At 43.2% G+C, this 576716-nt stretch overlaps 1 protein-coding gene across 3 annotated transcripts; it reads left to right on the forward strand.

The window, feature by feature from the left end:
• Positions 1 to 88869: 88869 nt before the first annotated feature.
• On the forward strand, positions 88870 to 463763 carry TBC1D30 (TBC1 domain family member 30). Of its 3 annotated transcripts, none has more exons than XM_078676239.1 (14): positions 88870 to 89450; positions 173946 to 174110; positions 303863 to 303924; positions 320801 to 320866; positions 332841 to 332966; positions 335699 to 335884; positions 373079 to 373247; positions 407562 to 407730; positions 438065 to 438170; positions 442752 to 442864; positions 446392 to 446531; positions 449963 to 450169; positions 459322 to 459381; positions 460230 to 463763. In XM_078676239.1, exons 1-14 carry the CDS (start codon positions 88982 to 88984, stop codon positions 460997 to 460999), a joined length of 2808 nt encoding a protein of 935 aa, XP_078532365.1. In that variant the 5' UTR covers positions 88870 to 88981; the 3' UTR covers positions 461000 to 463763. The 3 variants fall into 3 exon arrangements, with proteins under 3 accessions (XP_078532365.1, XP_078532374.1, XP_078532383.1); XM_078676248.1 differs by having other exon boundaries at positions 446395 to 446531; XM_078676257.1 differs by lacking the exon at positions 459322 to 459381.
• The last annotated feature ends 112953 nt before the right edge of the window (positions 463764 to 576716 follow it).

Raw genomic sequence — 576716 nt, forward strand, 5'->3', positions numbered from 1 at the left:
GGAAATGACTGGGATGAATGGTTTGTGGCAAGCATTTTTGGTAGTGAGATACCCGGTGTGTCTCATGGTGAGTGGGTTGGGGAATTTGCTCTGGATGTAACTCTACAAACGGTTTGCGAACATGTTCAGAAAGGATGGCCTACAAAAAATAATCTTGACATGTCCCTCATTCCCTATTGGGAAGTTAGGAATGAATTATCTTTAGAAAACGTTTTACTACTCAGAGGAGGAAAATTGATTCCTCCTGCCTCCCACCGTAACAAAGTCATCAATTTGTGTCACAAAGGCCATTTGGGCATTGTAAAAACCAAGGGCAGGATTAAACAATCATATTGGTGGCCTGGTATTGATAAAGATACTGAAAGAGTTGTGCGTGAGTGTATGGAATGTATAAATTCTGACAAAAGTCTTACCACCTGTGTTTCTAAGACACATCCCATTGTGGTTCCCGGTATGCCATGGGAGAGGATTGGTGTTGATATTTTTGGCCCTGTCAAAAATTGTGAGGGTGTATCTAAGTATGTTTTTGTGATTATAGATCATTTCTCAAAATGGCCTGAATACCAAATTGTTGAAAGAGCAGACAGTGAAAGTATTTTACAATTTTTAGGTGATGTTTTTTATCGTGAAGGTCTTCCTAAGGATATTATTTCGGACAATGGTGGACAATTTGTTAGTGATAACTTCAAAAAATGTATTAAAGAGTCAGGAATCACCCATAGAACGACCTCTGTTTATCATCCAGAAGGAAACGGCAGCGTGGAGCGCTTCAACAGAGTTATAAAAGGCATAATTGAACTTTCTAATAGTAATGACAAGGACTGGGAAGACGAGTTAAGGAAAACAGTTTGCGCATATAGAATTACAAAAAATTATTCTTCAGGATTCTCACCTTTTGCATTGATGAGAGGTCGATATCCTCGCACTAATGACAATATGGGTTGGCTTGATTGCACAAAGAAGGTTAATTGGTCTGTCAAGAATGTCAGACAAACTCTAGTCGACAATCAAAAGAATTGGATGGACAAACATAAGAAGAAAAGTAGAGGTGTGAATCTTAAAGTTGGTGATATTGTTAAAGTAAAGAAGGGGAGAATTACATGAAAGGGTGAAAGTAAATATTCTGACCCTCCTGAGGTTATTAAGATTCACTGTAATTCTGCTCTCCTTAGTGATGGCAAGGTGTGGAACGCAAATAGGATTGCTTTGTTTAAAGGTAAAATTGACTCTCAACCACGTATTCGTAGTTATGATTGGATTCAGGATAATGATGAATCTATTGTGAATCCTCATAGTGTCAGTGAACCAGATGTACCCTGTGCAACCCATGGTGAACCCTTGTGTATTGATGGATCGTTTACACAGGATGTTCCCAGTGTTTCTCAAAGTTCTGCATCTAAGGAGGGTGATTCAACTGAGTTACGCTCAAAACGTGTTTGTTTCAAACCTAAAATGTTTGAGGACTATGTTACATCTATTCATTAATTTTGTTTTTTTTGTTGTTTATTGTATAAGAGGGGGGGAAGTGTTGTGTCTCGAGCTGAGCTTTCACAGCTCAAGCACTCGCTTGTGTTTACCTCGTGCCTGGGTAGCACAGTAGCGCAGCTCGAGTACTTGCCGTTTGCATCTCGTGCTACCTACTGTCATCCTTGCTCGTGTGTTGACAATTGAGTTGTATGTGTGATTCTAGGGTTTGCAGTTGGGATATAGAAAGGAGGGTTGAGAGTGAGACGGCTGTGTCCGTGCATCCTGAGCTGTTCGAGGGTTTAAGCAAATAAAGAATTATTGTACTTCAACTGGTGTACATCATCTTTACAACACTCAGTACAGTTCTGTGCTGTTGAAAGCTGGCCTCTCTTTTGATAACCCTGATTTGCAAGTTTGTAACGCAGCTGGTCCACAAAAACCTAGAAACACCTGCTATATTTGTTTCCTGTGTCAGAGATACCTTGCGGCGGGGTTGGCAGTGTGTAAACAAGTGTGCCTCAGTTGTTCCAACATTGTAGCATGCGGGTGCTGGAGATCTCCATGGCAAAGAAGTAGAGAAAGCCTCCATTAACATGGCTCCACAGTGTGCATTGATAAGATGCAGATGTAGTTCCGCCTAGGAGTAGAAGAGCTCTAAGGTGGATTGCGTGGCTATGAAACAAAGATGCAGCATGGCTGGGTTCTTGGCGCTAGGAGAGAATGGAGGAGTTGGGGTGTTAAGGAAGAAATGTTCTGAGAGGTTAACAGCGAAGGGAAGCTAGCCAGAGCATAATACCTGCAAAGAGTAAGGGGCAGGTAATAGAGCTAAAGGGGAAGGGTCTGGTAGCTCGGTGGGGTATGGTAGGCAGCGCAGGTGTCACTGCTTGACCCCCATTATCCCAGGTTTGAGTCCAAGCAGGTCCACTCGTGCTTTAATGCTTCCGTGTTCGGTAAAATAAGTGCCATCAATAAATCGATGATGTCTGTCTCTAGCGCCAAGAGACTCTTTGGGGAGCACAGTTAAACAAATGCGCCTGTGATATTAATTCAACAAAATCAGGGAACCAGAAGCAAACAGGTTCTGTCCTCTGTGTAGCTGTGGACTGTGCACATGACAAAGGCCAGCAGGAATAAGTTCAAAGTCGTTAAAACTGGGAAAAGATCACAACACATGAGAAGATAAAGTGCATTGATATTTTGCTTATAGGAGGGAACATCATTTAGCTGCCAGATGACCCAGTGCCATGTATGTAACTTTCAGCCGGCCCCAGCATTTTTATCTATAAGCAATTTGCTCGCACTGCGAGTCCCAGAATGCAAAGTGACTTAATTTAACACGTAAGGACGACTGAAGGTGCCACATATGATATGGTATGCCATTGACATTAAATTAGGACGCCCTTATTCAGAATAAGGTGAATTCCTGCAATTATCTGCATTCCCTAAACTACCTGGCTTGCAGTCAACCCTCAAAGAGCCTTTCTTTGCCAAGGCAAGGATTATTGACGCGCACTGGAGAAATGGAAAAAACTTTTAGGTAGTGCCAACCATTCACATTTCTCAGTCTCTTTCCAAACTTACAATGAAGTTCAAAGAATAACCTGTTCATGATCCCCAGGTTAAAGACTCACAATTAGTTGTGGCTCAGTACCTCCTGATAGGGAAGGCCAATGTGTGCACTGTGAACATGATCAATGTTCTGCTTGGGAACAATGTCAGTCTTCTTCTCTGCATGACAGGTTTAACATGGTCTTGCAGAATACACAATTCTTTTTTTCTAAGATTTAAATCAATACACATGTAGTTGGTGCACATTCTAGTTGACGTTTCATGGATTTTTAGGCTTGTGATAGAGGGCTAGAGGAAGATTTACTGTTCATTTCAAGTGCCTCTTAATTTCAGATATTTTTAACCAGTGCAATTTCCCTTCATTTTGCTGCAGGGCATGCATATTTCAATGTCCAAAGCCCATATACCAGAAGTGGTTCCTGTGGGAAGCCTTTATAACTGGTCAACTGGAATTTCTGAATGAAGTCCTCCAAGCATCACAATAAATGCGGATGAAAGAATAATTTATGCTGACTGCTCACACCCATCACACTGCTAAAAGATATTCATAAATAACAGAAATTGAAAGATCATGTAGAGAGAACAGTAAGTGGATGCGTAAGTGTCTGAGTGTGTTTGTAAGTATGTGTGTGAGTAGTGGGTCTGTGAGTGGATGCATAAGTCTCTGAGTGGGTCTGTGAGTGGGTGCATGAGTGTCTCAGTGGGTCTGTGAGTGGATGCGTGAGTGTCTCAGTGTGTCTGTAAGTGGGTACGTAAGGGTCTGGCTTGGTGCGCGAGTGGGTGCATGAGTGACTGAGTGGGTCTGTGAGTGAGTGCATAAGTCTCTGAGTGGGTGTGTGAGTAGGTGCAAGAGTGTCAGAGTGGGTCTGTGAGTGGATGGGTAAGTATCTCAGTGAGTGCCTGAGTCTTTTTAAAAAAAATATTATCTATCAATAGAATTCGTGACTCCGTCATGAACTTACAGAGGGGGCTGCGCTGAGTGCCACGATGGATTTGCAAATATTCGCATGTGGAATAAAAAACAGTTTCCGAGCATGTTCCCACCTGAGGTCCGTCACAGACCCCCTATATACTTTGTAGGGTCAGGGTATCTCTACCCTGCCTTATTCCACTACATTTCATATTTTGTTTTGCTGCCGAGGACTGTTACTCGGTGTGTAAAATGGCAGCCACAACTATCTACTCAGGTTGCGGCCAGTCAATCACAGCAGTGCTGCTGATGTGTGAATTCACAAAGCGCCATGAACAATTCGTGAAGGATTCACACCTCTAGATATCCAAATTTGGATTTCCTTCAATATCTCCAAAACTACAAAAAAGTATTTACACCAAATGACAATAAGTGTGCTTTCTGGACCAAAAGCTACCTTTCTGCCAAATTTGGTTTAATTCCATCCAGCAGTTCAGGTTGTAGTTACCTATTGGCGACAGTCAGTAGATAATATATTCACTGAAAAAAACAATGGTTACAGGGACATTATAGTTAGGAAGTAGACTTAAAAAAAACCTTAGAAATACACTAAAAAAAACAAAGGTTAGAGGGATGTTATAGTTCAGATTTGTCACGCACAAAACCATAGAAATTCAAGTTATAGGTATACTTATCTCAAGAAACTATAACTTGGCCCTACTGTAACTATAACTTGCGTCCCTGCCATGCGCAGTTTTCTCTTCAATAAGTTTATTGCAAATGTTACAGTTATATTAACGATGTCATAGAAGATGTAATTTGTAGGGTAAGTAGCAGTGAGTGGTGAGGGCACGAGTTATAGCTATTTGAGATAACTATAACAGCTGAATTTCTATGGTTTTCTGAGTGTAAAATCTAAACCTAACTATAACATCCCTCTAACCTTTAGTTATTTTCAGGGAATATTTTCAGTTTTTTTAGTACTATTTCCCAATTATAATGTACCTATAACACGGGTGTGTGATTGGGTGTGTGTGTGGGTGTGTGCGTAGGTGTATGAGAGGCTGTGTGGGTGTGTAAGTGTGTGTGTGAATATGTGGTGGGTGTGTCAGTGCATGTGTGGTGACTGTCTGTGAGGGTCTATATGGGTTTGTACGTGGGTGTGTGAGTACCTCTGTGGGTGTGTGAGTGGTTCTCTGGGTCTTTGAGTGGGTGTGTGAGTGGCTGTATGAGTGTGCAAGTGGGTATGTGATTGGTTTTCCAGGTCTCTGAGTGGGTGTGTGAGGGATTGTATGGGTGTGTGAGTGTTTGTGTGGGTGTGTCCGTAGGTGTGTGAGTGGGCATGTGACTGGGTATGTGACTGGCTGTTTAACTGTGTGAGTAGTTTTGTGGGTCTCAGAGTGTGTGTGTTAGTAGCTGAATAGGCGTGTGAGTGGGTGTGTGAGTGGTTGCGTGATTGTGTACATAGATTTTTGAGTGGTTGTGTGAGTGATTCTCTGCGTCTCTGAGTGGGTGTGTGAGTAGCTGTATGGGTGTGTGAGTGGGAGTGGGCATGTGAGTGGTGTTCTGGGTCTCTGAGTGGGTGTGTGAGTGAGTGGGTCAGTAAATTGGTATATTGTTTCCAATTGGGATCTGGATCCATCAAAGATTTACATGGTGGGGCCGTGCTGAGCACCATTGTGAAATCGCAGACCCTAATAAACCGTTTTTTGACAATTTCTTGCCCATGAGGGGTATCTTGCATTCCCCTTCATCAGTCCAATGGGGTTAGGATACCTCCTTCCTGGCCCATTATATCCTAATTATACTTTATTCCCCCCCACCACCGGAACAATGTCCCAATTGACAAAATGGCGGTCTTAATTATTCTCTCAGGTTGCAGCCAGCTAATCATGGCATTGCTGTAAGCGCATGGATCCACGGTTTGAGATCCACATCTCAATATATACATAAATATTTTTTCTTTAATAACTCCAAAACTACTGATCAGATTTACACCAAACTACAATAAAAACTCTCATTCTGGACAAAGATTTAGCTTTCTACCAACTTTGGTGTAATTCCGTTCAGCGGTTCAGGCTGTAGCAATGTCTAAAATCCCTATGGGAAATTGAATGTGGAAAACGCATTTTGGGAACCCCCCTTTTTCTCAACCCCCACTTGACGAATCACACCTAAACTTTCCAGACAGCAGATGTGACTGGCACACTGGTTTTGAAACTTTCATGAAGATTCATCAAATGGCGCCAAAGTTCTTAGCAAAGCAAAATATGCTTTTACTATGAAAACTAGGACCCAGATGTATGTAGGGATTACCAAATAGCAACGTTTTGTGATTCGCTAATTAGCAACCGCAAACACCAATGTACGAAAGTGTGCTTTACACTTTCTGTGATTCCCAGTGGGTGGCAAATAGACCTATCTCAATAGTAATCATGAGGTCGGTCTCAGTTTGCAACCCATTACGATTTGCAAAAATCACAGGGATGGTGGCTTGCTGGGGTCAGCAGACCACCATGCCTGTGATTGATTTTAAATAAAGCAATCTTTTTTTCTGACTGATTCCCTTACAGACAAGTTCTACTCCTTAGGTGTTCTCCCATGGAAGGCTGCACAATCCTGGCAACGCTCAAGTTACATGAAGCCCAAAGAGTGCAGTCAAGAACACAAGCTTTCTTGACATGACATGACATTGGAATGAGCACCCCTTCAACTTAGCACTGGATCAATTCTGTAAGGAACTCAAACCCTCGAATTTTACTGCCTTCATGCCACCCACTAATCTACCCTTGCTTCTCCTGTGCCTTCCATTCAATTCTGAATTGCTCCAGCCTCTGACATCCCATCCTAACATAATCCCCTAAACTGTTGTAAAACATTCATTTGAATATCCTCAAATTTGAGTATGTGAAGGTCCTCAGATAAACTATGTAAAATGCCATGTCTGTTACAGACCTATCAGTTTTTGTGTAAAATGCTCCACTTCTGTGTGATATTTAAATATACCAAATTTATAAAATAAAAAATGTAACTATTTGAATTTGGTATTCTAGCATTGTAGAAGCTTTTGTAGTGGAAAATATTGACCCTACCGAAACACTACACAATGAAATGTACTTAATGAATCAACATAGTTTCCAGCTGAGCATTATCTGCGAGTTCCCCACGGAGTTGAAAGAGACATCAGAATAACAACTGCTAAACCCATTCTACCTTGACATTGAGATGAACCCTAAGGAAAAGAGCCATATCTGATCTAGTGTCACCTCCTGGACTGGAGCCAGATGGGAGATCAGCCGCTATATCAAAGTTTTCCAGATAAAATTGGATCTGCAATTTTAGACCTGGATTCATTGGCGTGAGTTTCCCCAGCATTTTTGCCTTTACCGCCTGTGCTTTTGCTGTATAAAATATTGATGTTCGAGGGAGTCTTTTAGTTCATAGCGATCAGCTTCTACTATTTTATTGTATGCTGGCTTGCATTCGAGTGGCTGTACCTTGCCCATACTGAGTAGGTAGTTAGATTTTCTTTGCCCCTTTGGGTTTGCTTCATCCATTGCCTGCCTCTGTTGTTCTTGTTTCATTTCCGCTATCTCCAAGAATTTGACAAGATGGCTTGCTAGTTGAATGTTTTTTCCATCAAAGCAAGCCTTGACCGCCTGCCGGCATGTTCTTATTCCTAGCTTATTTAGGGACGGTTTTAGATGATATCTGCGCTCTTTGTCCAGACCTTTGTAGGTGCATATTAACTGCGGGATGTCCTCTTTTGCGTTCCCGCATATTCGGCAGTTCATTGTCGCTTGGGGCCTTTTCCATGTGGGAAGATGACTTTGTGATGGAAGTAAGCCCAGCCGTAAGCGTAAGAACTTCTCCTTTGTGCGCCTGGTGAACCCAACTCCTAAATAGCTTTGGCAGAAGCTGCTGGTGTAGTTTTGGATAACTATCCAACCAAGAGCCCTGTTGGCTAGGCTTGCTTTGTCCTCTATTAACGAGATTGATCTTACTGATTTGTTGACTAGCTGTTTGAAGGTGTTGTGGGACCCATTGCACTTCCAGGCTTCTTGTAGGCACAATGAGTTTATTGAATGCTTTAGATATTTTGCAGCTGCGCTGTTGCTCTTACTTGTTATCTCTTTCCATAGGTTATGATTCAGACTAGCGTCTTCTCCTCCCTGGATTTTGTGCCATCTTTTGGCATAGGCACCCATTCGTTCTAGCCTTACAACAAGGTCTCAGGCCTGCCATTGTAGTGCCTGTGAGCAGTCTAGTACTGCCATGTCAACCTGGCAAGTGTACCCACTTGCCAGGCCCTAATCGTCCCTTTTCTTACATGTTAGTCACTCCTAAGGTAGGCCCAAGGTGCCCCTGTGGGAAGGGTGCAGTGTATGTGAAAGGTAGGACATGCCCTGATATGTGTGGCATGTCCTGATAGTGAAATACGGCCAATTTTGTTTTTTCACTATTGCAAGGCAACCTGTTCCCATAGGATAGAATGAGGAGTTTGCTTATAACATCTTATGAGTATTACTGACCATGGGAACAAGATAGGAAAATAAAGTTTGATATGCCTGAACTCAGAGCTAGAACTCATCATCGAGTTCTAGCTCACTTCCCTCATCTCTTCCAGGGTAATGTCTGCTTCCAATTCGTCTCTCAGCAGTGGGGGAGACACAGGCAGCTCCCCATTGTCAAAATATCTGTCTACCAGTGCAGTGTGCTCCCCGTAGAGTTCACATTAATGCACCCCTAGGGTGTAATTGATAACTCATTGGAAGTGGCCAGTGACCCATCCTGTCGCCAAAGTGCAACTATGAGGGTTCTATCCATCTCCCGTTTAAGTAGCCAGGTCAACAATCTACTAGGCTTGTCGCCCTCTCAGTGCAGGCTCTGTCTATACTCCTGACATGTGAACTTATCAAGTCAGTCACACATTTCTGCCAGGCATCTCCTAACAGCCACAATATTCTCCCCCGCATCTGGTACCTCCACTTCCCTTTTCTGGGTCTCCGTTAGTTTGTCCTCTAGATCTATAGGTTCACACTGCAATTGACGCCATCGGTCACACACTGTACCAAGACAATCCATCCGAATGACCGCTTTTAGTGCCTCCCATTCAGTGCCCCTACTACTTATTAATCCCCAGTTACCCGCTTAGTACTCTGTGATCTTTTAGCCTAACATCTGCCTGAATGGTGCATCCAGAAGAGCGTCATTATGCATTCGCCAATATCGCCGCCCACCCTGGGCTCTCATACCACCGCACTCCAGTAGTAGATTGATCAGATCAGAAACTACCCAAATAAGTGTCCATCTGTATATCAGCCCAGACATTAGCGGTTCCCAGTACCCAGTCCAAAAGGCTATATGTACCATGAGCAGCAGAATAATAGGAAAGTCCCTCCTTGTCAGCTGCATTTCTCTCCAAATATCCTCACATTCCAAGTTGTGCATAGCCTCAGCCAGTGTATAAAGTCATACCAGGTTTAGTTAGGGCTCGGGTGTGAGGCACTACTTGTCCATATTCGCATCCAGGACAAAATTGAAATACCCCACCCTCAGCAGTCTCTCTGCCATATTATCTTACATCAGGGACTGCATTCTTGGGAAGAAGTCTTTATTATCCATGTTGGGGGCATGGACATTCAAAAAGCCATGTACACACCATCCAGGTCACCTGCACCAAAATAAATGAATCTAAAAGTGACCCCGGCTGCCACCTAGACCACAACTTGAGCATAGGAAGTAAAGGTGGACAATATAGGTTGACCCCTCCATTTTCTCTTCAATTTGTCCTTCTCTGTGAGGAGTATTTCCTGCAAACAGGCTATACTCACCCCAGAGCTTCTTAAATAGCAGAGCACCCTATGCCTCTTCACATAGCTCCCCAAGCCACTGATGTTCCATGTGACTATCTTATAGTTCCGCATCACACAAGCAATTAGCCTCTCGAGGCTGAGCCTCCCCATAGGTCTGATACCTTTCGATTTCGACATTGTGCCCTTATGTGTACCATAACATTAACAAATCCCCCCTCCTCCTCCCTCCCTGGACAATCACATGACAACAAGGCATATTCAATTTGTGATCTCCCACCATCCTGTGTCAGATCTGCAGAGCCCCTATCCACACCTCACTGTGATCAAACTGGCTGGCACTCTACCTGTAAGACTAGTGCCCAACCCTCACACAACAAACTAATTTATTCCCCCCCTGATGTGCAGGAGCGAGTCAAGCCGGTGCTTTCCCCACCCAACTCAGGGCAGAGTTCCAAACCAGGTCTCACTCCGGCTGCACTTCTAAGTGCCCTGAATTTTTTCCCCAACAGGAGTCTAAATAAATAACAGAATTCTGAGTCTCATATAACGAGTGGTCCAGGTTTAACACCCCATTACCAAATTTCTCTGAGCCTTGTGTGGCATCTCAGCCCTATGTCCGGCCCTTCCCCATAGCATACCTACACACCAGGAGCATGGCCAAGCAGTCTTTCCAAGAGTCAACTGACCATCTCATTCAGATTGGGTTTCAGCAGTCCTCTGTGTGCCCTGATCTGTGTCCCCCTCCCCACTACTCAGAGGACAGGGCAAGCCAGTACCACCGATCTGCACATCTGTGAGTGTGCCATCCTGTTGTATGACAATTCATGACTCAGTGTTGCTCCCTGTTGATGACTGTTCCTGGGAGATACTCCAGCGTGAATTCCTTGTTCTCCCCGCACATTGACCGCAATTAGTCCTCAATGAGTCCTGTTTTCTGTGCGCTACTTTATCCCATTGTTCAAGCCAGGCCCAACCATACTCGGGTCTTTCAAAAATAATAGTTGTTCACTGTGCAATCACTCACAGCGGCACCTGAAACAGCAGCATGAAGGTCAACCCCATATTCCAAAGTTTCTGCTTGAACTCCACAAATGACTTTCTCTGGGACTGTACCTTTTGAGTATAATCTCGGAAGATTGCAATACATTGATCTTCGTATTTCAAAGTACTCGCCTCCCAGGCAACTCTGAGGATACAGTCTCTGCACCGGTAGTTGAATATCTGGGCGATAAAAGTCTCTACTGTGAACATGTGAGATAGGCCCTCTGGCTTGAGAGTGTTAAGGATCCACTTGTTTAAGAAGCTCTCGGTTGATCCTCCCTCACCCCATTCTGGGAACCCCACCAGGCGTAGATTTCTACGGCGGGACCAGCCCTCTGCATCCTCTGCAATGTCTTCTAACATCCTTGCAGTAGCTGTAAGTCTCACAATTGGTTCCTTGAGAGTGGCAACATCCTGGCCTAAGCTGCCAAATGTTTGCTCTGCAACTGCTACCCCCTACGAGACATTGCGTAGGTCCATGAGTAGAAGGCCAACCTCAATTGCCACATGTCTATCTTGCCCTCCAAGGCTGTGCTGGAACCCTGAATTACTTTCAGCAGTGCTGCTCTCGACATTTCCTCCTCTGGTCCTGGCACTGGGGCCACCATCTTTTGGTGTGTGCCTCGCTCATATACTGCATCTGCCGGAGAGGTCCATACGCCCTTGGGGCCCCAAGCGGGTCCTCTGACTCTGCTGCTTTCCTCTCCTGAGGTGGGGCCAGGCGCCAGACCCTCTCCTGCTGCCACCCGCACTCACCGCTTGGATTATGCTAGAGTTTTCCCCATCTGGAGACTCTATCACTACTTAGGCCCCTTCTCAGTGCCTGCAAATCCACATCGATTATGGTGCCCGCGGGCCGGTATGCCGTCCAGTAGTTGGACGCCACTCTGCTCCCCACCAAGGAGTTCAAAAGACCGCAGCTGCTACATCGTTGCTCTGGGCCCAGGCCTCCCAGTCCTGTCACGTGGGCAGTCTCAGCAGCAAGCTCCTGGCTCACGTCTCGGCTCCGGTCGTGGCCTCTTAGTCCTCCGTTGCTCCTCCGCCATGCCAAGGCGCCACTTCAGACCCCCAATCAGCCTGGGGTATTGCCACAAGTCTTCTGGCACCTCAGCTCTGATTTCCTGCTCTGATGAGGTCACCAGGCAGACTGTCTTAACACATGGCAATTTCAACAGAGTGGAGGGCTCAGTCATCGAGAGTATGTAGGGTACCTCCAGGCAGCAAAACCCCTGACAAAGGGCATCTAAAGTAGAGCTTTGCCTCAGGAGTTCGTGCAACTCGTACATGCATTCATTTACTCCTACAGGGAGGATGTCACAGGAACATTAACTGGGGCTGTGGAGCTAAGGCTTAAAGCCGCCCAATTATTAGTATCTTTGAATGTAGCCAACTTAAGGGCAATAAATGTGTACTCTGCCTTTCATCCAACCAGAGATCAGAAATAGCAGCAGCATTGAGCCTCTATGCTCCTCCACAGTGCCCGCCAATTATCCTCAAGCATCTATCGACTGAAAGCCCATCCCATGCTATGCAATAAGTGCATTCTCTGCTCAGGCTTACAACCTACAGTTGTGGAAATTTTTTTAGGGAAATGTACCAAAACCCTAGTCAGATCTCATCATCATTCTATAAGTTAAAATAGCCCAGCAAGTATGTTCTCCTGCCAAGATTTAAGTTGAATCTGAGGTAGGCTGATTATAGAAGTACCACTGTATTCAATTACTAATACCATTATGTAAAGAAATCAACAATCTTTTACAACTATTTATAAATTCTGTATACATTATTCTATAGTAAACATTAAAATCCTTGGTCTTCCTGATCATGTACCTTACTTGTTCAAATGGAGAAATGGTGATAAAGAGGACAGTGAGAAGGCCCCTATAGTACTAATGACCAAAAAGCAACACCCTAAGAAGGAGGGAGCAAGATAGAAATGCACTGAAGAAACAAAAATAGAAACACGCTCAAAGAGTCAAGCTGAAACAAATAAAAAACAAAACCAGAATTACAAGTGTCATATAAAAGAGACAAAGGACTGTAGTTCCAGGTGGATGTATAAAACAGTAAAGAACGAGCATCCTGAATCACTGGAACACAAGGTATGGAAACCAAACCTGTGGTGTTGCTTTACAGGTTCTTCTGATCTTGAACTGGAAGATGGTAAAAGCCATCTTGTATTGGGAAACACTGATCAGGCATGCTCGGTCTGCCATTTTCCTTTGAGCTGAATGACACACCAACCTTAGAATTTTTGCTCCATTGAAGGCAAACCTGTCTCTGCTGTGTGCCAGAACATCCCCTGGATACCACACTATCATCATGCTCTGGTGGCCCAACATCATGTAGGCGCGAGCAGAGAAACACAGACCAGTGGAAAGTGTTTTAAGAGTTAGCATATAACTTAGTATTAACCTACAGTAATATATTTTTATTAAAAACACCTGTGCCCACTTTAGTGGCCTCAATACCCTTTATGTAATCTAGGATTACAAATGTGTGTATAAAGTATGAATGATAAAAGACAAACAGTAAATATAGGTGTGAAGAACTATGAGATTCGCAGTGTGAGTCCCTGGCATAAGGTTTAAAATCCTTGGTCTGACTAAATGCACACCCTATGAGAATCTAAAGTGGGAGTCACTAGCAATTATATGCACCAAAAGAGAGTCCAATTTCAGGGCCCAAAAAACTGTGAAGACTGTAGACCATAATGGTTCCTTGAACTGACCTACAACGATTGCGGGCAGCCAAGGACAGAGATTTAATGTGAGGTAACAGACTGAAAGTTCCAAGTTTTGCTCAAGTCGCTGAAAGAGCAACCAGCACTTGTTATATTCTGGTCTTTGGGTTTGGTATGGACCAGCCACATAAGGATGGGAGACTCAATTGCCTGATCCAACTAGAAATTGTTAGAAATGGGGTTTCTGGTTGGCTAGGGTATGCACCTAAACCAGGCTGAACCCACCACTCTAGTCAGAGTAAGGGAGTTACACACCCATGATAACCCCTGCTCACCTCCTTGGTAGCTTGGCAGAGCAGTCAGGCTTATCCCAGCAGCAATATGTAAAGCATGTGCGCAACACACATCAGTGACTCAATAAATGCACCACAGAAGCGACTCCACACAATATTATATAAAAATACATGCACCACAATAAATGGACCACAGAAGCGGCTCCACACAATCCATACTAATATTATAAAAAGAGAGACCAAACTTTGAGGCGGGTAATCTCAGTAACCACAGCACCAATCACCACACCCAATACAGCATTGGAAAGGGCAGTTGCAGCAGAAGGACATAGGCTATGCAGACGCCCACCATATGCATTTAAAAGGTAAAAGAACCATGCCAGCAAAGTAGTCCCTTGTGGGCGTGTCTGCGTTGTGCTGTGGGCGTGTGCTGGGGGCGTGACAAACGCTGGGGGCGTGTGGTACGTTCCGCCCTTCATGCCATGTCTCATATCGTGTGCTGTGGGCATGTGCTGGGGGAACGGCATTACGAAAACGTGTGGTACGTTCCGCCCTTCATGCCATGTCTCATATCCTGTGCTAGGGGCGTGGGCGTGTGCGCGGCATCACGAGAAAAAAAAAAGCGAGCATACATTCCAGCTCCGGGTGTGCTTGCCCCGCGCTCCCAGTGCCGTGCACCTGCTTTACTGTATGTAGGTCAGGCATGGCGCTATTCCCAAGGGCCGGAAGGAGCGCAAACAGGGGCCATTGTGCAGGAAATCTAATCTCGCCTTATCGTCCGGTGACGCCTGATGCGCACACTGGAGATTTACCACTTCTGTTGCGCACAGGCCTCGCGAGACGCACATCCGGAAACAAGGCCCGCCTCCACGGAAAAAGCAAGAAAGGGCCTATCCCTCCCCCAGTAAGTACATTGCTGGCACGGCGGGCCACATCTCCAGCAACATACTCATATTGTTTCACCACCCATTTGAAAAATGCACAGGTCTCTCTCATTGATGGCCAGCACCGAAATACAATTTTAGACACACCTCCCGCCAGAAGTTCTATGGAGGGCGCTCACATATAAGGATTTAGGCATTTGTTATGGTCGTTTTTATTGGGCAATATTTCGTGTTCTGGGGGCGTGGCCAATGGGCGCGACAATCGGCCAGCAGCAATTCATACCCGGACAACGTCGGGACGGGTTGCTAGTAATATATAAAAATATCTCATATATTGCATACAACACATAGCCCAAACATGACATAAACCATAATTAACTTTGTTAACTAAGCAATTGTCATAACATCACAGGTAGTGCAATAAATTAAAGACGTATATGTTGCACAAGTCATAAAAACACCAACACTGTACATATTATGTAGATCCTGAAATAATATACTCTTTAACCTCTCAAGGCAAGACGTAAAACGACACATATCATAACATCAGGAAGGAGTATGAAGCAGTTAGGCTAGAGGCAAACACAAGAATCACCAGGTATCATCATAAGTACATAACTCTCTGAAATATCACCAGGAACATATTAGGCCAGAATCACAATGGCAGGCTTCATTACATTAGGAAATGTACTGCAGCGGATTGTTTAGACCAGGCAGAGCACATAAAGTGCCCTGTTCAATCAATCAAACCGGGGTTTATAAGGCACGCTACTCAGCTGTGAGGGTCTTAAGGCGCTGGGGGGAGCTCCAGCTCCAGCTCAATCGAAGAGCAAGTTCTTGAGATCCTTCCTGAAGATGTGCCGGTTAGGGGAGTGTCAGATGCTGACTGGGAGTTTGTTCCTTGTCTTGGCTGCGATGTAGGAGAAGGCTCTTCCTCCTGCTCTGCATCTGCGGATGCGGGGAATCTCCGCTAGGGCGAGGTCAGCGGATCGGAGAGCTCTTTTGGGTGCGTAGAAACAGACTCTATCTTTGAGGTATTTGGGTCTGATGTTGTGGAGGGATTTGTAGGTATAGGTGAGAAGCTTGTAGGTTATTCTCTTCTCGACCGGGGGCCAGTGTAGGTCTCGAAGGTGTTGCATCATGCATTCGTGCCGAAGGGTCCCGAAGACGAGTCTGGCGCAGCATTCTGGATGGTTTGGAGCTTCTGTAGAAGGGTCCTGTTGATGCCGGGATAGAGAGCGTTTCCTTAGTCCAGTCTGCTAGTTATAAGTGCATGTGTGACGGGTTTTCTGTGTTCGGGGGATCCATTTGAAGGTTTTTCGGAAGATGTGGAGGCAGTTGAAGCTGGTGGAGGCGATGGCGTTGATCTGGTGAGTCATGGTGAGAGACATCCCTCATTCCTTCCTGGAAGCTGAGCCTGGTGTCCTCTGGGTCCTTCGTGAGGGAGAGGATAAGTTGGGTGTCATCGGCGTAGGATGTTGATTCCATGTAGTCTGACGATGGCGGCGAGTGGGGCCATGTAGATGTTGAAGAGCGTGGTGCTGAGCGATGATCCCTGGGGTACTCCGCAGTTGATCTCTGTGGGTTCGGAGATGAAAGGGGGGAGTCTGATTGTAAAATCCTCAAAAGATTAAGATGAACGCAGGATTGGTGATGAAATATAATCCAAGTTTATTTCCAGGTAAAGATGAAACCCACCCAAACCACAGCCAGCTCAAGTAACTGCCCAGCATCAACTCAATGTAAACATTCCTGAACCTTGAGGACAGAGTTGGAACAGAATCATGGGTGATGTCATATGTTGCTATGGTACATGAGATACAGGAGAATATCACATATCTTCCCCCCAAAATAACAAAACAAAAGTTCAAGATGTATAATCATTTAAATACATGGGTTTTCTTGTAATCCTAGAGGATGTGCGTAAGGTATCTAAAACAGCATCGTGACTCACACAGAAACCCTATTGAGGTTCCACATCCTATGATCTTGGGTTCTTACAGCATTTTAAAAACTTTGATAACATTTATAGGATCCGAAAATTTAACTTTTGAACAAGGAAGTTTGATAACTACAAAATCCCCAACTCTCACTACCGTATTCTTTGTTGATTTCCTGCAATCAAAAGATGCTTTTCTTTTTTGACATGCCTTTCTTTCAAGCGCCAATCCGGCTCATTTAAAGGAGTCTTAGAAACAGACTCATCCACATCTCTCACCCAAGAAGGCTCAACCAGGGTACTGGGAACCCTACCTTTGAAAAGAAAGAAAGGAGACTTTACAGTAGATGAGTGATGAGTCAGTCTATAAGTCTCAACTCTTCTAAGAACTTCTTGCTTCCAATTAAGACCTTAAGACTTAGCCCATGAGATTGTTTCCTTTAACACTCTATCAAATCTTTAAATCATCCCATTAGTTTCTGGATGATAGAGTGAGCATTTTTTATGACAAATACCTCTATTCGTCAAGAAACACTCCATTTGCTTTGAGACTAATAGTACTGCATTATATGTAAGAATAGAGTCCGGATATCCCTTTCTAGCTATGAGAGAGTCCAATAACTTTATAACTTGAGAGGTCTCAATATTAGATGTGAAATGGATCTCAGGCTATCTAGAGTACAAGTCTAAAAGAACAAAAATAAAAGTTTGTTGACCATCATGGTGAACAGGACCCACAATATCGAAAGCAATATCACTCCAAGGTTTCTTAGGAAGCTCTCTGATCACCATAGGTTGAACCCTCACAACCTTAGACTTATCACTATGGGCACATACCAAACATTCACTGACAACTCTCTCAATTAGTATATCCATTCCTGGCCACCAGTAACAAGCGCGTAGCCTCTCCTTAGTTTTAGGTATTCCAGAGTGTGACTTATGCGCAAAATCAATTAATTTTCCACGAAGTTCAGTGGGAGGCACAAGTCTGGTACCACGTAACAACAAACCGTCACAAATTGCTAACTCATCCTTGACATTCCAAAACCTGGAAGCCTCACTAGAGCAATTTTTTTTACTCTTCCAACCCTGAATAAGAGAAACAACCTCTGATAAAACAGAATCTGAAGACAACAAGACCTTCCATTGCTCTTGACTAATAATCTCTTCATCAACAAGACAAACATGAACCTCAGGACCATCCCACTCATCTAGGGGAACCTCATCATGACAATCATTTACCAACCTAGAGAGGGTGTCCGCAACATTATTGTCAACACCTGGGATATACCTAATTTCAAAATCATACTCCTGCAAAGCAATGACCCATTTGGTGATCCTGCATGAAATAAGATCAATACCCTTCTTTGAGAATGTCTCACATAAAGGCTTGTGATCAGTCTTCACTATGAATTTAGTACCCCAAAGAATTTTTTTAAACTTTCTAATGGCCCACAAAACGGCCAGAGCCTCACGCTCAATGACAGAGTACCTGGACTCAGGATCTCTTAGACCACGTGAAGCAAACATAATAGTAGACATACCATCCTTCCCTTCTGGTTGGAGTACAGACCCTAACCTTTTAGACTTGCATCAGTGGTAACAACAGAAGTTCTGCAAGGGTCGAAACTCGTCAAAACAGGCAATGATTTAAGTTTTTCTTTGATGGAATTAAACTCTGTATCACAATCATTATTCCACTTAAACTCACAACCCTTCTTTAATAAACTTCTCATATTAGCAGACAACTCTGCAAACCCCTCAACAAATGTGTTATAGTATTCAACCATGCCAAAAAACTTGGCTAGTTCTTCTTTGCAAGCTGGAGGTGGCATCTGAGTTATAGTATCAATGAGACTTGACTTTGGAGGGATACCATATCGTGCACATTCTCCTGCGCGTCACAGAGATAACACGCAGGAGAACGTTCCTTCACATTAGTATGCGCGTCACTGAGAAGACAAGCAGGACTTGAACTGCCGATTTCCCCACTGGCACAAATTCACAACACATAGCGCATTAAAGTTGATGGTATCCAGGCAACAACCACAATCCCACAAAATGGCCGCCACGTTGACAAACACCAACGTAAGAGCGTGCAGAGCATGACGTTAGTCTGCGTGATGACTCAATGCGCAGCAACAAGACGCCGAGAGACGCAGGGGTGATGTCGAGAAGCGAGGCAAAGCACTCCAAGGTAAGCGTTCTTAAGATAACAATGGTGAGAAGGCAGGTCCTTCAACCGAACGTGTTATTTTTTAAAAGAGCTCTCGCGTTCAATGTGCTTGCGAGAGAGCAGTTTAATAACGCACCAATTACAAGATCGTTGCAACTCAGGATAAACACAATCACTGGGGAGCACGGTGCAACTCAAGATAAACACAATCACTGGGGTGCACAACCTCTTGACAAAACTCACTGAGTTGACACAAATGTATGCATGCTACGGTTATCTCCAAACAAGGTTCTGCATTAAAGACCGTAGTTTGCATGGGACCGTAAATCAAATGAGGCAGCTCCGCACCAATAAAGGCTCCCAAACCCGAATAAATGAGTCGCAAGGGTGAGTGTGCGGGAAAAAATGAACGGAGAGGATCTTGACTCTTTTTACAGATTAAATGTGAAGATGACCTTAGACCATACCAATAATTGAACCTGTGTGATAAGGAAGAGGTCCCGAACAGTATGAGGGCGAGCCCGCACCGAAAACCACCTCCCAACCCTATAATAAACTTCACTAGGGTGAGTGTGCGGCAAAGCTCCCAACCCTCCTCAAATTTAAATAGGAAGATTAGGAAAGAACCGTCCACACAAACTTGTTATATAAAGGGCAGATGGCTCAAGAACCCCACCGGAGTTTGGCAAAGTACAGTACCTTATGAAGAAGTAAATTCAGGGTACTTCAAATGTAATTGAGGTTGTTGGGTTCCTTCCTTTACCAGCTGCCGACTACCCCAGTGTAAGATCCTCAAAAAGATTAAGATGAACGCAGGATTGGTGATGAAATATAATCCAAGTTTATTTCCAGGTAAAGATGAAACCCATCCAAACCACAGCCAGCTCAAGTAACTGCCCAGCATTAACTCAATGTAAACATTCCTGAACCTTGAGGACAGAGTTGGAACAGAATCATGGGTGATGTCATATGTTGCTATGGTACATGAGACACAGGAGAATATCACACTGATCCGCTGGGTTCTGCCAGAGCGAAAGGATCGGATCCAGTTGAGTGCGGTTCCTTGTATCCCGGCGTCATGTAGTCAGGCTGCGAGGGTGTGGTGTGAGACGTATCAAAGGCCGCGGTGAAGTCGAGTAGGATGAGGGCTGCGGTGTGACCCCGGTCGAGTAGCATGTGGATGTCGCTATTGGCGGCGAGTAGGACGGTCTCTGTGCTGTGGTTACTGCAGAATCCAGACTGGGAGGCATCTAGGGGGGGAGTGCTCTACGATAAATGCGGTCAGTTGGGCGTTTACGACTCTTTCGGCTATTTTGGCGGTGAACGGGAACAGAGAGATGTTCACATGTAAATCATGAATGATGCATATTAAGACACATCACAGCCTCATAAGCACCTAAGCTTCAACTAGGCTTCATACGGTACCTGCACACCTACCACAGAAATGACGCTAAGTCCTTGGAATTTCACCCTGCCAGCATGATAACCAACAAGTGCCCCCAGATACGTTTCAGAAAAGGGGTGGCACACATTGCCAAATTTGGAGGGGGGATCTCGCTGGATCCCCACTCCATGAGAAATGAGCGAGGCAGCGGTCCGCGATCCCACACGGCAGCTGCTAATCAAGACAGTCGCCTGTCTGAATGGCCCTTGGGGCCATGTCAAGCAAATGCCCCAAGTTAAGTGCATTGAAAGGGGGACACACTTTGAGACCACGCAGGAGACCTCGCTCAGTCTCCCCGCTCACCACGCAACTGCAGCTGCACGAGGAAAAGATGTGCCGCTCCTCTTTAGTAATTTACAGTCATGCCTGATGAACTGCGGCTGGGGAAGACATGGGGGTGATGCACCAGCTCGTGCAGGGCTTGCAAGGTCTGATCCTGACCTCGGACACTGAGACATGGCAGTTGGTCCCTACTGGGCTATCTGTGTGTGTACCTGGTTGCTCAGCAAAGCTGCGACGGGGCAGTCAGCATCAAAATTCAGGCATTCGATCCCTAAGCAAGGATTCTGTTGGGGGAAAAGAAAATGGAGCACTGAGCCCAACTGGCGATTGTACGGCACTAGTTCACCAACACAGAGCGCAACAGTCACGCTGTGCTTGGGTGTTTACAGAGCATTCCAGGCGCAGGTGGCCACAAATAAAAAACACAAATCGCTCTGCATGCTCTGAGTGAGAGTTAAGGCTCTTAGCAAGTGCTAGTCACAAATCACTCCACTGGCTGTTTTCACAGAGGCAAGGAGCAGAAACAGTGCTCACAGTGCACTGGGCTCCTTGTAGTCATTTGGGGCACCGAAGCAGGGAAACAGGCAGCAGTCTAACACATAAGTCAGTGCAAAGTTGTAGCCTCTCCTGCAGCCCATCAGACAGCAGGCCACACAACAGAGCAGGCAGTCCCATTGGCAGTTCTTCCTGGAAGTACAATAGTCCCCTAGCAAGGTGCAGCATGTAAAGCTAGCAGCGTCTGGTTACAAGTCCCACACAGTGTCTAAAATCATGGGGTCAGAGCCCCTGTTCTTATAATCAAAATGTCTTTGATCTGGAGGTAACCTCAAACAAACTTTAGAAGTGCACAACACCCCCATTCAATTGCCAACCTTGGCTCTAGACACACTACAGGGGGGGGGCGGAGACAGCATTGCGAGAGGCCAGGCACAGCCCTTTTCAGGTGCAGGTGACAGCTCCTCCCACCTCTCTATCTCAGGAATACCTTTCAGGATATGCAGGGCACACCTCAGGACAATTTGTGACCGTCTAGGGTGAATCCACAAACAGGCCCATCAGTTTAAATAAGGCGTTAATTGGAGTCAGGCTGCACAAAGAGTCATAAGCATGCAGAAATGTCCACTTTCTAAAAGTGGCATATCTAAAATAGGAATGATAATCACCTACACCAATAAGCTGGATTTACCACCACTGTTCCAAACATACCAAACATGGCAATGCTACTCCTTACAAAACAGAAATTAGCACTGAACACCTATCAAGGAATTCCCAATGCAAACCTATGAGATGTGCCTAGCCTCAAAGCACATTTGGTGTCTTCGGGCTCCCCGCTCGACCCATTGCCTCACAAATTCTGGAAGGTTTTTCACGCAGAACTTTTCCAGCCTCTGTTCTCGATCTGTCTCCAGTCCTTGGAGTTGGCATCTGTACCAGAGTGCTGGAAGGTAGCAGTAGTGTCACCTCTGCTCAAGAAACCAACGTTGGATCCGGCCTGTCTTTCCAACTATAGGCCAATCTCTCTGCTCCCTTTCCCTATTAAGATTCTGGAGAAATGGGTGACTCGCTCACTCTCAGGTTTCCTGGAGAACATCGGTTGGTTCGATGAGGCCCAGTTTGGCTTCCGCCCCGGACACGGGACGGAGTCCGCGCTGGTAACCGTATTGGACAATCTTCGTTCGCGTGTCGACAGTGGTCGGGCAGCCTTTTTAGTGCTGCTCGACATGTCGGCCGCGTTCGATACGGTTTGCCATCGGACCCTTGTCAGGAGACTGGAGGAGTGCGGGGTCACTGAGGGCGCAAGAGACTGGCTGATATCCTATCTTGGCGGCCGGCAACAGTTGGTTTCACTCCCCCCATTTCGCTCTGAGCCAAGGAGTGTACGACAGGGGGTTCCACAGGGCTCGGCCATCAGCCCTATACTTTTTAACCTGTACCTCCGCCCTTTAGTCCAGCTAATAAAATCCTTTGGTGTCTCGGCTTTTAATTATGCCGATGACACCCAGCTGGTCTTTTCTCTGGAAGGGAACAATGCGGTTTCGCTGGAGACTTTCCATCGCTGCATGGCAGCCACAGCGGACTGGTTACGAGCTAACTCCTTACAATTTAACAGCTCTAAGACGGAGGTGCTCTACTGTTCCATAGACCGGATTCCGCGGGCACTTCCAGAGAATTTTTGGCCTAGCACCTTCCTCGAGCCAGTGCTGGCGGCGGAATCAGCTCGTAACTTGGGGGTGATCTTCGGCCCAAACTTACAGCTCGACATGCACGTCAATAAAACCACCTCTACGTGCATGATGCTGCTGCACATGTTGCGCAAAGTTCTGCCCCTTCTCCCCGTTCAAGCCAGGCCGGAAGTAGTTCGTGGTACCATACTAAGTCGTCTCGACTACTGTAATGGGCTACTTCTGGAGGCCCCAAAAAACCTGACGGGGAAGTTACAACGGGTGCAGAACATGGCCGCCAAGTTGGCTCTCTCCCGCCCTAGGTCCAGCTCTTCCACTCTAGCTCTAAGAGACCTACACTGGCTCCCGGTACACCTGCGGGTACAGTATAAAGCTGCGTGTTTGGTGTTTAAAGCTGTACATCAACAGGGTCCTGTCCCTCTGCAGAATATGTTTGCGTGGTACTCTGCTCCACGGCCTCTTCGCTCTTCTTTGACGCATCTACTTGTAGTCCCGAGGTTCCAAAGAGTGAGGATGGGTGGCCGCTCCTTTAGTGTTGCAGCGGCCAAACTCTGGAACTCCCTGCCACTATCTCTGAGAAGCCACAGGGACTATTTTCCGTTCAGGAAAGCTTTAAAAACGCATTTGTTTCCAAAAAATGCTTGAGCGGATAAAGTGCAACTGTTCCTAGATCAAAGCGCCAGGATGCCCTTTGGGTGACAGGACTGCGCTCTATAAATACACAAAATAATAAATAAATAAAGCAGTAAGAAACCAAATAGGTTGTCTGTCACTATCAGGACAAGTCACACAATAAAAGTGGATGTCCTACCTTTTACACACAGCCCCCTGACCATAAAGCTGCTACCTAGGGCCTACCTTAGGGGTGAGTTATATGTAGGAAAAGGGGAGTTTCACACTTGCCAAATCACTTTAAAATGCCAAGTCACTGTGACAGTAAACTGCACACAGGCCCTGCAGTGACAGAAGCCTGGGACTGGTTTGAAAGGCTACTTCTGTGTGTGGCACAAGCAGTGCTGCAGGCCCAGCAGTAGCATTTAGTTTACCTCTGTACAAGTGACTAACAGGTAAATAAAATATGCCACACAGGTGTAGACTGTAGTAAATTGGTCTAAAGATATATTGTTGTAGTGAAATAAAGTAGTAGATTTATTCCGAATTAAAGAGCACATCCATGTACTTCAGCTGGCAGCATACAACTGAATCACAACGAGTACATCATAGAACATGGAACACAGTAATTTGAATAGATACATATTACTTAAAGGGATACTACATATCCTCCCTTTTTCTGAAACAAAAAAAAATAAAAATAACAAGTAAACAATAAATTCCTATTATCCTCCCTTTTTCTAAAACAACAACAAAAAAATTCTAAAAAAAATATTACTTATAAACTATAAATTCCTTCAATTTCACTGGTTTCTCTACAGATCTTCCAAAAGAGGATTTTTGATTAACAAGTACATTTTTGTTTTGATCATTGTTAACATAATCACCCTATACAATAACATTCTCTTCAAAAGAACACGAAGGCATATCATTTTCCATAGGGTGACTAATACCACGATTACTTTCCACTAAAGGTTGGGATAAAGCTAAACGACTTAAATGCCATTTCTCTCCATTATCCAAGATAACAGAATTTGGATGAACTTTTGCAATTTTCCTTGGACTACTAAACTTACTCTGCCCCTTAGTAACTCTTCTAGGATTTTTAATAGAAACCCATTGACCTACCCGCAAATTGACTGGTTTAGATCCGTGCTTCACTTCACACCATGGTAAATTTTGTTCTTTGTTTGAGATAAAGCCAAATTAGATTTTATTTCACATATATCATAAAAACACATTTCATTTTTATTCATCCAACTTGGATTAGTTTTTGATAATGGTCTTCTACATCTCATGAGCGAAAATGGACTCTTTCCCAAAGATGGATGTGGAGTCACACGATAAGCCCATAACATTTTCTTCATTTCACTTTCCCACACAAGTTTAGATTTCATGCACAATTGTATGGTACTTTTATAACTCTGTTGGGTCTCTCAACTACACCATTACAGGAAGGATGATATAATGGAGACAATTTATGCTTAATACCGTTGGAGACAAAAAATAATTGCATCTCCTTAGATTTGAATTGTGCACCATTATAGATGAAGGACAACCTTCTTGTACAAAAATGTTTTCAATGAATTCAATTATACTAGTAGAATTAACTTTGTCCACAACTTTCAATTCAAACCATCTTGAGAATAAGTCGACCAAAACAATAACATATTTAACAGTTTGATCAAACCAGGTGATAGGACCCATGATGTCCATAGCTAAATCTTCCCAGGGAAGATTTGGGGCAGTAACTTCTCCTAAGGGTGGATTAAAAGTTTTTTTTTTATTTATCTGAGGTTTTACAACTCACACATGCTCTGACAAATTTCTCAATACAATTATCCATTCCTGGCCACCAGTACTGATCTCTTATTCTGGATTTAGTACGTGAGATTCCTGGATGACCTTCATGTGATAATTGTATTATTTTATCTCTTAAGGATTCTGGTGGTATTATTTTATCTCCTCTACTAAGAAAATGGTCAGATACAGAAAGTTCGTCTCTAACCTGCCAAAAACCTCGCAATTTATCATCCATGTTTCTCTTTGAAAAATCATTCCATCCAGATACTACTTTAGACTTAACATTATCTAACATGTTATCATCTGAATCAGCTTTAAGCCATAGCTCTAAAGAAATGCAGTCAAAAATGTTGTCATCAGAGATAACATTTGCGACAGAAAAATCATTCCATGAACTTCCGTCTGCTTCAATAATTGGCAAAGAAAATCTACTCAGAAAATCTGCGATCACATTTTTGGCTCCTGGAACATATTTGATCTCAAATAAAAAATCTTGTAAACGCATAGACAACCTGGCTATTCTGGCAGTAGCTTTATAGAGACCATCAGTAGTTAATAACTTTGTAAGTGGTTTATGATCCGACCTTACATAAAAAAAAATTCCCCAAATAAATTTCCTGAAATGCTCCAGTCCCCATACTACAGCTAACGTTTCCCTTTCGATCACGGAATATTTTTCTTCCGTAGGTGTTAATGACCTAGATGCAAATGCAATTACCACTTCCTGATTACCACCTGAGATTTGGCTCAAAACTGCTCCTAACCCCTTAGAGCTGGCATCTGTTGTAACTAATGTAGTAGCACTATGGTCAAAACCTTGGAGATTAGGAGCACAGCATACAGCTTTTTTGATAATCTCAAAAGCTTGCTGACATTCTTGTGACCATGCAAAAGGAACTTTATTCTTCAGTAAATTCCTCATTGGGTATGTTTTCTCAGAAAAATTAGCAACAAACTTCGAATAGAATTCAGCTAAGCCCAAGAACAACCTTAAGTCATCTTTGGACTTAGGAGACGGTGCATCCATAATGGCTCTAATTAACTTAGTTTTAGGTCTTATTCCCTGGTCACCAATTTCATGCCCAAAGTATACCACCTTGTCCTCAGAAAATTTGCATTTTGATATTTCAGCAGTGAGACCCCTCTCATCCAAAATACTTAGAACTTTCCTCAATCTTGAATCATGTTGCTTAGCATTTTTTCCCATAATGAGAATATCGTCTTGGAAGAAAATTACACCATGTAAACTTCCAAAAAGCTGTGCCATGAGTCTTTGAAATACCGCAGCCGCGGAAGCTAATCCGAAAGGCATACGGCGAAAACGGAAACAACCAAATGGGGTGCAGAATGCTGTTAAATCTCTACAAGAATGGTGCAACGAAATTTGGTGGTACGCCGAAGATAGATCCAGTGTAGAAAAGTAATTAGCTCCTCTTGTCAACGACAACATTTCATCGATCCTAGGAAGAGGATACTGATCAACAATAATATTGTCGTTTAAATTCCTACGGTCTACACACAGGCGAATTTTTCCATTGGCCCGTCTTGCGACGACCAATGGAGAAATCCATTCAGCCGCTTCAATAGGTTGGATAATACCACTCTCTTGTAACTTCAATAACTCACCTTTGACTTCAACTCTAACAATCAACGGAATGTTACGAACTTTATGAATTTTGGGAATCGCATAATTTTTTAATCTAATGCGATGAGAAAAACCTTTGAATTTACCAATCTTACCTGAAAACGACTTCGGAAAGTCTTTTAGGACCCACCTTTTTGTGTCTTCAGTCTTCACTCTCACCAGTAACCAGGACTTGTTCAGGGCTGTTAGGATCAAGAATGATATGTAAAGAGCTTTGATCCTTCCAACCCAAAACGGAAGGGCCATCAAAAGCAACATACAATTTACAAAAAGCAGTGCGATTTTTGAATTAAAAAATTAAAGGACGATACCCTAACATGTCAATTTTGTTCCCGGTAAAACTTTCTGGTAAAACATCAGTAGGTTCAAGGTGAGGACCTAAATCATTAACTAATTCCTTCTCCCATATATCCTTGTTAATAATTGTAAAAGGAGAACGTGAATCTGCGGCAACCTGTAAGGGAATTCCACCAAATTTAACGATGCATAAAGGTTTGCTTTTAACATTCTCATCAACATTTAAAACAATATTACATTGAAAATTCTCTGGAACACAAGACGAAGAATTATTGAAGTCAGAATCATACTCAGAAGAATCCGTATCATTAACACAAGTCACTTTAAATTGTTGTGAAGAACTCCTGTTGCACACTTTGGCATAATGTCCCACAACTCCACAATTAGAACACTTAACAGATCTTGCGGGACATTTATAAAAACCTGCGTTCTGATTCTTGTCTCCACAACGATAACAAGCAAAGGAAAAAGATCCGCTCTTATTATAAGTCTTCTTGTTGAAGGGTCTTTGAATAACATCTTTTTTGAAAGTTCCTATTTGTTTGAAAATTCTTGTCACTTTTCTTTTTAGGTATATCTTTACTGTTTTTTTTTTTACAGAAACTTTGTTAACAGTGGGAGTATTAGTGGTAGTAGATTCTGATTGTTCCGCCAAGGCTTTGGAACTTCTATCTGAAAGTTCGTTTTTTTTAATAAAGTTATTACATCCTTCAGACTAGATTCCCCTTCAATCCAAAGCCTATCTTGGATACTTTTATTTTTAGAGCACAAAACAACTTGATCTCGAATAAGTTCGTCGTACAACGCTCCAAAATTGTAATGCATAGCTAGCTATTTTAATTGGGAAACATACTCCTCTACCGACTCATTCTCCAACTGTTTCCTTTTGAAAAACGCACGTCTGGTAACACCAATACACACAATAGGAGTATAGTGCTAAGTCGAATCAGAGATTGCTGTTTTAAAAATGTCACTGTCACCTGCTCTTTCTGGTTTCTGCATCTGGTTATAAATTCTTAAACCTTCTGGACCCAGACTGTGTAGAAGCTTGCCACACCTGTTGGTTGCCTGGAGGCGATCACTGCTCCCTTTGTTGAGAGGGTGTACTGCTGCTCGAGGACATTGCTGTTGTCGGTCCTCCCCGCCGCCGCAAACTACTCCACCAGCGGCCGCGGAGCGGGAGGACCACAGCCCCCACAATCCCTGGCGTGACTGCCACGCCCGCCGACACGCAATCTTTGGCGCCCGGAGGCGCATTTAACACCGGCGCTTCCCCGGCAGAGCGGGGGAATCACTTGCCACACCTGTTGGTTGCCTGGAGGCGATCACTGCTCCCTATGTTGAGAGGGTGTACTGCTGCTCGAGGACATTGCTGTTGTCGGTCCTCCCCGCCGCCGCAAACTACTCCACCAGCGGCCGCGGAGCGGGAGGACCACAGCCCCCACAATCCCTGGCGTGACTGCCACGCCCGCCGACACCCGATCTTTGGCGCCCGGAGGCTCATTTAACACCGGCGCTTCCCCCAGAGCGGGGGAATCACTTGCCACACCTGTTGGTTGCCTGGAGGCGATCACTGCTCCCTTTGTTGAGAGGGTGTACTGCTGCTCGAGGACATTGCTGTTGTCGGTCCTCCCCGCCGCCGCAAACTACTCCACCAGCGGCCGCGGAGCGGGAGGACCACAGCCCCCACAATCCCTGGCGTGACTGCCACGCCCGCTGACATGCGATCTTTGGCACCCGGAGGCACATTTAACACCGGCGCTTCCCCGGCAGAGCGGGGGAATCACTTGCCACACCTGTTGGTTGCCTGGAGGCGATCACTGCTCCCTTTGTTGAGAGGGTGTACTGCTGCTCGAGGACATTGCTGTTGTCGGTCCTCCCCGCCGCCGCAAACTACTCCACCAGCGGCCGCGGAGCGGGAGGACCACAGCCCCCACAATCCCTGGCGTGACTGCCACGCCCGCCGACACGCGATCTTTGGCGCCCAGAGGCGCATTTAACACCGGCGCTTCCCCGGCAGAGCGGGGAAATCACTTGCCACACCTGTTGGTTGCCTGGAGGCGATCACTGCTCCCTTTGTTGAGAGGGTGTACTGCTGCTCGAGGACATTGCTGTTGTCGGTCCTCCCCGCCGCCGCAAACTACTCCACCAGCGGCCGCGGAGCGGGAGGACCACAGCCCCCACAATCCCTGGCGTGACTGCCACGCCCGCCGACACGCGATCTTTGGCGCCCGGAGGCGCATTTAACACCGGCGCTTCCCCGGCAGAGCGGGGGAATCACTTGCCACACCTGTTGGTTGCCTGGAGGCGATCACTGCTCCCTTTGTTGAGAGGGTGTACTGCTGCTCGAGGACATTGCTGTTGTCGGTCCTCCCCGCCGCCGCAAACTACTCCACCAGCGGCCGTGGAGCGGGAGGACCACAGCCCCCACAATCCCTGGCGTGACTGCCACGCCCGCCGACACGCGATCTTTGGTGCCCGGAGGTGCATTTAACACTGGCGCTTCCCCCGCGTCGCGGGACACGCGCGGGCGATGCCCGGGCAAAGGGCGGGCCCTCTGAGGCCCAAAGGAGGTCGAGGAGGCAGGGCCGGGCGCACCCCCCTAATATCGATATTATAAGTGCCCCAAGGTATGTTGCTCTCCAACATTTATTGACTGTTTGATTCATTTGGATGGACTGCGGGACACTTCTATATTCTATGAGAGGGACAAAACGCTGCCTCGAATCTAAATAACATTTCACCTACGAACTTTACTGTATTATATGGTGTATGGCTTAGTGCTTCTCACATTTGTAAAGCCCTAAATTGCACCCACTGTCTTACGTTCTGATTGATTGGACTATTATTTATATTGTGATTGTGGAGAAGTGTGGCTCACTGGTTAGAGGTGGCAGACCTGGAAGCAGAGGTCAGCCCGGGACCAGGGTTCAATTCCCGGCTCGGCGGGGTCTTGAGTCCTAAAATGTCTATGGACTCGACAATTCTCACTCCGGTGCCTACTCGATTCACGGGTTCACACTCTGCGACTCTGGGCAATAGCTTGCTTAATCTCCACAACGGCCCCTCGCGGCGGGATGCCTGGCTTTCACCTTGCGGATACCCTGCCGGGGTTATCTCACAGGGGAATACCAGGACGGGTTCCCTAAGCAAGCGCTTAGAAACCGCTTGGTGATTTGCGCTATATAAATTCCTGTACATTTACATTTACATTCTACAAACATACTGACATCTCCATTATGTCTACTAGGGTCTCTTGAAGCAAAACTGCAGCCGGGGGACCTCCAGTGATAGGTCCCATAGACAATTTTATAATAAGGGCCAACGATGCCATAGATCAGGGCATTTTACTCCTGGAGCGCAGGGTTTCGCTAGACCTAGCCCTGGCTAAACAATCATCCCTCGGACCTATTGCATCGGCAATAAGACCTATCCAGGCTAGAACTAGTAACATCAGACCTTTAACTGATGTCCGTGCCGATATTCATAGTATACCAAATGAGGTAAATTTATCTGCATCAATTCCCCTGATAGACTCTGACTCAGAACCTAGTATGGATCTGGAAAAAACTCCTAACCTATCCATTAACCCTACACCAGAAGAAACAACTACAGACAGTATGAGGCAATTAAGAGGTAGGCGGGAGGGTGCCACACAAAAACAAGCTAAACATACATCAAAGCATTGTAAGTCTAAGGTTAGAAAACATAGCGCGCCCAAACGAAGGCCTAGGAAAGGCACTAATCCACACTTAAGTATGGGTGGAACAAACGCAACTATTGAGATAGAGAGTGAGGAGCCGCAGGGGAAGTTGCCAGGCACTGAGGACAAACTTGATGCAAATACTGTAAATGATCACCTGTTGGAAAGAATGGGTGAACTTCTTAGCATCTATTTGTCACCAATAGAATGTAGACTCACTCGCATTGAAAAGCAACTAGCTGAACTAAGCATCCCCATTAAGAATATCTCTAGAGACGGGGCGTCTACTGGCGTGGGAGCTAAATTAAGCTCCTCAAAACCCACATGCCCTAAACCTAAGAATCCCCCAGTTCCAACTATAACCACAATGCCCAAAACCCCACAGGTCCCAGGTAAAGGGACTACTGCCAATCATTTGGCAGCAAATTCTAGCACTAATCACATGGCTACCCCTCACACTACCAAGACAGTGTTAGAGCCAGGGAAGGGTAAAAAAAAGGAACAGAGCAAGGGGATTTTAATGAGTCAAACTCACAATCCTGCGCAAAATTTCCCTACGGCTCAGCCCGCCCAAAATACGGTAACATGAGGCAGATTCCACCACGTATTAATCTGCCGCCGGAATGTGGGGCGTACGTGTTGGTCCTAGTTAATGTTCCTAAACTTAGGAAAGATCAAGAAAAAACCCCTACATCCCTTAAAAACAAAACTTTACATTGGCTAATTGCAAATTGCAATTTCCCCATGGAAGGGGCAAGGGAGATTATTCACACCCAGAGAGTGGGCTGGATAGGCCCATTGAGAAAAAAGTTTGAGGGGGACTGTATAACTATAAATTTTAAGAACCCCCAATGGGCCGAAAAAACATTGGCTAGTGCTCCATTACCCTCACCACGGGAATTTAACACCACCCTGCTCCCATTGGGCTATTTTTATAGACATCTGATTTCCCCTAAGTCAAATTTGGCGAATAATTTCGCCGCATTCCACCAGGATCTAAATTTTAGTGCTAGGATCAAGTCTCCACTCTTTTCCCAGAACCAAGATCTTAATTACCTGAATGGTCCCGCCTGGCGTCATCAGGCCCCAATACCAGCACACCCTCTGCACTATCCTCAATTCCCAACAATGCCCCATTATGATCATAGGGAAAGGTCATATCCAGCATTTATTCCAAATCAATATATGCAGCTGAATGAAGTCAGGCCACTATTTAACATCCCAACTCATAATCGGTTCGATTATTTTTCAAATCTAGATGAGCAGGACTGACTGGATAAAATGGATGGTAGTAACATCAGAAGTGTAGCTACAAATAATGAAAATAAGGGATATCCACCATTAGCTGAAGAAAGACCAACCCAGAATAGACCAGCTGATGACTTGTATGCCAATAGCGGCCCTCCAGTAGCTGACAACATCACTGAGGAACGATCACCCGTAACGTCAGCCAATGCCACCTGGGATTTATTAACATATGATCATACTGCCACCTTTCTGTCCAAATATGAACATAAATCCCCCATGCTACTAGAATACGACGTGAATACAGCGAGGAGTGCTGGGAGCAAGCCCACCAGACATCGTAGTAACTGTGGGTTATCAATTCTTAGCTGGAATGTGGCGGGGTTGGAACCTAGGCTCTCAGACCCCTTATGGGCTAAGATAATTGATGGCATAGACATTGTTATGTTCCAGGAAACGTGGGCTGTTGGGAATTTGCATATAGAGGGTTATCACTGTTTTAGTATAACATCACCTAAACCCAGTTTTGGCCGAGCAGTGGGCGGTCTGTTCATTGGGATTAAGATTTTGGCTGGTGGTTCAATCAGAGATTTGTCCATTGGGAATCCGAATATTCAAATTCTTGAATATAAGTTAAAGTCAAAGACCAGGATTTATTTAATCAATTTTTATAATAATGATTTTTATTGCGTACCGAATAAGAATTTTGAGGCATTGTCAAAGGTTTTACATAATCTGGAATTCAGTCCGCTAACCGATGTAGGATCAGGGATTTTAATTGGGGGTGATTTTAATGCAAAGTTAACAAAGAATCATGGGATTGGGGATAGGACCCACTTAGACCAAGCGGAACGAAGGGGTACTGAATTAGCTAATATATTAATTGAATTTGCCCTTGGTGACGCCATGATAGCAGGTTATAGTCCTAGTGCCCCCCCATACCCCCACGTTCACAAGTAGGGACAGCAGCTCTACTATTGACTATATTTTTATGTCGCCTCATCTAATAGATTGTATAGTAAAGTCTACTGTGATGGTGACACCATTCGGTGACCATAATCCACTTATGGTAACTTTGAATTTTGCCCCCAGTCCGGTTTATACAAATCTAAATGGCGCAAGGGATATCACAGCCTCGACTGATGGATTGAGATTAAAATGGAGGGGGGTTGATAGCGGGGCAATTTTGGATAGTGTACAAACTAAATACCCGCATCTGATTAAGTCTTGTTCATTCACGGACGGCAATCATGATAGGATAATTGCAGATTTTGAAAAACTGTGCTCAACTATAAAAAACTCTTTTGTCAGTCCCACTACCTGAGGAAGGTAAAGAACCAAGGTGGTTTGACTCAGCCTGCTCATTAGCGAATAAGGAATTAAGAAGGGCACTCAATACTAAACCTAGGTGCAAAATGACTGTTCCGATAGCCAGGAAACAGTATAAAATCAAAATAGCAGAAAGAAAGGCTAGACTACTTTCTGAACAGTGGGAATCACTGGTGACCAGCGCAAATCTGGGGGGCAGCGGACCTTTTTGGTCTGCAGTCAGGAAAACAAGGGAAATGGGTAAGAAGCTTACACCAATTAGCTGTAACATAACCAGCAGTGCATGGGAGACCCATTTCTCAAAGATCTATGCAGCATCGCCTGAGGAGTTGCCAACTCCAACCCCAGGACAATTGCGGGGTCTACAGATTGAAGCCCACGAAGTAGAAATAGCTATAAAAGAGAGCCTTGGAAACAAGGCGCCTGGTCCTGATGTCTGCCCATTGACATTATTAAGTATAATTCGGATCTATGGGCACCAATTCTTCTTAATGTCTTTAACAGCTTACCAACAGCGGCTATGCCCGTTACTTGGGCAACTAGTACCATCGTCCCAATCTTTAAAAAGGGAGACAGGTCAGAACCAGCAAACTACCGCCCGATCTCCCTTCTGGACAACACCTTAAAAATTTTGGGACGAGTAATTTATAATAGAGTACTTGAATGGACTGAAGACACAGATCTACTGGATCCGTGCCAGATGGGATTCCGGAATGGGGTGGGGACAGTGGAGCAATGCTTGAATCTTAAATTGATAATTGATAAGTATAGTATTGCTCGATTGTCCCCTACCTACCTCGCTTTTATGGATCTCTCATCCGCTTTCGATCTAGTGAATAGATCCAATCTCTGGACAGTCCTACTAAACTATGGGTTAGATGATGCCCTTGTCGGCTTCCTGGCCTATCTCCATACTGATCTGAAAGCACGGGTCAGAATTGGGATGGGCGGCGAAGTTTCTGGAGCCATTGATATCGGCAGGGGGGTGAGACAGGGGTGCGTTTTAGCACCCCTCTTGTTTATTATTTACATCAATGGCCTATCGAGAAGTTTAAAAAAAGTTACCAGTATTGTCCCGACAATCCTAGGGAAACCCTTACCAGCGCTTTTATACGCAGATGATGCGGTGCTCATGGCCCGCACACCAAATGCCCTCCGCTTACTTGTTCATAGTTTTGTTCATTTTATGGAGGGATTAGATCTGCGGGTACATTTTAATAAATCCTTTATAATGTCAAAAATGCACTGTATGCACTTAATAACTTTGAACGGATGGGAAGAGAATCATCGAAATCAACTGTCGCAACATATTTGGGAAATTAATTGTGTAGGCAACCACTCCCGCCCTATCTCTCCCTACCTATTACTAGCTGGAAGAGATCACTTTTGTTTCGTTTAAGAGCGGGTTCAGTGAAATTTCTGTTGTCTTTCCCATTGGGTTATCGACATAGCATTGACTATAACCCTTGTCCATGCGATGGTGTTAGTTCACAGGATGATTTGCACTTCCTATTCTTCTGCAAATTTTATCTAAGATATATTAAATGGTTTTTAACTCCATATTTTAAGAAACACAGACCACTTTCACTTAAGGAGTCTTATAGAATGTTGGTTTCCCTGGATTCTGATAAACTAATTTTCCGCACTAATACTTTTCTGAGATTGATAACACGAGTGCGCAAAATGATGGAAAATCCCTGAAATCAGTCTCAATAGAGTAGAACTGTATTACATTTTAATCATGAAATCTTTGTAATAATGTATAATGTAAATGAATTGTTGCTTTTTAACTGCGGTACTTTTATGAATTTTATGAAATTCGAATAAAGGTCTTTTGAACTTGAACTTGAACATTCTCATTTTACATTCAGGTGATAAAGTTCCAACATTATCTTCTAAAGTGGCTATATAATTGAGAAAATATTCCTTCCACTCAGACCACTTAATATTTGGTTCCCCAGGTGAAGTCAAAAACTCTTTAGGCGTGCTAATATTTATATTGATGCATGAGGAAGATGCAGAACTGTTTGAAGAATTACTTGTGGAAGCAGAATTGGTGTTACTCATGTTGTTTGAAGAAAATTAAGATAAAACTAAAACAATTAAACAAAAATTAGAATAAACTTACAATGCTGGTCGAAATTGTAGTGAACACTGCATAAATACGTGGAAATCTAAGAAAAACGAAGTACTGATGTGCTCAAATGGTTAAATAAACTCGTAACTCAGTTCGAAGAAATCCAAGATGGAGGCACGTTCAAGATGCGGGGTTACACGACGTGACCTCTGAAGTGCCAATCGATGCGCTTCTTATGCGTAACACGTTACTAAGCAACGACGAAGCGTGGAGGTGCGAGCACTTGTTCCATGCACACACACGTTGCTAGGCAGTGAATTGAAGAAGAGCGCAACAACGGAAAGGCAATTTCGAAGGTAAACATGCAGACAAAGTTTACTTTTTGGAATGAAAATATTAAAAATTAATGAAGTATAGTTCGAACATGAACCAGACAATCTACTCACGTATTGTAAAGAAATTTCCTCAGATATATGATGTAACCAGCAATTGTAGTTTATCCACAACCAAAACGAAGAAAAAAATAATAATTCCAGCACGTAGTTGAATCTTCGTAGTAAGTTGTAGAAGTAGATTTGAAGAAGAAATTGATGAATCCTACTAAAATTAGAGTACAATTAACGAAGAAGAAACCCCCCCCCCCCCAAAAAAAAATCGTTATTGGTTCTTTTGAAGCATCCCGATCGTCGCCAAATTAATGTAGTAAATTGGTCCAAAGATATATTGTTGTAGTGAAATAAAGTAGTAGATTTATTCCGAATTAAAGAGCACATCCATGTACTTCAGCTGGCAGCATACAACTGAATCACGAGTGCATCATAGAACATGGAACACAGTAATTCGAATAGATACATATTACTTGAAGGGATACAACAAATCCACTAATTTAAATAGATACATATTACTTAAAGGGATACTACATAGACCAATCCTCCCCAATTTACAGGAGAGAGCATATGCGCTTTAGCACTGATCAGCAGTGGTAAAGTGCCCAGAGTTCTAAAGCCAATAAAAATAGGTCTGAAAAAATACATGAGGAAGGTAAAAAGTTTGGGAACACCCTGGCAAAACGAGTCTGGTTCAACAGTAATATCTTATAGAACTTCCTCCCTGCCCCCATTAGATTTCCAATGCACTTCAGCTCAATTTCAGCCAAGTTACACTTTCCATTTCTCTTTGATGAGTCAGGCGTACATTTACTTATCGGTGGAAAATAAAGAGTGACTGCGCAGCGTCTTATCAGAAGGCTCACTCGGCTCCCACCAACCAGATGTGTACAGAGGGCAGTACAAACATGGCGCCATATCCCGAGCATTGCACTCACATGCAGGTGTTTACAGAGGAAGCAAACTCAAATAAAAATATTCCCACCTCATATCGCATAAGGTTCCAATGTGTGCACAGTAAGGAAAAGCAAACTTCGCGCCTCGTGGAGAAGCAAAAGAGAACCATGAACAAAGAAACAGCACTTTGTTATTTTGTTAGTTTATATTTGTCTGTTGAGCGTGTGACACCGATCAATGAAAAACATTTGAACATGTATCCTTTTCTAATATTTAGGAAAATAACAGTAAGAGCAATAACTCAATATCCAGTCCCTCCTCCCACCCAATTTTGGCAAATGCTATATTTTTTTCAAGATTTCCTGGAGTGAAACTGCTTTAAAGCTTGGCAGGAAGTCCCAGAACAATGAGCCTGTGTTGACAGACAGTCCCTGCTGCTGTGACAATAACAAGCCTGCCAGCCCTTACAAACTCCACAAAACTTTCTGACAGACTCATAACTTATGAGTCATAAGTGATAAAAAGTTGCAAGGAACTTTAAGCCTACTCGAATCTGGATTTCCACTTTTATGAAGCCTTGCTGGTCCTTCTGAAAACACGGAGGAGTATGCAAATCACGTGGATGCATAAAAATGTGAATATTTGCCTCTATAGCAAGCATGCAATTTGTGTATGGTTAGTATAAGTGCGTAAGTTTGTATACATTATACGGGGTGAAACAAATCAGGTCTTCTTACCTACTTTTATACTTTCACCTACAAAACACGACAGCAAATTTAAAATAACATTGAAACAATGAGACATGTCTGCCCTGCATCTTGTTTTAGCGTTTTTTCTAAAGTGAGTTTGAGACTCACAGTTCCTAAGCATCAGAAAATTGTAAACTCAATGTCTGTGGGGCCTGAGTGAAAGGGGAAGGGTTTTAGACTTCAGGATGCAATCGATAGCAAGCCACAGTTCCTGCAAGCACATGCTGTCATTGCAGAGGGTTTCAACATTGATGACTGGGTCTTAAGGGACAGGTTGGTATCAAAGTGGATGTAGGGATTGCGTAGGATATTTAATGGATCTGGAAAAGAACCCATGGCAACAGGTCAGACAGACAGGCTCCATTGGTCCAATATATGTCTGGGGATAAGGAGCTTCACCTTACCTGGTTTAATGTTAAGAAGTGGGATGAGATCCACAGCCATACCACTACTAATCGTCGCTAAAGTAGTCCTGTGGGAAGGAGATGGCCCACGAGGTGACTTTTTGGAGTTGAGTCTGAAGATCAGTTGAATGTTCTCCGTATAATTGATTGAACGTTCTTTAGTCGTCTGATTTGCTAGATCTAAATTTGGAGACTTTGGTGGGTCACAGGTCGCCGCACACAGCAAGACAACAGTAGATTTTGCCATTTAATTTTATTAGACCATACCGTACAATGAAACACTTAATGTAGTTAACCGTATTCTTGTCTCCTGTCTAGTGGAAGTCCCACTGTGGATGGGTGACTGCGGGGTCAGGTGCAATGCTCAAAAGGGCCTCTCATTCAACTAGGCTTGGCTCTCCAGCAACCAAACAAAATCCAATGTGAAATGCTTATTTCCAACCCAAACCTGTGCTGGACATATTTGTCCAATTTCAGACAATTCTCCCACAGGTTTCTGTGGCCCTTCTCAAATAGACTGTGAAAAGGCCATTTGCCTCCTTTCCTAATAGGTCCTGAAACCAGAGCGGTTTCCAAAGTATGGCGCCAGAGCTGAAGGTGCTACAGGGAGATCTAGAGATCACATTGCAGCTCTGAAATGAATGAATAAATGAATGTGGAATCTGAAGATTACCCCAAAAACTGCAAGTAACACTAAATATCTGTCAATAACGTTGTGACAGAGTAAGTAACATGTCAAGCGAGCATGAGGAAGACATTCGGAGCTGGTAAAAAACTCTTCCCTGTTAAAAGTTTCTTGTGAATCTGGCTCTAGTCACTAATCACTGTCCTATTTAACCAACGAATAATTAAAAGTGCAGAATGGTCAGTGTGATCAACTAGAAATGCAGTCAAATGGGACTGGGTGTGTTTTTGTCCCTGATCGGTATTGCAAGTGCACATGAGGAGAAAAGAAATGGCTTACTGTCTAATAACGAAACGGAACTGGAATTTTAGCACAGAAGATGACTTTGAGAAATAAGAAGTTGGAAAAGGCTCATACGTTTCACTTTTGAGCTGCATGAATCTTGGGAATTATTTGCACTGGCCTACGAAAATGAAGCTGATTTTTACTTCTCGGGAGTTAATTCTGTCCATTTCTAGCAGCTAAATTCAACTGCAGTGGTTATGCAAGAGAGCTCGTCACGTGTTTCATAGAATAAATAAAGCCACCAGCCAAGGCTCCTACTGGCACCACACACACACGCTGTGCCACCAATGGCCTTCTTTGCCTAGCGCCTTGATGTGCCAAACAAGGGTCAGTGCCAAACAGGAAGATGGAAATATACAAGAGCAAAGGGAGCAAAGGAAACAAACTCCATCTCGTTTCGGTTCGTAAAACCTTATTCGGTTATAAAAAAAAACAGACATAAAAGTACAAACAAAATAACACATTTAAAACAGTTAAAACTTTCAGATACAATGCATACAATAATGATTATAGAAATTCATATGTTGCACTATTGCATGATACTGTTCCTCGCATTAACCGATTTAAAAATAAACAGGGCAAGTTTATAACATAAGAAAGGTTCACCTAGTGTCACCAAATATCTCAGTGCGGCTTTATGTGACTAAGGGCCATATGTATCAACACATTTCCCCATAGACACAGAATGGGCAAAACCCTTTGATACATCTGGCCCCTAATGTTCTGTGCAACAAACAACGGTTTAAGGTAAAAAAAACAAAAATTCAGAGAAAATGTGCAGAACAATAGAAAGTGCAATGTGCTCTGTTTACTTCCGTTGCCACAAGGACAAAGGGCCATATCGGGTGGGCGGGACTTCATAGTTGGAAAAGCGACTAGGTGGTGCACAATGCCACATCTCATTCTTGTCAACACAAAGCGATGCTGCACATTAGTCGGGGAAGTTAAGTAAATAGTTCCTCCCTCCTCCAAGTTCAAAGATTTATAAAAGGCAACCGTTGGTTTGTTCCTCTCATCCATCGATCGGCAATCCAATACTTTCTGGAGAGAGGTTTCTATAATCCTTCGATTGGTTAGAGATAATACCTTTGTAGGATCCAACCAGATAGATAAGTTAAAAAGCCTGGCGAGATAGGAATTAACATACAGTAGCCAAGAAATACTTAGTGCATCATTCAGAGTTAAACAGTCTATTATAATTGATCTAGTAAAATCAGTTTCTTCCTTGGCCCATATTGAAGCCCACAACAACAACGGTCTAACCTATAAAAGATCCTCTAGAGGCTGTAGTCCAACCTCATGATGTACAATGGTATTTGGTGCAGATGAGGGAGGCATAATTAGTGTTTTAAAAAGCTATTTTCCTCTATTTGCAAGGCAGAGCTATTCGCGTAACCCCAAAGGCCTGCCCCATAAAGGGCTGTGGGCACTCCTTTAGCTCTGTGGATGGCTACCATCTCAGTAATAGGATTCCCTAGTTTTGAGGAAAAATGTAAAATCCCTGGGATGCCCTACTCATATTGGCTCTAGTGTTTAAAACATGTTGTGACAATGAACCATTGCCTGCAAATAAAATACCCAAATAACAAAACGAGTTCACTAAAACAATTGTGGTGTTGTCAATACCATTTACAGGATTTATGCTTGGGCCCACAAGCCATGGTAAATGTTTTAGATTTTTTAATTACCATTTTCTTTTGGGTCATAAAATCTGCAAAGACATTCCTCAGTCTCTGGAGGCCCACAGGAGTCCGTGCTAATAGTACTGCGTCGTCAGCATATAACAATGCAGGTATTGGGCGACCAGCCGCCTGTGGCACATCAGCATGAATCAACTGTAAGTGATTATCCACACCATTAATAAAGAGCAAAAAAAGTATTGGCGCTAGCACACACCCTTGCCGAATGCCTCACCCCACTTTAAATTTGGTGGAGCATTCCCCCGGGAGCCAAATCGAACTTGGCTGGTTAGATTCTCATAAAGACGGGAGAGAAACGCGATAATTGGCCTTAGGGTCAAAGTTGACCAAAGCAGGTTATGGTCGACCAGGTTGAAGGCGCTACTTAAATCTGCAAAGTATAAATATAGTGAGCCTACCTTGTCTCTAGTACATTTACCAATAATTAGCTCTAGATTGGTACATTGTTCAATGGTTCCCAACTGTTTTCTGAACCCAAACTGCAACGCAGATAAAATGGATTGCTCAAGTGCCCATTCCTCCAATCTTATTAACTGGACTCTACTCATTACTTTCAAGGAGGAGTACAGGAGGGAGATAAGGCGGTACTTTTTTGGGTCTGTTTTATCCCCTTTTTATGTCTCGCCTGAGACAGCGCATGTGCTGTCTCTTCGAGACATTTAGTAAGTGGCTTTTAAAAGTACCACCAGAGGCTTTTGCTGGCCTACAGCATGCGTTCACAAGCTTGTGCACGTGCAGAGCTGCCATCTGTGTTTTTATTGCTGTAATCAGGCTCCTCTGCTTGCACTAACCCCCTCCCTTTTCCCCCACCCTCCTGGTCAGCTTCATTTGTGTCTTCTAGCTGTGAATCATGCTCCTCTGCTCGCACTCCCCCTTCCTTCTCCCCCTCCTCCCCCTCCTCCCCCTCCTTTTCGTCAGTTTCATTTGTGTCTTCTATCACTGTGTACGCTCCCGCTTCCACAAGGCGCACACACCATCAGTTGTCAGTGCACGCTTTCACCAAGCACACACACCACCAGCCGTCAGTGCATGCTTCCACCAGGCACACACACCACCAGCCATCAGTGCACGCTTCCACCAGGCACACACACCACCAGCCGTCAGTGCACTCTTCCACCAGGCATACACACCACCAGCCATCAGTGCACGCTTCCACCAGGCACACACCACCAGCCGTCAGTGCACGCTTCCACCAGGCACACACAGCACCAGCCGTCAGTGCACGCTTCCACCAGGCATACACACCACCAGCCATCAGTGCACGCTTCCACCAGGCACACACACCACCAGCCGTCGGTGCACGCTTCCACCAGGGACACAAACCACCAGCCGTCAGAGCACGCTACCACCCGGCACACACACAACCAGCCGTCAGTGCACGCTTCCACCAGGCACACACACCACCAGCCGTCAGTGCACGCTTCCACCAGGCACACACACCACCAGCCATCAGTGCACGCTTCTACCGGGCACACACCACCATACGTCAGTGCACGCTTCCACCGGGCACACACCACCTGCCATCAGTGCACGCTTCCACCGGGCACACACACCACCAGACATCAGTGCACACTTTCACCAGGCACACACACCACCAGCCATCAGTGCACGCTTCCACCAGGCACACACACATCCAGCTGTCAGTGCACACTTTCACCAGGGACACACACCACCAGCCGTCAGTGCATGCTTTCACTGGGCACACACACCACCAGCCATCAGTGCACGCTTCCACCAGGCACACACACCACCAGCTGTCAGTGCACACTTTCACCAGGGACACACACTACCAGCCGTCACACACTACCAGCCGTCAGTGCATGCTTCCACCAGGCACACACCACCAGCCGTCAGTGCACGCTTTCACCAGGCACACACACACCACCACCCGTCAGTGCACGCTTTCACCAGAGACACGCACTACCAGCCGTCAGTGCACACTTTCACCGGGCACACACACCACCAGCTGTCAGTGCACACTTCCACCAGGCCCACATACCACCAGCCATCAATGCACGCTTTCACCGGGCACACACACCACCAGCCATCAGTGCACGCTTCCACCAGGCACACCCCCCCCCCCAGCCGTCAGTGCACACTTCCACCGGGCACCCATACCACCAGCCATCAGTGCACGCTTTCACCGGTCACACACACCACCAGCCATCACTGCACGCTTCCACCAGGCACACACACCATCAGCCATCAGTGCATGCTTCCACCAGGCCCACACACCACCAGCCATCAGTGTACGCTTCCAACAGGCACACACACCACCAGCCATCAGTGCACGCTTTCACCGGGCACACACACCACCAGCCGTCAGTGCACGCTTCCACCAGGCACACACACCACCAGCCATCAGTGCACTCTTCCACCAGGCATACACACCACCAGCCATCAGTGCACGCTTCCACCGGGCACACCCGCAACCAGCCGTCAGTGCACGCTTTCACCAAGCACACACGCCAACAGCCATCACTGCCCGCTTCCACCAGGCAAACACACCACCAGCCATCAGTGCACGCTTCTACCGGGCACACACCACCATCTGTCAGTGCATGCTTTCACCGGGCACACACCACCAGCCATCAGTGCACGCTTCCACCGGGCACACACACCACCAGCCATCAGTGCACGCTTTCACTGGCACACACACCACCAGCCATCAGTGCATGCTTTCACCGGGCACACACACCACCAGCCATCAGTGCACTCTTCCACCAGGGACACACACCACCACCCATCAGTGCACGCTTCCACCAGGCACACACACCACCAGCTGTGAGTGCACACTTTCACCAGGGACACACATTACCAGCCGTCACACACTACCAGCCGTCGGTGCATGCTTCCACCAGGCACACACCACCAGCCGTCAGGGCACGCTTTCACCAGGCACATACACACCACCACCCATCAGTGCACGCTTTCACCAGGCACACGCACCACCAGCCGTCAGTGCACGCTTTCACCGGGCACACACACCACCAGCTGTCAGTGCACGCTTCCACCATGCACACACACCACCAGCTATCAGTGCACACTTCCACCAGGCACACACACCACCAGCCGTCAGTGCACACTTCCACCGGGCACACATACCACCAGCCGTCAGTGCACGCTTTCACCGGGCACACACATCACCAGCCATCAGTTCACGCTTCCACCGGGCACACACACCACCAGCCATCAGTGCACGCTTCCACCAGGCACACACACCACCAGCCGTCAGTGTACGCTTCTGCCAGGCACACACACCACCAGCCATCAGTGCACGCTTCCATCAGGCACACACACCACCAGCCGTCAGTGCACGCTTCCACCAGGCACACACCACCAGCGTCAGTGGATGCTTCCACCGGGCACACACACAGCACCAGCCATCAGTGCACGCTTCCACCGGGCACACACACCACCAGCCGTCTGTGCATGCTTCCACCGGGTACACACACCACCAGCCATCATTGCCTGCTTTCACCAGGCACACACACCACCAGCCGTCAGTGCATGCTTTCACCGGGCACACACTCCACCAGCCGTCAGTGCACGCTTCCACTAGGCACACACACCACCACCCATCAGTACACGCTTCCACCAGGCAAACACACCATTAGCCATCAGTGCATACTTTCACCAGGCACCCACACTACCAGCCATCAGTGTTCGCTTCCACCAGGCACACACACCACCATCCGTCAGTGCACGCTTCCACCAGGCACACACACCACCAGCGATCAGTGCACGCTTTCACTGGGCACACACCACCAGCTGTCAGTGCACACTTTCACCAGGCACACACACCACCAGCCGTCAGTGCATGCTTTCACCAGGCACACCCACCACCAGCCGTCAGTGCAGCAGGCAGCCTCTTCTCAGAGTTTCTTGGTAAATATGTGTTCGATGCCTGGGAGGGAGTGGGTCAAGTTTCTTTAAACCATGCTGAGTATGCATGTGCAGTGCATGAACTCCTGTGTGAGTGAGTCATGCTGCCTGGGGCTCACTCACTGCACACTTGTAAATTGCGCCTGCACCAGGCTTTTTCTCATTTGCAAAGTTCAGCGCATGCGCACTGCTTGAGAGCCCCCACACCCCCGGGAATGACTGCTTCCTACAATCAGAACGGAAACAAAAATCAGAGTAATGAAAACAAGTTCATTTGATGCAAAGAACTGTTTACAAAAACCATGTCCAGCTATTGTAGATCTGGCAACTTAAACAAAACAGCAACAAAAAACAAAAAAGCATTGGCATAGACAATAGGTCTCGCTTTTTTGACCCTATAAGTATTTAGTTATGCAGCAGAATATCCTTGGTGCAACAACACCAACTGTTGCATGGCTAAACACTTATAAGGTCCCAAATGCGAGACCTATTGGCTATGCCAATGCTTGTTTAAATATGGGTACAATAGTTGATTCACCCCAAGACGATGGTATTGTATCTATCATGGCTGAATTAAAGACCCTAGTTAGAATAGGTCCCCACAATTCAGGGGCAGATTTAAAACATCTACTAGCAACCTGTCGGGGCCCGGGCCCGACCCCCTGCAATGGCCTGGAAAGCCAGGTGTACTTCTGAATAGACAAAATACAAGGCGAGGTATCTCTCCTCACCCAATGACTCCAAGTCTTGCCCTGAGGCCTTCTCACTACTTTGTCTAAAAATGTCTGGAAAATGTGTTACCCATTTATCACACGGGACAAAAGAGCAGAACTCAGGGATATCGTCGTTCTTTAGAATTGGTGCATTCAAAGTATCCCAAAAGAGTTTTGTATTCTTACTTTATGTAGCAATGGCCAAGTGTTCCCATGCTTCAGCCTGGAGTATCTTTTTCCTAGCGGCTATAGCTAGTTTGTACTTATTCTGAAGGGACTAGGGGCCAGATGTAGGAGCCTAAATACTGGTCGGTAACGGACGATTTACCGACCGGTATTTAAGAATTTGCATGTAGGGTAATTTATTTTACAGATTCAGTAAATTTACCGAATCGGTAAATTTACCGATTCTGTAAAATACCGAATCGGTAATTTTACCGATTCGGTAAATCCAAATGTAGGTGGGACTCTTCAGAGTCCCAAAGGCCATACAGATTCGGTATTTTACCACCCAATTCAATTGGGTGGTAAAATACCGAATCCAGGTGTGCATGCACATGTGTGCATGCACACCTATGCCATGTGACAGACAGACATGCCCTTAGGGCATGTCTGTGTGCCACATGGCACACATGCCTGTAATTGGGGTGCTAGAGGGTGTCAAAGTGACACCCCCTACACCCTGGCAGGAATCGGTATTTAGCGATTCGGTAATTACCGAATCGGTATTCCCTTAATAGCCAATGTATCTCGTGGGGAATTAGACAGGGCATGTTTAAGTGACTGTAATGCTTTTGTACAAGCACTATTGAAACGTTCCCTTCTCTTGTTCTCCTGTGTATTTGGGTACTGATAGCAGCAATAATATAGCTGACATTTTCTAGCATTATATTTGGGGCAATATCGTCCTGGAGGCAAAAGGTTATTTCCCTATAATTAAACATAACTATTTTATGAAGGGTTGTACAGGGATCAACACCCGTCCACTTAATTCTTACACCATTTATCCTAGTGGGATTCATACTATTTACTAGATGAAATGAGACCTAACTTTGTCCTCAAAAAAGGAACGGTAATGTAAGTAAACTGTGATCATGAAAAATTGAGGGTACAATACTAAGGTTACCACACATATCAATAGCAGAAACTGACACCAATAAATGATCTATAATAGAAGACGAGTTCCACCCGCTAAATTTTGGGACTAGTTCCCCATTAGTACTGCAGCCACCTCTGAGTAGGTGACGATCATATTTAGAGATGATTGAGTTTAGTGCTTCCCCATACTCATTATGACAAAAATGATCATTACCCTTCTCGTCTTGGTATATATGCCCACATGCAGGAGTGGGAGGTACTGCACATGCCTGGATATGAAAGTAACCTGCGCTTACTAGTACAAAATCTGTATGGATGAAAGCTATGAAGGCTTCGAGGCCATGGTCGAGGGCTGTGGCCACAGTACTATGTAATATAAAATGGCAGGTGCAGTCTCGGCATCACCCTTGGTGTCTGTAAGTTCCATGCACCATGATAATGTTGACCTAGACTCCATATGTGTCGGTAAAAAAAACAATGAAAGTATACCCATGTCTTGAGCAGCTACAGTAGGTGGCTCGCCTTTATGTGGCTACCTCGAGCAGCCTTGGGGTTCCTAAAATTAATAACAATGCAGTCAACCCTCAAAAAAATTCTAGTTGTGTGATCCACTCTGCTCTCCTTGTAATCAGGATTTAATGTGCCCTGATAGGTAGGAATGAACATTTGGAGCTAAGCAAGTGGACAACCTTGTTCTTCAAACATTCCATAGTCTCCCTTACCCCCTAGCTTCAATGGGGGGGACATTAACCAGTACTGCCACATAAGGGCAACAAGTAGGTGACAGATGTATGGTGACTAGCTCCTGTAAAGTCATGTTGATATTAGAAGGGTGTTTATTATTTTGACTCATGGTAACAGGCTCCATAGCAGACCCCCTATTCGTCTCTTGCACAATGTCGTCCACATTAGTCCTTAGCGCTTGACTAGAATAAGTTGCAACATTGGCAAGAATGGACATGGATCTGTTACATTGTCCTGTCTCAAAACTGTTACTCATGGCCCTCGTAGTAGTGTAAGACCGGAGGTAGTGACCTTTTTCAGTTTGTCCTCCAACCTGCCAAGTCTATCCTTGAGAGGCATTAATAGATCAGTAACAACAGTTAGTAGATTCTCCCAAAATGGGGCCCAAGCCGGTTTATCCATAGCTCGAGTTGACAGAGATATCATTCTGTGTCTTTAGATTACATTTAGCAGCAAGTAGTCGGGCTGTGGGGGGAGCTTTTTCTATAGTGGCCTGGCATAGGGACATAGGAATTGATACTGATTCTGTCACATTCGGTATTTTGCAAGCTATCGTACTCTTGGACCCCCTAATGCATCCTGTATTTTGACTGGTTTGATTGTTACTCAAACCAGACTGCTTGTTAGTAGATATTACACCCTCCAGTGGCCCATTTAGCCCATTCGCGCTCAGCTAAGTCTATTTCTTTAGATAAGGCTCACATGGCGCGGGCAAGGAAGGTGTCTATAATGGATCGCTTAGGGGTAATAGTTACGTCAGTACTTAGTTTTATACCCCCAACCTTGCATTTACCCATACTGGCTACTCAGCCGGCGGAAACACCACAGAAAAACCAGAGAGCATAAACAGAGGAATGACTTCCTTCATGCTGGGCCCCTCACGGACTTGTCGCTAGCGTCTTCAACTGACTATAGAATCCCAATGATGTTTAGTATAGACCCAAAGGTAAGGCCAAGAGAGTAGACTTAGCCCGGCCTCTGTTGGCCGCTGACGGGCGGGGATGGGCCAGCCCTTGGCCCGTCCTTAGCCCAGGGCGGCCAGGGTGTGTCCCGTGCCGCTGGCACGTGGTGCGCTTTAATGCATGTTTTCTCTAGCAGGGTTTGCAGACGGCTCCCCCATCAGAAGGAAGCAAACAGGTGAAGTGGCGGCGGCTACACGGGCAACGGGAACATGGCGCTCTTCAATGCGCGCTTCCACCAGCAGGGGTTGCTGGGAGATGGAGTCTCCCCGTTGCCGATGGCTCCCCCTGCACCAGGAAGCAAACAGGTGAAGTGGCGGCGGCTACACAGGCCGCGGAAACGTGGTGCGCTTTAATGCGCATTTCCTCCGGCAGGGGTTGCTGGGAGATGGAGTCTCCCTGTTGCCGATGGCTCCCCCAGCACCAGGAAGCAAACAGGAGAAGCGGTGGTGGCTAGGTCCTGAAACCAGAACGGTTTCCAAAGTCTGGCACCAGAGCTGAAGGAGCTACAGGGAGGTCTAGAGATCACATATATATGCAGCTCTGAAGTGAATGAATAAATGAATGTGGAATTTTGTTTAGATCCATCGTTTTTTTGCACACCATGTCGTTCCAGTTCAGACCCAGATGTTTCTCGTAGCAAGCACGGGACCCACGTCTGGCATACCCTTCCCACTTGGGGTGACAAATGCAAAAAGAACAGATGATGGACGGAATGCTTTATTGATCAAACATTTACCCCCCAGTCACAGATTGGGGTTAAATCCATCGTTTTTTTGTACGCCACACCATTCCAGTTCAGACCCAGCCATATGCAAATCAGTCTTGACACTGTTCCCCATGGGAAAAGTCCAGCCCAAACTGCCAGGCTAGGTCTTCCCTGGTCCGGAAAGAAGCATCCTGGGACCGGTTTCGGGTAACACCCCTCATCAGACTGCCTAGCTTGAATCCGGTGGCATAGCGAGTACCGGACCCACGTCTGGGCATAGCCTTCTCACTTAGGGCTAACAAAGCAAACACAAGGAGATGATGGATGGAGCACTGAAACTTTTCAGACACTCACCCCCAGTCACAGATCTTAGCTGGCTCGACCATTTGAAACTTTTGACCAATGTCCCATCAGACATAGGCCTGCTGGACAATGTACATCAGAAGTTCAGCTATATTTAGGGTGGTCCTTCTGTCACAGAGTTTTCTTGTTCGGAACTGCCAGGAAAATCCTGACAGTCCCGAAAAGGAAATCAACTCCCAGGAGGTAAAGGCCTTTCATTTTTATGTCTTCCACTAGAAAGGCAGAGACGATGACTGTTGCTGACCTGGCAGCCTGGCAATTTCCCTCTATTTCCTTCCCACAGGCTCTTGTTCAAGTTATACTGTGAAGCACATTTAGCCTCTATACGTGATTGAAGGAGATGCCATGTATTGCCTTTTCTTTGCAAAGCACTGCAACCTGGTAGTTTGTGGATGGATTTCACTGTTAACATGGATTTCGAATCCGTAATATTGTTAAAAAAATGGAAATTGGATGTTTGCACAAAATATTGAAGATAAAATATTGTGTGGCTAAAATATTGTGATAAGAATTTCAAGGACAATAATATTGTGAAGATAAGTTTCTACTGGTAAGTAAAGATTTTCTACGCTTAACTCCACATATCTTGGATATGTATATCTTCATGGTGCATAGATGTGGAGTTAAGAATAGTAAATCTATACTTTTTATATATTTGCCCTTACCTTCTCTATAATCTTGTCCTCGATATTTGTGCTATGATATTTTGGCCACACAATATTTTTGTCAAACAACCAAACATTGATGATTGGATCCAGGGCTCTGAAAATATTAATTTAGCAGCTGTAGATATTGTGGACAAGACCCAGTGGCTGATAGAGTGCTTAACATAAGAACAGCTCTTGTACATAAGAACAGTTTTTCAGTTCATTACACAAGAACATTCTCATTTGATTTCACTATAACACAAGCATTAGCAGAGCCACTGGGTCTTGCTATGCCCGAGCTTCTGGCCTTGTCAATGTGAATGTATTTTAGCCATGTTGTCTAGCAGGTAATCTGTTGTTCAGCATGGCTGAAGGTTACTGAGAGCCCAGAATCACAGGATGTTGAGCAAACTCTGAGTCTCTTTGCCTCCCAGTGTTGAGTTTATTGCCCTGTCCCTCCTAACACAAAAAAGCGATATGACATGAAGTGCACTTTTTTCAGGGATTTTTAGCCATCCTGAACAGCAGAGGTGCTGCTATACAACATGGCTAAAAGATCTTCACATTCACAAGGCCAAATGTTCAAGCATTGCCAAGATCTATTGGCTCCGCCAATGCTTGTTGGGTCTTGATGGAGTCTTGCTGATCAAATTTGGAAGTGATAGTGAGAAACAATTGAGCTTTGAAGTGAAGCAAGGATGTAGCGTAACAGCCAGAGCTGCCGACAGGAGAAATGGGGAACCAGGTACGAATCTCAGGGTCGGCTGAACAATTTGTGATTCTGGGCAAATCATTTACGCTTCCCCCTGCCTATGACAATAAATGTGTTGTGTATTGTAATTGGTGAGCACTTATAGTGCTCCAATACCATTGGCTGGTCTTAGCACTATTGCAAGATGGAGGACAGAACAAGCGCTCCAGTATCATCTGATCGTGCAAAAATAAACAAGTGCTGTTCATGTTTTAATAACTTTTAAAGAAATGCATTTGTTTAGGTACATTCGTATACGTTTTAGTGGTATGTGTGTTTGTGTACAAGGGAGACAGCCTGAAAACACAAGTACTCCTATAGAGTGCATGAAAACAAAAAATAAGATGGAGGACGGAACAAGCGCTTCAATACCATTTGATCTTTCAAAAAAACATAAACAAGTGCTGTTCGTGTTTTAACAGCTTTTTAAAACATACATTAGTTTATGTACATGCACATGCATTTTAGTGGTAAGTGTGTCTGTGTACAAGAGAGATGGCCAGAAAACACAAGTACTCCTATGAAGGAATATGCCTCATTAGAACGCATGCCTTTTCTCTGCATGCAATTACAGTGCGGTCGTGGTAACTACCGCATTGTAACAACGCATACCATTACCCTGCAAGTCGTAACAATGACTTGCTCTAGGGGGGTTGCTGGATGTTGAAATAGTATTATTTACTATTCCAATTCCAGTCTGTGCAACATTAGGGAAGGTGTTGGATTTTAAATCCAACACCTTCTGCCCCCCGCAAGTCGTTGTTACGATTTGCGAAGTAATGGTATGCGTTGTTACAACGCCGTCATTCTAACGACAGCGTTGTAATTACATGCGGAGAAAAGAATTCGTTGTATGCGCTGTTTACCCTTATGAAGTGCTTGAAAACAAAGAAAAAAATAGCCCTGCAAATCAGGAGCAGTGTAAGGAGACATGTACTTTGTCCATGCGCTATGATAGAGCCAAACACAAGAAGAGGGCATAACACCTGCATGCCATGACAAATGGCATCAATGAAAATGAGAGTGACGTTGAAGTTTACCAATGGAGATGGGCGGCCTATAAGCCCACAGACACAATACAACACGTCTCTTTGAGACAGCACATGCACTGTCTATCCGAGACCTAACAAGATCAATTGTAGGTGGTATAAATTCAGATTTTTTACATTTTTGGTTGATGTAACATGACAACAGTTTAACCCCTGACCTTTTCCACTGCTTTACGAACCCAGAGGCGTGATGGGCATCTGGACATATAATTTGCCCCTAAATAGGGAGAACTTCTGCTCTGAGTATAGCCGGGCTGCAGCCTCTAGTTGCCTAGTGATGCTGTTGCCTCTGTGGCACTATTACCACTGGCCTTCCAAACATTTCTTTGGTTCCTTGAAGGCCACTCATCTGGAGCCTCTGTTGTTATGGAAGGCATAATCGGCAAGTTTGGAACTGTAGTTGAGGAGACACGTTACTCAACATAGGTATTTTCTTTTTTCTGATTTCAGGGTCACAACATGTGATTGATTCGACTTTGTTTCCTATGTCTTTAATGTACATGAATAGAAACCTTTGGAGACATTTTCAGCTCTAGCTTTATTGAGAGATCGATTGCCAAAATAAAGGTGGTGCCCTTCAGCCTCCAGTACTTGATCCTAATAGAGTAATGTGAACAGTAATAGAAAGAACAGGAGCACTAGCTGTAAAAGGGAAAATGCCTACCTTACTTCCCCCCCTTGCTTTAACCTCTTGGAGCAGGATGGTTTGCATTCAGATGGGATATCCGTAGACCTCCTTCATGTAAAAACCTGACTATAAATTCATATAGGTCTCAGAATTATCGAGAGGGTAATTTGTGGATTAAATTAATTAAATCATTCACAGCCACAATCTAGAGGAAGGGCAGCTAAAACACCTTATATACCAATGATAATGGGCAGTAGTGAGAACCAACATTAATTATGATTATGTAATCCCTAGAAGAGAATCCACATAATCGAAAACTGGAATAATTATCTTGGTGAGGATTCAAGGAAAAGATGAGTGACTAAATGAACTCAAAATAAAATGATGGAATTACACAGGCACATTAGAACATATATATTAACATGGGTTCTCTATATATGAGCAGAAAGTAGGTTTTTGCCTAGTTACAGCAATAGACGGTGGTTGGTGCCTTAGGAACCCTCTTAGATATATGTATTATCCCATTATTGTCCAAATATAAATGATTCTTTAAATGTGAAAAAAACAGTTTGAGCTAAATTATAGAGGTGTAGAACTGCCCCCCCCCCCGTTTGAAAGGGCGAAAGATTAGAAGATGTGTTGAAATATGTGAATGTAAAAAGTATATTGATTGACAAGTCTTCATGATAAGCATATTGATTTAAGTCTTTAAATGATGAATGATATACTGAACTGAGTGAGGTGTTTGTAATACTTAATATAAACCTCAGACAAAGGGCCTAATTTAGAGTTTGGCAGACAGGTTCCTGCAGAGAATCCTGCATTGGACGCCTGAGGCTTGAGCCGGGCGGATACTTTTACTTTTACTCTAGGCCTGTTATTTTAAAATACTATTTCCGTGTGTGCACTGCCCTTTGTGTCCTTCCCCCCCTGCACTAAGCGCGCTGATTTTCGCGACGCTGGCGTCTTTGCCGATTTTCGGGTAAAGACCTCATTTAATAGCAATTTTAAATTCACTCCCTGACTGGTGTACTCACCCCATCTAGCGCTACCTCCCCTTGAGGGTCCGGCCGATTTTGGGGCTGTTCGACCTGGGGCTCGGACAGAGCTAGTGCGGCCGCCATCTTGGGTAGGGTTTCCTCCCTTGAAGCGAGAGGAAAACAGTATAAAAACAAACGGCTATGACTCCGCGCAGCGGACGCGTTCAGCGGACGCGCCGTATTTGCGCCGGAGTCAAGCCAGAGTCCAGCCCGTCTGCGCCCGTCCGCGACAGACCGGGGCGCGGGGCGACTCCTCGAAGTCCTCTGATTCCACTTGATGTCCCGGAACCGGTAAGGCACCTCGTGCAATACACGAAACAGGAGCTTCTTGTTATACGTTCCAAAATGGCCATTGGCTGTGATCATAACTACCCAGCCGATAGTCTCCCTATCAAATGCGACTTTTGTAACCACACTCTTTCATCACCTAAAAGCGAGGGACTCCCCTTAGCTAAACCTAACATGCTATTACTCAACTGTAGGTCGATGAAAAAACACAAATTGGAAATACACGATCTAATTACTAGCAGTAAGCCCGAAGTGCTATTTCTAACTGAGACGTGGTTGGATGAGGAGTCTGCCCCAGAAGCGCTGGAAGCTACCCCCCCGGCTACTGTCTACTGCGTCTAGACAGACACAAACAAAGAGGGGGAGGGATCGCCCTCATTCATAAAACGGAGCTATTATGCACTCTAATAAAAGCCAATATACTACATAGTGAAAGCGGCTTATTTACCATCAAACTTGGTCCGAGAAATATCATTATCGGCCTGTTGATATATCGTCCTCCTGGAGTAGCTGGACAATTCGAAAGTCATCTTCTTGATTATATCACGCAACCAGCTCTCCATTACAAAAAGTTTATAATTTTAGGTGACTTAAACCTCCGCTTTGAGGATAGGGAGTGCAAAGAGGCACAGGAGGTGGCCACGGCACTGGCGTCGCTGGGACTGAATCTTCAATCTACTGCCCCATCACACCAACATGGCTATCTCTTGAACCCCATCTTTGCCAACTGGGAAGGCATCACTACCTTCCCTTCGGTAAAAATAATTTGGTCCGACCATTTTATCATTCCGTTTCTGGTAGATAATACACTCACAGATAACATAATTCTAAACCCTCTTCCCATAAACGTAGAAACTGGAAGAAGTTCGATCAAGTAGCTTTCAGACTTGCTCTCCAAAAAAATCCTCCGTTGCACAGTAACTCTCTTCAAGAAGCCTACGAAAATTATGAAAATTGGCTCTCTAATGCCCTGGATGAGATAGCCCCTTGGACATCTAAGCCCCCCCGCCAGGCAGTCTAAAACCGCTCCATGGTTCTCTGAAAAATTAAAACTAGCCAAAGCCAGATGTAAAACTCTAGAGCGCAACTGGAGAAAACATTACAACCTCGAGGATAAAATGTTATATAAGACTGAACTCCATAAATATCCTAAATTAGTGAGATCGGAAAAAAGATGCCATCTCAAAAATAGAATTGACTCAGCGGACAATCCTACCAAAGAACTGTTTTCAATCTATAGGGAACTCACTATCCCTACTAGATTAGAAGCACAGGACACGTATTCGAAAGAACTTTGTGACTCCATTGCTGATTTTTTTGTTAATAAAATTGACAAAATCCATGCCACCTTCACAATAGATGAGTCCAGTTCTAGCGAATCGACTGAAGCCAATAACAGCAACACGGGGACCCCTGGTCTCACGTGTTTCATCACTCCTGAGAAACAAGAGCTTCTCAGTATTGTGAACAGCATACAATCCGGTTCTCCGAGCGATGTATGTCCACCGACTCGCTGCAGAGGAGTCATGGAGTCCACAGTTATTGACTATATCAGTCTTATTGTATCACTATCCTTCGAGGAGTGTAAGGTACTAGATGCCTGGAAAACAGCCCAAGTAATCCCCCTTAAAAAAAAGGTTAACATCCACGTCTCCCAACTCCAGAATCTTCGCCCCATATCCCTCCTCCCTTTTTGTGCCAAGATTGTGGAGAAAGCAGTAAATAAGCAGCTCATGAGTTACCTAAAAGATCATTCGCTCTTACATCCCACTCAATCAGGGTTCAGAGCCGGATACTCTACTGAGTCAGCCCTACTTTTCTCCACCGAGAGTCTTAGGCGCATAGTGGATGAGGGAGAGACAGCAGCGTTGGTACTATTAGATCTAAGTGCAGCCTTTGACACCGTGCTGCACTCAACGCTGCTGTCTCGGCTATCCGGAATGGGAGAAAAGGGGTCGGCCCTTGCGTGGCTGGAGTCCTTCCTGGCCAACAGAAACTTTCAGTTGCATTGCCCCCCCTTTAAGTCTTCTCTCAGAAAAGTAAGCCATAGGGTTCCTCAGGGCTCTAGTCTGAGCCCCACCTTGTTTAATATCTATATGGAACCCCTGTCTCGCATAGTAGAGACTTATGGGGTGGGCATTGTCAGCTACGCTGATGACACCCAATTGGTGTTCAAACTTACGCCCGACCACAGAGAAGATGCCACCAATTTCTCCAACTGCCTCTCCTCCGTGGCAGCTTGGATGAATAACAACTGCCTTCGCCTTAATGGCGACAACACTGAGCTGTTGGTGGTAGGCAAATCTTCTTCCGCATGGTCCCACATGTGGTGGCCTGCGGAACTGGGCAGCCTGCCTTGCCCTGTGGCTTCGGTGCGGAACCTGGGCATAACATTGGACTCTAACTTGTCTTATAAACCTCATGTGAACAAAGTTACTGCAAGATGCTTCAGCATACTGAGAGTCCTTCGAAAGGTACTAGACCTTCTCCCCATGGACTCAAGAAAGACCATTGTCCATGCCCTAGTCACCCCCCATCTGGACTATGGGAACGCCTTGCTATTGGGGTTGAGCAAAAAGGGCACTCACCAACTCCAGTGCGCTCAGAATGCCGCTGCGCGCCTTGTGCTTAAGCTTCCTCGAAGTGCCTCAGGGAGACTGGCCATGGCCAGACTCCATTGGCTCCCCATTAAGGAGCGAATTAAATTCAAGGCCCTATGCTTTGCCCACCGCATAGCCCACGGCACCGGTCCAGGTTATCTGCAATGCTTACTTACTATACATCGTCCTACCAGGAACCTTAGATCTTCTGGTACGATGTTGTTCAACATCCCTAAGATAACTAGAGCCAAGATGGGTGGCTCCTCTTTCAGATACTTGGCTGCCAAGGGCTGGAATGAACTCCCTCTTGAGATGCGGATGGAACCCTCTGAAATGAGATTTCGAGGAAAATTAAAAACCTTCCTCTTTCCCCGCATCTGATTTCCTCATCCCTCCTTGCCTTTGTCCGTTCTTCCTGTGTTCATTCCTCTGAGCTTCTTTGCGGTTTTCAGCGCGGGGACACTCTGTTCTTGAGTAACCAGGCGCTTTATAAATGGCTTCTATTCTATTCTATTCTAGGTTACTCTGTCACAAACCGTGATGGATATCCCGTTCACCGTAATACAAGTGCCATTAGATATAATGCACTTGTAATACAGATGCTGGGATATCCGTCACGTTTGTGATGGAGTAACCCATATGCCAAACTCTAAATCAGGCCCCAAATTTGGAATCTATGAGAGAAAATTGAATAAGGACGGCTGAGCTACTGTATAAGAATTTAAAAAGGAATTGTGAGGAATTAGAGCATTGTAATGTTGAGAGCTCCTTTGAAAACAATGGTCTTCAAGTTTCTTCCTTTTAATTTAAAACATTCTACCCTTAGTGGGTGAAATGTTCTAATAGCCTATAGCCCTTATGCCTTCGGTCAAACTGGTTGTTAAAGTCCCTCTCCCTCCTTATAGGCCCTCGTCTGTGGCTTGGGCCTATAACTTGGGTTCAGGGCCTTTAACAACTGGTATGGTCCTCAGCAGTAGTCTGGAAGTCTATAATATAATGGTTATTAAGCCAGTTTATTTTTACAGACAAATCTATGGACACAGTGTGAAATTGTATTTGCCACTCATAAGAGCTATCTTCCGGATGAAGGCATACATTAACCCCTTCGACGCGCATGACAAAGCCAGCTCGTCATGGGCGTTACCTGCGCTACGCGCATGACGAGCTGACTTTGTCACGTAACACGCAATTTTCAAAATCTCAGCGCGCAGCGGGAAAACCCGCTAGCGTGCATGCGGTTAAAGATTTCCCAAACTATGTGAGCACACTCAATGTCTATGATATTGACAGAGAGAAGAGGACCGTTTACAAACTAACAATACAGAGCTTCTGGTTAGTTACATGGGGAACCACAGCAATCTGTAGGGGAGTTCCTCTCACCAAGTTCCTAAAATTCGAATGAATGAGAGTATGCTTGGATTAGGTTTTTGTAATGTCAACTGTGAATTAGATCTGTTATATGCATTATATATATTTGATGTAATACTTATATTATTATATTTTACATTATATATTATCATTATTAATAATCATATTATGTTATGAATATTGATTGCATACATTATTTTTGTAATTGACTACAGACCTTGAGCCCAACAGTTGATTTTGATATTTTGATATTTTAAATATCATATCATAAGTGCTGTGATAGATGGAGCAAGAATAATCTAACTTGATTGAAGCCAATCCTATATACATATGCATTTGTCAAATAACTTGGGCTGCCCCTGTCATATATGATAACTCAAATTGTTTTCATTTGAATGCCATGTTATATTGGGGTTTTGTGAGAATTCTTTGCATTACACACAGTTTCTATCATAGATGTTTAATAGGAGCTTTGGCTGAAATATTACCATGATAGTATTAGACTTTTGGGGCAGAGGAATGGGTAATTGGCCTTACTTGCCCCTTCTTGTCATCTCTCTGTGGAGTCTAATTGCACTTACTCACTTATGCCTCAGGGAGTTAGTACTCTTCTAGGGTTCTTCTTTTAGTTATTTTGTATTAGTGTTTATCCTTCTTCTGGGATGTGTGAAGGTGTGAACCCAAACTTGTACTATTACGTGCTTGGTGTAGGCTCATTCTGGTGCTCTGTCTTCTTCATCACTGTCCTTCCCTTTTGTCGGTGTGCTTTTGGAAACAAGACATTTTTTCCTTGAAATTGTGCTGTTGCTTCATCGACATGGTCTTTTCTTGTGGGCCTGATGGCTGAAATTTTCCCAGGCTATTAGTCAATTAGTTTTATTTTTTCATTGCTGATATCAATTTTTTTGTGACAATGATTCTTCTTATGGCTGCGCATTCCATTTCATACTATTTCAGATGTTGCTATTGGGAAGAAGAAAGCTTGATTTTTAGATCCTCCTGGAGGGTGCAAAAGTTGTGTTTCAGGTTTCTCTTGTCATGTGGAAACAATACCGCTGCTGTCACATACTCATTTTCACTATTCTGGGGAAGTTACACCTGCCTGGATTTCAGGTTTGAAATAAAGCTCGGTCTTTTATACTGAGTAGTAGTACTCTGAGAAAGTTTGGGTTTTTTGTTGTGCATAATCTGTAAATTTGTTTGTATGACAGTCTTTTAGTCTCTGTGTATTTCTTCAACATGACCTGGTGTCACTCTGTTGCTTGAGTTTGAATTCCCTTAAAAAACAGAAGACAAGAGGCATTTGACAAAACAGTAACAGTTTGCTTAATTAACAGTATGGCCAGCAGAACAGTTACAGGCACAGGGTTGTTGGAGCAAGGTTTCCTGAAAAGAAACTTGCTCGGGTGCGATCCACTCATTAACTTACTAACAAGTCATTAAATCATGTTTTGTGAATAACGAATATGCACCACATTGAACACGCAGGTTAGTCAAGCTTGCTTATGTGTGTACTAATGTGGATAACAATGAAGACAGACTAACAACGCTCTAAACTGGGAAACTGTTGTGCACATGCGTCAACTGCATCTACGTAGTATGACGTACTAATGATTGGAGGGAAATTCTGGCACATGAGCAGAAGATACTAAAATGGAGTCTAGAAGACTCATGTGCATGGCATCTGCTTGTTTAAATTAAATTGAGTGGTTTTTACTAATGCTAATGCGGGAAAAGACATAAATAAATAAACTGGATTAGAGTAGAGGTGCGTGGTATACAGTGCAGCCATTTTATTTGTGAAAGTAACATCTGTCTTATGACTTTTATCAGTGGTGCGTATTGGGGCCTCTGTTGTATAACTGGATTGAATGAAATGACGAGATGCCTACACATGCTCACTGAGGGGAGCCATGAAGTCCATGACCGAGCTATTGAACGGAAGTCAAGATAGAGTGCTACAACCATGTGAACGGATGGTGAAAAGTTCAACGATGTGGACTCACATTCAGACTGTTATAAAAATGTTGCAAATAGAAAATGAATGTGTGTGTGAACTAAAATTATGAATAAAAATTAAGGGGATGGGGTTGCGCACAATGGTTTAACTGAATTTAATGACATATATGCATGGTGTGATGGAGCTTTCCCCTTGCCTGACCAATCAGATTTCGTATTTTTATGATATTGAAACATTAATGGGTGAAAAATGAAGAACGAAAAGTATAATTTAGAGAGCCTTAGTAAGTTAGTTAGAGCGATTTGGGATGCTGTTGCTGCGGGAGATACTGTTGCTGGGAGAGATGCTGTGAGATGTTGATGAAGAACGAAATGCAGAACTTGAGCAGACCTTTCTATCCTAATTATTGGGTTAGATCGCAGAAGAATCTCGAGGAGTAAGAGAGTGTCAGAGAGGGGTGTGACACAGTCGTCGGTATTCTAGAGAGGTCAACTATCCTGTCCTGATTCCTGTCCTGAAGTCTTTGTCCCTTGCCCTATCCCGGGGGAACCTCACCAGCCCTTTGGTCAGGGGGTTGATCTTTCACACCATCCTTGGTAATTATATTTTTTCTATTATTGTTGATGTCCTTTTCTTTCTGTCCTCTCCCTTTCTGAGCATTGATTATTGTAATAAGTCAGAAGCATATGCTTGGTGTTTATGAACTGAATTTTCTCTCTTATGAGTGACGGTGACTGCACTGTATTTTGGAATGGTTCACATGCATTCATTTTAGATAAATATTTTAAATTGTCCTGTGGTTATTTACATTGAATAAAAGAGCAGTTAGTTCTTGTGTTAATTTTCACCATCAACTAGTTCATGGAAAGAACTTTTAGATCAGTGAAAGGTTAGTTAGAATTATTAAATAACTAATCTTGAGCACTGTAGAAATCATAAAAAATTGAAACCCGACCCCCCCCAGCGGTTTTTACCACTTGTGAAAGTTTATGGGCCCAGGTGAGTATATGGTAGTAGATTATCTGTTGTTGGTGAACCACTGAAGGGTCTTTTGCAATCTGTAGGTATCCTTCTTATATACAAAACATTTTAAGTTGTAAATGTTTCCATCGTACAATATGGTGAGGAATGTTCGTTGCTGCCTTTGGAGACATAAATTAATTGTCAAATGGTTACCACAGGTGGGTCTCTACCTCACGTGAACACAATGTGGCCAGTAGATACGTGTCCAGATGTATGGCACAGGGAGCATGTGTTCACTACGTGTGCTAGGTCCTGATTGACTAGGTGTTCCTAACTCATGTGGCATCTGACTTTAATGGTGTTTCTTTAGGGACACACGTACCCCCTCCAGCCATGTGTGCTTTATTGGGGAAATCTCCCTTAAACCTTTGTGATGTCGCTGCACCTATCTGTGGGTTGGATCAAGAGTTGCTTGCCTGAGCATTAGCCTGCCAGCTACACACCCTCCCACCTGTGACCTATCAATCAGCAATCCCGGGCCTGTGTCTCAGGGCCTGCGTGACTTGACGGGGTTGATGCAGAGTTCATAACAGGTGAATCTATTAAAAAGGACCAGATATCATTTTCATCGCAAAATGCATCCATTTGCACAACAAAATATGATTTTCCCTTTGTTGAGAAGTCACTCTCTTTCCATGGACGTAGTTTGTGCTCTGTCACGTTTAGAAGCCACTAATGTGCATCTGTTGCGCTGCAGTTATGGTTTGAGCCTTCTTGTCCATCAGTGGATTGATGCTTTCCTTTGAGTGGATGGTTTCATGATCTCAAAATATGAGCTCACAGAGACAAACTTCTTTAGTCATTTATCAGTGGGTCACAGGACAGTTTTTTTTAATTCCTTAAGTGGTGTTTCGGAACCAGTATGCAACAAGGGGTCATGAGTTTTTCAGTTTTCAGTTTGAGTTTTTTCATTTTTTTCCAGTCCTAAGCTACATCACTTCGTCTCTCTTGTGCAATCATCCTGTTACTGTTGTGGTATTGGATCTGGAAAAACATCTGGTATCCATCAGGCTGCAATTTAGGAAAAGAGTTGAAGGCTCACCTCTGTAAACAACACTACATCAGAATGCATTAATCATCCTCAAATTAGGTACCTCTCCTGTCACTTGTTGGCTTTATGCTTGTCTTTGCCACTGTACAGTGTTCCGCTGACTTTTGGGTAGATTTGTGCTATAGAAATACCACATACATAAATACATACATTGCATCAATATCACAAAGAATGGTGCCAGGTAAAGGATCGAGTATTAAGTTATCTCCTCGTGGCAAGGAGGATAGTCCATTTAAAAAAAAACATGTAAAGTGATTATGTGGTTTCCTATCTCATGGTCACAATGAATCCATCCTCATATTGGAAGGACTTTGACGAGCAGGAGTGGGTTTCAGTGTAATGAAGAATACCATTGAGTAATTTGTACATTTCTGCTCTCAGCTTTGCCTTGGGCACTGAATAATCTGAATAGGGCTTCAGTGGACTGATACTGACCCATGAATTTTGTGTCCTATTGGTCTGTCGAGAGACGTCACCTGAAGTATTTGAAATGAAGGCACGTTCTTAGCCCGAGGAGCACTGTAATGAATCTATCTCTGCCACAATGCAGGTTCAGAAAGGGACCATTTTAATTCATTTCTAATAATAGAACACATCATCCTGACAAATGCTGACGTAAGAATGATATTTAATTGAGCCATGGCGTGAGTGCAAAGAAAATTCTTCCTCACAATGAAACATTTAGGGGCACATGCATCAACCTATTTAGGAAGTGCAAACGGTGCGAATCGGTAAATTCGGCCGTTTGCACTTCCTAAATACGTATTTGGATGCATCAAACACTTCTTCAATATTCGCATTTGTTTGCATTTCTTAAAAATGCGAATGCATTTAAGGAATCGCATTTGTGCGATTCCTTAAATGCAATGCATCAATTTAAAAAAAAAAATGCGAATTTTGAAATTGGAAGTGCAAATTAACACGAGGTTGACCCTCGTGTTAATTTGCGAAAATCTTTCAAAATGCAAAAAAATGCATTTTTTACACTGTCATGTTACAGACACACATGTCCTTAGGACATGTGTGTTTGAAACATGCACTTTCAAATACATTTCAGGGGTGCAGGGGGGGTCCTTTGGACCCCCCCTGCACCCTTGGAATGCATCAACAAATTGCGAATTCGTAAATGCCTTCCCATTGACTCCTATGGGCCTTTCGGCCCATAGGAATCAACGGGATTTGCGAAAAAGCAGTTAGGAATTCGGAATTTATTTGCGATTCGGTAAAAATTGTGATTTTTACCGAATCACAAATAAATACCAAAAAAAATGATGCATAGCATTTTGCAATTCTTAATTTGCGATTCGGTAATTTTCGCAAATTAAGAAATGCAAAATGTATGAATGATGCATGTGCCCCTTAATCCTGATACATGCAAATATGTGTGAACAAGCCTCTGACACCAAAAAATGCTCCGAAGATGGGGCATGGTTTGTAATAACGTTTCTGTAAATAAGCGTTATTCTCTTTGACACCATGTTTTTTTTTTGGGGGGGGGGGTTAAAAGCTGCAACACCTAGTTTGCATTAGCATATTAGCGTTGTTAAAATGGATGTAGTTAGCTTACAAGAGTTTTTAACGAATATGCTCTGTTGGTGGGTGTATGGTGTATCTTCTTTTAAGGCAAAAGCATGAAAAGGAGAAAGTGCTGTCATGCTGATGGTGTTGCTTTTTCACTTTCTAACTGCCACATTGAAAAGTCCCCTTCATTTGCTTGCTTTGACGCGGTGGTTTAATGACTGTAAATAGCTATTGCTTCTTGCCACATGTTCCCCCGGGCAAAGATGTGAATAAACATCAGAAATGGAGCATAATTGAATTGTCCTCTGATGTTGCCGGGCTGCACTCGTTTCGCATTCTACAAAAACAAGTCAGAGGAAAACGTTTTTAAAGTACCTTTGGCCCATCTGTAGGGGGCTTGTGTGTGTGGGCTGGCAACTGCCAAATATACTGACGACGCCAAAAAGCATCCAGAAATTGAATTAAACGTTCATCCGTCGCCACATTGAACGATTCTGACATCAGGGGTGTGCTGGCTTCCCTGATCCTTGCATCAACAGTGCAAAGCCTCGATGTGCCCGCGAGTTCTTGTGAGTGGAGGTTGTCTGACCTAAGACTCTCTGTCCGAAATAACACGCTTAACTCTTAAAGGAAGACTAGTCATTTACTGAAAGTGAAGATTGTCTGCCCTGTTTTTTCTGCATTTTAAAGATTTTTTGTAGCACATACAACAAGTTATAAAGTAAGACTTTACGTACACAAAGCAAGCCACAAGGTACTGAAAAGAATAGTTTTACTATGCAAAACAAAACATAAGAGAAAGAACTTTTGCAAACAACCTGCAGCCTCATTCCAGTGCTACGGTGGAAATGGTCGCAAAAATCTCTTCTGAAAATATCATAACAAATTTTGCCTTAGGCAGTGGGGAATAGAGCAAGGAAATGTCTTTGGAACTGGTTTTAACTTTTATCCAACTCTAGCCTTATTACGATACTGTGTTTTTCCCAAGCAATTTTCGCCAGATATTACTTGGAGGCAATTACAGATGCAAAAACTCAGCAGTTACGTTAAATTTGCACAAAACCAATAATTGACAAGCATTTGCAATGCAATAGGTCTCGCATTTGAGAGAGTTAAAGCTATTGGCATTGTAAATTACAATGTATTTTACCTTTGTGTTTTTGGTTTGTAGTGGCGTAGTGGATGTATGTGTTGTGGAGTGAAATTATGTGGGTTGTACTGGAATTGTTAGTTGTGGAATTGTGTGGGTTGGAATTGTGTGGTGTGAAGTGTATTTGTGTAGTGGAATTATGTGGCATGGTGAATAAATAGGGGTGAGAGCTGCACAGAATGGATAGAAAGGAAGATAGAGAGATATAGGTAGTTTGTGCAGGAAGTGGTGAATGAACTGGAGATAGAGGAGCAGAAAGATTGTTTGAGAAAGAACCATGAAGTACATTATCCTGGGTGCTGTTCAGGCTATGGATTGAAGGGATCACTGACTAAATATCGAGGGACAAAATATAGACTACCCAAAATATAGATGCCAAAATATCGACAGATAAAATATCGAATTCCTATCTACAAACAGGTAAGAACCAAAATATTGAACCCAAAATATCGTTTAAAAATATATACTTTGTAAAAATATCGAATTTCTCAAAAATAATGTAAAATTAAAGAAATATTAAAAATAAATAGCTAAAATATACTTAAAAATACTTAAATGACCCTAAAATTATTAAATAATTAATTAAACTTATAAAATAAAAACCATACAATCATATATGTTAAAACATATATATTAAAATAATATTAATAAACAATACACAATATTATTACCGTAGGATAGCGGGAGTGTAAAAATTACTATTCCCACTCCTGGAAGTGCAACAGTAGGGAAAGCTTTGGATAGCGTAGGGGTAAAAATTAGTATTCCTACTCCAAAGTGTGCAACAGTAGGGAAAGCGTTGGATAGCATAGGGGTAAAAATTACTATTCCCACTCCAGAGAGTGCAAAAGTAGGGAAAGCGTTGGATAGCGTAGGAGTAAAAATTACTATTCCCACTCCAGAGAGTGCAACAGTAGGGAAAGCGTTGGATAGTGTAGGGGTAAAAATTACTATTCCCACTCCAGAGAGTGCAACAGTAGCGAAAGCGTTGGATAGTGTAGTGGTACAAATTACTATTCCCACTCCATGAGAGTGCAACAGTAGGGAAAGCGTTGGATAGCGTAGGGGTAAAAATTACTATTCCTACTCCAGAGAGTGCAACAGTAGGGAAAGCATTGGATAGCGTAGGGGTAAAAATTACTATTCCCACTCCAGTGAGTGCAACAGTAGGGAAAGCGTTGGATAGCGTACGGGTAAAAATTACTATTCCCACTCCAGAGAGTGCAACAGTAGGGAAGGGCTTGGATAGCGTAGGGGTAAAATTACTATTCCCACTCCAGAGAGTGCAACAGTAGGGAAAGCGTTGGATAGCGTAGGGGTAAAAATTACTATTCCCACTCCAGAGAGTGCAACAGTAGGGAAAGCGTTGGATAGCGTAGGGGTAAAAATTACTATTCCCACTCCAGAGAGTGCAACAGTAGAGAAGGCGTTGGATAGCGTAGGGGTAAAAATTACTATTTCCACTCCAGAGAGTGCAACAGTAGGGAAAGGGTTGGATAGCGTAGGGGTAAAAATTACTATTCCCACTCCAGAGAGTGCAACAGTAGGGAAAGCGTTGAATAGCGTAGGGGTAAAAATTACTATTCCCACTCCAGAGAGTGCAACAGTAGGGAAGGCGTTGGATAGCGTAGGGGTAAAAATTACTATTTCCACTCCAGAGAGTGCAACAGTAGGGAAAGGGTTGGATAGCGTAGGGGTAAAAATTACTATTCCCACTCCAGAGAGTGCAACAGTAGGGAAAGCGTTGGATAGCGTAGGGGTAAAAATGACTATTCCCACTCCAGAGAGTGCAACAGTAGGAAAAGCGTTGAATAGCGTAGGGGTAAAAATTACTATTCCCACTCCAGTGAGTGCAACAGTAGGGAAAGTGTTGGATAGCATAGGGGTAAATTTTACTATTCCCACTCTAGTGAAAATAAATTAATATAATTCACATAATTATCAGTTAATCAATAAAAAAAGTATTACCAATTAAGAATTAATTAATTACCAATTAAAAATGAATTAACAATTTATTCAAAATAAATACCAATAAATAAATTAACATATTTAATTAATTATAATTAAATTACTTCCCACCCTATTCCCCTATAAACCCACAACCCGCTACAGAAAAGAAATTAATATTCACATAATTATCAATTAATCAATTAATAAAAATTAATTATCAATTAAGAATTAATTAATTACCAATTAAAAATTAATCAACAATTTATTCAAAAGAAATACTAATAAATAAATTTACATATTTAAATAATTATAATTAAATTACTTCCCACCCTATTCCCCTATATACCCACAACTCACTACAGAAAATATATTGATATTATTCACATAATTATCAATTAATAAAAATTAATTATCAATTAAGAATTAATTAATTACCAATTAAAAATGAATTAACAATGTATTCAAAATAAATTCCAATAAATTAATTAACATATTTAATTAATTATAATTAAATTACTTCCCACCCTATTCCTCTATAAACCCACAACCCGCTACAGAATTAAATTACGCAAAAATTAAATACCATAAAATTAATTACTTCAAATAAATTACAAAAAATACACTTTTGACACATATACTAACATACAAAACACTTAAATAAATTAGATATTATTACAAATTCGATATTTTTAATAACCTATATTATGTACTTCGATATTTTGACTTTCTATATTTTTAAAATCGATATTACATTACTTATCTTAAAAACGATATTTTTGATGTCTATATTCTGTCCATTCGATATTTTGTCCATTCTATATTTTGGAGTCGATATTTGTGTTAGTCTATATTTTGGAATTGATATTTTGACCATATACCGGATTGGAGAGCTATACAATTACTACACTGGGTCATGCATTCTGATTCAGAAATACATGCAATGATGTCATGTAGTTTCTCGGTGCAAATTAACTCCCCCTGGTGGGAAGTTAATGTCAAATGGAACATCCTGATGATGAGGGTGGAACTTTTATAGCCCCTTAGATGTGCAAAAATGTATCCAGTGCTTTAATGAAGTACTGTTTATTGTAAGTGGGACACAAAACTGTTTCAAAATCTCTGTTCATGTTGATTCAATGATGCCTACCAAAGTAACATTGTCACTGGAATCGGTAATGCGTGCAGTGGAGTGGTGTGTAAGGATTGTATTGTTGTGTGTAATTGGTAAAAAGAGGAGGCAGGTGTTGGTGGATGGTGTGATGGTACGATAAAACGTATCTCACAGTTAACAGCATATGTTCTTGTGTGCCACTTAATTCACAGCCTTTGAAAGTGTACATCCCTGCTGCCCAGTCTAAGGCAGACTTGAGTCTGAGTTTTTGGAGGGGACCAGGTGGGGAGAGGAAGCATTATCTTTAGCATCAATATAAATTCAAGCTTTTCAATGATAAACCAAAGCGCACAGCAGCTGACCAGGGTTTCGCACATCAACTTTGCCTGTTTCAAAGATATTTAGTGGTGCTGCTACTCTCACCATCCGCTGCCAAGGATGTGTATCAAAGCAATAGAGAACAAGCATTTGCAATGCAATAGGTCTCGCATTAGGAAAGTTTGAGCTATTGGTATTGTAAATGACACATTTTTTATTCATGTTTTGTTTTTGAAAATAGCGAAAATAATAGCTTTGTCATTTACAATGCCAATAGTTATAATTTTCGCAAATGTGACACCTGTAGCATTTGTAATGCAATATGTGTCATATTTACGTGACTTGCATGTATTGATATTACAAATAACAATGGCTTTTAATGTTTTTAATAATTAATACTTAAATCAAAGTTATTGTACTTTATAATGGCAATAGCTTAAACTTTGTAAATAACTGTTGTGAAGATTATGTTCAGTGTATTTTATTGTTAAGAAAATCCAAGAACAGAAGTGAAATATTAACATCTTTTTGTTACATTTGTAATATAGCTTGAAACATTAAGACAACATATTTGAACCAGCTGTTGTTGAATAGGTGCACAGATTGATGCTGTGGTGGCGCTAAGTGATGTTGTGATGGCGAACGAGTGATGCTGTGGCGTTCAGTGATGCAGTGGCGGCGCATTGTGATGTTGTGGTGCCCCTGAGTGATGCTGTGGTGGTGCTGAGTGATGCTGTATGCTATGCTATGTTTTGTTTAGCTATCCTATGCTTTTATTTGTTATGCTATGCTGTTTTTTGTTATGCTGTGCTATGTTTTACTATGCTATGTTTTGCTATGCTATGCTTTGTTATGCTATGCTATGCTTTGTTATGATATACTATGTTTTGCTATGATATGCTATGTTTTGTTGTGTTGTATTATGCTATGCTTTGTTTTGCTCTGCTTTGTTTTGTTATGCTATGCTATATTTTGTTGTGTTTGGTATGCTGTGCTATGTTTTGCGATGTTACTATATGTTTTGTTTTTCTCTGCTATGTTTTGTTGTGTTTTGTTAAGCTATGCTATATTTTGTTGTGTTTTGCTATGTTTTGTTATGCTATGTGTTGTGTTTTGTTATGCTATGTTTTGGTATGTTATGCTATGTTATGCGATGCTATTTTTTGTTATGCTATGTTTTGTTATGCTATGTTTTGTTTTGCTATCCTATGCTTTGGTATGCTATGTTTAGTTTTTCTATCCTATGCTTTGTTTTGTTATGCTATGCTTTGTTGTGTATTGTTATGCTATGCTATGTTTTGTTGTATTTTGCTATACTATGCTTTGTTATGCTATGCTATGTTTTGTTGTATTTTGCTATACTATGCTTTGTTATGCTATGCTATGTTTTGTTATACTATGCTATGTTTTGTTTTGCTATGCTTTGTTATGTTATGCTTTGTTTTGTTATGCTATATTTTGTTATGCTATGCTATGTTTTGTTGTGTTTTGGTATGCTATGCTATGTTGTGTTTTGCTATGCTACGTTTTGTTATGCTATGTTTTGTTTTGCTATCCTATGCGTTGTTTTGTTATGCTATGCTATGTTTTGCTAACCTATGCTTTTTTTTGTTATGCTATGCTGTGTTTTGTTATGTTATGCTGTGTTTTGTTATGCTATGTTTTGTTATGCTATGCTGGTGAGGGTGTGTGAGAGTGTGAGTGGTGGTGTGTGAGGGTGTGAGGGTGGGTGAGGGTGAGGGGTGTGAGGGTGAGGGGATGTGAGTGTGAGGGTGAGAGGGTTGTGGGGGTGAGGTGAGTGAGGGGGTGTGAGGGTGAGGCAGTGTGAGGGTGAGGGGTTTGAGGGTGAGGGTGTGTTAGGGTGAGGATGTGTGAGGGTGAGAGGGTGTTTGAGGATGAGGGTGTGTGAGGGTGAGGGTGAGTGAGGGTGAGGGAGGGTGAGAGGGTTGTGAGGGTGAGGGGTTTGAGATTGAGGGTGTGTGGGGGTGAGGGGGTGAGGGTGAGAGGGTAACTTATGTATTCTAATTTTTATGCGTAAGGTTGTAGGTACTACACACTTCAAGACATGTCGCACAACGTAAAGAATTTTACTTGCACTGAAAACATAAGTAAATGCATTGTCAAGTGTAATCCGAACTTTGTGAATTAAAGAAGTGGTTTGGAAATTGCCTTGTGAAAAAAGTGTAAGCTTGCAGCAGGCAGAACGTGTTATGAGGACTTCCACAGTGCTTAATTTGTAAAATATTAAGTGCAGGTGCTCAAATGTTTCTAGGAGGCCGCTCACACTTTTCCACCGGCTCCTCCCACTTCCCCCGCTGGTTTCACCCACTTAATCTATTGGCGCCATCCACACTCTCAATTCACACTGCTGAAAGCCAGATGTAATACCCATTCTGAATTTCAGCAAGGGGGCCTTCCTCAAGTAAGGTTTTGATAGGAGGTTCCACCTACTCTGCGAACATTTTGAAAAAGATGAACTCAAAAGTGCATTTACAGCACAATTTTGGAATAAATTGGCTAAAATGACTAATGCCTTAAAAAGGGACATGTGAAATATTCCAGTGCTCTATGTGATGATTTTGGGAACAATACTTGGGTATGTACAAATGTGCTTTGTGTTATTTTTTAGCAGAGTCTAATTGTGTGTCACAAGTTCAAAGATACAACTTTTACATATCTTACGTGAGAAAAATAAACCAAAAGGCTCTGTCAGAAATCAGGATCTCACCACCATAACCGCACCTCTCAAGTGCCTACTTGATTTAATCTCTTGGGCTTTTTTTGAGAACATTTTCATGTGTCCATTACAGAAATTTTAAATTTGAATTAGCTAAAGTGGGACTATTGTTTTGTGAAGTGACATATTGATTTAAATATATAAACTAATGTATTTATCCCTTTTAGCACAGGATGTATGTTTCATCTGTCCTCAGCAATTGGCAGCACAAAAAGCAGGATTCATAAATCAGTGGTTCCATAACATACTATATCGTGTCTTTGAGGCACCAGCAGTGCTGCAGGAGCGCCACCCCATGAAGTTGCATTGAATGTCTTGGTGTTAGAAATACCTCTACCACCACATCTCTATGTGTGTGTGAGTGTTTATTCAGACTGCTCCAGATCTTTGCCCCTCTCCCAAAAAATAAGATCTTATATTCATAGTTAGTCCTGATTATGGCGCAGTCCTTCCGCATAGTATATGGTGAATGCAGGCACATTACAAGAAGCTGAAAGTCGGGGGGGGGTTATGACAGGCATCAGTTGCTTTATAAAAACCTTGACCCCCAAACCATGGTGTTGTGCTTTGCACCACTTTCGCAGATACCAACTCCAGAGACCACAAACCATCGTCCCACATAGCAGGTTTTACATTACTACCTCACATTGTTCCTGTCCATGCATGCCCTAAATCGTATGTCTTCCTCCCTTGTAGAATACCATATAAATTAAAATATGCATTGTTTTGAAGATTCTATTAATATTCTAACTTCTTAACTTGAAAGATAGGCCATAAAGCAACAAACGTGTATAATCAGTATTTTAAAAATCAACCGGAGAGGGGCTTGACTGCATTTATAAATATTTATGAGAATAACCTTGTCAAGAGTTATAATATTTTAAGGTAAGAAATCCTGCTGCGCGAGGTAATGGCTCTCCATTGTGTTCAGAAAAGAGAAAACGCTTTCATTTCCAATTCCAAGGTTTACTGACCAACATGGCTGAGCACAGATGACATTGTTGGGTTCCCTTGTCCTAGGAAGTGTTTTAGTTGGCTGCTAAGTGTGGTTGCTAAGGTCAGAGATTGCGCCTACGCTATTCACTGTAGAGGGAACTAATCTTTACATGTCCTTTATGCAGCACTGGGACATTTGCAAGAGTAGAACAAACCTCTTGAACAAGGCTGTGCCAAACTGGGAGTCCGTGGATGGGGGCTGGATGAAGACACTGTTGATAGGTAGCTAATAGACCAGCAGCAGGAAGAGAAGTGGATCTCCAACGTACAATGTCCAAAAAAAAGCCCTAAAGGCAGTGGAATATTTTCAGGCCCCCTCTGAGTCGGGGTAAAGATTTTGGGGAGACAGAGTGATATTGGGCAGAGGAGGGAAAAAGAGTAATGCATCCTTAAGAAGCTTGATAATTTGTCAGCAGTCATCCCTGTTGTAGAACATGAAAACCTAACCCAAGACAGCAGACATCAAAATTGCAGCCATGGTTGAGATAAATGGATCTGAGGGGTGGACCACCAACATGGAAACAGATCTACAATAGCAAAGTGTGGCAAGATGGTGAGTGTGGAAAACGCCCATCAGAAAGCAAATCTGTGGGTAATCAACCCCCTGTGATTCTGGGCAAATCACTTAATCTCCCCGTGCCTAAAATTAATGCGTGTCCTCATGTAACGTAACTGGTACTATGTAAAGCGCTCTGATACCGGATTCAGTTCGGGTCTGGTTCGCGCTATATAAAACTCTGCAAAAAAAATTCCTGCCATCAAAATCGATGTTTAACTAGACTATTTTAGGCATGTTGAATGATTTGCATCTCAGTAACCAATTGGAGAAGGCTTGGAGATACATCTTGCTAAGAAGGGTGTACAGCCGGACCCACACAAGACGCTAATGAACACGGTGAGAGTTCGTTCATAGTGGTGCATAACTGTGCGTATGCAAGATGTCACATTGAGGAAAGCAACCCTAAAGAAAAAATATTTGGCTTTAATTGCGCAGCTTTATTTATAGGCCGGCGGCCGACCAAGGCCATGCCTCACCCTCACCTGGTGAGCAGAGCGATGTACTGCCTCAGTAGTCTACTCCACCTCAACGCAGCCAACCTCAACGTCGTCCAGGTTCCGATTCCCCCTTCTTTGAACGGCGGCGCGATGAAGTTCAACCACCAGTGGATACTCGGTGCGGTGGTGAGGTGCATGCGGCCTTGTGGGTATGCTGGGGCGTGCCGTGTCAAGATTAAAGCGAATGCGCGCGCATTAAAATGAAAAATCTGCGCGCGCATCGCTGCCTCTGCCTGCTCACAGCCCCAACCCCCCAGAAGAAGACCAGCCCGCCCACTGGGCCTGCGGCGGCAACACTGATCCGCGGCCGGAAGTTGAAGTCATTAAGAGTGAGGACGGAGAAAATTTGAAATTGAGAATCGGAGTCAGTGAGTCACGTCAGACTCAGACGTCACCACATTTAAGGCAGTAAGTGTTTTACACCAGTACGCGGTAACTAAGTGACAGCGGCACCTACAGTACTACAACAGCAGAGCACAGCACACGCTCTCTATGCCAGTGCCACCCACGAATCATTATAAATCAAATTACTGACGGTGCCCTTCTTAATGCGTGACTGTAGACCCGGCCCTAATAATTAGGTGCCGGTGCTAAGCACCGGCACAAATTAAGCCCTTCCGCCTCGGTGACACTCCGCTGATCACGGACAGACTCTTGGCAATTAGAGTTTTGATTGGGAGCACGCTTTTAGTTGTCATGTGGTGTCTGATACTTGAATGGGTTATTTTTATACCCCGTTCATCCTATCTCGGACTCGACCCTGCTCCGTTAAAGCATTATGCTCTGTGCCTGAAAACTCGCTTAAAATGGAGAATTTCTTATTGTACACAAGACTTTCGAAACCTTTCAATTACAAGGTAAGCGCGGTTTTAGTTGATATCTTTTGATGTATTAAATGTAATTTCTCCGCGAGGGTGACTGATGCGTTCGACATGAATGTGTGTGCGTGTGCGTGCGTGCGTGTAGTCTTCAGCAGGAGCCTGGTTCGGAACTTTTCATTTTGTTCTTGGCCAGCAACAGATTGGCTTCGGTGACGCTCTTTGTCTTCTCGAACCTTACAGTACAAGTTACAGTGAACACTGAGGTCTGGGCTAATCACTGAACAACCCTTTTGTTTTACCTGAATGTGTAAAAATGGATGAATTAATAAACAAGTAAACAAATAAATAAGTGCAGGTGTTCAACGTTTTTCCCTGGGGTCCGCCTTCGGGGCTGCCGAATGTCATGACGCCTTGTCTGGATTTCACGTCACGCCTCTTCCTTTCACCGCACTACACACCTCTGCACACCTTACCGCCACTGCATTGTGTCGGGTGACTTCACAGTGGCGTTATTTAAGTGCCCGCACTCACTTGCATCACTGGGGAAAATGTATACTTAATATTGTATTTGATTTCTGTTTAAAAAAGAAAAAAATGGTAGCGGACCAGAGAGGGAGCATCTCTAAAAGGAGTTCTGCCTCCTGATTGGCTGTAGAGGAGCCGACGCGGGAATCGAAACCTGTGGTGCGCGCGCACCAGAGGAGCGGGGGCAAGGGAGCGCGAAGACGCCGAGACGAGGTAGGGGATGTGCGTGTAAGCGCCTGGGGTTCTCTGTGTATGTGTGTGTGTGTGTGTGCGTGTGTGTGCGTGTGTGTATGGGGGGGTTCTGTATGTATGTGTGTGTGTATGCGTGGGGGGGGCTGTATGTGTGTTGTGCATGTGTTGTGAAGAGCCTGCCGGAATCGGAGCGCGCGACCTGATCCCGGCAGGCTGCTGCTGCTGCGTGCGCGTGACAGTCTGTTGTCCTCTCCGGCTCCCTTTCAGTCCTTGAAAGCCGGAATGATAACAATAGTCTCGCTCTGCGACAGCAGGCCTTTGGCCTGCAATCGCAGGGCGAGACCTAAAAAGAGTAGAGAGGCGCACTCAATGAAGTCAGTAACACAACGAGTCCATTAAATATGTAGATCTTCTGTTGTTTTCTTAAATGTATTCTTTATTTTCTTTCACATACAACGGCACAGCCAACGCGTTTCATTCCCAATTGTGCCTAGGGAATTTCATCAGGGCATATACAAAACAGTCGGGTTGATACGGTAGTCCTAGATGAAGTAGCTCTTAAAGAGCTGTTGTGAAGGAAGATCGCAGTAAATCACAGCGTGTTCCTTAAGGGAACTGCAAGGCGGGGGACGTTCAGCGCGCTCCGGGAGATAACCGGCGTGCATAGTACTTTGTCTTCGCGTTATTGCGGAACGGTACCTCTGATATGGTCCCCGTTCTCCACCGCTCCTCCTCATGGATTAATGGAATTAATGAAATTCCCTAGGCACAATTGGGAATGAAACGCGTTGGCTGTGCCGTTGTATGTGAAAGAAAATAAAGAATACATTTAAGAAAACAACAGAAGATCTACATATTTAATGGACTCGTTGTGTTACTGACTTCATTGAGTGCGCCTCTCTACTCTTTTTCTCTAAAGCTTTTCAATGAGTTGAAACTTAATAGAAAGCAGGATAGGCGGCACAGAGGTAAAGATGATTCATAAGAGGCGACTAGGTAATTCACCCACAAACCCTGTGATGTCCCATCAACTTTTGTATCTCGCGATGCTTAACATGCGAGGGAAACTAAGAAAAAGAAAATGATCCAATAGAATAAAAGGAGAAATGGTGCTGCACAGAAATTACAGTTTTCCCAACTGTCATCATTTATTTATGTATCACAAAGTAAATATCTATTTTAACAAGTCCGACATGGCTGCTCCAATGGTTGAGGAAAAAGTCTGGCAGTTAAATTACCAGAACCTCCCCCCCACCAAAGATGTTTTGGTAGCAAGGAGCCACAGTGATCGGCAGGTGACCAGGCCATGGTCTGCCTCCAGCACGGCAAATCTATACTGAATAGATAACTTAGTCGAATAAGGGCAGAACAGTGAGGTTACAGTAACTACGAACAAGTGAAGGAAGGCCTGACTGACCAGACTAGTCACAAACCTATATCCAGGCCTACTGGAACTGTGCTATTTTTGCGGCTGTGGTTTTTCCGCATAATCATGTCTTTGCCACATTTGACACATAGCCAGCCTTCTTCTGCATAATCTGCAGATTTTTTCTTTAAAAGTTTTTCAAATGTATTAAAAGTTTTTAAAACGTAGCAGCACGTGTTGCTGCTCCGTGAAAGTATTTTTCTAAAGGATGACTGGTTACCTTTCTGTTGCTTATCGCTATATTTGGGCATAAACCATGTAGTGGCAAGCTCTTTGGGTAACTGGTCACCTTATAGTTGTGGGTTTCTGCAGTCAGGTGTTTACCTAGTACTAAAAAGATGAAAGTTTGGCACAGAAAATATTCTTTGTGTGCTAAAAAAAGAACATAGTGTAATTATGACGTACAAAATGTGCTGCATAATTTAGTCCGCCCTCAATAGGATACCCGGCCGATATTGGAGTAGTAGCTCACAAAAGGGCAGACTAAGCATGGCTTGTAGTAAAAACCGATATCCAGGAAAACTAAACAAAAAAACAAAGGCACATCACCTACTGGAATTTGAATAAAGATCAATACTTTCAAAAAACGAACCTCTGGTAGCCAAGCAAAGATAAATCCCCCACTGAAAACGAGAAGCACGCACACATTCTCTAATTAATACTCACATAAAGAACAAAAGCGAGTTTATGTCTTCCACGTGTTCCTCCTCTAAGCGAACCATTACTAACTTGGAATACTTCATGGCGTCTCTGGTCCGTATGAGAGGATGAACAGAGAATTCAGAGCAGATAGGTTGTGATTAAAATCTGATTGAGATGTGGTTACTCGTAGTGCGTTCCATCTACGAAATTCGATTTATTTATTAAATTGTTTACTTACCTGCAGTTATTCATATTCCGTTGTTTACCACCCCCCACCCTGCCCCTCTCCCGCACCGCCTCTCTGCCCCACCGAACTCCCTCCACGGGCCGCGGCTGCCAATGGTAGCAAGAGTGCCTTGGGCCCTAATGCAATCAGGCAGCATGCCACCCCCACCTCCATCCACATGTTGCGTAGTAAGAAGTAGCACTAAGTATGATGCAATGGCCCCTCTCACCCTGGTGCCACTGCACCGCTGTATTAAGGACAGAGACACCGCTGACCAAGCTCTTCTCGTTCTCAGCACAAGACTCTTATGCAGACAGAACAACCCCCCTGTTTGTGCCAGGGGCATAGATGCCCGTGTAAATGCAATGACCCGCGTTCCAACCCACCCTGGGAGCCACAGTGCCTCTGAAGAGTCTGGCTCGACCGACCCCTTTCTATAAAGGATCAGGTTCTTTTAATTTTCAAACCTTGCACTTGTTGAGAAGAGTCTTCCCACTTCTTCCGCTTACAGTCAGGAAAGCTGTGGTTCATGCCCTTGTTGTTGGCCAACTGGCCTATGGCAATGCCCTATTGGCCTCGGCTAATGAGACGCTGCTTTCAACATTACAAGATGTGCAGAATACTACAGCCCTTCTCATCTGTAATCTTCCACCCAGGGCTGCCTCTGCTCCCCTCTTGCGTTCACTCCACTGGTTACCACTCTGGGAGAGAACTGTTTTAAAAATGTGTTGCCTCACCCACAAAGTTCTGACAGGAAAGGGTCCTAGCTACGTAGCCTCGAAGCTAACTTACTAGCTTCCTCCCAGACTCCTTTGATCTAGGGATAGGGCTCGCTTAATGGTTCCAGGGGTGACATAGTCACTATCAGGGGGCAGGTTGTTCTTGTACCTCGTCCCTCTCTACTGGAAGGCCTTACCTTTCCACATTTTTACAAGCTGAGATCACCTGCACTTTAGGAAAGGACTTAAGATTACACTGTTTTAACACTACTGCTCATGCTAACCATTGAACTGTTGCTGCACCAAGATACCCCTCTAGGGTAATTCACAAGCACTATAAATTAAAATACCATACCATACCATACCATATCATACCATAACATAACATAACATAACATAACATAACATAACATAACATAACATAACACCAAAAACAAATGGGGGTGGGGTCGCACACTACTCACGTGTCCAGGGATGGCGAAGACAGCGAAGATAGCAGAAGATCGAAAGATGATGCATCGCGAACACTTTACTACATTGACCAGAGTCCTTAGGGGCGACACCGCCGGTGTGTGAGTAGTGTGCGACCCCACCCCCATTTGTAACTTTAAAGCTACCGTGAGCAGTGGGCTGACGAGCCTGGGATCCCGCACCTACGCGCCTGAGTGGTACTATACCTGGCAGATTTTGGCAGCCATCGGCAACCCCAGTACACGGCCTATCCCTGCTGATGAGGGGTAATACCCCAAAACACGTGTCCAGGGATGGCGAAGACAGCGAAGATAGCAGAAGATCAAAAGATGATGCATCGCGAACACTTTACTACATTGACCAGAGTCCTTAGGGGCGACACCGCCGGTGTGTAAGTAGTGTGCGACCCCACCCCCATTTGTAACTTTAAAGCTCCCGTGAGCAGTGGGCTGACGAGCCTGGGATCCCGCACCTACGCGCCTGAGTGGTACTATACCTGGCAGATATTGGCAGCCATCGGCAACCCCAGTACACGGCCTATCCCTGCTGATGAGGGGTAATACCCCGAAACACGTGTCCAGGGATGGCGAAGACAGCGAAGATAGACGAAGATCGAAAGATGATGCATCGCGAACACTTTACTAAATTGACCAGAGTCCTTAGGGGCGACACCGCCGGGGTTTGAGTAGTGTGCGACCCCACCCCCATTTGTAACTTTAAAGCTCCCGTGAGCAGTGGGCTGACGAGCCTGGGATCCCGCACCTACGCGCCTGAGTGGTACTATACCTGGCAGATATTGGCAGCCATCGGCAACCCCAGTACACGGCCTATCCCTGCTGATGAGGGGTAATACCCCGAAACACGTGTCCAGGGATGGCGAAGACAGCGAAGATAGCAGAAGATCAAAAAATGATGCATCGCGAACACTTTACTACATTGACCAGAGTCCTTAGGGGCGACACTGCCGGTGTGTGAGTAGTGTGCGACCCCACCCCCATTTGTAACTTTAAAGCTCCCGTGAGCAGTGGGCTGACGAGCCTGGGATCCCGCACCTACGCGCCTGAGTGGTACTATACCTGGCAGATATTGGCAGCCATCGGCAACCCCAGTACACGGCCTATCCCTGCTGATGAGGGGTAATACCCCGAAACACGTGTCCAGGGATGGCGAAGACAGCGAAGATAGCAGAAGATCGAAAGATGATGCATCGCGAACACTTTACTACATTGACCAGAGTCCTTAGGGGCGACACCGCCGGTGTGTGAGTAGTGTACGACCCCACCCCCATTTGTAACTTTAAAGCTCCCGTGAGCAGTGGGCTGACGAGCCTGGGATCCCGCACCTACGCGCCTGAGTGGTACTATACCTGGCAGATATTGGCAGCCATCGGCAACCCCAGTACACGGCCTATCCCTGCTGATGAGGGGTAATACCCCGAAACACGTGTCCAGGGATGGCGAAGACAGCGAAGATAGCAGAAGATCGAAAGATGATGCATCGCGAACACTTTACTACATTGACCAGAGTCCTTAGGGGCGACACCGCCGGTGTGTGAGTAGTGTACGACCCCACCCCCATTTGTAACTTTAAATCTCCCGTGAGCAGTGGGCTGACGAGCCTGGGATCCCGCACCTACGCGCCTGAGTGGTACTATACCTGGCAGATATTGGCAGCCATCGGCAACCCCAGTACACGGCCTATCCCTGCTGATGAGGGGTAATACCCCGAAACACGTTTCCAGGGATGGCGAAGACAGCGAAGATAGCAGAAGATCGAAAGATGATGCATCGCGAACACTTTACTACATTGACCAGAGTCCTTAGGGGCGACACCGCCGGTGTGTGAGTAGTGTGCGACCCCACCCCCATTTGTAACTTTAAAGCTCCCGTGAGCAGTGGGCTGACGAGCCTGGGATCCCGCACCTACGCGCCTGAGTGGTACTATACCTGGCAGATATTGGCAGCCATCGGCAACCCCAGTACACGGCCTATCCCTGCTGATGAGGGGTAATACCCCGAAACACGTGTCCAGGGATGGCGAAGACAGCGAAGATAGCAGAAGATCAAAAGATGATGCATCGCGAACACTTTACTACATTGACCAGAGTCCTTAGGGGCGACCCGCCGGTGTGTGAGTAGTGTACGACCCCACCCCCATTTGTAAACTTTAAAGCTCCCGTGAGCAGTGGGCTGACGAGCCTGGGATCCCGCACCTACGCGCCTGAGTGGTACTATACCTGGCAGATATTGGCAGCCATCGGCAACCCCAGTACACGGCCTATCCCTGCTGATGAGGGGTAATACCCCGAAACACGTGTCCAGGGATGGCGAAGACAGCGAAGATAGCAGAAGATCGAAAGATGATGCATCGCGAACACTTTACTACATTGACCAGAGTCCTTAGGGGCGACACCGCCGGTGTGTGAGTAGTGTACGACCCCACCCCCATTTGTAACTTTAAAGCTCCCGTGAGCAGTGGGCTGACGAGCCTGGGATCCCGCACCTACGCGCCTGAGTGGTACTATACCTGGCAGATATTGGCAGCCATCGGCAACCCCAGTACACGGCCTATCCCTGCTGATGAGGGGTAATACCCCGAAACACGTGTCCAGGGATGGGAAGACAGCGAAGATAGCAGAAGATCGAAAGATGATGCATCGCGAACACTTTACTACATTGACCAGAGTCCTTAGGGGCGACACCGCCGGTGTGTGAGTAGTGTACGACCCCACCCCCATTTGTAACTTTAAATCTCCCGTGAGCAGTGGGCTGACGAGCCTGGGATCCCGCACCTACGCGCCTGAGTGGTACTATACCTGGCAGATATTGGCAGCCATCGGCAACCCCAGTACACGGCCTATCCCTGCTGATGAGGGGTAATACCCCGAAACACGTTTCCAGGGATGGCGAAGACAGCGAAGATAGCAGAAGATCGAAAGATGATGCATCGCGAACACTTTACTACATTGACCAGAGTCCTTAGGGGCGACACCGCCGGTGTGTGAGTAGTGTGCGACCCCACCCCCATTTGTAACTTTAAAGCTCCCGTGAGCAGTGGGCTGACGAGCCTGGGATCCCGCACCTACGCGCCTGAGTGGTACTATACCTGGCAGATATTGGCAGCCATCGGCAACCCCAGTACACGGCCTATCCCTGCTGATGAGGGGTAATACCCCAAAACACGTGTCCAGGGATGGCGAAGACAGCGAAGATAGCAGAAGATCAAAAGATGATGCATCGCGAACACTTTACTACATTGACCAGAGTCCTTAGGGGCGACACCGCCGGTGTGTGAGTAGTGTCCGACCCCACCCCCATTTGTAAACTTTAAAGCTCCCGTGAGCAGTGGGCTGACGAGCCTGGGATCCCGCACCTACGCGCCTGAGTGGTACTATACCTGGCAGATATTGGCAGCCATCGGCAACCCCAGTACACGGCCTATCCCTGCTGATGAGGGGTAATACCCCGAAACACGTGTCCAGGGATGGCGAAGACAGCGAAGATAGCAGAAGATCGAAAGATGATTCATCGCGAACACTTTACTACATTGACCAGAGTCCTTAGGGGCGACACCGCCGGTGTGTGAGTAGTGTACGACCCCACCCCCATTTGTAACTTTAAAGCTCCCGTGAGCAGTGGGCTGACGAGCCTGGGATCCCGCACCTACGCGCCTGAGTGGTACTATACCTGGCAGATATTGGCAGCCATCGGCAACCCCAGTACACGGCCTATCCCTGCTGATGAGGGGTAATACCCCGAAACACGTGTCCAGGGATGGGAAGACAGCGAAGATAGCAGAAGATCGAAAGATGATGCATCGCGAACACTTTACTACATTGACCAGAGTCCTTAGGGGCGACACCGCCGGTGTGTGAGTAGTGTACGACCCCACCCCCATTTGTAACTTTAAATCTCCCGTGAGCAGTGGGCTGACGAGCCTGGGATCCCGCACCTACGCGCCTGAGTGGTACTATACCTGGCAGATATTGGCAGCCATCGGCAACCCCAGTACACGGCCTATCCCTGCTGATGAGGGGTAATACCCCGAAACACGTTTCCAGGGATGGCGAAGACAGCGAAGATAGCAGAAGATCGAAAGATGATGCATCGCGAACACTTTACTACATTGACCAGAGTCCTTAGGGGCGACACCGCCGGTGTGTGAGTAGTGTGCGACCCCACCCCCATTTGTAACTTTAAAGCTCCCGTGAGCAGTGGGCTGACGAGCCTGGGATCCCGCACCTACGCGCCTGAGTGGTACTATACCTGGCAGATATTGGCAGCCATCGGCAACCCCAGTACACGGCCTATCCCTGCTGATGAGGGGTAATACCCCAAAACACGTGTCCAGGGATGGCGAAGACAGCGAAGATAGCAGAAGATCAAAAGATGATGCATCGCGAACACTTTACTACATTGACCAGAGTCCTTAGGGGCGACACCGCCGGTGTGTGAGTAGTGTCCGACCCCACCCCCATTTGTAAACTTTAAAGCTCCCGTGAGCAGTGGGCTGACGAGCCTGGGATCCCGCACCTACGCGCCTGAGTGGTACTATACCTGGCAGATATTGGCAGCCATCGGCAACCCCAGTACACGGCCTATCCCTGCTGATGAGGGGTAATACCCCGAAACACGTGTCCAGGGATGGCGAAGACAGCGAAGATAGCAGAAGATCGAAAGATGATGCATCGCGAACACTTTACTACATTGACCAGAGTCCTTAGGGGCGACACCGCCGGTGTGTGAGTAGTGTGCGACCCCACCCCCATTTGTAACTTTAAAGCTCCCGTGAGCAGTGGGCTGACGAGCCTGGGATCCCGCACCTACGCGCCTGAGTGGTACTATACCTGGCAGATATTGGCAGCCATCGGCAACCCCAATACACGGCCTATCCCTGCTGATGAGGGGTAATACCCCGAAACACGTGTCCAGGGATGGCGAAGACAGTGAAGATAGCAGAAGATCGAAAGATGATGCATCGCAAACACTTTACTACATTGACCAGAGTCCTTAGGGGCGACACCGCCGGTGTGTGAGTAGTGTGAAACCCCACCCCCATTTATAACACCAAAAACAATTAGGCCCACCCAATTGAAAGAAACTAGCAAGTGCTGGAGAAATGCCTTTGAGGAAGGCATAAATGAAACTTTCTTGTGCCAGAGAAGAAAGGGGAAAACATTCCTTTTTTTTTTATTTCAACATGTTTTTTTAATTTTTTTATACAAAAACACATTAGCACTTCTGCTACAGGGTTAGCATAGGTTGTCCCAAGCGCAAATATAATGATCAGAACACTGTCAGCTCCATAGGGGCTGCCTACTCTGCACCTTTCTAAGTGACCTAAAGGATGCTGCAAGGGATACATTTGCAGGGATCATATTCCATAGCGTATTGGTTTTCACTGTAAAGTATTAATTCCCCATTCATGTTGATTTAACGGGACGGTTAGCAGTGCATTCTTGATAAAAACACATTTTATTGGTATCTCCCATTTACAGACGCGGTCAACACACTGCTTCCTCAGTCAGGGCACTTTCTCTATTAGAGCACTGATTTTTTTTATTCAGCAGAAAATCTAAACTTCCCCCAAGCAATGAAGGATTTCATGAAATAGAAAATCGCTGTCTTTCTTTTTTCAGATATGAACCTAGGCAACCTTTGAAGCTCTGCAAGGGTGACTCAGCCTTTCATCCTTCAAAGGTATAGAGAATTAATAAATTGAGGCCAAATGTAGTCTTTTACTCCCTTCATTTGTGTGACTGAACTCACTGTAGTAGCCATATTGCTATGTTCACCCCTGCTGACCTAAAGCACAGTTTTACCAGGCATCTAGCATCGTTTGAATAAGGGTTTGAGGTCGAGTTATACAGAGTTCCACAAGGACCCACTTTTGGCAACCCTGGTGTCCTTTGGTATTACAGATGTGTCTGCAGATGCTTGTGCCACCCCTACTGCAGGTGTGGCTGGTACAGGTAAGAGTGGTGAGCCGGTGGGGTGAGGCGGGGCAGGGGGAAAGTCAGCATACAACGGGATAGGGAAAATAACTAAATAAAACTTCTTAACTTGTGCCCGCCGCATCACCAAGTCGGCGAAGTGGCGAGCGCAAGGTAAGTGGTTTTATTTATTTTAGTTTTGCTAACCTGTTGTCTGTTGACTCCCCCCTCCCACCAGCCCCTGTCCTGCCCAACCCCTCTTACCAGAACCGGCCACGCCTGCCCTCACAGTAATACAGATTGCACTGTGCAAAATGTGCACCTATGGAATTGGACCTACAACTTATTAAAGACGTGGGCGCAGAGGCAAGAAGCCAGTTGGGAGGGGCATTGACTGTGCACCACATATGAGGTGGCATACACTAAATACACTGGCCCTCCACCCAAGCGTGCCCCATGGGTGGAGGTTAGGGGTGTCCCAGGGACACTGAGGGATTCCCCTCAGGTGTGTGTAATTACATACTGCGCCAGCCTGCTGGTGGATCTCTGCTCTCCCCTTGAAAGGAAGGACAAGTCTGCTGCCTTCAGTGAAAGACCGGCTTCAGGCAGTCAGTCTGCTTTTCACTGTATTGTTTGCAGTCAGTGCACAGGTTTGCCCCGGCAATGGGCAAAGTCCATTACTGTAATAGGGCACATTGTCCCAGTCTATACCCAGCGCACCTAGTTAAAGTTGCACTGTAGCATAGAGGAGGGCAGTGCACATACTCTATGTTTAATATGGCAGCCTGCAGAAGCCAGCAGATGACTGTATACAAAAAAAGGACAAAGAGATTAGTCACCCACCTCTACCCATTCGAGCTGCAGTTATCATAATGCTTGAAAAACCAGGGATATTTTGACAAACGTTTGCACAAGGGTGTGTCTGGAAATGAAGAATGCTATACCGAGAACCATACCAATGAGGAATACAAAATTAACCATTCAGGATATTATTTATTTAATTTAAAAAGTGTTTACAATAATGTAGAACCTATAAAAAAAAGTGCATCTTGATGATGAAAATATGATTTCAATCTTATCCCTAACTCTGCCTCTCCCACTTAGAGTACCTCTTTAACTCTACATATGCACCGACCTTTCCATCTTTACCTACCGTTGCCTTTACACCAATGTCTACCCCTAAAGCCACACCTACTTCTATGCCTACCTATGACTCCACACCTACCCTGGCTGTCTGCCTTCTTCTGCACCTAACTCAACCTCTACCACCACCCACACACCTACAGTTAGCTTTGCTCTAGCACTACATTTACATTACGTTGATGCCTACCATTTCCTGTATATCCAAAACTACATCTATTCTACTCCTACGCATGGCTCTACACACCTCTACCCATCACTTTTTCTGACCCTGAAATTATGATGAATTGATACCCATAAGATCTACCTAGTTAATTTGCATTTATAGATGCACTTTTTGGAAACTCCACCAAACCACTCTAGGGCTATCTGTTAAACTGATTTCAAACTTTCCACACTCGAATATTGTAGGCTGAGAATGTGTCTCCACCTGCCCAGACTTCCTGCTGTGTATGCTCTCAGAATTCTCTTACCTCTACCATGTTGGTGGCAGGATGATTGACAAGGGTCAAACTCCAGAATGAGGTAGGAAAAGTTGAAGATTGTGGAAAACGGGAAGATGGCACATTCGGTGTAGGTTAGCAGTCTAGTGTTTCTTGGCAGGTGATTCTGGAAGTGAGACCTTTACTTACAGGTTATCATGGGTATTCCTTATAAGGAGGCATGTAGAGCAATAAGACCTTTCCTGGAAATTGTGTGTTTTGCTAAGGTGTATTTGCTATTGCTTTAGTTCGCTGCACAGCCTTCCTTTCCTTCATGTTTGTTTTGTTCTTCCGTTCCTTTCCCTTTAGTTCTGGTTATACCGGTTTATTTAGGCAGGTTGTTGATCGTCCTTTGCTTCCTCCCTATACAGCTGCTGGCTTCTGCATCTTTTGCTATTTCCTGGTTGTTTGGAAATGTTTGCTAGTCTTCTGAAATATTCACCACAACACAAGGATGGAAGTGAGCTAAGAGGGACGCTAACTGTGAGTTGCTGTACATTTTGCTGCTACACGGGGACCCTATTGAATCGATATTCCTCTGAATTGAAGCTGTGGTGGTACCAGTATACACTCGTAATTTCAATACCATTCTGCCTAAGAGGCTTCGCTGAGTACTTCGATGAATACTTGCCTGATTAACAAACTGCACTAAGAGAGGTCTCCCTATATCATCCTCAGAAGAGACATCACTGCAGCTGTGTTTCTCTCTTTTTCTCCTCTTGTTCTCCTCCCATCTCTCCGCAGTGTTTGGCTGTTTATCAAGAATATTACGACGGCAAAGGGGAGGGTCGGATTCAGACTCATTGGGTCCTTAACTGTTGGGACATCTGGGGAAATATAGAAGCGTCTTAAGGGTCTTGCTCACAGCATCTCCCTGTCCGGGAAATGTTATCTTCTGTTCAACCTGAGCAATCTGGTGAATGCCATTTCATGGTCACACTCAGCACCCCAGCAGTACAAATTCTCATGACTGTGCAAAAGTTACATGCTTTGAAAAGGCAGAGAGTGGTTTTCAAAACCTTTGCAGCAAGAGTACCTTTCTGAACGTCAAAACAACAGGTGAAATACGAGGAGGTGTTGCAAATTCTCTGTTGGATGTTTCCTTCCCATTGCCACCTGAATTGTTTTATTAACATCTGATAGAATATGTCCAAATGCAGTAACTAAACTCCAAGCAATAGATGGAATAACTTTAGAGATCTATACAAGATGAAACTTGGGACATTAGGAAACAATGGTATGGTTTTGAATGGCAGAGATGTTGACAGACTGGATGTGGTAGGTCATGACATGGTACCCTTGTAGTTATCATTCTTGCAGACATATCTGGCTTAGGTCTAACAATAAAAAGGGACTATACAAGCCTTATGCATTACCCTCCAAGGCGTCTTGCTGTTTGGCACCGTGACAACTATTTTTTTTTGCCCAATGTTTCCTTCCTTATCAAACGAGCACTCAGCACATATTTCTACTTGGAGGACACTAAGGATGAGGGTACATGTAACCTTAAGTGAATGTTTGTGTATGAAGGATCCACATGCTTCCAATATGTAAAATTACTATATTCACTCATTCAGTATCAGACTCTGTTTAAATTGAAAATGGCTTGCAGTTGAGGACTTTTATGGCTTCTTGTCACTATAGGTGCCTTTCTTGGTGGTGGACAACATTGCCCCCTGAAAACATTTGAGCAGCGAAAGAAATGCATGCAATTGTCAGATTAGCACAGCCGTGTGCAGATGCTTTACTGCATTGGCAAAAGCAGATGGCAGCTCTGGTCCTTACGGCGGGGGGGTATTCTTTAATTTTGTGGGTGGTGGGGAAGCAGCAGGCTGCCATTGTAAATATCATACTAGTGGAGCGATGTACTCCCTTCTGGAAAGTTGTGTATTGATCCGAGATTGTTGATTCCTAAAAAAAGGTTGGTGGGCGTTGAAATGGGTAGTGTAGTGAGTCAACCAGCCACTACCATACAATGTATCCACACTCACCCAAGGAGCCGGGCGCAGCTCCTCGACTATAAATAAAAGGTGCGGGGGTCGCTCAGGACTCCATAACGGACCAGCACTGATGTCTTGTGTAAGTGTGTCCGGTGTACACAACTAAGGAAGGCCTACCCCCCTCCAACCTCCACATGACATGTAGTTTTGTAAGTGTAAAGAAAGCATGGTAATGAAATCATATTAAACAGTGCACTCCGACCCATGATTGTAAGGGGACAAGAGGCCCAGGAGGCTAGCTCCTTCTTCAGTTTGTCTAGAAGAGGAACAGTGTTCAGTTCCCAAGTAAAATGCTGGTCTTACTAATAGACGCGTAGATGGATTTCCCCCAATCTAGTTGAAGTCCAGTGGACGCGCCATATATTTGGATCTATCACTACTTGCTTTGTATGGGTCTCTAGCCCTCGTTCTGAATGTTATTGGATTTCAACAGGTCCTGGGAATCCCCACAACACGTGCATATTGCTACATGTAATAGATCACGCGGTCGGCCCAGCAAGGGTTGTAGGCGACATGCTGTGTCTTAGTTAGTCTAAATACTGCATTTCTTTACGCCGAGAGGCACTTGAAAATAACGCGGCTGGCCCTAAATGGGTTGTAGGCTTAACGCTGTGTGCATGTGGACCTATGTTCCTATTTTTGCTTTAAAATAAAACAGACTTCGAACAAAAAAATACAAAAAACAAAAAAAATGTGCTTCTGCTAGTGGTACAGTGGTTCTGCAAGCAGAGGTGCAATGCAGACCCCTGCAGCACCTGCAATCCTTAACGGCCCCTCATTCAACCCAAGGCCAAAGAATATATGTGAGATACGGTGAACTTAGAGGTGGCTCATCACGTTCTTTGGAGGGCCCCATGATTCTGCGTTAAGCCACAGTGCGAAATAAAAATTGGCACCCCCTATTGACCACCTCCGCCATGGATTCCCTCACTACCACCCTTTAACAGTGCCCCTCAAGTCTCCATAACCACTCTCTTTCAGATGCATTTAATTAGTTTTATAGCACCACTCATACCAGTGTAGAGTGTCAGAGCACTTTACATCACACACACTACACTGAGCCATTCAATCACAGGTTCACAGGTGTGTAAAACAGTGAATAGGAAATGTTAGTTAAGACAGAGGACTACAAGGTGTAGGAGTCGCATGGTAGACAGTATAGTTTAATAGTGCTTGGTCTGGAGAAGCACAAACTCAGAATTTAAAACCCAGCACCATGGTAGGGGGTTCTCTTTTCTAATCAGAATTAGCTTCTATCCTAATGAACCCTTTTTCCAACATTAGGATAATGAAAGGCTGGGGTGACAAAGCAATAATGCTTTAATTTATAACTTGTAGCTGTTTTATGATGATTAACAGCTCACTATTCTATGCTTGGATTCTAACTAATAAACTGTAAGTAACAAAAGGATCTCTCTGACAAAGGCAGTAACCCACTGACCCATTTACATTATATGCACTTTGTGATCTGCATGGTACACGCTCTTTGCAGCAGGCATATGAACCCACTGCTCTACCTTACCATGAGTCAAAACTTCCACTAGACAAACCTCTATCTCTCTCTCTCTAGAAAGAACATGAATCACCAGAGTTATCTAGACATTTTTATTGTTGCCTGAAAATTGCTGGAGGCCAGTAAGGAGGCATCAGGTGCTTTTCAAACCATAATATACTTGCAAACACGCCCACACCCGAAGTCAGCGCCCGGTGCGGTCGCACAGGGCAGAGGCCACAGTCGATGTTGTTACACGTGCTGTGCTGCTTCAACTGGTAGTTACTGTTGATACACGAGCTGCGATGAAGGAGGTTCTTGCTTTGGTCAGAAGGTGGCTACTGCAGAGCAGTATGTGCTGCCACAGGCGCCTCTGTTTGAAGCTGTGCTTGCTGTCGGGGAGGGACACGTGCTCACCTGTCACAGGTAGCTGAGAAAGTTGCCAGACTGGATCGTACCACATCAGAAACAGAGGGGGTGCAGGGAAGAGCCTCCGTCAGCGCAGACAGGAGACCTGACGCCGCCAGACCGATTCCCCCTCCCGGACAGGGAGTGGTACGGACCCGGAACTGGGGCCCGACAGGGGCTGCAGTCTGCGTCGGGCGGCCGGAGGGTGCAGGTCTGAGCTCTGTGCAGGGGAACGGGGCTGCGGGATGGGCTGTCGGTTCGGGGCGCGGCGCTGGGCCCCGGAGCCATGAGACCCGGCGGCCTCTGCGAGATAGACCTGGACGTCCCCGAGGAGGAGAGCGACGTGTTCGTGAACCAGTGCGGGCCCCCTGCGGATGGGGGGCAGCTGCACCTGGGGGCCGGCGGCGGGGGGCCTGGGGAGGGGCGCCCGTGTCCAGGGGTGCCTCGGGGGGCAGAGGAGTGTGACGTCGCTGGCCCCCAGAGCCCCGTGGAGGAGCCTCTCGAGGGCCCCTGGAACCGCGCCTCCTCGCTGGTGAGCGGCCTCCTCGGGGAGCTATACGACAGCTTCAATGGCGGCCAGGGCGGGGGCTGGCCCGGGCAGCGGGGGCTCCAGCAGCAGGACAGCGTGGACAGCTCCGCCGAGACCTCGGGCTCCGACTTCTTCCAGGCCCGAGGGGGGCCCGAGTGCCGCTGCCTGCAGGAGCTGCAGGAGAGGAGAAGCCGCCGGCACCGGGAGGCCTACCTGCGGGCGACAGGTGAGGCTACTCCTCGGAGTGCATACTCGAGAGTGCTCGTGGGAGAGGGTTTGTTGTTACACCGGGGAGGGGTATACTTGCAGGGCAGAGTATTCATTAGAATGGGTACACCTGCAGGCAACAGGTGCAAGTGCACCTGCGAAAGAGGTACATTATAGGGGGAAAGCTAAGGAATACCAGGGGTCTTTACTTTAGGGTTATGCCAGTGGGGGGCATTCATGTGTACTAACGTAAACGTTTTTGTGTACGGTGGAGACAGATGGGGGTTCTCCAAGAGAAGGGTATGTGTGCTCGCGGGAATGGGTACACCTGCAGTGCCAGGTGAGAATGCACCTGGCAAGAGAGACAAGTGAGAATGCAACAATAATGTTTGTGAGAGCACTTACTTAAAAGTATTGGCATACCTGAGGGGGGTAGGTAGGAGTACACCGGTGGAGAGATCTGCTTCCTTGGGGCATTTGAGAGTAATCACCATAGTGTATAAACCTGCAGAGGATCGGCGAGTACACCCGAGGAGAGGTGTACCTGCGAGGACAGGTGGGTGGAATGCTGGAGAGGATAAGCTTAGACTTGTGGGGGGAGAGGTGATGGTACTCGAAGATAGAGCAGTATAACATCTGCAGGGGGCAGGCACGAGCAATCAACGGGGTGAATATACTGCCGAGGGACTATAGATGGGCTCACCAGCTGATTCATCGAGTGGACTCCTGTCTGAGGCCGGGCCTAGGAGCCTCACCATCACAAGATGTGCCATGTATATCTCGAAGCAAGCCAAGTAAGATAACAAAAAAATACATTTATCCAACATCCCTGTTTTAAACACACACAGTGTATAGCAGTTCTTTCTGTAACATTTATTAAAATAAACATCTAATATCAGTCGACATTCACGAACACATCTGCGACCTAACGATATTGCCGTCCATCAGCTGAGAAATTAAGCACTGTGCCATACATGACGCAATTAAGTACGTCAGCGAAACAAAGTGACCCCTGGGGTCCCACCAGGTGTGCTAGGGATTCTTGAGAGGCGTGTGAAGCGCAGCTTGCGACGAAGGGGCGTTCATTTAAGTGTTCTGTAATAAATTCAAGCAGATAACCACATTATAACTTCTCTGCCGTCCTGCGTTTAACAATTGTGTCTGTAGCAGGGAGAGGATGTGACAGTCCTGTGGTGCTTGACATGGCTCGGTTTTGGAGCAAGGCCTCCAGGGATACTGGCCAAACGAACTTTTGGCTAGCCCGCTCACTAATAAAGAAACATATGAGTGTACTCTCAGGGCCACGAGTAGCTGTAGAGAACACACGACGGGTCCTTTAAATGAGCGGCAGATGTGAACCTGTATGGGGCGGTTTGGTGTTCTTCGTGTTGGGGATATACCTCAAAGTGACAGGTGTGCATATTCGGGTGAAGTGCTGGTGGGCCTGAGGTGACTCTGTATTGGCCAAGCCCATACCTAAACTGGCTTGCAACTGGGTGTGCACTGCTGAGTCTTTGGGACAGGGGTGAGTCATTATGCGGGAGTGAAAGGGTGGGGGTGGGGATGAAGGGTGTAGTATACCCGTAGAGAAAGGTCAACGTTGACAGTAAATGTGAGAACTAAGGTAAGATTATATTTCAGTAGGTAGATAAGAAGGTAGAGGTATACCCGGGCGCGAACTACAGTTACACCCGGGGAGAGAAGTTGGAGTATTCCTTAGGAAAGAGGCAAACTCCGTATACCCGAGGAGAAAGAGGTGTGGGTACAGGTGCAAGGCATTCCTGTCCACGCACAGTACGGCATTCCATCAAAAGGATCATATGACTGTTCCGTTTTCTAAACTCGCCTTAGTGTTTTAAGAAGTAACTGTTCAACGTTTGTATTTCATTTCAGTTGTTGTATACACACCGGTCTCGGTAAAGAAGGACGTGTGTACAGCCGGGTGTTTTAAATGTCACAGTGTGTTGTCTTCCGGTTGCTTCAGAATGCTGCCTTGGGCTCCAGGAGAGTCTGCGCCTCTCAAGAAGGAGGTAGGCGTTACCTGAGAAGGGAGCGCGGATTATACCTGAGGTTAAAGACAGGATGTGCCCGCGAGAGGCAAAGATATGCCCGATTGGGCCCGATAGTGGGGGCAATAAGCATGACGAAGATAATGACAGGAGCAAGAGGGAGGTTACCAGACCAATACCATCATTTGAACGAGGGCGCAACGTAGATGGGTAACACCCTGCCACCGCCAGGACTATGAGCTTGGATAATTGAGGAGCGCGCTCTCTCAGCCTTTGTCACGGCCTTTCAGTCACTGCCGACAATCAACAGAAATTAAAAAAGTGTTTAAGATGATAATGACATGAAATGACGGAAATTTCTAAAGCGCACAAATACCAAAAGTGGCGTCAATGCGTTAATGCAGGACGAGCTCTAGAGCGAAAGAAAGACCAGAAGGGACAGATCCTAGTATGAAGAGTACTGCCCAGGAGTTAGAGTGTAGTGCCGAGTCTTCAATGCTTTCCCAATATACTGTTATGTTCCTGCAGGTCATTGGATGGGGCGTGGCAGCGAATTGCAGAGTTTTGCTGCGGGCATTGGAAAATCCCTGTAACCCACCTGGTCTTCCTACATTTAGGCAGAACTGCAAGATTGTAGCTAGCCGAGCGAAGATATCTGGTAGGGGGGTATCTTTCTTTGGAACATCTTAGTCCGTACTCTGGGACCCATATTTAGCGCCGCCCTGTGACCAATGCATAACAAATCAATCCCTTTATGACTGCAGCCATAGCCACATGAAGGTATGCAAGTGATGCTCCCGAAGGAGGTAGAGTGGGGCTGAAACACGAAAACAAAGGCAAGTGTTGCACAAGTAAGCGCATGGGACACAAGTAACCATACACGTGTGGCAGTTTTACTCCTCGTTTTTGCAGGCGGTATCCGGCACACATGCGACCTTCGTGTCTTCTCTTCGGTGGGGTCCTGTAGAGAGCCGTTTCACTGCCCTTTCTACTGTTTTCGTTTTTTCTCCGAAAATGTGGCATGGTTATGCTTTTTTAGATGTTTTATCTTAAAGTTTTTCTGTTCTTTGCCAACACAGGGGTGTAAAAAATGTGCTCTTACTGGTGGCGGGGGGGGGGGGGGGGAGGGGGGGGGGAGGCTGGATGGAGTTTCACTCACACAATCTGCCAACAGCGGGAGCAGTTACCTTGGAAACGAGGTTAACATACACCAGAGGGGAGGGGTAAAGGGTTGGCAGGGCGTTCAAAATCAAAACGTGACACAGCAGCAGATGTTCATATGTTCTGACTGAGGTGGAATACGTTCTCTGAAGGAGTTTGAATGATTTAAGACCTTTCCTGGACACTCCGGCTTGTTTCTGGGTTTAATGGGGATTTCTTCACACTAGTGTGCAGTGGCAGGCCGATCTCATCACGCCCATGACTGCACATAGTTCCAAGGTCGGGCAGTGCAGGCCAGCAGTACAGTGTGCCTGACGCTGAATCTGGGACCCGTCCTTTATTCGGCTAGTCTATGGACAGGATGCCAACTCTTTAATTGCACATACCAGAGGGAAGCGCGTTTCCTTCTGCGTGTGCACGCCTCCAGTTCAATTACAGCGTCCTTGTTTCTTTCAGACGCTCAGATAAGGGAAATTGTTAAACGTTATCTTTGGTTTCCAGACAGATGACTTTCCGTGGTACTCCATTTGTCTCGCCACCTAACTAAATGCGTGGATTTCTTTGATTTATTTTGTATCCGAGCGCCTTCCTGATTTACCAAAGTAAGTTGCATGGAAAGAGAAGCCAGCTAAAAAAGAACAAGCATTGGGGAAGCCAATAGGTCTCACTTTTATAATGCGATTGCCGAGCTGTTGGCTTTGTCAATGTTTAAGTAAAGTGTGTGTATGTATGTATGTGTGTGTGTGTGTGTATATATATATGTATGTATGTATACACACACACACACACACACATCTCTCACACGGAAGTCTTCTTTCAGGATTATGAAATAACTCCCAGCGGTGACACGTGTGAGAGATATAATAACGGTGCTGTGACCGCTGTTGGCACCGGCGTCGTAAGGAGGGTGAGCTGCTGCTCGCAGCAATCTGTGTATATATATATATATATATATATATATATATATATATATATATATATATATATATATATATATATATATATATATATATTCCAACAAATGTGATCAAGCTCCCAAGAGGAGCGAAACGCGTCATGGAGGACACCAGTCTATTCATTTGTATGCCAAAATAAAGATTTGCACTGCTTACCCACTAAGGAGGTGTGGGGGTCCGTAATTTGCTTGGAAGAAGTTTTGAGAGGTCCGTGCCGGTGTGGTCCCGCCTTGCAATTTGGTGGACAGGAAGTGCTTGCGTATATATATATATATATATATATATATATATATATATATAGTCCAACAAATGCCCTGCAGCAACGAGAGGTCACTCGACAGTGTTCTGCTGTTTGTCTAGCCCAGGAAGAAGAGGTCGTGGAACCTTGAAATGCTTCAACAGTTTAATGAAATAGTGGAGCAGGGAGGCAGGCTGCATTTTTAAGGCCAGCTGGCAGAGTGATGTCGTGTACGCTTCCAATGCTGAGGACACTTTGATGGAAAAAATTACAACACAGCGGTCCGGCCGTGGGGCGCTGCACCATCGACGAGCTGGGAGAGAACCTTGCACCCAGCTGAGCGAGGCTGCCGTCTTGAACTTTTCAAAACTGGAACAGCACATCACTCGATATGCGGATTGAGCCTGCTTACTGGGACACAGCCTACTATAGGAAATAATGAATGTAATAAGTACAAATGGAACATTTGAACCTACTTAAGGAATATTCGTCCTCGCATTGGAACTCCGTGTTCCATCAGGCATTCTAATAATCATTGCACTGAGCTTACGCCCACTGGGGGCAGATATGTGAATGAATAAAAACGGAAATTCAATGAATGCGAGTTTCAAATGAAGTTTGTCTAACTCAGGAGGAAGAGGTTGTGGAACCTTGAAACAAGTCAGGCTGCATTTTTAAGGCCGGCTGGCAGAGTGATGTTGTGTGCGCTTCCAATGCTGCACTTTGATGAAAAAATAATAATAATATATATATATATATATATATATATATATTCACTGAAAAAAACATAGGTTTGACACCAGTTATAGTTAGCTGGAAATTTTACTGACATAAAACCATTGAAATTCCCACGTTCTAGTTAGTTGGACTCACTATAACTCGCGCGCCCGCAATGCACTGCTGATGATGTCACTTATTACATCATTCATGACATGGTCAGTGACATCACTGATGACATCTCAAATGACATCACTGATGACATCACTGATGACATCATCCAGTGTCTGTGTTTCTGTAAAGTTAAAATATATGTTTTACATATTGAAGAATGAGTGTCTGGATGAAGGATTTAGTAGGTGCGTGACTGACTGTATGAGTGAGTGATTAAATGTGTCTTAGTGAATGCATGGGTTAGTGACTAAACTGTCTGAATGTGTACATGATTATGTTTGTTGTTGTGTAAGCTGCTGCATGTGAGAGTTGTCATATATAAATGACTATATATAACAGCCTGTGATTGCATAAGTGACTGTATCTATCAATATGTACTTGTATCAGTGATTGTTAAAGACAGTAAGTATGTGTTAGTATATGTTTAAATAAGCAAGGTTTTGTGTGTTTAACTGTATAGTTGTGGAAATGGGAGTGTGATTGATTCTTTACATGACTGACTAGGTGTATGAGTAACTCCATGGATGAGTGGCAGTGTGTGAGTCTCTGTATAGGTGTATGAGTGCATATGTTGGTCTTGTATTGATGAGTGACTGTATGTGTAAAAGATTGTATGGGTGAATGAGTGGATGTGTGTGTAGACCTAGAAATCAGTGAGTGCGTATGTGGTAAGTGGTTTTACTGTGTCAATGGTTTCAGGAATGGTAGTTTGTATTTAACACTAGGTGTATCATGGGTTAGATTAGAGTGTGAGGAGGTGTATTGTATTATCACATGGATGATATCATCAGTGATGTCATCAGTGATGTCATTTGAGATGTCATCAGTGATGTCATTAACCATGTCATGAATGATGTAATATGTGACATCATCAGCAGTGCATTGCGGGCGCGCGAGTTATAGTGAGTCTAACTAACTATAACGTGGGAATTTCAATGGTTTTATGTCAGTAAAATTTCCAGCTAACTATAACTGGTGTCAAACCTATGGTTTTTTCAGTGAATTTAATAGGTTTTTTAAATGCTAATTCCTAACTATAACTGGTGTGAAACCTATGGTTTTTTCAGTGAATTTCATAGGTTTTTTTATAGCAAATTTCTATAGCTAAGAAATATAATATTTTTTATAATGAATCCTATATTGTATATTTATTTAAAGCTATTTTTTTATGTATATTGTTCATGTTTAGTTTTTTTTTTCTTTTTTGCCCTGGAGCGCTCCAGGTGCGCGTACCGGTGAGCGCACCGGTAAGCGCAGTCTTGCGGCGCGCCCCGGTGAGCGTCCCGTTAGCGCTATTTCCGCGAACCAAAACATCATCGTGACGTATCGCGTAGCCGCGTGATGCGTCTTATGACGCACGGCGTAAGCGCATCCGGAAGTGCCCGAGTGCATACGATCGCGCTACGTAAGCGCCCCCGGGCGCTCACCCGGGGCGCGTAGCGTAAGGGCGTCGGGTCATGTGACCTGAAAATAACACTTTTCATTGGTTCAGAGCAGTTTGTTTTTCCAAATGATGAAAGCCCCCACCACCTTTTTTCCTCTTTCTCACTTTGTACTTTGACTGAGGAAGACCTGTTTGCAGACCTGAGAAATTGCTACAGTAGCCGCAGCAGCAGGAGCACCTCAACCACCACCACCACCACCACAAGGACCACCACAACACCACAGTGGTGGTGAAGAAGAAGAGGAGGAGGAGGAGGAGAGGCGGTTCCTGCCTGAAGATAATCCCCCCTATAAACCTAAGGAGCACTTTGTGTGGGAGTTTTTTAAAATCCCAAGGGGAGAAAAGAAAGTTAATACTGCAAAAGTGACTTGTCTCATCTGTGGCACTGTACTTTCCAGGGGGAACCCTGCAAAAAAATATTAATTTGGGAACCATTCAATGCTTCGCCACTTGCAACGCAGGCACCCAAACAACTATGCTGCGGCAGAGGTCAGAGAACTGACCAGAAACCCTCCCCAATCTTCTCCCAGCACCTCCAAAGGAAATCAACCCACTCCATCGGGTCCAGAGACAAGGGAGATGGTCCCAAACATCCAACGCCAGTTTGGAGATTAGAAAATAGTTAGTATATTTTGCGGGACTACAATTTCCTATGGGGAGCATAGCATCAAACTCATCAACCGTGCTGGAGACAACCACAACTGCAGAAAGAAACCTTAATTTTTCCCTGATTTTTTTTGCTCCAGTTGAGCCGTTTACAATTCCCAGTTTTTTGTTTGTCCCCATAAAAATTACAAAAAAATATAAAATTGTTCATAAAAGCCAAAAAAAGTAAAAAATGTTCAAAAAAACAATAAAAAAATAAAACAACAAAAAGAATTAAAAAAACAGTTCTTTTTAGAACTACCTCCAATTTATAAAAAAATGCTACATTTTTTAAAAACTCTGTCATTCTTTTTTCTCCATGGTACGCTCCCCGGTACGCGCACCGGTGCGTGTACCGGGCGCTCCCCCCCGCGTAAATCGAAAAAAAATAGTTCTTTCTGCCTGTTACCATAGCAACTCCCTCCTCACTGAGCTCTCAGGTTTAAAAGTTTATTCTACAATGTTGCAAATGAACTCAGCAAGGATGTTTGACCTCTCAATACACCAGCTTATCCAGTGCAATGTTTCTTTAAATGACTTTTTCTTAACCATTCAAATTACTTCTTTCACAGAACAAAACCATGCACCCTAACTTTCAGTTTTCAACTATCTGAATCCACCAATCATTGCTTGTGATTCAAGAGCACTGAAACTCCACATTTTTTTGTTGTTGCAAACTCCTACTGTTCCAACTGCCATTTCATTTCCACACTTCATCTGACTGCACCAGAACCTCCTCTCACCATGTATTCTGTCTGGATTATTGGACATAGCTACATCCACTGGGCTCAAAGGTACGCAGCTATCAGAAATTTTCATAACCTTGATTTACCAAATGTAGTCATCAAGTGGATTGATACCATTTTTGCATCTGCCACACCCTCACCTCATAATTCTGCACTGTGGTGGAAATGACCTAGGCACTTTGACTTGGGTAGGTCTGGAAATGCTTTTAAAGGACACCTTTGAGCAATTGATGGCACTTTTTCCACAAACTGCCTTGGTATATTCCAATATATGCCAAAGACAGAAATGGAAGTGGTCCAACCAATTTTGTCCACAATTTGAGAAAGCACGGAAACATGTGAATAAATCTGTTTCTGCTTACATGAGAGACTATGGAATGGGTTCAATATACAACAATAACTTGCGTTACAACATGTAAGATATCTAAAGAGGAGATGGTGTGCCCTTCTCAGATGAGGGAAATAGAATATTCCTCCTGAATTTAAGACTGTGCATTGGAACCTACTTGTAGGTACCTAAATCAGCCACAGAACCCAAAAGCTCTTTTCAGGGCTACCCTACCTCTGATCACTCAAAATGATTATTTTACTCTAACTTTTTTCACTATTTTTCACCAAAGTACGCTCCCCGGTACGCTCCCTGGTACGCGTACCGGGCGCTCCCCCCACGCAAATTAAAAAATAAAATTTGTTGGGGCCTATATGGGCCTCCTAAGCCCCCCTCAGAAAACCTAGGGGGTCAGGGGGTGTCTACCGTGCCCCCTTTTACCCATTCCCAACGTTGTTTGTCCTCCATCTTGTGTCTCAATTCTACCGAAACACAAGATGGAGGACTCCTGTAGCGCTGCCGGTGCGCGTACCGGGGCGCGCACCGGTAAGCGCTCCCAAAAAAATTTGGAAGTTAATTTACATAAAAACCACTGGAGAGACTTTCACCAAATATAGAATAGGCCCTACTACATACCAGTCCCTACCATTTTCCCAAATTTGGTGGAATTCCATTGAGCCATTTGGGCTGTAGCCCTGTCTAAATATCCTGAGGTAAATTACATGACAAAAACACATATGAAAGTGTTAGAATTTACAACCAATTAAAATGTTACTTTCGTTTTGTATTTTTATGTGCTGACATTTGATTGGTTATGTACATGAATATATATGAAAAATGAGAGGGAAACACGGCCATTTTGACTAGTATTACCTGAGGTACATTTATAAAGGATTTTCTCTCAAAACTTCAACTGCTTTCTGAAAGGTTAGTTGTTAATTTGGAAGGGGAACTATGTTGTGCACTTTAAGTTAATTTGGAAAAACGTTTTCTATTAGTTATTTACTGTCCCTCTGTTATAGTTATAGATTGAAATAGGCTTCTCTGTTGTAGTTATGGATTGAGTTAGGCTTCCCTGGTATAATTATTAATTTACTTAGGCTTCATCACATACACTTTTTTATATTTCTACTTCCTGCCTGATACCATACACTGCCCAAAGATAACTTCACTGTTAAAAACTCAGAAGTACCTCTCTGAACTTAAACCCAATAGTGCCCTAACTCTACTGATATAGTTATTTTTTATGCAATTTACAGCAAGAAAATGAAAGGGAAAGCAGAGACAATGAATATTTCTTTCGAAATTACAGATGAGGACATTCTCCAACAAGATTTCCTTGACTCAGATTTTATGGATGAGTCTCTGGACCAAGAATTAATTGACTGTTTAGAAAGAATGGAATCATGCAATCAAAATTTTCAGGAGATTCCAGATGATCAGATGTAGGAAGTTTTATTAAATTATGAAAATTCTAAACAATAAATTAATATTTAATAATTAAAAATTGTTTGAGACATTATTCATTTTTATATGTAATTCATGAAGTAGTATCAAAATTATTATAATATAAAGTGAGACTTACAGTATACTGTGCAACTTTTTTGTGTTACATAGTAAGTTTGCTCATAGTTACTTCCTTTCTCCCACTATATTATCTCCAATGTGTATTTGACATCTCTTTTTCATCTCCTGCCTCTTTTCTCTCACTGTCTGTCTCTAATGCACCATATCACCACCAATTTTGTGTAGATTCAGAAGAGAGTAAAATGTAATACTTGAAAACATCATAAGGGAGCAGGGTAGACTACCCATGATCCCCTAGGCCTTCTCAGGGAGTGCTTAAAGGATCTGTTTCTACTTTCCTGACAGACTATGGTATGGATTCCATATACCACAATAACTTCTGTAACAACATGCAAGATATCTACAGAGGAGACGGTGTACATTGAATTTAAGACTCTGCATTGGTACCTGCATGTTGATACTTAAATTATTATTATTATTATTATTATTATTGGATTTTATAAAGCGCGTAGTCACCCGTAAGTATCCCAGCGCTAAGATCCATACATCTGAGGGTCACTGGGGCGAAGGGGAAGTCAGATCAGGGGAAAAGGTGCGTTTTCAGCCGCTTCCTGAATCGGAGATAATCTGGTTCCGTTCTAAGGTCGCGGGGTAGTGAGTTCCAAAGGCGGGCAGTGTTGACAGAGAAGCGCCGTCCACCCGTACGCACCTTCTTAACCCTGGGGATGGTGATAAGGTATTCCTGATCGGATCGGAGGGATCTAGGGGCTTTGTAGGGCCTGATAAACTTTCTTAAGATAGGGGGGCCTTTATCTTGTAGAAGTCTGTGAGACAGACAGAGAGCCTTGAACTTCACTCGCTCTCTCACTGGAAGCCAGTGGAGGAGCTTAAAGGCTGGTTTGGCCGAAGCTCTGGCCGGAGTATTGGTAAGGATCCGAGCCGCGGCATTCTGGATCCTTTGTAATTTGTCCAGGGTTGCCTCGTGAGCGCCTAGGTAGATGGTGTTACTGTAATCCAACCTTGATAAAATAGGCCTTGGATTAACAGTTTCTGGGAGGCAGGAGGAAGTAATGGCAGAATCTTCCTGATCGATTTAAGGAGCCCAAAGCAAGTCCCCGCGATTTTTTTGGCTTGCGTCTTGAAAGACAGATCTTTTTCGAGCCAAATACCCAGGCTTTTAATCTCAGACTTAGGAGCAGGGAGTTCACCCAGGCAGAGGGGCCAGATGTTCTGTGAGAGGGAAAGCCCCTTCTGTCCAAGGAGGACAATATCTGTCTTTGAGCCATTAAGTTTCAAAGATGAGCTATTCATCCATCCTTGTATTTGTGTCAGACAGTTGTATAAATCCGCTGGTTCTTGATTTGGGTGAGATAAGGACACTACTAATTGAGTATCATCAGCATAGCTGACGATACTCACTCCGAACGGGTTGACAACCTCCTCCAATGGGGACATGTAGACATTAAATAATGTCGGGCTCAGGGAGGAACCCTGAGGCACGCCACATTGGAGGGGGATTTCGGGGGAGCGTGTGTCATTCTCCCAGACCTGAAAGGAGCGTTGGCCAAGGAAGGAAGTGAGCCAGGTCAGTGCAGTGCCCTCCAGACCGATATTCCTAAGTCGATGGATTAGGAGCCGATGGTTAACGGTGTCGAAGGCCGCACTGAGGTCCAGGAGGATCACTGCCACTGATCCTCCCGCGTCCAGAAGTGCTCTGGCCTCCTCCACCGCTGCGAGAAGGGCGATGTCAGTGCCCTGCCCTAGGCGGAATCCGGTCTGCGAGCTTCTCAGCAGATTGTTGGTTTCCAGATACTGCGAAAGTTTTTTGTTCACAAGCTTTTCAGCAATTTTACTGGTTCCGGGGAGAAGGGAGATTGGCCTGTAGTTGGCCAAATCCGAGGGGTCCAGGGAGAGTTTTTTCAGTAGCGCCTTGACGACAGCCGCCTTCCAGCTGGAGGGGACAATTCTCTGTAGCAGTGAGGCATTAATTAGATGGGTAAGGGGAGGGACGATGGTAGGGGCTACTTTCTTAAGGATGCGTAGCGGAACAGGGTCCCTAGGTGATCCGCTTTTGATGGTGTCTAGCGTGGTTGCGACCTCTTCGGTAGTTACTGATCCCCAGGAAATTAAATGGGGAGAGGTGGGAATCGTATTAATACATTCTTCCTCGCTAAAATTAGTAGGTGGAATGGAGGCAAGGATTTTCTGAATCTTCTCCTCGAAGAAGTTGGCCAGTTTAAGGCATTTTTCTTCATCTGCTTTGGGGTCTGGCGGAGTTCTTGGTCTGGAATCTGGGGCTTTAAGAAGTTCTTTTAAGATGATAAAAGATTCCTTGCTAGAGCAAGATGAGTTTTCTATCCTTTCCTGGAAAAATATACTTTTTGTATTGCGAAGAGCGATCTTGTAATTTTTTAAGGAGGTATGATAGACATCCTTCTTAACACTCGACTTATCCTTCCTCCAGGAGCGCTCCGTTCTTTTACATTCCTTCCGTAAAAGATTGAGCTCCGGAGTGTACCAAGGGGCAGGGCTCACTCTTTTGATACGCTTGAGGGTGGTAGTTTTGGGGAGAAGTTTGTCCAATGAAGAGGTAAGCCAGGAGTTGAACTGTATATCAGCGTTGACTGGGTCTGAGGTAGGGGAGCGGCGAGAATCCCTGAGGATAGTGGTCCATTCGTCTGGCACGAGTTTGTGCCAGTGCCATTCGGTGACCCGGATTTTAGTCTGTTGGGTAGGTGAGATGAGGAAATACCAAAAGATGGGAATTAAGAAGTGGTCTGTCCAGGGTAGGGGCAGGGGGGAGCTAGTGGTAATGTCCGTGATGTTGGTAAAGACAGGGTCCAGGAGGTGCCCCTTGTCGTGGGTGGGTCCTACATTAACTAACCTAATATCAAAAGACGTGAGGTCAAGCAGGAGTTCAGACGCAGTTAGATCTGTGGGGTCTGATAGGTGAAGATTGAGGTCACCCACTAGAAGGAAGTTGGGAGAGGAGGTTGCTATCTGTGAAACCGTGTCGACAAGAGCACTGAGGAATTTCCCTGGAGTTCCCGGCGGGCGGTAAATCAACAGCCCCGAGAGGGAGTGTGCAGGGGATATTTGAAGAGCAAAGTGGCAGCTCTCACACTCTTCAATATTGGCATTACTGGTTCTACACGCGAGATGTTCTCTGTGGATTATCGCAAGGCCACCCCCTCTGCCTAGGGGTCTGTGCAGGGTTTGGATTAGGTAGCCTGGGGGTAGGGCGTTGACAATATCAGCATCTGACCAAGCAGTAAGCCAAGTTTCTGTAAGAAACAAAACGTCCAGACCATGGTCCTGAATCGGCAGGTTGGTTTCATGAGCATGCTTAGGGAGGGACCGGCAGTTAAGAAGGCCCATCTGTAGTCCAGAATTACCTGCGGTGATGGAGTCTGGGTTACAGAGTTCACAATTAATGTAGGGTTTACCTTCTACGTGGATGTAGCTACACTCCGGATTTTTTCCCGGGTGGAGAGCCAGGAGCATGTCACTCGTATAGACCAGTCGGTCTTCTGATGAAACGGGCAGAGTTACTGGGCCTGGGTCCGGCTGGGCCCGGACGGGCCCAGACGGGCTTGCCTTATGCGCGCCTTCGGCGCGCCCGCTGCGCCCGTCCGGTGCGCGTACGTGGAATGCACATCTTTTATAGGGGGAGGGGGCGTGGCCTCGAGCGAGTGGGCGTGGCCACAAGACCGGCTCACTGGCTGATGGCGGGAATGAGAATTAGCAATCCTGCAGCAGCGTTTATCTCGGCTGCGCGGGTGAAGAATGGGGAGGAAAGTGCCCCAAACAGAGTGCAGGTAAGAGAGGGTGGTGGGTTTTAAAATTCAGTTCAAACACACAATTTTAAAAAAAACGCTAAGATTGTCAGCAAAACGCTCCCGGCTGTGCCTCAGGAGTAAGGTCTCAGATGAGCTTGTATTCAGCTCGATTATGTAGGCGGAGGGGGCGTGGCCTCGAGCGAGTGGGCGTGGCCACAAGACCGGCTCACTGGCTGATGGCGGGAATGAGAATTAGCACAACACAACAACTCTATTCAGAGCTACCCTACCTCTAAGCACTTTAAATTATTATTTTACTGTTTCACTGGGTTTTCCCCATGGTACGCTCCCCGGTACGCTCCCCGGTGCGCGTACCGGGCGCCCCCCGCGAAAATCGAAAAAAATATTTATTTTTTTTTGCCCCGCGGGGCCCTTTTATGGCCCCCACATTAAACCTAGGAGGTCAGGGGGGTCTACCCTGCCCCCTTTTGGTCATTTCCCCCTTTGTTTTTGCCACCTCTTGTGTCTCGATCCTACCGAGACACAAGATGGCGGCCGCTCTGAACTGTTTGGAATGTTGACAGACACCCGAGAGCCAATCAGCTTTCCGCTCGCAAACTCGCGTAGAGCGCTGGTGCGCGCCCCGGTGCGCGTACCGGGGCGCGCTTATAGATATATATATTTTTTTGAACCTAAATTACTCAAAATCCACTGGAGCACATATCTTGAGACATAGCAAAGGCACATCGGGCTACCAGTCCCTACAATTTTGCCAAGTTTGGTGGAAATCCATTCAGCCGTTCGGGCTAAAAGTGAGTCCGACCGCCCTATGGAAATTACCATGGGGAAAACATGTTTTGGGACCCCCCTTTTATCTCGGCCCCCGCTTGACGAATCCCCCCCAAACATTCAGGGAAGGAGCGGAGCGGAGCTGGCCATTTTCTTGGAGAAATTCAGCCAATTCCGTCCATCAACGCCAAAGTTATTCCCAATAGAATGTTGCGGATTTCCTATGGAAACTAGGTCCTAACTATAACTACCTACTGGCGACCGCCAGTAGGTAATATATATATATTTGTTTTTGTTAAAGTAAAAGAAAAGCACATTTTAAAATACTGGAGGAAAAGCAAATACTTATGTCTAGTATCTGAATACTACATTGATTTAAATATTTTCACTCTTTATAGAAGATACACTCATTTTTAGGTCGAGCATTAGTGCATGCGCTGTCTGCAAGACCTGCTGTAATCACTCTATGAAGTGTAATTACAGCTGCTGCTTTCAATTGGCTTACAACTCCATCACTCTGATTTCCTGGATACTTATTGTCCGGTGCTCATGATAGATCACTCCCGTTCTTAAGCCAGGAGCACCGACCAACTACAGTTTTGCTACGCTGTAAGTCTTTTTCTATTTCGGTATGGACTACTTATTCTTTGTTTACAAGCGCCTAATTCCGCGCTTTACCTTAAGTGGTGGACGTGCCACTTTCTTTAGACGCCGCCTGTCAACAGAAATGGTCGCGGCCCCTATTAAAGTGAAAGTGGCATGGGGTACTTTTATAGAAAAAATCATTTGTTTATCATCTTGTAAAACAAAGGCTTTTTTTTGTAAAAGCACTCCATTCCGCGCTTGTGGAGCAGGTTATTTAATTATATTAAAATGTATTTGCGTTTCCGTGCATATATTGGGCTGCAAAGGCTCTGGCTTGTTCTAATTTTTTGATTTAATTAACATTTAAGCTCCTCTGGTCGCTGCTATTTGTTTTCACTGTTAAAGCGGCTCCTGCTCGCTACAAGATTGCTGTGCTTTATCTACTTTTATTTACTTTGCTGAGGATGACACTTCCCAGCAGTGTTTCGGTTTTGTTTAGTTTTTAACGCTCGCCAGCTCCACAATAATCTTTCTTCATTTTATTTATTTTAATGGTAAGGATGGAGCAGGTTATCCATTTTTAAAAAAAACGTATTGGCGTTATGAACCCTCCCAGTAATTTTTTTTTTTTTGTCCTCATTGTCTCGTTTCCACCCTTCTTCTAACGATACCACCCCTGGGTTGTCCAACCTTATTTGCTGGAAAAGGGAAACACAGGGAAGGCTTACAAAACCACGCCATTGGATTACACATGAGAAACCTCCTCCTTCAATCCACCACACACCCTTTCCCATGTCCTTCTGCTCACACAGAGAAGACTAAACCAGCTGAGGCAGGTGAAGGCCTAATCATTGGACCTTTGTTCAGTTTACCCCCTTCATTAACCAGACCAGGACGGAAACGGAGTCCAAAAATCATATCTCTTTTCCCCTGATCCGAAATATCCAACTTAGCCATATATCTCATAGATTTCAGCCAGTCAACCTCCGTTGGGGGAGCAGGAGATACCCATAGTTTACAGATCTCCTTGTGCACCAAGAGCACAGCATAAAAAAACAACTTTGATCTGTCCTTGGTAAAAGTACATTGCAATTCCAGTCTTCCAAATATAACCAATGCAGCTCTTACCTTGATCTGCAGGTTTACAACCCTGGACAAGAAATTACTCACGGCCACCCAAAAGGTTTGAATCTTCAGGCAGTGTATGAATATATGTAAGTCATTTTCGTTCGGACTGCCGCACTTTGGACACACCACCACTCCTCCGGACCCAAATTTAGATAGCCTTCGCGGAGTCCAGTAAGTCCTATGCATAGCAAAGAGATGGTTCCTCCTCAGATATGCAAATGTAACTGTTTTGTAAAGCATAGACATTGATACTTGCTAGTGGTGGGGGTAACCAGTAACATTCTACCATTCTTTATAAAAAAACACCCAGAAATAGAGCAACAAATCAGGCAGAGCTAAACCCCCTTCACTAGCCTCCTCCTAAGTTTTTTCCAGGCTATCCTAGGCCCTTTGGATGCCCAAATAAAAGAGCTAATTTCACTCTGCACTTTTATAAACCACTCTTTCCTAAAAGTTAAGGGGATTGTATTGAACAGGAAAGTTAACTATGGAAGGACAATCATCTTCACCCAATTTACTCGGCCGAATAACGTTAATGGAAGATGCATTCAACCTCGTAAACTGGCACATATTTCCTTCTTGCCCGTCTCAAAATTTACCTTTGTGAAGTCTGCAATATTCTGGGTGATCCTGACTCCTAGATATCTAATTTCTTTCTTGCACTCTATCCCCTCTGTCCCCATATTCCAAACCATGGCATCCGTTTTTTCTTTATTGATATGATAGCCTTAAACCTTCCCAAAGTCAGTTATTATTTCCAAGACACATCTCAAGGTTTGTGGTAAATTAGTTGTAAAAATTAAGATATCATCCGCATAAAGCCCAATTTTCTTCGTCCACCCATTAAATTCAAAAGGCAATATAATCATACTACTCCTTTTTTTTTTTTTTTGGGCTAGTGGCACAGTGTAAAGAGCAAACAAAAGAGTGGGCAGGGGGCAGCCCCGCCTGGTATCCCGCATGATCTGCACTGGCTGAGTCAATACCCCATTAACCAACACTCTGGCTTCCGGGGCTGAGTAAATACCTCCCAAGATTCTACAGAAGTTTGTACCCAGATTAAGGTGTTTGATCACCGTCTGCAAATATACCCAATTACGCGATCAAACACGGCATCTAGCGCTATTGCTAAGGGGAGGTCGTAAGCAGTGGCCATATCTATAGAACCAATAAGGGAGTATGTTCGCTCTTTCAAAGTTCTTCCTCTAATAAAGCCCTTTTGGTCTTCGTGCACCAAGTGCGACATCAGCCCATTTAGTCTCCCTTCCATAACCTTTGTAAAGAGCTTGTAGTCACAATTTAACCGCATTGCTGCTAGGGAGATTATCCTGCTGTGCTGTCGATCCTTGTTTCCCATTGTTCATGACGAGCTCAGCTCGTCATGAGCACAGGAGCACTGTACTGCATGACGAGCTGAGCTCGTCATGAGCATGGAAGGGATTAAAAGAGAAATCGGCCTATAAGAATCAACACTTTTGGAGACTTCCCCGGCTTAGGAATTAAGGTTATGATGGCCTCTTTCCAGGATTCAGGCAGAGCGGTATCTGACAAAAATATTGCGTTAAAAGGTTGCCTCAAAAAAGGTATCATAGTACTAGCCAGAACTTTATAAACCAACTGCCTCCACTAGCTCCTCGACAGTGATCTCCTCATTCAACACCACCATTACTTCATCCGGTAAAGATTCCATATGGTCCAACCAGGTCAACACATCATCCTCGGAAATAGCCAAATCTTCCTTGTAAACGTTCCCAAAATGCCTATGAAAAGCTAATCCGATTCCCTGACTGTCACTAAGAACTGTACCTGAATCTTCACAACTAACCTCTTTAATCAAATTCCTGACTTGATAACTCTTTGCCTTCCACTCTAGTAATTTACTACAGCTATTACCATATTAAAAATGCGCCAACTTGCTAGACTCCCACTTCTCCTTAACCCTGTCACTTAAAACTCCTGACAGACTCGCCTTTAAATTTATTATTTCAGCCAGCTCCTTTTCACATCCTTCAAGGCTTCCTGAATTACTCCAACCCCATTCCAGTTTCTGAATCTGCTCTTCTATTTCCAAAACCTTTCTATAATATGCTCTCCTTTTCCCTGCTGCCAAAGCACCTAGTCTACCTCTCACTAAGGCCTTGTATGCATCCCACACTATCCTAATCGTTGCTGAGCCTTGGTTCCTCTAAAAAAATTCCTTAGTTTCCTCTCTTAAAATCTCAACGGTCTCAGTTTCTAATAGAATTGAGTGATCTAACATCCATCTTGAACTAACAGTTCCCTCTCCTAACCTCATATGAAGGAGATTAGCAGAGTGATCTGGGAGATGTTCACCAATATGTTCAACTTCCAGAACGGAATCCTTTAAAACACCGTCTACCAGAAAATAATCAATCCGTGACTTATGTTTATATTTTTTTATTATATTTTTTATTATAATATGTTAAACCTATCTGTGACCCACCTTACATCTTCATATATCACACAGTCCCCACTGCGCCATCAACAGTCGCACCCTATCTGACATTTTAGGATTTACTACTGCTCTGCTATTCAGGGATCTATCCAGTCTATGGTACAAAACTGTATTAAAGTCTCCTGCCATAATAATCTGATCCGGGAAGCCCAAAAGCTTGTTAACTAATTCATCCAAAGGACCTGTGTCGTCCTGGTTCGAGCCATAATAGCCCACAAAAGTAAAATTCTGCCCAAAAATGTTCAACTTTGCTACAAGCCATCTTCCTGCAATATTCAAAACATTGCCTTCTACCGAGATGTTTATGCCCTGTTTAACCAATAATGCTACCCCCTTTGTGACTGCTGTCTTCTTTGTGTAAATTGCATGCAAAACCCACCTCTGTGCTTTAAAAATCTTCCTACTTCCCCCTCCGTAAGATGTCTCTTGTAAAGTAATAATTTGTGGAGGACAGTCCTTTAAATACTGCATTATCTTCTCTCTTCTTCCCTTCACCCGGAGTCCATTCAAGTTCCAAGATAAAAATGTTATCTCATTTGTTCTATTCCCAGTCAACCCCTAAAAAATCTTGCATTGCTCCCTGGCTTGGTGAAAATCAAGACATTTGAGGATTTAAAAAATGTTTCTCCCTTAAGCTCCACACCCTGTGCTCCCTAGACCCCTCCCCCCACCCTTGGAAAACCCTGACCAACTTCCCATGGCAAAAGCCCTGTGAGTGAACTCTACGCGTCCAATGGAAAACCTAAACACAACCAGTGCAACATAAACAAACAAAGCAGTAATTAGCTTTGCTGTTAAGCTAACGCTAAAGCAGAGACCATCCACCTACCTCTAAAGACAAGCTTTTAATGAACCCCAGATTCCAGCGCCTCAATAAACGTATCCACTTGCTCGACAAAGCTGAAAGAGCACATTTTGATATTAAAAATCACTTTGAGTAGAGCAGGGAATTTTAGCTGGACCGTCACACCTAACTTCCTTAACCCCTTCCACACTCATGACGAGCTGGGCTCGTCATGCAGTAGCCTCCCAGCACGCTCATGACGAGCCCAGCTCGTCATGAATAATGGGTTTTTGCATATTCCAGCACAGGGCTGGAACTCATCGAGCATCGATGTGGTTAAAGGCTTGATTATTTTCCCTAACTCCCGTCGTCTGTTGGATGTTACTGCTGATAGGTCCCATCTTTTTTCAATTCTTGCTCCACCCAGTTCTAATGTTTTTTTTCTTCATAGCCTTAGCTAATATCTTCTCCTTCAGGGTATAAGTGAGGACATTTACTAAGATTCTCCTAGGTTTGGTTCGATTTGCATTTAACCTAAAAGGATCTCTATAGATCCTTTGAAAGTCTCTAGCAATTTCCTCCTCAGTTTCCTCCAACTGCTCTCTTTAAAACATCTGGTCCACATGCCTCTTAATATCTTCTCCTTCCTTACCCTCGGGTATTTTTAGAATCTTTAAATTATTCCTCCTTAGGAAATTCTCCAGGCGTCTCCAGGCGTTCCACCCTTTCATATTGCTCCCTCTCCCTTGCTCTGAGACCTTCAATCTCTTTCCTGTCAACCTGCGCTTCCTCCTTGAGGTCTCTAACTTCCGCTTCTAGTGCCAATGTTCTACCGCTCAGACCATCTATCTTTTTCTATTAAAACTTCACATGCAGTCCTGATTTCTTTCTGATTTATCTCTGAGGTTTCAAATCTGTGTTCGAATCTCTAAAGTGAGGGTAGTAAGCAACACACTGATGGAGGGATTCCCACGCCCAGGGTCTATACATCATTACCCGTTTCTTCTTGCCCAGCGCTGATATTTCTCCCGAGCATTATCTCAGTCTGCCCCAATTTAGAGTTTAAGGATTTCTCCTCTTTATCCGGAAGTGACTTGTCTAAAGGCTCCATACTAGCATTTGGAACAATTGAAAGTGCCTCACCTTCCAGAGATGCCGCTGCATCCCCCATCTCCGAGGCTAATACTTGAAATCGATTTGGGCTCCAATGTGTGGACCAATCTCCCAAATTTAGAACATCCTCAGCGCTCCCTCCTCCTGCTAGTGGATTATTTTGATTATGTTGGTTATGTTGGAGCTCAGCTGCCTCCATCGTGGAGTTACTCCTTAACACCAAGGTTTTAGGTAGTACTTTGAAATAAGTCCTGAGAGAGGGGTCACCTTTATCTTATGCTCTGGGATGCCCCTTTTTACCACCTTTTTATGTATTGTAATTTCCTTACTAGGCAGTACACCCTTATACTTCACCTCGTTCTTTCTCACCCCTCATACCTTTTCACACTTAGATGGGAAAACCACCAGCTCAGGTAATTCCACCTCACCCCCCCGCCCCCCCTTGCCACACTTCTCAGAGTGTATCTTGAAATTCCTCTGGATTTAAATCCGACACTCTCACCGGTACTGCCCCCATCTCAGCCTTCTCAGCTCTCTTTTTACTTATATATGACCTCTGGTTCTTACCATTGGCTTCCTGCTCCTGAACCAGTCAAGAAAATGGCTATAACTGTGCCTCTGCTGTATCGAGAATCTGGTGCTGCTCCGCAACCTTTTTACCAACGTTCTCCTTACTACCTCTTGCTGAAAGCTTGAAAACACTCGTAAGTTCGCAGTAGCGTTAACCTCGCCACTACACTCCTAAATTAACTTTCCATGCTTGCAATTGCCGTTCCGCCATCCAAAACACCACTGCACGCCTCCAGAACACTAAGGGTGGGCGTAGTCCGCGAAGTAGCGCTACGCGAAGCTACGCGAAGTGCACTTCGCACTATGCGAACTTCACGTAGCACTACGCGAGCTGCGTAGTAGCATGTTCGCACTGTGCAAGATGCATTTTCAATGATTGCACAGTGCGGACAAGCATCCGGCACTGTGCAAGCATTGAAAACGGCATCTTGCACAGTGCGAGTTGTAGTTTTCTGCTGCTCGAGTAGATTATTACTCGAGCGGCAGCTTTCTCAACGCGAACAGGTAGTTTCTCATTGAGCGCGGTCGCGAGCATGCGCAACCACTCACAATGAGAAACGTGACCTACTCGCGTTGAGAATCTCGCCGGGATGTCATTTTGCTTGCTCGCGGTCGTGAACATGACGTTCAGGACCGCGAACAAGCAAAAAATGACCGCTACACTACGCTACGCTGCACTACGCATGTTCGCACTGTGCTACGTGCAGCTCGCGTAGTGCGAAGTTGCGAAAACTTCGCAAACTCCGCTAGCGTAGTGCTTCGCCCAGGATTACAGAACACCCGCAACCCGCTGCTAGCTGGCAGCCATGTTTCTCCCCCCCCTCCCCCAATAATTTTGACAAGATATGAAAAGACAAACAAATGCATACCGGTATTTTTAATGTTGACATACGTTTCTGAGGTGCAGGTAAGTAACAGCATTCTGTGGCATTACTTTGCGTGCTTCCTTTCTTCAGCTGGTCATTTCACTGTGTTTGAGAATGCGGCTTGAAATACCCCAGCAGGATGACTACATTAATGGGACTAGCCAAGTTACACCCCATAAGCTCCGCTGATGCACATTGAGTGTGTTGTGGTTAGGAAATTAGAGCCATAATGCCTCTTGAACAAATCGTTTATCACCAACTGAATCTGCTTGTCACATTCATTCTCCACAAGTTTTAAGTGACCGAGGAACAATTTTCATGTTGTCGAATACAAATGTGAACATATAACTGTAAGCTGTAGGAAAATGCTGGCAGTATAAATTGCTTAGTTTTTTTTTCTTGCGATCACCATTCGTTAACTAGAGTTTCGTTATTTTTTTGAAATGTGATTTTTAGAAATGCTGCCAACTGAAGCACTATGCTCGACATTGCAGTGTTTTCTGCTCAGTTTCTGATGTTTGCTTAGTCTGGAATGCAGGACATCATAAAAAGCAGAATGCAGGCCCTTAGAAGCATAGCTTTTTCTAATGCTACTTGACGCTGATGTAATCCTCGGCAGTATTGTTTTATTTTTCTTTCTGATCAATATTCAACTGCGTCATGGGTTTAAAAAAACACTTCTAAAGTGTTCATTTGATAGTATTTCGATCCATGTGGCTTTTGAATACGTTAAACACGCGTGTAGGCCCTTCCGGTTCTCTAGGTTTATCATTTTTTTACCTTTAACAGTGTACACACGTATACACTGCACCACGTTTTTGGTGTGAAACAATGCTAAAATCTAAAACAAAACTTTTTTTATCCCAGTTTATGTAAAAACCTTGCTATTTTCTAACGCATTCCCATTTAATTTCTTCTGAATTGTGTTCCATATAGTTTGAGAGTGTGTGCCATGGCTGCGCCTTAAACAGATGATACCCTTGCCTATTACTTATATTTCACATTAAGGATTCACAGGTTAGCTGCAAAGCCTCACTGGTATTTCATGTGTAGGGCCGAATGTGAGTCCTATAGCAAGTTGTTTTTCATAACAACGCATTTAATTGACCCATTTGTTTGTATAATCAATAGTAGCATCTTCTGCTGCGAACATGGGCCACTGTCTTCCGTGCTAACAACTTACACGTCTCCTTATAGATTTGCACTGTAGTTACATATTTGCACTTTCTGTCAGTTTTGGAGGTTGAAGCCATGTACATTCTTGAACAGGGTTCTGTCAAAATACTTTCTAGGAGGTGGTATTTGTCTGGAGGTGTTTTGGGGCTCCTTATTCGGGATGCTGTTGCAATAGACTGTGCTAGAAGGTGTCAGAATTTACTTATATAAATTAGTCATTGGAGCCTGGTGTACAGAATGCCAATTTTGTAATACAAAATGGTCTTGTCAACAACATACATTATTTTCATTCATGTAATTTGATTTCCCATTGGAATATTTCTTCCAGGCCTACCCTTTACATTATCTTACGATTTAAGAGTGAGCAAATTAACAACTTTTCATTTACTAGTTCCTACTATATCAGTTGGTGGCGGGGCACTAGAGAGCCAGCCAATCAGCATAATTTCACTCAACACCTCACAGTTCCATGCCACACAATCCCCCTTCACACATTTCCCTTCCACACATTTCCAATATATACACCACATAATTCCACACCAAACCACATATTTCAACTATACGATGAAATTACACAACACACCACATACCTCCAAACAACACCACAGATTTCCACCTCAAGCCACAAAATTTAACAGCACACCAGATAATTCTACTCCACAATATACCACTCCACAACACAATTCTACATATTTAACTCCATAACACTCAATCTCACGCTACATAATTCCAGTACAGTTAATACCATTTAATTACTATCTACAGAATTTCATCACACCATGCCACATATTTCCACTCCATAACTCCACACAACAATACACAATTCCATACCCTACAATTCCACAACAAACCATTCCAAAACAATCCATTCTTAACTCTCATTCACCAACCCTGTCATCTCTCCTCACACTTCCACTACGCCCTCTCATCTTGCAATTCCACTCCCCCTCATCTCACCCTCACACTTCCTGTCTCCTCTCCATACTGCCTGCTCACACATGCTATCTTTCTATACCTCCTTGCGCTGTGCACTGGTCCACCTCTCTCCTTCAACCCCCTCCCCGGCTCCTCTCCCACACATCCCTCTCTCTCTAACACTTCTTTCTTTCTCTCTCACACACTCTTCCCACCTCTCTCATGTGGTCTACTCCAGGTCTTCAAACGCAGTTTCTTTCCTCATACCTTTTCAAGATTAACAACCCTCAAACCCACCCTCTCCTCCTCTTTTTAGGGTGTCTACTGTATACATAGGCACTCCCTCATTATGCATCTATTGCATGCTCTCCCCTTCTCTCTCACATACTCTTTCTGCTTTTCAATGTAGAATTCATTCACCAGTTCATGCGCAATCTCATTATCCCTCTTTATCTTTATCTTTAGAGGGGAGAGCAGCACAGTATAGATAGAAATATCTATACTGTGCTGCTCTCCCCTCTATCTATTCACCATGGCACATAATTCAAGTATACAAATACACTGCATACCACACAATTCCACCCTATTCAATTCCACAACGAACAATTCCAATTCAACCCACATTATTCAATTCAACACTACATGCATCCACTCAAAACAAGCACATGGGTAAACAACATTTTTAATAAAATACCAATAGCACTAACTCTCACAAACGCGAGACCTATTGCATTGCAAATGCTTGTTCAAATACCTTTCACTCAGAAGTTCAAACCAGAATATACAAAAAAAAACAACAAGGAAGTGTTTGAATGTAAAAGGAAATGCTTGCCAAGGCCTAATTTACTTGCCTGGCCTAATTTCTGTCAATTTATATAAAGGTGCCTGTACAAAGATACAAGTAGGTGAAAGTGAGAATTTATCGCTGAAGTTTGATACCCCAAATACGTTATGACAAGGATGTATTTTAGCTCCCCTATTGCTTTAAATCTAACTTGCATACACACACAACCTTCTGTATACATTTCCATGCTTTTGTGCAAGCTACATCATGAACAGATTATGACTATCTGTATTATGCAGCTAATATCATATTGTTGGATCTAACCCCAGTAGGTCTACGTAGAGCTCTTAATGAGTATTCAGTATATTGTTTGGTCTCATTTTTGAAAAATAATATAATGAAAACAAAGGTGATGGTGGTCAGATGATGGTGTATAAAAAATAAATTTAAGAGGACTATTACCCCTCATAAACTGGAAATAATGAAGGAATACACCGAGCTGAGTGTTATTAATACTAATATTCTAAGCCAACAACAAAAAAAAATGAAGTAAATTAATTATTAATTAATCACAGTGGGATTAAAAATAGCAGAACCAAACCCTGTTGGAGACGCACCCAGTTCCAATTATTGACTGGCAGTATGTTAGCGTCTTGGCCAGGTTTAAGTATAGACCTTGAGGTTTTGTCTATTTTTACCATCCTGTGCCCATCTATATGATCTACAGTAACTTTCCTAATTCGATCAACATTAGGCTCAGACCAACACTGCAAACTCCATCTTTATCTGACATGTTTCTTAAGCGATCCATAGAAAAACTAAACACTAGAGGAGTCAGAAAATTAGTGAATCGTCTCTAAAGTAAACAATTGCCTTTCTTGATTTAAATGATTTGGGGATTGCTTGCTGTATCCCCTGGAAAATATAAATATATTCCTTCCAATCCCAGTGCACAACGAAAAGCAGCCATAGTCTTGTCACCAGTTTTTGTGGATGTCATAGTGTGAAGTTGGATATACGTTTATCAAATGTCATCCAATTTGAATAAACAAGTCAGATCCAGGTTGTGTCATCCACAAATCCAGGAATACTGACATTGACCGCCAAAAAGGGGAACATTAGATGGGACCATATTCATTTTTACAATTCTGTGGCCAGCCCCTGTAATATCACCACTCTGGGTGGTTTTATCAGTCAGTCTTTTGGTCCTATCCTACATAATCTCATGGTTTCTGGTGATTTCAACATACATCCCTGTGGAAACCCAATGCTATCCTGTATTTCTGATTTGGCGCATATGAATCAATAGCGCGCAAAGTTTGTGAAATCTTAAGTGTCCTGGCTGGCAGAACGGCTACACTCTGCCCCAGATGGTTTGACTCTCATTGCTCTAAGGCAGCAAAAAAGCTGAGGGAAGCTCTGTCGGCCAAACCAAGAATACAATTTACGTGCTTGTCGTAAAGAATATCATTCAACCCGGGCCAGAAGGAAGGGTGCCTAAAGGAGGAGGCATGGAGGGAATTGATTGATTCAAGCACCCTCAGGAACAGTTCTAGGTTCTGGAACATTGTGAATCGCCCCCTTTTTGGTCAGGAAGTGGGGGGGGGGGGGCTTTAGATTCACATATCACTGAGGAGGAACGGTGCTTCACTTTAAATCTATGTTTGCCAGCCCTACGGAGCATATTTGTCAAGAAGGTCGGGATACAAATGTTCCTGTAATAATTTTTGAAAAGGGTGAGGTTATGGCTGGCATTGCAGGGCTATCCATTAATAAAACGCAGGGCCCAGATGGTATTCCTCCTAAGCTATTTAAGTCCGACCCTCTGTTCTGCGCCCCGGTACTGGAGGCTGTGTTTAACGCAGCGGCTAAGAATGGCTGTCCTCGGTCTTGGGCCTCTTCCACCATAGTTCCTGTTTTTAAGAATGGTGACAGGACTAGTACCCAATGTTATAGGTCAATCTCCCTCATTGACTCAGGACCTATTCTCTTGCAGAGATTGTCCACCTGGGTGGAGGAACACAAGATCCTGTTGGATGTCCTGTTTGGATTCCGGTCGGGACGTTCTACTGTTGCTCAGTGTCTTAATCTATCTATGTTACTGAGCAAATATACTGTTGCCCGCCCCGGTACTATCTACCGTGGCTTCATGGACTTGTCCTCCGCATTTGATTGTGTTAACAGTGTTAAATTGTGGCAGTCCATGAGGGCAATGGTGGTGGATAACAGCATTGCTAATTTCTTAGAGGACCTGCATAAATCAACCAAGGCTAACGTCAGGTTTTCTCAGGACCTTCGGGTCTCTAGGGACCTTGAGATAAAGAGGGGAGTATGGCAAGGATGTATCCTGGCTCTATTTCTGTTTAATTTTTACATCAATGAATTGGATACTGCACTAAGAGCCACCGGGGTTGATTAGGTGTGGCGCAGCAGCCAGGGTGACTGACGCCGGATCCTGGGGATCACGGTTCGATCACCGGCAACGGCGGCAGGGGTCTGCCCAGCACCATGTGACTGTAGGCAATAACTCGCTTAATCTTCCTGACTGCCCCCAGCGCCGGAAAACCTACTACGGGTACCTGTGCACTTTACAAATACAGGATAAAAAAAAAAATTACCCATGTGTAGGGCGGCATGACATTCCCGTCTTGCTATACGCGGACAATGCCGTCCTTATATCTAGGACCGCAATAGGTTTGAAATCTCTTAACAGCATTCTCTAGATTTATGACTGACCGGGACTTGGCAATAAACAATTCAAAATCTTACATAATGCAAGTGGGGCTACAACCCAAAAAAGTTTTCAATTTAGTGTTGGCCCTGCTAAGATCCCCCGTACCAATGTATTCTCCTACTTAGGGGTTCTTTTTGATGACCAACGAAAATGTGGTCCTTTGATTTTGAGGAAAAGGGGGGACCTGGCCCGTGTGAATGCGGCAATTTTTAATTTTGTTACTAAATTGGGGAAGAAACCAACGGGGGCAATGCTGAAAGTTTATCAAGCCAAAAGCATGGCCATAGTTAGCTATGGTAGTGAGGTCTGGGGTTATATTGCTGCAGATTCCCCCCAGGTGGCTGAGAATGACTTTCCGAAGCGCCTATTGTGTGTTCCTCGCGGAACCTCTAATTTAGCGGTCCATGAGGAACTGGGGGTCCCCTATCTAAGTGATGTCCTTGCGCTGTGTCCCCTGGTGTTTTGGCTGAGGTGCTGGCTGAACAAAGATTTAACTCTTAACCATTTAATCTTAAGAGAGTGTATGTCTCTCGATAATGCATCCCAAATTCTTGGCTTAAATACATTAAAAGCAGCCTGGAAGTGGTAGGGCGCGCTGATTTAATTTGTAAGCCTGAATCCATTGTCAAGAAGGATGTGGAAACAATTAGGGAAGCCTTCTTGACCTCCAGGAAATTGGACAGGGAGGCTCAGGAGATGCTGAAACCAAGTGCTCGTTTGTTTTTAATGCTGAAAACAACCCCGACAATGGCACCTTATCTTATGGAGTTTCTATCAACACACAAGAGGTTTTTATTAACCAGGTTTCGGATGAACCTTTTTCACCTCTCCTTAGCAAGGCCTAAGGGATATAGTAGAGGTCAAGGTCTAGCTCCCTGCAGCTGCGACAGACAGTCTCCGCAGGATCTGCTGCATTTTATGTAAGTTGTATGAAACCCCTCGAAGGCATTTTCTGGTTCCCATTTTAAAAGAATGAATTTTAGACCGGCTTATCCTGCCCTTATGTATCTTCAATTGCTGAAAGAGGACTGTATTGGTTTTATAGTAGGGTTTTTAAAAGCTTCTGTGAAATCTAGGGCCTGTATGGATGTGTAGACAATGGTCAATCTAGGTATGATCTATTATTTTAGCAGGTCTAGCTTGCGCTATTAAGTAAATACAATAAGGAGTTATGCTTCTCGGGCACATTGCACTTTATCGCTTCAAAGAATTTGGGGTGACTGGGTACTGGGTTTTTACTTCTAAACTGTGTAGGGTGTTTGACTTTTTAATCATGTTTTAATGTATCTTTGTTTTTATGCATTTGTATCTGTGTAACTTTTATGGTTTTCTGTTGTAAAGCCAAATAAAGTTTATTTGATGATGATGATGAATAAACAAGTCAGATGAAACCAGAGATGGATAACGTTGAAATGGATCATTCTACTTTTAGGGCACTAGATACCCTGCAAGATTGACATTAGCAGGATGGGCCACATTTACAGGGCTGTTCAGCTCAATTAACAGTTTTGAAAAGGTAGCAGGTTTCTTTTCTTGCTTAAAAGTGTTCCTTGGTATGCAGCGGGATTTGTTCAAAGCCACTCATGGGATATTTGGGATTTTTTTCCTTTCTTTTTTTTGGAGCTGCTTGACAGAAGATCCATGCTATCTTTCTCCATTAAAATTCATGAAGTGTCATAGTTCAGTTGTATGCAAAATAGTGCCATTGTCGCAAATGCACAACCATGTTTTTCCAGCTGTTCGACATAAATCTGGTAAAAAGTTAATTTTTTTCCAAAATGTTGACATTTTAAGTTTTTCTAATTTGAAAACTGTTTTCCATTAAAAAGTTCCCTGAAACCAAGTTTGTATGTTTGTAATACCTACTTTTCTTTTATAGAACTTTTACAAATACATATTTGGGATGTCAGATGCTCTGACAGTCCTGGCATCACATCAGGGGTAGCAAGTGCTATTATAAATGCGAATCATTTTGCCTCTTCTATCCCTCCACTATCCTTCTCAATCCAAGTAACTGACTAACATATACACCACTCAAATTACTTTAATATTTCACTATACTAATTCACCACTAATCCTTTATGGGTTTCGGAGTAGCGTGCTACTCGCAGAAAAAAACGCTACAACTCCTCATCAGGGGTAGTAAGCTCTATATAATTGCAATTACAATACAGTACAATAGTTGGGAACTCAAAGCCGTAGCAGGCATTCTTGGAAGGTTTGTTTGTCAAATGTGAGATATATTGTTGGAGGTCATAAAGGAAACATATAACCTTAAAATGTCAAGTTTGCCTCTTTTTGGAAGTGAGATTTTACCTTTTAAAGCTCTAGAGAAAACACAGCCACAGAAATGAGAATTTGGAAACATTTGACTGGGTTAGCACCTGGATCTGCAAGCCATGCTCTGAGACTTGAAATGTGTTTCACGAGTATAACCTTTCAATATTATCAAAGTATATTAATCTAGTGGCAACCAACCTTACAGGCTAAAAAGGGTACAATCTGCAACTCGATTAAAGATTTTTTCAAAATAATATGGACTGCGAGTGGCATTAACATTTGAAAGAAATATCAGAACGGCTAATTCTGAGTGGAGGTCTTAACCTGAGTTCAGTGCCAAAAGCAAGAGGTAAAAAGAACAATAGAGGTTGTTAGAAAATAATCTAAATGTCAAGATCTTGATGCATGTCTTAAATCCGAAGATACCACCCCACTGTTAGTTCGCAACGGACATCTACAACTTTACTTGTAGAAGTTACAATCAAGAGTTCAATAGATAAATGTTAAAATTAAAAATGCAATTCCCTCAATGGCTAGTTAGGAATACATAGATGAGGAATAATGAGATCAGCCCTGATTTGAAGCCAATACCTATATTGTAGTCTGTTTGCTGTCACTATCACATTTGATTTTATTCTATCCCCAATTTTGAGCTTCTCATAAAGAGTTAGTCATGTCTTTATTGAGAGTCTTGCAGTTTAGTTATGAATTGAATTAGGTTATATTGAATTGTGAAAATATAGGTATGTAACCAACTGCAAACGTTTTTTTAGTGTAGTACAAAAGTGCTACATGCTGTTTTGAACAAAATTAATTTTACTGTTATATGAGGAACATTTTTCAAAGATTGGTGTCATATTTGGTTATTTGGAATGTTTGTATTTCCTTATTAGGATTTTTTCAAACAATACATTTTGAACCAATTTCCACCGGATTCAGTCATTTGGTCATCTATTGTAGCTCAGAAAGCAGATTCATGGACCTTTAGGATAAGTGTCATGCTAAGTACCCCATTCTGCCTCAGTTGCCAGTAGAGTGAGTACAGCAGTTGGCCCTCCCCCAGTGCTATAAAAGCCGTTGTGTGACAAAGGTTGTGCTTTCATTGACTATATGGAATGCAGCTGATAAAACAAAAACAACACTTAAAATCTGCTCCTCAGCCATACATTAGCAAAAATAAGTCCTGGTGTTGAATTTTACAATTGAACTGGGAAGGGTGGGGAGCATCACAGTGATGGGCGGGCAGATATTTGAGGGGTGAAGCAGCATACAACCAGGGAAGGAGAGAGCTAGAACTCTCACTCGCTCTCATGGAGTGCTGCGTGGAAAAGGAAAAAAGAAGTTCCATAAATGTGAGCAGGGAAAAATTACAAGACTGACATTCAAAAGGATCGTAACAAGGCTATATTCTAGGGGAGGAACAAACACAAGAAGAGAGTAGCAAGCTTTCTAATAAGAATCAACCACATGAGTGATAATAAAGCCAACGAATGGTACCTATTGTGCGAGTTGCGAGCACACTGTAAGTTCAGAAAGTCTTTTGCAACCACTTGGGCAATCTGGTAAGTGAGACTTAAAAACAGCACTGGCAATGTATCCTGACTTGAGTGGACAGGTTGGGAGCTTTGCAAATAAGCAATATGCTACAGTGAGGTTTTTTTTTGTTTGTGTAGTTTGGCAAGTGGGTTCACAATACACACATCTACCGTACATTGAGAACTCATTAGCTGGTAACTTAATTTTGCTAATGCGTGGTTTCTACCCTGTGCTAATGTTTACACATTCCAGTCTGTAGAAGCATGCTGCTTGGATCAATCTTTCAGAAGTCATACAGATTTATGGAAATGGCAAGATACCCAACAATTGAAGCACAGCTGTTCGAACGGGCAATGCTCTGGAGATTACATCACCCATTTAAGTCACTTAAACCCTGAAGGTTTCAGACACTGTGGTAAAAGGCAAAACGATGGGACTGCATGCTAAATATGGCATTGGGTTTCTAAAATAACCAAGCAAACACAAGGAGATGATGGACTGAGCGCTGACACTGTTCACACTCAGCCCCAGTCACAGATATGGGTTGAATCTATCATCGTTCTTCAGCTTACCTCGCCACCCTAGTTTGGACCCAGCAATATGCAAATCGGTCTTGACCCTGTTGTTCATGGGAACAGCCGAGCCCGAACTGCCAAGCCAGGTCCTCCTTGGACCGGAAACAAGCATCCTGCGACCAGTTTCGGGGTAATACTCTTAATCAGCCAGGCTAGCTTGAATCCAGTTGCAAAGTGAGCAAGGGACCTACTTCTGGGCATACCCTGCCAACTTAGGGTGAACAAAGTAAACACAAAGAGATGATGGACTGAGCGTTGAAACTTTTCTCCCACGTTAGTGCCTACACCTGCATATTTCTGCACAATATGTTTGTTAGGGATATAAATATATACTGCCCTTTGGTTTGTTGTAAAGTTAATAAAGTGAGTTTCTAAACAAAAAACACAATCACTGTATTGTAATTGAAGCCCACAGTAGGACCATCATTGCTTCCATAATGTCCGAACCATCACTATGCCATGGATGCCCACCGTATGCCAGGAATTGTTACCCTTGTGTGAGAGTGAATATTCTAGCATGATTGGGCACCATTTTGAAATGCATGCCCACAATATGCCAGTAATTGATACCTTTCTCCTAAGACCATCACTATGGAAATAGGTGGGCACAACTATGTCATGTTTGTGGATAATAGGGAAAGCATGATCACCATTCTGGCAAAACCAGCATTTTGCCAGAGATGGTCACCATCATTTTGTGGATGACCCCAGTATGGCAGAAATTATTACCATCATCACCACGGGGATATAATTTTACGAGGGTGATCGGTGGACACAAAACATCTCATACATGCGCACACACACGTCTACACTCAAAAACATAGAGAATCACCATGGAGCCGCTGCCAGCCAACCTAGCGTCTGTTGATTCCCATGTTGTCAGGAGTGGCAGAGTCCTGTCCCACATCAGTATCATTTGGGCCATTTCTTTGAAGAAGAACTTGGAATGTTGCTAGATTGTTATTTAATTGTGGTTGCTAGATAAATGGTGGAGCCATTGTGAAAGCAAAAGTAGATGGGTGCCCCATTTTACTTCCAATATGGCACTACTAGAATAATATGTACCTGATTAATATCTATATTGTTGTCTTGTTGCTCAGAATCAACGGATATGGCAGCTGCCTTCATGGGATCATGAGTGGTCCAGTCAATATCCTCCATATGAGCCCATTGACACAAGCCCAACAACTCTGAGATCTTTCTCATTTGGCTGATTGAGGAGTAGGGACATCTAAGTCAGCTCAAAGTCCTGCCTGATATATTGACCAGACAGTTAAATGTTGGGCTGCGGCAGTGTAGTCCACCACCCTCCTATTCAGCAGCTTATGCGGTGGTGTAGGGCATAATCTGACGTCTCAGTGTTTTTCCTATGATTTGTACATCACTTTGATTAATAGAAGTCAGCATGTCTCAGCTACATATATATTTAACTGTAAATACTAACTCTGAGATAGTGTACTCAGATATGGTACTGGGATGACGTTCTGGATTGTTTTATCTTTTGATAGGTTTCCAGAGAAAGAATGTGTGCTTGCTGGAAGTATGACCATGGATAAGGCCTGCATAGTACTGAAACGGCCCTTACAGTATTTTTCAATAATATCCGTAGGCAGGTGGATGCAGGCCATACCACGTTGCTTATCCTTTTGGACCTTACAGCAGCCTTCGATACCCTTTTCCCTGTGAGGCTAGTAGAGCGCCTCAGGGAGATAGGGATCGGGGGCTCTGCGCTGGAACTTCTTGCCTCCTTTCTGAATGATCGGACGCAGATGGTGAACCTTGGGCCTTTTTATTCTGCCCCCAAGACTATGATGTGCCTCAGGGCTCCTCTTTGAGCCCTATGCTTTTCAACATTTATGTGGCCCCGCTCGCCAAAGTCGTGAGATCATTTGGTTTGGAGGTCCTATCTTATGCAGATGATACGCAAATTTTGGTATCAATTACTCACAACACCATAGATGCTTCTTCCAACTTCAGGCTCTGTATGGAAGCAGTTGCATTATGGATGAACTCCAACTTCCTGAAATTAAATGGGGAGAAGACCGAGGTCTTGATTTTTGGCAGCAGCGTTGATATCTGGTCCAGCGATTGGTGGCCCGACTCGCTTGGCGTATGTCTCTGCCCTGTCTCATTTGGAAAAAATCTTGGCATTTTTGTGGACAACTCTCTCACCATGAGTCGGCAGGTGAGCAGGACAGTCTCCACCTGTTTCGGGATCATTAGAACGTTAAAGAAAATTTCACCTTATCTCTCACTGGATTCCCGTAAACAGGCTATGGCTGCATTATTTGGGCATTAACAGAGGTCTGATTCAGCGGCTGCAACTGGTTCAGAACGCAGGAGCCAGGTTTGTGATGAACCTACCTAAGTTTAAGTCTATCTCCCCCTTTCTTGTGAGGCTGCATTGGCTTCCTTTTGACCACAGGATTCGTTTTAAAAACTTATGTTTAGTTCATAAGGCTCTTTTTGGGTCTGGCCCAGAGGGTATCAAAACTGTTTTACATCGCTATACTCCCCCGAGGAACCTCAGGTCGGCGGATAAAAACCTGCTTACAGTGCCAAGGTTTCGTAAGGTCAGATGAGGAGGTCGATCTTTTTCTTCAGCTGCTTCCAAACTTTGGAACTCCCTTCCTCAGGATCTTACAGGCCTCTCCTCTCATCTACTCTTTCGTAAGGCCTTGAAGACTTGGCTCTTCACTCAGTTTGCAGCTTAATTCTTTCCGCCTTCCTTACGTACAGTTCGCTTCAGCGCCTTGATGCCCTTGGGCTAAGTTCGTGCTCTATAAGACCCAATTTCCTTCATTCATTCATTTCCTTAAGGTTTAGATAGCAGTATCCTAGGTGAGGTACCTGCTGCTCATGAGACTGATGTAGAAGTTGGGTAGATGATTTAAGCAGAGTGATCGCTGATCAGACGTAGACTATTCAGCATTCACTTGTTTGATTGTGGAAGCGCTGCTCTTAATAAACCACCCCAGACAAGCTTGTGCCTCCTGTTAAGTGCTTCAATTGCAATGCATGAGCGACCATATTATATCTTCGAAGTAAACTTGATCACCAAACAGTACACATTTTTAACCTGTAGATGCATTCTTTTTTGTTTAGGTTTTCCACTGCTGCAGGCTGCTTTCAATGTTTCTGTGAATACCTGAAATATAAGACAGACCAATTGGATTTGTTAACATCACAGTCCCAGAAGCCCAAAATTATCCCACCATGTGCCCCATATTTTACAGTGTTTTTGAGGGCAGCCCCATGTTGCATACATTGGTCCTTACATCTTTTAACATCAGTCCATGCCATTCTGCCATGCATGCATATCCTGGCAGTCTTCAACACCCAGTCCCGGGCAATCTCCCATTTCCCCAGTAAGTTACCAAACCCACTGGGTATCTTTTAGATCTCCTGTCCCCCAGCTCTTCGATTAGACCCAGAACCGAAGTCTGAAGGGAACAGTCTATTGACCTCCTCTACACATCTGAGAAGACCCCCAAAAGTTGGGACCAATATTGCTGTATCATAGGGCACATCTAAATCACATGATAGAAATATGTGGTAGTAGCACCGCAGCAAGGGCATGTGGCTGATGGAAGTTTACTCACCTTCCACAGCTGTTCTCGCATCAGGGAAGTCATATGGAGAACATTAATTTGGATCATGAGAAGCCGCAAGGAGAAATAAGTCTCGGGAGTTGATGACCAGAGACCAATAAATGTGGGAGACTGCATTGTGGCCCAGGGGGTACATAAGGACTTTAACCTCGACAGGGATACACTCCAGGACCTCCACCAAAACATGCTGGTAATAAGATTAGGTTGGAACCCAAAGGAGATAGGTCTATGAAAACGTGGTTAAGGCTAGACCCTTATTAAGCATACAACATGAAAATTGCCTCAACCACTCTTACTTGAACGAAAAAACTTTTCAGGTTAAACAAATATTTATTACACCCCAACCAGGCATGCTTATTCAATGGCAATTATTTTTAAATTTTAGAAATATATTTTAACATCAATAGACAGAAATAAGGACTGTACATTCAATTTATATACAAATGGTTTGATACACATAGAAACAAAACAGTGTCAAAATGATATTTAAACATCCAACATCCTATAAACTAATACATAACAGAAAACAAATGTCACATACATATAGAATCAATGAATGAAAAAATCAAAAGAATGGGGAATAGAGAACAACTGAATGACTCAAAATTGATAATATCTGAAAACGTTTTTTCGTTCAAGTAAGAGTGGTTGAAGCAATTTTCATGTTGTATGGGTAATAAGATAAGGCATGACGGATCTGCAAAAAATGGGAGAACTTTGTATGGTGTGGGTGAAAGTTAGCCTGTAACTCGGAGAATGGGCGCGTATTAGAGCCCTGACGAACCTCACCAAGCTGATAGATGCCAATTAGGTCTCATCATCTGAATTCCCCCCCCCCCCCCGGGACCACCGCATCACAGAGGAGAGTGCCCCTCCCAAGCGGAGTCTGCAGCATGAACCTCCTCCTCTCCTCCAGCCACTCCATTTCGTAACTGCCTGCCAGATCCTAAAAAACAAATACACTTGGGGGCTTGAGGAGTTTTTAGGACCTGCGTGCACCAACTCCCCACCAAATTAATGTCACACAAAAAGGTGCCACGGGTCCCGATTACGAGGAGGTCATCAAACTGTCTGAATGTGCTCAACCAAGCGCAGTGGGGGGGTTTCCCTTTTCAGGACGGTTCCCCTCACACACCAGAGGTGTCATGCTTCATCATAAGGGTGCCTCCTCACGTGGAAGACCTAGTCTTCACATGGGCTACAATCGCCTCTCTACGAGGGAGAAGCTCAGGGATGGTTTTTTTGAGTCAGGAGGGGTGTACTAAACCCCTATGTGAGACTGGCGTGTGTTCAAAAAGGAGAGAGTGCAGTGCTGTGATATGAAAGTTTAAAACTGGCTATAGGGTTATCTCTATAGTAACTTTATCCAGCTACCTGGTGTCCGGATTAAAAACAGTGAGTGGCTGATAACACAAGTGCCAACATTAGAAACAAATGTGTATATCACTAGACCAACTTGTTTCTGCCAAAAAGACCTATACTAGTGTCACGGCCTTCTTCAGGGTCAGTTATTCAGTGTAGGGATTACATGAAGGAGGTGATTAACAAGCATCTTGGCATGAAGTTTAAGTTTGGTATTGATGAGGGAAATCCAGTGGTACAGCGCACAGGACTATGGAGGGCTCCCCGAATTGTGAAGGATCACGATCGTGGCTTCTGCTGGAAATGGCCATTAGAAATGGCTTCACTATACAGCACCAGTAAATGGGGCAGCAGTGGGGTGGGAAGCCTCATTTAATATTCTGCGTGGAAACCATCAAGATCCAGCATTTCGCCTGAATTCAAGTCAGAGAGGGGAGATTCAAACCCTGCAAGAGTAAAGGGTTAATCTAATGCAGCTGCATAGTCGGCCACGAGTGAGCAGAGAGTAGGTCTGTGATCAAGGGGGAGGGAAAACCTGCGCTGAGGTTGAGGGCGGCATGCATACAGTGCACTGTAGTATTCCGTGAAAGCAGCTGTGATGGCACTAGTCTCCTTCAGTAATGCTGGGGACAACTCTGTCGGTGAGACAACGGGAGGCCAACCAATATGAACGTTTGCTGGATTTGTCGCCCTAGCCATACACCCCGCTCTGGGAAGTGTTCCAGTATTGCTGAGCCTCATCGATACTGAGTTATAGCAGAGCAGGCCGATCCAGGGCAAGTTGGCAGGGCTCAACGGGTTCTGTTGCGGATGCTTGTGTGATATGGAGTTTGAGCCCTTCAGCCTGGAGCAACCAATGTCGTTCTTGAGTACCAAAATGTGTACGAGCTGTATCCCTCACATACACCTTGCTGGAAACCCAGAGAGTCCCAGGAGACCCCACAGACCCAACATTGAGTTGCAGGAAGGTAATCGGCTCCTATGACGCACTCGACCGCAGTTGTGTCCATAAGGCGCCATACACTAAGGCCCCATATCGGAAACTGTGCCTCACAACCCAGCTGGATAGTGACAGGAGCATGATCAGAAAAGTCTTGCGTTATGATCCTTGCACCAACAGTGAGGAGCATGTCTGTAGCCGGCATAAGGACATAGTCAATGCATGAGTTAGGATTGTGTGCAGCTGTGGTGTGTGTGTGTGCGTGTGTATGCTTAGGAGCGGGGGTGTCAGGTGCGCCGGACATCAGAGGCCAAGGCCAGAAGGCCAATCCACGAGCTGGGTAGTCGGGGTGCAGGGCCAGTAAGAGCCTTTGAACTATCCTAAAACAGGAGAAATCAGCATATTAAAATCCCCACCAACAATAGTGACCCCTTAGGAGCTCATGGCCAACACCTTCCGTAATGCATCAAGCATGGGGCCAGGAAGTTGGAAATGTACATAGATGCTCAGCAGGTGGTAAGCCTGACCTTCAATCATTCCTTCAACGAAACTGTCCTACCATGAGGGTCTGAGGTGCTAGGAGAGACCACTATAGGCAGGCACCTATGGATGAGTATAGCTATGGCCCGGGATCTCTTTGTGCGGCCAGCGTGGTGCACCCTGTCGTAGCCATAGCAAGCCAAAAAGGAGCAGCGGGTACAGAGGACATGGGTCTCCTGTAGGAGGAGAATATCAGGTGTATGGTGCTTCGCAAACCCCAGGACTGCGCTATGTTTAATACGGTCATTAAGGCTGTTTACATTCAATGCCATTATCTTAGGAACCAGTATAAGAACGATCTCTCTTAGAGGCCCAGGCATGGCCAAGTAGGCATCCAGTGGGAATGCAAGGACTGGGGGCTGCAGCCTGCCTAAACTAAAAACAAATATACAGAGCCAAACAGGCCCAACTGCCCCAAACAATCCATCCCCAAACCATGCACATCCTCAGAAGCATTTGTTGCCCCCATACATGACTACAAACCACAAAAGTCCCCCTCCCTGGGCACACACACACACAACACCCCTCCTCTGTAGGAGTCCAGATGAAGAAGGATGCATTGTTGCTTCAGGAGATGCGTAAAACCTAATGGACATTGAAGGACTTCCCGTGAGGGCCAATTACACCTCATGCATTCTGGGAATAAAGTGTGAGTTCCTCCGACGCCACCAGAGGATTTGAGTTAGTAACAGCCGCTTTCTCCCCATTGGGGTCGTGAGAGAGACTAGGATTTCTCGGAGTGGAGGAGACCAGGGAACCTCCCTGGGCCTGCCTGCCCCGTCGAGCAGTGCTGCCCTGCCGGCCATGGCTGGAGCTGCCATATACGCCTGCAGGGCTCCCAGCGATGCACGGTCTGCCTGCCCCACAATGTCTCTGGCAGGCCGCAGGCTGCACAGCAACCTGTCAGAAGGTCACGCCCATCAACAGTGCCACCGCAGGCTGGGGTCACAATACATCGTGGCTCCACTGCTCTAGAAGACCCCAGCAGGGGGAACCCTGCAGGCAGCTGGCTGCCTGGCAATCTCTGCATCCCTGTGATCCGAGGGAGTGCCCAAGCCGGCTCCTCTAACAGCACGTGGCAGCCACCGCACAGACCCTCAATGTGGCGTGGCCCGGCGGGTGCACTCCATCATCTATGGCAACCCCCAGGCAAACAAACAAGAACCCCAGAATCGGTGTGAAGGTGAGTGGCCCTTTGGGGGCTAGGAATATCTATGCCAGCAGCTGGATCTGTTCAAATTCACTTCTGGGAAGCAAAAACTCTCGAAGGGGTGTCCGCCATCTTAGCCAGCAGACCATGCCCTCCAAGCTTTTTGTTTTTAAAAGGGTCTCTGAACTTAGACCATTGACTTCTACAAGATTACTTTATGTCAGTCAATACTGTTACCAGGGTAGACCGAAATCCCTCACACAGTTTTCCACTTCCTTGCATTCTTTGACTGAGTTTTTCCTCTTACTGCTTCCATTATGATCTCAAAGTACATAGCGATAACTTTTAAACATGGAATAAGATTTTAAGAACTAGAATCTTTCAGTAATTTCAACGTATATATATGTATCTGTTAATGCAACTATTCCTCCCATATCACCAAATTACACCATGCTTAAGTACGGTCCAAGATTACAGCAACATGCTTGGAGCGTACCCCCAAGTCATACACATGACACTAAAATGTTACACACATAGATACGTTCTGAAACACACACTATAACCATGCTCAACAAACTGGCTAGTTGCTTACTCGATCACTCAGGAAATGCTTTGAGGTCTTTTTAGGATAGGAAAGGCTATACCAATGGTAAAACACAAAGCAACATAATATTCCATAAGCACAAGCTAGCAAAACCATGCCTGGCTGGCTGTATGTACATTTTGTTGTCTGCAGCTGCTGTAGTTATAAAACTGATTTGAGTAGCCTACTGACCTCTGTGGATAGTTGAAAAGGAGGGGGGTGGTTAATTCTCACAAGTATTGTAAAGCAGCGCTAAACCAAATAACGTGAAGGTGCTCTGGTTGGAAAAGAACAAATAAGTGCAGTGCCAAAGGTGGGGGACACCCCTTTTAACCCCCAGACACAGGGACCAGATGGTCCGAATAGAAATACAACAGATCCTATGCACACGCAATCGTGTACAAAAATAGTATAACACTGTTCCTGATGTTCGCAAATGAAGACGACGTAGTCCTTAACCGTGTGGTTCTTTTTTAATGCAATGTTCCTGAGCAAAAACTAGCCAAAACGTGTTTCGTCAGTGGGTTGTGACACCCTAGACTTCTTCAGGGCTGCTGAAATATAACATGTGCTTAGACCTATAGACCGGTGATATTTCCAACCTGGTTGGTCATGACATAAATGTTCCACCGGTATCGTTCTTATGTTTCCAAGCTTAAATCCAGAGTATGAATCTAGTTCAAGCTTTTAAAATGTCATGTTCGCCAAATGTAGAGCTTCTAGAAATCAAGTTTGGCAATACTTTGTGGCACGGCACAGTACGCCGTAAAAGTGTCAAATCGCTAATGCGATACCAACTAGAACAGAGCGAAGTTTACCAAAATCTGGCAATCACCCAAACAACCAATCCCACCACCCCTTTTCTACATCCTGGTTGACATCTTTAGCTAACTTGCGTAAAGCATCAATGTGGGATTGAATTGACTTAGAATGATCTGAAAGATTGAAGCAACACATTCCCTCAAAGTCTGAACATCCATGATCATGTTTCAAGAGTAAATAATCAATAGCGGTTCTATTCTGCAATATTGCTTTTCGTGCCCCCCACTCATCTAATAAAAATTCTGTTAAGGCAATCGATGTATGATTATTATTTTTCACCATAAAACATGTTAATTCACTAACCACTCTAGAATTATAAATTGCTAGGCCTGGAATACCTACTATTGAAGCAGCCAAACTAGTATATTCAGACTTGGATAATAAATGCACTTCAGAATTACAATGTTCATCAAGCTGAACAGCTTCACTCTTATTTCAAGCATGAGATGATAGATCTAACTGGAACATCATGAGACTTAACCTAGTAAAGGCACATGGTCCACCTGTGATATTCGCTGGAATATACATATAAGTCACATTCACACATGAGAACAGCCACCCTACAAGCAACTTGACATGCCTGAAATGACTGACAGCAGATACCACATTTTTGCACACAATGTTGTTTTGCACATTTGCACAAACATTGTCGTGTCTATGTTGACATAAAACTTTTTCCTGCCAAGACCTAGTGGATGTATTTTTGTCAAGACTAATCTGAGCACATTTACCGATGATATTTTGGTCGCAAGTTAAATTGTAACAAATGTCACCTTCAGTGATGTTAAATATTATCACTTGAGTCATGTTTTTCCAATCATTATCAGTAGTTTCCAGACAAAATTGGCAGAATTTATAAAGGTATAGATGAGATCTCGCATCATGTTCCTCTACTGCCCCGTCTGCATTCGTGACATTAAAAGTTTATAGAAGCACATTAACTTGGTTGGGCACAATTACGAGGCATGGCCACTTCAGGGTGAGGGGCTCCTTGTCCCCCTGGCCCCACACGTACGCGACCAAAAGGAGTCCAGTGAGCGCAAGCAGAGCACAGACACGCAATACTGTGATCTAAAAGAACAGAAACAAAACCGGTATTACTCATTCTCGCAAATAACTTTTGGCAGCAGGCACGTTCCCATTTCTCCTGCCCTGGCTTCATTATTAATAGGACAATGTCCTTTTCAGTTGCAATGATTTCTGCCTCTTTGGGGCGGTCTATTTAGAGACTCTACCCACACTTTGGCTCCTGGATTTTTATCAGTTGAGCCAAACCCTCCTGCCCCAGGTACGTTGAGGAGGGCTGGGGCAGTCCCCTTCTTAACTACCCCTCCGTACACTGCCATGATCACCATTTGAGCAACTCTGTCTCCAGATTGTATCATCAAATCAGCATCTCCACTATTAAATAGGATGACTTTAATTTCACCTTGATAATCTACATCAATGACTCCTCCCAGCACTTGGATGCCCTTTAGAGCCAATCCAGATGGATGAGCAATTAAACTAAAGTGCTCTGGGGGAATCTGAATTCACACTCCTGTCTCAATAAGTGTAATGTCTCTTGGTTTCAATCTGTAGAGTTTCAAAGCATGCAGGTCAAGACCTGCAGCCTCCGGTGTCGCTCTGTATGGAGCCAAAGCTCCAGGAACTGTCCCAATAAAGAATGGTATTAGTGACCACATGAGTCTGAATCCGCTAAGCTGGAGTTAACATTCGTATTAAAGGTGTTTCTGCATTTGCTAAAGGTCTATTATTCAAAATTTACAAGGCTTCACTCAAACAATCTCTCCAGTTTTTCAAAGAGCCCCCAAACAACTTCCTCAGTCGATCTTTTAACAATCCAATCATGCGCTAATTCAAACCCGCAGCCTGTGGGTAATATGGGATGTGAAAGATCCACTCAATATTGTGTTGCACACACTATTCCTGCACCAATATGCCTTTGGAATGAGACCCATTGTCACTTTCAATCTGTAATGGAATTCCATAATACAAAATCAGCAAGTCTAATGTTTTCAATGTATTCACCAGAGTAGCACATTTACATGGAAATGCAATCAAATATCCAGAGTATGTGTCCACAGCTGTGCACACATATTGACATCCTCGACTAAGTGGCAGGGGCCCAATATAGGCAATCTGCCAAATCTGTTCTGGTAATTTTCCTCTTCCTAGCTGACCTCTCACTATCTGTGGGACTGATCTATGTCGGGCATGCTGCCAAACAGGACACTGCAAAATCACAGTTTTAATAAAATCTATGGAAATGTGGCCATAAATCTAAAGCGTACTCTATAGCCTCTTTTGCTAATTCACATGTAGGTTGCTGCTGCTCACACCACTCTAATGCATTTTTCTTTCGTGTAACTTTGTACAAAGGGGCCAAAATCTGACTCAAATGAGGGATATGCTGTCTCCAAAAACCAAACAATCCAAGGAACCTTTGAGCTTCTCGGGGCGCTGCAAATTCTCTGATCTTTTGTTTCACTGGGGCACCACCTCTCTGTGTCCCTGATGCCACTGAATACCCAAAAACCTCACACTCTGAGAGGGTATTGTAATTTGGTGATATTTATTTCCCATCCCTTGCTCTGCAAATGCTCCACAATCCTGTCTACCAGAGTTTGAACTTGTTCTTGTGTTTCTCCCTGTATCATCCCATCATCAATGTGATGACAAAACTGTACTTCAGGAATAACTCGCATCTCATCTAAATTCTCTGCCACCAGCAGCTGACAGATCGTGGGACTATGCAAGTACCCTTGAGGCAAATCTTTAAATGTCATTCGTCTACCATTCCATGAAAAACTTAACTGCTCTTGACATTCAAGGTCAATTGGTATCGAAAAGAAAGCATTGGCAATGTCAACAGTCGCATACCAAGTCCCAGGGAGTTTCTGTATTTTCTCAATTAAAGTAACAGTGTCTGGGACAGCATCAGTCAAAGGAGGTGTATGCTTATTCAGTTCGCGATAATCAACTGTCATGCACCAAGAATTATCACTTTTGCGCAAGGGCCACACAGGATTATTCCAAGCAGTAGTGATTGGGGTCACCACCCCTGCCTCTACCCAGTCCTGTATGGTTGCACTTCTCTTCATGCCCACCTGGGATTCTGTACTGTTTCAAATGAATTACCTTTGTAGCCTGGGGCAGCTTCACTGGGGGAATCTTCAAATGACTCACCCTTATAGCACCAACCGAAGTGTTCTTTTTTGAGCCAAATCGATAATGCCCATCTTCCAAATACAGAGTAATTCCCTTCAAAATATCAATTCCAATAATATATTCAGAAAGGGGCACAATCAATACAGTGTATTCTCTTTTTGGCATTCTCCCTATTTTCATGTGGACCTTTGCCTGCACTGCTGGTGTCTCTTTACCACCTAAGCCTGTAATTGTGAAATACTGTCCTTTAAATTTCCAGGGATTTCCATATATCAAAGTGGCCTCCGCTCCGGTATCTACTAGAGCTCGGTCCCTCTGAACATTACAATGTTTCCAATAAATTTCTATATAAACATAAGGTCTATTGTCTTTGCGAGTCCATCTCTGCACCGGAGCTTGACCTATTTCCTAATCTTCCTTGTATCTGTTAGTCTTTGCCCAAGTCAAATCCCGGTACAATCCTTCGTATATTTTAGGGAGGAATTCATCCTACTTTCGGTTCTCAGTGAACCATTCGCTTTCTAAGTCTCTCTCCACCTTCCTACTTAAGCGGGCAGGTCTCTCCCCCTCCTTTTCCTGCGCTTCGCTCTCACTCTTGTCTGACTGTTTTTGCGTTTTATTCTGTTAATTCATTCTTCTGCTTCCTTCCTTCTTATCTGAATCTCTTTTTCGGTACATTTCCCACAGACTCTTAGTAGTTATTCCATCTATCTTTTCTTTTTCCACACCATCCTTCAACAGAGCCATAAAAATAACTCTTCTAGACAGCCTGTTATTGTCTGTACGAGTCTCAGACCTAGAAGCTCTATCAGTTTTCATCCATTCTCCCAATTCTCCTAACTCACGAACTGCCTCAACCACCTGCGCAAAATTATTACCAGTCTGATTGATTAGCAAAGTCATCATCACTTGTTTGTATGCAGGAGGAGCTGTATGAATTATCCTATTTCGCACAGACGCATTCAACAGCCCATTCATCAACCTATCTGCGGTGACCAGAAAAATAGCAGTTTTCATCACCTCCTCTTTAAGCCTCTGTATAGCATCTCTCAATGTATACCAAGCTTTATCATTCACTGGCCAATCTGAATCTGTCAGTTATTTAAGACTACATCAACCACAGCCAACTGCAACAACCTGATTTGATCATTGTCACTGGAATTCATAAACTGCTCCTGCACTGTAGAATCTGAACTGAGAGTACAACATTTCACTGCATCCCTGTGGTCTAACATCACACCAGCAGCACCCAGATCAAACAACCTAACCATCCACATAAGCAGAGATTCTCCAGGTCTCTTTCGGAATCTGTTTGCAATGTCATTAATCTCCTGCTGAGTAAAATCCTCCATACTGTCCATCGAAACCCCCTGTGGGTAATTTGGACCACCCTGTATGACGATAAATGGGTTGCGCCTGAATCACTTTGGGTCCCACTGACTCACCCTGCCTTTCAGCCTGGTTATGCTCATCAACTTTATCACATTATCCACTAGAGTCTGAAAACTCAGAGGAATCCCAAATATTACCATCCCACGTTTCAGTGTCCCAGTCAATTCCAAACTTTGGAATAGCTAGAGGCACTTTTTTCTTATTAACGCTTCCTCTCCTGTTCCTATACTTGTATTGCGCGATACGAACTGCAGCTTTTTCTGCTACAGTCTGGTAGGTTTCAAACTTATCTTGCAATAATTTATTCTGACATGTTAACATAGTAGGGGTATTTTTGGCTTAAAAAAACTGCTTCTCTAATTTTTCACATTCACTTTGCAACTGAACATATTTCTCATGTATGATTCTATAAGCATTTAAGAGAATCCAGTCTCGTCTTCCTAATGTAGAGAGTTCCTCTCCTTTTTTGACAGGCACTTTTTGCAAACACGCGACCACTTGTGCTGGCACAGCGTCACCCAACACACACTCCAATTTTCACTCAATCTATCACAATTAGCCCACCCATGGGCAAGTGCACCATATGAGACCATCTCCCATCCTGGAATCTCAATTGGTAGCTGAGAGTCTGCTTTTGATGTTCCAGAAAACATATTTCTTCCCCTTTAATCCAACCTTTCGAATCCTGTGAAAGTGACGCCAAGATGTAATGAATGTGCTTTTTGCTAAAAGAAAACACCATAACCCAACACCCCCAAAAGGCAAGGCAAGACTCTGCACTTCCTTAAGGTGGGGTAAGAAAACACACCCAAATATAGGTAAAATAACACATACATGTTTATTAATGCAATACTTCAGAAAGCCAGGCCGAATATATCAATCATGGCAGACTCCCACATATCAAGTAAGTAATTAAAATAAACAATTGAAATGGAATGCAATATGTACACAGGTAGCAAAGAATAGAACATATATACAAGAGAGATAAAGAGAGAGTGTGGTTAGGAACACCTCACCGACTGATTCTGCAACATCCTTGCCCACTCTAGCTGTGGGAAGTCATTTTCAACATCCCAGGAATGAGTTTGGCCAGGACCCAAGTTCCAGCACCAATCCCCAGCAATATGTCTATTCTGTGGTGAACTTCCACCTGGCCCATGAAAGCTTCCAGCTTTAATACTGTGGTGTAGTTCCTATTTCCCTAAGAGGCCCTGCGCATTGAAATAACATACACTATAGTTTTGGCATAGGACTGAGGTCAGTATGCCCCTATTGAGTATATTAATCTTAATTACTTTGTGTGCCGGCTAACTCAGAGGCCACTAGAAACTCATCGTAAACAAGAAGGAAGTAGTCTGGCAACCGCATAAACATGACAACTTTGTTTCCCATTAGAATCGGAACATTCTCAGAATTGTGGAAACAATAGATAAGTTTCACTCAGCTTATCATGCATGCTTAATTTCTAAAGAGTTACACAGAAAGAGTAGACTGGCGTTTCAATAAAAAGGATTTATTGAAAAGTCTTATTCCTCTTGTAAGAGATATGTGCTGTTACAATCATAAGACAGTATGCAAGATATATTATGTACAGCGTAAGCAGTAGAAAGAAATAATACTGCAATAGCATTGTCTTTTAGCAATGACACATATTCATATACATAAATAACACAGGCTAAAATGCGAGTACTCATGCGATGCGCTCTCTAACTAGTTCTACCCCAGTGTACCTAACCTAAGTGTAATACAAGGTAAGAAGAATGTGCTGTATTCTATAGTATGGTATGCTATAGTTTGGTATGCTAAGTCTAAGTTTGTATACCAAGAGTCCCTCTAGGCTCTAGTCAGCTCCATACCTTGAGAATGAGAGAGGTTGGAATCTCTTTCCGGGTCTAGAACTCTAACACCCTGTGAAGGAGTCATAACACTGGAAGCTGGATTCTCTGTGAGCAGGGATGACAGCGTCTTGTCAGTGCGTCAGACCGGGACACGGGCTCCTCTAAGTCGAGGTGTCCTCCTTACTTGCTGTGGCGAGTGCAGCCAAATCGAGCCGTACCGAGTCGTGGTTTGCCATGGTAAGGGAAGGTATATTCATACCTGGAAGCGATTCATACATAATAAATGAGTTCTTGGAGAAATCAATAATCCTGGGCTAGGGAAACTCCCAACAGCTTAAGGGTCTGGTTTTTAAGAACTCGTTGTGACGTTGGAGTGGAGTGGACGGATGTAGGTGACCATGCCTGTATTTGGATCGCATTGGCTAATGCCAAAATAAGGACTGCGATCTTCTGCCTATATAAGGGCAATGCGAATTGTGCCTCTATGAGGATATGAATCAGGAAAACCTATATACGGACACCTAAAGCGTAATACAACAATACCATTATTTAACGTAGGATGAAGCTTCTAGAAAACCCTGCCCCTTTCTCATTGGAAAAAACCGAGCTGGCTGGTACCAGTCTGCGTCAAGGCCAAGACAGTGGCTGGCCAAGCCTCTGTATTTTGACTACAAGGCAGAGTTGCACATTCTACAGATTATATCCAGTTCACTCTGGTCGGTGAGGTGCTGTGCACGTAGAAGTAGGGAAAAGTCAGAAAGCAAGATGACATTAGGCCATGTCAAAGCCAATAGTAAGAACTCATAATATAATGTACTGTTCGACTCCGTGACGGCTACCACTGATACAAGGCTGCCCTACATTAAGGCTACGATAAAATAACACATTAAAGTCTGTCTAAGATGGTGGTAGTTGACGGTCATCATGGGGTGCTCAACCACAAGAGTGGCTCTTTTACTACAGACGGTCTCGCAAGTGGTGGTGCCGTCACCAATGCTCTTCGCTCACGATCAATTGCCTCTTCAGCATTTATCACTTCCTTGTTGAAAGAAGCATGTATCCAATTTGGAACTCCAGTACACTTAACAGCAGTTTGGTTACAAGGATTATTTGGAAGCACCCTTTCCATCTCGGTTCCAAGCAAGTCTTTCGAACATGCTTCTTGATCACGACCCAGTCACCTGGATTGAGGCTGTAGTGCTGTTCTTGATGTGGGTCTCTTGTTGCAGCTGTAAGCTGATAAGACACGGAACAGACCACATCAGCCTACTCTTTGCAGTTATCTAGTATCATATCATCTCTGATGTTTAAAAGGGCTTTTTCAGGTACAGCAGAAAATCTCATTGCCCTGCCCATCAAAATTTCATGAGGCGATAAGCCAGTCTTTTTTATCTGGGATATGTCAGATACTCCTCAATACCAAATGCAATGCATCTGGCCATTTCAGTGTTGTTGTAGCACAAACATTTGCTAGTTTTGATTTAAGAGCCCCATTGACACACTCAACAATTCCAGAAGCTTCAGGTCTGTAACTGCATTGTAATATTTTCTCAATCTGTAATGCTGCACTAATTATCTTCAGGACGTCATTATTGTAATGAGTCCCCCTATCTGATTAAAGAGAAACTGGCATTCTGTATCGTGGAATCAATTCTTGCAATTACAGTTTTGTTACTGTGAGACTGTCATTTCTTCTGGTAGGTTAGGCTTCCACCCATCTCGAGAAGATACACACTTTTACTATGATGTATCTCAGCCTATTGTACACAGGTATCTACATAAAATCGATCTGTATTCTATTGAAAGGACAATCTGATCTCTCTATATGACTCACTGTAATATGTGTTTTCTTTCCTGAATTCATCTGTTGACAAATTACACGTTTTTTACAATTTTCTTCTGCCAGCATCCTAAATCTAGGATTGTAACAACTTTTTCGAAAAAGTCTAACTATGGCATCCCTAGCTAAATGTGTGTATCCGTGATAGTGTTCTGCCATTGGAAACAACAAACTGTATGGCAACATGGTTCTCCCATCATCTGACATCCAAATGTCATTATAATTTTTACCACAATCTGCTTTAATCCAACCATTTTGTTCTGTTTCTGAAAGATTTTCCTGTATTCTTTTCCATTTGTCCCAAGTATTAATCACTTTTATTATCAAGGTGACAGAGGTTTCCTCTTTCAATGCGTATGTGAAATTTCCAGTAAATATGCCGGCCAACAAAGCACAGTACTGTTCCATTGAATCACCATACCTATTATCCCTGGTGATGTACCCATTGCCACTTTGATGAGCTGCACATTTAACCACTACAATTCTTCTGGTAATTGTAAGGCATTCAACAAATGTTTAACATGCAGTCCCTTACCTATTGTTGTACCTGATTAAGTAACAAATCCACTCTGCGACCAAATCCATACTGACTATATGTAAAAAAGATCTCTATCTTGTAAGCAGTTAAACTGCATGCTCTTGAAAGGGAACTATATACTGCAACTTGTGCTGATGCAACCCTTTGAAGCCAGGAAGCTTCCACGTCATCATTTATAGTACACACAGCATATGCTACTCTCCATGTGTCCTTAGTACTTATGAGCCAACTACTAAAAGAACATGGCCAGCCTCAATTAGGGGTTTCTCTTTAATATCAGGCCTTGGTGCGGAAGTCAGTGACATCTAGGAATTCATGTTCAAGGCCATTACAATGACTGGCAAAAGAGTTGATGGATTCAATATTTGACACCTCTTTAATATAACATTATCTGCAAACAAAATTGTTTACTCACATTTTGTCAATTGATTATGAGCCATATACTGAGTTTTTGTTCTTGTCAATAGAACCTCCACAGAGTGTGGGACCATGACAGTTAAAGGATATCCCATCACTATGTTCTCAATCTTTTCCAGACTGGTGCTTATTGCGGCAACTGCTATAAGGCAACTGGGCGGTAAAAAAGTATGCCACTGGATTTCTGGTATCACCATGCAGCCCTCACTCTCACTGCAAAATAGTGTACATTATTTTGTATAATCTGGCATTCTTAGTGCTTGGGTGCTACACAATCTTTCTTTCAGCTCTAGGAAGGCTCTCATGCAATCAATGTCCCAAGGATTCGGATCAGACACATATCTACATGTCAACCTCAGTAAAGGCTTTGCCACTTCAGGTCCTGCACTATCCTGAGTTTTCCATTGGACGTCTGTAAACCCATATTCTGAAAATTACATGGACTCCCAATTAACTCCCTCAAGTTTCCTTTTTGTAACTTGTTCTCTATTTCAGGCATTATTCCTGCAATTGTCTCAGGAATCAAATGATAATGTGGTGTTCTAGGGTACACTACATTTGGCCTTGACTGTAATTGAGACTGGTTCTACACCTTTAATTAGGTCGATATCTTTCCATGTAAGATCCCAAACCTCTGTATATACAGCGTCTTTTAAATGTGCAGGTAACTTGTCAATTGTCATTAATGGTTGCTGTCTGTTGTCAAATCATTTTGTATTTCACATCCTCATCATGTGTTTGGAAAGCTACACCATCTGGTGTGCAATATATTTTTGCAATTAAATGTCTACCTTGCAAATTTACAGGACGCAAATCGCAAACTGATGTTTTTCTTCAAATTTACCTATTTTTAATGGGACTTTCTCTGAAATTGGATTGATAAATTGTTTATTTGTTACTCCCACAACTTGGATATTTTTCCACAAGAGAGGTAGGTTTGAAACTTCCATTGTTTTAACAGTAGATATGGTAGCTCCTGTATTCATAAAAAAACAATACGGGTGGCCATACACTTCAGCACCTACATAGAATCTTGTCTCCCTCCAAGACTGCATCAAGTATGCAATCTTCCTCCCCTCTCAGGCACCTTCAATTGTAAACATCAGAACACGAACCATCATTTTCAAACATGGGATACTGCTGTAAAGTGTTCTGGTTCTAATTACGAAATGGTTGCATCGAATTGTGAAACAAATTAGTATTCATTTTTGGCATGTGATTTAAATTAAATCTGGGATTCCCCATATTTTGTGGGATCATTTGAGCTTGCAAGACCGGCATCATTGGAGTTTGTCCCTGCATTGGTACTTGCATTTGCTGTGCGAGCATATTTTGCATGCAACTCCTTTTTGCATTTGTACATTTCCATTTGCATTATCACCATTTTATCTACACTCCCTCTTCCAATGGCTGACCCTGTGACAGATGTGGCACGGAGTAATCTTCTTCATAGCAGCAACATCTGTTCCTGAACTAGTATTAACTGGAAAACCTTAACCTTTGCCCTGAGGCACATTAAATCCTCCTTGGTTACCCTGGAAACCAACCTGTGGAACAACAACACCCTGCATATTTCCTTGATTCATTGTAAAAGAAGGATTCTGAAAACCTTTTTGAGCCAATCTCGTTTGTGCCAACATAAATTTCTCTTTTATCTTTTTCTACTTCATCGCTGTAGTACTTCGCATATCTCAAAACCTCATCAAATGCTTTGAGTTATGTGCGAACTGATCTCTGGTTTCAGCCCTCAAACAAACTGAGACACAAGAATCCCCATATCCCTTTCTTCAGCATATTCTCTTCCTTTATGCTGTTGAAAGACCTGTAACAATCTATCATAGAACTCGTGAACCAATTCTTTTGGCTCCTAGGTAGTTCGATTAATTTTCGCCCAGTCCAGATCCTTTAGTGACACTCAGCCGTTCAGGAAAGTGATCATAGCCTCATATTTCTCCATAACCACAGGAGATGGTGCATTCATTCTAGTATTCCTCACTGGTTCCTCTCGTAGCCATTGTACAACAGTTTGCCATTCAGCTCAAAAATCAGTCGGCATTTGAATCCAGTGGCACAGTGAGCCCGGGACCCATGTCTGGGCATACCCTTCCCACTTAGGGTGATAAAAGCAAAAAGAAAAAATGATAGATGGAGTCCTGAACAATGTAAACATTCACCCTCATTCACAAAGATCTGGATTGAATCATAATTTTTTTGCTCACACGTCACCCCAGTTTGGACCCAGCCATATGCAAATCTGGATCTGTCATTGAATTTAAGCTTGCCTTGTTGATATGGGGTGATATCCCAAAACCGGTCCCAAAATGCTTGTTTCCGGTCCAGGGGTAACCTGGTCTGGCATTTTGGGCTGGGCTGTTCCCATAGGGAGCAGGGTCAAGACTGGTTTGCATATGGGCTGGGTCCAACCTGGGGTGGTGTGGTGAGCAACAAAATGATGAATTAAACCCAGATCTGTGAATGGAGGTGAATGTCTGATTTGTTCAGAATTCCATGCATCATCTCCTTTCAATTTTCTAAAAGAGGCATTTTCAATTTTCTAAAAGTGGCATTTTCAAAATTGTTATGTAAAATCCGACTTTACCATAAAAAATAATTTTTCAATACAATTGCAAAGACACCAAACATGAACTGTTTACCTTTTACAGTTTGGAGACTACAGCTTGTTAAATGTAATATGGGAACTCCAATGGTAGAGGTAGACCTTTCAGAAGTGAAAAACAAATTTAAGGGTTTTTCATTACCAGGACATATAAAACTTAAAAGTACATGTCGCACCTTTTAAATACACAGCACCCTGGGCTGTCCTTGGCCTACCCCAGGGGTGCCTCATATGTATTAAAAAGGAAGGTTTGGGCCTGACAAAAAGTTTTATTTTGCCAGGTCGGAATGGATCATTAAAACGGCATACACAGGCCGCAAAGGCAGACGTGAAACATATTTAAAGGGCTACTTAAGTGGGTGACGCAATCAGTGTTGCAGCCCCACTAGTACCATTTTAATTTACCCGTCCGAGTAACCGGTAGGGCTGCTTTACTAGGTACTTACAAGTAAATTAAATATGCCAATTGAGTATTATCCAATTCTACCATGTATTAAGGAGAGAACACAAGCACTTTAGCACTGGTTAGCAGTGGTAAAGTGTACAGAGTTATAAGGCCAACAAAAACAGTCAGCAAAACAAGAGGTTTCAAGGCAGAGAAAACCTTACCGAGGATTCGAGTTCTAACACACATAGACCTCAGTTAGAGGGTACAGTGGTTAGTGGCTGCTACAGCTCGCTTGCCATATGTTACCGCTGGCCGACCAGCCCTGCCTCCGCCTAGTCCCAGAGTTCATGTAGTGGCTGGATAGGAAAGTACTACACTGTATTCCAAACTTCCTTTGTGTCAATCTAGCATCGGAGTTGTAATATGGACTATGTTGAGGAGTTTAGGGAAGTTTCTGAAGGTCAACAAAATGATGCAGTTGGCATCAATATTTGTCATCCACGCACAAAGATTCCCCTCCATTTCCTAGTTGAAGAAGAGGCTTTGTTACATTCTGAAGTGCACTTCTTGCATGACCACAGAGACCTACAGAAGGCCCTGCAGAGGAAATGTTAAGAACTCCAGAAAGCTGCCAATCTTGGACATCTGATCTCACATTTATGGTTAGTGGCCGGGCAGGGATCGTCAAAAAGAACACAACAAAGCCCAGCAAATATTGCAAGTAGGGTTATTCAGTATAGGTCATACGTTAATTGCTGCAACACCTACTTTTATGCTACAGTATTTAACAGTTGTATGCGTTACTGCTTGCGGTACAAAATTTCCTTTTGTAAAAAGCATAGGGATAACACAGTGAGTCAAAAATGTTTGCTTTTTGTCAACATCTTTTCCCATCACATGCATCGTTCTGCAAAGATTATATTGTTTCCTTTCGTCAACATCTGTGTCAAACCGTTGCTAGAACTTATCAGACATTAATGAGTCTTTTTAAATTCCTACACTATTGACAAGCAAATTCACATTTCTGTCAATGGCCCAAGCACAAATTTTATGGTGCCACATCAATGTCGTTTTTAGGTCTCGGCTAGCGTAGCCTGCGCACATGCGCAGTCTCACTGGCGAGAATTAATGACTCTGAGTAGCGAGGGTAAATCCCGCCCTTCTTCTCCATTGGCTGGCCTCCTAAACGGCGGCCAGCCATTGGAGAAGAGGTCTCAGTGTCGTCATTCTCTCGCTGTAAGCCCCGTCCTTTTCGGGTTGTGGGGCATGTTTTTTTTGTTTCTTTCTCTCCTCTTTCCATTGGCTGGAATGTAAACAACAAGTCTAAAACACGCCCGTTGTTTACATTCCAGCCAATGGAGCAGAGGGGAGAATGAAAAACACGCCCCCCAATCGCAAAAGGACGGGGCTTACAGACATGGCGAGTGCTTGTTTCTCTTTCGTGTTTTCTTTTTTCTTGTTATTACTGTCGGTTGTGGTTCAGAAAAGAGCTCTAAAGAAAAGGGGGCGTTTATTCAGACCCTCTCCAACGGTGCAGCTGAATTGTGTTCCTGCTAGTGAAAACGTGCGACCCATCCCAATATTTTCCGGGACCTTGGTCGGTACAATCTTTCGCAGTCAAAGAGAACACAAAACAGAACGGTCCAGTAGCAATGTAATGTAAATTCCTATGAAAGTCTTGTTAAAAAACACATTCCCTTCTGTTTTAATTACATGGCGGTGCCAGGGGCAGAGCCCATCCGGGGCACGGCGGCTTTCATCACTCTGACATTCATAGCCCAGGGTGGCGAGCACAGCAATCTGTTCTTTACTGCTTTTACCTCGTGTTCCGATCTGAGCGTGCCGCGCCTTTTCGGGAAATCTAAAAAGAGCAAAGGGCCCTGCACCGTGATTCCGGCCTGCTGGGCTCACAGAGCACTGGAACACGATAAACACCATATTCATTTCATGAGCTCCAAGGGTAAGTTATTTATTGAGAGGCGTTTTTTTTAATTTAAAGTTGTCTTAAATCAACTTCATAAATTGCCCTTCTCCTCCTTTCCTAACATTGTTATATTTTTTTTTAACGTGAATAAACAGAAAGAGCTCCGAACTCTCTAATGTAATACATCGTTTCCTTTCAAAATAACATGGCCGCCATTGTTCCTCAAGAGAGAGGTTAACAGTTAGATACTTGTTTTTTTTGTCCGAGACCACTGCCAGCACGTTCTCCGATCCCACAATGCTACTACTCAATGAAGCTTATCTGCCCTTGTTAGTCCCCTTGTTTAGCCATGGGAAGATTACTTGATTTGCCCAGAATCACATGATGTTGATCCGACGCCGAGATTCAAACCTGGTTTTCCTGTTTCAAAGTCCGCAGCCCTGGTTAACACATCTTCTCCTCCTCTTATGCAAGAGCCCATAATCTACTGTAGAGTAGGCATGCACGCACTTCAGTTTTCTGGAAAACACTCTGCTATAATTACTACCGCTCTCTTCCATTTTTTTTCTCCCATGCAATTCAATCTGTGAATGCTATATTGACATTGCCAGAGCTTTTCAAAAACGCAAGTAAGGACATACTTCGCATCTGATTGTCACAGCCCTTTGATGGCGCTTCAAGTGGAAGGTATTTCGCCTCTTCCCACCACCGTTGAGTGATTACCGAGCAGGAGACTGGTTTGGGGTTTGTAAGCCATCTTTCAGTTTACACAGAGGCTTTTTGTTGTGATCAGCGTAAAAGCGCTTATATTGTGTACGATTTGATGATTAGTCACAAAAATGCTTGGTGTTATTATTTTTTGGTGGGAGATGTAACTTGATTTTACTCTATTTGTCACACGCTTAGTGCCCTGTAAAATTTCCATGTTTAATTTCATTTTTTTCAGTTTCTAATGTGAGAAAACGTCTTGCCATTTACGTTTTGGTTGAGCTTTATTGTATGGTTACCTGGTGAGTAAGTAATGTCTCTTGTGTGGCTAGTGAGTAAAATACCTTCAGGAAGCATTGCTTTGCTGAGCGTTAACAGAGCTTCCCTGTGTTTTTGTGGCTCCCCAACTTTGAACCTTGGCAGCAGCTGGCAGGCAACTGACCGTAAAATTGAAATCACGTGGGACTAAAACAATGCTGTTTGGAAAGCTTACAATAATGCACCGTTCATGGGCTTTTTCTCCTGTGCCCGAGTAAAAGCTGCTGGCCTGCTCTTTGGAGCAGCGGGAAATAATTGAAGTATTGCTTAATTGCTCTAACTTCAGAGCAGGGAAAACGCGGATTGTTGTGACCTGGCCATGTTCTATCCACCAGTATCCTAATGAGCTAAATTGTAGACTTAGGAGGTATGGTGTTTTTTTCTGGTTTGGGGGGTGGGGGGGGGAATGGTTCTGTTGAAATAAAATATATTTTGGGATTGCCAGGCAAAAAAGGCAGGTATCTATTTATTGTGTCTTTTTTTTTAAGAACCTTGTTTAATGCCGACTGACTTTGTCTGAAGAAATGTTAATATTAGCCAATCAAAGTAGTTCTCCCTCTTGCTGTTTTTATTCGGGGATGAATTTCTTAATGCCCAGTATTTCTGCTGCTGTTCTGGTCATTTGAGGAAATTGCACAAATGTGTGTGTGGGTCTGTGTGTGTGTGGGTCTGTGTGTGTGTGGGTCTGTGTGTGTGTGGGTCTCTGTGTGTGTGGCTCTGTTTGTGTTGGTCTGTGTGTGTGTGTGGCTCTGTGTGTGTGGGGCTCTGTGTGTTTGTGTGTGGGGCTCTGTGTGTGTGGCTCTGTGTGTGGGTCTGTGGGTTTGTGTGTGGCATTTGTGAGAGATTAAGCTATTGGCATTGTAAATGACAAGGCCATTTATTTATCTGTTTTCAAAACCAACACACAACTAAAAATTTTGTCATTTACAATGCCAATAGCTCTAACTTTTGCAAAGGCGAGACTGTTGCATTGTAAATGCTTGTTTCTTTTGGATCCTAAATATATCCATACCTTGTCAAGCCTCTGTCCACAACCAGCAACTATTCTGGGAGTTAACTTTAAACTTAACGAAAATGTTAAATGGTTGCTTTTTTAAAACTCAGAATTGAGTCCAATTCTACAGTTAGATAAAGTGACCAGAGGTAGGTGATTTAGGCTGAATAGATCACATCAGTTATACCTGAGATATATGATAAGTTGTGGCATGGATTATGGAAATCCACTTCATGAAGGACTTAGTAAGCCTTGAAAACAAAAGCTACAATGTATAGTTTGGCTAACATTTGGGCTGAAAAATTTGGATCACATTTCAGTTCTCAGGAAATCCCTGCACTGGTTACCTATTAATGCTAGAAAAAGCTTTACATTTCTGATGCTGGTTTCAAATGTTTGCAAGAGCTAAGATGTGTCCACCTTGCCGACAAGCTTAGTTGGTACTACCTCTGTAACTCATTACAATCTTCCAGTCTGCTGCCTCAAGCTATTCTGCATATGAATGGAAATCCGTGGGGGCGGGGGGGAATAGGGGAATTTTCAGTGCTTGGCCTTAAATTCAGGAATCTCATATTGATTGCAATCAGACAAGAATGGAATTGCAGCAAAGTGACTTTTTTTAACGATTGGTTTGTTGGGATCTTGTTCTAGGATGATTATACATGATTTGGTTGCATGGTGTGCACAATAAGAAACATAAATTGAAATGCAATATTAAAACCAATTAACAAGTTACTGACATTAATTACAGGACCCTAAAACACAAACGCAACACAAGCACAAAAATATTAGAAACGCTTATACATTATAACCTCTACTGGCATGCACATAATTACACATGTAAAGTTTAGTGAAGATTGATATAGTTTAAAAATGCTTTTTTAGTTCAGTTTTTGAGCACCATATGACATGAGTTTCTTTGTCGAACTTGAAAACTGTCTTTAAAAAATTCACTAAACTCGGTGCAGTGTTTTATTTATAGTTCTGTTCTCTTTTAAGTATTTGTATAGCTCACTAATCACCTGTGAGCCTATCCAGACGCTTTGCATGTGGTGGGCTGATGGCTCCTGGTGCGGTTACTTAAAGAGCCAGGTCTTCTTGCGCAACTTGAGAAGCAATGGGGAGGTCCTGAGTCGTGGGTGAGGTATTTCCAAGCTTTGAGGAGCGGTATGAGATAGTGCAGCCTCTGGACATATGCAGGATGCGCTTGCCAGTGAGAGTCAGACTGAGCAGAGTTGGCGGGGTGGGGGTAGAAGTGCATGCGGCTGTTGAGGCATGTGAGTTGGTGTTGAGTAGTGATTTGCCTTGACTGTAATTGGGACTGGTTCTAAACCTTTAATTATGCCGATATCTTTGTATTGTAAGATCCCAAACCTCTGTATTGACAGCGTCTTTTAAATCTGCAGGTAACTTGTCAATTGTCATTAATGGTTGCTGTCGGTTGTCAAATCATTTTGTATTTCACATCCTCATCATGTGTTTGGAAACCTACACCACCTGGTGTGCAATATATTTTTGCAATTAAATCTCTACCTTGCAAATTTACAGGACGCAAATCGCAAACTGATGTTTTTCTTCAAATTTACCTATTTTTAACGGGACTTTCCTAGAAATTGGATTGATAAATTGTTTATTTGTTACTCCCACAACTTGGATATTTTAACGTGAAGAAACAGAAAGAGCTCCGAACTCTCTAATGTAATACATCGTTTCCTTTCAAAATAACATGGCCGCCATTGTTCCTCAAGAGAGAGGTTAACAGTTAGATACTTGTTTTTTTTGTCCGGGACCACTGCCAGCACGTTCTCCGATCCCACAATGCTACTACTCAATGAAGCTTATCTGCCCTTGTTAGTCCCCTTGTTTAGCCATGGGAAGATTACTTGATTTGCCCAGAATCACATGATGTTGATCCGACGCCGAGATTCGAACCTGGTTTTCCTGCTTCAAAGTCCGCAGCCCTGGTTAACACATCCTCTCCTCCTCTTATGCAAGAGCCCATAATCTACTGTAGAGTAGGCATGCACACACTTCAGTTTTCTGGAAAACACTCTGCTATAATTACTACCGCTCTCTTCCATTTTTTTTCTCCCATGCAATTCAATCTGTGAATGCTATATTGACATTGCCAGAGCTTTTCAAAAACGCAAATAAGGACATACTTCGCATCTGATTGTAACAGCCCTTTGATGGCGCTTCAAGTTGGAAGGTATTTCGCCTCTTCCCACCACCGTTGAAATGAAATGAAGAAAGTTCTTGATAAAGCGCACTGCGACCAAGCGGCTTCCTGGCGCTGTTGAGTGATTACCGAGCAGGAGACTGGTTTGGGGTTTGTAAGCCATCTTTCAGTTTACACAGAGGCTTTTTGTTGTGATCAGTGCAAAAGCGCTTATATTGCGTATGATTTGATGATTAGTCACAAAAATGCTTGGTATTATTATTTTTTGCTTAGAGATGTAACTTGATTTTACTCTATTTGTCACACGCTTAGTGCCCCGTAAAATTCCCATGTTTAATTTCATTTTTTTCAGTTTCTAATGTGAGAAAACGTCTTGCCATTTACGTTTTGGTTGAGCTTTATTGTATGGTTACCTGGTGATTTAGTCATGTTTCTTGTGTGGCTAGTGAGTAAAATACTTTCAGGAAGCATTGCTTTGCTGAGCGTTAACAGAGCTTCCATGTGTTTTTGTGGTTCCCCAACTTTGAACCTTGGCAGCAGCTGGCAGGCAACTGACGATAAATTGAAATCACGTGGGACTAAAACAATGCTGTTTGGAAAGCTTACAATAATGCAGCGTTCATGGGCTTTTTCTCCTGTGCCCGAGTAAAAGCTGCTGGCCTGCTCTTTGGAGCAGCAGGAAATAATTGAAGTATTGCTTAATTGCTCTAACTTCAGAGCATGGAAAACGCGGATTGTTGTGACCTGGCCATGTTCTATCGACCAGTATCCTAGTGAGCTAAATTGTAGACTTAGGAGGTATGGTGTTTTTCCTTGTTTGGGGGGTGGGGGTGGTGGGGCCAGGGTTCTGTTGAAATATAATATATTTTGGGATTGCCAGGCAAAAAAGGCTGGTATCCATTTATTGTGGCTTTTTTTTGAAGAACCTTGTTTAATGCCGACTGACTTTGTCTGAAGAAATGTTAATATTAGCCAATCAAAGTAGTTCTCCCTCTTGCTGTTTTTATTCAGGGATGAATTGCATAATGCCCAGTATTTCTGCTGCTGTTCTGGTCATTTGAGGAAATTGCACAAATGTGTGTGTGGGGCTCTGTGTGTGTGGGGCTCTGTGTGTGTGGGTCTCTGTGTGTGTGGGTCTCTGTGTGTGTGGGTCTCTGTGTGTGTGGGTCTCTGTGTGTGTGTGTGTGTGTGTGGGTCTCTGTGTGTGTGGGTCTCTGTGTGTGTGTCTCTCTTTGTGTGTGGGGCTCTGTGTGTTTGTGTGTGGGGCTCTGTGTGTGTGGCTCTGTGTGTGTGTGTGTGTGTGGGTCTGTGGGTTTGTGTGTGGCATTTGTGAGAGATTAAGCTATTGGCATTGTAAATGACAAGGCCATTTATGTATCTGTTTTCAAAACCAACACATAAATAAAAATATTGTCATTTACAATGCGAATAGCTCTAACTTTTGCATAGGCGAGACCGTTGCATTGTAAATGATTGTTTCTTTTGGATCCTAAATATATCCATACCTTGTCAAGCCTCTGTCCCCAACCAGCAACTATTCTGGGAGTTAACATTAAACTTAACGAAAATGTTAAATGGTTGCTTTTTTAAAACTCAGACTTGAGTCCAATTCTACAGTTAGATAAAGTGACCAGAGGTAGGTGATTTAGGCTGAATAGATCACATCAGTTATACCTGAGATATATGATTAGTTGTGGCATGGATTATGGAAAACCACTTCATGAAGGACTTAGTAAGCCTTGAAAACAAAAGCTACAATGTATATATAGTTCGTCTAATATTTGGGCTAAAAAATTTGGATCACATTTCAGTTCTCTGGAAATCCCTGCACTAGTTTCCTATTAATGATAGAAAAAGCTTTACATTTCTGATGCTGGATTCAAATGTTTGCAAGAGCTAAGATGTGACTACCTTGCCGACAAGCTTAGTTGGTACTACCTCTGTAACTCATTGCAATCTTCCAGTCTGCTGCCTCAAGCTATTCTGCATATGAATGGAAATCCGTGTGGGGGGGCGGGGGGGGGGGGGAATAGGTGCTTGGCCTTACATTTAGGAATCACATATTGATTGCAATCAGACAAGAATGGAATTGCAGCAAAGTGGCTTTTTTACCGATTGGTTTGTTGGGATCTTGTTCTAGGATGATTACACATGATGTGGTTGCATGGTGTGCACAATAAGAAACATAAATTGAAATGCAATATTAAAACCAATTAACAAGTTACTGTCATTAATTACAGGACACTAAAACACAAACGCAACACAAGCACAAAAATATTAGAAACGCTTATACATTATAACCTCTACTGGCATGCACATAATTACACATGTAAAGTTTAGTGAAGATTGATATAGTTTAAAAATGCTTTTTTAGTTCAGTTTTTGAGCACCATATGACATGAGTTTCTTTGTAGAACCTGAAAACTGTCTTTAAAAAAAATTCACTAAACTCGGTGCAGTTATTTATTTATAGTTATGTTCTCTTTTAAGTATTTGTATAGCTCACTAATCACCTGTGAGCCTATTCAGACGCTTTGCATGTGGGGGGCTGCTGGCTCCTGGTGCGGTTACTCAAAGAGCCAGGTCTTCTTGCGCAACTTGAGAAGCAATGAGGAGGTCCTGAGTCGTGGGGGAGGTATTTCCAAGCTTTGAGGAGAGGTATGAGATAGTGCAGCCTCTGGACATATGCAGGATGCGCTTGCCAGTGAGAGTCAGACTGAGCAGAGTTGCCGGGGTGGGGGTAGAAGTGGGTGGGGGTAGAAGTGCATGCGGCTGTTGAGGCATGTGAGTTGGTGTTGAGTAGTGATTTGAATGTGTGTGTGAGCGTTTGTGATTTGAGAGCCAGTGCAGTTCTCTGATGTATAGGGTGATGTGGTTGCGACGATGTATGTTGAGTATAAGTTTTGCTGCAATGTTTGGATGGTCTGGAACTGGTTCAGGAGTTTCTTGATCTTTCCGGTGAAGAGTGGGTGCCATAATCGAGTCTGCTTCTGATCAAGGCTTGTGTGACTGCTTTTCTGGGTTTCTCAGGAAGCCATTTGAAGATATTACATAGCATGCTAAGGATGTGGATACAGGTAGAAGTCACTGTGTTTGCCTGGGCAGTCATGCCGAGCTTGTCTTCCAGGATGAAACGGAGATTGCTTGCATGTGTGGTGGGGGAGGTGGCCGGTCCGAGGTTAGTAGGCCACCAGGTAGAGGCCCAGGCAGAGGTTTTGCCTCTGAAGATTACTGCTTCAGTTTTGTCCATGTTCAGTTTGAGGCAGTTTTTTATCCATGTGGATACTGCGGTCATGCAGGTCGAGAAGTTGTGTTTAGTAGTGGGTATCATGTATGACGGGGACAATTTTAGTTGCAGAGTATGTTGATGTTGTAGTAGCTGATGTGGTCTGCTAGTGGGTTCATGTAGATATTAACTAGTGTAGGGCTAAGGGGAGATCTTTAGGGGACTCCACATTAGAGCTTCTTTGCTTTTGATGTGTAAGGTTGACTCTGTGTTCTCCCTGTAAGGAAGGAGATAATCCAGTTGAGGGATGGACCTTGCACACCTGTTCTGTGCAGTCATCTAATCAAGGTGGCATGGGAGACTATGTCAAAAGCCGTGGAGAGGTTGAGTCGTATAAGGACTGTTGCTCATAGTGGCCTTTCCCAGGTTGTATATGTGGTGGGAGCAGGGGTCTGTAGGTGTCTTGAACTGGATGGGTCTCATAATGCTGTTTCCCCTGTGGTGTGAGTTTTCCAGGCCATCAGAGTAGTTCTTAGGGTGTTTGTGGGTAGGCTGGAGACAAGGCTTTGATTTTGTCGCTGAAGAATTATGAGAGGCTGTCCCATCATTCCTGTGATTGGGTGATGCATTTGATGGTGGCTGCCGGTGAAGTGAACTTCTTGATGCTGTTGGAGTCGTTGTCTATGTAAGTGTAAGAGGTCACTTTGTAAATGATGTGATAAGTTCTACTGAATGTGCAAATACATCCACTGCAGGGATCGATCTACATTTACCCTGGATGTGTCAGGCTTCGCTACTGGTGATGCATGCAGCCATTCAGCTCTTTGAGATGGTGGAAATGAGTATAGTTGAGTTTGATAATTATTGAAACTATGCCTAGATAAGGTTCATTTTCTCTTACTGACTGTATGTGTGTTATTATTAAATTGATCATATTATTATGAATATGTATTTGCAGTTTACAATGCCGGACCTTATGGATAAAAGTGGGTGTTTAAAGATTAATTGAAACCCAGCTGGATGGGGCCTTATTCAAATGTGGTGTTGTTCGAGCCAGTGGGTCTCCTATTCCTATCCCTAACACCTTCCCAGAAAGTGCTTCCCATTCACTTTCTGCCTGATTAGGTGTTCTTCTGGTTAAACAGAGTTTTCTCCCAGTTTAGAAGGGGATCGGGAAGATATGTGAACTGAATGGAAAGGCCCATCTTTGCTCTAGCTGCAGATGAGTGTTTAAGCAGCACAGATAGCTTGTTCATGGGCGTCATGGCCAGATTCTGCATCCATAAGCTGCCTTTAACCTTTGTTGCTTATGTTATGATTTTTGTTAATTAGCACTTGACATGACAGGCACCCGTGCATGCTTACCAAACTCACCCCGGATGGATAACACTTTGCCCATTACCAGTGGTGAATTTGTAAAAAAAATGAGTGCAGGTGCTAAAAGCTCTCATCAGAAGCCCATGTCCGATGCTATTAAATGTCGGCGTGCCGAATACCAAGGCCATGTTGTGTTGAAACCACCTCATGCTTCTTTAATCCACTAACAGACTCTCCTTGCCCATTTATCGCACTCACGCAGTCATGCAGGTTCCTGCTTTCTCCCTCTGTTAGTTTTCTTTCTTATCTTCCTCCTTCTTTCCTCTTTTGTGTTTTCCCCTCTCTTGCTCTCAGTAAATGTCTAACGGGTAAAAATAAGTGTCAGTCGCCAAAAATGAAGGCCAGTGGGCCTCACCGGCAACCATTGGCTCAAATTAAGCACTGCTCATCCCTAGAGTTTAGAGAGACACTTTGGTATAGCCAAACCTATTGCATTTGTAAATGCTTTTTACATATTGGAAGTTAGTTCATGACTTTTGTGAAAGAATGCAATTACTGTTAAAAAGAAATACAAGTAGCTTTATGGAATTGTGATACGTAAGTGAACAACATTGTCAACAATTATACTATGTAGCTTATAAATTCATGCTATGCGATCAGATGGACTTCACACGTGCTGTATTGGAGCAAAAGTGTTATATATGGCTCGGGAATGATGATCAGAAGACCAACAGCCATTATTTAGTGAGGTAAAGTATGTGCACTGTCCACATGGACAAATACTGACTTCAGAAAACTTTCTTAAAATTAGTTGGTTTCATTGCCTTTGCCTGGTACTTTTAAACTACTCACAGGTCTTTATGGTGTAATACTCTTGCTCTATTGATCAGTGTTCCTGGCCAGTGGTGACAATTATGCTTAATAGGTGGCTTTATATTGCCCTTTTTTCTTAGGGCATGTTTGCTGGTGTCATTATTGCTAGAACTACTCGCTACCAATGTATCCTTTATTACTTAGTTTCATGAGTTGTATGGGACTTTGCCACTCTATTCCTTGTATGTTGGTAGTGGGTGTGTGCACTTTACATATATTGTGCATTTATTGATAGATTGTATCAATCATTAATGATCTGTGCCATTTATTGATTGTCCATGAGCACGTTTCTATAATGCAATTTTTAAACTGCATGTAGGTGCAGTCTATAACATTTTTACTTCTGCATGTAAAATTGAGCTGGTCTTTTGAATAAAAATTAACATTTTTACATTACTTAGTACGTGATATTATTTTACAGCCCGTTACAGCTGTTCCACAATAGTTTCTAATGTTTGAACATGATATCTACTTACTCTGGTTAATATCCTGTTAACATATTTCAAATTCTCAGTTGCTTACCTGCTTGTAATTGACATAGTTATAATTCTGAGATCATGTTGGACAAGGTAGCAATGCTTTCCAAATCTGATCATAAGCACTAGTTGTTAGCTGAGGATGTGTGCGAATCTCATCCCATATTCCTTGGAGGCGTCATAAGTAGGGCTCCCGGTTTTATGGTATTTATTTTTTTTACATTTCCAACTGTATTTATCCGAATTTATTTTGTGGGCCATATTATTGGTATATATCCATATTTATTTTATGTTTTGTGAAAAGATGAGGGGATAACTGGTATATTTCCACATTTATTTATTGGATAAGCGTGCAGTCATACTTTCATGCCTATCAGGCTTTAGCACATTACACAGCCAAAAATAATAGAATAATAAACCTACATTAAAAAAATAGCATAATAGCACAAATAAATGTTGAGATATGCAGTAATTTAGGCTAATCTCATTGAGTTTTGTAACTCCACATGCTGCCAATATGTACAGCTATTGGCCTGAAAGTCATTAATCTCAGCATGGAGACTCACTCAAAAGAAGCCAGATGATCTGTATTTTTCTGCTTTTAAAAATAAATACAGATTGGAAACGCAATGTTTTTGATCAGTATTTATCTGTAAAAATCAGATAAAATGGAAAAAAGGGAGCCCTAATCATAAGCTTTTATATGGAAACTGACTTTTTTAGGTATTTTGAGTAAGGTGTGTCTAATAATCCCGGCCCACTGACATACTGCCATAAATGGCAGATGCGTTGTTGTGATGATGTAATATTAGACCTATATATTTCATTTTGTGCCAAAACATTGGTTTGGGGGAAGAAGTAGTCTTATAGGGACAGAAAATAACTCTTCAGAGCAACCCTTCTGCTATTTCCAAAATGGCGGCTATAAGAGGAAGAAGAGACCTATCTTGAAATGAAACTAATTATATGTTTTAATACTTTGATGTATACACCAAACAATGTCTATGATCTGAATATGCTTTAGACATATTATCATAGTTCACTTCATTTATTTGTTTCCGCAATCGCTCGTGGTACATTTGCAGAATGTGGAACATTTGAGAAGAGCATATTGACAGGGACATCTATTGTAGTACAGGTTTTAGAAGTACATGTAAATGTACTTATTTGCCTCAGCAGATCCTTTTAGAAACTTCACAGGTTCAGCACCTAAAGTTCCAAGCTTTGCTCCAATTTATCTCAGTGTCATCAAGCTCAAGCTGCCTGGAACACACGCATTGATAGAACTATTTCCTTTTGAGTATGGATTTAGATGGTTTTTTACTTGTAACAACAACATTTGATGTAGGATTCTGTGTCTAAACAGCTTGCTATTCTCGTTTTAGAAAAACATGCTAGGAGTGACATGTTGGATGTTAAGTCGACTAGTGCATGATATTAAAAGAAGACATATGCACATAGCGCTCAAAATTGTAGCTCACAAATATCTCCCCGTCGCTACTAGTGTTTTTGTAGTACATGTTAAAATCAAAGCTCTAATCGTGCTCTAAGACTATCCTGATTCCACTGGTTCAAATTGGAAAAGTTTCTCTCAATTTCTCTTCCCATGCCTTGTCACTCTTATCCTAATTATTTATATGCACTTCTCTGACTTTACAGTTACTTGGAAAAAGCTTGAATAAGGGATATGAGGCTGCAGGTCCAGGAGATGGACCGAGACTTAAAGAGAATACTATAACTGGAGACGTGAAGTAGCGGTAGACAGTAGAGATAGAGATGATGTACAAAGATATATGAATAGAAAAAGAAGTAAAGTAAATCGAGAAAGGTGAGGCAGTCAGAAAGAAAACTACAGAGAGCTAGAAAGAGGAAGATGTAGGTAGAGAAAGAGAGGTAGACAAATCGGTAAGGTTTCAGTATGCAGTAGAAGAAAAGATGGAAATAAGGCAGGGGAGTACAGTACTCCATGGGATTAAGTAAAGATAGTGGCATTGTAGAAAAGAGGTGAACTAGAGGTAAAAGCAGAAAGAGGTAGAGAGAGAGACTGTGCAAAACAAAGAGATGCATGGTAGAGAGAGAGCGATATGAGAAGGTGTATGAAAAATGGTTCAGGACAAGTGTAGTGAGGAAGGGAAAGAGTTGTGAATGGTAGAAAGAGAAAAGTGATGTAGAGAGAGAATGGAGGGAGTTGTGAGAGACATGCGCTAGCTAAAGAGAGTTGATGTTTATACAGAAGTAAAGTTGTGAGAGGAAGAGACAGTGAAAGAGATTGGGAGAGATAGTTGAGGAGGAGAGGGTAACCTGAAATGGATTGGGGTGGGTCCAGATATAGACATGTGTTTGTGCGCGAGAGAGGCAGCGAGAAATCATTTGAAGACAGAGGAAAAGGTGTAGAGGTAGAGAAATCGTGTTAGCCAAAAAGGACAATTCTTTTTACATTGATGATGGAAAAGAAACCAATATAAAACAGGAGAAAGAGGATGTGGAGAGGTGAGGTTGTGAACTAATGGTAAGGTAAGTTGAGATTGGTGGGGCAGTGAGAGATGAGGCTGTGAGAGACATTTGAGAAAGAGACAGAAATGTGATAAAGAGGTGAAGGGTGAGTGAGGTGGAGAACAGACTGAGAAAAAAGTAGAGAAGACTGAGAGGGTTCTTGGTGCGAGTTAAGGTACGTGGTCTTAACTTCATGATCGAGGTTCACCTACCTTTGGCAATAAATGAGGAGCCAGGAGGCTCATAACACACTGCAGCACATCTGGCAAAACTGCTTTCTGCGGGGGCACTAGAAGAGGCTGCCGACCTAGATGGATTTGACCTGACCCAGCAGTTGCTCCAACCAGGGCCGGCTTTACAGATGGTGGCATCCTGTGCAACAATCTCTGTTGGCGCCCCCTCTCCACACCCATCAAACTATGCATTTATTCCTTTGGTGCAGTCTGTAATTTCACAGCTGTGTACCTGCATAATTTTCCATAGAGTCATACTTTTTGTGGGCCTATATGTGACCATTATTCTGTCTCCAGAGCTGTCAGCCATGTGCAGTTGGCAAGTGCTCCAACTGAACTCCTTAACAGGTAGGGCAGTGGGCATGGGTTAGATGATGGAGTGCGGGATGAGGAGGGAACACACAGGAAAGGGAGGTGGGGACCCACTGGCCCATATGTAACCTTTTCTGTCTCCCTCTACTTGCAGAGAGGCCAAGGAAAAGATGAACATGTAATTTGATACTTTTCTTACCTAGTGACAGGCACTTACAACAACATACACTGGTTTCAGTCTCCACTCCAGAGCTCTAAATCATGTCCCATCCTCAACATCTATTCACAATTTTAAATCGCACTATACAAGGATCTTTGCATGAGAACCAAAACTACAGAAACTCACCAGAGATAAAGAAATACTCCTACAAGTTAGAGACGCATACCATGCAACATTTCATCAAATGAGTGAAATGTACAACAGAACTTTGTGGCTGCCTTGGATTACATCAAGGGTTCTTACAGTCCTTGCCCAGAACCAGATCAGAGTTTTTTATTTGTAAAGTTAAAGACTTCAATATAAGACAGCATAGAATCACATTTCAATGGCAAGCTGTATTTACTGTTGGTGCTTACCATTAGGTGCTTACCATTAGCAGGGCCCTTCCCTGCACACAGCACAGTTAGACATTTTAAAGTAAATGCTTCTTTTCAAGATACAGGTCTATGACTCTAGCGTGCCCCTTCTCTCTCCCCCTTTCAATGTTTGAGTGGGATGGAACAGGATTGTAGGGGGGTCTCCAAAAGGACCATGGCCAAAGAAACCTAACAAGAAACCTGTTCCAAAAAGGTGAGGCCTGTTCATTTAATTTAGTGACTTTGAATATTTGAAGTAGAATCCTGTTCTTTTTATAGAGTGCCACCTGTAAATTATTGTGCGCCTCACTGAGTTTCCTTAAATGTATCCAGGTAGATCACAGAGTAACAAACTTGTGCCTAAAACAAACCAGGTCTATTGGCTTCGCCAGTTCATATTAACAGTCTCACATAAATAAATAACAGTACGTGAATAATTAGAATTGAAAATCTATCAAATCTTAAAATATAAGAATTTATATAAGACATTTCCAAGTTCTTTGGAAGGAGTTTATTTTGAAGTAAATCATTTACTCCAGTTTTTCCTTCCGTACCATTTCCCCTGTATTTTCTGCTATTCGCTTAGACCCTCTTATTCACCGCATCTTTCTGAAATCCTCTCTCAAATCTCCTTCCTCACCCTTTTCATTCAGACCTTTCACCTTTAATTCCTTGTCACCTACTCCACCATACCCTTACACGTGCATGTACTCACTCTCTCTCTCTCTCTCTCCCTCTCCCCATCTCTCCCTCTGTCTCTCTCCCTCTCTCTCCATCTCTCTCTCTCTCTCCATCTCTCCATCTCTCTCTCTCTCTCCCTCCCTCCCTCTCTCTGTGTGTCCCTCATCTAGAAATACAGAGTTTTCTTTTACTTTTTGCTCAGTCTTAATCCCCACAACTGGGCTAATCCATCACCCACTTTTACATATATTAGTTATTACTACCAGCACACAAGTAAACATTGCTCTAATCTACTGACACGCACTGGGAATTAATTTGTTCCTCCTTCAAAGGTGACTCAATTCAGCTTATGCGTGATAAGAGTAATTTGGGATATGAAAAAACTACAAAAACACAGATCTATAAAATGCAAACATTGTAGAAGATGAAAAATACCTAAACCCTAAACAAGGATTGCCCCGCTTCCATGGATTACCTTAAGAGTTATCACAATATTGAGAAACAGATCGGTGTTTTAGAGAGCAAAATGAATGACTTGAACATATTGCCGAGAACAGACTTGTTTGAAAGTTATTTTCTCAAAAGCTGTGGCTCTCCTGATCGTTTTTGTCAAGGCAAAAAAATCCCCCATGGTAATGTTCCAGCCACAAGGGCCTCCTGCTCCCATGGCAGGCCTGTAACACCTCTGGCCCTCTTCCGCACATAATTTGCATGCCATGCTGCGCACCAAGAACAAGAAAAGCAAGCGCTTGTCTTTTTAAATAACAAACTGCTTTCGTAATCTTTCTCCTGGTGTGAGGAGTGGCGCGCATGCTCCCTCACAGCTCCCACACAGCCTCTAAGCTCAAGGTCAGAAATATGCACGAGCAGGCGCCCAACCTGAGCTTGGCACCCGGTGCGGTGGCACCGGCCGAACCGCCCTAAAGCCGGCCTGGCTCCAACTCAGGGTGCAATACAAAAGGGGATGATGGACGGAGCGTTTGAGCAAATCAAACACTCACCCCCAGTCAACTGATCTGGGTTTAATCCATCACCATTCTTTAGCTCACTCGGCCACCCCAGTTCAGACATGGCCATATGCAAATCAGTCTGACCCTGTGCCTCATGGGAACAGTCCAGCCCGAACTGCCAAGCCATGTCTTCCCTGGACCGGAAACAAGCATCCTGGGACCGGTTTCGGATTCATAATCCTCATCAGCCAGGCTATCTTGGATCCAGTGGCCAAGTGAGCAAGGGACTCACGTCTGAGCATACCCTGCCACACTTAGGGCGAACAAAGCGATACAAAAGGGGATGATGGACGGAGCGTTTGAGTAAATCAAACACTCACCCCCAGTCAACTGATCTGGGTTTAATCCATCACCATTCTTTAGCTCACTCGGCCACCTCAGTTCAGACATGGTCATATGCAAATCAGTCTGACCCTGTGCCTCATGGGAACAGTCCAGCCCGAACTGCCAAGCCATGTCTTCCCTGGACCGGAAACAAGCATCCTGGGACCGGTTTTGGATTCATAATCCTCATCAGCCAGGCTATCTTGGATCCAGTGGCCAAGTGAGCAAGGGACTCACGTCTGAGCAGCAACTCAGGGTGCAGCCAGAGGCCATGTTGCCCAGCATCCCTCCTTTCCTCACCTTCTCATTCCACAGGATGTGGCAGCAGTTGTTATAGCGGGGCTGCTCTGAGCCCAGCAGCCCGAGACAGGGGACTTTGCGAGGCTGTTCCCCCTCCACCTCCCTTACCCTCTATGTCTCTCGAAGGGGCATTTTTGGGATGGCTGCTCTCGGGGATTGGGGCACAAAAAAACAAGAAGAGGACTTGCACTGCTAGACCTAGACATAAGTCCAAGGACAATCACTGATAGAAAACACTAACCTTCTCGTTGATATCCGTAACAATAGAAACAAGACCATCATAAAGACTGGCAATTAAAGCAAGCAAAGCATAACACCGCGAGCTAGCCCAGAGGTATGGAGCACCAACTGAGTAGGAAAAGGAAAGAAGAGTAATTTGTCATCAGGAGCAATGAACAATGTAGAATCATGGATTAAACGACCACCTAGTTGCAGGGCCGGAATATTTTATTAGGCACGCCCAAGTAGACAAAATTAGCAAGAACACCAAACGGGGTCAGGGCATGGGTTTTTGTTGCGAACAAAAAACTTATCATACCTCTGACAGCCTACTTTGTATAGGACGGATCAGACTTTAGTCAATGCTCTCGATACTCACCTCTGACTGCAAACATTATGTTATGTTATGTTACTGTTTTTTTTGTATAGCGCACAGCGACTCAAAAGAGAGTATCCTGGCGCTTTCACAGCGAGACCTACAGAAAGTAACACAACACGACAATAAAACCAGCAAGGAATAAAATAAACAGAAAAGGAACCTATAAAGTGAACAACCAAGTCTTAAGACCCTTCCTGAAGGCCAACAGACTAGTAGCACCACGAAGTGACAGCGGCAAGGCGTTCCACAACTGGGGGGCGCGCAAGCCAAAGGAGCGGCCTCCGATGCGAGCTTTTTGGACACGCGGCACAACAGCCAGAAACTGTGATTCTGATCTGAGCGCCCGGGCCGGATGATAAAAGGACAATCTCCTTTGGAGATACTTCGCACCTCCAGAGTGTAAGGCCTTAAAGGTCAAAGTCAGCGTCTTAAAAATAATGCGGTTGCGAATAGGCAGCCAGTGCAGGTCCTGCAGGAGGCCCGACACCCTAGCTCGCCTATTTTAGCCATAAATGGCTCTCGCCGCCGCATTCTGCGTCACCTGAAGGCGCTGTAACAGGTACTCCGGCAGGCCCAGGTAGAGGACGTTGGCATAGTCCAACCTGGACCCAATCAGAGCCTGCACCGTCAGTTTCCGATGTTCTTCCGATAGCAAGGGTAGAAACTTTCTAAGAACCTTCAGGAGACCGAAGCAGGAACCCGTCACTCCCAGGATCTGGGCTCTCATTGACAAACCCTTATCCATCTTCACCCCTAAGTTTTTGGCAACTAAAGAAGGGGAGGAAGGTGGAAACATGTCAATGGGCCACCAGCCATGCCAGTCAGGATCAGACGCACACCCAAAGAAGAGCACCTCAGATTTCTCTGGATTGCACTTGAGGCCACTCGAATGAAACCATCCGAAAACAGCCCCAAGGCAATCCCGGATGCTCTCCCCATTAAAATCTCCTCCCCTCTCACAGGAGAAGAGGAGCTGAGTGTCGTCTGCATAGGACACGATCCGGGCCCCGAAGGACTCCGCCAGAGCCGCCAAAGGGGTCATAAAGATGTTGAAGAGGGTCGGGCTCAAAATAGAGCCCTGAGGAACCCCGACACCCAGTCGGCATCACAGCAGAATCCGGCGGGGTCCAGACCGTTTGTCGGCGGTCGGCTAGAAATGAAACAAACCAGCTGAACACCGTCCCCCTGAGGCCTATCTCGCAGAGTCTCAAGAGCAGGTGATCATGGGGGACGGTGTCCAACGCCGCCGACAGGTCCAACATGACCAGCATGGCCCTACCTCCAGAATCCAGAACTCCTTTGATGTCTTCCGACACCTCCAGGAGTGCAGTCTCAGTACTGAGATTAGGGCGAAAGCCTGATTGGGAGGGATGCAAAAGCTCATGCCCTTCCAAGAATTTGGAGAGCACCGTTTGAATGTGCTTCTCCACAATTTTCATCAGGGCAGGCAAAAGAGAAATTGGTCTATAATTGACCAGTGCCTCCGGGTCAAGGCCAGGCTTTTTCAACAAAGGGATCACCATAGCCTGTTTCCAGGCTAATGGGACCAAGCCTTGGCTCAATGATAGATTAAGTAATGGATTGACCAATGGGTTTAGGACTTCCGCCATTCTGGAGAGGAACTTTGCCGGACAAGGATCCAAGGGCGAGCCGGACTTAAGAGCGCCCAAGAGTTCTAGCGACTCGGCAACTGACAGAGGCGGAAAGACTGCCAGCGACGGGCCAGATGTAGCAGCCAAGTGGAGATCCTCCCTTGCATTACATTACGGGACAACTCTAACCCTCACAAAAGGCTGTCACAACCGGATCTAACTCTTTAAAAATCAATTGCCCACCAAACCTCTCTAAGAATGCAGCACAATTATTTTAAGCACAGGCTCCAAAAATACCTCCCTGCACCCATCATCTCCGACATCTACTTCTGTGTAAAAAAAGGAGCCCTGAAATGAGACTTAATTTTTGTTATGCACCACACAGCCCATTGGAGAGAATCCCAAAGCAAGCTCTTTATGTCTTGCGATAGACTAACATACTCCATGGACTTAAAGTAGTTGTTGCATGCTCCTCTTTTTTTCAAAGCTGAGGCAGCAGTGTCTATATACTGGAGCGGTAACATTCCAGTATTGGTTCAGAACCTGGAATGTTTCAGTCTGCACTTCCACACGTTGAAAGCCTACACAACATGAGAGGATCCCCCCACAACTCCACTGGGATCTAGACACCCAGCCAGAGCACACACAACCGCTCCTCACCCATGCAAACCTAAGATTACCGACCCCAAGCAATGACCTACAATCCATGAAGGAAAACGCCACACCCCAGACAGGCAGATTATACCCCTCTCCCATCCCAGTGTCTGACCCAGGCAAGTCCCCATCACTCCTCCAATCTGAAACCTTGTGCCTAGAGAAATGTCCGCTGACTAATCCAAATGAGGACTTCCAAATCCCAAATTGTCACAATGATGGCCTTCAGACTAATACAAATTATGGCCTCCACGGACCAAACAAGCATTACACCAAGGAGGGTAATGTAGCCCAAGCCCCGACATCCTAGCATGGCTCTGGTAACAAGTTCCCCAGGAGTCCCACAGCGCATCAATCAATATATTTTCCTGGGTCTGTGAAACCTAGCCATAATCACAATGGGAACAACACTCCACCTCCAACTTCATAATACCTACAAAGCAACCAATCCCAGTCACCCCCTTCCTCAGCCATTACTATGACAACATCCACTCTCTGCCATTCCTCAGAAACCAGGTAAATATGGCCCGCCGCCCCATCACAGCCCCAACAAGGACGACTCAATCCACCTGGACTTACTTCTGACATTTACAAACTTGGCTCCTCACGGCTCCACACCAAATAATGACGAGGTGGCAGAGCCCTATACTCCTCACTTCACAAAAGATAACTGCCATGTACTTACCCGACCACCAGATAACTGCAAGGGGAGAACCCTATGCTCCACCCCTCACATAAGAAAGCAGAAATATACTCTGACAAACTAGTGCCAGAACTGGGTTCTCGCTGAGGTGTGTGTGCTAGTTTGTCAGAACATTTGCCCACACTGGGCAATCCACCAAATTGACAGCTCTGACAATGAAACCCTGGGAAATGACGCTATCCACTCACACTACTGCAATACACAACTGTATGCCTATTTTAATCGACTAGTAAGGAGTTATATTCCATCTTGAGGACTCTAAACAAGGTCAGAATCTCTATACAGGATATAAAGGCACACATGCATCAAGTGTTACCACCTTCCACTGAAAGACTAGCTCCTACCCAACCATGGCTATCTATACCAGTCCCCAAAGATAGCCATCGACCCAAGAGAACATGCAGCCTGCTATCCACGTTAGATGTTGGAGCCCTACTACAGTCCTATGAAGAACCCTACTAGACCACCATACTGTTGTGTTATGACACACTAATGATTGATAACACCAACACACAAATACCACACTAGAAGGCTCAGAGGCTGAACCACAAGAACGGTTCTGCTGATCCCGGATCGTGTGACTCCCAGCTCCAGAGGTGACACTAACATGCATGCTACACAACTGCAGATCTGCAGCCAAACATGTCTCAGGTATAGCTAAAAGCAATTCTATCACATGAGCTAGACATTGTGATCCTTACTGAAACATGATTAAATCACTCCTCAGCTCCACTAATGGATATCGTAGTACCCCCAAACCCCATCATTATAATGACTCTTTAGCAGTAATTTACTAAAAGTCCATGCATATCACTTCTGACCCTGTGGATAACCTTTTCCTCAACCCCTATATGGAACTGCTGACTGAGATCCTTCAGTACACAAACATTACGTACCACATATATGAGGATGACACTCCGCTATATTCAATGACATCCCCTCTGAAGGATATTACCTGAGACAGTGACACTGTAGCAAAGACTTATAACTGGCTGACAAGAAACCACCTTAAACTGAACTCCCTCAAAACTGAATTCCTTCTAATCTCCCTTCCCACAGTTCTCCCATATTCAAGATTGGGTCATACACCTTGATCTACTCCATACAAACCCATCATCATCGAACAAATGGAATCCCTTGGGATAACCCTAGACATAAATCTGAAAATGCAAGCCCACATTAGTTAGGTAGAGGAAGAAGAACGTCTCCTCCAGCTTAAATTAAAAGAACAGGAGTTACAGAGAGCGTCAATAGATCAGTTGGACACCAGACCTCGACTAAAAAAAAAACTTGATACCCTAAGGGCAGAGTACCAAGCAAACTTAGATAAGGTCTTAAAAAGCAGATGGGACGCTAGCAAGCTTCAAAATGTTTCATACAGGGAGAAATGTGGTCACTTACTTGCACGGAAAGCCCGTGCAGATAAGACCAGAAACCAGATAAATTGTCTATCCCTTGCTAGTACAGGGGTCACCACCCACGATGACGATCTTATCAGGGAAGAAGCGAAGACCTATATGAAAAATGTATATAGCTCTAACTAAAGCCACTGCATACAGCAGGCTGAAAACTGGCTAGGTAAGATACAGCTTGTCAGAAGAAGACAGGTCCTTTCTTAGCTCTGAGATTAGGGAGGGCGAAGTGAGAACCCAAATCTCGAAAATGGCCAAAGGAAAAGCTGCCGGCCCTAATGGGCTTCCTGTAGAGCTGTACAGGATAGTCCTCGATCAAATAATTTCTGATTTAACACTATTGTTTAACGAAATTCTTATAGGGGGAGAGCAGGCTCCAAATTCGTGGTCGGAAGCTACTGTCACACTAATATTAAAGCCAAACAAAGACCCAGTAAAGATCGAGTCCTATCGACCAATTTCCTTATTAAATGCAGACTACAAGATCTTTGCAGGAATATTAGCGGCGAGACTTGCCAGGGTGGTTAAAACTATCGTCCATAGTGATCAGAGGGGCTTCATCCCCGATAGACAACTTAACGAGCTAACTTTTCAAGTTATTGCTGCAATAGATGTAGCCATAGAAAAAATAATTGCCTCTGACCCTGGTAGCGGTTGATGCCGCTAAGGCATTCGATCAAGTTGAATGGTCATATCTATGGATAGCACTTGCCGGCTTTGGGGTCCCAAACATCTTTATAACGGCTATAAAATCTCTCTACAGTACATCGTGTGTTAACATTTTAGTGAATGGGTTTCTCACGGAGCGGATATCTATCGCCCGTGGGACTAGGCAGGGCTGTCCTCTGTCGCCTCTTTTGTTTAATTTATATACTGAGCCTTTTATTTGTTTGTTGAGGTCTGATCCAATAATTAAGCCCTTTATGATTTCTAACTTAGAGTTAAAATTTGCGTTATACGCGGACGATCTATTGATGTATACTTCTAACCCGGTAGAAGCTCTGCCAAGATTGATAGAGCTGGCAGAAAACTTTGGAGAGATTTCAGGGTATACAATCAATAAAGAAAAGACCGAGGTCATGGATTGGAATCAAGAGGTAGGGACGTTAGGATCAAAAACACGAATGAGATATCTAGGTGTACATCTTACTAAAAAAATTGAGGATATTTCAAAACTTAACCTAGATAGAGTCACCAAGGATGTTTGTACCCTGCTCCAGAAATGGTCGTCTCTCCCCTTAAACATCTTCGGTAGAGTCAACCTAATCAAGATGATTATCCTTCCAAAGATAACGTTTTTATTTAACTCTATCCCTTTATCCTTTCATACATTGGCTATTAGAAAATTACAGGGGAAACTAGTATCTTTTATTTGGAATTCAAAGTCTCCACGAACTGCGTGGAAAAAGCTCAGGAAAAGCTTAAAAACAGGGGGGTTGGCTTTTCCTGACTTTCATCTATTGCCATGCATTTCACTTTAAAAACTTCAGAGTATTAGCAAGTAGAACTGATCAATCTTCTATGGGTTTACTTTTCTCAGCATTGTTACAGGACATCCCACAGGGACAAGACTCTTTTCTGTTCAAATTTGGAGACACATAATTCTTTAAAAAAGTGAGACTCAAGACTCTGGGTACAGCCTTAAGAAACTGGGCATTCATTAGGAAAAGGCTTAATGTTCCATATTACACATTGCAGGCCCCGATATGGGACTCTCCGGGGACCCCAGCTTGTTTGGACGATCAGTTATCCCGGCCTCTGAGGTTGGCTGGGTTAGAACGGTGGGGGGACCTACAGGTGGATGCCCAGCTCTTGAGCTGGGAAGTTTTCTCTAATTTGACTAGGGGTACACTTACCAGATTTAAATATTACCAACTAGCTGGATGGTGGTCAACCAGAGCTTGGAATTTTAACAACTCAAACCCAAAGTTTGATTTAGTAACCAGAAGAGGGAGGTGGAAAAATCAAATCTCATATTGGTACTCAGCCATGCTTGATGTCGGAAAAGTGACAGAGTCAGAGATTCAAAAACTTTGGGGTAATTCTTTAGACCCGGATAGTTGGAACGCTGTGGATTTGTGGTTTGATTCCTTTTCCATCCTGCAAGCAGTAGTTAAGCCTGCTACATTAAAAAGAAACCACTTGTATACTATGTATAGGGCGTACATAACCCCCAAAACACTAGCAAAATGTTCCAACTTAGAATACAACTGCCCGAGATGCAGGCACCCCAAGGAGGACGATGTCCATATGTTCGCAGATTGCCCAGAAATAAAAGACTACTGGGCTAAGATTCAAGGTTTTTTGGAAGACGTCCTTCAAAGACCCCTGGAGGTTACCACAAAAACTATTCTATCCGGGTTGTGTTTAGAATATAATACAAATGACCCCCATACTAGATTTGTTTTTTATGTTCTGCTCCTTGCAAGACGTGAAATCTGCAGAGCCTGGAAGGACCCAATCCCCCCTACTTTTTCAAACTGTTTAAAACATATTATTTTTATGAGCAAACCTGATATGGCATGTGATCACACAACTTTGGTTAGAACCTGGGCTGCACTAGCGGCATGGCAAGATGAATGACTGGTTTCCAATGATTTATCTGGGGCCCTGCGGGTTCCCTTGACTCCAAAGTAACACGGGGCGCCAACTATGGTGTGTAATGGAGTAGGGATGGGAAGGCAGTGGCTACTTGAGGGATCAGGCTTACCAACCCGCTACTGGCCAATAGAATCCTGGCTGGACCAGGATGGCCAACAGCGTAGAGGCTGCCAGTTTCCCATCAAGATTTCCAATTACGGTATATGAGGAATACCAAAAAAAAAAAAAAAAAGCCCACATTAGTTCATCCACATGCAGTGCACTTCTCAAACTCAGCCTACATAACGTCATCCCTCCTCCAGAAATCCAGGTAGCAGTTCAATCCTTGGTCGTATCTGTAGCATCCCCTCCCAGCCCAGGTACTTGCCGATGACCACGCCACACACGGAGATTAGTTTAACACATCTTTATTCTTATGCGTGTAACCGCAAACTCAACATTCTAAAGCGGCATTCACTTCACTCTGCTCTAACACTCACATCACAGTTCTACGGAGTCCATCAGGAGCTGCAAGTGTTCCGTCAGTGCAAACTCACACAACACTACATCCCCCCAACCCTTGGGTTACATTAAAAAATTTTTTTTTACAAATGTATACATAATCATAGCTCTTTAATGAAACTCTGTGGCGATTTGATCACATGTCCCAACCAGGTCTTCGGAAACTGGGGTCATCCAGTAGAAGTGTCCATGACCTGCGTTGGTGATTTAGGGACAACAGCAGTCTGGGTTTCTTCACTTGTCCTTTCAGACCCAGTCTCTTTACTGACATCAGTGCCTGACGAGCGATGAGCCACATGTCGGAAATGCAAGGAATCTCGCTTAATGGACTTCCCAGGATGTTAGGCAGTCACCATGTCTCACAACATTACGTGGTTCAGTATTGAAAGGAGCGTCAGACTTCCGTTTTCTATGCTGATGAACAAGCACTCAATATCCTCCAGTGAACGTAACGTCTTTTGCATGTCAGCGCTTTTCTTCATAGACCTTAATTTTCCTTTTGCGATCCAAATCTTTCATGCAGTGTTCTTACTCAGTATTTGACATTCTGCTAACCTGTTGAGGTAACTTGGTCCTCATGGCTCTCCTGAACATCAAGGTTGCACGGCTTTCACATGTGGCTGAGTAAGGGGTTTGAACGGTAAACCCGAAGAGTCAAGTTTAAAACAGTTTTAAGATCGAGCTTGTCTAGAACAGCATGCTAAGCAGCTTTCTTAAGAGTACTTGTGAAATGTTCGAAAAGGCTATTGGCCTGTGGCCAAAGGTATGTACTCTTCTGAGAAAGATGACTGAGAGAGTCTCTGAATTCTTGACTGTTGAAAGGTGGGCCATTGTCAGATTTTAAGATCACAGGCGCACCCCATATCATGAAGATGCAGTCTAATCTCTCAATGACTCTACAGTGATTGATGAGAGATCTATCAATGGAAAATGGGAGCATTAATCAACTATCACATCAGCTGATGTCTGTTGTCAAGAGGACCGAAGAAGTCAACATCAATTCTTTCCCATGAATGTGTTGGGAACACTGACATGTATAAGGTGTGTTGATTTGTTTTTGATGACAGGCAGTTGCGTAGATGACAGGCCTTCAATTCTCTTTCAACTCTCATCGAGATTTGGAAACCAGACTCGGTCTCGGAGAGCTTGTTTGGTGAAAACAAATCCAAGTTGCCCTGCATGGGCCCTTCAATTATCTGTTTTCACAGACTCTTTGGAATGACAATTCTGAAACCTCTTAAAATAATGCCTTCCTAAGTAAAGGACAGTTCACCTTTGACATTTTCAAACTTCTGATATTCACTGTCACTGGTAAGAGGTTGAGAGGGCTGGCACCGTGACTGATGTGTAATAATGTCTTTCAGTTTTAGCATGTCACTAACCTGACTCATGGCAGTGACAATTTTTTCCAAGTAAACGGCAGGTGAGGTGCTTGATTTCACAATACATTTATGTATGCTTCACCCGTCTTAAAATGACTGCCAGGGCACAGTAGAGGCACTTGTGAGAAGTACTTGGCAGGGTTTTGATCTTTCCATGGACAATGAACGATGGTGTATTTGTATTCTTGCAATCGCAAACCACAATGTTAAATGTGAGAAGGAACTCTTGCCTTTGGATTGCCAAAGATGGTCAACAATGCTTGAGGATCTATCACAAGTGTGAAGGGCTTCCCATACAAGAATGCTTGGAAATGTTTACAAGCCCAAATCACTGCTAAGCTTTCTTTCTCAGATTGTCAATAATCATGTTCAGTTTGGGACAAACTCCTACTTGCATATGCCCCAATAAGTCTTTGAGCATTTGGGTGTCCTCTACAAGGATGGTGCCTAACTCAACATGGCTAGCGTCAACCACAACCTCCGTATGAAGCTTTGAATCAAAGTATGCCAATTCAGTAGCATTATCAATAGCTTGTTTAATTTTCTGAACATTCGGCTCGCATTCAGGTGATCAATGAAAACAAACATTCTTTTTCCTCAAATCTCTTAATGGCACACGGACTGTGGCAAAGTCTTGTATGTATCTAGAACAATAGCTGGCCATGCCGAGGAATGAACATAACATAGAAACATCTTGTGGGGGACTGGTAGTTGACAGTACTTGCACTTTAGTTACATCCAATGTCATGCCCCCATCAGGAAAGATACGTCCAAAGAATTGTAACTTTGAATGCTGAGAATGTGAGTTCCAAAAGACAAAGTTCAATCTACATCAGCAATTTAATGACACACTTGCATGAGAGCTTTATCATGCTCCTGCTGTGTAGCTCCGAAAACCAACATGTCATCACTACAATTGAAAGCATTCATGACAGGCTGTATGATACATCGAATGACATCTTGAAACAGCTAGGCAGCTGATGACACACCGAAACATAGTCTTTTGTCAGAAAAGACCAACGTGTGGAGAAAAGGTTGTAATATACCTCCAATTCTCCTCAACTTCCAACTGTTGGTATTCTTTAATCAGATCAAGGTGAGAGAATACCTTTGCACCGTTTATGTTTTCATGTTGGCAATGTGCGGACCTGGATGACGTTCTCTTTCGATTGCCTTGTTCGCGTGACGCATATCCATGCTAATGTGTACAGCTCCTTTACTGTCCTTTTTGGGTACTACCACTCTGGGAGAAACCCATGGAGTTGGACTAGAGGGACACTCGATGATATCATGTTTCAGTAAGTATTCAAGTTTTTTTAACGGCTTCCTGTAAGTGAAAGGCAATTCATCTGTATCTTTGAGCAATAGGATGGACGTTCTCATTTATGTGAAATTGGACTTTCATAGTCTTGAGTTGTCTCAATCCATGAAACACCATAGGGAATTGACTTACTATTTCATGATGCGCATTTGTGTTCTAGTTCATGGCTATCCGTTCCAAATCAGCAGCTGTGCTGAAGCTCAGTAACCAGGTACTTGACACCGTACCTTGAAGTACATGAATGGGTACTTGTACTTTTGTTTTCTTGTGTTTTATCATTGCTACAAATGCACCTTGACTTTTCAGTGGCGTAGATGCAGCCTATGTATACACTTTAGTTTCCAGTGGCGGAAGTCGTGTAAATGGCAACAGTTTAGTATATATTTCTCCTCAAGGATAATGTTTATCGATGCACCACTGTCGATAATAAAAGGGTTTGAACAGCCATTGACTTTTAGTGCGATTTTCTTACAATGTTGAATGACTTTGGTGCTTTGTCATGTTGACTTTTCGTAGACCAGTGTTTTTCCCCACATGCGGCCAGTCTAGCATGCAAAGGTTTCTCTGAGGTAAGCATCAACAAGGCACAACCATCTTCACTTTCACTTGACATTGATACTGAAGATCTGTTGGATGAAGATTTAGGTGCCGATTGATTTTGTTTGGTATGGATTTGCCTCAACTGGTGCAGTCGCTTGACCTTGTGGGTATGCGTAGAACGTCGCTTCTGGAACATTCAGGTGGCCATTTTGTCATCGCGTTGTGACACACTTATTTTTTCCTTTTATTAAGCAATTTCTGCTCATTTTTAGGTCCTCAAAATGATTATTCATTTCATTTTGTTTTCTTACTTTCACCTTTTTTTCTTCTTCATTTAATGACTTTCTCCCTAATAATTCGTAGGACTGCTGTTATTCAAACTTGATTTATTATTTCCTTTTTCTCCATTTTGTAATCTATTTCTGGTTTCCATTTACCTTTGTACCCCCATTGGTTTTAAACTACTGTAAAACGTTAAATATCATAAACTGCTAATTTTGTTTTCATGCTTCCATTGTACCTCACATTGGTAAGCTGTCTGTTGCTGAGACAATGAAAACATAGGGTAGGCCTAATTCATAAACTGCACTCTGTTGTAAGTTTTGTAGTACTACATGAGTTCTATAAAACTTACTATAAAGTGCTATTCACAAACTGCACATACATAGTAACATTCACTTTTGTAGTACGTCCCTACCTCTATTATTTCTATGGGAGGGTGTTGCAGTGCAGGTGGTTGGCCATGTGTAGTGATGGACTAACTACAAAAATGTAAGATACTACAAAAGTGTACGTTACTACAAAAGTGCAGGTTTTTTTTTTTTAGTAGAGTTTTATATAGCGCGAACTAGACCGGACATCGAGTATCGGAGAGCTTTGCATGAGCACCAGTTTCATTACAGATGAACACATTCATTCTTGTTTGGCACGGGGAGATTAAGTGATTTGCCCAGAATCACAGGATGTTTTCAGCACCAAGATGCTCTTCGGAGTGACAGTCGCGCTATACAAATAGCCTATTATATTACATGCTGATTTGCCCAGAGTCCCAGGATGTTGAGCGTCGTTGCCGAGACTCAAACCCAGTTCCCAAGGTCCGAGATCGACTGCTCTAGCCCTAAGGCTACATCCTCTCAATACAGAAATGTTGTCAACTTAGACAAAAGTGAACAAGGCGCGATGAATGGGAAAACAGGTTTAAAAAAAAAAGTCTACCAAATGAAAGGGTCAACAATGTAGATTCAAAAAATAAAGACTGTGGAAAACATACCTACCTACCCCCATCACACCTGTTGTACAGCTACGACTAATTATCATTTAACTCCATTCCTAATATATTTCTGGGCAAGCGCTTGTTGGTGGAATTAGTTGAATGTTAATAATTTTGCTGGTAGATATTTTTGTTTGGGTTTTAATCTTGCATTCCCTATTAGTGAACCTTTCGTTTCATGGTCTTCCTTTCCTTGTTAATATTTTCTCAATGTGAATTTCTCGTGGTTAACATTCCATTTCATTGTTTTTAGCTTGTCACTACCATTACAGAGTCAAAATAACTGCATAAATATCAATACTGACCTTGCCGAGAAACAGTCCACGCCCAGTCCATGCATGGATAGTGTGGTGCAGGATGAGTCCTTAGATTAGCAATTCGAGATTCACCCCATGGCACATCTTTCCCACTTGGTTAGATTCTCTGTGAGAGACCATGGGTATGCTTGAAACACCTCTTCTTAGACACTGGTTATCATTGTATTCCATTATATGTGCCATTATAGGGAGAACTCAATTCTAGTAAAGCCTTGACTGGAATTTCCAGTGGTTGAAAGTGTTGATTCAAGCTGGGACCATTAGTTTGATGTTGATGGTATATAAAAATAGTAATTATTTCAAAACCACTATTTTATTGCAAAGCAAGCATATAGACCTTATTTAAGGGCGACTGATCGCCCTTGCCGCAAGATTTTCCACTATTGTTTAGTGTTTTTGACAAATGTTATTCTTTTGTTTGTTTCTAATTTACAGACATCAATGATTTGAAAGCAATAACGCAAGAACTGAATTACAGAATTGGTGTTCAATCGGCAAAGCTTTTACGTCAGCTGCGGCAAAAGGACAGACTTCTACACAAACAGCAAAAGAACTGTGATATTGTCACGGCGTGCTTGCAAGCTGTTTCACAGAAACGCCGTAAGTCATTTGCAGAATGTATACGTTGTTTACTCAGTTTCCAGGAACATTTATTTGATTAAATAACAGTGTATGCACGGTGTGCATTACTTTGTTAACAGTTTGGTATTTCAGAACTGAGATTTCAAAGCTCGGGAAATTTTTCATTTTTTAATGAAATGTTTGTGGTATGCCAACAACCCTTTTGCGGCTGAAATCTACTCCTTTATCAGCAGTGCATTTTGATACAGGTTTAAATTCGATTACTGTGCTAATTCTGGCGATTTGATTTATGCTGTGGAGCACAGGTTCCTAGTCATATGGATGTATTTTTCATCAAATGTGCCTCAATACTCCATAACTTGGCAATCTTCATGGATTCATTTTGATTCCCAGCTGTACAGAAAATTGTACAATCATTTGTAAGTGAGATCTTTTAACGAAGTTCTAATCCTTTGGCCTGGATCTTTCTTATATATAACCAGTGGTCGGCCGGCCAACACGAGGCACCAAATTAATCTGCTGCCTATCAGTGGGAATGTGCGAGTCATGATGTACCCATCTGTGTGTGCAGGTGCACTATTCCCTAGAAAATCATCATGTCAGTGGCGCGCCTGGGTTGTGGGGGACGGGGATGGTATTAACCTTAAAATTTATGAGGCAATATGTCTCTAGAGACAAGATTCAGAATATCATTTCCAAATACAACCAACAAGAAAGGACTGTCTCGGAAAGGGAGCTCAAGATAAGAATTTTAGGGCAAACCATGAAGGTTTATTAAAATTTCAAAAGTATGGTACAACATTATAAAATGCAAATGCAGCAGCAATTCTCTCTAAATTAGTTAAAATACATTAGAGAGATTTGCCATAAAGGATGACAGCTATAGGCACAATACAAAAAGCACATTCAAGTAAAATAGATCAAGTCTCAAATGTGCAGCAAATCAGTAGAAAAACAGACACACTCCTAGTGGAGAAAAAAAAGTTTTGTCTCACCCCCAAATTCATTGGATATCTAGCCATTTTCAGCGTAGGAAAACTGCAAAATGATCAAGGTGTGAGCAGTATTTTAACAAGTCCTGTATCATACTTCTAAAAAAATCACATAACCCAGCCATTTTAGGACTAACCCACTACATGAATATTGATTCGCCCCTTCAGACGTAATGCCATCCTGAGGTGTCAGAACATACTATGAACAACAGAAAACAATTGTGAATCAGGGGCGTAACACAGGCCCCCGTAGCCTTAAAGCAGTACCGTGTGCTAACAGGAAGGGGCTTAGAAAGTAGTACAAGGCTTCCTCCAGGAAGATAAACAGTTTTAGTCGAATCAAGAAAACATTTTAAAATGCATCACAATGATTTTGTTTCAATTGCAATAGCTCTATGTCAATACACGTGATTTAAATTTTATTTATTTATTTAAAAGGTTTTATATAGCGCTGGCTAGACCCGGAGGTATCAGAGCGCTTTACATGGGTATCAGACAATAAATTGCAGGTTACAGCTTTACAAAGGTTACAGTTATTAGAGCATGGCAATTTTAGTTACAAGTATGGTTGAGACAAAAAAAAGGAACATATAGGTAGGGGAAAAATCTGGCAAGGGGAGATGTTCAGGTGAGTGGGGGCAAGAGCAGGGGAAGTAGACAGAGTGGAGGAGGGAAAGAGGAGGGGAGGGTTAGAGACACGGCATGGCAAAAGGAGGAGGATGACAGGGACACAAACTGGTAGGCGAGTCAAAACTGCACCCAAAGTGCAGAAGCTGTGATCCCAGGGGGAGTGGTATCATTTCCCCATCTCTGTTGCGAGAGGCTCCCTAAGCACAGTGGACTCTCTCAGCGGGGTCTCTGAGACTCCAAGGCCTATTTACTGGATCCTTCCCCAAAAAGGGGAGAGTGAGTGCTTTGGCAAGGGGTGCCATACCATACCTCAATTGTGAGTGGCTCCCTTGGCGCTGTGGACTCTCTCAGCGGGTATTCTGAGACTCCAGCGTATATAACTTGGATCTTTCCCCAAAAAGGGGAGAAGGAGTGCTTAGTCAAAGGGCACAAAAAGACAGGGGGCTAAGTGGTGAAAGCAGGCAAGGGGAGATATTCCAGGGAAAGGGGGGTAGGAGCAGGGGAAGTAGACAGAGTGGAGGAGGGAAAGAGGAAGGGAGGATTAAAGCTAATACTAATGCACATATATAGTTCAAATGAGTGCAGTTTATATTGCTACTCACTGTAGATTGGAGGTGGCTTGTGTTGCACAAATCAGCTTTTTGTTCATTTGGGCATTCTTGACCTCTCTATCTATTGTGTTGAACTTTTTCATCCTGCTTCCTTTGCTGTTTCCTCAGTTCGGGCAACATTTACATAAAGAATCTTTCCCAATGACTCTAGATATTCTAGCTCACCAAGATGGATATTCCCTGGGTGACTCACTCAGTGAAATGTATTAGTTTGTGGAGCCAAAAGCCATTGATGAGTGGAGTGATGCTAGATTAGACTAGCTCATTCACTGTGTCATTCTACCTCTACAGTGGTGGACATATGACCCCAACCTCTCATCAACCTGTTTGTAGAAATGTCTGCCACCCTCAGTCTCAAATCTTCACCAGAACTAGTTGTCCACTTTTTTTGGTGTACCAAAATACTGAGACCAAACCAAAGGTTCTCAGTGGAGCCAATATCACCCATATATGGACTCCTCGGGTGACCCTCCTGGTTGAGCGAGTTAGTGAGGAATTTGTAAATGGAAAAAATAGATAGAAGTTTTGTGGTGCTTGGATCCTCAGTCCTTTGGTACTGGAATGTGGTTTGTGCCCATAGCCCACTGGGGATAGTTCTATAGTGTTGCATTACTTACAAGCCTGCTAACATTGATTTCACTTGGTTTGGGTGGCCTCATCCTAGAGGACACTCCAGTGAATCAGCATGCACATAACCATCTTCCTCCATGCCTTTGCAGACTTCACCTGATATATGTGATGACGCACTATGTTGTTTTTGGGTTGTTACTGATGTAAAGGTGTGACAGGCAAAATAATGACAATATCAGGGAACACAGTGCCCTCTTGCAGGTAGAAGGGATGATTGGCCTAAACATGGGATGGACTAGCATTGCATTAAAAAAATATAAGGAGAGCAATCTAGTATATTTATGTTTTTCCCACCCACCTTTATAGAGTGTTATCGAAGGCTTAGGGGAGAAATCCACTTGAGCTGTCTGGTATACGAAGATGCAAATGGTGGAATAGAAATCTCTGAGCTTGCAGGAAAACAAGAAAGGGGAAATGCACACAAGCTAAATGAGGGAAGTGGCCATGCAAGCATTTCAGCCATGTCCTGAGTGGAATCAGCACTCTAGCCTCGTCTGCCTTGTGCTGGGAAGAATCCATCATGCATACAACCTTCTCCTGGGTTGAGGAGTGAATACTTTCTATGGATACAAAGACCTCAAATACTTCATCAAAGAAGAATCTAACCACTTCTGACTCAATGCCTCCTTTTCCTGTGGCCATCTTGGCAAGTTAGCCCACAGGATCAGCATAAACGTGTTACAACTGAAGAGCACCTTACATATCCTGAGGACCTTTCTGCCTGTAATAGAGTTAAATGTGGTTAAGAAACACACACACACAACATGTCTCTGATGTGCTACTTCGGATGCAGGAGGTCAAATGAGATTTGGGAATGAGACATTCTTAAGTCCTCTTTCTTCAGTTATTGGATGGATGTTTAGTGAATGAAGGGACATCATCAGAGGAGGCCTTCAGTGCTCCTGGTAGTGGTTACTTGCTATACCATATGTTCCTCATCAACTTTCTATCAAGGTGTAACCTCTAAATGTATTTGCAACCTCCCCGAACTGCAAAAAGTGCAAGACATTTGCTTAATTGATGGGCAAGCACTGTGGTCTTTGGGGAATGGTCTGAAAATCAGCTGATCAGGAAAGTTCGTACATGTTCATCCCAAAGATTGTATAGAAATTCAGAGAGAGCATCAACCTCTCCTGCCTCATCACATTAGCCCGGCCGTGTCAGTGCTGATACCTTGAACTTTTCCGTCTCCTTCAGGACACCATCATTCTTTAATTTGTGTTGATAAAGCACTGGGGCACTACCGCCCTCTATTTGCCATTTTAGATACTGCTCCCGAACTAGTCTTTACACATCTGAATCTCCAATCAGAGGATTTTGCCATTTTGGCAGCTATAAGTAAATCCTCAGAGTTGCAAGAACCCAAGAAGTGGCGATGATTTTTTTATAAACAAATTTCATTGTGTCAAAAGTCATATACATTGCAGAGCTCCTTGACCCAAGCCACATCCGCCATAGTAAACATTACTGGGCTGTGCACATCTTATGCTACTTCTTTGAGAAGGGTTTTCAGTCTCACTACCAGCTGTCAGGATAAAGATAGGTTGTCCCCGATCACATATATACAAGTTCTTATATTGTCCCAAGAGAAAAGATAACCACAATCAAATAATGTTCTTTCAAAGTTCATCGAGTCAAATTCCTTTAATTTCCATTTATTTTCTCTTCATAAATCAAAAATTCTTCATAGTCTCCATCAAGTTGATACAGAATGTAGCCAATAGATCAAAAAGACCAATGCCAACACGTGTTTCGTCAGAGGGTACAATTACCCAAAGAACATTATTTGATTGTGGTTATCTTTTCTCTTGGGACAATATGAGAACTTGTGTATATATGTGCTCGGGGACAACCTATCTTTGTCATTGAATTCTCTGGTTTCAGAGGTTTCTTTTTTGGGGACGCAGGTGGCCGCTTTCCCCTGTTCCCTTGAGCCATCTTATTAGGAGAATACTACACTAGTTGTTGTTGCGCAAGAGTTACCCAGCCACTATCTGTTTCAGCTGTCAGGATACATGTTTTTTCCTTCGACTAGTAGGTATGTATTACACTAAACTGATGGTATTATCCTAGCTCTGAATTAATGCCTATAGAAGGAAAATGTTTCTTACGAAAGTTGTTTGGTAAGATTTAGAATTACACGTTTCTGCTATAAAGGGGCACTAATGCTGCAGGGACATTGAGTTGCTTTTTGCAAGCACAGAATGAAGCCTGTGGCCTTTTTTCCATCAAAGATCATCAACCACATTTTCACCTCTGAAGACTGACTAAGGTGAAGAGATATTACGTTTAACTTTGCAATCTTGCATGTGACTCACGTCCTTTACATCCTCTGTGTGCCTTGTCCCTCTATTTCATTTGTGCAAACTAGCAAATGATAATACTTTCCTAATGTTGAAGTTAGTCAGCATCTTAAATCAAATCTTCCTCTATCCTTTACAGCACATAGGGATGTTTATGTTGTCTTCATACTATAACAAACAATGGTTCTGTCGGGTATAGCTATTCATAAACAGAGAAAAGGATTTCCTTGAAATTCAGAGAAAAAAGGAATTTTGAATTTTAATACAATAGTTAACAAGAGAGAAGGGTGTCTGATAACTCAATAAAATGGCGCAGGAGACCAATATTTACAGTGACAAGGTGAATAAAGTGCAGATGTGACAGTATCGGTGTACTTAATATGTAAGTGATAAAGTAGGCAAATACAAAAATATTTACAAGTTAAAAATATGAATACAGTGCCCAATTTAAAAGTATCAAATACATGTCTCAAGCTCAGGAATTGATCTACATTCGTTTTTGTGTAATGAGACCTATAGAGGATTGAACTTGTGACCACCGTCGACATTTTGACCCAAATTGCAGCAACAATATAAAAAGGTCAGTGCGGCTCTTCTTCAAGACCAATAAGTAAGATAGACAGCCTGAAAAATAAAGTTAACAGTAAGATGTTGTCTATTGCGCTCATCAAAAAATGCTCATGGTCAATAAATGGCCAAAACGCGACTCACTACTTCCACAAATTTGGATCGATGTTTAATTATTGTATTAAAATTAAAAATTCCCTTTTTCTCTAAATTCAAGCAAATCCTTTCCTCTGTTTATGAATGTTGAATTTTGAATAGAATTTTGCGCCATCACTTGATTTGTTTTTCACATGATTGGTTCCAATATCCAAGAAATAGCTATACCAAACAGAACCATTGTTTGTTATAGTATGCATGCCAGGGTTCTGAGGGATAATGGGTTACCCCTTCGCTTTTTGAAGTATGTTGTCTCCATGGCAGGTGCTTTATTTCCTGTTATTTTGTGATCCTATCTTTTGTTTCCAAATCCTGGTACTTCTGCTTGTTAAGCATGAACTGAGTCATTACTTCACTAGTTGCTTGGGGTGAGCAAATTTTATTGAGAGACTGCTTGCAGCATATGCAAAATGTGATCTTGCTGAAGAGTCCTGCATAAGAGACTCTCACTAGGTAGGAATATGTAGGATAGCAGCAAAGAATACCAATACTAGTTAAAATAGGTGCCATTTGAGTTTTGTGCTATGCTTTATCCCTTCCCTTGGAATATTACTGTTAGGATAGGCCATCAAAGTAAAAAACAGTGGGTTAAAAAACTGTCATTATCGACTAGGTTTCTAATTTGGGTGGTGGTTTGGTTTCATATGAAATGGGCAATAACTGGGGCATTGGATACTATTCCCCTAGTTACTCCACATTTTTGTCTGGGCCTTTTGGTTGCATTAAGCATCCGGAGTCCTGAGGGGGATGGAGGAAATGTCTGGAACAGTGGGTTTGCCATTTTACTAGTAATCCCAATAGGACCAGTAACTCCTCTTGCAGTGCTCATCAGTGATTATAAGCAACTTGTAGTGAGGGACATCACAAAAACGAAATGTTTATCATTTAAATTGCATTGTACACAAATCTTTATCCGGTGCTCTATATTGCGATTGAGACTCTGTCTTTTTAATGAAATTGATAACCATATGACCCTCATGGGCACTCTCAATGATTCTGCATCACAACCCTTCAGAAGGAACCACCTTATTACATCTGACAAGTCAACCATCCTCCTGACAATTAATCCATGCCCTTCTTATACATTTTTGTACCCTTTGTTCCAACAATGTTTCCATGGGCCAACCTCTAAAGACCTAACTTGAACTTCCAGCCTTGCATTTTCCTTCTTCACCTTTTCACACCATTCCTCCTTGTTATACCGAACCACAGCTCTTAGACCAGTTCTTGCAAGAAATACATGATTCCATTTCTTATTTAATTATTTAATCCTCTCTCTCTCTCCTAGAGGCAACGTAGCTAGGAAATCAAATTCTATTACTCCAGGTATATATTCAACCTTAAAATTAAGTTCCAACAATTTGTTTACCAAACATACCAAATGAGCTGTAACTATTCTGATCTTTACCTCAGCAAGATTATCATTCAAGGGTCAGTAATCCGTTTTCAAGATGAATTGTCTACACCGCAAAAATACTTCATGCTTCTCTACATTTCATATGCAAGTTATTATTTCTGTCTCAATGACTTAATAACTTCTTTGAACAAATCTTAGTGTTCCTGAGGCAAAATCAGATGTCTCCTCCTCTTCCCCATCTAATTGACTTGGAACTATCCCTAGCCCATGTGCACTTGCAACAACTGTTATTCAACTCACTTTCATGATCTGAATATAACCTTTGGTCTTGCCAGACTAGTCTTCAGGAAACAGCTTCATGTTCATTCACCCATTTGTTTTCAAATTGCTGCAATCATGTTTTGGTCTACATGTCCCCTAAGAAACCAAGCTAGGGTGTGTCCTGGGCATTCATCTTCACCATATTTTCTAGCTTGCTTCTGAATCCCTAAAAAGCAATATCACCATCTGCTAGAATTTTTATTTAATAAATGGCTATTTTCAAGCCTGTCCCTCTCATGATGCATCTTGTAGTGTTCTCTAAATTCAAGATCATACGGTCCGGAATGGATATGAGTGCCCCAGCCTGCCTTGGATATATCATCTCCTCTAATCGCGACTTTGAATGCCTCCCATAGGGTAGCCCAAGTAGTGACACTACCTGTGTTGTTTTTTAAATGTTCAGCTATGGCAGTGGCTATTTCATGCCTGAATACCGCCTCTGAGTGCAGCAGATGGAAACCTCCACTGTCCCTGCATAATTGATCTAGCTGGGATGCACCACCCACTGACAGCAGCACAGAGGCGTGGTCAGATAATATACATGCGAGGTTCCATTACCTGAAACCAGTTTGGCAAATGTATGGAGCATAGGCAGAAATCAATGTGTGAGAGCGAGTGATGAACTGCCGAGTAGTGTGCATAGGCATTTGCTCATTTGTGCAGAACCATCCACACATCCACTAGGCTCAGTTCAGTTATATAACATTTCAGTGCTGCAGCAACATGTGGGTGTGATCAGCAATTGAGTGGCATCTATCTTTTACAGGATCCAATGCCAAATTAAAAATTGCCCCTCGTATGATATTTCGTGCATATAGGTGCAAGCATTGTATATTTCATCTAGAGTGGTGGGCGTGCCTGTATTTTGGTGGTGTACATTTATCAGCACGACCGGATAATCTATCAAGTGACTATGCACTCTAATATATCGTCTACTGGGGCCTGAGACAGTTTGACTCATTCTAAAATAGTACATCGCACAAGGATGGCCACTCCATGGGAGTAAGTACTATAGGATGCAAAAAACATTGGTATCCCATCTAGAGGTAAATGTGGGTGGTCTATAGGGTGAGAGGTGCATCTCTTGGAGCATAACGAGAGCAACATGATGTCTATCTAAAAGGGCCATTACTTTCCTTGTAATAATGTTAGTTAATACGGTGCTGTCTGCCATCCTGCTACATGTGTGTATACACCATCAAAGTCACAGTAAGTGTGAGTACATAGGTCATAAAAATCAAAGGCTTCATAGCTACCCCTGTAGCCCACTCCATTGGATCCAAACAAAGCCAGTGCATAGCCAGCACCTGCGTATAACAAATTAATATCCAAATCAGTACCCCCTCCCCACCACCTCCGGAGCTCCTGATCTAGAACTCCCCACTCCATGACCATGCTTCCACCCTGCTTGTAGCTTGTGCCGTTCTATCTTCACTGATAGGATATTAGGTTATTTTAGGCATATATGTACTTTTGCTCATGCACTGGTCTACATCATTAGTACATGCCTATATGTTTTTATGCTTATATGCTCCCTTGCTCATCTTATAGCAACACGGTAGACTAGGCACATACTGATGCCAAAATTGACGCTACATATAGTAACTACCTCTGAACGTAATATATATGCTGAATATATACACATCGCAGACACTGTTGTCATATATCTGTGAGGATGTCATGTAACTGGGTCTACTCCATGTGTAACTCACTTAACTAAGATTGCTTATAGTACACTTCTGTTTTTATTGTTACACTGTATTTGCTTTTACTTCATGTAAGTGTATCTACCCATATGTAACAAGAGTAACTGTCTCTCTGCCAACTATGTAAAGTGATCTGATGCCTTCAGGTCGAGTTGGCGTAATACAAAACTCCATAAATCAAGTCCCTGAGTGTATAATGACGGTATATGCCTTGGGGCAGTTTTAGGTAGCCATCCACCCTGGAGCTGCCAACACCTCAACATTAGTTTCAGACAGTGTGTACCTGGCTTTTAATGCTTAAGTTTTCATACCATGGAGTATCTAATTTCCTTTCATTTGTTACTTACAGCCCCCACAGTGCATGAATTTTAGCAGGGGACATCTCTAGACAGCCCTCCACACCACTGTCTACCACCTGTCAGCCCAACCAGGTAGCCTTCTCAGCTGCAGCCTAGAAGCTAGTAAAACATTTAATCATTGTGCTCCTTGGAGTCCTCTGACGTCGGTCCATGCCTCTTTTCTCCATGCAGTGCGTTCCTCTTAATGCTCACATAGGACCTCCTGACCATTTAGACAGCATGTATAGAGTCTGAATGAAAGGAAATTGTAGTCCCTTGATATTGTGTCTCACCTTTCTTTCTTGCAAGGTGCAATATGGTAGCGCTATCCCTGGTCCCTGTAATGTAGACGTTTCATGATAATTGGGTGGGTTTTGCCCCTGGAGAGTTCTGGGACCAAGAGACCTGTGCTTCCTTTCAGTGGAAAATTGGTGTGCCTAAATAGTTTGAGGATTAGTTTCTCCATGTAAGTTTCCATATTATTGATGGCTGTAGTTTCCGTCAGGCCAGCCACTCTAATGTTGCCTCATCAGGATCTTGCTTCCAAATCTTCATTTTTGTTTTGGACCAGTATTAGCATTTTTTCAGTGCTTTTACTTTTTTCTCCTATGGATACGCAGCCCATCTCGCCATCTTTCATTCGTTATGTCCCCTCCACAAGAGAGTCCTGTCTTTCCACTGTACTTTGCATTTGATGTAGAAGGGAGGTGAGGCTGTTCAATTTACCATCTATGGCCCTCAGGCTGCTCTTCATCTCAATCAGTAGAGTCTTAACATTTGGCCCATTGCTCTTCCATCCCATTCCTTTGCCTCACCCATTACTCCGCAGTGGGTGGGGGGTCTCCTGAATGTGCAACTCGGTTAGTTTAGTGCTGCAGAGGCAGTTTAGCCTCATATGGCACTTCACACTGTCTGGTTTCACTTTCCCCATGTTGGTTGTGTCTGTCAATCTCTCCCAATGTGTATCTTCAAGTCTCAGAGTTTCTTTGCCTGTTTGTGTCAGTTAATCAATGCCACATTATGCACAGCCATGCAGTACAGTTCACTGCTTGTATTGCATCAATCTCATTTGCTGGGGCCACCAGGGCCGGGAATGTAGTTGCTCCTCTAAGATGGTATCTTATTTATGCAGCATATGGTGCAGATACAGGCGGGGGAGATGGGTACCAGCCGGAGGGGGATCTTTTTGATGGCCCATCCCATGGAAGCCTCAATGTTTTAGTATTTGCTTCAGTCTCCCCCTCTCCTGTCACCCTCATAAGCCCCCATCCACTAGGCACATGAGCACACTTACTGTCCTCTGCCTCCAAATCCAGCATGCAGTTGATATTTAGGCTTCATATCTCAATTGTCACTTCTAGGCCACCATATCAGAACTTCAGGGCATACCAAGTAGCAGGATCACCCTCTGCAGCATGGGTGACTCAGCCCCGCGAGTGTGTGCTTGTTCCGGGTTCAGCAACAGCCCCTGTGGGGCTTCCGGAACCATGCCTCACGTGGTTGCCCTGTAGCTCTCAAAATTAATCATATTCACTGAGTATGCCAACCCCAACACCATTCATCCTCTGGGGCATGCTCCCAGTGTGCAGAGACTGGTGAATGATATTTCAAGATGCAGGTCACGGCTATGGATATAGCTCTTCTTCTTTGATGCCTTAGTCTGCTGTGCGTAGTGGCAGACTTGCGGCTCAAGGCAGCTTAGTCTTGTGAGTGCACCACAACAACTGTAACACGAGTCAACGGACAGAATTTGCTGTGATGCAGATGCATCCGGCTTATGAGATGTAATAGCGCCAGTGTGTGGTGATAGAATTCCATCAAACCCTTAATACTACTTCAGGCTGGCACACCACTGAGAAACCAAGCAACAGCAATTAAAAAAAATAGTAAATAAGTCTGATCTTGATCCCCATAGTTGCACAGAGATAAATTGAAAGGGAGGAAAGTACAGTAGAATACAAACATGATGATAGCTGAGTGGTCGAACGCATTCACCCATGTGTTCGGCATAGCTGCTGTTTCATTATACTCTATGGATAGCTTCAATTTGTCACAAAATATGATGGTAGATATCTAGTTTATTTTAGAATCAACCAGACCTCTGAAACAGCTGGTCAGTGGTGGAGCTCCTGAGCTATAATTGCCAATTCCTAGTATGTGTCCTCTTCGTGCATTCCAATACAGGAAGATTTCAGCTGGTACCCACAGAGAGAAAACCACTCAAGTATCCACAGTGTGAACAAACATTTGGATTAAATCTCCAGTCCTAGGCACGGTCCTGTTGAACATGGGGAAAGCCTTTAAAAAGACAAGTAATCTTACTTGCATAAGTCATAAGAAGCATCGCTAGAAGAACTGGACCGAGGTCACTGAAGGCTGGAGACTCCATGTGATTTTTCTATTTTTATTCCCTTTTGCCAACATTGAGATAACACTAGCATTCCATGCACAGTTGCCAAGCAGCACTGCTACCTCTATAACACATTCTGCAGAAGTCCTTGAGTATGAGGTAAATCATTGGTTGCACTAAACTTCAGAGACAAGAACAGGTGTACAATGCCAAGCTCTCCTCCCTTACTTTGGATTTTAGGCTTGTGTCTGCTTCATCCCTAAGGTTCTCCTTGTCTCAACTAACACAAAATAATCTTGGCTTCCCTATGTTCTCCTAAATGGGAGCCAGTTCCACAAGCATCCACATGTTTTTCTTAATTTAACTGTTTGCACCCTCCCCCATGAGGGTCTGAATGTTTTGTAATCACAAGTGCCAATTTCTCTTACACCATCGATTCCAGAAGTGAACACGATTTGTCCACAAAGACCTCTCAGGGGCCTGAAGGGATTCCCTAATTTACATCATTGGACTATACCCTTTCTTCTCGCCTTTATGCTCGATCCATAGATTTTAGTATAGTTGTGGCGGGTGGGCCTGCACACCAAGTTTAGTCAATTTGGTCAATCCTTAAAAAAATGTGTTTCAATGTTTCAATTATTTTAGCGTGCAATCACGTTAAATACAGGATGTTGCTCTACATCCCTAGTAGATATGACTGTGTTAGAAGAAGGCAGTGGAACACCACGGTCTACGTGATGCACAGCGCCAGACAAAAAAGGCTCTTTTCTCTTAAGGTTTCTTCGTGTGCCTTAAACCAAAAAGTATATTAATGTCAACAAACAAAGAGACAATTTAAATACAAAAATCCCTTCTCACAAAACACTCAATTGGTTTGGTAAAATCAAAAGTAAACTCTTTTTAGTTCTTAAGAGTAGTTCAAACATCAAAAGAAACAGCAATATAACAAATCATTATTGTGTATACAGAACAAACTCAAAAAATCAATTCCCAATGCATTTCGGGTTGAAAATAAACCCTTCGTCAGGGGATTAGTAGTTAACAAAGTGTACAATTGATGAAGGTAATCACTTTATATATCTTGAGTTCCTCCTTCAGGAGCTACAACAAAAACCAAACATGAAATAATATGTTGACTCAATTCAGTGGTATCAATGTTATCACAAAAAAGGCTAAGTAGAATTTGCACTAGAAAAGGTTGATAAGTTGCGAACACGCAAAAGGAAAAAAGAGCAAATGAAAAGAAAGAGTCATGTACAGGATTTGTGGGTTGCCCAAGATAAAGTTAGAAAAGAAAGATAGAGCTTGTGCCTTACGTGTTCAATGGTGCCATGTTTACACATTATGTGATATTGCGTGTGATTACGAGTCAAAACTTGCACCGAAAGTGCATTCATGCATACTGTAGCTGTAAGCTACGAAGATTACCCCTAATTGATTTGTCTCGGAATGTAAACCCGTATGAGGCTCAAGATGCTGAAAGCAACAACAACAAAAATAATTTGGGTTTTTATTTCTAATTCTACTCTTGTGTTCAACGCAACCAACAAAAGCGTGAGGTTTTTGTGTTAAAACACTCAGTTCAAGCTCCCCAAATAAAGGCTATTATAAGAATAAGATGGGAGATCATCGAGCAGGAAACTGATTTCAAAGGTCTCTTTCATGACCAACCTTTATTTGCCCATACCAGACTGAAAAACCTGAGGGAAATCTTGAAACACAAAAAGATTAACGTAGGGGAGACTCATAGAGGAATGAGTAAGTGTTACAACTGCGGGCAGTGTGATTACGGGAGACCCATTCATGCATCCTCGGGCTGGTCAAAAAATCAAATTGCGGCACACATCAGACTGCAACACCGAAGGGGTAGTTTATGCCATTAAATGCCCTTGCAGCTGGTATCTGTAGGATGAACAAGTAGACAAATCAAGACAAGAATAGTTGAACACAAGAGTACAATTAGAAATAAAAACCCAAATTCTTCTCTGGCAGTACACTGGACAACTGCAGCACACACCATTCCTCAATTGCGATTCACGATCATAGAACTCATGTAAACCACTTTAGGTACAGACATCAACACAGCCCTAGCCTGTAGGGAAACATTCTGGATCAAATACCTAGGTACAGTGACCCCTGGGGGTTAAATGATCACTATGAATTGCTATGTTTCTTATAAATGCTGTATCTAATGGAAAAAACTGCTAAGCATGTACAGAATTTGCACTCGTACATCCTTTTTCATCTTTTAAGTTTATAGTTTTCATAACTCTTATGTCACCTTCTTACTCATCACCCTTATGATTCCATTCACACAGACACAAGAGAACTGCTCAATACAATAGTGCAATGTATCACGATATCTAGATGCCGATCGCATATAGACAGACCTCAACATCATCCTGAAAATTATATTTAGGGATCACGGTGTTTGTATAACAGAATATAATTAGCTACTACATGGCCCCCTTTTTTTCGGCAGGTGTTGATTATTATGTGAAATGATTCACTTGGCAGACTGATAACCATCCGTGTTTTTTATTAAAGTGTAGATCAATTCAATGCAGTTTGACTGGGTTGCACTTCCACAAAGCAATAGCCGTTTAGATCGATATTACTTTTACTTTATCGGCAACAATTGCCTGTATCATCAATATAGACGTTTCAGACATTCGCAATAAGTGAGGTAATAGATATGTTACAAGGTAAGATATGCTCATTTTCGGTGCTGGTATGATAGTGTAACGAAATGTTGTTCAATAAAGTTAGCAAAACTTTGAAAGCTCAGAGGGAATGTTGTGATCGAGAGGTAACGAGGGAGCACCTATTTAATATGGTGTCGACAGACCTTGCGCACACACTTTAGTTTGAGTCCGCTTTCTACTTCGATAGACGAGATCCTTTATATTTATATTTATATTTTTGTGCGACGGCTGTTGCACTTCGGCTACACATATCGTATACACTTGTGGCGTCTTCTGGCTCGTAAACAGAGGTTGGATGAGGTTTTTACTTCACCACGGTAAGGAGGCGGGCAACAATGATTATAACAGTGCAAGATTCAAACAAGTTGGGTTCTCTTTGACGAAGGGCTGTCTTTGTTTGCATTACAAGTAATTTTCCGGATTGTGAAGGGACACGCGGTGATTACAATCGGAATGTGTGTTTCCATTGGGACGGGTAAGACAGGGGACTTATTTGAGAGATGAGGCAATGTATAATTCCAATTATACCTTTAAAACAGAGTTGGTTATTTATTTGTTGTTGCTTTCAGCGTCTTGAGCCTCATACGGGCTTACAGTCCGAGACTAATCAATTAGGGGTAAGCTTCGTAGCTTACAGCTACAATACAAGTTTTGACTCGTAATCACACGTGATATCACATACTGTGTAAACATGGCACCATTATACACGTAAGGCACAGGCTCTATCTATCTTTCTTTTCTAACTTTATCTTGGGCAACACAAAAATCCTGTACATGACTCTTTCTTTTCATTTGCTCTGTTTTCCTTTTACGTGATTGCAACTTATCAAACTTTTCGAATGCAAATTCTACTTAGCATTTTTTGTGATGACATTGATACCACTGAATTGAGTCAACATATTATTTCATGTTTGGTTTTTGTTGTAGCTCCTGAAGGAGGAACTCAAGATATATACAGTGATACCTTCATCAATTGTACACTTTGTTAACTTCTAATCCCCTGACGAAGGGTTTATTTTCAACCCGAAATGCATTGGAAATGGATTTTTTGAGTTTGTTCTGTATTCACAATAACAAATTGTTATATTGTTGTTTCTTTTGATGTTTAAACTACTCTTAAGAACTAAAAAGAGTTTACTTTTGATTTTATCACATCAATTGAGTTTTTTGTGAGAAGGGATTTTTGTATTTAATATGTCTCTTTGTTTGTTGACAGTCATACACTTTTTGGTTTAAAGCACACGAAGAAACCTTAATAGAAAAGAAACATTTCTGTCTCGCTGTGCATCAGGTAGACCGAGGTGTTCCACGGCCTACTTCTAACACGATCCATAGATTTTGTCTGTCCGTATTGTGTCATCAGTCAAAATCGGACCCGTTTTCGACAGAAAGACGGGTCTCATTAGTCACATGAGTCAGTCGCAGCTCACCCCCAGACTGTCCATGTCATTGTACACCCTTCTGCTTCTGTTCCATCAGCTCTGTGAGACACCTGTCCTCTCACTTCTGTTTCTTTAGCTCAGAAGTTGCCACTGGTGGAGAATTATAATAAATTGTGTCAATGGAAAGAGTAAGCTGACATCCATCACAGTGAACCCTTCTATTCTGTTAATGGTAAATCATAGAGTCCTTTAGCATCAAGGAACCAAACCTTAGAACTAGCATGTTATCTCATAGCGACCAGTACGCCTTTATCTTTTATTACTATTGGAAAGGCATTCACAATAGTAAAACCGGCTCCTGGGGTCTGGTGAGTAATGTTAAGTCCTCACATTCAGTTGCTCGCTCTTTTGTTTCGGTTACCCTTGTGGGAAGGAAAAGGCGAATTTCGGGCCGGTGATGAGGTGCACCATGTAGCAGATAATGGGTTTTTTTCTCTTGAGGTATGTCTGGTTTATATTGTAATATTCCAAGAGGTTTTGTAGTGCTCATTCCTGAGAAATACAACAAAAGATTATTTGCCTCCATTTTGACTGAACAAAGGGGCAGTGGCGGCTCCTCTGCTAAGGCGGAGGAGTGTCGCCTCACTGAACAAAAGGAAAAATAACATGATAAGAACTATTGTTATTATCATGTTATTTTTCCTATAGCTGCCATGGGAGGGCAGGGCTGGCCAGAGCAGGGGAGGAGTGCTGTGCACTCCCAAAGTGTACATGAAGGGCTGGCCAAACAGTCCATGTGCACTTTGCATGTTCCTACCAGGCAGCATTACACAGCCGTGTCAGGAACATGCAAGGCTCCCTGTTGCAGTTTGAGTGCCGATCCACTGTGCTCAGACCAATCACAGCGCTGCATTGCAGCGTTGTGATTGGCTCGAGGGAGCCTGTCTGCCGGGTGCTTCCTGTTGCCGGGAGACTGCAGGAAGTTGACTTGGAGGACGCAGAAGAGGCGGCAGCTGGACAGCTGGAGGGCCGGCCGTTACAGGTAAGTGGAATTGTGGAATTTGAAAAAAAAATGTTTTTCTTCCTTCGCTTCCCCTCCCCCCTTCGGCCCACCACCTGGGACCGGTAACCGCCACTACTGCAAAGAGTGGCTCTGGGGCATTTTTGTTCATGTTGCAGGCATGTGCTTTTGAAACCACTTTCATGGTCAGTTTGCCTACGCAGTGCTCCCTGACCCACAATGTTGTGGAAACCTCCATTTCACTGCATGGACGTATTCAGCGGCACCGCATATGATTCATCCTCGGAATCAGATTAAAAGCATGGCTATTGGAATATGTGGTAGGAAAAGGCCAAAATATTCATCAGGGTTAACTAAATAATGCAGCAACAGGTGGCAAATTATGTAGTGTAATCCATCATATTTTTTTTAATAATATTAATATATCATTCTGTTTTTGTTACCCATTTTAACACTTTTGTAACAGAGGTTTAATTTCATTAGTACCACTTTTACATCCAAATACAGAAATAAACTACTAAAAGGTGACGAGTCAACCTTTGGAAAGGGCATTTCATGGTGCAGCAACACATGTTGCTGCCTTTTTAGTAATTTTTGATCTGCTTGATCTAGAAAACATTTTTCTAATTCAAAACTGCAAATTATGCAGCAGATGATCAAGCCAAGATTTACACTGTATTGTTTGTTACCGATATGCTATTGAGGATTTTATCGATGCGTTGGAAGGATGCCCACGTGTTATTACACGACTACTTATTTTTAAAACCTTGAAAATGGTGTCTTGTCTTTGCCAGATAGTGGCAGTGGTAGGCGGGATCCTCTGGTACAACAGTACTGGTAATCAGCATTTTCTGGTTCTATAGAATGTTGAAACTTTTAACGCATCCCCACTGTAAGAATATTAATGCCACTTTCCTTTTCTGCACTTATAATATTTTCACCAAGAACAAAGGTTTACAGGTTTTTATTGAGTTCTCGTAAACACAATGCATGACACTGCCACACTCTGTTTGCTCTCAAACATTTTAGACGTAGAAACAAAATCACCCCCAAGAAGCAATGATTTGAAAGATTCTCTCTAGTTAGAGCCGCTTTAAATGTGAGTTGAAATTCCAGAAACTTGTATGTATCGAATTGAGGGCTAGCAAGCTATCCTCGGCCGGGACTGGTAATGTGGGAATCTGATTGGAAGTGGCCACCTGTGTTTAAAAAAGGAAAAACAAGCAGAAATAATGTATTCAGACAATGCTATTTGCAAATGGAGAGCGAATGAAACAACGTCTTTAGGCTATCAAACATATGTTACAAATATATCTATCTATATCCATCTATATATGTAGATAGATAGATATTTAACGTATGTATTGCATATCCCCGCATAATACAGTACCATTATTAAGCAGAGGCGGGCAACACATTTCAGCGAAACAGATGTAAGCTACTTGACCAGTTAACACTTTTTTGGCAAAATTGTTGCACTTATTAATCGTTTTTTAATTGTTGTTTTGGAAACGCATGAACGTATTGGCACTGTAAAATGTAATGAAGCAATCCGGAGTGTCGCACGAACCACCCAGGCTAATGGGGCATGTCCGGTTGACACTAACAATAAAATGTCTTTGTTTTATTAACATGCAGCGTGGCCGTGCTTAATGTTCAGGTACAGTAAACAAATACAGTTAAAGCATGACCACTACCTGATCCCACTTTTGATGTCTACATCACTTAGTTGTCTTATCATAACATTAACATCACTTTGCCCAAAATTGATAAACATCGTGGGCTAATGCATGCTTTCAGTGACTTCGAATTGTCTTTAACCACATGAATTAGATAAAAGTAATTATATGTGCATATGGAGTTGTTTTTGCATGTGTTTTGTGAATAGTGCTTAAATCATCAAAAAAAATTCAGTCAAGCTTCTAAAATAACATTGAATGTTGACGTTGGTTATTAAACTTGCAAAAGGGAAAGCCAAAGTATTTCGTGAAGTAAGGTATGCTTCGTTCAGACTGCTGGAACGTGCATTTTGTTTCTCATTTTAATGCTGTTTCCATCCTTCCCATCTCGCCTTGTTTTTCATAATTGGTAATTCACCCGTTTCCGACATTGTGATAAATGAGGGGAGAAAGATGGCGGCCTGACTCCTGGTTACTGGCGCTAGTGACAGCACCTTCAGGCAGCTATCTTCTCTGGTCGCCCCTTGAGTACATTGGGGCCACCGGTTGTAAATGTCTTTATTATTTGGATAACCATATTGAGTACTCAGGGAAAGCGAGGGGGTAACTTACCACCTGGGGCTGTGGTGACTACATGGTTTCTTAAAGCACACACTTCTAGCACGCCCGCAGTAATGGTCCTGTTCCTGGCAGTCCCGGCACAGCAGCACTGAGACGCCGGCAATAGAGCACAGAGGAGCTCCTCTGTAGAGATTGAGCCACGCAATATTTTGGCTCTCAATCAGCGTGCTGTACAGCTGAAGGGTCGTCACATCGCAGTGGCTCCACCATGAGGATGAAGGCAGCAGGGTGTGGGAAAGTGTCAGCCTGAGACTGACAGTGATAATAACCTAAAACTCCCAGGCTGAATCTCTGCTTCCCGGTTGTAGTAAGATCTGCTTTCATGTCCCCCCCCCCACACTTTTTGCTGGTGCCATTATGTTTTTCTGACTAGTCTGACTAGGATCCTGCTAAACAGGACCCCAGTCTCTGTGCTTATTCCCTAAATTGGACATGGTGAGCACTAATGTACACCCCAGATTGGTTACTGATGGACCCTGTAAGTCCCTAGTACATGGCACTTAGGTACCCAGGGCATAGGTACACCAGCGGTCCCCCATGAGCTGAAGCATGAAATATGCCAGAAATGGGCGACCACTCAAATTGTGACTACAGGCCTGCCATTGCAGCCTGTGTAATCTGGTGCTAGCACCACTTACAACAGATATACATTTCCTTATATCTGAGGTCACTGCACTTAAAAGCTATAAGTCATCCCTAAGGCAGGTCTTTCAATCATGAAGATAGGGTGCTCAGTTATAAATGTGAGGGTGCCCCTGCATGAGCAAGTGCATCAGCCATTACGATACATAGAAGGGTCATGCATCATTACGCATGGCTAACTCAAAATTGTCTGTAACGAACCCAGTAGTATTTGGTATCAAACATGTTGATTCCATGCACTGTAAAACTCCTCCGGGAGGCCCTCAATGCTCACTGTACCAGCCTTCTAGACCGGGACAGCAAACTATAAAAAAATAGAATACCAAAGAACGCAGCTTAAGTCGCTCAAAAAAACAATATATACAACTCTACGCATGCTGAGAAGACTCCCAGGAAATGACAGCGCACAATTCCTCGTGAAGGACCAAAGGGCATCACTGAAAAAATTGAAATGGAATATTAGCAGAGACCAAGAGAACGCAACCTGGGCAAAACTCCTACATGATACAAACTGCAAGGACAGTGCCTGCTTCTGGAAAACCATGAATGGGATAATCAACCCTCAATATGAGGGCATCGTATCAAACATCAGCGAAGCACATTGGTAAAATTCCTCTCTACTCATTTTAATTACCAAACGGGAAGCGCCGGAGCACAAACCATTAACAGCTGGATACAAGAAGAGCAAGCTGGAGCATGCACTACTGAGATGAGTTACAGGAAATATATCGTGAAGCGCAGCTAGCAGCCCCCTGTCACTCCTAATTACAAAATAGATTTCTAAAGGGAGGAAAGAAGGGGCTCCGGGACTGAACAGCATTCCACCAGCAATATTTAAAGCAAAGCCAGAGGATTGAGCTGACATTCTACAACCTCTCTTTCTGGAACTCAGGCTGCTAAATAGAATACCGGAATCTTGGAAGGGCTCGACAATTGTGCTAATCCATAAAAAAGGAGATAAGGCCAAGCCTAACCACTGCCGCCTAGTAGCTCTAATAGATAATTAAGCAAAATACTTCACGGGCATCATACTAGAAGAGCTCACATCCTGGGCTGAGGCGAATCATATAATACTGTTGAACCAAATTGTTTTTTGCAAAATGGCCAGCACAACAACAAACATCCTCACAGTTTCTCTACTGATCGACGCAGCAAAAATCTCTAAACTGCCTTTACACCTATGTTACATTGACTTTAGCGCTGCATTTGACAACGTGGAGAGGGGCAGGCAAAGGGGGAAACTGGTGAAATGGGGCATACAGAGGCCATCCTAAACATTCTATCGCTTCTACACACGGATACATGGGTGCAGGTGAAATTAGGTGGTGGCACCCACCTCTCCTCGAAAGCTCCCACAACAAAAGGACTGAAACAGGGCTGTGTGCTCGCACCAACCCTGTTGAACCTATTCATGGCCGACCTCCCGAATACGCTTGATGCCTGTAGCTCCCATTCACCCAAAATAGGAGGAAAAACATTAACCAATCTCATGTACGCAGACGACGTAGTTCTGCTTAGTCACACTTACATTGGTCTCCAAGATGTACTGACAGAAACGCAGAACTATGCTACAGAAAACAATTTAAAAATGAATCTGAGTAAGACTCGGACAATGTCAATAAATAATAAAAAAAAAAAACCTGCAGAGACTCTGGTTCCTGGGTGGCAATAAACTTGACCCAGCCCATGAGTACAAGTTCTTAGGAGTCACAATCGACAAGGAAGGGTCGTTTAAGGGCCAGAAAGAGGAAATAAGAAGGAAAGGCCTGCTGATAGCCCTATCAAGGAAAAACCTTGCAAATAAAGTGATGGGGCCGACTCTGACTCCGCAGCTGAAGGTAGTCCAGGCCATACCTCTCCCCTCGATCGCCTATGTTAGCGAGGCAATGAGGGGAAGAGACGCTAAGGATCTGGACAACACACAGGTCAAAGCATACAGAATAATGTTCAGCCTCCTGCCCTACACATCACCTGCCCAAATAAGGTTAGAGTTCGGTCTACTACAACAAGCCTTTGCCAGGTACGGCTCTTACATTATCTGCTGGCACAAGATAAGAAGCGCCACTACAAACACGCTAAATCATCTGCTGTGGCATGACCTGCAGCACAGGGAGCCCTCCCAAGATAGAAATTACCTTCAGCTGGCCCTGGAAACTACCCAATTTATGGGACTCTGGGACACACAACTAAGTAATCTAACCTTCAAAAAACTAGTCTGGAAGTCCATGAAACAAATTTCCTTGGTGGAGGACAAGGCTAGCTTCTCAAAGAGATCCCATGCCTGGATGACTTTGAGCTCTTGCAAATCACCCGCCTCACGAACATTCTTCAACCAGGGATATCCTAAAATCATAAAAATTTACTTTCTAAGGCATAGATTTTGGATTTTCCTGTGTGCTCAGCATCTTTCACCATGGTGGAGGACCACAGTACAAGATATGTGCAGGCTGTGCAACAACAAGCAGGGACATATTTTACATCTAATCAGTTTGTGCAAGGAACTTCACCAAGAATGGTGACAGCTCCTAAAAGCACTACTCAAGCAGAAAGGCACCCCACCAGGAGACAAGCAGTGCTAGCCTGCTTAAACCCGGAAAACACACAATTGAATTGTAGACTAGTAAAATTCCTTACACTGGCAGAAAAGAAAATGCCCAAAATAACGCACGCTTGAAACATCAATCGTAATGCTTTAAAGCCCCAGGTCAACCTTAAGTCAATACGATACTGGTCAATGGACAAGCATGGTGGGAGAATAAAATCTGTCACTGTTGCACTTAGTGAACTAAGGCCATTTACTAATATCATCACCATTAACTGAGATTTTAGATGGAAATGTATCACTCCTACTTCTGGGAGAACCCAGCGAATTAAGGACATTTATTAATACCACCATCATCAATTTGGATTTTAGACTGTAAGGAACCTTCCCTACCTATGGGTTTTATCTGGTTTTACTAGAAGACTGTCGTTTTATAACTCCAGTGCCTAAATAGGCAGCTATGGTGGACGAAATTACATTGAATGTTTGGTTACTTTTTTATTCTTTTAAGTGTTATATTGCAATGGTTTTAGTTAACTATGCAAAAATAAAGAAACTTGATACATTAATTAAATATCATTCAAAATCTATTTAATAGTACTGTAGCATTTTTTCTATTTTATGCATTTATAGTAAATGCATAAAATTAATTTACATAAACATTTAACATAAACATATTTCTAGTATTTATTTTCAAGGTGAATACATTTTTTAATTGTTCCCTGTATTTTACCATGTGGAGACTCTGGTCTCCACTAGGAGTGGGCTGAATTGGCAGAGTTGCATTCCGTGGAATTCCACAAAGGACCAGAATGGGCACCGCAATGTGCAGTGCATACCCTTTTCACCCTTTGCATAACGATGCAAGGACTCCGAGGGGTACCAACTCCAGTACATACCACTCTGGGCCCTTACATACTTATGTAAGGGCCCTATGAGTATGCACTGCAGTGCTGTGAAGTGCATACCCCTTGGGGCCCTTACATAAGTATGTAGGGGCCCCAAGTTGTAATGCAGCGCATACCCTTCAGTGCCCCCACGTAAGTATGTAAGGGCACTGAAGTGTAGCCACTCCAGTCCATACCACTCAGTGTCCTTAAATATTGATGTAAGGGCGCCATGGTGTAGGCACTCAATTGCAGTGTATACCCTCGGTGCACCATAACAGCAGAGATATGTGGCTGCAAAGACTAGGACTATTAAAGGCTCCTGTCCCAAAACATTTTGCAGCGCTGCTTGCCTCTCTTCAGCTTTACCATTCATACAGCAACACTAAATACCAGGAGTGTGTAGAGATCTTCCCACAAGAGCCTGAGGAATCTCTAAAAAACCAAGAAGGAAAATATTGGGTTTACAAGAGGATCTGAAAGTTCTTTAGGAGAGAAGTAGCATGGATCCTAAAAAAAACGACCTTATTTGTGAGACAAATGACAAAAGGACTAATATGTGACAAACTAGCGCTCTCTAACCTTTGTTGCGGAGGTAGAATCCACTGCAAGAGCATCTTTAAAAAGCTTTATAAAGGCAATACGTTTAGCATATTAGGTGAAGGAGCATGTCTCTCACCTCTGGCACGTAGGGCCTGTGTGCCTACTGAATAGTTGCTGAAAATGTCAACCTGATTTTTCGGCTGATGCTGCTCTGAGCAGCTGCGCCTGCTTGGTGATGTTGCTGTGCCTTCTGCTGTGCCTACAGCGTATGGCTGCTGAAAGAAGCAATGCTCCCAGTGTGGCTGTGCCACTCACTGCACCTCCTGTGAAGATGCCTACGCTGATGAAACGAGCCTTCTGTCCATTTTAATGGTACTGTGTGACTTGAGTTTAGGGGGGTGGAGGGGTCCTGTTAGCTTTGAGTTGGAGTTACTCCTGATTTTGTAGAAGTAAGTTACAACTACTAATGGAATAGAGTTTGAGAATCGTGCCATCTAAGATTATTAATTAAAGTCACTCAATCAGGGAAATCCTAATGGTAGACCTTCTGGTGGCATTTGAAGATTCCAATGATAGTTTCTCACCTAGCCTTTGCCTCTGCTATAGTAGAAAGGTTGTCTTTTACCTCCTCAGGTCGGATCCTACTCCCTCTTTAGAAGCTGGTTTATTGAAATATTAAAGTGCAATTCAAAACAAAAAAAATTATCAAAATCAATAAAAATGCATAATATCTTCGCCATAAGTATAAGAATCCGAAAATCAATTTAAAATCCAGAATATGCAGCAAATCAATAAATAATCGTGCAGCATCCCGAGGACTCGGGGAAGAGACCAAAAGATCTGTCTCACTGTCTAATACGTGTCCTTTTATAGACAAATTAACCACAGTAAAGTAATGGAAACTGCGACATCATCATATTACCAAATCAGAACGCATCATCATTAAAACGTCATATAATACCACCATCTTAGCTCTATCCCCCTAAATGAATAATAACCACTCTCTTCTGACCTAATGACATAAAACGTGTTTGCACAAATCTTGTTACTTAAACAATAATAGTCTTGTGAACAAATGGGCCTATGGTGAATAGAACAGGAAGGGCCTTTGGAGAGTAACAGCGTAACTAAAAGACTTCTTCCAAGGCTTTTCAGGAACAGCGTGCTAACAACAAGCATCAGTGCACATTTTATCACATGCCGCATGGATGAGATGTAAAAACATGGCTATTTCTAAAACCAAGATGGAGTTGAGATCTAAATTAAGCTTAGTTCAGCCTATGCCAAAAAAACACAGTTAAATACATTACAGCATTGTCGTTTCAATTGCAAAATGTTCATATCACTGAACAAGTATGAGTTAAAATTAAAATAACACCCACAGGCCTATTACTGAGGCACGTTGTTATACCTGCTAGAATCATCAAGAGCAAAGAGAAATACGGCAGCATATTGCCCGGGGCGAATAGGTGGACGGGCTTGCTTGTGAAAGTTCTTTTGATATCACACTTTTAAAATGTGGAAAAAAAGTTTAAATAGAGTAAAAAACTAAGAATCTAGGCAAATACATAGCATTAATTTAAGAAACAGCAAAAACTGTTTTTACAGTTGCAAACCACATTCGTGTGGCTGTTTTGCATCATAGGAATTTCGCCTACAATAGTGACAGATAATGCACTGCACTTACTACACAAAAAGTGGGGGAAAGCCTTTAACTGCTAATTGAAATAATAACCAGAGTACTAAACTGAAGTCCTTTTGTGGAAAGCGGTGTGGGCTAAAAAACTGGCCAAGACTGACTGAATGAGTCATAGATGAAATAGGTCTGTTTATCGAGTTGAACAGCTCTCACAACGAAGCCGTCACCCTGCATGCAATTACAACGCGGTTGTTACAAAGAGCTAGTTATAACGACGCATACAGTTACCCTGCAAGTCGTAACAACGATTTGCGAAGGGGGGAGAAGTTGTTGGATTTAAAATCCAACACCTTCCCTACAGTTGGCATAGACTGCAGTTGGAATAGTAAATTATACTATTCCAACATCCAGCGCCCCCCTCCGCAAGTCGTTGTTCTGACTTGCGGGGTAATGGTATGCATTGTTACAATGCGGTCGTTGTAACAATATCGTTGTAATTGCATGAGGGGTGACGGCATGCATGAAAAGGAGGCATATTTGTTTATCAACTGTATTCTTTAGATTGGGTATTTCTGGTGGTAATTTTTCTGGCAGGGTTTCAAGTGAGGAAAGTCTGTGCTTCCTCCTCGTGATGCTTTATGCACACATTCCTACTCATGTACTATGTTTCTCGCAGTGCCTATTATACCTAGCAAACGCTAGTCTCAATGTGGATAACAAATCCATATATTCACCAACCATAGGTATTCACCATGTGAACACTTGGATGGCTTACTGTTTTTGCAGGTGCTGGCATGAAAGTAAAAATAATACAAAGTTTGGATTTCAGTATGAAATTATATTGAGTATACGATTAAAACCCTTAAAATGGGGAAAGCCCCTGGCCCGACTGTTTCAATGCAAAAATCTATAAGACATTTACAACTGTTCTGATTCCTCCTCTTCTAAACATGTTCAATCAATTTAGTGAATCAGGCCAAATAAGTGGTACCCCTTCGGAGGCTATCATAGCAGTGATACCCAAAGATGGGAAGCATCCATCACAGCCTGAAAAATATAGGCCTATACCCCTGATAAACATAGCGTCTCAACAAATATATATACAAGCTCATCCACCCTCGCAAGTGGGATTTCTAAAAAATAGACTTTCCAGTGATAACACACACATTTTAAGTCATGCCCTGGAGAAGGCCAAACTAACAGACTCCCCCCACTGTGTGTAGTTCCTATATTCTCAATAGGCTCTGCGCATTGGAATAATATATCCTATAGATTTGACGTAGGACTGAGGTCGACTAGGTCTCTATCAAATATACTAAACTTAATTGTGAGTACCAGGTAGCTCAGAGGTCACTAGAAAATTTCTCGAATTCACAAGAAGGGATTCATTTCTGACAAGCGCATAAACATGACAACTTTGTTTCCCAAGAATAAGAAATATATCTCAAGTCGTGGAAACAATAGATAAGTATTTCACCCAGTGAATCGTGCATGCTTCGTTTCAACAGAGTTGTAGAGAAATAGAGAGACGGGCGTTTTCAATAAAAAGGTTTATTGAACAGTCTTCTTTCTCATACAAGAAAAGTGAACTGCTACAATCGTGATGCAGACTGCAAAGTATAATGCGTACAGCGAGAATAGTATTATAAAAGAATACTGTAAAAGCATTGTATGGTTTCTAAGCCATATAAAAATACATACATAAATATACAGCTGATTTTCCAAGAAATCGTTGTGACGTTTGGTACGGGAGGAAGTAGCCATGCCTGTATTTGGGTAGCATGGGCTATGCCTAAATAAGGGATTGATTTCTTTGCCTATATTAGGGCAATGTGAATTGTACCTATATAAGGGCATGGATCGGGAAAATTCACTTGGAGCTCTAAAAAACGCCACACAACGCCCACTCCACTTTCTTATGTACGACATTACTAAGTTCTAAACACATTAAAACATTAAAATCCACCCAAAATACATAAAAATGCATTGGTACTGGTTGTACACGAAAAAGCATATGTGCTGTACGCATTTAAAGCAATGTTTTATTCAAAGCATATAGATGACATTTGAAAATGCTATCCGAATGAATCACAAAAATACATTTATGAAATGGCTCTTAAATACAGAAGAAAAAGTTGAGACCATTCCATGGCAAATTATATAAACTGGTTGAATAGGTGACAGGCTTTCCTTCTCGCGACCCGTCTATAGCGCAGAGATACCACTTCGGGGGTCGATTCTGGCGCTTTATAAATAAATAAATAAAATAAATAATGTGGACAAGGTCAAATATTGTCTCTTGGAAGTTTTTCAAAGAATTCTAGTTCTCTATAAATAGTTCTACTTTAAGCTGATTACTTTGTGCCAAAAAATGAAAAAATACTAAGCATGGGCGGATTTTGCGTATTGGCAATCCGCGGATCTGCGTATTTGCGTATTTGCGGATTGCGACAATACGCAAAATCCGCGGATCCCAGCGTATTTTTTTTTTGCGTGTTCGCACGGGTTTCTGCAAGTTCGCGAGGGTTTTATTGTACAAAACGCTCGCGAACGTGCAGAAACCCGTGCGAACACAATGTGGCTACTCATGGCCAAACGGACGGGCTTCCATGCGAGTGGGCATGCCTCTTGTGTGTATAAAAGGTCAGAGGCCGATCAGAGCAGCAGATGAAGATGCAGAGACTCCTGGTCACAGGGACAGCACAGGGATTGTGCTGCACATGCCTCTTGTTTGTATAAAAGGTCAGAGGCCGATCAGAGCAGCAGATGAAGATACAGAGACTCCTGCTCACAGGGACAGCACAGGGATTGTGCTCGTGAAAGTCAAGGATGCAAAGGCCTCTCTATCCAGCATCACAGCTGACTTTCGACGGTAGTTTGGGTAAAGAAGGCACAATGCCCAGCCTCGACGGCGCTCTCGATTGTTTCTGGGCTGATGAATGAGTCACTGCATTTGAGCTTCAACAAGTTCCAGGGACCATGTGTGTACTGTTTCCAACGGCGCCAGCAAGCTGCCATCGCCGTTGAAAAATAGTTACAAAGTTAGCTGCACCTGCTCTGTGCAAGCTAACTTTGTAACTATTTTACAACGGCGCTGGCAGCTTGCTGGCGCCATTACATGAGTGGGTGGGGGGAATCCGTTACATCCGCGGATTTTGTCGGATTTTTGGGAAAATACGTAAAATACACGGATTGCGTATTCACCAAAAATCTGAAAAATCCGTGGACGTAACGGATTTGCCGCCCATGCTTAAAAAATACAAATTTGGAAAACAAAAGTTTGATCATAGAAAAAAATAGAGTTCCAAAGTTAGAAACTTGTTTTGAAAAAATGAAGGTCGAATTCAGAGTCTTTCAGAACACTGTGTGCCAAATTTAAAAGTCAGTGTTATTGTTTGGAGAAAACATCAAGTCTTCTAGGTCTGAAAAGAATTAGTCTACCATTGTCGGTGAAAGTTGGATTACCTCGTTAAGAAGATTAATTGCACATACATGTGAAGCATCGCCGTCAGCGTTGGTCGCATTAGCAATGTTCGAATTGGTTGGTACCTGTGCGCCGCTTTCCTCTCGTACCTCACCGTCAGCATTTTGCGTCTGTGAGATCTCAATGAATGCCGTCATCAGAAATGGTAGCCGATGGGGACAACTCTGCGCATGGGCCTTTACCGGGTCTAGCAAAGTATCAACATCCGTTGGCATTACTGATGGGAGTGTGAGACAGATGTCTAACACGCATTCTTCTCCACATAGCAGGCATCGTAGAACAGGTAGGATGCAATCTTGCCAGATTGGTCCGAATGACATAAACCAAGTGGTATTTAATTCCCTCAAACGAGTTCATCCCAAAATGTGGACTATGCGCTCACGAAACTTCATCGCTAGAAGAGTGTTCTCCACGGTGAACTGGGTATCGCTGGTGATTTGGCTTGCCATATCGGAGCAGTAAGAGCAAAAATAGTATCCCTGCTGCGAGTCCCAAAATGAGAGGCAGTCCGCTAAACACAGAGTGCATGAAATTTGGAAATATTCCTAGGACTGCTTCAAAGGGTGCTAACAGTCCTGAAAAAATTGTCTTAAATACATGTACAATACCACTTGTATCAGAGATGTTTAAGATACGACCTTACATTTCTGAGAAATGTACAGGGCAATTTGTAGTTAATAGGGTGTGTATCTCTGCAGAAGTCCTTGCGACTTGCAGATCATAGGTTTCTTTGGCCGAGGACAATGTCACAGATTTTTGGAAAAGAATGGCTTTCATTGTGCTTAAAGTATCATTTTGTATAGAAGAGATGTTCAGTAAAGGCCAAAGTGGCGACTCCCGGTCTGTGTTGGTTTTTGGAAACAATACTTGCATACACCAAGTGACCCTGGCTGACACAGTTACGAGATAGGCTAAACTTGGCAACATGCCACAGCAGCTGTGATCATTCAACATATTGTAACTTCCATTAGAAAGTTGCCTAAAAACTGGATCAATCACTGCTGCTGGTGAACCTTGCAGGTGGCAGGCCCGTGTAAGTTTATACCCTGACATAGGAGAGAACCGCTTAGTGCGTTTTCACAATTATTGCCACTAAGAAACACTTCTTTCCCCCCACACCAACATCTATGTGTGTAAGGTAATTCCCAGGATGTCTTGATGTATTCTTTAACCAACTTTTCTTATAGGCCTGCTGGTATCCGTTTTAAGCAGTACTGAAAATGGAAAATTGTAACAGGCAGAGTGATTGTACCGTGTATTTTCCATTCAATGGCTGTTTTAAATGGCAATCTTTCCAGTTTTTCAATGCTCAGCACCGTATAGTCTGCTCCCCTCCGTGCCAATTTGATTTGTTTATCTGTGAGATTAAATTCAGAAAATAGTGACGTTGTGTTGATTAAACGCAAAGGCACATAGCCTGAACGAAGGTTTTGTAACGTCCAGCCTAATAGCATTATAGAATGTAATTGCGATTGACCATGTTGTAACATGACCAAGTCCTGTTCCATTATGTCTATGTCTATGGCAGAGGATACTATGCTGTCCAAAGAATATATCCTGGACAACAGAGTCGTTAACTGTTGTAACTTGAATCTTCCTGCTGCTCAGCTAGAGTACATGTGAAGTAGAATGTTAGATAATTGGAATGTTGCTGTGCTGTGAATGTCAGTTGGGTGAGGGCTGAGCAGCAGGACAGCTGCTCCTGATGGGGTTATCACTATAACTTGATAACTTAACATCTTATATCTTAATAAAGTAACTTATAATCTATCCTGAAGAATCCATCATCTTTCTGATTACTTCATTTGGCGACATTTGGTGATCACTGTGAAGAAGAATCTACGCGTGCAAATTTTAAAAGAAAAGAAAAAAGTGAAACGGTGAAGAGAAGTAAAAAAAAGTGAAAGGAGTGTAACTGGACTGTAAACGAACATCGTGGAAAAAGACCAATTTCAAGGTAAACGATTTTTATCTGATAAAGCATGTATGTTTCAAACGTTGTCTGGCACAAGAAAGAAGAACCCCATCAGGGACTTTGCCATCGGTCGCCCTGATACCCATGTGTGCCAGATAAGTGTAATTCAAGAGATAAATATCAGCTGTGGTCTTTAGTTATTTTGAAGTTGACTGGTTGTTCGGCGGCATAAAATCGAGCCTCGGCGAAGAGTGAAGGGCATTTATCAACTGTTTAACGATTTGAGAAAGTAAGAATTACTGCCTCAGTAGTGTTTACATTTGAAGTCGAACTGCTGTTGTGTACGATTTTAAGGGAAAATAAGCGAGTACTGACTGCGACTTCAGACTGAAATTAGATGCCTATTATTCACATCTTTTGATTTCAATCTTATGTGACTAACGAATTTGTGCTGCAGAGGAATCCCGACATCGTAGAATGAGAAAATGTCTGTCTGGCGTTTTCAAGTTGCTAATTTTATTTTGTGCAGCAAAGTGAGAGTATAAAATTTACAGTCGCAACATACAGTCAGCTTAAGTGCGTCGTTTGAAAATGAACAGTAACCCTTACCGCGAGACTCTATTTCCTGAAGGAATACTATCACCGTCATCCCTTGTGGTTTAGAAGTCGGAGCTCCTAGTGACTTATTCTGTTACGTGCTGACGCATTGACGTTTCTTTCCACTACGCGATGGCAGCCATTTGTCATTTCATAGCAACAATGATAGTTGCTAAGTAACGCGAAGACAACGTAAGTAAAGGCGTCAAGAAATAACAAAGCAATTGTCGAAAGGAGAAACAGTTCATGAGGCCTTTGTGCGTCTACAGCAGAGTTGATGGTAATGTTTGACTTTAACCTTCGTTAGAAGCGCACAGAGAGCCTGCATAGTTTCTTGAGTCTTCGCTGTCCTAGATTATTGTGAATGTTGGCACCCAGGAAAATTTTTTGTGGAAAGAGAAGAACAACTGTGTAATAGTGCAACTGTTCTCATGAAATCGATGTTTAAACGATCTGGTAGTAACCGTTTTGAAGAGATAAATGGTTCAAGTTACAGGCACTACACATAAGTCCCAAAAACAGTAGCGAGTCTACCAATTAAGAAGATGCAGTAATGAATAGAAAAGAAAAAGTCTCAGCAACTGCACCAGAAATGTACTGCACCAGAAGTAAACTGCACTGAAGTGTGTATAAAAAGGAAGTGTCCCAGAAACTGCACCAGAAGTAACTATTAAACGGAAAGTGACCCAGAGCTAAAAATCCAATAGAGATATAAAGGAAAGTGACCCAGAAACCGCATCAGAAGTGACTATAAAATGGAAACTGTCCCAGAACTGGAAACGCTACAGAGAAAATATGAATATGTCAGATATTCATATTTGTGCCAATAGTCTCAGGACTTCTCCACTATAAGGTTTAAGTTTATTAAGGGGTCATGTATGGGTGGTAAGCCTTTTATTTGTCTGTACTGTGTATAGGTGACTGCAGTAGGGTTACGTCTCTCATTTCTAGTCTTTGATCCAGTAGTATGAGTCGTTTGTAGTTATGTCTAAAGACAAGTCCACAACACAACTGCGTTTTAGATTTATTAAAATGATAAGTTTGGTAGTATGCTTATCATTTGTTTGTGTTGTGTCTCACAACGAGTGTTAAGGGGACTATGTAGCATATGGTGACCTCTTGATTGTGTTGTTTGGTGGTTAGTATTTGGATCATCAAGTGATCAATGATTAGCTCATGTTTGTGGGGACTATGAGGTATATAGTCACCCCTTGGTTATGTTGTTTAGCTGTTAATGCTAATTTAACAAGAGTTGTTCCACAACTAATGTTGTGTGTGAGTGTGTCCAGATGTTAGGCGACTCATTAGCTCATGTTTGTGGGGACTATGTGGTATATGGTCACCCCTTGGTTGTGTTGTTTTGCTGTTAATGCTAATTTAACAAGAGTTGTTCCACAACTAGTGTTGTGTGTGAGTGTGTCCAGATGTTAGGCGACTCATTAGCTCATGTTTGTGGAGACTATGTGGTATATAGTCACCCCTTGGTTGTGTTGTTTTTGCTGTTGATACAAATTTAACAAGAGTTGTCCCACAACTAGTGTTGTGTGTGAGTGTGTCCAGATGATAGACGACTCATTAACTCATGTTTGTGGGGACTATGTGGTATATAGTCACCCCTTAGTAAATGTTGTTTAGCTGTTGATGCTGATTTAATAAGAGTTGATTCACGACTAATGTTATGCATGAGTGTGTCTAGATGATAGGCGACTCATTAGCTCATGTTTGTGGAAGCTATGTAGTATAAAGCTACCCAACCATTAGTTCGAGTAAGAGTTGGTTATACTGTATATTGCCACTCATTACTTTGTTTGAGACAAGAATAAGTTATGTGAGTGCTTATTCTTAGTCTATGGAATGCGCGTTGTTTCCTGATATTTGTTGAGTTAAGTTTGTTCCTTTGTGTCTTACTAGTTATGCTAGTCTGGCCAACTTGTATAATTAGTGGCATAAGGATATAGGATGAAGATAGTTGTTCTCTTCAGGAAGTAATGCAGTGAAGGATGTGTTGAAAATATTTTATTTGTGATGTCCACTTGTACTTTAGTGCACTATTTTAATATCTTTGACTATATGTACTAGAATACATTTTATGGACAACTATTTTATTGCTTAATACAATTGTACCCATAACGAAGGGAGATATGTTGTAACTTGAATCTTCCTGCTGCTCAGCTAGAGTACATGTGAAGTAGAATGTTAGATAATTGGAATGTTGCTGTGCTGTGAATGTCAGTTGGGTGAGGGCTGAGCAGAAGGACAGCTGCTCCTGATGGGGTTATCACTATAACTTGATAACTTAACATCTTATATCTTAATAAAGTAACATATAATCTATCCTGAAGAATCCATCATCTTTCTGATTACTTCATTAACCCATTGCAAACTACAGAGAGAGATTTCTTTAAATTAATACGATCAATTTCTCGTATTCGTTCTGCAGTCTCTGCTTGCGTAATCTTCCACGCCTCATTATATAGAGCATAAATACCGGCTTATATAAAACTTTTATGACGCGGTTTAGTACGTCCCTGTAAGAAGTCCCTCAAATCAACGCCATCTTTAAGTAAAGATAAGTGTTGTTTTACTTCCTTTTGTGTAGACTTGTGTAGCCATTCAAGGCACAGTTTCCCTACACTGTATGTTGTTACTATTCCTGTATGCTGTCTCTGAACATATCTTGGATCTGGCCTAGTGAATGTGAACCCTTGTGTCTTATTCAGGAATCTATCTTGACAGTTGTTTGTGTCTGTGGACCAGATTAACTATTTTTTCCAACCTGGATCTGTTCTGTTGTGATGCAAAATAGTATGTACGTCGACCACCCTCCCTGAAATGTTACTGCTATTAGGTGTAGGTGTAGGTATGGACGGTTTGTTTAACTCCTTGATCTTGGCTAACCCAAGACAAGATGTCTGTTGGACACTGTCATTCAAAAACAGTGTTTGCTCTGGGATAATGCAGACTCTAAATAAAGCTTCCAAGCCCTGCACCTGCCAGTCTTTTGTGCCCCAGACAGTTTTTGTCTCAATGGTATCTTTCCAAAAGTCAAAACCTAATGTAGAAAGCTGAGCATAAAAGGCCGCAGAATAAATTTGCTTGGTATTTGTCAACATACCTTTCATTCCTGTCCTATTAACATTTTTAAAGTAAAATGATTCTGGATTTGAAACATTATACCCTGAAAAGTAAGGAAATTTGCCCAAAACTTTTTTTGAGCTACCCTTCGGTGGTGTACGACAATGTTCCCCTTGGTTATAAGTTAATACATTTCTAGGATTTGCAGATTTATGCAAGAAATGATGACCATAGTGATTATAACAATACATTTGTTCATAATCTGATGAACCTTCTAAGTATTCATGATTTGTAAATTTTGCAGACATTTCTAAGTCTGACATCATATTATTAACAGTCTCGAAGTCCCAATCATCAGAAAAGGTACTAGATGAAACAAAGTCACTCAAGGAAATCTTGAATTGGTGTGGTATTTTCAACAGCCCTGCCAGACCAAGAATGTCATATTCAGTTCTGTCCCAAGCTATACCACCAGGTATAGGAACGACTGTGATGTTCACTGATGACAAGTCTCTTTTTTAACGATGAGATGATTTGTGTGGTTTGAGGAGTAAGTTGATGTTCTTACTTGCTGTGTCCTTTTTAATATATCTTCCATTTACCTTTTTAACATATCTTCCATTTATCAGCATTCCCAAAGTAAATACAAGAGTCAACCAAAGTAGAAGAAAAAGTACACCCAGCACAATCCAAAGTTCAGTTCATGGTGAAACCAGATAAGGCTTTTCCAGTTGATGAAAAAGGTCTATTGCTTGTGATGGAGCGAGATAGAAAACAAAATTTTGTTTAAACTCGTGAAGTCACATTTCCATAACATGAATAATAATATTAATGATTTGTGATATGTCGTGCTAATACAACTTAGATTAAACTTTACACATGGGGGGACTAACATGTGTGCTCATAAACGTGCATAATTGTTGCATCTTTTTGTTCGTGCAAAATAATAAAATAATTTATTGTTTTCGTTTTTGTCACTACTAACCGCTGCAAACTTAAAAGAAGCATGTGCTTGTTTTGCTTTTCCTTGTCTGTGTGATGTCATTTCTACTATTCTAGGTGCACATAAGTCTCATGGATTAATGAAGACTGGTAGATATAAACGCTGCTTTAATTGTTTGCATTTGCTAGGTAACATTTGATTAATCGGGTGGGTTAATTAATTAGTAAATCCTGGGGTGGATACAGAATCTACATTATTTCTTACATTAATACTTTTCTTGTGTTTGTTTTATACTAGAAAGCATAAGTTGCCTGCTTTTGGGCCTAGTTTGCTCGAGTTACAAAAAGCTGAAATTTACTTCTGCAAAAGTCACGAGACGCCCATTCTGAAATAAAGTGATCGTCAAAAGCTGCATTCACAAAGCAAAAACTGACGTGCTATCATCATTCTGTCGGACGTGGCCAAGGTCGAAAAAAAACATTTTGTCAGCCCTTAACTTGGCATCCGCGGAAGTCAATTGGAAGCAGTGAGAACATTATTGTACATTTGTTGCAAACCTAGGAAGCTCCTGGTTGCATTTGGAAAGGACAATGGTCCTTAAGAAAAGTGACCTAATGGAAGATTTGAAATGTGGGTGACATGTCACTTGTCACTCTCAGCCAATGGGACGTCGAAGATTTCTGAAAACTTTCCTTTGCGTAGTTTAGTTAGTGTAGAAAGGTATAAAAAGTCATGCCCCTAGGGATGGGCTGGCTGCTGCTTTCTGACTTTCCGATGAGGGTGAAGTGCTGTCGGACATTGCGTGGAGCACGTAAGAATCCTCAAAGAACTTTACTTAAATTTCTATCTATTTAGCTCAGTTAGGGACTTAGGTTTTAGAAATGCTAAACTTTAAATACTTACTTTAACTTCGATTCAATTGCTTAAATTGTATTTTTCAAGTTTCTTTACAATCATGTTTGCTTCAATGCTAATAAATTACTTATATAAAACTATCAATTGAAATACCATAATTTAGTAAATAAAATCTTACTTTTGACAAACAAGCTGGTCTTGATTATTCAGAAGTGTAGGTTACTATTAGCTAGATCACGTCGCCAATGGTGGTCGTTTAAATAATTAGGATTTGTTATAATGACAATATTCTTTCCGCTAATGTATAATATTGTATATAGTTTGTAAATTAGGTGTATATAGATTTAATCCGATCACCTGATTCAGTAGGCCCAAAAATATGTCAGGTTCATAAATGGGTCCATAATTTAGTATAGAATTTTGTTTTTAGGTTATGAAGTTGGGTAGCGTTGTTTATGATATATTTTCTATAGGCCGCTGGATCAATTCTCTGGTAGCAGAAATTGATGGTTGCTAAGGGTAACCAAGGTAATATGTTGGTTGCTAAGGGTTACTAAAGTGTTATGGTATGGAAATAGGATCGACGTTTTAACACATGTTGAGTTCGTTTTTCGTGCTATCTGTAAGCTATACCGGTATAGATTGTGTGGCGAGAAATTAGTCACGCAAGCCATCTGTTCTGTTTGTAGTGATATCGCCGAGTATCACAAGAGGTATCGCCGTGTACCATAGTGTTGTCGCCGAGCAGCACAGTTTTAGGGCTAGGTGTGAATCTTGAATAGTGAGGGTTTTCTAAGAAATTAAAGCAGCATGAGAATAGGGACAAAGCGCCTTCCATAAAACTCACTGTGATAAGAGTATTAGTTATATCCGAGCTTGAATGAAGGGTAAAGTAGCGTCGGTGCATGATTATCTATAAACAGGTTAGAGTCCTGTACGGGTACATGTTTCATATCTATAAACAGGTGAGAGCCCTGTACGGATAACGTCGTTATTTTGCTAACGGTGCATGATCTCTATAAACAGGTGAGAGTCCTGTACGGATTTCATGTGTGTTCGAAATTAGGGAATTTTCAGTGTGAAAGTGCGAGTTTGATTTGTATTTTATGTTCAAGTGGAACTCTTAGAACTGTCACTTCGCGGTGCGTTCAGAGGAAAGCGAGTTCATAATTATACGTGTTAGAAGGGTGGGGCAAGGGTTACTCTACTGACAATTGAATATTATCCTTAGTGTGAATAGCGCCGTCTATTCCGAAGTGTGGATACTTGAATGTATGAAAACTATCCTAAATAGTGAAACGAACAGATGATGTCCTTATCGTCATTGTTAAGAATTAATTTACAATGAAAAGTGTTCTTAAAATGGCGCTGTGAAAAGATTTTGGGAAGGAGGGGTAAGCGCCAGGAGTGAGAAACGAGAAACCGCAGCTGCTGTGTACGTCACAGAGCCGCGCTGGGATTGGGTGACTTACGTCACAAACTATACTCTGATTGGCTCTTGAGTCTCTGACGATCTGTAAGCTAATTGGTTCTTTAGGAAAACTCCATTTTATTGGTTGAGCTGAAACGTGACGTAGCTCAACTGTCATTGGCTTGTCGGTGTGTTTCGCGCACGGATTGGTTGTTTTGCGGAACATCCCGGAAATATTTTACGAACGATTTTGTGAATTAGAATTAACTCTTAAAAATGAGTTATCATTTTAAACATGTTGAGAAAAAGCCAACATTATTTCAGAAATTTAAAAATTTATTTTCACCTGACAAGAAAATTGAAACGCGAGGTGGTAAACTACTTCATAAGTATAAAACACCTGCAGCGTACATGGAAGGTGAATATGGATATCATACCGTCTTATGGTTTGATAGTTGGAAACGCTATACTAAGAACGATGGTGTTTTAACTTGGCCTGATGATGGTTCATTTAACGTAAAAGTTTTGAGAAATTTACGAGAGAAAATGAATGCTCTTATTCCAAAACCGAGACCAACTCAATTTGAAGCTTTAGTTGAGTGGGAAGATGAGATGTATCAGTTACAAAGAGAAGCTAGTGGAATTAAAAGACCTACTAAAACTCCACCTTGGAGTAGAGAAACTCATGAAGACAGATTGCGAATGTGGAGACAGGGAAACATGAGTGAAGGATTGTATTTAATACAAGAAATGGTAATGGGTACTCCTACAGGGAAATCTATGGAAAGTGAATCTGAGGATGCAGTTATGGAAGAAATATATACTACAGCTAGAAAGAATCAACCTTTGAGACCTCCTAGATCATGGTCTACTCCGGTGGTTTCTACTGAAACTTCACCGAGTGCACCTCCAATTAATGAAGCTCCTAAACTTTATCCAAATAATTGTGAAATCATTGAAACTCCTAGAAGACCAGAATTTGAAAATGCTCGAAATGAAGGTAGACATTTTACAATGGCTCCAAGGGCAAGAGAAACTCCAAAAGATTATACAAGAGAGGCAAGAAATGTTGAAGATGTCGATTATAATGAATATTTAAGATCTAAAGAAGAATTAATAAAAAGAATGACAAAAGGCATGGAAGCTGTGACAGTTCCAGTAACGATTGGTCCTGTTCAGCCTGTATTTGACCAAAAAGAAACAAACAAGACAGGATTAACTATTCCTTTAAATGCAGAAATTCAAAAGGTTGCTGAAAAATTTTATTCAGACTTATCTGAAATAAACTCTTCTAAATCAAGAATGCCTGATTTAACCTTTAATGAGGATTTATCTCCGAAAACACCAATGGGTGCTATATCAGATATAGGGAGTCCTGAAGTCAGGGTAACCACACCAAAACTTGATGTGGCCAAATTAAAAGCGAATATCGAAGAATTAATAATCGGAACAATCGGTCCAGATAGTTTAAATTACTATCGAGATGATGAACTACTGTTCATTTGCAAAAGCATTCAGTGGAAAACAAAAAATAAATATGATCAACTAGAGGATCTAGCAGCGGAACTTGAAATCGATGTGAGCAGACAAAAGAATTTTGCGAAACATTACAGATTAGACTTTTCAGAAAGTGACATTGAGAGTTTGAACTCAATGGGAAGAATAGTACATATAAAAGATTTGATTGTTTATATCAAAAAGCTAGGAGAACTGAATAAGTGGAGAGTAAAATGGACGAAAAAGAAGGAAGATGAAAGATTGGAAAAATTGTCAAAACAATTTCCAATGAGAGAAATCGCAGGTGGAGGATATGTTCATGTCCCTTGGTCGAGACAGGACATTCTGTTGTTTACGAATGACTTTCCAAAATTGAGGGAAAAACCAGTGGAGTGGTACAGACAAGTAGATAGATTTATCAAAGTGTCAAAAGTTCTGTGGATTGATTTAGATGGATTTTTTGACATTGTCGTTCCATCAGATCTTTGGACAGAATGTAAAATATCGATTAGTTGGCCAAAAACAGAACCTGAGCGAATCAAAGAAACAGGTGCTCCTAATCCTCTTGTAATGGATTTTTATGAAAAGGTGATTGTTTGGATGAAAAACAAAATTCCACCCAAAGAAGTCGATTGGGTTAAAATAGAAAGGACAGAACAGGAAACAAAAGAATCAGTTCATTCTTTTTATGAAAGACTACTGTTAATCTTTAAACAATACAGTGGTTATGAAAAACTAGATGAAAAGGATATGAGCCATTTTGTCTATAGATTTGTTTATGGACTAAAACCTGAAATCGGAGAAATGATCAGAAATAGCATTGTAGGATGGCAATCACTTTCTGTAGATGATATTCTAAGAAAGGCTAAGTATTGCAGTGATGAAATAGAAGTGAAACAGAAGAAGCTCAAGGAGAAAGCCATGTGGGCTCAGGTAAAAGTGGCTGAGCAACAGATTGCCAGCATGGGTAATAAGAACACTAACTTTGTTCAAAATGGAAATACAAACCAGATACAAGGAAAGTTTAAAAGTAATAATTTCCCAAAGAAATTTAGCCCAAAGATTGAGGAGTTGAAACAAAGATTACCTTGTTTTAATTGTGGCGAAATTGGACATTGGAGAGACGAGTGTCCTCATCCTCCTAAAAACTTAAAGAATCCCTTATTAAATCCACAGATGCAGAATGGTGTTGACCTGCAGCGACAGCTACAGATACAACAGGGGTTAAACGAATTAAACATTCAGCGACAATTGCAGCAACAACAACAACAGGTGAATAATCGTCAGGATCAATTGCCACAACCACCTTTTCCGAATTGTGGGGGAGTCCAAAAATATAATCCAAACGTGGGATTTCAGGGAAGTGAACAGGTAATAAAACCGCAAAAACAGCAAAAGCAGCAAAGAGTACAAATGCAAAATGCTTCACAACAGTTTTTATTAGCAGAAAGTCAAGACAGCGATTCTGATGATTATTGCTGACGGTGCCCGAGAGAGGAGGAAGAGTGTGTTGTTGGAGCCACTCTTGAGGTTGACCAGTCTGGTCCTTTTGTAAACGTGAAAGTTAATGATGTAGACATCACTTTTCTAGTGGACACTGGTGCTACCCGTTCTACTGTTAGATCAGTGGAAATTGAAAACCTACCTCTCTCTGGGGATACCATCCAAGTTGTCGGAGTAAGTAATCAGCAAATTAAAACTGACTTAACTGATCCAGTTCCAGTTGAAATTGGAAATTACAGAGACGAACACAGATTTGTGGTTTGTAATAGTAGTCCAGTGAATCTATTGGGCAGAGACATCCTATGTAAAATGAATTGCAGAATATATTGTTCTCCTGATGGAGTTGAGTTACAAACAATGGAGGAAGATGGTTTATACAGAATGACAATGATGATGATGGAAGCAGAAGAAACAAAATTGTTTCCTGCACTTGAAGAAAGGGATTTACCTGAAGAACTCAAGGAAACAGTGAAATCTGAAATATGGGATTTTACTGGGAACGAGATGGGTCTAATGAAAAATGTAGATCCAGTAAAAATTACATTGAAACAGGGAATAGAATTTCCTAACATTCCACAGTATAAAATGAAAACAGAAACAATTGAAGGTATTACACCTATAATTGAAAAATTAATCAAACAAGGCGTATTAAAAGAAATGGAGAGTAGTCCTTGTAATTCATCAATTATGGGAGTTAAAAAGTCTAATGGAACATTTAGAATCGTACAAGATTTGAGAAAGGTTAATCAAATTGTCCTTCCATGTTGTCCTGTGGTTCCAAATCCAGCAGTACTTCTATATCAGATTCCACATGATGCTGAATGGTATACAGTCATTGATCTTTGCAATGCATTCTTTACTGTTCCCTTACATCCAGACAGTTATGAAATTTTTGCTTTCAGATTCCAAGGTAAGACCCTCGGATGGTCGAGAATCCCACAGGGCTATACAGAAAGTCCTTCAATCTTTAATGAACTGTTAAAAAGATCATTAGAAGACCTAGACTTACCTGGTAGGTCAACGTTAGTGCAGTATATTGATGATCTATTAATAGCTGCAAAGACAAGAGAAAATTGTGTGACAGACACAATAATTCTGTTAAATCGCCTTGCAGAAGAAGGACATAAAGTATCCCCAGCAAAACTACAGTTTTGCAAACAAGAAATAAAATACCTTGGTCACAGAATTGCAAAGGGAAAAAGACAAGTAACAATAGAGAGAATAAAAATGATTCAAGCAATGTTACCACCAAGAACACAAAGACAGGTCAGAATGTTCTTGGGAATGGTTGGTTACTGTCGTCAATGGATAAGTGGATTTTCAGTAATTGCAAAACCACTACAAAGACTGACAAAGTCAGATGTAAAAGATCCAATTATTCTCAATGATGCTGAGATGGATTCTTTTGAAAACCTGAAAAAGAGCTTATGTCAAGCTCCTGCTTTAGGTATGCCAAATTATGAGAAAGATTTTGAACTGTATTGCAGTGAGAGAGAAGGATGTGCATTATCTGTGTTGATTCAGAGACATGGAAATCTAAAGAAACCTATTGCATACTTCTCTGCAGTTCTTGATCCAATTGCAAAGGCATTACCAGGTTGCTTAAAAGCAGTTGCAGCTACAAGTATTAGTCTCGAACAAAGTGAGGGGATCATTATGGGATTTCCTGTGAAAGTTTTTGTACCTCATTCAGTAGAAATATTACTGACAAGAGGTAAGACTCAGCACTTAACAAGTAGCAGATTGACAAAGTATGAGAAAATCATACTAGGAGCAGATAATGTTTCAATTTCAAGATGTTTGAATCTGAATCCTTCTACATTACTGCCTGATTCTGAAATTGTTGATGACATTGAAACAGAACATGAATGTTTAGATGTCATGGAATTCTGCACTAAACCAAGAAAAGACATCAAAGACAGACCTTTGTCTGAATCGGATTTTGTCTACTTTGTAGATGGCTCATGCTTAAGATCCGAAGGAGGTGTCTTAAAAGCTTCATATTCAGTTTGTACAGTCAAAGATGTCGAAGAAGCATCATGTCTTGAAGGAGTTCGTTCAGCACAAGTGGCTGAATTAATTGCTTTGATTCGTGCATGTGAAATATCAAAAGATATAAGAGTTACCATCATTACTGATAGTCAGTATGGGTATGGAGTTGTGCATGATTATGGACAACTCTGGTCACAGAGAGGATACATGACATCAGCAGGATCACCAATTAAAAATGCAGTTTTCATTAGGAGATTAATTGAAGCAATACAATTGCCGAAAGAAATCGCCATTGTTAAGTGTGCAGCGCACACTAAAGGAGTTGATTATATTTCCAAGGGAAATGCCTTCGCAGACGAAACGGCTAAATACTGCGCAAGAAAAAATTATTCATACAATCGGGAAAGGAGTAAAGAAACTGATTCAAATTCATTAATGCTAACAACAGTTGTAGAAACATGGCATGAGATTAGAGATTTACAAAATGAAGCAGAAGATGAAGAAAAAGACTTGTGGTTAAGATCAGATTGTAGACCACGTGAAGAAGATGGAGTGTGGGTTTACAAAGATGGCAGAGTAGTCTTACCAAATTGCTTGATTGCTGACATGGCCAGATTATATCATGGTCCAGCACATCTAGGAAGAGATTCTATGGTTAGACTTTTCAGAGAAACATGGTTCAATACTAAGTTCAGAACTATTGCAGAATCTTTTTGTCAAAGGTGTTTGTCATGCCAACAAATGAATCCAAACAGAAAATCAGTGGTGGGGACAGGAATAATTGGTCGAGAGGGTGGTCCCTTTACCAGGTTACAAATGGATTTCATCGAAATGCCCTTACACAATTGTTTGAAATATGTGCTTGTAATTGTTTGCTTATTTTCAAGATGGGTAGAGGCTTTCCCTACACGACATTGTGATTCAATTACAGTAGCAAAACTAATGCTCAGAGAAATCATCCCAAGGTACGGTTTTCCAGTCACTATTGAGAGTGATGGAGGAAGCCATTTTGATAACAAACTGATGAAGTTAATTTGCGAAGCTTTGAGCATTGAGCAGAAAATACACTGTGCATACAGACCAGAGGCATCAGGGGTGGTTGAACAAATTAATGGAACAATTAAAAACAGAATTGGAAAAATGTGTCTTGAAACAGGTGTAAAGTGGACTGATGCTCTTCCACTTGTTTTGATGTCATTAAGAAGTACACCAGATAAAAAGACAGGTTTGAGTCCTCATGAAATTTTAATGGGAAGAGTTATGAGGCAAGCTTTTGTACCTGTAGGTAAACTGTTGAGCATAAATGACAGTGCTATTTTGGATTACTGTAAAAGGTTATCTGATATGGTAACTTCTGTGTCTAATCAGGTGGGAACTGAAGCACAATCAAATGAAAAGGTTTTGACACATGATCTGAGACCTGGCGATTGGGTCAGAACGAAAGTACATCGGAGAAGGAATTGTCTAGCTCCTAGATGGCAGAAGCCTAGGCAGATAATTTTGATCACTACTAATGCTGTAAAGTGCAGAGGATTGAAACGTTGGATTCATCCTAGTCATACAATTCCAGTACCAACCCCTGAGAGTTCTGATGTTGAAAGTGATACCACAGATGATTCTGATTCTGAAGCAGAAGGCGAAACAGAAGGTGAAATAAATCCAGATTCTGAAGATCGACAAGAAAGTCGACATCTGGAAACTGTGCCAGTGAATGGAAATTTGACAAGAAAAGACTTGGAAATCATTGAAATAGATTCTGAAGGTGAAGAGAATCTGTTAAAGGGAAAGATAACTGAGGATTCGGTTGTCTCTATTGAAGACAAAGAAGCAGAACAAAAAGAAGTTTCAGACCAGGAGAGTATCGAAAGGCAGAGAACAAGCTCTGGAGTAAGGAACAGAAATCCGAAATCTGGGAAGTGGGGGGTAATTGAAGAAGAAGAGGAAGACGAATTACCGAGTACCAGTAATGGAAAACAAAGTGAAGTTCCTGAAGGAGTGAAATTGCCGAATAGAGAAGTTCCTGAGTCAATTGAAATTTCAGACTACGAAACTGAAGAAAGTGACGTGGATGGTGAAAGTGAAAACAGAAAGAAAAGGACTTGGAAGTCAGAATCAAATAATTCTGAACCAAAGAAGAAGTACGTGAGAAAAGCAGACTACTGGCCTGGTGGAAGATTGAGAGTCAGATTGATCAAGAAACCAAAAGAACAAGTTGAAGAAATCAGTAGTCAAAAGAGTCCTGGAAAAGAAGTTGGAGTTGGAAGGAAGATTGAAGTGGTGTCGAGAAAAGGAAAAAGAATAGTAAGACCAAACCAAAAATACAAGTCTCCTGAGTGGACTTATTTAGTAATTCCACCTGTTATTGACATATATGGTAGTAGTGAAGAAGAAGACGAAGTCCAAGAAATTAGTGACAATGATTGAAGTACAAAAATATTAAATTAGCAAAAGGCTGAAGAAAATTTGTTAGTTGACACAAGGTCGAAGAAAAACTGTTTAGTTGAAGAAAACTTATGTATGACATAAGGTCGAAGAAATCTTGTTTAAGGTTTTAAAAAAAAAAGAAAAAAAAAAAATATTTTAAAAGGGGGGTGTAAATATAAATTTAGAATTTTAAATTTTGTTTTATTTTGTTTTATTTTGAGGCTAAACTAACCAAAAATGCCTTATGTTAAGGAGAGCACTTCAAAGTGTTCTGTTTTTAAGAGATGCTGTAAGATGACTCTGGTGTGTCTGCTCATTTTAATTCTGCTCTGGTTGGTTTTAGCTGTGATTATCCCTTTGGAGATGAATAGAGAATTACACAAAGTTAACATAACAAGCAAAGCTCTGGTTAGCCAAACTAAACATAGTGCGTCTGCAAAAGTTATTGATCATCAGCCTAACATTCATCAAGATAAATCAATTAGTGATTTTTCAAGTAATACATTCACAAAACTATTGAGTGAATATGTTAAGGTAATGGATGCAAAAGACTGCTACGTCTGCGTTAAGTTACCTGCTTCTGTTTCTGAGGGAGTAACATATAATATGCTTCCTCTCACTTATGGTGTTACATGTAGTGTGTTAACTAGCTTATTTTATCAAACTGGACGTTTAGAATATTACTATTCAAATTATGACGAAATTTTTGCAAATATTAAGATTGAAAATGCTTTAAATAAGCATAAGAAAGCAAAGCAAATGAGAGAATTTTTCCTTGTTACTAACGAACTTACTTATGAGTATGCTTATAAAAATAATTTAACTTGCAAATTAAGTGCTGAAGGAAAGACATTTTTGAATATGGTTGAGGAGAGAAGAGCAATTTATAAGAGGAATGAATTAGTCAAGCAGACTAAGTCTAATTTCTGGCAGAAAGAGGATGAGAAGTTAAATGGCAAAATGCTTGAAAATATTGCAATTCACATAGACAAACCAGTTAGTGGAAAACTTTGCATTAGGAGAGATAACACACTTTTTGATAATTACTTTGTAGGTGCAAGTAACTGTGAAGATACTTATCAGATTTTGGGAGGTTGGGGATTCAAAGGTGGAAAGGATCCAATCTTTCCTGGGATTTATTTTGTTTGTGGTGACAAAGCCTACTACAACCTTCCAGACCACTGGTATGGAACTTGTTATGTGGGAATTGTTTTTCCTAAAGTGTTTCATGTTGACAGAGATTCAGAAGGATTGTTTAAAATTCATAATTATGTAAATAGAGTTAAAAGAGAAACTTTTACTGAAGTTTTGGGAGATATTTTTCAAGAAGTAATACCTTTTGTTGGTATAACCTTAAATGCAGGGAAAATCAGAAAATTGTCCACTATAGTTGATAGATTATCAACTGACACAGCTGATGGGTTTCAATTAGTGAATGTTGAAGTTATTGCAATTAGATCCATGGTAATTCAAGACCGCCTTGCTTTAGACATACTCCTAGCAAAAGAGGGAGGAGTCTGTGGCATTTTACATGTACAACATTGTTGCACATATATACCTGACGAAAGTAAGAATATTGAAATGTATATCAAGAATATTACACAAATGCATTCAGAGATAATTCCTTTAGAAGAAGATGATTTTACAGGGAAACTTTCAAAAAGGTTCCAAGCAATTAAAAACTGGTTTCACGATATTGGAAGTTCAATTCTTGGCAAGATTTTGGCACCTTTGATTATAATAGTATTCATTTTTATTTTGACCAAAATAGGTTGTTTGTTACATAAAAGAAAGAAACAGTTGAAAGAAAAGAAAAGAATCTATAAACTTAGGAAAGAAGAAGAAAGGGAAATCGAATTACAGGAGTTACATAGAGAGCGTTATGCTAATTCGAAAGATTATGCAGAAACAGACTTTTAAGATTACTGATACAAATGAATTTGAATCGATTTCTCGGAAGTTTAAATTACTAAAATTTTGGGTGCTGGTGTGGTGATTTGTTAATCACCAGATGAGGGAGTTGATGGAGCGAGATAGAAAACAAAATTTTGTTTAAACTCGTGAAGTCACATTTCCATAACATGAATAATAATATTAATGATTTGTGATATGTCGTGCTAATACAACTTAGATTAAACTTTACACATGGGGGGACTAACATGTGTGCTCATAAACGTGCATAATTGTTGCATCTTTTTGTTCGTGCAAAATAATAAAATAATTTATTGTTTTCGTTTTTGTCACTACTAACCGCTGCAAACTTAAAAGAAGCATGTGCTTGTTTTGCTTTTCCTTGTCTGTGTGATGTCATTTCTACTATTCTAGGTGCACATAAGTCTCATGGATTAATGAAGACTGGTAGATATAAACGCTGCTTTAATTGTTTGCATTTGCTAGGTAACATTTGATTAATCGGGTGGGTTAATTAATTAGTAAATCCTGGGGTGGATACAGAATCTACATTATTTCTTACATTAATACTTTTCTTGTGTTTGTTTTATACTAGAAAGCATAAGTTGCCTGCTTTTGGGCCTAGTTTGCTCGAGTTACAAAAAGCTGAAATTTACTTCTGCAAAAGTCACGAGACGCCCATTCTGAAATAAAGTGATCGTCAAAAGCTGCATTCACAAAGCAAAAACTGACGTGCTATCATCATTCTGTCGGACGTGGCCAAGGTCGAAAAAGAACATTTTGTCAGCCCTTAACTTGGCATCCGCGGAAGTCAATTGGAAGCAGTGAGAACATTATTGTACATTTGTTGCAAACCTAGGAAGCTCCTGGTTGCATTTGGAAAGGACAATGGTCCTTAAGAAAAGTGACCTAATGGAAGATTTGAAATGTGGGTGACATGTCACTTGTCACTCTCAGCCAATGGGACGTCGAAGATTTCTGAAAACTTTCCTTTGCGTAGTTTAGTTAGTGTAGAAAGGTATAAAAAGTCATGCCCCTAGGGATGGGCTGGCTGCTGCTTTCTGACTTTCCGATGAGGGTGAAGTGCTGTCGGACATTGCGTGGAGCACGTAAGAATCCTCAAAGAACTTTACTTAAATTTCTATCTATTTAGCTCAGTTAGGGACTTAGGTTTTAGAAATGCTAAACTTTAAATACTTACTTTAACTTCGATTCAATTGCTTAAATTGTATTTTTCAAGTTTCTTTACAATCATGTTTGCTTCAATGCTAATAAATTACTTATATAAAACTATCAATTGAAATACCATAATTTAGTAAATAAAATCTTACTTTTGACAAACAAGCTGGTCTTGATTATTCAGAAGTGTAGGTTACTATTAGCTAGATCACGTCGCCAATGGTGGTCGTTTAAATAATTAGGATTTGTTATAATGACAATATTCTTTCCGCTAATGTATAATATTGTATATAGTTTGTAAATTAGGTGTATATAGATTTAATCCGATCACCTGATTCAGTAGGCCCAAAAATATGTCAGGTTCATAAATGGGTCCATAATTTAGTATAGAATTTTGTTTTTAGGTTATGAAGTTGGGTAGCGTTGTTTATGATATATTTTCTATAGGCCGCTGGATCACTTGTTCTTTAAAAGTTATTTTTACTGGCGTCATTTCAGATTCGCTGGGATCCTCGGAAAACGTATCAAAGTTAATGAAATAGCCAGGGGCAGTTTTGTCAATTGTAGGGATTGCATCAGGATTAGTTAAAATTGCTGGAACCACTTGATCACTTGTTTCATTTGTATAGTCAGATGCTATTTAATCGTAGACTGGTGTTTCTTGACGAACTGTTATTTGGGTCTCAAGAGGTACAAGTTCCATGGCTTTGTTGCATAGTCCTTTTTTCCGCATTGCAGATTCTTCAAAGTGATGAGTCTCTCAGTTTGAACCTCTTGGATAGTAGCTAGATTCGGGCATCTGCTACATCTTTGGAGTCCACTTGGCCTACTGCTTATAATCAGCCACATGATTCTGTTCTCCTTTTTACCATCAAGAGGCGGCAGTAATACTGTTCTTGATCCGTGGATGGCTAGGACAGATACTGGTTGTCTGTAAGAAGGCCCAAATTCCTATTTGTCCGCGATCTTTTCTCTGACTAGATCCCCAATCTTTGGAATCCAGACCGGTCTTGCTGGGTCGGATGGTTTTTTCTTCAGTGGTTGTTGGCTTCAGGAGTAAGTTACTTTGTCTGGATCTTGTTTCATTTAAGTCCTGCAAAACAGCCAAACGTTCTTAGATATCAAAGGGTTTTTGTTCAACCACTGAAGTGTGACAATCGAGGTCCGGCACAATCATTCTAGTACCAAAAAGGATTTCATTTGGAGTGATACCCCCTAGAGAACTTCTTGGCAGATTGTTAAGACTATGTTGGACAGTTATTAGATGTTTGACCCAAACCTAATACCCTAGCTGTTATAGATTGCTTTATGGCCCGTTTTTTTTCTCCACTACCAAATTTCCCTCAAGATGGAATGGACTACAGTACCGCAATCCAACGCCCATATTGGCCATGCCCTCCTTGTAAGCTCGAGAGCTAAACACAGGACCCTGGTCAGAATGTAGCGTGCCGACTGCGTATGTGCTGATAAAGACTCGCAAATCTTTTATAACAGTTCGAGCATGAGCCGAGCGCTGAGGCCACATTCAAATGAATCTTGAGCACGAATCCACTGTGACCATGATATATTTACAGTTACCATCCCTCTGTAAGGGATCGCAGTGATCCAGGTAAACCAAGCTAATGGTTTGGCTGAAATCAATAGGGGTGTCTGCGCAGGATGTTTTACTGTAGACACTTTCATCTTTTGGCAGATTTCACATTCCAAAACATAGTTTCTGGTTTGCTTCCTCATGCGCGGCCACCAGTATCTCTGTCTTAATAACTATACTGTAGCGGAAACACCTGCGTGTGCAGAAGCAAGCCCTTCATGTGCTGCTAAAATTAGTCCTAATCTATGTTCCATGTTTGAAATTACTCTATCCCCCACTCCAGGGATTCGAGCAAACAGAACATCATTTGCATCAGTTATATATGAGCATTTGAGTGGAAAGTCTTTAGGTAATGTTTTACCACCGTCTTTGCTTGAAGCATTGACAGCTTGCATTATTTCGCCGTCTATTTTAGTTTTTGAACGAGTGATTGCAGCTACGGAAGCCGTTTGCACAGCTGCCTTTGCGACTTCATCAGCCAATGAATTCCCTGCAACGTGAACGCCATCACGTTGATGACTCAGTGTATGTATCACGTGAGCCTTTTGTAGTTCTTGTCGTAACTGAACTACTTGTTCCCAAAGCAACTTATGCTTGATTGTGCCACCTTTTGCATCTTTGAAACCGTTTTCAATCCAGCTCTGCAAGTATTCACTGTAAGATTGAACACAATAATACGAATTGCACAATATGAGTGTGGGGACTTCGCGATCAGTATTTTCAAGCCCCATCTTGAATGCTTGTATTTCAGCTCGCTGAGCTGTACAATCTCCTAGAGATTGTGTTTTAGTGACCATAGGTCAGCATTTGCCATCGCACCAGCGACCTTTAACAATCGCGCACGCAGCACTATATGCTTGTTTACCCCCAATAGCGGGCTGTGCTGATCCGGCAGTATAAATGATACATTCATACTGCTCTAGAGGCAGAATCTCATGAGGCAGAGGACATTCTTGTTCATATTTTAGAAATTCTTGTGTTTTCAGGTATCCATCTCGGATGTAAAGCTTTAGCATTCGGAATGCTCGCTTTTGTCACTGCCTCTAAGGCAGGTATAGGTGTAACGACCATAATGCGCTTACCCTGTGCGAGGGCTCTCTCTCTTTTGCTACTGCAGTTTGAACCGCTGTCAGAGTTTTTCTGTTGAAGTAAATTTAATTTCTGCTTGTGTGTACAAGTGTGATTTGAAAGCTATTGATACTTTTTCTCCTTCATTAAAGGTTAAGTATGTGAATCTGCGTCGACCTGGAATGATTCGGATCACTAAGTTGCATATGTTTACGCGTGTTTGTAAATGTTTTGTTGCTAATATGTCTGTTTGGACTGAACGCAAAATTTCTGTGTTTTTTTAGTCCAATTAACTGTTTTAAAATCAGGTTTGATTCGTTCGTAGAGAGGTTTAACCCTTTCTGCGTAATTTAGAATGTATGTTCTTCCGAAATGTAAGAAACCTAGAATTGACTGTAAGTTTTTCAGAGTTTTTGGAGGTTGGAGCAGCGCACACTTTTCTACAAAGTTGGCTGCCAGGCTTTTGCCTTCACTTAATAAGTCATATCCTAGGAAAAGGACGTTGAGGTGGGCAATTCTTGATTTCTTAAAATTGAATTTGTACCCTTCAGCAGGGCCGGACTGGTCATTCCGGGCACCGGGCAATCCCCCGGTAGGCTGGATGGGGTGGGGGCTGGTTTCGTGACAGGGGGGCGATTCTGTTTTTTGGGGCCGATTTTGACCGACAGTGGTCGGTCCAAATCGGCCCCAACAACAGAACACAGTGCTTACAGCAGTTCATTAGGCACAATCAGGCCGCCTGGCTGGCTGTCAGAGGCCTGGTGTGAGCTGCGGTGCCGCTCCGATTTCAAATAAATTATTTCATTTTTAAAGACGCGTGCAGCGTGCATATGTCACCCTCTCCGCGGCGCCGCTGTTTTCTTTAGGGTAGGGTCTGCACTCTGCAGTGATGCTCATGCGCATTGGGAATTGCTCGTGACTGAGGCGAGGTCGAGGCAGGAATTCAGAGGCCAGAGAGGGAGACAGCAGGACAGGCCAGCCAGGAAATAGATCCGCACCCTCAAGTTAATCTCCCCTGTCTGCCGCCCGCAGCGCAGGTGAGTGCTGTTTGTTGGTTTGCAGTGGTAGCCAGATCTGATTTATGGGTGGTGGGCGGCACAGCACTACTGTGCGAAAAATACATTTTTAGCAGGAGTGCAGCCAAGGAAATATTCGGCATGCGGCTATTTGTAAATACCGTGACACACAATTTTTTTCATTTCATGATACAGCTTGAACTCAGTGTGAAACGTTTACACTGAGTTCAAGTTGCATCATGAAATTAAAAAAATTGTGCGTCACAGTATTTAAAACTGCATTCAGCAGCCTGCCTATTTTCTAGGGCGCGTAGGAAATTTGCTGCGTTCACTTGTAAAACTCGCACGCGCCTCAAATGTTATGGTGTTCTCATGCACACAATCTAGTTATTTCGAATCCAGTCTTCGCTCCAACCAAAAGTGTCTTCTAGTGTCCAGTGGAACAGAACTGCTCGATGAGTAACCAAAAACTATGTCAGCCAAATTTATTTTGTATTTTGTGGCGTAAAGATGGCCACTTCACAGGAAACGTGAGCTGAAAACACCGTTGTTTGTTGTGCATTAAGACAGGGGGTGGTGAGAAACCGTGTAGAAGGTGTGAATTGAGGCAGCATCTGTGACCGGGACGGGTTAATGGCCGGTTTCGAAAAGGAACAACCTGTACCTGTTAGTGTAATGGAAACGTCACTTTATGAAAATAAACATGTAGTGCACACTTCCAGGCAAAGCAAAGAGCGTTTAGCCAAACAAAACATTTTTTTTAAGGGCCAAGGTCAAATGATGATATGAAACTGCATTATTAGATTCTTAGCTACTTTGATTATTTTAATGTACATTCTTGAATATGTTTTACCTAGTTTAGTGGTAGTGGTCATGTGTAGCAATTTATGCTCATATTTTGGAGACATTTGCAAGGCTTGGACATCCATAAACCTCATTGCACCCAATACACCACTGATGACCACATATGGGCTCTCATCAGACTTCCAATAGGACTATGCAGCCAATCAGGAAGCCAGACAATGCTATTTTAACCTCATCTACAACAGCCAACAGTTTAAATAGCACATGCCAAACAGAAACCCCTCCCCACCATGAAGACAACATAACACAAAAGCCATGGAGCGTCCAAAGCATGGCCAGTTCAACAGCACTGTCAAAGCACACAGATAATATTAGCTTAAAATGACACATGCACAACAGCACACCATAAGAGACCAACCTGGCTTGTGACACTTATATTATAAGCACTGACAATGCCAGTAGGTCTGACTTTTAACTGAAAGTGCCTCTTCAGTCATTAATGAGTTTAGGCATTCAATAAGTCATCAAGCATTGCTACCCATATTTGCACTCATACATCTATTCATCCACCCACTGGCTTATTCAAGGCTATAACTTGTTCCCATGAGTGACCCTGAACTCAGTATCAGGCATCCTGTCTAAACTGGCAGAGTCAAACCTGGCTCACTAGCTGGAGAGTGGCACCAGCAAGTGAGAGAGTCCGTTAATGACCACCAGAGACAGTGAGTGCTCCAGCTCAGGTTCACAGTCGACTTGAGGCTATGCCATGTGACATCCTGCCCTCTAGGATTAAAAAACACAAAACCAAGCATTTACTTGTACATACATGTTTATAAAGTCCAGTAAGTGCTTTTTTAAACTAAAAATGAAGGCCAGACCCTCGAACTGAGAGCTATTTTACAGTACTAGCGTGCTGTATGCTGAATTAATTTTCTGCCCTGGAAGATTGTGAGGCGGAAGTGGCTAGAGGGTAGAGAAAGAACAGGAACAAAAATCAAGAGAAATAGAGACTAAGAAAGGTGAGCAGAGCTCCCCTTGCATGACAGGCAGGTCACACGTTTGAATCTCAGGAAAACTCTGTTTTCCATCTTCCGAGGTCCAACTTTCTGCTATTTACAGCACTTAGAGGCTGCAGACGTATGGCTGGCAAGAAATGCTATGAAAAAAACAACGTACTCTAATCCTCACAGCGATAGGGAGGTGCAGCAACATGATGTCATGCACAATTTGCCCTTAATAGCAGTTTTATTTTGAGTCATGCTAATTTATTCATTTATTCGAAAAGTTTTATATAGCGCTGGCTAGACCCGGAGGTATCAAAGCGCTTTACATAAGGTAGGACGTTGTTTCAGAACATTGTTACATAGTTCTGTGTTTGGAGCTCCCGAGGTTAGAAGGACGTACATGCAGTCATATCCAGAGAGATGGCTCTAAACCAACCAGTATCAGCTGTAATGACTTAATGAAAGGGGTCAATCTGTAACTCGCCTTGCCCACCTACTCCTAAAAGTGAGAACAGGGCCACATCAAGATACTGTGATTCTCATGGGTTTCTGCTACTTGGGTGAGAATGGTCCAGATGAGTGAGGGAGTAAAGGAGAAATGGCATTTTAAAATCATTTTCTTAGTGGGGTTACCTCCTACCTTCTAGTTTGTGAACGTTTTAGAGCACCACCACCACCATTTGGTCTTTTTAAGGGGTCCCAGTGCCTTTTGTCTGATTTAATGCTCCTCTCCTATTGTGCATTTTTAGGAGTTTCCCCTTGTATTTAGCTTTATTTTAGCCCTGCCCATGCTTCCCTTTATTGTGATGTTGTCTCCTTTTTGTATCGAGGCCTTACTTTCATTATTGGAGTGTGGATTTAGTATAGCTAGGGGTGCCTGAAAGAGGCAATCACCCCGCAGCCTGGGTATCCTTCTTCCCAGCATGAGTTTCAGGAACATTATTAAAAATGAATTGCATGCTTTTTCATTTGAAAGGCTAGAAATCCATTTACTGCTTCTGTTTCAAATGTTTATGCATGAAAATATTTTAGCTTAATTATACTGTGCATGATACACTGCAGTGTGCCCCATCCACTTCCTTGATAGAGTTCAGTTTGTACTTATATACACATATTTTAAAACATTGGGCCTAGTGTATTTAGAAAACAATAATTTGAGAACTTTAAAAATAATTGTAACAGTAGTGCTATAAATCTTCAACCACTTTTTAAAACATATTTGTCTTTTTCTATACAATTTGAGATTCACATAATTGTGATGTTCTTATATAAGTGGTCCTGCTCATTGTAGCATCTGCAATTGTTTTTCATACTGGCACCATGCCATATTAGAAACTTTAAGAAATTGGGTAACTCAGGCAACAACCACAATCCTTCTCAGGATGATTGTTAGGATGAACTACAAAAGTCACTTAATTAATCTGTGCTTAACTCTCTGGTAGTTTGGCACAAAAGCATCCAGGGTTGACTTAGAGGTAATGTGTAAAGTATTTATGCAGCTATTGCCGGACTGGCCATAGCGGGCATCAGGCATTTCCCCAGGAGGCTGAGGGCCAGTTTTGCTACTGGGGGCCGGTTTTGTAACAGTGTTGCAATAATGGCAGCCTGTAACAAAAGTAGCAAGCAAGCATTTCCACTCTTCAGGGGGGCCAGGCAGTGCTTCATCACGGGCTGGTCCAAGAAAATTGCCAGGGCTGCTTTTGGTTCCCAGTCCGGCCCTGCCCTTCAGAGGCGAAGCCCAATATTATGGTGTTCACCCTGTTTAAGTGCCTATCCAAATCATCATCTGTTAGATAGATGTCATCGACATATGATAATGCCTCATCATTATAGGCTTGTAGTAACTCTGTTACTCTGGCTGAAAATAACCCTGGACTATTCTTGAATCCCTGGGAGAGACGACAGAATTGGACTGTGTCCCCATAATTGAGAAAGTGGTCAAATACCTAGTTTCATGTGCAATGTTCTGACAGAAGAAACCGTTAGAAATATCTAATGTGGTTTTATATCTTTTACGCACAATGTTATTCATTAGTGCTGCACTGTGTGCATTTTCTACTGCAAAAGTTTTGCAACAAGAGTTTAAGTGTCTGTAATCCAAAACTAGACGATATGTATTGTCTGGTTTGGAGACAGGAAACAAAGGTTTGTTCATGGACGAAGTGCATGTTTCAATCACCCCTTGGTATTCAAGTTGATCTAATATCTCCCTGACCTGTTATTTAGTTTCTTGCTTAACTGGGTACTGCCGTTGTGCAGTTGGTTGATTTTGTAACTGGATTTTATGGTGAGGAGAATGCTCATCCCATCCTACATGATTTTTATATAATGTAGGAGCCTGGCCTACTGCCCATTTCCAGGCATAAGTATATTTTTTTATGAATTGGAATGTGGTTGGAGAAAGCTGGCATAATGATTTCTTCGCCATGTGGGCACCCCCTGACAAATTCAGGTGGCCAGTCTTGTTCAGCTAGAAGAATGTCATAATCCTGAGAGAGCTGCTCCCAAAAGAGTGCTCTTATTTTTCTAGTTACGCCCCCCTCCATCCGGAGTTTTACTTCATATAACTTATGTGGGACACTAACCCTGGGGTCTGCAGTTTCAACATGGATGTACTCATTAAAGTCCACTGTCTCCAGATGATCCTTCAAGTTCTTGCGAGCTATGTTGACTTCTGCTGCGCTGTCCAACATCGTTTGAGCCCATTCCCCGTTCTTGAGTTGTTTCCTCAAGATCCTCGGCATGTCTGATTTTTAGACCTGCTACCTATTTCTTGGTGAATTGAGCTTTCTTATTTTCTGGAACCTGTTGATTGTCTTTGGACTTCACGCGTCCTTATCCTCCTCTTCTTTCGGATTTCTGTGATGAAGTCTGAAAGGTACGAGAGGAACGTGTATCAGTATCTTGATATCTATCAGGTTTTCTCAAATTATCCCTATTTCGGAGGTTATACCTCCTTTCAGAGGGCTCCTTTTGAGGAGACCTACCTCGGGATTGAGAACGCTTCTCTTTAGAAGTTTGTTTAGTGTCCTCCCACTTCTTTTTAGGAGGAGTAGGAGTGTTTTTAATAAAGACCTTTTTAGGGCTTTCAGTCAGTTGTGGTTTCACTGGTTTACCACCCAAACTGTCTCTACCTAGTTCTTCATAGGATGTTTCAATTATTCTGGCTAGTTCCTGATGTTGCTCAGTTACATCAAATTCTCTTAACTTTTGGCGGATCGCCACGGATGCTGCTTCACTTTTAATATTAGCTAATATTATTGTTGAGACCTGTTTGAAATCCTTCAGTAATTTCATACCTAGATTTAAAGCAGGCTCTGCCCCGTATTCATTTTGAATCAGTTTCAGGACATCTGATATTACCGCCATTGATGGAACACCATGTGTTTTGATGTATATTGCAGCAAAGACTGTACCCCAAGTGTCGCAGTCCTCCAGATGTGGTGCGATCCCCATAGGTAAAGAGATTGTTTCTCATGAGGGGTAGTATCAGGAAATACTGCCTCGAATTGAGTAATTTTTTTAGCTATCCAGAATGAAATTTGCTCCCGTTTTGCGGGTAATTTACCAATGACCAATTGTATAGTCTGTGGTGTAATTTTATTTGTGTTCCCCCTGATAAGGGATGTGTTGCGGAATCCTAATTGCCGGTTGGGTTGTAAGAGTCCGCATGACATATTGGACCAATTGTCTGTGAATTTTAATTAGCTCCTTTAGTTGAACTAATAGTTCCTAATTTGTCATTTCTTCAGTGGCAGGATGTGATGTATATCTGGCTAATACCGGCCATGTTGCTCCTGGTCTTCCTAGTGGACCACGCCTCGTAACATGATTTATATGATTTATGGCGCCTTTATACCAGAGCAAATGTTCTTGGTATGTTAGTGGAATTTTAACATCCTCGAAAGGAATGTATTCTGTTGGAGCTTCATCTTTTTTGTAGAAGTGAAACAATTTAGTTACTGGATTTGCTTCTGGGAAGACTATCCATGAATAGAATGCCTCTGTCTGATGATATTCATGTGCCTCTATCACAAAAACTACCCTACCACCTCTTGCTGATAGGCCATTTCGTATGAGTTTGGCTTTCCTTAAATATTCTGGAATGCTCATAGCATCATCGTCGGTCTCTTGGAGACCTGTAAAGTTTAAAGTTTGTATGGCGTTGTCGCCTGTAGCTCCATCAGCCTCGGTGCTGTTGTCGTTATTCGACATTGTTTAATGAAAGTTGCAGAGCAAGTTTTCAAGGATTTAAAGATAAGGTGCACAATATTTTGAACACTGTATCCTTCAACGTTGAAAAACCAAAAACGAATACATAGGATTTTCGTCCTACTCAGCTATGGCGGATATTTTATCCCTTTACCCCCTCCAGACGTCTATTGGAGTATTTTACGGGAAAAGGGGTCTCTGAGAAAAGCACGACTGAGTTACTTTAGTATCTAGCGTTAAATTAATGCCTTACCAAACGTTGGGCGCCATGTAGTGTAGTTCCTATATTCCCAATAGGCTCTGCGCATTGGAATAATATATCCTATGGATTTGACGTAGGACTGAGGTCGACTAGGTCTCTAGCGAATATACTAAACTTAATTGTGAATGCCAGCTAGCTCAGAGGTCACTAGAAACTTCTTGAATTCACAAGAAGGGATTAGTTTCTGACAACCGCATAAACATGACCACCTTGTTTCCCAAGAATAAGAAATATATCTCTGAGTCGTAGAAACAATAGATAAGTATTTCACTCAGTCAATCGTGCATGCTTCGTTTCAACAGAGTGGTAGAGAAATAGAGAGACTGGCATTTTCAATAAAAAGGTTTATTGAACAGTCTTCTTTCTAATACAAGAGAAGTGAACTGCTACAATCGTTATGCAGACTGCATAGTATAATGCGTACAGCGAGAATAGTATTATAAAATAATACTGTAAACGCATTGTATGGTTTCTAAGCCATATAAAAATACATACATAAATATACAGGCTAAAATACTCAACTGGTGCTTCTATAGTACGCCTACCCTAAGGTGCCTAACCTAAGTCTAGTATGCGGGAAGAAGTAAGTATTGCGTAACATAGGTTTAGTCGTTTTTGCCAAGAATCTACCAAAGGTTTCTCTAGGTTCTAATCAGCTCCATACCTTAGTTTAGAATGAAGGAGGTCTGGTATCTCAGTCTCGGGACTCGATTTCCCAACACCCCGCAAGGGGAGCTTGGATACACTGGAGCTGGATTCTCGGCAGGAGAAGGGCAGCCTCTTGATCAGTGCGTCAGCTGGAGAGTCGGCTTCCTTCGGCACTTGCTGTAGTGAGCTGCGTCGGGCAAGTAGATAGTCAAACTGCTCCGAACCACCGTGTCTTGCTAGAGCAAGTGAAGGTATATTTATACCTTGAAGGTGTTTAGGAATGCCATAGTTTGACATAAAGTTGGGAAATGAACGTCTGGAAATAACCCATAGGGAATAGTTGTTCTATGCAAAGTACATGAGTTCTTGGATAAATCCATATTTAAGCAAGGGGAAGTTCCCTAACTGCTTAAGCTGATTTGCCAAGAAATCGTTGTGACGTTTGGTACGGGTGGAAGTAGCCATGCCTGTATTTGGGTAGCATGGGCTATGCCTAAATAAGGGATTGATTTCTTTACCTATATAAGGGCAATGTGAATTGTACCTATATAAGGGCTTGAATCGGGAAAATTCACTCGGAGCTCTAAATGCCACACAACACCACAGTGCCAATCACGTTTATGTATTTATTTATTTATTTATATCATTTATAAAGCGCCTGAATCACCCCAAATGGGGTATCTCCGCGCTGAAGACAACTGTTAGTATCAGGAGCAGAGTTAGAAAAAGGAAGTTTTGAGTTTTTTTTTCTAAAGCCTAAGTATTTGATAGTGAGACGAATCTCAAGAGGAAGTTGATTCCACAATTTAGGAGCCAGGTTGGATGCCGAAAAGGTGTTCGACAAAATAGATTGGTCCTACCTTAGAGTGACACTCGAAAAATTCAATTTGGGTGACAATTTTATTAGAATGGTAATGTCATTGTATTTCAACCCGTCCGCCAAAGTAAGAACAGGTGGTAGTCTCTCTTCATCTTTTAAACTAGAGCAGAGAACCAGACAGGGGTGCCCACTCTCACCTTCCTTTTTCTATTAGTAATAGAACTGTTCCTTTATCAACTACGGAATTCCAAATAGATCTCAGGAATACGTTTCAACAACTACACGGTTAAAAGTACTGCTTACACAGACGACGTATTAGGCATCTCGGAAAATGTGGAGTCCGCTATAACTGCCCTAATGTCCTCAATAGAAGACTTCTCCGCAGTATCTAGATGTAAGTTCAACAAGGACAAGACTGAGGTAAAGCTGCTCAACAATCTCGACTATAAAGAAATAATTGGCAGCTCGGGCCTCACATAGCAACCAAATTGTATCAAATACCTAGGCTTGGACTTCACCAGAGACCTAATCACTACCCTCCAGACCAATGAAAATGCCCTTCTCAATAATATTTCCATGCTGCTAGATGGTTAGTTGCAAAAGTTTTGTCCTGGTGGGGAAGAGCTGAGACATTAAAAATGAAGATCACCCAACTAGTTGACTACATGGCTGGTATGCTGCCTATGAAACTCTGTAATGAGTTCTTGACCAAGATATACAACACCTTCAACTCTTTCCTATGGCAAGGGAAGAGACCCAGAATTTCCCTGAAAAATCTCCAACTATCCAAGGAAAAAGGGGGCTTGGGCCTTCCAAATTTCAGGAACCATCAAACTGCTTACCTTCGCAAATAAGGGTCCAACTTGCTGGTAACCAATCCTGACTATATCCCAGTGTGGGTGGACATAGAAAGGTCACTCATCAATGAAATCCCTCTGCCTGCTCTCCTAACCATGAATATCTCTATCATCCCTCGTTCTAAATATATCATTCAAAATACAAGCCTGGACAAAACAGCTGTAAAAATCAGCAAATCCAACTTAGCCTCCCTGTGGCAGAACCCTTAGCTAAAGATAGACCAAGAAATGTTATTCTGGGAAATATTGTAAAATAAATGGCATAAAACTAGTCCAAGACCTCTATGCAGGGAAACTCCCCTTTCCCTTCTCAGAACATCAATCGCGATACAATCACGATATGACCTGGAGCCATTAGATTTTTATAAATTCCTGAAACCAAAGGCACGACTCCTGTCACACTCAATGCTACCCACCAACCCGTCGATCCTTCCAATGATATCCCAACTACTAAAATCAGGACACACTGTGTCTAAAATCTACAAACTACTGCTCCCAAAACCACGCAAATCCCACTTGCGTAGTGAGTTAAAATGGGAATCTGAGCCTAACACTAGAAATCTTCCCTTTGACTGGCATAAGATACCTAAAACTCCCTTCTCTAATAAAATCTCTCCCGTACTATCCCAAATAAAACTCATGCTAATAAATAGAACATATTGGACCCCTGCAAGGAACCCTTCGGTGCTCATGACGAGCTGAGCTCGTCATGAGGCACGGCGCTCCGGTGCTCATGACGAGCTCAGCTCGTCATGAGCCGTGGAATGCTCGCATGCGGGGATAATTCCCCTGCTGTGCTGAGCGTTCCACGGGAGCGGGTCTGCTCATGACGAGCTGAGCTCGTCATGAGCACACGAGCGCCGTACCTCATGACGAGCTGAGCTCGTCATGAGCATGCGGGCGTCCCCCCGGCCCCCAGCACAGCGGGGGAATTACCCCCACACGGAAGGGGTTAAGCTTAACCTCAGTCAGAGTCCAACATGCTAAAACTGCAAAGCACAAGTCAGTGATTTAGCCCACATGCTCTTCCATTGCCCTATCTTGCAAACATACTGGGATAAAATATACAAATGTATAAATAAAACATTCAATATCAATCCCCCCAGGGAATTCTCCTACATCCTCTTGGGATTCCTAGACCCAACGCTGTCGGCTGAGAATGACCGCTATCTATTGGACCTAATGCTTACAATTGCCTGCAAAATAATACTCAATCAACCTGTTCGAACTCCATCAACATCTCTTCTGCTGCAACTGCACTGGCTGCCTGTTAGGAAAAGAGCAGTCTTCAAGCTCTTGTACCTGGTGTTCAAATCACTCCAGGGGATGGGTCCAGCCTATCTAATGAAGAAACTAGAACCATATATCCCCGCACGCCAACAGAGATCGAGCAACCAACAGCTGCTCTGCCCTCTGAGAATCAGGAGGGACAGAGTGGGCGGCTGCTCCATCTCATACCTTGTCCCTGTCCATTGGAGCAGACTGCCAGATGACATATGAGCCTGCTCCAATCTCAGACAGTTCAAGAAACTGCTAAAACTTGGTTGTTCTGTCATTAACCAGCAATCTTCAATCTGCTGCCTGTCACTCCGGCGCTGAGAGATCCCCCTGGGGATGATTCGATTGAGCCATACAAATCCAAATAATAAAATAATAACTGGAAGAACTCAAAGGAAGTTTCCTTCAGGAAATGGCAAGAATGGTTGTCCTTTCTCAGAGGGATAATATCTCTCTACACTTTTCGCCCGGGCGTCCTTCACATAGGAAGCTATGAAGATCCCTTGATGCCTTTTCCTTTAAGCATGATCCCCCTTGAACCAAATGACTCCACATGAGACTCATACATACATTGTATTGTTCCTATAGATGACAACCAGTACACAATAACTCAAAATAGGACATTTTACCTATAGGTCTCTTTAACGAACATGAGCCTCACCTGTCCCTCCACCCAGGGACTGTAACACATTGGACAAACTTCACGCTATCCTCATTATGTCTGTATTATAATACCAAAGATACGATGTGGGAGGGATATGTGAGGGTTACTTGTTGTTTTGACTTTCTAGACTGACATTTAAATTGTACACAGGATATGCGGTTATGAATGCTATAATACTGCACTGGATGTTCTAACCTTATATCTTTGACGTTGCTTCTTATACAATCATTTATATATGCAATTGTATGTCTATCATGTGACCTTATAGTCAGTCTACATAAAAGTGTTGACAACGAGGACCATCTGTGACTTTAATCTAACTGCAATTCCAACTGCCACTTTATCTGTAACCTCTTTGTAATTCCTTCTTTTTGTGTAATTCTTTCTATTACAATTGTAATTATCATTTATAATCTCATTTGTAATTGTACTTCAACACATGCCAGTTTGTGATTTTCTTCATTTTCATTTCTGTTCTAGATTTTTTCTTGAGAACCCAATAAAAATTATTTGAGAAATAAAAAAATATATTGAACGGTGTGGTTATCTTGGGGCCAGGTTAATCTCTCAGGTTTCCCTGTCTAGACACATAGTTGTCCAAATAACATTTTGAGCATGCTCGATCCGAGGGTAATAACCACAGAAGATTTGTATAGAATGGGTGAATTTAATGAAACTGTAAGGAGAGCCCATGATGTGTGAGACAAATAGAGGGGCTTGTGATATGACCCGTCTTGAAGAAGCATGGGGTGCAAGAACATGCATAGCTTACAAAAAACAATTTTAATATGACTAAGAAGCAAAAACTACACATCTTTAATAATGTTGGTACTAAAGGATAGGTTGAATGACCATACCTTCTGACCCGTTTGTACCACAATAAGGGGTGCTGGGTAAAGTGTATGGGTGCAGAACATGCCGGTGCCTAGTGCCCACTGGATATAGCTGAACGTCATGCCTAGCAGGGACTCGTTAAAGTGCAGTAGCACAGGCCATGCCCTTTGTATAGTGCCTGCTAGGCAAATACATGGCCAGTGATTGCCATGGGCAGGGATATTTTGGCTACGGGCCATGTCTGTAGTGCATGGGCTGTGAATTCAAGTGCACTAACACTACTTGTAATCTCAAATTGTGATTATCAATGTTTATTAGTTTTCAGATAATAATTATAAAGCACTTTAAGCTGTCGTTTCATTACTTTCTCTCTTTTTTGCATTACAAATTTTAACCAATGAAAACTCTAGAAAGTAACGTAATGTACTGCAAAATACTTCAGAATTATGTTGTATTGATTTCTATGTATATTTTCGTCTCTCAAAAAGGAAAGCATAAGGTATAAAAGCAATGGTTGTATGTTGGAACAACGAATTCCACAACGAGTACCCTAACAACAAGGTCTTTACCACAATTTGTTTTACCACAAATTCGTTTACCATGATTTTTCATTGTGAAGGCATGCATGGTAACAACAAATGCATTCCAACTACTACCTTGATCCCCTTCAACCTCCCCCACCCTCTAAAAACTTACCCCAAATCCCTCACTCCCTAAAAACAAACAACATTCCCCCAAAACTAACACAACCCCCTGTTGATTAATGCCAACACCTCCCACCCTTGAAAACTAAATCCAAATCACCCACCCCTAAAAACTAACCCCAAACCCCCACCCCCTAAAAACTAACCTGGCACCCCTAAAAACTAACCCCAACCCTTCCCACCCCCTGTAAACTTAACCCACGCCCTACCACTCCCTGAAAACGAATCCCAAACACCACATACCCCCTAAAAACTAACCCCAACACCCCCATAAAAACCAACCCCAAACCCCCTAAATACTAATCACATACCCCTCTTATCTGTTCCTGTGCGACGCTCCTCCGAACTCCGCCCTGCCTGAACACTAGACCAAATTAGCCTTAGCCACGCACATGTGTGGTTAAGGCTGAGTCGTTGTTTGGGCAAGTCGTTGTTCGGCTTGCGTGATTCTGGAACTCGTTGTTCCAGAGTCGTGGCAAAGGTCGTTTCCCAAAAGAAATACGAGAGAAAACAAATGAGTTCAGGTGACATTTGCAAATCACCCTGCCGCTGGTAAGGAAAACCCCATAATAGCATCACAGAACTAGGAGTAATTGAATCTAAAGTAAGCATGCATACTTTCCGATGACCTCCTATCCGCTAAAGCTAAAAACATATTCTGACTGGTCAACAAACATTCTGCAGTGACCCCCCAGTGTTATTCAAGAATAACTAAGGTGCGTGCACAGCAATATGATGTTTTTCAAGCACCTCAACTGTTTTTGTACCTTTGAGACTTTTATTTTTATTTTACTATACATCCATTGTAACTTTACTTGAATTTTATGTTAGTTGCTACAGTATTTTATGCTATTTTGTTGCACTGTAAATAATTATTTTTCCAATTAGTAAACTCAGTGATAGCAATTGTATCAATCTCAGAAGAATTAAGTGCTGAGATTTTCTTGGAGGGACTCAAACATGCTCTGTAGGTTACACGGTGATCCTGTAAACGCCACAGTGCTGAAATACACACTCTTCTAAATACACAATGAAGAAAACCTGAATTAAGTAGAATGCTCCACACAATGCTCTTTATTTGACCAAATACAATATTTATTTTGTTCACTTTTCAGTTAATATATATTTTATACAAATGAGAGAAATCTTAGGCTATCCCGTGACTCATACAACGGAGATTGTACTTCTGGGACTCCATGATGTCTCCCTTAAGCATCAGACTGGGGGAGATCGCTCCATCCTGGGGCTGGGCTTGGGTGAAGCTAAAATGGCACTGGCAGCAGCCTGAAAGAATTCTACAGACCCATCCTTGTCACAATGGCACACTCACTCTAGCAGGGCCTTACCATACAGCGTATGATGAATATCCTCATGGACTCCAGGAGAAGCTTTGACTATGTCTGGGGGCCTCTGATGAGATACTTGTCTGTCGGCCTTCCTCTCTCCTCCTATCCCACAGGTACAAGGGCTCTCCACCTATTTAAGACTTGAGTTCTCGCAGTGTAAGTGAGAGCTCTACTCTAGACCTTTTGGCTCCGCTGCGGTTTCTTTGTTAGGGCGCTGGGGCTCTGCCCACCATATCTACATGACCGTGGATCATGCCGGTAATTGGTATTTGTAATTACCGTGATGGTAATTGCAAATTGTGGTATTTGGGCCCTAGGCCCTCATACTAAGGTAAATGAGGTGACACAGACACAGGGATGATAGTTAGTTAACTGGCCCTGAGCACGTGCGCTCAGCCCTTTTTATTTAACAGGGTCATCTGACTGATGACGCCTGTGGTGGGTGTGCGTTCAGTGTGTGACAACATACTGCAACACTAGAACGTATCTCTCCGATACTACATCCCTCCCAAACTTTAATGAAGGTCCAAACAAAATGAAGTCCGAACCTGTGGGAGAGAATACAAAATTGCAAACCAAACATAACTCAATGGAGATGACTTCCACATAGTCTCTTCAGTTCTGGTCATCTGCCGGCGAGGGTATCCTTGCAGCCGGGACCGCTCATTCTCCTTGTCACGATGTTCTGGTGCTATGTGGACGTGCTCCTTTTTGTACTTGCGCCGTGGAAATGTGCTTTACAGTTCCTTTCTTCCGACACCGCAGTGAGTGAAAAGGGTAGCTGGAATGATGGGGGATCATCGGTGTGTTGTTGTCCACTGTCTAGTCCTGGTTGAGGTGTTTTCCCCAACTGGTGGCTGTCTCCAACAGGATCTGCAGTTGCAGGATACCCCTCTCTCATGGGTGTCCCCTCTCACTGGACAACCTGGAGGCCCTTTGTTGCCAGGCTTCCACTGGACCGGTGGGCTGCCGCCTTGTCGCTCCAAGCGCGTTGGAGGAGTCGCTACGGGTCCCTTCTCCGTGTCCGAAGCTCCACCTGAAAAGGGTGTTGTTGGCACTTTTTCTGTCGCATGCTGCCGTTGTTCTACCTGTATCTCCAAAGCAAGCTTCAACGGTCCATCTCTCGTTTTGGGATCCGCTGCCACCGGTGTCCCTGAGGCCTCTGCCCCTTCGATATCCACGGTCCTGTGTCCATTCCATCCCAGAGGTGGTTGTTAGCAACGGACCGGCCTGCTCGCCTCTGTCGTTCCTGGGTGACCTTCGGGTTACATGTAGATGTGTACTCCCAGTGGTGCTGATGCTTTCCAGGTACTGTGTTTGGATGTCCGTGCATCTTTTCACTTTCCCCTATCGGGTGTTTCCCTTCTGATGTGTGTTGTGGTGTTCCGTCACGCACACTTCTTTGCTTTTCTCCTTTCCTCTCTTCTTCCTTCGTCGTGCCACCCAGGATTGGTCTTCTCATCCCTTCTTCGCGACGCGGTCTGGTCTTCCATCTGGTTGGTCTTCCCTCACCAGGTGTCACCGTGTAGCGTGCACTCTACCCGGGTCTCCCTGGTCTTGTCCTACCCTAGGACACAATCTTCACATACATCTGTGACTGGACCTGTCGTCACAACCTTCTCTCGCCTGATTCCTTATGACTTCTAGTTGATGTTAGACTTCGCTTCAGTCTCCTTCCTGGTCCTTTTCGTGGACATCTCCTCCGTTGTTCTCTTCACAGATGTCTTCTCAGTTCCTCTTGTCAGATGTCTTTGTCAGATTCTTCGCTCGCTGACTTCTTGCAGGTCAACATCATCCTTGCGACCAAGCTGGCAGGTCGGCTTCTTCCTTCTTGCGACCAAACTGGCAGGTCGGCTTCTTCCATGCGACCAGCGGGGTGGTCGGCTGCTTCCTTCTTGCGACTAACTGGGTCGTCGGCTTCTTCCTTGCGACCAACTGGGTGGTCGGCTACTTCTTTCTTGCGACCAACTGGGTGGTCGGCTTGTTCCTATGAGTCTTCATGCCTCTGGTGGTCAGCGCAACCACTTCCTCCTTCTCGTTGCAGTCATGTTGATTTGGCGCGCGTCTGATTGCGCCTTTCTGTCTGTTCAGTGACTTGCTGCTTTGGGCTACTGTCTTGGCTGCTGCCCCGTGTTTGTGTAGTGCTTCACTGTCATCTGTACTGCTGCACATTTGCTTCATGCGCCTTCGCACTTGCCTGTTGCTGAGTTCCTGAACCACCGTTGGTTTGTGTGGTGGTGCTCCTGTCTTCGCCTTACTGCTGCAGCAATAGCCTGTGGCCACCAGGCATCGCTGCACTCTCTCCCGGCGTGGCTTAAGTGCTTCTCGAGGGTTGCGCCACTGCTCCGTCGACCTTCTCGCGGTCCCTCCCTTTTGCGCGCTGATGGCTGCGCTCTTCCTTCATCTGTTTGGCTAACGTACCCGCAACTGCCTCTGTGTGGAGTTCCTGCACTTCTGGTGCTTTCTAGGCCTTCGGTCATGTGCTGCAAAGCAGCCTGTCCTGTGCTGCTGCTGTGTTTCCTTGGCTTGTTGCAGGTTAGTTTGTCCTACTTTTTTGCAGTACCGGGAAACGGCCACTAGATGACAGGGTTGCCTTGTCTCCAGTGCTGTCCTCCGCTCGTTCCTCTCCGAGTCTTCCGATGCCTTCTCACTCCCTTTGGAGGAATGCCCGTGCATGCTTCTTGTGACCTGGGCTCGTCATTATTTTACCCCCGGGGCACGGGCACTCACAGCCAGGTAGGTGCTTTCCTCTTTGTTTTCCCTGTGTGTGACTTTGCCAGGTTGCCTGTGCAAATTCGATAAGTGCACACTTCTCTCTGTTGCCACTGTTCGTGCAGCTCTCCATTCGGCCAGAGCAGCTTCACCCACGCTGCTGGCCTCGTCCAGATGCCTCTTTTGCTCGCGCTTTAGGCGGCAGTGGGTGCACACCGTCCCTTGGTGCACTCGGCCCCACACGGCAGTCTCCTCACCATTTTCAGCGGCTCTGGCCGCATGCGGACATTTTGCCTACTTTCTGCCCCTCGCAGCAGGCCCTTTCAGTTCACGGGCTGCGCAGAGGGGGTGTGGGGGGTTCTGATGTCCTTTTGATTGGCTGCGGGCCGCAAGCTGTCTTCTCCTCGCTGTACCCACCCGCGGCAGCTTCCCTGTTCACACGCTGCTCGGGGCGGGGGCGAACCGTAAGCGCTGTTGCCGGAGCCTGCCTGCTCTGTTTTGGGCAGCCTCCTTCACTCCGGCCTTGCGGGAGGGTATAGCGCCTAACTGCTAAGTCCTGGGGCAGGCGCTATTCCCCCGCACTTTGAAAAACACGGCGGTGTTCCCGCCCCTCGCAGGACACCGCTTCGCTCTCGGGCTGCTGGCTCCGGTCAGCCGCCGGCAGTACGCATTCTTTTCTTTTCCCCACCCTACCTCAGCAGTCTAACGCGGTTCATATACTGTGCGGGTAGGGGCTGGAGACGACGTGAGGAACGTACGTCGCTAAGCTGCGGGACACTACATTTCCAATGCGGGTGGACTTCAGCTGGGACTTCGCTTTAATTCACCTGCTGCACAGCCTCCACGCGCGCTTCGGGCATTCACATCATCCTGCTTATCTGGCTACTCCACTTCTGTCTGCCTCACAGGGGGCTCACCTCCTCCTCAGATGCAGAGTGGACTCCCGCTGCTCCGGGTCACTTCTTCTTGACGTGCCACGGCCCCCCGATACCTTCCGCTTGCACGGGCTCACCTCCTGCCCGGCTGGTAATCGCCTCGATGCGGGTGGGCTCCGCTGGGCCTCGTAGCACTCGGGGTCACTTCCTTTTGACCACAGTCCCGCGCTCACTCACCGGGCTCGCCGCCTGCCTGGCGGGTCGTCGCGGCCGATGCGGGTGGGCTCCGCTCGGCTTGCACTTCTCACCCGGGGCACTTCCTCGCAGGGCGGCTCACAGCGGGCACATGAGGTGCGGGGTAGGCTCCTGGTCACCTCCTTATCTACATACAGGCCCGGGGCTCGGCGGCCGGTGCCATTCACGCAGGTGGGTGGGGGGGGGGGTAATATCTCCCGGCAGCTCTCTCCCCCTTTTCTCTTCTTCAGCTGGGCTGCTGCACACACGGGAACAGCCCCCTTGTCGCCAATGTGGTATTTGGGCCCTAGGCCCTCATACTAAGGTAAATGAGGTGACACAGACACAGGGATGATAGTTAATTAACTGGCCCTGAGCACGTGCGCTCAGCCCTTTTTATTTAACAGGGTCATCTGACTGATGCCTGTGGTGGGTGTGTGTTCAGTGTGTGACAACATATTGCAACACTAGAACGTATCTCTTCGATACTACACAAATAACAATTACTGGCTTCCATATTTCCTTTAAAATGCTAGATAACACAAGCAAGGATGTTTCTTACCATTCTAAAAGAAATTGTTACAGTGCTGGAATCAGACTCCTCATATGCTGCTGCTTGCCTGATGGATGACCCTCAGACATGGGCATCAGAGATGGCAGGCAATCAGGCTTCTTGTGACACATGCGCCAGTGCTCATGTGTCACAAAATTGCTCTATTGCTTCCGAGGAAATATGGACTAACATGGTGTCAGCCCTGCAATTCAATATATTCAGGTCCTTGAGACTACCCACAAATAACGGGAGGTAGCGTCATGTTTTAAAGTAGACTCGGGCGGGTACAGTTTAAGCCCTTTATCTCCCGAGGCTGCTTATTGCTTGAACAACATTGATGACCCACCCTTTCCCAAGCCATCTCTGTGACAAAAGGGGATAGGAAGGGGGTCATTTCTTCTTTTTTCTTTTTTTTTTACAGCGTAACTAACTTACTAAATTATTCACAGCACATTGTATTGTGCTGTGATAATTGTTTCAACGCTGCATTTTGTAAAAAGAAAAAACAAAGAAATGTGTTTAAGCTAGTATGACGTTACCTCAGCGAGTCAGGAGACTTAACTCATGACCCTGTGACGTCAGTCACATGCTGAATGCTGTAAACAGATACACGGAGACTGCTTGTGCTCAGTGTATCTGTTTATAGCATTTTTGCCATGTTCGCAGAGTAGAGCTTTCACTTTCAGCTCCTCTGTGAACTGTGGCTAGGAATCAGACGTCGCCCCAGCAAAAGGCAGAACCCCAGCCCTGGCCTCCTCTCGCCAACCTGCAGGACAGACTGGGAGAGAGCCTTCAAATTGCCTGGCAAGGTAAGTTTAAAGCTCTTATCATTTTATTTCACAGATCTTTCCTTTTCCATGAAACATGGTTTAAAATCAGCCCTATGTTGCAGGACTGCTTTTAAAATGCAAATTGTGCTCAAACTCGACTTTTGTATTTGGGGCACTTACAAATGAATAAACTACAATGTTTGAGCATGGTATGTACCCCCGGGGTCTCCCCTAGGTGTTCCAGGGGTGGGGGGCCAGGCACTTATAAGGAGAATCCTTATAAAAAGGTTTTTAAATTTACCTGGGGTAGGTGAAATTGCACATTTCACTCCCCACATTGTAGTAAAGTGCTTCCCAAAATCGACTTTTGTGCTAGGGGCACTGTGAAATGAGGATCTGCAATATTTTTATATATTCAGAACCCCTAAAGTCTTTCCTAATTGTTCCAGGGGTGGGGGGTCCTGTAGGTATAAGCAGGGTCCTTATAAAATTACAGATCCCCAGCCCACGGGTTAACATTGGAAAAGGTTATTTGTTAATGACTGGAGAAAGAAAAGCCATACAACTAGGACTAAAGGACTCAGTAGAATGGTAATGATAAATCCAACAATATGGTATTGTTGAATTTATTGTAAAACGTACAGGCAAGTTATAAGACTTGTTTTTGTCTGTTAGCCAAAATTCAACCCAGTAATGCTCTGCCCCGATTGGTCAGAGATAAGTAGGTGAGCCTGGCTGCTTTGAAGACGTGATAAATGACCCCTGGGGTGAGGAAGCCTCTCGGGGAGGAGAGGTTGCTAGGCATAGGAATGCCAGGGGGAGGGTCACTAAATAATGCTCTTCAAGGGAAGGGGAAGAAAAGCTAAAGACATCAGTTTCATTTACAACTCTCCTCTTTGGCCCAAGGCAGATGCTAGGCGTAAGAAAGGAGTGAGCAGATGCAAGGGGGAGAGACTACGGAGATTAGCCTTCGAAGGGGTGTGTTTAGCCAGCTCTTCTCTCCCTGCTGAAAATTCTGACATATTGAATTTTGGAAGAATAGTGATTTCTGGGTTAGCATTTTACCCCACACTGCAGGAAGTGGTCAGACCTTTAGGTGGAACCCTGCAGCCCATTGGACAGGAGTGACCTCCTGCTTTCCCCAGAGAAGTTGGAATAAGTATCTGAGAAGGGCAGAGCCCCCCAGATCTTCTGCTTGAAACTTAATAAAGCAAGACAGCCATGCTGGAAGTTTGATGCACATTTCCTAAGGCCTGCACTCTGAAGACTGCACCTTCTACACCATCTGAAACTACAGCCTGTGGATTACCTGGCTGTAAAAAGGACTAAAGAGTGGACTCCCTGCAAGCTACAGGTTAGCAGAGCTCACCTAGAACATCACCTGCAAGAATCCTCAACCTGGAGACCTACCAGTGGATTTGTAAGGGTTTTTTCTAAGTGGATTGTGGGAATTGAATTCTCACACTTTCAAGGACCCTTTTGGAGATTCCAGAACCTTGGCTTGTGTGTTGAACACTTTGGGACCCGCAAGAAGAACTTCAGGAAGGAGTTCCAAAAGTATCCAGCCTACTGGAGAGGGCTGCACAAGACTGGTGCGAGATCCTTTTGAACAATTGCTAAATGTGAATGTGTCCCTGTCAGAGACAAGGAAATTACCAAAAGAGGCACTGTTGGTTTCTAAGCACTAGAAAGTGACTAATCTTTAAAAACTCATATCTCTGGTTTCCTACAGTGGATTCTTTTAATTTTGGTGTCATTTAAAATATTTCCTATTTTTATAAATTGGTGTTGGATTTTTATTTGTGCTATGTCTTAATTGTTTACTGAATTGGTGTTTTAAATGCTTTACATACCTGTCTTTGAAGTTAAGCCTACCTGCTCACAGCCAAGCTCCCAAGGGTTGTGCATGGGAATAATTTTCTAAGACCTATTCTGAGCCCTGTACTGTGTTAGTGGCCTTATTGCCAGTGGCAGTTATACATTTGCCCCTACTAATAATCCACTTTTCAAAAGACAACTTATAGTTTTTTAGTTGTCCTTTATAAATGCCAATAAGAACTTTATTTGTTGCCCATTTATCACAGAAATAGTGCTGAAAATGTCCCCATAATACACCAATTTTAAAAAACCTTTTCCCGGGGGGAGAAACCCTCCCTCCCTGAAACCCCACTTATAAGCATCGGGCTCACTTGCTTTACTCGCTCGCTGGCAATACTTCCCACTATTTTAAAATCCCACCAACGGCCACTGCTGTACATGCAAAAATTTCAGATATTTGGTTTTGCTGCTCCAGGGATGTTTGGGGTAGGTGTGGAGGTGGTTGTTTGGGGCACTCATGATGACCTTTATAATATGTAACATGACACTATTATACACAGGCAATCCCTTTGATATGTTTTACATTGGCAACCGCTCAATTTGACTCAGTACTGTGTTTTAGCATCTCTGTTTCTAATTCCAATAGATGTAAAAAAAAACTTACAAAAAAACTACTACAATCTGTAATAATCAAATTCATGGTCGATGTAAGTGGGTAGGGTGTTGTAATTAACTTTTATGCTTGTCACGCACTACTGCTAGCGTGTGACAGTAACTGTCTTTACTCTACTGCGCGAGAGCATCCTTGTGTACACCCCTCCCATTGGCTATCCCAACATTCCAATGCTACCTCTCCTCTGCCCCTGTTCCCACTTTCCTCATTTTCTCCTGAGCCTAACTGAAGCGTACTCCCTGTGGGGCTGTATTAAATAAATACTTAGAACCTGGTTACCGCGTACCTTCATTACTACAAGTGGCGACGAGGATGGGATTCTCTTCCACAGTCCACTGCGGTGTATTCCTTGGCTCAAGTCACCTCTGAGGTCTGACAACGCCGGCTGCTGTTCAGCGCTCCTGGCCGTGGATCCTGTGAAGTTCCCTTTGTAAGCAGATTCACCTGGTCCTGCGCATTTCTGTTCCCCGAGTGGCTGGGTACTCAGCTGTTGCTTCAATGAATATGGTGAGATTGGCGCTATTCTCATCACCTGCTTCACTGTGAGATCGGCAGTTTGTTATTTTGTGGAGAGTCCGTGGTGTGCTCTGCTCTACATCTGCTGTTTACGGAGAGTGCTGATTGCCTAACAGCTGCTGCCTTCAGCTGATTTCGCGCTCTTGACATTCCTGTCCAAGACTCTCCGCCTCTTACCGGCATCAAAGAATAAAATCTCCTCACATTAGCGTGTGACTTCACCTGATGCACACGCTCAGCGCCACATTACCAAGAGGAATTCTTTTGACAAAAAGAGTTGTGCTGCGTGGTGTGTTCCAGCTCGTGCAGCCGAGCGTTAAGGGGACTCACCTGCTAATTAAAAGTAAACACTCAACCAAGTGTGAAGGAAACCGGGCTTGGTAACCTCTTGACAAGCTATTCCTGAGTAAGGGATTACCCAAATTCTTGCTCACCAATAATGGCCCTTAGTTCTCATCTGTAACATTTAAATCGTTCTTAGAGAGAAATTGTATTACCCGCCTCACAACTTCACTCTATCATCCGGAAGGTAATTGTAATGTTGGGCAGTCTAGTAGTTGGGATGGGAGGAGCATCGGGGTTGGGGGAAGAGGCGGGGCATGAGGAGGAAAGGGCAGTTCGTTTAGGGACTAGGACATGCATGGAAGCAGAGAATAAAGCTCCATTAATAATAACCTTAAGTGTCTGTCGTTATTGGGGTCACGACACGACAGCTGGCGACGAGGGTGGGATGAGTGGTAAATTCACCCCCAGAACCCTGCAGGAGCGTCCTGTCCCGAGCAGCGTCGGAAAAGAGAAGTGCTGCTGTGAAGAGTGAAACTGCCGCCTAAATCGAGAGGCCAGCAGCAGGTGATCCTCTTCCCAAGTCAAGCGACTGTGGGAGCCCAAGAGGAACCGAGAGAACGAGCGCCTGGGCGTCTGCAAAAAGAAACGCTCGATCGCGCCAAAACGCGACTCACGCCTGATGCGTGCAATTTGGCATGCACCGAAAGAGCAGAAATCGGGACCCCACTCCGACTCTGCCTGGCAGCGGCCCCTGGCGGTGGCCGCTGCCCCAAGAAGGCCTGCTGGTAAGCGCCATCGAGAGCAGTGAAAAACGGAGCTCGAGCGGCCCCCGACATCGGAGTCTCACCCCCGATGCGTGAGTTTCGGCAAGCGGTCGCCGAGTGTGCGCGGGACCTGGTGAAGCAAGGTGGGAGCCCACCCCAACCGTACCTGAATGTGGCAGCTGCTAAGGAGATCTGGAATTCTGGAGTGCTGCCCCTGAGACCGGCTGCCGGTGAGTCCTGAAGAGAGAATGAATGGAGATGGAATCTCGTGGGAGATGAGAGTTCAATAACGGCGGCCATCTTGAAGTCAGGCAGCTTTTGGGACATCTTCTATGTGTGAATTGCAAGTGGCCATTTTAAGGTCAGGCAGTGACAGAAGTCAAGAAATAACCATTGGTACACGCAAAACAAACATTGATAACTGCAAACAAACATTGTTGGAAACCAACAAGCATTGGCCAAAGCAAGAAAAGAGCGGAAAATTGGAAGAGATAGAACGGCGACCAAGGAACGCAAGTGCGTTGATAGTGCATCAACCCAGCCATGTCAACCTCACCTGTTCGAAATGGAGGTGGTGCAGCCGCGGCTGTGGCTGCTCCTGTCGTGCCCATCGTCTCTCATCTGCGCCCCCCGGAGCCATTGACACTAGTGGCGGGCGGAAGTATGGGTCCTCGCTGGCAGGAATGGTTGGAAGATTTTGAAGATTACCTAGAAGGATCGAAAGTCGCCGGAGACAGAGATAAACTAATTGCACTCCGCAATCTCGTTGGCAAAGACATTGGGAAAGTGATCAAGGAACTATCAACAGATGATAAAGGAACCTATGATAAAGTACGTGAAACACTTAACAAAAAGTTTGTACATAAGAGAAATGTAGACTACGAGAGGTACGTGTTTCATCAGGCTCAACAAGATAAAGAAGAAATGATGAGCACCTTCATCTCGCGACTGCGTCGACTATCACAATATTGCAATTTTGACTCCTTTTCAACTGACGATGCCATCAGATTGAAAGTCATCGATGGTTGTCATTCAGAAACCCTTCGCAGGCGACTACTGAGAGAGTCACAATCTCGATGAGATTGAAGAGATGACGAGAGTGCATGACCAGGCAGAAGAGCATGCAAAGGTCATGGAGACAGGATGGGGCGAAAAAAGAGAACAGGCCTACTGGACGCAAAGCTCCAGCCGTCAGAGAAGGTCTGGCGACCACCAAAGGAAATCTCGCCCGGCGTCCAGACACACACGTCGAAGTAATCAACGCCCTGATTCAAGAAGAAGAGGAAAGATATCGAGCTACACCAGGAAGCCAGAATGGACGAGGAAGTGCTACATATGTGGGTATGATTTCCCACACACCGATTCTTGCCCAGCGATGGGGCAGCAGTGCCGTAAATGCGGACGCATGAACCATTTTGAAAGCATGTGTGGAGTCTACAACACGGAGAGGAAGAGTGAGAAAAACAGATCTCGAACTGATGAAAGGCGCCACCATGTAAAGGCTGTGCAAGACAGGGCTGTGTCGTCCTCTGGCTCGTCACATTCCAGCAGAGAGTCTCACAACTCGCACTGGACTAGGCGGTCAACGTCCAGGGACTTAAGGTCGACCTCTCGAGAGACAAAATACAGCGACGAATATGTCTGCATGGTGGCAGACCCGGATCAACTAAAAAAGTATCCTCCGCTGGACATCGAAGTGGGGACTCATGCCACCAAATTTGTACTTGATAGTGGGGCTTCACTCAACTACATGCCAGTGACTGAATACAATAAGATGAGACCGCAGCCCACGTTAAGCCCTGCACACGTCAGAGTATTCACCTGGATGTCGAAAAAACCACTTCACTGTCTGGGCAAGTTCACCACAACACTTAAGCATGAGGCAACAACAATTCAAGCCTATATTCATGTCATCCATGGACCAGAGGCTGATTGTCTCCTCAGTTTGCCCACAGCTGAAAGACTCAGGCTGGTTGAAATACTGTATCGAGTCCATGACAATCCTGACATCATTCGTAAGTTTCCCAAACTCTTCCAAGGACTTGGCAAAATGAATAACTGTCTGATTCGTTTACACATAAACAATCAGGTGCGTCCCATTGCTCAACATCCACGGCGAGTCCCTTTTCACCTCCAACAGGCCGTGGAGGACGAGATTCAAGAACTGCTTCAGGCGGACATTATTGAAAAAACAGACGGTCCCACACCATGGGTGTCCCCTGTGGTCATCGTCCCCAAGAAGGGCACACCTGAGAAGGTGAGACTATGTGTGGATATGAGGCTTCCCAACACCGCAATTGAACGGGAACAACACCCAGGACCTCATCTGAGCGACATGATAGCAGCGCTTAATGGAGCCAGGGTTTTCTCCAAATTAGATCTCAACAAGGGATATCATCAATTGGAGTTACATGAAAAATCGAGATACATCACAACCTTTGCAACACACTTGGGTTTATTTCGCTATAAAAGACTGAGTTTCGGAATCTCTTCCGCAGCAGAAATCTTTCAAGAGGTGATCCGCCAAATCATCAGGCACATCCCTAATTCACTGAACTACGGTGACGACATACTGATGTATGGATCAAACACTCAAGAACATGATCAGGCCTTGGACCGTGTGTGTCACGCCCTTCTGGAAGCTAACTTAACGTTGAACAAAGACAAGTGTGAGTTCCATCAATCAACACTCAAGTTCTTTGGTCACGTCTTTTCAGGAGCTGGGATGAAGCCTGATCCCGAGAAAGTGACTGCGCTAAATACCACCAAGAGCCCTCTGGATGTCAGTGACGTCCGATCATTCCTGGGCATGGCCAGTTACTGCTCCAGATACATCAAAGACTATGCAACGATCAGTCATCCTCTCTGCGCCCTCACAAAGCAAGGCCAACCGTTTGTGTGGAGTCCCTCGTGTGAGAGGGCATTCCAAGAAATCAAGCAAGCAGTGGAGTCAGCGGACAACCTGGCCTATTTCAACACCAAAAGGAAGACGGAAATTACTGTGGATGCCAGTCCTGTTGGTCTAGGCGCCATTCTGGCGCAATATGACAATGACACAGAGCGACGTTACATTGTGGCCTACGCCAGTCGCAGCCTCTCAGACACTGAGAAAGCCTACTCGCAACCCGAGAAGGAGAGCCTAGCGGTTGTGTGGGCATGTGAACATTTCCATGAGTTCATTTTTGGCAAACACTTTACCATGGTCACAGACCACCAAGCCCTTGTCACGATTTTTGGCAACCCCAAGGCCAAGATGCCTCCTCGCATTGAGAGGTGGGGTCTGAGATTGCAGGAATACACCTTCACAATCATTCACAAACCTGGGAAGGGTGAGAATCCTGCGGACTACATGTCCAGACATCCACTGGCAGCTCATGAATCACGCCCGTCGATGGCTGAAGAGTACATACACTTCGTGGTAAGTGTAGCCCGACCACCTGCCGTTCCCCTTGAGGCAATCAAGGAGGCGACGGCCCACGACAATATCCTCCAGAAAGTAATGCGTCGGTTATGCACACATTGATGGAGACATAAGAGTGAGGATGAAATGAAAGACTCACAGATACGACATGAGATGCAAGCCTTCCGTCACGTCAGGGATGAGCTATCAACCACCTCAGAAGGGCTCTTGCTGAGGGACCATCGGATCGTCATCCCTAGACAACTACGCCAAGGAGTGGTTAACCTTGCACATGAAGGTCATAGAGGAGTGGTTACCACCAAGAGGACCTTAAGAGAGAGAGTGTGGTTTCCGCAACTAGATCAAATAGTAGAGTCCACGTTGAAAGACTGTCCACAATGTCAACTGGTAAAATCAGGTGATCCTCCAGCTCCACTTCAGATGACCCCATTGCCGGATGGAGTATGGCAAGAGCTCGCCATGGATTTCTATGGACCCCTCCAATCTGGTCGGTATGTAGTGGCAATCATGGACGAATACTCGCGATTCCCAATCGTTCAATTTGTGTCATCCACCAATGCATCCAGCACAATAGCGGTACTGGATGAAGTGTTTGCTGCGTGGGGTGTTCCTAAGGAACTCAAAACGGACAATGGCCCTCCTTTCAATAGTCATGAATTCAGTGAGTTTGCTAAACACCTCAACTTTCACCATCGGAAGGTCACCCCTTGATGGCCACAAGCAAACAGCACCATTGAGAGATTCATGGCCACTTTGAAACAGACTTTTCAACAAGCTATGCTAGAAAAGAAAGATCTGCAGATGGCTCTGAATGAAGTGTTAAGGGCGTATCGAACCACACCCCATGCGACCACCGGAAAATGCCCTGCCACACTCATGTTAGGTAGGCCCATCAGGACAAGGATTCCTACGTGGGAAGGAGCTCTAACACCGGTGTCCCCGACACGCATTCACTAGGAAACTGCGAAAGCTGACTGTGCGGAGAAGAATCGAATGAAAGTATACGCCGACGCCCGACGGCATGCCAAGCCTCCCTCCTTGCAAACTGGAGATTGGTTAGTGGTCAAGCAGAAGCAGACCAAGAAGACCGACTGCAGGTTCAAAGACGAACCTCTCACTGTTACCCAGCACAAAGGCACCATGATTACGGCTGAGTCGGAGCAAAGAAGAATTACTCGCAACGCATCCCATTTTCAGAAATGCACACCAGGTATGAAGGAAATACTTGAGAAGGACACAGTGCACCCAGACATTAGAGAAGCAACTCAACCAAGCCCGTCATTGCGGTCGGGCCAGTTGCAAGGAAATGCGATAACTGACAGTGGACCCTATGTCAGACCACAGAGAGACATTGTCAAACCAAGAAGATTGATCGAAGAAATGGATTAGAAGCTGTTCAAATTTCTTCTGTTAACAAAGGGGGAGATGTAATGTTGTGTAGTCTAGTAGTTGGGATGGGAGGAGCATCGGGGTTGGGGGAAGAGGCGGGGCATGAAGAGGAAAGGGCAGTTAGTGTAGGGACTAGGACATGCATGGAAGCAGAGAATAAAGCTCCATTAATAATAACCTTAAGTGTCTGTCGTTATTGGGGTCACGACACAACAGTAATGACCTTGTTGAACGTTTCAACTGAGTTATTAAAGGACATATAGAACTATCACGGAATGCAAATCTCAACTGGGAAGAAGACATTTTCAAACTCATATGGGCATTTAGAATTTCCCCATGTGCCAGCACCAACTTGGCACCCTTTGTCCTGATGGGAAGCAGACAACACTTGAGCAAAGATTTATGCTGGATGCCAGCCTCCAAACAAATCGAATGGTCACCTGAAACCATCAGGAACAGCTTAGAAAAAGCACAGATGAGCTACAAAGACTGGTATGACTCCAGACATGCTGTCAAAGAATATTCCTTCAAGAATGGTGACCTTGTCAAAGTTTGCATGGAAAGGAAAACTAGGAAGGGAGAAAGTAGATTCACTTCCCCCCTGCACATCAGCAAAAGTATACGACAACGCTGCCAGACTCAGCGATGGGAAAGTTTGGCACTTGAACAGATTAACTAAATGTCATTCCACTAGGAGTGAGCTCAACCATTATCAGTCCTTTAGAACCACCAGAGATGATTCAGGCTTGAGCCAATCCAGCAGTACTGGTAAAGATCTGTGGGTGGATTTCGGTGATAATGTTGACGCCCATAGTTACAATAGAGGCTGTTCCACTAGTGAAGATGCACTAAATCACACTCATCCATTCTCCACTGACTCCGCAGAGTGTCTCTCATTGGACTAGCTTGAGGATATTAACTTGCGTGCTCCTGAGCTTGAAAGGAGTGGCGAGGGTGATTCACATTCTGACTCCGATGTCGCATGTGACAGTCAGCAACTTAGGGACAGATTTGGTAGGACCAATAGCGATTCCCATTCAGACACTGAGGTCGCATCAGACCACCAGTGTCCCATAGGAAGGTTTGGTAGATTTATCAACAGACCCAAATGTTTTGATGACTTTGTTTGTGAATAATTGTTAAACATACAAGAGAGGAAGATGTGTTGTAATTAACTTGTATGCTTGTCACGCGCTACTGCCAGCGTATGACAGTAACTGCCTTTACTCTCCTGCGCGAGAGCATCCTTGTGTACACCCCCTCCCATTGGCTATCCCAACATTCCAATACTACCTCTCCTGTGCCCCTGTTCCCACTGTCCTCATTTTCTCCTGAGCCTAACTGAAGCGTACTCCCTGTGGGGCTGTATTAAATAAATACTTAGAACCTGATTACCGCGTACCTTCATTACTACATAGGGGCATCGGCTGGCCAACTCCTCATAAGGGAGCTCCTAGATTCTCCGAAGGCTCCCTCACAATTGGAAAAACATCCATTTTCTTTCAGTGGTTCAAATTGGGCCTCGTCCAAAAGGCTTCACTTCCTTGGTGATAACCAGCGCTGATGTGGTGTCTGGGGGGAATGACACTGTAAAATGTTTGTATTCACTCAGTAGGGCAAACCTATTTTACGCTTTCTGGTAGGCAAGACCTAAAAAGTAGTTCGCTGATATGGAACTTTAGAATGTTACATGTCATCAATTCAAAGGAAATGTAAAGAATCTATCCTCCAGTGGCGAGACAAACACAATAAGAGGAATAGAAGGCATCAAATAAGACACAAGCAAATGAGATTGACAATAAATACAACGGATTGTAATCAACAGGATGACCCAAAGCCCACTGTAAGTGTTGGTATTTGTTGTGCTTAGATATGCTTGTTAAGGTTCTATACAGAATCCCATCCTCATCGCCAAAAATTATGTTGTCCATAAAGGCAATGTAACACCACTAGACACAGATGCAAAGTATGTAGTATTTATTTGTGGGAATCACGGTAGAGATTATTAAAGTGGCAAAAAAGTGTAGAATTGACAATTAAGGAGCTGAATGCGAGTTCCAGCTCAAAAGTAACTGTCAATGTTGTTGCTTCTGCAAATGTTAATAGTAGTGCTTTACGAAAGTTTAAGCCAATTGAGAAAGGGCCTTCAAAAGGGGAAATATCTGTTAAGGATGTGGGTGTCCTCCACATGGTAAGGACAACAGATTTTGTCCAGGTAAAAATGCAAAATGTCACAAGTGTGGGAGAATTGGACATCTGGCAAAAGTATGCCAATCTAGTTTAAACAAAGTTGAAAAAGTTAACTGTGTAGTCATGTGAAAGCGATATTGTACACAATTTTCAAGACATGATTGTTACGGTCACGGATGATGGTACTGTTTCTGGTGATCCGTCTTATTGTGTTGATCCCTATGTTGATGTGATGGTGGGAGATGTTTGCCTAAAGTTATTAGTGGACTCAGGTGCCAGTATAACCATGATCACTTATGATCTTTTCAAGAAATCCTGGGGGGACAGATCACTTTCCCCCCAGATAGGGCACCTGTTTCATATGAGGAACGCAGAATAGATTTGAAAGGATTCATTGAGGTTGTGTTGGAATTTAAGGGCCGCAAGATTCAGGGTAAAATCCATGTAGCTGTTTGAGGGTTAAACATCATTGGTTGGTACCATCAAGGCCTTTTTGGCATGGTGTTGAGACCGGAAACAAGAAAACAAGTCTTAGTTGTACAAGATATTCCGAATTCTCTCTCTTTAGAGCAGGAATTTCCTAGTGTGTTTTCTGACTTCCTTGGAAAAATTGTGGGTTTTAAGCACAAGATCAAAGTAAAAATAAAATGCTGTGCCAGTAAAGCATAAGGTCAGGTTGGTGCCATTTAGCCTTAGGGGTGATCTCAAGATATAATTGGACAGATTGGAAACATCTGGGATCATTGAGCCTGTGGAATCTAGTTTGTGGTTAAGTCCATTGGTTGGCGCATGAAAACGGAATGGGGAGATCCGCTTATGCATCGATTTGAGGAGTCTTAACAAAGAGATATGGGTAGATTCCCATAAGCTTCCCAAAATAGGTGACCTGTTAGAAGAATTGAGGGATGCTCAATGGTTCTCTAAGATTGACTTAGCCTCAGTGTACCATCAGATCATGTTGGATGATGAGTTACGTCACTATACTGCTTTCAATTCCCCTTTTGGTTCTTTTCAGTTTTGCAGGATGCCTTTTGGTCTCGCACCTGCGGCTTCCATGTTCCAAAGGGTTATGCAGTCAGTACTTCAAGATGTAAAGGGTGTTGTCATATTTCAAGATGACGTGCTTATTTTTTCAAAACATTTAGAAGAGCATGATAAGATTTTGAGGACTGTGCTGGGTATCTTTGGGAAAAAAAGGTATTGTGGTAAAGAAAAATAAATGTGAGTTCTGGAAGAGAGAGATAGAATTCCTGGGACACCTTGTTTCTGCTGACGGGGCAAGTCCTAGACCTGGTTTGGTAAGAGCAGTGGTTGAGTGTCCATGTGCTAAAAACACGGACAAGTTACGTTCCTTTTTGGGGTTGTGTGAGTTTTACTCCTGTTTTATCCCTGATTATGCTAGCAAAATGAAGGTACTTTCTAATATGCTAAGGACGAATGTCACTTTTGACTGGGACAGTAATTGTCAGGAAACGTTTGAGTTGGTCAAGTCAGAAATTATCAATGCCAAAACGATTAGAGCTTATGACCCGGCTGTTCCTTGCACCATCACAGTTGATGCTAGCAACTATGTACTAGGGGCAGTTCTTATACAATCTTCAGGTGAGAGTGAAGTTACCATCAGCAATGCCTCTAGAGCACTGCGAGATCCTGAACTTAACTACTCATTAATTGACAAGGAGCTTTGGGGCAACCATGACAAAAAGGCATGTCAGAATGCACTATTGGTGGCCTTCTATGGACAAGGACATAGAAGGGAGAGTCAAGGAGTGTGTTGTCTGTAGTGGGGCAGAAAAAGGTTTGAAAGTTGTTACACCTCTTCATGGCTTAAGGTGGGTTCTGATTTTTGTTGGTCCATTCAATTTTCTTCCTCACAACTTATGCTTTGTGTTTGTGTCGATGGACTTCCACAGTAAGTGGCCAGAAGTCAAGTTTTGTGCTTCTTCCACAGCTAGCAATGCTATTCTCTTTCTTAAAGAGATATTCATGAGAGAAGGGTTCCCGGAGGCTCTAGTCTCAGATAATGCCGTGCAGTTTGTTAATCAGGAAATATCTGTGTTTTTGAATGAATCTGGCGTGAAACACTTAAGAAGTTCAGTTGGACACCCTCAAACCAACGGTTTGGTCGAGAGGATGAACAGGGTTGTGGCGGAATGCATTAAGTGGGCTAAACTTAATTGTTTTGATGTGGAGGGTGCTGTCAGATCCATGCTAGGGTTTTACCGCACTACGCCACATTCACTTACAAAAGTTGCACCTTTTGTTTCACTTAAAGGTAGAGTGCCCACTTATTTGTTTGTGACAAAGTTTTGTGTTGGGTGGATCATGTTGCCTTGGAATCTCGAGTCAAAGTTGCGCAGAAGAAGATGTCTGACAGGTGTAATCAAAAGAAGTCTGCCAAGACAGTCACTTTGTCTCCTGGGGACCTGGTTCATGTCAGAAACACGAGTTTTGTCAAAAAAGGTGGTATGTCCTTTGATGAACCTGTCTGTGTTGAGAAAGTTTGTGGTGGTGCCGTTATGGTACGTGGTGGACATTAGTGGAATTCGGGAAAAGTTGTGAAAGTTCAGTCTGCTGTTAATAATTGCAATGGCACCAGAGGTGATGTTGTTTTGCCTTCTGGTTTAACCAATGTGTCTGCAGGCAACTCTCCGTCTGGATCAGCCAATGTACCTTCAAGTAATGTTTCTGAAACCAATGTATCAAGTCATGTGCCAAGGAGATCTATTCGTGTTAGACGTGTTCCTTGGAGGTTACGATGATCTTTTCTTGTACTCTTTGTTATCTCTTTTGCAATAATGGTTCTGTACTAGAAATTGTTCTTGTTTCTCCTTGTTTCTGCCTTTTGTATAATCTGCATCAATTGTACTGCATCAGATATTTTTCTTGTATTCCCATATGACCACCTTCATTGAAGAAAACTGCATCCTGGACCCCTCCCAATCCGGTTTCCGCAGCATCCACAGCCCCGAGACCGCCCTACTCGCTGCCACCGACGACATCCAGTGGAGGAGTGTGGCTCAATGGTTAGAGCGGCAGACCCTGATGCAGAGTTCTGGCCAGGGACCAGGGTTCGATTCCCGGCTCGGTGGGGTCTCGGGCTCAATTTCCTCGGACCTGTTAATTCTCGCCTCGGTGCCTATTCTAATCACGGGCCCCACGCTGCAACTCTGGGCAATAGCTTGCTTAGCCTCCACACCGGCTCCAACAGCGCTAAGGATGCCTGGCTTCACCCTGGGGATGCCCAGGAGTGGACACTTCACAGGGAAAGCCAGGAGGGGTTCCACAGCGGTATGAGTATCAGCGCCAGGAAGCCGTATAGGCGACACCGCAATGTGACCGTCTGGTGACAGTGCGCTCTATAAGTACCATGACATTTACCATGACATGACATGACATCCGCATGTTGCTCGACCAGGGCCACACCGCAGCCCTTATTCTCCTGGACCTCTCCGCAGCCTTTTAGGGGGACGCCCTCAATTGGATCTGATCCTTCCTCTCCAGCAGAACACAGAGGGTCAGACCCCCCTTCCTCTCCGACCCCATCAACATCATCTGCGAAGTTCCCCAAGGATCTTCTCTGAGCCCGACTCTATTCAACATCTACATGACCCCCATCACCGCCATCGTCAGGCAGCACAGGCTCAGCATTATATCCTATGCTGACGACACCCAGCTCATCCTCTCCCTCACCAAGAGCCCAGAAGACACTAGACTCCGCTTCCAGGAAGGAATGAGAAACGTGGCCACCTGGATGAAGGGCAGCTGTCTTAAACTCAACTCCGAGAAGATCAAGGTTCTCATCTTCGGACCCTGCCCCTCCGCATGGGACAACTCCTTGGGGCTTCCCGCCCTCAGGGACCCACCCACCCCTAAAGACCACGATCGGAACCTCTTCATAATCCTCCCTCTCCATGAACCGCCAAATCAACGCTATCTCCTTCGCTAGTTTCAACTGCCTCCGGATCCTACGAAAAGCCTTCAAGTGGATCCCCCCCAGACTGCAGAAAGACCATCACCCACGCACTCATCACCAGCAGGCTCGACTACAGCAACGCCCTCTACGCCGGAATCAACAAATCCCTACTACGCAAGCTTCACACCATCCAAAACCCTGCCGCCAGGCTCATCCTAGGGATACCGCGCCACAAACATATGACCCTACACCTGCGAGAACTCCACTGGCTCCTCGCCGAGAAGAGGGTCACCTACAAACTTCTCAAACACGCCTACAAATCCCTCAACATCGGACCCAAATACCTCAAAAAACAAATGAGTTTCCATGCACCCAAGAGGAACCTCCACTCAGCTGACCTCGCCCTGGCAGAGGTCCCCCGCATCCACAGAAGCAGAGCTGGAGGGAGAGCCTTATCCTACACCGCAGCCACAACGTGGAGAGGTCCCCCGCATCCACAGAAGCAGAGCTGGAGGGAGAGCCTTCTCCTACACCGCAGCCACAACGTGGAACACTCTCCCAGTAGAAATCAGACGCTCTCCAACCCTGCACATCTTCAGACTGGCTCCCAAGACCTGGTTTTCGACTGACTGGAGCAGCCCTTCTTTCCCTCCCCCCAGCGCCTTGAGACCCTCGTGGGTGAGTAGCGCGCTTTACCAACCCCTGATTGATTGATTGATATTCATTCTATTTGACTTTTGTTATTTTTTGTTTTCTTTGCTTATTTACAATGTATATTTTTGTTTTGTTTTTTTGTATCAAAAAGAGGTAATATGTTGTGCTTAGATATGCTTCTTACGGTTCTATACAGAACCCCATGTGTTGCCCTGGTGCTGAGATGTGGTAGTTCTAAAAAGAGTCAGTTGGTGCCTCTCTGCTGTCGTGAGAGGAGCGGTGGCTCGTAATTCCCACAAATAAATACTACAGATTTTGCATCCGTGTCTAGTGGTGTTACATTGCCGTTCTGGACACAACAGTATTGTCCACAGTATGTCTAAGATTAGACAACAGAGAGCGAGAAGTTGTCTGCAGGTGAGACTTAAAATAGGTCTCTCTAGATAAACTGTGTGGAAGAAAAGTAAAAAGGGGTTCAAGGTGGTTAAGTGCCAAATGTGTGTAGAATGAAATGGGTAGAACTCTAATTGGGGGGAATTTAAGGGCGGTGGGACTGGTGGCGACTAGGTACTGTGTTTAGAAATAACTTATGGGTTTAAAAGCCCCTGATGCAGAGTTTCTTGTGTGTCCAGCAGTTTTCAGGCAACAATAAAAATGTCAAGATATCTCTGGCGGTTAATGTTCCTGCTGGAGAGAGATCCGAGTTTTGTCTAGTGGCAATTTTGACTCATCATAAAGTGGCGTGGGGGATTAATGGGCTTGCTGCAAAGAACATGTACCACGTAGATCACGCCACTGTATTTTATGTGGAAAGCTCAATGCGTTACTGCTTTTGTCACAAAGATCCTTTAGTTACTTGTAATTCATAAGTTGCAATCCTAACAGAGCACAGTTACCTATAAACTGTCAATAAGGAGCTGCATGCTATATGTTAAAAGTTATGTTTTCTTCTAGTCTTTAATTTTTCTAATATTTCTAAAATGGGTTCATTTGGGTAGAAATACATTCTTATTAGTAAATATAACCTCAACCACTGTGGTACTTTGTAAATTCTGAGTTTGTGCTTCTCCAGACCAAACACTTCTGAAATATAATGCCTACTAATATGGACAACACATCTCCTACACCTTGTAGTCCTCACTGTCTTATGTAACATTTCCTTAATATTGATTTACACACTTGTATGATTATTTGTCTCTATATAATGTGTATGTGATATACAGTGATCCGATACCTCCATTGGTATGTGTAGCACTATAAAAGAAATTAAATACTTGTGAGAGAGGGGCACTATTAGAGGAGGTAGTGAGGGAATCCATGGAGCAGCAGGTCATTGGGAGGGAATGTCCAAAAAGATTGTTGCACTGGGTGCCACCAGCGCTAAAGCCAGCCCTCAAACAGGAAGGATAGGGTGAAAAGCATGGGGCTTGGATTAAAACCAACAACCCCACAATGGTTTTGTAATCTTATACAGTAGGCATCAAAAGTTTAAATATAAGAAAAAGTAAAAAAGCACCACAGTCTGAAGTGTGTGCGTATATGATTATAAAATATGATCCATCTCAAAAATAAATTAAATAAAAGCAAAGTTTAGCCTATTATCCTAGTCACTGAGTGTGCTAATTTTTTTTGAAGGCTGTGAATACGTGCATGACGAAAATGCCATCACACGCAGTGAAGAGAGCCAGTTGATGCAGTGGGATGACCCATTAGTTCATGATATATATTGTGGTGGGCGGATGCAACATATGAAAGCCAGAACCGGTTGAACGAATGCTCCTGAATGAAATTTTTATTTAAACAGTAGGCTGGCAAAAAATAAAGCTGTCACTAAGCCAGATCTAAACACGTAGAGCCTGATTTCAATCTTGGCGGACAGGGTCACTCCGTCACGTTTGTAACGAAGTATCCCAAGATCGTGTTCGGGCCCATAGTGTCTTGTTTCATTCACAGCAGCTGGTTTAAGGTTGACCCAGTTCAACACATCACTGTTCACTCACTTTATCATTGAGTTTTCTGTATTTCTACGATGAGCAGTGAAGAGCATTTGTAGAAAAGTTGTGTACCCCACTAACACTTTCATCGGGCAGCCTAAAAGTGATAATTACAGCCAGGGCCGGCTTTAGGGCAGTGCGACTGGTGCAGCCGCACTGGGTGCTGACCTGTGGAGGGGTCGCTGACCTTAAGGGGGGGCGCTGCGTTTAGCAATAGCTTATGATTGGAGAGATGAGGGGCACTTTTGCCCGGTGGTAGTGAGAGAATCCGAGGAGATGGTCATGGGGTGTGGCTGCGCCAAAAATGTTTGCCGCGCCACCAGCGCTAAAGCCGGCCCTGATTACAGCTCAATGCTGTGGCGCAGAGTTAAAAATGAAAAAGATATCCGCGAGGAGTTAAAATAGAATATATATCAGAGGAAATTGGTCTGTCCCTCTGCCCAGAATCACATGGAGCTTCAACTTTTGAGAGGTTGGCAGTGGTGTCGAGGGATGAAGATGTCTGTTTAAAGAGCAGTGAAGTCATGTGATAAGATATGAAGAGCTGAAGTGAGCAGTAATCCCTTTAGAAGCATGCAGTGAGGATACTTAGAGACATGAGCAGTGATTGTTTGAAGAGTTCTTGCTGTGAGGAGATATTCATTGCATCTTTTCCGCAGTGCTTTACAGCTTTGCCTTTATCTGGTTTAAAAGGGAAAAAGAAAGGGAAACGTCTGTGGTCATCAGCTGTTTACACATCAAAAGGAATAATAACAAGCACTTCTGCCCTTTGGTTTGTTTTCTCCAAGAGAGTCAGAGAAGATTAAAGCATAGACAAAGTGGCGAAAAGGCAGAATTTCTACTAGAGAAGAGTTTCAGACCTGCGTGTAATTGGTTAAAATGCAGAGCCTGTGATTAATCATTTAACAAATTAAGGAAAGAGTGGTGTATCACTTTGTATTGTGTGTTGCTGGAAGGGGTTCTGGAGTGATTTTTTCTCATTGGCAGACATGAGAGATATTCAGCATTGGCCAGGCAAACCCAGTTAATAAAACTGACAGTGAGGGGTGATGGGGGGGGGAGAAGTATCAAAGAAAGAGAAACACAGAACACTGGGTAGGAGGACATATGGGAGAGAGCACACAGACCGGGAAGGAGTGAGCCGGAAAACACATGCACTCTCATGGAGTACTTAAGCAGAAAGAAACAAACACTGGCAAAGCCAATACATATCTCCTTTTGGCTTTGTCAACTGGTTTCAGCCATGCTGCACAGCATCTCTAATGATGTACAGCATGGCTAAAGAATAACAAAAAGATTAAAAACTTTTGTGTGGACAGCTGCATATGCACCTACAAAATGATGCAAGCGCATATGTTTGTTTTTCTATAGTTACAGATCCGAGTCGGATCCGTAACTAAAAAGACAAGCATTCGTATAGCCAATAGGTCTTGCTTTTGGGACCTTCTAAGTATCTAGTCATGCATCAGAATATCCTTGGTGCAACAACACCAACTGTTGCATGGCTAAACACTTTTAAGGTCCCAAATGCGAGACCTATTGGCTATGCCAATGCTTGTTCTTCTTTTTCTATAAAAATAGGCAGCAGAATTTTGCAAGGAGCATCTTCATGGAGGTTCGGCTACTGGGTCACATATCACTTGTGTGCGGGGGACATGGAAGATCTGAGGTGCTATTTAAGGTGCATAACAATGTATTGACACATCAGATGCCCACCTCGACGGTTGTAAAGGTCTTGCATCATGTCCTTTAGTGAATTAAAAATGGGAGAATTCTGCTGGGAGTACAAACAGTAAATCTGAGGTGAAGCGCTGCACAAAGATTATTCCCATGTTAAACCTGGAGGGCGGTAAAGAATAAAAAATCTGAGCTATAGAAGCCTGTGAGTTCTCTTTACCTCATTAGCTACAGTTGGGAACATATAAAAAGGTGGACAGACTGGCAGCATTGTTAAATAAATGCACACAAATCCTGCTCTTTAAATAACAATGATTCCAAGAATCCCCGCGGGGAATAGTTCAAGCAAGCAAATCTATGAAAGACCAAATGTGGGCGAATGCTCACAGATTCACCAGATGGAGGTACCCAACGTGAAACAAAAGGTGTGTGAGGGTCAAAGAGAAGATCTAATGGAAGCTAGTCATGAATTTAAAAAGGTTCAATGTTCTCCTAATATTATCTAGACAGCCTATTACTTAGCAGCCAAACAGCAAGTACTAATAAAGCCATGTTCACTGCCGTAAATGGAAACCGTGCGAGAATGGTTTGTAGCACATGGGTGGGGCTGTCCCTCCCAAACAGCTGCTCTGTAAGGGACACTCACATCTGCACAAGGCATACATTTTTTTATAGTGATTACATTTTCATTTAGAGACCTCTCAGGCCACTCCTGCTGAGGAGAAAGAGCAAAATTACAATGTAAATCTTTCACAGTATACCTGAAATTCTAAATGTTTGACCCACAATGTCTTTCTATGCATACATAGAAATGCTACCTAAGGAAACCAGGGTTAACCCGATTCAAATACTGAACAAGATGAATCACAATGAAGTACAATGTTCCAGCTCAAACAGAGAAAGGATTTGTGTACTGTGCGCATATGCATGTATGTACAGCTGCTGAACATTTGAAAGAATCGAAAGTTCTTTAGAACTGGGCTTAGACAACAGAAGACATAAGTAGTTATTTATATCTGTTTTAATGCTCAACGGTGCAGAGGAGGGGGAACACACAGCTAAGTGAACAAGCATTGGCAATGCCAATTGGTCTTGCTAACTTTTACTTACAAGATAGACCAGACCAATCGGCATTAAGATTGATGTTGAATCGTCCACATTTCATATGCAGTTTTCCTAGTGACCACTAGATTGTACTGAAATGCAGCAAACTGGTGTTTAAACGTAGCTCTGTTTTCTAAAATTGAATATTGCTTTCGTAGCAGGATGAATAACTACTGTACCACTGACAAAACCAAAAAGCATTGGCCGCGCGTCCGTGAAAGTGACACGGTCGCGCGGTCGCGAAAGTGAAAGTAATCCAGAGCGATGAAAGCCGCTGCGAGTGTAAGGGTGGAAAGCCAGATGGCGCCTGAGGAAAGCCAGGTGACGCTTGATCGCGCGCGCCCGCGCTCGTACCGCAAGCTCCAGGCCATGGCAGCATTTTCAAAAGTGCACTTACTAAAAGTCTCGCCAGAGCAGCGCATGCTTCCATTGTAGATTCACAACAAATACATGTCCCACATTTGTGATGGCCTTTTACTCGCGGTAAACCCATATAGTCACGCAAAGGGGTTGTTTTTGGTTTGGGTAATGCTGCTCTAACAATCTGATTCGCAATACTTCGGTCTTTCTTAAATGCAAACAGTGGAGCATCAGTTAGCATTTTATCGAGATTTTTTACCAAATGCCAGTTCTGGTTGATTACCTTTTTCAGCCAATTCGACGTGGGCCTGCAGCACTGATTGTGCCATCCACTTAAGTAGCCTTTTAAACATGTCTCAAGCCTGCCATTGCAGCCTGTGTGTGCAGTTTAAATTGCCATTTCAACCTGGAAAAATAAACCTTTTGCCATGCCTAAACTTTCCTAATTAATACCAATAAGTCACCTCTAAGGTAGGGCAGTTGGACATGAACTTTCAAATTTTACAAGTCCTGATGGTGAAAAATTCCTACATTTGTTTTCACTGTGGCAAGTCCTATCTCTCCAATAGCATATTATTGGGTTACCTTATGGCATTTAATAAGAGATTGAGTTTGGTTTCAAAAGAATTGTAATTACGAGCACTCTTTTATAGTAAAGTCAAACTTTAAGTCACAATTCTGAAAATGTTACTTTTAGGAAGTTGGCATTTTCTAGTCCTAACCTTTTGGTTTCCTGGGTCACATGACTAGGACTAGCGAGGAGTTGGTCTTTGTGTATTGCTCCCAGACATGGAGACAAAGGGGGAATAGGTGGTGGCAGGATGCGTCATCCCTGACTTGATAGGGGGCGAAGCTGTCACCTGCCACACTTGCCTCTGCCTCAGAACACTCACAAAGGGTTTTATACTAGTCTTTTGCATCCTTTGACAAGCCGGGGCAGGGAGGTAGGAAATTTCAGGCACATCTGGGGGTGGAAACCTCCAGAACCTTCTCCTACTTCAAAGCAGGCACCAGGTATACATATTCAACTTACAGACCCAACTCTTCAGTACACCTCTGGACTTGTGGAAGACTGAGAAGGACTGTTGTGCTGCTATGCAAGAAGGACTGCTACTCTGCTGCCTTAGTGAAAATGACTAGACCTGCATCTTGAGCACAGGACCACTAGGTTGACTCCAAGTGCTAGTTGGTTGGCCTCCTGATCAGAGCTGCAGGGACAGAAAAAGCTCCAACCACCTTGGACCCTGCATGTAGAATGTCTGCTGTGAGTCCTACCCCCCAGGTTGTGTCACCCTACTACTGGACACTTGGAATTGGGCCTGAAGATGCTCTGCCTGCCCAGCTGTGGTCCTGTGAGCAGAACCAATGCAGCTCAAGGCATATCCTCACAGCTGCATTCGAACCGCCGCAGCGAGACAAATCCTTGGTGCAGGACCACGCATCACAGCCTGAAACTCCCTCCGGACCGGTGCTGCGCGATGCATCCCTCGAATCAGGACTTCACATTACAAGCCCCTCAATGATGGCATCCTCGACGATGATGCAGGACTTCACATCGCAGCCCCACAGCTTCCTTGGAACCATTTCTGCATGACACAACCTCGATGTGGGATCCCTCAACCCTCTGCAATCAGGATTTAAGGTACTTTGTTCAGTGGATCTAACTTGATCCATGTACCCTGTTCGCACTCCATCACTGTCGGCCTCAACTTGTAACTTTGTCCCGGTCTAGCGTGACCAGATAACCACAGTTGGCACTTTGTGCTTTTAGCCACTATTTTCACCTAAACCCTTAAAATTGCATATCTCCGGTTCTACTGATTAGATTTTTGTTATTTTGGTCGCAAATAATGTATTAAGTTTCCAAATTGGTTTAGATTTTTCTTGCATTGTTTTCACTTTATTACTGTTGGAAATGCTACATAAATACTTTACACGTTACCTTTAAGTTAAGCCTGACTGCTTTTTGCCGAAGTTCCAGAGGGTTAAGCACAATTTAATATGGGGTTTGCTTGAGTTTCACCCTGACAGATTGTGGTTGCTGCTTGAAAAGTGTTTTGCCATCAATCAGTAACCCAATTTCCCACACTTGGCTTTTTAACCAGCAACACATTACCCAAATTGTAATGTAAGAAAACACAACTACAAGTCCAAATTGCAACATGCTGGTGCCTGAAATTTCAAGAGTGTCTGAGGGCTTCATACATGGCAATGGGCCACTTTGCAACTATGCCAAAAGTTTAAATATTCATGTTTATAATATATTTGGCCTTTATTATTAGAATAAGTAAAAGATTAATCATTGACGTGGTAAGAGAATGGAGATTGTATTTCAGGTGTTAGGAGCCCTGTACTAATGAGCAAATATTCACACACCTCTAAAACAATGGGGCTTGCTTAAAACTCCCACCACAGTAAAAACCCTGTGGGATGAGGTCCTATTTCATAGCACCACGTACAACCCCTCCTCCCACCCGCCCACTCCTGCTGTTATGTTTTCTAGCTTTCTTCTAGACATGCATGCTCGAAGGAGTGTGGAAGTTGATCGCGTCTGAACATACGGATTCAAGACGCATACCTATACATTTAGAATTTCGGTTGGAAGGAGAACTCCACCCACCGGGATGAAGTATTGCAGAAAAACTTGATACGCCCCCTGTTGATTATACAAGAGACTGGTACGAACACAGTTGTTCGAGATATGACCCTGGTTTTTCGAGAAATACATCGAATGATATCTAGAGGCAGAGGAGTTTTTCTGAACAACCGGATATAATTCCACCAAGAAGTGATACGAGAGGGTTATAAGGAATCTTTCAACTTACATTGTCCTGATGAGGTCAGAAATGTAATAGGCTGAAATGTGTAGACTATTTGCTGTACAGGGATGCAATAAGATGTTGAAACAACTAATAAAAACACAATCTATGAATACCAACATAGAGGTTTTGCACACTAGATTGAGTGATAATTGTATACATATGTGGACGCCCTTCGAAGGTGAATCGAATAGTTAGAAAAAAGAAGTGGATCATCAATTTACTTTCAAAAACATATGAGGAAGAGTGTACATTTGTGATACTGTTTAGAACTGGTTAACAATGTTGTATTATAAGACATGGTGAAAAAGGTTGGTAATTTGTGATAAGAAAATAAAAATATAATATATGAACAATAACCAGAGACCGCAGCAATTTGGAACAGTTTGTTCAGTGTAACGTTTGGTAGAAGTGACTTTGTCAAATTTTATGAAATTCCAACAATAAATGTAATTATGTTGCTAAACAATAAGTACAATTTATCTCTCATAGGCCACTTATTTTTGTCATTGTTATTAGCCTAGGCCTTAGAGAGTTTCTTAGGCTTCCCTCCTCTGTTCTATATGATTCTAGCAGCTGCTGCAAGCTTAGTCTGTCTGCATTCGCAAAATGAAAAGAAAGCCTCACTGTCTGTGTATCTGTTACTGAGCACAGGCCAGGCATTGCGCTTTCACGAGTCCCTCCGCTAAAACATTGCTTTGGTTCGAGCACCAGTTCATCATAGAAACTGGCACGCATGTAGATGTGTTACCCAGGCTGAAAGTTAACAAGCTCAAACGTAATGATCCAATACTGACCCTGCGAATAAACAGGAGTAGCACTTAGCTCATGCTATACCCAAGCTGCCTTGGACATCAGTCAATGGCAATTTTTATTTATTTATTTATTTAAAGAGTTTTATATAGCGCTGGCTAGACCCGAAGGTATCAGAGCGCTTTACATTAGGTTCCACAATGTAAAAGAAAATGATAACAATCACACATTATGTCAAAAAATAAGCAATACATTGAGATAGGAGCAAAGGAGAGACAAATAGTGGATGGGGAAAGGGGAAGTGTGAAGAGGGAGGATGAGGGAAGAGACAACAGGAGAGACGAAAGGAAGTCTGTCTAAAGACCGACTGGGTAGGTGACGTCCAATGAGGGAATCCACGGCCCGTCTACCCTTTAGCTAAACCAGGTATCTCCATCGGGCATCAGTCAAAAATAGCTAGGTCTCAATTGACGAGGGAAAGTTCCCAGATAAACAGGGTGGGGACTGAGGACAAGGACAGGTGAGGACAAAGGTCAAAAGCTGGAAAGAACCAGTATCTCCTGAGGAAGTGAGAAATGGGTTTGATTTTAATGTATGTAGTGCAACATTCCTCTAGAGGAGTATCTTGTTCTTGTGAAAGAAAAACAAACCAATATACTAATCTGGGGTCGAGCCATACTCGTACACTAACAACCCGAAAAATCGTTAAAACAGCCAGGTCTTCAGAGCCTTCCAAAACATGACCAATTTGTCCTCCTCGTGGAAAAATGAGGGAGAGCATTAAATTTTACAGCCACCGTTTTTAAGAGGGCACAATCGCCTAAATATTTGCATTTGGCTTTCCGCTTTTGTTCACGTTCCAGATGCCTGAAACAACCCACATACAAGGTCAGCATTGCCAATGGATGGGCGTGCACCAAAAAGCTCAAACCAGCAGAAACAGAGACACATGATACATTAGCAAGCCATCAGCCACCCCTCCTCTGGAAGGGATGGTGCCCAAACTATGTTCAGAGTACCTATAGCAGGTGGAACCTTTCCATCAAAAAACGATCTATGTGATGAAGATGCAACAGTACATGAGTGGGCATAAACTAAACTGCCTGAGTAGAGAAGTACAAGTTGTGCATTTTCCTAAGCGAAAGATAAACAATAGAAGACCAAAAAGGATGAAACAACGTCTAGTGACCAACTGTGCACGCTAGTACCTGTGCAGGACCTCAAATGCACAAGACAAATCATCTTATGATTTATTTTGAGAATTGACGAAGCATAAAACATAAAGCGTCTATGAATGTCACAAGTTAGTCTGACGATTCCACAGTGCAAACACTGCCCCCAAGGTCTCAAGAGCCTTTGTGGGTTCTACCACCTCTCTTAATTTTTGTATTTTTTTTTTACAGAGTTTTAAGTAGCGCGAACTTGACCTGGTAGCGGGTATCATAGCGTTTTACATAGCACCAGTTGCATACATGAGGACACAACCATTTAGGCACTGGGAGATAAAGTGATTTGCTCAGAATCGTAGGAAGTTCAGCGTCATTGCAGAGACTCGAACCCAGTTCCCTAGATTAAAGGTCGACCACTCTAACCGTTAGCCAACTCCTCTTAATTGTCTTTTCCCCACTCAGAGCATTCAAGCAACTAGCAGAGCACCAAGAACGATCCTTAGCATACTTGATCCCGATATAAACAATTTCCTGGAGCACATGATGTGTTTTATTGGGATATACCTAGCACTTTTCTATCCCTTATTAGGCCTAAACTACTTTCATCATGGTCGAAGAATAAGCAACTCTGTGATGCACGATTTCTAGTATGCTGTTTCATAGAGTGGTGCATGATTGGTAATGTGCTGTTTTATAGAGTGGCTTATGTATGATGAATTTTGGTGTCATGCGTGAGGCTTGCAGGTGTGCTCCAGAGTTGCATTGGTGAACATGTAGCTATGTTTAAGCATAACATGTGGCAGAGAGATGTTAGAGGGATAGAACCACATTTGCATATATCTACTATGATTGCCATATCAAATTTAACATTTTCTAGTGACCGGAAAAGGTGGAGGAGTCTTTACAGAATAAGACCTGGAGCTATCCAAGGAGATCATAAACAGCAGAGTGGAGGTTTTATGGAGTCCATAAAACGAATTTCGTTGTGCGCCCTGCATCGATGCAGGGCGCACAACGAGATCCGTTTTATTTATTTATTGTTTACTTACCTCCAATCATCCATATTCCGGTGTTTACTACCCCTCCCCCCCCACCCTGCCCCTCCCCCTTTACACCCCACAGAACTTCCTCCTCGAGCCGCAACTGATTGGAGGGCAACCCAGAGGAACGGATCCAACTCGGCAAGTGATAAACTGTTTCTCTGAGATAGGAAGTGATAGGTTTTGTGACAGAGGAAAGGAGCAGGAGTCCTAGCCCTAGGCTCTCTCTGGAGCCAATAGTTCAAAATAGGGAAGACAATCTTCCACCCTGCTGTTTACTTCGACTCACAGGAAGGAAAAGTTAAGAATGGATCAGGGGAAGGAAGAGGAGAAGGGATTCTCCGAAGATGGTGTGCTGGAGGGAGGGCGGTTAAATGTGTGGGAGGGAGGAGCAAGGGGCAGGGTTTGGGACAGGCAGGGGCAGGGAATGTGAGCAGACTGAGGGCTCAAAACTGAGCAAATAAGAACTGAACATGACCTGTGGGGATAGAAGGAAAGAAGCATGGAATACTATGGGTTAGATTTATGCATATATTTAAGCCCTGCGAAATGTATTATTCTTATTTTCGATTAAGGGGATTCTTTGTTTCCTGCAATAAACCTATTGTGTATAGTTTAAAACATTTTTTATTATACATTTAATAAAGCCCTCTCAGATCTGGTCTGAACGCAGGATTTGTATGTTGGTGTGTAGCGTATTAAGCCACTGGCCAGTGAATTCCAAATACTGTGCAGAATGTGCCAAGGAAAGATGCTTAGCTTCAAGGAGGTCCTTATTCACATGCATATTGAATCAACCGATGAATGCCCTCATGCCCACAGTACATGATTTTACAATCTTGTCAGTTCATCTCCAAAGTCATAGTCTCATTGGGTACCAGTTTTAAGACTCTTGCATATGGAAAGTTTACAGAGGTGAAAGTGTACAGTTAAGCACCATGTCAGGTTTTCTGTCCCTAGTCCCTCGCAACCACGGCAATTTCGCCATTGATTGAAATACATTGAAAAAATCATGGCTTATGGTGCGCAAATTGAATTCCATACTAGTCAATGTAGTGTTCACTGACACACCTGATAACAGTAGTTGCAGATCATTGCACCGATTTGCTTGCAGTTTCTGTAGAAATCTCCTCGCATTCCTTCTTCAGATTGTATTCCCACTCATAACTTGTATTCTATTCTTAACAATAAAACGTTCAAATTTAGATTCATTAATTTGGACTTTGAGTATTACTCATATGTTGTTAAATGAAGGTACACAAAACGTCTGATTAGGCAATGACTTTATGGCGGACACTCTTTGGTCACCATACTGCACTGGGTTCCTTATTTACTATGAGATGAAAGCGCCTAGTAGTATTTTGTTTTTATCACTTGCGGAAACACCAGCCGAAGTGAATTGCTCAGCAACAGTGTCTAGACACTAGCCATGGGGCTTTGCTGAGCAACTTAGAAAACAGTGAATTACTGCCTTCATGTGTCAGCATTGCTGAGTACTGTTTTTTTTATTTTTCTAAATATCATTCGTTATTAATAAGTACTTGAAGTTGCAAGACTTGCAAACAGGTCTAAAGCGCACGGATCTTCAAGCAGAAATGCTGTTTATTGTACAGTCAATGTAGAGACCTCATTTCATGGCGGTGTGGGGAGTTTTTTTTAGCTGTGAGGGTAAGGCTCCAGCATAGTGTTCGGTGTACTGCAGGTTGCATCATTTTGGTATGTGTTTGCATGAAGTGGAGGATCTAGTGCAGGAGCCCAGGAAGTACTTGACTTTATCACTTTCTTCCATAGAGACTTGGCATTTGGATGGAGGCTCAGAGAGGGTGGCCATAATAATGCTAGGGATACCACTAGACGCCAGAGGTGGACCTCTGTCTTGGAACATACACACATAGACCACTGTCATTCATCCAGCTCTAGATGTAAAGGAGGCAGTCCGCAATCTCATGACCCCCCTCCCCCACTCAACTGGATTTTGAGGCATACCAAGTGGGGAGTGGGCCACATAGACACCGAGGTGGGCCATGGATAACACCGTTCTTTGTGGAATGCACTTGATTTTGGTGATCAAGAACATGATTATACACTATTTTAACTTTGAGGTTCTAGTAAAATTCAGTGGCCATCAATATGAAAGGTTGTGGATTGCTAATTGGACACATGTGACATGTAACCCTGGTCTCTTGCCTCAGTGTCCATGGGAGTATCGTCTGTGCCTTGATGGGCAGAAAAATGTGGTGACAATTTGTTTGTTGTGTGTACACAGTGATGGATCATCAGTTCTCAACAAAATGACTTACTAATGTGTTGAGACCACTCCAATAATCTCAACGCTGACCAGGAAACCTTTGAAAAAACTGCCAGTCTTAAAGCTTCTTTGTGTTAAATAATATTGATATATTTTTCAGTGTTAGTGAACATTAGCAGAAATATGTTAAGTGGCATTATTGTTCACCACTTACAACATCTCAGTCAAAGTTTCCAGCCAGATTTTGAATCCAACCCGCATCAGGACTTGGACTCAGTGTCTAGGCTCTGGCAAGGCCCTGCACCCTGCCCTCCAAAAGCATCAAACCTCCAATGCACACAATTTACAGCCATGTGCAGGACAAGTTTGAAAAAGGGGTTAGCCTGTGGCCAGGCTCTGCACCTACCCATCTACAAGCGGCCAACCAGCACAATGTACAGACTTTGGACATATTTTTTGGAGGTTATCTTCAAGGCCTTATGTCACACCAGACCCTGAATGTAAAATAAAATATTATTTAGGTGGTGGACTTGCCCTATGTCCAAACCCTGCGCCCAAACCTCATGTGCCCAACTCCCACTGTCAATGCGCTTAAGCTATTTACAGCAGGGAGTTAGCCCCAGGGCGTTGCCTTTAGCCAAGCCCCACCCCGCCAGGACCACCTAACACCTTAATTCCTCAGCCTTCAGCTCTTTACAGTAACAGCTGACCAACAGGTCTATTGATTTTTTGTTTTTTTAAACTTTATTTTGCATTTCTACCAGAACAAGGAATCAAATGAGCAGGTACATACAATATTTCAAAATTAGGGCCGTCACAGCATCTCATAGACATCCTCCACAGCGTTAATTATGTGTTTGGCAAAGCACCATCTTATACGACCAATGATATGAACAATAACATGATACAATGGGGTCCACAACCCGTTCCCTCCCACAGAGCAAACGTTATCGATAATTCACCCCTGACAGTCATATCCTCTGACTTCCACTGCCTATTCTAATGTCTCAATGTGGCGAAGCTGCTGTGGGAATATGACACCTGTAACCCAATATCTCAGACAGAGTCACCCCACTCCCGCTGGGACAATTCCCTGCTCCAGTTGCGATTCGTTTTCTTGTCTAAGAGTTTCGACATATGCCCTGTCTGGCCCCCATATATCCTTAGCCATTTGGGGCTGTGGGCCTCCCCCAGTGTAATGCCACCTCCCGCTTAGCTAATAGCAGACATAAAGCGGCAAACCTGCGCCTTTTCTTAGGGAACTTGACAGTGTAGCCAAGGAGTGCTATATCTGGAACCGGGGTCAGTGAGACCTGTAGTATCAGACCAAGCGTGTGGTGAATTTGCTTCCAGAATTAGGGAAAATTCGGGCATGTCGTAGTGAGGTGTGTGAAGTCAGCATAGGGTACATTTGGGACATGTATGCAGCTTAGTGAGATCTATTTTATGTGTGAGCGCCGGGGTGAAATAGATGCGTTCCAGAAATTTGAAATGGAGGAGTTTGTGTCTACTGTTTAGCGATATGTCTTGCGTGACAGAGCAGCAGTGGGCCCTCTGTTCGTCCGTGATAGTCGCTGCGAATTTTGCTATCTTGCACAGGTTTCAAAGTAGCACTAGCTTTGTAAAACTTAGATATCGGATGTGCATTATCTTCCTTCTCTATAAGCAGCGTTCAAGAAAGGAACAAGACCGGTTCTAGCTGGAATTTTGGGTAGGTGGAGCGTAGTGCGGAGAAGATTCGGCGCAACACAAATGTATCCATAAAATCTGCTGCGTTAAAGCGTGTGTCTTCAGATGCGGAGAAAATATGCCCATCCAGGTATAAATCTCCCAGTTTAGCTAGGTCATATTTTCCCAATGTGCCCTGCACGAGTCGTTCTGACATAATGGGGAGCAGGCGAGGATTAACCAGAGGTAAAGCGGAGGAGTAGAGCTTCTCCGTTCCTGTGATACGGCAACGTTTATGCTATGCCCAGCTCGTGGTGGACACAGTCTGAATGTCAAACGGGTCTCTGGGAAAGCCTGCCGGCAGCACTGTTGAGAGGCGACCGGGCAATACTAGGTCTGCCTCCGGTTTCAAATAAGGGATACGGGCGTCCGGGTGATACTAGGAATATGCATAACAACATTGTGCCACCAAATAATAGAGTTGAAAATCTGGTACATTATAACCCCCTCTCTCATAGGGAAGCGTGAGGACTGCCCAGCGGACACGTGCCTGCCTACCCTCCCAAGCAAGTTTACTCAGAAGCGAATGAAGTGTGTCGAAAAAATTATTGGTGAGGGGAATCGGAATGTTGTTAAAAAATATAAAAATTTGAGTAGGACAACCATTTTTAGGTCTCGCTGTGTCAGCGCGCATGCGCTGCTCAGAGAGACTTAAGTAGGTGAGTTTTGAAAGAGCTGCTGGCTGGCAACCAGCTTGCTAGAACGCGCACAGGCGCGCACGAAATGCACAGCACTTTTTCACGTCGCGCGTGCGCACAACTCCCATCACCACTCGCGCATTTCCTCTTATGTCCGCATTTCTATGTCCACCCTCTCCGGGCTCACAGCAAGCTCTGACCCCTTTAAGCGAGGCTATTGAAATGCAGCCCGGCCCCTGTGTTGTCCTTCCCTCTCCTGCTGCCGCCCCCGTGGCCCGTCCGTGCATTAAGCAGCAACAGCCCGATTTGGCTTGCCAGGCTGGAAGAAGACTGTCTTTACCGGCTTCCTTATTAACTCTTATTAGATTGGTGCAATGCCACCTAAGCCCTGTTTATTTAAGGAAGGTGGCACACGCTGTCTGTAAGAGGGCAGACAGGACAAATGCATGTGTACACTCCCCAGCCAATTAGCATTTCGGATTTCTATATGGCGCTCTAAGATTGGCTTGGGTGCCACCAATGCTCCAATCCTCGGTCATTTTACACATTAGCAGTACCGCCCACTCAAGATGACTCTCATATTATTTTTAGCCGCCGGATTGTTTTATGTGCACCCGGAAATGTTTAAAATTATGGCCAAATAACATCACCTACGGACGACTGGCATAACGCTGCGTTTACAGAGGTTCCGTGTAAGTAGTGGACCGGTGGTCACTGTATTGATATTAGCTGTACATCATGCAGTACATTTGAGCTAGCAGTGCACAGTGCAAATCCTGTAATAGATAAGATTGCCAAATGGGTCCTTGTCACTTAGCACACAGTGCTGTATTAATCCTTAACTTTTCTTCTATAAATCCTTTTTTTTCCCAGTTGTGTTTAGTTCAGTTGAATCAAATTAGAGTACAGTGCTTGGGAAGGCTTGCAGTGGCGTAGCCAGGATTGTTTGGCACGATGCTTCTGCTTCAGGTCTTTGCAAGCCGGTCACCACTCACCCCTCTCTTCTCGAGGTCGAATTGTATCTGTGAATTGAATGTTTTTGAAGGACAACACAAGTTACCCTAATACACAACTGCACAAACCGGGAGTAAGAGTAATCACAGGAGTAGTTCCCTGCTTTATCTAAAACATTGTTGATTAAAGGGTGTCACCTATCTCTATCACTCGCCTCTTTCGTTTTTGTTGAAGAACTTCCTGAACCGAGGAATACTTTAAAGAAGTGTGCCTATTGTTATCCAACATTGATATATGCTTGTTTCTTTTTCTAATAGCCGTCTGACCACTCGCATTAATTGAATCCTTAATAGTTGCCATTATGTTCACCTTTATATATAATTCAGTCCTTTTGAGGTCTGGGTTGAGGACCCCTTTAGCTGTTTTGCCAGACTATTCTTTAAAACAAGCATTGGCATAGCCAATAGGTCTTGCTTTTGGGACCTTATAAGTGTTTAGCCATGCAACAGTTGATGTTGTTACACAAAGGATATTGTGCTGCATAACTAAATACTTATAAGGTCCCAAAAACAAGACCTATTGGCTATGCCAATGCTTGTTATAATGGCAACGCGGCCGGCCATTGACAAGGGTAACTTTAACCATTTCTCAATTTGAGTGTCAAGCGCATTAATAGCTCTTCCATAGTTTATCTATAGAGTCTTATATAGCGTAAACGTGACCCACGAGGGTATCAGAGCGCTTTACAGTAGAAGAATAACAATGGAAGAGGTAGTCAACACAAACAAAATGTCAATTTGTCATAATAGAAATATAAATGAAAAGTATATATATAGAAAAAGTAAAGGACCAGCAATAGAATCTGCAGAACAACGTGCATTAGACAGTTACTGGACTTTAGGGCATTGTGCTATCAGCCAAACATATTCCTAGATCGATTAAAGGTGGATATATAAAAGTTAAAATGATCAGATCTACATCCAGCGAAACATTAATCTACAAACAATTGTAGAGCAGCAGGGGTTGTGATGAAAAGACATACAATCAAATACAACCCATACTTAAACTTAGGACATGAATTTGTTAATTAGTAGACTTTTTACTTCCTTTTTCAATACAGTAAAGGAGGTGATTCCACGCACTAGAGGTGGTAGAGGATTCCAAATCTTTGGAGGTGCCCAGGTGGATGTGGATGCCTAAATACCTTACCGATTCCGTACACCATTCAAGGGGGAATTCTAAATCCCATGGTTGTGTACTGGGTGTGATAGGAAAAATTACTGATTTGTGCCAATTTATGCCCTGCTCTGAAAACTTCCGAATTGGATGATTTCACTGATCAGTTCTGCCAAATTATCTTGTGTGTGTCTAACGTACAATATAGTGTTATCGGCATATAAGGATACCAATAACGGTCCAGTGTCGAATTGCAATCCCCTGTGCAGATGTTTCTCTTGAAAATGATGTACAAGGGGGTCCATAGCCAGAATGAACAATAACGGGGACAGTGGACTGCCCTGCCTGGTTCCTCGCATGGGCCAGAAGGGGCTGGAGAGAGTCCCATTCAGCCGCAATCGGGCAGTCGGAGTATTATATAAAAGGGCTTTAGTAGCAAAAAAGCCCATGGGAATGCCCATGCGGCGCATTATGGAGAGGAAAAAGGACCATTCCAATGTGTCAAAAGACTTTTCCGTATCCAATAGGATGGTGGCTGCCGGAATCTCCGGGTCACTTCTGTGTATAACCGAAAACAGCGTGCGTAGATTCAGGGAGGTAGAGCGATGAGGTACAAATCTGGATTGAGCTGGGGAAATGATGAATTGCAATAATTGAAATAGCCTATTGGAGATGACCTTTGCCAATAATTTGTAATCTAAATTCAGCAGGGACAACGGGCAATAAGAACCACACTGCGCAGGGTCTTTGCCAGGCTTGGGGAGGAGAATCACAACTGCCTCTCGCAGTGTGGGAGGAAGTATCTGCCTTTCCTGGGCTTCAGCGTACACCTCAATAAGTTTGTGGAGCCAGTATTTCTTTAAATGCTTTGTAAAATTCTCCAGTGAAACCATCAAGCCCAGGGGCCGAAGAACCCCGAATTAAGTCAATGGCAAGCAGAACATCTGCTTCCGAGATAGGTTCAGCTAAGAAGTCCTGCATATATTTCTCCAGGTATATGAACCCGACTTCGTCTAAGTATGCCTCCTTTGCAGTTTTATCTTCACCCAGGGTAGATTTGTATGGAGTTGAAAAGAACCTCAAGAAGCAACTTTGAATGTCTGTTTTAGTGTTGTAGGAGTGTGAGTCGGGGGACTTTAGCTCAGTAATGCATGTTTTGTGGTAGGGAGGATGCAGTAACTGTGCTCGAGTCCTACCTGGCCTCTCCCCCTCTCCATATCGTTGAGCGGTCCATTGTTTCCCCATATTGAGGGGTTTTCCTGTCCGCTGTTTCCCTGTAGTCCTCCAACAACACCAACCATCTCTGCTCATATGTGGGAGTTGTGTGTCATGTCAATGTCTTGTCTAGAGACTTGAGATCTTGCTCCAATTTAGTTAGGGTATTACGAAGATCTTTGAGGACTCCAGCGTGTTTTGCTATGCACTCGCCCCTGAGGATCGCCTTAAACCCCTCCCACAGTACCGCCCATTAATCTACCGAGCCGGTGTTTAAATCAAAATTCTCTACAATGGCCTCTTGTATTCCTGCTCTGAAAACCTCATCCTGTAACGCGCGATTAGGAAACCGCCTTTGGCGTTCAAATCCCTCTGGGTGGGGGAGCTGCAATTGTAGTTTAACCAGTGAATGATCCGAATAGGTTCTAGGCAGTGTCTCCAACCGGGCGCACCAGCCATAAATGTCCGGCGAGAGTAACCAAAAGTCTATTCTAGTCCATGTGTTTTGTTGTCCTGAATAGTGTGTGTATTCTGTCGTGTTTGGTTGGTGTTTCCGCCAAACATCCAAAAGAGAGAACCTATCACACAGCTCTCTGAGTGCTTGGCGGGCTCGGGGTTTAGTGTTGTGCGCATTGGATGTGCTGTCCTTGATAGGGTCAAGCAGTAAATTAAAGTCTCCGCCCATCTCCAACGTCTGGGCATCCAGTTTGTCTAGATGTGAGGACAGGGCATGGAAAAAGTCAGGGGAGTCCACATTAGGGGTATATACACATAAATGTCACTTTCCTGCCAGCCAGGGTTCCAGTAACTATTAAATAACACCCCTCACTGTTCTGGTGAACGGAACTCATGCAAAAGGGCAACCTATTATGAATTATGATGGCTGTCCCTCTAGCGTAGTTGCTATAATTCGCAAAGTATCTATTCGCTCCCCAGCTGGACCCACAATGTGCCTTGTTAACCTTTGACAAGTGTGTTTCTTGGAGAAGTGCAATATCTACCCGGTGTCTCGTTAGATAGTGTAAAATCTGTCACCTTTTACGGTTGTCATTCAAGCCTCGTACATTCCATTTGAGTAAAGAAAGGCCTAATGGACCCTTTACATTACCCAACCTGGTCATCTAGATGTAATGATGTTCTCATTGGTGTAGCTTGGTGACTATTATTATCAGTGATCAAGTTATAACGCTGTGAGCATGAATGCAGCAACTGTCGCTTGAATGAAATACCCCACCCCCCCCTCCCACCACCCAGCCAGACCCCAACTGGGAAAGGGCCAAACCCCAACTGCAAATGAACGTGGAGTACAAAATTACTTTAGACACAAATAACATTCCCCAGAAACAGTACCCCAATTCGACCCGAACCATTGCAAAAGAATATATACCACGGGGAGTGACAACGCCCCAGCTGGCCTCCAGTCACTGTAATGTCAATACAAAATTATGTGACGTGTTCCTGCAAAGTGAAACAAAAAAGGAATGTCTAAGAAATACACCGGTCTTCCCGTGCCAGCACTCGAGAACAGTTCTGCACTTGCATCTGAGCTGCTGTGTGAAGGTGAAGGCCTGGAGATAGCCCAGTTTACGGGCTTGTTCCTCTGTTTATACATCTTTCAGAATTCCTGCGCCTCCGAAGGATTTTCAAAGATTCGGGCCCTACTATCAACATCCACCTTCAGTCGAGCAGGATACAGCATACCGTAACCCAAGTTTCTCAGGGCAGCCTTGACGCTGTTGAATTTCCGCATGGCATCCTGTACCATAGCTGTGAAGTCCGGCTAAAAGGATAACTTGGAACCTTGCCAGTCTACGTCTCCCTTTTCTCTTGCCAAATAAAGGATCGTGTCTCTGTCCCTAAAGTTCATGCCGCGTGCCACAATAGGCCGTGGAGGAAGACCAGGATTTGGACGAGGGCCCATTGACCTATGTGCCCTTTCTATGACAAAGCCAGTGCTGAAAGATTCTTTGCCGAACAGTTCCAGTAGCAAGGTTTCAATAAACAGGTTCATGCAGCCGGTGGGGGTGGACTCCGTGACACCAAAAATGCGGATGTTATTGGGGCGGCTGCGCGCTTCAAAGTCCTCATTTTTGATGGCCACTTCTTTTAAAATGCGCTCGACCCTTTCCAGATGTTTAACTGACTGCGCTGTACCATCCTCAATGTCCGATTTGTGGCCATCTGCAACATCCAACCTTCTATCATGTGCTTGCACCTTAGAGCCTAGGCTTGCAATGGTGTTGTCCAGGAAATCGAAGCAACTGTCCAGTGCCTTGAAGCCAGCACGCATCTCCTGAAGTAGCGTGTGTGTGGCGTCCGGGGATCCAGTTCCCAACGTTGGGCCATGCGCTGCCTCTGCCATAGTGGAACCCTGCGCTGTGGAGGCGTTGGCGAGTTTTTCAAAAGGAAGCGTTCTCTGTTTCGGGTCCTTTCGGCCCATACATTGTGAGGTGGAGCCAACGGGCTCTACCAGGACACAGGTATACTCACTAGCAGTACTTGCTCCAAGTCTTCAACAAAGGTTCAAAGTCCACAGTGATGCTACTGTAGGGGCCCAGTCCCACCAGTGGGAGCGCTGCACCAGTGCAGCACGAGTAGGCCCCCCACCTCCCTCACTAGCCCAGAAATTACAGGAGGTAACACCGAGTCCCAGTTCTCTGCTACCTCTGGGCCCCCTTTGTCTTTGCCGCTGTGGGGGGGTAGGCGCCAAGTTCCAGCAGGAACCAGTATCGCCCTGGTCAAGTTTTCCTGTAGGATTTAGAATGTGTCCTGCTATACTGCATCCCGGTATAACCCCTCTGTTTAAACAGTCCAGTAATTGGGATGTAGTTGCTACCAGTGTTTCTGCTGAGGTAAGCTTGGCCCTATTGCCATTGTTCTAAGGAGGGGCGCTCAGCAGGCCACAGCACCATGATTTCGCCTTCCTCCCAACGTAGGTTCATGCCGAGCGGCGCCACTGATTCAGAATGGAGGCACACGTCATGCCTTTTGTGTGCCGCTCCCCCCCCGTATGTCCCGTGTGATTGGGGTTGGAGCTCCGCTATACTTGCAGAGGCCGCCGCACCCCCCCGCAGGGGGGGGGAGGCTTGGAGGCCGGCGCCATAACCCACGCGGTGCCCACCAGTGGGGTAAACTGGTTCTGGGCGCCTAATAGCGCCCAGGAACCAGCGGAAGCGGGGTGCGCACCAGCCACCCCGACCGGAAGTGACCAGTGACCTGGGCGACCCCAAGTCGCGGCCAATGGTCACCTAGGCTTTGTTTGAACCTCCCAATCAGGGGGGTTCACCCGAGGCCCTATGGAGGGGCCAAGAGGATTTAAGCGCCGCCGCTCCTCAGCAGAAGCACAACGTCTTCGAGGAGCTGGGGGAGCAGCGCAACAGCTATCGACTGAAGCGAAGAAGAAGGAAGGCGCGGCCCTGAAGGAAGGAGATCGGCAAGCGAAGAAGAAGGAAGGCGAGGCCCTGACGGCGAGCTCCAGGTCGCGGACTTCCAGAATCACGGAGGCGCAGTGCACCGATCCTACCCCCATCTCCTCGGGGCAGAAGTGGTAGCGTCGGAGGACGGGCTCGGCAACATCAGACAAGCCCCCCACCGCAGCAAAGGTAACCCGCTCGTTTCCGTCCCTCCTCCCCACCCCTAGCGCGCATCGAGCCGCTACAAGCCAAAGGGGGGAGACCAAGGCCCGGGCGGGCCGGAGAACGGTTTCCGGCACACCCGCTCTCTGATGGCGGCGATAGGCGCGGTGCCCCCCCCACTACCCGCCTCAGCGTCTTACCCGGCCTCAGACCCAGGCGTAGCGCGGACCTTTCCCGAAACCCCAAGCCGGGACTTTCCTTGTGCCGGCGAGCGATCCTGCGGCGCAGGAAACAGCCCGCGAAGACTCCAAACATCAGGCCCGGACACACCCCCCCGCCGACCACGTGGCGAGCGGAGCGCACAGCGAGGACGCGCCCGCCCCGCCCCGGCCTCCAGAGCTCACGCAACAGGCGGAGCAATCCCCGGTGGGGGTGCAGCGCGCTCAGAGCCTGTGTAAGCACACGCATCGTGCGGTGCCACAGCGAACGGCCTGACGCAGACGCGCCGAGACGCAAGAGGCTTCCAAAAGGCCGAACGGCCAACAAAGAGGCGACTACAGCTACACGTAGGAACTATGGCACAGGGCCAGCCAGAGGAAGTGGCAGAGGTACTGAAGAGGATCCGCGAGCTATCGGCCATCCACGGGGACGACTGGTTGCAGCCTCATCTGAACAAGGGGAAGGAGAACAGACCGGAGGACCAGGCAGAGGAGGAACCAGGCCCCTCAGCACCCAAGAAGCCCAAAAGCACGCCGCTGAAGAAAGCATCCAAGAGGAACCCCTCAAAGAAAGGGCGCCAGAAAACCCCCCCGCCGAGGCTGGACGACGGCGACCAAGGTGAAGCGACTGGTAGGAGAGCGAATGGTGAGCATATTAGTACCATAGTAAAAGAATGCTTGAAGTCGCTGGCGCCAGCGTTACTTAATGGCACAGGGCAGGGGGTAGCGGGGCCTAGGGAGCAGCGCGCAGAGGAAACAGCAGGCATGGCGTGGCACATGGTCGACCCGGGGTGGGCACGACAGGCAAGGGTGCAGGAGCAGGTGGGTCTGGCTACGCAGGGCGAGCAAATTTCCCCACTACCCGGCTGGGGGTACGGTCCCACGTCAGGGAGCCCAGCGCTGGGTGGGCTAGGTACTGACCCCTACATCAGGCCGTCCCCCGGCCCGGCGTCCTTGACAACAAAGGCCACGGGCCTAGCATGCCTCATCCCACTTGCGGTAAAGGAAAGAATATGGCGCAAGGAATTCATAGATATATTTTCGCTACTGGAGATACAGCTAGATGGCCTCGATCTCACCACGTGCGACAGAAAAGAAGAAGACAGGAGAGAAAGGCGCGGCGCCAGAAAGGAGCGTAATTTTGAAAATTGGTTAGATGCATTCAGAATTATGGCATGTATTATAGTCGAAAAGTTCCCCCACTGCGCCGCTGATTTATGGTTATACGAGGCCAATATCCACTTAGCACAGAAGCAGTTCCCCGGGGAAGCTTGGTTGGAATACGATAAAGGTTTTAGATTGAAAATGCAGAGGCATCCTGAAATGGAGTGGAACGAGGAGGATGTCTCGGGGTTCATCCACAAAATGCTCGCAGCCAAAGAAGTGAGAGCTTGGGCAGGTAGAAATGACCAGTCCTTTCGGAGCTCCTATCAAAAGGGAAAGAACAAAACGTATCAGAAAAGGTCCTACTCACCAACCGCAACGAAGGCGATCTGTTGGAGATACGAGGCAGGGGATTGCTCATGGGGCTCTTCTTGTAAGTTCCAACACGCATGCTCCAGCTGCGGGGGCAGGCACGCCGCTACGGCATGCAGAGGGTCCAAGCGCGAGTCAAAGGGTGACAAGAAAGAGATGTGCAAGAAGCACTAGCCCCAAGGCAGGTAGCAGCGGGGTTCTGGTAGACAGTCAAAATTGCCAGCTGGCCAGATCTCCCATTAATACAAAACAGCTGCGCAGATTAGCAAACAAATATCCTAACAGGGGTGACGCCAGGGTACTGGTGGATGGTTTCGAGGAAGGTTTTGTTATCCCATTCCAGGGCCCATTACCACTGGAAGGGGCGGACAATTTAAAGTCAGCAAAGCAACACCCGGAGGTGGTAAGCGCAAAAATAGAAAAAGAAAAGAGCTTGGGTAGGATTGAGGGCCCCCTCCCAAAGGAGCTACACACAGGCATAGTTGTCTCTCCGCTGGGGGTGGTTCCCAAGAAGGAACAGGGTCAATTTAGACTAATACATCACCTATCATTTCCCGAGGGATCATCCGTGAATGACGGAATCGATCCCGAAGCCTGCTCAGTGGGTTATGCGTCAGTGGACGACGCAATTCAATTGGTTAAAGCATCAGGAAAGGGATCCCTCATGGCCAAAGCGGACATCGAATCGGCGTTCCGCCTGCTGCCGGTCCACCCCTCCAGTTTCCATCTACTGGGCTTCCAGTGGGAGGGAGACAGGTTTTTTGACAAGGCCATGCCCATGGGCTGTGCCATATCGTGCGCCTACTTTGAGCAATTCGCCACCTTTTTGGAATGGGCTCTGCACGACAGACACCAGGAAGGTGGAAAACTGCACTACCTGGAGGATTTCCTGTTTACAGGCCCAGCAGGATCACCCATGTGCGCTAGTACGCTGGCAGCGTTTGAAGCTTTGACCAGGTCCCTTGGGGTCCCTCTAGCAAAGGAAAAAACGACAGGCCCAACCACGAGACTTACGTTCCTGGGCATAGAGCTGGACTCCATGGCAGGGACCGCCAGGCTGCCCGCAGACAAAGTAAGGGAGTTCAGAGAAGAGGTGGCCAAATTGAGGGGCCGGAGCAAAGCTACCCTCAGGGACATCCAAGGAGTGATAGGCAGACTGAACTTTGCGGCTAGGGTAATCCCCACAGCCAGGGTATTCTCTAGGCGTCTGACAAGGTTGACGGCAGGCGTCACCCACAGACATCACCACATCCGGCTGAGCGCGGGTGTAAAACAGGACCTGCTGTTGTGGGATGAGTTCCTGCAGGATTTCAATGGGGTGCTGATCTGGAGAGAAGGGTGGGTGACTGCCAAGCAGATAGCCCTATACACAGACGCAGCCGGGAGCCTGGGTTTCGGGGCAGTCCTGGGCAAAAGATGGTGTGCGAGCCAGTGGCCAGACGGGTGGCATGCGCAGGGTCTCACCAAGAACATCACATTCCTCGAGATGTTTCCAATAATAGTGGCACTGACCATTTGGAAAGAGGAAATAAAAAACCTGAAACTCACACTATGGTCAGATAATAAGGGAGTAGTGCAGGCCATTAACAGAGGCGCAGCGAGATGCCCTGACATGTTGAGGTTAATGCGGCAGTTAATTAAATTACAGCTGGAAGGGAACCTGGAGCTGAAAGCCCGCCACGTGCCAGGGGCAGAGAACACGGCAGCAGATGCGCTATCCCGGTCCCAAATGAGACTGTTCAAGAGAACTGGTCCCCGGGGCGGACAAGGAGATGACCCCTTTTCCAGCGTACCTTTGGGACCTGGGGGGGTAGATCTATCCAGGCTGATAGGGCACTCACTCACCGCAGAGGCTAGCAGGAGATACAGGAACTACGCAACCACAGTAATGAGAGTCGGTGGCATAAAATCACTCGAGGACAGGGCAGAGACCAGCACAGCAGTTGAAAAATTCGTACAATGGGCATTCAACGCCAATAAAACAAGATCCTGGGCGCAGGCGCACTTGTCCGCCATTGCCCATTTTGCCAGGCTCTACACGGGCGAGGATCCCACGGCCTCCCCCTATCTAAAGACAGCCTTGAAGGGCTGGAAAAGGGTTGAAGGGTCAAAGAAGGACAACAGGCGCCCCATTGACTTCGATAAGCTGGGTCAGCTCCTGGGAGCCGTAGTAGACATCATTCCGGACAAATACGAGCTGCCACTATTTAGGGCAGTATTCACCACGGCATTCTTCGGAGCGCTCCGCATCAGCGAGATAGTGGCGCCCAGCAAGACAGGCCTAGCGCAGCGATGCCTACAGGCTAGGGACATCAAACCGATGGCAAGGGCCGTTGAAATGACGCTAAGGCAGGCCAAGACGGACAGGGCGCGAAAAGGAACGACCACACGTCTCCATTGCATTCCAGAAGCAGGGCTCTGTGCAGTATGCTGGCTATTCAAGTACATGGTGGCCCGCCCGGCTGGCGAGGGCCCCCTCTTTAAGCATCAAGATGGAAGGAACCTGAGCAAGTTCCAATTCACGGCAGTAATGCGCCAGGGCCTTGGTAAGGCCGGTTTTCACGCGGCGTCCTTTGCCCCTCACTCCTTCAGGATCGGCGCAGCGACCTCGGCATCGCAGCATGGCATGCCCGAGGACAGGATCCAGGCCGTGGGCAGATGGCGTTCCAAGGCCTACAAGTCATACATACGCCCACACCTTGTATAAAAAAAAAAAAAAAAAAAGAAGAAGAAAGTGGGGGGGGGGGGGCAGCCACTTTGGGATGCCGCACGGCAGGGTGCTTTGTCCCTCAACCTAACCCGGTGCGCAGCAGGCCACTTTAACGGAATTCTTTCTCTTGGCAGGGGGACGCCCGCGACTGGTCTGGGTGGTGGGACATTCATTCGTGTCCAGAATGGAGTCTTGGTGGCGGCGATCGGACCACAAGGCAATCAGGCCCAAAGCGACGTACATCCGCTGGATAGGGCAACCAGGTATGAGATGGGAGCAGCTACTGCCAACGCTGGACAGCCTCATGGCAGACTCGGCATGGCTGCCCGACGTCCTGATCATTCACCTTGGGGGCAACGACCTGACGCGGCTGGGGCGCAAGGCAGTGGGGCAGGCCATCCAAAAGGACCTCACCAAGGCGGCAGCATGGCTGGGTCCCACAACAGTGGTCTGGTCGGAAATGATCAGCAGGAAGCACTGGAGAGGTGCTGACTCCAACAAGGCGGTGGATAATGCGAGGCGAAAACTGAACATCGCGATGCACAAGTTCTGCTCCACCAACGGCCTGGAATCAATCAGGCACGGCCTCATCCACCCGGGCCGCCCGGAACTTTACGGCCAGGACGGGGTGCATCTCTCTGACAAGGGGATGAAAGTATTCTGGGATAACTTGTGGGGCGCAATGGCGCTCGCAGGTTGTATTTAAAAAAAAAAAAAAAAACACAAAGGGGAGCCACGAACCAGGGGCAGGAGGGGGAGCCGCAGAAAGACGTGAGCCTCCCTGCGGCGTGGCGGAAATCCTACAATGGTTGGCTAAGGAAACACACCGGCGGGCGGTGTGGAGGAGGAGGGCCACTCACTTTTGAATGCCGCACGGCAGGGTGACGTGGCCGCACAAAGGAGGGGAGTAACAGGAGGAGACGGCACTCGCGGCCCAGACCCGGCCGGACGGCAGGGCGCAAATGGTAGCGAGCTGGGGACCTAACTCCAGACGGATAAGCTCCCCTCCACGACACGCAGAAGGCGTGGGCTACCAACCACAGGAACACCAATAGACTGACAAGGAACTGGTTTTGTACAAATACCATTTACGAACGGAGGAGTGCACAAAAGACTGACACCTGTTATCACAAGAAGATGTCATAGCTTGTAATTTTAAGTGTATGATTTATGAGTACAGTTCGCAAATGGAAGATTACATAACCAGTATGTGTTTTAATATTAATAAAGCTGCGGCCAACAACGACCACCACTAATAACCGTTATTGTTGGCTGACATTACTTTCCATCGCTTTGAAGGAGGGCATGGGGACCAGTGAGTGTTTTTGTGATTTGTGTTGGGGTACCCACGTAATAGGCACGTGCGGGGGTTAAGCCACCGATGCGACTTCCAATCAGCAGCGGAGATCAGAGGATCTGTGCGCGGTATTTCACTATGGGGGGAGAGGCGGCACTCACCAGAGCACTTTACAGTCCAGGGCGCTTCGTGTTGTTGCGGCCCGAGCATTCAGCTGGTCAGTGCGCTGTTCACGCACAGGGGAAAGTCACACTGCCAGACCGTAGCGTCCTCCACCAGGCACCAATCGGCACCGTTCCTCGACCTGGTGAATCCCGGCCGCTGTAGGCTGCTATGCACCCGGTGCACGCATCACGATGCCGGCGTGATCCTCAGGAGCACGTCAGGATACCAGAGGACTTTGTGAAGCTTCAGAGCTGTGCGGCCATTTTGGTCGCCGGCTTGGCCAGGTCTATTGTTCATAGCCTTTCTGCACCCATCCTTTGGGTGAATACAAGTAAAATGACAATGACATCCATCAAAAGTGCTTGACTTTTGAAATATTCAATTTCTTTTGCATCTTTCCAATGATTACAGAAAAGCTTATAAGAGTCCAACCAATGATTACGGTTGTGGTATTGCTTCTAGAATACTTTAAGAATCATTGTTGAGACCAGTAATTTCAAAAGTGTCATTATTGAAATATAATTAAAAAATATATTCATCTGTTGAGATGACAGAGAGCTTTGTATTGGAGAAACTGGGTAACACCCTAGTCATTAAAGTATAATTTAAGCATGTTCCTAAAAAGGCAGTATGCCAATGGACTTCAACTGAAGGCAGAGCTATGTTATTCTACACCGGTTTTGTGAGGTATTGCATAAAAACCTGTTGCCATCATTTTGCATTTTAGCAATTGATCCATAATTGAGAAGACAGTTTATCTTCTGTATGAATCATGTCCCATTTCTAGCATTGGTGGGTAAATGGAAGGGTTTATTCTGGAATAATGTTTGTGTGCATGGCATATTGAGACAGTAGCATTTAGTGTCACTGTGCACATGTCTATATGCCAGAAGATTACAGACTATTGTATCGATATTTATGGATACTCAGTTTGAAAGAGAATATCAGGTAATAGTTTCTGTGCAGTCAATCCAGCAGAGCACTGCATATTGTAAATATTGTAATTCAGCTCCGCTCGCAGAGTTTTCCGCACTCTGGGATTTGCAGAGCTCAGAGTTTTTTTCCTTGCTTGCTTTCGTCTACGTCAAGTTGGCAAGCGCTGAAAATCCACCTCCCATCGAGATTTTTCCTCATTCGCAATTGTCAACGTCTGGTTGGCGAGCGTGGAAAATCAACTTCCCTGTGAGGTTTCTCTACGCGGGCGGTCGGATTTCTCATTTCGAGTAGTCGCGTATGCCCGCGACCGTTCACTTTGAGAAACCGTCCGTTCGCGTTGAGAAAGCTGCCATTTGAGAAAAAAATCTACTCAAGTAGCAGAAAGGAAGCAGCACTCGCTTGCTCCTGCTTGCGCTGTGCATGGTGGCATTTGCGATGATTTCACAGTGCAGACAAACACCTGGTGCTGAAAATCACCGCAAGCGGCATATATCTAACTCACTCCATCACCTGCGGTGCACCGCATTGCACGGTGAAGTTTTTTGGTTTTGCACTTCGCTTAATTGTAATGTGCAAAAGTTTTAAATATTGTTTTTTCAATGATGGGTGCACATGGTTGAATTTACTTTGCTAGTAGAATGTAATTTAAAGGTAGTGATTGAGATTCTTTTTTATACATTCAAGATATGTTATGGTGTATTTATACCAAAATTAGCTATTTAATGAGGTGAAATTGCAGCTGGTTCCAAAATTGGTGCAATGAGCCATTTTCTTCAAATATTTGGCATGGGACATGTAGCTATCTATTATGAATTTTCAAATGTTTAATCCAAAGCCCTTCTAAATTAGGACTTTTACTTAAAGCATACATTTTTTCTGATGAAAGGCTTTCTCCTCATTGCAGGAGTATAGATGTGGGCTACCTCTTCCACTTAGTTCTGTCATTTAGATGCCCCATTTTCTTAGAGTTATCATACGTTTGCCTTTCCATAATAAAAATACCTTGCAGGACAGTAAAACCTCCAGTATTTTGTCTGAGTGATATGCATTTGAATATTGTTCTGTTAGAAAATATTCCTTTCCATATTTCTTGTTTTACTGCTGAGAGATATCTCTGCTGTCATGTTGACTGGCAGTCCAGAGTTTCTAGACAATTGAACATCCAGGGTTGGGTATTCCACACAAAGGGGGCAGATTGTGATATATCATAGGTTTAAATACATCAATCTGGTTCGCCCACGTTAGAGGTTTTAACATGACTTGATTTGACAGAGAGGAAGAAGGCTCACATGGCGAGAGGCATTATCTTTTTTTATTTTCAAACCAATTTGGTGCAAGTCTCCACCCTATTAATGGAGCCCTGCATCAAACTGCAAAAAACATTAATAGAAACCACTGTGATGGTTGTTTTTGCCAATGCTTTATAGGTGACCACGAGCTTGATGGTAATTTATAAATTACAAGGGTGGCATCTCTGTCAGGGCGACAAAGTAATTTACTCTATCGCCCTGGTGGAGAAATGGGCCTGCTCGCCTATAATCAAATCGGTCCCTCAGTCTTTTTTCTGGAAGTCAAAATTCTTCAGCGGGGTAAGGCAACAGGCTGTGTTTGAAGAGGGCTCCATGCCGTCAGACATTGAACGAAGTTCCTGTGAAGCTATTGGGTTAGGTGGGAAAAAAAAGTTCAGAGGAGGGAAATTCAAGGTTTGTGCCCTGGGAAGTCCTCTCGCCATCTGGGTACTTTTGACTCCTCTGCCTGGTTCAATTTTCCAAGTTCGGACCTTAACCACTTTTTTGGAACTCTTGGATTCCTCCAGGAGGCACAGCTGTAGCTGAAGAGGGTTCCACAATGTAAAACTGTTTTTCTGCTGTAGAAATCTGATTCCTAAGCCCAATATCAAGGCACCTTGGTCAGATCAACTTGGATGGTAGGTACTGGTCCTCTGGAGGTGTTTAGAGACTAAAGGTTTCAATTTGTTCAGGATGTTGGCATGAGTAAACTTTGACACAGTGAAGGGTTCTAGGACATCAGGAACAGCACTGGGGGCGGGGGGGGGGGGGGGTAAGGACTCACTCAAGCAGAAGCCACCAGAAGGGCCCATGGAAAGTCCAGCTGGAACTGGTCATCTGGGCTTTTCAGGAATAGGCTTATTGTAGCTTGTTGTGTCCCTGTAGCTTAACAGTAGGGCAGCCAGTAGACCCTTGGAATACAATTTGTCCTGGGCTGGCCCAGCACTTCAGGCCTCATCACAACCAACAGGTGCATTCCTTCTTCTGTTCTTTCACAGGACCAGAGTGTTCTGAGGAGAGTGCCAGTGGATGTCACATTAATTCCTAGCAGTAGCTTGTGGTGGGGGTGACTGAAGGCCCTTCCATGAAAAATAGGGAAAACGTTCCTGAGGTAACCCTACCTATATTTGAAGCAGTTCCTGTGTACCCTACTGCAAACAATTCTGCAGTGTAGCTTGTTCCCTAAATCTAAGCTGGAGAAACCCTTCCTTTGTGCAGAGCCTGTGTGTCCACCCAGATGAGTGACCATGGTAATGAACAACCCCTTCTCTGTGATGACTTCAAACCAGTTCTGGGGTCAGCTTACTCCCCATTGGGATTGGAGCCTGCCTACTATGGGAACAAATAAGGGGTCTGCCAGGTGTCAGCTAACATGTGCCTGTGACCAGGTAGGCCTCTTTGAAGTTAATAAGTTTCTTGGGCACTGCCCACCTGGTCACCCTGCCAGAGGAGCAAAAACACCTTCCGACACCAAGGCCTTTTACTGTGCTCTGCAAATTACCCTCCAGAAGCTTAGGGCAGAGAAAAGGTATGTTTCTAAAAGTATGTTTTCCTTCGCATTTATTAAACGTCTGACTTCACCAGTGAATTAGGCTTTTAAAGAACATTACAAAGAGTCCATGAATTACATTTCTAGAGGTTTCCCAGTCTAAGATAGTATTATTACATTTAATAGTGCATCCAAGTGTTTCTCCAATAAACAGCCAGCCATGGTACAGTGAAAATAGATTTTAGGTGCTAGTCACTGTAAGGACATGTTTAATATTACATTTTAGGTACCATGCACCCTGTCTTATGAGCTAGAAAGCCTACTCATCGGTGACGTATTGCAATTTAAGAGGAAGTTTTTTACCTGTCAAAATATTCTTTTTTGGTAGGATGAATTACAGTTTTTGAACTTCCACAGTTAGGCTACAATGGTAGGCCTGTAAACATGTTTACTCTGTCACTGTAGTGAACGGCACAATATGTGTTGCATTCCACTAGTCACATTTAAATTACAGGCCCTGAGTATACATTCTACCATATACGAGGGGTGTATAGGAAAGATTAATATGTCAATTAGGAGTATAAACAATTTCAACAGGTTTTAGGGGTCAGAGCACATGCACTGCAGCCTGGTTTGCAATAGCAGAATCCCAGTGCACAGTCAAAAAACAGCAGCACATGTCCACAAAAATGGGGTGACCATGCAAAAAGAGGTCCTTACCTTTACGCCCCCCCCCCACATGAAAGGTGAGTAGTAATCACTGCATTCCCTTGGTAGTTCTCATCTAAGTGGAAGAATCTGGAAAGGTCATCCGCATTGGTGTGGTGAGTTCCAGGTTTGTGTTCCACTATAAAGTCCATACCCTGTAGGAAAAAGGACGACCTCACAAGTTTAGAGTTTTCTCCTCACATTTGCATGAGCCACCTGAGAGGCCAATGGTTAGTTTAAACCTGGAAAAGAGTCCCAAACAAGTAGGGTCTCAGCTTCTTCAGTGACCTAACCACAGCACAATCTTCCCACTCTATGGCACTCCACCACTTTTGTCTGGGGAGTAGTTGCCTGCTGTCAAAGGAAATAGATTGATCCTGTCCTTCTGTATTCAGATGTGATAACATTGGCCCAATACCATATTCTGAAGCATCTGTTTGGACTACCTGAGTCAGCAATACAAGGACAATTCTATCTGCCCACGAGGACCAGGGTACTCATAATAAAATGCAACTGGTGTTCCATAGGAGTCATTAATCACAATACTTCTCATGTAACTTTGAGGTATTTTAAGTAATTGGATCATTCACTAGTTATTAAATAATGACAAAAAGTACATGGCATGGCACTTTTCTCTTCTTTTCATCTGTCATATGATTTATAGGAAATTGATGCAAGATATATATATAGTGTAATATCTTGGTGCAAAATATACAGTCTAATATTTGTGTGGACTGCACTCAAATAGTAGAAAGTCCCCAGTTGTAAGATGATGCTAAACAGCTAAGATAAGCATCACAGAATTCAATAGCACATCTGTATTCATTAACCCATTCACTCCTTTGTGACTGTATCACTTTGCTTGGTGCTTGTACCTATTGAAATCTGGCCTTGCTTGTAAATTCTAGCATTACCTACCTTATTATTTCTTTTTTAATCTGTCAATTCTAGCACATGGTTCACATTTGATTAGAACAAATTAATCTTGCTGTGTCTTGACCCTGGGTTTTGTATAGGTATTAGCTGTTACAAACAAACAGTGAAATGCTGCAGTATTACATTTTATACTCCCCGAAGAAACTTTTTTAATGCGCTCCTTGGAAAAAGCAGATATGATAGAACAAGCACTTTAATAAATTAAACAAGCATGTTGTGATTCTGACACAGAAATATGTGGCTTTAACCTCTCTGGCAGAAACATTTGCCCAGCAAACATTCCAGTATGAACCTGAAATCCAACAGCTTCTGCAGCCTCCGTTCCTGACATATTTTGCTGTCTTATTGCACACCATATTTCATGAATCAAACAGAACGGGCATAATTATTGTTGTTTTTTTAACCGTTGGATGTGGCTTGTTGATTGGCAGAGTCTGTTTTCGGATTCATTCTTTTCTTCTTCAGTTTATTGTTTTTGAGATCTGTTTAGTGGAGGTATCATCTAAACTGTTTATAGTGGGTTATGCAGTTCTTAGCAAAGAAATAAAGCCAGCATGAATCCCGACATGGAGGAGAATGAACTCTACCCGATTGAGTGCCAAAGTCATGAAACAATATCATTCTACTTTCCAGGAGATCTGTTGATCAGGTTGCGAGACAACTAGACTGTTTTTTTTTTGTTTTGTTTTTTACAAAAATAAGGCTCTCCAAGTGAGACATCCTTTCTATTGCATGATCGTTTATGTAACAATAATCGTTTTTACATTTTTAAATTCATTTGGTGTTGTTAATTATACAAAATACTTCAACTTTGTCTTCGGCACCCTCAATGTTGCCCTTGACACCATATTTATCTGTGGTTTCACCGTCCTCATTTTTTGAGAGACTTAAGTGTTCCTTAATTACATCTGTAGAAACTTCGAATATCATTATTGAGACTTAAAGTGTTTCATTTCATCAAGAAACATTCTCTTCTGTGCATTATCCTTTCCAGTGCTGTAGGCTTGAAATTGGCCATGTGTTCTCACAACAATGTTAGTTTAAAAGAGACAATCGGAAGCTTCTACTGCAACAGGATTGTAAATCAAATAGTATGATTTATTAAGATTTCAGGACTAAAATGTACTTAAACTTACTTAATTGCAACCTTTGATTGCAATAATTGGTTATGTGAAGAAGTTAAGTAGTATGGCTGTCTCTACTTTGAGTAATACTCAAACATTGACTTAAGGATGCCATGATTAACATTATTTCTAGATTTTGTAAGAGGAGAAGCCTGTCATTTACATTTTTGGTTTCAACTATTTCATCTATGTTTACCAGTTCTGAAGATTGATCGAACAATGATGCCATTATTTTTATTGTATATGATATAACTTTAGCAAACAATTCATTACCATAGCCTTGAAGCCTGCAACTGAGGGCTATACCAATAGTTAAAGGTTCTGAACGGTGAACAACCTTTACAACGAAACTTTTACAACGCACTACCATTACAACGCGGTCATTACAACGCAAACCATTACAACGCATTGCGCTGGGGGGCGCTCTAGGATAGGGAATACGTTTAATTTACTATCCAACACCTTCCCTAGTGTCCACGGGGACTGGTGTTGGAATTGTAAATTAAACTTTTCACTATCCAGCACCCCAAAGCGCTATGCGTTGTAATGGATTGCAATGTAAAAACCGCGTTGTAAAGGCAGGCGTTGTAATAGCCTGCGTTGTAACGTCATACATCCGTTCTGAACCTGCGGTGAAGGCCTATAACAAGGGTGAGGGCATTTAACACTAATATAGCCTGATGAAAAAGGGATATAAGGCTATTACAACATTCCACAACCTGAGGGTAGAATGTTCTAAATTAAAATAGGAGAAACATAAAGGCAAACACTGGAATGCTGGTGCAAAAGGCTTGTACCAGTCATTAGCCCTGAGCCATTTCAGTGTTTTGATTGGAGCTCTTAACATTCCAATGTTCTAATTATGGTTACTTCTACTACATTTATAGCTAATAAATTCTGACCCATATTTGAGTTCACAGAAATATGGACATATATACCGAGGAGTATGAGACCCTGTAGATTTTGTAAATGTGGTAGTAATATAGCAAACCATGTTTTGTTTAGTTGTGTTTTTGTGGCCTCAAAATAGGCCAAAAATGTGGCTTTGTTTTTATTGTAATAATGTTGTCACCTGTAAGAGTTTATAAATTAATATGGATTATGTCAATGAATTCGGTTATTATTTGGTCCTGATTACAGGTTGCTTGGTTAATTCCAACCTATTTGTGATCCCCTGTTTATGCACGAGACGAAATTGAGTTTGGCTGCATTTAATGCATCTGATAAATATCGGGTGAATTAAATACCTCAACTGTCCTTACATTTCAGCAGGTCTAACGTGACGAAATTTAACATGGGAAAGTTGCACGGTGTTTAATGTACCATGTGGATTTGGTGCATTAAACACCAAAATGTGCATGCTATTCCACACAAACTCACAACAGGTGTTATTTATCGGTCCCGATAAATAACGTACCCCTATATACTTATTTATAAAGTGCGATAAATAGCACCTATACTCGTAACCAGGCCCTTAATGTTTTTAAGCTATTTAAAATCATGTAAGGAAGGGTTTGCTCAAAATATAAGTAGTAGGTTTTGTTTAACTATGAGAACTTTTTCATTGCACTTTTCATGAAAACAGATGCAGCAACATTCATGTGAAAGCTGGCTCGATATTCCTACCCAAGTGTCTTGTGGAGCAAAGTTAATGCCTGAAGACTAAAAAACAAGCTGCTATAAAGCTGGTAAAACCAAGCAGAGGTTCCTCAAAATCAATTTGGTCATGTAATAAATGGTCACAAAATAAACAATGTTCTTAATATAATAATTAATTTGGTATTTTTTAAAGAAGCAGAAGGAAGCAAAGACATGTTAATGTTTTAGCTGCATAGGATTCGATCATACGTGTCCTTATGACACGCCTTGTGATGTTCTAGATGAGTAAGCTATAGCCATGACAATAATAGCAATCACTCATCATTACGCATGAATGTAATGGTGCTGATGGCCGAGCTGATGCTCAGGTATGTAACTGGTACATTTACCGGTACAAAAGGGGGTGGTGATGGACGGAGCATCTGAATCAATCAAACACTCACACCCAGTCAAAAGATCTGGGTTCAATCCATCACCGTTCTTTAGCCCACTCTGCCACCCCAGTTCAGACATGGCTATATGCAAATCAGTCTGACCCTGTGCCTCATGGGAACAGTCCAGCCCGAACTGCCAAGCCATGTCTTCCCTGGACCAGAAACAAGCTTTCGAGGACCGGTTTCTGGCATTCCAGCCGTCTTCAGCCCGGCTTGCTTGAATCCAGTGGCAAAGTGAGCAAGGGACTCATGTCTGAGCATACCCTGCCACACTTATGGCGGCCAAAAGCGGTACGAAAGGGGGTGGTGATGGACGAAGCATCTGAATCAATCAAACACTCACACCCAGTCAAAAGATTTGGTTTAATCAATCACCGTTCTTTAGCCCACTCTGCCACCCCAGTTCAGATATGGCTATATGCAAATCAGTCTGACCCTGTGCCTTATGGGAACAGTCCAGCCCGAACTGCCAAGCCATGTCTTCCCTGGACCGGAAACAAGCTTCCGAGGACCGGTTTCTGGCATTCCAGCCGTCTTCAGCCCGGCTTGCTTGAATCCAGTGGCAAAGTGAGCAAGGGACTCAGTTGACTGGGGGTGAGTGCTTGTATTGTCAACGCTCCGTCCATCATTTCCTTTGGTTTTTCTTTGTTCGCCATAAGTTGGCAGGGTATGCTCAGACGTGAGTCCCTTGCTCACTTTGCCACTGGATTCAAGCAAGCCGGGCTGAAGAAGGCTGAAATGCCAGAAACTGGTCCTCGGTAGCTTGTTTCCGGTCCAGGGAAGGCATGGCTTGGCAGTTCGGGCTGGACTGTTCCCATGAGGCACAGGGTCAGAATGATTTGCATATGGCCATGTCTGAACTGGGGTGGCAGAGTGGGCTAAAGAACGGTGATGGATTAAACCCAGATCAGTTGACTGGGGGTGAGTGCTTGTATTGTCAACGCTCCGTCCATCATTTCCTTTGGTTTTACTGGTACATTTACCTTCATACCTTTTTCCAGAAATTGCTATACAGTCTACTGAGAGGTGTGTACAATGAAGTGGAATCAAGCATGAAGTTCTGCCTAGGAACACATCGGCTTTGATGTCCTGCAAGAGGCTTCTAACAAATACCTAGGAGACAAAAAAGCATCATCGCACCTCTTTAAACATTAAAGTGGTGATATAGTGAATCCATAGCTAAAAGATCAAGAACCCCGCCGCTTCATTGAGCCACACACATGACAATCAAGCACTTTGAAATCCAGGGAGAGAAGTCCTATTTCTTAAGCCTGGCGTTTTTTAAAAGAAACAAAGGGGGTGTATAATTAGGAAACAAAGTAAACAACAGGTTTGAGATCTGTGTTAACTATGAATTTTCTCTACGCTACCAGCTAAGCATGGATGACATAGTGGTCATGTCCTTGCACCAGAATGCAGAGAAGCAGCTGGTGCAGCGGGCCCTTCAACCAGTGTGCTTTAGCAGCAGGGAGGAACTGAAGAAGCATTTTTGCTGACACCCCTGAGGAATCCCTCAGCAGGTTTATGACATCAGCACATCTGTATCGAGCACCATGCTGATGTTACGAGTCAGGAAATGGTGTAAACTGCTGTGGATTATGAAAACGGACATACAGTGGCAGCTCCAGGCCATAATTCTCCTCTTTGTGCACCGATGTCAATGGGAGAGGCACTGGTGAAATTAGAGGCCTTTATTCATATCAACAGTACCTCTTCTGAGGGTATTCTTGCTCAACGACTACAGAAGATGCGCAATACCCAAGCAGGAATCCAACCACAAGAACACCAGGTACTGTCAATGGCAGGAAAGATCCCTCTCTATAAGGAATCCTGGTTTGGGATTGCTGCAGAACCACAATTAATCAGTTCAAAATCTTCCAGGAAGGGATTTGAGCCACTTTCAAGATGATCTCTGAAAAGGATGAAGCTGCCAAACCACGAACCCAGAGCTGAAAATGTGGAGCAGCACCAGCAAAAATAATTGGCAAAGATAAAAGGTCAGATAATGCCATTGAAGGATGAGACCTACTGGCTTTGCTGGTGCTTGTTCTCTTCTTGGAGGTTGTACTAAAGTCTGTGATTGCAAATGGCTTTAGCTAGTTAGCACCTATAGAGCTATACACAAAGGTGCACGGCCGGACTAAGCTTAAGATATAGTTACCGATTTCTAGTTGGACTATGTCAAATACCAATATGATCCAAAAAGAGGGGATGTAGAGCTACATTTTGTCACACACAAAATGACCAGGTTGGTTGTTAGTATGAGGTTGGTAATAAGTAACCTGCCTCCGTTCAGTGCAAGAGAAATCTGTCACATTTTTCATTTATTGGACACGATGTTCTAACGTTTGTTGGCCATTTCAGTCAAATGTAAAACGTTTTGGGTTGTTGCTATTTCACGGATAAATTAAGGAATTTATTCAAGCACACTTTCCGGTTAGAAAAGTCACTAAAAGTCACATGTTAGGAAACAAAAGCATCATATGCATGTGGGTAATTCCATCAGATTAGGCAATTTCTTTAATAGCAGATAGGCAACTGCTACTTGGTGTTATGATTAACATTGTGTGTTGCCAGTGGTTGAACTGGAGTGATAGAAGCATAAGTACTCATTGCCAGAGCACTTATGGGCTACTGAGAAGTGCAGATACTCTCCTTTTAAAATTAAGGAAGTGCAGGTGCTCTGTACCTGACCATTCAAAGCACTGCGGGCTGCCACAGAAGTGCTCCCATTCTGGCTCGCATAAGGTGTATCTTCTATGCAATTAATGATCGTGACTGGTTCCAAACTGAATCCCGCGGTCACGTGTGTGGTTTGGGTTTGTTTTTGTGCGGGCGGGACGCCTCAAAATCTGTGCCCACTTGCGAGACTGTCTGGGAAGTGCTAAAGAAACAAAAGTGTGTCTCTTGGGGTGAGGCCGTGAGGGAAGTGCAAAGTGAAATGTGTGGTCAGTGTCACGCCTGGAATTCAGTGGTCTCGTCTGAGATACGAGTGTGAGCAGTGCTGCACCTTGATGCATGCCTAATTCTGTCATTCATGCGTGAAGTATTAACCTTACTATATACAGTGTCTCTCAAATGACGAATGGGCGCTGAGCCATGTGAAGGAAGCATTTCTCCAAATATTCTGCGTATCTGTCGTGAGCGAGGTTGGCATAGATGAAGCAGGCCTGCTCTGCGGTCTTGCTAATTGTGCGCTCGTTGAATGTTGCATGACGTGTTTGTTAGGAGGTGACAATGGGCGCCCCTTGCCAGTTGTCTGTGCCGGCGGAGGAGGCGTGCGGCGGGGAGACGAGATGCTTTATGTCGGTGATGTTGTAATTGTGGGCGGCGCCCTGCTTCCTCTCCGCGTAGCTGTCTCTGCACTGCAGATGTGAGGGGCAGCGGGCGCAGCTGCAGCCTCCTTCTCCGGGGGCAGGGCCAGCAGATCGAGGGAGGGGGCCTGCACGCGGGTGGTGACGCCTCACCTTTGCCAAGGTACCCGCTGACGCCGCGAGGAATGGCCGCCAGCTGGTGAGCGGGCCGCCACGATGAGGCAGGAGCGGCTGGGGGCCCCTCTGAGGCGCAGCGGGGGCAGATGTCTGAAGAGGCAGAGCACGGGCGTGGGCAGCATCCTGAGCACCGTGCTGAAGAAGAGGAACTGCATCTCCCGCACGGCGCCGCGGCTGCTCTGCACCCTGGAGCCAGGTGAGGCAGGGCCGCCGCCGGTGGGGGTGCACGCACCGGCCTGGCGCCTGCGACCAACCTGTAGGGGAAGATGTGGCGAGGCGATATTTCCGACACTTTTATTGTACAGACAGCGATGGGAATTCTGGGTAATGATGCAGCTTTGCGATAGTATGCAGGTCGCGGTAATGCGCAGGTCGCGGTAAGGATTTGTGTGTATGTGCGCGAATAAAATGGCGCCGTGCGGCTGAAACAGACCGAGGTAGCGCAGACAATTGCAAAGCCGGAGCCCTCAGATTGGAGTGTGCGCTGAGGCAGGTCTGCGCACCTGCCAGACCTCTGGTGGGCAGAGCTGTCCGTCATGAGACCCTTGCTGGAGTAGAGATAGCCCCAACCTTCAGATCGGTGCCGAGTTTGCTCTCCTAACTTTCATGTCTGTTGGCAGGTGGCAGAAGAGCTGCACCAGGTGCAGAGGTAAAGCGCACAGAGCTGCACCAGCTGCAGAGGTAAAGCGCTCAGTGCGCCCCCCTGTGTAGCACTATATCTGCCCAATATACGGGCCTTTGCAAAAAGAGCTCTCCGGGCTCCAGACCAGTACGCAGATAGACAACTCCATCACTCGTTCCATGGTCTCATTTATCCATGGGTTTCGGATATGCGCTGTAGTGAAGCTCCCCAGCAAGCTGCCTTGTGCTGAGGTTTTTATTTTTATTTATTTTTATTTAATGCGATTTTATATAGCGCAAACTTTACCCGAAGTTGTCAGAGCGCTCTACATGAGAACCAGTTGCAAAACATAAGGATTTAGGATTACATGCGTTACATAAAAGATACAAACAGAAAAAATTGCAAATGTACAAGATGTAGAGTCACACAAGGAGGAGATACAAACAGAGAAAAAATGCAAATGTACAAATAGTAAAGTCTCTCATGGAAGAGATACAATTGGGTAAACTAAGAGTCACATAGGAATGGTAGAGAGTACAAAGGTCTACTGCATATACTAGAGATTAGAGTTATTTCTATATACATATATATACACATAGTAGATTTTCTTAGGTCAAGGCCAGAGTGGATGGAGAGTGTCCACACTTTACACTTGGTGAGAGGTAGACTATACAAGCATCTTGCAGTAGGATAGAGAAAGGATGTCCATGACACATGGTGTGCGTGTATGAGCGTGCATGTTGGTGTGTGTTAAACAAAATGCTGAAGTACGCACCAGAGGAGGTCTGCGGTGTGTATTTGACGAGCCTGCCGTGAACGCAGAGTAACTTCCTGGTGGAGCCGTGGTTCAGCATTCTGTAAGCAGCTTTTGTGAGTACGAGGGCAGCCACTGCGGCAGCACCTACACTGTGGGCTCACTTTCGAGAGAAGAAACTACTGTTATTGGCAAGAAGAGAACACTTAGTGGAGGTTGCATCTGTGGAAGATGCAGCCTAATGCATGCCTTAATAGGAACGAAGGGAGCGCATACACAGACCAGGCTAATATGAACCAGGCTTCCTGGCAAATTGACGTGCCACTTCCATGCACGCAGTCGTTTACACGAGCAATCATTAACCTGCCCTTTGAGTGTCAAATAGTGGAACATGCCCCGTCATTCAAAATGGCAAGCCTGTCTGAAGCCTATAATGTAAATGCATGGTATGTGAAAAGCCCAAGTTTCGCGCCTGACCTCTACCTTGTGGCGCGAGGAAGGGCCTCGTTCAGCACCAGCCTCGCGGACAGCTCCCTGCTTACTGCAGACTGTTCCCACACACGGCTGGGTGGAATTAAACACAAGAGTCCGGAAAACAATGACTCCTTTGAGATTGCGATGACTTTTCAGTTGATGTTTTCCTGCATGCTATTTATTTTTTACGCGTTTACTAGTGTCTGAGGCCTTGAGCTATTTTTCACTCGTTGCATTGAAACTCGTGTTGCATTCTGTTTCATACCACACGCTTCCACATTCTCTTTGTTTTTTTTCCATTACACTATTGAAAACTGACCAGTCGACTTCATGCCTCAGAGTATTTAATTATACTACTTTTCTTAACAAAATATGTTAATGATTCTTAAGTAAGTATTTAGAACTACAATGCGATAAGTGAGCATTTCAGAAGTTTGAACTTACACTTTGTTACATGAACACAACTTGAGGAAGCTGTGTATGGTGTATCGTATTAATGTAATGTATAAACAAGTAAATGCTTTTTTCCATTATAAGTGTAAGGGTCGCACCATGATATATGTTTTACTTAAGCCACAGCGTGTGTGGTCTGCATTATACATATAGGCAGTGGAATCAAATAAGAGGTGCAGTATCAAATCCTCTCTACTTTTAACCGATACCGAGTAACACCTGTAAGCATCATTTTCTACTGCTGTGTATGTCTGAAAATTAGTTTTAGTACTGAATACATGTAAAGTAGTATCCAAATGTGAGAATAAGAAAAAATATACTATGCAATAAGTTCAATATAATGACTGCAGCCATTCTTAAAATATATTTATCTTTTTTCCATCTAAAAGTATACATTAGGACGAATGGCTAATGCAGAGTAAATGGGAAAATGCCACTCAAAATAGATTGCGTTTGCAAATAAAGGTGAGGTGTACTTGTGTGATTTCACACATGTATTTTTGCAAGAACCATAATATTTTTTGACAACACAAACATTTTTAAATTCACCTCAAGCCGAGTTCAGGGTTATAATAGACCACGACTACTAAGCCACTCTTTATTTCTATCCTTATTCTTAGGATTGTTATCAAATGGGAGTGTTTTGGGGTCTTTACCAAGCGTGGAAGATCTGGCTCTGTCTTCAGAACCACCGATTTTCAGATTCTGAGATCACTTCCAGATAACGACTGCTTCCACAGAAACTCTTAATGATGACGCCCTTTTAGAGTACTTTGTCTAAATATATGCTTTTATGTACACTCTTGCCAAAGGTAAATGTATGTTATTTAAAATAAATTATGTGATTTTTCTCTTTTAGGAGTTGATACAAAACTGAAATTCACTCTCGAACCATCTTTAGGCCAAAATGGATTTCAGCAGGTAACCATTATTTTCAACTTCCGGGTGTATATCTTTAAAGTACTGTAATTATTATTCCAGATTAGATATTTTAAGAAGATGTTGCGAGGCGTAGTTATGAATTGAGGCTAGCGCACAATGCCTGCATTAGGCAATACTTCGTCCAGTGTTGTTGGCTGAAGAGTGGATGACTGCCCGTGTGTTTGTGTCTATAATGCCTTTGAACTCCCATGAAAAGTTTATAGGTGAAAGAGGTTAAATCACTGAAGTACAGAGACTGCTGGTAAATACACCACAGGCTATTTAATACTCACCAGGATTGTGCGCTGTGAGGCCAGAGTGAGGAACTGAGGAATAGACACCAAGGGCGGGCTGCAAGCAGGAATGCACCTGAAGGCAACTAATGCTGCTGTAACGAAAGTTAATGTTTTAAGGTTTCCTGGCTGTTTCAAGTATAGCAGTGAGACTGGGAAGGAGGGGTCATGCAGGGCAATTAAGTACACTTTCATAAGGTTTGGGGTCATCACATAGAGGCAACCCCAATTCCAACGCCATTAACACCTGAATTCAGCATGTGGATCACTGGTGTGATCTTTGAAATTGTGAATGTCTCATGCAGAATTGACTTCCAATTAGCTAACTGTGGTTAAATATACTTGAAAATACTTAACTCTTTGTCTTCATAGGTCATTCTGTTGTCTGTAATGTAAGGGTTGTTTCTTAGATCTCCAGCAGACACGTTGTTGCCCTTTATTGTATAAGCAATGTTTTTTACTCATGCAATTTTAATTATTAATTAATTGGTGAAGTTGTATACATAATTCATATTTAATGTATATGTGCAGGGTTTGTAGATGTCCTTTGGTCGGATTTTAACAATTGGAGTATGGGTGAGATTCGGAGGGTATATTTAAATCTCCATTTATAAGCGGGCTGGGACTGAAGCCCTCAGTTAAGTTGGGATGTCACTCTGTGGATCCACCAAGTGCAATGTACTGACACCCCAGCCATTTACTAATTTTAAATTACTCTACAAGCTTTATGTATGTCTTTGCCTTACGGTGTAGAGAAGCTTCTTTGTTCCATACAGTTCGCTTTATGTGCTGATCAGCAACAGTCCCCTTCTCTAAAGATTGTGTGTAATATGTCCATCATCCTTCTAATCACAAATCGGTCACAGACCACATAGACCTAAATGTAGTTTGGTAGACATCTCTTAGTGACCTATTCTCTCGAGAACATGAATGCCTCACTACTTTCCTAGAGGCGAGAAGGACCTGGGAGTTACTAACTTCAGCTTCTGGAGGACAATGGTGCACATAGTCAGTGTACGTTGCTGCCCTGTCTTCCAGATCTGACAATTCAAACACTGTATTTTCTCCAGGTCCTGTGAGGAAGCCTATGGTTTATGCATATCCAACAGTCCAGATTTGCAGAAATGTGCTGACTGGAGGCCCTTTTAGAGAAAACTCCCCCTCTTGATGTAGAGCTGATTTGTCTGTTTGACCCTCTGCAGGGATAAGTGCCAGCTATTTCCAATGTTATTCTACCAGATAAGATAATACATTTGGTAAGACACAAGTCAACGAGATACATTACAATCCAAACCTTTGTTGATTTTTTAGGGTGTCATAAATCAAGACCCTAGTAGAAGCAGATGCATTCTACCAGATTTCTGGAGAGAAGAGTTATTCTGTCCACGCCACTTAGAGAATCTTGACACACAGCCATCCCGTGGTGTTGTTTTCTGCAGGATTCGAGTGGACAAAGCATTTTCAGTTTTCTTAAGATGCTAAAAACGTATAAAACTTTTTTAGGGCAAATATATACCATGGCAAACACACTACATTCCCGTATTCGCTTAAGTAGACAACACAACTGTTTTTAACTTAATGCTCTTTTTCCTAAAAATAAACATGTACCCTTCCTAAATCATTCACTGACGTCAGTGATAAGTTAATCTAAATCATAGGCCGTAACACAGAATAAAACGACCTATTGTTTTCAATTAACCATTGAAAGCCATAAACTCAAACAACTCTCAAAAACCTCATGGCTTGGGGTTCATATATTTCCTCGTTTAAACCGTCTTCTACATATTTACTCTTATGAAATAGCCCCGATGCGTGCAGTTTTTTAATTAAGCCCATAGAATTATATCTCTACTGGTTCCGCAAAGAAAATAAGTTGTACTGCTCTCAATCCACAGGACGAAATATACTAACAACGTAACTTTTTCTGTGTTAAAAATGTCTTGATATTAAATGTTGGGAACCTTGACCATGTAGGCATTGGGATAGTAGAGGTCAACTCATTTGAGCAAGAGGAGATTGTGTATGAAGAACTAAAGAATTTGGTATTTGCATGTTTTTCACAGTGGTTCTCGTTTAAAAAACATAAAAGCAAGAGGGGCTGGATAGGAAAGCGTACTACGCACCCAAATCATTCTTGGGTGCACAGAAAGATTTCTTTGCATCTACAAATGACAGACAACAGTGTTCAAATCCCCACATAGATAACGTGGCACGTGGATGGGAAAATAAATATTCAGTGGTAATGCCACGGGTGGTGGCATTGTCTGCTCGGTATCACCCACAAAGTTGGAATGTTATATGTTTTAATAAACATTGACAATTTAACAGTTTGAATATCTAGGGCACGTAATTAGAACTATTTAATTTGGTAGAAAGTGAGTGTAGTGGCTTCTGTGAAGTTTTCAGCCTGCCCAAAGCATATGGAAAAGTTAGTTTGTGAAGCCCACATCAGCTGTCCGGGTGTAGAGAGACAAGAGATAGTGCACATTGTGCAAACGTTGTGTATCTCTTTCATTGTAAAAGGGTTCTGATGTCACACTATCAAGACAGATCTAGGCAACTCTGCAGAAATAGACATTTATAACCAACTAGATATCAACATTACGTAAACGTATTCTGCTCATACGGTCATACGGTCATACCAGGTTGAATGTTTTGCAACACCAGCATCCAAGAAGACAGGGTGAATGATTTTAGTATCTTGCCAGATCTATGAGGCACATTATCACTTAGAATTTAGAAGTCGTGATAAAGCCCAAAATGAAACTTTTATTGTGGGAGAATTCCCAATGTCTTTTAGTAGGTGGAAAAAAGGAATGTAAATTCTTAGGAGAACCATTTTCTTTCTATCTACTACATTTTGTTTTTAGTTAAATAATTTTTTTTGAAGATAAAGAACACAGAAATACAAATATAATATTTCGTTCAGATATGAGTATACAGTTATACAGCAACGTCGTTTGAAAATAAAAGGGCTTAATAAGTGAGAACATAAGACTGCATGAACTAGTACTGATATTATTAAAAATCAAATAGCACAAAATAGTTGTAAAACTGAACTTGGGATTAAAATACTGTGTACCTGTGAAAATAGGGGAAGGAATACTATATTTAGAAGATTTTATTATAAAAAGAAAGAGGGGGAAAAGTATGAAAAAGAGAGGGATAGATAAGAAAGAAGATAGAGAGAAGAAAAGAAAGAAAGGAAAAGAAAGAGAATATATTGATTATAAACGAGGCAGTTATGGAGAAGGAGAGTTCGATGATAAATAAGTAGTGAACAGTAACCATAATAGGTCAGATTTAATCTGTAGATGAATTGAAGTATGAGATACCGAAGAAATTCTATGTTCATCACATATTAAATTCCACCAGAGTACAATAGATATCTTAGAATTATCTTTCCAACATGTTAATATGACCTTAAAAGCAACAGCAATAAATACATCAAATAAAATTGATTTGGAGGGAGTTTGGTCAAATTCAAGTGAGAGAGTACCTAAAAAGACATTGTGGATATTAAATTTAATTCTATAGGAGAAAATCAATAGACATTTTGACCAAACAGCTTCCCAAAAAGCATGGACCTTAGGACAATAGTAAAGTAAGTGGATTAAAGAACCTTCAGAAGTAAGACATGATGTTGAGACTGAATGGTTGAATTTATGCAAAAGGAGGGGAGTAAAAGCAACTCTATTATAAATAAAATATAGGGATTGTGTGATATTTGCAGCTTTGAATGTCCGAAAGAGTTTTTGCCATAAATTGTCCCATTGAGAGATAGACAATGTTTGGGATAAATCCTGTTCCCACTTTAGTTCAATATGAGATTATTCAGTGCGCAAAAAACAGTAGATAAAGTTTTATATATGAATGAAGCACTTGGAATAATATCAGAAGGAACTTGGTACAATGGTGTATCCGTTGTGAATAAAATCGGAACTGGCTGAAAAGTGAAAGTCTGTAAACAACTCTGAAGTATTGGAACTAAGGTGTTATATTGTTGAATACATGAATGAGGTAGATTAAAGGTCTCTTGCAATTGATGGAAAGGCAAAATCAAATTATTAACAATCATTTGATTGACATAAAAAACGCCATTTTCTTTCCTATGTTTGTAATAAAATGATTTGTGACGAAATTTGATATATTTGTTATACCATAGTGAGGAGGCTAAGAAATATTGATATTTGTCAAAATGCTTAAAGAAAAGTGTATGCAAAAGGTATTGAGAATATTTCAAAATTGGATCTTTAGAAATAAAAGTACAATTGTTCATAAATACAACATCCTGTAATGAAAAATCATTTAATATTGAACATTCAACAGTGAACCAAGAAGGTTTAGGTAAATCTTGATAATTTTTGGACATAGCATAAAATTGACGAATCAAAAAAGCACTGTGATATAGTTTAAAGTCAGGAAATCGAACACTCCCTTCAGTTTTGGGGTGAATTAATCCAGATAGTGTAATACATGCGCACTTATTATGCCATTAAAACTGAGTACATAAAGTATTAATCTGTGTAAAGTAATAATTGGGGATTTTGAATGGTAACATTGACAATGTGAATACTACCTGGGGAACAATCATCATTTTAATTGATGTAATTTTAAGTTTTAGAGCAGTAAAGTTATGGGATAACGTATCACGAATATTAGAGGAGAACCATGTGCCTAAATATTAAATTTTTTGAGGGCACCATGTAAAGTTGGTAGAATCGAACATATGTTGATAGCATGAAGAATTTAAAGGTAACATTTTCAGTCTTGGAGAAATTTAGTTTATAGCCAGAAACAAAAGAGAATGATGAGATTTCATGTAAAAAGGGGGGAAGGGAAGTAACAGGGTTGGACATATAAATAAGGATCTCGGCTGCATATGCAGAAAGTTTGATTTGGTGGGATTTCAATGTAAAACCAGTAATAAGGGGATTATTTCTAAGTCGTTCAAGGTAGGGTTCTAAACATAACAAAAAAAGTCACGGGGACAGGGGGCACCCCTGATGTGCACCCCTTTGTAGGCAAAAATATGGGGGAAAAAGGCCATTGACAAAAGCTTTTGGATCTGTATATAGTAGTTTGACATATGAAATAATCTTTGGACCAAATCCGAACCATTGTAAAGTACGAATCATGAATTCCCAATTTATTCGATCAAAAGCTTTTTCTGCATCTAAAGATAATGCGGCTAAAGGAAAGGGATATTTTCCACTAAGGGTGGAAACATTCTAGCATTATCAGAAGCTAAACGTCCTTTGACAAAACCCACCTGATCTAGGTTAATAAGAAAGGGAATAATTTTCTCCAAGCAGGTAGCCAAAATCTTTGCAAACATTTTACAATCATAATTGATTAGTGATATGGGGTGACATTTTTTACAAAAAGAGGGGGCTTTGTCTGGTTTTGGGATGCCAATAATAAGGGCTTCTAAAAAAGAGCCACTGGCCTTAGAATTGGATAGAAATGAATTAAAAAGTTCTAATAATTTAGGGGCAAAAATTGAAGAGAAGGCTAAAAATAATTCCACTGACAAGCCATCAGGGCCAGGAGCCTTAGATTTTTTTCAGGGATTTAAGAGCGTCTGATATTACTTGAAGAGAGATATCCTCCTCCAGTGGTGAGAAGATATCCGGGAGAGATGTAGGTTTGGGAATATCTTGCAAAAAAGATACAAAATCTTTTTCAGAGGGATTAGTAGCTTCTGTATATAAGAGATTATAGTACGATTGAAATGTATCAATAATATCGGAATCGGATGAAAGAAGATTATTATTTGTTTCTGAGTGAATAGGGCCAATATTTTTACAATCTGATGTAATCTTTAAATAATTCGCTAACATTTTACCTGCTTTGTTTTGGCCTCCATGATATTTCGATATCTGCTTCACTTTTAATTTACTTTTCTTTATGAAGAAAATTCATTTATCTGACTGTGTTACCATTCATGAAATGACTACTACGCTTTCAGAAAAACCTAAACTCCAGAAGATACTTTTTTTTTGGGGGGGGGGGGGGGGGTGTAATTTTATAGAATTTGAAAACAATCCTCTCTTTATATTCATAATTTACAAAGAAGTAATTTATACAATACCTTCTTAATTGTTTTCTTGTCCTCTGCTCCATCCTTAAAACGTTTTTTCATATTGATCCACCATGATTATGCTGGCTGGAAACTTTGATATATTACAAATAATTTGCATAAGGTTGCCAGCTATAGTACCTAATCTTCAGGTATACCAAATTTGACCTGCTAGTGGATGAATATGAGGTGTGTCTTTGTTAAAGTTGGCAAGAATAAGCTGGATTATTTGGACTATTTGCTCTTTTCTAACCTGTGTGTATAAACCAAAGAAATATTGCAGTTTAATAACTGAGGCACCCTTGTAAAATACCTTTTACATTGAGTTTATCCTTTTTAAAATGGCTGAAGTCATTTCCCGAAATGTAACAATTAGCCAGATAATGCAAGTTTTTTTCATAGAAAGCGAAGCTGTAAAAAAATAGAAAACTGACCCTAGTAGTCTGAAATGAATGCATGCCATACTTCTTTTCTTGTGCAGACAGGAAAGGCATCACGTAATTAGCCATCATCTTTTGTTATACAGTTCCTACTACTTTAGTAGGACTTTGTATTAGATCAATAAAACGTCACAATATAAAGACTGAATCTACTCATATCATCAGTAAATGTTGGTTCAGTTGGGTCACAGTACCCCATCTAAACCCTTAAACTTCCAGAGTTATAGATGTTGTCCGTAACCTCTGTAAATGTTGGTTCAGCTGGGTCACAGTACCGCATCTAAACCCCTAAACTTCCAGAGTTATAGATGTTGTCCGTAACCTTGCACATGAGCACTCTGATTCCCAAGGATCTCGTGGAAATAGATCTAACTCTTTAGTCTGTCACTTTTGCATGCTCAAGAAAAGGTATAACAATACATTTTCAAATGTTTATTGAAAAATGTAATCCTTGTAAATACAACTTAAGCTGCGATTATGAGGCGGATGAAACGCATTGTTATAAGCATTATCAGAATGGTGAAGAAAACAGACAATTCAACCATGTTAATTGTTCCAAGTGTTACTACTAGCCATTACTAATATCTCTATTTTAGTGAGAGAATATCGAGACACCCTTCTGCCAGACCTTTTGGAATGATCTAACCCCATACCTTGGTATAATGTTTCAGGATGGCAGCCTCAGTGCATTAACGGATGCACCTCATCTGAGTGTGCATGCCTCCACACTTCTCTTGCACAACCATCTTCCTTCTCATGATGTAGGTTGGGGCCTGCAGAGCGGTGTCTCAGTCTCAGCTCACAGAAGCTTACATGATAACGCTGGTGTGAAGTGCCTCTCACCGACTTCAGCATGGATGCTGTTTAATTAATAAAACTCCAACGATATTTTACTGTGCCAAATGTGCAGAATAACATCTTTAGCTAGTCTGGAGCGAAAGAGTAATCGCCTATGATCACAAAAATAAAACAAGAGCATCTCCTTCTAATATATATGACCCTAGAACTAAATTTGCACGGTACAGGCAATATCTATTAGGAATAAGTGTGTATGTGGCACTTCCTCATATTAGGGGAAACGTGTTCAAACCTCCATCAGAAAAAGATGCTAAGTTAAAAAGGAAAACTAAAATTGAGACTAAATGTAATCACTGCAACACTTTGAATACACCTTGCGGTCTGAATTTGGTGGCAGCATGGGTTAAAACAAAGTGGTTTACACTCATTAATATCTTCTACTTGATCCACTTGTTAATTTGCTTCATTATTTCCGTAAGTCAAAGACCGTTATCCCTATACTGGTTATATGTATGTCATTTAATAATTTAAGAATAAACTACTTTGTAGTTTTTTTCATCAGCTCTGCGTGCAAAGTGCAGGGGTTCTTCTGGTAGCCAGTGGATGGAGAAGAACAACATTTGTTGGATAGGAACCTAGATGCAGATGAATAGAATATCACATATTGGGTCAAAACCTAAGATTGTTGTTGACACTAATTGTGTGTCCCGTAGCAAAAACAAAAACGTTTTGGGGCGCAAGTTGCATAGACCCCAAAATCCAATGTACCTGTGTGGATTTAATCATATGCCTTGGTTTCCATCACATTGTATGCAACACATTCCTGGGAAGGACGCTGAAGTTTAGGAGATAAGTGAGATGGCAGCAGAAGGATAGTGCAATATTTGCACTACCCCACCCTCTGTACATGGGCATGTGATGTTGCACTCATTTACTATGTTCTTTTTGAACAGAGTTATGTTGACCATAGTGGCGCCGTAGCTTGTTTTTGCATGTAGTCCGTGCTTAACTTGAGCCACTGGTTGCAGGTTTTTTTTTTCTTGTTTGGGGGACTAGGACTTTTTTTTAAATCTCAGACTTTGACTCAGAACAAGAAATAGAAAATGAGCAAAGGAGGAAAGAACGAGGAAGAAAAGGATGGTAAAACACTAACCGGGTAGAAAGGAAAGCAGGGATGAAAATCAACCTATTAGAGTGTAATATGGGGCAGGGAGAGTATACTGATGGATGAAGAGGCATGAGGTGAAATAAAGACCCGACTGGTTAAGTCATGAATGCAAGATGAGGATTGAAAAAAAGTAATCTAGGCTCATGTCGAGGATCATCAGGGTCCTGGGAAAAAGACATCAAGTTTTCTTACATTAAAAGATGCTCTGTCCAGATGGCATTCTCCTGGAGATCCGCTTGGGTGAGGAGCCCTCTGTTGGCTCGGCAGGAAGATTAGGAGGGCGAGTTTTTCTTTCTGCCTATTCTTTGTATGTCTGGCTGGTCTTGACGTAGGTTACAAATTTGGCGGGTGGGGAGTCGGGCATCAAATGAATTAACATTAAAGCTGACTCAGAGGAGGGATGTGGAGATGTCTGGCAGACTGATGTTCAGTCCTATCTGCTTTGTAAATATATGCTATTCTAATGTGGATATCACAAAGTAGTCTTTTGGTTCTGATGTGCTGCTGTAACGTGAGGTTTTTTTTAATTGTATTATTGGCCAGTTTATGGAAAGATCACGTCCCATGCTTATCATGCTGTCACACACCCAGATTTCTGAGGGAGGCTTTGAGAAATTACCAGCTGCCACATGTTTAGGATGTGCAAAACCCTATACTAAGAGACTACTCCTGCTCTCTGGTGCATTACATGTGCACTGTATTAGGCATGCTTCTAGTAGAATCAGTCTTTGGTAAATCTTTTGTTATTCATTACTTATTACTCCCTGAAGAAACCAAGATGGCTACGTTCCACCCTCCTATATCTTACATTCCTGTGTGTCCTTAGGTATGTGATCGTAAATCCTTTTCAGTAAACTAAGGGGTCAGTAGGACACTCAGGCATTGAAGGGGAGTTGTTCACGATATAGTTCCAAGGTGGACTTCCGTGGGGACAACATATGTAGGACCCTAAATGGAATGTTGCAATGCCTTGAGTTGCAGTCCAAGGACTGATAAAACTGTTTTATGATGACCACTTGCTGTGATCATGATGATGGAGACCAAAACAGAATATGTGGAAGCATTAAGTATGGTTGGGCAAGATAACTACAAGGAATATCATGCTGGCAGCATGGGAAAAGTGATAAATTGGGCCAAGCTAGTTTGGTTGATTTAAAATGGCAAACCCTATGCACACACTTAACAAGTAGAAAGCGGATACAATGTCCTAATGTAAGAATTTCAAATGCAGAGAAACAACAGTGATATGCAACTTGAGAATATAAGTAATTCAATGTCAATACAGAAGTCTTGGTCTCCTTGTTTATTCCAACACAGCATGTGAACAACCAGCCGACACGTGTTTCATCGCATCTTGCGAATCTTCAGGGCTGGAAATAATACAGAAAACAAGGAGCTATACTTGGGGATATATACATTTGTATGTGTGATCCTGAATAACACTTCAGGTCAGCCCGTGAGACAAGCATCATTTTGGATTTTCTCATGCATAAGTTTCTGCCCCTGAGATGGTTGTTGGAAAACATCCATAAGTGTACTATTGTGCTCATAATATGCTCGTGCATACCATGCAATTGGGGTGAAACGTTGTGCACTTCGGCACCCTAATCGATAGAGTGAATTCACACATATATATCATCTACTGTAGTAACCAAAGTTGTGCATGGTGCCGTGCTGCACTACAGTCTATATCGAGTGTAAGGTATCATGCGTGTATTGTGTGCTCGGTGACATAGAAAAATAAAATTTCGACACATACCTCCATTGGTTGTGTATTAGACCATAAGGCCTATCGTGATCGATAAATATGAGTGGATTTTAAGAAACAAGAGAGGGAAGACAACGGGAAAGAAGGGGGGATAGAAAGAAAGAGAGGTCGAAAAGTTAGATCTATGGAGATATCTATTATTGAAGACTGCTCACTCGACTAAGCACTTATTGAGATTAATTCTAGTAGCTCGCTCTATCAATATGTTATATCCGCGTTTATCAAAATCAGGATGTGCATTTAGTAGCGACAAAAATAAAAATTATAATAAGAAAACGGAAAGCTCACCGCTCTTCCGGTGATACTTCCGACCCGGAAGGGCCCAAGACCATCCAAACGCGGTTGAAAATTGTGGTATGGTTACTGCAATAAAGTTAAAGAATATGGGGTTATATATGTCCCCTTATTTAGAGAGGGGAATTATAGGTGATGAATATGATTCTCGTTAGGGCTAGTGACTTATTAGGTACTATATTTATCTGGCTGCCCTCTAATAAGAGGAACGAAACCGTACCAATATATATACTAGGGGTCCTAGAAAGAGATCAATGTATTCTGCCATCCTCTCGGTAGGACCCCCTATGTACCTTGGGGAGTGTGTAAGGTACATAAGAACCAGCCCTTCCCTCCGGGTAGACCAATAGTCTCGGGCATAGGGGGTCCTACCGAGAGGATGGCAGAATACATTGATCTCTTTCTAGGACCCCTAGTACACAATCTTCCTTCATATATACAAGATTCCAGACACATTCTGAGCATTCTGTCAGATATCCAGTGGCAACCGGACACATTTCTTGTAACTATGGACGTTGTGTCCCTTTACACTAGCATTAATATTGATTTGGGGCTACTGGCTTTGAATAGATGTTTGGGGAACAGACCAGCTTCACTGTACCAACATACTGCGATGCTATCAGAAATGATGGAACTTGTGTTGAATAATAACTTTTTCATGTTTGACAAGAAATGGTATCGCCAAAAGAAGGGAGTAGCGATGGGATCGAAATTTTCCCCATCGTTTGCTAACCTTTTCATGGGCAACCTGGAATCGGATCTTATCTGGGGTGACAAGGGCTCCCAATATATTGACTTCATAATTTTCTGGGGACGCTACATAGATGACTGCATTCTCCTATGGTCAGGCACAGAAGTACTACTTATGGAATTCTTTAATTACTTAAATAACAACACTTGGGAAATTAAATTCACCATGACACATAGTCAAACTAGAATTGAATTTTTGGATATAGAACTATATGTGGTAGGCAACACCCTACACAGTAAGCTCTTTAGAAAATCCACCTCATGTAACTCTATATTACATGCTGACAGTTCTCATCCTCCGCACCAGGTAAAGTCTATACCGTATGGTGAATTCCTAAGAGCCAGAAGGCTCTGCAGTGAAGAATCCCAATTCAAAGACTGCGTAGACGACATGAAAAACAGGTTCTCCAAAAGAGGTTACACTAATAATGTGATCCGACAAGCAGAAAGGAGAATCAACAAAACTGTAAGAAAAGACTTGCTACAACCTAGAACACAACCTCAGCTCACAAACAACTCAATCAGGTTGATCACTGAATTTAATTCTCTCCACCACACTTTGAGAAAAAGCATGACGAAACACTGGGGTATACTCAAGAATGAGAACTCCTTAATCCCATTCATCACAGATAGGCCCCAGATTTGCTACAGGAGAGGTAACACCCTCAGAAATAGATTGAGTCCCACTGTACCCCATGGTCTACAGGCAACAGATTGGCTCTCCTCCAAAAACAAGGGTTTTTACAAATGTGGATTCTGTGCCATGTGTAGGTGGGCCAAACATAAGACAACACAATTTTCTAATCCCAAAGGTGAATGTTTCTCCATAAACACTAACATTAACTGTCTAACTAAATATGTGGTGTACATAATACAATGTAAATGTGGTAAACAGTACGTTGGAAGCACCATACGTGCCCCAAAGACAGGATCTCGGAACATATGAGGGCCATAATTAAACAAGATCCCAGATACCCTGTAGCATTGCACGTGGCTAGTTGCCAGAACTCTGAGAATGAGAAGTGTGTCTCCTTCTTTGGTATTGATGTAGTAAACCTAGGGATCAGAGGAGGCAACAGGGAACTAAAACTACGACGTACAGAGGCCATGTGGATCATGAAAATGTACGCAGTCGGCTTAGGCCTAAACTATGATTCAGAGCTTCAATTCTTCTTAGGTGACTGAATTCCTAACTTGATATAAGGTAAAATAGAAGAATTGTTGATTTACGTAATACAATAACTATGACATAATGGATGAAGCATATTGAGTTATTGGACTTATACTGAATGTGTCATTGTCATAGTGAATTTACCACGTATCAATGCATAATATTTCAGACAATAACAGATGGATTATTCTACTGTATTAACATAATTTGCTGTTTGTCATAGTAGTATCTACTAGGTTTCTAGTTCAACACAGGTTTTTCTATGCATTATACAAATATGTTAATCATAAGCATAACCACTGTATATTCTATAAGATGCATTTGGATGATATAACACTTACAATCATAATTACTAGTGACACTTGTAGATTGTAAGAGAGGTTGGGAGGAGATCATCTCACGTTTCTCTACCACCGCTGCGAGTACATGCGAGGTAGTTGTAACATCTTCACAAGCGTGTTCACAAAATTTTGGAGCAACCGCTATTGATTAGTGCACTGAGCATGTTATTCACCAGCACTATATGTCGGATAAATATCACCTACCGCAATTTGCGGATTGACACGTAATTCTTTTTCTTTTCTCTATATGGAGAACTTTATTTAATTTCCAAGCAAATGTGAAAGTCTGATTCTTAGCAGTTTCCCTCTTGCTACATCTATCACTTTAAATTAAACTAACACGGATGACGTTTCGCCATCAGTGGGCGGGACGGTATTTAATCCGAGGTCACTTCCGGGTCACGTGTTCGCACTTCGAACAAGGAGACCCGGGAGAGAAGAGAGAAGCAGCAAGACGTTTACAGGTAACGCTACCGTGTGGTTTCTAGCCGGTGAGATGTTATGTCTTGCCAAGTATGTCTTGCCAAGTATGACAGCTTGGAGGTTTCCTAACCCGCCTGTCCGGATTGTTTGTCTTACAGACACCAAGTCCGGAACAGGCTTCAAAATCACTCGCAATAATCAAGACACCCCGTCTTTTCAGGTAGGCTGTCTGAATCAGAATTCGAATGGAATGTCGAGTAACAGGCTTGGTGCTAAATCACCTTTAAGTCAGTTTAATACCCTGTATGTGTATCACTTTTCAGACCCAAAGCGATCGAGTAATACACCTTCCCCCGGGCAACCCAGAACAAGCGCACTTCGCTTATAAGGTAATTTAAATATGCCTTATGTATTTTGATCGTCTATATAATATTAGCAGGAGTCGACATATACAGAACTCTAAGCAAGTTGAAATAATATACTACGTGAAGCCACAGTAAAAGTTTTTAAGTTTGTCAGCAGCATCAACTTATGGTGATCAAGGGAACTGACATATCAACACGTCAGGAGATGTTACAATGTTGTTTAGCAGGAATAATATTGGTACGGTTTCGTTCCTCTTATTAGAGGGCAGCCAGATAAATATAGTACCTAATAAGTCACTAGCCCTAACGAGAATCATATTCATCACCTATAATTCCCCTCTCTAAATAAGGGGACATATATAACCCCATATTCTTTAACTTTATTGCAGTAACCATACCACAATTTTCAACCGCGTTTGGATGGTCTTGGGCCCTTCCGGGTCGGAAGTATCACCGGAAGAGCGGTGAGCTTTCCGTTTTCTTATTATAATTTTTATTTTTGTCGCTACTAAATGCACATCCTGATTTTGATAAACGCGGATATAACATATTGATAGAGCGAGCTACTAGAATTAATCTCAATAAGTGCTTAGTCGAGTGAGCAGTCTTCAATAATAGATATCTCCATAGATCTAACTTTTCGACCTCTCTTTCTTTCTATCCCCCCTTCTTTCCCGTTGTCTTCCCTCTCTTGTTTCTTAAAATCCACTCATATTTATCGATCACGATAGGCCTTATGGTCTAATACACAACCAATGGAGGTATGTGTCGAAATTTTATTTTTCTATGTCACCGAGCACACAATACACGCATGATACCTTACACTCGATATAGACTGTAGTGCAGCACGGCACCATGCACAACTTTGGTTACTACAGTAGATGATATATATGTGTGAATTCACTCTATCGATTAGGGTGCCGAAGTGCACAACGTTTCACCCCAATTGCATGGTATGCACGAGCATATTATGAGCACAATAGTACACTTATGGATGTTTTCCAACAACCATCTCAGGGGCAGAAACTTATGCATGAGAAAATCCAAAATGATGCTTGTCTCACGGGCTGACCTGAAGTGTTATTCAGGATCACACATACAAATGTATATATCCCCAAGTATAGCTCCTTGTTTTCTGTATTATTTCCAGCCCTGAAGATTCGCAAGATGCGATGAAACACGTGTCGGCTGGTTGTTCACATGCTGTGTTGGAATAAACAAGGAGACCAAGACTTCTGTATTGACATTGAATTACTTATATTCTCAAGTTGCATATCACTGTTGTTTCTCTGCATTTGAAATTCTTACATTAGGACATTGTATCCGCTTTCTACTTGTTAAGTGTGTGCATAGGGTTTGCCATTTTGTGTTATTGTGGATTAGTGAGCTTGCTCGCTTCTCCTTGGGTGGTTATATGGTTATCCACTCACCCAGTTGCACCACACTACATTGGTTCTATAGTGCTTCTACCCTGGCTGAGCGCCCGCTCTCTGACAACCTAAAAACCATCCTTTCCTTAGTTTGGTTGATTTGTCACTTACCCCGTAGTAATGATCACTTGCCCACCCTACAGATAGATCGTATGCTGGAGGGTAGCTAGAACTTATGTCTGTGCAGTACTACAAAATTCTGTGCACCCACCTTTCCTTCCACATGAGGATCTAATTCATGACAATTATCCCCAGACTTTAGGATTAGTGTGAGTTTGAGTGTCCCATTTTAGGGATTTGGGCTATTATTGTATGTATGAGTCACAAAACCCATTCCGATGCCTATGCACTGCAGGAAGATGGTGCCTACAACTTTTTGGCTGACCCCTCTTACTATGCAGTCACAACTATCACACATCAATAGGTGAGTTGTATTGATCCTAGAAAATGTTCACAATTTTAGAGGTTTTTCAAGATTGTCCTACTCCCTTTGATGAGTTTATGCAATATGGACATTTAGTGCAGACAGCTGGAGACTTTGTGTCAGGCCGGTTCATGTTGAACCTGAAGGAGACATGACCACCCTGCATCCTGATAATTATAGGCTGTGGGATGAAGGCCAGTTTGCTGTGGTACAAGTCATTAGCTATAGAAACAAACAGCAGTGAACCTTTAAAGAAACAAATGGGCAAAGGGATTTAGGCTGTGGGGCGGGGGGGCTTGTTTTGGATGGGAAGTGAAATGTTTTTATTGGGTTATACCAAACAAGTGCCAAGAAATGCCAACTTCCAGTACAATTTCTATAATTAACCACATAAGAGTTACCTGACCGAGAAACCTTAGCATATACTTAAAAAGATGGTCTGGGATAAATGTCTCGCATGTAATAAAAGTAAAAACACATTTCATGCATATGGTATGGGAGTGTGATCAAGTCTAGAATTTGTTGGGTAAAGCAATTGTCAGAAATGACTGATTGAGACATGTGTGTTCCTCTATGATATGTTTACTGCAGCTAGTGTAGACCTCACTGTTGGCAAAATGTTGCATATCTATGGTGCAAACGACAAAATGTAATTTATGGTATTCTTGACTTAATCTCAGCTAAAGTTAATCTTTATGGGCTACATTGCATTTCATCATATTTTGCCTACTTTGCTGTCATGAAGATGGATGAGTAAATACTATTTTACTATGCTATTTAACTCTTTTTAGTTTGGTTACATACGATAGTTTGACTGATATTAACGAGGTAATGAATCACAAGAACTGCTTTTCTATATGGTTACAAACTAGTTTGTATGTTTTTTAAAACTTATAAATGCCAATTTACATAAAGTAAGGTTTTTTACTTCTATTGCACCATTGAATGGTATGTGCTGTTCTTTACATAATCTGTTTATTGAAATTGTGGACGAAATAACCATGTAACCGCTAATACAAAAACTCATTGCAGATCTTTTCAACCCAATACGTGGATGTCTATGCACTATCTACATATTATGTTTTGAATGTAAATTATTGATTTTATTTTCATGGTTTTATTTTTATAGTGGTACGATGCCCTTAAAGCAGTGGCTCGGCTGCCCACAGGAATTCCAAAGGAATGGAGGAGAAAAGTAAGTATACATTTCTTCATACATTGAGTTGTGGTGCTGGTAAGGTTCTTTTTGTATATCACAATAAAAGGCAATAGTTCACGTACATTTCAGTAGTGCAATTTTTCTTCAGTGGTATATGATAGTTTGATATATATTTGTATGTCCTACCAACCCAAAGTGACTCTACATAAGCAATAAAAATAGATTGAAGCTCACTCATACTACATAACATACTTACATCCCAAAGTTACTAGTGGCTCTGTCACTAAGAATCTGTAGTCTTTCCAAATGTACATCACAATACCATAAAGGCCCCATCTAATATTAAGATACCTTCTAAAAATGGCACCTGCACAACACACACTTAAGATGCTATGTAAATTAAGAGCAAAGTAATTCAAGATAGCTCTGATTAACCTTCAGCTTTCCCCAGCACATATACTGACATCCAGAACCTCATCACTGAAATTCACTATCACATCCTAGTATATACAGAGATCTGCCTCTTAGACAACCTTATAACCGCACTCTAGGCTTCCCAGTTATTTTGGTCAATTCACATCAATTATAGATTTTAGGAAGACGTGGAGTTTTATGATTGTGATCAGTTTTTAGATGAACATCCAGTGCTTTACATTAGGGGGTTGATATTCTATAGTGGTGAATAATTGTTTCCTGGTATAACCTTGAAAACTCCAAACTAGCAGGGCACACCAAGGACCGCTTTATCTCCACCAGCCTTTCAAACCTAGCCTAGTACTAGTTTGCAAGCATATTTACTACTTCCAGCATTATTTAGAATTTGGAAGATGAGATACCCCCTTGTAAAGTCGCAGATGTCCCGGCCTCTGTAATTCAAGTATCATAAACTATAACGCATGTGTAATATGGTGATCAGGAGATCCTCCACATTTGTGATGGGAGTATCCCATCCTCCAAAAGCCTAAATAAGTCTGTTAGCCTGGTAAGATGGTACATAGAGCGGAGACCATATTTTCTGCTAGGATGGCAGGATCAATATTATTCAGGTCTCTGATCCACAGCCTCGGTCTCTCTGGTTGGCCTGAAGGAAAGATTGTGGATGAAGGAAGGAGGAAGGGCATACGGAAGTGGTCTGACCAATCAACCAGGATCCGTGTCTCGGGTTTACGGTTCCTCTCAATGGCAGTAGTGAGCTTTAGTATGGCATGTTTAGAGTGACTGGGAGTATGATAAACTTGTGTGTAGCTATTATTTAATATTTTATTTATTTATTTATAGGTTTTATAGAGCGCAAACTTGCCCCGTTAGGGTATCAGAGCGCTTTACAGGAAAATATAGCAATAAACAGAACAGGTTTAACATCAACCACTTACGGATCGAGTAGTAGGGGACAAGATGCAGGACATGAGGGAGATAAGGGCATGTATTTACAGGTTATATATCCAAAACTCATGACACGAGACCATATTACAGATTACATTTACCAATGTTCAAGACAAGGTTCCACGTTTCTGGTGGGGTAGCTAGATAATCCGAAGGGAGGCAGTAGATGGCCAAAGATCAGGGCCATAGTGATGGTGGAGGCCAGGTTTAAGCTACAAATTTACCCATAGGGAAGGTTTTGGCCTCCCTTCTGAAGCGAGTCAGAGAGGGAATTCTTCTGATGTCAGGTGGGAGAGAGTTCCTTATTCTTGGAGCAGCCCCCGAGAAAGCCCGGTTGTAAGTTTTTTTTTTTTCCCTAAAGCACGCAGGTTGTAGCAGGAGGTCTCTGGCAGATCGGGAGTTTCTGATTCCTCCGAAGATCACACGTTTCTGCACCAGATATGCAGGGGGTTTTAAGTGTAAAGCTTTGTGCGTGATTCAAGCTACTTTGACCTGTACTCTTGCCTCCAGGGGAAGCCGGTTGAGAGCTTTCAGGTGTGGGGAAATATGGTCGTATTTCATCGTACCGGTGAGTAGTCTGGCGTCCGCATTGAGGCAGGCTCTTAGAGGTGCCAGGGAGATCTTGGGTAACCCCGAGAGGGTAGAACAGCCATATTCCAGTCTGGAGATGGCAAGTGCTTGGACTGCCATTTTTAGGTCTGGGGCATCGAGGAAGGGTTTCACTTTCCTAAGGTAGCTCAGATGCAATCTGGCTGATTTGGCCATGAAAGCAAAACGTCAAAGTGCCAGCTTTTTTAGAACTGTCCCAATATATGTTAAAGTCTTCAAAAAACGTATTGTTTCCTAAGGAGATAGTTATTACACAGAGATTCAAAATGTTGTTCCACAAATAATATTCTTCCTTCCAATTGATGATATGTACTATAGTGGGAATTTCATGATTTGTTTCATTTTCGCAGAAAGATATTGAAATGATGTAAATTGGTCGTTTTTTTCTCTGGGAAAAGTCTTTGTGTGTATTTTCCACCCCACTCTCTCTGCTTTACTATAGCCAGTCAGGGTGGCTGAAAGAGTACTAAGGTGGCAGGAGAAAGTCTAGAGTTGGCTGCCAGGATTGACCTAACTGTGTTTCAGTGAGGAATAGGCAGTTTGAAGTTGCTGCCGGTAATCATGTCAACAGTCTCAAAGCAATGCTTAGTGACCAACCTGCAGTTATGTAGCACAATGTTCAGGGAATACGTTTTCGTCCCTGACCCTCATATCACCTCCATCACGACAATCCTCCTTCACACAGATAAAAATGAGCTTTTGTAACTGGCTACAAAAAATCATCCAAATTTCCCACAGTCTCATGCATGCCTTAAACACGTTGTCTACCTGAAACACACCATCTTGACTTTCCCTGTGGAAAAAAAATCTGATGGAAGAATCCTGGCCAGCTACATGCCTTTCTTCAATCGCCTGTTCATCAGCAAAATGTTGGCTAGGTAGTGATGAAACAACTTCAAGGCTACTTGGAACTGAACCATCTCCACCACAACAAGCAGGTAAGATGTTGCTCTGCAAGGGACACAGAAACCACACTGGCTAAGATGAGGCAAGAACTTCTCCTGTCCTAGGATGAGGAAACAAAACTGCCCTTATGCTGCTTGACCTTTCTACTGCCTGCCACCTATGACCCTGCAGATCGCACACTATTGCTTCAGGGACTTGATCATTGGATAGGCATTTCCAGGCCCATGTTTTAGAGGGTCTTAAGTGGGTTGGAAGCACAGCGAAAATCAGGGTCCGACCATTTGATTAATCTAGTTTCCCAGTATCTTTTGATATTCCTGAAGGTTCATCCCTCTTGTGCCTTTTCTTAACATTTCTGTATTCTTCTTGGCTCAGCTCACAGTGCAAACTGATCTCAGAAATGTACACTAAAAGCACAGAAGTGCCTAGAACATGTACTCCACTAGATAAAGAAGAGCTTCCAGTGTATAACTGGTGCCAAAGCTGAGATCCTATTAACTGAAGTCACTGAACCCAAGGAAATACCTTTCAACTGGCCTTTGAACCTTGATACCCACACCACAAAATAAGGGACCTTGGGATTCCTTTTGATGCTGACCTATCTTTCATTCCACAGGGCAACACATTGGCAAAGGATTTAAGTGTACATTTTATTTCCTATGAAAAATCCTCAACACTAATCATGCAGGTGAACTATCAAGAGGCCCTATCCTGGCACATATCAATTATTTTAACATAGTCTTCAACAGACACCCAAAAAAACTTAATTGACCAGCTCCAATGACTTCAGTACCTGGCAGACGGACATTGCCTTAGCTATTGTAAAGATGATCATATCAAACCTGCCCATAAACCACTGCTCCCGCTTCCTGGCTGATGAGGACTGAAAACCTGAAACCGGTACTAGGATGCTTGTTTCCAGTCCAGGGAGGACCTGGCCTGGCAGTTCGGGCTGGTGTGGTCTTATTGGGCGCAGGGTCAAGACTGATTTGCAAATGGCTGGGTCCAAACTGGAATGGCATGGTGAGCAAAAAAATGATGGATTTAGCCCCAGATCTCTGTACTGGGGTGAATGTATGACATTGTTCTGCATTCTGTCCATCAATTGTTCTTTTTACATTTGTCACCCCGAGTGGGACGGGTATGCCCAGACGTGAGTCCTGTGCTCTCCATGCCACTGGAGTCAAGCTATCCTGGCTGATGAGGGCTGAAAGCCTGAAACCAATCCTATGATGCTTGTTTCCAGTCCAGGGAGGACCTAGCCTGGCAGTTTGGGCTGGACTGTTCCCATTAGGCGCAGGGTCAAGACTGATTTGCAAATGGCTGGGTCCAAACTGGAATGGCCTGGTGAGCAAAAAAACGATGGATTTAGGCCCAGATGTCTGTACTGGGTGAATGTATAATATTGTTCTGCATTCTGTCCATCGATTGTTATTTTTACATTTGTGACCCCGAGTGGGACGGGTATGCCAGACGTGGGACCCATGCTCTCCATGCCACTGGAGTCGAGCTATCCTGGCTGATGAGGGCTGAACGCCCGAATCCGATCCTAGGATGCTTGTTTCCAGTCCAGGGAGGACCTGGCCTGGCAGTTCGGGCTGGTGTGTTCTAATTGGGTGCAGGGTCAAGACTGATTTGCATATGGCTGGGTCCAAACTGGAATGACATGGTAAGCAAAAAAACGATGGATTTAGGTCCAGATCTCTGTAATGGGGTGAATATATGACCTGTTCTGCATTCTGTCCATCAATTGTTCTTTTTTACATTTGTCACCCCGAGTGGGACGGGTATGCCCAGACGTGAATCCCGTGCTCTCCTTGCCACTGGAGTCGAGCTATACTGGCTGATGAGGGCTGAAAGCCCGAAACTGGTCCTAGGATGCATGTTTCCAGGCCAGGGAGCCCCTGGCCTGGCAGTTTGGGCTGGTCTGTTCCCATTGGGCGCACGGTCAAGACTGATTTGAAAATGGCGGGGTCCAAACTGGAATGGCATGGTGAGCAAAAAAACGATGGATTTAGGCCCAGATCTCTGTACTGGGGTGAATGTATGACATTGTTCTGCATTCTGTCCATCAATTGTTCTTTTTACTCCTGTCAATGGCAGCATCAAAGTCGAAGTTCTGTGCACCATCCATGAAGCTTGCTGTGGCACAGGCTCAGTGTACCTACAGATTGGCACAGTCACTTTTCCCCATCCAGAGACATTCACTCAATGGCTTCCCACCGGATCAACTAAAGATCATTCAAGAGACTGAAACATGCAACTATGTGTTTCTAGGATTTAGAGCTTATTTAGCAGTTGGTGTGCGGTCCCCCTATCCTGCCAGGTAAATGGAGGAATGTCCTCCTCTCCTCTGGCAGTCCCTCCCATCATATCTAAAGAGCAATGCTTGTGGAGATTGTGAAGGGTTCTCTCATGGCTCTCTTCACAGCAATAAAGCTTGCTAAGTGTGCACCATGTTGAAAGCACATGCTAAGTAAACGTTTTTATATTTAAGAAATAAACTCTCAAAGCAGGACTTTGTTATATTTCTTGATTAAAAAAAAAGAAAAATGGCACAAACATGAGGTTTTTTCCTGCATATTGGGGCCAGTATTCATTTTCCCTGTCCATGTTTGCTGAAGTTCTTATGCAGATACAGGCAGAGAAAATACGTGACAGTCACCCTGCCAGCAATATGGTGGGATGATCATCACTGTGACCTTGCAGCCCTTTGGTGGGAATAAACTACCAAGTCAAGAGGTTTACACCAGTGTAGCTAGTGAATTCTCTGCCGGTGTAAGCCCTTAGACTCTTGACATCGGTCCAAACCCAAATAAATGCAGTTCATGTTTGAAAGCCAAACTTTTCAGACTTGCTTTAAATTGAACTCTGCACTGAACAGAGGCTAAAATAGAAGAATTTCTAACACAAATGTCTAAACTCTTGCCCCTAGCTCCAAAGTTGTATTCCTTCAGAACTCCGACAAGTGCTCTAAAATAACCAAAGTGGACATACATTGCTTTAGAGAACGCTTTAATAAGTAACACCTAAATAAATGATGAATCCTAGAGATAGAGAATGTGAAACTTTGACATGTGTGGTGAGTCTGAGCTAAATAGTTAATAAGAGGTCTACTCTTTGTTTAGCTTGGTTTAGTTCATATGCTGCTTTGTGATGACTAATACTTTAAATTGTACCCTTGGCCATAGCGGGTGAGAAATGCAGCAGGTGACGGTAGATAATATAAGCATTTTCCTAGACATTATGGTAGATATCTACGAGTCACTTTGTTATACCTGAAGATGATGACTTAATTTCTACATGGTTTACAGGAGGGAGGGAATGGCAGTATTCTGACAGAAGTGTGGCTTGGGCCAATGTAGTTCTCTTATTCTCACATAAAGATGACAAGTCCTTCACGATAGTGTAAAGCAATATAGTAAAGCTAGATTGGGTTTCTTTAACCCGAAGCTGCATTGAGCATGCTGGGCTAAGTAAGACCCGTGTGCCGTTTCATTGTCCGCGCTACTGGTTGGCAGTCCGAATCTGTGGACACAGTGTGGACACAACTCTATCATTTTGGTAAAAGTGTTATTCATTGATACCATTAGCAGGTCAGCTGTTAAACTGCGTGGCTGAGGCAATTATGTCTCATTCATTCATGTTTGTGATTCCACAGTTAGTTGGCTCAGGAGGTTATTGCTCTCAGAATATTCATCCCACTGCCCACGTGTTGGCGTGGTTCAGGGCTATTTTTTATTTCAATTATTTTTGTACGTTCAAGCCTACTTCCTGGCTCAACCATAGCAACAATCACTTTGCATGATAATGATATAAAGGAAAATAGGAAGACTTTTTTTTAATGTGTTACAAAGTTTCTCAATTATTTGTCATTTCTCAGACTGTGAGACCTTTTCTGTGCTTGTGATCAGCCATTTCATTTACCACGATGACCACAAAACAAACTAAAAGGATGCAGCACATTCTGGGGCGAGTTCTAACTCTTCCTACACAATACTATTTCAATAATATAGACCTCTGTGGACGATGTTATCTCATTCTAGTAGGTTTAGGATTTCTTTGTTCTCCGTTTTTTCTGTGGCTTTGTTACAGTTGCCGATCAATGCACTTAAAGATATGCTACACAATGTATTAATTTATTATCTATGCTAAGACTATCTGGTGTAATTTTTTTCTTAAAATCCCATGGAAAAGAGGGCCACTTTATAGGATTTGAGCCCACCAGTGTGGAAATCTAACACAGAAAACAGAAATAATCAAAATACTCAAGAGACAAGTGGGATCCCCAAGCACGCAAAAGGATTGGTCTGTGGCACCAAAGTCACTACCCAAAAGTCCACCGCTCCTGTGTCCAATTAATGGCTTCACCAGGCTTCTGTGGTGTGGGTGCAGTGGACACATTTCAACAAGAAAATTCCTCTTTCAGCTGGACTCCTAATTCAGTGGCATTTCTGGTGCAGGGCTTTAGTTGCCACTCAGAATAAGCTCCAGAGTACCAAACCTTTGAACCTTTACCTCATGAACAGCTGTATATAGTTATAATTATCAGGTAGCGGGGGAACGAACCCACTGGACCTTATATATTCACTGGAACCACTTGTTTCTACTAGAGGGGTGGGGCATATACTGAGCAAGCAACACAGGGTTGCAACGCAGTTGTATGTATACCTGTTTTGAATGAAATTCGGCTGTCTCAATGGGCATACTCTTAACTTGGTGACTGTACGCTTTAGTACCTGAGCTACAGACACAACAGCGTCTACGCCCAAAGCTATCGTTACTGCTTTGTTTCGAAGCTGTGCGGACTGCAACTCATGCACCTTCTTGGCGAGTTTCAGAGAGTTCCTGATTAAGCGTATGTCCTGTAGAGGAAGTGATTACATTATACATAGCATCCTTCTACACTTGATAATATGTTCATGATACAGCCACGGTATTCAAAGTTAGGGACCAGTTGCATCTTTAACCCATAATATCTCTGTAAGTGTAAGGGGTAGAGAGATGGTATAATGACTGTGATATCGGAGGTACGCGTGTCATCCGGCCTAGGATGTAAGAGGAGAATTCTGTGTGTCCCTCTTTGGCTGCAACTGAGGTGTATGCTCTTTCACTAAATCACATATGCTGTAATGTATCGAGGTGACGCAGGTTCACAATACCGACAGCTCTTTGTTTTTATGCAGGCCCTTTACCCCTTTGTTAATTTGCAAAGTTGAGGTCCTTAGTTTAGCGCTAACCAGCTGGACTGAAAGCTCCTTCTAGCTCCTGGGTGGGTGGCTTCCTCAAGACAACTCCAAGAAGTCTTCATTCTCCTGGGCCTTGCCTCTTGCTCTCCTCGATAAGCGCCAGCTCAACGCCAAGCCGGGCTGCAAGGCTTCCTCTTCTTCCAGATGAGTTAGAGGTGCCGGACAGCAAGGCTTCCCCGGCTTCCTCTTCTTCCAGATGAGTTAGAGGAGCCGGACAGCAAGGCTTCCTCTTCTTCCAGATGAGTTAGAGGAGCCGGACAGAAAGGCTTACCCGGCTTCCTCTTCTTCCAGGTGAGTTAGAGGAGCCGGGCAGCAAGGCTTCCTCTTCTTCCAGATGAGTTAGAGGACCCGGGCAGCGAGGCTTCCTCTTCTTCCAGATAAGTTAGAGGAGCCGGGCAGCAAGGCTTCCACTTCTTCCAGATGAGTTAGAGGAGCCGGGCAGCAAGGCTTCCTCTTCTTCCAGATGAGTTTGAGGAGCCGGGCTGCGAGGCTTCCCCGGCTTCCACTTCTTCCAGATGAGTTAGAGGAGCCGGACAGCAAGACTTCCTCTTCTTCCAGATGAGTTAGAGGAGCCAGACAGAAAGGCTTCCCCGGCTTCCTCTTCTTCCAGATGAGTTAGAGGAGCCGGGCAGCAAGGCTTCCTCTTCTTCCAGATGAGTTAGAGGACCCGGGCAGCGAGGCTTCCCCGGCTTCCTCTTCTTCCAGATGAGTTAGAGGAGCCGGGCAGCAAGGCTTCCTCTTCTTCCAGATGAGTTTGAGGAGCCGGGCAGCGAGGCTTCCCCGGCTTCCTCTTCTTCCAGATGAGTTAGAGGAGCCGGGCAGCAAGGCTTCCTCTTCTTCCAGATGAGTTTGAGGAGCCGGGCAGCAAGGCTTCCTCTTCTTCCAGATGAATTAGAGGAGCCGGGCAGCAAGGCTTCCTCTTCTTCCAGATGAGTTAGAGGACCCGGGCAGCGAGGCTTCCCCGGCTTCCTCTTCTTCCAGATGAGTTTGAGGAGCCGGGCAGCAAGGCTTCCACTTCTTACAGATGAGTTTGAGGAGCCGGGCAGCAAGGCTTCCACTTCTTACAGATGAGTTAGAGGAGCCGGGCAGCAAGGCTTCCTCTTCTTCCAGATGAGTTAGAGGAGCCGGTCAGCGAGGCTTCCCCGGCTTCCTCTTCTTCCAGATGAGTTAGAGGAGCCGGGCAGCAAGGCTTCCTCTTCTTCCAGATGAGTTAGAGGAGCCGGGCAGCGAGGCTTTCTGTCCAAGGTCTCATCAAAGGAGTAACAGCTCTCTCCAAAGTAATAGGTTTATTCCAAACCTTGAGAAAAATGTTCTACTTCCCTCTTTAGTGAAGCAGCCGAGTGTCTCCATACGATGAGAGGGCTATCATGTAATGGCTTAAGGAGGCTTTATATTCATTAACACTGAAGGTTTTCTGGAAAGCAAAGTTCAGGTGTCAGGTTCAAAAATCATAACAATCCATTCAAAGTGGAGAGCAGCTGTGCAGATTTTCACACATGAAATAAAGTTCAGAAACCACATCTTCAAAGTAATGTGTATTCCCTGGCATACAGTGTAACCTCCATCAGTGAGTCTTTGCATTCTTCTATACTGCCCTAAGCAAAGCAGAAAGTGGTGATACAAAAGACGTTCACAGGATGTAGGTTGAATCGCACACAAATCGGGCACCCTGAGTGGAAGCAAGCTATTGTAACTCGGATCCGAAAGAAAATCTGGCTCAATCGTCATAAAGGTTTAGGCTAGTCTTTTGTATTCCAGCAGGGCTATGGGATGAACATGTATTGTAGCCAGAAACCAGACAACAGTGGCAGGTGTTAGAATCTCCGAGGCGCTGCGCCAGTTGCAGGTCCAATAACACTGAAACTGTGAGGGCTTTACCTTGTGCAGGTGACCACAATCCTGCACTGTTATCCTAGCACGTGCCTTTCATACGATCCATGCATGAAGCATCACAAGACACATGGGTGGTAGAAGTGCCCCCTTCACAAGAATGTGGAGCTGAACAGATTTTACTTTAGTCGTGTTGGCAGACTCCTTTTCCAAGTATACAGCTAAAACTATCTCTCCAGACACTCTGCTGCCATCAAACTCATCCTAGATAAGTGTGTGAATAGTAGTCTCTATGAGTGGGGGTAGGTGGATCTGCTTTCAGTCACCTCCAGTCTAGAAATTCATTGTGCTCTGCTTCTGAATATTGCAAATTCATGGAGCACCTCCATGGGACTCACAGGTTTCTAGTTGTTTTCCTCCAAATTGGGTTAATTGCTATCTGTAGGTTTTGTGGATCCCATGCATGCTAGCCCACACATTTTTGGGGGGAGGAGGGGAGGGGACTCTCGGGAATTGGGATTTGGAGTAAAACTCCCTTTTTTCATCACCGTAGGGAACTTCACTAGTTGTTTTTTAAAATTCAGGCCACAGGGTGGGTGAAAGATTTCTCTTCTCCTAATTGGGTGACACAGGGAGCTTACTCTTTATCTCCTGTTTCTCATGCACTTGTGTGTGACTGTTGGATAAGTGAAATATTTTTTCTCATCATCCGAGTCTGAAAACATCAGATGTGGATATTGGTTTTCAAAAGGTTCTAGAACTCCACAAGCGAAATCAAGACTAAAATGAATGCTCTCTGATCACACAGAAGGTCCCCTCAACTGGTGACCTACTTCAAACAGTGGACCAGGAAGTAATATTGCAAAACTATATATAGTTGCATATTCCTCCCATTTTTAAGTAATCTCTCAGTGCTTTATCGAACTTCCTACTCCTTCTTGCAGGCCAGTGGACTACGCAAAAAAAATGTACAATTTCCAAACATTTCAGCCTTGTCTCCGCCATGCATAGACTGATCTACAAACAAAGTGGACCCACCGATATGTTGCACTTCGGTCTTAGTTTTGGCATGTACTTTTATGTTTTCTGAGGTCTAAAATTCATATTGGCTCCTAGTCAAATGCAACAAAGATTACTTTAGGACGGCAGGAAAACATAGCTTTATCTATATTTTGAAGTTCTGCATGTTCTATTTAATATACGATGTGGTAGCAAAACTGAATCAGTGCTTGTTATGTAATCTGTTAACGAATGGCTATTATTTTTATTTCGAATCTTGATTTATATATTACATTTCTACATTCTTAAAATGTAATACTAATTCGGCCCTGCTTTTCAATTGGTTTGACATGTTTTTTACACTGTTCCAACCCCAAAATCAGTGTTGGAATGTTATGATGCCTCAAGAGCATTTAGAGTTGCCCATGAATGAATTTGTGAATGCCATCTGACTCATAAGACAAAGCATTTATTATAGAACTCATAAGACAGATCATTTATTATAAACAAACTGTTCCTTTAATAAATTACTAAATAACGGAAGGCTCTAGACATAGGGTAACAAAGTTAACTGGCCCAACAATGTTTTAGTAGTTTTCATGACCTTACATGAACCTGCTACGCTGGCGGATTGAAACTTATTGCTGATAGCATTCTGAAGTCTTAATTTGGAAACGCGCTGCTATCAAAGTCAATATGGTGTCTTTCCCATCAACAAAAGTTATAGATATTTTGGTGTCAGAAAATTATGATTGATTATATTGCCTAATTTCAGTGGCATCTGCTTGCTTAAGGTTTGTGGAGATGAACATACTTTCATTTTCATTTCTACTTTTGTGAAAGTCTGATGGTGATCCTCTCAAGCTTATTTCTGGATAGATATGTCGTGCACTCTAGAATTTGTTTATTTTTGCTGTATGGGAAAGAAAACGCTATATATTTTCACTTACAACTGTATTTTAACAATATGAAGAGGCTGGCTTAATTTGGAATGCATCAAAAATATTACATATTTTATCCTATTTTTTCTTTAGGTATGGTTGACCTTAGCAGATCAATACTTGCACAGTATTTCTATTGATTGGGATAAAACAATGCGATTCACTTTTAATGACAGAAGTAATCCAGATGACGACTCCATGGGCATTCAGATTGTAAAGGTGAGTGCTGTATGTTAAACATAGAATTTCATGCACTCTCGGTGGGGCGTGGGGGGCAGAGAGGTGCATTTGTAGAATAGAGTGAATTGTTAACCAAGTTTTGACTAAGTCAATTTTGCCCTTCATATAATGAAACGTTTTTGGAATTGTACTATGATTGGGATAGCGTGGGCTTCCACGCTTTGAAAATTTGAAAGCAGACACCATAATCTGGTTATCCACAGAAAATTACTGGTGTGTCACAACAATCCTCTAGAGGAGAATTCTGAGTCAAGAAGGACTCTGCAACTGGGACTCTTTGCTACAACAAGAATTGCTAGATGCTGAGATTTCATGTCTAGCTTCCATAATCAATCTCTAAAGTGTATACCCTTTGAGTGTTTGTCTAAAGCTTTTGCTAGAAACTGTACCTTGAGCCTGCTTTTGGATAGGTTTGGCTTTCCTCATCAAATGGCAGTGAGCACTATCAAAGCCTGAGCTCGACTGACTGGTGCCTGAGTCTAAGCAGTACTGTTACCTTACTCTTCCTACAGACCGTACAAATACCATATGAACATCTTTTACAAAACCTAGGGACTTTTCACAATATTTTTTCTTAAGGAAAAGACCCTGCATTTGATGTCTGAAGCCAGAACATATGCCCAAGAACCTATTTGGAATATCTTCACTTATCTGTTTTTCCTGCTAAAGTCGGCCTCTGAAGTCTTTCGGTGTGCTTACAAACAAAAAATGATTCTGCTGTTTATCTCCACCCACCCATCTATTTGGAATCAGTGATGTATGCATTGGATGCCAGAGTGACTTCATACACCTAAACCGATAGGGGAAACCTCAGGGAAGGCCTAAATAGCTCTTTAGAACTTTTGCTCGAGTTGCTTTTGGGGAAATCTGAAAAGAATAGTGCAACTCGAAATGGATGATGCAGTATATGTCCTTTTGTCCAGAATACTAAGGATCGTCTCTGACAGCCCACACCACACTATTCAATACACCCACCTCTGCTTTAAGAAAGGCAAATATCTTCGTGTTAGTATGCCACTTTCCTCTCTGTCACACTTGCAGTGACTAATACTCTGTACAATGTCATGCCAGACAGTATGGCAATGTGCTGCTGAAAAACCTTGTCTGCTTTTCACCACTAGATGTTTGGTAATTTACAGAAAGGTGCCTTGCAAACAGAACTGAATTTACTACTTGTAATGGTCAAGAAATGAGTTCTGGATTATGAATTGTTATGAGGTCACCAGTGCATTCTTGAACTGTTCCATTGACTTTTCCATCACATGACTGGGAATCATTCAAGATAGTTCTTGGCATCAACACCAGAATCTTATTCTGATTCCATACGTTTAATGAGACTGCTTGATAAGATTGTAATGTATAGTTTGGTGTAATCCAGATGTTTACTCAAGGGACCCTACAAACAGCTAAAAAGTGACTGCATCGTTCAGCAATCAGCTCTTGCCAGTTTTCAGCTCCGTATTTCAATTCTGTGAGGTCACATCCTCTACGCACCATGTGACACCATCAGGATCTCACCCTGTTCTCTGCCTCACCCGTCTCCAAAATGTACAGATGTTGTACTGCTCAATATGTTTAACTTTCCCTTACCAAAGGAAAGGTTTAATCTACACTATCTCTCTCCTGCTCTGATAGTTTGGAATCCTGTGTGTGACTTCATAGCGCACTGCAGCACATACACTACTTCAGCTCTATTCAGGTTTAAAAAAGGGTGTGTTGTGTAGATTGTCTTTTGCAAGTGTATACTGCTCAGTTCTCAATACCGCTCAACAGTTCTTCCTTTTGATGCCTTCAAGATAGTGCTTGATAAATGATTTGTTTCTACAAGCGCTGTTCCTTTTGTAGGGTGATATCTTTTCCACCATACACACCCCCATTAAGTCTGCCTACCCCATTTCTGAAGCACCCAAGTTTTTGAGTGGAATTGAAGGAAAATGATTGGTTGTTCTGAGAAGCACTGGGAAGGTGGCAAGCTGATACTATCAAAATGCCCTAATGTTAATAGTCAAAATGAGGACTCCAGGTATGAGGAGCAAACCCTGGGATAAAAGATCTTGACATTTGTAAGTGTAGATTAAATATACACGGAATAGGCATCTACGCAAAACATGGAGTCTTGCATTGTCGCCTTTGCTACATTTTCCGCTTAACCTTGGCAAATGCTTTATGCTGTCACTAGCATAGTGAATAGCACCTCTCTCCTGCATAAATGTTCAGTCCTATCTACACAAGCTTCAGTGGCCGACATAAATTGTAATCTGCTTTAGTCCATACCTCATTCATGTTTTGCTTTAATCGCTTCTGCTGTGTATTGTCTTGTAAGACTGCAAGTTATTTTTAGAGATGCCCCTAATTATGTAATGTGTATAACACCATGGAAAAGAATAGCGTTAATTGAAATGCAGTTAATATAGTTTTCTGTTTCTTTCGAACACATTTTAAGCAAGGGCCATATAAAAATGTTTAAATAACTGACCGTATTTATTGTTGGTTAAACTGCAACCTTGCACACCTTACAAAGTGAATGAAACAGCAGCTCAAAAATGAAACATTAAAATATTCAAGACCTATCAACTTGAAAACAGTTGTAAATCAGTACAATACATGTCATCTTCCTGTTATTATTTGAAATAGTTCCAATGTAAGCCCTAGTTGTAGATCAAAGTGCCATGCAAGTAAATCTCAATCCACTCCAAATAACTCTTTTACAGGACCTACACAGGACTGGTTGCAGTTCCTACTGTGGGCAGGAAGCTGAACAGGACAGAGTGGTGTTGAAACGGGTCCTGCTTGCCTATGCCCGGTGGAACAAATCTGTTGGTTACTGCCAAGGCTTTAATATTCTAGCTGCACTCATTCTTGAAGTGATGGAAGGAAATGAAGGGGATGCCTTAAAGGTAAGTGTCGGCCTGCACGCTGCTGTTGAATGTTTGAGAAATCTACTGTTTAATTTGTTGTGTTGCTCATTTAAGCGTTTGTGTTCATCTGTGGAAAATGCAGAATTCCTCGTTCGTAATGTAAAACCGGTTTAAAAAAGACAATTGGTTTCTCCAAGTGCTTTTTACCTCGTGCTCCTCTGACTCCTGATCCAGCGGGCTATAGAAAATATATCATAAACAACGCTACCCAACTTTATAACCTATAAACAAAATTCTATACTAAATTATGGACCCATTTATAAACCTGACATATTTTGGGCCTACTGAATCTGGTGGTCAGATTAAATCTATATACACATTATCTACAAACTATATACAATTTTATACATCTGCGGAAAGAATATTGTCATTAGAATAAATCCTAACCATTTAAACGACCACCATTGACGACGTGATCTAGCTAATAGTAACCTGCACTTCTGAATAACCAAGACCAGCTTGTTTATCAAAAGTAAGATTTTATTTACTAAATTATGGTATTTTAATTGATAGTTTTATAAAAGTTATTTATTAGCATTAAAGCAAGCATGATTGTAAAGAAACGTGAGAAAAATACAATTTAAGCAAGTGAATCAAAGTTAAAGTGAATATTTAAAGTTTAGCATTTCTAAAACCTAAGTCCTTAACTGAGCTAAATAGATAGAAATTAAAGTAAAGTTCTTTGAGGATTCTTACGTGCTCCACGCAAAGTCCGACAGCACTTCACCCTCATCGGAAAGTCAGAAAGCAGCAGCCAGCCCATCCCTAGGGGCATGACTTTTTATACCTTTCTACGCTAACTAAACTACGCAAAGGAAAGTTTTCAGAAATCTTCGACGTCCCATTGGCTGAGAGTGACAAGTGACATGTCACCCACATTTCAAAAGTTCCATTAGGTCACTTTTCTTAAGGACCATTGTCTTTTCTGTATGCAACCAGGAGCTTCCTTGGTTTGTAACAAATGTATATAAATGTTCTCATTGCTTCCAATTGACTTCCGCGGATGCCAAGTTAAGGGCTGACAAAATGTTCTTTTTCGACCTTGGCCATGTCCGACAGAATGATGATAGCACGTCAGTTTTTGCTTTGTGAACGCAGCTTTTGACGAACATTTTATTTCAGAATGGGCGTCTCGTGACTTTTGCAGAAGTAAAATTCAGCTTTTTGTAGCTCGAGTAAACTAGGCCCAAAAGCAGGCAACTTATGCTTTCTAGTATAAAACAAACACAAGAAAAGTATTAATGTAAGAAATAATGTAGATTCTGTATCCACCCCAAGATTTACTAATTAATTAACCCACCCGATTAATCAAATGTTACCTAGCCAATGCAAACAAATAAAGCAGCGTTTATATCTACCAGTCTTCGATAATCCATGAGACTTATATGCACCTAAAATAGTGGAAATGACATCACACAGACAAGGAAAAGCAAAACAAGCACATGCTTCTTTTAAGTTTGCAGCAGTTAGTGATGACAAAAACGAAAACAATAAATTATTTTATTATTTTGCACGAACAAAAAGATGCAACAATTATGCACGTTTATGAGCACACATGTTAGTCCCCCCATGTGTAAAGTTTAATCTAAGTTGTATTAGCACGACATATCACAAATCATTAATATTATTATTCATGTTATGGAAATGTGACTTCACGAGTTTAAACAAAACTCTGTTTTCTATCTCGCTCCATCAACTCCCTCATCTGGTGATTAACAAATCACCACACCAGCACTCAAAATTTTGGTAATTTAAATTTCTAAGAAATCGATTCAAATTCATTTGTATCAGTAAACCTAAAAGTCTGTTTCTGCGTAATCTTTGGAATTAGCATAACGCTCTCTATGTAACTCCTGTAATTCGATCTCCCTTTCTTCTTCTTTTCTAAGTTTATAGATTGTTTTCTTTTCTTTCAACTGTTTCTTTCTTTTATGTAACAAACAACCTATTTTGGTCAAAATAAAAACGAATATTATTATAATCAAAGGTGCCAGAATCTTGCCAAGAATTGAACTTCCGATATCATGAAACCAGTTTTTAATTGCTTGAAACCTTTTTGAAAGTTTCCCGGTAAAATCATCTTCTTCTAAAGGAATTATCTCTGAATGCATTTGTGTAATATTCTTAATGTACATTTCAATATTCTTACTTTCGTCAGGTATATATGTACAACAATGTTGTACATGTAAAATGCCACAGACTCCTCCCTCTTTTGCTAGGAGTATGTCTAAAGCAAGGCGATCTTGAATTACCATGGATCTAATTGCAATAACTTCAACGTTCACTAATTGAAACCCATCAGCTGTGTCAGTTGATAATCTATCAACTATAGTGGACAATTTTCTGATTCTCCCTGCATTTAGGGTTATACCAACAAAAGGTATTACTGCTTGAAAAATATCTCCCAGAACTTCAGTAAAAGTTTCTCTTTTAACTCTATTTACATAATTATGAATTTTAAACAATCCTTCTGAATCTCTGTCAACATGAAACACTTTAGGAAAAACAATTCCCACATAACAAGTTCCATACCAGTGGTCTGGAAGGTTGTAGTAGGCTTTGTCACCACAAATAAAATAAATCCCAGGAAAGATTGGATCTTTTCCACCTTTGAATCCCCAACCTCCCAAAATCTGATAAGTATCTTCACAGTTACTTGCACCTACAAAATAATTATCAAAAAGTGTATTATCTCTTCTAATGCAAAGCTTTCCACTAACTGGTTTGTCTATGTGAATTGCAATATTTTCAAGCATTTTGCCATTTAACTTTTCATCCTCTTTCTGCCAGAAACTTGACTTAGTCTGCTTGACTAATTCATTCCTCTTATAAATTGCTCTTCTCTCCTCAACCATATTCAAAAATTTCTTTCCTTCAGCACTTAATTTGCAAGTTAGATTATTTTTATAAGCATACTCATAAGTAAGTTCGTTAGTAACAAGAAAAAATTCTCTCATTTGCTTTGCTTTCTTATGCTTATTTAAAGCATTTTCAATCTTAATATTTGCAAAAATTTCATCACAATTTGAATAATAATATTCTAAACGTCCAGTTTGATAAAATAAACTAGTTAACACACTACATGTTACAGCATAAGTGAGAGGAAGCATATTATATGTTACTCCCTCAGAAACAGAAGCAGGTAACTTAACGCAGACGTAGCAGTCTTTTGCATCCATTACCTTAACATATTCACTCAATAGCTTTGTGAATGTATTACTTGAAAAATCACCAATTGATTTATCTTGATGAATGTTAGGCTGATGATCAATAACCTTTGCAGACGCACTATGTTTAGTTTGGCTAACCAGAGCTTTGCTTGTTATGTTAACTTTGTGTAATTCTCTATTCATCTCCAAAGGGATAATCACAGCTAAAATCAACCAGAGCAGAATTAAAATGAGCAGACACACCAGAGTCATCTTACAGCATCTTTTAAAAACAGAACACTTTGAAGTGCTCTCCTTAACATAAGGCATTTTTGGTTAATTTTAGCCTCAAAAAAATAAAATAAATTTTAAAATTCTAAATTTATATTTACACCCCCCTTTTAAAATATTTTTTTTTTTTTAAAACCCTAAACAAGATTTCTTCGACCTTATGTCATACATAAGTTTTCTTCAACTAAACAGTTTTTCTTCAACCTTGTGTCAACTAACAAATTTTCTTCAGTCTTTTGCCAATTTAATATCTCTGTACTTCAATCATTGTCACTAATTTCTTGGATTTCGTTTTCTTCTTCACTACTGTCATATATGTCAATAACAGGTGGAATTACTAAGTAAGTCCACTCAGGAGACTTGTATTTTTGGTTTGGTCTTACTATTCTTTTTCCTTTTCTCGATATCACTTCAATTCTCCTTCCAACTCCAACTTCTTTTCCAGGACTCTTTTGACTACTGATTTCTTCAACTTGTTCTTTTGGTTTCTTGATCAATCTGACTCTCAATCTTCCACCAGGCCAGTAGTCTGCTTTTCTCACGTACTTCTTCTTTGGTTCAGAATTATTTGATTCTGACTTCCAAGTCCTTTTCTTTCTGTTTTCGCTTTCACCATCCACGTCACTTTCTTCAGTTTCGTAGTCTGAAATTTCAATTGACTCAGGAACTTCTCTATTCGGCAATTTCACTCCTTCAGGAACTTCACTTTGTCTTCCATCACTGGTACTCGGTAATTCGTCTTCCTCCTCTTCTTCAATTACCCCCAACTTCCCAGATTTCAGATTTCTGTTCCTTACTTCAGAGTTTGTTCTCTGCCTTTCGATACTCTCCTGGTCTGAAACTTCTTTTTGTTCTGCTTCTTTGTCTTCAATAGAGACAACCGAATCCTCAGTTATCTTTCCTTTTAACAGATTCTCTTCACCTTCAGAATCTATTTCAATGATTTCTAAGTCTTTTCTTGTAAAATTTTCATTCACTGGCACAGTTTCCAGATGTCGACTTTCTTGTCGATCTTCAGAATCTGGAATTATTTCACCTTCTGTTTCGCCTTCTGCTTCAGAATCAGAATCATCTGTGGTATCACTTTCAACATCAGAACTCTCAGGAGTTGGTACTGGAATAGTATGACTAGGATGAATCCAGCGTTTCAATCCTCTGCACTTTACAGCATTAGTAGTGATCAAAATTATCTGCCTAGGTTTTTGCCATCTAGGAGCTAGACAATTCCTTCTCCGATGTACTTTCGTTCTGACCCAATCGCCAGGTCTCAGATCATGTGTCAAAACCTTTTCATCTGATTGTGCTTCAGTTCCCACCTGATTAGACACAGAAGTTACCATATCAGATAACCTTTTACAGTAATCCAAAATAGCACTGTCATTTATGCTCAACAGTTTACCTACAGGTACAAAAGCTTGCCTCATAACTCTTCCCATTAAATTTTCATGAGGACTCAAACCTGTCTTTTTATCTGGTGTACTTCTTATTGACATCAAAACAAGTGGAAGAGCATCAGTCCACTTTACACCTGTTTCAAGACACATTTTTCCAATTCTGTTTTTAATTGTTCCATTAATTTGTTCAACCACTCCTGATGCCTCTGGTCTGTATGCACAGTGTATTTTCTGCTCAATGCTCAAAGCTTCGCAAATTAACTTCATCAGTTTGTTATCAAAATGGCTTCCTCCATCACTCTCAATAGTGACTGGAAAACCGTACCTTGGGATAATTTCTCTGAGCATTAGTTTTGCTACTGTAATTGAATCACAATGTCGTGTAGGGAAAGCCTCTACCCATCTTGAAAACAAGCAAACAATTACAAGCACATATTTCAAACAATTGTGTAAGGGCATTTCAATGAAATCCATTTGTAACCTGGTAAAGGGACCACCCTCTCGACCAATTATTCCTGTCCCCACCACTGATTTTCTGTTTGGATTCATTTGTTGGCATGACAAACACCTTTGACAAAAAGATTCTGCAATAGTTCTAAACTTAGTATTGAACCATGTTTCTCTGAAAAGTCTAACCATAGAATCTCTTCCCAGATGTGCTGGACCATGATATAATCTGGCCATGTCAGCAATCAAGCAATTTGGTAAGACTACTCTGCCATCTTTGTAAACCCACACTCCATCTTCTTCACGTGGTCTACAATCTGATCTCAACCACAAGTCTTTTTCTTCATCTTCTGCTTCATTTTGTAAATCTCTAATCTCATGCCATGTTTCTACAACTGTTGTTAGCATTAATGAATTTGAATCAGTTTCTTTACTCCTCTCCCGATTGTAAGAATAATTTTTCCTTGCGCAGTATTTAGCTGTTTCATCTGCGAAGGCATTTCCCTTGGAAATATAATCAATTCCTCTAGTGTGTGCTGCACACTTAACAATGGCGATTTCTTTTGGCAATTGTATTGCTTCAATTAATCTCCTAATGAAAACTGCATTTTTAATTGGTGATCCTGCTGATGTCATGTATCCTCTCTGTGACCAGAGTTGTCCATAATCATGCACAACTCCATATCCGTACTGACTATCAGTAATGATGGTAACTCTTATATCCTTTGATATTTCACATGCACGAATTAAAGCAATTAATTCAGCCACTTGTGCTGAACGAACTCCTTCAAGACATGATGCTTCTTCGACATCTGTGACTGTACAAACTGAATATGAAGCTTTTAAGACACCTCCTTCGGATCTTAAGCATGAGCCATCTACAAAGTAGACAAAATCCGATTCAGACAAAGGTCTGTCTTTGATGTCTTTTCTTGGTTTAGTGCAGAATTCCATGACATCTAAACATTCATGTTCTGTTTCAATGTCATCAACAATTTCAGAATCAGGCAGTAATGTAGAAGGATTCAGATTTAAACATCTTGAAATCGAAACATTATCTGCTCCTAGTATGATTTTCTCATACTTTGTCAACCTGCTACTTGTTAAATGTTGAGTCTTACCTCTTGTTAGTAATATTTCTACTGAATGAGGCACAAAAACTTTCACAGGAAATCCCATAATGATCCCCTCACTTTGTTAGAGGCTGATACTTGTAGCTGCAACTGCTTTCAAGCAACCTGGTAATGCTTTTGCAATTGGATCAAGGACTGCAGAGAAGTATGCAATAGGTTTCTTTAAATTTCCATGTCTCTGAATTAACACAGATAATGCACATCCTTCTCTCTCACTGCAATACAGTTCGAAATCTTTCTCATAATTTGGCATACCTAAAGCAGGAGCTTGGCATAAGCTCTTTTTCAGGTTCTCAAAAGAATCCATCTCAGCATCATTGAGAATAATTGGATCTTTTACATCTGACTTTGTCAGTCTTTGTAGTGGTTTTGCAATTACTGAAAATCCACTTATCCATTGTCGACAATAACCAACCATTCCTAAGAACATTCTGACCTAGGTGGTAACATTGCTTGAATCATTTTTATTCTCTCTATTGTTACTTGTCTTTTTCCCTTTGCAATTCTGTGACCAAGATATTTTACTTCTTGTTTGCAAAACTGTAGTTTTGCTGGGGACACTTTATGTCCTTCTTCTGCAAGGCGATTTAACAGAATTATTGTGTCTGTCACACAATTTTCTCTTGTCTTTGCAGCTATTAACAAATCATCAATATACTGCACTAACGTAGACCTACCAGGTAAGTCTAGGTCTTCTAATGATCTTTTTAACAGTTCATTAAAGATTGAAGGACTTTCTGTATAGCCCTGAGGGATTCTTGACCATCCGAGGGTCTTACCTTGAAATCTGAAAGCAAAGATTTCATAACTGTCTGGATGTAAGGGAACAGTAAAGAATGCATTGCAAAGATCAATGACTGTATACCATTCAGCATCATGTGGAATCTGGAATAGAATTACTGCTGGATTTGGAACCACAGGACAACATGGAACGACAATTTGATTAACCTTTCTCAAATCTTGTACGATTCTAAATGTTCCGTTAGACTTTTTAACTCCCATAATTGGTGAATTACAAGGACTACTCTCCAATTCTTTTAATACACCTTGCTTGATTAATTTTTCAATTATAGGTGTAATACCTTCAATTGTTTCTGTTTTCATTTTATATTGTGGAATGTTTGGAAATTCTATTCCCTGTTTCAATGTAATTTTTACTGGATCTACGTTTTTCATCAGACCCATCTCATTTCCAGTAAAATCCCATATTTCAGATTTCACTGTTTCCTTGAGTTCTTCAGGTAAATCCTTTTCTTCAAGTGCAGGAAACAATTTTGTTTCTTCTGCTTCCATCATCATCATTGTCATTCTGTATAAACCATCTTCCTCCATTGTTTGTAACTCAACTCCATCAGGAGAACAATATATTCTGCAATTCATTTTACATAGGATGTCTCTGCCCAATAGATTCACTGGACTACTATTACAAACCACAAATCTGTGTTTGTCTCTGTAATTTCCAATTTCAACTGGAACTGGATCAGTTAAGTCAGTTTTAATTTGCTGATTACTTACTCCGACAACTTGGATGGTATCCCCAGAGAGAGGTAGGTTTTCAATTTCCACTGATCTAACAGTAGAACGGGTAGCATCAGTGTCCACTAGAAAAGTGATGTCTACATCATTAACTTTCCCGTTTACAAAAGGACCTGACTGGTCAACCTCAAGAGTGGCTCCAACAACACACTCTTCCTCCTCTCTCGGGCACCGTCAGCAATAATCATCAGAATCGCTGTCTTGACTTTCTGTTAATAAAAACTGTTGTGAAGCATTTTGCATTTGAACTCTTTGCTGCTTTTGCTGTTTTTGTGGTTTTATTACCTGTTCACTTCCCTGAAATCCCACGTTTGGATTATATTTTTGAACTCCCCCACAATTCGGAAAAGGTGGTTGTGGCAATTGGTCTTGACGATTATTCACCTGTTGCTGTTGCTGTTGCTGCAACTGTCGCTGAATATTTAATTTGTTTAACCCCTGTTGCATCTGTAGCTGTCGCTGCAGGTCAACACCATTCTGCATCTGTGGATTCAATAAGGGATTCTTTAAGTTTTTAGGAGGATGAGGACACTCGTCTCTCCAATGTCCAATTTCGCCACAATTAAAACAAGGTAATCTTTGTTTCAACTCCTCAATCTTTGGGCTAAATTTCTTTGGGAAATTATTACTTTTAAACTTTCCTTGTATCTGGTTTGTATTTCCAGTTTGAACAAAATTAGTGTTCTTATTACCCATGCTGGCAATCTGTTGCTCAGCCACTTTTACCTGAGCCCACATGGCTTTCTCCTTGAGCTTCTTCTGTTTTACTTCTAATTCATCACTGCAATACTTAGCCTTTCTTAGAATATCATCTACAGATAGTGATTGCCATCCGACAATGCTATTTCTGATCATTTCTCCAATTTCAGGTTTTAGTCCATAAACAAATCTATAGACAAAATGGCTCATATCCTTTTCATCTAGTTTTTCATAACCACTGTATTGTTTAAAGATTAACAGTAGTCTTTCATAAAAGGAATGAACTGATTCTTTTGTTTCCTGTTCTGTCCTTTCTATTTTAACCCAATCGACTTCTTTGGGTGGAATTTTGTTTTTCATCCAAACAATCACTTTTTCATAAAAATCCATTACAAGTGGATTTGGAGCACCTGTTTCTTTGATTCGCTCAGGTTCTGTTTTTGGCCAACTAATCGATATTTTACATTCTGTCCAAAGATCTGATGGAACGACAATGTCAAAAAATCCATCTAAATCAATCCACAGAACTTTTGACACTTTGATAAATCTATCGACTTGCCTGTACCACTCAACTGGTTTTTCCCTCAATTTCGGAAAGTCATTTGTAAACAACAGAATGTCCTGTCTCGACCAAGGGACATGAACATATCCTCCACCTGCAATTTCTCTCATTGGAAATTGTTTTGACAATTTTTCCAATCTTTCATCTTCCTTCTTTTTCGTCCATTTCACTCTCCACTTATTCAGTTCTCCTAGCTTTTTGATATAAACAATCAAATCTTTTATATGTACTATTCTTCCCATTGAGTTCAAACTCTCAATGTCACTTTCTGAAAAGTCTAATCTGTAATGTTTCGCAAAATTCTTTTGTTTGCTCACATCGATTTCAAGTTCTGCTGCTAGATCTTCTAATTGATCATATTTATTTTTTGTTTTCCATTGAATGCTTTTGCAAATGAACAGTAGTTCATCATCTCGATAGTAATTTAAACTATCTGGACCAATTGTTCCGATTATTAATTCTTCGATATTCGCTTTTAATTTAGCCACATCAAGTTTTGGTGTGGTTACCCTGACTTCAGGACTCCCTATATCTGATATAGCACCCATTGGTGTTTTCGGAGATAAATCCTCATTAAAGGTTAAATCAGGCATTCTCGATTTAGAAGAGTTTATTTCAGATAAGTCTGAATAAAATTTTTCAGCAACCTTTTGAATTTCTGCATTTAAAGGAATAGTTAATCCTGTCTTGTTTGTTTCTTTTTGGTCAAATACAGGCTGAACAGGACCAATCGTTACTGGAACTGTCACAGCTTCCATGCCTTTTGTCGTTCTTTTTATTAATTCTTCTTTAGATCTTAAATATTCATTATAATCAACATCTTCAACATTTCTTGCCTCTCTTGTATAATCTTTTGGAGCTTCTCTTGCCCTTGGAGCCATTGTAAAATGTCTACCTTCATTTCAAGCATTATCAAATTCTGGTCTTCTAGGAGTTTCAATGATTTCACAATTATTTGGATAAAGTTTAGGAGCTTCATTAATTGGAGGTGCACTCGGTGAAGTTTCAGTAGAAACCACCGGAGTAGACCATGATCTAGGAGGTGTCAAAGGCTGGTTCTTTCTAGCAGTTGTATATATTTCTTCCATAACTGCATCCTCAGATTCACTTTCCATAGATTTCCCTGTAGGAGTACCCATTACCATTTCCTGAATTAAATACAATCCTTCACTCATGTTTCCCTGTCTCCACATTCGCAATCTATCTTCATGAGTTTCTCTTCTCCAAGGTGGATTTTTAGAAGGTCTTTTAATTCCACTAGCTTCTCTTTGTAACTGATACATCTCGTCTTCCCACTCAACTAAAGCTTCAAATTGAGTTGGTCTCGGTTTCGGAACAAGAGCATTCATTTTCTCTCGTAAATTTCTCAAGACTTTTACATTAAATGAACCATCATCAGGCCAAGTTAAAACACCGTCGTTCTTAGTATAGCGTTTCCAACTATCGAACCATAAGACAGTATGATATCCATATTCACCTTCCATATACGCTGCAGGTGTTTTATACTTATGAAGTAATTTACCACCTCGCGTTTCGATTTTCTTGTCAGGCGAAAATAAATTCTTAAACTTCTGAAATAATGTTGGCTTTTTCTCAACATGTTTAAAATGATAACTCATTTTTAAGAGTTAAATCTAATTCACAAAATCGTTCGTAAAATATTTCCGGGATGTTCCGCAAAACAACCAATCCGTGCGCGAAACACACCAACAAGCCAATGACAGTTGAGCTACGTCACTTTTCTGTTCAACCAATAAAATTGGAGTTTTTCTGAAGGACCAATCAGCTTACAGGTCGTCAGAGACTCAAGAGCCAATCAGAATATAGCTTGTGACGTAGGTCACCCAATCCCAGCGCGGCTCTGTGACGTACACAGCAGCTGCGGTTTCTCGTTTCTCACTCCTGGCGCTTACCCCTCTTTCACAAAATCTTTTCACAGCGCCATTTTAAGAACACTTTTCAGTGTAAATTAATTCTTAACAATGACTATAAGGACATCATCTGTTCGTTTCACTATTTAGGATAGTTTACATACATTCAAGTATCCACACTTCGGAATAGACGGCGCTATTCACACTAAGGATAATATCCAATTGTCAGTAGAGTAACCCTTACCCCACCCTTCTAACACGTATAATTATGAACTCGCTTTGCTCTGAACGCACCGCGAAGTGACAGTTCTAAGAGTTCCACTTGAACATAAAATACAAATCAAACTCGCACTTTCACACTGAAAATTCCCTAATTTCAAACACACATGAAATCCGTACAGGACTCTCACCTGTTTATAGAGATCATGCACCGTTAGCAAAATAACGACGTTATCCGTACAGGGCTCTCACCTGTTTATAGATATGAAACATGTACCCGTACAGGACTCTAACCTGTTTATAGATAATCATGCACCGACGCTAATTTACCCTTCACTCAAGCTCGGATATAACTAATACTCTTATCACAGTGAGTTTTATGGAAGGCGCTTTGTCCCTATTCTCATGCTGCTTTAATTTCTTAGAAAACCCTCACTATACAAGATTCACACCTAGCCCTAAAACTGTGCTGCTCGGCGACAACACTATGGTACACGGCGATACCTCTTGTGATACTCGGCGATATCACTACAAACAGAACAGATGGCTTGCGTGACTAATTTCTCGCCACACAATCTATACCGGTATAGCTTACAGATAGCACGAAAAACGAACTCAACATGTGTTAAAACATCGATCCTATTTCCATACCATAACACTTTAGTAACCCTTAGCAACCAACATATTACCTTGGTTACTCTTAGCAACCATCAATTTCTGCTACCAGAGAATTGATCCAGCGGGCTATAGAAAATATATCATAAACAACGCTACCCAACTTTATAACCTATAAACAAAATTCTATACTAAATTATGGACCCATTTATAAACCTGACATATTTTGGGCCTACTGAATCAGGTGGTCAGATTAAATCTATATACACATTATCTACAAACTATATACAATTTTATACATCTGCGGAAAGAATATTGTCATTAGAATAAATCCTAACCATTTAAACGACCACCATTGACGACGTGATCTAGCTAATAGTAACCTGCACTTCTGAATAACCAAGACCAGCTTGTTTGTCAAAAGTAAGATTTTATTTACTAAATTATGGTATTTTAATTGATAGTTTTATAAAAGTTATTTATTAGCATTAAAGCAAGCATGATTGTAAAGAAACGTGAGAAAAATACAATTTAAGCAAGTGAATCAAAGTTAAAGTGAATATTTAAAGTTTAGCATTTCTAAAACCTAAGTCCTTAACTGAGCTAAATAGATAGAAATTAAAGTAAAGTTCTTTGAGGATTCTTACGTGCTCCACGCAAAGTCCGACAGCACTTCACCCTCATCGGAAAGTCAGAAAGCAGCAGCCAGCCCATCCCTAGGGGCATGACTTTTTATACCTTTCTACGCTAACTAAACTACGCAAAGGAAAGTTTTCAGAAATCTTCGACGTCCCATTGGCTGAGAGTGACAAGTGACATGTCACCCACATTTCAAAAGTTCCATTAGGTCACTTTTCTTAAGGACCATTGTCTTTTCTGTATGCAACCAGGAGCTTCCTTGGTTTGTAACAAATGTATATAAATGTTCTCATTGCTTCCAATTGACTTCCGCGGATGCCAAGTTAAGGGCTGACAAAATGTTCTTTTTCGACCTTGGCCATGTCCGACAGAATGATGATAGCACGTCAGTTTTTGCTTTGTGAACGCAGCTTTTGACGAACATTTTATTTCAGAATGGGCGTCTCGTGACTTTTGCAGAAGTAAAATTCAGCTTTTTGTAGCTCGAGTAAACTAGGCCCAAAAGCAGGCAACTTATGCTTTCTAGTATAAAACAAACACAAGAAAAGTATTAATGTAAGAAATAATGTAGATTCTGTATCCACCCCAAGATTTACTAATTAATTAACCCACCCGATTAATCAAATGTTACCTAGCCAATGCAAACAAATAAAGCAGCGTTTATATCTACCAGTCTTCGATAATCCATGAGACTTATATGCACCTAAAATAGTGGAAATGACATCACACAGACAAGGAAAAGCAAAACAAGCACATACTTCTTTTAAGTTTGTAGCAGTTAGTGATGACAAAAACGAAAACAATAAATTATTTTATTATTTTGCACGAACAAAAAGATGCAACAATTATGCACGTTTATGAGCACACATGTTAGTCCCCCCATGTGTAAAGTTTAATCTAAGTTGTATTAGCACGACATATCACAAATCATTAATATTATTATTCATGTTATGGAAATGTGACTTCACGAGTTTAAACAAAACTCTGTTTTCTATCTCGCTCCATCACTCCCAAGTAGATAATCCTCCTAGTATAGAAGTCGAAACAGAGACCTGACGCAGGCGATGGGTTAAAAGTGATACATGTGCCTGCTCACAAAACTTGTCTTTAATAGATGGGTCTCTCTAAGTTTGATGGGTTGCTGTGTTACCTTTAAGACCTATATTTGTAGATCAATGGGGTACTTTGATATGTGCACTGGAGAGTTAATTTATTTTCTTATTCCACTTGTATATTCTTTGTCAGGGGGTTTTCTAGCCACTAAAACAAATGAGGCATTATGTAGAGCCGACTCATATGTTAAGCTGGGATCAAATGTCTATTGTGGATAGGCACGAAAAGCACTTGCTTCCCGGGATCTTGGTATCTCCTTTTTACCACCAAGTAGAAACTGGCAAAACAAAGAGCTCGAAAATGGCTCTAATATTTCTAACTTGAAGTCCCCAGACAGCTAAACACCCAGTATAAACTATCATATTGTCACTTTTAACACCTTATTTAGTGCACTGTACCCTCAGAGGCCCCGGTCCTACGTGGAGAGTATAGCAAAGCAATGCTACAATGATCCCCAGCTGCATTAAGTTGTTTTTAAAGTGCACTTTCTACATGTTTGCCTATTGTTGTTGAATCCAGTTTTATTTACATCATCACAATTTCACTCGTTTTTGTATTCATTAATTGTATATATTTCTTGTAGTTTGTTGGCAGTACGACTTCTTACTGGGTAGCTGTTAACAATTTCCTTCAATTTCATCCTCTCTGTATCAGGTGGTACTCAAATATTAAACCAAGTGATGATAGACATCTTCTTAAATTAATCACCATACCAATAAAAGGTGATGCTTGTTTGCTAAATCTCACGTAAACTGGCCAATAATATTTCTTCTCTTATAAATCTTCCTTATAGTCACGCTTTCATTATTTCTGTCTTGAAATCCTTTGTAGCCAACAGCCAGTCAAGAGAGCCAGTGGCTGAAATGGGGTTACTTATTGCGCCATACTGTATACTGTGGTAGGCAGGAATACATGTGGACGATAGTGTAACTGAAAAATGGATGGGTAGCCGATTCGGTAGCTTTCATTATTTCTGTCTTGAAATCCTTTGTAGCCAACAGCCAGTCAAGAGAGCCAGTGGCTGAAATGGGGTTACTTATTGCGCCATACTGTATACTGTGGTAGGCAGGAATACATGTGGACGATAGTGTAACTGAAAAATGGATGGGTAGCCGATATATATCTAGCTTTTATATACTTAGTTATTTGTTTACACGAGGCCAGACCAAAAAAGAACGCTTTACCAGGTCTTAATTCTTCTGGCAAACCGCTTTAGAATTAGCTGCAAGATTGCAGTCCCATTTCAACCACTTCACTGCATTGGTCTGGGGGACTGTTCCTTACGATCAAGTGGGTGTGAGGACTCTTTTGAGTGATGGGGGATAAATCATTGCAGACAATACCTTATATCCCATGTACATGGCAAATTGCATACTCCTGATATGATCACTTGTGTATTGAGGAGGCATCCTTTAAAAAACAGGCTTATGCCACCGTGAAGTTGTTAAGGCTTTGACTACATGCCATAAGGTAGGCAAAGTTCAATATCTTCAATGACTAGCTACACAGTCCTGGCTTAATTCCAGGGGTGGGCGGAACTTGGAGTTACATAAAAACTCTGCGAGATTCCCGAGAGTTTTGCCCAGCTCTTTCTTCTTAAACTCTGTTGCTACCCTGCTCTTTCTCTTCTTTTGAAGACAGTGCCATCTAGTTGTGACATGGGTATAATTTCCCTGGCCACCGACTGTGATATCGCAGGGTTGAGGGACTAATTCAAAGTGGTTCAGTCTCAGCAGGAGATCAATCAATCAGGGGGTTTATATCGTGCGGTACTCACCTGTGAGGGTCTCAAGTCGCTGAGGGGTGGGGGAGTCTACTCCGGATCAGTCGAAGAGCCAGGTCTTGTGGTCCTTCTTGAACGTGTGCAGGGTCGGGGAGCGTCTGATGTTCACTGGGAGCTCGTTCCAGGTTTTGGCTGCGATGTGTGGAAAAAGCTCTCCAACCAGTTCTGTTCCTGCGGTTGAGGTGCACCTCTGCCAGGGCGAGGTTGGTAGAGTGGAGGTTCCTCTTTGGTACGTGGAAAGATACTCTCTCGTTGAGGTATTTTGGTCCGATGTTGTGGAGGGATATGTAGGCGTGGGTGAGGAGTTTGAAGGTGACCCTCTTTTCTTCGGGGAGCCAGTGGAGGACTTGTAGGTCATGGGTCATGTGCTCATGGCTTGGTGTCCCGAGGACGAGTGTGGCTGTGGCGTTCTGGATGGTCTGGAGTCTGTGTATAAGAGTTTTGTTGATTTCCGGCGTAGGGGGCGTTGCCGTAGTTCAGTCTGCTGGTAATGAGTGCGTGGGTGATGGTCCTTCTGCAGTCGGCGGGGATCCACTTGAAGGTCTTACGGAAGATGCAAAGGCAGTTGAAACTGGTGGAGGCGACTGTGTTGATATGGCAGTTCATGGAGAGGGAGGAGTCAAGGATGATGCAGAGGTTTTGAGCGTGGTCTATCAGGGTGGGTGGGCTCCTGAGGGCAAAGGGCCACCAGGTGTTGTCCCAGGCGGAGGTGCAGGGGCCGAGGATGAGGACCTCGGTCTTCTCTGAGTTGAGCTTCAGGCAGCTGTCCTTCATCCAGACTACCACATTCTTCATACCTTTGTGGAAACAGAGTCTGGTGTCTTTGGGATTCTTCATCAGCCAGAGGATGAGTTGGGTGTCATCGGTGTAGTATAAGATGCTGAGCCCATGCTGTCTGATGATGGCGGCAAGAGGGGACATGTAGATGTTGAAGAGCGTGGGGCTGAGTGATTATCCCTGGGGTACTCTGCAGTTGATTTCCATGGGTTTGGAGAGGAAGGGAGGGAGTCGGATCCTCTGGGATCTGCCGGAGAGGAAGGATTGGATCCAGTGGAGGGTGGTTCCTTCTATTACCGCGTCGTGCAGTCTGGGTGCGAGAGTACGATGTGAGACGGTGTCGAAGGCTGAGGAGAGGTCTAGAAGAATAAGAGCTGTGGTGTGTCCCTGGTCAAGTCGCATGTGGATTTCATCGGCGGTGGCGAGGAGGGCTGTCTCGGTGCTGTGATTGCTGCGGAATCCAGACTGGGAGGCGTCCAGGATGGAGTTCTCTTCTATGAAGTTGGTCAGCTGCGCGTTTGTGTCTCAAGTGACCTTGGCCGCAAACGGGAGGAGAGAGATGGGCCGGTAGTTTTTCAGGTCTGTTGGGTCAGCCAATGGTTTCTTGAGGAGGGGTTTTACCTCCACCTGTTTCCAGTTATCTGGGCAGATGCCTGATCTGAGGGAGGCATTGATGGTGCATCCTAGTTCGGGTGCGATGATGGTGGCGGCCCTGTGGAAGATGTGCAATGGGCAGGGGTCCGTTGGGACTCCTGAGTGTTTTTTCTTCATGGTCGCTGTGATAAGTTCGACGGTAGTGGGATCCCAGGATGTGATGGTCAGCTGCGGTGGGTAGGGGGGTGGTGCTCGTTCGCTGAAATTGTCGTAGAGGGCCTTGATCTTCTGATGGAAGTAGGAGCTGAGCTTGTCGCAGAGTTCCTGGGAAGGTGTGACATCCGTGGCTTCGCAGGTGGGTTTGACGAACTGCTGTATGACATTGAACAGTTCCTTGGCGTTGGTCGCGTTGGTCTGGACTTTGTCTCTTATGAAGGTCCGTTTAGTGTCTCTTATGAGCTGGTGGTATTCCTTCAGGGCACTCTTGTGGTTGTTCCGTGCTTCCGTGGTTTTCAGGTTTCACTAGGTTTTCTCTAGGCATCTGTAGGAGTGTCTGGCTTCTTGAAGTTCTGTGGTGAACCAGGCGGCTTTTTTTTTTTTTTTTTTTTTTGGTAAATCAGGAAATAGTGAGCTAAATTAATTAGCCATCAAACCCAAGGAAAACATACATACAAATATTAAGACATGTGACTAGAACTAAAAGAAACTAGACTAATTGTTTATTTGTAAATTGGATTTTTTTTGTTTTATTTAAATTATTTTCTTCATATATGTTAAACATCTCTTATATATATATATACATATTTTGCTTTAAAAAATCAATGACAAACATGTTCAAATACAATCCATATGTGAAAACATACTACACCACAAATAGAAAAAAAGGGGAGAAAAATGTACAAATAAGCAGCACAAATGACAATGATATTGAATGGGGCTAGTGGAGTAAGCAAAGCGGTGGATGGAGACTCTACGCGCGTTTCGGCATTTGCCTTCTTCAGGAGTCCGTCATTTGCAATAGGACAATTTAGACATAACACTGAAAAACATATAAAAAATCATGTCACAAACTAATGATCTAATGAAATTGTACAGTTATCTAACCTTTAATGTAGTATCCTTGGGCATGGGTCTCATTTATCTTAAAACATACACATCTGTAATTACATATTCAGTATATATCTAATATTTACATCTAATCCATAGAGGAGCAGCTATATACAAAAGAACGAATATTCTTTTCAAATTCATAAAATATTCTCATATGTTATAAACTGATATAATCAACATACTGTGTTTTACTACACTTCATCTTTTGATAGTTCTGTATGAATCATTTAATAACAACTAATATTTTAGACTCAATGATGCTGTTATGTGGCTAGAAAGAAGCATATCGCGAAATTAATGGGTAGAACTCTAATGAATATGAACCGAAACCCTTAACCAGAAAAGGAAAAGATGAAGAAGGGATAGCATAGAAGGGAGAAGCCAGAGTAAGTGCACCTAAAGTGCTGTATCAAAGCTGTTAAATGTGATTATGCTATAGTTGAACCATGTATAATAATTAGGTGCCTTTGGAGTTTAGACAAATAAAGCTAGTTGACATAAGCTTAGTGATAGCTACTTACAACAGGAATAGGTGGCATACTGTTTTCGAGCTTTTATTCGGGATAGATTTATTCAGCTGGAAGGTATCGTTCTCATTACTTATTTCGTTAAGGAAGACGTATATTGTAATACACTGTAACAAGAGGAAAAGGTCAAAAAATCTCAGAATGGTTCCTTAGATTCCTCTGAAATTACACTACTTGATTTTAAAGTTAACCCTATATAGAAAGCATAGGGATACATATTATTCTAATCTTTTAAAACATTAAGCTACACTAGCCTATTTATGCATTGAGTGTCCATTTACTGCACTGCTGTATTTAAAAGGCTAATTTATATAAACCCGTTATCTAAATTTAGAAACAGTTGTACTTGTAGATAAAGATATCAGTAAAGGCTCAATTCCCAAGCAGAGTTGATACCGGGAAGCATAATGTTGTGAGTCATATTATTTATACCTTATTCTCTTGATCCTAATTCTTAATTATGCGCTTCTTACGTAGGTTCCAGACAAGTCAGAGTTGGTAAAAGAGAAAACGCTACAAGAAATGAGTGTATACTCATTATAAATCTGAAAGACAGAGGATGTCCACTTATCATAATTCTCAATGCAAGTGCATAGTTGCCCTATCATATGTTACCTTATTGTCAGGTGGCTATAACTCGGTATAGTTAGTTGTATGTAACAGGTCAGCTTGGCGGTATGATAGAGCATATGACGGCTTTAGGACCTGATAAAAATGTTCGTGCGAGCTGTAGGGACAGATATATACACTATTAGAGCCCGCTAGAGCCATATGATGTGTATTACATTACATCTCGCTCTAGGTCACATGGAACTTAATTCTACTAAAGAAAAGGAAAAGAAACAATTTTTTACCTGTATCAAATTCTGATCTTACTATGTTCGGTAGTAAAGGGACTCAATGCGCTTACCACCTTAAAAATGAAATTAAAAACAGCAAGAGTCAATGAAGAGATTATACATATTACTTAGGCTTAGCTTAAAATATAACACAGGGGGTGCTGTGAATCTAGTTTACGAAGCATACCTTGTCTGTATAAAAAACACATCTTGATGTGATCGGGGTACTGGAAGTTGGTAATGCGGGGACCGGATGTAACGGCAGTCCTTCAGGGTAAAATTAAATATAAAGAAAAGCAAGACGGATATAATCTATGTTTCTAATTAGGGGTGAAAATGCCACTACTATACCTAATCGCATGTCGTACCTTTGTCGGCAACCTCCGCCGCGATGAGAATGGGGTTCTAAATGGCGTCCTTCGTCATGGCCAAACTGAAAGAGGAGGGATGTCGTGGTATGCTACTTATATATTCCGCCCAATAGTGATATGAAACAGGTGTATATGATGGAAAGAGGAGGTGGCCTCTAATTCCATTCACCGAGATACGTCACGAGTAACCAGCACAGGCCTATCGTCTTACCCCAGTAGTTCTCAATTGGGACTACACCGCAGCGAGACAGATAAAATATCGCGAGACAGTTCATTTAACAATGGTGTGTCACAATCTGGTATGAGCTAATAGACACCCTCGAGTAGTTCTAATAACGAACTACAATACAGTACTATCGCGAGACAGTTCATTTGACAATGATGCGTCACAATCTGGTATGAGCCTATAGAAACCCTCGAGTAGTTCTAATAACGAGCTACAATACTAGGATGAAGTGAAAGACTATTTGTCGCGTGGAAAAACATAATCTCCTTTGAAAAAAGAAAAAGGTGAAAAAGTATTTTTACGTATGCCTTTGCTTATCGATGATGATGTTCTTAAAGTCGGCAGCGATGTGTAGATTACATCACAATATATTAGAGAACACACAGAAGTTATGGCCATAATTTTGCGATAATTATTTGGGCAATATAGGCCAACCTGGGACAAAAAGAAAAACAAAAATTAAGATTGCGCTATTACAGACCTCATAAAGTAAGGAATATCATGTATCCCACAGACTGCAAGGCTTAACACGTATATCGTCTAATCGCTTTTGTACTGAGAGTTACTATGTAAGATCCTATTTAGATTATTGCTTGCTCCCAGGGAATCTCACAATTGAGACCCGTAATCGTAGTGTCCAGAGAAAAAATCCAGTATACCTCTTTCTTTTTTCGAATCTTATCTGGGCATAGTCCTGATCTCGGTAGCACATTCTCTAAGATATACCACCTAACGTCGTCAGGAGAGTGACCGTGTTCCAAAAAATGCTCTACCAGAGGGGCATTAATCTACTTGGTGCGAATGGCAGATTTGTGTTCTGTTATCCTTTTATTAATTGCTCTGGAGGTTTCACCTACATATCCTTTCTGGCATGGACATAGTATCAAATATACTACGTTTTGCGTTTTACAGTTTGTCATTGTTTTACTGGAAATTGTTATATTATTGAATATCAGGCGGCTTTTAACAGGCGTTGTTAGGCGGGGCGGAGGGGTGCGAGCTTGTTGGTGCAGCGGGAGAACCAGTGGTGAAATTATCTGGCTGCGGCGTTGGTTTCGGTTGCGGCAATGGGGTGGTAATGAAGGAGGTTGGTGTTTAAGTGCTCCTCTGTGACGTTGCTCCAGTTCCGCCGTGGCGGGCGTTGAGTGGGTTTGGGTGCGCTGGTGGTGTGGAAGGTGAAGTGGACGCAGTGGTGGTCAGTCCAAAGGGGCTGCGAGGTGTGGCAGAAGCGGATGTTTGTTCCTCCTGAGAAGATGGGGTGGAGGGTGTGACCCGCTCTGTGGGTGGGCATGTTGACGAGCTGCTTCATCCCTAGCTTGGCCAGGTTGGCGAGGAGAGTGGTGGAGTCGAGGTTGTTGCCGTTGTCGAGGTGGATATTCGGGTCAGCGAGTAGAATGTAGTCCGTGGAGGTGATGGCATGGGGTGTGGTGAGCTCGGCGATGGTAGTTGCGTGGTGGGTGCAAGGTCCTGGCGGTCTGTAGATGAGGGTGCCTCGTAGCGTGGTCCTGGGGCTAGTCTGGATCTGGAAGTAGAGGTGTTCTGTGTTGGAGTGGGGGTTACTTGTGCTGGATGTGGAGAGGCAGAGGGGGGTCTTGTGTGCGATGGCGAGTCCTCCTCCTGGGTGGTGTGGACGGTCCTTTCGCTGGATCTTGTAGCCATCAGGGATGGCGGTGGCGAGGTCGGGACTGGACGTGGCGTTGGTCCATGTTTCCGTGAAGAAGGCGATGTCGGGTGAGAGGGTGGCGAGCAGGTCCTAGATCTCCGTGGCGTGTCTGTGGAGGGAGCGCACGTTGAGCAGGATGCAGGTCAGGGTTTTGGTGGTGTGTGCAATGGGTGTTCCTTTAGTGGTCACGGGGGCTCTGTCGATGGTGAAGGATTTGTGGCAGTGTCTGCACAAGAACTGCCTGTGGGTGGTGTTAGGCGAGGATCTTGCGCAGTCGGCATGTCTTCCAGGGTTGAGTGCGTGGAGGGTGGTTGAGTTTATAGAGACACTACCTTTTTTATGCAAATTACCTTTCTTCATTTTGTTATGTCAAATCTGTTTATTAGCATTTTAGGTTTTCATAGTACATCTCAAACTTCAACTGTTTCATCACAGCTATCTGGGCATGTCAATTAAACATTCATATACATCAAATCATTACAAATCAGAGCCACGATGTCACAGCTGTGGCGTCTACAAAGCAACTTTCTTCATGATGCTTTAACTAACGATGAGAGGGTAAACAACACAACTGTGCCTTTACCAGATGTTGTGTTAACTCTGTGTCAGCAGAACTTAGTGCTGCTCGAAGAAAGAGCAGTCTGTATTTGATGGTGCCAGTGGAGTTGTTTGAAACCAGTTGAGCAAGTCTCTGCTGAAGGCAGGTGCCGCTGATTTCAGATCAGATGCTCTGAATCTCTGCGAACAGCATGGACTGGTTTATAGATGCCTGCCAGGTAGGCTTGGCGGAATCCATCTCCCGCTCACAATTTTGCATGTTTGCCAGCTGCTTCCTTCACCCACCACACAATGCTTTTGAAAATCACAGTTTCCTGTCATTGCTGTAGCTTTCACAACCCTAAGGTTAAAACTCTCCTGTACACTGCTCCTACAATTACTCTCCTCTATTGCAACTTTGTAGATGCCAAGGTTCTTTACAATAGACCGCTAATTGTTAAATCGCAATAACCAAGGGTCTTTGTTTAAATGTATTTTATTTTACAGAGTTTTATATAGTGCAAACTTGACCCGAATCGGGTATCAGAGTGCTTCACATAGCACCAGTTGCATTACATGAGGACACATTCATTTTTTGTTAGGAACGGGGAGATTAAGTGATTTGCCCAGAATAACAGGATGTTCAGCGTCCTTGCCGAGACTCGAATCCAGTTCCCCAGATTCGAGGTCGACCGCCCTAGCCATTAGGCCAACTCCTTTAGGTCCTCTGGGTCCTCTGTTTTATCAGCCTTGATCGGGCTAGCAGTACAGATGGGTGGAGCTCACGGGGTTCAACTCCTCGTAATTCTGCGTAGTTCGCTAAAAGCTTTGTGGAGTTCCGCCCACCAGCAGAGTCGCGATAATAGTTCTGTGGCCAGGGGGCAGCTGACTCTCTAGACAGGGTGCATGTATTTGCTTGTGGTGTGTTGTTACTGAGAGCATATACTTTGTTTCCAGCTGCACTTCCTTTTGTAATATATGATGAGACAGGAACTGCGCCAGAGGCTGGAGGCACCAGACCTGGCTGGCATACCAATGGGAGCAGCTTAGCTGCAATAAACCTCATAACAAATGTGTATGAAAACATTGGCAGGCGTCCATTATTTTCCTTTTGCGCATGCCTGCATTTAAGAACCAAGCAAGAGAAGCGCGCCTAGTTTAGTGACCGATTGCGTGACAATTGCGGCGCTGGGAGCAGGCAAGTGCACTGAGTGCTACATGTTTTGGGTTTGTTCAGTGACGGTAAGATGTCCATCAGGCCTCACTGCCTTCTTTTGTGCTGGGCTAGTCCATTAGTGCCTGTGGCAGGGCTCCTGAGTCTCTCGGTAGGGTGAGCTTGCGCATATGACTGCATGTCGAGTTGACGCCAGAACATCCTGCTTTCAGGCTTGACCTTTCTTAAGGAAACTCATGTAGAAGTCTTCTTTTCAGTCGAATTGACCCAAGCTTACTAAAGCACTATATTTCGATACCTTGTAAATAGAGGTGAGTGAGCCCCAAAAAACAATAAAAACAGGTAGAGTCGAGCCAGAGCAGAGCCAAGGGATAGCTCGGATTTTAATCTATGTACCGAATGAGAGTTTACCAGTTAGTGTGGGCACCCGGGGTCTTCCTTCCCTCCCTACTGGCTGCACTCTGCCCCTTCTCCTCCTTTCCCGCTGGCTGAACCCCTCTCTGCTTATCAGACCCCCATCAGTCTGGTCAGTGCCGTGACAGTAGTGAACGTTCCGCCAATCACAGATACAGAGAGGGGTCGGACATCAGGACAATCTGCCAATTGCTAAAATCACTTGGGGAGGGACATCCGGTTGGCTGAACGTTATGCAACATCTTTGGTAAAACAAAAGAGCATGAAAGTCGCCGTTCTATTTCTATATTAGAATGCTGACATCACTGTCAGTGTTGTAACTGCGGCTCATGACCATGGAAGGCAATAGTTTGAGTCAAACGTTCCCCAGCAGGGAGTTCGGATTAAAACCCAACAGAGTTGCGGAAGGCAAGTGGGTGATGTACTCCGCCACATGGCAGAGTCAGAGTTTTTTGCCGAGCTCCGCTCTCCAATTGGAGAGCAGAGTGCCCAAAACTCTGTGAACTCCGCCAGAGGAGTGGAGTTCACTGCCAACCCTTAACTAGCAGCTGGAGGGAATGTGTGGAAAATAACCTGTACCTCTTAAGTTGTATGTTAAATCCACGCATCTGTGTGTGCATGCCAGGCCACAATAGTTTCTGTGTAAAGTATTCTACTAAGTTTCAAATGCTACACAAATGAATAAAGAACAATAACATCAAATTTAGAAACTAATAAACCTTTCCATAAAAATGGTAAAATTACATAAAAATAAAAATCTGTAGTGCACGTAATTTAAAAGCAAGTGCGGACTAGCAATAGGAATATACATTTCATGACCATTGTACATTTTAAGAATTTACAGGTACATGCATCAAAGCAAAAACCGGTCGCAAACGGGCAGATTCTCAGAATCTGCCCCTTTGCGACTGGTATTTTTGCATTTGGGATACATCATCCCAAATGCAAAAATCGCAATATAAGGAATCTCTAAATTGCGATTCCTTAAATTGCCATTGAATTTAAGGAATCCCAAATTGAGATTCCAATGCATTAAGGTTAAAAAAAAAAATAGCGATTTTGCTAATAGGAGTAGCAAATTACCATGAAGATGAACTTCATGGTAATTTGCAAAAATGTTGAAAAATGCACTTTTGATCATTTTTCAAAGTTTCATGTTGCGCACACACATGCCCTTAGGGCATGTGTATGTGCAACATATGTGCACAGATCAATTTCAGGGGTGCAACTGGGTGTCATTTTGACACCCTTTCACACTTGAAATTGCATGAGCAATTTGCGAGTACCTACTGGTACTCGCAAATTGCTCATGCAATCTCCAATTCATTCCTTAATTGCAACTAGCAATTTGCAAGTCGCAATTAAGCAATGTTTAGGAATCGCTATTTTTATAGTGATTCCTACAAGCATAGGGGCACATGCATCAAAGGAAATTGCATTCGCAAATGGTGCGAATCGCAAAATTCGGCCGTTTGCGAATGCAATTTCCATTTTTGGCATGCATTAACATGTTTGTAATTTTCGCAATTTAAGAAATCGCAAAATTGCGATTTCTTAAATTGCGATTGCATGTAAGGAATCTCAAATTGAGATTCCTTAAATGCAATGCATCAAACTTTTAAAATTTGCGAATTCGCAAATAAGGGGAGCAAATTACCATGAAGTTGACCTTCATGGTAATTTGCGAAAACTTTGAAAAATGCACTAAAGTGCATTTTTCAAAGTTCCATTTTACACACACGCATGCCCTTGGGGCATGTGAGTGTGCAAAATGTACTTCTAAACAGATTTCAGGGGTGTAACAGGGGTGTCCTTTGGACACCCCTGCACCCTTGAAATTGCATTCTTAATTTGCGAATTTCTAATGGTGAATTACAAATTAAGAATATCTTTCCATTCATTCCTATGGGCCTTCAGGCCCATAGGAATGGATGGGGAGGTATTCCTTAATTGCGATTCTCAATTAGAGAATCGCAATTAAGGAATTTTAAGAAATCGCTATTTTTTTTAGCAATTTCTTGATGCATTACAGTTTGCAATTCCTTAATTGCGATTCCTTATTTTTCGCAATTAAAGAATCGCAAAATGCAATATTGATGCATGTGCCAGCTAGGCTTTTGCAATTCCTTAATTGCGATTCCTTAATAATCGCAATTAAGGAATCGCAAAAGCCTATGTTGATGCATGTGCCAGTTAGACCTTTGGTAGTTTGATATGGCACAGTGAGGAAAAAATCGAAACTTTTGACATTACCAGGATACAACCGAAAGGAAATAGAAATGTCATACACATAGTCTTAGTCGTACGCACTGAGTCCAATGTTACTATGGCCACCTGAAAGCAATGTGTTCATGTACATATAGCGTGCTATACGAGCTCACATCAATATAAAGCAACAGTTTGAAATCGAAAACAAAGTTCACAGAATATCTTTGCCGGAGTACAAGTAATGTGTGTTCACGGGTTAAGGTATCTGTCAGTCTCTCTTTCACCTCCAATCATCCATCCATTAATGCATAAACAAACTCTGCTCACATGTTAGGTGATAAATGTATCGGCACTCACCCGTTTCTGCTGTAAGGTTCCTTGACTTTGCATTAAGCACAGGGCTTCTTCAGGTAGTCTCCTCGTTGTGATAGAAGTGTTTCTACTACACATACCAATCCCACAACGGAAGATGCCACACACTGTCCTGAACCGTGCTGCTTGCATAAAGCAGAATTTCCGGTTGTCATCATTCGTCGGCTGTACACCCGCAGTGTAGGTTACCATCGCAAGACAGATTTGTATACAGAGGTGCACAGCTTGTGTCTGAAAAGTAGCAGTGCACCAAACTGGGAAAACGAGCCCAGGTAAACAAATCCTTCAGCTTCACTACAAGCAATGATCAAAGAATGGGCCCAGGTATACAACTCAGTCCTTTTAGAATAATAAAAGTGAAGCCCCTCTGCAAACTGCCTGTACTGATCTATTGAGCTGGGTCCGGATTTTATGCACGTACTGGGCACGCGCAGATCCCAGACGTTGTCCGGTGCTAATCATGTTTCATAATAATTTGCATTTAACCATTGATTACCAGTTACTTAACTATTAATGCCAAAGTTATTATTACAATGAAAGATCTAATTTCCTCTCTATACTGTCTTCAGTTGGTCAACAGAAGCACAATAACACAAGGTTCGAGGCATGTGGGCTGCTAAATTCATATCTTAGCATTAGATCGCCGCCTAGTGTTGGGTCCGGATGATCGCACATTGTTGTCCTGGAAGAGTCTTCGAAGTATCCTGAGATAGGTGGCTCCTCCCCTGGACTACAGTGCGCATGGGCATCGGCTCCATCCCCAGATTGTTTTTTTCCGCCATTGGGTTTGGATGTGGTCTCGACGTCTCTCTGTCGAAACCGAGAAAAAACTAACTTTTAGCGGCCAAAAGGCCTCGCTTTTTGCGTCGGTATTGTCTGCGCACGGTCTCGAGTCTTCCGTCTCTTGGAGCCGGAATAAGCGGAGTCTTGTTTCGCTTTTCGAACTTTGAGGCCTTCTCATCGCGACTCGACTGCAAAACTTTTCAGAATGGAGCGGAGCCCGTTTAAATACTGCCCGCTTTGTGGGTCCAAGTACCCACACATCGATCTACACCCCGTTTGTAACAAATGCCTTTCGCCTGACCACGACGACGGCAAGTGCAAGGCCTGTGCACAGTTCCGCTCTAAGAAGACTCTCAAGCTTCGGCGCGCAGTGCGCATGGAAGCTAGACAAGCGGCCCCGGATCCGGAAAACATCTTCGGCGACCAAGATGAAGAGGACCAGGGTCATCATCTTCAGATCTCCCCACCCGAGACGGAGGTCGAGGCGGATCCGGTAGACGACGACGGAGTCGTGGGTCAAGGCCTTGAATACGTCGACGAGGTAGGAGACGACGAAGAGATTTATGGGGCCGCGGCAGATAGCTCAGGGGACGAGCTCTGCCCCGAAGGTTTCGAGGATACCGACCGGGTCACGGGATCGCCTGTAGGCCTTACCCACGACCCCATGCCGCAAGCCACAGCCCCGCCTTCTGGCCCGGCCACGGACTTACTTGCTGAGCAGACTGTATCGAAACCGAAACCGAAAGCATCGGGATCGACTCCATCTAAAATGGCCGACCCGAAAACGAAACCGAAACTTAAGGACTCGAGCGTCCCTAAGATGGCTGCCGTGCCAGCGAAAACGACTGTACTCGCTAATCCATCGACTCCGTCGACCTCCGGTCCGCAGAAGTCGAAGAAGTCCGTCGATTCCGCTGCTGCTCATTCTAAATCGACGCCTGAGGAGGGGTCCTCTAAAAAAGATGGTCGGCACGGATCAACATCGGCGCCGCCGTCCAAGCCCGCAAAGGCCGGCTCCACGGAGTCTACGCAGGCGCACGGATCGAAGACTGGCACGTCTGCGCACCGGTCCCAGGACTCGGGGTCGGTGACAGCGGGTTCCGCGTCGAAAGCCCACAAGGCCCACAAAGACGTCGGATCCGAAGGAAAGGTCAAAACATCCTCGTCGGCTCCAAAACCAACTGAGAGTGAGGCGTCCCTCGTCGCCGCATCACTACAGCGAATTAGGGAGAAGGCCTCTGCTCCGTCGGCTCCGATTTCATCGCCGAAGGCACAAACGGACAATCCAGCGAAGCCTTCTGGCAAACTTCTCTTTGTTTTGCCGCCAAAGGAGGCGCCGAAAGCCTTTTCCACCAAATCGGCACCGAAGAAGACGGTTTCTTCAACGGCTGGCCCACTTCCACGTCGGGTACTCGAATCAGAGGATGATTCAGAGCAGTTCATCGACGCAGACACCGGCAAATTGACCCTCTATAAGAGGAAAATAACTTCAGAGTCAGTGGACTCATATGTCATCCCACTGAAAAAGAAAAGGGTGCCCCTTGATGCTTCAGGCCTCACGGAACCAATCCTGCCTCCTCCAAGACGGAGCCCTACTCCCTCACCAGAACACTCTGCGGGTGAGGGGTATGATGAGGATGAGCAATACAATTTCCCTATCAATGAACCAGATGCACAACCGGATTCATATGATGACACTGGTGACCAGGGCACCCAAAATGTGGGGCAGGACCCGCAGCTTTTTAATGCACGTGCATCCCCAACTGAGGATTCAGCAGGTTTTCATGCGCTACTTGAGAGGGCAGCGGCCAATCATGATGTGGACATGCATGCTGACCCGATAGAAGAAGACTTCCTTTTCGACACATTCTCAGTCTCTGAAAGGACAGTAAAAACGCTGCCTATGCTTAAGGGAGTCCTCAAGCATGCGGGGGATATCTTTAAGGAGCCTACCAGGGCACGAGTGGTCAATCCACGCATTGAAAAGAAGTACAGACCTGCACCTGCGGACCCCGCATACATTCGGGGACAGTTGCCACTGGACTCTCTTGTGGTCGCCAAAGCCAGGAAACGTGCCAACTCCCAGACAACGGGTGAAGCTCCTCCCCCGGATAAGGAGTCCAAAGTGCTAGAGGCAGGGGGCAAAAGAGTAGCTGCGCAGGCCGCAAACTTTTGGCGCATTGCCAATACACAGGCACTCTTAGCGCGTTACGATAGGGCGCATTACGACACCCTAGAACAGGTTATACAACACCTGCCTCCAAAGTTCCAAGAAGGCACCAAACTGCTTATTGAAGAGGGGAAGCTAATCTCAAACGCAGCCATCAAGTGTGCACTTGACGCCGCGGACACAGCTGCTAGAGCTATCAACACTAGCGTTATGCTGAGACGACAGGCGTGGCTCCGCATCTCGGGGTTTAAACCAGATATTCAGACAACCATTCTTAATCAGCCAGTCAATCCTGATAGTCTGTTTGGTCCAGATGTTGACACCACCCTAGAAAAAATAAAAAAAGACACAGAAACTGCTAAGTCCATGGGGGCCCTCCAGTCGCAACAGTTTCGTGGCAACAATTTTCGTCGCTCAGGTGCACGTGGAGTCACCAGAGGACAAATGGGTCAACAATCTCAGTTCTCAAAAGGTGGAGCACAATCCTCGTTCCAAAAGCAGAACAAGGGAGGTTACAGAAATAACAGCAACAGAGGTCGCGGCAGAGGAAACAACAGCTCCCGCTCCTCTACCCCAAGCAAACAGTGACTCTCCGTCACTGCCCCCCGACCACTTAACACCTGTCGGGGGGAGACTGCAGCAGTTCCTGCCCGTCTGGAGAAACATCACCACAGACAGGTGGGTGCGACAACTAGTCCAGTATGGTTATTGCCTAGAGTTGAAATCCACTCCACCCAACATCCCGCCAAGGCAAAGGCCTATGTCCGCAGAGCACTTGCTCTTATTGCAGCAGGAAGTAGTGGTGATGCTGCAAAAAGGAGCAATCGAGCTCGTGCCGGTGAGAGAGGAAGGCACAGGGGTGTATTCCCTGTACTTCCTTATTCCAAAGAAGGACGGATCTCTCAGACCCATTCTAGATCTACGCCCCCTCAACCTGTACATACTGTCAGAACATTTCCACATGCTTACACTGCAGCAGATTCTTCCCTTGCTAAACCAAGGGGACTTCTTAGCAACCTTAGATCTCAAGGATGCTTATTTCCACATTCCACTACACCCGTCCCACAGGAAATACCTCAGGTTCACTATTCAAGGCAAGCATTACCAGTTCAAGGTCTTACCCTTTGGAGTCACCACAGCCCCAAGGGTGTTTACCAAGTGTCTGGCGACAGTAGCAGCGCACCTCAGGAGGCAGAACATCCATGTCTACCCCTACCTCGACGACTGGCTCGTGCAAGCCAAGTCGGAACGACAGTGCGCCGCGGACATGTCGACTACAATTCACCTTCTTCACAATCTGGGTTTCTCGCTGAACTACCCAAAGTCGCATCTACAACCAGCACATGTCCGGCAGTTCCTAGGTGCGACGATCAACACCCTGACGGCCATGGCTCAGCCAAACCAAGTCAGGATAGACAGCATGCAGTCTCTGATCCAAAAGTTCAGACCACAACACTCGCTTCCGGCGAGAGTATTCATGCAGTTGATAGGCATGATGGCCTCCTGCATCTTCATAGTCCCTCACGCACGGTTACATATGCGCCCGCTCCAGGAGTGCTTAGCGAATCAGTGGACACAGGCTCAGGGGCAATTGACAGACCTAGTGTTGGTTACCAGTCGGGCATACGAATCTCTGCATTGGTGGACTCCACACAACCTTTGCAAAGGCCGACTGTTCCAAGAGCCTGTGCCGCAGATTATCCTGACGACGGACGCATCTCTCCAGGGATGGGGAGCTCATCTGCTCACTTACACAGTGCAGGGACTATGGACGACGCAGCAGCAAAAGATGCACATCAACTATCTAGAACTGATGGCAATCTTCATGGCGATCAAGTCCTTCATTGTACATCTGTGCAACAAGGTAGTGTTAGTCCGGACGGACAACATGACTGCGATGTACTACATTCAAAAGCAGGGAGGCACCCACTCGCCACAGCTGTCTCATCTGGCTCAGAGCATGTGGAAGTGGGCCATTCAGAGGAACATTTTCCTCATGGCAGAACACCTCCCAGGGAAGGACAACCAGATGGCGGATCTGCTCAGCAGGTACAGCCATCAAATGCACGAGTGGGAGATACACCCATCTGTCCTCCACCCGTACTTCCAACAGTGGGGTCATCCGGAGATAGACCTGTTTGCCACAAAAGAAAACGCAAAATGCCAACACTTTGCCGCCAGGTTCCCTCACCCACAGTCGCAGGGGAATGCGATATGGATGAACTGGTCAGGCAAATTTGCGTACGCTTTTCCGCCAGCCCCTCTGATACCGCTGGTCGCAAGAAAGCTAAGGCAGCACGCGATGACTCTCATCCTAGTTGCTCCAACGTGGGCGCGCCAGGCTTGGTACACCCCGTTCCTCGAACTCTCAGTGGTGCCGCATCAAAGACTGCGCCTCACGCCCAGTCTTTTGACGCAGAACCATGGAGAAATTCAGCATCCAGATCCGCAACAACTCAACCTGGCGATCTGGCTCCTGAAGTCCTAGAGTTTGGATACCTTAACCTACCTCCAGAATGCATGAACATCATCAAGGAGGCAAGGAAGCCAACTACCAGAGCATGCTATGCTGCAAAATGGAAGCGTTTTGTCATTTACTGTACGGCCAATGACATCAACCCGCTAGATGCATCTATCCCCAACATCATTTGCTATCTGTTGCATCTTTACAAGTGCAATCTAGCGTACACTTCCATTCGGATACATCTATCCGCCATAGCGGCTTATCTTCAAAACAGGCAGCATCTCTCTGTCTTCAGAGTGCCCGCCATTAAAGCCTTCCTTGAAGGTCTGAAACGAGTCATTCCCCCAAGAACACCGCCAGCTCCGGTGTGGAACCTCAATGTCGTTCTCACCAGACTGATGGGACCGCCATTTGAGCCACTGCACTCGTGTGAACTCCAGTTCCTTACCTGGAAAGTAGCTTTCCTGGTAGCTATTACGTCTCTGAGGCGTGTCAGTGAGCTGCAAGCGCTCACAATCCAGAAGCCATTCATTCAAATTCATCCAAATAGGGTAGTGCTACGCACTAACCCCAAATTCCTTCCGAAGGTGGTGTCACAGTTTCATCTCAACCAAACTATTGACTTGCCAGCATTCTTTCAAAACCCGCAGACGGTGGCAGAAAGAATGCTCCATACCTTAGATGTACGGAGGGCGTTGATGTACTACATAGACAGAACACAACCCTTTAGAAAGACAAAACAACTTTTTGTTGCCTTCGCACCACAACACAAAGGCAACCCTATTTCCAAAGCAGGGATAGCCAGATGGATTGTTAAGTGCATCCAGATATGTTATCAAAAGGCCAAGCGCACTTTAACAATACCCCCAAGGGCGCACTCCACACGCAAACTGGGGGCATCCATGGCTTTCCTAGGGAACATTCCTTTAGAGGATATTTGCAGAGCAGCCACGTGGGTTACACCACACACCTTTACAAAACACTACTGTGTTGATGTGCATTCCAAGCAGCAAGCTGCTGTAGGACAGGCTGTTCTCAAAACACTTTTTCAGGTTTCTGCAGCTGGCACGGGCAACCGCCGCTGATGGAGGGACTGCTATGTATTCTATGCTAAGATATGAATTTAGCAGCCCACATGCCTCGAACTGAATATGCTACTTACCAGTATGCATCTGTTCTTGGCATGTAGGGCTGCTAACATTCATATCGCCCGCCCTCCTCCCCGGTGCCTGTCGCAGCTGCAGATATACTATTGTATTTATTCATTAGCATGGACATCCTTTACACTTTTCACTCCATCTCCTGCCACAATGGCGAAAAACAATCTGGGGATGGAGCCGATGCCCATGCGCACTGTAGTCCAGGGGAGGAGCCACCTATCTCAGGATACTTCGAAGACTCTTCCAGGACAACAATGTGCGATCATCCGGACCCAACACTAGGCGGCGATCTAATGCTAAGATATGAATGTTAGCAGCCCTACATGCCAAGAACAGATGCATACTGGTAAGTAGCATATTCATTCTCAACTCCAATGTGGGGTCCTCTTAGGCATTGCACACTGTCTAACCCCTTCTAAAGTGTCTGCTTCTAAAATTAGCCTGATGATTATGTATTTGTACCGTGGTCACAACCAGTAACTTCACTTTGGCAGTTATGCTTATATTTGCCTGCATGGATTTACGTTTTTCTACTGGAAACGGACCAGTAAAAAGCATATTCCGGTTTTTTGATAGGAAAGCTGCTGTTATAAATTGGAATTACATTGTTTTTTTAACTTTTCATTTGAGTGGTTTACTTATCATTTGAGTGGTTTGAACACACTTTATAGTGAATACACACACAAAAGAAAACATTGAGTACAAATATTTTATTTCACGTTTTTGTTTTATTGTGGGTATCAGGTTTAGAAACTTTATTATATATGGGCTAAAGTATCCCCTGTCATGCATTATAACAATATTCCAGTTTACAGAGGAGTTCTGTGACCATATAGAGGAATGAGACCGAAGGCCAGTGAATGTATAGGGATGACCCAAACACCCTCTGTGTATATGCATTCATGAATTTGTCTGATTGCTTGAGGCTGGTTATTTGCTAAACTGTCTCTATTAAGACATAAAGAGAGCCTTTTCCCTTAATTTGTCCTGATTCACAATGTCTGACTCCAGTGTCTGACTGGAAGGGCAGGATAACCATTAATCTAATGCCCAGAGTATATGATTCATGTACCAAACAGACCCAGAGTGCTCGAACATTCCTACATAGACAAAGCATATGGTCGAGTCATCATCACATAAACACATGGTCAACTTCATAAAGAGACTACACAGCCAGAGAAAGATGAGCACGCAACATGATGTCACAAGTTTGAATCATAGTTGGTTCACTAAGCAATTATTCCTTCCAAGATCAATAGAAGTATAAGTTGCGTAATAGTAACATGTTTCCAAAGCACTTAAGACGTTTGCAAACAACGCACTATATGAACAACTAGTTAGTGTAGCAATGGAAAGACTATAGACTGGATTCCATACTGTTCAGTGGTTGAGTCTAGAACTAGGCTTCATGTTATGTTACAAAATTGAAAAAAGAATGCATAGCAGGCACTCTTCCAAGAAAATGGTGTGCCGGAACTGAAAGACCAACAATGGAGAAAGATAATCAGTGGAGAGCAAGAAACTGCTGTTTTTTTTTGTTTTGAAACGTCCAGACATTGTCTCAGTCAAGTGGTGGTCTGGTCTTCTCCATGTACCCTAAAGAGCCAGAGCTAGGAAAAGAGGCGGACTAGACATGAACTTAACCTAGGAGCACTAGAGAGGGAGACCAAGGAGTAAGGAAAGGTTACTCCTCCGCAGTTCTTATTAAGAGTCTTTCCTCTTACCAGCAGAAACGCTCTGTGCCTGGCAGAGCCAAGGTAAAATGTTTACAGAATCGTCTCCTAACATTATTTCGAGCTCCAGGGGAAGGTACCTCAGATTGCAAAGAGGCAGGGAAGGTGGACGTGTCCCCCTGTGATAGAAATTCTTTGGACAGATTTGAAAGCAGTTAATATATATTTTTTAATGCATTTTAGGTATGGTGTTGACTTTTCAACTTCTTAGTGAAGAATGTTTATAACCTTAATGGGTCAAGGGGTTTGAGTTCTATTGTTTCGTTTTAGTGACAAATTCTTACAAAATATTGTTTTTGAGACCTTCCACAAGTGATGAAGGATAACACGGTGGCAAGCAACTGTATGAAGAATAACCTTGCTAAAGTAATAAGAAGGCACATTTAATTGTTTCTCAACTTCTACGTCATATTTCAACACATCCTCTGTGTAAAGCGCTGTTGAGGGCTCTTCCCCCCCCTTCCCAGACATTACTGAATGTTTATAAATATGATACAGAAAGAGAATAGTTTACATATGTTCTGTGCTTGTGCAAAGTATGGTGTAAAAATATATGTACGTTCCAATGGGGACCAATACCATTAACCAGTGGCGGCTGGTAACATTTTTGAGTGGTGGCGCAGAAAGAACCAAGATATATTGCTTGGTGAGAGAAAAATGATCTTCCATAGGCGTTCAAAGAGTTTAGAATTAAAGCTTCACACACAATATGCTCAGCATTAAAAATTTTAGGAACAGCTACTGGTATTAACCTGTTAAATGTTTTAGTAAAGATATAAGAGCTGATAAAGGACATTCCCAAGTACAGGATAAGTGAACCTCTGCCAAAGAGATGTGGCCAAAGGAGAGTTTCCCTCAGCATCGTCGCATCCAGTAATGCTCATTCTCCACTGCTCCTCTGATCTACTCCCGGAAACCATCACCCCTTACTGGACCACTATTTCCCTCCTAATCTCCATTCCTTGTGCCCATCAGTAAGCCCAACATGTACTGCAAACCAGCCACCAAAGACACATAACTAATCCCACATCCTGTTCAACGGAGCACCGTGGCTCATGACGAGCTCGTCATGGGCATGGGAGGGGTTAAAGGCCACACTGGCACACTTCTGGCGCTATCAGTGAGATGAAAGGACTCACGCTGCCTCTGCCATCCTAACTTTCAGGGACTATGCTGTCTGCCAGGGCAGGTCTCACAAAGGTGCACCCACGGGGCAGGCCAGAGCCAGCAGGCATGTCCCAGGCGGGGCAATGGAAACCGCAACACTGACCTTTGAGGGCCACTAATGGCCTGGCACAGGAGGGCAAATACTGCCTTATTACCCCGAAAACAAGTAGTGGAGATATATCAAACCGTAGCAGTCTATTCCAAATTGGAGGATGCTGGTGAATAACCCCTTCTTACCTGTCCGCAGGATATCTACACAAGCACATTTTGGCTCTGGGGACTTAGTCATTTTTCCAGGACCACACAATAATTTCAAATGGATAAACTTGGACTTGTGCTTGCAGGACTGCAACGTAATCAACACTAGAGCACCGATCCTAACAGAAACATTGAATACGGACTGCTTTCAGTCGCGGCTCGTGGGGGAAGGGTCACGCGGGGGTTGGTGCCAGGGAATGAAATATGAAAAGGAAAACTTACCTTTTGCCGGTCCGCGCCACCTCTGCTCCCCTGGCTTGGCGCCTTCACAGACGTCCCTGGAGTGGACTTGTAGCCCCTCTCATCCAATCCTGGTGCTGCCAGCAGCGCAAGGATTGGCTTAGGGCATGGCTACTCTTCGCCCGCAGCACGCCCATTAGGAGACCGAGGGGCTCCTAATGGGCATGCGCAAACAAGTGCAAACACAAGTGCCCAGGACTGGGCACGGGCTAAAAATTCGCCCTCCGTCCCCACTCATGCACACTTGTGGTGCTGCCTGCTGCCCCTGGTGACAATCATGTCAGTCAATATGACGCCACCCCGCTCACCCCCTTCAGACTCTGAAGGGGGTGGGCAGTCCGACATCAACCTGACTGACATGATTGTCCATTCTCCCTTGGCGTCTTTGAACTTAGTTCAAAGACGCCGAGGGAGCTTCGGGCTGGGGGCTACGCCCCAATGCAAGCACCACGCCTGCCATTAACTTGGTTCTTTGGTGCATGCATGTTTGCAATATTTGAAACCAATGTTCACAAACTGGTCCTGTCTTTCGCCTTCTGAGGTGGGACCTCGATCCTTTGAGAGCTTGCAGTATTTGGAAAGAGTTAGAGCCCGATTCTGTCACTGTGTGAAACAATTTATCGGAAAAGGCATGGAAGAAGTGAGCATTCTGGCAAAGTAATAGTTTAATTTTTACACTTTTAAAAATATTACAAAAATGCAGCGTTTCGTTGTGTAGAACTATGTGATTTCCTCTGCTGTCAAGATCCCAAGTGTTCACGTGGGCTAGATCTGTGCCAAGATAAATTCATGTCTCATGGGTACATATCTAGGTTCAAAATCTTGGATACCAGTGGTGGGAGTAAATGAGCTTCAAGTGGCAGTATAGGTAATTGAAAATATGTCGAAATGCAAATTCTGAAGGAAAATAACAAATCGTTTTCATTTTGTTCCAGATTATGATTTACCTCATAGATAAAGTGCTGCCCAATGGTTATTTTGTAAATAATCTTCGTGCATTGTCTGTGGATATGGCGGTCTTTCGGGACCTTTTGAGAATGAAGCTACCTGAACTTTCCCAACACCTGGACACTCTACAGAAAGCTGCCAACAGAGAAAGTGGAGGTGAGTTCTAAAAATGCCTTCAACCATGTTTGTTTTTCTCTCCCTGTTATACAGTGTTTCATGTTTTAAAATTTGCAAAACAATTCTAACTTGTGTAGCTCTACCACATCGTGCTCCTTTAAATTCTTAGATCCTGGCCCTTGATAAAGCACTTGAGAACTCTATATCACTTTTAAAACATTCATGCTGCAGGCTACATATACCTGCATCCTACTATTCCATGATGGCAGGGCTGGCTCTTGTTGTGGCTTACATGTCCTCCATATCTTTATCATACTTTGCGACTTTCTTTTCGGCCACTTCAAGAACTTTGTAGTTTTTAAGAGGATTCCCTCTGCTGAACCTCTCCCTGGCCTACAAAAGTCTCAAGGGAAACATTACTTCTGCTGACCTCGATTGTCCAACCTAACCACTATTTAGCATCCTTTAAGACCAATAAGTGTTTCCTGTTGTTAGTGTGTATTTTTTGTACACTCCAATGGGTATTTTCCAGTGTTTAGAAGCTTCTAAAAAACAGTGTTTACGAGTGATTATACATTTCGGCACCACAGAAATTTGCCAGAGGTTTTGAAGGCAATGTTTACAAAATACATTCACAGAAAATCCTTATGTTATCACAGAACCATCTCTAAAATGGAGTGATGTACATGTGTGTTTTCATCTGCTTATTTTTTGGTAAGGTAACTCTTTCCTGTTAGATTTTGTTTAAGATAGCTCAGTGGGTTAATGCTTTAAAGTACTGCTGTCTGTGTTGTATGTAACAGACAGAACAGCTGGAGTAGCCAATTGCTTCATCTCAACTCCACTCTGTAGCTTGCAAGGATCACATTAGTAGAAATTGGACGATGTTTTGAAAACCCCAAGGATCAAATTAGCAAAAAAGTGAAGGACCTTACTTTTCATTTTTGGCAGCCAAGCCATAGAATGATCTTCCTTTAGCCTTACGGCTCACGTAAATAGGAGACCTTTTCAAAAATATGTTGAAAACATGACTATGCATTGTAAATTAAGTTATCTGCTTACTCTCTGTGCTCAATTGGTTTTGCATATTTTAATAAAGGTACGCCTCACAATCACTGACCCCCAAGACATCACAAATACATTCGCAACCTACTATGAACATGTATACTCATCACAAAAACCTTACACACTGCAAGACTCCCTTGCCCTCCTGCATGATATTACGCTACCAAAACTCGCCACCCCTGAATTAGAGTATCTGGAAGGAGCACTCGCAACAGATGAGATTGCACAGGCGATCAGGGGCCTAAACTCTGGGAAGGCATTGGGACCCAATGGTCGGCCGATTGAATTATATAAACTTTGACCAGACGTTCTTGCCCCTCATTTGCGTAGGATGTTCGAGGAGAGTAAAGAACAGGGGGAATCGTCACGTGACCAAAGGTTAGCGACCTTAGTGACGATCCACAAGGAAGGCAAGGCTCGGACAGATTGTACCTCCTACAGACCAATCTCTTTGCTAAACGCTGAACCTAAGATTTTGGCTAAACTCCTCGCCACCTGGTCAAGGTAATTTACAACCTGGTACACCCGGACCAATCCGGCTTCATGCCCCAGCGGAACACCACTTTGAATTTATGCAGAGCACACGAGGTAATGGGGAGGGCAACAACTATTCAGGAGGAGGCAATACTGGTATCACTGGACACTACCATGGCGTTCGATATGCTTGAATGGCAATATCTCTTTGCGGTGCTCGAGAAAATGGGATTTGGGCCCAGATTCATCCAGTGGGTGCAGCTCCTTTATTCAAAAACTCTAGCCCAGGTAGTTGTAAACAACAAAAAGTCTGAAGTCTTCAACCTTAGCAGAGGAACCCGGCAGCGATGCCCCCTCTCCCCCTCCTGTTTGCTGTGGCCCTGGAACCCTTGGCATCTTGGGTGAGGAGAGATCCGGTGATAAAGGCCTATAGTGGGCGGACACGTGAGAGGACCGCATATCACTGTATGCAGACAACATACTGTTATTTCTACGATCATAAAAAGCCTCCCTTATAGCGGTACTGGACATCGTTGCCATTTTTGGCAGGTATTCAAGATACTCGATCAACTGGGCTAAATCCATGTTATATGTTCTTCAGAGACCACTCACTGGCCTTCCCAGGAACTGCCCGATGTTGATCACCACACAGGGCTTTAAATACCTAGGTATTTATATCACAACCGACCCCGCGAGTAGATATGCTCATAACCTGCTCCCACCCCTACGGAGACTTAAAAGTGATTCGGAACGCTGGAAGGTGCTTCCGCTTTCTTTGTTGGGCAGAGCGTCCTTATTTAAAATGATGTCCTTGCCCTGGTTTCTTTACGTTTTTCTGAATTAGATAGATCTAGTCCCCACGAGCTATTTTAAAGAAATTGAAAGCCTGCCACGGAGCTTGCTCTGGGGTGGAAAACCGCGCATAGCGCTACCCAAATTGAACCTCATCTGGCACAACAGTGGTATTGTCCTCCCGGACCTTAAGGAATATTACTGGGCAGCGCATCTGGTGGCTATTAATCTTGGCACGTACAGGCAAGCAGACGATCCGGGCTATGCGATGGATCGGTGGTTATTTCCAGGAGGGAATTACAACCGGGCGCCTTACTCCAGCGTTGGGAGGCGCCACCTGACTGGGCCAACTAAACACTTGGTGCAAATATGGCTGGCGGCTAATAGAAGCTTGGGATGGGAATGCAAGGTAACTCTGGCCATCCCACTCTGGGATTCAGAATTGCTTGGGAAGCTGTGGTCATCTAGAGGCTTTGACTAATGGGACCTTATAGGTATTTCAAAGATTGGAGACCTCTGGGTGAAGGGTGAGGTTAAATCATTTCCCACCTTGCAACAGGAGTATGATCTAGCTCCCACGGAATACTTTCAATATATGCTGGTTTGGCATGCATTGCAGTCATGTCTCCAGAAAGGAGTAACCCCTCCCAAATCCTCCCCCCTCGAGGACAGACTTCTGGATGGCTATGTACCAACGAAGGCCATCTTGCTTACCTACAAAAAGTTAGTGAACCACTCTGGCGAACCCCTCCTGAAGATACGGGAAAAATGGGAAAGGGATGGCGTTATACTTGACGACGAAGACTGGGCAATAGCGGCCACCTCACCACGAGAAGTGGCCATAGCAGCCAGACTGAGGCTGGTGCAGTTAAAAATTCAGCACTGTATATACATCACGGGCCGGGTTTGGTGCAAATGGGGAGAGCAGAGGATGGTAAATGTAGAAGGGGATGCGGCAATGAAGGAACATCCTCTGGGCAGCTGCATTCTTTATAAATCTGACTCTTGGAGTCCACTTCTTTTTACTGGGCACAGGGGAGAGCCGGTCCAGTCCTTTAGGGCTCTTTTAGGTCTTATACAGCAGGTTCAGCCCTCTTCTGATATTCCTCAGACCCAAGAGTGTTCTGAAGTGGGTGTCTGGGAGTACCACACTTATACCTGGCGTGAGCTAGTGGATGGGAATGACTCCTGAGTATGCCCTAACCAATGGGATGAAAGTTCCCATGACCAATCCTATGCAATTTGTGCATTTTCAAGATGGTAGACGTCTTTGGCCACATTAATATTGGTGCTTTGAGGTCTGTGTATGTAGTGTGTGTGTGTAGTGTGTGTAGTGTACTATGGTAATCCTAGTGTCTTCCCACCTCTAACACTAAAATCTAGTTTGGGGCAGCCACTGTTCCCACAATAAACTCAAGGGCAGAAGTCGGGTAGAATAAAGTAGGATTTTCCAGTAACCATACAGTGAATACACAGGACTTGTCTGGCATCCTGTTCTTGTCCCTTGATGTATGTCTCAAATAAACACCTTCAATGCTATGGAGATTTTTCTCCTGTGCTGAAGATTAATATTTCCCATTGTTCATGACAAGGTCAGCTCGTCATAAGCACACGTCCAGTGTACTGCATGACGAGCTGACCTTGTCATTAGCATAGAAGGGGTTAAATGTAAAACCACAACAGACCTGTTAAGCACAATTATACTCTAGTATATAGTATACAGTAGGATTTGACAGTGTAATACCAAAACGAGACCCACTGTGATTGGAGCCTGCCTGGCTGGGTGGACAAAGAAAGGCCATGCCCAGGTGTCCGCTAACATTTGCCTGTAACAGCAGAGGCCACTTAGAAGTTAATCCAGTTTCTGAGGCCAATGCTACTGGTCATCCTGTCAAGTGAACAGCACCTCCTCATACACAGGCCTTTGTTCTCTACTCTGATAGCAGTCTTCACATCTCCTCTAGTGCTAATTAGTGGCTGGCAGGAGTGGAAGAGCAAATGCATATGGTCCTCCAGAGGGTTCAGGCAGGGAAAAGGCAACTTTTTAAAAGTACCTTTTCAACAAGTTCAAGTTTCAATACTTTATTCGACAGCATTGTCATAAAAGCATTTTTTCCCTATTCTATACAGAATAAATACTACGCTAAGTTTAAGATCGACATAAAATACACATTAAATTCAATCAAATACTATAAATGCTGGCAAATTTTTTCATCTAAAAAAGATTCATACATAAAAAATCAGAGTCACAATACCTAGTTCATAATAAGTGGGATTGATCTTAAAATTAGATATTTTTCCATCATAAATAATCAATTGCAGTTAAGGTGCGCATGCGAATTAACCAGGCCCATCCCAAGTATTTGGCCAAAGCGATTGCAAGACTGGGAGCACAATTTGATCTTAGTATTCTTAGTGCTTCTAGATATTTCCTTATACCCAAATTCCTGCAAACCGGTTTTAGCCATCTACTTCTTGGGGCCGCATATAATGGGCAGACGAACAAAAAATGTGGGATGTCCTCAACGTGTGTCTTACAGTAACAACATGTATTTACATTGCCTGGAGACCATTTAAGAGTGAAAGCATTTAAAGGCAAGGAGCCGACTCTGAACTGGAAGTACAGTTTTCTATCCAGGGGTTTTGTGATCAAATCCCAGTACTGTTCGCATTCAGGAATTATTTTTAACTCCAAGTACTGGGATGTCAACATAGACGATTGGTTGGAAATTAAAACAGAACCATTTACCATGTCCCAATACATTTTTTTCAGTGACGCCTTAGATGGAAAGGTGGAGGGATCAGTGGTAGTCCATAAGTGGTCTAAGTGCAGTTTCTGAAGCAAGTTCCTAATTTCTTTAAGCCAGGTTATTTTGTGGAATCGATCAGAGCTAATAATGTCCTTAAGAGCAGATGCACAATGACCCAGTTCCGGAGTGGTCTTTATGCGCCTCCAATATAACAATGGGCGCAATCGCGCCATGTCCTCGATCTTTTTCCTCCCAAGGTCGTATTGGAGCGGAATCGATGGAGTACTCTGCGGGACACCAACCAACCGGCGAAGAAATTTGTTTTCTGCGGTGGCCAAGACGCTCAGATTGGTAAAGCCCCATAGCTCTGATCCATAAAGACAGGCGCCCAGCACCTTCATACTATAAATCTCCATTACAGGCTGAATAGGTTTTGTTAATGAGGATTTATATTTATGTGCTATAGCCCCGGCCAATTGGTGGAACTTTAAGACCACTGAGTCCATGTGTGATTTCCAATTCATATTGCCCTGCAAAGTAATTCCAAGGTATGTAAAGGCATTCACTTCTTCCAAAATAGACCCATTAAAATGTATTTTTCCCTTGAATTGCTTGGCAGGATTCAAATTCATAAACTTGGTCTTTGTGGTATTTAACTCCAATCCCCGAATCCGACAGAAATCACCAAATGCATCAATTGTTTTTTGTAAACCACTTGGGGTCCGCGAGACCAGTAGACTGTCATCAGCAAATATTAATACTGGAACCCGCTCCCCATCTAGCATTGGGGCATTTGTTGGGGATTGCTTTATAAAATCTACTACGCCATTAATATAAAGAGAGAATAAGGCGGGGGCCAGGACGCATCCCTGTCTTACCCCACGCTCCACGGGGAAAGAATCTGTGACGTCCCCCTGTGCACCCCACCTTATCCTGGCGTAGTTATTTTCGTGCATACGCACGAGCAAGGTCAATAACTCGGGGCTAATTCCAAGTTCACTTAAGACAATCCATAGTTTTTGCCGAGGTACTAAGTCAAATGCTGACTTGAGGTCAACAAAAACTGCATATAATGGGCCATTTGTTAGGGTCACATTTTTCCAGTAGAGAGTTAAAAAATTGAATACCTGGTCGACGGAGCTAGTTAGGGGTCGGAAGCCAGCTTGGTACGGGGATAGAATATCCTTATCATCTATCCAGGCTTGTATTTTGTTTTGTATCATTCTGCCCATCAGTTTTTGGGCTGAATCGATAAGGCTGATGGGCCTATAATTACTTGGTAAAGCCTTATCCCCTTTTTTAAAAACTGGGATAATCGCCGCTCCTTTCCATGATGCTGGAATCATTGCTCCTTGTGCGATAGAATTCGCAAGCCATACAAAATATTGGCACCAGCTAGCTCGGTCAGATAAAAAAACGTCTGCCGGTATTCCATCAATTCCTGGCGCCCTGCCTCTAGTCACCCCATCCAATGCTACATTTACATCATTCAAAGAAAATATTCCATGGCTAAAAAATACCATTTTGGGCAATGAGTGGGATAGCGAGGTCGAATTATCCGCATATTGTGGTCTGAAAAATTCCACCCATGCTTCCTTTGCTACATAATTCTTTGGGCACTCAGCAATTCCCCCCCTACCCCATTTTAAAATTGCCCAAAACTCTTTCTGCTGTTTCGCTGCACAGGCTTTTTTAAGATCTAACCATTGATTATGATCCCACAACCTTTTTGCCTTAGCTTGAGCTTTTCTATAATCATCCCTGGCCTTCAACACTCCTTCTTTAGACCTCAGCGCTAGGCTGAGGTTCTGCCGTGCTTTTCTACAAGAATGATCATACCACCCTCGCATCCTCTGGGGGCCGGGACCCTTCCCCTGCTGAACTTTTTTTTAAGAAAAACCCCTGTAAAATTGCAACAAACTTTGGATGTGACTCTTCTATTAATTTGTTAAAATTTGGTTCATTACAATAAGTCTGCAATCTGCTGACCTCTTTGTTAACAACCTCCAGCAAGTCCTGCATATCCCCAGGTTTATCCATCAATGATGCCCATTTGATATGATGGAGGTTGTTAGTTAGAATGACATCTAGCGGCATAATGCCCATTTCCTGATTAGATGAACTTTCTCCTTGGTCCAGATTAAAGAGCATACACAATGGATTGTGGTCGCTCTCTAATCTAGATGTAACTTTCATATCCATTATCTTGTGCCAATCTCTAACATCTACAAGAATGTAGTCTATCCTACTACTTGATCTTGTATTGTCAAAGGTGTGCACACCCTTAAGGTCTGAGGGAGTGCGACCATTTGCTGCCCTCAGCCCCCTAGCCAGGCACAAACTCTTCAACTGTATTGCCACCTCAGACCATTTCTTTACCACAGGTAAATCCAATTGAGGGACTCCCCATTTAGTATCTTCAACTAGGGACATTTCATTATCCTCTTGTCCTAGTGGTTCAAATGTGGTATTCATATCTCCTCCCACTAGGATGGTGGTATATGTTGGAAGATTCTCTAGGTCATTATCTAATGCTACTAACACCTCAGAGGCTTTACCCCCTTGAGTTCCCCTAGCATATATGTTATAGAGGGCCATCTCGAGTTGATCGGCCCAAGTTATCATAATTGGGAGTAAATCACAGTTGTTACCCGGCCTCGCTTTAATAGTACAATTTATAGATTGGCGTACCCATGTGATTAAGCCCCTTGAGGGACGCCCCTTTGGGTTCTTTTTCGCAGGAGCAAAAAAGTTTAGAAAGCCCAGCCGATAAACAGGAGTCACTGCCCAAGTTTCCTGGAACATAATTACGTCATGGCTGTCAACAAATTCACCCCATTCAGGAGACTCTAGTTTTTGGTGAATTCCCGCCAGATTCCAGGAAAGAATTTTAATACCTGTCTTTGGCTGGTTGGCCCTCTCATACAATGGCGTTTCATGCGGGGAGTGGATCAAAATGGGTGGTGGACTAATTTCCCCACTACATTCAATAATGCGTGGAATCGATGTCAGTTGCCCCGCTATACAAGGAGATTCTTCACAAGAGCTAGGTACCCTATCATTGCTACGGTCAGTTGCAATAGGCTTCATAGCGACCCCTGTGCCCCTCTCTTGAATCCCTGTTGTAATGTCTTTTACTATAGTCATTTGCCCTTTCAGTCAATCACACTCGTTGAGGCCAGAAAGGGCAAAGTATCTATTCTCCATCGGTATACCCCAATTGCTTCGCATACTAAGGGATTTACCTTTTTTTAATACAGGATTCCATTTTGTTTTAAGCACGGTGGGATTTAAGATGTTCCCTTTTTTTGCATAGAAAAAATCTAGCGTTAACTGGACTATTTCTGTAGATCTACGCTGAGGGGGGTGTATGTTTGCTAAGATGTTTGGCAGCACTTCGGGATCAGAGAGATGTAACACTACACAGTCCCCTTTAATTTTTTTGGTACCACCCCCGATCCAGTCAACTCTTCTAGCTTTCACAACTTCTTGTGCCAGCTGGTCCATGCCTCCCAAGTTAAAAGTCATATTCCTTGATAACCAGTGAAGTGATTTATTTATCAGGGAAGGGGTATTCTCAACTTGCTCGGGTTCTAAAAGGGGAACATTTGTCAAAACCAATATCAGGGGAGATGCCTCGACAATTAATTCTACAGGCCCCTTCTCTACATTAGTATCTATCCTTCTGTCCCTTTGGCTTAGCCCTTCGGTTTCACCAGTGTGGATATCTAGCCCCCTGGAACCCCCCCTGTGTCAGTAGACAACATGGGGATAAGGGGAGTATTTTCCAGAAGTTCTAACCTGGAGTCAGTCTGTGTGTTTTTCAATTCGACTCTAAGTATTTTCTGTTTAGGAATATTTTCTGCTTCTTGTAATGATTTTTGCAATAGGCCCCCTAGTCTATTCACCTCTTCCGTGAGGTGATCTATTTTACTTAGGAGAGGTTTAGTAATAATTTTAATTTTACTATCTAGGGCGTTTAACAATTTCTTAAATTGGTCTTCGTCCAAGACTAGCTTCCCTCCTTGGATTCCCCTTGTGTCTTCGTCAATGTTTTCCAATGGGGATGCATCAGGGCGTTTTTTACTTGAGCGAAGCCCGCCCCGTTTAGATAGACTCTTCCCCCCCCCCCTTTAGAAGATCTTGGAGCTGGTACCGGTACTGGGGGCTCTTCTAGCAGTATAACTTCTTCGACAGGTATGCTCTCAGGGGCTGTATCTGCAATAGCTACTAGTAGCTGCGTTAATGGATTATCCTCCGGTGTCTGAAATACCTCATTGCTAATGTCAAGGGCAGATGTAAGAAGAGGCATATTATCAAGTAGCAGTTCAGGTGAGAGGCTCAACCCCAATGACGACCTCCTATCAATATTGATTTTTGCAACCTTCTGGACCATGTAATTGTCTATGGTGTTAACCGCTGTGGTCGATTTTGCTTTGGACATAATGAAAGTCAACGTAGAGGGTAACGGAAATTAGAGTCGTGTGATAACAGAGCACAAGATGACTTTGCAGCAAATTGCAGCCTCAATGTAAATAAAAAGAAACTTACAGGGATATTTTGGAGCAGAGTTCTGGGCCCTGTCCCTGTCTCTTCCTGCCGATGAGGGCCGTAGAGGGCCCGCCCTTTGCCCGGGCTTCGCCCCGGGCGTCCCGCGAAGCGGGGTGCTGCGCAGTTTTTGTGCGCCTCCTGGCGCTCTCTCGGCGTCACAGAGCGCGCCGCCGCGTAGGCCGCCGCGTAGGCCGCCGGGAATTGTAGTCCCGGAGCGGCGGCGCGAGTTCTCAGCCCTGAAATGACTCCTGGCGGTGGCGGCGTGCTCACGAGTGCCTGGCTGCCCCCTGTGTGACTCCTGGCGGTGGCGGCGTGCTCACGAGTGCCTGGCTGCCCCCTGTGTGACTCCTGGCGGTGGCGGCGTCTCTCCGGTAAGTGGCAGCTTGTTTGCGCGTTTCCCCCTCTCCGCCGGGTGCTGCGCTGTTTTTGTGCGCCTCCTGGCGCTCTCTCGGCGTCACAGAGCGCGCCGCCGCGTAGGCCGCCGGGAATTGTAATCCCGGAGCGGCGGCGCGAGTTCTCAGCCCTGAAATGACTCCTGGCGGTGGCGGCGTGCTCACGAGTGCCTGGCTGCCCCCTGTGTGACTCCTGGCTGTGGCGGCGTGCTCACGAGTGCCTGGCTGCCCCCTGTGTGACTCCTGGTGGTGGCGGCGTCTCTCCGGTAAGTGGCAGCTTTTCATTAAAAGGTATCAAATATTTTACATCAGCATTGAATTGGATTTTTTTAATAACGGTTCAAATTGTTGTTTCATTATTTTTCTATCTGTTTCCTATCTGAAATTTGCATTATTAAAGGTAATAATGTAACCCAGTGTTTTCATATGGAACAGCCAGCTTTGCTACTGTGAAAATGCTGTAGGGATCTTTTCACTGCAAGAACATATTTAATATTAGATTCATACATTTCCTATTTAGGTCACGCCTTTACAATTCAGTGGGCTTGCAATGTATCCACAGCATAACAATAGTTGTTTTCATTTTCACTCTCATTTGCAGTCTTTTGATTGCTTAGCTCCAGTATGATCCTCATCCTTTCTTGTGTTACCTACTCTCTGGAGAATGGGCCAAATACATGTTGTCTTCCTCGTCTTTGTTCTACGCCACTCTACTCTATGCCACCCCACTACACACCTCTCCTCAACTGTACACCACTCCATGTCACCACACTCTGCCAGTCTACTCCACTCCATGCTACTGTACTCTATTCTACTCCACTCTGTCACTCCAGTCCACTCCACTTTTTGCCACTCCTCTCTGAGCCACTCCATTTTACTCTACGTCACTCCACTCCTCTCTACGCCACTCCATCCTGTTGCTTGTCACTCTGTCCCTCTCCACTCTTTCCCATTCCACTCTATGGCACTCACAGCTACTGTACTCCATGACATGTTACTCCATGCCCCTCTAATCCATGCCACTCTACTCTATGCCCCTCCACACCACTCATGCCACTTCACTCTATGCCACACACTCTGTCATGAGACTCTACTCCACGTCACAATACTTCATTCCATCCCACTCTGACATTCTACTCCACTCTATTCTACACCATCTTATTCTACTTCACTCTGCTCCACCCCACTCCACTCTATGCCAATCTACTCTATGCCACTCCACTCCACACAATGATACTCTACGCCACTCCACGCCACTTTACTCTATACCACTCTACTTCAATCCACCCCACTTTATGCCACTCTGCTTTAGGCCATTCTACTCTATGCCACTCCACTCTATTCTACTGTAATCTGTGCAATTCTACTCTACGCCAATCTACTCTACACACTCTATGATGCTCCACTCCATGCCACTCCACTTGAGTGTATTCCATTCTGCGCCGCTCTGTTACACTGTACGTCATTCTATGCTACTCCGGTCTATGCCACTTTACTCTATGCCACTTCAGTTCATGTGTGACTCTTTTGTGCGCCAATTTATCATACACCACTCCACTCTACCAAACTCCACTCTACGGCACTCCACTCTACACTACTCTACACAACCCCACTTCTCTGTAAACTGCTCCACTCTATGCCACTCCAACCTACACCACATTCTTCTATGCCAGTCTACTCTATGGCATATCACTAACTTTTAACCATGCTGAACATCAGCCATGCTGCTGTACAACATGGCTCAAAGACATTGGTAAAGCCAATAGCTTTCACATAGGTGAGACATATTAGCTTTGCCAATACTTGTTTTAAATACAATGCATCCTGCCTCATAGGCAATAAAGCCTAAGTGAGGTGACTTATACATATTTAAAAGAAAGGATTGACCTGTCATTTAAAAAAAAAAGAAATTCATAAACAGATTAATTGATTTTGTGCATAGAACAATCTGACTTCCATTTTGCACGTCAAAGAAATTCACAGATTACAAATGCAAAGCATTGACATTCAGTCGATGAAGTACATCATTACAAAACAGCAACAAATGTAGCAACCCCACCCTTAAACAGGACCATAGATTTATTTGCCCAATTGCTTCCCCTATAGCCGGCTGTGTTTAAGGGGGCAGTCCCTACCGGTCGCTCCTGAATCGCCCACCAATCGACCCCTTGGTGCCATTGTTATAGAGTGTGAGGATAAGGGGGACCTCCAACGGGCAGCAATGCCACACTTAGTGACCAAAAGAGCTGTCCCTAAGAAAGATTGTTCAGCCCTTGCAACCCTGACACCCTCCTTCTTATTTTGTTCCAAGCGATTCTTGAACCTTTTGAGGCCCAAATGAAAGCCGTTATGTCTCCTTGAATTTTCTTCAGGTTGTCTTTTTTGAACTCTAGAGGTATAGTATTGAAAAGGTATGTAAATTTAGGAAGAATTGACATTTTTACCAGGTTAGATCTTCCTATCATGTTTAGAGGTAGTTTGTCCCATACCGTAAGAAGCTTTTTTGTCTCTAGAGAGATCCTGTTGAGGTTCAGCTGTGGTATTTTTTCGAGGTCCTTTACTATGGTTATACCCAAGTATTTTATTTTATCTTTTGTATATGGAGTATTATGTTGTGTGTTCCAACTCATTGACTCAGTTTTTGCTTCGTTTGTCAAGTAGCCGGATACCTTTCCAAATTCTGTGATTGCCTTGGTTATTGCTGGGGAGGAATTTAGATAGTTTTCTGTAAAAATCATTAGATCGTCGGCGTAAAGCGCCACCTTTTTGATCCACTCCTGATGTTTGAAAGGGGTTATTGATTCATTGTTTCTAATTTTGTCTGCCAGGGGTTCTATGTAGAGCTTAAACAACAGGGGAGACAACGGACACCCTTGTCTTGTTCCTCTTTGTATTGCAAAGTTGTTGGTGAGAGACCCATTTACTAGAATCTTTGCTCTTGGGTTTCTGTAGGTCTCAGATATCATATGACTAAAATTTTGACCAAGGTCGTATTTGTTAATGACTCTGTTTAAAAAGGACCAGTTAACCCGGTCAAATGCCTTCGCAGCATCAAAAGTTATTATTGTCAGGGGGATTTTTTCACAAATTGCTATATCGATAGCTGCAAAAAGTTCGTGGGTGATTTGTGATATTTGCCTCTCTTTTATAAACCCCTTCTGATCCGGGTGTATCAGTTTTGGCATTACCCGAGCTAATCTACCTGCTATTATTTTTGTGAAGATTTTGTAGTCACAATTTAGCAGGGATATGGGTCTATATGACTCACAAGTTGTCGGGTTCTTCCCTGGTTTTAAGATAAGACTGATGTTAGCGTCATGCCAGGTGTCGGGGATTTTGTCTTTTTCCCTGTAAATCTTGTTTAATAATCTCGTCAATGGTGGCAATATAGTTTCCTTTAGGGCTAAATAAAGTTCATTTGGTAAAGCGTCAGGTCCTGCGGCTTTCCCTTTTTTCAAGGATTTCAGAGCTGTTTCTACTTCTTCTATTGTTATTTCTGCGTTTAGTTCTTCGGATTCGAATTCAGATAATTTTGGTAGATTTAGAGAGTCAAGATACTTTCCCAGTTCCTCTGATGAGGAGGAGGAATCTTCCATATACAGGTTGGTGAAAAAATGTTCGAATTCCTGTTTGATTTCCGACTCATCGGAGGTTGTACCAGTTTGGTTGCTTAGTTGTATCTTGGCTATTTTATTTCTGATTTGTTCCGTTTTGGTTTTCCAGGCCAATAGTTTCCCACAGCCCTCTCCATATTCATGATTGGCTAATTTGCTAGCCTCCCACTTGATTTTCACTCTGTCTTCAAGATAATCTGCCAGCTTTCCTTTTAGGTCTTTTCTCTCCGCCTCCAGTGTATTTCTTATTTCTAGGCTTTGTTCTATGTTAATCTGTGCATCGACTTGGTTAATAGCTTCTTCCCTTTCTTTAATCTCTTGTTTAGTGAGTTTTGATCTATATGCTCCCAGGCTTATGAGTTCACCTCTGATGACTGCTTTGTAGGCGTCCCATGTTGTTTGGTCAGTTGTGCGTACTCTATTGTCCTCAAAGAAGTTGGCTGAGGTTATACTCAAGTTTTCTCTTATTTTTGGGTCCAAGAAAAGTGTGCGGTCTACTGTCCATCTAGGCTGAGATTTATTTATTTCTGAATTTATGGTCAGTTGTACTGCTGAGTGATCGGACAGATGTTCAGGTAAATGGTTCAGAGCTTTGATATTTTTGTGAAGGTTTTTACTGATCAAGAAGTAATCAATTCTAGACTTATGACCTAGCTTTTTGTTGTGTAGAGTAAACGGGTGATCCTTGTTTCCTTTCTCCCTCCACATATCGATTAAGTCCAGATCCCTTTTATATATGCTTAGCCATTCTCTCATTTTTGGCAAGTTAAATTGTTTTCCTGGGGGAGATCTATCTAACTTAGGGTCTATCATGATGTTAAAGTCGCCTCCCAACAGTGTTGGATCAGATGAGGTTAAAAGCTCTGTATATAATTTTTGTAGAGGGCTTGGATCGTCTATGTTTGGTCCATAGTATCCCGCTATAGTAAAGTTATTATCATATATTTTCACTCTTGCTAAGGCCCATCTGCCTTTGATGTCTACTGCTTTATGTATTATTTTTACATTGAGCGATTTTTTAAAGAGTATTGTGATTCCTTTAATATTACAGCTTTGTTCAGTGCAAACGTAGGAATCTACCCAGCTCAATGGTTTTATTATTTGCTCCCATTCTTTTTTTATGAGGTGAGTCTCTTGGAGGATGATCACTTCACTGTCCGCTAATTTTAAATATTCGAAGATTCTCCTCCGTCTACTTGCCGTTCTAAGTCCATTTACGTTCCATGATAGAATTTTGAAATCTTTCGTAGATTTAGACATGGAGTTTACTATTTTGGTGGTTGTTTAGTTCTCGATTCATTTTTGCTTGTCGTTCTCCTGCACACCATATTACATTACTCTTGAGGATAATTTTTTCAGTTTTTTTACCTAGTTTGCTCCCCACCCATGGTGTCTTTTTTTATTTGGTTTTATATTTTTCTTGTGTTTAATATTGCCCTCCCTGAGGAAGCCTCCCTTCTTTTTCTTGGGCGGTATTATTCGCCCTATTTCAAGCTCCACAGTTCATTTTGTTACATTGCCTATCTCTTTGATTTTATTTTGAAGTCTGTTGCTGAACTTTTATCTGTTCTATAAAGTTTTCCACTTCACATGGCTCTCTAATATTGTGCATTTTGTTCTGCCACATAATTCTCAGTGCGGCGGGGAATCTCATTTGTACTGTAGCGCCTAAGGCTTTTAACTCAGCCATGTATTGCCCTAGTTCCTATTGTCTGTCCTGGGTGGCTTTTGACATATCTGAACGGATCCTGAAAGTCCAATTATCTTTCTTTAGCGAAGTAGACTTTAGTCCTTCACTTAAGATTCTTTTCCTTTAATGTGTAAGTTTTGAAATTTATTAGGATCTTTCTTGGTGTCTTTCTGTCTCTGCTCTTTCTAAAAGGATCTCGATGTACCCTTTGAATGTCGTCACTCAGGTTTATACTCTGTGTCCAAGGAAAGTATTCTTCGAGTAAAGAGATGGTAAATTTCTTTATGTCTTGCCCCTCCAAATTTTCTGGCACATTCAGAATCCTGAGATTATTTTTTCTAGCTTGATTTTCAAGTGATTCTAGTTTTTCCTTGATGGTTTTGTCTGAGTCTCTTAGTTTTCTGATTTCAGACTGGTTAGAGTCTACTTTTTTTCCGAGGGACGCCATCTCTAGTTCTACTGCAGATACTCTGTCACCCAGGGCATTCAGCTTTTGATCTAGGGTCTCGCACACTTCTTGGATTTTGGCCTGATTGGACTCAGATATCAGGAATTTCTCTCTCATCTCTTTCAGAACCTTCTCCATGAGGCTTTCCATAAGTTTCCCAGTTTGTTCAAGGGGTGTTTGTGATGGAAGGCAGTTGGAAGAGCTTGTACCAGGTTCATTTGCGGTTAACTGAGTTGAGATCTCTGGAGTCTCTGGGGTCTCTGAAATTTCGCTTTGTGGCATTATACTGCTAAGTGGTTCTGTAGGTGCTTTTGTACTCATTTCTGGAAATTTACTAGTCAGGCTTTCAGAGGTTTCTTCAGTTTGAGGTGACAAGGTAGGGAGACTTTTTCCTACTGTTTGCTGGGGTTGCTGAACTTTAAAGAAAGATCTCAATGAAGGTGTAATTTTTAATTTATGCTCGGAGGGGGCTGCTGCCTTATCTGTTCTTGGCTTAGGCTGACGCTCTCTGTTGGCAGTACCTTTTTTACTCTTTTTTTGTAAAGGTATAGTTACTTGTTTGGAGGGCTGTGTAAAGTTTTGCTTGGGAAATTGCCTATTCCTAAGGCAATAGCTTGACTTAATTCCAGCCTCTTCCTCGCGTTCAGGTTTTTTTTTTTGGTCTTTTCCCTCTATCTTGTTTCTTGTCTTTGAGAACCAGTCGAACACTTCTGCTCCACTGTTTCCAGTACAGTTATTTGCCTCTATTTTTTGGACTGTCCGCTCATTACCCCCCTCACACCCCTTGATTAAATCAAGCGCAATCCTCCCTTGGTTTTTTTCAGAGCTTATCAATTCAAGAACGTAAGACCCCTTTTGAAAATTTATGAGCTTTACCCCCAATATTTTCAAACATTAACAAACAAAACTGACCACTTTCTATTCAAATTCGGACATCCCAAATTCTTTAAAAAAATAAAACTAAAGATACTAAAAAATTCGGCAAAACTCTGGTATCAAGTAAGAAGCTCACTGAATATCCCATACTATAGCTCCTTGGCCCCAATATGGGACTCACCAGGCACACCTGAATGCTTAAAAGATGCCCTAGCAGCCCCCCTAAGAGCGGCATGAATCAACAACTGGGGACAATTGATGACAGAAAATTCAATATTACCTTGGCAACACCTCACAGAAATCACTAACGGGACACTTTCAAAATTTAAATATTATCAACTCACAAGTTGGGCAAGTTCTTTGACGGAGAAAAAAAACGGAAACCTGGACATAGAGAAAGAAATTACCAAAATCTCTCCAATAAAAAAGGAAATCTCAACATGGTATTGGGCTATAATCACCTCTGGAGACGATAATGTTTCAATAACCGAACAAATTTGGAGTAAAAGCATCATAGACCCAGAAATTCCTAACCTATGGCAGAAATCATGGGGAAAATGTTGGTCCATTATTAAACCAGCTCGTTTAAAAAGAAATCACCTGTTCACATTACATAGGGCATACTGGACACCAAAAAAACTGTCAAAATTTAAAGGAGCAACCATAAAATCCTGCCCGAAGTGTGGACAAGAAAAAGCAGACGATATACACATGTTCCATAGATGCCCAAATCTGGATCTCTTCTGGCAAGAAGTAGGTAACACGTTATGTCGGATATTGGGAACAAACCTAAAAGTAAGTACAACATTAATTATTTTTGGGATACGTACCGAGCTTAATCTAAGTAATGATAGGTTAAACAGAAAACAAGAAGACCTATTATTTGTTTTGATACTCCTGGCTAGAAGGGAGATTTGTTTGAATTGGGTTAAATCAAAACCGCCTTCGCAGACGGAATGGCTAAACTCCATAATAACAACTCATAAATTATATAGAAAGGGACATTTCTCCAAAAAAATTAACTTCTGGGAAAACCACTGTATTAATAACATGTAGGGGAAAATGAATAGAACACCAATATGTCCAATGATTAAAGCGATGACAATAATTCAGACGGGAATAATTTCCCGTCGAGTAGCCTAAGAGGCTAGCTCACACCCTCTCCGCTAAGAATTATTGAATGGTAAAGGATGTAGGAGGACTGAAACACGGCAGATCTACCAAAGGGGTACTCTATGTGGTCGACAAAGTACAAGAAAAGAGTGAAAGAACAAAAGTGGATGTCTAAAAGTTCCCTGCTGTACTCCTTATACATTTCATACGCAAAAATGAGGATAAAAAAAAAAAAAGAAAAAAAAAACCCTGACACCCTCAAGGACACCCAGTAGAAGCATTAGGGGAGTAAGGGGGACCTCCCATCCCAGTACCTAGGTTAACTCTTCCACCACTGCAAACGAGAACTTCTGAATTATGGTCCATAGTAAGAGCACATGGTCAAATTCAGCGGGGTCATCACCACACCGAGGACTGGAGGGCTCAGGAAGTAGTCTAACTTGATAGAGCCAAGCAGGGGAGAGGTAGGCCCATACATGTAGTATGTTTGGACCAAGCGTAGTGATCATCCTTGGTGCCATCAGTGCATCGCGCCAATCATCATCCACAAACGGTCCCAACCATGTTTCCTACTGGCTCCGGAGGTGGTCCAGGGTACCTGGTGTATTAATTATCAAGGTTAGATTCATCTTTTAGACCCCACCTTTGCCCAGAACACCCGTCAAAACCTAGGCTTCTAGTGGCTGAATTCAGGGAGTAAGGTTGTCTGAGAGAGTTACGGCTTGAGGGCATGTCGCAATTGAGTCTGTGAGACAAGGTGTACGTGGCCTGAAGTTCCTGATATGATCTTGTGTATGTCACAGACCAAACATCTCCAAGCTGGGAGATCCCAAATAAGTCCAGCTCCCATAGCCGTGTAAGGATTCCACCTTCCTCAACCAAGTACCATGCCAGAGAGGTGTTAGTTGCATGAGTTTGGTGTCACACCAGGTGTGCCATAAAGCTGCCGTCCAAGCCTGTAGGGCCACTCTGGAGCCTGAGTGCATGGAGTGGGAAATGTGGGGAGCCATAACGCATGGATAAGAGTTGGGGAAACCCCACAAGGCCTAGTTCTAGGCGATATGCTGGGTTTGGCCATCCCCCATTAAACCAGTCAGGGAGAACCAGGAGGTGTGAAGCTAGATGATACAATAATATATTTCTTTATTAATGTGGCTTTTACAGCCAATATATATGCTTTTTGGTGACACAAACCACCTTCTTCAGGATTGCCACAAAACAATGCCCCTTAACACTTCACAACCTAAAAAAATAATCACAAACCTTACTAAGCCACATATATGTGGAAATATGAAATATTAGACTTCTACAGGCATTTGTGTACCACCCGATATTATTCTCCATAGCCCCCATTGTGCATCTACACCGAGGTTTCATGCTCACACCCTCACCATATATCTCTAGTGAACACCCGAAATCACACTATGTGCCTTCAGTCTTTAATGTCATGTCTCTTTCCAACCTTGTAACCCATTTTGTTTTCCGCCTTTGTCATTTTCTCATTTTTTTTGGGTTTAAATTTATTTTACATTTTCATGCATTTCAATAGGTTTCAATGTTAAAATGTATACTGGAAATGTATGTATGCATATGTTTAAGTCCAGCACTATTTGTCAGTTTTACATACCGAACAATACTTCCACATGGAACATGTGTTGTGTCAAGCATAACAGTGATTTGATACTGAGAAATGGGGTTGGGGGGGGGGGGTTGGGGTAAAGCCTCATTAGCATCTTCGCATCTAAGAGCTACACTCTCCGTCTGATTCCAGCACACAATGAAGTGGAACCAGGCTTTCACTGCTGGAGGTTCATGGGATTTCCAGCAACTGGTAATGAGGTGTTTGGCTACTATGAGTCCCAGATCTATGAATCTGGTTGTCACCCTATAATTTTTGGGTCTCTGTTTTAGGCCCAAATGGCATACATCCCAAGACCATTCCAGCATGCGACTGGTGCATTGTGCTAAGTGTGTTGTGACTGTTTCCCAGTAGGGGGGTCAGTGCAGGCCCATAGCATATGCAGGAGGTCCCCTCCTACTAGCCCGCATCTAGAGCACTGGGCATCACCCAGTCCAAAGAATTGGTTAATCTTAGCTGGTGTCATGTAAGCCCTCTGGGTTATATGATATTGTATAAGCCGGAACCGAGCATTCTGCAGGATAATGTGGGATCTTCTAATATGACGACCCATTCCCGTTCAGTGCTTTGCCGCTGTAGGTCTGTGTCCCAGTGGCATTCAAGTGACGTCAGTGGGGTTGCCGCATGCGTCTACTGCGATTCTGCTAGCTATCTGGTGAGGTGTAGTCCTGTGCCCATTATGTGCAGGTACTGAATTGTGTGGTGCGTTGTGGGTTCTTGTGTTATGTCACCCTAGATTGTCCGTAGCGCCCTTGTCAACGCAGCATGAACTGGCCCTGTGGTAGATTGCACCCCTCTCCCTCTGCGAACACGTCAAATGACATTAGTTGGCCATCGTGTTACAAATCCTGCAGTGTTTGGATTCCTGCTTCCTAACCATGAACAGAGCTCCTCCACAGTGGTTGCCTGAAGGTTTGACCTGTCATATGGGGTTATTTTGATATGTCGAATTTGTAGTGTATATCTAATACTCAGGCAGCAAATGGTAGGCCTGCAGTCATGTTTATACTGTCCCCATCATGGCTGGCACAATGGGCGCTGCAGTCCATTGGTGACATTTAGCTTAGCGGCTCTGACTACACTTTGTACCATATAGTAGAGACTTATTGGTATGTTTAATAGGCTGATTAAGAGTATGCGCATGTCACCATGTTGAAAGGGGGAGTACAGGCACTTTATACCTGCTTAGCAGGGGTAAAGTGCACAGAGATCTAGAGTCAGCAAAAATATAGGGTTCAGCAAACGGTGAAAAAAAACGTAGTGACTTTGCAGAAAAGGGCAAATTTCCTACAGTATCACAACCGCTAATGAAGCCATAATCTGATTTTTAGTGAGAATAGAAAAGGCACTAGTGCTGCTCGTTTGTAGCTTCACACACCCTGTTGCATTTTGTTGTTTGTAATGAGTTATATTGGACATGCTGAAGGTCCTTTAGTTCATTTGCAAGTCGAATGGACATGCAGGACTGTATTACTGCAGGCTGGCGGTTCAACCTTACAAGAGAAGAGATATGTTGTGTGTGTGTGTGTGTGTGTGTGCGCTGAAAGGTAACAAGGCACATACAATGGGGCAATTTACAAACCTAAAGTAACAATACATCCAGGTGCCTCTGGCAAGCACTCACGCACATGAGTATAACAAGGAGGAAAGAAAGCAACAGCAGGTGTGGAGAGGGGTTGAATAAGAGACATTGATTGTGAGTTGAAGATGCTAGTGAGACAGTGTGAGAGATAGGATCAGAGAACAGGGGTTGAGACATCGAGCAAGAGGGAGAAGGACAACAAGTGAAAGCAGAGAGTGAGAGAAAAAGTGATCGAGAAAAGGTGGCAGAGAGCAAGCAAAGCCAAAAAGTAAAGTGAGAGAAAAAGAAGGAGGCAGAGAAAGATTAACAAAAAAATTGATTGAGAGATAAACCATGGAAAGAAAGAGTTTGAGAGAGAAAGCAAAAGAGGTTGGGAGCGAGAGCACAAGGCTGATAACAATCAGTGAGAGAAAGAAAGCGCAGTGTTTGAGAGAAGGTGCACATGGGTTAGCTAGAGAAGAGAGTGAAACAGAGAGACTGTGCGTGAGTGAAAAAGAGAATCATACAGTGGAAGAATAAGCGAAAGAAAGGACAGCTGTGTATAGCTGTCATGACTGTAACACGTAGCCAGCTGGAGTGGCACGAACCCAGGGCTGTCAGGGGCCCTTTGCAGTCCATTTATCTATTTTGTTACCCAATCCGGGTGCAAAGGAGAGGAGCCCACAGCACTCTTGCACCATGGCGTAGTTACCAGTGGCACATCAGTTGCAGTGATACCAAGGCCTAAAGCCTTAGGGGCCCACTGAACACTGTTTCTAGTTCTATTTACGAGCAGTCCAGTTGTATAGCACCCATGATAGAACACTGGCTACACCACTGGCAGACGTATTGGAGAGGCAAGGATCCAATAACCGTAATTAACTAAAGTCTCTTGGGTTTAGTTGATCGACGTCTTAATTTCTGGTTATATTTTTGTGCTTGTGTACTTCACATTTCAGAATTATTGATATTAACGGTTGCTTGAAACAGATACTGGGCTTGAAAATATCACTGGAAAGATGCACAGATTAATTTCTGACAATACATGTTCCGCACCTGGTACCACCTGACCTTGCTACGCCACTGGGTTGGCATAGCATATATTTGCAAATATGATCTTAAACATAGAATTAAAGAACTAGAAACATGACCAGGAATCGACATTCTACTAGGATCCTCACACTACTTAATTTTCCATATATACTGGCCAATGCTAAATGATGATAAGCAAATGGTGATGACCTTCTTGGCAGTAAAACAGTATAATCACACCATGCAAGTATTTCCATTCAGTGGGTATTGCCTGAAAAGATTTCCACGAGGCTGGCAATGTTAACAGCTATCAATGAGCTATAGGTTATGGGAGGCATCAAATTCACGTTAAAAAAAGACACAAAGTACTGATATGAGGTAAGCCACCAATCAAAAAGATTGAAGGTCTGGGCTTTTGAATTGGTTTAGCAATGCATAAGTCATTTAACTAATTATTTGGCAATATTTTTAGGTTGGCAACAGTTATGAAAAACTTTAGGCTCAGTGCTGTATGGCATGTATCCAGCCTGTCATAGAGTTTCATATTAATAGGATCTGTGGAATTCCAGGGCGTATTCAACATTTTCCTAGCAGTAGACAGCATTGTATGGATTAGCTCTTGGTCTATGGGCAAGGCCTTTACAAATTAGACGCAGTCACCAGAAGTGGTTCTCTTAGGCACTAAAATAATTGTAGTTTCCTATTTTTTGTGGAGATCACAGTGCCACAGAATATCAGAATATTCACAAATGGTCGTTACATGTGTCAATATGGCCATTGCAGAGTCTGAGAACCATCCTGTGTGATTGGGGGTGTGTACTACAATCTTTATAGAACCTTTAAACAGCATCAGGGGTGTAACACAGGCCCCCGCAGCCCCTGCGTCACGGGGGCCCCGCGCTCAGTGGCCCCCTCACTCAGCAAGCCTCTGCCCTCTTCATCATGAATTAAAATGGTGCGCGCGCCCGGCGGCCTCTTAATAAATTAAATGATGCAGATGTGTTGTAGCTCTGATGTCAGAGTGACCTTGCTGCTCGCGATAAAATGGAACGTCAACAGGTTTGTTTGAGCCGAAATGTACGTGCACCCATTTCTGCCCGCGCGCATTTTACTCAAGCTGCCAATTTCACGCGCTTGATGAATACAAAAGTTCCAGTCTTTTCCGAACCTTCTTCCTATCTGTCTCTCTTCTCTGGATGGCTCGTACTTCGCAGAGTTCCTACTGGAAAAAAGCTACGAGGTGAGTAACTGAGAGAGTGAGACAGCGCCGGGATGCTCCAGGGTTACTGCGCGCTCTACAAAAACCTTAATAATAATAATAATAAGTGAGTGCAGGCCGGTGGAATCTCTTGGACGCCGACGCAGCACCCTCCCGCTTCCTCCGCCGACATCCGCTGCTTTGTGTGTTGCTCTTAAAACCTAGAGAACAAATCAAAACCCCGGCAGAGAATGCACGCCGTGGCTTGGAAACGAGCCAACGCATTGTGCAATTTATCACTCAGTGTATACCAGTGTTGGATTCCTGCAGCTTCTTGGGGTAAAGCCTTCTGCGCACATCCCGTCCGCTCAGATAAGCGGGAACCTGCATAGAGAGCCATAGACTGTTACTCAATCCACCATCATGGAAAAGCTAGCCAGCCACCTAGAGGGCTGCATTTGTAAAATTAAATTTGCAAAATCTCTGGCCCATATCAATCATAGCTAAACTAAGAAGAAGATTTCCTCCAGCTGGAAAGTTAGATTTGACCTTTTAACTCAGCACTCAATCGTGTAAGCTTTGGTACTTCCCACTGATTGGTTAGGTTGAATGCTGATTTTGACACGTGGTGAATACAAAATTTTCTAGCTATCGCGACAAGAATTTTAGATTCTATTACGGACACGGAGGCGAGGATTATGCTTTCTCATTTATTTACTGCAAAACACACCAGCCAATGAAAGTAAAACTACAGTATTAAAAGACAACAATACCCATGAGGCTTTGAACCACGCCTCCTATATCACAGCCAATCACTGCATTATTAAGTAAACAAAGATCTGGCCTCCTCTTTCTTTGCGTATAGACAGTCCAATAGGAACAAACAAGTCTTGAACTCCCAACGGAGAGATGAACAGTTCCTGCAAGAATTCTCAACGGAGAATAAACCACATCCAACGAAGGCAATCACTTCTGTCAGTAAGGCACGATGGCTCCATCCGGAGTATCCAATCAACTTTTGTTAGAATCATTTCCTAAAACAGAAAAACAAGGTTGAGAAAAGAAACCCACAATGTCATTTCTTATAGGGAGGGTAACAATGTTGTTTAAACCATATACAACATCAAACAACATACAGTTGCATAACTGTCCCATCGGGTGGGATAATCCTCGCCTCCATGTCCTTAATAGAATCTAAAAATCTTGTTGCGATAGCTAGGTAATGTTGTATTCTATGGCAGGACCGGAGGCTTCTGATTATGCTGGTTCAAAGCTTATCAATCACAGCATCAGATACATGAGGAATAGGTTTATAATAAAACACTTTAAACATTGAATCAGAAGACCAGTCAGCAGCCTTAAGGATGTCCTCCAAACGAGATCCTAACAAATAGGCCTTGGAGGCCATAGCTCCTCTTCGAGAATGAGCACCATAAACAGAAATGTCAATACCTGCCTCCGACATTATCCATCAAACCCACCTAGCTAAGGTAGCAGCAGCGACTGGTTTGAATCGCTTCTGGACAGAAATCAACAATTGACCCAAAGGATCAGATCTGTGAGCAATAGTACGTTCTTCGTAACACTTCAAACACTGTAATACACATAACTTGCTATTATGCGGAAAAGCAGGATACTCCACTGAACGAGACATGGTCTTGGTCCGTCTTGTGATCATAAAAGAGACACCCTGCGGAGAAAACATTCTACCAGCCAAATCTTAGGCCCTAATATCAGATACTCTTCGACATGAAATGAGACATAACAACATAGTAAGCTTGGCAGGAAGCTGTTTTAAGGACAGATCACCATTATCCGGCCAGGATTCCAAAAGGAAAAGAACTTTAGAAACATCCCATAAAGTGGAATACCTGGGTCGAAGTGGGTTAGCCATTCGGACCCCTTTAAGTAACTTACACACCAGGGGATGCATCCCCACAGGCTTACCATCCACATGATCATGTCCAGCAGAAATAGCAGATCTGAAGTTATTAACCGACCGGTAAGCCAGGCCTGACTCAGCACATTCTGACAAGAAATTCAAAATCTCAGTTATATTTGATCCCACGGGATCTACCTGTTTTTGAAGGCACCAACCCACCCATCTCTTCCATGAAGCAGAATATCGTTTTCAGGTGGAAGGAGCCCACGCCTGTTGCATAAAGCTGGCAGCCGCTTGTGAAAGTTCTGCCATGCTCTCATGTCTCCTGAGAGCTTCCACACCATCAGTGTTAACTGATTTTGCAGGACCAGCGGGTGGCTCGACCCCACTGGGTCCTGGAGGAGATTCGGGAACACAGGAAGTCTGAACGGTAGATCCCCAGATAACTCCCAACAGTGTGGGAAACCACGACTGAGTCGACCAAAACGGTGTCACCAACACTAGTGAAGCTCTCAAACGACGGACAAAGGGCGCCACTCTCGGGATCAGTGCAAACGGAGTAAATGCATAATTCCTCTGTTGCCTCCAATGGTGTAGGAACGCGTCCGTTCCCATCGCCATCTGGTCCGATCTCCAACTGAAAAACAGGGGAAGTTGGGCATTGAGGCGAGAGGCAAACAGGTCTATCTGGCATGGGCCTGGCACATCCATGATATGAGCAAAAAGCGAGGGGTGAAGCCTCCAATCGCTGTAATCCCAAAGGAAGCGAGAATTCCAGTCCGCCACTTGGTTGAACTTCCCCGGGAGATACTCTGCCACCACAGAGATCTTGCGATCCAGGCAGAAATGCCAAAACTCCCTCACAATGTGGACTAGCATGCGGAACTTCGTCCCACCTAATCGATTGATGTATCTCACCGCTGTGACATTGTCCATCCGGAGAAGGATGCAACAATTGCTCTTCAGGGGTGGGATAGATTTGATGGCAAAGGATCCTGCTAACAGTTCTAGGCAGTTTATGTGCAATTTTAGTTCTTCTGCTGACCACCGTCCTCCTGTGGTAAACTCGCCACATCGCGCGCCCCAACCCCATTGGCTGGCGTCGGACTCAACGATCACGTCCGGGGCCGTGCCGAAAATTGCTCGCCCATTCCAGGCTGTCATGTGCTCCAGCCACCACTGAAGCTCCTCTGGAGCTTCCGGAGATAGGGGAATGAGGTGGTCATAATGAAACTTCTTTTGGAGATAAAAGATTTTGAGTCTCTGAAGGGCCCTGTAATGCAACGGTCCCAGAAAAATGGCTTGGATGGACGATGCAAGAAGGATCATTTCTTTGGACAATGTGGACCTGATCTCCCTCTTTATGGACCTGACCTTGCTCACTGGAAGTAGGAGCTGAGCAGAAACTGAGTCTATCAGGAATCCCAGAAATTCCATTTGCTGACTCGGCATCATCACATATTTCTTTTTATTGATGACAAAACTTAGATTCTGTAACAGGAACATCGTCCACTCCAGATGAGTGAGAAGGAGGTCCCGATCCTGTGCCAGAATTAGCATGACATCTAAATACACAATTAGATGCGCCCTCATCTCCCGGAGACGGAAAACTACTGGTTTGAGGAACTTGGTGAACACCCAAGGTGATGAGGACAGGCCAAAGGGGAGTGAGCGAGACCGGTACCACAGCCCTTTTCATTGAAATTGCAAGAATTTCTGATGTAAGGGGCTAATCGGGGCAGTAAGGTATGCATCCTTCAGGTCCAGCCTGACCATCCAGTCTTTCTCTAGCAGGAGATCTCTTAAGAGATGGATACCCTCCATCTTGAAGTGACGATACACTACATAGGGATTGAAATCTCTTAAATTCAAAACCAGGCGCTGTCCGCCGCCTTTTTTCTGAACCAAAAAGACGTTGCTGCAAAATCCTTCGGGAAGGAAGGCTCCCACGGCAATAGCCTGCTTGGCCAAAAGTTCTTCCAGTTCTGAGTCTATACAACTCTGTTCTAGATGGGGAAAAAGGAGAGGACGAGGAGGAAACACCTGGTTGGGACACTCCACCAGTTCTATCTGATAACCCAGCACAGTATGAAGGACCCAAACATCTGAATTGAGATTCTCCCAACTGCTCACAAAGTGCATTAATTTGCCCCCAAGGGGAATGACAGGACACATAGGACTTACCGGAGGATTGAGTGTCGAAATTCTTGTACCCTCGGTTGACACCCCTGTTGAAATGGCCTCTGTAGCCGCGCAACCTGGATGGGTAGAATCCAGCTTGGTCGGGTTCTTGGGTGTAACCTCTGCCACGCCTTGGGGCATATCCTCGTTGAGGACTTGTATTCGAGTAGCGCCGATCGAGCGTCCTCTACCGCGCCCGGCCCTACCAGAGACCTGGTGTAGAACTCTTTTCAAGGATGACTGAGATTTGTCCAGAGAAGCAAAAGTGCTTACAAATTTGGCAATATCTTTAACAAATTTGTCTCCAAACAATTGGCCTTCAGCCATAGGCACCGGTTCTGATGACGCCAGCTCCACTAACTGTGGGTCGATCCTGAGCAGGACTGATTTTCGTCGCTCTGAAGCCAGGGCGCAATTGGCATTTCCTAACATGCAAATAGCTCTTTGTGCCCAACCAGCCAGGACTTCGGGGTGGATGGCGGCACCTGTCTCTTGAGCTTGGAGGGCCAATTCAAGGATCTTAGCCACGGGGCCCGAAAAGTGGAGGACCTTGTCCTGGCACGCTCTGAGCACGCGATAAATCCCCTTCTTCGGGTCCTTTTTATATTTCTTAAGAAAGGTGGTCATGGATGTATCGATGTCGGGGGTAAGGGCCACCTTGTGGTCTAGGTCTGGACCGGGACATTCGGACTTTAAACGAGCCCTGACTTCCTTATCAAACCCTTTACGCAGGTGGGCCTGCAAGTACTCTGCCACCGCAGGGGGAGGGACCCAATCGGAAGATCTGGGATGGACAATGTCCGAGGGATCGAACATGAAAGGGGAAGGAGTAACGGGGGAGGAAGCGTGTTTAAGCTTCTTTGCGCACTTGCGCGGTTTGGAAGTCTGGGAAGTATCGGTGTCTGTATTCGTATCAGTGGTGGTATCTGCCACCGGAATAGGTGAGGACTGTGGCGGGGGGAGGGAAGGGACAACGTCCTTGACGCCCTCATTGGACTTATAAAGTTTAGCATAGGAATGGGTATGTGGCCAGGAAGAATCGGAAGACTCACGGGGAGGGGGAACCGGGATCTGACTCGAACCTGTAAGAGGGGGGGTTTTGGGAACAGCAGGGACAAACATTTCCAGCTTCTTAGCTAAGGGTAACAGGGCAGAGGACAAGGCCTTGTCTAATTTGGCGTCAAGTATCTTGTCAATGATGTCCTCCATGGACTCCTCTTCGTAATATTCTTCGTTACCCTGCTCACCGCAAGCATCCACCTCCTCCTGATAGCAATCAAACTCTGCCATCCTCAAAGTGGAATATAATTCCAATCACAAGTCCCCAGTGGGAAGCTCAATTATCAACCCTGCCAAGGGTGTCGGTCGGGAGTAGTGCCGGACGCAGGAGCCAATAATTTTGCAATACAAGTCACTAAAAGCTCATCAAAATCAATATAGTCCCACTCTAGGACTAATGGAGGGAAAGACCCCTATCTGCGCCCGAAGGAGGGTCCCCAAAAAGTATGGTTCACCAATGTCTTTGGTAATTCAGGGGTTAACAAGTCCCATAAGCTTGAGGATCTACCGCTGAAAATCGCCGTCACCAGATGATTGAAAAGGCCCAAATTGGCTCCTGGCCTGCTGCAGTATCCCCTGATCAGCCCGGGGTGAAAGGCGTCCGATCGGCATACACACGTGGGCTTGCGTGCATCTCAACGCGCGCGAGCCCTGGAGACACACGCTGGGTGCCCGCGAAGGCCTCGACGTGCGCTCCACTCCCTGAGGTGGGGGCCAAGCTGCTCTGTACGCGGCCGCGGCAGAGCCGGAGCGTTGCTGGCAGCGGCGGGGAGCCTACAGCGCAACACGCGCTGAGAAAGGGAAAAAGCTAATGAGAGTGGAGCGGGCTCCGCAGGGGGGGGGGGGCGCACTCTGGAGGACAATATCGGGAGTGCAGGAAACAAACCGCCGAAACACACGAGGTTGAAAGTCACCAAATATCAGTAAGGCATATAACCATTAATAACTAAATAAGCATATATAACAGCATATAGCACAATAGGAACACAAGTAGAGAGGCACTTATCTGGGCCGCAGAGCAGCAAAGAAAGAGGAGGCCAGATTAGTGTCTCCCTACTTTGTATACTTAATAATGCAGTGATTGTCTGTGATATAGGAGGCGTGGTTCAAAGCCTCATGGGTATTGTTGTCTTTTAATACTGTAGTTTTACTTTCATTGGCTGCTGTGTTTTGCAGTAAAGAAATGAGTAAGCATAATCAGAAGCCTCCGGTCCTGCAATGGAATCTAGCTTCAATTTCTGTTGTGTACACCATCGGAGTTGGATTGAGAAACGTTTAGTAATTACCGTGAACTCAGAATGGTATCTGCGTTTTAACTATAGCAGCCGCTTAATATAAGCTGACCATGCTCTATTTCCCTCCATTCTCTGTCCACTGTGTACTCAACTCAAAATCAAGGCCTCTGTAATTGTTATTTTGTGGCCATGGGTTTTCCTTAAAATTATGGATGCCATGTATTTACCACATAATCCATCACCTGCTGCATTATTTGCATATTTTAACAAATAAAATAAATTTCTAGCTCAAACAAATCAACAAGTTAATAAAAACGTGGTAACATATGCTGCATGCAGGGCAGTGAAAGGCCCTTTGCAAGCGATGACTGGTCAACTTTGTGTTGTTTATTGCTGTATTGGGGTGTCAAAATGGTACTAAAGAGGTAAACCTTTTTCCAGATGATGTTACTGTGTAAAAAGGACAAAATAATAAGGTAATACTGTCATGAAATATGACACTTTATGCCACATAATTTGCCTTTTCTTGCAACATAAGTTAGTGAACATTGCCACATAATTTTGTTCTCCCCTGCTGCATAATTCCAGTGGCCCTGCTCAAGGTCCTTGGATGCTTGATTCCGGTCTGGGAAAGACATGGCTTGGTAGTTCGGACTGGACTGTTCCCATGAGGCACAGGGTCAGAGCTGATTTGCATATAGCCAGTGTCTAACCCAGGGTGGTGTGGAGTGCAAAAAACGATGGATTTAGGCCCAGATCCTTGTACTGGGGTGAATGTATGATATTGTTCTACATTCTGTCCATCAACTGTGTTTTTTGCAATTTTCACCCCGAGTGGGCTGGGTATGCTCAGACGTGAGTCCCAGGCTCTCCACACCACTGGAGTCAAGCTATCCAGGCTGAATGAAGGCTGCCAGCCAGAAACCGGTCCTTGGATGCTTGATTCCGGTCTGGGAAAGACATGGCTTGGTAGTTCGGACTGGACTGTTCCCATGAGGCACAGGGTCAGAGCTGATTTGCATATAGCCAGTGTCTAACCCAGGGTGGTGTGGAGTGCAAAAAACGATGGATTTAGGCCCAGATCCTTGTACTGGGGTGAATGTATGATATTGTTCTACATTCTGTCCATCAACTGTGTTTTTTGCAAGGCTCCATAAGAGCATCACTCTGGTCGCTCACGTCGACCCCAAAATGCTTCACATATAGGCTTACCAGCAAGTATACCACCTTTACAACCAATCACTTTCTACAGTGCGGTATGCTACGTGTCCGATAATGAGCTTCCCTCTTACCCCTTAGTTTTGAATTATGTATAAATGTGTATAAAATTGTGTATAAAATGACGATGACACACAAAGTTAATTTTATGTTTCGAGTTGCTTCCGATTGTGTACCTGCTCCATCACCTATCCCCCTCCCTGAAAACACCAAAGGATACAGGGACGTCCTAGATAGAAAATAGAATAAAAAAAACCTTAGAAATTCACTGGGGAAAAAACAAAGGTTACAGGGATGTTCTAGTTAGGCTCCGGTTTCAATCGTGCAAAACTAGTGAAATTCAGCAGTAACAGTTATCGTTAACTGAGGTAACTTACGCCCCGCAATGCACTGCTTATGACCTCACATATTACATCACCTCACTGATGGCATCTCAAATTACATCACTGCACATGCCCCCCCTCCCAGTTTTAAATATTATGTTTGCCCCGGGAAGATGGTGGTCTTTGGTGGGGGGGATCTGCGCTGCCCCCCTTTAATTGTTGTTCCTAGGCCGTCCAAACCGCCATGCGCACTTTGCATGTTCTCCACCTGTCTGTTTTTCATAGCCCGGTGGAGAACATGCCCAGGCTCTCTGGCTATGCCCGAGAGGCCAAACAAGCCGCTCAGACCAATCACAATGCTGCTGCAGTGGCATAACATAGGCCTCCGGGGGCCCGAGCTCCAGGGGGCACCCTGGGAACAGTACCCTGGACTGAGAGCTCCTCACTGACTCCGGAGGGGGGCCCCCTCCATGTACTTAGAAGGGGGGGGGCTCAACTTTCGTCATGCCACTGAACTGCATGTCTCTATTCTTATGTGCTTTAAAAAGAAACACTCACTCCAACATATTCCACTTGGCCAAAAGTATTGTAACTTTATTTCATTCTCCAGTGCTACTGTGTATACAAAGTATTTATTATGCTCTGCATTATCAAGCATGAGAATTCTTTGTATTGGTTTAATTTGAGGGTGACCATTTTTTTTCACCAGACATTAAACTTCTAAAACATAAGCCCTATTAGCATAGTACAAAAGGTAGGTGTTTTCATTACATAGCGTATCTGGAGTAAACCGGTTTTGGAAAGCTTTATTTTCCTTATACACCAGTATGATACCGATGTGGGTAATACCAGCTTCTTCCCAGAGTCATCTTTGTGGTCATATGGTTTATGGAATAACAGTGTTTTGAGATAGTGTAGCGTGGAAGAAGGGCTTGGGCTTATCCCAACAACACGCCGCTGTTCTATTTGTATAAACCTTTTAAGGTGCAGCCAGTAGATGGCTGGTTCTTGTTTTTTGGGCAGATGTCAGTCGGGGGCCTTAACGGCAAAGATGGGGAAATGTTTCTCATAACTCTGTTCACCCACCATCCTTGCCTCTGTTACAATATGAAGGATAAACAAATCGAAGCATCTATGATTCTGAGACGAGGGACCCAACATATGTGGACAACCAGTAAATAGAAGGTAAATGCGCATCATGGGATTACTGATTCCTGTGTTATCAGTAACTCTGTATAAAATGACACACTGGAATGATCAGTGCTCTTGTAATGAAGACCTAAAAAGTACTACAGGAATAATTTTTCACCAGATAGAATGCAATTGGATGTCCTAAAAAAATATATGTTTCGGATACCTTAAGTAATGCATATCTAAACTGCAGCCTAAATGCTAAAATACATCATCCCTAATGTAACGGATGCATTTTCTGAGGATATCTTTGACCACATTTTCGAATCTGAACCTATGAGAGTATTGGGAGAAAGTGGGTTGTCCATGGTTCCATTTACTCATGTCCCAGTAGAATACCACATTCCTTAGCCAAGTTCCTCCATCTTTTAAGAAAATCCTGAAAGGTCTTCCACTTATTTTTGGGGAATTATTTCAGGTCACCATGTCACTTGTAGTGCTAAAGAAACACCATTTAAGTAGGTATCAATTTACTGATCACTTTTTACCATTGCCGACAGCAGCCTACTAATACTATTTTAATGACTCTTTTCTCTCATCATTTTTTTTAAATGCCGTCGCCCTTCTTGATCTCCTATACTTCACTATAAATGATTGAATACTTCAAAAATTGTTATAAAAAATATGTTTGGGAAATGCAAGTGGTATGGATAATGATATACCTTAGATGGAACAGGTAATTGAGAATACAGATATTAATATGTGCTATATTTTTTTAAGTTTAAATGTTCTATGGCATATATGTGGTGAACACATTTAAGCAGTTTCTTCTTTTGGTCAAAACGATGTTTGTCGTAAAAAAATTTTAACAATTACTGCAGCCAAATTACACCTCTTCGCTTACCAATGCTTGCTTAATCTGGAGGTTATGCAAAAAGTAAGCTACAAGCAAATATACCAAAATATACCACAAGATAATTATGCAGTTTAAATGCAGATCAACTTCACTCTTAGCGGAGTAGAAGGTAACATTTTCAATGTAACCATGAAAATGATCTTTTCAGCTCAATCACCCTACCCAGATATTGTGCCAGTGTGTAATAATCATGTTTCTATGTGAGTGGCAAATCTGTTTTGAACAGATATAAAAAACCACAACAGTTTATGGCTTTGTTTGTAAGTTACCCAAAGGAAAGGCCTTTACCGAGTGACAGAATACAAAATAATTTTTTTTTTTTTCCCTTTTGCATTCAAAGCTCTGGTAAGGAGTTTAACGAGAGGACATATGCCACCATAGGATTATTTTTCATGGACTGATTTGAACTGAACACTGTGTGAACCTGTAACTATTTGTACCAAATTTGGATTCAGAAATCATTGTACTTTATTTAAAAGTATTTTGAAATGTTTCTCTGTACATTACTTTGTTATAGAAATTTATTTTGAAGATAGGGTGAACCGTTATTCCTTAGAGGGCAGTGGGTCAAGCAAAGGGGTTCGAATTTGTTTAGTTTTTGGATTGGAGGCCAGTGTAATGATGGAAGATGAGTGGACATCAAGGCATGAGGAGAAACGTGGAGCAGAAGTCTAGCGGCGGCATTCTACATAATTTAAAGCCTGCTAAGCAGGTATCAAGGGAGTCCCAGGTAGAGAGAACTGTGTGGGCAAAATACAGGATCAAAGATTGGATGGCAGTTGTCCGGTTGGAAAAGGGAAGAATGAGGATGACTTTGGGTCGCATTAGAAAGAGGGTAGAAGCAACATTTGAGATGTGTTTGACAAACATTAGTTCCCATCTTCTTTCTTTAAAGCCCTTTTTCTTTGCTTCTAATATTTGAGTCACTCTATTAGGAAGGAATGAAAGCGCCCGAAAGTACAGAAGAAAATTGATAGGCAATGTTTCTTATTCTAAATCAAGTGGTATAGTGTGAAGAAGTAAATGGTGCACCGTATATGCTTAGTATGTATTGCTAATATTTACACCTGGTTGCATATTATAGTAATAAGTGTTGCATTTGACAGTACAGAAGCCCCGTAGATTCCCAGTAATGATGGTTCTAGTAAAATATAATCACCACGCACTTCAGATCCCTTCTTAACCTCTTTACCATAATTTCTTTCTCTTTCAGGAGGCTATGAACCACCTCTTACTAATGTGTTCACAATGCAGTGGTTCCTGACTCTATTTGCAACTTGCCTTCCAAACCACACAGTTCTGAAGATTTGGGATTCGGTGTTCTTTGAGGGCTCTGAAATCATACTCCGGGTAGCTTTGGCTATTTGGGCAAAGCTTGGAGAGTAAGTGATTCTTAATAATTTTAATAATGTGTACTTACTAGTACTACCCTAGGTTGTCATAGATTTTTCGCATAGCTACCGTTCAACTGTGCTAGTTTTAATGTTTCTAAAATTGTAGTTATTGCATTTTTATCTTATTGTTGTGATACACAGTGTACAGTGACCCACCTTGACCGACTCTGCATGACGCCCACACAATGACTATTCAAGCCTATGTTTTCATAATGCATTTTGCTTTCTTTACTCTGCCTCTCCCCTCATAAAGTAAGGGAGCTCTGAAGGCATACGTTCAGTGACCATAAAACTTCAAAAATTCCTACTCTTCAAGTTCTGGGCAGATTGATCATTGTTTTTTCTCAGAAAAAACTGCCCATTTGCAAATATATAGTTTGGCATGCATTTTTTCACGTGCAATTTCTCCCTTCTCAGAAGCCAGATTATCCTAGGATGTATTAGTCCAATTGTAAAACTGGGTCACATTAATTTACTTTGTTTATTAAATGAATAAGGCTGATGAGCATGGGTTTCACCTGGCTTCATAATACAAGCATACACTGAGGTACTCTGAACCCACGTTAGGTCCCTTAGGGACACCTTCCCATTTGCGAATGGGCCACCACAAATCAGAGTTGGTGGTAAACTGCAAATGTTTTGCGACCGCATTTCGGTTGCAAAACATTCACTCCTAACACTGTGAGTTGGTATTGGGAAGGGATGTCCTAAAGGTGCCCCTTCCTAATACCGAATCACAAACTCTATTTGCGATTCGGCAATAGGTTACCGAATCGCAAATAGGGCTTGGTACATGGGAAAAAGCATGTTTTTATTCGCAAGCATCCTGATTCTGTGAATCGGGCCATTCAGAACCCAAAATTCGTTTTGTACATCTGGCCCATAGAGCCCTTTACAGGGCAAGTATGTTCTCCATATTGCAGCATGCAGGCAGATGCTAATATGGGAGGAGCATTGCCTTAGAGAGTGACAGCCATCTTGCTCATGGCCATACCGTGCCTTTATCTCTATTACTTTTTGGTTTTCAGTCATTATAAAAAGCTCTGAACACCTTGTGAACCTTTTCCCACCAGCTAACGGACTAGTACTTGCCTGGTAATGCAGCATCTCATTACCTGGTGTATGCCTCCACTTGCAGATCAAGAACCTATTTGCAGCTTGGATTAAATCTTTTTGTTAGACAAGAAAAAAGAAAGGCATGTTACATGCGAAGGTGGAGTTAAGTCACAAAGTTTTCAACCATAGATATTTGTTTTTTAAAGGAAGCTGGCAGCTATTTACACCTAACAACTACACGTTTATGAAATAGAAGGCTAAACTAAACATCCCCACATCAAAATTTTGCAGTGACATATAGTGAGCCAGTGGGAGGCGAGAGTGGAAAGGAGTGAGGCATAACCAGAGGTATGAGCAACAACATAATTTGCAAGAACTTTCATAAGTAATCCCAGTCTCACCTTCCGATAAGGAGCACCACCGACTGCACTTTAGTGGACTAGAGATGTTTGTCCCAAACCCCAAAGGAAGAAACTAATGAAAGATAAAATTACTCATCTCTCTTGCCCATTCTATTTAGAAAAATCTTAGCTGCCTTTACCTGAGAAAATACCAATGTCTTTCCTAAGAAGGGTACTGCAAACTTAACCAGGAACCAACCAATGCCTCCTCTTCATTTGTACAGATTTTTTTTCAAATTGTCTTCAGCTCCCCTTTCTTGGCACCGGAAGTATTGTATAAATCAGGAAAAAGAAAAAGGCATCTTCCCTCAAATTCCTCTTGTTTATTCCTCTGTTTAGCCTTCACACCGGTCTTCTGGAAGTCCAGTAATTTATTTAGGGATTTGTAGAGCGCGTAGTCACCCAGTGGGTATCCCAGCGCTAAAACCATATTACTCACGAGGGGGTGTAGTCCGGGAAAGTGACAGTTTTAGGGGAAGAGAAGAGTTTTGAGGGCTTTTCTGAACCGGAGGAGGTTAGGTTCTGTCCTAAGGCTCAGAGGGAGTGCATTCCACTTATTTCCAGTGTTAACTGAGAAGCGGCGGCCACCTGTGCGGGCCTTTTTCACTTTAGGGATCGTGATAAGGTTTCCGTGCTCTGAGCGAAGCGCTCTGGTGGGTCTATAGGGGGTGATCCAGTTGTTTAGTATAGGAGGGCCGGTGTTATGAAGAGTCTTGTGAGCAAGGCAGAGGGCCTTGAAAATGACCCTTTCCCTAATCGGGAGCCAGTGCAGCTTCCTGAGCGCAGGCTTGGCAGATGATCTGGCCGGGGTGTTTGTGAGGAGTCGGGCGGCGGCATTTTGAACCTTCTGAAGAGTTTGAAGGGTGGATTCTGGGGCGCCCAGGTAGATAGCATTGCTGTAATCCAGCCTGGATAGAATTAAGCCCTGGATCAGCATGAGACGCGACTGAAAAGGTAGAAGTGGAATTACCTTCCTGCAAGATTTAAGTAAGCCGTAGCAGGTGCCAGCCGTCTTCCTAGCCTGGGTCCTGAAGGTGAGGTCGGTCTCCAGCCACACTCCAAGACTTTTGACCTCCTTCTTGGGAGTGGGGGGTTCGCCCATGCAGGCGGGCCAGATGTGAGATGGGAGGTTCGGGGGTTTTTGTCCAAGGAGCAGGATCTCTGTTTTGGAGCCATTCAGCTTCAAAGCAGAGTCACTCATCCACTGATATACGTTGGTAAGGCAGTCGTGGAGATTGGAGGGCTCAAGCTTGGGGTGGGAGAGTGTCACCACCAGTTGTGTATCGTCGGCGTAGCTGACGATAGTGACTCCAAAGGGTGAGACGAGTCCCTCCAGTGGGCCCATGTAAACGTTAAACAACGTGGGGCTCAGGGAGGAGCCCTGAGGCACGCCACACTGGAGGGGGATGGAGGGGGAGCGGCTTTCGCCTTCCCAAACTTGGTAGGAGCGGCGGGAGAGAAAGGACGCAAGCCACTTCTGAGCTCTGCCTTTAACCCCAACAGTCCCAAGACGGTGGATTAGGACCTGGTGACTGACCGTGTCAAAGGCCGCACTGAGGTCTAGGAGGACCACTGCCACTGATCCTCCTGTATCGATGATTTCCCTGGTTCTTTCTACTGCCACGAGGAGGGCGGTGTCCGTGCCCTGACCTGGTCTAAAGCCAGTCTGCGAGTCGTTGAGAAGATGGTTTGACTCGAGGTAGTGTGACAGCTTTTTATTTACCAACTTTTCGGCGACTTTACCTATCCAAGGTAGAAGTGAGATAGGTCTATAGTTGGAGAGGTCTGTGGGGTCAAGCGACGGTTTTTTGAGCAGCGCTTTGACGACAGCTTCCTTCCAGTTAGATGGAACCTCTCCCTGTTCCAGTGAGATATTGATCAGGGCTGTCAGTTGGGGCACTATAGTATGCGTGATGTTTTTAGCGAAACGTATGGGAACTGGGTCGCTAGGGGCACCGCTCTTAGTTGAGGTAAGTATGACTCTCACTTCTTCTTCTGAGACTGGGCCAAGTGACTCCAGGGAGGGTTTGTCGTCGGGGGGTATCTGCTCTTTGGCTCTCACCAAGGAGTCAGAGTTAGGAGGTGGGAGGGAAATGAGAATTTTTTTTATTTTGTCGTCAAAGAAAGTGGCCAGCTTGACGCATTTTTCCTCGGCTTCATTGGGGTCCATGGGTTTCTGTGGGGGTTCCGGGACGTGGAGGAGTTCTTTGAGAATGGAGAAAGTCTCCTTGGATGAGCAGGCGGAAGTTTTTATCTTTTCCTCATAATAAGTCCTTTTGGCGTCATGTAAAGCTAGTTTGTAGGCTTTCATGGAGCGGTAGTAGGCGCTTTTCTCTTCTGTTGACTTGTTTTTCCTCCACGAGCGTTCTGTCTTTTTACATTGTTTTTTAAGGGCTGTAAGGGCAGATGTGTACCAAGGGGAGTGGCCGATTCTTTTCACGTGTTTTAGCGTACTGGTCAGTGGAATGGAGCTATCTAGGGGTCGGAGTAGCCAATTCATGAATTCTCTGTCTGCGCTGTTTGGGTCCATGGACAAGGGGGTGATGGTATCGCGTAGTTTGGCCTCCCATTCCTCTGGTGCTAACTTGTGCCATCGTCTGGCTTGTACCCTTGCTTTTTGTTTGGGCGCTGGTGTCGTGTCGAGTGACCAGTGCATAGGAATCAGCATATGGTCTGTCCAAGGCAGGGGGGTGGGGTCCTGGGCATACAGGTTCCCAATGTTGGAAAAGATAGGGTCTAGGAGTTGACCTTTCTCATGGGTTGCTTTGGGGTTTTGCAGAAGGAGGTCAGCTGTGGTAAGATCCGCGAGCAAGTTTGCTGCGGTATTGTCCATAGGATCCAGAAAGTGCATATTAAAATCCCCTAAGAGGAGAAAGCTAGAGACCGAGATAGTCTTAAGTAGGATGTGGTCCATCAGTGTACTAGTGAATTCGCCTAGAGGGCCTGGAGGACGATACACGAGCAGTCCCGAAAGGGAAGTGGATGGCGTGATCTGAATTGAGAAGTGGCAGTTCTCGCAGTTTTTAGCAGTTCCGGTCTCGATTCTACATTTGAGGTGATCTTTGTAGATTATAGCTAGGCCACCGCCTCTGCCGACTGGCCTATTTAGGAGGCATATTTGGAAACCGGGGGGGATAGCAATGGCAACATCAAAGTCACTGTGCGGGGTCAGCCAGGTTTCCGTCAGAAACAGAAGATCTAGCAGCGAATCTTGGACGAGGATGTTAATTTCGTGGGCATGCTTTACTAAGGATCTGCAATTCAGAAGGCCAAGCCGTAGTCCTAGGTGGCGTTCCGATTCCTCAGATTTATTGCAGAGGCTACATCCTGCATAGGGGGTGTCCTCCTTGTGGATGTATTTGCACTGGGGATGTTTTTCCGGGTTCCAGGCAAGCAGTGAGTCTCTGGAGTATGAGATGCGCCTTAGCAGATCGGGCATAGTGGCTAGGCCTACGGCCGTCTGGGCCCGGACGGGCCCAGACGGGCTTGCCTTTGGCGGCCTTCGGCGCGCTGACGGCGCGCCCGCTGCGCCCGTCCGCTGCGCTTCCGGCTGGTGCTCATGTTTTATAGGATGAAGTGAGGAGTGGGAGGGGGGGGCGTGGCCACCCGATGAGGGCGTGTCCCTCACGCAGGGAATGGCGGCGAGACTCGGGTCAGGGCGGGGAAAGCAAGCAATCTGCTTCCCTGCGCCGACCAGGAAGAGACCAAGGAGTTTGTGCAAATAGGCTTTAAAGTGCAAGGTACAGAGTAAAAACACAGTATCAATCACAATTTAAAAAATCAGAGTGCTCCCGGCTACTTTGCCTCAGGAGTGTCTTACGAGTAATGTGGGAGCGGCGCTTGCAGTCAGCGCGTAGTTATAGCGACCTGGGAGGGGGGGGCGTGGCCAGGAAGAGACCAAGGAGTTTGTGCAAATAGGCTTTAAAGTGCAAGGTACAGAGTAAAAACACAGTATCAGTCACAATTTAAAAAATCAGATTGCTCCCGGCTACTTTGCCTCAGGAGTGTCTTACGAGTAATGTGGGAGCGGCGCTTGCAGTCAGCGCGTAGTTATAGCGACCTGGGAGGGGGGGGCGTGGCCACCCGATGAGGGCGTGTCCCTCACGCAGGGAATGGCGGCGAGACTCGGGTCAGGGCGGGGAAAGCAAGCAATCTGCTTCCCTGCGCCGACCAGGAAGAGACCAAGGAGTTTGTGCAAATAGGCTTTAAAGTGCAAGGTACAGAGTAAAAACACAGTATCAATCACAATTTAAAAAATCAGAGTGCTCCCGGCTACTTTGCCTCAATATGACCACCATCACATAATACCAATATGACCACCATCACATTCTCCTTGGTGCTAACTGTCTCTTCTTTCTTGATGGTAGCCGTATAATTTGTGCATCCATTTTCAGCTGCCTCATTTTTTAGTACCCATAATTCTTGAATATTTTTTTTCCATTGTGATGATTCGGGATTGCACCTCAAGAGTTAAGGGGACTCCGTATACCTTTAGCTGGGCACCCCTGGTTAGGTTATCCAGTCTCTCAAAACAAAATGCAATTGATTCATACCTTCTATTCAACAAAATACCCGACAAATCTAACGGCACTGTTTAGTTTTCATAGCCCGATGCTCCTGAACCTCCTGGCACACATTCTCAGAGACACCTGCTGATTCTTTAGAACATGTCATAATAGTACGTTAATCTTTCCTTTCATTGAGTGTACAGCACCCTCAAAGATTTCAGTATTTTTAGGTTTTCCTGTTTCCATTTTCTTTTTGATGTGAATTCAAATTAAGTTTTCTGTGCGTTCCAATGTTTTCAAAAATTGTAAACATCAGTGGTTATCACTGTTTATTCTTTATTACTCCATACATAATCAGTCAGCGTTTTTCCAGTACTTATTAAGAAATGTACTTTTATTTCCTTCCTTTTCTCATCCATTCTTATTGTCAATTATTCCTTCATTATTTCCTGCTCCATATTTTTTTTGTATCTTTTAATAGAATTTGCTCTTTCAAGTAACTCGCAAACCCGCGCCGGTCGAAATTCTTGGTGCTCAAATTCTTCTTTGCAGTAGTCCAGAAGTCAAGGATGTGCATAAATGGATATGTTTCCATCTGATTAAGACTTGTTTGGATGTATGCTCCCATGCTCCGCTTCAGCACCATTGTGGTGCTGTTTTCGGTCTACACAGGTTCCTTTCCTGAATTGGTATTGCTTTCGATCGCATTCCTGTTGTTGCTTCATCTTAGGTTGATGATTCTAGCTTCAACTGGGCTACTCTTGGTTGACTTCAGCCCTTTGGGGTCCTTCACCCTTCGGGTATCCCCCAACCATGCCTCCTCAGTGATGGAACAGATGATCTTCCGCTACTGTCCTAGCTGATGTGAAATACTTTCAGACTGACCTCCATGAGGTCTGTAATTTGTGTCTGTCTCCTGAGCACAGCAGGGTTGCCTGCTGCTCTTTCTGTTCTAAGCAAACCCTCCGCCATCCATCAGCTCGACGTCTCCAGATGTTGTGTAGGATGGAGCCAGCACCTTGGACCTCTTCGACCAGAGGACATCAAGTAGGGTGAGCACCGTCCACGACTGTTGGCTGCAAATGAGGAACGTTTCTCCTCCAACAACAGCTCTAGCTCCGATCTAGAGATCGAGGATCTTCTATCAGCGCAGCCAGCTATTATTATGGTACTCCCTCCCCTAGAACACTGCACGCAAGCTGAGCAGCCCCTTCCCAAGAGGTGTCCAGCCACCCTGGAGCACCAGAGCTTGGCCGCCAGGCTGCCACTGCCTTCGGGTCACCGCTGCCTTTGGGCCATGGTCGGCACTGACCACCACCTTCAGACTTAACACCTAGCCCTGGCATTTGAAAAAGCAATCAAAGCCAACTGCTTGACCGAGACTCTTGGCGCCAATCACCAAGACCAGGCACGGGTCAGTTACCGTCAAGCCGATCCTCCATAAATTCCAAGAGCAAATAATCGCTCAGGAGAAGAACATGATGACACACCCCACACAGGCTGGATTCTTGCATGCCCTCTGGGATTTGCTGCTCAGCTGTCTAAATGGCAGCTGTCCTTCGAGGAAGCCCTTGACTTGCCACCTCCACCACCCAAGCAGCGCAAAAAAGTAGAAAAGGCTACTTTTTCACCATCACCATCTCGCCCTGCTCCACTATATTCACCTTCCTCACCCACTTCTCCAGACTACCCTCTTCCCGATACACCTCAGTGGTCACCTCACTCAGACATGGGGGCCAGGAGAGAGGCGATACCTTCAACACTCATCCGCACGGTGATCCCTGGGTCATCTATAATGCTGAACCACGGGGATACAGATCTCAATCTTTACCCTGCCTGTCCCGCCCCTCCTGATCACTCCGCGTTCTACCATGAAATGATTGATAGGGCTGCCTCCTACCACAATGTGGATCTACACACTGAGCCTTTGGAGGAGGACTTCTTTTTTGAGACATTGTCCGCACAGTACCTCCCCATGCTCAGGGGTATGCTGTGTCACACCTCGAATATCTTTCATGTTCCTGTCTGTGCCAGGAACATCACACTGAGGGTGGAAAAGAAATACAAAACTTCCCCTACTAACCCCCTGTACATTTGTGATGGATTCCCACTCGACTTTCTAGTTGTTACTACTGCCCCTAAGAAAGCTAACTCTCAGGCTACTGGTGATGCCCCTCCACCAGATAGAGAGCCAATGGATAGATGCTGCGAGCAATAGAGTAGCTGCGCAATTGACCAATAATTGGTGGATTGCCAGTTCCATTGGGCTGCTCTCCAGTTATGACCACGCCCATTGTGTGAGATGGAGGTGCTCCTCCATCTCTGAGGAGCACAGTAAAAGGGGCTATGAGATCATCTCCGAGGAAGAGCAGATCTCTTACACCACCATCTTCCTCACATTAGATGCTGTAGACACTGCTGCTAGAAGGATCAACTCCAGGGTTCTTCTGTGCAGGCAGCCTGGCTCCGCATCTCCGCTTCAAGTCAGAAGTCCAGCAAAACTTGCTCAGCCTGCTATTCGATGGCCAACATATGTTCGGGCTGCAGTTGACCAGATGTTGGAAAATAGAAAGATATGGAGACTGCGAAAGCAATGGACGCCTTGCCGACACCTTTTTCCTGTGGCTTCTTTAGCCATACGCCCTATCATGGAGGCTCAAATACCACCTCCTCGAGGCATCCATGTCTTACCAGCATCCACAAGCCCAGCAGTCTTCTCCCAGAGGCTTCTTTAGTGGGTCCAACAGAGGATACAACTCAAGAGTCAGGGGTAAAGGTGGCTCGCCCAAAGCAGCTACCACTTCCACTAAGCTCTGATTTCCTTCTCCTTTCCTCTGATCACACCACATCTGTCGGGGTTGCCTCCAAAGGGTCTTTCTAGCTTGGCGAAATGTCACCTCTGACCAGTTGGATATTATCCAACATGTTTATTGTCTGGAGATACCCTCCACGCCTTCCACCATTCCATCTCACAAACACAAACTCTCCTCAGAGCACTAAATGCTACTCAAGGGAGGTGTCCAACTGCTCCATCTCAAAGGGGCCATAAAACCCATCCCCCGCCACCAACAGGGCCCGAGACTATACTCTCTATGCTTCCTGATCCCCTAAAAAAACAGTTCTCTTTGACTCATCCTGGACCTCAGGCCCCTAAACCAATAAGATCAACAAGACGACTTCAAAGCTACTCTCGACTTGAAGGACGCATATTTTCACATACTGATCCAACTGGCACATTGATGTATCTCAGGTTTGTAGACAGCAGAAAGCATTAACAGTTTAAGGTGCTCCTCTTAGGGTGCACCACTGCATCCAGGGTGTTAACCAAGTGCTTTGTGGTGGTGGCTTCTTATTTGTGCAGACTGGACATTCATGTATTTCCCTATCTGAACGATTGGCTCATCAAGAGTGCCACACCCAGGTCACGATAAACTTCCTTTACCAGCTAGGGTCAATGCTACAAAATCCCAACTTTAACCCCTCCAGATGGAGCCCAATCCTCAGAAGTTGGCATGGTTTATCCAAACGCTGCCAAGATGCAGTCCTTGCAGGCACCAAGCCCTCGTTTTCAACCAGGCCACCAAGTCAACAACAGGACAGTCATACACTTTCTCGGCATGATGGCCTCCTGCATTGCCATAGCGCCCAGGCCACGTTACACATGCGTCCATTGCATGAGAGTTTGGTGCACCAGTGGTCCCAAGTCGAGGGTTATTGGCACGATCTTGTGTTGATCAGGTGGTGCACTTGTCACTGTATTTATACTGTTTGACACCAGAAGGTGTTTTCCAGTTTCTGCTGACAGGTATTCCCTTCGGAGTCATTTGTAATCTGTGAGTCAGGCTTCGAATGCAGAAGTTGGAGCTAGGGGTCCAGTGCCAATAAGGCATATTTTGTGGTTTAGTGCTGCTGAGTGGGCTTGAGCAGTAGCATCCATCACAGAAAAGCGTTTTGAGATAGCGGCAGCATTTACACTGTTCGACACCAGAAGGTGTTTTCCAGTTTCTGCTGATTGATATTCCCTTCAGTGTCAGTTATAATCTATTTGAACTGAAAACCAGAAACCCTAAGTACTTTTTTATTAAGATCTTCATGCAAGGCGTTGAGGAGACGAGGAGCAATTGCTCCCTATTTGACAACTCCGCTTCATCTTTGGATTCTCTCCTTTCTTTATTCAGGTTTAAAGAAATCGTCCACGATTTATCCCCATTCAGACTTTGAAACTTGTCTAAAAAAACACCAAGGGAGTTCCACTACATGGAGGGTAAGGTTGCTATGACCACAACCAAGGTAAAGGGCAGGGAACATCTGAGATTTATTTACTTATATCTGATGCTGCTGATCCCCATACGATTCTGGGATTATAGTAGGCAGTGCACAGGCCCCAGCGTGGAAGGTAAGGTTATAGTCCAGGGAAAGAGAGCCCTGCTCTAGATTAGGCGATGCCATTCGCATCCAGCTTGCTCTCACCCCACCATATACTTTCCTAGCACCTGGGTTTTCAACTCATCGTACCTGTTCAATCTCAGGAAAAACTCATGTCCACCAGCCTCTTTCTTCCCCCAGTTCTCCTCTTGTGTTCAGTGAAAACTTGCCAATCCCCAGACAGTGAAACTTTGGAGGCAGGTGGAAATGCCACTCCCGACTCCCAGAGCGTCTGCACACCATATGCTTGCATGCTGGGGCAACCATGGTGTTCTTATCTCTGAGAACCCCAATCACTACCAAACAGAGCGTGCAGCTGTGCTTCCACTTCCCCTACTTATTTCTCAGACTTCAGACACAGAATGCACAGTAGAGATGCACAGATAGGTGAAGAAGTCAGCAAGATCTGTGAGATTTCTTGTCGATCTTGGACATCGGCTGTCAATGCCTCCCCAGCTGCACTGCTTTACTTACATATTTGCCTCTTGAAAGATATTACCTCGCCTCGTAGATTCTTCACAGATTGCAACAATTCAGAATTCCATCGCAGTGAACCTTTCAGGGTTACTTCCTCAGATGAGATGTTTTGCTTGTTTCTACACTTCCTAGTTACTGGTTAAAGTTATTTGGATTTTCAGGTAAATTAGTAAATTCTCTCTTCAAATGCTAACGCGGGATTACTGGTTACTAGTTACCTTACCAAATCCCAAACTATGTCGACTGAATCGTTGGTACCTGTCATTGAGTAAAAGGTAATCTTACAATAAATCAATGAATTTAAGAACTTACATCACTCTAAATGACCACTGACCAAATTTTAAGTTTCAAAGATTTAATATAAAGTCAAAGATAACTGAAGATACAAACTTCTCAAAATGAGATTAAGAAGATAAATCGGTATCACTATGAACATGAACTTTTTGAATAGTCTGAGTCTGAAAAACAGAATAATAAGTACAAGCTCGAAAACCATCAGGGTTGCCAAAATGGATACAAGTTGCAACCTCAAAGTCATTACAGAAAAGAAAATTAAGGTTAGTCTGTCCCTACACTACACTAAGTGACATCCCTACTTAACAAGATCTTTACCCCTCTAGGTGTCAGCCGTGGTGACTTCCTAAGAAGATCACGCACTTCTCTTTGTCTCTTCTCTGATAATGGGTCTCTCCTGATCAGCCTATCTGCCTACCCATCCGCTTCCTTAGGCTCCCAAAATCATCTGCTCTGCTCTCCTCCCAGGTCGCTTTCCCTAATACCAAATCACATTTTCGATAGGAACGCCCCTTGGGACGCCCCTCACGTGTTACATCTTTGCGCGGTAAACTCCATGATGGTACTCTTGAAGACCCTCGTTAAAGTTGACCTTGGTTCCCAGGCTTCTTCTCCAGTGCGCTGATACCCCCTGAAATTCCTGGAAACTCCTACAGGCCTGCTCCAAGCGCCACTGAACAAAGCCCCTTTCATTCTAGCTGATTAAGACCCTCGCACCTGCATACAGCCCGTCCTGCAGTGGGCCTCAAATTCCAGACTCCACCATATCTATAGGTCATAAAATGTAAGCGAAGCTCTGTACTTGGCACCTCTCGACTTCTCCTCTAACGAGCACATGGCACATCAAAGGAGATGACATTATCAGTTCAGGCCTACTTGATTTACATGAAGCGAGTCCCTGCACTCTGAAACCATTTTACTTGATTTAAACAGCATTCTTAACTAACACACATTTCTTAAAGTACACATCTATAAAGCATATATTTCAAACTAAATTCGATAGTACATTTTGGAAGAACCACGTTAACCCCATCCCACATTATTTTAGCAGCACGTTTAGATTTGCTTGTGAATTGCCATGAGGCCTACACAATATACTGGATTTTTAGAGTTACATTCAACTCTTACATTATTCCTTTAACATGAGAACGTGAGGTTTTCATATTCATCCCAAACATCTCTACATTAGTCTCACACAGTTATGATTATTGTTACTCTACTCAAACATTCTATGCATTTCACTACTGAATATAAACACTCTGGTGCAAAGTACATGTTAACTAACTACGTGCTTGTAAATATGGTACACTTATACATTTTTTTCAAACTTGTGCTCTCTCAGTCCCCCCTTTGATGACCTTCAGGGGTCATCACCATCAAGACACTAAAAATGTAGAACCCTTCAAAGTGAAGTCATGGCAGTGCCACTTCTTTTCATACTCTCTAATGCTTTCAGACTCTTGTATTGAGTGTCCTGCATCGCTGTCAACTCTTCCTCCTGTTTCCTCATAGTTCTCTGCAACCGATTTGCCCTATAACATTGATACAAACGCACCAATCCCCACAAAGTGATTACACAAATCACAATTATGATGATGGGTTTCAGTATGTACCAAACAATACCTTTTCCTAAGTTGGCAAACCAACTTCCAACTTTACCCATTCCATGACCTACTTTTTCCCACACATTTATCTTTGTCAGATCCTCAATTTCGTAGTGTATGGCAGTGATGTTTCGTATATACTTCTCTAGAGGTTTTGAATTGTCTGGAATGTAAGTGCAGCACTCCTGGACCTTCAAAGCCTTACAGACTCCTCCCTCTTTAGCTAACAGAACGTCTAAGGCAAGTCGGTTCTGAAGAACCATTGCCCTAATCGATTGCATCTCCCCTTCTATCAGCATCAATGATCTTGCAGTACTGGCAGATAGCCTATCTACGACTGTAGCTAACCTCCTGATCTTAATGTCATTCAATATCAGTCCTAAGAAAGGGAATGCAGCACCGAGTACATCTCCAACTACTTCTGCTGCACCCAGCCCTCGCTTCCATCTAGTTGGTATTTCTTTCTTTGGCGTGTCTAAATTCTCAACATGATATATTTTAGGGAAGACAACAGCCAGATAGCATGATCCGTACCAATTATCTGGTAACTTCACATAGGCATTTCTTCCACATACAAAATATACATTTGGTATTGCTTGCATCCCTTTCAAAAAGTCCTTAGAATAGTACTCCAATTGAAAGGCATGTTCACAATTGACTTGACCTACATAAAAATTCTCATAATAGGAGTAACTCCTGTGTATGCACAGTTTCCCCCGTTTCTCCTTATCTAAAGCAATTGGACCAATACTACCTTTTCTTTGATGTGCCCTTTCCTCCTTGGTCCAATCTGTTTCCCATTGTCCTGATGCCTTCAAAATCTTCTGTCTCCTGTATCTAGTATCTACCTGTCCTATAAACTTTTTCTCAACTTCTGATATTTGACAAGTCAGATTGTTTCTTCGAGCATGTGAAGTATCTAACGTTTTCCATGGAATAAACCATTTGTGTAATCTGTCTTCGCTTTTGTAATAGTCCCACTTGTTCAAATGCTTGAAATTCGGGACCTCTGGCAATGTCGAGTCGAAATTCGAGAAATAATACTCAAATCCATCTCGTCCATAAAATATGCTCAACAACAAACTACATGTGATTCCATATGTCAATGGAAGATGATGGTACCTGATACCCTCCTCCACAGAAGCTGGTAATTGCATACAAACGTAGCAATCCTTCACTTCCATGGCATCAACATATTCATAAAGCAATTTAGCATAAGCATTTGACTTGTAATTTCCCTGTGACTCATCTGTATGTAGCCTTTTTATTTCTGCATCTAACAACGCTTTGTCTTTATCATTGATGTTTCCCTTTTCCTTAATAATGGTAGTTTTCGGTGTTGACACTCCCTTGACCTCCTTGACTGCAGTTTCATCCCTCTCGTGTCCCACTAGGAATGAAACAGTTACCACTAAAATTATAAGAGAAACCACTACTCCTAAAAATGTAACAACTATACATTTTGCCCTGCGGTTCGGGTTGCCAGCCTCCATGTTCTCAAACAGTGTAGTTCTTGACTTTCTTCCAGCATTCACTTCTTCTCTTTCCTGAGCCAAAAGTCTTTCTTTCTCGCAATGTCTTTCTTTTGAACACTTGGAAGCTTGACAATTTATTTCCGCAAAACAGTTCAAAGTCCCGTAGAAATTAGACAACCCTAGCCCTTCTCCATCCACTAAAAGGAAACCCCTATCACTTTGCTTCTTCCACTCGGCGCTAGGTTATCTTGCAACAAGTTTACAATTTCTTTTCAGAAGTCTTATTTTCATCTAAGGTTATGTATGGCTCAAGGAGGGACACTACGTCTTCATAAATGTCCATCCGAAGTATCATTCCCTCAGGTTCTGGGCAGTTCGTACCACAACATGGAAAGTCAACTTTTTCTAGGATTATTCTCCTTATTTCGCTCAGGACAAGTGGACGGACGAAATTGAGAGTTAGCGTTTTTTCAATTTCTACTCCTGGTACTATCAGTTCTACATCCACAATTACAAAGGGGTCCGTTCTAATCAGGATCACTTTCTTCACCTTTCCAGTTCTGCGCCCCCTTGAAGACATTCGCAATATGGTATTAATCCACAACAATGAGTGCTCCTAGAATTTCTACTACTCGCTCAAGCATTTCCAAACGAAGAAGAGTTCCCTCCAATATTGGATATCGTGAACAGCAAACTGGAAACTCAACTGTCTCTAAAATCAATTTTCTTATTCCGCTCAGGAGAGCAGGATGAACGATGTTGAGTGTCAGCAACCTTTCGGTCTCCGCTCCTGGCAGTAGAAATCTTATTTGCACTGTGATGATCGGGTCAGTTCTGACCAGGTCCACTTCCCGGATCCTCCCGGTTCTGTGCCCCCCAGACATCTGCAACGAGGTAGGTCCAGTCGGGAGTAGAGTATCTTCTGCTAGGCACTCGCACCCTCCTTGATCTTCTAAGGCCCTCCTCGGCTTGATCCTGGATACCTTCTTCTGGATCTGAGTCTTCGGATATAGGAGTAAGCGTTTCTTCCTGGGCCGACCTCAAACTTAGCCTTCTTCTCCTTGCTGGCCAAGTGGCAGCTCCAAGCCTTATTCTCCTATTCCTTGTCCTCTCACTTGGTTCTTGGTCGCTCTGATACGGATCTGAGTCTGAGTCGTATTCACTTCTGCTCTCTCCTTCAGTTGCGTCTTCCGTCTCACTGCCGTCCTGCCTTCGCTCTTCTTCTGAATCCGTTGCGTTCCCAACTTCTTCCGACACCTCCTCAGCTGCTGCAATCCCTTCTTGCGACCCTTCTTCCACTTCCGGGCTTTCGTCTGGGATAGGAGTTGTTCCTTCTAGAGGTGCTGGAACTCTTCGAGTATGGGATGCATGGATCCAATTTGGCAGCCCCCCGCACTTCACCGCGGTGTTCGTTATCAGGATTACCTGAAAGGGCCCACGCCAGCGAACATCTAGGCAGTTCTTCCGGACGTGTTTTTTAACCAACACCCAGTCCCCTGGGTTCAGGTCATGACACAGGTTCCTCGATGCTGGAACTTCAGCCGCATGCACCTGAAGGGACACAGAATGGATGGCGTCAGACAGTCCTTTACAATAATCCAAGATCAGATCATCTGTAATATTCAATAGGGCAGTAGTTGGAACTGTGGGAAGTCTCATGGCCCTCCCCATCAGGATCTCGTGGGGAGAGAGACCTGTCCTCCTGTCAGGTGTGCTGCGCATGCTCATGAGCACTAAAGGAAGAGCATCTGGCCAACTCAAAGATGTGGATGCCACTACTTTAGCCAATCTATTCTTCAATGTGCCATTCACTTGTTCCACAATTCCTGAAGCTTCTGGTCGATAACTACAATGCAGCTTTTGATCGATATTCAGTGTGGAGCACAACATCTTCACTATTTCGCTGTTAAAATGTTTTCCTCTGTCAGATTCCAAAGAGGCAGGCACCCCGAAGCGCGGTATCAACTCCCTGAGCAACAATTTTGCCACTGTGAGTGTATCGCACCTACGTGTAGGGTACGCTTCAACCCATCTGGAAAATACGCATACAATCACCAACACATACCGAAGGCGATTAACTCTTGGCATTTCGATGAAATCTAGTTGCATTCTATTGAAAGGCCCCCCTGACCTCCCAATTGTGACTCAGTGTGACTGGTGTTCGTTTGCCTACGTTCAGTTGTTATTTACAACAAGGGGTGGTGATGGACAGAGTCTCAGTTGTTGGCAGGTAACACATCGCTTACATACTGATTCTGCTGCTATTCTAAATTTAGGGCAATACCAAGTTTGCCTAAACACTCTCATCATAGCATCCCTTCCTAGATGTACTGGACCATGTATTTCTCTCGCCATGGGATTAGCTAATTCTTCAGGTAACACAGCTCTCCCATCTGCTGAAACTCAAAAATCCATTTCGCTTCGCACACAACCTGCTATTTCCCATGCCTTTTTCTCTGTTTCAGGTGCGTTCTCTTGCATTATTCTTAAATCCTCCCAAGTGTCTACAGTTTCTAACATCATGCTTAATTCAGTCTTTTCTTCTGCACCTTCTATTTCCACCTTTGACAAAGAATAATTTTGTTCCGCACAATAGCGTGCGACTTCATCAGCGTATCTGTTGCCTTGTGACACAAAATCTGTATTTTTAGTATGTGCTACACACTTTACTATTGCGATGTCAACTGGACCTTGTAATGCTTCTAACAACAGCCGCACAAATTCTCCATTTCGAATGGGCGAACCAGAGGAGGTCATGTAACCCCTCTGAGACCATAACTGCCCGAAATCGTGAACCACACCGAAACCATATTGGCTGTCCGTGTAGATGGTGACTCTCTTTCCGTTTCCTGCTATGCAGGCACGAGTTAGGGCAATAATTTCTGCTACCTGTGCGGAATGTACTCCTTCCAGGCAAGCGGCTTCCACAACTCCAGTAATGGTGCAAACAGCATAAGCTGCTCTCAACCGACCAGTAACGGCTCATCCACAATATCTGGTCTGGGTTTCGTGCATAGTTCAGTCACATCAAGGCAATCGTGGTCTTCACATCCTTCGCCTTCTATTACAGTAGGTAATGGCATCAAAGTAGCAGGATTCAAGACAGAGCATCTCCTAAGAGTCACGTTCTCCGCAGCAAGGATAACTTGCTCGTAGCGCGTGAGCCTACTATTGGTCAGATGCTGCGTCTTCGTCCTGGTCATTAGCAATTCAACTGAATGTGGTACATACACCACTACTGGATGTCCCATCACAATACTCTCGCTCCTTTCAATGCTGACACCCGTTGCAGCAACGGATTTGAGACATCCGGGCAACGCTGCGGCTACTGGATCTAATGTAGCCGAAAAATATGCAACTGGTCTACGGGCATTTCCGTGGGTCTGTGCCAAGACTGACAAAGCACATCCCTCTCTCTCACAGCAATAGAGTGAAAATGACTTCTCGTAATCGGGCATTCCCAGAGCCGGAGCACGACACAAATCGTCTCTCAGCTGCAAGAACGCCACCAGACATTCTTCATCCCATGGTACCGGATCACTCACCTCCTTGTGCGTCAGTTTCTGTAAGGGCTTTGCTTTCAGTGAAAAGTTAACTATCCACTGTCGGCAGTAACCCACCATTCCTAGGAACATTCTAACTTCTCTCTGTGTTGTAGGCGCATTCATCTTCATTATCGCCTCAATCCTCTCTGGGGACACCTTGCGTTTTCCTTTTTCTAACCGGTGCCCTAAATACTGTACTTCTGTCAGACAGTACTGCAACTTGCTCGGAGATACCTTATGTCCATTTTTGGCTAAATGGTTCAGTAAGGCAATTGAGTCTGCTTTACAGGCTTCCTCTGTCTCTGACGCAACAAGTAGGTCATCTATGTACTGGACCAGAACCGAGTTCTGCGGCAGTACTAGATTTTCGAGATTCTTCTTCAACAACTGGTTGAAGATGGAGGGGCTGTCTGTGAATCCTTGTGGGATTCGACACCATGTTAAAACGCGATCTTCCATTTTAAAAGCAAAAAGATACCTGCTCTCTTCATCCAATGGGATTGAAAAGAAAGCCTGGCAAAGATCTATCACTGTGAACCATTCTGCTTGACATGGTATTTGAAACAGTATCACTGAAGGATTCGGTACCACGGGACAACATGAAACGACTATGTTGTTAATTTTTCGTAAATCCTGCACTATCCTGAATTTCCCGCTAGGTTTCTGCAAACCCATAATCGGGGAGTTACAAGGACTACCCACGATTTCTTTCAGTATTCCCTGTTGTATCATTGACTCGATCACAGGTTTTATTCCCGCAATCGTTTCCTGGGACAATTTGTATTGAGGCGTTCTTGGAAACTCAACATTTGGTTTTACCAGAATTTTTACCGGTTCTACCCCTTTAATCAATCCTATATCTTCTCCTGTGAAATCCCACACCTCTGACGCCACTGCATCTCTTAAATCTTGGGGAAGATCTTCTACAGTCAGAGTAGGATATAGTTCTACACAGAATTTTGAATTGGCCACCTTAAAGGTAGCATCATCGTCGGTAGTCTGTACCTCCACTCCTTGTGGGGTGCAGTATATGGTGCAATTCAATTTGCATAACAAATCCCTTCCCAACAGACATACCGGACTCGAGTCACAAACCACAAACTGATGTTCGTTCATATGGTTTCCAATTTTCACAGACACTGGTTCTGTCAAGGGACTAGTCATTCTTTTGTTTGCGACTCCTACCACCTGAATAGTTTCCCCTGACATTGGCAAGTCTGGAACCACCGCTGATCTCAGAGTCGAACGAGTAGCCCCAGTATCCACTAAGAACGTAGTGGGACACCCTGCCACTTCTGCCTCAACAAATGGCCCTCTTTGATCCACTTCTAGGACTGCCCCGAGGGTACAGTCCTCTTCACTGCTCACACGTTGTCCTGTCAATGGATCAATGTAATAACACTTTTCTTCCTCGATGAAGAGAGGCATCTGCTTAAAGACCTTACCCCCTGTCGCTACCTTCGGTGGCTGTGGGAACTGGGCCCGTGGGGCCGAAGTCCCCCCTTTGGCCACCTTGCCTCCTGGAACTGTCACCTTTGGAGTTGGGACTTCTTGAACCTGCTCTTCTGCTTCTAGCTCTCCATTTTCAGGGTTAAAGGGACACTCGCGTCGCCAATGCCCCACCTGGTGACACTGATGGCACTTTGTCGTTTTCTTTAAAGTGGCAAAGTCTATCCTAGGTCTCTGCCCTTCTTCATTATCTTTGTTCTGACCGTTTGGTTTTCGTCCCATCCCCTGCTTCTGCTGGCCACCCTTCCCAGCGGACTGCATTTGCACCACCATCAATTTCTCCTTTAGATTCTTGGCTTTAGAATCTATCTCGTCACTACAGTACCTCGCATAACGTAAAATCTCATCTAGTGGTTTGTTCTGCCAACAGATTAAATGTTGCTGTATCATCAAACAAATATCAGGTCTCAACCCCAAGACAAACTTTGACACAAACTGCCCTATATCTTTGGGATCCATTACATCTAGTCCACTGTATTGCTTGAATGTTTTCAATAATCTTTCATAAAACTCGTGAACTGTCTCCTTGGGTTCCTGCCTTGTTCGGTCTATTTTCACCCAATCTATATCCTGTGGTGGTACCTTATCTTTCAGCCATGCTATTACCCTTTCATACTTTCGCATGACAATCTCGGACGGTCCATTAGTCCGAACATCCCTCACTGGTTCAGTATTTGGCCATTCAACACTAGTCTTGCACGGGGTCCATAAATCAGATGGGACCACGATGTCAAACAACGTGTTCAAATCTATCCACAGTACTTTCGAGATTTTGACAAACCTCTCTACCTGTTTATACCATTCTACTGGATTGTCCCTCAACTTCGGAAATGAGTTGGTAAATGCAGCTAAGTCTCCTCTACTCCAGGGCACATGTACATAATTTCCATTTGATATTTCTCGCAAAGGGAATGCCTCCATCTGCATTACCCTTCCCTCAGGGGTCATCACATTTGTACTTCGCCTAACTGTGCCCTTTTTCGACCACCTTTCTTCCCATTTGTCCAATTCTTTCCACACTCTTATCCCTGATACCAGCTCTCTTATGTGTGTTTTTAATCCAGTAGTTCTCTTCTCATCTAGATCCTGGTCTGCGTACTGTAATCTGTGGTTACTCTGCAATGCCCTTGTCCTAGATAAATCCACGGCATACCTGTCTGCCAAATCAGTCAGTTTCTCATGAAACGCTCTAGCTTTCCTAGTAATATCCTTTGCCATGAACAATAACTCATCCTGTTCATACAATTCTATCCTTTCCAAAGGCAATGTTCCATCTATTATCTCGTCAACATCTGATTTTAAACTAGTAACATCAAGCCTTTTTGCCTTAACTTCAGCTTTCAAGACACTCAATTTAGCTCCTCCATCCGCATCTCTCCCATCCCAGCTCCGAGATCTACGTTTAGGTATTGGTGAATTATAGGGAGTCCTCCCCTGTTCCCATCTCTCTAGGTCCCATGCCTTTCCATCTTCTCGGGGTGGGTGGTGAAACACTCCTTCATGCCTCCTAGCCTCTCTCTCCCTATCCTGGCTAGTTTCACGGGATGCAGGGCAAGATGTTCCATTACTCCCTCTTTCTTCCTCATGCATCTGTGACCTCCGATCACTCGATGTATGACGTGACCTTTCACTGTTCCCTCTCTGCCAGTGCTGTACATTTTCCCCAGGTGCGTGTGAGTGATGGGTGCACCTAAACCTATCTCTGTACTCTTGCGTTCTTTGATCTCCCTCTGTTTGCGTGAGGCGAGACACTTCCTCACACTCCATACTCCTCGTATTCTGTTCCTGCTGTTCTCTCTGATTTGTAGGACATGCATCCCCTCTATTCTCGGGACTTCGGCCTTCCCGACCCTGACTGCTTTCGCTGGCCCCACAGTGAGATACAGTCCCGTTACCCCTGCTTTCCCACTCTGGTTCCGTTCTTGTCCTGTTACTCAGGGATACTGTGGACCCGTCCCATTCCCTCAAATCAGCTCTTAATTCTGAATAGGGTCTTGGCCGCGGTCCCCTTAGATCCATTGGTCCTCTCGGACCTCCCTGTTCTGAATTGGGACCGACAGTTGTGTCTAATGGGGTATTCCATGTTACCGATCCCGGCAATTGTTTCCATGCATTTGTCACGTTATTCCTCCTTTCCATCTCGATCCTTTCTCTATCCAATTGCCTCTGTTGTTCCTCTCTATCTCTCTCAGGGTTATAGATCGAAACTATAGGTCCTATGGTAACAGGTACTTGAAGAGCATCTGGCAATCCAAAGGACTCAACCCTTTCGATGGCTGGCGTTTTCTGCACCACAAACCTTCCCACTACACTCTGTACTGTACTAGGTTGAGGTGTCTCCCCACCTTTGATAGGTGTCCATTCCGATATAGGGAGTGGTGTATACCCCTCTATGGCATTCCCATCTTCCCTTGCAAGCCCTCTATCTTCTATTTCCTCAACTCTCGGAGGTGGTCTATCCATTAACAATCTATTTATCAGATTGTCTTCCGACTCGCTTTCCTCGTCTTCTTCCATGAGGTTTCCTCCTCCTGACACCTCCCTCATCGGATACATTTTTTCCACCTCGATAACCTGTACCCTCCAACGCTTTTCCTCCTCATCCCATTTGGAATCTCGCACTGCCCTTACCGATCGCGTCAGCCTTTGTTGACGCCTGTTCAAATTTCGGTCGTGTGCAGCCTTAATCCATGCATTAAGGGCCTCAAACTGTGTTGGTCTGGGCGAGGGTTTCAATGAGGACATGGTTGCTTTTAGCCGATGTAACACCTCTAACTTAAACGTCCCGTACCTCGGGAACTGCATTTCCTCATTCCCTTCCGTAAGCTTATTCCAAGCCCCAATCCATAATATGGTATGCAGCCCCACATTCGTTGCCATATAGTGAGCTGGTGTACCCTCCGGCGGAGCCTCTTCCCCGTAATAATGCTCACTTCGTTTACGTTTAAAAATCCCTTTCAAACACTTAAAACACTTCATGATTTCTCTTTTCTCCGCGTTTGTTTACTTCCTGATGACAATCCACCAATCTCAGCGCCGTTCTTACTAACTGGCCTATCCGTACGCGACTTTCCTCCGACGTCACTCTAGCCGCCCAACCAGAGCGCGGCTCTAGCTAACGTCACACCAACCGCTCAATCACAGCGCGGCTCTAGCCGACGTCACCGTCCCCCTTCGCAGCAGTTCCCCTCCTTTCTCAGCTCGTCTCCTCGGTCATGCACGCGTCCCATTCATACTCTGAAAAATTATCACTTCCGTCCAAGCGATCACCTTTCTTGACTGTACGCCCACAGTCTTTCTGTAGTTGTCACCTTAACTTAGCGAAATATCTTTCCGTTTACTTCCAGACAATCGCCTTCTCCGATAGGTTACTCACACACAGTAACTTTCGACCAGCGTCCGTTACTCATACACTCACTCTTACACTCCCCCTATCTTGGATCCACGGCGGTCAATGGTACCTCGTGACCTCCGTACTATGGTCGACAACTACCCTGGATGTTCGATACACCCAAAACCACTTAAGCTCTGGCCTGAACTTAAGATTTCACCAGTTCACCCGTTTACCAGGTAACCAGTTTACCAGGTTGCGCGCGCTCACAACCTTCTCTCATTCACACTACAGGCATTCAACTCCGCAAGACATTACAATACAAATACAACACAAAACACCGCAATCTGTTCACGCATGACCCTTTTTATACTCACTCTCCGATACTGCTGCTTTTCTCGCACCGTCTGCACCTTTCGGCACACGATTCTTCCGCTGCTCGTCTCTCGACGTCTAGGGGCCTTGGGGTAAACTAACCTCTCTAGATTACCTTCCTCAAGAAGATAACCATCCTCACTCTGCTACCAACTGCTAACGCGGGATTACTGGTTACTAGTTACCTTACCAAATCCCAAACTATGTCGACTGAATCGTTGGTACCTGTCATTGAGTAAAAGGTAATCTTACAATAAATCAATGAATTTAAGAACTAACACCACTCTAAATGACCACTGACCAAATTTTAAGTTTCAAAGATTTAATATAAAGTCAAAGATAACTGAAGATACAAACTTCTCAAAATGAGATTAAGAAGATAAATCGGTATCACTATGAACATGAACTTTTTGAATAGTCTGAGTCTGAAAAACAGAATAATAAGTACAAGCTCGAAAACCATCAGGGTTGCCAAAATGGATACAAGTTGCAACCTCAAAGTCATTACAGAAAAGAAAATTAAGGTTAGTCTGTCCCTACACTACACTAAGTGACATCCCTACTTAACAAGATCTTTACCCCTCTAGGTGTCAGCCGTGGTGACTTCCTAAGAAGATCACGCACTTCTCTTTGTCTCTTCTCTGATAATGGGTCTCTCCTGATCAGCCTATCTGCCTACCCATCCGCTTCCTTAGGCTCCCAAAATCATCTGCTCTGCTCTCCTCCCAGGTCGCTTTCCCTAATACCAAATCACATTTTCGATAGGAACGCCCCTTGGGACGCCCCTCACGTGGTACATCTTTGCGCGGTAAACTCCATGATGGTACTCTTGAAGACCCTCGTTAAAGTTGACCTTGGTTCCCAGGCTTCTTCTCCAGTGCGCTGATACCCCCTGAAATTCCTGGAAACTCCTACAGGCCTGCTCCAAGCGCCACTGAACAAAGCCCCTTTCATTCTATCTGATTAAGACCCTCGCACCTGCATACAGCCCGTCCTGCAGTGGGCCTCAAATTCCAGACTCCACCATATCTATAGGTCATAAAATATAAGCGAAGCTCTGTACTTGGCACCTCTCGACTTCTCCTCTAACGAGCACATGGCACATCAAAGGAGATGACATTATCAGTTCAGGCCTACTTGATTTACATGAAGCGAGTCCCTGCACTCTGAAACTTGACTTACTTGATTTAAACAGCATTCTTAACTAACATACATTTCTTAAAGTACACATCTATAAAGCATATATTTCAAACTAAATTCGATAGTACATTTTGGAAGAACCACGTTAACCCCATCCCACATTATTTTAGCAGCACGTTTAGATTTGCTTGTGAATTGCCATGAGGCCTACACAATATACTGGATTTTTAGAGTTACATTCAACTCTTACATTATTCCTTTAACATGAGAACGTGAGGTTTTCATATTCATCCCAAACATCTCTACATTAGTCTCACACAGTTATGATTATTGTTACTCTACTCAAACATTCTATGCATTTCACTACTGAATATAAACACTCTGGTGCAAAGTACATGTTAACTAACTACGTGCTTGTAAATATGGTACACTTATACATTTTTTTCAAACTTGTGCTCTCTCACAAATAATTTGCCAATCATCTACCTGAAATTTAGCTATACATATATATAGTCACATCAGCAAATCCTCTGTCATGTTCCTAGATGTGGAGATTTTTGTGAATGAGAATTCTCTTAACACCAAACTACACAGGAAAAGCACGGCGGGATATTCAGTACTACATGCAGACAGTAACCATCCGGCCCACCTTATCCGCAGCATCCCCTATGGGGAGATGTTGCGGATCAGGAGAATCTGTAGTAGGGAGACTGACTGCCTTAAAGCACAGCAGGAATGCAGATCAAGGTTTATTGAAAGGGGTTACAGCCCCAAAGTCATTGACAGTGCGACCAGAAGGGCCAACGCACAAAGTAGAGCACAGGCATTGGTGACCAGAGACAGAACCAGAGACATCCCATTGATGAGCAGCCCTTGAGACTTATTCTCACTTTTAGTGACCAGCATCAGGCCATCAGGAAGATTATAACCAGGAATTGGCTTCTAATCAAGAACGATCCAGTCTTGGGAGAGAAACTATCACGCTCCCCCAATCTGACATTTAGAAAAGCCAATTCAATGAGTAACACATTGGTCTCGAGTAGCCCGGAAATGAAATCCTCCTCAGACTGGCTCGCTACAAGCAAGGGATTCATCAAATGTGCAACGTGCAAGGCATGTAAGCAGGGCATTAATAAGACCGAGTACCATAGCCCATTCCACAGTACACCGAGGAAAATAGACAAAAAGCTTACATGTAAATCAGAATATGCAGTATACGTATTAGAGTGCCCTTGCGGTTTGAAATACGTAGGGAGCACTAGACCCCAGTGTCACAAGAGAATTCTCCAACATCTACGGGCCATTAAAAATGGGGATGAATCATACCCCGTGGCTCGTCACTTCTCTGCAGTACATGCAAAAAACTCTGACTTGTTGAAATTTTACATTATTGATTGCATTTTACCCCTGAGACGTGGTGGAGATAGAAATGCCAAATTGAGGAGGTTGGAAACGAAATATATCCTTGAGATGGATACTAAGAGCCCTAATGGGTTGAATTCAACAGAAGATTTTTATACATTTTTGTAAATCAACATATGAGGTTTAAAGTGATTTTAAAACTGTAAATATCTTCTGGTGTCCGTCGTTTAGGAATAAGTCTTTGGCCGCAAGAGTAATGAATTTATTTTAAATTATATCACATTGTATATTACTATGTCTATTTATCTCTTTCACAATTTTCTTGGGGTTCAGGGTAGTCACTACACTGTTGAATTATATGTCAGTGTCATGGATGCACAGTAGTCTGCCCACTGGGGCTGTATTTAAGAGTAAACAACTTTATTGTACTTGCTCATTGCAGAGGCTATCTATAACCCTCCACGTGTGCCGGTCACGGATGTGACTCACCATTTTTCAAGCAAACTAAATCCTTTCTTCAGAAACATTCTTGAGGACCTTTTTACACAGCATAGATTTTTTTAATCATGCCGATATTTTTTAAGGTTCCTTTAAATTTAAATTGTATCTTGAAGTGGTTCTATCAATATTAATGAAATTAATTATTTAATTATATAATTATTTATTGATGCTTATACTCGATGAAGTGGATATTTATTGTCAATGTTTACTTGAAATGCGACTTTGCACGTGATGTAAGCACATCTGGCACCTTAATATGTATTTAACAGCAATATTTGCACAGGAGGTCATCAGGCATAGCCAAGAAAAGGTATAGATCTGTATTTTACAGATATAACTGCATTAAAGCAGGAACAAAGTCTTTCATCCATGTCTAGCACTTTATACAATTGCACTGTCACTTTAAATAGTGGTGTTATGCCCATGTGATGTCATGTGATCAAGGTCCGAGAGAGACCGAAACGCGTCATGGCGGTGGTGTTTGGGCGAGTAAAGAAATAAAGGAATATTTTGCACGAATCTGGGTCTGCATCGTCTCTTTGGATCTGAGTCCTGTGTGCTATCCAGTCATTTCCCTGCACAGTGGGTCCAAACAGCATTCATGCTGCACTCTGGGACCTGCAGTTCCGAGCCACACTTGAAACTGCTCACAGGTGTGGGGACTTCAGTAGAAGGGCGGAGCTATCATGCATCAATCAGCATAACTGAGAGGATTTCACACACAGCGTGTTGCTTCATTCACGGGACGCTTTGGGCGCTGAGGAAGGCAGTTAAGCTGCCGATATGCATTCGCAAAGTTTACAATAAAGAGGCGTCTCCTACCTGGTCCTCCTGGGAATCTGTTTCTTCTTTTCTTGTGGAAGGAGTTTTTGTGCGCATCAATTCAGCGCCACCCAGGGGCGCTTTACAGAGACCCCCATCGCGCATCAGGGAAGCCAGCCTCACTGGGACTTTGGACTCTCCGAGTTCGTGTATTTTCACCAGCGTTGGCTGGACAGGCTGGTAACCCGCCATGGAAGCCAAGGAGGATTGCGAGCGGTTTTGGGATTATTAATCCCATGCTGGGTAGGGCTCACTGCGACTCGTCCCCTGCTTCAAAGACTCTCAGGTCGATGTGGTTGCGGTGGTCTAAGGGGGACCGGAGGAGGCACCTACGAGTTGGAAAACTCCAAAGCAAGACGAACTTTCATCTTTCCTAAAGACTTCACGAGCCTCTCTTGCCAGCCCGCAATGACTTTGTGCTATCCAGTCATTTCCCTGCACAGTGGGTCCAAACAGCATTCATGCTGCACTCTGGGACCTGCAGTTCCGAGCCACACTTGAAACTGCTCACAGGTGTGGGGACTTCAGTAGAAGGGCGGAGCTATCATGCATCAATCAGCATAACTGAGAGGATTTCACACACAGCGTGTTGCTTCATTCACGGGACGCTTTGGGCGCTGAGGAAGGCAGTTAAGCTGCCGAAATGCATTCGCAAAGTTTACAATAAAGAGGCGTCTCCTACCTGGTCCTCCTGGGAATCTGTTTCTTCTTTTCTTGTGGAAGGAGTTTTTGTGCGCATCAATTCAGCGCCACCCAGGGGCGCTTTACAGAGACCCCCATCGCGCATCAGGGAAGCCAGCCTCACTGGGACTTTGGACTCTCCGAGTTTGTGTATTTTCACCAGCGTTGGCTGGACAGGCTGGTAACCCGCCATGGAAGCCAAGGAGGATTGCGAGCGGTTTTGGGATTATTAATCCCATGCTGGGTAGGGCTCACTGCGGCTCGTCCCCTGCTTCAAAGACTCTCAGGTCGATGTGGTTGCGGTGGTCTAAGGGGGACCGGAGGAGGCACCTACGAGTTGGAAAACTCCAAAGCAAGACGAACTTTCATCTTTCCTAAAGACTTCACGAGCCTCTCTTGCCAGCCCGCAATGACTTTGTGCTATCCAGTCATTTCCCTGCACAGTGGGTCCAAACAGCATTCATGCTGCACTCTGGGACCTGCAGCTCCGAGCCACACTTGAAACTGCTCACAGGTGTGGGGACTTCAGTAGAAGGGCGGAGCTATCATGCATCAATCAGCATAACTGAGAGGATTTCACACACAGCGTGTTGCTTCATTCACGGGACGCTTTGGGCGCTGAGGAAGGCAGTTAAGCTGCCGAAATGCATTCGCAAAGTTTACAATAAAGAGGCGTCTCCTACCTGGTCCTCCTGGGAATCTGTTTCTTCTTTTCTTGTGGAAGGAGTTTTTGTGCATATATATATATATATATATATATATATATATATATATATATATATATATATATATATATATATATATATATATATATATATATATATATTAGAGCGGACACGTGTGGGGGCTCATACAGAGCTTTGATATGGATGAACAGTAAAGAAATGTGCAGCGATACACACATAATTATGAACGCTCTCAATCCCAGAATGCAATTCACAGTCCCATCTGGGCAGCCCAACAGGGCGTGGCATTTGGTATAAATCGGGGGGAGTGCTCAGCACATTGTATGCCGCCCGTACCAGTGAGGAGAGGCTAGGGTGAGCCTCGCGCAGTTGTTCGAGTGATTCCCATGAGTGTGGCAACCCAGGAGCTTGATGTTTTAGACGGCCCCACAGCCGTCGGGAATGCACCACCCCACCTACATCGGGGGCCACGCAGACTGGTATCTACCTACTCTGATGTGGTACAACTGCGCTGGATTAGAGCGGACACGTGTGGGGGCTCATACAGAGCTTTGCTATGGATGAACAGTAAAGAAATGTGCAGCGATACACGCATAATTACGAACACACCCAATCCCAGAATGCAATTCACAGTCCCATCTGGGCAGCCCAACAGGGCGTGGCATTTGGTATAAATCGGGGGGAATGCTCAGCACGCCCTTTTCGTCAGAAGCCTCTGAGGAAGTCGGGAATGAAACGCGTCAGGCAAGACAAATGGACTGTTTATTTTAATCTTTGCCTGCACATTGTATGCCGCCCGTACCAGTGAGGAGAGGCTAGGGTGAGCCTCGCGCAGTTGTTCGAGTGATTCCCATGAGTGTGGCAACCCAGGAGCTTGATATAGATATATATATATATATATATATATATATATATATATATATATATATATATATATATATAAATACATGCATACATACATACATACATACATACATACATACATACACACATACACACAAGGACGCGACTCCACGGGAGATTGTTTGTTCAAAAACATTTTATTAACGAAACCAGCACATCAGTTCCAATTAATCAAAGTCCCTGACGCGTTTCGGAGAACCTTTCTTCTTCCTCATAGGGCATAGTCTGACAATTACGGAATCACAACCTTCATTTCCGCCATTTATGTGCACTCTCCAGTGAGCGGCATGCTGGTAGTTGTGGTAACAATTCAACCCAATGGGTGGGGTCCGTACATTTGACAGAAAACCTTTCTTTGTTTTTCACTTACAAATTTTAAAACCCTCCGGTGGGCCTCAGAAATGATGTCCGGATGTAAATGTATATATATATACATACATACATTTAGTTGCTTCTATTTCTGTGAACTTCAAGATTAATTGCATTCCTGTGCTTGCCAAAAGAAAAAAAAAATCTGTGTATTACTACATATATACAGCTCAGTGCATGAAAATTAAGATTGTGTTACTACTGACAGCTATTCCTATTCCAGGGATTTAGTATAAAGATACTACTCATTGCACTGTTTTAGAACTAATGCAAATTTGGCATTTGTCTGGTACAAATATAGTTAAATTGTTATTAGGGGAGCTTCCTTCCTTTCTCCTCCTTCATAGTAAATGTAGGGACAAATTGACGCCTAGTTCGAAAGGTATCCGTATTAGTCAGGCTTTTTCCCTCCAATGAGTTCCTCAATTCGCTTATCATAATATTATTTAGAATTGACACATTTTTCCTTCCCTCATTTTCAGTGTGCTATGTGACTAAAGTAAATAATCATCGTATTTGCCTGTTGTGTAGAAATAACTGCTTGTGTGGTGGCCCGAGGACACGCATACATGCTTCTCTATCCCATAGTAAAAATTGGTCATTGGATCAAACTGAACTCATGATGTACAGGACACCAAGTACGTGACCATGAGCTAGGTCTTAGAAAACATGACCTCTGGAATTATGGGCTAGTCTAACACGTGGCAAGGAACAGCCTAAGTCATTTTTAAGACCTCCCTGACTCTATACATAGTTACTCGCAGAAAAGTGACATCTTTCAGTTGTTCAAAATAAATATGAATTGTGCACATGTAATGCTATGTTTTTCACAGTTATGTTCGATGTGTTACTATCCAGTCAGATTGAATGCTGTCAGAATGCGGATGACTTTTACAGTGCAATGGGAAGACTCACTCAAGAGATGCTGGAAGATAGTCTTATTGAGAGCTATGAACTCATGCAGGTTAGTAGATCAGAGGAATCATGATCATTTTGGGTTCTTAATATAAAATGGGTTGAAAAGTTATGTGAAAAATGACTATTTTCTTTACCAGAATAACAGACTTCTGTCATGAAGGGTATTAAGACCCTATAGCTGACTTTCATTACATTCAGTGGCTTCAACATATAATGAAGTATATATGTTACAGAGAAAGCAGAACATTTTATGATATTTTTTATTTTTTAAATGTAAAAACATGTATAGTCAAAAGTGTTTTAAAAATGATTCTTTTGAAGGATTTGCTTTGTAACTTTACTCTTTGAATTTCCCTTTGTAAATATTTGGTGTGACAAACATTGGGACAGGTACTGCATTATGTGTATTCAACCATTGTCCGTGTGCTTCCCTGCCGGCCCACCCACCATTGTCTCTGTGCTTCCTTACCCTCCCAGCATTGTCTTTGTGGTCCCCACCATTGTCAATGTGCTTCTGCGCCCACCTACCCTCCATTGCCATCAGACAGGCTAGCTTGAATCCAGCGGCGCAGTGAGCACGGGACTCACATCTGGGCATATCTTTCCCACTTAGGGCGACAAACAGCAAAAGCAACAAATGACTGGATCACTGCACCCCTGGATTTAAGCTAGCCTGGCTGATGAAGGGTGATGCCTCAAAACCAGTCCCAGGATGCTAGTTTCATGTCCAGGGAAGACGTGGCTTGGCAGTTCGGGCTGGACTGTTCCCATGAGGATCAGGGTCAAGCCTGATTTGCATATGGCTGGGTCCAAACTGGGGTGGTGTGGTGAGCAAAGGAATAATGGATTAAACCCAGATCTTCGTGATTGGGGTGATTGTTTGCATTGTTCAGCATTCTGTCCATCATTTGTTGCTTTTGCGTCTGTTGGGAGAGTACCATTTCAATGACTGACTAAGGAACTGAGACCCTATATTGTGAAGGGCCTTGTAGGTAATGCATAAGGCCTTAAATCTTAAATTTATTCGGACTTCTTACTGGAAGCCAATGAAGGTTTTTAATATCCTTGCCCACTAATTGGAACTTGGGAATGCCTAGGAGAAGTCTGGCTTCCGCATTCTGCACAGTCTGAAGTTTATTGGGATGTTTTTGCTGCATGTTCAGGTAGAGGCCATTGCAGTAATCTAATTTTGATAAGATTAAGGTATTAATTACTGTCTTTTTAGTCTGGGCCTGGACGAAAGGTAAGATTTACTTTAGGGATTTAAGTAAATAGAAGCTGGAGGAAGTGATGGCGTCAACATGTGGCCCAAAGTTATATTTTTCATCAATGATCACTCAAAGGTTTTTTGCTTTCATCTCCGGTGCGGGCAGAGGGCCCATCTCGCCTGGCCACCAAACTGGGGCCATATTAGAGAAATGTTTCCGAAACTGATTACCTTCAATTTTAGGCAATGTGAGCTCATCCAAGACATAATGGCTAGCATGTAATTGGGCTTTTGGGGTGCCATATTGTTGCCATTTCTAAAGGCTGACAGAACAATCTGGGTATTGTCCGCGTAGGAGGTCAGAGAAAGACCAAAAGATCTGATTAGATTGGCCAGTTCTGTAACATATATATTAAATAGTGTGGGGCTGATAGAGGAGTTCTGTTGTACTCCATAAGGAAGTGAAAAGAGAGAGGATTCATAACGGCCCAAGGCCATGGATGGTAGTCTTCTAGAAAGGAAGTATGTGATCAGTGTTAGCGCTTTCTCTTTACTAGCTAAGAAGCTTAGTCAGCTATTTAAACATCATGTGGTCGATGGTGTAAAATGCAGCTGACAGATCAAGGAGGATGAGAACCGCTTCCCCCACACTATCAAAAACTATTCTAATTTACTCCATGGCTTTGATCAAGGCTGTTTCGGTGCTGTGTCCTAACCTGAAACCGAATTGAGATTCATCAAGAAGGTGATTGTCCTGGAGATATTTTGTGAGCTGAGTATTCATCACCTTCTCTATTATCTTAGCTGAAAAAGGGGGGCAGGAGATTGGTTGGTAGCTATTTGGATCTGTTGGATCAAGATTGGGTTTCTTAAGGAGAAGTAAAACAGAGGCATTTTTCCAGATAACCGGGAAGATCCTGATGTTAAACATTACGTTAAATATAGACAAGAGACTTGTGCTTGTAATTTCAGGGACCAGTTTAAGAACCAACTGAGCCGGTATTTGTGAGCGTAATCATGGTGCTAATCTGGTCTCTAGTGACCGGGACAAATTCGGAGAAGGAGGGAGGACTTGGCCTGGGGGGTCGACTATGGGTGCGCCATATTGCTGGGCAGAGAGGAGAGCTTGGATATTACTTGAAAGAGCTCTTTGGTAGAATTTTTGGCTCCGTTAATTTGCGGAGTGTAATACTTACTTTTCTCCTTACTGATGAGTGTTCTATTTGGATAGTGAGGACTTGTACACCAGATGCTCTCTTTCGTTGTATTGTGCCTGCCAGCCCCTTTCCTGTATTCTGCAATTTAGTTTTTCGAGTCTGAGTGCCTCAGAAAACTATGGTGCTGATGGAGTTTCCCTGTTGTTGGAGACTTTTTTGTAGGGGGATAACTTATCTACGGCATCCTTTAGCCAGTTGTTATAAAGAACAGAGGCCTGGTCAGAGTCTTCTGTTAGATTTGGTAAAGATTGCGACAAGCGCAGCCTAATTATGTTATTGTCTATATCCTTCCATGTGCATGTGCATCCTCACGGATTGCTTCCTGAGCCTAGATGATGGGAGTGTGGGACATTAAGGTCCATCATAATGAGGTTGTGGTCAGTCCAAACTAATGGTACGACTTCCCTGATATTAAGAAAGGCACTGTTAGTAGCAAAAAGACCCTCTAAGGTATGTCCCGCAATGTGGGTGGGTTCAAGAATAATCTGTGAAAGTCCTAGCATACTCAAGGTTTCTATTGGATCCAGCCTCAAGGTGGAAATTGAAATCGCCCAGAATATGGAAGTCTTTCTCCTAGGCACAAGCCTCAAAGAGAGAACTAAAGTTATTGAGTAGGCTGCCTTAAGGCCCCAGATGGCGCTAGATTAACATGCCCTTTAAGGTAAAGCGATTACTAATTTTTAAGTGAAAAAGAAAACTTTTCAGTCTTAAGAGGGAACGGTTTCAAACGAGGCTGTGAACGCATCGCGATAAATAACCGCAATTCCACCCCCTCGTTTAGTTGATCTATCCTGTCTATGCACGAGAAGCCTGAGGGTACTGCAATACAGAAGTCTGGGCCGGTGGAAGGATCTGCCCAGGTTTCTGTGATAAAAAGCAAGTCCAGTTTCTGGAGCTCAATTAAGTCTAAAATTTATAGTTTGTGTTTAGGGAGAAAATGGGCATTTTTCGATTGTGCATCCCGTGCTCGGATTGCTTTTCTTTTTTGAATACTGCTGCTTTCCAGCAAGAGAAGTAAGAGGAGAGGTGTGCTGGCAAATGACGGGAGGCAAAAGACTATGACTGCAGTTGAAGCAGATCATATTATTTTTAAGCGAAAGAGTCACAAGATTGAAGGACGTACATTTAAAGGAGGGAGGGTGTGTGGTTTAGAGATGTGAGTTCCCTACAGTTATAACTTTGCTGGTTATGAGCTAAAGGCGAGTCTCAACCAGGGTTCCAGGCACAGACAGGCTTGACTTTGGTGCTCCAGCTGCACGGACGTGTTTCCATCTTAAGTAGCACTCCAGTGGAGGGGTTGTGGCCACAACGCGAGCAGATCTCTCCGAGTAAAACCGATGGGCAAAACAAATGGGCTTTAAGGCAGGGTCTAGCAACCCCTATAGCTTTCACAGGCTCCCCTGTGCAAAGCATATAATGGTAAAATAAACCAATAGAAATAAACTTTGGTAAATTTAAAATCAAAAACTGAATAAAACCTGAAAGATTACTCCCACTAAGATGGCGCCCAGCTAACTGGGATCCAGGCAACTCCCAAATGACACAAGTGCCTACAAGGAAATGAACATGGGCTGTTGTATTCTCAGGAGGACAATCCTTAGCTTTCTCAGTTCTCCCTCTGTTACCATTGGACTTCCAATGTAAACTCTACAAGGTAACTGAGTTGAGCAGATAGGGGAAATATAGACCTGGACCCATTGCTAAACCTAAGATTCGGAGTCAAAAGTACCTTAGAAATAGCTATCATCATTTTTAATATATTGGAGATTTCATATAAATTTCGATAAAAAGCATGACGGGAAAGTTGGATTAGATTCTGCTGCAGCTATGCATTACAGAAGCGGAGTCAGAAGATAAATAAAATTACAATGAAGCCATGAAAAAAATGCCAAGACTTTGGACCACCAGGTTAGGGTGCTGCCTAATTTTAATTCACAATGAAAATATCACATCCGCTTCTCATTCGCCTCCTGTTTTCCCTTTGCTACACTAGTTAAATAAAAGCGTGTTTAAGAAATGGCTATAAATGTAAACACGACCTTAGGAGTTCATTTTGTCATCAAATGTGTGTACTAGGCTTAGTCACTTGTGATGTTTTTTGCTTTTTTTGTTACAATGTGTTTATTATGATAGATTCCATATTTACCTTTCACTTTCTGAATGAAAATACTTCATTTAACAATGCATCGTTTGTTTGTTTTAGACTGTCTACTCTATGGCACAATTCCCTTTCCCGCAATTGGCTGAGCTCAGGGAGAAGTATACATACAACATCACTCCATTCCCTGCACCTGTAAAATCTGCTTCATTTTCTGGGTAAGTGCAAATCCCAAATTATTTTTGTGTCTGGCCTGGTCTTTCCACATACTCTTCCAGTTATGTTTGAATTTGGAGTGTAAGGAGTATTGTATTTTATGAGGGTTATGTGAGTGAGATGGTAACAGCTTCATGTGAGTTGTGCAAACGAACAATTTCCTCCTTTCTATATGAATAGATTTACTAATCACTACTAGACTCTCAAATGTAGCAGTTTTTGATTGATTTAAATTCATAGTCGAAAGGAGAGTACTGTGAAATGAGTTTAAACTGAGCTATTCAGAAATCCTACAATCATAAGTCAAATGTTGAAGGTAAAACAGTGTGTGAAATATCACATGGTATTAGTGCATCTATCTCAGAGTTCTGTATTTAATATGCAGATCAGTGGTTCTGGCACAGCGCGGCTCCAAAAATTCTTCATTAACCACCACTTATAAACCCATAGAACTACTTACAAATCCTTACAATTGGGCCCGTACTTTCAACCTTACATTCATTCACACATTTATTCTGTTCCGAGGATTCAGTATTGGTTCAAAAGGGAGTCGCAGTGCTATAGTGGAGTGCCTGAACTAAACTTTTTACACTTTTTACAACTGCAGTTTTATTTCTAAATACCATGGTTTCCATTAAAGCAAAGGAAAATAATATCACCTTACTATTCATAATTAATTTGGATCTGCTAGTAAAAGTTGACTAAAGGAAGTATCAAGTCCAGCTTAATTCTCCATTTATTTAATTTTTATTTTCGAAATTTTAATCTCCTAGCATGATCTCTACGTTTAATAAAGTTAGAAAATAATTCAGTTTGCAATAAAATCCTGAAAGAAAAGGTTACATTTCTTTAACATTCATTTATTAGCAATGACCGCAAAAGGAAATAAGACAGTGAAATATTACCCAAATGGAGAAACGAAGACATCAGTACAGAATGTAATAGTCCCAAACGAAAATCTCTCTGTCTCTCTCTCCCTCTCTGGACTTCGCACCCATTCAAAAGTTAAAGTTGAGAGAAATTCCAAAAGTTAAAGTTGAGAGAAATTTCAAAGTACCTGCGCCTTAAGGAAAATTGCGCAGACGGACAGCATCTCGGGGTGCAAAGATCAAATCGAAAAACGAGCTGCTTTCAATGTCCAAAACGTCCTTTTTCACTAACTTACCTATCTAAATTTGTAACTCTTAATTTCTGAAATGTCTGTGATTGGTCAATTTGGAGTAGGATGAGCATCATCTCATCATTCTTTATGGTAATGTTTGCACCGTCATCATCACGTTGCTGTAACTGGGGTGTCATTGTCTAAACGTTTGACTGCCTTTGAAGTGTCCTCTAAATTGTTATTTGTCACTCCTTTCCCAAGGCAATATGTCGGCTTCGCTGTCATCTTGGCTTAGGCCCCACAAAATGGCCGCGCTGTTCTTGACCCACACTGTTCAGTCACAGGCAGCTTGCAACTCCGATTCTGGCGCCTGCGCACTTCTGTCGCCATCTCGGAATTTCAATCAATTTTTTCATGTTCTCTCTTAGGCCTCAATTTAGGAACTATCACGGAAACAAACACAAATAGATGTAAGTTTACGAAATGAAGCCCTTTCTGTTTACCTCCCCCTTCTAATGATAACCCAGTTAGTATTTACCTAGCTTTAAGCGATATTTATGCATAATTTGACTTACCAGTCTTCATGATATATGCCACAAATAAACAGACAGAAGAACATTCATGCATTTTCTTTTTAGATTATAACATATGCGTAAATTTTATGACACAATATTTGACAAATTAGTAAATGATGGCTTCTGCAAAAACATGCAAATTAGTATCCCACGTGTATTTGTGTATGCATTTTACTCTAGGTTGGTAAATTTAAAAAACCACACATTTAGTACTTGTCACTGTTATGGAGAGTTAACTTTACAAGGGGTATACAAAAATGTTGTTTTCCACCTTGCTCCATCAGTTCCAATTCTTATGATATCGTTTAGTAGGCTAATGTACAAACTGTACTTTGTAGGATGTTCGGTGCAATATATGTGGCAGGCTCCAGACTTAGGGCCTGATTCTGATGTTGGCGGAGCCTCTTGGAGGCGATCCTACAGCCAACAGCCTTTCAGTCCGACCGCGGTATTCTGGTGCTGGCAGTTGGACCCTCAGCTGTTGGACGCAACACCGCCACCTCCACCAGGATCCTAGACTCCGACGTTGTGGCGGTAGGAAGAGCGTCCCAGAAGGGAGGCATGCTGAGTGAGGCACCGTCAATGAGATTACAATATCCCTTTCCGACAGCCTTTCAATGGCGGGAACCCTGATGTGAAAGAGGTTGTCGGAAAGGGATCGGGCCCCAAACTGGGCCCCAGACTGTCGGAGGCCAATGAAAGGAGTCCCGGGGGGACTTCTAGTGTCCCCACTTACCTCCATACATCGTGTGCAAATACATGACATGATGCATGGGGCACACTGAATGGACGTGGAGGAGGCTCTGCATGGTGTCGGCATGTGCAGCTGCCCTTTTCCATGCCAGCAGAATACCCCCGCCGTGGTACCGACAACTTTCTAACTGCTAGCCCGACGATCAAACTGAAATACGGCCCTTAGCCCTTATTGAACTAACTCCCTTTCAGTAGTGTATTGGCAAGGTCAGATCTCTCTCAGCAGGGTCCTAGGTCTATAAAGTAAAACTGTTAAAAATATATTAATGAATGCCCAAGTGCACTAATGGACTCCACCTCAAACTAAGACCACCCTGAATACATGCCCTATTGTACACCTGGGCCATCTGTTGATCTTCCCTTAAAGGCCTTTTATTTTACACTTGTCCCTGACTGCAGTCTATGGCACAAGAACAAGATTTGCAAAGTCCTTTTGTGATTGAAACCCCTTCATTTTGCCAAATCCCAGGGTTTACAATCACTAAAGGGCTTTCTACAAGGCACAAAAATGACTTTTAGTAGTTTGTAAAGATTTTCTGACTCATGAAATGGCTTTTGCAACCCTTTTTGAATTGGAAATAGGAGGTAGCGTTTAGAGGATATCCCACTCCTATTTCTGCGAGGCAATTACAGGGGCGAAAGTCTGCTGTCTCATACAATGCTCCAACCCTGCATTCACAGCTAATAACGAGGGGCTGCAAATTGTGACCTGTCTAATTCATATTCCTTAGGTAGGTCGTTTTGCATTCCCATGTGAATGGATAATTAGCTATGTGACCTATTAGTAAAAAGGTTGCACTGTACATTGCACACCTATTTGGAAGCCAGTCAGCGTACAAATTACACATCCTGGTTTGCAAATGACTATTAGTACAATAAGACCCTACTCCTTTTATTGCAAAAAAAATCCATTAACTTCTCTTAATGTTCAAATAACGCCAGTTCCTATTGTCTCTCTTCCTCCATCATTTGCAACAATTTTGTTAACAGCAAGTCCTCTGTAATGTATTTAACTGCTGCACAGGCATTTTATTTCATTTTATTTTTGCATCAATACATTTAACATTTTGTTTTCCTCTCAAAAATATTTTTTTTATAGAAGACTAAGCAAAAGTAGAGATAGTGATGAGGAAAATGACTTGGATGATGAGGATATTGTAGCTAATGCGGTTGGCTGTCTTGGACCATTCAGTGGACTTCTGGCACCAGAGCTGCAGAAATACCAGAAACAAATAAAAGGTATGTTTGATTACTCATTTCATAAAATATATATATAATGTGAATTGTTAAGGTATATTAATCTCAGACCTCTATATCAGGCAAGATGGGTGACTGAGTATGCTGGGTTTAGGTAGTGCACTGGGTTTGTGCTTCTTGTTAGCATGGTAGATTAGTAAAGGGGCAAAAAGTCCCACTTCTTTTTCCCTACTAGAAATGGGCACTGCAACACGCCTTTCTTCCCGCAGAGCTTCTGACATCATAGTGTAATTCAATTAAGACTGTGTAGCATTGGAGTTAAAGCGGAAGCAGTTCTGTCTTTGCTACCTAGCCACTGTTCCCTTACTTTGAGTTGAGGAAGGTGGCAGCAGAAATTATCTGTATGACAAATTGCTCGGTCAACTTCACTGCCATGACAACATGGCATGTAAGTCATTGCTACTAAAGCACTAGACAATTTAAATTCATATTTCATAATGCTACAATTATCGGTTCATTGGCTGTATTCATACAGATTGGCAAACAAAGCACACCATTTTAATCAAAATTCCCCCTTCATCTCTGTGCATCTCAGCAATTAGAATACCAGACTTTTGACTGTGGTGAGGCGTGTTCACTTACCCAACATAATGGAGGGCAACACGTTTTTCACCATGCTGAGCCAGGAAGCACTGAAACGTAACTTCGGTAATGCATATGAAACATCAAGAGTACTCCATAAAGATCACTCGCACCCTACCTTTTGTTATTGAAAAAAGAATAGAGGGATTCTTTAGAACCTTTGACCTACTGAGCCTCGAAAGAGAAACTTGTATTTCAGAGACATCATGATGCCTGGAGTTACACTCTTGCAACATCTTGATTATCCAAAAATATAAAAGGCTTAAGATCAGTCTGAGAACCTTTCTAGGCTCAGTCAGTTTCTCAGACACGACAAGCCTAAGATGGTGATTCTGATGCAAATTATGAAATACTAATTTCTGTACTGAACTGTTGTGGAGAGAGTTTCCTACTGCATGTACCCGACGGATAAGGGCAAAGTGCATGTCTGAAGTTGTTGCTGGGTATCATCGTTGCTGTTAATAAATCCTACCATTCCATTCAGTTTGGTTTACTACAACAAGACAAAAGTTGTCCATAAGGAGTGACCCCTGATGTACTTCACCCCACCTAGACCAATCAATTTTAAAAATGTGATCTTCTGTTCTTGGCCAAGAGCTTAATTCTTGTTCTTCCTCTTGAGCCTAATGCTCTCTCAAAGCAAGAAGGGTATTTATGGTTGTCTTCTAATTGGTAAATTAAAGTTTAGAGTGTGGATATTTGACTAGTGAGTAAACAACACTATCCAATGTCATACTATAGGTTCTGAAAGCAGTAAAAATGGAATTGGGAGATGCAATAAAAAAAATAATGATTTATGAATTATTAGTCAGTAGAGCAAACTTAGTCATGTATTAGTCATTGCTGTAAAACAGATATTGAAGTTAATGCATTTGCAGTTGTTCGGATAGTGTAGATAAATGTATTGTCTAAAAGGAAAATGAATCCCTTCTACCACTTAACATTGGAATCCAAGAGAAATGGATTACAGGAAAATTTGGTCTCCTAATTCTGCTTTAACGATTTGCTCCATGCTACACTCTTTAACTGTAATACTTCACTATTCCTTAGACAATGTGCACAAGCTGAAAGTAGCTCACCAAACAAGTGGCAAAAGTAAATTAACAAAACAGTAACGTAAATAAATTAACAATTAATATTTGTAGAGCACAGCTCCGTTTGAGAGGACAAGGCTGAAGTATGCTTGTAATGGCTCAGAAACAAAAATGTGATTAAAGTATCAGTGTTAGAGATCAGGGGTATTTTTTAACGAGACATTGAGCAGGAAGTACATTTAGTCTGCTGCTGCTCAATGTGCTCTTCTACTTTTAAATGGGATCTTCCATTTTAATGGAGGATATGGTGGAATGTCTGGGCACCCTGTAATGAATAGTACTGCATGCAAAGTTATCTAGTAGCAGTGTTCGGCATATGTGACTAGATACAGAAAGGTGTTTTTATACGTAATTTGAAATTAAGCTTTTAAAACGTGTTCGCTATTTTACTGACCTCAAGTGTTGAAGCATTGAGGATATCATTGTTATAAGAGCTTTGATATTTGAAGTAAAAGCGTTGATAATAAAATGTATTAGAAGTCTAATACATGGGGAAGTGGTATTAGGGGAAACAACATATTTGTATGATTTAATTAAATCTAAAAAAGCTTGGGCGATGAATAGTAGAGTTTTATTGGAAGATTGTTAAACAAAATATAAACCTTTGTATGGAAGAAACTGTTTTAAGAGTTTTTGCTAAATCATCAAGGAGAAACCATTTAAATATTTGTGTGCAGCTATAAAGCTTTCATCATGTCTAACCTGTTATCACGACATATCGCTAAATACAAGGCGCAACATGGTGAGAATTCTGATTTGTTTTTTTTAAAGTTTTTTTTCCAGTAAATAGGCAAAGACTGATGTTGATACAGATGGGGCATTGACTACATTTTATTGAGAGTAAGGCCCCCTGCTTTTTAGATAGATATAGGTTTAGTTGCATTTTTTAATGTGGAAAAAAACTGATGAGCTGACACCTTTAATTTGATTAAACCCGTGTTTCATGAAAGAATAAACTGTATTTGAGGCCATTGTTTTAACAAAATGTTAGAAATATTCAGCCTTTGAATTTGTGTTTACTTTGGAAACTGAGAGGGTTGCACTTATAGTGGGAATTTGTTTTAAACCATGCTTTGAAATATGTAGAATACATTTTTGGTTTTAAATAGGAAACATGTTCAATAGGAAAATGTTATTATGGTAGTGTGTAGTGTGATGTTAAATTTATACATTTGCCTTCATACACTAGTTTATTAATTGAAACTGAAACGGATTCAGTTGTGTTCAAAACCAGGAGTGTTGGAAAGTTAACTGTTGTTGCAGAGGAGCATAGCGGTATCACAATATTTGATGAGGTAGTTATGCATTGACATTGACCAGGACCAACACTATTCCAGCCCCTTTTTTGCAGAAAAAAACAAATTAAACTTTCACACATTTGTCAACTGTAGTTTGTGAATTTATGCTGTCATTCTTTGGGTGATCTAACCAGTTATTTAATTGATGGTATTATATAGGATTGTCACCAGGGAAAGTAAAACTAGCCTCAGTAGGTAATGTACCTTTCTGGTTGAGGAAAAGGCTTCACCTGGCAGTAGGAACATAAACTATAGAGAAGAGCTAAGCCAGAACTAGGGAGAGACGGAGCAAATGTTGGAAAAAATTACGTCAGGGTAAGGGTGAAGAAAGGCAGTATCTAATCTAGTTCCGTATTCTTCATGGGAACCTCTTTGTTGAGTGTAGTCTCCTCTGTTTGTTAATCTGACTGGCTAAAATAATAAAACATTTCTGTGACAGAAAACAAGGAGACTCAAATCTTGGGTTCCAGCAACATTGCCGAACTCAGCCCAGGAGCAATTGATTCTTGTCGGAGTGAATGCCATGCAGCTTTTAATAGCATGATGATGGAACGTATGACCACGGACATTAATGCATTAAAGCAGCAATATTCCAGGATTAAAAAAAGGCAACTGCAACAGGTCCACCAAGTGTACATCAGAGCAGGTAAATATGCACTTGAGAAGCAAAGTGGATAATATGTGTAGCTGAAAATATGTTTATGGTGTGTTTCCATATGGGGTACGGGAAATGAAGTGAAGTGATAGCCCTGCGCTGAAGTTGTTGCGTGTACTTGTGTAATGCGTGGTATTGCTTTCACATCAGTTACATGCATGTGGGTTTTCATGAGTGTATTTTGTGCCATGGTTAGCTCTGCAATTACTCTTTGGAAATAAAATCACATGGCGGCTCTTAGAAACCAGTTCCCTAGCTGCTGTATTGATGGTTAACTATTGCATGATCAGTAAAATGCACATTTGTGTTGGTTAGGCACACAAATGGACTGAAAGTACGATCTAGAAAGTTTAAACATGCTATCCAGATACCACTTCTGAAAAGTGATATAAATAATTATCGCAACACACACAGCAACATGTTTAATACTTTTCCCTTCTGTCTTGATACGGATTTTAAATACGGTCTTAAAGGACATGCAGGCACTGCCATCACTAATCTGATTAGAGTGGATAAAAACATAGCTCAGCATCCAGAAATCATCTTAGAACATTAGCCCATACCTTATGGTCTGCTAGAGATTTGACAGAGGATGCGGTTGCTCTTTTTCTAGATGCAGAGAAAGCGTTCGACCGCATTGACTGGGTTTAATTAATTGCCACTATGAGGCATTTTGGTTTAGGTGAGAAGTTGATCTCTATGGTTCGCTTACTATATGACAATCCAACAGCTCAGGTTAATTGTGAAGGTTTTCTTTCTGATCCTTTTTCAATTCAAAGAGGTACCCGTCAAGGTTGCCCATTGTCTCCCCTCTTATTCTTACTAGCGATGGAACCTCTTGTTTCGCTTATTCGTCACTCGCCCCGGATTCAGGGTATACCGATACCGGAAGGAGTATCCAAATTATACTTATACGCTGATGATATCCTTCTTACGATTAAAGATATTTCCCGTTCCTTACCAAATTTGCTTAAAATCGTTAAACAGTTCTCTGTGATTTCTGGTTATAAAGTAAACTGGGACAAAAGTGAAGCTCTACCACTCTCTCCTTGTACCACAAAGGCTTCTACTGATGGCTATCCTTTTTGCTGGAAATCATCTCAATTAAAGTATCTTGGAATTCTGATCAATCGTGGATTGGAGAGAATGGTTTCAGATAACATCTCATCTCATAGCACAAATGGAAGTTGATTTTGCCATATGGTCTCTTTTGAGTTTCTTCATGTGGGGAAGAATACAGGCGATGAAAATTGTTACTTTGCCCCGATTTACTTATGTCTTGGGAATGCTCCCAATTGTTATACCTTTAGCCACACTTCATCGCATAGATTCTCGCATTCGATCCTTTGTCTGGGGAAATATGTGATCTCATTTGTCTGCTTCTAAACTAATAGCACGCCGCTTCCATTGTGGTCTAAGTCTACCATCGATAGAGCACTACTCTCTAGCTTTACACCTTTCACAGCTGCCTTACTTGCTCCCAGGTGCAACTGACTCTCCTCAATGGGTTACAATAGAACGCTCAATACTTTAATGTGAGGATGGTCTTAATTTTTTATACAATGTTCGTAAACCCAGGACTACTCCAGCGCATCCTGTGCTCAATGCCACATATCAAACATGGCAATGTGCACATCGTCTACTGCGCATTGCCCATCGTTTACATTCTAAAGCTCCCACCTAGAAGAATGAAAACATTCGTATTAATGGACAAGCACTTTCCTGGCCTGAATGGAGCTCAAGAGGAATCTTAATCTTAGATCAACTTATAGTAGGTGGTGAACTGAAATCTTTTGAGATTCTCTGTGAAGAATTTGATCTTCCTGTACATCAGGGTTCGAGATAGTTACAACTTCAACATTCTCTGAAGAGATGTCTTGGCCTTCCTCCTTGGACACTGCAAACTTTACCGATTTTGACTTTTCTTTGCACTTGGGGCCGACATAAAAGTGTCATGTCAGGTTCATATAGATCTCTGGTTAACCATTTATATTCACAGCCAGTTCCTGCTACTCTCCGTAATAAATGGCCGGAACGGCATCATATCACCATAGACGAAGATACCTGACCAGACATATTGGAAGCCCTAGATAAGGGCATTTGTGTAGCACAAATGAAGTTCTGTGTTTTTAAAACTTTACATTATTGGCATTGGACTCCCTTAAAGTTGCAACGAGCTGGATTATCATCGCATTCTAGGCGTTGGAGATGCTCTGGAGCTAATTGTGACCTCTTGCATAACATTTTTGAACGTCCTTTTATAAAACAATTTTGGCAGCAAATAGGAGCTACACTACTAGAAACTATTCCTCTTTCACTCCCTTTCACACCTGCCACTATTTTGCTACATGACTTTAGAAGTTGTCCTACTATTTCACGACCTCAAAGTCGACTCTTACACACTGCACTTACTACTGCTAAACTATGTGTTTTAAGATTGTGGCAATCACCTAGCCTTCAGTCCAAAGAGGACTGGATGGTTGCGATGATACAGACAGCATCCTATGAACAGGTGATTTATGGGATACAAGACCAAGAACAAATATTCCAGCAGGTGTGGACCCCCTTTCTTTGCTATTCCTGAAATTCTAATTCTCTTTCCTTTCCCTCCCTATATATAGCCTTTTCCCTTCTCCTTTTTCCCTCATTTTTTCCTCTTCCTTAATATATTACAGATGTATATTATTTTTCACATACTGATTTATATTTACTATATTGTTTTGTAACCTATGAAATTGTCTATCTATGATCTACAGTAAAAATGATGACACAAAAAACACAGCTCAGAACAGAACTGTAACTTTAAACCTAGCACCACTTCAGCTTGCTTTTCACATATGCTTTCGCTCTGTTCTGAGCTGTGTAACAAGAGGCCCCACTTCAATTGTGAAAAGCAACGAAGATAAGGAGCAGCCCTGCCCCGTACCCCGGGGAATTAAGCTGATGTTAGTCTGCCCATGTGGACACACAAGGTTATATACAGTAGGCAAGTAATCGTTTACCAATCCCAATGCTGTTGAAGACCTGGAAAAGGTAGTTTCAGTTCAGTATATCAAACGCCTTCTCTAAGTCCAGCACTAGGCAGGAGTATGGGAGCTGGGGGAGTGGGTTTAGTAATCCGGCCTATAATGTTAAGTTGTGTACGGATATTAAAAGAGGTGCTCCGTCTCGTGACAAATTCATTTTGGTCAGAGTGAATGAGTCCTGGGAGTATTTATTAATATCTATTCACTAGGATTTTACTTGAGATTTTGTAGCCCCAGCCCATTAGAACTAATGGCCCTGTAACTGAGGCGGGATTGAGTCAGGTTTTGGGATCGAGACCAGGAGGGCATCCTGGAGGGACTGCGGCAAGACACCAATTTAGAGGGCTTCTGCATACATCATGGACAAGCGGGGCGCAACCTGAGCCATGAAAGTTTTGTAAGAAGGCCCGGGTCGTCCTCTTGGCTGGGTCACATATGGCAGCTTTCATTTGCTGTTTGATAAGTGGGCTATTCACTTCTACCTGATGGTCTGCAGGTATGAGTCTGAGAGTGAAATCAGCTAAAAGGGGACCAGCAGAACCCTATGGTGGGTTTGTGGGCATTGCCCTATAAGTGCAAGTAGAAAGTGTGAAAGGTGGCCAGTATGGCCCCTTGGTTGTGTAATGTCAGGTCTGGTCAGAGCTGAAGGTATACAATGGGAGCTGCTTGAGTTGCCTGCCGTATGAGCCAAGCAAGAAGTTCGCCAGCCCTGTTGCCCTCCACATGAGCCCTCGTAGTGTATGTGGTGTAGTTCAAGAACTGCAGCTGCTCCATCAGCATGTTTGTCACGGGCAATCATTTGCTCAGCTATCCCTGTCACATTTGCTGCCAGGCCCTTTTCTATCTGTGACGGTGACTTTTCTACATCAGTAATATTTCGCTCAAGTTTTGTGCCTGCGGCCAGTATTGTACGAATAGAGGCCCCTCGTCACTAGTTTGAAGGATTCCCACTCCACAGCCCGCTACAAAGCCATACCCGGGTTCTCCTCAAAGTAATGGGAGATGTGATCTAAGAGTGTTGTTCTCCACCATCTCGCACTGGAGGTGCTTCATTGGGTTTGGGTAGAGTAACCTGCTCCAGAGGAAGTCCACTTTTTGGACATTGTGGTCTGAGAGCAATCTTTCAAGGAGAATGAGGGCAGCAATGCAGGTAGAGCAGACTATTTGGTCCACTCAAACATGTAGATCTTGAGAAACCTCTTTAGCTGGTGGATCTTGACCACTCTTCCTCCCAACCAAGCTCCGGGAAGACTCTCTCGTCCCTGGGCCAAACTAGATATTGACATATGGAAGCAGGTTCTGGAGCGCTCTAGGCCTAACTATGAAACCGACCCCGCTACAGCAGATGCCAAGTTTTCTTCCTGGATTGAAAACTCCCTAGATACTGTCCTCCCCAAAAAACCGTATCTGAAACCACGGAAAAAACTCACCTCCCCATGGTTCACACACGAGGTCAGCCTCCTAAAAAAAACTCTGCAATAAATCTGAAAGAGTGTGGAGGAAATATTTTGACCTGAACAGCAAAAAGGATTATAAACTGGCTATCCTCAACTACAAAAAAGCTATAAAAACTGCGCAAACTGCTTTCTTTAACGAAAAAATCAGTACTGCATATTGCTCGTCCAGAGAAACTTTTTTAATTGTAAAAAAAACCTCCTGAAAACCGCGGAGCCCATATGCACGAGTGATCTCTCGGACAATCATTGCAACGAGTTAGCCACCTATTTTGATCAAAAAATCCAAAACATCCTACACCAACTTCCCCCTCTCATTCCTGGGGACCTTCCGCACCTCTGCCTGACGCAGGCCCAGATCCCGAACACAGGACTAGATACGTTCACCCTCATTAGTGAGGATACTCTATCTCCTATCCTTCAATTCCTTAAGAGTGGCTCTCCGCGTGACCCAGCCCCAGTCAAGTACTTAAAACAGGTAACACCCACCATCCTTGCTTCGATGGTGAACTTGATCAATGCCTCACTAGCAGACGGAACAGTACCCCCGAGCTGGAAGAAGGCGGTGGTCAGAGCCTTACTCAAAAAACCTAACCTGGACTCTCGAAACCTGACTAACTTCAGGCCGATCTCTCTTCTCCCTTGCATTAGCAAGATGGCTGAAAAATTTATTAACGGCCAGCTGTCCAATTACCTGGAACTCAATGACCTGCTCAAACCTTCTCAAACAGGTTTTCGCCCGGGCCAGGGTACTGAAACCGCGATGGTGGCGGTTGTCGAAGAGGCTAGGAAGATCATTGATGCAGGAGGGTCAGTGGCAGTGATCCTCCTGGACCTTAGTGCGGTCTTCGACACCGTCAACCACCATATCCTGGCTCAGCGGCTCAGACACCTTGGTATCTCAGGGTCTGCCCTGTCTTGGCTAAAATCTTTTCTTCACTGTCGCTCCTTTCAGGTGGCGGAGGGTGACTACATCTCCAAAGAGACCCATACACGTTGCGGAGTGCCTCAGGGCTCTTCGTTGAGCCTGACGCTCTTCAACGTATACATGTCTCCTCTTGAAAAAATCGTCACCCCCCACGAAATTAAACTCCTGACATATGCGGATGACACCCAGCTGGTTGTCTCTCTCAGTCAGCAGGAAAATCCTAACATCAATTTGCACTCCTGTCTGGGGGATATAGTCAGCTGGATGGACAGGTCCCACTTGAAACTCAACAGTGACAAAACGGAGATACTGGTGATGGGCAATCACTCACTTCCGTCCGGAATCCTTGTGGCCCCTATGCATGGGCCTGCCTCCAACCCCCAAATCAGACATCAAAAGCCTGGGGATCTGGCTCGATCAAAACCTCACCTTGAACATCCAAGCAAGGAAAATGGCAGGAGTCTGCTTTGGTCTCTTACGCACCACTCGTAAGATTCTCCCGCTGCTCCCCTTTCAGTCAAGAAAGCTCCTTATACAGGGCCTCATCCTGTCCAGATTGGACTATGGAAATGCCCTGTATTTTGGAGCACCGAATAAAGTGACAACAAAGCTCCAGGTAGTGCAAAACGCTGCCGCCCGGATTCTTACTGACACCAAGAATCGTTGCTCGGCCAAACCGGCCATCAGAGCACTGCACTGGTTGCCCGTCTTGCAAAGAGTGCAATTCAAGGCCCTCTGCCTTACCCACAAAATCCTTCACGGAAAAGCCACCCCCCCCATCCTTAAGGACCTCATCGTTCCTTATACTACCTCCAGAAATCTACGATCCTCCAATACCCACCTAACCTTGCCACCCAGGATCAAGAAGTCGCGCTCTGGAGGCAGGCGCTTCTCTTACAACGCTTCTAAATTGTGGAACACGCTCCCTCCGGACCTCTGTGCCCAACCCAATCTCTTGCCTTTCCGGAAACTTCTAAAGACCTGGCTGTTCCCGTAACCTCCCTCTCGTGTGCTCGCCTGTTTTTTCTGTCAGCGCTGGGACGCTTGCGGGCAGCCATGCGCTTTAGAAATCTTTTAACATTTAACATTAGTAAACCGGAGCAGTCTATTTCTGTCGCCTCAAGACATTCGAAAGTGACAAATATGAGAGCCATCTCGAGAAGTTTGCAGCTATGTGGGGAGCTGGGGCATTGCGGCAGTGGGGGGAGAGGCGGGGGTCATATGTCTAAGTGTATATTTAGGACACAGTTAACATCCCTTCGAGGATCCTTGGTATAGCAGGCCAGTGTGATAGCCTGTGTGAGAGGTCAGAGATAAAGATAGGCTGGTCAGTGTTCGAGATGTATATGCTACCCAAAAGGACCTGGGTGCCATTCAGCGGTCCATCCACAAAGGCATATTGGCCGTCCCTTCAATAGCTGTGTTAAGTGCTTGAAAGGGAACTCCCGCCCACATCCAGAACAAGGCACCTCTTGTGTAAGCAGAAAAGTTGGTGGAGAAGGAGTCTCACCAGCCCTTCTGTAATTTATATGTGCTTCTTGAAGATAGATGATTTGCGCCCCCTGTTGCCTTATGTAGAAGACTATAGAATATTGCCTATGAGTTGTGTGCATTCCACTAACATTCCAGGATAGTAAGCGCAATGTGTATAAATGGCCATTGCTGTTGGGGGCTATCGGATGAGTCTGCCGAACCCCAGAGTAGTAGGAGATCTCCCGGCTGCCATCCAGCACCCGGGCCACCCATGGCAGGACCACACTGGGGTGTTCATCTTGGTTACTTCCATATGATGCTTACTGATGTGGACCAAGAAATATGGGGACCAAGTGAAGTAAGGCTGAGCAGCATTTTATGAGACAAAATAATCAGAAGACACCCTTGCTAAGACTAGATTGATCTGTGAACCTCCTGTCTTGCTATCTCCTGTGGATAGGAGAGTATTGGTTTCATTACCATGATGAAAATGATCAGGCAAAGGAGGGTGGAGAGCCACTCTTTACTTTGAAACCCGATTTTAATCCTTCTAAGCCTTAAAAAACAATCGCTATACAATCACATATTGTCACAACACAAAGTTCATCAAATACTCCATAAAGTAGTAATATAATTTTTACAAAAATATCTAATGATAATTGAAGAATACTCACTAGTTGTGATAAACTACTGAAATACTGCTTTACAGTCTCTTATTTGAAGGCATTATTTACTTTGTGCCATCAACCCAGCACAAGTAGTCTAAAACAAATACAAGAATAGCCGTCTCTTCCAACAATGGCACATTTTTCTCATCCTTTACTCTGAAATTTGTCTAACACCTGTTTTTATCTCGGTATAAGGGCATTCATCAGTAAGAGGTTCAATGATAAATCGAAGGAATACCTGATTGCAGACTAAGGGCCTGATTACGACTTTGACGGTGCAGGCTGCCACACCGCTATCGGCACCACCAAAGCTCACAGCTGTTCGCCTGCCTGCCAGATTATAAGTATTTTTGTAGTCTGCCAGGCGCTCCTTTGGCATTCCTGCAGCAGTGACTTTCAAAAAGGCATCGCAATGGGAACATCAAAGGTCGTTCCTGCACAACATGGACTGTTAAGTCCATTCCATGCATAAACAGGGGTGATGAAGACAGCAGGGCACCTCATTTGCCCACTGCATGTATCCCCAGAGGCACAAGTGGCCCTCGTAGGGCCCCCTCTGTTTCTTCCTGTCTAACTTTTCATGGCGGGCTCACCACTGTGAAAAGTGAGGCTGAGAGGAAACTCATAATATACTTGGCGGTGCTGCAGCAGCACTGCCATGCATATTGCGGCCTCTAGACCACCATGTCTCACTTTAAGTAGCTGCCTTTCCGGTTGTTTAGGCAAAAGTGAAATAAATGCTAATCTAGCAAACTATTCCTTAAACTATTCCTGAAACAATGACAGAATGGTTATGAGGATCTTGTAAATGGGATCTGGGTGGCAGTTTACATTTGCACACAAGGGTACACACAAATGCAATACTTCTCAAACAGAACATCTCCTTTGTGGCACATTATTTTTAAAGAAGCCATTCGATGTAGAGAAAAGCAGTTCGATTTACCCAGTTTGACATCACTATTAATCACCAACAGTGGCCATTGCTGAATGTTCCCTTATGTGATGGCTGCTTGGGTTTTGAGATCCATTGCAAAATTAGATTTATTTTCCACAAGTACACCCTTGATTTTATTTCAGATTTACATATCACACAGAGAATCTGGAGGATATTTCACTTAAGGTACCCTTATGCATCAAGCTTAATGTGGCTGTGAATTGAACTGGTTCTGCACTGCCAAAGTAGCTTCCAGTTACAAAATCATTCGTAGCTCATTGGAGTAAATAAACCTGCTCCTTAAGTGTATACAGTTTGCCAGTAGACTTTCACAGGATTTCTCATAAAAGCACAAGTCTTCCTGAAAGAAAGAAACCACACTGTCTGGTGCATCTGCGTACAGCAACCTACTTTTTAAGAACTCACTGTTGATTTCCACCTTACATTGTGACCTAAACAATGCTCCAACGAAACAAACATAATGTTAAAATGTTTAAAAGCTATGCTTCATTGTCCGTGGCTCTTCCTTTTGACCGAGCTGCTGCATTGTGAGATTAAAATGTCTTCAACTACTCTTGTTTCTCATTGCCATTTATTGTCACTTGAGTTTTGAATGTCCATGCAGTGTTAAGTTATGTGTACATATCACTTTTTCATTAGGGTCTGAAGAAGACAAAGGCCCTGGGATCCGACTTGATCCCAGGGAGCAGCTGACTGAGGGTATTTACAGATGTAACTCTTTGGGTGTATGGTGCTTGGTTCACTAATGAAATGTTCGAATCCATGGAATCCTTGAACCTTGGGTGACGTGCCTCTGTTAAATCCATTAATAAGGATTTGTTATAGAGTAATTTAATAGATTCATGCAATGACAAAGGTCTGTGAAGGTGCCATAATTTGCACTTATAAAAGTATAAATACTGAATTTGAAAAGATTTATATCAGTAACGCATAATTAATTTTGAAAAGTTGCATCCAGCAAATATCAAAAGGGTGATAAACACCAGTCCTTCAGGGCTCATATTTGACATTGTTAAAATACTAACACGTTCTCATGTTTCAAGGATTGACATACGCTCTCAGATTAATCTAATGTTTTGCTCTCTGTTCGAAAATGTTTTCATCCTCTACTTCAGTAATATAGATCTTATCTAATTTAGTGTATTAATTTGAATCATCTATCCTTCAAACTTGTTTATCCTTCACTCCATTTGACAGTACTACTCTCCTATGGATAATGTGAGATTGATCAGCAATGTCTTCATGTTTGCATTAAGACCATTCATTTTCCCTACACCATACTTATGATGTAATGTTAGTAATCACGGTAAATCTGTGTTTCTGGAACAATGACTACATATAGTTGAATGCTGGTCAAGGAATCGTTTTCATGTCATTGTTTACACAGACCTGTGAGGCAATTGAATATTACAACAACTATTGTTTACCTAAAAACTTTTAAGAAGTAAGCCATCTTATTGTGAAACAATAAGGCAGTATTAATGTCCTGCCTTGTATTGTTTGTACTGCTGTTGTCACTGTTTTCATAATCTCCTAATTTTTTCCAGACAAAGGGCCAGTCACCAGCCTCCTTCCATCCCAGGTTAATCATTCTCCAGTAATAAATCACCTCTTGCTGGGGAAAAAGATGAAAACCACGAACAGGTCAGCAAAGAACGCAATTGTTCAGATTCCTGGATTGAAATCCTCACCAGCCACTCATGAAGATATTAAAACCAAACTGAATTCTCCTTGGCGTACTCACATCAGAGTACATCGAAAAAACATTGCAAGAGCAAAAGGCCAATTAGGTTTTGGGGACACCATTGGGCTTATAGAAGAGCATGGTGAAGTTCTTAAACCCGAGTCTTCCAGTGCACAGGATGAAAATGTAAACACATCTAGTAGCCTGGAAAGGGATGACCGCGGCTCAGAAGACAGGACCAGTTTGAAAGCTGATGGACAGTCTCCAGAGCCTGTTTACATGGATACAAATGCCAACATAATTGAGGTTCAAAACAAGCTGGAAGCACTAGAACTAAACCAAAACGATGGTGAAGAAACCGAAGTTGCTAGCCTGCACTGCCAGAGGGATTCATCTGACTCACTTAGCACTTGTAGTGAAAGTGGAACATTAAGCAGGTCTCCAAAGGCAAATACTTTTAAGATGCAAGTTTTCAGCCCTTTCCCAAGTGTGAAACCGCTGAAGAAGTCTACTGCAGCAAGAAATTTAGGGATGTATGGACCTACTAATCGAACACCAACTGTAAACTTTCCACAGATGAGCAGAAGTTTCAGCAGCCCTGCCAATGGAGTGACTGTAACGAAGAAGCGATGACGTCCTCTCTGCACTTTATATTTCTAATGAAATGTTTTAGGTAATTTATCTAAATGCACATAAAAAAGTCATTGAGACAACCCTCTTGACCGGTGATTGTCCTCGATGTTCAAAGGGCCCTTGAGTTGATTCTTTGCGGGATTCATCATTATTTAAATTAAACTGTGGCACGAAAGTCACTTTGACAATAACAAGAGTACGGAGCACATAAATTACAAATGTTATGTGACAAAATCAGCATGATAGTTTACAGTATTGTTTAGTGATGTACGGAAAAGGAAGAATCTGTAAACAAATATTATTTTGTAACCATTATTTATTTCATTGTTACATTTCTTGCAACTCTGTTGTCCTTTGTTTCACTGGCATGCAAAGCATTAATGAAATCATATCTCAATCACTCTGTTTATACTGTGCACTAACTAGTTGATAGAAATCTTTAAACAAACACCTTCATCTGTACAGTTCAACCTCTGCTTGAACATTATAGCAGTACATAAATAATTGCTTTAAATTAGGATGGGATGTTTTGGGTAAGCTTTAACAAATCAGATTGTCCTTTCTAAACTCAGAGGCAGAACAGAGCTGTGGTTTGATCATAGCCAGAATAGTGTTATGATTGGATCATCGTTTTTCTAGTTTTCCATTTCCATTTGTATTTTCGACTTTGGAACAATTCAGAGGTGACTTTCTGTATTTGCCAAGTTCATTTGTGAATGAAAATATCTTTGCAGTGATCCTTTGCGTCATGCTACAATACAAAGATGTCAATTTGTTTGCAACAGATATCTAGCAATTTCAGTTGTAGGAACGGAAAAAAGAAGCACAGGTGAGTCATCTTCCCTGTTTGTTCAACTTAACTACTTCCTAAAGCTGAAGGAATGTCTGGTGCCTCAAAGGAAGGCACAAGAACAAAGCTTGCACAGGAAAAGTTAAAGCTGTGCAAGCCAGGGTGTTTGCACACTACAGGCTACCCTATACACTCACAGTTCAGTTTTCTCTTCCTTTTGATGACATCACACAGGCTTTACAACTGAAAGTTCTGTGTTCGAATTATTACTAATCCTCTTTGAGACCGTACCCTGGTTTTCTCTTACTGCTGCCCGGCCTAGGCAGTGGCATTTGTGGTAAGCCATATTTTCTGAAGCGAACTCCCTCATGTTGCGCTTGGATTGCATGGGTGCTGAGTGCACCCTGGCTGTATTGCCTACCTGCTACACTCTTACAAAGTGTTTAAGAAATTGCTTCACCTGTGCTTTTTAATTAACATCAGTGGAACATTCTGGAGATTCTAACTAGGAAGCTGAGGATGCCTTCTATTCAGATGAATGGTGTGGAGCACTTTACTCTCCCATTGACAGAAGACTTGTTCTTGCAAAACAGTTTCTCTCAACCACAAGTGAAGGTTTTTTTGATTTACTGGTTGTAGTGGTGGCAATCCTAAAATATGTCATAACTGTGTTACTAGATTGCGTTTCAAAGTGTCTGTGCGGCCCTTATTCCCCAGTGCCTCTATGGAAACGCAATTATGGCCTATGTCTAGTGATCCTGCTGGTATCCAGTTGCTTACTCTCTCTGATATTCTTCCTGACAGAGTCATTTTGAAGCTTATTTGTGACTTAAATGGACGTGCATGCCCCACATGCTTGCTGGCTCTACTGTCTACTGTTCTAGTCTGACTACTGAGGTTACACCAGAGAGGTCCCAGAAGCCGATCACTTGGAGTTCCTGTCTGAAGGCAAGACCCATCCCATTCTTTTACAAATCAGTCCATACAAAACATCAATGTAGACATGAACCCTAATTAAAACTTCTGAAAGTTCCTTGAAGACACAGATCATACATTTCCACCATGTAACTTTTCTTCAAATTCTCACTTCATCTCAGAAGATGGTGTGTGGCTGATGTGAGAAAAGATGTTTAATCTAACTATTCAGATCACAATGAATAGATGATCAGATCGTTTTGCACTGACCATAAATATAAACTATTTAGTAGATTTTTTCTTGGATGGGTTGGACTCTCCTGCTCTTGGGTTTTTGCTGGTACCAGGAGGCAGGTGAATTACACTCAATGGTGTACAGGCTCCTTTGTCTAGCGGTTCATTGATTTTGACAAACCAGAATTAAGGGAATAACTTCAAACAGATCTCCTGTCCATTAGCTTTCTTTAACACTTTCCGAGGTCCGTGATTTAAGTAGAGTCCTGACAAACACACCAAAAACGACTGGGGTCAGCTGCAACTCTCATTCACAATATTTTTCAATTGGAGGCTCTGTTGAATTTTCCCTCATGTTCAGAAGTGGCACAAGTTGCAGAATTTAACCTGGTCCTTTCATTGTTGTTTTTTTATGAGCCTTGACATCTAACTAAGTCTGGAGATTGTAATCCCATATGTTCTAATCCATTATTCAAGTTTTAAAAGTCTTTTTGAGCACTCTTTATGTTAAGTGATGCCTTACACGTTGCCTGCACAGGACCCCAACATTAGATTCCCAGGTTGTTTGTCACCTCTTGTGGCCTTCCCCCCAGGAAAACTGACTTCAAAAGTATGAATTGCCTTTTGGTAATACCTTCCATCATGTAATGCACAAGGTTTCCTGCCTGTCTCGTAGGTATGGGATTCATGCACATGCAGTGAAGGCAGGGTAGCTTCGGTCTATATTAGCGCTCCTAAGTCATCTGCAGAGTAGTCTTGTATGCTGTGCCTTATTTGGTATGTAAAGATTTTTCCATGGAAATAAATTCCTGAGCTGATGATGAATTTGTTGATCTCTGTTAACAAACTTGTTTAGTAACATTGTACTGGTTAACACGTTTGCTTGTCTCGCTTCCCCTCCCCCCCACCACTTGAAAATATATTCACATGTTCTATTAGTCAGAAGAAAGTTGGGGTGGACTGGACAAATTAACTATAGGTTATGCACTATAGAAACGCCTGTACTGTAGCCATAGTTCTACCACTCCTGCCTTCAGACAAACATCCCCCGCATTCTGCTATTCGTCTCTTGCCTTGCATGTAGATAGAGAGGAACCCACAAGTGTGGGATATAGCAAGGTCTGTGGTATGTATTTTCTCAGCTCACATTTAAGCTATGTTCGGGTGCCATTCCCTGTGACTTGGGACATCCCATACAGTAAAAGAGTTAGCATGGTGAGTAATGTGTATTAAATTCAATCTCCGTGATGTGCAATGGAAAAAAACGTCCTTCAGAATTGGATCCTTCTCAAACTCAGAAACCTGTTATATTGCTCAGTGCTGCGGAGGTCTTACAGATTGGGCTCTATTCTTCAGACCTCCAAAGAATGCAGTAATATTTTGTATATTCAACAAGCCCATGTGATCACAGAAAGAACTGAGAAATTCTTGTGCAGTTTTCACTTGTGAAAGGTTTCCCCTTTCTCATTGTCCACAGCTTTCAAATACACTTATCCAACAGTACTAGACTGTCTTCTTCAATGGTACAGTTCTATAGATCTAAGAGCAACATGGTCAAATATTTTCTCTACATATATTCATAAGTAAGACATTGCCATTGTGTTTTATATTTGCCTTAACAACCATCAGGCTTCACTGCTTGTAGTAAAGACAGATGACCAAGTTTGAGTGCTATGAGCTCGCCCTCATGGCTGCTGAGCATGGCCCTCTTTGATGCCCGGGATTCCATTAGAGATCGTATTTTGAGAAAGGGATGTTTTGAAGAATGGAAGATAAAAATCAGAGTGTTGGGGTATTTCCTTTAAATTAAGAGAAATCTCAAAACTGAGCAAAAATACATTTTGAGGAAAGGAATAGAAATCATGGAAAACATTATTGATCAATAAAAACACTTTTTATTAAGAGAAGAGTAAAATTATGTTTTTGGACGAAAGGCTTTCATTTAGGATGGTTGATTTGTTTTCTTCTTAGCAACTACTGAGATTTAACATCATGTGAAGAAAACCTCTAACAATGATTGTTATTCTCCATTGCCTAAACTACCCCTCTCTGTCACCACAACCTATATCCACTGTGGTACTCTGGGCCTAGGCATAACACTGTTTTTTTAAAACTATTTACATTCCTTTTGAAGCATCTTCAAGATTTCACTTTTCCCCCGGGAGGCATTAGATGTAGTTCCTCTTAGTCAGCACTCATTTGTAAAAGAGTCATCCAATAGAAAATATGAATGCTGAAAGGCCCTCCCCATATTATGTACATTAATTTAAGAAACCTACTAGAATACATGGATTCATGCCTAAAAAAAATAAAAGAATAAAGCTTTCAAGACAGAAAAACGTGCATCAAATTTAAATGTAGAAAATACAGACCAGCTAAAAGAAAAAATCTAAATCTTTTAATGTCAGCTGACCGTGCAGGGCATTCTGTGACTTTGTCACATAAGCAGATCTTCTTAAAGGAGCTGAGGTTGTCTCAATGAAGACTGGGCCATAGAAATCATAAACTGGAGATTCTGAGAAGAATATATATTATAGGTAGGTATTGTCACCAGCTGTGCAGTGTAAATATTCACTGAAGGGCGTATGCCAATGCAAATTTGAAAATCTGAATCAGATTTTTGTCATTTCAATTTTAAAATGATAATCAAAAAATGTAATCCTTTGGGCTTGTTCAGTTATCTTTGTGGAAAAAAGAACAGTTTAATTGAGAGAGGATCACTAGATTTATAATACGTACTGAGTTGTAATTTATGATCTCGTAGTCCTATTTCATTCTTACTGCAGTTAACACAGTGGCAGCTCAGCATGGGTATTCTTTTATATATAGAACCATTAGAAAATAATCAAGATTGGTCCAAATTAGAAGAACAAGTGTTCTACATACAGATTTCCATTTATATTTTTGCAGCATTTAATTTGGACACCCAATGGAAAATATCTTAAAAGTCCTCTAAATTAACTTAAAATGTTTAAATTAGGTACTTTTCTAGAAGTCATCAGGTGTTCCATTCATCCATGTATTATAGTTGTTCAAGTGTGTATCAATGTATTGTTTGTTTTTAACAGACAGTTCTGTTAATCCTTGAAATACCCTAATATTTCTGAAAACACACATCAGTTCAACTTCTGTGATAACAAGAGACCATACAACAGGATGTTCCATTGCAAAATATTTAATTGTTCTTCTTAATGAATCCAAGTCCACTATGCACTTTTATGTCTGACAATGTTTCTGTATTGTTTATTTATCCCTAAATTGTAGAAAGCTCAAAATATTTCTATACCCACTTAAAGTATCCAAACACTGAGCTACTTCTGACTGGATGGAGTTCCCACATCATAGCCATGCAACCGTCTTTTGTGAGTTCAAAGGTTATCTTGGAAAAAATACTTAAGGCTGTGTGTAATTAGTTGTCCTAAGGTTTGGTTAACACCAATGGGATTATGGTGGGTGCATTGGACTTCAGCAGCGAGTGATATTCAAACACTGTGGTTCAGATTGAACCAGCTATTTAATCCGTAGGTTGCAGTAGAAAAAGATGAACACCATTATCATGTTGCCCTTAGGCATGAACTTTAGGAGCATGTTTGATTTATGGAAAGGGATCTTCCAACAGAATAATAATGTTTTGGAGTGCGAGCATCATTACATTATTGGTGATCTACAATTGGTATGCTTTTGCACAGTAACTCTATGAAGCATCCAAATCAATTCGAGTCCTATCCAGGTGCTCTTATTGCAAAAACATCTTTATCCTTATGTAGTGCAGAAAAGAAAGGTTTTCATTTGCATGCTTTCCAAACATTTAACAGGAATAAGATTTCTTTCAAAATTAAATTCTGACTTATACTTAAAGGGATTATGGCTAGTACATTGAGAGTTATTAATCCATTTTATCTGCTGCCGAAAACATCATCTTGGGTTGTACAAGCAACACTTAGAGATGTACAGCATGTTGTATCTCATATGTACAGGGCGCCAGTCATTGGGACTATTTGCAGTCTTGTGTGTTAATGTGATGTATCCGTTGTCCACACAAAAAACTGTTTTGAGTTTCTGCCTTGATTTTGTTCAGCAAGCAAGTACTAGTATATCACCCAACTTAATAGCTTTGACCGTGTACAAATATGTTTTCTTTCTTCAGTCCTCTTAAAACACATTTCAGTTTTTTTACATACTGGTTCTAAATGGAATCCAAAAGGCCCTCTTTAGTGTAGGAAGTACATCCATTAAAAGTGCTGCCAGAATAAAAGAAAGTTACAGTTATGCATGTTTTATTTTGCATCTTGCTGTTTTTGTTTTACGGAAAATGTTACCTACAGTAGTTTTCCAATAAAAAACAAATATTGGATATGACTAAATGAATGTTCAAAGCCACTCTTCCGGACTTTAATTTCCTTGTCAAAAGTATTATTTAAAACATATCTATCCACTGGATCTACATGAAACTGCCTAGTGAGTCAAGTGCTGTCTTATTGAATGTGATATGTTCTGCATATTGTCTGTCATTTTAAAGTGCCAACAATGCATGGTTGCCTTGGGAAAGTGCTAATGTGAGACGTAAAACTGAACTTGCTAGAATGACCTGCGCATGTCCTGAAGCTCAGGTGCATCCAATGAGGAGCTCTCGGTTTCTCTAGTACACCTATTTCAGTAATAAAGTATTTAAAGATTACATGCAGGTTTTATTTTTATTTGAAATGTGCTCGGAAAATCTTAAGTGTCTTTTCTCCAGCATGCTGTCTTCTCAAGGTTTGCAGGCTGATGCCATGTTCCTGCAATAACTAAAGACATGTTGTGATACACCATACAAATGTAAAGTCACCTTTTAAAGTCTCTATCTTTTTCTGAACTGTAAGCCTAATAATTAAACAACCTTCCCCTAGTGCTGGTGCACTTGATTCTATAAAACATTACTGATGAACCAATGTTACAAGTGAATATTATATATCTGCTAGCATGCTGTTTGCATACAATATACATTATAGAAAAAGGGTAAGAGGCACAGAGGCGAAGTGTTACCTAAAAGTAATTATCAGACTTGCGGAGGTCAGAAGCTAATCTGTTAATGTTTGCAGAACTTGTAGACTAACCAACAGTTGTTGCTTTGCAGATACTTGGTAGAGGAATATTGCATACTTGTCTGTTGCTGCTGCTATTGCAATATATTTATCCACAATATATATTATCCGCTATAGTGTGGTCTGCAAGAAGCATCCTCTTTTCTCTCTCTTGCTGAAATGCTAGAAGCCTAAAATATTTTTTGGGGCTGTGTGCAGCTGGGGTGGAGGGGTTTGACTGCCTAAAGCAGTGTTGGTTGAAAGCCATGCACATTGAGGAGGCTATGATGGGTGTGGCAGGGTTGGGCTGTAAGTCCTCGCTGGATGCAAAACCCTGCTGCCAGCTCCTGACGCAGCAGGAGTAGTGGCTATAGGTTGCCCAAGGGACTTTGGTGTATGCGCAAGTGGGAATATGATTTAAAAAAAAAAACAAATTTACTAATAAAAACCAAAGAATAAAGTAACATTATAGTGAGTTATTGTAATAAGATATTTGCTTATGCTTGAACAAGACCGAAATTCCCAGCAAAACAAAAAAGGTTAAAGTGATGTAAGTAGGTGTTGAAATTACATAGAAACTAACATTTATAAAGCAAACTAATATTTATTGAGCTAACTAGAAGTATAAATTGCACCCCCACGGAGCGCTGCTTATGACCTCACAATTATATCACTCATGATATGTTTTTAAATTACATTATTGGTGGTATTGCTGATGACATCTTAAATGACCTCATTACTAACCTCATCCATTCTTCTTTGACAGTGTCCTATAGCGTTTGTGTACTCAAAATAATTCAACACACCACACCTGTTTTCAATTTTCTATCACCAGTCATGTGATAATGACCATATCATTTGACCACATTCTGGACAAATTGCATATCTATAAAGTCACCCACATTTGGTGGATACTACTCTCTTTTTACTGGTATTCTCTTACTTAGCAATCAAAGACTTTAATGGGGTCACTCCCTCTTTAAACCGTGAACACCCTCCAAAAAATAGTTTGTACAGTTTTCACCTTAACAGGATTAGCCTCTTAAATGTTTCACATAGCCCGCAATTATAAGTCAAGAGGTTGATAGATATGCATTTGCCAATGAAAAGACAGTTTTGCCCGACCCTGTGGACAACCCTTCATAGTTTGGTAAAATACATTACGAACATTCCTACGATGAGCAGAAGGGCATACTGCCTTAGAGCTATGCTTACAACCCCAGAGTGAGAATAAACCACACTACATTCTACATTATTCAACAGAACAGCAGTGCTTCAAAATCTTCACCGAAGTTCTGGAAATAGATATCCACACCTTATAAATCTCCTTGTCACATAGGATATGTCGATAACACCACACCGTATTACATCTATTTAACATGGCCATGTGCCCAGATGTTCATGGTGGATACTCTATTGTCAACAAAAGCAGTGCCTTTCTCACATATTTTTTGCAACAGTCTTTGGCTTCAAGTCACAAGCTACTTCGAAGATACCTCTGCAACATGCATCAGGTGTGCGCGGCCTTTACCTTGTTTAACATGGAGAACAACTCGTACCCAAAACTTTAGTGATCTGTAAACTGTGTAACACATAACTCCCAACATGCACAACCCATTTGCCTCCAGGTGTTATCAGTGATGTCATCAGTGATATCATCAATGATGTACTTTGAGATGTCATTGGTCATGTAATATATGAGGTCATAAACTGTGTGGCATAAGAGTAGGTTATAGTTTGCTCAGTGAACTATAACTGGAGAATTTCAATGTTGTTTTGGTTTTTAAATGTCAATTTGTATCTTATTAGAGCACTCAACTCCTACATCACTTTAACACCCATACACACAAAACTGCTTGTGAAGTCCTCTGGCCCAAGAGAGGTGGAGTGCCCAGCCGGATGAGCCCACCGGCAGAATGATACAAAATAGCTACTTTCTTGAAGAAACGAGAAGTGTTTCATGGCCGAAACATGTCTTGTTTTCTAGTAAAGCCAGCTACATGCTATTACAGAGTGAGCGTCTTTATCATTACTGATGCCTCCCTATGGGCCCCTGCTCTCAAACAGAGTCTCATAACTCCACTGCTGGAAATGCATCTTTACCCATAACTAGAGGACTTAGCTAGAGACTAATATACAGAAGATGCCCCTGTAAGTCTACTCTTGGTTTATGAAGCTCTTCACAGCCGGGATTTCTACATCAGACGTCCCACTTTGACTGCAACAACTGCTGCAGGATGGTTGGTGATTCCAAACACCTTCAGCACTCCTGGAAGATTCAATCACTGTGGTACCTCTTGTGAATCTCAAAATGATAGTTACCACTTACCTGGCCTTTCGATGTGAGCCCCACTTCCACTCCTGCGGAAAGTTTTTGATTACATGTAGACATTCCAACTGATATTTTCGATCTGAATAATCAGGAGTAGCTCCCATTTATTGCAAGCTTATTATGCATCCATAAAAATATGCCTGCTAGAACCACATTTTTTCATAAGCATCATACCAAGAAAAAAAATATGGAAGGCGATAGTTTCTGACAGAGGCAAATAAAGCAGACGGTGCAGATTGAAGTCATTTCAAATAGAGTTATTTTCCATAGCAAAGGCACATGTAGGTCGGAAACTTCCATTTCATAATGGAATCTTGTGCAGCGGGTGAAAAACACCCACAGCACAAAATTCCATTGTGAAATGAAAGTTTGTAAACAAACAGTTTTTAAACATCCCTGCACCATGTGGCAGGCACCATGAGGTGCCTGCCACACGGTGAAGGGATGTTGGGGGTAAGGGCACTATGCATAGGCCATGGAGGGATGGGAGCCCTGCTAGAGGCCCACAAAAACAATTTCTGACAGCAGTTCCATGTCAGAAATGCAGACAAAGTGTCATCATAATCCCGATGGCGGAAACGCCATCCTTAAGGGATTATGATGCCTTACCAACTGACCGTATGGCTCCTTCAGCCCGTCTGAACCATGTTGGATTTCCCCGCAGGTTTAAATTCCGACTGCCTTCATCCTAATATGGCGTTCGGACTTTAAACCTACCATGTCGGGCAGAAAGCCTCCAACCACTGGTTGTTCCTTACCTGGTATGGGGACCTTTGGGGGTTAAGTTGTAATTTTTGCATTTGGATATCCTTTAGGTCTATGCTCTCCTTCCTAATAAACAAGAAAGTACCTATATGGAACTGCTAAACCATATAAAACAACAAACAAACAACTATCACACCCAAAATATAATAATTGACTTTGAACAAGCTATGATTCATTCTATCCTTAAAATATATTCCCACACAGCCATACAAGGCTGCTTCTATCATTTTAACTAAAGTGTATGGCGTCACCTACAGAAATCTGCACTAAGTCCCTGATTACAAGTACGGCGGTCCCAATACTGCTGTACCTGAGGTAGGGAAAGCAGCAAGAAATGGAAGCGGTGCCGATGCCGCCACTGCCATGCCTATTCCGGCCTGCCTTTCCGCTGAACTTTTCATGCAGGGGCTCCACCATAAAAAGGTCAGCGGAAAGGCAGGTTAGGGGCCCCAAACAAAGGTCCCAGGTGTTGTAACCCATTCTGTATTGTGGCTGATGGCACATGTTGTGCCCCCCTTTGCCTTCTCTTTCATGCATGCGCTGTGTGCCATGCATCACATGGGGCATGGCAAGAATGCACAAATGATAGTGCAGGCTCTGCAGTGCAGCGGCATTGCCTTCAGGCTCACTCTGCGAGCCAAAGCATACCACTGCCGCAAGAATGCTGCTGGCCCTGTGGTAAACTCAAAATGCTGCCAATAGCCTATTTGCCTTTGAGGTTAAAGAAATTATCGTACTAGCGTACGTCCCTGGCACAGAAGTAGCCAACTACTACAACATCGTAATAGAAAGCCCCTATTATCAAAGAAATTAACCAAAACTTACTCCCCTAATCGACTACTTCTAGGACACATGGGTTGGCAGACTGCATAGGTCAGAACACATACAACAAACAAAATTCCAGATAGCATGATGGAATGTCTATGACAGTGCTAATTTGCAAAAATAAAAAGTGCCAGAGCTCTCGTCAGGTGACCACTGCAGCATGCAACACACATTGCCCCTGCCAGGCTGCCAATGATAGTATCAACACAACTAGTAACCATCATACTCTTACAAGTGTGACAGTTTGGAATATTCCAGGACCCCAAAGCGATAAGAATGGCTGGGGTGACAGATAATAGTAATTTTTAATGTATATTGAATTAATAATTAACTGTTATTGTGGTCATCTCTAAATTAGCCAGACAGTGCCACCTTGTGGCAGACTCACAATTGCCGGTGTTGACAATTAAGTGCCGGCTCCGAGCACTGGAAACCACAAGCTCAAATTAAGCACTGGCCTATGACAGCACCTTGTCACAGGAAGCAAAAACAAACAATGCAATAGAAGGATGCCATAATGCCTTCCATTCAACACTAGATGCAACTCGCCCGACAGTATACAAATTAATAGAACCTTAAAGAAGAAAGCTACCAAGAAGTTAGAATAGGACAACCAGTTACCGAAATTTGCCCTTAACTAAATAAACGAAAGAAATGTATGAGATGCTGCAAAGTAAACATATTTATAAATAACAAAGAACTAGACTACTTAGAAGTAATAGCCAAATCTATCCTATAAAACACATATACACCTACCACAAACCTCAGAAACTACAATATAGTACACCACAAAAATTAAATATATTTTTAAAATACTAATAAAATATTACTATATCAGTGACTAAATGATAAAAAAGACATTACTCACTGATATAATAAAATAAAATATTAATACTAGCATTTAAAAAACAATTTATGAAACAATATATACAAACAAAACGAACAAACTAGTTATACTGAATTAAATACATACAGCACGTATAAACAAAACAGCATATTAAATACATCAGCATAACATTATTTAAAGCATATCACATTTCCTACCCGTAGTAAAAATATGAATTAAACTTACGATTTTGTAGCCGCAGATCTGTCTAAATTTACGTAGGGAAAATTAGTAATCTACCAAAAATGGCTAAAAACTATATCCAAAACCTAAAAAAATAATGCAAAAACAAGGAAAGACACACGCAATCCCTCAAAGCAATCCACAGTCTGTAGGTTACATTAAAAAGCCCCAAAAAGATTTTTTAAAAGATATGCTTCAGGAAACGCGAAAAAACAAGGAAATCTATTGGTTTATAATAAACCAATTCAGATTTCCTTAAAAAAACAGAATGTCCAACTTCCCATAGAAACAGCTCAGAAACCTGTAACAAATAAATAAAACACTCTCCCATACAAAACACTGCATTCCCAAATTAATACATGCAGTGAAACAATACAAACATATTTACCAACACATATATTTAAACATAAGTTAAACAATAATAAACAAACTTACCATACAAAAAAAATGATAAAACACAATACAAAAAGAATTACAGACAAAATAAAACACACAAAAAAGTTATAAACACAAACATCTTTTAACCCCTTAGGTGCCATGGATGTAATGGTTACGACCTCTGCAGTTGTTCTGCTGTGGTTAAGGAGCGCTGCCCTGGGGGCACCATGTTTTCATGTGCTTCATCCCCCCGGGGCTAGATCAGCCATTTTACTCGGCCGATCTGCCCCTGGGGGCGTCGAATCCCACTAGGCACCAGGCATTTATTTAAGATATATTTAAGGGAGCGACCCCTTGGGCAAGGGTCGCTGCCCTGGGGGGGGAACATGTTTTCATGTGTTTCGGCCCCCCTTGGGCAAGATCAGCAGTTTTTTCAGCCGATCCACCCCCGGGGGTTTGAAACCCACTATGGGATTTATTTAAATATATTTATAAGGAGCAACCCCTTGGATGATTTCCTGGGTTTCAGTCCCCACTGGGGCTAGATCCCGGAGGGGTTAATACTCACTAGAAGTCAGGGATTTTGTGCATTATGTTTAGGGGGAGCTACAGAGAAAATTGTATGGGAACTTGGTAGAGGACTTTTTAACAAAGGTCACCATTTAGATGTTGATAACTTTTACACTGGTGTGCCATTGTTCAGGGAATTGTTCATAGTGGACGTTGTTGCTTGTGGAACAATCAGCTCCAACTGTAAAGGTTACCCAAAAGAGCTGGTTTGTAAAAAAACACTTGTGACGGGACAGTGCCGTGCCTTGCATAGTGATGAACTTCTAGCTCTAAAATGTTATGACAGGAGAGATGTCTTTATGCTGACAACCATCCATGATAAAAGTACTTCACCTCCGACTGTTCAGGGTCAGGTCACTGAAGTGTGCAAACCTGTGTGCATTTTAGACTACAATAGGCACATAGGTGGTGTAGATCAAGTAGATCAGAGGCGCTGGAACCTTACACTGCTGTCCATAAGGCGTACAATTGGTAAAAGAAGTTGGCTATCCATTTATGCCACTTAGAAAGCTACAATACCTTTGTTGTATTTAAGGATTGGTCTCCAGAGTCAAAAATGACGTTTGTTCAGTTTCAGCAGTCTCTGATAGGCAGCCTTGTTTTAGTGGAACAGGCATGAGTTCCTATTGAAGCAGTGGTGGAGGATGTGGCTAGTTTGAAAGATCGCCATTCTCCTGATCACCTTCCTCCCACGGCCAAAAAAGACTTTCCCGCTAAGAAATGAGTTTGTGCCCAAAGAGGTGTGCAGGAGCAGCGTTGTAAGTACTGCCCCTATTGTCATTCTAATCCTGGGTTGTGTGTGCCCAAATGTTTTAAATTTTACCACACACAACAGAGTTTTTAGTTGCAACCGTGAGCGTAAAAGTAAACTGACTGGTCTGTATAGTTTTATATTTTTTGTTCAGATTTCATGGTTGGCATAAGTGTGATGTATTTAGTTCGAGCTGTTGTGTTTGTAGTTAGTTTTGTATCTATTGCCAATTGGCTTGTGTTTTCTTTCCTGCATAAACAATGTGATGGCAGTGTGCATGGACTGGTGCCTGTCTGGTGGTGTGCGTGTGGCTGGTGGTGTGCGTCGACTAGCGCGTGGCTGGTGGTGTGTGTGGACTGGCACTTGGCTGGTGGTGTGTGTGGACTGGCGCTTGGCAGGCAGTGTGAGTGGACTGGCAGTTTGCTGGCGGTGTGTGTGGACGGGTGCTTGTCTGGCAGTGTGCTTGAAGTAGCGTTTGGCTGTTGGTGTGGGTTGACTAGCACTTGGTTGATGGTGTGTGTGGACTGGCGCTTGGCTGGCAGTGTGTGTGGACTGGCACTTGACTGGTGGTGTGTGAGTAGTGACATGCTGCTAGTCACTACACACACTGCTAGCCAAATGCCAGTCCACACACTCCATCAGCCAGGAGTGGTTGCTGTGTCAGGCATGTGCAAAAAGGACAATTGATGGACATAGTGCTGCACAAAGTCCAGCATTCACCCCAGTACTGAGATCTGGGCCTACATCCATTGTTTTTGTGCTCAGTCTTGACTCTGTTTCCCATGGGAACAGTCCATCCCGAACTGCTAGGCCAGGTCCTCTTGGACTGAAAACAAGCAACCTGGGACCGGTTTCAGGGTATCAACCCTCATCAGCCAGTCCAGCTTGACTCCAGTGGCACGGAGAGCTCTGGACCCACATCTGGGTATACCCGTCCCACTCTGGGTGACATGCAAAAAAAGCAATTGATGGACAGAATGCTACACAATGGCAAACATTCATCCCAGTGCAGAGATCTGGGCCTAAATCCATCGTTTTTGTGATCCCCATACCACTGGATTCAAGCTAGTCTAGCTGATGAGGTGATAAAATATAGTGTGCTGCTCCTAAGTGGGAAGCTAGGTCTAGTAGGTGGAGGGGAGTGCTCCTTTTAGGAGCAAGGGCCCTCACACAACCCGTTCATCATCATCGGGCAACTCCATATTGGGCATTCGCTGCAATGCCCAACTGGCCTCTTAAGGGTGCTCATTTCCAGAGATCTTTTCTTTTTCGCCGATGTATATTGCATGGAAGAGTGGTGAAATGTGAGTAGAATTGGTGGAAAGAAAAGTGTGTTAAAATTGGCCAAAGGGATCCAGACAGGAAATGAAGTTTTAACTCAGGTCCCTTTTGTCAAGGTTAAAAGCACAATGTGAGAATAAAATAGATGAAATTATCTATTTAGCTACAGAGGTAGTGCATTGCAAGGTTAACATGTTTCATGCTTATTACAGTCCATAATGGATCATGGCATTTCGTCAGAACCAGAAAGACCTAATTCTACTCATCACAGGGATGGGGGAATGGAAAAATGTGTGAACCATACCCTGTGAATAATATGCAAAAGAAGAGAATTTAACAATATATCCTTTTTTTTAAAAGCTTTGTTTATTGGCATTTTTCCATTACAACAATATCGCAATTACATGGTGTAGTAGATATAACATTAGCAGTCCATAAACATAGCATCACAGTACAGCAATTGAGGTGAGATATGCAGGGTCCAGTGCATGGTAGTTAATATTAGCATATGTGGTAGACGAAATCATAAAGCAGTCACATTAGCGGTGGTCGACATCCTATCGTTCTCAGTTTGGCGGGCGGGTTGTGATGATGCAGCCTTTTCTTCCGTGTCCGTTGCAGCTATTCTGAACAGATAACTAGTGGGCTGCTTCCTGACATCACAGGGACGTGAGCAGGGAGTGGGGGGTAGAAGCAAATATTATATATATATATATATATATATATATATATATATATGTGTAAGGTCGTTCAGCCATTCCTTAAATTTAGGTGCTCTACCCCTCCCCCATCTGCAAGCAAGCAAGCAATTCTGCATTTGGCGACCACAAGTTAGGCTATTGCCAGAAATGTTTTAACGTGGCCTTTGTGCTCTGGTATGTATCCCAGGAGACACATTTCTGGTGTACAAGCCAGCTGCATTTCTATCATGTCTCTCAAGACGCTCCCAACTTCCTCCCAATATTGTGCTATAGTGCGACATTCCCATGCCATGTGTAGGAAGCTCGCTCCTTCCTACCTGTAGCAGAGGAGTTTGTGGAGTCTTACCGGGGTATAATACATCCTATGCAGGAATTTAAAATGTATAATTCTAAACCTGCTGCTGGCAGTGATTATTTCAGTTTGCTGGCAGCTGTATCCCCAGGCCTCCTCCGTAATTGGGTGCCCTAATTCCGCTTCCACCCTTGTTTAGCTCTCAGTATATTGGGTGTCCCCGCCCCTACAGTGGCTTTATAGATGCGGGACACTGCGTGTGGCACCCACCCGCCTGTATAGTTTGGTGTAGTGGGAGGTTTCTCAGGGAACGCGAGGGTAGCAGCTTTGCCAGCTTATCGCAAGCCGATATATAAGAAGTGGTCCATGGTGGTGGGTGGTATGTCGCCTATAAAATCGGCAGCAGTTTTGAACTGTCCCTGATTGTACATGTCTCCCCAGGTATGTATATCGTGTTTGAGTAGCATGCGCTTACAGATCCCTTCCCGTGTAATGGGCAAGTTATGTTGGTTGAATAGAGGGAGTAACTGGGAATATAGCATGGGGACTTGGGACCTTTTGGCGATGGCACGCCATGCGTTATTTGTACAAGCCACGATGGACCCATTTCCCCCGGCTGTTTTGTCATCCACCCCTAGGAACCCCACTAGAGGTAGGGGCGCCATAAACCCCTGTTCTATGGCTAAGTGCATCATAAAGGGTGGAGGGGTGAGCCAATATGTTGCGAAGTTTGCCTGTGCACTGATAATAGAGTTCAGGGTTAGGTGCTTCAAACCCATCTTGAGCGAGAGGCATTGTGAGGGTGCACCATTTAATGCGAGGCTGTTTCCCGCCCCATGCTAGATAGATGAGTTGACTCTTCAATTGAGTGAAGAAAGGACGCCCTGGTGAGAAAGGTATATTTGTGACTAAGTATAAGAATTTGGGCATGATAACCATCTTCATTAAGGCAATCTGACCAGCTAAAGAGAGCGGGATGGCGATCCATCTATTGATCAGGTCCTCTACCCTGGCTAGAGCCACCCCGTAGTTGGCACGCATTAGTTCTTCCCTAGCTCTGGTGACAGTGATTCCCAGATATCGGACCTAGCTATCACTCCATATCAGAGGATAATCCATCTGGAATTGGGATTTACCCCAGTCGGTGGTAATTTCTGAGAAGGTCCCAATTTTTATTATTTCGCGTATCGTGGCATTTAATCCGTCTACAGGATTTCACACATATAGCGTGATATCATCCACATAGAGCGATATTAATACAGCCCTTGAGGGGTAGTCTAGTGCATATGGTTTGTGGTGCTGCCGGAGCATAGCTACCAACGGTTCCATGGCTATCGCAATAGTAGTGGTGAGAAGGGGCACTCCTGCCTCGTGCCTCTGGTAATGCAAAAGGCGGGGGTACGTCCTCCATTCAGTAGCAAGGAAGCGCAGGGTTGGTTGTACAACAATTTGATCCACATGAGAAATCCCGGAGGAAACCCCATGAATGTTAAGACAAGTTAACAATATATCCTGTATACTTTACATAGACACAAGGAACGTCTCTTGGGTAGTAGACCTAGATAGAGGGGAACAAACGGGTACGGAGTTGACATTAAAAACAAGTGTCCATGGTTGTATGTCGACCCAGTTGGAGTGGGGAACCACCAGTACGATGATCACATGGTTTACCAGTGATGTGATGTAGTCATAAGCAAACAGGTGTGGGTGTCATAGAGATACAAGTATGCTTTTACACGAACAATATCAGTCTTGATGCCTGTTTGTCAGATGAATATAAATACAGTTCAGTTCAAAAAGTCTTTATTCGATTATTCATCATAAAACACAGGTACATCCAAATTTAAAATTAATATAAAAATACATCATGAATTGTTTGGGAAATATTGTACAAAATTCTTACACCAAGTATCACCATGTATTATTAAATAAATGTATATACATAATAAAACAGCATCTTAAAATATATGAATAATTTAAATAGTTATAAATACATATGTCTAGAATAAGTGGGTTACACAATCGAGATACCAATGGTGAGCCCAGTTTGAGCTGCCCACCACTTCACCGGTGAAAGAAAGGTGGTGTTTTGAAAGTTACAGGTTGCATGGTAGCCCAAAAGAAACTGGGAAGGTGAGAGGGATTACCTCCAGGTGAGTATCCCTTGTTGTAATGACCTGACAATTCTGTTATTTCTGCCAATCACCAGGGCATTACGTACCACATCTTTTCTCAGGACCCAGAAAGACACCACACTTCACAATACTTACCTAAGAAAGGAATAATACTAGCAAAAAACTAAAGATACATGGCCATTGCAGAAGAGCTTGCAAATAATCACAACGCACACCTCTCCACCTCTGAGAGGATTCAGCAATCACAACGTACACCTCTCCACCTCTGAGAGGATTCGGAAATCACAACGCACACCTCTCCACCTCTGAGAGGATTCGGCAATCACAACGCCCACCTCTCCACCTCTGAGAGGATTCGGCAATCACAACGCACACCTCTCCACCTCCGAGAGGATTCGGAAATCACAACACACACCGCTCCACCTCCGAGAGGATTCAAAAATCACAACGCACACCTCTCCACCTCCAAGAGGATTCACAAATCACAACGCACACCTCTCCACCCCCGAGAAGATTCGGAAATCACAACGCACACCTCTCCACATCCGAGAGGATTCGGGATAGCAGCAATGCACGTTCCTCCTAACAATGCCTGGGGTGGAATAATTCGAATTTATACTTCCCTGGATGAGAGCGGAATAACTCTCCTTCTATATTTGCCTGCAGGAAGGGAAACTTACCATCCTTCTGGTGCGACAGCACTTGGATCAGAAAGGTCCTGACCTGCCATCCCAAGGAACACAAACAAATTGTAATATGCTTGGGGGTTTCTTTATTACACAATGATAGAATGGCAAAAGAAAGAAATTACTAATATGGCACGATAGTCCTTCTTCACCATACCACCTAAACAATTGATAAACGCAATCAGTAAAACATATAGAACTTATATGTATATAAACGTATAGAATCTGAAAACGGAAAGGTATAGTTAGGCAAAGATGGTTAGAATATAAAAATTAGTGGAACACCTCACCAAGTTTCTACACATCTCGCTTCCACTTCGCCGGAGGGGGCCCGTCTCTCCAGCCTAATCAGGATCTCCTGCTCCACGGTCACAGCTGCACGTCTGCAACGTGATGGATCACCACCTGTGATGGACTACCAGAGATCGATCTAACTCAGCTCAGACAACTCCTTTAGTACAAAGTGGAAACGACGGTCGAAGCTTCTAGCAAGCCTCGCCTCCTTTCCCATCAGATTTTTTACCACTCCATACCAAGGCCACAGCTTCGGCTGGCCAGGCGTCTGTTATGACTTCGTAATCGAGTGAGCACATTCCTCCGACAAGAATCGGTCCTCTCCAGTTTAAGAAGGGTGAACACGTGGAAAGAGAAAGATAGCCTCTCACCTAAAGAGGCTCAGAAGATGGTGATAGCTTAGAAAAATGGAGTTGCTGAGCATAGGCCTCAATTCCCGCAAAAGAACAAAATTTGTATGCAAAAAGGCATAAGATCATGCCAAAGCCGATAGGCAAGCCCTGCCATTAATCAAAATAAAGTCGGAAATAGAAAGAACATAATTAAGCCCTACTTTATAACTAATTCATGTTATATGGGCCTACACAGCACTGTGTTATAGCAAAACACACTGAGATGGTAGTGGGCAACGGTTATAATCAGACCGATCATTTATAAAAATATATTGGTCACTACACTCGTGGAGCACATGGAGCAACGAGGTGATCGCTGGCTCTTGCAACCGTGCAGACAAACGTGCATGCCTCCAGACAGTGGTGGGGCGGCGGGTTGGGGGGAGGGAAAACAAGGGGAAGAGAAGAGCAGGGAAGAGAATTGATGGAGATGGAAGGAAAGGGAAAAGAACAGAAGTGGACAGGGATGGGAGGGAAGGGGGGATTAGCAAACTGGGTAAAATTTGCTGGAGACCCTGGTGGGTTTGTGAGATTTTTGTGGATTTTGGGTAGGAAATATATTGTGGCCATTATTGGGTGATTAGTTGTTAAATATTTTTGTTCCTCTTCATCCAGCAGATTTAATTTTACCCAGTTTGGTATTTTTACCTCCAATTCCTTCTTGAATTGTAATGTTGGATTTTATTTTAATTTGGCGTAGTATGTTTTGTTGTTCAGTTGGGAATGAGCTTCACCCCTTAATCTCTGCACTGCTCCCCCTGCTGTTCAGTTCCATGAGTCTGCTGCTTCAGGCGTAGCCCTGAGCCTGCCGGTTCCATCCTGCAGTCTGACTAGTCTTAGAGTTTCTCCCTCGCACTGCGGTACTGTCAGCCTTGTTAGTTTTATGTTATTAGCCCTGTTAGTTGCATTTTAAAACTACTCTGTGTTTTGTGTACCACTACCTGCCCCTTTGTACTCTTAGTTTTGTATTGCACTCTGTGTGCTTAGTTTATTTGATTTTTTGACTGTTCATTCCCCTCTGGTTACCCTAACCTTGTTGCTGTTTTCTTCCTGCCATTTGTTTCTCCCGTTCACCACCCTTCCGCCTTCCTGTAAGCCCCTTCCACGACTACTTATGGAGGGTAATGCGCAGCCATGCAGCAGACGTATGCAGGTGGTGTACCAAATGCAAGGCTGTCTGCATCCATCTGTGCCTTGACTGCCCCAGCACCAGGAACGCTGGTCCTCTGCACTCCCACAGATACCACACCACAGATCTCCATGCTCTGGACCCAGGACACAACACCACCTGCTGCCTCGCATTGCCACGCTCCGCAGCATGACCTTTCACCTGCATTTGCTGCCAATTATCCCCACCCCTACACCAAATACCATCAACGCTACCTGTGCCACCTCGATTCAAAAAGGGGGGTGGTGATGGACAGAGTATCTGAATTAAGCAGGGGAGAGGGGTTGGCCTAACGGCTAAGGCGCTCGACCTCGGACCTGGGGATCTGGGTTCGAGTCTCGGTAACGACGCCAAAAACCCCCTGTGATTCTGGGCAAATCACTTAATCTCCCCGTGCCTAAAAAAATGAAAATGTGTCCTCATGTAACGTAACTGGTGCTATGTAAAGCGCTCTGATAACTGATTTGGTTCGGTTCTAGTTCGCGCTATATAAAACTCGGCAAAAAAAAAAAAAAAAAAAAAAAAGCAGAACACTCCTACCCAGTCAAAAGATCAGGGCTTGATCCATCACCGTTTTTTAGCTCACTGCACCATCCCAGTTCAGAACCTGGCTACATGCAAATTAGTCTGACCCTGGCCCAGTGCATCATGGGAACAGGGCAAACCAAACTACCAAGCCAATTCTTTACTGGAAAGGAAACAAGCTTCCGGGGACCGGTTTCTGGCATTACAGCCATCTTCGGCCCGGCTTGCTTGAATCCTGATGGTGCAGTGAGCAAGGGACTCACATCTGAGCATACCCTTCCACACTTGTGGTGGCTAAAACGATTCAAAAAGGGGGGTGGTGATGGACAGAGTATCTGAATTAAGCAGAACACTCCTATCCAGTCAAAAGATCAGGGCTTGATCCATCACCGTTTTTTAGCTCACTGCACCATCCCAGTTCAGAACCTGGCTACATGCAAATTAGTCTGACCCTGGCCCAGTGCATCATGGGAACAGGGCAGACCAAACTACCAAGCCAATTCTTTACTGGAAAGGAAACAAGCTTCCGGGGACCGGTTTCTGGCATTACAGCCGTCTTCGGCCCGGCTTGCTTGAATCCTGATGGTGCAGTGAGCAAGGGACTCACATCTGAGCATACCCTTCCACACTTGTGGTGGCTAAAACGATTCAAAAAGGGGGGTGGTGATGGACAGAGTATCTGAATTAAGCAGAACACTCCTACCCAGTCAAAAGATCAGGGCTTGATCCATCACCGTTTTTTAGCTCACTGCACCATCCCAGTTCAGAACCTGGCTACATGCAAATTAGTCTGACCCTGGCCCAGTGCATCATGGGAACAGGGCAGACCAAACTACCAAGCCAATTCTTTACTGGAAAGGAAACAAGCTTCCGGGGACCGGTTTCTGGCATTACAGCCGTCTTCGGCCCGGCTTGCTTGAATCCCGATGGTGCAGTGAGCAAGGGACTCACATCTGAGCATACCCTTCCACACTTGTGGTGGCTAAAACGATTCAAAAAGGGGGGTGGTGATGGACAGAGTATCTGAATTAAGCAGAACACTCCTACCCAGTCAAAAGATCAGGGCTTGATCCATCACCGTTTTTTAGCTCACTGCACCATCCCAGTTCAGAACCTGGCTACATGCAAATTAGTCTGATCCTGGCCCAGTGCATCATGGGAACAGGGCAGACCAAACTACCAAGCCAATTCTTTACTGGAAAGGAAACAAGCTTCCGGGGACCGGTTTCTGGCATTACAGCCGTCTTCGGCCCGGCTTGCTTGAATCCTGATGGTGCAGTGAGCAAGGGACTCACATCTGAGCATACACTTCCACACTTGTGGTGGCTAAAACGATTCAAAAAGGGGGGTGGTGATGGACAGAGTATCTGAATTAAGCAGAACACTCCTACCCAGTCAAAAGATCAGGGCTTGATCCATCACCGTTTTTTAGCTCACTGCACCATCCCAGTTCAGATCCTGGCTACATGCAAATTAGTCTGACCCTGGCCCAGTGCATCATGGGAACAGGGCAGACCAAACTACCAAGCCAATTCTTTACTGGAAAGGAAACAAGCTTCCGGGGACCGGTTTCTGGCATTACAGCCGTCTTCGGCCCGGCTTGCTTGAATCCTGATGGTGCAGTGAGCAAGGGACTCACATCTGAGCATACCCTTCCACACTTGTGGTGGCTAAAACGATTCAAAAAGGGGGGTGGTGATGGACAGAGTATCTGAATTAAGCAGAACACTCCTACCCAGTCAAAAGATCAGGGCTTGATCCATCACCGTTTTTTAGCTCACTGCACCATCCCAGTTCAGAACCTGGCTACATGCAAATTAGTCTGACCCTGGCCCAGTGCATCATGGGAACAGGGCAGACCAAACTACCAAGCCAATTCTTTACTGGAAAGGAAACAAGCTTCCGGGGACCGGTTTCTGGCATTACAGCCGTCTTCGGCCCGGCTTGCTTGAATCCTGATGGTGCAGTGAGCAAGGGACTCACATCTGAGCATACCCTTCCACACTTGTGGTGGCTAAAACGATTCAAAAAGGGGGTGGTGATGGACAGAGTATCTGAATTAAGCAGAACACTCCTACCCAGTCAAAAGATCAGGGCTTGATCCATCACCGTTTTTTAGCTCACTGCACCATCCCAGTTCAGAACCTGGCTACATGCAAATTAGTCTGACCCTGGCCCAGTGCCACCTCAGCCCCGGCTGCAGAGACCTCCCCGGAACAACTCAGATGCCTTCTGATCAACACTAGATCACTCTGCAAACTTGCCTCCGAAATTCGAGACACAATCTACAACCTCATCCCCAACATGACCTTCATTACAGAGATGTAGCTCACCCTTGCATCCACGCCGGACATCGCCACAACACCCATTGGATACAAGATGAAACACCGCACCAATAGACATGGAGGTGGCATCGCCGTCGTACACAAGGAATTGATCACCATCACCAATGACGAAACCACGTTGATCATGTAATACATGATCTTCCAGCTACGCACCGGTAACAAAACCACAATCAAAGGCACTCTCAAATACAGACTTCCAGGACTGCGAACCAACCTCATTGACACAATCACTGAATTCATCAACCCGCTCGCCATCAAATCCGAACAGTACGTCTTCCTGGAAGACCTCAACTTCCACCTGGATGACTCCACTGACACCAACTCCACCAACCTCCTGGAAAGACTGGACAACATTGGTCTCAAACAGCTGATCACTGAACCCACACACACAGCAGGACATATGCTGAACCCCATCTACATGTCCAGCAACAGAATCAGATACATCTACACCTTGGAGCTCACCTGATCAGACAACTCCATTGTACACTTCACCCTCACCGGACCTCCACGCACCACCCCCTACCACAGCTGGACCAAGGTCAAGCAGCAACAAGGGACCAATGCCCTCAGCATCACACAGCCCAACGTCACCACCAACCTGGACCAGGCAGTAGAGAATTTCAACACATGGATCACCAGCCTTGGTGATCACAGGAAGTGCCTTATTTGTTCGGTAATCACACAGGCAGTACTTAAGGTGTTATGAAGTGATACACTCATAGAACTCTTGCAGTTGTACAATTACCCAGGCTTCATTTGTCTAATAGTCAGTTAGATTATGTTTGGTAGGTGCACTCTTATATTAGATAAGTTTGTCCTTAAAATCTCCTATAATCAAATGATATTCACAATAAATAATAGACAAGTGTTGTCAGAAAAAGAAGACCTATACACATTTATTTATTTGAAAAAAAAGTAACCTTTGTTAAAAAACAAATAAATAGAAACGTAACTTTAATAGAATAAACAGTATAATAAAAAAAACGTGGGTTGGACTCTAGTGTAAGCAGCGTAGGAAACCTGCAAGACACAAATGAAACATAAGTATGTGTGCTATGTGGAAGAGGTAAAGAAAGGTAGTGGGGAGAGGAGTTGGCCTAACGGCTAGGGCGCTCGACCTCGGACCTGGGGATCTGGGTTCGAGTCTCGGTAACGACGCCAAAAAAACCTCCTGTGATTCTGGGCAAATCACTTAATCTCCCCGTGCCTAAAATGAATGCGTGTCCTCATGTAACGTAACTGGTGCTATGTAAAGCGCTCTGATACCTGATTCAGTTCGGGTCTAGATCGCGCTATATTAAACTCTGCAAAAAAAAAAAAAATTGAATGAAAGGATGATAGTGAGAATGGAAGGGAGGGGGAGTGGGTTGAAGGGAGAAGGGGAGGAAGAGTCAATAGAAGAGAGGGAGGAGGAGACAGAGCGTCGGCCTACTGCACCCAGCCCTTAGTGTTTACCTTCCCGTTACCCATTTGTCTAGGACACTGGGGTCCGCGAGAAAGAATGTGGTTCAGCAAGTCCTTAAAATGAAACACATGAGACCAGAGATTATGGGCCATATTATCAAGGAACAGCGATAACATTATCGCCGCTTTAGGTAACTGCCGCTAAAGAGGCGATAAGAGGTTGATAATATGCCCTTGCGAATTACCATAGAAGCCTAGGTTCTGGTGTGAACGTAGGCTTCTATGGGAATTTACAAGGGCATATTATCAAGTCCATTATAGCCGCTTTAGCTGCAGTTTCCTGCCACTAAAGGTGAAATAATGTTATTGCCGTTCTTTGATAATATAGTCCTACATTATTAGCTACGGGAAAATCACTTGCTTGCACCTGTGCACCCAGGGTGCTGCACCCAGCACCTTCCCCCGCACTGTGCTCAATTGTAGGTCTTGCACATCGAGGCTTCACTCCTCACCTGCCACCACCGGTGTGTCCCACGATGTGTTGGTGCAAGCTCCGAGTTCGGTGTACGTTTGTACGGTAAACCAGGTCTTCGGTCAGGGACGGTGTCATGATACCACGATGGAAGGTGTTAGAATGCCCAGAGCATCATTGCGAGTTCAGTTCCCACTCCGCCTTTCTTGAGGCAATGAATGGAATGTCTGAAAAGGGAGAAATGATTTAATGGTGGAAACGTCTGGAGGTAAATGAAGGTTTATTTCAAGCTTGATAGAAAATAGGAGTCGAGTGCATCCTTCGTTTTTGAAGTACGATCTACCAACTGTTAGTGGTAATCGTGGTTCAAAAAGGAGATGGAATGCTCGAGAATTCTCAAGGTTAAATAATTACACATTATATGAAGGTTTATATAGAAAGGAACAGAGCGCATCCTAGAAGCATAATGTGCGTGTGTAATGCAGTGGCGAAAGCCTGTGTGCATCTACACTTAGTAACGAGCTCACTACAGTGTCCTAAAAGCCAATGCCACGTGTCTGTAGGGCAGCGCTGCCCGCTGGCTCAGGCCTACAGTACGGTCCAGCAGGTCCTTAAAATGAGACAGATGTGACTGGCTGAGGTGGGAGATCACATCATTACGCACGGCAACATCATTACGCACATGCCCACTCAGGGTGATGCACCTCACCCCTCCTGCAGCATCACGCTCAACAGGTGTCGGTAGGGCAGCGCTGCCCACAGGCTCTGGCCTACAGTATGGTACAGCAGGTCTTTAAAATGGGTCAGAGATCACATCATTACACACGGCAATATCGTTATTCGCACATGCGCAATCTGGCTGATGCACCTCACCCCTCCTGCAGCACCGCGCTCAAGAGGTGTCTGTAGGGCAGCGCTGAGTGCTGGCTCAGGCCTACAGTACGGTCCAGCAGGTCTTTAAAATGAGATAGAGATGAGACTGCATGAGGTCAGAGATCACATCATTACGCACAGCAACATCGTTTGTTCGCACCTGCGCAGCCAGGGTGATGCACCCCACCCGTCCCGCCGCACTGCGCTCAATTGGAGGCCCTGTGCACCCAGGCCGCTCTGCTTACCTGCTGCCATTGTTGTGTGAGCAAACCCTACGGGAAGCAGTGCTCACAATTCAGATGGAGTGTTGATTCCAGGATAGTGTACACCTCATGGATCCCTTTCGTAGACGACGGGCAGTAGGGCTCACAATTTAGAGCCAGTGTTGATTGCCAGGATGGTGTACACCTCATGGATCAATTTTTTTTAAATTGCGCATCGTGATATGGGAGGTGGATGCAGCCATATCACCTGAAGCAGTGTGGAAGAACTGGGACATGTGGCATGTTATGTTATGTTATAGACATTTATTACGCGCACAGCTGCTCCAGCAAAGGAGCGTCCTGGCGCCTGACAAGGTACCAACATAGGTAGAAGTCGCCGTCCTATTTATACGTACGCAAAGTGGGCTCAGCTTGCGTTCGCCAGGCCAGCGTAGGGCTGTGAATAATTATTCCGGGGACCTGGGCGTTGTTCAGTTCCTGTCTGGCCAGGAAGTGTACTTGTGTGTGTTTCTTTTGTAGTTTTGACCTCGCAGAGTGTGCAATTTAGATTAGTGTAGCATGTGTCGGGAGGGCGGAAACGATCATTAATGCGATGGTGTTTGAAAAGATTGAATGGTGAACATTACATGTTGTTGTCAAGGTTGTGGATATGCGCAGACACGCATGTCAATGGTGTGCGGTATTATTGAAAGTGTTGCTATCGCGAAGCGTACACATGTGAATGTGCTTGGACGGAAGGAGGATCAGCAGTGAGGCTACGTCATACACAGTGATAACACTCATTACAGTCAAGCAATGCATGTCAAATGTGAATCTGAAAGTCTCACATATAACACACTACTATATTGGTAAAGCCTGACAACAGAGCGTACAGCAAAAGAAATCCACACATTGCTGTTTACTGTTTGTCATATGTGATCTAAGATGTGCACTCTGCCCATGGCTCCTGATACTTCTTAGAGCCACGAATACCGAGGCCCAAAGGGAGCACAATAATGTGCACACACACACACACACACCAGGGGCATCGTGTAACACATATTTGTTTTTTGATGGAACGTATGAGATGCATGGCAATCGCACGTGGAAGGCTAATGTACAGAGCATGAATATTGATCAAGATGATCGTTGCATGTTGTGTGTAGTATAAGATACGTGTATACAGGAAAACACTTTTCAAAAATGCTTTCTAAGCAGAAGAGGTGTCTCTCATCAAATGCTGTGGAGAGAATGAGTAAAATAGGTGGGGTCGTCCAAATGTTAGAATGGAAAATGTTATGCACAATCAAATGCTTTTTCTTAAGGTCACATGGCAATCACTCACCGAGTGTGCAAGGAGGCCGCACCCAACGCAATTTTGACAAAATATATTTATCATAATATAAGTTTATTACAGTTACAAATCTATAAATGTTTAAAATATTTTAGATTATCGCTTGCGCTCATATACTGTTTAAAGTTATTTAGATAGACTTTTGAGACAAAAAAAAGGCAGTGGTGTACCCGGTGCGATACTATACGTCTGTGACGTAACACAGGGCCTGGCAGCGTGTACTCGTCGCATACGCAAAGCGCAGCGGGTGTGACCCCATACGTACATGACGTAACACGTGGCTTGGTACTGCGTACCCGTCGGATACCAAAGTAGCACCTAGGGTGACTTCATGCATATATGATGTTACGCGGGACGCAGTGACACGAAGTCGTCGAATACGAATCATTTACGAGTTTAGCAATGTGGTGGATAGGATTCGTGTGGTGATGGAGCTTGGTACGCTACCGGTATGGAAGTGCAGTTTTCTCCCCTCCCCCAAAAAAATATACATATTTTTTGGGAAAGATATAAAACATTACATAATTTTTTACGTTAAAAAAAAAGTATAAAAGACTTCCAAAATGTTAAAGAAAAAATATAGGTTTTAGAAACATTAAAATATGAAACTAACATTTAAAAACCCTTAGAAATTCACTGGTCAAAAAATAGGTTTCAGGCATGTTATAGTTCGGAATTAGCATTTAAAAAAACCTTAGAAATTCACTGAAGAAAACATAGGTTTCAGGCACGTTATAGTTGGGAATTAGCATTTAAAAACCATAGAAATTCATTAAAAAAAACATAGGTTTCAGGGACGTTAGTTGAACATTTGACTCATATAAAACCAGAGAAATTCACCTGTTATAGTTAGTTGAGCTAACTATAACTTGCACGCCCACAATGCACTGCTGATGATGTCATATATTACATCACTCATGACATGGTCAGTAACATCACTGATGACACCTCAAATGGCATCACTGATGACATCACTCATGACATCATCCACGTGACAATCTGATGCACATACCGATGCTCTAATATAAACTTTGATACACCCATTCTAAAATGCTGACTACTATTTTTGAAACCATACAGAATGCCATATACTACATAGCATTCACTATTTCCTACGTCTGCACACACATCCAGTCACTTATACATGTAGTTACTTATCAATACAGGACTATAATATGCACTCTTACATCTATACATGCAGTCATTCTCTGCCAGTCATCCATAGAGTTACTCACACACCTAGCCAGTAATGCAAAGAATCAATCATATACCCATTTAATCATGTATACAGTTATACACACCAACTCCGTTATTTATAGACATACCACATCACTTATTTATACAGATACTAACACAAATTTACTGTCTTATACAATCACTGATAGAAGCTGACACTTATTTATACACCCACTCTTCAAAAACTTAGTCTCACGTATACTCATTTGTATACTCCAACACTCGCATATAGTGGCTTAAAACATATGTAGTTAGTCACAGATATACCACTGAGACATTTATTCACTCACCAACACACCCATAGACACACTAACTCACCCATACAGCCCTTCCCAGATTCACGTTTTAATCCATACAACCACTGAATCACCATGTCAGACATCTATGCACAGAGTCATACACTCACCCCCCACACAGACACTCAGGGACCCATACAGATACTCAGACAAGAAATCAATAACCTATATAGACACTCATGTAGCTATTCAGCAACCCATGCAGTTGTTTACACATCAATGGAGAGACTAATACAGACGTTCACACAGTTTAGTCACTAACCCATGCATTCAGTAAGACATGTTCAATCACTCACTTATACAGTTAGTCACGCACCTACGAAATAATTCCTTTAGGCACTTGTAAATGTATTCATTCTTCAATAAACCTTGGCATATAAATATATAAAACATATTTAAACTTTCAGAAACACACATTCACTGGATGATGTCATGAGTGATGTCATCTGAGATTACATCAGTGATGTCACTGACCATGTCATGAGTAATGTAAGATGTGACATCATCAGCAGTGCATTGCGGGCGTACGAGTTATATTTAGCTCAACTAACTATAACAGGCAAATTTCTCTGGTTATATATGAGTCAAATGTTCAAATAACTAGAACGTCCCTGAAACCTATGGTTTTTTCAGTGAATTTCAAAGGTTTTTTAAATGCTAATTCCTAACTATAACGTGCCTGAACCAATGGTTTTTTCAGTGAATATATATACACATACATACTTGAAGATGAAGGATTACAAGAAAACAGCCAGCCAGGGCAAAAAATCTGGATCCCAAAGGATACAATGAGTCACAAAGAAATGAAATATCCAAGAAAGAAGTGACTCAAACAGATGGATTCACCAAAGAACAAAAATATATTTCCACTACAACGTTTTAGTTTCGCCTTCCTCAGGTAGTACAAGATTATTTGCTCAGTGGCTGCACAGATGACAGCTGAATTGTTTTCAAAAAGCATCATGAGTGAAGATTCCATTTGGAATATGGAATCAATGCAGTCCTGAGAGCTCTTGAGCTATGCAGTAATCAGGTGGTATTGTCAGTAATGTTCAGTCCATCTGGGTGCAGTGATTTTAAATGGTACATCCAGAAGTTTTCTCGGGAGTCCAGTATTTCTTCCTTTAAGGCATGCTCCCTCAGGGAAAATCTTCAAATCTGATGGTAAATGAACCACAAGGTTAAAATCATTGGGTACAGGTTTGTCAATTTTCTTATTAATTATTGCGGATTTGTGGTTCCTGAATCGTGTACGGAGGTCATTCACTGGTTGGCCTACATATTGTTTTTTACAGCTTTGTCGCTGGCACTGAATCACATAAATAATGAATGTTGAATAACATGTAAGATGCTGTCTTATTCCATAGGTCCTTCTCGTAACAGAACTAGTTACTGATGAACTTTGTAAAAGGTATTGACAGGGGATGCACCTTTTAGAATCACAGCAATGAACCCCTGCATTAGGGTTCCCGTGCATAAATGTGCATTTTGGTGAGATTGTAAAAAGTAGACAAAGTCACTCGCCCAGGTGTTAAGTTACCAAATATAAGCTGATACTTTTATATACCGAACTGTGATTGGTAGTGCACTTAAAACACCACACTTGTCCTAATGGAACTGTGCCAACCGGAGCCCTCTAATAATTTTTGGTGCATCGATTGGCACTGTGGGCATGACTAGAGTTGCCCCCAGGACATTATTTTCCCTCCCGGTCTAAATTTGTATTTCCATGTCAGTAAAAAAATTAGGAAAAAAAGCGTGAAATCCATTATTTTTCCCCTTTGAAATATAAACCTACAATAACAAATACATGAAGACATCACTTGAAAATTATTTGAGAGCAGTCCAAATTATTTATAAATGATTATTAAAGGAAGCTGTGGGATAATTGCCATGTTAGATAAACTACAGAGAATTTTGCACAACTTCTATTCAATAAACCAGTTCTTGGCCCGTCCAAAATACCAGAATATTAGCAAATAACTAATATGCTTTTTCTGAAGAAGGTGGCAACGCTAGGCTGGACCCACTGGAACATTTCATACTTTCCTACTGCATTTGGTATGTTTGATGTACTCTTCTGAAATTCTAGTCATGTTTAGGGAAAAAAGGGCATGTTTTTATTGATTTATTGAACCATAAGTGATTGCTGGTCATTCTTATTCTTATGGGTAGGGTGCCCCATAGTTAGAAGGTTTGTAATGAGAACGATCTTCTCCCTATAGTTTTTTTTGTGAAAAGAGGAATGACTTGTAGAAGTGCCAACCTCCATCTAAGTTCCTCGATTGGGTGTAGATTTGAATTTGGATTGGCTGCCCTGAGGGTGATGCAGAGAGCTTTTATATGTATTTTTCTAGCAAAATATAGCCAGTGAAGGCTTAACGGGCAGGAGTGATGTGGTCACAACTGTTCAGACTAACAACTTTTCTAGCTTCGGCATACTGGATTTGTTAAAGGTAGTTGTATAGGCACATTGTGAGACAAATGTACAATCTATTGGGACACTCTGGACCGGAAAGTACTAGGGCTGTTGACTCTTAGACCCCATAGAACTATCGTAGGCAGGAGAACATCTGGTGTAATGCTCTGATGATTTTGAAGGTGTTTTTGACACTATGTTAACTTGCATTTCAAGCGTGAGTTATTTACTTTGGTTGAGATGGTAGGAGGCAATACAGTCTCCTACTGCCATGCTAAAGCTGGGTGATACACTTTCCATATTCCACATGCTGAGATCTCAGTTTTAGAGGAATTTGATTTCATGTGATTTTGTAGCATCCAATTGTTTACTGCCTGTAGGTACACATCAACACTCAATTCCGTCTGGGCTAAGTCGACTCTCTTTAAAAACCTTACTAATGATGGACCGGTGTCCCCACCTTGTGCAAAGTGTTGGTGAGGGGGGTCCAAAATCTCCCTAAGGCTTTCTAGGTCCATGCTCCGCCGTCCAACTTTAGTGGCCCTTGGGTTAGAGCTGGCTGTCTGATCACTTTGCCAAGGATTATGATTTAAAGCAGGATAATATCCACCCAGTGCTAGACTGGAAACTAAAACGGAGGTAAATGTTCAAACTGGTTGCACACTGTAGAAGGCCACACCAATAAAGAGGACATAGGTGCTTGTTTGGTCATGGCACTCGATACTGCCCTGAGTGCAGCCCCTCAGCCTGAACCATTGCAGGGAAATGCCAGAGATCCAGAATGGCCTGTCTGTCCATGCATCCACAGTCACTCTCATGGGTCCTTCTTTGGATCAAGCTTTTTACTGTTCCCTCCAGGTGTCTGCTAATTGTTATTGTAGTTGATAATCCACAGAGAGTTGTCTACTCCAGAACTGCACTCATGATGAAGTGATACTCTTGATAATAATTACCTAGTATTTGTAAATCACGAACTAATCACCCATAAGGGTCTCAAGGCTCTAGGGGTCGCCGGGGAAGATTAAGTGAGCTATTTCCCAGACTCACATGATGCTGAGCTGAGCTGCCTCCAGTGTTGGGGATCTAACCGTGAGCCCTTCACTCCAGAGTCAGCCACCCTGGCCACTGCGCCACACCTCTTGATGTGGCAGTATCTATTCTTTAGCAAGGAGGAGGAAGTGAGGCCAAAATCTGGAAAAGAGGTCTGAATGTTTTGTAGTCTGTAATTGCAAAGTATAGAAAACGTGTAAATGCTTGCAGTGCCAATGTGTTGCAAATTACCATATTTCAATATCATACTATAAGTAGTGGCTGCTACCGGACTCTGGTGGTGAGGCGGGAGGAGCAAAGGTTGGAAAGAAAAGTTAAAAATAAAAAGCGCACTTACCTGGAATGGCCGGCTCACTGGCCAGCTGCCGCCTCTCCTGCAGACTCCCGGCCAGCAGCAGGAAGCATCTAATTGGTCCGAGTGCCGTGGATCAGCGCTCAGACTGGAACAGGGAGCCTGTGCATGTTCCTAACCAGGCTGTCTAATGCAGCCTGGTAGGAACATGCACAGTGCGCATGACCTGTTTGGTCGGCCCAAGAGGGCCGGCCAAACAGTTGTTGTGCACTTAGGGAGTGCACACCACTCCTCTACTACTGCCAGCCCTGCCCCGCCCGAGAGCCACTGACAGCTGTAGGAAAAATATCATCATAATAACGATAGTTATTATCATGTTAATTTTCCTTTTCTGCCTTAACAGAGGAGTAATTGCAAACACAACAGTGATGGACAGAATGTGGATCAATGTCACACATTCACCCCAGTCCAAAGATCTGGGCCCAAATCCATCGTTTTTCCACTCCACACCACCCTGGGTTAGACAATGGCGATATGCAAATCAGCGCTGACCCTGTGCCCCATGGGAACAGTCCAGTCCGAACTACAAAAGCCATGTCCTTCCCAGAACGGAAACAAGCATCCGAGGACCGGCCCGGTTTCGAGGTAACACCTCTCATCAGCCCGGCTAGCTTGATTCCAGTGGTGTGGAGTGCCTGGGACTCACGTCTGAGCATCCCCAGTACACTTAGAGCGGTAATTGCAAACACAACAGTGATGGACAGAATGTGGATCAATGTCACACATTCACCCCAGTCCAAAGATCTGGGCCCAAATCCATCGTTTTTCCACTCCACACCACCCTGGGTTAGACAATGGCGATATGCAAATCAGCGCTGACCCTGTGCCCCATGGGAACAGTCCAGTCCGAACTACAAAAGCCATGTCCTTCCCAGAACGGAAACAAGCATCCGAGGACCGGCCCGGTTTCGAGGTAACACCTCTCATCAGCCCGGCTAGCTTGATTCCAGTGGTGTGGAGTGCCTGGGACTCACGTCTGAGCATCCCCAGTACACTTAGAGCGGTACTTGCAAACACAACAGTGATGGACAGAATGTGGATCAATGTCACACATTTACCCCAGTCCAAAGATCTGGGCCCAAATCCATCGTTTTTCCACTCCACACCACCCTGGGTTAGACAATGGCGATATGCAAATCAGCGCTGACCCTGTGCCCCATGGGAACAGTCCAGTCCGAACTACAAAAGCCATGTCCTTCCCAGAACGGAAACAAGCATCCGAGGACCGGCCCGGTTTCGAGGTAACACCTCTCATCAGCCCGGCTAGCTTGATTCCAGTGGTGTGGAGTGCCTGGGACTCACGTCTGAGCATCCCCAGTACACTTAGAGCGGTAATTGCAAACACAACAGTGATGGACAGAATGTGGATCAATGTCACACATTCACCCCAGTCCAAAGATCTGGGCCCAAATCCATCGTTTTTCCACTCCACACCACCCTGGGTTAGACAATGGCGATATGCAAATCAGCGCTGACCCTGTGCCCCATGGGAACAGTCCAGTCCGAACTACAAAAGCCATGTCCTTCCCAGAACGGAAACAAGCATCCGAGGAGCCACCACTGATTACCATATTTACTGTATTCTTTTGCAGCATTACCTATATGATCCCTAGAAATATCTTCCAAGACTTGGACACCATGCTGCTAGATTTACTTTAGGGACCGAGATAGAGAAGAAATAACATAACTCAAGTTCTGCCCCAAAGAAGGAAGCTTAGCTGTGCAATTACAATGGGCAGCAGGTGGATACATGAAAACCTAAGAGGGGGTGGGACAGCAATATTCACACATTGAAGAAGTTGGCAGCTATCCTCCCTGGCACTAGAAGAGGGATGCATAACCTAAAAAGACTGCAAAGGGTACTTGGGAACGATGTCTGCAAAGGACACATACACGGATGTAATAAACCTCAGAGTTCCCATTGCAAGGACTGACAGAGGAAAATAGGGTTAGGGCTATGGGCATGGGAGAAGGGGTTTACAAGCATGGTGACCTGTTCAAGGGAGGTACCCGTAGAAACTTCCAAGACCTAGTTAACTGCCACAAAATGCAGACGGTACACTAACTGATGCATGGATCAATGGGAGTTATAATCCGACAAACATTGAAAACAAGAGACTCTGAATCACCCACATATACAGGACTACAGTTAATTAGCAAAACTACAGGAAGAGTCAAACAATATCAGTATATAAGGCACTTCAAGAGCAGACAAAGAGAGCAATAGAGACATAAAAGACAAATGAGCACCAGATATTGGTGCACCTATAGGAGATGAAGATGAAGACTGCATCATACCTGAACCAATGTGTAACAAGGCTCCAGATGTTCTAGACTTAAATTAATACATTTTATATATAGAATATACAGTACAACTAAAATAACTAAAGTTCTTCCCAGCCCTAGGTGTGGGAAATAGATACAGACTTCTACGTTCTGACGTGAGTCGTCAAAAACTTGAGGATGTACTTGGAGAGAATGGTACATTAATTAATCAAGTTAACCATGCTACCATCAGGCAAATAAGTGAAGATTTGCATATTATGCCTCTATTAAGATCCCAAAACAGTAAGGGCCAGATGTAGGAGCCTAAATACCGGTCGGTAACGGCCGATTTCGGCCGTTACCGACCGGTATTTAAGAATTGGCATGTAGGGGCCTTCATTTTACAAAATCGGTAAATTTACCGATTCGGTAAATTTACCGATTCTGTAAAATACCGAATCGGTATTTTTACCGATTCGGTAATTCCAAATGTAGGTGGGACTCTTCTGAGTCCCAAAGGCCTTTCAGATTCTGTATTTTACCACCCAATTCAATTGGGTGGTAAAATACCGAATCCAGGTGTGCATGCACATGTGTGCATGCACACCTATGCCATGTGACAGACAGACTTTGGGCATGTCTGTGTGCCACATGGCACACATGCCTGTATTTGGGGTGCAAGAGGGTGTCAAAGTGACACCCCCTGCACCCTTGCAGAATTCGGTATTTACCGATTCGGGAATTACCAAATCGGTATTTCCCATTGATTCCTATGGGCTTCATAGCCCATAGGAATCAATAGGAAATACCTATTCGGTATTTACCAAATCGGTAAATACCGAATATTAATGATTCGGTATTTCAACATCTGGAAATACCTACATCTCCCCCCTTCATATTTACCGATTCATAAATACTGAATCGGTAAAATTCGGTATTTATGAATCGGTAAATACCATTTACCTACATCTAGCCCCTAGTCACTGGTAGATTAATAGCACCAGTAATAGTCAAAAGACTATTAGCAGTCGGCTGGAAAGCAAGTAGCACATCTAAAGTTCTTAAATAGAAGTGCAAACGTTGAAAAGGTCAGACTAAAAGAGTACTTGTAGAAAAAAAGGGGGATGAAAAAGCATGATGTCCCTAAAGCATGGGGCATAGTGCTAGCATGATTTGCAGGGGACAGTGCAGCTGATGAGCAGCCCTCTCCAATGACATGCACAACAGAACACATAGCATAAATGGGTAGGACAATGGCTGGAAGGCTCGAATTGGCAGCTAATGCAAAAGGCAAGGCACATTTAACATCTCACGAGTTTATGCCCGCAGTCCCTGCTAGACTATGACGGCTCAATGGAAGCTAAACTTAACAAATTACGGTCATGCTCAGAGAGCAGTTATTTAGAACAATTATTGTTAATATTAAAGTTGAGACAAAAGCATTCGTCAGAGTAAGTCATGGAAACAGAGAAATAACTTAGTGGAAAAATACTGATGTAAAACTAGTGGCTTCTCCCCGCTATGGCAGTGAAAAAAAAAGGAAACCTAAAATGATAATAACTCAGCGTTATCAGTTTATTTGTTACTGTTGCAGCATCTTGGCGGGGCGGGGGAGGGTGGATCTGCTCTGCTCTCAGAGCAGGGGGAGGAGTGGTGGGCCCTATGTAAGTGCCCTATTGGGCCGGCCAAACACATGAATGTTTGGCCAGCCCTATTGACCCGGGCAAACATTCATGCGCACTTTGCATCTTCCCCACCCAGACTGTATTACAGCCTCGGTGGGGAACATGCCCAGGCACCCATTTCCGGGCTGAGTGCCGAACCATGGCGCTCAGACTAATCACAATGCTACATTGCAGCACTGTAATTGGCTATGAGGAGCCTGGGTGCTTCCAGCTTCCTGTTTACACAGAAGAAGCCAGGAAGAGGATGGAGAGGACGGATGAGAGAGAGAGCAGCCAGCAGGTACGTTTTTCTTTTTAAACCTCCCCCTTATTCCCTCTCCCTGCCCCATTGCACTACTGCTTCCCAGTAGCAGCCGTCACTGGGCAAAACAATTGTCACTCAAACACTACGATATTGTGAGCCGACGTGCAAAGCCCGGGCTCGCGGGGCTTTGCACGTCAGATGTCCAATTCCTGGCTCGGCCAGGTAACTTCCAAGGGTGGTGGATGGTGGGGTGTGGGATGAGGGGGGTGGTTGGGTTGGGTTGGGTCAGGCAGGGTGCTTCAAATGTCATAATACGGGGTAGACAAACTAGGTATGTCGGTAATACCTGGTCTCGATATGTTTTAAATCCTGATTATGTGTATGGTCTAACTAAGGGAAGGAAATGAGTCTGCTAAGAGTATTGTCAATGAATATATGTGGCTTAAATGACATCAAAAAATGACAAACGGTTGCCGCAGGACTTCAGGCTTGGGGGACACACATTGTTTGCGCACAAGAAATGCATATTGAGGGTTCACAAACTCACATTTTAAAATCACTTGGGTATAGGTTGATTTGTACAACTACACAGGGCGCTAGGGTATGGGGGGTTGCCATTCTTGCTAGAGGAAGCAGGTTTGTTTTTAGTCACTCCAAGGCAGACACATTTGGTCATTGGGCAATCACAGAATGCCAGTATGGGAAAGGGCAAAAATTGACTCTGTGCTGTCTATGGTAGTAACAGCGGTGACCCGTCAGTTTTGGAAGAGATCTCAAACAAACTTATGCATTGGCCATTACCCCTAATGATCTGCGGGGATCTCAATATCAATCTTCTTATTGATTGGTCTTTAAAAGACAGCTGGCACTATGTTGGACGCAAATCCAAAGTATTTAAAGCACTGAAACATATGTGCATCATACATGGCCTAGTGGATGGCTGCAGATCATAAACCCTAACAATCCTGGTTTTACATTCTTTTCTAGTCTACATCTTAACCCCGTAAGATTGGATTATAAATTGATGTCTAACTCAATAAAAACAAAATGCGAAATGAGTATACTCCCGCAAATCCTATCAGATCATAATCCATTAATATGCTCCGTAGAAAAAGATTATAGCAAAGGTACACCTAACTCATGGACTTTTGGGAAAACCTTGCTCTTAGATGATAATTATTACAGTCACATGAGAGAGTGGATCCCGAATTTTTTAACAGATAACGTGGGGAGCACTTCAATCAATCTAGTGGGGGACGCTCTAAAAGCTGGGATCCGTGGGGAGACCTTGCAATATTCCTTAAATGCTAACAAACGAGCTAGGGAAGGTATGCATGCGATGCAAGAAAACTTAAGGAAGGCATAGGAGGAGTTAATAAAAGTGACAACGGGAACTATGCCTGGGGAGAAGGAAGAGAGAGATAAAATGCAGAACCAAGTGGCAATTGAAAAAGCTCTAATTATGAATATCTTTACAGATAAAGCGGTTAAGAAAGCGCTCTCACAAAAGGAAATGATATATGAGGTGAACGAACAAATCGGACACAAACTGGCTGTACGCAGAGGCAACAGGCATCCTCAAATTTGATTTCGGAAATTCTTGACTCTCAGGGAAATCGTGTATCCGACCCAGAACTTATAAGACAGGCTTTCTGGCAGTTTTATTGAGCTTTATATACAGAAATCGTGGGGGAGCAGCCAGGCAAGCAGTGAGGAACATCTAGAGGGTGCTAGCAACGAGAAGTTCACGGACAAGGATGCATATCTCCTAGAGGAAACCCCCACAGTAGACAAACTCTTAAATACTATCAAAGAACTGCCAATAGGGAAAGCAGCTGGGTTGGACTACATCCCTTCGGAGTTCTATGCTGCCTTCTTAGAACAAATCAAAAGCATTTTGTTAAATCTCATCATCCACATTTTTAAAGGGGGACAGCCACCACAATTATGGTCCCGGGCAAAAATAGTTATCTTCCCTAAAAAAGGTAAACCTCCGGAGCATCTAGGCTCATATCGCCCCATTACTCTTTTTAAATCGGACTGAATGAATGAATGAAGGCAGTCTTATATTGCGCAGACTTAGCCCATGGGCATCAAGGCGCCTAACAGAAATGAAAACATGATATGGGAGCCGAGAGCCAGCTTACAGATACGCCTCTGCAAAAAGCCAGGTTTTTAATGCCTTCCTGAAGTGTCCGATAGAGGGTTGTGCTTTTAATTCCGGGGGGAGGGTATTCCACAACTTAGGGGCCAGAACAGAGAAGGCCCTTCCTCCCCACTTGACTCTACGAACCTGAGGAACAGTCAGGAGATTCTTGCTGGAGGAGCGTAGGTTTCTGCTGGGAGTGTATGGAACCAGCAGAGAACGTATACCTTCAGAGCTTTCTCCAAATAGTGCCCCGTAGACGAGGCACAGGATCTTAAAAGAGATCCTGGCCTGAATCGGGAGCCAGTGCAAACTCTTCCTAGCTAAAGTGGCAGAAGAGCGACTGGGGACATCAAGGATAAACCTAGCTGCCGCGTTTTGAACAGTCTGCAAGCGTTGTACCAGGCCTATGTTGAAGCTCGAGTAGAGCGCATTGCAGTAATCTTACCGGGATGTAACTAAGGCCACCACTGTCTGTTTACGGGCTTTCAAGGAAAGATAGTGCGTAATTTTCCTCAAGGTCCTAATAACGCCCCAGCAAGTGGAAACCGTTCTGTTTACCTGCTGAGCCATAGCAAGCGAGGTGTCAATCATCACGCCCAGGTTCCGAGCGGATTTCATGGGCTGTGGACAAACTCCTAGGGATGGGGGCCACCAGTCGCTTGACCAGACATTCTAGTCTCCACCGAAGATCAAGACTTCGGTTTTCTCTCCGTTCAGCTTCAGTGAGTTCAGAATCATCCACTGTGAAACTGCCTCCATGCAGTTCCTGAAGCTGAGAGCGGAGGTACTCACCGAGTGGGAGAGAGAAACCATAATTTGGGCATCATCGGCATATGATACCACCTCTATCCCAAAAGATCTTACTAACCTGGCAAGTGGGGCCCATATATGTTAAAAAGAGTGGGGCTTAACGCCGACCCCTGTGGTACCCCACACTGCACAGGTTTAGCGGGGGACAGGAACTCTCCCAACTTGACCCTCTGCTCCCTCTGATTAAGAAAAGAGGTCAGCAGGCTCAGCACTGGGCCCTCCACCCCTATCTCCCTAAGACGAGCTGTTAAGATAGAGGGAGACAGGGTATCGAAAGCTGCTGTCAGGTCTAGCAAGACCAGTAGAGTAGTCTGGCCCCGATCGACCTTTGAGCGAATGTTATTAACGACCACAGTGAGAGCCGACTCAGTGCTATGGTGCTTCCGGAAACCGTGTTGTGAGGGATCCAGAAGGCCAGAGGAATCGAGAAAGGCAGTTAGATGTTGATTGAGATGTGTCTCAAGCATCTTTGCTGGGGCCGGCAACAGTGATATTGGGCGAAAGTTCTTTAATATCTCCGGATCTAGTGTCGGCTTTTTCAGCAGAGGCTTGACCACTGCCTTTTTCCAAGAAGCCGGGAAAATGCCTATAGTTATAGCATGGTTCATCACTTCAAGGTGGTAGGGCAGCAAAACTTCCCTACAGTCCTTCAGGATCCTAAGGGGGCAAGGGTCCAAAGGAGATCCAGATTTAATTCTGTTCAGAAGTTGATCTCACTGCAGGGAAGTAAGAAGAGGGAATTTGGACAAACTATTATGGGAATCCTTTGGCCGACAGTCAGTGGGAGATGGAGTCAGGAGAAGGGGGGGGCCCAATAGGTCCCTTTGTGATTCCAGAGAGGTATAAATGTCAGCTATTTTTGAGTGAAAGAACAGCGAGATCTTATCGCACAACTCTTGGGACCCTATTACAGGGTCAGGTGTTTGCAAGGTACAAAGGGAATCAACAATCTTGAACAATTCCCTTGGGGAAGTAAGGGAGGCCATTAAGTTGGAAAAATGGGCCTGCTTTTCCTCAATTATCTTCATTTTGTACTCTCTAAGCAAGATTTTGTGCTTTTCCCTTTCTCTGGGATCCCAACTTGTTCGCCAGAGCCTCTCCTGTTTCCTGCAGTCCTGCCTTAAAAGCCTAAGTGTCTCTGAGAACCAGGGGGCCGAGGGTCTCTTTCTGGCAGAGTAGCCATAAGAGGCAGGGGCCAGAAGATCCACCGCTCTATCAATGGCGTTAGAAAGATCCAACGCAGCGGCATTGACCTCTCCCAAGGGTGCAGTCCTGGTGTTGGCCATAAGAGGGGCCAGGGTACCATTGGAAATTCTCCTATAGTGCCGCTTAGGTTCCCTTCTCCTAAAGTAATATGGCAGCGTGGAAGAAGAGGGGGGTTTTAATTCCAAGGGAACAGCCAGGTGGTCTGACCACACAAGAGGAATGGGGGGGGGTCGTTGTTAGTCTGGGATCGTTGGAAAAAACCCCATCCAGTGTGTGACCGGATGGGACTCCAAAATATATTTGAAAATCCTGGCAAATAAAATTGCGCCCATTATCCACAAGGTGATAGCTCAAAGTCAACATGGCTTCATCCCAGGCAGATCTACTATTAATCACATCCAGCGGGTGATCACCTTGTTTGACGGCATGGATGTTACAGGAGACCCTATGGTGCTGGTTCTGCTTGACGCAGAGAAAGCTTTCGATAGGGTCTCCTGCCACTTCCTATGGGCTGCCATGGCCAGATTGGGCATAAAGGGAAGGTATATACAGGCAATCCAAAAACTATATGTGAATCCCAGGGCTGTAGTCATGGTGAATGGCAGCCTAACTGAAGAATTGATATCATCACGGGGAACTCGGCAGGGCTGCCCTTGCTCACCGCTTCTCTTTGCAATCTATATAGACCTTTTCATCCGCAAGCGCAAGCTAGAAAAGAAAGGAGCAATCTGTAGTGTAGTTCCTATATTCCCAATAGGCTCTGTGCATTGGAATAACATAAACGATAGTTTAGACGTAGGACTGAGGTCGACTAAGTCTCTCTTGAATATGTTAGACTTAATTATGAATGCCAGCTAGCTCAGATAACACTAGAAACTTTCTCGAATTCACAAGAAGGGATTAGTTTCTGACAACCGCATAAACATGACAACTTTGCTCCCCTAGAACAAGGAGTATATCTCCAGAGTCGCGGAAACAATAGATAGCTATTTTACTCAGTCAATCGTGCATGTTTAGTTTCACCAGAAGTTCAGAGAAATAGAGAGACGGGCGTTTTTAATAAAAGTGGGTATTTATTGAGCAGTCTTCTTTCTCATGCAAGAGAAGTGAATTGCCACAATTGCAATACTTGTCATAAAGTAAAGTGCGTACATTAAAAGGAGTATTATGAAATAATACTGTAAAAGCATTTATATGGTTTCTAAGCCATACGATACTTAAAACGGATAAAATACATACAATGATAAAAGATGACTAAACGTACTCAACTGGTGCTTCTAAGATACGCCTACCCCGGTGTACCTAACCTAAGCCTAGTACATGGGACGGAGTAAATGAGTTGTAGTTTGAGTTAAGATAGTTTCTGCCAAGAATCTGAATCAGGAATTCTTGAAGGGTCTAATCAGCTCCGTACCTTGGTTATAGAATGAAGGAGGTCTTGTATCTCTCTCTCAGGACTCGATCTCCCAGCAACCCGCAGGGGTGACAGGGAAACACTGGAGCTGGATTTCTCGGCAGGAGAAAAGACAGCGTCTCTCTCAGTGCGTCAATGGGAGGGTCGGCTTCCTTCGGCACTCGCTTCAGTAGGGCGTCGGGCAAGTAGATAGCCTATCTGCTCCAAACCACTGTGTGTTTTGCTAGGGCAGATGCTGGTATATTTATACCTGGAAGGTGCCGAGTTTGACGTAAGGTTGGACATAAAACGTCACTAAGAACTCGCAGTTCTTTCAGGACTCCAGGAGTTCTAGGACAAATAAATACAGAAGCAGGGGGAATTCCAGGGCTGCTGGAGGCTTGGTTTGTTTAAGAACGCGTTGTGCTTTCTAGGAGTCTATGGGAGTAGCCTTGCCGTATTTGGACTGCATTGGGTATTACTTAATACGGGTATGATTCTTATGCCTTTATAAGAATATGATTTGATATAACCACATAAGGGCATAAATCGGGAATATTTGAATTGGGTCCTGGATTCGTCTACAACACCCACCAAGTATAATGTCCATCATTACTAAATACTAAGCTATTTGAAACATTTCTATGCATGTGTTTTCTAGCCCACCCCAAAATACATAAAATGCATTTTAAATGGTATATACACGAAAAATGAGTATTATACTGTACGTTTTCAAGCAGTGGTATCATTCAGATAATATTTTTTGTACATTGGAATCTTGACTGAACGAATCACGAAATTTACATTTATGAAAGGGCTCTTAATACAGAAGAGAAGGTCGAGACCATTTCATCATTTCATTATACAAGACTGTACATGTGCTAGAGGCTAAGTCAAAATATTGTCTCTAGAGTTTCTAAAAATAGAAATCTTGTTCTCTAAGAATAGTTCTACTTTAAGCAGAGTATCATGTGCCAAAAAGGTAAATATTTTGGGAACGTGGAAAAAATATAATTTCGCTTTCAGGGAGGAAAAAATAAATATAGTTCCAGTGTTTTTAGGGCTCGGCCTACATCCCACGAAGTGGGTGTGGCTTCAGAGTCCTTTTGAGAGGACTTCGAAAATCTAACCTACGAATTCCAGAGAAGCGCGTGAATTTTGTTTGTTATTTATGGCAGCTGCATGGCAATTGGCCCTCGCATGGCTGTGTTTTTACAAGGCAGCACGCAATAGGCCATAGTCTGTAGAGTTGCTCCACTTCCTGCATATTCCGTGCGGACACGCACAGCAGAAGGCTATAATTCATCAATTACCAGCTGTCAGGGGCCGCGGTAATTGAAGCCAGATGCTGGGCGCGCATTCAGCACTCTCCAGCTACTTTTTTTTCAGCTGTGTGTGCGCGCATGCTGGCTCCCTGCCGAAGCTTGTGGGCCTGTGGTAATTGAAGCCAGATGCCGGGCGCGCAGAGGCCTCTGACATCGCCTCTCCCAGCCTGCTCCTCACTGCAGCCCCCACCACTGGAAACGACAGGCTGGGAAGCCTCTGACATCGCCTCTCCCAGCCTGCTCCTCACTACAGCCTCCCCCACTGGAAACGACAGGCTGGGAAGCCTCTGACATCGCCTCTCCCCGCCTGCTCGATCTTTCAGCCCCCACCGCTGGAATTCGAAGCCGGACCACGACTCCTCCCTGCTGGACGGCCTCCCGGACGAAATCCCCTGAGCCCACGCAGACACTCACTCACCTTCGCCCCTGTCTTGCAGGGAGGCACACCACACCACATCATCTGGCGTGACTCTCATCCACAGTCCTCCCACTTCTCAGGGCTCACTGCGGCTCACAGTTACTCTGTGGCACCGGGGGCCCAGCGCAGAGCAAGGCCGCGGCTGCTTCCCATGGGCCAGTTGGGTCGGATCCCTGGCCGCCATACATGTCCTTTCCGCTCCTCTCTGAACGGCCATCCAGCAGGCTCACTGCACACTTCACCAAACCGCAGACAGTGCAGTATCCCCCATTCAGCTTAGGCACTCCAGCCCACCATCTTGGTGCCAGAGGCCACACTCGCTGTTCAGCTCTCCTGTGAATTTCGCCCTCCTCAGTCCGCCACCATCGACAAAACTGCTATCAGCCACTTCCCTGACAGGTCAATTACATTTTCTGTCTTTTTCAGGTGCTGTCAGTGGCCCGATCAGCAGGATAAATGGTGGATGATCCGTCCAGCCAGCAGAGCCTCACTAGGTGGTGGCCATCTTGCACCTAGTGACAAGATGCCCCCCCCCCCGCGGTCAATGACATCCTTAATGACATCACTAGCGACATCCTTGATGATATCACTGATGGCATCATCCGGAGAATGTGAGTGCAGAGTGCAGAGTTCAGAGTGCGGAGTGCAGATTCAGAGGGAAGAGTGCAGATTGTGAGTGCAGAGTGCAGATTGTGAGTGCAGAGTGCAGTTTGTGAGTGTAGAGTGCATATTCAGAGTGCAGAGTGCAGATTCAGAGTGCAGAGCGCAGATTCAGAGTGCAGAGTGCACATTGTGAGTGCAGAGTGCAGATTGTGAGTGCAGACTGAGAGTGCAGAGTGCAGATTGTGAGTGCAGTTTGTGAGTGCAGAGTGCAGATTCAGAGTGCAGATTGTGAGTGCAGAGTGCAGATTCAGAATGCAGATTGTGAGTGCAGAGTGTGAGTGCAGAGTGCAGATTCAGAGTGCAGATTGTGAGTGCAGAGTGCAGATTCAGAGTGCAGAGAGTGAGTACAGAGTGCAGATTCTGAGTGCAGAGTGTGAGTGCAGAGTGCAGATTCAGAGTGCAGATTGTGAGTGCAGAGTGCAGAGTTCAGAGTGCGGAGTGCAGATTCAGAGGGAAGAGTGCAGATTCAGAGTGCAGAGTGCAGATTCAGAGTGCAGAGTGCAGATTCAGAGGGAAGAGTGCAGATTCAGAGTGCAGAGTGCAGATTGTGAGTGCAGAGTGCAGACTGTGAGTGCAGAGTGCAGATTGTGAGTGCAGTTTGTGAGTGCAGAGTGCAGATTCAGAGTGCAGATTGTGAGTGCAGATTGTGAGTGCACAGTGTGAGTGCAGAGTGCAGATTGTGAGTGCAGAGTTCAGAGTGCAGAGTGCAGATTCAGAGTGCAGATTCAGAGTGCAGAGTGCAGATTCAGAATGCAGAGTGTGAGTACAGAGTGCAGAGTGTGAGTGCAGAGTGCAGATTCAGAGTGCAGAGTGTGTGTGCAGAGTGCAGAGTGTGAGTGCAGAGTGCAGATTGTGAGTGCAGAGTGCAGAATGTGAGTGCAGAGTTCAGAGTGCAGATTCAGAGGGAAGAGTGCAGATTGTGAGTGCAGATTGTGAGTGCAGAGTGCAGATTCAGAGTGCAGATTGTGAGTGCAGAGTGTGAGTGCAGAGTGCAGATTCAGAGTGCAGAGTGCAGATTCAGAGAGAAGAGTGCAGATTAAGAGTGCAGAGTGCAGATTCAGAGTGCAGATTCAGAGGGAAGAGTGCAGATTCAGAGTGCAGAGTGCGGAGTGCAGATTCAGAGGGAAGAGTGCAGATTGTGAGTGCAGAGTGCAGATTCAGAGTGCAGATTCAGAGGGAAGAGTGCAGATTGTGAGTGCAGAGTGCAGATTGTGAGTGCAGAGTGCAGATTGTGAGTGCAGAATCAGAGTGCAGATTGTGAGTGCAGAGTGCAGATTCAGAGTGCAGAGTGTGAGTGCAGAGTGCAGATTCAGAGTGCAGAGTGTGAGTGAAGAGTGCATTTGTGAGTGCAGAATGCAGATTGTGAGTGCAGATTGTGAGTGCAGAGTTCAGAGTGCAGGGTGCAGATTCAGAGTGCAGATTCAGAGTGACTGTGAGTGCAGAGTGACTGCAGAGTGATAGTGACTGCGGAGTGACAGTGACTGCAGGTTATGAGTGTGCAGGGTGAACACATGGATAAAACCCATTGCCATTTACAATGCCATTACCTCTAACTCAAAAAAATCCGAGACCTATTACATTTCCAATGCTTGTTTAGAAGTTCTGTTTATCAAAACTGAAGGCCGAATTCAGAGTTCAGGGAACGCTGTATGCTCGTGTTTTCAAACGTTATTCTCGTTGTTAGGAGAGAACATTAACTCAGATAGGCTGGCAAAAAAATTGGCTATAACAGTAGGTGAAAGTTGGACCAGGTCCCAAAAAGTAGAAATAGTGCATATGTGAGAAGCATTGCCGTCATCGGTGTCTAGATCAGCAATGGTCACAGAAGGTTGTACCTGTGTGCCGCTTTCACCTCGTACCTCACCACCACCTAATCGTAATGGTGAGGTCTCAACGAATACCGTTATCAGAATAGGTAGCCGCTGGGGACAACACGTTGCATGAGCCGTTACCGAACCAAGCCAAGTATCGATATCCATAGGTACTGCTGATGGGAGTGTGAGACAGACGTCTAACACGCATTCTTCTCCGCAGAGCAGGCATCGTAGAACAGGTAGGATGCAATCTTGCCAGATTGGTCTGAATGAAAGAAACCAGGTAGTATTCAGATCTCTTAGCCAAGCCAAGCCGAGGACTTTAGTAATCCGATCTCGGTATCGCATTGCTAGGAACGTTTCTTCCATTTGTAGCCTGAGTTTTGTCTGTCACTGGACTTGCCATATTGGAGCAGAAGGAACAAAAAGAGTGCACGAAATTCTGGAAGATGCTCAGGACTGCTTCAAAGGGTGCTAACAATCCCGAAAAAATTGTCTTAAATACATGTGCGATGCCACTGGTATCTGACATGTTTAAGATTTGACTTACCATTTCTATGAAATGCGCGGAGCAATTTGTCAATAATAATGCATGTATCTCTGCTGCTGTCCTTGCAACTTGCAGATCATACGTTTCTCTAGACGAGGTTAAAGGCACAGTTGTTTGTAAAATAATGGACTTCATTCTGCTTAAAGTATCAATTCGAATAGAAGAGATATTCAATGAAGGCCATATTGCTGCCTCCTTGTCTGGTTTGCTGTTTGGATACAATACTTGCATACAGCAAGTGACCCTGGATGTAACACTCACGAGATAGGCCGTTCCTGGCACCATGCCACAACAGCTGAGGTCACTTATTATAACGTAACTGCCGTTGGAAAGTTGTCTGAAAAAAGGCTCTATCTGTGTAGCAGGGGTGCCGTGCAGGTGGCATGAAAGGTTATTTGATGAACCTTCGCAGGCTCCATGCAAGTTAATGCCTTTACACAGGAGTGTACCGCTTAGTGAATTTTTACAGTTGTTACCACTAAGAAATACCTATTTTTTCCCTTCACTATAACATTTATGTGTGTAAGGTAAATTCCAGGTAGACTTGATGTACCCTTTACCCAACATTTCATACAGGCCTGCTGGTATATTCTTTTGGCAATACTGAAACTGAAAAGTCGTTATCGGAATTGTAATGGTGCCATGTATTATCCATTCAATGACAGGTCAATGGTAGTCTTTCTAGTTTTTCAATGCTCAGCACCGTATAGTCTGCCCCTCTTTGTGCCAAAGAGATTTGTTTATCTGTAAGGTTAAAGATAGAAAATAATGACGTTGTGTTGATTAGACGCCATGGCACGTAGCCTGAACGGAGATTTTGTAACGTCCAGCCTAACTGTACAATAGAACGTAATTGGGACTGGCCATGTTGTAACATTAGCATATCCTGTTCTATTATATCAATGGCAGATGATACAATGCTGTCCAGTGAATAAATTCTGGAGGACAGAGTCGTTAACCCATTGTCCACTACAGACAGTGTTTTTTTCAAATGAATACGATCAATTTCTCGTATTTTTTCAGCAGTTTCAATTTGCGTTACTTTCCAAGCTTCGTTGTAAGCCGCATATATACCGGCGTATATGAAACGTTTTTGACGCTGTTTGCGAGGTCCCAATAAGAAATCTCGCAAGTCAGCACCTTCTTTAAGTAAAGTCAAGTGTTGCTTAATTTCAAGTAGTGTGGATTTCTGTAGCCATTCGAGGCATAGTTTTCCTACACTGTATGTTGTTATTATCCCTGGATGTTGTCTCTGGGAATATCTTGGATCTGGCCTGTTCTGTTTGAACCCCTGTGTTTTGTTCAGGAATCTATCTTGACAGTTATTAGTGTCTGTGGGCCAGATCAACCATTTTTTCCAATCAGGATTAGTTCTGTTCTGGTGTAAAATATGGGATATGTCTATCTCCACATCTGTAGTGCTATTACTATCAGGTATGGGCTTTGGTATAGACGGTTTGTTTAAGTCCTTTATCCTGGCTAGGCCAAGACAGGTTTTTTGTTGAATGGTGTCATTCAGGAACATTATTTGTTCTGGGATCATGCAGGCTCTGAATAATGATTCTAAACCTTGTACCTGCCAGTCTTTTGTACCTCAGACAGTTTTTGTCTCAATGTTATTTTTCCAAAATTCAAAACCAAATGTAGACAATTTTTCATAAAATTTTGCAGAATTAATCAGTTTAGTATTTCTCAACATGTTTTTCATTCCTGTCTTATTCATAATTTTAAAATAAAACGTTTCTGGATCAGTGTTATTAAACCCTGAAAAGTATGGGAATTTCTCATAAAAAATTTTCGAGCTGCCTTTTGGCGGTGTTGGACAATGTTTCCATTGAATATAACTAAAAACATTTCTAGGATTAGCAGATTAATGCAAATAGTGAGGCCCATAATGATTAAAGCAATACATTTCTTCATAAACTGATGAACCTTCTAAATAATCATGTTCTGTAAATTTTGCTGACATTTCTAAATCTGACATCAAATTATTAATATTGTCAAAGTCCCAATCATCAGAGAAAGTACTAGGTGATTCAAAGTCACTTAAAGAAACCTTGAACTGATGTGGATATTTCAATAGTTCAACCGGGCCATAGATGTCGCAATCAGTTGCGTCACATGCTACACCACCAGGTATAGGAATGGCTGTGATGTTCACTGATGATAGTTCTCTTTTTTCAATGTGAGAAGACCTGTGAGGCTTTAGAACCAAGTTGATGTTCTGACTTGCTGCGTCCATTGTACTGTATTTTCCATCAATCATTCTTCCCAAGCTTAAAACCAAAATGAGCCAGAGCAGGAGGAAAAGTACACCTAACACAATCCACAATTCAATCCATGGTGAAATCAGATATGTTTCTCCAAAATTGATGAAAGAGTTCTGTAATATTGTCTTTGAAAGTTTTGTTTGCTGGCTTGTCTTCATGTTCACTTGGATCATCAGAAAAGTCATCGAAATTGATGAAGTAGCCAGATGCAGTTCTGTCAATTGTTGGAATAGCTTCTGGATTTTCATTAATCTTTGGATCTTCCTTTGTTATATTAGCATAGTCAGACGCTACATCATTGTAGACAGGTGTTTCTTGGCAAACTGTTGCAATTTGGGTTTCAAGAGGCACAAGTTCCATGGCTTTGTTGCATAGTCCTTTTTTATTCACTGCAGGTTTATCAAATGTGATTAGTCTCTCAGTTTGAACCTCTTGGATTGTAGCAAAGTTTGGTCTTCTGCTAATTCTTGGGAGTCCACTGGGCCGACTACTTATTATTGGCCACATGATTGTGGTTTCACCAGGTTGATTGATACAACTCTGTTCTCCTTTTTACCAGCAAGGGGCGGTAGTACTACCGATCTTGTTCCGCTGATTGCTAAGACAGGTACTGTTTTTCTGTAAGAAGGCCCAAATTCCTTCTTCAAAGCGATCTTTTCTCTGACCAGATCCCCAATCTTTGGAATCCAGACAGGTCTTGCTGGGACAGGTGGTTTTTCTTCAGTGGCCGTTGGCTTTAGCTTTGTGTTACTTAGACTTCTTCTTGTTTCATTTAAGTCCTGTAAAACAGCCAAACGATCTTTGATATCAAAGGTTTTTTGTTCCACCACTGAAGTCTGACTATCGAGGTCTTCGATTATCATTCTTGTACCAAACAAAAGTTCATACGGAGTGATTCTACCCAGAGAATGTCTTGGCAGATTATTAAGACTACGTTGGACACTTATTAGATGTTTGACCCACCCATATGAAAATTGATACTTGTATAGCGCACTACTCACCCGCAAGGGTCTCAAGGCGCTTGTACGAATACCGCTGCGGAACACACATCACCCGAACCTAATACCCTCGCTGTTATAGATTGCTTTATGTCACGATTTTTTCTCTCCACTACCGCATTTCCCTCAGGATGGAATGGACTAGAGTACCGCAATGCAATGCCCAGGCTGGCCATGGCCTCCTTGTAAGCTCGAGAGCTAAACGCAGGACCCTGGTCAGAATGTAGCATGCCAATTGTGTATGTGCCGATAAAGACTCGCAAATCTTTTATAACAGTTCTGGCTTCAGCCGAGCGCTGGGGCCACATCCAAATGAATCTCGTCTTAATATTTATGGGATCGGAATTTTCCGTGTGGACGTCTGCGTGTAGATAGCATAATGCTGTCTAATAGAGGTGTCTGGGCTGGTATCTGGTCCGGTTCACAACTGCAATCTCTATTGCAGTCCTGACAATCCATTGCAAAGTTATAAATTTGCACGCTCATCACCGGCCACCAGTATTGTGATTGCAATTCTATTAGAGATTTGCTTCAGACCCATTCCCATGTGTGCTTTTTGAATCAAGTAAGCCCTCCGGTTCGTGTTTGGAATTACTCTGTCCCCCACTCGAGGGATTCGAGCAAAAGGAACGGAGTTTGCATCAATTATGTATGTATTATCGAGTGGATAATTTAGAGGTAATGCCGCATAGTCGCCTTTTAATGAGGCTTTTACTGCCAGCATGGTTTCTCCATCTTTTTGTTTTTTAGAACGCTTTTTTGTAGCTACGGAAGCCGGTTGAACAGCTTCCGCTATGGCTTTGTTAGCCAATGAATTCCCTGCAACGTGAACGCCATCACGTCGAAGACTCTGCATATGTATCATGTGAGTCTTTCGTAGTTCTTTTTGTAAAAGAACTACTTGTTCCCATAGTTTTTTATGCTTTATTGTGACACCTGTCTCATCTTTGTAATGTTTTCAATCCAGGTCTGCATGGAATTATTGTAAGACTGGATGCAGTAATGCGAATCGCACACTATTAGTGTGGGGAATTTGAGATCGGCATTCTCAAGCCCCATCTTTAAAGCTTTTAGTTCAGCTCGCTGAGCTATACAGTTTCTGAGTGATTCAGTTTTAGTGACCATTGGTCTGAATTTACCTATGCGCCTGCGACCTTTAACAATCGCGCATGCCGTATTGTAAACTTGTTTATCCACAACGTAGTGTTGTGCAGATGAGTCTGTGTAGATTACACAGGCGTAATATTCGAGGGGCAGAATTTCGATCGACAGAGGACATTCATGTTCGTATTCTAGATGTTCTAGTTTTTTCATTTTGGGATCAAATGTGTGTATCATGTTTGTTGCAGCAAGAGAATCAACCCATTGTATCCACTTTGGATCTAGTGCCATAGCATTTGAAATGCTTGTTCTTGTTACTGCCTCAAGGGCTGTTATTGCTGTTAAAACAGATATGCTCTTCCCTTGGGCTAGGGCTCTTTCTTTTGCTACAGCAGTTTGAACCGCAGTTAGAATTTTTTCAGTAGAACTGAATTTTATTTCAGCTCGTGTGTACAAGTGTGATTTATAAGCTATTGGTACCGTTTCTCCCTCATTAGAGGTCAGGTACGTAAATCCGCATCTTCCTTGGATGACTCGGATTACAAGGTTGCGTTCGTTTGCGCGTGTTTGCAGTTTTGTTTTAGTTAACATGTCTGTTTGTATTGATCGTAAAATTTCTGTGTGTTTCTAAGTCCAATTAATTGGTTTGAAATCAGGTTTTATTAATTCGTAGAGAGGTTTAACCCCCTCTCCGTAGTTTAGAATGTAAGTTCTTCCAAAATGTAGGAAACCTAGAATCGATTGCAAGTTTTTCAGCGTTTTTTGGAGCTTGGAGTACTGCACACTTCTCTAAGAAGTTGTCTGCTAGGCTTTTGCCTTCACTTGATAACTCATATCCTAATAATAGGACTGCGAGGTGGGCGATTCGTGATTTTTTAAAGTTGAATTTGTACCCTTCAGATGCGAACCCAAGAATAATGGTGTTCACTCTTTTCAAGTGTGTCTCTAGGTCATCGTCTGTAAGATAGATGTCATCGACATAAGATAATGCCTCATCATCATACATTTGTAGTAACTCTGTTACCCTGGCTGAAAATAATCCTGGGCTGTTCTTGAATCCCTGGGGGAGACGACAAAATTGCCTCTGAGCCCCCATACTGGAGAAAGCGGTCAAATACCTGCTTTCTGGTGCAATGTTTTGACAGAAGAAACCATTTGAAATATCTAATGTTGTTTTATATTTTTTGCGCACAATGTTATTCATTAGTGCTGCACTGTGTGAGTTTTGTACTGCAAATGTTTTGCAACAAGAGTTTAGGTGTCTGTAATCCAAAAGTAGACGATATGAATCGTCTGGTTTGGAGACAGGAAGCAAAGGATTGTTCATTTGTGAGGTGCATGTTTCAATCACCCCCTGGTATTCAAGTTGATCTAAGATCTCCCTGACTTGTTTTTTAGCTTCTTGCTTAACATGATTCTGCCGTTGTGCAGTAGGTTGATTTTTTAACTGAATTTTATGGTGAGGAGAATCTTTATCCCATCCTACATGGTTTTTATATAATGCAGGGGCTTGGGCCACTGCCCATTTCCTAGCATATGTGTATTTTTTATGAATTGGAATGTGATTTGAGAAGGCAGGCATAATCATTTTTTCGCAGTGTGGGCACTCCCTGACAAACTCTGGTGGCCAGTCTTTTTCTGCTAGCAGTATATCATAGCCTTTAGATAGATTCTCCCAAAAGAGACCTCTTATTTTCCTAGTTTTATCCCCCTCTATAGGTAATGTTATTTCATATAATTTATGGCGTACACTAACTCTGGTGTCTGCAGTTTCCACTTGAATGTATTCATTCGTGTCCACTGTCTCCAGAAGATTCATCAGGATCTTGCGAGCTATGGTCACTTCTGCTGCGCTGTCTAGCATTGTTTGGGCCCATTCTCTGTTCTTGAGTTGTGTCCTCAGAATCCTCTGCATGTTTCATTTTAATACTAGCTACCTTCTTTTTGGGAAATTGGAATTTTTTACTTTGATGAGCAGGTTCCTCGTCTTTGGACTTGACGCGTTCTTCTTTATGTTCTGACCGTCCTCTTCTTTCCGATTTCTGTGAGGAAGTCTGAAAATATCGAGAGGGACGTTTATCATTATCTTGATATCTGTCAGGTTTTCTCCAATTGTCCCTATTTCTAAGTTTGTATCTTTTTTCAGAGGGCTCCCGTTGTGGAGACCTTCCTCTGGACTGAAACTGTTTTTCTCTGGGGGTAGTTTGTTTATTACCCTCCCACTTCTTTTTTGGAGTAATGAGATTATTCTTAATAAAGGTTTTTTCAGGATTTTCAGTTAGTTGTGGTTTTAGTGGTTTCCCACCCAAACTATCTCTACCTAATTCTTCATAGGATTTTTCAATTATTCTGGCAAGTTCAAAAGGTTGTTCTGCTATATCTGTTTCTTTTAAATTTTGGCGGATCGCCACAGATGCTGCTTCTCCTTTTATGTTGGCAAGTAGTATAGCCGAGACTTGCTTAAAGTCTTTCAGTAATTTTATACCTAGATTTAAAGCAGGTTCTGGACCATATTCATTTTGAATCTGTCTTAGTATGTCTGGTATAACCACCATAGACGGAACACCATGTGTTTTTGTGTATATTGAAGCAAAGAGTGTTCCCCAAGTGTCACAGTCCTCCACATGTGGTGCGATCCCCATTGGTAGACAGATTGTCAGAATTCTGTGTTTTTCATGCGGTATACTATCAGGGAATACAGCCTCTATTTGAGTAATTTTCTGAGCTAACCAGAACGGAATTTGTTCCCGTTTTGAGGGTAATTTGCCAATGACTGATTGTATAGTCTGTGGTGTAATTTTATTTGTGTTCCCCTGGTGAGGGGTGTGCTGTGGAATTTTTATTGCTGGTTGGACTGTTAAAGTCCGCATGACATATTAGACCAATTGTCTATATATTTTAATTAATTGTTTTAGCTGAACTAAAAGTTCTTGGTCTGACATTTCTTCAATGCCAGGATGTGGTGTATAGCTGGCTAGAACCGGCCATGTGGCTCCTGGCCTACCTAGTTGACCGAGCCTGGTAATGTGATTTTTATGTTTTAGGGCGCCATTAAACCAGAGATCATGCTCTTGGTAAGTTAGTGGAATTTCAACGTCCTCGAAAGGAACGTATTCCGCTGGAGGTTCCTCTGCTTTGTAGTAGTGGAACTCGTGTGTCACAGCATTTGCTACTGGAAAATGTATCCAGGAATAGAATACCTCTGTCTGCCGATCTTCATGTGCCTCGACAACAAATATGACTGTACCACCTCTTGGTGATACTCCGTTATTTATAAGTTATTTTGTAAGTTACACTCTTTCTTACATTTATCGGGATGATTACTGCATCCGGATTGTTTTGTTGGAGACTTGTGTCCTCCGATAAAAGTTGAGTTGCCAAAGCATCTCTTTCGTTGTCACTTCCCGTCATTTTACTGACTGAAAGTTTGCAGAGCAAGTTTCAAGGAAAACAAAGATTAGGTGCACAATATTTTGGAACACTGTATCCTTCAACGTTGACTAAACCAAAAACTAATACATAGGATTCTCCTCCTACTAAGTTTTGGCGGATATTAACCTTTCACCCACTCCAGACGTCTATTGGAGTTTTTACGGGAAAAGAGGTCTTTGTGAAAAGCACGACTGAGTTACTCTAGTATCTAGCGTTAAATTATCGCCTTACCAAACGTTGGGCGCCATGTAGTGTAGTTCCTATATTCCCAATAGGCTCTGCGCATTGGAATAACATAAACGATAGTTTAGACGTAGGACTGAGGTCGACTAGGTCTCTATTGAATATGTTAGACTTAATTATGAATGCCAGCTAACTCAGAGGTCACTAGAAACTTTCTTGAATTCACAAGAAGGGATTAGTTTCTGACAACCGCATAAACATGACAAGTTTGCTCCCCTAGAACAAGGAGTATATCTCCAGAGTCGCGGAAACAATAGATAGCTATTTTACTCAGTCAATCGTGCATGCTTAGTTTCACCAGAAGTGCAGAGAAATAGAGAAACAGGCGTTTTCAATAAAAGTGGTTATTTATTGAGCAGTCTTCTTTCTCATGCAAGAGAAGTGAATTGCCACAATTGCAATATTTGTCATAAAGTAAAGTGCGTACAGTAAAAGGAGTATTATGAAATAATACTGTAAAAGCATTTATATGGTTTCTAAGCCATAAGATACTTAAAACGGATAAAATACATACAATGATAAAAGATGACTTAGCGCCGAGACGCCCACGGGCAATTGTTCGCGCTCTATTAAATGTCACTAATTAAGAAATAAATAATAAATAAATACTCAACTGGTGCTTCTAAGATACGCCTACCCGGGTGTACCTAACCTAAGCCTAGTACATGGGACGGAGTAAATGAGTTGTAGTTTGAGTTAAGATAGTTTCTGCCAAGAATCTGAATGAAGAATTCTCTACGGGTCTAATCGGCTCCGTACCTTGGTTATAGAATGAAGGAGGTCTTGTATCTCTCTCTCAGGACTCGATCTCCCAGCAACCCGCAAGGGTGACAGGGAAACACTGGAGCTGGATTTCTCGGCAAGAGAAAAGACAACGTCTCTCTCAGTGCGTCAATGGGAGGGTCGGCTTCCTTCGGCACTCGCTTCAGCAGGGCGTCGGGCAAGTAGATAGCCGATCTGCTCCAAACCACCGTGTGTTTTGCTAGGGCAGATGCTGGTATATTTATACCTGGACGGTGCCGAGTTTGACGTAAGGTTGGACATAAGACGTCACTAAGAACTCGCAGTTCTTTCAGGACTCCAGGAGTTCTAGGACAAATCAATACAGAAGCAGGGGGAATTCCCGGGCTGCTGGAGGCTTGGTTTGTTTAAGAACGTGTTGCGCTTTCTAGGAGTCTATGGGAGTAGCCTTGCCGTATTTGGACTACATTGGCTATTACTTAATATGGGTATGATTCTTATGCCTTTATAAGGATATGATTTGATATAACCACATAAGGGCATAAATCGGGAATATTTAAATAGGGTCCTAGATTCGTCTACAACAAATCAAACCCATAATTTCACAGGACTATGTCACCAAAACACTGGCGTATGCAGATGACATCACATTTGTGACATCCGAACCTAACACTGCCATGATTGCTATAGAAAGAGAGGCGAGTCAGTTCGGTATGGTGTCCGGATGTGCACTTAATAAAAGTAAAACACAGATTGTGCTAAATAAGAACAGCGAAATGAGGGATGCACGCGTCGTGGAACAAGCTACATACCTAGGAGTCAGTATAACATCTGATCTGGATAATCTGGTAAATATAAATTTGAAACCTATGATACCTGCAATGCAGAAAGACCTCAAGCGCCTAGACAACTTGCACCTTTCTATTATTGGAAGAGTGAATGTGATTAAAATGGTCTTCTTTCCCAAAATGTTATATCTACTCAGGGCAATCTGTCTAGAATTCTCATCTTCATGGTTTAAATCACGAGAACGGGTGTTCTCAAATTTTGTCTGGGCATACTCACAACCTCGGCGGGCATTTAAGCTCCTCACTTTGCACAAGGATAGAGGAGGATTAGCTCTCCCTAATCTAAAAGCATACTATTGGGTGACAGTGCTATTATATAGCAACGAGCTGTTACAGAACACGCGTGGAGTGGAGGCGAGAGAGGATCACACGCCTTCTATATTTCAATTACTCTTAGGCCGGGAGAGCAGAGGGTATCTGTGGCGACATCTACACGATAGCTATCACAAGAAAGTAAAATTTAAAACACTACTCAGTGGATTCAAGGTTTGGAAGGCTTTTAGAAAAATGCTTGGTATAGGGAGATGGTACTTTTACACTCCCCTAGAAAACAATCAACTTCTTCCATAAATGTTTAATGATAGGTATATACACAAGTGGCTGGATGCAGGGATTGTTCAAATAGGCTTTCTACTATCCTCGGACGGGTTTCAGTCTTTTGAACAACTGAATAATAACTTTGGTCTGGCTTGGCAAGACTTTTTCAAGTATCTTGAAATTAGGGATTTCTTGTCCGGCAAGGTAGGGGGGAGGGGGCCTTGAAAAAAGCAATTTAGTGGAAGCAATAATTCATGGCAAAAAAAATACTATTTGGGGGATTTATTCACTTATCAAAGCACTGTTTCCAGATGATATGGTAAAAACCTCACAGAAATGGCAAGAGAGAGTTGGATTGTCTGATGTCGAGTTTAATTATGCTATTCTAATGTCACAAACGATACTCTTGATAACCAAATTGCAAGCACAATTTTTTTAAACTTGCTTCTTTTTATATTATACACCGGATAAAATAGCTAAGTGGGGAAGTGGCAAAAGTACATGCTGTCCTAGATGCAGGCTCTATAGTGCTGACTCAGTGCACATCTTCTCTACATGTGATGGATTATTATCTATCAAACAAGAGATTGGGAGGTTTTTATCCACAGTTTTGCAAAGTCTAGCGGTGTTATCCTACTTGGGGCAGCAGATCCTAACAATGCCATAGTGGGGCATGAACTCATCTTCATAGCCATGGCTGTTTTTAGGCTATGTATTGCCTCAGCTTGGCTTGACTCTACTGCTCCTTCATTTCAACAATGGTTAGCCAGATTTCTTGCCATCTTTAATATGGAAAGCGCCATTTATAAACCGGAAGGGCAGAAGGCGACGTAAAAAAGGGTTAGAAATTTGGACTCCCCTATTGGAATGGTGCCAGTCTCAGGCGGTAATTAAATAAATGTATTCTTAGTCTAAGCTTCAGCTAGGAACAATAACTCTGTGAATCCATGTAGAGCTAAATGTATGCATTCTTGTCTGACCGGTGGGGGGGGGGGGGGGGGGAGAAGGGTGAAAAACTGTTGTTCTAAAACTGAATAAAGATATTTAAAAAAACAAAAAAACACTACGGTATTGACTTACATGAAACATGTTTGCATCTGTTGCATATGTTCATATGCAAATACTGATGTTCTGGCCTAACATGTATTGCTTCTGGGATCTGTTCTAGTGGAACGTAAGCAAGGAGCGTCCTTTGTTATTGTAGTAATCTTCTATGTTGTTAATGGAGCGTGGAGCACTGTGCTCAGTGCATTCCACATTCCTATGTGGTCTGATGATTCTACTCCTGGACAGTTGATGTTGACTGGCCAGAGGGAGAGCCACATCTTTCCCATTCTGCTGATCTTTAAAATAAATAACTTGTTTTGCTTTACTAAAGAGTCGGTTCAGTGTTCACTGACTTACTACATTTTTGGCAACCATCTGTCCGTGTCATCTACGCAGAGTGGAGTGGCTGACGAATTCAGGCGTGTTTTGGAAGAACTGCCGCTTAGAAAACTGCCGCTTTTTAAAAGAGAGATTATTGCTATTAACATATCAGAGGATATACTGCTTCATTGTGAGTACTTTTAAAGGAAAATTAGACTGCTTGAAGCGGATTTGGCAGTGACCGTTGGGTTTTGACTGAGGCGCGAGCTGGTGGCATAGTTTAGCGATCTCGAGCTGATGATAACTGACGTCATAGCGCTCAATCGCCTTCAGAAAGATTGCCGAAACCACGTCCGGCGCGCAAACACAACAAGCCCAATTCAGTGTGGAAAGAAACGTCAAAACGACGTGACGGCCATTTTGATTTTCAAGAAAAGCTCCGATGAGGTAACAACTAGTCAAATAAGCTCCGGTGAGCTCCGATGAACGAGCGCATGAACAAATAGCAAGTTTGTTTTTTGAGTTGGGAACTCAGAGGTATTGTTCTCTCATTTAATCACTTTTTCTAAGAGTATTTTGTGTGTTACATTCTCAAAGTAACAGCATGAAAATTATCGAACTGTTTGTTCTGTAACCCAGTGTGGAACTTTCTTGGATTTTAAAGCACACAAATTGAACCTTGCCTGACCGAATACTTTTTCTTCAAGGAGATTTATTGGAAATAAATTATTTCTAATATATATACATATAAAAAAAATAATAATAATAAATCATTATTTTTTTTTTTTATTATTATAAGTATCTTCTTATTCACAATGGCTAACCAGGGTACAATAGTTACACCTCCTGTATTTTTAGCTTCTCCAGGACCACTTCTGGTAGAATGGGAAGATTGGCTACCTATGTTCGAAAATTATATAGATGCCATGAATGGATCAAAGTTTAGTGCTGCAAGAAAAAAAGCTTTACTCTTAAATAATCTTGGTAAAGAAGGACAACGTATTTTTAAGTACTTACCTGCAGCAACTTTACCCAATGGCAATGCTATTGAAGATGTGTATGAGGAAACTAAGAAACGTCTGGAAACAAGATTTGCTAAGGAGATTAATAAAGTAATGAACAGGTACCAATTCTATACCCGCAGACAGGGTGAACATCAGTCAGTAGATGACTTTGTTTCGAAACTAACACTACATTAGAACCCAAGGATATTAATCCAGGAGGGTATCAAGGTGAAAGTATTGATCGCATTGGGTACATGGAGTCAGTGATTGAATTTAAAGGTAGATTGGTGGAAGGCGAAGTGTATAAAGCAAAATGGACCTCCTATTTTAGGATGGATGCATCAATTTAATCTGTCTATTATCATAAATCCTAGGGCTCCAATGCAAGTTTTAGTTGTAGACAACCCTTCTGTAGAAGAAATCTTAGAAGAAGCTAAATATGTTTTTAAGAAAGAGTTAGGTTGTTTTAAAGGATATGTACACAAAATTATCTTGAAACCCAATTCTATTCCAGTACAGCATAGAGTACGTAGAACACCCTTAGTGGCCAGGGAAGCTATCAAGGGAATGCTTCAAGACATGCTTGATTCAGGAGTGATAGAATCTGCTGAAAGTACGCCATGGGTTTCACCAGTGGTCATCACTGATAAATCGGATGGCAAATTTAGGTTCTGCATTGACCTCAGGTCGCTTAACCAGAACGTGGTGGTTGATACATTCCCACTACCTAACATTAATGAATTGGTCTTAGCATTGAGTGGTGGTAAATTCTTTTCAAAGCTTGATTTGAAAAACGAGTACCACCAAATCAGACTACAAGAAGACTCCAAACCATTGACAGCATTCATCACCACTGAGGGTATTTTCCAGTGTATCAGGATGCCTTTTGGGTTGTGTTCTGCAGCCAGCATATTTCAGAGGATGATGAATGTGCTATTTAAGGGAATGAAAAATATTGTTTTCTTCCAGGATGACATCTTAATATTTGGGGACATAGTCGACCAACATAATCATACACTTCGTGAAGCGTTGTTCAAAATTAGGGAATCCGGCCTTACATTGAGACAAGACAAATGTAAGATTTTAGTGGAGAGAGTGGACTATTTAGGTTACGAAATTTCAGAACTTGGTGTGAAGCCTACGAAAGACCTCTTAGATACCATTCGTTTAGCTCCTGTGCCCTCAGACAAGGACAAGTTGCGTTCATTTTTAGGTTTCATTGAATATTATTCCAAATTTATTAGAGATTTCTCGACTAAGACTGTAGACTTAAGGTCTCTCTTAAAAAAAGGAGTTAGCTTTAATTGGGGTGATATCCAGCAACTTTGCTTTGATAGTATTAAAAAGGATATTTGTAATGCAGACATTCTTACGCCTTTCGACACAAGACTACAATCTATACTTACAGTTGATGCAAGTGCTACTGGACTTGGAGCTGTTTTAGCTCAAGTTCATAATGGCAAAGTGAAGACAGTAGCATTTGCATCCAGACCACTAACCACGTGTGAGAAGAACTATTCAGTTATAGAACGTGAGACTTTGGCTGCTGTGTGGGCATGTGAGTACTTTAGAACCTATCTATGGGGGTCCAAATTTATATTAAAAACTGATCACAAGCCTCTCATACTTGTGTTACTACCGGGTGGTGATGCAAAGTGCTCAGCAAGATTGACCAGGTTGGCTTCTCGCCTTCAGGAATTTTGTTATAATATAGTGTATATCCAAGGTTGGAGGAACATACAAGCGGACTGCTTATCAAGATTGTCACTTGATTGGGACACAGTAGATAAAGAGGCTGTTCTTAAAAAAACAGAATGAGGGTGCGTTGCCTTAGTACAAGATGTGTTAAATGTATGCGAACCACAGGCATTAACCAAGAGTGAGTGGGTTGATGCTATGTTGAATGATAGTTCAATGTTAGAACTTAAGAAATGTATACAACAGGGTTGCAAGAGAGAGAGCACTGTTTCCATCTCTATTAGGCCATTTGTAAAATTACTTGATGAACTTTCTGTTTACGAAGATATTCTGATCATGAGAGGAGAGTTGTTTATCCCTCCAGCTTCATTGAGGCACAATTTGATAAGGATAGCTCATGAAGGGCACTTGCGGCAAACTAGAACTAAGAAAAGACTTAGGATGAATTGGTGGTGTCCAGGGATGGATTCAGATGTAGATACTTGGGTTACAAAATGTGATATTTGTAGGGAGAGTGACAAATGTTTAAAAGTTGCATCTCATGGTCATATTTCTGACCCAGGGTTACCCTGGCACACTGTATGTATGGATTTTATAGGTCATAGGAATGGACTTAAGGAGACTTTACGTTTTGGTATAGTTGTCGTAGATGTCCATTCAAAGTGGTTAATAGTAAAATTTACTAGAGATATTACAACTTCAAACACTATAAACGGTAAACAACCTTTACAACGCAACTTTTACCACGCAGTGCCTTTACAACGCAACTTTTACAACGCAAACTATTACAACGCATTGCGCTGGGGGGGCGCTCTAGGATAGGGAATAGGTTTAATGTACTATCCAACACCTTCCCTACTATCCACGGGGACTGGAGTTGGAATAGTAAATTAAACAATTCACTATCTAGCGCCTAAAAGAACTATGCGTTGTAATGGTATACGTTGTAAAAACCGCGTTGTAAAAGCATGCGGAATATTTGGCGTGAAGAGGGTATACCCTCTGAACTATTAACAGACAATGGAACTCAGTTAACATCTGTTGAAATGAAAAACTTTTTGTCCACTTGTGGTATTAGACATAGCCTTACTTCTCTGTACAACCTACAGTTATTCTTTCCTCCTAGCAGAAGTTCATACAGTGACATATTGGCCAATATCCTTATTTAAATAATTTTTTATTCTTTTTGGAAGAAGGTTACAAGATGACACTGAAAACAAAAGAGACAACAAGAGACCTCTAGACCAGCATGGACAGTATCCAGTGTGGATGAATCCTATACAGAGAAAGAAGCTAAAGAGGCAAAGAGTAAAGGCACAAGGCAAGCTAAAGTCCTCAAAACGCTTACAGTGGTAGAGTCCTCAGGTAAACTCTCAAGGAGACTGTTCCCATTCAGCATACAAGTGAATACACCATTGGCATTCAATCAGGAAGCATTGATTTCAACAGCCTTCTGCCAGTGGTACTTATGTAGCTATTGCTGCAATTAGAAATTCAACAATATAGCCTTAGAGCCCGCCATCACAGGTTCTTCGAACCATTAAAGGCCTGCTCCAGCATTAAAGGCCCTAGCCGAAGGTGAGAGCCTTTAACAAGGGAGCGGGCCTTTAATGGCCAGTAGAGCCTTAGAGGGCAGAATGTTTAAAACTGTAAAAACAAAGGCCTCTCGGAACCTGGGTGATTTAATACCCTCGGGTTTCGAGAGGCCTTTCTTCACAGCAACAGCTGTGAAATGAAAGATAACATTGGAATGTTGTTCGCTGGGCTTCAACCAGCCATTAGAAGCCCGAAGCACTTCATTGTCTTCAATGGAGCGCTCAAAATTCAAATGTTCTAATATTCTTTAGACAGTTCACTAATGTACAAATATATATATATATATATATATATATATACATACATATATATATATATATATATATATTACGAACGCCCAGTTCCACATTCCTTGGAAATGGATATAAAAGAGCACTCAAAGCCGCTCCAGCGTGGTTCTAGCCAAGTTATTTATTTCAGACTTCGCATTGCAGGTTACAAAAAAAAAAATATATATATATATATATATATATATATATATATATATATATAATATTTGATTGATGTTTTTATACCCAGGGCTCGTTCCAAAATATCTTATACAAACAGATTAAAATCCTCTTTGATTGTGACTGTTGTAAGTATTGCATTGCCTTTAACTCAGATGAAGGCAACAGGGCATTCAAGTGAGCCTAGATCTTGAAGACACAAGTTAAATTGGCTCCAAATGCACAGAGCCTTCCAAAGTTGGATCTAGTTTGTGCCAAACCAGAGGAAACTATGGAATACTCTTTCACGTTTTTTCTCCTTTTAAAGGCTATGGAGGAGGGAGTGGCCCTTTTGAACCTGATGTGGTACAATTCCATATTGTAGGTGGACGAAATACATGTTCCTTTGTCTGCTACGTTGACAAGGCAAAATGTGCTACTCTTAAAAAATGTTCTGGGGTAGACCTGAGCTTTCTAAGAGTAAAGGCCTGTCACATGGAGCAGTCTTCCTCCTCACAGTTAGGCTAAGATACGTAAGTGCACGGTTTATGAAAACCACCTTCCTCACACACTTCACTGTGCGCATCTTGAAACAGCAACTCTGACAGCATGATTTGGAAGCAATCAAACTCCCATTTCTCAATGAGAGCTTGTGCAGCAGACGGAAACCTCCCACAGCACAAGTTCCCATTGAGAAATGGGAGTTTGTGAACATTCCAAAACAGTGTGGCAGTCACCTCATGGTGCATACCACACGGTGCAGGGATGTTCAAGGGTGCCCCCCAGGGCCACATTCGGAGGGCCAGGAGGGAAGCGGGCCCTGCTAGTGGCCCCCAATGTCGATTTCGGACAGCCTTTCAATGTTGGAAAGGCCGACATGGACAAGCTGTCAGAAACCAACATCATAATCTCTTAGTGGAAACCCCGTCCTTAAGGGATTATGAGGCCTTTCCGACTGACTGATGGACTCCATGAGCTTGTCGGATTGTGTCGGTCGGACCCTCCAACTGCTGCCTCCAACCGCACACATCATAATGCGCCATTCGGACCGCAGCAGTAGATGCGGTTCAGACCACAACCGACAAGCCATCGGTTGCAGTCAGAACCGCATCGTAATGAGGCCCTGTGTATCTTATTTTTCCTTCGCCTGAAATCCTGCTGCAAAGGATGCAGAGAGCATGTTGCAGTCAGAGGTGGGGGAATTGCCAGAGTCTCAAAGCTTGCCTTTTTATGTCAGTGAAAAGGGCACTCTCTGCCACCTGCCAGGAAAGTTTGAAATCAGTCCCCAAGACACACAGAGCCTTTGATGCAAATACTTTATTCGCTTATGGCGTTGAACTAAGCCAAGTAAAAGAAAAAAAAGTGCAAACACCAGTCATATCATGAGCACCAAATTCTTCCAGTGTTCTATTGACTTTAGTTTCTTGCTTCTTGTCAGGCTCCAAATTGCTTCTAGCAATTACTCATTGTTTCCAGAAAGCACACATTTGTATTACTTTTATAGCCTACTGCATGTGAAGATTATTTTCTCAGTGGTCTTCCATTTCACAGCTATAGAGATGACACAGCTCATGCTCAGGCTGTATAGGGATAATGCTTCCGAAACACGTTTTGCCAAGTGACTTAAGGACATGGACTACTGGATGTCATGAGAGTGAAGCCCATTGCCCTCAGTCTACCCAGTGACCAAGAGGTTCTGGCTGTCTACATTGCATGGCTGTCCACCTCCTCTTAAACGACTATGGACTCTGCTGTTGATTCTGAACAAAGATATTTTTGCCTCATATAGAAGGCGTCATCTAGAGCTGCTGGTTTCACCTGAGAACACTTAGAAAGGATCTTTAAGTAACTTGATTTTTCTCAGTGGGTCACTGCTGTAGAATCCCTCCTGATGTGCTGCTTCAGCATACCATGCAAAGAATCCTGAAATAGGTTCTTCTGTCTATACTGCAATGGGTGCAAGATACCATTGCTCAAATCTTGCTAAATACACCTTATTATTTACGTGGCCTCTACAGACATGACTTCTCTCTACTAGTTTGCGAATTCTGAGGTGGGGGATTTCAGGATTCAATGTAATCTCTCTGACCATCTGTGATGAGAAGCACTTATTAATTAAATAAAAAGAGGATTTGTTACTATACGCTACCCTATTTATTCAGCTCTCTGGGAGAATTCTGATGAAGGTTCCCAAATTAAAGAAAAAACAAGCTGTTTTACCTGGGCCCTCTGCTCCGGAAGGCCTTTCTCTAGCCATCAGAAAAACCCATATGCATCTTGTGTTTAATATGCAGCACAAAGGTTTACAGTACTTCCTTTTGTATCCAAGATGGTGTGGCCATTGCACAGTTAAGTAATAACTAACATAACCATTGAAGCATGGTAAAGTAACAGTGGAGTTCAGACAATGGCAAAGTAAGACAGCGATGAAGTAGAATCCGAAAGCTGCTAACTATATTGGTGAACACAATATAGTGGACTTGAAGCTTGCTTCCAAAGCAGCCTTTGCTTGAAAGAGATGGCCAAAGGCGCCTTTCCTTAGGGCTCTTAAGCCAAGATAAATGAGAAACAGAGCTGGTCACCGAAGAGATGCAGAAAGCTTAAAGGCAACTTTGAACATGACTAAAGACCTAAACAAGCTATGCTACAGAGTACAGGATTAAAAAGAGATCTGAGCCAGGCAAGGGAGTGAATGCGGATGCTCAGTCAGACGTCACATATAAATAGTTCTCGGTTTGGCGGGAGAACTAATTCACCGGTTAAAATTAGCAAATACTGCTGCTGAATTGCAAGCGAATACTGACAAAAGAAGAACCGGCCTACAAGGGATTTGTAAAGCCACAATTTTCCGGCATTTGGACAAAATATTGAAACAAAAATATTGTGTTACATAAATATTAATATTGTTGTTTTATATATCGTTGTCAAACATATTGTTTTAAGTGTTGTTTAAATAATGATTTAATATTGGTGTAGTTTATATCATTGTTAATAATATTTTTTAGTGGTTGTGTGCTATACATTGTATTTATTATCTTATTTGTTATTTATATTAATGTTCTTTAATTTTTTATTATTTACATATGAGAATTGTTTCAATGTTGTTTTTGATATGTATAAATATGTTTTAGCAGCACAATGTTGGATTTATAGGGGATAAGAAGTTTTTTAGAGCATGTATTAATGGTTATTTTATGAAGTGCAATTAAAAACATTTTTTATTTAAAAAAACATTTCAGGTGCAGGATGTAGGGTTTATAAGGGATACAGCTGGGGAGATATTTTTAATATTATTTATTTAAATTTCATTTTTTTCAGAAAAATATTGTTTAAGTATATACATTGTGTACATTTTAAATATTTTTAAATAAAATGTATAAATATTTAAATTAATGCGTATACGATTCAGTAAGCTTTATTCGGTTAAAGTGTAGCAACCATAAAAGCAAATGTACATGCACAAGTACTAAAATCCAGTTATAACTTCATAAAAGACGGAGAAATACAATCACGGTTTATAAAACATTAAAACACCATATTTTCCTTGCATGGATTGATCTTAAAATAAATATTGCAGCATAAAAACAGATCTCAGGCTCTCTTAATGTAAACAGTAGACTCATAGCAGCATTGATGGTTATGGCGTGATATTTTTTAAACAGAGGTTTTAAATAAACAATTCAGAAATTCAAATTCAATTTGCATAAAAGAAGAAAGTGCAAGGTGCTTTGTTTAGTATGCCCATCACATGGACAAGGGGAGGCTGGTGGCTGTTTCATACCGGGAAATGCTACTAAATTATGGGCAAGGCCTAGTCTCATTCTTGTTAAAACAAAGCGGTGTGAGGGTCTCGTGACTAGTGAAAAATAGGGTTGGAAACCATCAGAGTCTATATATAAATGATAAAACTGGTATGTTGTTTGCTTCCCTACAGATCTCATTCTGCACTCCATCTTGTGATATGGAAAAGTGTTCTTTATCTCCTGTTTGGACAACCCTGTTACTTCATTTGGAGTTTCCAGGATCATGAGTTTAAATAACTCTTTGTAAGCATTAGCTATGTATTTGAGCCAGGGAATCTTAAGACCGTTGTCAAATCGCAGCCAGTCCTTAATAATGGATTTATTAAATATTGTCTCCTCTTGTGACCATATTGATCTCCAGAGCAGTAGGGGTCTAAGCACAATCAAGTCTGACAGGTAATTGAGCTCAACTTCACAGTGAATTAATTCAGACGACGCGCTGAAGCTGGCAGACATAGGAGCTTTTTAAGAAAATAATTTTCCTCTATTTCACTGGAATGATGACCCCATATCCCTGCGCCATATAATGCGATAGAGTTGCATCTAGATTTATATATATGTGTCATATCTTTAATTCGGTGGTCCCCTAATTTAGATGCGAACCTGAAGACCCCATGCACATTTTTCGGCATCTTAACCCGGACATTAGACATTTCCTGTGTCCATTTTCCGTCACCAGAAAAAGATATCCCCAAGTAACAAAAATTATCTACAGTTTGCACTTTTTTCCGTATATAAAAAAGGGTTTCATATTCCTGGGGTTCGGACCACAGACCATAGTATATGTTTTGGCCTAGCTGATCAGCAGCTTCCTCCCATTAACAAAATCTACAAACCTGTCTATTAACCGCTGTAGGCCTACCGGTGTTCTAGATAAAAGCACAGCGTCATCTATATAAAGCAGAACCGGCATATCCTGACCCTCAGCTTGGGGAGCGTCCGCATGTGCCAATTTAAGAACTGCATCTACTTCATTAATAAATAGTGTAAAACGCAATGGTGCTAAGATACAGCCTTGGCGGATGCCACATTTTACTTTAAAATTAGGGGTACATTCCCCCCTTTGGCCATACTGTACCATAGTCAATAATTTATTGTATAGCCTGGCTAAAAAGTAAATAATGGACTCAGGGGTCCCAAGATTGAGTAGAACTGGCCCACTAGATCAAAGGCGCTACTAAGATCAGCAAAGCATAAAAAAAGGCACCCTCGTTTAGCACATGTATATTTCCCAATTAAAAGCTCGAAATTAATACACTGTTCTAACGTACCCAGCCCCTTTCTAAAACCGTATTGAGCCTGAGACAGGATCCCATTATCCTCAACCCACTCTTCCAATCTTACTAATAAAACCCTGCTCATCACCTTTACTGATGAGTCTAATGAAGAAATTGGCCGATAATTCTTTGCTTCCAATTTGTTACCCTTTTTATAAATGGGGATGATAACGGATTCACCCCAATTAATGGGGGCTCCCTATGTCACTGCAGCATTAAAAACTCTAGTGAGTATCGGGCCCAGAGGTCTGGCATAGTTTTATAAACATCTATTGGTACACCATCGGGGCCCGGTGCTTTTCCTTCTTTGCTGCATCTAATTCCTTGCTCAACCTCATCAAGGGTGATATTTAGGGGGATAATGGGCAATTTACTGGAGTTTGTAGAATCTTCAGTATTATTAACAAAATGGTTAAAAATCCTAGAAAAATATGCCACCCACTCCTCACAGCTAACATGGCACAAAAGTTCAGGGTATGATTCTTATACATTTATTGTTAAAAACAGGAAAAATATTAACTTTTGTTTATTACAAATATTGCAATTCTGAAATGTGCTGAAAAATATGATTTGTTTCATTTTAAATATGATATATACATTTTTTTTATTTAATAATATATAGTTCTATTGGTAAAAAATAAAAATGTTAAATTATTGAAACAAAATATTGTTGTATTGGAAGAACATTTTAATTTTTAATCCAAAATATATGTTTTAGTTGTTGGAAATATGTTTTAAAATTTCACTTTCATGAATTTGGAGTTTGTTAAGAAAACGATATTGTTTTTATTTTTTAATAAGTTATTTCATATTTTATTTAAATAATGTGGAAACGTGTTGTAAAAAGGTTAAAACAAATGGTATAATATCTAGAAAAAAATATATTGAATGTTTTAGTAAAAAATATAATGAAGTTAAAGATGTTTGATTTTTTTATATAATATTCTGGTCGTTTTTAAAATATTTTGTCATACGCTTCTTAACATGTACTATTCCCACTACAATGTATACAAAGTTATCTCTTTAGTCTCCAACATTTTCCCTCAGAAACTTTTGTAGTAGTTTGGGAATAGTAAATGTAACCCTTTAAGTGTCCAGTACCTTCCCTGAGTTTGTTCAGGTAGGAGTGGGACTAGTAAATGCCACCCTTTTAGTGTCCAACACCTTCCCTGAGTTTGTTTATGTACGAGTGAGAATAGTAAATGCCACACTTTTAGTGTCCAACACCTTCCCTGAGTTTGATTAGGTACGAGTGGGCATAATCAATGTCACCCCTTTAGTGTCCAACACCTTCAGTGAGTTAGTTTTTATTGGAGTGAGAATAGTAATTGTTACTTCTTTAGTGTCCAACACCTTCCCTGAGTTTCTTTATATTGGAGTGGGAATAGTAAATGTCGCCCCTCTAGTGTCCAACACTTTCAATGAGTTAATTTATATTGAAGAGAGAATAGTAAATGTCACCCTTTTAATGTGTAGCACATTCCCTGAGTTCATTTATGTTGGAGTTGGAATAGTAAATGTTGCCTCTGTAATCAGTCAATCAATTTGAGTTTGTATAGTGCTGCTTAACACCTGAATAGGGTATCCAAGCACAGTGCTGTGGGTATCAGTCGAAAAGCCAGGCCTTAAGTCCCTTTCTGAAGTGGGTCAGTGAGGGAGAGGAAGGGGAGGGCGTTCCAGGCTTTGGCGGTGTGGTGGGAGATGGAGCGTCCTCCGGAGCAGCAGTGGTAGATGCATGATATGAATACATGATGTTATCCCGCATTCTTTCATCCCGCATACCATCACTCCGCATTTTTTACAACGCAGGACAATTACTCCGCAAAACCATAATTCCTCAAACTTTTACAACGCATATGACTTTATCATGCATGCCAGTACAACGCAAATGCATGTGTGGTGAAGTCATACACTTTGTAAAAATACTTTATAAAAATATATATATATAATTTGTTTAAATAAAACATTTTGGGCCAGATATAGATAATCCGCATTTACCGATTCTAAAATACCGAATTATACAGAGTCAGTATTTTAGAATCGGTAAATGCTATGTAGGTATCCAATCGGTAAATTTTACCGAATCTGTAAAATGTGGTAAATTCCGAATCAGTAATTACCGATTCAGTATTCCCCATTCATTCCTATCGGCCCATAGGAATGAATGGGAATTACCGAATCGGTAAATACTGATTCGGTAAAAGGGGGAAACATTGAAGGGTGGCAGGGTGTCACTTTGACACCCTGTTGCACCCCTGAATTGTGTATGGGTGCACATGTGGCACACATATATGTCTGCCACATGGCACTGTTATTATTTGCATAAATTTGCATTTTTTAGGGTTTTCGAAATTTACCACCAACTTGTAGTTGGTGGTAAATAACGAATCCTAAAATGGGAAAATCACTAATTTGAGTGCTCCCTACATATCAGGATTCGGTAATTTACTGAATCGGTATTTAAGAATTCGGTAATTTACCGATTCCTTAAATTACCGATTCGGTAAATTACTGAATCCTTAATTTAGGCCCATACATATGAAAAGCCTAATTCAGGTCGGGAGCGGCCGAAATACGGTAATTTCGGCTGTTACTGACCGGAATTAGGCTTCCTACATCTGGCCCTTTTTCTTTTAAATTGTAATATTTATATGTATATATATATTAATATTACATATATATTTTTTTATATATGTATATATATATATTTTTTTTTAATTACCCTTTACACTCTAAAAACTAATCCCACCCTAGTCCCTTTAAATACCCCTGCACCCCATAATCATAACCCGCCCTTACTCCTTAAAATACCCCAGCACCCTTAAACACTAACCCATCCTGACCCTAAAAATACACCCTGCACCCCCAAACCCCAAACTATCCCTGAACCCTAAAATGCCCCTATACCCCAAAACCCAAATCTATCCCTGAACCCAAAAATGACCCCTGTACCCCAAAACCCAAATTTAGCCCTGAACCCTAAAAATACCCCTGTACCCCAAAACCCAAACCTAGCCCTCAACCCTAAAAGTACCCCTGTACCCCAAAACCCAAACCTATCCCTCAACCCTAAAAATACCCCTGTACCCCAAAACCCAAACCTAGCCCTGAACCCTAAAAATACCCCTGTACCCCAAAACACAAACCTAGCCCTGAACCCTACAAATATCCCTGTACCCCAAAACACAAACCTAGCCCTGAACCCTAAAAATACCCTGTACCCCAAAACACAAACCTAGCCCTAAACTCTAAAAATACCCCTGTACCCCTAAACCTATCCCTGAACCCTAAAAATACCCCTGTACCCCAAAACCCAAACCTATCCCTGAACCCTACAAATACCCCTTTACCCCAAAACCCAAATCTAGCCCTGAACCCTAAAAATATCCCTGTACGCAAAAACCCAAACCTATCTCTGAACCCTAAAAATACCCCTGTACCCCATAACCCAAATCCACCCTTAAAATACCCCTGAACCACAAAAAACATATACCCCAACACCCCCAAACTAAAACCATATACTTACCTTAAACTTAAATAATCAAAACATATGCTTTTACCATTCATGCTTTTACAACGAATTTCGTTGTAAAAGCATGCGTGGTAAAAGCATATAAGATGTAATGGCATGCGTTATAATAGTATTGCGGAGTAATGGTACTTAAGTTGTAATGGTATGCGGAGTGAAGGTATGCGGGATGAAAATTGCGTTGTAAAGGTGTTTTACCGCATGGTATATGTGTGAGGTGTGCAGAGCGGAGAATCCTGGGAGGTCAGTGGAAGTGCATGCAGTGGTTCATGTAGCTGGGCCCCTGGTTCTCGAAGGTTCTGTAGTCATGGGCCAGAAGCTTGCTTTGGCATCTCTTCTGGACGTCCTTCAGGTGTTAGGTGATGTCGGCACTCTTGGGCAGGTTGAAGATCAGTCTGGCAGCTGTGGTCTGGATTGTTTGGAGTCTTTGAATGAGTTCAGTGATGGTGCACGTGTACAGTGTGTTGCCGTAGTCCATTAAGCTGTTGACGAGGGCCTGCATCACGATTTTCCTGGTGCTGACAGCGAGCCACTTGAAAACTTTCCTGAGCTTGTGGAAGCAGGCTGAGGAGACGTCGTTGACCTGACGTTTCATGGAGAGTTCGCTGACCAGGATGATGGGGAGGTTACAGGTGTGGTCCTTCAGCATGGGCTGGGTCCGAGCTCTGCTGGCCACCAGGAGTCATTCCAGAGGGCAGTATGTCTGCCAAATATCAGAACAGTTTTGTCAGTGTTGAGCTTTAGGCAGTTGTCTTTCATCCATGCTGAGATGTTCTTCATACAGTTGTGGAAGTTGGTCTTCATTGAGGTGGGGCCCGCTGAAAGCGAGAGGATGAGCTAGGTATCATCGGCATAGGTGATGATGTTGATGTTGTGCGATCTGACGATGTCTGCAAGTAGTGCCATGTAGATGTTGAAGAGGGTTGGACTGAGAGATGAGCCTTGGGGTACGCTGCAAATGGAGTGCATGGGTTGTGAGGTGAAGGGAGGGAGGTGCACTCTCTGGGTGCATCCTGTGAGAAAGAATGCCATCCATCTGAGCGCATTGCTTTAATTTCCACCTGATAAGTCGATTGATGCGCGTGTGGTGAGGGACGGTGTCGAAGGCTGCAGAGAGGTTAAGCAGGATGACAGTGGCAAGTTGAGACAAAAGCATTCATCAGAGAAAAAGAGTCATAGAAACAGAGAAATAACTTGATGGAAAAATACTGATGTAAAAGCTGTGGCGTCTTCCCCGCTATGGTGGAGGAGTGTTGCCCCACTACTTTTACAGTGAAAAAAAGGAAAAATTAAATTATAATAACTTGGCGTTTTCATTTTATTTGTTCCTGTTGCAGCATTTTGGCTGGGCGAGGAGGGCGGATCTGCTCTGCTCTCAGAGCAGGGTTGAGGAGTGGTGGGCACTATATAAGTTCACATGAATGCCTTCTCCAGGACTTTTCGGGGAATGGCAGCAGAGAGATGGGATGTTAGTTCTGGAACTCACTGGGTTCTGCCGATGGTTTCTTGAGGAGGGCTTTCACCTCTGCGTATTTCCATGCATCAGGAATGGTGGCTGTGGTAATGGAGGCGTTGAGGATGGTGGTGAGCTGGTGGCTGATCTTGTCTTTTCCAAGGTTGAAAAGCAGGTGGGGACATGGATCAGTAAGTGCTCCAGAGTAGATGGAATTCATCAGAACGGTTGTGTTCGGTGTGAAGGTTGCTCCTATATGGTGAGCAGGTGGGTGGCAGTGGTGGTCAATGGGATGCTGATGAGGTGGAAGTGTGTGGGATCAAGGTTTGTGTAGATGGTTGCTATCCTGTTGTAGAAGTTATTGGCAAGGGCATCGCTAAGTTCTTGTGAGGAGGGGATAGAGTTTTCGGTGGCTGACGGGCAGGTGATCTCTCTGACAATGGTGAAAAGTTCCTTAGTTTGATTGGCACTGCCCTCTATCCGCTTTGAGCTAGCGGTGATAATCGAGGAGGGCTGATTTAAAGGAAGCTCAGTCAGTGTGGTCCCTGCTGGTGCGCCATTTTTTTTCAATTTTTTTGCAACTTCTCTTTGATGTGTTGAGTTCTGGAGTGCACCAGCTAGCTTGTTTAGTAGGTCTGTGCGATTTGGCTGGTTTGGTGGGAGCGGCTTGGTTGGCAGCTCTCAGTCAATCAATTAACCAATCATTTCTAAAGCGCACTACATACCCACGAGGGTCTCAAGGCGCTGGGGAGGGGGGTGGGGCGCTACTGATCGAACAGCCAGGTCTTGAGTATCCTCCTGAAGGTCAGCAGGTCTTGGGTCTGTCGTAGGCTCAGTGGGACGGTGTTCCCTGTCTTGGCGGCGAGGTGGGAGAAGGATCTCCCGCCAGTGGTTGTTCTTTGGATGCGCGGATGGTGGAGAGTGAGAGGTCGGCAAAGCGTAGCTGGCGGTTGGGGATGTAGAAGGAGAGCCGTCTGTTGAGGTAGGCTGGGCCGGTCTTGTGGAGTGCTTTGCGTGTGTGGATGAGGAGCTTGAAGGATATCCTCTTGTTGATGGGGGGCCAGTGCCGGGGGTGAAAAAGTCAGCCCATATCGCACCCGATGCCCAGGCTGCTGGTGCAGGGCGACTCTTAGTTCCCATCTTGAATAATTACCAAATAAAGAGACGGGCGCTGAAGGTAGGAAAACAAGAACAGAGTTTATTACTCATGAGGAGAGCATGTCATTTGGGACACTCGCATAGTGTCTTCGGGAGGTGCTCTAACAAGTTTCTCTGAGGCTTCGTATTTTATACACAGGTTTAAGGCACACACACATCCTTCATTACAATCAGGACATTGTGAAGTATGAAGATATTCCAACACGTGGCTACAGTAGGGGCCCTTATCCTTCATGCAATAGGAGGGGGCTGTCACGCAGCTGAGTGTTCTGCTGATTCCATTGGAATGTGTGTGCCTCATCGAATCTCAGGGGGTGGGGTGGCCATGATCAATAGTGGCTTCTTTCAAGAGAGACGAGTGCATACAGTAGTGGGCAATAAACTGTATCCTCGGGCTAAGGGATGACCAGCGGTCCGTGCAAACAGTTAGGTTCAGAGGAAGAGGTCATCAAAGGAGAGATATTCATGAAAGAAAAGGTCAGTGTGGAAAATCGAGCGTAGAGAAAGGGTTTATCCAAAGAGGGGTATTCATGAAAGGAAAGGAGGTGTTGGTCAGGCGCGGGGTGTGATCCCTAGAGACAGAGTCATGCGGGAGGGGAGGTGCTCATGACTTGTACATGTGAGAACGGGGGCGGTCAGGGTGCATGGGGGAAGCTTGCAGGGTCAGGGAAGTGTGACGATGATCGATCGTGAACAAGGAGACCATGATACCTAAAATGGCTGTCGTGTACGTGTGTGCATGGGTCTATGCTAGCGGGATGACACAGTCAGTGTTTTAGCGATATCCGTTCTGCTTACAACAAGGGGTACAGTGAACACAAAATGAACGCCGCTTATGTACATACACATTGCCATTTTCAACAGTCGCCGCTTTTTTACATAAGCAAGTTCAGTTTCTACATAGTTAATGCGATAGGCAGAATGCACTACATGTTAATTTACATTTGTTGGGTTCTTCATACAATCCTAGAGATCGGCATAATATTTTAGTCGGAGTCAAGAAAAGAGGTTCCGAAACATTACAGCATCAAGTTCAGACTTTTTCTCCGATTACATTAATTAAGAGTAATCTGATACCTTCGGGTCTTATCAGTACTTTGGAAAGCTAGATACATGGGTGACCGGTGAAACATTTTTGTAAGCAATAAAAATTGAGGGAGGAATGCAATTCGATGTAAACAACTAGTCAAGGGGTGGGTAGAAAGTTCAGGAAGGGGGGGTCTTAGTGAAAATGTCTTTTTTCAACAACGAGCCACCACTGGTAGACTCTGGTAGTCCGTTTTCTTTTCGTTGGCGCTTTTAAGCACCGGCGGTGGAGCTATAAGTCCAGCTCGGAATCATCCTTACGCGTTGCAGGGTGCGATCAGTCCTCTGCTGTTAGATCACAGTCCTGTTTCCTAACTCATTTTCTTAGGGGTGCCTCATGCTGGGCACCTGCGTGTCTTTCTTTTTCCGTGGCAAAATCCCATTCCATAGTCAAAAGTTTATATGAAAGAGTTTGTTGAATAATCGAGGGAAGAGAGGGCGGAGTGGGGCCAGATCTTCGAACACACCATGAGACCAATGGAGCAAAGGACAATGAGCAGGCAGGCCCATCAGTCGGACTCAGAAGGGGACGGGGACTTCAGGCACGAGTGGGTCAGCAAGTCGAGGGCTTCAAGGTAGCCCTTCATTCTTTCATCTGCCGAGTTTGAGAGTTGTGCCTCGTCCCGCGTCTCGTTGCTCTGCGGCTCCACCTTTGGTTGCGGTCACATGTGCTTCATGATCTGTGGCCAGGCTGTGCGTCACGTCCAGCTCCTCTCCTCCGGTTATTATATCTTTAAATGAGTAGAAAACAAGTTTTTAGAAAAACTGGCAGGAGAAGACATTTATACATCTCAATTCCGTCCCCAATCCTATGTAGGTGGGGGATAAGTTCATCGGTCACAGTCAGAAGTCGTCATTTATGGAGTCTGTAGGAGTGCATTGCTATGGAATTCATAACCCTGTTCGGCGCTCATTCGTGACGTACGTGGAGAGAAATTGGACCTTTATACACAGTGTATTATATCAAACTCAAAGTCGAGTCCTTATGTAGAGACTCGCCCTTCCCTTTAACCCAAGCATCGACAATCTTACATCTCCCTTCGGGGTCGGCTAACTCTTGTAAGTGGGGCGTTATCGTCATGAAGAAGGGGGAGGGGGTGGACGTAAAACATGCTCTTCTTGGGGAGTGAACGTTAATCAAGGTCATCAATTTCGCTTTCGAGGGTGGATGACATGAAGCTGGGGTTAATCGGGGGAAACGGGGACGCTTTGGACAGGGAGCTGGGGTCGATCGGGAGAAGTGGGGTACTCTGGACATTCGTAGTCAAGTGCAGAGGAGCGAAGTAATTTGTGCATTGGGAATTGCATTTTTAGCGAACTGAGAAACAGAAGGCCATTGACGTTATAGTCCCCCCATAGAAGGCCATATTAGGGGACATCCGTCGTCTTACCTATCCTTTCCTTCATTACCAACTCGGGTTCTATCGCTTTACAGGAAAGGGGAGGTAGTAATATGGCGAGTCACAATCGTTTAGTTCCGGTTAATTTTTCCAAAACACCTTTGTGTTCGAGGAGACCCAATTAGGTGTTGTGCCGGGTGGGGCACAACGTTACCATACAAGGAAGGAGGGAACAGGGGGGCTTTAGAGAGTGAGAGAGAGTGAGAGAGCGAGAGAGGGAGAGAGAGAGAGAGAGAGAGAGAGAGAGAGAGAGAGAGAGAGAGAGAGAGAGAGAGAGAGAGAGAGAGAGACCGCACTCTAAGTGGTCCATTCAGTACACGTGTGACATGGAGAGAGAAAGAGAGTGGGAGAGAGAGAGAGTGAGAGAGAGTGAGACGTGTACAATAATGGACCATTCAGTGTGCGCACAACATAGAACAACAGGGGTTAAGTAATACGGAAACACAAACGGAGGGATGGCGTAGATCCATACATCACGTACACACAAACTCAGACGGGGAAGACAGTACATACACAAAAATCCAAGACAAAACATAAAACAGTTATTGGCCAAAATTATCCTTTTCTGTATGCTGTGCATCCTTGTCATCCTAAGCTCTTTTTTTTTTCTTTTTTGTTTTTTTTCTCTTTTATTCGTCGGCTGCCCTTACTGGTGGCTTTGATTGTACACACTTACGCCGTTGGCAATTGGTCATGAACTGACCTGGTCGGGCTAATGCTCACGGCGGTAGTTTCGAGTCATTTTAGCAAATGTGTTTCCAGGCTGAGACAACAGTTGGTGTCAATTGGAGAACAATGGGGCAGCTTTTAGTTACTTGTCTATGAGGATGCGAAAAGGAGGTAGTAGGTCTTTAAGTGTCGGCAATATCCCTAGTCCTCCCGTCGGAGGGTACTTGTGTAATCCTTACCTCTGAATTTTCCTTAAACTTTCCCTATTTAGTTAAGTGTGGAGGGTTTAATCATGTGTGCACATTAGTTTAGGTTGTATTATTCGGAGTGCGTGGGCACCATAATCAAACGCCTTTTTCCCGTCTCTTCGTCCGTTAGATCACCATTTTCTTTTTTTCGTATTTTTAACCGATGTTCCAAAGTGACCTGCAGAAAAGAGGGAAAAAGAAGGGGGCGGGGGCAGCATTTAAGAATACATCAGCGCGCATAAACCCGAAAAGGCTTTTACTTACTACATACGCGGTCTATCTCCCCGGAACGCAGTTTTTGCCAATTCGGCATTTAAGCCCAGATGAACCTTTTAGTGTGCGAGAGATGATTATCGGAAGCCGGTGGATAGCATAGGTCACCCAAGTGTGGTATTACGGATCGTATGTAGGGAGGCCAGATGGCACTCCGTTGGAGCGACTTAGGGGCATTTTAGCACAATTTTTCTGATACAGGTAGCATATAAAGTATAGGCTGAATTCCAGGGTTTTTTAGCGGTTGCTTTAAGCTGTTCAAAAATGTGCAAAGTACATACAACAAAAACCTGTACCATTAATTTTTGCAGTATCTCTGCGTACTATACTTTTTAATCCTTAAACAGTGGTCATTTATTCGAAACTTACTAATTCACACGTGACAACTACGTTTGCTTTTTCCAAAAATCTTTAATAAGAATGTCGGTGCATAAATATGGGCCTACAACCCCGTGGGCCGGCCACGGAGCAGGCTGGAACTGTTATATGTGGGGATACTTATTAGCAGGAAACTTTAATGGAGTCGGTGGTCGTTTATTTCATAATCTAAAAGTGCGACAAGTGCAACAAAACCATGTCGAGACTTCAGTGTGAGCGAGTGTCATAAGTGTTGGGCTTCCAATTTTCAATAATCATGATGCGTCAAACTTAACAACAATTCATTGTCCGAATGTTCAATTAATACCCATCTGATGTCAATTTACCGTCTGAACGCATAACCAGTACCCATCCAATATCAATTCTTTGTCCGAACATATAACCAGTACCCATCCCATATCAATTCATTTCCCGAACTGACAGTACACATCCTGAATCAATTAATAGTCCGAACATATAATTAGTACACATCCTATATCAATTCATGTGGTTAAAAAACCCTTCATACATATCTCATGACACCAGGGCTGAACAATCGGGGTACAACAAGGAGTTGAAAGTTTCATTTGCATCGGCGCCATTTTGGGTGCGGTCAGGCAGAACCAGGCATAGTCTAAATCTCTACTAACTCGTAGTTGGCCCAGAGCTTCTTTTGGCAGTCCAAAAATTCCGTTAAAGGGTAAAGGGTAAAAGAAAGGATCGGTGGTCTGAACCATCAGTCAAAAGGGGAGGGAGGCAACAATCTTTTTCTACCGGGTCATACTGTGTTTTCACCGGAACTGATCCGAACTATAGTCTGCAGGATTCTAGTCATTCAAACTGAGGCTGGCGACAGCATGGGAGCGCCGACGTCCTGCGGCTACATTTCCGTCGTTCCGGAGGCAATCATGGCAGTCATTCCCCATCGGGGGTATCTGCGGGGGTCGGGGACTCCCGCGGCTCCTCTAGAATCTTCAAGGTCGTGGAGAACTATGATGGTGGAGTCAACAAGTGACCGGGCCATTCCTTCATGCTGGGCCCGCTCTTGTAAAGTAGACCGCCATTTTTGAGAGTTCGGCAGCTACCGGCGATCGCGGGGTCAAATGAGCGGACGGGCTCCAACCTGCCGGGCGAGGCGTTGCAGCATCGCCACAGTGGAAGAACCCTTTTCCGGACGCCTGGAGCGCTGAGGGTGCAGCTGGGAAGCCTCCACCTGGGGAGGCGGGAGAGGCTTGTTCGCACCGTCTCTCCCTCCCAGTGCACCCCACGGCGTCTCGCTTGACATTTGTTATGGCCGGACCAGGCGATGAGGACGAGGGGGGGGGTCGGAGGCATGTGCAAGACATCCCCCCCCCCCCAGTGTTGTCGCTGCCATTATGGAAGAAAAAAGAAAGAAGTGGCGCCTGGCATGTTTTCGGGTCGGGCCTCCGGTTGATGGCGGCCGGACGCTCTTCGCCCTGGCCCCAGGAACGGGTCCCTTAGTCCATCCTTGGGACAGACCTTGGCGCGTGGCGCCTCTCCTGGGCCTTTCGTGCAGTGGCCTCTCCACTCCCAGGCCCTCCATGGATGCTGGTCCAGACTGGGAGAGAGAGGGGAGGGTCGAGGACATAGACATTCCCCCCCCTGCAACTCTCCAGGGTTGTCGTAGCAGTCCCCTTGGCCGGGTCCCTTTGGCCTCGGCCTCTCCTCCGGCTACACCCTATGTGATGATCTCCGGCCGACGGTTGGCAGCAGGACCCGCCCTATATGTGTTGCTTCCGGCTGGGCGTAGCCGCAAACCTGTTGCACTTTGGAAGTTTCCAGAATGGGGGCGGATGTCTGTTGCTTTGTATCTTTCTCAGGTTGCCGTTATTGGGCGTGGCAGGCGGTGGGACAGACATGTTTGGGGCAGTGAGGGGCGATGAAGCCTCGTTGCCTTGTGGCCGTCGCAATGTCACGCTTGGTTTCTCTTACTGTTTTCAGGTTTCTTATTACGGGCTTATTTCTAACGTTTCTTGCTTCTAGGACACTAATAGGTTTTATCATTAAGTATTGTTATCGTTTCCTTGTTCGTTATTTAATAAAAAGTTCATCAGTGGCCTACTGATTTCGTTTTCCTATTCCTTTCTTTCCAGGTTGTTTCATGCTAAAGTTTCTGTTAACAGGATACAGTGATCACTTCGTTATTGTTGCATATGTCCTTTTCACTAGGGGTGCTCTCTGGTCGGGCCAGATGACCTACCTCTAGTAAATGGTCCGGGTGAAACTGGCGTATTAATCAGTGGGGAGTAGATAGGCATGACAGATTACAACGGGGGACAAAGGTCCGCATTACCTACCCTTTCACTACTTGCAAAGATTTTCCTACGTTTATTTGCAAACAGGGAATACCTCCAAAAAGAACCAATTCCCAAACAGTCAATGTTCGGGCAAACAATCAATCAATGAGGAACGAAATAGGCACGACGTGTTAAAGGTTTGCGTTACCTACCCTTCACTATCTGCAAAGGGAGAGAGAATATTCCTATTCTTCCCCGTTTGCAGGCAGAGAAGATCCTTAAGAGAACCAACTTCGAACAATTCAATGCTCGATTCAAACAATCAATCAATGGGGAGAAAAATAGGTATGACGGATTACAATGGGGACAAAAGTCTGCATTACCTATCCTTCACTATCTGCAAAGACTAAACAGAGTATGGCGACTCTGTGCTTGTTTGCAAATAGAGAATCTCTCAGAGACAATAAAGTGAGTAATACTAGTATTTTCAAACAATCAATCAATCAATTTCGCAATTTGTCGTGTGTCACGACCTTACCCGGACCGGACCATGTGAACAGTTCTTCGCCTTCCTTTTTCCAGCGCCCGATCGTTCTCTTTCTCCATGTTTTTACCGCAGCATTCCTGTGGGATTCCAGTCAGGACAATAGGTCACTTGGGAGGGGTCCGTTCGGAATCGGTGAAGTTCATTTCAATCGGCAGCCGGACGAGGGCCCTCTCAAGGCAGGTATACTCCAATCATTTAGATGTTCACCCCATCGTCTGGACCTCTCTTACCGGACCTTATGTCGCTGATGGACCCCGCGTTGGGACGCCAATTGTGGAAAAGTCAGCCCATATCGCACCCGATGCCCAGACTGCTGGTGCAGGGCGACTCTTAGTTCCCATCTTGAATAATTACCAAATAAAGAGACGGGCGCTGAAGGTAGGAAAACAAGAACAGAGTTTATTACTCATGAGGAGAGCATGTCATTTGGGACACTCGCATAGTGTCTTCGGGAGGTGCTCTAACAAGTTTCTCTGAGGCTTCGTCTTTTATACACAGGTTTAAGGCACACACACATCCTTCATTACAATCAGGACATTGTGAAGTATGAAGATATTCCAACACGTGGCTACAGTAGGGGCCCTTATCCTTCATGCAATAGGAGGGGGCTGTCACGCAGCTGAGTGTTCTGCTGATTCCATTGGAATGTGTGTGCCTGATCGAATCTCAGGGGGTGGGGTGGCCATGATCAATAGTGGCTTCTTTCAAGAGAGACGAGTGCATACAGTAGTGGGCAATAAACTGTATCCTCGGGCTAAGGGATGACCAGCGGTCCGTGCAAACAGTTAGGTTCAGAGGAAGAGGTCATCAAAGGAGAGATATTCATGAAAGAAAAGGTCAGTGTGGAAAATCGAGCGTAGAGAAAGGGTTTATCCAAAGAGGGGTATTCATGAAAGGAAAGGAGGTGTTGGTCAGGTGATCCCTAGAGACAGAGTCATGCGGGAGGGGAGGTGCTCATGACTTGTACATGTGAGAACGGGGGCGGTCAGGGTGCATGGGGGAAGCTTGCAGGGTCAGGGAAGTGTGACGATGATCGATCGTGAACAAGGAGACCATGATACCTAAAATGGCTGTCGTGTACGTGTGTGCATGGGTCTATGCTAGCGGGATGACACAGTCAGTGTTTTAGCGATATCCGTTCTGCTTACAACAAGGGGTACAGTGAACACAAAATGAACGCCGCTTATGTACATACACATTGCCATTTTCAACACCGGTTTCTCAAGAAATGTGGCCGTGTCGTGGTACATCGAGGATCAGTCATGCCGAGGTGCTTTGAATGCGTTGTAGTTGTTTGATGAGCTTGGTCGGGGCTCCCGCATATAGGGCATTTCCGTAGTTGAGTCTGCTGCTGACGAGGGCCAGGGTGACTGTCTTTCTTGTATCTGTCGGGATCCATCTGTAGATCTAGCGGAGCATGTAGAGGGTATTTAAGCAGGAGGAGGAGACAGCGTTGACTTGCTTGGTCATTGAGAGCGTTGAGTCGAGGATGATTCCCAGGTTGCGTGAGTGGTTGGTGGATGTCTCGGATCCCTGTGGCGTGGAAGCGTGAGGAGGCAGATGGTGTTGAAGGCAGCGGAGAGGTCTAGGAGGATGAGTGCTGCGGTCTCACCGTAGTCCAGCAGGGTCCTGACGTCATCGTTGACGGCGATGAGGGCAGTCTCGGTGCTGTGGTTGCTGCTGAACCCTGACTGGGAACGGTCCAGGATTCTGTTTTCTTCGAGGTATCGAGTTAGCTGTCTGTTGCCAATTTTCTCAATGACCTTGGCCGGGAAGGGGAGCGGAGAGATGGGCCCTAAGTTCTTGAGGTCTTTTGGGTCTGCCTTAGGTTTTTTGAGTAGGGCGTTGATCTCGGCGAGTTTCCAGCTCTCTGGAAAGGTTGCAGTCTCGAGGGAGAGATTGATGACGTGCAGGTGGGCTCTGAAGGAGAGCCGGAGTGGATTGTGCTCATGGTCTTGATGGTGTCATCGACGCTCACGCTGGCCCAGGCTAGCAGGGGGTCATGGTCGATGGTGTGCGGAGGGTCTGTTGTATACTTGTCTGTTGGGACTGTCTAGGTGTTGAAGCTGTTGTGGATGTCAGCTATCTTGCGGTGGAAGAAGGTGGTGAGGGAGTCGCACAGGGCTTGCGACGGCGGGATGTCGTTGGTGTTAGAGCTGGGGTTGGAGAGTTCCTTCACGATGTTGAAGAGCTCCTTGTTATTGTGTGCGTTGTTGTCGAGGCGGTCTCTGAAGGAGGTCCTCTTAGCCGCCCTGATGAGGTGCTGCGTGGCTGACCGGAGTTTGTTCACTGTGCCATTCCTTCTCTAGTTTCCGGCAGGTTTGCTTGGAGGCAAGGAGTTCTGGGGTAAACCAGCTGGCACTCTTCCTGGTGCCTCTGTGGGGGGGTTTGTTCAGCGAGGCGAGGATGTTGGCGCAGTCCTCGATCCAGCGTCTGAGGCTGTGGGCAGCGTTGTCTGTATTGGAGGGTTTGGTGGGTGGGCTGAGAGCGAGGTTTGCATGTAGTTGGTCTTTGGTGATTTTGCTCCAGCAGCGGCAGGGGATCTGTTGGGTGCAGTGGTGTGTGGTGGGTTTCTGGAAGGCAAAGTGGATGCAGCGGTGGTTGGTCCAGAGGAGTTCGGTGGTGTGGCTGACGGAGACGTGCAGGCTTGAGGAGAAGATGGGGTCGAGCTTGAGGCCGGCGGAGTGGGTGGGGGTTATGACGAGTTGCTTCAGTCTGAGGTTGGCGAGGTTATCTATCAGGATTGTGGAGTTGTTGTTGTTGTTCTCAAGGTGAAAGTTCAGGTCTCCGAGGAGGATGTAGTTGATGGACGTCAGGGCGTGCATGCTGATGAAGTCGGTGATGGAGTCGCTGAACTGGGGACAGGGTCCGGGGGGTCGGTAGACCAGGGTGCCTCTGAGGGTGGAGTTAGGGTCTGTGTGGATCTGGAAGTGCAAGTGTTCGGTGGTGCTGAGCGCGTCGTCGGTGCTAATCGAGACCCTGATGCTGTTCTTGTGGACGATGGCGATACCTCCTCCGACTCCGTTGGTGCGGTCTCTGCGGGTGATCTACTAGCTGTCTGGGATGGCTATGGCGATGTCAGGTGCAGAGGAGTCGTTCAACCAGGTCTCTGTCAGGAAGGCGATGTCCGGGGATGTTGTGTTGAGCAGGTCCCAGAGCACGACGGCGTGTTTGCATGCGGAGCGGGGGTTCAGTAATATGCATCGGAGGTGGTTGAGGTCTTTCTTGGCGGGTGGTCCGTCGGCTCTGAGGCTGGTGTAGCTGCAGTTCCGGCAGGTGAAGGGACCGTGTGTGCGTTTTGGGGAGGCCTTGAAGCAGGTGTGGGTCTGTCCGGAGTTGAGAGGGTGCAGAGTGCTGGCGTTGTAGTGGTGGCAGTCGTCGTGGCGGGTGCGGGAGCCAGGGGTTCTGGCGCTTGGTGCGGTCCAGGCACGGAAAGGCGCAGACGGGCTTGCCTTAGGTGCGGCCACGCAGTGGCCGGCATATATGGGTAGGTGGGAGGGAGGAGCAGCTGAGAGGCGGGAGGCGGGAGGCAGGGGGCAGCGGCAACATGGGCGGTGAGGGACGATGAAAGGAACAGAAGGCAAAAGGGCACAAAAAACGAGGGTCACAGTAAGCAAGAGGGCACAGAAATACAGGGAAAAAATGAGTGGCACAGAAGGCAAAAAGGGCACAAAAATACAAGAAAATCGAGTGTCACAGAAGGCAAGAGGGCACAGAAATACAGGGAAAAAACGAGTGGCACAGAAGGCAAAAAGGGCACAAGAATACAGAGGCAGCTGAGAAACAGAAGGCAAAAACAGGCAGAAAGGCACGTGGCAGTGAGGGGAACAGAAGGGAAAACCTGGCTGAGAGACACAGGGGCAGCGAGGGGTACAGAAGGAAAAACCGGGCAGAGACACGGGGACAGCGAGGGGTACAGAAGGAAAAAATGGGCAGAGACACAGGGGCAGCGAGGGGTACAGAAGGAAAAACCGGGCTGAGAGACACAGGGACAGCGAGGGGAACAGAGGGAGGAAAACGGGCACTGACCATGAACAAGCAGCAGGGGAAGACCGAACAACAGCAGACACAACAATGAAATACAGGCAATACAATAAAACAATAAGGCGGAAGATGAACAAACCTATGGCCTACCACTTGCCACCAGGGATGAGGCGCAGGTGGTAGCCTGCGGGTGGTGGAGGGCCTCGAACTTCCTCAGCAGGGGCAGCTGGGGAAGGGACACACAGGTGGTGCTGTGCGGAGGGGGAGCGACCTACCTGGTGGGGTCAAGGGTATTTAAACAAAGCCCTGGAGTATAGCGATCCCCGGACTTCAGTTGGCCTCGAACCCCCTGAACAATTAGTAAACAATACCCGGGAAGGTGGCGGTCCCCTAGGCTGCAAAACGTCTGTGCCCTTCCGTGCCTAATTTACATGTGACATTAAGATCCCCAGTCCTACAGAGACCCCGCAATATGATAATTGGATTGGCCACGGAACATTTCCCACCAGGCGCCTCATTTAAAAGAACGGGTGAGACCCAGCTTTTCTTTTTTTCTCTCCATTTTTACCATCTGAATCCCCTCTATTAAAGCGATACGAGATTTTCCTCCTCTCGCTTCAAGTAGTCAAACAAGTAATTGCTATCACAGGTTGGAAGCCATGCACCAGCCCTCTAATAGCAAACATAAATGTCCTGCAAATGCACACCCGGGACATTGTATGACCTGCGCCTGACATGTCACCCTCCCTAGGACCATGATGCATTTGTTAGTATAAACGTATACAAACACTACTTACACACGTGTAGTACAGTGACCAAATGTAGTGAAGAAGCAGAGGAAGCTCAAAATATAAATCCTACCAGAAGTCATATGACAGTTCAATGAGCCGACAACCCTGGCATGAGTGGAAACAGCTACATGAAGAAAACGGGACTTCAGCACAATATAAGCCATTTTGAAATATTGGTGAGTGGTGCTTTCTTATTACCTTCTCCCACTCGTCATCAAATTTATGTAGTGAAGAGGCAGACAGCAGTGGATCCATTAAGTAGATTTATTACAAGAAAACAAGACATGTGAAACAACCACCAACAGGAGCAGACAGCAAGGCACCCGTCTTCTCCAGCATCGTGTACAAACTCCGCAAGGTTCCCCTCATGACAGCCCTACATTCTAACATTACATACTTAGATTCCAGTAGAATTACATACTAACATTCTACTATGACTCACATTGGAATACTACACAGAGCACATGACTTTACAGCAATGAGCTCATGGTTTCATCCACGAGTCTTGAGACAGGTAGGGGTAAGTATTTCGCTTCCCACTCTCTATATTGTATAAACGTAAACTAACACCTCTTCCACAGGTATGCTACAGTGCCCAGAGCACATCACTTTACAGCATTGAGATCACAATTTAGGCTCACGTTTTAATCCCCGAGTCTTCACACCAGGAGGGGTGAGTAGTTCGCTTCCCACTCCCTATATATTATAAACGGATGCTAACACTACTTACACATTTATACTACAGCAGCTAGTATCCTACAGCGTCCAGAGCCCATCACTTTACAGCAATCAGCTCGGTTTGATCCCAGAGTTTTCAGACCAGTAGGCGTGAGTACTTCGCTTCCCACTTCTGGTATAGTATAAACGTATGGTACCGGTCAGTAGTTCGCTTCCCACTCCCTGTATGGTATAAACGCCTACTAACACAACTTATACACATATACTACAGCACCCAGAGCCCATCCTTTTGCAGCAATCACCTTGATTACATCCCCAAGTCTTCACACCGGTAGGCGTAACTATTTCGCTTCGCGTTTCCGGTATACTATCAACACACAGTAGCGGTAAGTAGTTCGCTTCCCACTCCCTGTAGGGTATAAACGCCTACTAACACTACTTACACACATATGCTCCAAACACCAGACCACATCACTTTACAGCAATGACCTCACGGTTTAGACTCTCGGTTTCATACCCGAGTGTAGCACCATATCATATCAGCACCATGTCACTCTGAGCAACACCGCGCTTTCAGAACGGTAACAGTAACTACTCCCCCACAAAGCTTATAGTGCTCCTACCCTCCTTTCCTACTTTTTTTGCCCTTTTTCTCCTTACTCACGTCAACGGAATCACAAAATGGAGGCCAACACTTCCTAGTTGCAACACCATCACAGCCAATAAGCAGCAATCTCGTGCTCGTAACGCCTCAGCCAATCAGATGGCACAATTCCCAAATATCGATATATCTATATATTTTTATATTTCTCATAAACTACTGAACAGATTTACACCAAATAAACAAAGGCGTGCTTTCTACACCAAGACCCTTCTCCCTGCCAAATTTGGGGTAATTCCGTTAATCCGTTCGACATGTAGCCTTGTCTAAACTTTCCTATGGAAATTAACATGGAGAAAGTACGTTTTGGGAACCCCCTTTTATCTCTGCCCCCCTTGACAAATCACCCCCAAACTTTCAACGTAGGAGCTGAAATGCAGAAAGAATTAGTTTACAAAATTTCATGAAGATTCATCAAATGACGCCAAAGTTATAAGCAAAACTAAAAATGTTCTTCCTATGGAAACTCGGTCCTATCTCTATAACTACCTACTGGCGACCGCCAGAAGGTAATAAAGAACTAATTAGAATAGTTCCTTGATTCTTTTAGCTTTTAAAACTGCTCTCTATTACTGTCTTTCTAATTTTGCATATAAACAATTTATTTATATTCAAGTACACATTTTTTTGTAACATTTTCTCGAAAATTTAATGGGACATGCAAGTTAAAAGTTCACAATTGTTTTAAGTTCAAACAGTGCAAGTAGCAGGTGTGGTTGAGTTGAACAAATTTATCCTATAATATGTACTCAACGTGCAAACTGCTTTTTCTGAACCAATCACAAAGATGCTTTTCCACAAAAAAAATGTGCACCCTACTTTTAAAAAACAATGCTTTTCATCTCCCAATCAGGTACAGTTTCTCTTATTCTACGAAGGAACTGCATGAGCTACAGACATTTTTCCATACCTTCCAGCCATACCTTCAAAATGCTAGCGTGGATCGTAGGACATAGCTATGTTTTCTGGTGCAAGAGGTATGCAGAACAGAGACATATTGACTTAGACCTAGGTTTACAAAATGTGGATATTAAATGGTTTGGACAGGGAGGATTGAAGTGGCACCAATTGTTGCCTTTGGTTAAAACCTGTTTGCATCTCCAACACCCTGACCTCATGATTGTGCACTGTGGTGGAAACGACCTAGGCACATTGACTTGGGTAGGGTTGGAAATGCTTATGAAGGACACCTTTGGACAATTGATGTTACTTTTGCCTCAAACTGTCTTTGTATATTCCAATATATGCCAAAGACAGAAGTGGAAATGGACCAAACAATTTAGTCCTCAGATTGAAAAATCTCAGAGGAAAGTCAACAAAGCTCTCTCTGCATACCTCAGAGACCACAAAATGGGCTCTTTCTACAACAACAACATACGTTTTGATATGGCGTATATATATACAGAAGTGATAGAGTACATTTCACAGATCAGGGAAACCGAGTTTTCATTAATAACTTAAAGCTGTGCATCCGCGCTTATATGATGTAGCTCCAACTAATGAACAGAAAGCTCATTTTAGAGCCACCCTATAACTTAAAACTTAAGCTCGCTATTTTAGGGCCAGATAACGGCAACTCCCGGACCCTCGCCAAAATGTATTCTCCACACAGCTGTGGCGCAGCCGCCAGACCATCTCACTTTGCAGTAGAGTGAGTAGTTGGCACTTTACAAATACCGTATTGATTTACCTTCGCACTCCCTATACAACACCACCTAAGCACCATATACAAATTGAACACGTGTGGTACAGCGCCCAGAGCACATGACTTCACAGCATGGCACACACAGTTTAGGCTCACAGTTTCATCACCGAGTCCAGCAGCAGCTCAATTTAACAGCATGACACTCTAGGCAATACCTCACTTAATTTCTGTACCCAGCACTTTCAGACCGCCAGGGGTCAGTAGTTTAACGACTTTACCCCGAGTCTGTCAGCATCTCAGCTTACGCCCCCAGCGCCATCAGGCCCACAAGAGTGAGTAGTTAGCACTTCACAAATACCAAATTGATTTGATACGTGCAAATTTACCTTCGCACTCCCTCTATAACGCCCCCTGAGCACCATACGCAATGTTTGAAACAGCAGTTCATCCAAGTAGCTATAACTACATGTTGACACTACTTGGACAGATGTGGCACAGCAGCCAGAGCACATGACTTCACATCATATGACACACAGTTTGGACTCACGCTTTCATCCCGAGTCCGGCAGCAGCTCAGCTTAGCAGCATGAGACTCTAAACAGTATCTCACATATTTTCTGTACCCCAAGACTTTCAGACCAGTACGGGTCAGTAGTTCATCCTAGTCGGTATAAACACATGCTGCCAATAGTTCCACAGGTGTAGTGCAGCGGCCACGGCACATGACTTCACAGCATAAGACACACAATTTGGGCTCACGCTTTAATCCCCGAGTCCCGCACCAGCTCACTTTAGCAGCATCAGACTCTAGGCAATACCTCACTTATTTTCGGTAACCCACCACTTCCACAACGGTAGAGGTGACTACTTTGCTTCGCACCCCCTCTATAGCACACCCTAAATACCCCACAGAGGTTACAGTGCTCCTACCCTCCTCTTTCCCACTTTTTCACCCTTTTTACCCCTTACTCACTTCAACTGAAACACAAAATGGCAGCCAACACTTCCTAGTTGCAACCGATTGCACCGCTCACAGCCAATGAGCAGCAAGCTCGTGCTCGTAACTCCTCAGCCAATCAGATTGTAGAATTCCCAAATATCGATATCTGTAAATGTTGATATTTCTCAAAAACTACTGAACGAATATACACCAAATAAACTAAAGCGTGCTTTCTAGACCAAGACCCCTCTCCCTGGCAAATTTGGGGTAATTCCGTTCACCCATTCGACCTGTAGCCTTGTCTAAAGTTTCCTATGGAAATTAGCATGGAGAAAACACGTTTTGGGACTTCCCTTATTTCTCGGCCCCCCCTTAACAAATCACCCACAAACTTTCGAAATAGGAGCTCATATCAACAAAGAATTCGTTTTGAAAATGTCGCGAAGATTCGTCAATCGGCGCCAAAGTTAATGGGAAAAGAATGTTGCCATTTTCCTATGGTAACTAGGTCCTAACTATAACTACCTACTGGCGACCGCCAGTATGTAATATGTATATATATATATATTCACTGAAATAACCATAGGTTTCAGACACGTTATAGTTAGGAATTAGCATTTAAAAAACCTTAGAAATTCACTGAAAAAAACATAGGTTTCAGGGGTGTTATAGTTAGTTGGACATTTCACTCGTACAAAACCATTGAAATTCCCCTGTTATAGTTAGTTGTACTAACTATAACTCGCGCGCCCGCAATCCACTGCTGATGATGTCACATATTACATCATTCATGACGTGGTCAGTGACATCTTTGATGACATCACTGATGACATCTCAAATGATATCACTGATGACATCATCCAGAAGATTACGAATATCAGAAACTCTTTGCATTTTACTTTTATCAGTTCTCAATTTTTAATAAACAGAAAGCAACAAGGAACAAAATCTTATTTCCTGATTCTCCATAATTTGCTGTTGCAAACTTTCAAGAAAAAAACAACATTGACCACTACATTAGCATATCAGTTGATACCTGAACTATTTTCAAACTGATAACCAACAATCTCTTCCACAGTGTCCTTTTTCTTTTTGCTTGCAATCACAACATTATCTTGTTTTTTTTCCTTCTCTATACCTTCACTGCAAATATTCTCATACCTTCTTTTTCGACCTACCACATACTTTTCAAATACAGGATATTGACCTAAATTGGGAGCATACGCTCTTAACCTATTATACTCTTTTACACAGTTTCCATCTGCAGTATCCTTTGTGTCATCAAAATCAATTAAAAACAAACCAAATAAAGTTCTGACTCGGGACAAAGCAACATATGCCATACCCTCTTTAAACACAGTACTTCCAATATTCACCAAAGCACTGTCTACACTTAAACCTTGTGATTTATGAATAGTCACTGTATATGCCAGAGAAAGTGGAAACTGTTTTCTACGGACATATAAATCTTTAACAAGCAATAAAACAAACTGAACAACGACCAATTTGTTGTACTTCTTCAATCTGATCGAATTTAATTTTTAAAAATTAAATTCCATGTTTATTCTGATAATTAACAAAATCCACAACTTTACCCATTGCTCCAATAACGAAACCTTTGTCAACATCCAAATTACGCCTTAAAATTACCCGACAGTTTATACATGCATATAGATTCTTTTCTAAACCAGCAGTTTTAGATTTCGATTTTTCTAAAGAATCCAATTTTGTTTTCAATGTTTCTGTCAAAATAATAGTGATTCCTTCATGCTCTATTTTATCAATGGCTTCCATTTTTATTATTTCTTCATTTTCTAGTCTCAAAAGTTGTTCATTGAATATAGAACACTCGCGCAGTGTTAGCATTAAGAAGATTATAGATTTATTTTCTGCAATTTTCATACATATTTTCTCAGGAACTATATTTTTATTTGGAAACAATTTGGAAAGAAATTGACTTTGCAAAGCGTGTTTGTCATGTTCTGTCAGTACTCCAATTCTTATACCTTGAAGAATAGTTCCATAATCTACATCATTTGCCTGTCGCATATTTGTAATGAGTTCTTTGTTTTCAAAATATGACCAAATAGTAACGTTTCCTCATGCACAAGTTATGCTCTTTGGATCCCGTTAATGTATGCAGGTATTTCAATCATAGATTTGAAGCTATGATGTCTTTTATCTGCAATAAAAAGAATCCTCCTCTTGGAGAAGTTGTGGATTTCTTTTGGAGAAAGGAGTATCAAGCTTGAGGTGCTCCTCATATACATATGCTGATATGGATCAAGGATGCCCCCAAATTCGGAACTGATTCCGATGATACTGTTTTGTCTTTCATTGAAGAATATGCCACATGTGCCATACCCAAAAGCACAGACGAAAACAACTTAAGACAACAAGTCTTACGATTCCAAAGCCATCGATGTGGAAAATACTGTCGACGAAAGTACAAGTCTAAGGAAAAGTTTTAGACCAAATGTCGTTTTGGATTTCCACGTCCTGTAATATCCAAAGGAAGAGTAAACAGTTTTATGTCAGCTATGAGACATACCATCACTAGAAATTCTCCAAAAAATACCTACAATTTGACAAGTTGTGAAGTATCAAAATACATAAATGATTACAATCCGGTTATTCTCTCTATGTGGAATGCTAGCATGGATATTCAGTACGTAGCGGATAATCCCATTGCTGTCGCTCGGTATGTAACATCCTACATTACAAAATCAGAAAAGACGGAATTGAAAGAAATGTGGAAAGAGATTTCTCACGAGAAAAGTCTAAGTAAGAAATTATACAGTTTCAGTTTGAAGATGTTATGCCATCGAGAAATTGGAGGGTATGAATGCTCAGATCGGTTATCATCTGCAAGTTTATACTCCAGGGCCTTAGCACATGGACTGCTACAAACTCCTAAGCACTATGCATGTAGTCCTCTAACCACCTACACACTTGTGTTTCAGGCCTACAATTCTCCAGTCACTATCCATACACTCCTGCAAAGACCCTGTTACTCCTCTTCCACTCCTTTAGTGACCCTTTCAGCACTATGTACTAATCCATTCACTGCCGTAAAATACAACCAATTATAAATTCACCCAGTCACTGTGACAAAACTAAACCACTTATAAATTCACCCAGGCACTCTCCTTGTAGTACTTTAATTATTGTTTTGGTACTCAAGTACTCATACAGTTAGCTAGGCCTTAACACATATACTTGTACAAACTCCTGTCCACTATGCATGTAGTCGTCTAACCACCTACGCACTTGTTTTTCACATCTTTAATTACTCAGGCAGTACCCATACACTCCTGCAAATACCCTGTCACTCCATATGCACTGTTCCAGTCAGCCACCCAGCATCATGTAGTAATCCAAACACTGCACCAAAACCCAAACATTTATACATTCATCCAGGCATTCTCTTTGCAGGACTGTAATCATTCAGTCAGTGCTTAAATACTCATATAATGTCCCAGGGCTTAACACAAACACTGGTACAAACCCTTGTCCATTGCACATGCAGACCTGTAATCACCTACACAGTTATGTATAAACCTTGAATTACATAGAAAAGTATAATTTATACATTTATTAAAATACATTTATTTATGTTTATTTTTTACAGATATTGTTTATCATCACTAAAATAAAGTTATCATGCTTGAAAAATCAAGAAAGAGAAAAGGACAGCAAAAGGACAATTATCTGAAGACAATTCAACAACCAGTATTGGATGGCCAACATCATGTGGGTAAAAAGAAGAAGTCTACCGGTAAGACAACAAAGGAATTACTTACAAAACTTTCAAAGCCTAGAAACAGTGTGCAGAATGTGCAAACTACTGAGAATGGTTCGACCAGAAAAAAGAATATGAATAAAAGGAAAGGAAAAAAATAGAATTTACATTCAAGAGATACGATGTAGGGTAAAAGTAGGCAAAATCAGTATAAAGAAATCCGTAAAAAACACTTTTTTATAATAGAGGGTTTTTTAACTTGCTCAAAGATGTGAAAAAATATGGAAATAGAGCACTATTTTATAAAAAGGAGAAGCATATTGAATCCATTGTTCAAAAGGCTTTTGAAGTAAAAAGGAAACTATTCATTTTAGTTTTAAACAGAATTCGATCACTAGATAAACCAATCCATTTAATGAAGGACAAAAGTAAGAGGAAAAGAGTAATTAACAGAACTTATTTTTGTGATTTTTTTGGGTGAATGGAAACACAGTTCAAGTTCAGAGCCTTTCTTTAATGAAGAGAGTTATTTTCAGACCAATAATTTATGGCATGCAGTTGATACCAGTGGTCGAGCTTATGAGGTTTGAAACGGTTGTCCAATTGAGAAAGAGAAGATGGTTCCCAGATATGCAGAAGAAGTGTTAGTTGATGAAGTTCTAGTGAGACGTCCTAAAGCCCCAGTGTACACTTGGGATTGCAGTAGTATTTGTAGTGTAAACACAAACAGAAGGAGCGTCCAAGTATGCGAAATATTAAAGCATCAAATCATGCAATTCCAAAAGAACCAACGAGAAAGTTCAATGCAGTCTTCCTTCATCAATTTGTTCAGTTCTTCTATTGTGTTATTTCATTCAATTCGATGAAGATACCTACCATACAGATGTTCACAATGTATTCACAATCAAATGTGCACAGTTCATACAAATTCTACAGCTACAGCCTACGTGCTTCGTCCCATCCGGGACATCATCAGGGCTGTGAAATAAAAACAAAAAGTAACCATTAAAATCTAAACACTGAGTGTAACATTTCTCTTCCCTTTCATATAGAGTCAACCTGCCTATATACCACTCTATACATTTTGTAAACATAGGTAAGCCTGCTTAATACCATTCTATACCCATCCAGTGCCAAAAATCATTTAACCTTCCTATATAACAGTCTGTATTGTTTGCATTTTGTTAGCAGAACAGAACCCCCCAGGGTGGTCTTGAGATTCCAATTCACTTGAATGCATCAATTCATATCATGACATATCCCGATTTAAAACTCAATGCATGAACTTATACTAATTACCCATCACTCCTCTATTAATTTCTCACCTAGATTATATACGTTTTAGCCATGATTATTTTATTTAACAGAGTCAGACATATCGGGACTTAATATTAACACACATTCACCGATATTGCCACATTCTTGAACACAACATATGGCTACAATATGTTGTGTTGGTCGATGTGTTTCCTAAAGGGAGAGAGTGAACTTTTGCGAGGGTTGAGGGTCTCACTTTGCACCTGGGCACTGTGACTGTGTTTTTCATGTGATGAAGAGTCGATACACCAGACTTAATCAGTGTTGGTGTTTTTGTCTCTTCTCCAGAGCGGTGCCTCCTTTGCCCTGAGTTGTTGACAGGTGGGGTGAGGCTTTTCCTCCATACCCTTGAGGTAAGACTCATTGGAGTGTATTCCAATTACTTTTTTTGAATGCTTCTGATGGCAAATTATAGCCACATGGATTTCTTAAAGACAAATTATTACTGTGTTCCAAGATTGTTCTATATACCTCTTATATCTCTTATAGATTTCTCCAAGAGGCAAGAGGAATGTTGACTGTGAGAAGCTAGACTCGCAGCGTATCCTTTTTTTGTTTATCACTACATCACATTACTGTGTTTCATGGGAGCAGCATTCTATACTCAAGAGGTCCTGACGAAAGCACTTGGTTACTTTTTACCTTGTTGTGCTGAAACATGTTGACCATTTCTTGTGAATGGACGGTTATTTGTTAAACCCGTCTTGTCTTTTGCACGGTTTTTAATGTTTGTTTGGATCAGACAAGAATAAAATTATAGTCTGATTCCGCTTCAATTTTAAATTCACATCCCTGTTTTCTTGCACTGCATTTTCTTCCCATACACTCTTTTCATCATATTTGCTCACATCTGTAGTGATCAATACTTTGTAAAACATCCTTGGGCTCCTCCATCCCTATGGCGGAGTGGTAGCCCTATAAAGGAGACCCAGATGATGAAGCATGTCACCGGGACCGGTGAGTGATGGGAATCCGTACAATTTATGCGTATTCTTGCGGATCAGTCTAGGTAGTCGTACAGTTATTTTCTGTCTTTATATGTGCTGACTGCAATCAATCAATCAATCATGCCATTTGTATAGCGCACTACTCACCCGGGAGGGTCTCAAGGCGCTTGGGGGATATTATTTGTATTTTCTGTGTATAGGAACTGTCTGAGTAATTAAAGATGTGAAAAACAAGTGGGTAGGTGGTTAGACGACTACATGCATAGTGGACAGGAGTTTGTACAAGTATATGTGTTAAGGCCTAGCTAACTGTATGAGTACTTGGGTACCAAAGCAATAATTAAAGTACTACAAGGAGAGTGCCTGGGTGAATTTATAAGTGGTTTAGTTTTGTCACAGTGACTGGGTGAATTTATAATTGGCTGTATTTTACTGCAGTGAATGGATTAGTACATAGTGCTGAAAGGGTCACTAAAGGAGTGGAAGAGGAGTAACTGGGTGTTTGCAGGAGTGTATGGATACTGACTGGAGAATTGTAGGCCTGAAACACAAGTGTGTAGGTGGTTAGAGGACTACATGCATAGAGTATAGGAGTTTGTAGCAGTCCATGTGCTAAGGCCCTGGATCACTGCATGAGTACTTATGTACTGATTGAATGATTACAGTACTACAAGGAGAGACACTGGGTGAATTTATAATTGGTTGTATTTTACTGCAGTGAATGGATTAGTACATACTGCTGAAAGGGTCACTAAAGGACTGGAAGAGGAGTAACAGGGTATTTGCAGGAGTGTATGGATACTGACTGGAGAATTGTAGGCCTGAAACACAAGTGTGCAGGTGTCGCAGGGATTCTGCTCCTGCACAGAACTGTGCATAGATACTTGGAACCTCAGTGAATTAGGGTGTGCCAAAACTCACCTTAGTACCCCAAATCCCCTACCAGACTAGCAATCAGTGTCTCATTGGATTTTACAAACTCCCAATGTTTAGACAACCCAGAACATGGACTTAGAACACCTCAGGTAATGTGGAACACATGAACACTCTTTCAGTATACTAACATATCAATCCAGAACGAGAAGTCAATGAAGACACGTGCACGTTTGAAATATGTATTTTCTAATGCAGTGTTCTCAAGCGCAGTCTCTTAGCTAATACAAGCAAACATATTATAAGAAACAAAGTAATCAGCATAGTTACTAGTCCATAGAATACAAAGGGAGAAAGCATGTTAAAATGCTAGAGGGAAGAAGGCTAGAGGGAAGAAGGCTTAATGGCCCCTAAATCTTACCTTCCCTTGCTAGTATATTATATTATATCTAAGAAGGTCTCTTTGGGTTTTAGCAGGGCGGCCCCATACCTCTGATCCTAGTGGTAAGGGATCACATCATCTTCCACCAGCTCTCTGCATGCGAAGAATCATCAAGTATGTGTGTGTGCTCTGCGCTGTGCAATATCAAACGCGCCTAAAGCCAGAATTGGCCGCAGCTGCGTGTATGTTATGTCTAGAACGTGCGAAGATCAGACCTCACAACAACCACTGTGTTGAAATAACCTTGAAGGCCTTGGCACTCACTGTACAGACATAGCTTACCAAGCAATGCTGATACAATAGCAAAACATATTATTCTCGTGTGAAGCAAAATATTCTACTAGGCTCAAAGCTCTAATAAGAATATGTGCCGTGTGCAGAAGCAGCAGAAAGCTAAAATGGCGTTTAAACTCCTAATAAGCTCATGCTATCTTAACACAGTGTGAAGGCAAAGCATATCTATATGACACAGGTAGTTAGAATACTACATGCATAGAACATAGGAGTTTGAAGCAGTCCATGTGCTAAGGCCCTGGATTTCTGCATGAGTACTTGAATACTGACTGATTTGAGTAGTACAAGGGGACATAAAGTTACCAAGTGCTTCTCTTACAATGGTTGCCCAAATGCACACAGACTCACAGTGTGACTCTAGACAAGCAACACTATTCACTAGTCTGGAAGGGTAAAGTGACTGCACACATTCTACATATTTCAGAACTACACTCTAGTGTGAAAACCTGACTCATTTTGCAAATCGATAAGCAATGACTGGTTTCTAATACTAATAAAACTTGACAACATGACAGGTTTTAAAGCAGTTATGTGTCTGCAAAGACATGACGTACCCAAATGCTACTCTCACAATGGTTCCCAAATACACACAGACTGATTGTGTGTTTCTAGACAAGCAACACTGTTCCTTGGACTTTGCCAAAACAAATTCACTGGTCTGGAAGAGGTAAGATGACTGCACACATTTTACATAATTCACTACCGCAGTCTCGTGTGAATGCCTGTCTCGTTCTGCAAATGCATAAACAGTGACTGGCTTCTAATACTAATAAAACTTGACAACATCACAGGTTTTCAAGCAATTATCTGTCTGCAAAGACATGAAGTAACCAAATGTTTCTCTCACAATGGTTCCCAAATGCACACAGACTCACAGTGTGATTCTAGACAAGCAACACTATTCCCTGGACTTTACTAAAATAAATTCACTAGTCTGGAAGGGGTAAGGTGACTGTACACATTTAACATAATTCACTTCTATAGTCTACTGTGAATGCCTGTTTCATTCTACAAATGCATAAACAGTGACTGGTTTCTAATACATCTAAAACTTGACAACATGACAGGTTTTAAAGCAGTTATCTGTCTGCAAGGACATGAAGTAACCAAACGCTTCTCTCACAATGGTTCCCAAATGCCCACAGACTCACAGCTTGATTCTAGACAAGCAACACTTTCCCTTGGACTTTACCAAAACACATTTACTAGTCTGGAAGGGGTAAGGTGACTGCACACATTCTACATATTTCAGTACTGCACTTTAGTGTGGAAGCCTGATTCATTTAGCAAATACATAAGCAATGACCGGTTTCTAATTCTACCAAAACTTGAGAACAGGATAGGTTTTTAAGCAGTTATGTGTCTGCAAAGACATGAAGTACCCAAATGCTTCTCTCACAATGGTTCCAAATGCACACAGACTCACAGTGTGCTTCTAGACAAGCAACACTATCCTTTGGACTTTATGAAAACACATTTACTAGTCTGGAAGGGACAAGGTGACTGCTCACATTCCACATATTTCACTACTGCACTTTAGTGTGGAAGCCTGACTCATTTTGCAAATACATAAGCAATGACTGGTTTCTAATTCTACCAAAACTTGAGAACAGGATAGGTTTTTAAGCAGTTATGTGTCTGCAAAGTACCCAAATGCTTCTCTCACAATGGCTGCCCAAATAAAGACAGACTCACAGTGTGATTCTAGACAAGCAAGACTACTCCCTGGACTTTAGCAGGAGAAACACTTTACTCTTATTAAAAACAAAGGCACCACATACAACCCCTCACAAATTAATAACTCACCTTTCAAATTGATTTATAGATTAAGAAGTATGTCAGTCACACACCAGATTTTCTTATACAGAATGTCTGTACTGCACTGCTCTTAGCAAACTTTCCCTCTCATTCTGCACACATATACATGTAAATATCAAAACACATTGCTGCCCACATTATTTCAAAAGCTAACACACATTTCTATTGGTTACACATTTCAACCCTTCCCAATTGACATAAGTTTGAACCCTACCCCCAATCTGCTTACTCACTCAACTGAGCACACAGGTCACAAGTTCAGCACACAATGTTGCTAATCCAACCAGCAAGTGTGCTTGACTTTTCCAAATATCAGCGTATCCAATGTAATGTTCCTTTCATACAGTTTTTTTTAACCAATAAAAAACATGCTTTTAAAAAACAGAAACATGCACCCTACTTTTCAGACTAGAATGTTCTTAAACAGCCAATCATATCTTTTCTTTTTTCAAAACTGCAACTTATCCATCATTTTAGAAAAATCTTAGTTGTCAAACTGCCATTTTCACATACAGACACCTTCTGAGTGCATCCAGACCTCCCTTCAAAATGCTTAGAGTGTGGATTCTGGTACACAGCTATATTTTCTGGAGCCAAAGGTATGCAGAAAACAGAGGCATTGACACAGACCTAGCTTTGCCAAATGTAGACATGAAATGGATTGGACAGAGAGGATTAAAGTGGCACCAATTGATGCCATTGGTTAAATCCTTTTTGCATCTCCAACACCCTGACCTCATAATTGTGCACTGTGGTGGCAATGACCTAGGCACTTTGACTGGGGTAGGTCTGGAGATGCTTATGAAGGACACCTTTGGAGAATTTATGTCACTTTTCCCCCAAACTGCCTTTGTCTTTTCTAACATATGCCAAAGACAGAAATGGAACTGGTCCAATCAATTTTGTCCACAGATTGAGAAAGCTAGGAAACATGTCAATAAAGCTGTTTCTGCTTTTTTCCGAGATTATAGGATGGGGTCCATTTACCACAACAATCTGCGTTTCAATATGGCTGGCATCTATAGGAGAGATGGTGTACATTGTACAGATGAGGGTAACAGAGTCTTCCTCATCAACTTTAGACTCTGCTTAGGTACTTACTTATAGGTACCAAAATCTCTCAGTAAACACAACGGCTCTTTCTAGAGCCACCCATATCTAAACACATAAACTTGATGTATAGCTGAAAAAGATTTCTTTTTTTTGCTTGGAGTTGCGCACCCAACGTGTTAGGAGTCGTACACCCAATGCGTAGAAGTCACTCACCCATCACGTGCACACCAGGGGGCCGCACTGAGCGATGCGCTGGGTGCGCGACTCCTAAGTTGACCGTAAACATTTTTTTGCACCTATTACTAATTTCTATTCTCCCTGGGGTCCCCATCCCCCGGGGCCTATATACAACGTTGGGGACCGTGGGGGGAAACCCAATGCCCCCACGGTCCCAGACGGCTTCCCGTGTCCCTCGGGAACCGGCATTGCGAACATGCATCTCCCCGTGTGGAAAAGCAATATGGTTTGCATTTTGAAAGAGAGAGCATGTTTCCCTGCTCTCTCTTTCAAAATCCAAACAAAGTTTGCTAGGAGAGGGCGGGAGCCTCGGCTCCTGCCCTGCCATACCAAACAGCAGTGTCCCGGGGGTGGCACCCAGAGACACTGCAGGAGCCGGCCCTGGGGGGTGGTGGTCCCGAGAGCCCTCGACGGCTCCAGGAGGGGAGCCACGCGGCCCCCCTCCCACAATATAAAAAGCTCCAGGGGGTGGTGGTCCCAAGGGCTTGGGGGGCCTTTGAGCCCCCCACCCATTTCTTTTAAAAGCCTCGGGGGTGCAGTCCCCTGACTGAAGGGGGGCTTTGAGCCCCCCACCCATGTATTTTGCTGGGGGTGGCCTTTGAGCCCCCCACCCATTTATTTTGTAGCCCCGGGGGGTGACGGTCCATCAAATTTAATATTTTTCCCCCCAGGGATTTGGCCCCCTGGGGGCTAAATATTAAAGAAGCGCAGGAGCCCGCGCTACGTTTTAATTATTTTTTACGGCAGGATCCGTGCACCCTGCGCACATTTTGCTGTTTAAGAAAAAACAAAAAAAAATTTGGGGCCCTGGGGTCCTTGTGTGACCCCCTAAGCAGGTCTAGAGGGTCAGGGTATTATTTCTACCCTGCCCTTTTATACGTTTTGCACACTTGTTTCACTGGTTTTGTGAGCCTAGCTTCTACCGAGGCACAAAATGGCTGCCAACACGTCCTGGTTTGGAGTGTTGACACCCAGTTGACAGCCAATTAGCATGCAGCTCGTGATCGGAAGGGTGCGCGCAGGGTGCGCATAGGGCGCACGGATCCACCGCGGCCATAGATATATATGTGATTTTACTTTTGATTTTCTCAGCAACTACTGAACGGATTTACACCATTTAACCAAAAGGTACGAGTGTGAACCAAGGCCTACCTCTTTGCCAAATTTGGTGTAATTCCGTTCAGCAGTTCGGGTTGTAGCTACGTCTAAATGTTCCTATGGAAAATTGCATGGGGAAAACATGTTTTGGGACCCCCCTTTTTTTCTCGGCCCCCGCATGACGAATCACCCCGAGACATTCAGGATATGAGTGGAACGGAGCGCCCCACCAGTTTTGAAAATTTCGTGAAGATTCATCAATCGGCACAAAAGATTTTGGGAATAGAATGTTTCAGATTTCCTATGGATAATAGGTCCTAACTATAACTACCTACTGGCGACTGCCAATAGGTAATATATATATGCAGGCTCCAGGCCACCGAAATGCACAATCAGCACTCAGGAACGGGTGCAGCTTGTAGCATGTTGGCGGGTCCACGGATAGATAACAGCTCAAACTTCAAATCCAAGGAAAAGAAGATGCCCCACTCACAGGTGTTAGAATTAATCCATTTATTGAATGACAAAAGGTGGGACGCATTTTAGCTTACGCGTTCCCCTGCCACATATTTTACCAAAAGCAACGCCCCATTTTATCTTACTTTCACGCATATGCATTTAGTCATGAAGATAGAAAGCGGATTAAGGTATCATTTCCTTAAGCTGACAATGAGCACCATTTTAGAGTGGGTTTTTCATCAAATTCCACTCATTATCGATGGTCACAAAGATATTTCATTAATGACATCTTGAAAAATTTAATTAACAAATTATAGTTATCTTAATTCATTAGCAACAGTCACGATCGTAATCTCCCTCAAAATGAGCATGCGATAAGACTTAATAAATATGTAACCAACTGATTCTGCTCTACATGAGCATACAATGCATATCCTGGGTACCTGGGTGCGTCATTGGAAAACTTTTTGTGCGTTAATTATCGATGTCAAGTAAATCATTCTGCGCAAAATTGTATTCCTACTGGGTCAGTGACATGTAGCAGTTTTGAAAATCTGGTCATGTAACTCAATCTTCACAACTTTATTTCACTTCTTTTTATTAGCACCAGTATTTTCACTCATATGTAGTTTCAATATTTTAACATCTTGGGTGTGATGTACCTTTGTTGGGTCACACCCAAGCTGATTTCTTTCTTTTAAAGTTTGGCCACCCCAAATTCTTTAAGAAAGTTAGGTTGAAGATCCTTAGAGCGGCCATTAGAGTTTGGGTTCAAGTGAAGACATTATTTGCTATATCCTATTATAATTTAGAAACTCCTATCTGGGATTCCCCGGGTACACCAACCTGCCTGCAAGACGCTTTGGCCCTCCCTCAACAGAAAGCTGGGATAGCAAGATGGGGACAATTACTAGTAGGAAATGAACTAATCCCATGGCAGTGCCTATCGGCCTTAACAAACAACTCAGTATCAAGATTTAAATATTTGCAACTCCTTGGATGGACAAAATCCATGAGTAAAAACTAACCGGGGATGGGGACTTCATTAAAACAATTTGTGAAAGATCAAAACAAAAGGAAGTAGCAGTATGGTACTGGCATATGATCGAGATTGGAGATAAGAAATCAAACCTGCTCACAGAGAGTTGGAAGAAGGACATGCCAGACGAAGACCTCGAAACTCTCGGGAAAGTATCCATGTCTACCCTTTGGTCATATGTGAGAACTGCCTCTTTAAAAAGAAATCATCTTTTGACTGTCCACAAAGCGTACTGGACGGCCCTGAAACTATCCAAGCTGGTGAATGGAGTGACGAGGAAGTGCCCGAAGTGTGATGACATCAATGTAGACGAGGTGCACATGTTCTGGCAATGTCCTTTGATCGAGCTCTTCTGGGTTCATGTGAGTATATCATTTCTGAAATTCTGGGGTGGAAGGTTAGATTAACAGCAGTAACAGTTATCTTTGGGGTAATCTCGAACGAGATAGATAATATTACTGTTTCAAGAAATCAAAGGGTTTTAATCTTTGTATTGATTCTTCTGGCACGAAGGGAGATTTGCATTAAATGGATCTCACCCGTTTCACCTACTAAATCAGAATGGATATGCTCGATACAACGTATTTCTATTCTTGATTGAGTAGATAGAAGGGGAAAGAAAACAAAATTCTGGGATTTATGGGATCATTGGTTCACATCTTATTTTTCTTTACATTGATTTCTGACGTAGTTACACTTGGTCTACTTCTAGATCTTTTTCTGGTGGTCCAATGATTATCAACTTGCTCGTGTGGCCAAAAGTTGGGAAACTAGCTAAGGCCAGATGTAAATGGCCTATTAAGAAGAGGAGTCATGGTTACTATTGATAAGCCTGGCTGGAAAAAGTGTCCTGGGGCCTTAACTTTTCCCATCCTTCTATAAGAAGAGACTGGGCTTTTTCTTTTTTCCTGACTACACTGGGCTGCAGTATAGTGGACCAACCGGCTCTATAGTCTTGAACTTTGAGCATGTTTTGTAGAATATTTTAACATCAATAAAAAAGGATTGAACCAACTTGTTGCCAAACCAGCAATATGGATTCAGATCAGGCAGAAGCCCTGAGTCAGCCCACATATCCATATGAGGTGACTTAAAATTCACAGTTTAACAAAGGAGTGGGAGTTCTATTGCTTTTGGACTTATCAGCAGCATTTGTCACTATCTACTACTACACATTACTGCAAAGACTCCTTTATCTGGAATATGTGAAAATGTTCTGAAATAGATTGTCTTCTTCCTCAAAGATAGACAAACCTTAGCGTACCTACCACCATTCACATCAGACCCTTACACCCAACATGTGTCCCTCAGGGGTCCATATTCACTCCTCTCTTATGCAACATCTACCTGACCCCCATACCAGGCCTGAATGCACTGTTAAACGGTACCTGCTACAGGTATGCAGATGATTCACAAACCATTGCAAAACTGAATGGCCCAGAAGAACTCTACAAGTCAAAACTGAACAACTGCTCTGTGGCTGAAATGCTTCGACGATGATAAACCACCTTAAGCTCATCACTGAAAGTACAAACATCATGACCTGTGGACAATGGCACAAACTCCAGACTACTGCCATATCATTCAAGGATCTTGATTTCCCTCCACCTACATCAAGAGAGGTAAGAAACCTAGAGATAAACATGGATTCAGAACGATACTAGATTCCATGTGTCAATAAGGTTACAAAGAGCGCATTCTACACAATGAAAACAGTGTGACACATTTTCCCATACATTGATTACCAACCAAAGCTAAACTATATTCCCAGACTATTAATATCCCACCTTAACTATGTTAACAGCTTCTACATTGGCACCCACAGTTTCATCATATGTAAAATACAACTACTGCAAAACAAAGCCTCAAGAATCATTATCAGTTTCTACACCAGAGAAAGAAAGACCCTAGTCCTGCAAACACTTCACTAGCTATCTTTAGCTAGATGAGGAATGTTCAAGGTACTTTGCATCATCCTCATGGCCCCCTACCCCGCCCCCCCTGGAAAAGGACTACTATACCTACACATTAAATTCAACAATACAAACAAAGTAGGATACTGCACTCCAGGCTTGCATCACAGGTTGCCATACCACCTAATTATAATAGATCCACAGGAGGCACTGCTATTACAGTGTAAGATGCCAAAACTCATTAGCAGCCAAGATTCGGATCACCCAGGAGCACTTACAATTCACAAGAGAGGTGAAAACATGACTGTTTCAAAGATAATTACACCATACTATAACAATCGTTCCTTGAAATAAAATCTGCAGCCTCCTGATGTGCAGCAGCCCAACCAGCACACTGTCCTCATGTTCAGAAATACTTTAATACCTTTCTATTTCAAGGTAAGTTATGAAGGGCTGACTTATGTCTAGCCCAAGCATTATATAGGAATGTGAATTCATATTTAAGTCCCTGGCCCCCACCAATGTTAAATCTTTGATAATCTGAGGTCATGAAGGCGTCTGTTGCTCAAACACGCAGCATATTAATTCTCTTGCACCTCTTGGCCCTCCTACACTCACATGAGGCAGAAATGCCACATATCATGTCTGTCATCCATCGTACAGTAGCAGCCAACAGAAACAAACCACCAATCATCATTTTATACAGGCATTGAATAACTAAGGAATTCGTCCATAAACTGATGGCCACTGGAGGACATACATTTAGTCTACCACTGCTGGTCACAACCAACTGCATACTTATGACTGCCTATTGACTTCTCACAATGACATTCATATAAGGGATGACTGAAGGGATGACACATTTCTTAGAAACAAATCTATCAGACATTTGTTTATGTTTTGCTATTTTGGAACAGCTAAGAGCTGGAAGATGAAAGAGAATGTGGGTACAATTGCCGGGATTCTTTTATAACATGGCAGTTACCCCTCTGCTCCAATAATAATTCTGAAACAATTTAGCTCTTAAATTGATTTCTTTATATGAAAGGTTTTAGGGTAATTTTTCAGAAGAGAAAGTAAATACCTGAATTTTCTTCTGCTTTTCCTAATATTTTTACTGACCCGGACTTAAAGATACAGGCAAGACCGATACAAAAATGGCCAGGTGGCAACCTTCCAACCTTTGTCTGCTCAGGACAATAAACAAAAATCTCTGAATAGATGACCATGTGCTGTGACCAAGTTAGTGAACTATGAGCATACGAAATGACATAAAGACACCTGCCAGCTTACCAAAATCCATAAACTGTGTGTCCATCTCTCACAGTTCTTTAATCTGCTAAGCGCTCTGCCACATCACATGATAACTGCACCTCGCTGCCACGATGTGGAAACACGTGCCACATAGGGTTGTCACCTTCCCCAGAAGAAAATACTACCAGTTTTTCAGATTTTAAGATTTCGCAAAGTCACAGATGTTGTACTTAAATAGGACTGTAAAAAAAGATTGTCCATATTCATTAGGTCTCACGTAACACAAAGCGTAAACTGCTTGTTTATGAAAAGATCAATTGTCAGCTTACAGTGGGGTAACTCACATTTGGTTGCTTTTTCTTGTTTCAGTTGTGTGGCCTTGCCTGCATCTTCTTTTGCTTGTCCTTCCCTTGAGCACAACCTCATTACTTGTATCCTTCCACTGATTCATTTATAGGCACTATGCTTTTCTTTTTTATCAAGCACTTCATGAGAGAGAATGTGTTTTCCAGCTGTCTATCAAATCACTGTAGCGCTGTTCCAGTAGGGAACAGCGTCCTCATTCGGCACTCAGTATAAAAAGTTCCTTAGAAAGTATTCCTTTCAATATATTTTTATTCAAGTAATTTCATCCTTAGTAAATCATAAATTCATCAATAAGATCATAATTTTTCATGTAACAAAATCAAAACGCCCAATGCATTTCGGGCCAATTGCCCTTCTTCAGGGGCATGTCATTCTGTTGAGGAAAAAACACAACTATAAAGAATGTCGTTTGAAAATATTCTTAGTACAATACGATTTGAAAGGCTCTTTTTGAAACCTTATATCCCATCATGTGAATGTATAAACACAGTGTCTGTATCTCCGTGTATGAAAGCATTTCAAAGCATAAAAGATGGTGATAGACCCAGTTATGAATCGTGTTCAGTCTTATTTACCAGTAGAGTGTCTGAAAAAATTCGTACCTGAATGGTAACGCCCACAGAGATGGCGATCGGTAAAGACAAACACGCAATTGTAACCTGAAATATATGTGATACCCGTATTTTAACACCGCGGTAATATAGTTGTTGACATTGTCATAAACGTAAGTAGAAAACGTACATACCAGCAGAAAAAATGCTGCCCGTGGCTTGCAATGTCTGTTTACCGGTTAATCAAGGTATTTTCCTGAAACGAAACAGGAAGCGCGTTTAAACGTTAACGTGTCAAGGAATGTTTCACCTTCACCAAATGTTAGTTACTCACTTAGTTGGCAAGCGCTTACCGAAAAAAACGGGAACAGTTCTTCAAAGTAGTGTCGCCGGTGTCGGACCAACAGCCCGCACAACGTGGAAGGTGTATACAGAATGCAACTTCTAAGCTGCCATATTTAACCCGGAAGTTTCTAACATCGTCACAAGGTCGTGGTCATCCGCATCAAAACGGACTCCATTTCATAAAGTATACACCATGCAACATGGCGTCAAAAGTATGTGAACGCGATGCTTAAGCCACGAAGTGGCACAGTATAACAAAGGTTGTGTTAAACTGGTCAGTCCTGAAAGAAATTATGCTTAAAAAAAGGTAGACAAGTAAACGCTTGCCCCCTGTCTAAGTCCATAGTCAATGGGTTCGATATTCATAGAAGTCAAATATGTGAAGAGACACGTAAATACGATCACAAAGTACATACATTTCAAAAACACAAATTTCTGATATAGACAGCCACATTAAATAGATTCAATATAGATTTGACAGTCTCTAGTAAATTTCAAATAAAGCAATTTAAATCCATACGATCATTTAAACCTTTAGGCTGGCATGTGTTCAAAAATGAAATCCAAAAGACTTCTCTACATAGAAGATGTTGGGAATTGTCTCGACCCGGTAATATGGGTACAGTTTCCAAAACTAAAAAGCAAACCTGACTGGGAGTATGATTGTTATTATGAAAGTGACTAGCTAATGGTGATTTGACATTTTTAGTCCGGATGCTGCTCTTGTGTTCAAATATCCGTGTCTTTATTTTCCGCTCAGTTTTCCCGACATAAGCCAGGCCACAAGGGCATTTGATGAGATATATGACATTCCGAGAGTCGCAAGTTGCATTGACACGTAAAGGAATGGTGGTGCCTTTGCTAGTATGTTTGATTTCTTTCCCCTTAATTATAGCATTGCAGTTGCCACAATTTAAGCAAGGTTTTGTTCCTTTGAATGATTCTGGTCTTTCTGGTGTCTTTTTGTTCAAAATTTCTTTTATGTTTCGCGATCCCTGGTATGCAAATCTGGGTGACTGCTGAAAAATTTTATTGAAGTCATCCTCAGTAGATAACAATGACCAGTTTCTTAATACTATTCGTTTGATTTTGGAACTTTCAGTTGAATATTTAGAGACAAATACCATTCTGTCTTCCATGGGTTGTTTTATTTTGGGTTGCAGTAAGGTTTGTCGATTGAATCTTTCCATTTTCAATTTGGCTTCATCTAGGATGCCTTGGGGGTATCCTCTCTCACAAAAAAATTTTAAACATGTGTTGATACTTGTGTGTAATGATTCTTCAGTAGATGAAATCCGTTTTATCCTGATAAGTTGAGAATAAGGTAAATGTCTTTTAAATGATGGTTGGTGGAAACTGCAAAAGTGCAGTAAATTGTTGCGGTCTGTAGATTTTGTGAAAACACCGGTTTCTAGCTTTCCATTGTTTTTGGTGATTTGTACATCCAAAAAGGATATCTGTTTCTGTTGTACGTTGTATGTGAATTTGAGTCGGTCATTTACCTGATTTAGATCCTCAATAGCTTGTAATAAGTCGGTTTGTGTACCTTTCCAAAGAATGAATATGTCGTCAATATATCTCTTGTAAAGCACTAAGTGCTCTGTCCAGCTTTCTTTTCCCAAAATGTTGTAAAGTTCAAACCGATACATGAATAAATTCGCATATGCCGGTGTGGCACAATTGCCCATAGACGTTCCAGAGCTTTGAATGAAATATTGACCTTGCCATGTGAAATAACTGTGGTAAAGAATGAAGTTCAACAGTTCCATAATGAAAACCTTCAATCCTTCTTCTATGTCTGATGTCATTAAAAATGAGGCAGTAGCATCCAGTCCTAAATTGTGAGGAATGGATGTGTATAGTGCTTGTACGTCAATAGTGCATAGAATCATGTCTTCCGTAAATTCTGTTTTGTGGTTCTCCAAAATGGTAAGAAAATGTGTGGTATCCTTTATATACGTTGTCATTGCTTGTACTAATGGTTGTAGGTGTTTGTCAATGTAACGCCCTATGGGTTCGTGGATTGAATTGATTGTTGACACGATAGGCCTGCAGGGTGGATGCGTCGGATGCTTGTGCACTTTGGGAAGCATATATATGTACGGTGTGGATGGATTGGTTTTGATCAAATATTGTTTTTCTTTTTGTCCAATGGTTCCTTGTTCCACAGTTTTTTCAATTAAGTTTGACAAAATTTCCATGAATTGTTGGGTGGGATTTTGATCCACTTTATAGTAGGTGTTACTGTCATTAACATGTTCGTTAACACGTGCATTGTAGAATTCCACATCCATAACAACGAGGGCTCCTCCCTTATCCGCTTGGCGGATGGTGATTGTGGTGTTATTGGCCAAATTTTTTAGGGTGTTCTGTTCAGTTCTGGATAAATTGTTCATCTTTGACTTAGGTTGTTTGTATATTGTTTCAATCTCCTTATGAATAACTTTTTCGAACGCATCCAGTACTTTGTGACTTACTGGAGGAATGTATTTGCTTTTATTCCTAAGACCCATGAGGGTGTCTTTCGGTAATTCTTCAGTGATGGGAATGACGTAGGAAAAGAAGTGTCGTAGACGTAATACCCTCATGAATTTGTGTAAACAAATTTGTGTATCTAATAAGTTCGAATGAAATGTAGATACAAAGGAAGTACCTTTTTGTAGTACGTTTATTTCTGCCTTTGAGAGAACTTTGCTTGATAAATTGATCACGAGGGTTTGTGACTCCTGGTGTTTTTGGCTATTGCGTCTTCTGTTGTTGGACCTTTTGCCCCTCCTGGTTCGTCTGACAATGTCTGGCTTATCCCTAAAAAAGTATTCTCGGTGTTATTACGTCCCCTTGAAGTGGTAGGTTTTTCTTGTGCCATTGTGACTGTTGTTGTTAGTTTGGGTCGTGAAGGTTGTTTCCGATATTGTGAGTCATCAGACGATGAAGTTTCATCAGATTGTTTCCCTGAATGTGTTCTTTGTTGCCTTCTTTTTGCATATATATCAGCCCAACTATAAACCTCTCCAAGTTTGTAGTCAAGCGTGTCCCTCTTAAACTTCCTAATTTTTCTGTCATTTATGTCTTTAGTGTAAGATTCCAGTTGTTTATTGATGTCATTTAACATTTCCTCCATTTCTCCCTTATTGAGCATACCGTCTAGTTCATCTTTAATTTGTTGAGATTCTTTTGTTAAGTCATTGATGAGTTCGGCCAATTCCTCGATGATCAGAAGGATTAGATCGAGCGAACAATTGTTCAGTATTGCTTGCCATCGTTGTGTGAATTTAGGATTGTTTTTGCATAGTGTTGATTTTAGCGAGATACGTAGCCCTCGAGGGATCCTTTGTACTTTGTGATATTTTATGAGAGTACTCTCGTGTAATTTTTGATTGACTATTTTTTTGAACAGGTAGAGCAATTGCTTATGTCGGGAAAACTGAGCGGAAAATAAAGACACGGATAATTGAACACAAGAGCAGCATCCGGACTAAAAATGTCAAATCACCATTAGCTAGTCACTTTCATAATAACAATCATACTCCCAGTCAGGTTCGCTTTTTAGTTTTGGAAACTGTACCCATATTACCGGGTCGAGACAATTCCCAACATCTTCTATGTAGAGAAGTCTTTTGGATTTCATTTTTGAACACATGCCAGCCTAAAGGTTTAAATGATCGTATGGATTTAAATTGCTTTATTTGAAATTTACTAGAGACTGTCAAATCTATATTGAATCTATTTAATGTGGCTGTCTATATCAGAAATTTGTGTTTTTGAAATTTATGTACATTGTGATCGTATTTACGTGTCTCTTCACATATTTGACTTCTATGAATATCGAACCCATTGACTATGGACTTAGACAGGGGGCAAGCGTTTACTTGTCTACCTTTTTTTAAGCATAATTTCTTTCAGGACTGACCAGTTTAACACAACCTTTGTTATACTGTGCCATTTCGTGGCTTCAGCATCGCGTTCACATACTTTTGACGCCATGTTGCATGGTGTATACTTTATGAAATGGAGTCCGTTTTTGATGCGGATGACCACGACCTTGTGACGATGTTAGAAACTTCCGGGTTAAATATGGCAGCTTAGAAGTTGCATTCTGTATACACCTTCCACGTTGTGCGGGCTGTTGGTCCGACACCGGCGACACTACCTTGAAGAACTGTTCCCGTTTTTTTCGGTAAGCGCTTGCCAACTAAGTGCGTAACTAACATTTGGTGAAGGTGAAACATTCCTTGACACGTTAACGTTTAAACGCGCTTCCTGTTTTGTTTCAGGAAAATACCTTGATTAACCGGTAAACAGACATTGCAAGCCACGGGCAGCATTTTTTCTGCTGGTATGTAAGTTTTCTACTTACGTTTATGACAATGTCAACAACTATATTACCGCGGTGTTAAAATACGGGTATCACATATATTTCAGGTTACAATTGCGTGTTTGTCTTTACCGATCGCCATCTCTGTGGGCGTTACCATTCAGGTACGAATTTTTTGAGACACTCTACTGGTAAATAAGACTGAACACGATTCATAACTGGGTCTATCACCATCTTTTACGCTTTGAAATGCTTTCATACACGGAGATACAGACACTGTGTTTATACATTCACATGATGGGATATAAGGTTTCAAAAAGAGCCTTTCAAATCGTATTGTACTAAGAATATTTTCAAACGACATTCTTTATAGTTGTGTTTTTTCCTCAACAGAATGACATGCCCCTGAAGAAGGGCAATTGGCCCGAAATGCATTGGGCGTTTTGATTTTGTTACATGAAAAATGATGATCTTATTGATGAATTTATGATTTACTAAGGATGAAATTACTTGAATAAAAATATATTGAAAGGAATACTTTCTAAGGAACTTTTTATACTGAGTGCCGAATGAGGACGCTGTTCCCTACTGGAACAGCGCTACAGTGATTTGATATACTAGGCTCCAACGACCCAGAAGGGAGATCTCATTGAGCACCAACAGACTTGCAAAACAGATTTGAACTTTTAAACAACCACGAGTGCGAGGATTCTGACATATTCTAAGTTTTACTTTTCCAGCTGTCTCCCATGTGTAACTCTCTCTCTCTCTCTCCATCTCTCCATCTCAGCGTTGAGCTCTCTCCTGCATGTGCCTCTTCTCTGCACTACACCACTTTATGCTGGCCAATTTTGAGCTTCTGCACCCCCCCACATTTCTTTCTTCCCATGTGCTTCTCCTTCCAGCTTCACATTGCTCTCTCTCGTCTGTGTGCTTCCCTTACATCCACACTCCACATTGCCCATGTCATGCCCCATCCTCTGTTATGCTACTGCCACCTGTCCTCTGTGTTGCCTGCCCTAAAGCCCCTCCTGCCCTCTCTGTTGCTTTCACCCACCTACACCCTCCATGTTGATTTCCACTACTTTTATTTCTTCTTATTTACTTATCCAACTTAGATTGATAATTAAAAAGACAAAAGAATGCCCATGTCATTTTGTAGGCATGTATATTTATAGTGCGCATGCATAAAAAATGACTTAGCCGCCCATGTTGTAAGCTTTTTTTTCTTTCTTCTTTAGCAATGCTGCAGACCATTGGGGATGCTGTTCATCATAGCTAAAAACCATTGGCAACGCCAATTGGTCCCAAAGGTGAGATCAATACTTATTTTTAGCAGGGCTCTGCTGCCTTTGTTTACTTAAACTATCAATTCTGGATCATTAAAGCAGCTCTAGAAACATTTTAAAATTCTTTCTGATATTTGCTTTTTTAATTTGCTGAGAAGAGGGAAAAATATAAGCTGTAGCTGTTCCTAATGTTTGTACCTACCGGGACATTAAAACAAATGTGTTGGTAAAAAAACACTGCCAGGCGGCCACCCAAATCCTATATAGAATTAAAACAAAGATCACACCCTTCGACCACACTTACTACACGGTGTAGAGTAATACCCAGGTAGGCAAGAAATTCAGCACTCCACATAGGGTTTGTAAGCACTATATAAATGTTACAATGTACTACAACGAAAAAAATAAGAAAAAGAAGGGTTGACCAAAAGAGAAGAAACTTACGTTCCACCAATAGTGCCTCAGTGTATTTAAATGTGCACATTATAGAAAATGTTACCACTTCTAGTTCTCTGTGTTGTTTTTTCAAATTTCCCTCCACTTCCAGAAAAACAGGAAAGATGGTCTAGGGGAGGGGTATCCAACCTTTTCTGTAACAAGAGGTACTGATCGTCCAATAAAAATCATCATGCACTACTAATATTATTAGCATGCAAACCAAGAGGCTTTCCTATACAAATTCTTCCCTACAGTTGCCTTTGTTTTAATGTATGTGAATGTGGAAAATGCATTCCCCTGATCTCTTTTCCCAAATCTCTCACTTTCAAGTTGTGATATGTTAGCTTCTATGTGTTAGTGCTGTAATAGTGACCGCATCATCAGTCAAGATTACATTAGTGGTGATAGCAGATTAGATGAGGATGGTATCTTCACTGCGCTAACATGGCCAAACTTGGATTTCCGTTTTGTCCACTATATGGACCATTTTCTAGAACTGTGGCTAGATTCACAAAATTCATAAACATTGCATCGACAGGAACCTGATTTTGCCCTACAGTAACAGTATTGCATTGTCAAAGGCAACATATGCAAATCAATACAAAGCCTTTTTCCATAAAGGAAACTCTCTAATGCTAAGCTACGTTTGTGGGAAGATTGGGGACGTTCAGAAGCAGCAGGGTCAACAAATAAAGCATTGAGAGAAGAACCAAATAAAGGTTCCAATTAGAACGACTACGAGCAGAAGAATAAGGAGCATTGGTCTCAAGAGGAGGAATAGGATGTTTTCCTGTATAGTTGGAAAGGGTCAAGGAACTAACAAACAAGCTTCACAGAGTTAAACATAAATTCCATCCAATTGATGCATTCTTTAGTTTTAAACTAATCAAAACCTAATGCTTTCTCCATACTTGGTGTCCAGTGGAGGCTCCTCCTCTAAGGCGGAGGAGCGTCACCTCACTGCTTTTAAGCAGTGTGAGGAAAATAAAAATAAAATGATAATAACTTTTTGTTATTATCCTTTTATTGTTTCCAGCTGCTTGCGGGTAGGACTGCTGTGCTCTCAGAGCAGGGCAGGGGCGAAGTGTTTTACTCACTCCAAGTGTGCATTACTGTTTGGCCGGCCTTCTTGGGCCGGCAAACAGTCATACACACTTTGATTGTTCTCCACGCAGGAGAAAATGCCCCGGCCCCCATTCCCTGCCTGAGTGTGG

The sequence above is a fragment of the Lissotriton helveticus genome, chromosome 1_1 (assembly GCF_964261635.1).
Source record: "Lissotriton helveticus chromosome 1_1, aLisHel1.1, whole genome shotgun sequence".
Classification (NCBI taxonomy): domain Eukaryota; kingdom Metazoa; phylum Chordata; class Amphibia; order Caudata; family Salamandridae; genus Lissotriton; species Lissotriton helveticus.

Excerpts from the sequence above, each read along its gene's own strand:
- TBC1D30 (XM_078676239.1), top strand. The coding sequence starts at position 88,982 with ATGAGACCCGGCGGCCTCTGCGAGATAGACCTGGACGTCCCCGAGGAG. Across the intron at positions 303,925-320,800 it reads GCCAAAATGGATTTCAGCAG|TGGTACGATGCCCTTAAAGC; the intron begins GTAACCATTATT and ends TTATTTTTATAG. Across the intron at positions 446,532-449,962 it reads ATACCAGAAACAAATAAAAG|AAAACAAGGAGACTCAAATC; the intron begins GTATGTTTGATT and ends TTTCTGTGACAG.